This window comes from Triturus cristatus, chromosome 6 (assembly GCF_964204655.1).
Source record: "Triturus cristatus chromosome 6, aTriCri1.1, whole genome shotgun sequence".
Lineage (NCBI taxonomy): Eukaryota > Metazoa > Chordata > Amphibia > Caudata > Salamandridae > Triturus > Triturus cristatus.
The window spans coordinates 953660591-954237306 of record NC_140589.1 but is presented as its reverse complement, the minus strand read 5'-3'; the positions used below and the strand labels follow the sequence as shown (position 1 = coordinate 954237306).

Sequence of the window (576716 nt, the reverse complement as noted above, 5' to 3'; positions counted from 1 at the left end):
TTAGCCAGCCTCTTTGGAGTCCAGTAAGCCCTGTGGAGAGTAAACAATTGATTCCTTCTTAAGTTAGCAGACTTTACCACCTTATATAGAATCAACATAGTTACTTGCCATTGTTCTTCTGTCGCGATCCTCGGCAAGCACTCTCCCCACAGGGTCTCTGGCAATTGAAAAAGGCCATCTTCCATCTCAATGATAGCCCAGTACCACAATGCCACCTCTTTCTTCATATTGACATCCGATGCCAATTTTTCCTCAAAGTCATTATGATGCCCAATCAGATGTTCTTTCCCAGCTGCCCAGCTTTGAATCTGAAGATATTTAAATTTAGAAAACTTAGCACCCCAGTATGACTCGCAGACAGACCACGACAATAGACTTCCATCTACAAATAGCTCGCCCCATTTCTGAGGGCCTTCCGATTTTAATGCCTTTGCCAGTGCGTCTTCCGTCCAACTTGGGGCGCCCGGAGTTTCCCATATTGGTGCTCCGACACTGAAATATGGAATTTTTGTGGCCCTCCTGACCCGATACCAAACCGTAGCCAAATCTCTTAAGACCTTCAGTCTTACTTTTTTAAAGTATTTTGGGTCCGCGAATTTATTCATAAAGCCCGCCTGTTTAATCTTCTCAGTTCTCAACAAGGCCGAGAATAATTCCCCGATAGCCGAATTCCCTGGAGTACCTAAAAGCATTCTACAGTTTTTGAGCAAAAAAGACCAAGAATAAATCTGAAAATCCGGGGCTGCCAGACCTCCCTTAATGCATTTTCTCCTGATATTTTTCCAAGATAATCGTGAACCCTTGAATGACCAAATGAATGAACCTATCTCACTCTGCAGCTTTGCCAGTCCGTCCTTGTCGAACATAAGAGGGATAGAGTCAAATAAAAAAGTTAACTTCGGCAACACCATCATCTTTACCAAGTTAACACGACCAAGAATAGTTAAAGGAAGATGACTCCAACCCCGCATTAACTTTGAGATATCTTTCCTAGTTTTGACAAAATTAGTTGTGGCAAGTTGCTTTATATCTTGAGTGATTTGGACCCCAAGTATCTGATCTGTTTTTTAAGAATTGCGGCCTCTGTTGCCGAGTTCCAGGACATAATTTCAGTTTTGTCCGTGTTTAAACAATACCCTGAAACTTCGCCAAAACGTTTTGTAATAGTATCTATCGCAACCAAAGTTTGATCCAAGTCCGATGTTAAAATGACTATATCATCAGCATAGAGGCCAATCTTTCTGATCCATCCCTGAAATTGAAAAGGAGGAATAGTATCCGCCTGCCTAATCTTGCAGGCCAATGGTTCGATATAGAGATCAAATAAAAGCGGGGATAAAGGGCATCCCTGCTTGGTACCCCTCATTATCTTTATGTGCTTGGTTAATACTCCGTTAACTAATACTCTAGAAGTGGGAGACTGGTAAAGTGATATTAAAGCTTGACAATATTTTCTTCCCAATTGCAAATGCGTTATTAAAGCTTTCAAAAAGATCCAGTTTACACGATCGAAAGCCTTGGCGGCATCAAGAGCAACCACTGCCAGAGGAAGTTTCTGATCTACTGCAACATCAATACTGGCTATCAAGGAAAACGTTAATTCCTTTAGATGCCTGCCTTTAATAAACCCCTTTTGGTCCTCATGGATAATACAAGGGATCACCTTAGCCAGCCTATCTGCCATGATCTTTGCAAACAGTTTATATTCACTATTTAAAAGTGAGATAGGCCTGTACGACTCCATATATTTAGGTGATTTCCCAGGTTTTGTAATAACAATTATATTCGCCTGATTCCAAGATGCGGGAAGTTCTATAGTGCCAAAAAGAACTCCGTTAAACACCTTAACTAATAACGGTGACAGGCTCTCAGACAAAGTTTTATACACTTCTACAGGAAGGCCATCTGGGCCTGGAGCCTTACCTGACTTAACTTGTCTAATAGTTTCCTCTATTTCTCCCTGAGTGATCTCTTGGTCCAAAAAATTCTGAAGATCATCGGTTAAAGGCTTTAAAACCTTTAACCAATCTTCAATCTGCTACATATTCGGGACCAAGTCCTCCCTATACATCTCCTCAAAGTATCTATAAAAAGCCTCCACAATATCTTTAGTTTCTGTCGCGGTATTTCCTGTGTCACCTGCCTTCACTTCTTTAATCGTGTTCCTTATCCGATCTTTTCTAGCTTTCCAGGCTAATAGTTTGCTTGTGGCCTCCCCATGTGTGGCTTTCTTGGATGTACCATTTCTTTTGTATAGAATTAGCCGGCTCCCCTAGAGGGGATACTTAACTAGGTTTAGGTATAAAAAAGTATTTATTCTTTGGCGATTAGTACCCCGAGGAACTAAATATGTACATAGAAAGGATCCTGGTCTGTGCACTTAGTAACATTCATAAGTGGTGAGATGCAGAGCATTTTGTAACGCCCTGAACGTCTCAGGATCGTTTAACAGACACGATAATGAGAACGCAACCACTTGTGAAGGTTTAGTTATTTTAATGAAGGCAAAAATAATACAAGGAATAAACAAAGGTTATAGTCACTGGAATCCTCCAGGCTAAGTACGTTACCAGCCCACAGCACGGATGGTCCTAACCGTCCTCTGCATATACGCCGATCCCGGCGTATGCCAACAGAGGGCAGAAATGAAATGGCCGACAATGCCAATCGGTAGGCTGCGAGGGGCACGAAGGGTGTTGGGGAGAATCGAGGAGTCAGGGAAACACCCGGCCGGGGTCTCTACCTGAAGGGAGCAGCCGCTCAACCTCTTCCTCAGACTGCACCGGGACGCGGAGTCACCTCCTGGTGATGCGTCACCGATACCCCAATCACAAGCAAAGAAGACTGAACCGAGAGCAGCCGCTCGATCGATCCTGTGGACTTCCGAGTCTGTAACGCGGCAAACACCTCCTGGTGTGCGTTACAGCTGGCAGTCCCTGTATCTCTGGTCGGGCTGGGAGTTACGACTCCAACCAGCAAAAGCGCCACTGCGCTTTGACTCAGCCGAGTCAAAAAGCGAAGCTCAATGGTTATCCGGTAGAGCTTCCGGGTCCTTCACAGGTGACGATGGGGCAAGACACGGCCCAGGGAGTAACGACTCGACCTACCTCCGTTCTTGCCTTACTGGAGCACCACTCCGGAACACTGCTCTTCACTAAGCAGGTACGTCGGTGTAAACACAATATCCGACAGCGTTGTACCTCCCGGTTCCTCCCTTTATAGGGCGTGTTTTCCTTGAGTTATGTAACAGCTCTCCTGTTTACATAAGGGCGTGTTTTCCTTGAGTTATGTAACAGCTCTCCTGTTTACATAAGGGCGTGTGTTCCTTGAGTTATGTAACAGCTCTCCTGTTTACATAAGGGCATGTTTTCCTTGAGTTATGTAACAGCTCTCCTGTTTACATAAGGGCGTGTTTTCCTTGAGTTATGTAACAGCTCTCCTGTTTACATAACCTCTCAACCGCTAAGCATCCTGGGAGATGTAGTCCGTTTTCGCTGGTTACCGTTTTCCTCCCCTCGCATGACAGGAATTCTTGACACATTTTTTCTGGTGTTCTGCCAGCCAAATCTAGTGAATATGACCTTGCAACTAGTATTTACAAATGATTTGGTTTAAGTACAGTCTGTGGGCTGTCTTTTGTTTCTGTCTTAAGTGTTGATCTGTGGGTTAAATGTGTGTTTAAATGTTGTGGTGTGGTAAATTGTGTTTTGGATGTTGCTAGCACTGGAAAAAGCGTGTGATCGAATGACTGTGAATATGTAAAAAAATTTTGAGAAGTGAAATTGTTAAGGAGTAAGTTTAATTTGGTCTCCTCACCATCAATGAGTCGCAAAAGGAAATTGAGAGGGGTGTAGCTAGAGAAAGAGCAACCTCTGTGATTTGATGACACCCTTAATGTACAAAAGTATTAATGAAGAGTAATTAGGGACCGGTTAAAAGTTTAGCTTGAGAAAAATTGTGGGTATTTCGAATTTGCAAATTGTTCCTATGCAGCTTTGTGTTCTTGGTGGTTCAGTGAGCCAATGTGCTGGTCCAGATGGTTGTAGGTTCTGATTCAAGCTGAACCTGCTAATCTGAGAATTGAAAATAAAATTATGACCCCCTGAAAAGAAATTGTATATCAAAATAAATTTTTCCATAGGGCAAATTATTGCAGTTTAGATAGAATTAGGAAGGCTTTTTGTATTTGACAGCTTCAGGGCTGTGCGAGACAGATTTTGACCTTGCAGCATGTAAGGTGGGGGATAGAAATAGGAGCGAGTGAACCAGGAGGTGAAATCTGACATGAAAATGTGTAATGCTTGCAGCAGGAGAGCCTTGGAAAGAGGTGGGGGCCAGGAATGCTCGTGGTGGCTGGTTCTGCGCTGAGGGGCTATTTTTAGCTTCTCTGATAAGACAGGGCAGCTGAGAAACGAAACTCAAGGAGCCTTCCTTGTTCCTATTTTGTGCAAGACCAGTTAGAATTTCCAGGGAAAACTGTTTTTATTTCTTTTTAAAACTGTTGCATTAATCCTAGACAAAAAGTAAAATGATGCTCTTGCTTGAAATTTTAAGGGCTATATGCCTATATAAAAACGATTTTCCAATTAAGAATTAATTTTCTCAGTGGAAATTGTGGCCCAAAGCTAACATGGAATATCAGATAAGTAATTTTACTTTTAGAAAGTTAAAATTAAGATGACCTGTGTGTCAGAAGCGACACAGTCAGTTCAGCTGACAGCTGGTCATCATAAAGATGACCTACTGTCAGATGGGGGTGAGTAAAGCAAGGAAATCAGTTATTGATTTAAGCCTGACAAATTAAGCAGGCCAGAATATTCAACTCTGAGCTGTAGGTTCAGTAATTGCGCATCACTGCTCATTTATATATGTTATTGTAATTTGTGTATGCTTTCTGTGCTTGGTATACTGATGGCTTGGCATATGTATTTTTATTTTATATATGTTTTGTTTTTGTGTCGTATTGACAATTCTATTTTAATACTAGTACAAGTTCTCCTGTGCGGTAACAGGAGATGGTCGTGACGACGTCTATCTTTGCGCAGCAGTTGGCTGGAACTTGTTCAAAATTACTAAATTCCACAGATATGATCTTATCATTATCATGCTGTCAAAATGGAAGACAACACGTTATCAGTGTATGTCTAATTGGTATTGGAGAGGAACAAAAAAAAAAAAAGTTATGCAAGACTAAAATATGTGTCACCTGTGGTTAAGCCATGACTGCCCTTCTCTTATAGACAGTAGCAAAAAACAATGTCTCAACAGGGAAAATGAATAAGAGGACCAATCAATACACAATTCAATCAAAGGAAGGGAAAAAGAAGAGAGATCCAAGAATAGAAAGGGAACAGATTTAATAATTAGATACACAATAGGTATATACAATTCAAAATAACCATAACTAACACATGTGCACTGACAATAAAGTGAAAAAGTGAACGGCGCAGTGACAAAAGTGTGGAAGTGACAACAAGGTACGGCGAAATGATTTAAATAAATTCAAGGTCAAGGAGAGTTATATACAATGGATAATTTACACATAATCATGAAGGTCTCACAGGACCCTGTAGTTGGCCGTAAGTAATGCTGTCTGGTCGACGACGTTTCAACCTCCTTACGTTGAGGTCATCATCAGGACTATGGTTATTGCAATATTTTAAATACCTATGTGTAAGAAGAAAAGGGGAGGATAATGAATAGAAAAGCCCAGGACAAAACAATAACTTACAGCACAGAAAATGAGAAGTAAAAAGCAAGTCGGAGGGTAATAGTACCTGTGTCCGTTGTAAAAAACCACTTCAATGTTAATTACAGGAAAATGTGGAACAATTAAATATGGTCCGTCACATTTAGAGGGGGATCTTCAAGTGTCTGAAATAATAATAAAGAAACTGTAAAGGAGGCCAAATAATTCAATGCATATAGTCGAGTAAAGCGCGGTGGAAGGCGCTTACCTAGGAGTGACACCAAAAATAAGAAGGCCAACAGGAACAATTTAAGGTATCCTGGTTATGTTTAAAAAGCAGCCATCTATCATGAAGAGAAACGGAAATGAAACTCGTGCTCAAGCCAAGAAATTAAGGAGGTATTAGGGGCAAAAACGCTTACCAATAGGAGCAATTCGTTAAGTAAGGAGAAGGCATCCAGCGGTAAGAAATCCGAAATATTTGAAAACCAATCAGGACTCTACAGAAAAGACAGAATACGAGCTTTGTAAAAGGCGTGTAAAGACAACGCCGAGTCAAAACGGAAACTAAACAATCTGGCCAAGGGAAGGCAAGCAATGAGGTGACTTACTGGAGTAGGCTCGTCAATTACCATGTATCGGGATTAGTCCGGGAATAAGACTAAACGAATAAGACGTCAAGCGTATGTGAGACGCGGACGCCAGAAATAAACAATCCGGGTCATGTGACAACATCAAGGCCACAAAGGAGGGACTACCAGGTACGAGCATAGAAAGGGAAACAGGACAATTGACAGGACGAGGAAGGTGGAAAGAAAAGAAACACCCGGTCAGTGTGGTGGTCAACATTAAAAAATAATAAATAAATTTCTTATGAGGCATACAAATTAATTATAATTATTGACAACTATGATTCACAATTTTTGTATGAACCTATGATCAAGGACAAAACAAATTGCGATTGCAACAGTACTAATAAATCACAATTAGACACCATAATAGTAAGTTAAAAATAAAACATGTAGACAATTGACACAAATAGCAAAATATAAACGACAAATAAACAACAAATTATTACAACGTCACTCAATGAACAGTATCTATGTTGAAACACATTTGAAAAACCAGGAGAACGGGGAAGGGTGGGGAGGGAGGGACCGTAGGTGCCACTACGGTGGAGAAAAACTGAGGGGTGTGTATGTAAGGCATGGAGGTGGGGGTAGGAAGGGGGGGGGGTTGTGTAAGGCAAAAAGGTGGGGGTGGTAGGGAAGGGAACAGCAGAGGGGTGGGGAAAGGGAAGAGGGAAGGGGGGGTGGGGAGAGGGGCGGGGGGGGGGGAAAGGGGCGGAGAGGGGAGAAGACAGAGATGGGTAAAAACAAAGTGCTGGGATAGCAAAACAATTTAGACAAAGGGGTAAGATGCTGTAAAAGGACTCAAACAATTAGAGATTTTGGACATATTTTTAACATTTTTTCACACTGTCAAAGAATACTAAAGTCTGAATATCAATGAATAACAACATGTAAGTAACAACATGTAAAAACTGAATCCTAGCCACTCGTAATAACTGTGTTCCATTCGTCTAAGGAATTCAATCCGTGTGATACAGAGTTACAGCGTGTAATCCAACGACATTCGCATTTGTTTAACAAGGTCTGTAAATTACCACCCCGGATTGGTAATTGTGGATAATCTATGACTTGCCAAGTCATATCCGTTTCTGAATGGTTATGCTCCTTGTAATGCATCACAAGTGGAGCAGTGACGACGTTGCATCTAATGCGACTTTTGTGTTGGGAGATGCGTTGTTTAACCATCTGTGTAGTCTGACCAATGTAAAGTAAATCACACGGACAGCGTATCACATAGATAACATTGGTGGTACGACAATTGGAAAAATGTTTCAGTTGATAGGTGTGAGAAGGAGTGACAAAGACCTTGGTGTTACTGGTCAAATCACACACATTACAATTTAGGCACTTAAAGTGGCCTATTACAGGTGGTAAATTCCATAAGGTAGTATTTTCAGATTTTTCTTTGATGGGCCAGGTAATGGCATGGACAAGCTTGTCATTCAAATTATTTCCCCTCTTATATGATAGAAGGGGAGGGTCTGCAAAGTGTGGAAAAGAGCGTAGCAATTTCCAATTGTTCTTAATTATCTTAGAAACCACATTACTGCTGGGGCTGAAAGTGGAAACAAAAGGGATACGTGTATTGACACGTTTGATGGAGGGTGCCAAAATAATTTCCCTATGGTTATACCAAGCTCTTTTGAGAGATCTTCTGACCAAATGTTTGGGGTAGCCCCTGTCGATCAATTTAGCCGAGAGGATAGCTGCCTCTCGAAAATAATCTTTTCTCCACTTACAATTCCTCCGTATACGGAGGAATTGTCCGTAGGGCAAGCCATCTCTAAGCCCTCGAGGATGGTAACTAGAGTAGGCCAAAAGAGTATTACGCTCTGTGGGTTTTCGATATAAAGATGTCCCAATTAGGCCATCTTCCGCATGTAATGTGAGATCCAAAAAGGGGAGGTCATTCCTGCGCACATCTGAAGTAAATTTTAAATGGGTTTGGATGGAATTCAACCAGGTAATAAACGACAAAAGGTTCTCATGTGTACCCTGCCATAGCAACAGAATGTCGTCTATGTACCTGCGCCATAAAGTAATGTTGGTGAGGAAAGGATTACTGCTATTTAGAAAAATGGTGGACTCTAAATGATGCACATAGAGTACCGCAAAATTTGGGGCAAAGCAAGCACCCATCGATACACCTTTAACCTGAAGGTAATATGTATCTTTATACAAAAAATAGTTGTTGGTCAAGGCTATGTGCAGCAATTGAACAACAAATTCCGTAGGGATGCGTGTGGGACGAGGGCGAGTATTCAATATTACCTCCATGACCATGAGTCCATCCGCCTGGGGAATATTAGTGTATAAAGACTCAATGTCTAGACCAACCATAAAGTCGGATTCAGGATTGAAAGGAAGGTCGTCTATGATGTTAATTAGATGTGTACTGTCCTTGACAAAGGTGTCAGTCAAGGGGACAAAAACCTTAAGAATAGAGTCAATATATTTTCCCAGGGGTTCCAACACAGATCCGCACCCGGATACTATCGGGCGTCCCGGGGGGGTCAATGAGTTCTTATGGACTTTCGGTAAGGTGTAAATTACCGGTGTCCTGGGGAATGGACTATTAAAAAAGTCATGTTCTTTTTTACTAATAATGCCATTCGAGAGGGCCTGGGATGTAACAGAGGCAATCTTAGTTTGGATGGAACGAAGAGGATCTGAAGTCAATTTGCAATAATGTAGGGCAGGGGTCTTCAAACTGTGGGGCGCGACCCCCAGGGGGGCCGTGGAGTGATGCAAAGGGGGTCGCGCCTTCCCAGTCAGCCCGAGCTGCTGCAGTGAAACTTGAGCTGCTGGGGGCTCAGCTGGGCAGTGTCTGGATTCCTATCTCCGGCCCCCGTGTTTTTTCACAGGTCTTTAAAGACCATTTAACATGCCTTTGTAAACTGCTTACAGAGGCTTAGGTTTTTTTGCTGGTTGCAGTACCCCCTGGGTCCCCACTGTGCCTATTCCTTACATTTGGATTTTACATTCACTGCCGTAGTGTGAGAATGCATTTCATGGAAAGGAATACAAAGTTGGCTTCCTGGGGGCACCGTGTGTGAAAGTTTATTGTGCTTTTGAAGCATCTGCTGCAGCGTTTCTTTCCCGGCAATAACCAGGCCTCACATAAATGTCAAGATAACTTGTGTGATTAATTATCTTCCTGGAGAGAGATCAGAATGTTGTATAGTTGAGGTTTTGACTTGGGTGATGTTAGTGCAGAGGGTTAATATGCCTGCTGCAAAGAACGTGTACCAAGTAGATTACAGAGTGCGTATGATGTGAAGAGATCAGCAGGTTACTGCTTTCAAAAGAGACATCCTTTTGTTACTTGCAATTTATAACTTAAAGTCCTAATAGAGAATAGTGATCTATTAACTTTCATCCTAGAACAGCATGCACACTACAAAGAATACATTATTAGACCATTGATTAAAGTTGCAAAAAGGGTTAATTTGGCTAGAAATCAATTCTTATTATTAAAGGAAACTCCCAACTATGCTGTTTCTTTTTCGACTCTGAGTTTGTGCTTCTCCACACCAAGCACTCTTGAACTATACTGCCTACCAGTATAGATGACATGTGACTCCTATACTTTTAGTCCTTTGGCTTATGTAACATTTCCTATACACTGATTTACACACTTATGATTGATTGTCTCTGTGTAATGTGTGTGCGATGCAAAGTGCTCGGACACCCTACACTGGTATGAGTGGCACTATATAACTAATTCAATGCATCTGAGAGAGTGTGGTTATGGAGACTTGGTCACTGTTAAAGGGTGCTAGTGAGAGAATCCATGGTGGGGGTGGTCATTGTGGGGGGCACCAACAAACATTGTCGCACAGGGCACCACCAGCACTAAAGCCGGCCCTGGGAAGTATGCACAGATAAGTGCTGAAAATACCGCTTTAGGTGACTGCTTTTTTTTGTACCGACTGGGCCACCAAAATAATCTGCTGGCAACCCTAACCATAGGACTGGAAGTTTGTTGCAGGATCAGCACATTATTTCCTTCACCCTCGATCCCCGATTAATGCCGCAATAGTTTAACTTAGATATTAAAGTCTACGCCCCCGTCAATAACATGCTGAGTTACTTCACGGGTCTGGGAATGCACCCTGCATTCAGACAACTCATTCCTCATTCTCGCCCTTCATTGTCACGCTCACCCTGCACCCACAGTGATCACAATGCACTCACACTGATCACCATGCACTTGCACCATTCACCCGCTCACCCTGCACTCACAGCGATCACAATGCACTCACACTGATCACCATGCACTTGCACCATTCACCCGCTCACCTTGCACTCACAGTGATCACAATGCACTCACACTGATCACCATGCACTTGCACCATTCACCCGCTCACCTTGCACTCACAGCGATCACAATGCACTCACACTGATCACCATGCACTTGCACCATTCACCCGCTCACCCTGCACTCACAGCGATCAAAATGCACTCACACTGATCACCATGCACTTGCACCATTCACCCGCTCACCTTGCACTCACAGTGATCACAATGCACTCACACTGATCACCATGCACTTGCACCATTCACCCGCTCACCTTGCACTCACAGCGATCACAATGCACTCACACTGATCACCATGCACTTGCACCATTCACCCGCTCACCTTGCACTCACAGTGATCACAATGCACTCACACTGATCACCATGCACTTGCACCATTCACCCGCTCACCTTGCACTCACAGTGATCACAATGCACTCACACTGATCACCATGCACTTGCACCATTCACCCGCTCACCCTGCACTCACAGCGATCACAATGCACTCACACTGATCACCATGCACTTGCACCATTCACCCGCTCACCCTGCACTCACAGCGATCACAATGCACTCACTCTGATCACCATGCACTTGCACCATTCACCCACTCACCTTGCACTCACAGTGATCACTCTGCACTCACAATGCACTTGTCCTGCTCACACTATACCTCAACCTGCAGTCACACGAGTACACTATTCATCCTGCACTCATGTGACACTTCACTCACCTGTCCCCCTCACTACTCAATATGCAACTCACTCAAACAAGCCCATCAGTAATCATACATTCATTCATCCCATTCTGAACTTGCATCCGCACCCAAAATGAGAGAGGACAGCAAGGGAGTGAGAGAATTTGATTGAAGAGGTCAGGGATGAGGAGAAATGTGAATTGCCGAAGAGAAGTGTGGACACGCAAGAAGTGAGTGTGATCCAAAGGTGAGGGCTTCTGTTAGAACAAAGGGGAGATGTGAAAGAGGAATGGGGGGACTGGAGAGGTGTAAGATACAAATAGACAAAAATTTGAATGAAGAGACGAGGTGAATGAGAAGTGCTGAGGGGCGCGGGAGGTGACAGGGCCAGAGAGGCCATGAGATAAATGTGAGAGACTGTTAGAGATGAGGGCAGTGAAAGGACAGAATGGCAAGAGGTGATTAAAGGTGAAGTGAGAGGTTGAATGGGGAGAGTTCAGAAGTTGTAAAAAGGGGTGAAAGAAAATGACCTGCAAAGTGAGAGAGGGATCCGGGGTTAGGAGAGGAGAGAGGGATGGAAGGGAGGGGGTGAGAGGAAAGCTGCATGGGTAAAAGGCTTAACTCTACACAAAACCGCCAGGGTTTTAAGGGACCCCTGCTTCTTCCGGTCAGGGCCAGGTGAGCTTCTAATGTGGCAGCACGTATTGCTGCAGAGTGGAAGGCCCTTCACAAAGGTTGACTTGAAATCTTTCTGATGATAATTGCTGTATTTTGGTTATAAATGGGTACTGATTGGGTGAAATCTTTCCTCAGCGTTACTGTGTGTAACAAATATCAAAATAATGAAGCAATGCTATCCCAAAATACGCGGCATCACATAACCTTATTTACATTTTCATCCCACGCAATTTAGTCAACAGGTTTAGACATTTTGTCAAGAGGGGGTCCTTACGCCTCAAAATGTTGACAGGGGGGTCTCGGCATCCAAAAGTTTGAAGACCTCTGATGTAGGGGGTTATCAAGTTGTCGAAGGATTTCTGAGTCATAATCATCACGATCCATCACGACAATCCCACCCCCCTTGTCGGCTGGTTTTATTATTAAGTTCTGGTTATTGCTCAGACTGTCAATGGCCAGTTTTTCTTTGAGTGGCAAATTGTACGGAACAAATTCCTTAAGTCGTTGTAACTCATTGACCTCCAATAACACAATTTTTTCGAAGGTCAAAATTTCGGGTGGCATCATTGTGGTAGGTGGTAAAAAAGTAGAAGCTGGTCTAAAAAGGGGCTCATATGGTAAATTAGTCTCTGGTTTATCCGAGAAAAAATGCCTCAGACGAATCCGTCTAAAAAATAAGAGTAGATCTTCCTGTAACTTAAAGAAGTCACTACGTGCTGTAGGGACGAATGACAAACCCTTACTTAACACGGATATCTCGTCAGACGATAGGGTATGTTGAGAGAGATTGAAAATGGGAATAGTCCTGTCAAGGATAGATTGATCCCCATGAAGTAAAGAAGGATCAGGTGGAATGGTTTCATGAGCGGCAATAGGGATAGTCTGTGAATCAATATTAGATGTACTCTCAATATTAACTGGAAGCAATTGTGGAGGTGAAATAGGGACCACTGTAGGCAATTCATTTCCACTCCCCGATGTCAAAGAAGTGAGACAAGAACTGCCAATGGTAACTTCCGGAGGATCAACAGAAATAACATTGGCAGGCCTTTGTTGAGTATCAACTAGTAGTCGTGTTATTGTGGAGGACCCCATTGGTAGAACTTTTGTCGGGTCTGTCTCTCGCCCGCGTATTGGTATTGGTATCCTTGCCGTCTGCGGCCGCGTCCGCGGCCACGAGCCTGTCCTAAAAAACCAGCAGGTAGAAGTGGTGGAGGAAGGGGATGTCTCTGTGGGCCCGTGCTACTACCTTCACCACTGTCAGTATCTTCGGTGGAGGTATTGGAAGAGAGAGAGAATGTGATGGGCCGATTATTTCGAAAACGGCCCCAGTTCTTGGTTTTGGGGGGCTGATTAGTGGAATTATAAAAAGAATCAAGTAAATAAGGATAGGTGTAACTCTTGTCGTAGTTCTTGATGTCTCTTTGAATTTTATTGATTTTTTTATTCTGTTCAAAGGTATGAAAAGTAGCAATAGTACTGTTTATTCTCTCAAGGAGTGCCTTCGCATCACAAATGGTAGTGTCTGCAAGAATAAGTTTCTCTAGTTCTGCTATCTCTTCCAATTCTTTCTTGCTATGTTCTATAGCTGTCTCGATACCGAGGACCATCCAGTGCCTTGAGCAGGTGGTGGCCAAATGGCTGAAGCCGGTACGAAACTTTGGATCCTGAGTAAAAATAGCAGGAGTGTTGCGAATCTGTAGTCCCAAGGGTATGGTATCAGACTTTAAGTATTCTGTTAGCATGCGAGCATGCAGATCAGTGCGGATCTGTTTCTTTTTCAAATTTTCTAGTTTTTCTAATAGAATCTTGGAGTTATTGGGGGCAGTAGAAAGAGGCGTAGAGGCAAAGGTTAGAAGAGATGGGCCAGAAAGAATATCTTTGATATAGTCATCAGAATAAGTGGGGGTCTCTCTAGAAGACATAATAGGTAAACTAATCACTCATTATGTATCACAATTAAAGTGTGAAGTATTTAAACAAAATACTCTCGCAATCCGGCGATTGCTCAATAATTATACAAGAAAAACAGGAGCAAGCCCGTTAGCCCAGCTGAGACCGGGTATATGTAGTAGCAAAAAACAATGTCTCAACAGGGAAAATGAATAAGAGGACCAATCAATACACAATTCAATCAAAGGAAGGGAAAAAGAAGAGAGATCCAAGAATAGAAAGGGAACAGATTTAATAATTAGATACACAATAGGTATATACAATTCAAAATAACCATAACTAACACATGTGCACTGACAATAAAGTGAAAAAGTGAACGGCGCAGTGACAAAAGTGTGGAAGTGACAACAAGGTACGGCGAAATGATTTAAATAAATTCAAGGTCAAGGAGAGTTATATACAATGGATAATTTACACATAATCATGAAGGTCTCACAGGACCCTGTAGTTGGCCGTAAGTAATGCTGTCTGGTCGACGACGTTTCAACCTCCTTACGTTGAGGTCATCATCAGGACTATGGTTATTGCAATATTTTAAATACCTATGTGTAAGAAGAAAAGGGGAGGATAATGAATAGAAAAGCCCAGGACAAAACAATAACTTACAGCACAGAAAATGAGAAGTAAAAAGCAAGTCGGAGGGTAATAGTACCTGTGTCCGTTGTAAAAAACCACTTCAATGTTAATTACAGGAAAATGTGGAACAATTAAATATGGTCCGTCACATTTAGAGGGGGATCTTCAAGTGTCTGAAATAATAATAAAGAAACTGTAAAGGAGGCCAAATAATTCAATGCATATAGTCGAGTAAAGCGCGGTGGAAGGCGCTTACCTAGGAGTGACACCAAAAATAAGAAGGCCAACAGGAACAATTTAAGGTATCCTGGTTATGTTTAAAAAGCAGCCATCTATCATGAAGAGAAACGGAAATGAAACTCGTGCTCAAGTCGAGAAATTAAGGAGGTATTAGGGGCAAAAACGCTTACCAATAGGAGCAATTCGTTAAGTAAGGAGAAGGCATCCAGCGGTAAGAAATCCGCAATATTTGAAAACCAATCAGGACTCTACAGAAAAGACAGAATACGAGCTTTGTAAAAGGCGTGTAAAGACAACGCCGAGTCAAAACGGAAACTAAACAATCTGGCCAAGGGAAGGCAAGCAATGAGGTGACTTACTGGAGTAGGCTCGTCAATTACCATGTATCGGGATTAGTCCGGGATAGGGCCTCAGCGTCTAAACGAATAAGACGTCAAGCGTATGTGAGACGCGGACGCCAGAAATAAACAATCCGGGTCATGTGACAACATCAAGGCCACAAAGGAGGGACTACCAGGTACGAGCATAGAAAGGGAAACAGGACAATTGACAGGACGAGGAAGGTGGAAAGAAAAGAAACACCCGGTCAGTGTGGTGGTCAACATTAAAAAATAATAAATAAATTTCTTATGAGGCATACAAATTAATTATAATTATTGACAACTATGATTCACAATTTTTGTATGAACCTATGATCAAGGACAAAACAAATTGCGATTGCAACAGTACTAATAAATCACAATTAGACACCATAATAGTAAGTTAAAAATAAAACATGTAGACAATTGACGCAAATAGCAAAATATAAACGACAAATAAACAACAAATTATTACAACGTCACTCAATGAACAGTATCTATGTTGAAACACATTTGAAAAACCAGGAGAACGGGGAAGGGTGGGGAGGGAGGGACCGTAGGTGCCACTACGGTGGAGAAAGACGGAGGGGTGTGTATGTAAGGCATGGAGGTGGGGGTAGGAAGGGGGGGGGGTTTTGCCTTACACAACCCCCCCCCCCTTCCTACCCCCACCTCCATGCCTTACATACACACCCCTCCGGTTTTCTCCACCGTAGTGGCACCTACGGTCCCTCCCTCCCCACCCTTCCCCGTTCTCCTGGTTTTTCAAATGTGTTTCAACATAGATACTGTTCATTGAGTGACGTTGTAATAATTTGTTGTTTATTTGTCGTTTATATTTTGCTATTTGTGTCAATTGTCTACATGTTTTATTTTTAACTTACTATTATGGTGTCTAATTGTGATTTATTAGTACTGTTGCAATCGCAATTTGTTTTGTCCTTGATCATAGGTTCATACAAAAATTGTGAATCATAGTTGTCAATAATTATAATTAATTTGTATGCCTCATAAGAAATTTATTTATTATTTTTTAATGTTGACCACCACACTGACCGGGTGTTTCTTTTCTTTCCACCTTCCTCGTCCTGTCAATTGTCCTGTTTCCCTTTCTATGCTCGTACCTGGTAGTCCCTCCTTTGTGGCCTTGATGTTGTCACATGACCCGGATTGTTTATTTCTGGCGTCCGCGTCTCACATACGCTTGACGTCTTATTCGTTTAGACGCTGAGGCCCTATCCCGGACTAATCCCGATACATGGTAATTGACGAGCCTACTCCAGTAAGTCACCTCATTGCTTGCCTTCCCTTGGCCAGATTGTTTAGTTTCCGTTTTGACTCGGCGTTGTCTTTACACGCCTTTTACAAAGCTCGTATTCTGTCTTTTCTGTAGAGTCCTGATTGGTTTTCAAATATTGCGGATTTCTTACCGCTGGATGCCTTCTCCTTACTTAACGAATTGCTCCTATTGGTAAGCGTTTTTGCCCCTAATACCTCCTTAATTTCTCGACTTGAGCACGAGTTTCATTTCCGTTTCTCTTCATGATAGATGGCTGCTTTTTAAACATAACCAGGATACCTTAAATTGTTCCTGTTGGCCTTCTTATTTTTGGTGTCACTCCTAGGTAAGCGCCTTCCACCGCGCTTTACTCGACTATATGCATTGAATTATTTGGCCTCCTTTACAGTTTCTTTATTATTATTTCAGACACTTGAAGATCCCCCTCTAAATGTGACGGACCATATTTAATTGTTCCACATTTTCCTGTAATTAACATTGAAGTGGTTTTTTACAACGGACACAGGTACTATTACCCTCCGACTTGCTTTTTACTTCTCATTTTCTGTGCTGTAAGTTATTGTTTTGTCCTGGGCTTTTCTATTCATTATCCTCCCCTTTTCTTCTTACACATAGGTATTTAAAATATTGCAATAACCATAGTCCTGATGATGACCTCAACGTAAGGAGGTTGAAACGTCGTCGACCAGACAGCATTACTTACGGCCAACTACAGGGTCCTGTGAGACCTTCATGATTATGTGTAAATTATCCATTGTATATAACTCTCCTTGACCTTGAATTTATTTAAATCATTTCGCCGTACCTTGTTGTCACTTCCACACTTTTGTCACTGCGCCGTTCACTTTTTCACTTTATTGTCAGTGCACATGTGTTAGTTATGGTTATTTTGAATTGTATATACCTATTGTGTATCTAATTATTAAATCTGTTCCCTTTCTATTCTTGGATCTCTCTTCTTTTTCCCTTCCTTTGATTGAATTGTGTATTGATTGGTCCTCTTATTCATTTTCCCTGTTGAGACATTGTTTTTTGCTACTACATATACCCGGTCTCAGCTGGGCTAACGGGCTTGCTCCTGTTTTTCTTGTATAATTATTGAGCAATCGCCGGATTGCGAGAGTATTTTGTTTAAATACTTCACACTTTAATTGTGATACATAATGAGTGATTAGTTTACCTATTATGTCTTCTAGAGAGACCCCCACTTATTCTGATGACTATATCAAAGATATTCTTTCTGGCCCATCTCTTCTAACCTTTGCCTCTACGCCTCTTTCTACTGCCCCCAATAACTCCAAGATTCTATTAGAAAAACTAGAAAATTTGAAAAAGAAACAGATCCGCACTGATCTGCATGCTCGCATGCTAACAGAATACTTAAAGTCTGATACCATACCCTTGGGACTACAGATTCGCAACACTCCTGCTATTTTTACTCAGGATCCAAAGTTTCGTACCGGCTTCAGCCATTTGGCCACCACCTGCTCAAGGCACTGGATGGTCCTCGGTATCGAGACAGCTATAGAACATAGCAAGAAAGAATTGGAAGAGATAGCAGAACTAGAGAAACTTATTCTTGCAGACACTACCATTTCTGATGCGAAGGCACTCCTTGAGAGAATAAACAGTACTATTGCTACTTTTCATACCTTTGAACAGAATAAAAAAATCAATAAAATTCAAAGAGACATCAAGAACTACGACAAGAGTTACACCTATCCTTATTTACTTGATTCTTTTTATAATTCCACTAATCAGCCCCCCAAAACCAAGAACTGGGGCCGTTTTCGAAATAATCGGCCCATCACATTCTCTCTCTCTTCCAATACCTCCACCGAAGATACTGACAGTGGTGAAGGTAGTAGCACGGGCCCACAGAGACATCCCCTTCCTCCACCACTTCTACCTGCTGGTTTTTTAGGACAGGCTCGTGGCCGCGGACGCGGCCGCAGACGGCAAGGATACCAATACCAATACGCGGGCGAGAGACAGACCCGACAAAAGTTCTACCAATGGGGTCCTCCACAATAACACGACTACTAGTTGATACTCAACAAAGGCCTGCCAATGTTATTTCTGTTGATCCTCCGGAAGTTACCATTGGCAGTTCTTGTCTCACTTCTTTGACATCGGGGAGTGGAAATGAATTGCCTACAGTGGTCCCTATTTCACCTCCACAATTGCTTCCAGTTAATATTGAGAGTACATCTAATATTGATTCACAGACTATCCCTATTGCCGCTCATGAAACCATTCCACCTGATCCTTCTTTACTTCATGGGGATCAATCTATCCTTGACAGGACTATTCCCATTTTCAATCTCTCTCAACATACCCTATCGTCTGACGAGATATCCGTGTTAAGTAAGGGTTTGTCATTCGTCCCTACAGCACGTAGTGACTTCTTTAAGTTACAGGAAGATCTACTCTTATTTTTTAGACGGATTCGTCTGAGGCATTTTTTCTCGGATAAACCAGAGACTAATTTACCATATGAGCCCCTTTTTAGACCAGCTTCTACTTTTTTACCACCTACCACAATGATGCCACCCGAAATTTTGACCTTCGAAAAAATTGTGTTATTGGAGGTCAATGAGTTACAACGACTTAAGGAATTTGTTCCGTACAATTTGCCACTCAAAGAAAAACTGGCCATTGACAGTCTGAGCAATAACCAGAACTTAATAATAAAACCAGCCGACAAGGGGGGTGGGATTGTCGTGATGGATCGTGATGATTATGACTCAGAAATCCTTCGACAACTTGATAACCCCCTACATTATTGCAAATTGACTTCAGATCCTCTTCGTTCCATCCAAACTAAGATTGCCTCTGTTACATCCCAGGCCCTCTCGAATGGCATTATTAGTAAAAAAGAACATGACTTTTTTAATAGTCCATTCCCCAGGACACCGGTAATTTACACCTTACCGAAAGTCCATAAGAACTCATTGACCCCCCCGGGACGCCCGATAGTATCCGGGTGCGGATCTGTGTTGGAACCCCTGGGAAAATATATTGACTCTATTCTTAAGGTTTTTGTCCCCTTGACTGACACCTTTGTCAAGGACAGTACACATCTAATTAACATCATAGACGACCTTCCTTTCAATCCTGAATCCGACTTTATGGTTGGTCTAGACATTGAGTCTTTATACACTAATATTCCCCAGGCGGATGGACTCATGGTCATGGAGGTAATATTGAATACTCGCCCTCGTCCCACACGCATCCCTACGGAATTTGTTGTTCAATTGCTGCACATAGCCTTGACCAACAACTATTTTTTGTATAAAGATACATATTACCTTCAGGTTAAAGGTGTATCGATGGGTGCTTGCTTTGCCCCAAATTTTGCGGTACTCTATGTGCATCATTTAGAGTCCACCATTTTTCTAAATAGCAGTAATCCTTTCCTCACCAACATTACTTTATGGCGCAGGTACATAGACGACATTCTGTTGCTATGGCAGGGTACACATGAGAACCTTTTGTCGTTTATTACCTGGTTGAATTCCATCCAAACCCATTTAAAATTTACTTCAGATGTGCGCAGGAATGACCTCCCCTTTTTGGATCTCACATTACATGCGGAAGATGGCCTAATTGGGACATCTTTATATCGAAAACCCACAGAGCGTAATACTCTTTTGGCCTACTCTAGTTACCATCCTCGAGGGCTTAGAGATGGCTTGCCCTACGGACAATTCCTCCGTATACGGAGGAATTGTAAGTGGAGAAAAGATTATTTTCGAGAGGCAGCTATCCTCTCGGCTAAATTGATCGACAGGGGCTACCCCAAACATTTGGTCAGAAGATCTCTCAAAAGAGCTTGGTATAACCATAGGGAAATTATTTTGGCACCCTCCATCAAACGTGTCAATACACGTATCCCTTTTGTTTCCACTTTCAGCCCCAGCAGTAATGTGGTTTCTAAGATAATTAAGAACAATTGGAAATTGCTACGCTCTTTTCCACACTTTGCAGACCCTCCCCTTCTATCATATAAGAGGGGAAATAATTTGAATGACAAGCTTGTCCATGCCATTACCTGGCCCATCAAAGAAAAATCTGAAAATACTACCTTATGGAATTTACCACCTGTAATAGGCCACTTTAAGTGCCTAAATTGTAATGTGTGTGATTTGACCAGTAACACCAAGGTCTTTGTCACTCCTTCTCACACCTATCAACTGAAACATTTTTCCAATTGTCGTACCACCAATGTTATCTATGTGATACGCTGTCCGTGTGATTTACTTTACATTGGTCAGACTACACAGATGGTTAAACAACGCATCTCCCAACACAAAAGTCGCATTAGATGCAACGTCGTCACTGCTCCACTTGTGATGCATTACAAGGAGCATAACCATTCAGAAACGGATATGACTTGGCAAGTCATAGATTATCCACAATTACCAATCCGGGGTGGTAATTTACAGACCTTGTTAAACAAATGCGAATGTCGTTGGATTACACGCTGTAACTCTGTATCACACGGATTGAATTCCTTAGACGAATGGAACACAGTGGCTAGGATTCAGTTTTTACATGTTGTTACTTACATGTTGTTATTCATTGATATTCAGACTTTAGTATTCTTTGACAGTGTGAAAAAATGTTAAAAATATGTCCAAAATCTCTAATTGTTTGAGTCCTTTTACAGCATCTTACCCCTTTGTCTAAATTGTTTTGCTATCCCAGCACTTTGTTTTTACCCATCTCTGTCTTCTCCCCTCTCCGCCCCTTTCCCCCCCCCCCGCCCCTCTCCCCACCCCCCCTTCCCTCTTCCCTTTCCCCACCCCTCTGCTGTTCCCTTCCCTACCACCCCCACCTTTTTGCCTTACACAACCCCCCCCCTTCCTACCCCCACCTCCATGCCTTACATACACACCCCTCAGTTTTTCTCCACCGTAGTGGCACCTACGGTCCCTCCCTCCCCACCCTTCCCCGTTCTCCTGGTTTTTCAAATGTGTTTCAACATAGATACTGTTCATTGAGTGACGTTGTAATAATTTGTTGTTTATTTGTCGTTTATATTTTGCTATTTGTGTCAATTCATTACATGTTTTATTTTTAACTTACTATTATGGTGTCTAATTGTGATTTATTAGTACTGTTGCAATCGCAATTTGTTTTGTCCTTGATCATAGGTTCATACAAAAATTGTGAATCATAGTTGTCAATAATTATAATTAATTTGTATGCCTCATAAGAAATTTATTTATTATTTTTTAATGTTGACCACCACACTGACCGGGTGTTTCTTTTCTTTCCACCTTCCTCGTCCTGTCAATTGTCCTGTTTCCCTTTCTATGCTCGTACCTGGTAGTCCCTCCTTTGTGGCCTTGATGTTGTCACATGACCCGGATTGTTTATTTCTGGCGTCCGCGTCTCACATACGCTTGACGTCTTATTCGTTTAGACGCTGAGGCCCTATCCCGGACTAATCCCGATACATGGTAATTGACGAGCCTACTCCAGTAAGTCACCTCATTGCTTGCCTTCCCTTGGCCAGATTGTTTAGTTTCCGTTTTGACTCGGCGTTGTCTTTACACGCCTTTTACAAAGCTCGTATTCTGTCTTTTCTGTAGAGTCCTGATTGGTTTTCAAATATTGCGGATTTCTTACCGCTGGATGCCTTCTCCTTACTTAACGAATTGCTCCTATTGGTAAGCGTTTTTGCCCCTAATACCTCCTTAATTTCTCGACTTGAGCACGAGTTTCATTTCCGTTTCTCTTCATGATAGATGGCTGCTTTTTAAACATAACCAGGATACCTTAAATTGTTCCTGTTGGCCTTCTTATTTTTGGTGTCACTCCTAGGTAAGCGCCTTCCACCGCGCTTTACTCGACTATATGCATTGAATTATTTGGCCTCCTTTACAGTTTCTTTATTATTATTTCAGACACTTGAAGATCCCCCTCTAAATGTGACGGACCATATTTAATTGTTCCACATTTTCCTGTAATTAACATTGAAGTGGTTTTTTACAACGGACACAGGTACTATTACCCTCCGACTTGCTTTTTACTTCTCATTTTCTGTGCTGTAAGTTATTGTTTTGTCCTGGGCTTTTCTATTCATTATCCTCCCCTTTTCTTCTTACACATAGGTATTTAAAATATTGCAATAACCATAGTCCTGATGATGACCTCAACGTAAGGAGGTTGAAACGTCGTCGACCAGACAGCATTACTTACGGCCAACTACAGGGTCCTGTGAGACCTTCATGATTATGTGTAAATTATCCATTGTATATAACTCTCCTTGACCTTGAATTTATTTAAATCATTTCGCCGTACCTTGTTGTCACTTCCACACTTTTGTCACTGCGCCGTTCACTTTTTCACTTTATTGTCAGTGCACATGTGTTAGTTATGGTTATTTTGAATTGTATATACCTATTGTGTATCTAATTATTAAATCTGTTCCCTTTCTATTCTTGGATCTCTCTTCTTTTTCCCTTCCTTTGATTGAATTGTGTATTGATTGGTCCTCTTATTCATTTTCCCTGTTGAGACATTGTTTTTTGCTACTACATATACCCGGTCTCAGCTGGGCTAACGGGCTTGCTCCTGGTTTTCTTGTATACTTCTCTTATAGACAGGCAGCCGTCAGTCATATGTTTCCAGATTGGATATTATGGAACCATTATGATTTGTAGCCCCTGCAAAAAGGTGACCTGAATTTTTCTAAATATCGCACTAGCTAAATCCTGTTCTGTTTCCTTGGAAGTGTATAAGTATGCCTTTGATTCCTTAAAGGAAATCAGGTTTCCTTTTTCATATTCTTTATATGGGGATAACAGGCCTTAAAAAAACGAAATTGCGTGTTCTATAATAAAATAGTAATTATAAAGACTTTTCTTTAGATACATTGTATTAGATATTAATGGGTAAACACATCATCTGAATACATTGGATTTTGCTGTATTACACCCACATCTTAACACTTGAAATGTCTGTTTTAAATAAGACTGCCACCATGATCATGTTGCAACCCTGAGAGCGCCTTTACTGCTGATGAGCAAAACAGTTGTTGCTGTTGTTTTTTTTTTAGGCCACAAATGGAGCAGGAATGTTTACTTGGCTAAGACTTCCTATAAGGGTATACATTATACATTTCTGTTGCCACATCTCTGGGATATGTAGAGGACATTCTGGGGAGGACTATTATGCAAAAACATTGTAGGATATTCATTTTTAAGTGCCCTACACATCAAAGTCAAAATTGAGTAAAATTCACTATTTAAATGGGGTTTTTTCAGTCAGAACACCTTATAAACTGCCTTAGGCTCTAGTAAATGCACATATGTAAGCATAGACTTAATAGCTGACATCTATACTGCTAAGACAAGCACTCGGCACACTGCTTACACATATAACTATATACAAAAACTGGCAGAAGTTATTAAGCTTACCTCTGAATTGCTGGTAGACACGATTGGAGTGGGTTGCCTTCGGTCTCTAGGGTCACTTTGACTTGGGAGCACCGCATGACAATCTTGCATACAAGATGGAACAGCTGCATAGGTTAAAGGCCGAACTCCTACATTTAGAAGCCTGGCAGGGCTCAGCGCAATATGTGTTGTGACATTTCGACATTTGAAAGACGAAATGGCAGGGCAGGGAAAGAAAGAGGTTTTGCTTACCTTTTTTTTTGGCAAAAGCAAGTTTTTGTGCACTCAATGAACATAGTATAATGGTATATGTGACCTCTCTTTAAAAGACAATGTCTCAGCCATATATATATAGCACTAATGCTTTTAGGGCTGAATTCAGGAAGCAATGGGATTTGGTTTGAATTCACACGGCCTCATGTCACACTACTACATTTGCTAAGGGAATATGTTCTTTAGCTAAGCTCAATGTGCTATTCAGCTCCTCAGAGTTTGTTTATGCCCAGTTGCAATACATTGGGGTTGATAGTGTTGACAGAATGAAACCTATTATAGGTTTCCTACTGTCAAAAATGGGGGAGGAGGCTAGCTCCTCTACAAATTAAGGGCAGGCAAATTTATGTGTTCTCTCTCTTTTTCTTAATTTCTTTTGAGTCTGTCTAAACTGTCTGTGAAATAGCCATGAGGCATTTAATTGGCTATTCAGTAATACTGTTTTAAACATTATTAGCATTAATAAAATGAATAAATATATTTTGCTATGTTACTACCCATCCTGTCTGAGGGAATTATGAGAGGATGAGTAGTCTAGATTGCTGCTTCCTTATTTGATCTTTAAGGGGAACTAGCTATGGGTAGTTTTTGTTCTAAAATTCTCAGGTGACAACACCACTATTGTTTGTTATTCTCATGCTACATACAGTTTTGCAAGGGCATTGCTAGTTTTTATTAGCTAGTCTGTGTAAAAAAAACTGACAGTCCTTACTAGAACTGATGTTGCATAGTTTGGATTGTGAAAAAGTAGAATGCAGGGAAGATGCCCATGTGATCCTTAGCAAACATTTTTGAGGAAAATATTGTTTTATAGGAGTCTGTTAGTCACAAGATGTTCCGCTGGAGAACATGTACCCATTATGTTGAAGTTTTTAGTTCTTTATGTAATAGGAATCCTTGTTAAATTAGCAGTGTTAGATTTTCCTGTTGTTCCTATAACATGAGAGCATGGTCCTAAGTATACAATGTAGGTGCTTTTATTAAGAGAAATCATTTTAGAAGTGTCTGCAGTCCTGTACAAGTAATGCAAAGTCTATGAGTAAAAGTGTATAACATTTCCTTTTTCTTGAGGGTCTTTAGATGATTAAGATAGGAATATACAGATGTAAGGATTTGGAGTATGTCTGTATTGTTTTTCTCTTTTCCTCAGAATTTGGTAAATGAACACAGACTTCCTTGACTGCTTGGGATTGGGTGACGTATTATTCTTGTCAGTTCACCAAAGAGTTCCTTTTATACTTGCCAATAGGTCCAGGCTGTTGTTTTATTTACTCTCACATAGACGAAAGTGGTTCCAGGGTGCCTTGTTAATATATGGGTTACAACAAACAAATGATGGACGGAATGCTGACAATGCATACATTCTCCCCCAGTCAAGAGATCTGGGTTAAATCCATCGTTCTTTTGCCCACTACACCACCCCAGTTTAGACATGGCCATATGCAATCAGTCTTGACCCTGTGCCTCATGGGAACAGTCCAGCCCGAACTGCCAAGCCATGTCTTCCCTGGACCGGAATCAAGCATCCTAGGACCGGTTTCTGGCTATCAGCCGTCATCAGCCAGGATAGCTTGACTCCAGTGGCGTAGTGAGCACGGGTCCCACGTCTGGGAATACCCATCCCACTTAGGGCGAAAAGCGTTACAACAAACAAATGATGGACGGAATGCTGACAATGCATACATTCTCCCCCAGTCAAGAGATCTGGGTTAAATCCATCGTTCTTTTGCCCACTACACCACCCCAGTTTAGACATGGCCATATGCAAATCAGTCTTGACCCTGTGCCTCATGGGAACAGTCCAGCCCGAACTGCCAAGCCATGTCTTCCCTGGACCGGAATCAAGCATCCTAGGACCGGTTTCTGGCTATCAGCCGTCATCAGCCAGATAGCTTGACTCCAGTGGCGTAGTGAGCACGGGTCCCACGTCTGGGAATACCCATCCCACTTAGGGCGAAAAGCGTTACAACAAACAAATGATGGACGGAATGCTGACAATGCATACATTCTCCCCCAGTCAAGAGATCTGGGTTAGATCCATCGTTCTTTTGCCCACTACACCACCCCAGTTTAGACATGGCCATATGCAAATCAGTCTCGACCCTGTGCCTCATGGGAACAGTCCAGCCCGAACTGCCAAGCCATGTCTTCCCTGGACCGGAATCAAGCATCCTAGGACCGGTTTCTGTGCCAACTTCTTCCCAATAGTCTGAGGACTCTGTGCAGAGAAGGGCGAAACCCTTGCACTGGTAGGCCTAGCTGAGGTCTCTTTCAACACCACAGTCTCTCCCTCCAGGTAATGGGTTTGGATTCAGCATAGGGGGATTCTTGGCTCTACAACCACATACATGCTAGGTACACTTAGATACATCAAGTTAGGGTTGCATCGTAGGAGTACACATTTTTAATGTCATGTGTTTATATGCTTGCATATATTCATTGTTTTAGCACTGTGGTAGAAATCTGCCATCCATTTACTGTCTGGGTGCTTAATATCGTTTATATCTGCTTCTCTCGTATGCTTGTTTCAGCATACTTATTGAAAACATCACCACTGTTTATTCTGTGTATCCCTGAGACAAAGTAAGCACGAGTGACTGAGCGAGAAGTACTGTAGTATTTCCACGATCCCTGATGGGACCGAGTTGTCATGTTCGATGTTTGCCAGGAACTAGGAGTTTACAGTGACATTGTGAGTTAGCTAGGTATACAGGCGAACATACCTGGTGGGGGTGTCTGGAATAAGTCTGGAAACCAATCCCACAGTTTATGTTGTCTTAGGTTTATAGGAACTACATGACAGTAAGGAATTATCCTCCTCCCAGACTTCTAGTGAGGATCAGTCTCTAGAGGGAGATGATCCTAGCCCCTGTATAGGAACTGTCCTAGAGGAACTTGGGTCTGACACAACAGAGTTCCCGGGGGCAGGGGGCCCTTCCAGGGCAGAAAAAAGACTGGAGCAGAAATCCTCCCCTCTCTTCAACAGCTCAGACAGCAGCTGCTGCTGAGGAAGCAGGGAATATTGGTGGGTCCCATAGGATCTATTGGGAAGACGGGCTTCTGTTTTCTGAGAGTAGAGACCCCAAGCCAGGAGGTTGGTTATACCTCAGAAATACAAGACTTTTCTTCTGTCCCTAGCAGATGACATTCCCCTTATAGGACACCTTGGGCAAAGCAAGACTTGGGACAGGCTTGTCCCTCATTTTCACTGTCCTCACATGTCTGAAGACACCAAGGAGTTTTGTTGCTCCTAAGTCACTTGCCAAGCCAGTGTTAAGTCAAGTGGCACTCCGAAGGGGCCCTTAATGCCTAGTGGTTGGGATTCCCTTTGAGAGGGTAGGGATAGACAGTGCTGGTCCCTTAAACCCTCCAACAGCATGCGGACACAGTTACATTCTAGTGTTGGTGGACCATGCCACTAGGTATCCAGAAACTATTGCAATTAAGACCACTACAGCTTCTGTAGAGGCTAAAGCCCTTCTGGGAGTCTTTTCCAGAGTGGGGTTTCCTAAGGAGGTCTTGTCAGACAGAGATACAAAATTTATGTCTAGCTACATCACCGCAATGTGGAAAGAGTGTGGTGTAAACTATACGTTTACCACACCCTAACATCCTCAGTGCAATGGGCTTGGTAAAAGGGTCAACAAGACCCTAAAGGGTATGATCATGGGAGTCCCAGAAAAGCTCAGGTGAAAATGGGATGTCTTACTACCCTGCCTTCTCTTTGCCTACAGAGAGGTTCCTCAGAATGAGTTGGGCTACAGCCCATTTGAACTTCTGTTTGGACACCCAGTTAGGGGTCCATTTTGTGTGGTTAAGGAGGGCTAGGAACAGCCTTTCAAACCTCCTAAACAAGATAGTATGGACTATGTCTTTGGCCTGCGTTCATGTATGGCTGACTACATGAAGAAGGCCAGAAAAAACCTTGAGGCCAGCCAGGAGCTTCAGAAGCTTGGCATGACCAAAAAGCTGTATTGTCTGTTTACAAGCCAGGACATAAAGTATGGGTATTGGAGCCTGTGGCCCCAGAAGCTCTCCAAGACAAGGGGAGTGGCCCCTCACACCTTCCTTGGGAAAAAAGGTGAGGTCACCTACTTGGAAAACCTAGGCAGTCCCAGAAGTCCACACAGACTTCTTCAAGTGAACCGCTTAAAGACTTTTGTTGACCGGGCTGACATGAGCTTGTTCATGGCAACTGATGAGGGACCGGAGGAAGAGAGTGATCCTCTCCCTGATCTCCTCTCTCAGGACCTGTTTTTTCATAAACCTCTTTATTGGTTTTCTTGCAAGGTATACAACAATCATGAAGAAAAATTTCTTTTTTGTCTTTGCATGACTTTCATTATTCACATTAACATTACGAGTAAATTCCAGTACATCGAGGCCTAGATTGCCTTGACGCTTATGTTGTGTTGGCATGTGTACCTATCCGGGGATAGTAGATGACATATTGAGATGTCTGGTACTCAAGTGTTGCTAATGCACCCTCGCTATCTCCATCCGGTGTTTGGGAGGACACCGCGTCCCTCTATACAAACTAACTGGGAAGACTAAACTCGGGGAAATGGGGCAGCGGTAGGGGCATTGAATGCCATGGGGCTAGTAACTCCTGGGGGTGATCCCCCATCAGGACGAGAGGGGTGTGTCGCTTGAGGGCGCAGGGGGATGGTCTCGTGCAGGCGATATGTGTGGGGTTCGGGGTTCATCCGGGCCTAGCAATGTCTGAGTGTCACCTGGGGTGTCCGTGGGGGTGTCTTGCGAGTGCATGAAGTAATGTAGGAGCATCGACCTCTCCATGGAAATGGGATTTCGCTGCTGCATACCGCATGCTTCCTCCCAGCGGATGGTGTCTGTGAGAAAGTGGCTCTGTATATACTGTTCCTTAATAGGTACAGGGTGTACAGAGTCCACAGTCCCCAAGGGTTTGACAGAGGCTAAAGTTAGATATAACCTTACTCTCTAAAGTGGTAGCTTGGTCGAGCAGTAAGGCAGTATCAGAGGACAGTGTAAAGCATTTGTTCTACACACTCAGTCAGCAAATGGTCTCACACACTCAATAACTGAACTCTAGGCCAATGGTTTATATATAAAAAATATATGCTTGTTTTATTTTAGAACCAACACTTGGTATTAAAATATACTTTCTCAGAATGAGATGCTTTATATAAATACTTTTGCAATATGCAATTGACTTTTGTAAACACTTACAAGTGGTTGCAATAGGCAACACTATTTTAAACACAACAATGCATTGAGCTCAATGGAAATTTCAAGTTATTTGCAACAGATTACTTTTAGGATTACTTTTGGAATTCCAGGACTGGATCCTAGATTCAGTCGTGGGTCAGTACTTAGAATCAAGTGATGAAAGTCGACTTAATTACTGTGATGATTTTTAAACAATATTTAGCTATTTTAAAAGTTGGCACTTAGAAAATATTTCAAAGAAAACAGTCAATGATTCCCTATGGAAGAAAATTCAAGTTGCAGGTACAGTATGTTCTCGTTACTTTTGTAATCCAGTACTGGGCACCTAGACTCAGTACTGGGACCTTTATCCAAAACAGGTAAGTAATTACGTTTTCAGATATTATACGATTTTTAAAGAATATTTAAAGATTGCAGAAATTGACACTTGGAAGAAATTTCACAGAAAAACAGTCAATGATTTCATATGGGAGAAAATTGGGTTACTGGTAAGTACAGTTGTAAGTATTTTTCAGAGTCAGTGCTGGGCACCAAGATCCAGTACTGGGAGCTCACCTAAGAGCAGGTAAGTATTTTCGTTTTCGTTACTTGGCTGATTTTTGGTGAATATTTTAAGATTTGAAAAGTCCACACTAAGAAGAAATGTCAGGAAAAAGCCAGTCAATCTTACCCTATGAAGAAAATAGAGTTATCGGTTTAAAGATAAGTACTCGACTGGCAGAGTTGAGGTTCTGGGCATAGACTCAGGGGTCCCCCAGGGTCAGGTAGGTACAGTTGGTTCACCCTCAGCGACTCTAGGGCGGCCGGGTGCAGAGAGAGATAGGCCCAATGTTATCCTATGAGGGATAGGGGGGCCTTGGTTGGTGGCTGCTGACTAGCAAGCCACGCGGCTGTGGGAGCTGGGCTCCTGGTCACTTACTCAGGGCAAGTGGGGAAGTAGGTAGGTGTAGAGGTTGCACTGCCAGGGCCACTCGGGCGGCTGGGTGCAGGGTGCTTTGGAGCCTTTGGGCGCTCAAATGATTTCAATGGGAAATCTCCGGTTTAGAAAAAGACTGCAAGCTCGGGGACGAGGATTCTTCAGGTGCCACCACCACTTCGAGAGGTAAGTTGGGTAGTTGGAGGATAGGTAGGTACCCCGGGATTGGGCACAGGGGTGCCGGGAAATCTTACCCTCTGTTGATAGCGGTAGGGGGGGCACATTGTTCCGAGGCTGCAGGCTTCTTCAGGAGTGTCGAGGGAGGTCCTTGGGTGCCAGACTCGGGGTCACAGTCGCCGTGGGGTCGTCCTTGTGGTCTTTGTTCACTCCGGCACTGGCCAGGCTTGGCTGGTGCAGAGTGTGCTGGGTTCGCGGTTCCGGGCTGCTGCCAGGGATTAGAGGTAGGTTTTGAGTAGAGCCTCTACTCCTGGGAGTCCCAGGGGCTTAGAGCCAAAAGGTAGCCAGGTCCTCCGGGGTTTGTGAGGTTGCTGGCCACAAGAGATGCCGGGTTGGAGCAGGAGCAGGTTCGAGGGTCGACAGGCCGGTAGGGCTGGGGCCAAAGCAGTTGGTGTCTTCCTCTTCTTAGCAGCTGCAGGGCAGATCTTCTTTCTTCTTGCTCTTCTTTGTATTTCGGAATCTGGAATCTGGGGAAGGAAGGTTCAGGGTGCCCCTAAATACTAGATTTAGGGGCGTTACAGGCAATGTTCCCTCTAATTTTTTTTCTCTGTGTGCGGCAGTGTGAGGTCTCTGTGCGCTCCAGCCACGGCAATGTGCGCCAAGAACCAGATTGCGTGTGTGGGTGCAGCGACAGTGGTTCTGCCTCGGGGTTCCTGCTTTATTGCGCAGATAACTGACTTAGGTACTGGAACAGACGAGGCCTGTTTGATGGGGCAGGGAGAGCCTGACTGGGAACCCAAAGTAGCCCTGGCAATTTTGCCTCACCGGCTCCCACCCTCCAGTAACAAAACTGGCCCCACTGCTCCAAAACTGACCCCCACCCTTCCAGCCTGCCAGGCAAACGCCTGATGCCTGCTAAGGCCAGTCCAGGCAGGGGGATGGCCTTCGTATTGGTGACTGGAGTACAATGGATGTGGTCTGTCGGCTACGCTGCCGACTTTTGTGCTAGAAACCAGTGTTCGAGCCTCGAGGTCACGTCCACATCCTGTGATTCTGGGCAAATCACTTAATCTCCCCGTGCCTGAATGTGTAATGTAAATACGGTGCTATGTAAAGCGCTCCAATACCTTCGGGTCGAGTTTGCGCTATATAAATATGCAACAAAAAAAAAAATGGTACAATGGTTGTGTCATGTTCGAAATGAGATAGTGCAGTGCAGAGCATCTGCAACCACGACAAAGCTACACTAATATATATTAGGAAACCAGGGCAACTGGACTCATTCCACCGTGCCAGTGAACCTCTTCTTTCCTAACTAACTACACAGCGGCGTCTCAGAGACATCTTAAGGACTTTGAGCGCCCTCGACCAAACGTATTTTGGGGGCCTCAGTGCGGATCAGCTTTGAATTTATGATCCAGTTTCAGCTTTCTCGTGTCCCTTTGGCCAGATCACAAACAGTACACAGACAAACTGGTTCAAATTCCAAATGTGTTTATAGTTAATATTCAGGGATAGTGATGTATTTTTCCAATATTCTAACACACTAATACTACTGCAAATAATCACTGTGACATCCTCCCATTTCTCATATCTGAGATCCTGTTTGGATCTAAAATTAAAAAAAAAATTATGGCTGTTGTATGAAACAAAAACACATTTGTCATAAAATGTCTGTAATACAATCACACACATTACCCAGATTAAAAAGAAATGAAAGAAAAATGCTATTTGCAATATTCTGTTTAAAAATTATTCAAGGTCATCAGGGCAAGACTCTGCAGAACAGAGCTGGCTCTACCACTGCGGGGGTTACTCCACTCTTTAAAACTGATAATCATAGTTCACTTATCCGCCCTGAAGATGGTTTTTTGGATACACAGGGGGGGAATGTACGTAGCAGTCCACCATGTGTGCATTCTGAGTCACTAATATATGTTAGTGATTCCGAAAGCACACGTGGTGCTTTTAGGCCTGCTCAGGGCTTTAAGTGGGATGAAAAAAACTTGGGGGGTCTTTCAAAGGGACGTGCCTGATGTAATTAAGGGCCTGGCTTAAAAGCACGTAAGCTAAAAATCTGTGCTTAGCATAGTGTGCCGCCCGACTGTTATTGTGCTGCCTCTGTCATTGCATCCAGATATATAATACAACAAGTAACATTATACCTACAACAAGCCAGGACTATTGGCTTTGTCAATGGTTGTTAGTTGCATAAGATAAATAAGCAACAACTACGGCTTTGTTGAATATAATATCGAAAATGCCTCAGTTCTGAAATTATCAGACTGTGAAAAAACTATAAATAGTCCTCTGAGGTTACACCAAAGGCTTTGAGCAGTTGCACTGATTCAGAGTTGAGATTTTTTTTTTACCCTGAGGGTGAGGGCAAAAATGAAGAGCCTGATAGGGACCTGTCTCAGCACCGGCTTTTAAAAACTCAGCATCAGCAGGACCCAGCCCACTTGCTGCATGCTTTTAGTTAATAGAGAGTGGCTGTGGGCAGATTGTGTACATTTTCGAAAGTATACATGCGAATTGCAGCAATTAACATGAATACTTTAAAAAATGCACACAGTCTGCCCGCAGCCATGCTCTATTAAAAGGCATGCAGCAAGTCTAGAAGGAGGACGTGTGCTTTCAAAATCACTAACGTATATTAGTGATTGTAAAAGCACACATTGATGTTAGGATATGTAGCAGAGGTGTTGTGTAGCTAATATTACTGGTGAAGCTTAGGCCAGGTAAAATATAGATGTAGGGCTCTGCCCCAAAATGTCAAGAAAAGCTGAGATACATATGCAGGTGCTTGTGGTGAAATGGCGGCAACCCGCGCAAAATATTGCAACAGATTAGAGCCGGATCTAATGATGGGGCCCGTTCAGCAACAGTTTGGCAGATAGTATAAAAGCTGAAGCAGGCACTACTTGAACAAACGTGTATTTTTCTTAATATCGGTTATCCTTGTCTGCATTTTAGGTATGATGTTTGATTTAAAAAAAAAAAAAAAAACCTAAGTAAGAAAGAGCGGTACTGCTCATGCACTTTCAACTTCTGACAGGCACCTGAAAGTTTGACTACCTCACCTCAGCCCTTACGTGCCTTAGCCGGCATCATTTGAAAGTCAAAATCAAATCCCAAAGCTCAGCACACAGTATAGTGTATGTCTCACACTCTTCCAAGGATCACTGAAGCCAGCCGTCGCTAATTCTGGAAATTGTGTTTTTCAGGCACGGTGGAAACAGTTCAGAAATCCATGCCTTCGGATCCTTGCACTCGCACCACGCACTTGACATTCTGAAAACACCTAAATAAATTACTCCTCTGAATTTCTTTCTAAATAAATGTATTTGCGATATCTTGCTATTAAGGATCACTGCCTTTCCATCCCCTTGATGAATCCGCTCCTCTGCCTGCTCCCCTGTCCTAATTTACATTTACTGAGTTTGTTGATGCGTTTTTTTGTCCTCTTTTCTTTTGATACCTATCTCTTCTTTTTCACCATACAAGTCCAAAAGCACGACTTGTGCTCTAAACGTTTTTTTTGTGCTTGCTGCATTTATTTTCTTAATAAAGCACGGCTGCGATCTGATTGTGGGCATTTAAGAAAGCATTCTTGTTATTTGCAGCACCCTCATGCGCTGTAATTAACAAATATTTTCAAAATGGTCCACATTCAGGCCGCATCCCTGCGCCATTAAGAAAAGACATGCATCCAGTTCAAAAGAACGACGTGTAAAACACACGTCATGCTTTTGGACTTGCTTTTCTTCTCTTAAAGGAGCGAGGCTGCGGGCTGATTGAGGGCCATTGTGAAAATATTTGTTAATTGCAGCGCATGATGGTGCTGCATTTAACAAATATTTTCACAAAAGCCCACATACAGCCCCCAGCTGGGCTTCATTAAGTAGGAAACGCAGCGAGAGCAAGAGCCGCGGTAACCAGGAAATTTCCACTTTTCGCGCCGCTCGCATTTTAAATGCGGCGGCGGCGCGGATTCTCTCCCGGGATCTACAGTGGGTGCGCGCTCCAAACACTGCACTGCGCGCTCGTACGAACAGACGTGAGTGCGCGCGCAGGCGCGCACCTTCCTGGGAACACAGGTTACAGGTAGGTGAAGGGCAGGGACCAATGGGTCCCTGTCCTGGGGTGGGTACACCCCTTATCCTGCCTCTCTCCTGTGGTAGGGGGGCAGTAGCCTAGTGCTGATAGGGTAGGGCTTCCCATCTTCAAGATGGCGAGAGCCCGGAGATGTGCTTCACCTCGCCTCCCCCACCTGAGGGGTGGGGTTGGCAGGCTGGCTCATCCCCTGTCCTTATTTGGGGTTTCCGGCCAAGCTTCCCGCCAGAGTAGGGGGTTGCAGTGGCCAGCGGAAGCTCACAGAGGTGACATGCCTTTGAAGCTTCCCCCTGCCCATCCTGGGGGAGGAGATTTAGCACCTTGCCCAGGATGTGCATTGTTGCAGGCCCAGGAGAGCAGGGGCTCTCCCACCCAGGGGTCCAGCAACATGTCTGCTGTGTGGCAGCCTAGGCAGCCTCAGAGCAGACGTGGATTGTAGGTTAGGTTTAAGGGGGCATCTCTAAGATGCCCGCTGGGGTGCTTGGTACATTAAATCCCACACTGGCATCAGTGTGGGTTTAATGTGCTGAGAAGTTTGATACCAAACTTCTCAGTCTTCAGTGTTGCCATTATGGTGCTGTGGAGTTCGTGTTTGACGAGCTCTCAGCACCATGTACTCTTAAATGGCAGCACTGCACTTACAGTGCTCAGGAATGGACCTGGGTACTGTAGGGGCACAGGGCTCCTGCTCCTGTGCCCACACCATTGGCATAAGGCACCCAGCTAGAGGTGTGGCTGGTGTATGCCATGGCAGTGTAGGTGATGGGCATGGCACACAGGGATGTGTGCCATGTCGACTTTGTTTTGTCTTGCACCCAGACACCCAGCCTGCAAAGGCAGTGTGTGTGTGTAATGGTACAGGGCCTCTAAGGGTGGCACAATGAGTGCTGCAGCCCTTAGAGGCCTTCCCTGGTCACAAGGCCCTGGGTACCTAGGGTACCATTTACCAGGGGCTGACATGTGGCCAGGGTTTGCCAATTTGGGTTTGGTGTGTTTTAGGGAAGGAACATAGGCCCTGGGCACCTGATTGGCAGGATTCAGGGCACACTCAGTCAAAGAACATTCAGCAATTCAGCAAAAAGTGGGGGCATACCATGCAAGAAAGATGGCACTTTCTCACAGCGTCCTCCTCAGCCGCACCCCATTTTTTGACCGCCCCCCCACCATGCCTCTATAGGAGGACCGTTAGGTGATCGCTAGTGTAGTGTGATGCTATGCTTAGCAAGGAGTATGACTAGGATCGCAAATCGGGTCTCCACCTTTCTTTGTTTGTGTCGCTTAAAAATCCCTAAGGCACAGGCCTCCCACATGTTAAGTCCCATCAAGCTCGTGATTGTCAGCAGTGTGGCATGTACTCTTGCCTAAAAGGCTTGTAGCGTGGGGCAAGTCCATAGCATATGGATGAATGAGGCGTCGGGTGTATGGCAGCGAGGACAGTCAAACTGCAACGCGGGGAAAAATGCGCTTAAGCCGTTCTGGCATGAGATAAGCCCGGTGTAGTATGTTGAATTGGATATTTTTAAAACGCTGGTTGTGTGACACTTTTTTGTGATGTTCCAGGGCTCTGAGCCATTCTTTGTTGTGTAGTGTGCGGCCGAATTCTTCATCCCATTTGAGTTGGAGCCTCGTCAGTGGTTTGTTTATGTGTTCCATGACCGATTTGGATATCCACGTGATCAGGTGGCGCCCTGTGCTCATGTTTAAAATCGTATGTAGCACCGGGTGCTTTTTGGGTTCCCCAGCCGTAAGGTGCCATATCTTTCTACAGTTGGCAATGAGTTGCCTGTGTAATAAGAACTGTCCAACGGGGAGCCTGCACTCTTCCGTCAATCCCTCAAACAATGTCAGTTGGCCACCCATTAACAGAACCGCTGTCTCGGTGAGCGCGTGATCTATCCACACTTGCAATTTGCCAGCCACGTAGTGCCCACTTCCTTTAGGAAGACCTGCCAGTGGCAGCAGTGGGGAGTACATAGGTGCCGTTTTAGCGAGACGATGGATACGCAGCGCACAGGGTCTGGCCACTTTCACCAGCAGGGGGTGGGTCGGGTTGGGTCGGGTCTGGTCCCCGGAAGGAGCATCCGGGTTCTCTCTGGAGTTCTAAAAGTCCCTGCTTGTGTTGTTGTTTCCTCCAGGTGCCGGCCAGCCGTCCAACGCGAGAGCCACTGTAATTGTGCAGCCAAAAAGTAGGCTTCAAAGGACGGGACCCACAGCCCTCCCCATCCCGTGGTAGCTGTAGTGTCGTCAAGGCTACTCTGCGGCGGCCCTTTCCCCATATCAACGAGATCAGTAGGGAGTCAAGCTCATGAAAGAACGGTCGTGGGGGGATCACTGGAACGTTTGCAAAGTAATAGAGGAGCCGGGGTACCATTATCATTTTGCCCAGAGCTACCATTCCTATCGGGGCCAAGGGCAACTTCCTCCAGAAGTTGATTTGGGTTTTCAACCCTTGGAGGGCCCTGTAGTGATTCCCCTCCAATAGGTCTTCAGGTGTGTGATAGAGTCTAATTCACAAGTATGGTGGGGTGTCCCCCTTTCAAAACAGTATGGCATCTCCTACATTGACCTCCCAGTGGGGTGCATCAGGGTGAATGGGTTAGATAGTGGATTTGGCACAGTTCACCTTCAATCCCGATGCCTCCCCAAACTCGTTGAGTGTGGCCCAGAGAAAGGTGAGGTCTGCTGTGATGTCTCTGACGTAGACGAGCAGGTAATTAGCATACATGGACATGCTATGCGTACGTGTCAGGGCTCACCGAAGCACCACGCACTGACCTCTGCAGCGGAGGCGAAGGGAGTAGGAAAACTACATTCCCAGTCGTCCTTTGGTGCCGGCACGCGTGCACGATGACGCGGCACGCAATAGACGCGCCATCCACGGAACGCTATAATTCAAGATGGCGCCTTCCTGTAGACGCCGATTATTCTGCAGAAGCCCGGAGGATTTGGGTTGCGGTCCGGGTAAGGGTGCAATATCGCACCGACTCTAGTACCTATTTCGGTCCAGTGTTCGTTCCCTCCCGTTGGAGAGACCTGCATTTACAGCAGTCTCATGCGGGAGGTCTTCTTGCCTTGATTACTTGTGATGTGCATTTCGTGATTACTTGTGATGTGCATTTCGTGATTACTTGTGATGTGCAGTTCGTGATAAAAGTCACCGTCCCTCCTGTTGGCGAGACACACTATTGCCAGTTGTCTCATGCGGGAAGGCCATTGGTGTACTTATCGAGATTTGGATTACACGTTGTGATAACCCGGGAACTCCCGTTGGCGAGACACACTATTGCCAGTTGTCTCATGCAGGAAGGCCATTGGTGTACTTATTGAGATTTGGATTACACGTTGTGATAGCCCTGGAACTCCCATTGGCGAGACACGCTATTGCCAGTTGTCTCATGCGGGAGGCCCAGTTTGCCTTATTTGTGAGGGGGAGCCAACACAGTATGTCAGAAGGCGCCTAGTGGTCCCGCTTTGGAGTAAGAGCGAGACCGCACAAGCTTTGTAAAACGTTTACCACTAAGTATCCCCCCACTCCTTCGATGCTTCCAAATACGCACTGCAACCTTGAGCTTCTTGTTTTATGTTCCCATCCTTGTAGGGGAAACCAGTTGAGGGGGGGGTTCAGTAACAGCCCGCACGATTCATATGCACAGGTAGGGATCACAGGGGCTACATGTGATTACCATTGCAGGGGATGTCTTTTTACGTACAACCAGTGACATGTTACTAATTATGCTCCTTTCCTTGGTAGAATATGAGTGTGCAGTTACTACGTACTTACCCTCACATCTCGCCCAGCAGTGAGTCAACCGTATTTTTCTTTACAGGTAGAGAGAGTTCCCACTAGCGTATCACTCTTCTATTACTCACTTGATGAAGCATTGAATGATGTTATAACCTCGTTCTCTCTCTTGTGTTTGTCTTTTCATAGGTCTCCCTCCCCGCTGTTCCTACCCTTTCCTTCCCTCACTCGACCATCTCACTAGTCCGAGGGGATTAATTCCATCCGGACTTGGGGCTGTCGAGAGGTGGACCCTTATTGACTTCTATCCAATCCTGAGGATATCTGGGGACCGTGACAGAATAATCGGCCCACGCTTTCTTATCCTCCCGGTTGGGTAGAATTTGAGAATGGCGACCCTAGAGGATGTGTTAGCAGCGCTGGTGGCTGTACAGTCAGAACTAGCTACTTCCTGCAGCGAAACTGCCGCCCTACACGATAGAGTAGAACGCCTGCAAAGGAATCCTTTTGATGCAAGTAGCTCTTCTCCTCCCCAGGCCAGTACAGTAGTAGTCGAAGCACCCTCACAGATTTGACCCAAGTCATGTTACATTTTCATTGCAAACCAAAACTGTTTGCGACTAATCAAGCCCGTGTCGCCTTTTTGACATCATATTTGGCAGGGGATGCAACACAGTGGGCCGTCCCCATAGTCAGAAGAGATGACCCTCTCCTCCATGACTGGGTCGCATTCAAGGAGGAATTTGAGAAAACCTTTGATCGCCGGGCCGAAACATTTTCAGCAGACTCCTGGAACTTAAGCAGGGAAGTAAGGAGCTGTTGGTCTACCTCAATTCCTTCCGACGTTTGGTAGCGGAAACGGAATGGCCTGAGTCAAAACAAGCTGCCCTCTTCTATCAAGGGCTACAGGACGAGCTCAAGGATGTCATTGCACAAGTAGATCCACAACCCAGAACTTGTCCTGCTCTCATAGAGCTTGCTCTGCGTCTAGATCATCGTTTGAAGGAACGCAAAGGCGACACCAGAAGAAGAGACAGAGCCCCGCCGCGCTTTGATCAGCCACGATTGGTAGAGCGCGGCCAGACTTCGGTGGAGCCTATGGAAATAGGAGCGGTTAGGGCATCTCTCACTCCCAACGAACGTGAACATCATCGGAAACAGGGATTGTGCCTTTACTGTGGGAAGAAAGGGCATTACCTTCGTGAGTGCCCTGTTAAACCACGAAATAGTCGTTCCAGGTTCGGTCAGGTGGCCACCGTTACAGCCGAGAAGGAGTCGGAGAACTGAGGAGCTTGAGGAGTGAGGAAAGGGCATCCTCGAGCATTAGTGAAATCCCTTCAGTAAAGAAAGATACCCGAGACTGCCCAGAACATTTCTTCGTGGAGATGGGGATACTTGTGGGGGCGGAAAAGAGGTACGTCCGAGTCATGGTGGATTCTGGGGCCACTGGCTGTTTTTTGGACGAAGAAACAGCCCGTGGGCTATGGGTGGCCTGAGTCACGAAGACCGCTCCAGAGCAGGAGTTTGCAGTGGACGGTAAACAATTGGAGTCCGGCCCCATTCGGTTCCATACGCGAGAACTCGAGGTATGGTACAACAACGATCACTGCGAGTACATTTCCTTCAATATCATACAAGCCACAAATACAGGGTAATTGTAGGGTTACCCTGGCTCCAGAAACACAATCCCACCATTGATTGGACCCGGTTGAGGATGACGATGGAGTCTGATTACTGCCGTACTCACTGCAGGGATCCCCATACGGTACCATCTAAGGCGTTAGCTTTCCGTCACCACATAGCCACGGCCGCCGAGAAAGAAGTCAAGTTACCTGCATGCTATCAGGAGTACGCTTCTGTGTTTTGCGATACCATGGCGGAAGTCTTACCTCCTCACCGAATCTACGACTGCCAGATCGACCTTCTTCCAGGTGCGGTGATTCCTTGCAGTCGGATATACGCTTTGAGTGAACCTGAGAACCTTCATTTACGACAGTATTTAGATAAGTTTCTTTCTCTGGGGTTCATCCGTCACTCTACATCCCCTGCAGCTTCCCCCCTGTTTTTTATATCGAAGGCCAACGGGGAACTCAGGACTTGCATAGACTTTAGAGCATTGAATGCCATCACAGTAAAGAATCAGTACCCCCTCCCCCTGGTGTCGATGTTACTGGAACAAATCAAAGGGGCCACGGTGTACACTAAACTCGACCTCCGAGGAGCCTACCACTTGGTTCGGGTGCGAGAGGGGGACGAATGGAAGACAGCGTTCAAGACCAGGTATGGACTCTATGAATACCTCGTAATGCCGTTCGGTCTTTGCAACGCCCCGGCTGCTTTCCAATTCTTCTTGAATGATGTCCTTCGAGAGTATCTGGACCTCTTTGTGGTTGTATACATCGATGATATTCTCGTCTTTTCCAGAAACCATGAGGAGCACCTCAAACATGTCGGAATAATTTTACAGACCTTACGAAGACACCACCTCTTTTGCAAGATCAGTAAATGTGAGTTTCATGTGACTACCGTGGAATTCTTGGGGGTTATGCTCACCCCGGCAGGTCAAATCATGGCAGAAAGGAAAGTCACGGCCATAACAGAATGGCCCAGGCCAAAGAACATCCGCGACATACAATGCTTCTTGGGCTTCGCCAATTTTTATAGGCGTTTCATCCATCAGTTTTCTGCCATGGTGGCTCCTGTGACTCGTCTGCTAAGAAAAAACGTAACCTTTCGATGGGATGAAGAGGCACAATCTGCCTTTGATGCACTGAAGGCAGCGTTCAACTCCGCTCCGATCTTGGCACACGCTAATCCTGATGTACCCTTCGTTGTGGAAGCAGACGCGTCGGATGTAGCAGTAGGAGCCGTTTTATCCCAGAGACACCCTTCCACCGGACAGCTACATCCCGTCGCCTTTATGTCCCGTAAACTGAACAGCGCCGAGAGGAACTACACTATTGCGGAAAAAGAGTTGTTGGCTATTAAGAATGCATTTATGGAATGGAGACATTGGATCAAGGGAGCAAGACACCAAGTTACAGTGTACACAGATCACCGCAATCTGCAGTTCATGAAATCCTCCCGGCAACTGACCCCTCATCTGTTAAGGTGGATGATGTTCTTCTCAGAATACCACTTTATCATCACCTTTAGGCCTGGAAAAGACAACAAAAAGGCCGATGCCTTAACCCGGCAAGCCTCTCCAACTGCGGGCATAACGAACCCTGCAAGACCTATCATTACACCAGAGCAAGTGATATGTGTACTCCAAACCGACGACTTCCTTCAGAAGATAAAGAGAGGAGTGCAGAAAGCTGTTTGGAGAGACTGGCTTAAATATCATACCGAATGGAGACTACGACAAGGCGTTCCCATGAAAGGACCTCTGGTCCTCCTGCCCACCAAGGAGGTGAGACGAGAAGCCTTTCAGTGGTGCCATGCCCTTCCATGCGCTGGACATTGCGGTGGCCAAAAGACGATAGAGAACACACTTCGTCAGTTTTGGTGGCCCTCTCTACGTAGAGATTTAGTCCAATGGGTGAAAGAATGCAACGTTTGTGCGCAAATGAAGACTGACATGCTTCATCATCGGGTTCCCACCAAGGAGGCCGAGTGCCTCCCTGGTGTGCTGCGACGCCTGAATTACAGCGGAGCTGGTTTTTGATGGAAAGGTGGATGTAAATCTTTAAAAAGTTTGTGGTTTTAACCTATAATAAATTTAATCTAGGTAAACCAAAAACCATTAAAAACAAGTGAGACGGACTGGAACTGGTTGGTTAGGATAACCAAAGCTCGTCCGATTTAGATCAGTGAGAAGAAAGTGGTCGACATGTTTCAGCTTATCATGCCAATTTGGCTAAGCATTCTTCAGGACCAGATGGCAAACCACGGCGGTATCCGCACGCTAAGGCGCACCCTAACCAGTGGAATGAAAGTGGTAAAACCTACGGTTCTACCGATAAGCCTCCTTGCTATTCCAGGGCTAATAAAATCTGTAAGGGAGGAAAAACAGACAAAACACACATAAAAACATATACATGTGACCTGTTGGTTATTTTCTGTCCTTTGCGAAATCGAGTGAACAAACAATTTGGTAATCCCGTGCTGTGGAGCGGGAGTGGGTATATTTAGCAAATTCGGCCACTACTGCCCGGGGGCGAGCATTACTCGTCTAAAATGAACATATAAAACACTGGAGGTGTTTGTAGTGAGCTCGGCACACGTGTAGTGCCTGCATCAGGTTACAGTAATCTGTAAATCCAGCAAAAATTGTGCCTAAGTATTTGCTATTAGCCGCTGTGTAAATAATGAGAGCTGACTCGTGAAAGTGTATTGCATGCTGATTTGAGACGCCTGTGGTTGTTGCCAGGCGTCGTTGCTCCAGTGCATGCTTAAAATAAAATAAAATAAAACAGTAGCATGGAGAAGAAATGGTCCGCTTACTCGTATGCAATGTACGACTAACATCATGGGTCCGAGAGGGGGGTAGTGAGCTATAGTATCTGAAATGGTGACAAGGAAAAGGGTTAATATGTCTTGTTAGGCTGAAAGACACAGTCCCAATGGCTGGGGGAACATGTATCCCTAAAAGGGGCCCCGAACTTACTTCCATGTTCGCGCACTCCCGCAGTAGACCTGGTTCAGTCCTGTTCGGCCCGGATGTTAATGGGTGCTGAGTAAACACGGAAGTAAGTAGTCCGTGAAGCCGGTCACGTGATGCCCAATACGTGCGTGTGACGTCAGGGGTGGGGGCGTGAACTAATAGCAAGCTGTTGAACGGACGAACTTTAATAGGAACTTGGGACCGACAAACAAATCAAATCGCCGCGATATTCAAAAGCTAACTAGCAAGCAATAATACGTCTGATTCATTTAAGCACATCATCATGAAGGACCGCAAATCCAACTAGCCGGTGTGGGTTGTGTTGTTGGAAAGCTGAATAACTACTCACAAACGATGTACTCGTTTACAATGTAACGTGCTAGAAGGACAGTGAATTAGTTATCCTCAATTAACACTTGTACTGGGGCAACTAGAAAAACTAAAAAAGCGGCTAAATACATTGCCTTTTACTCCCCATGAAACGGACCAGATTATGAGAATCTTTGAGACAATGTCCAGGATTAGTCAAGCTGAGCTGATCAGAGGCTAGAATGGCAGTACTCATTTAAACCAGTTAAGTAGACAGTTTCATCGCTTCAGTACTGAACTCCATGGAATGTTATCATTCAATCCTACTTGGTTTGTGGATAAGCGATAAATCCAGCGTTGTTCCTTCTCAAAGAGAGACTGTTGGGTGTTTGGACCTGGGTTAAGTTTCTCAATAACTGTCCATCTCAAGTCATTCGTGGTGTGGTTCAAAAGTAGAAAGTGTTCAGTGAGTTTAGTGCTCACTTTGCGACAGCGGATGGTACTCCGGTGTTCACAAATGCGCTGTTTGATTTTCCTACTTGTCATGCCAACATATCTTAGCCCGCAAGGGCAAGTTATTAAGTAGACCAAATCTGTGGAGTTGCAGTTGGTGTGCATTTTTTGTACCCATTGTTTCCCCGGTTCAAGCGCTAAGTGCTTAGAGGTAGAAGTCAAATGGCAAACGCTGCATGATCCACAAGGATAGTGGCCAACCACTGGGGGAAGGCCCCACGTACTGAGAACAGACTGATCCCGCCTTCTATCCTGTATTCTCGGGCGGGTGTGTACAAGCGTATCCTTGATGCTTCTTGCTCTTTTGTATGAGAACAAGGGTTTCTCCCAATCGTGGTTGTTGCTCTTCAAGATATTCCAATGTTTTTTGATGGATTTACTAACTGCGTTGGACGCTGCGTTGTAGGTCGTCACGCACGTGAGAGGAATGGTATCCTGGTCATCTCTCGCATTAACTTCCAGGAGGGTATCCCTATTTTGGTTGCGGGCTCTTTTGTTACTTTTCATGAGGATTTTATCGGGATAGCCACGGTCTTTCAGATTCACAGTAAGTTCCTGTGCTTGCTTCTTGAAGGTAGAAACTTCACTGCAATTGCGTCGAAGGCGTAGGTACTGACCAAAGGGAAGATTCTCTATCAATGGGCGTGGATGGTAACTTGAAAAATGAAGTAGGTTGTTCTTCGCCGTTGGTTTATAGTGAGTTTTGGTCTGTAGGATGTTGCCTACTTTAGTGATGACCACATCCAGAAAAATCATCTCATGCTTATCATGAGCATGCGTGAACTTAAGGTGAGGATTACAGGTGTTTATCCACTCGAAGAATTCCAGAAGAGCTTCTTCAGTTCCTTCCCAGAAGATCAACACATCATCAATGTATCTTTTCCAAAGAGATATGTTAGGTGAAAAAGGGTTATGTGATGATAAGATGTATTTACATTCAAAATCATACACATATAACCCTGCCACCTACGGCGCAAATGTGCTGCCCATAGATGTACCTGTGGATTGTAGAAACAGGTCACCCTTGTATTCGAAAAAGTACTTGGAACTACAAAACTCCGCGCGAATTCGTGGTCACCTGTGCCGCTCTTGCACTGAAACATAACAACAGTCTCGCTTTGAGAAGGAACAACGCTGGATTTAACGCTTATCCACACACCAAGTAAGATTGAATGATAACATTCCATGGAGTTCAGTACTGAAGCAATGAAACTGTCTACTTAACTGGTTTAAATGAGTACTGCCATTCTAGCCTCTGATCAGCTCAGCTTGACTAATCCTGGACATTGTCTCAAACATTCTCATAATCTGGTCCGTTTCATGGGGAGTAAAAGGCAATGTATTTAGCCGATTTTTTAGTTTTTCTAGTTGCCCCAGTACAAGTGTTAATTGAGGATAACTAATTCACTGTCCTTCTAGCACGTTACATTGTAAACGAGTACATCGTTTGTGAGTAGTTATTCAGCTTTCCAACAACACAACCCACACCGGCTAGTTGGATTTGAGGTCCTTCATGATGATGTGCTTAAATGAATCAGACGTATTATTGCTTGCTAGTTAGCTTTTGAATATCGCGGCGATTTGATTTGTTTGTCGGTCCCAAGTTCCTATTAAAGTTCGTCCGTTCAACAGCTTGCTATTAGTTCACGCCCCCACCCCTGACGTCACACGCACGTATTGGGCATCACGTGACCGGCTTCACGGACTACTTACTTCCGTGTTTACTCAGCACCCATTAACATCCGGGCCGAACAGGACTGAACCAGGTCTACTGCGGGAGTGCGCGAGCATGGAAGTAAGTTCGGGGCCCCTTTTAGGGATACATGTTCCCCCAGCCATTGGGACTGTGTCTTTCAGCCTAACAAGACATATTAACCCTTTTCCTTGTCACCATTTCAGATACTATAGCTCACTACCCCCCTCTCGGACCCATGATGTTAGTCGTACATTGCATACGAGTAAGCGGACCATTTCTTCTCCATGCTATTGTTTTATTTTATTTTAAATACTTCGTTTATGCATGCACTGGAGCAACGACGCCTGGCAACAACCACGGGCGCCTCAAATCAGCATGCAATACACTTTCACGAGTCAGCTCTCATTATTTACACAGAGGCTAATAGCCACTACTTAGGCACAATTTTTGCTGGATTTACAGATTACTGTAACCTGATGCAGGCACTACACGTGTGCCGAGCTCACTACAAACACCTCCGGTGTTTTATATGTTCATTTTAGACGAGTAATGCTCGCCCCCGGGCAGTAGTGGCCGAATTTGCTAAATACACCCACTCCCGCTCCACAGCACGGGATTACCAAATTGTTTGTTCACTCGATTTCGCAAAGGACAGAAAATAACCAACAGGTCACATGTATATGTTTTTATGTGTGTTTTGTCTGTTTTTCCTCCCTTACAGATTTTATTAGCCCTGGAATAGCAAGGAGGCTTATCGGTAGAACCGTAAGTTTTACCACTTTCATTCCACTGGTTAGGGTGCGCCTTAGCATGCGCATACCGCCGTGGTTTGCCATCTGGTCCTGAAGAATGCTTAGCCAAATTGGCATGATAAGCTGAAACATGTCGACCACTTTCTTCTCACTGATCTAAATCGGACGAGCTTTGGTTATCCTAACCAACCAGTTCCAGTCCGTCTCACTTGTTTTTAATGGTTTTTGGTTTACCTAGATTAAATTTATTATAGGTTAAAACCACGAACTTTTTAAAAATTCACATCCACCTTTCCATCAAAAACCAGCTCTGCTGTAATTCAGGCGTCGCAGCACACCAGGGAGGCACTCGGCCTCACTGGTGGGAACCTGATGATGAAGCATGTTACCAACCAGGTTGGTGAGTGAGGGTTCTTTTAACAAACCCTCTTGGTTTTTGCCCACGCTGTTCTTCTTTTTCCTCATTCACTCTTTTGTTGTTTACTAAAAGTTACCAGGGGGAACAAGAGTGATTCTCTCCCTCACCCTCTCTTTGTTGTTGTGATATTTGCAGCGCACAGCTGCGAGGGTATATATTTTGCGGTTGGATGACATAATTTCGAAAGACAAAAATTCGACCTACAAAAATATCGCAACAAAAATATCGTGGTCAAGAATATCGACATCCTATCTACAACATGGTAAGTACAAAAATATCGATAATTTAATATCGATGTCAAAAATATCGTAATTCAAAAATATCGTTTTTTTTTACTTAAAAAATATATGTAAAATAAACCAAATAATACTTATAAATCAAAGAAACATAATTAAATATATTTTATAATATGTAAAATTTATAATAAATATATATAATTAAATAAAACTTTAATTAAACATATATATATAATATATAATATATACACTTACTTAATAATTACTTTTAATAATAATTTCTGTAACATATAAATTATTAAATATTTATTTAAATTACCAATACATCTATACACATAAAACAATAACATTAATAAATATTAAATAATTACATATAGCAAATAATAATCAAGATTTTTAATTTGAATAATTTTTATTATTAATTATATATTACAATAGCTAAAATATTACAAAACATATTAAATATCAGACACAATAAAACTACTAGTCCAACTTCAACAAAAACAACAGTAAGGAAAATGTTGGATAGCGTAGGGGTAAAAATAACTATTCCAACTCCCGAGAGTGCAACAGTAGGGAAAACATTGGATAGCGTAGGGGTAAAAATTACTATTCCAACTCCAAAGAGTGCAACAGTAGGGAAAGCGTTGGATAGCGTAGGGGTAAAAATTACTATTCCAACTCCAGAGAGTGCAATAGTAGGGAAAGTGTTGGATAGCGTAATGGTAAAAATTACTATTCCCACTCCAGAGAGTGCAATAGTAGGGAAAGTGTTGGATAGCGTAAGGGTAAAAATTACTATTCCCACTCCAGACAGTGCAACAGTAGGGAAAACGTTGGATATCGTAGGGGTACAAATAACTATTCCAACTCCAAAGAGTGCAACAGTAGGGAAAACATTGGATAGCGTAAGGGTAAAAATTACTATTCCAACTCCAGAGAGTGCAATAGTAGGGAAAGTGTTGGATAGCGTAAGGGTAAAAATTACTATTCCCACTCCAGAGAGTGCAATAGTAGGGAAAGTGTTGGATAGCGTAGGGGTAAAAATAACTATTCCAACTCCCGAGAGTGCAACAGTAGGGAAAACATTGGATAGCGTAGGGGTAAAAATAACTATTCCAACTCCAAAGAGTGCAACAGTAGGGAAAACGTTGGATAGCGTAGGGGTAAAAATAACTATTCCAACTCCAAAGAGTGCAACAGTAGGGAAAACGTTGGATAGCGTAGGGGTAAAAATTACTATTCCAACTCCAGAGAGTGCAATAGTAGGGAAAGTGTTGGATAGCGTAAGGGTAAAATTTACTATTCCCACTCCAGAGAATGCAATAGTAGGGAAAGTGTTGGATAGCGTAAGGGTAAAAATTACTCTTCCCACTCCAGACAGTGCTACAGTAGAGAAAAGGTTGGATAGCGTAGGGGTAAAAATTACTATTCCAACTCCAAAGAGTGCAACAGTAGGGAAAGTGCTGGATAGCGTAGGGGTAAAAATTACTATTCCAACTCCAGAGAGTGCAACAATAGGGAAATTGCTGGATAGCGTAGGAGTAAAAATTACTATTCCCACTCCAGATAGTAAAACAGTTGGGAAAGCACTAGATAGCATAGTGATTCTATGAACATTATAACCAATTCAATAACTTCTTATAAAATAATTGCATGTTAACAATGTTTTAAATTTTTTTTTATTATTAAATACCAATTATGTAAAATAAATATTTAAATAAATAAATTTAAATTACATCCCACACTATTCCCCCTTTAACACACAACACACTACACATACAAAATACACAATAGATTTAAATATCAATTTATCTCTTATTTACAATTAATAATACATTCTTTATCATTAATATAGTTATTAATTGACTAATTAATACATATTAACTACGAAATTACAAATATTCACCTATTAATTATTAATTAACAATACATTAATTAGCAATAACAACAAATAAAATACAATAATAAATTATTTATATTTACTATATTTAACTAACTAATAACAATTAATTAATAATAATTACAAATAAATAAAAAATATCATTATTTATTTTATTTTAATTACATCCCACCCTATTCCCCTATAAACCCACAACCCACTACACATAAAAATTCACATAATTAATTTAATTATCAATTAATCACTTAATAAAATTAAATCACCAATTAATTACTAATTAACAATTAATTAATTAACTATAACAATAAATAAATATTATTAATAAACTAATTATAATGTATATAATCAACCAAATAATAATTTATTTTTACAATTAATAATTAATTACCAATTAATTAATCCATTAATATAATTAATTACCAATTATTAATACATTACCAATTAATTAATCATAAATACCAATTAAACAATACATATTAATTCATTAATTATAATTAAATTACTTCCCACCCTATTCCCCTATAAACCCACAACCCACTACACATAAAAATTCACATAATTAATTTAATTATCAATTAATCACTTAATAAAATTAAATCACCAATTAATTACTAATTAACAATTAATTAATTAACAATAACAATAAATAAATATTAATAATAAACCAATTATAATGTATATAATTAACCAATTAATAAAATAATTTTACAATTAATAATTAATTAACAATTAATTAATCAATTAATTACCAATTATTAATTGATTACCAATTAATTAATCATAAATACCAATTAAACAATACATATTAATTCATTAATTATAATTAAATTACTTCACACCCTATTCCCCTATAAACCCACAACCCGCTCTGATACTAAAACGCTAAATTAAATTTAAAATAATTATTAATCTCTAAACATTTATTTTTAAATGTATTAAAATACATTACAATAATCTTTAACATACAAATAAAATACATATTAAATTACATTACACTAAATAAATATCGATATTATTGACATCGAAATTTTTGCTTACGATATTACTTACATCGATATTAATTACTTCGATATTATTAACTTCGATATTACTTACCTTGGGATCGATATTCTGTCCGTCGATATTCTTGACTTCGATATTCTGTACCTACGATATTAAAAACACGATATTATTGTAGGTCGAAATTTAAAACTCGATATTTTGGCTAAACACCATATTTTGCCCCATTTTGATAAGCGACTCCCCCCCTCCCTTCTTTCAGTAGCATGGAGAATCTTGGTCTCTCGTACTCCAATGAGGAGGTGGATGCCTTATTGGCAGACCCCTCACTCTTCTCTGATCCCTCGATTGCTCAGACAATCTCACAGACTACAGAGTGGGATAAACTCAGTGAGCAAAAAAGAGGACGCATACGTACCATCCTTCACGGCACTATTCTTACAGAATACCTTAGAAACAACATAGCACCCAAGGGCCTCCTGGTTACCAATGCCCCTCGCATTTTTCTAGATGATGCCCAGTTCAGAAAAGAATGGGCGTAGATTGCCTGGCATTGCACCCGCGATTGGTTGGTGCTCATTATTAAGACAGCTTTGAGGCTTTCGGAGGCTATAATGGTAGAGATTCAACTCACAGAAACTCATTTCAGAACCACCTTAACCGGCTACAAGAAACGGCTTGATGAATTAAATAAAGAAATGAATGAGTACAAGGACTCCCTAACACAATCTAAAGCCCAAAAATTTCAAAAAGATCTTACAAAATGGTCCTACACAAGAGCATATCCTTATGCCAATCCAGATTACACCCCTCCAGTGAGGAATGAATACAGCACTGATAGCTCATTCGATGGTTCCACTGCGAGTGATTCCAGTGGTGATAGTTATAAGTCACGCCAACGAGGAAGAGGCAGAAACAGACGACAATTTAATAACCAGACTTGGCATCCATTTCAACAAACCAATGAAGGTGGCTACCATACGCCCTTTCAACCACCACCTTTTCACCCCATGATGGGCTGGAACCCAGGTTTTTTACCTCATCCCCAGTTTCAACAAAATCTGTACCGCCCCCCTTTTTTAGAGAGGGGCAGGAGAGGTCGCGGCAGAAGGAGAGGCGCCAATCAAGTCCACTGGCAACAGGACGAAGCAGTGGGGGACAACACGCGGAGCAAGGCTCGGGACCAACGAGCAGGCCCCAGCAACCCACGAGTCTGATTACAAACCTCTCCTCAGTAACCCTTACGGATGATGAAACCTCTGTCCTCGAGAAGGGGTTAGGTTTTATTCCAACAGCTCGTTTGGACCGTTTCAAACTTCATTGCGAACTTTCTGAATTCTTTAGGAAACTTAAACTTAAGAGTTTCTTTGAAAAACAGCCACTAGATAATACCCAGTCCAATTTGAGTGACACAGGGCTTAAGGTAAAATCTACTTTCACCCCACCCCCCCATGCTGTTCCACCAGAGATTATAGCCTTTGAACAGGCGGTCTTCAATGACATTGAAGCATTCGATGAACCTAATCTTTTCAAGAACATGAAGGCTAGTGAGTTCCAAGCTCTGCATTCATTACAATCCAACACCAACATTGTGATAAAATCAGCCGACAAGGGGGGCGGAGTAGTAATTCAAGACACCAACGCCTATGACACAGAATGCAGACGCCTTCTGGGCGATCGTACTAGTTACACGCCCCTGATGGTGGATCCCACTTCAGAACTCTGCGCCTCTATTCATGATCTTGTCAGTGATGCTGAAATTCAGGGTCTTATTACCAAGTAGGAGGCTACTTTTCTAACAACTAGCAAGGGCATCATCCCTTACTTTTACACGTTACCAAAAACACACAAGAATAGGACACCCCCTCCTGGTCTCTCAATAGTGTAAGGCATTGGTTCATTGTTGGAGCCTCTTTGACGATACTGTGACTTTTTCCTGAAACCTCTAATCCAGACAACAAGCACCTATTTGAAGGACACTAAAAGCCTTCTTGCACTCCTACAAGAGACCATCATCCCAGATGGAGCTTGCTTTCTGGTTACCCTAGATATAGAAAGCCTTTATACGTGCATACCACAGGATGACACTATCAGTGTCATCAAGAGTACTCTAGAATCAAGTACTTGGAACTACAAAACTCCGCGCGAATTTGTGGTCACCTGTGCCGCTCTTGCACTGAAACATAACTTTTTCGAATACAAGGGTGACCTGTTTCTACAATCCACAGGTACATCTATGGGCAGCACATTTGCGCCGAGCGTGGCAGGGTTGTATGTGTATGATTTTGAATGTAAATACATCTTATCATCACATAACCCTTTTTCACCTAACATATCTCTTTGGAAAAGATACATTGATGATGTGTTGATCTTCTGGGAAGGAACTGAAGAAGCTCTTCTGGAATTCTTCGAGTGGATAAACACCTGTGATCCTCACCTTAAGTTCACGCATGCTCATGATAAGCATGAGATGATTTTTCTGGACGTGGTCATCACTAAAGTAGGCAACATCCTACAGACCAAAACTCACTATAAACCAACGGCGAAGAACAACCTACTTAATTTTTCAAGTTACCATCCACGCCCATTGAGAGAGAATCTTCCCTTTGGTCAGTACCTACGCCTTCGACGCAATTGCAGTGAAGTTTCTACCTTCAAGAAGCAAGCACAGGAACTTACTGTGAAGCTGAAAGACCGTGGCTATCCCGATAAAATCCTCATGAAAAGTAACAAAAGAGCCCACAACCAAAATAGGGATGCCCTCCTGGAAGTTAATGCGAGAGATGACCAGGATACCATTCCTCTCACGTGCGTGACCACCTACAACGCAGCGTCCAACGCAGTTAGTAAATCCATCAAAAAACATTGGAATATCTTGAAGAGCAACAACCACGATTGGGAGAAACCCTTGTTCTCATACAAAAGAGCAAGTAGCATCAAGGATACGCTTGTACACACCCGCTCGAGAATACAGGATAGAAGGCGGGATCAGTCCAGTGGCGGTACGTCCATTGGGGGCGTTGGGGCGTTGCCCCACTAAGCACAGTCACTCACAGTCATCATGGATGCTAACATTATGAAAGTTGAAATAAATATTTTGGAAATCGATCGATCGATCGCACGCACTGTGCCACTGACTCGCGCACTCCGGGATAAGCCCGACTCAATGTGGACGGCACTGGGGGCGGGGCTGCTGCAGTGAGTGACTGACACAGCGCGAATAGTGCAGCAGGCAGCAGCAGCAGTGTGCGCATGTCAATTTTTGGGCTAGTCATGACTGGCCCGAACATGCGCACACGCACACAATACCTTGACCTTCCCTCCTCCCCTAGCGACTCAGTCTCAGACAGTGTGTGGGTGTGGCGAGGCGAGGGACCCTTCATACCACAGCCCCCGGGTCTCATTATGGGCAGGGAGTAACCCTGCTCTTGGCCCAATCCTGTTGCAGTGCGCTGCTAATGCAGCGCCATGATTGGCTAAGACACCGCGCAGCCTGCATGGTGCCGCGCGTGGGTGGTGGCCGCACTTGTATGGCCAATCACAGTGTGGCTGGCTTATGTGAAGCCAAGCCATGCAGTAGTGATTGGCCATTGATTTCCCGACGCGTACGCTGATACGCTCGCTGACTCGGCAGTCGGCACGTGTCGCTCGTCCCCGTGCCAGTGCTGCCACATGACTCGAGTCACTCACGGACACGGAGTCAGTCACGAGTCGCACTGTCGCAGTCGTCGTTATTCACCTGGCCTGGCAGAAAGGTAAGGCAGCACTGATGTTCTATGCAAATATGCATTGATTTATGATTTTTGAACCTGAATCACCATAGATGGCGGCGCGCCCGCAAGGTTTTGTATTTTGTTTGCTTTTGAAACATGCACAATTGCCTCCATTGCCTCATGTAACATAACGTTTGTTAGTGTTTTGAGTGTCTGCCAAACGGCCCAAACCTACGTAGTACGCGGCCGCGCCGCCGCGGCCTAGTTAATCTCTCCCTCACTCCCACGGTTTTCATCTCTCACAACCGGTTATTTCTTCCCCTTTGACCTTTCTCGACGCTCCCCACACCACCCACACGTCCCCCTCGCGCCTCAGTCCTTTGTGCCCCCCTCCCCCTCTCCATCACCTTAGTACGTTCACGGCCTGTCACAACAGTTTTCTGAGCGGTGTCAGCGCTCGAGGCCCTGCTCGCATTATAAAGTTTCAGGACAGCCGTCTTGCGAGGCCGAAGTGAGCTGGAAGCGGAAGGTGGTACCTTTTCAGTCTGTTTATTCCCCCCTCGGCCCTCGCATTATCGCATACCCTTTCCTCAAAAAAAACCTACAAAATGTGTTTTTGTGCTGCTGAGTCACGCGTTGTAGTGTCATAGATTTGTGTCCAGCGCCTAGAATTTATGCCATTTAGTGCAGTATACCTTCTACTTGTACTTTGTACTCTTTTATAACATGCACACGTCACCTTTCCTTTTGTAACGTATCGTTTGCTACCTCTTGTATTTTGTTTGCTTTTGAAACATGCACAATTGCCTCCATTGCCTCATGTAACGTAACGTTTGTTTTAGTGTTTTGAGTGTCTGCCAAACGGCCCAAACCTACGTAGTACGCGGCCGCGGCCGCGGCCTAGTTAATCTCTCCCTCACTCCCACGGTTTTCATCTCTCACAACCGGTTATTTCTTCCCCTTTGACCTTTCTCGACGCTCCCCACACCACCCACACGTCCCCCTCGCGCCTCAGTCCTTTGTGCCCCCCTCCCCCTCTCCATCACCTTAGTACGTTCATGGCCAGTCACAACAGTTTTCTGAGCGGTGTCAGAGCTCGAGGCCCTGCTCGCATTATAAAGTTTCAGGACAGCCGTCTTGCGAGGCCGAAGTGAGCTGGAAGCGGAAGGTGGTACCTTTTCAGTCTGTTTATTCCCCCCTCGGCCCTCGCATTATCGCATACCCTTTCCTCAAAAAAAACCTACAAAATGTGGTTTTGTGCTGCTCAGTCACGCGTTGTAGTGTCATAGATTTGTGTCCAGCGCCTAGAATGTATGCCATTTAGTGCAGTATACCTTCTACTTGTACTTTGTACTCTTTTGTAACATGCACACGTCACCTTTCCTTTTGTAACGTATCGTTTGCTACCTCTTGTATTTTGTTTGCTTTTGAAACATGCACAATTGCCTCCATTGCCTCATGTAACGCAACGTTTGTTTTAGTGTTTTGAGTGTCTGCCAATTATTGCAATATTTTACCTCTACTCTACTTGTACTTTGTATGCTTTTGTAACATGCACACATATCACTGTTTCCTTTCGTAACGTATCGTTTGCTCCCTCTTGTATTTTGTTTCCTCTTGATACTTGCACAATTGTCACTATTGCCTTTGCAACATGCTCACTTGTACTTTTCTCCTCATGCATCATTACTGTTCCTATTGTGAAGCGCGCTGCTGACACCTTCAGGTAAAGTCCGCGCTATATAAAAACGCATTAAATAAAATACAATAAAGGGGGAGCTTCGTCACCTATCAAAGGACTGACACTAGGCTTTGTTTTTCGTAGGATTTTGGTTATTTTGGTGTCCATTGTAATTGTGAGTCTTCTCTGAGTAGACCCTTGAGCTTATTGTGCGACATTACACATGTACGCTTGTGTTATGTCGTAGAAAATGGTTAAAAGGATGCTACTACTGATAACGAGACTTATGACTTCCAAAGATGTGACAGACGGTCACTACAGGGCAATGACGTCACACAATCCCATGTCGGCGAGTACCGATTACCTCTGCCAATATAACCCACAATACCTTTTCTCTTACACAAGGACCTATTTGGAGATGGGAATTGATAACAGTAAAAGAGTTTATCTAGTTTGGGGCTTCTCACACCTATGAGCCGTTAACAGGCGGAGACTAGAAACGAGAATTTCCATGGTTTTATAATCTGACAACAAGGCACAATGCCATAACACGTGTACTTCAAGCAGAACGCGCCGTGTTTGCTTTGGGAGCTGCTCTTGTTCTCAATCTCAACTGCGGTCCAAGCCAAGGTCCCCAAATGGCCAAAGTGTTCCGACCCTACTACTCGACTCTCTATAGTGCTGCAGCTGCTGGCTGCTAGTGGTAAGTGAGGGTGTGAGAGTCACGAGTCGCACTGTCGCAGTCGTCGTTATTCACCTGGCCTGGCAGAAAGGTAAGGCGGCACTGTGACTGATGTTCTATGCATTGATTTTTGAACCTGAATCACCATAGATGGCGGCGCGCCCGCAAGGTCTGATTAACGGTTAATCAGACCTTGCGGGCGCGCCGCCATCTATAGTGATTCAGGTTCAAAATACGAGAGACTCACCACTAAACTGGATCTTGCCCTGACTTAACCTACGTAGTACGCGGCCGCGGCCTACCCCTCTATATACTGGCCCATCATCACTGACCTTTTCAGTCTGTTTATTCCCCTCTGAGCTGGAAACCCCCAGTGTTAGCATTAGGCTTCAGGAGAGTTCATGTACCTGATGCAGGTCACAAAATGCACATGAGGTCAGTGAGTCACTGCATTTGTCAGAGAGATCATTTTGTTAATTGCAGTTTGTAAGTAAAAATCCTAACATACAACAGTGAGCTATAAACTGTCATCTAAGAGCTGCATGCAAACTGCAAGGTAAAAATGGTAGCGTTATGTTTTTTTCCCCCAGTCTTTGTTTGATTACCCTAATCTTTCAAAAATAAATTGTTATATTTTTATTTTCAGCACCTGGTAAAGCCTGACAAGTTGCAACTGGAACCTTTACCTAATTTTTGGGCAATTTTTGGACAAAGAACAAGAGGCCCCAACCTCCTTTGCTGCTCTTTCATCCCAGCTACGACCCAGCAAACACCAGTGTTAAAGGTAAGGAAACTGATGATATTTTTATTAAGATTGGAGTTAGGGCTATGTTTCTGGTCACTCTACATGGTGGTTGGGTTGGGTGCACATTCTGTACATTGTACCCTCCCTCAGTGGATGGAATTTACTAATACTGAGCCTTAGCCCTGTGGTTTGGGCAATAACGGTTGAGAAAGGCACTATCTATTCCTTGCCTTCTTCAAGGCCCTCAAACAGTGTCTGTTTCAGTGCCTTCAGCAACCACTATGGCACACAGAGGCAGCGAGCAGCGGTAAGGCTGTATTTTTAGCAGTCCTGTTGCGCAAAGGGGAGCTGTTGGATTGGAGATATATTGCGAAAATGCACAAGATAGATGTATTTATACTGAAATTTGCTATTATTGCACCAAATCTTATACGTTTTACTTTGACTATTGACAGGCTTCTTTCATATTGGTAAGGACAACATCGACATGATGAATACGGTAGAACAATTAATTACACGGTCATTCCATGCACGGCAACTAGAAGAGAAACTACAGATAAAGAGATTAGGACCTGATCGGCCAGATCTACAACTACAACAAGTTACCCAGGACAGAGGAAAATCTTACACACGTACATTCTCAAACACCTGGTACACAAAAGCTGAATGACTTACAGGGTGTCCGACAAGAAACAAACTGTTCTGCTTCCCCTGCTTGCTGTTTAATGGTGATTTTCCTTGGACAAGAGAAGGAGTGATAGACTTGAAGCATCTGTCTGAAAAAATCAAGAAGCATGCACACACAAAAAAGCATATGGAAAACGTAACAAGACTGGGAATGTTGGGAGACACACCGATTGAGCAGCACATAAGCAGTGCATACCGCCAAACAATACAGAAACACAATGAAACAGTTGATAGGAATAGGCACATACTATCAAAATTAATTGATTGCATTCGTTTCTGTGGTGCTTTCGAACTGGCATTGCGAGGCCATGATGAATCAGAAGATTCCACAAATCCAGGAATATTCAAAGGCCTTGTGGATTTAATAGCAAGCATAGACAAAGAAATGGAAGTACATTTAGCAACTGCTACAGTCTTTAAGGGCACCTCTAAAACTATCCAAAATGAACTCCTTGAGTGTATGCTCGAAATTCTGAGAAGCCATATTGTCCAAGAGTTGCAAAACACAGACTTTGTGGCTATTCAGACTGATGACACCACTGATGTGGCCACACAAACACAGTCCGTATTAGTCTTTCGGTACCTGGACAATGACAATAATGTTGTGGAGAGGTTCTATGGTTTCACTCATTTAAGAGACTCAACTGCAGAAACCATTACTGCAGCTATACTGCGTCAACTGAACTTCATTTTTCCAGAGGTGCACCAAAAAAAAAAACTTATTGCACAAAGCTATGATGGTGCGTCCGTAATGAGTGGAAGCCTTGGTGGAGTACAGAAAAGAATTAGAGATGTGTACCCTTATGCTCATTACGTGCACTGTTACGCCCACCAACTTAATCTTATTATGCAGCAGGCAGTATCAAAGATCTCCGAGACACGAATTTTCTTTCTGGATGTAGGAAGCATGGCAGCATTCTTCTCACGTTCCCCAAAAAGAACGGAAGCACTTCAGGAGATTGTGGACAAAAGGGTTCCAAGGGGATCCTCAACTCGTTGGAACTTTAACATACGTACAGTCCAACTAATATATCAATATAGAGAGGACCTTGTGAAATGTTTTCATAATATAGAAGTCAATGACACCTTTGATTTCAAAACTCAAAGTGAAGCCCGTGGCTTTGCTAGAACACTAGAAGATAGAGAGTTTCAGTTCTTTATGTTTTTTTTCAAGACATAATGTCAGCTGTCGAAAATATATACAATCAGTTACAAGCACGAGAGATCGATACTGTCTCTGTGAAAAGAAATACCGCTATGTTTGTCGAGCGCATAAGCATAGTGAGAAATGAGGTTGACAATTTAGACAGCAAACTGCCAGAGGCTTCAATTTTTGGAAACCACAGGAAAAACATCACCACTCTGGTCCGAAATGCAAAGGAGATATGTGACATTGTAATTGTGCATGCACAAGAACGGTTTGCTTTCACAAAACATATACACCCTTATGCATCAAGCCAAAATCCAGTCGGTAAAATACCGATTCGTTAATAGCTCCCGGTATTGCGTGAAAAATACCCAATCCCAATGCATCAACCCAAAACCCGAGCAAATAACGATTCGCTAAATAAATAACCTCGAACATACCGAATCGCTAATACCCAAAATGCTAATTTACCGATTCGCTATATACCGAATTAGCAATTACCGAACTCACTATTAGCTCCCGGAAATTGCCAATAGCAAATAACGAATCGCACCCCAATGCAACAAAACTCGCTAATAACGAAAATCCAAAAAATCGCTATTTTGCCAGAGCTAAATAAGGGGAATCAAAACCTGGAGGTAAAGTTACAAAAAAAAAAAAAAGATGAGGATAAATTCTTCCTACATGTGCAAATGATTGAGGCAATCACTAAACCCTTAAATGTGGCCCCGGAGACCCTGTTGGCTCCCAAAAAATGGCTGCCCTCTACGTGCTTGCAAGGAGGATGCGGATCAATGCAGCAGGACAGCGCAGGAGAAGGGTCCAGGAGCGAGTGTTTAGACTGCGCATAACCTTGCTCGGCCAGAATGAGGACGAGGTGTACCAGAAGTATCGCCTCAATCGCGCTATGATCATGCGCCTGATTGCAGACCTGGAACCATTACTGCAGCACCAGACACACAGGACAAATGCTATCCCTGCGCACGTTCAGGTCCTATGCAGCCTGCACCTACTGGCCTCAGGGAGTTTCCAGGGGGTAATTGCGGTGGCCGGAGGTGTTTCGCAAAGCGCACTGTCACGCTTCTTCAAGAAATTCCTAGATGCCATGCTGACAATGCTCCACACACACATCAGCTTCCCCACAACCCCACAGCAGTTGGACCGCACCAAACAGGCTTTCTACCAGGTGGCACAATTTCCACATGTGATTGGATGCATCGACTGCACGCATATCCCCATATGTCCTCCGTCAGCAAATGAGTACCTATTCCGGAACCGCAAGTCATACCACTCGATCAACGTGCAGGTTGTGTGCGATGCCAACAACATCATAACGGACCTAGTGGCACAATTCCCAGGGAGCACACACGACTCATACATCTTCCGCAACAGTGGAATGCACAGGCGACTAATCAATGGAGAATTCGGAGAGGGACTCCTGTTACGTACGTAGAAATACGCTTCCCCACACCAACACCACACATGTATGTACATCACCAATGCTAAGTCTATGCTTCTATCTTCTAGGTGACAGTGCTTACGCCCTGCGGGAATACATACTCACCCCATACCTAAATCCAGCAACCCCGCAGGAACATCGCTACAACGCTGCACACATCAGCACGAGGAATGTGATAGAGCGGACTTTTGGGATTCTCAAGAGCCGCTTCCGTATCCTCCACAAGACTGGCGGCGCCATGCTATACCAACCAGAAACATGCTGTCGAATAATTGCTGTATGTGCAATGCTGCACAACATTGCCACCAGAAGGGGGATACCCATGGAGGTGGACAGGGATGACGACCACCAGGCTGACCAACCACACGCCCAACGACGACAGGCACACATCCCAAACACAGCAGAGGGCCATAGGAGGCGGACATACATAATGCAAAATCATTTTTGACCCTGGGTAAAATGAGACATTACAAGTTGGTGTTGGGTGCAACTGTTTAATGCACAGTGGCACTGAGGATCGTGCAACAGAACTAGCATTGTGAATCATGCTCCGATTGCATACATGTAAATAAAAGGTGCCTTAAAGTCAGGCCTGTGCAAACACAATAATTGGATGGCCATGGTTGCCCCACCATGGACCTGCAGCATGTCCAAATTTCTAGTGGCGCTTGCCACGTACACCAAGCCTCCGCTCAGGTGCATCCAAAGCCTCACCACGGCCTGTCCCCGTGGAGGCACGCGAACTGCGGCGCCTGGTGCTGGCCTCTGCCAGTGACACGCTGCTGACACTGGAGGCAGCCTCACTGGTGTCATCCCCTCCCAATGCTGCAGCACTGCATGTGCTGCTCTGAAGTTGTTCCACAGCAGTGGTGATGTGTCCCAGTGACTTGGCCACATCACCGCAGAAGTGCCCAAGGTCCACCTGCAGGGAGACTGTGCGGCGTGCCAACACAGCGGTGCAGTTGCTGTGCCGTTGTATGGCCTTGGTAGCGGCGGCGGAACGCAACATTAGCTGCCGGTTACTCCTCCTCTGGGACTCATGGCCCTCCCTGATGGCACGGGTGAGCTCACGTACCTCCTCCCTGAGCTGAGCATTGCCATCAGCAACCGCAGTGGTCTGGTCTCTGACCGCCGTGCCCATGTCCCTGACCGCGGAGCCCATGTCGGTGACTGCTGCAGTCATGGCGCGCATCTCCCTCGCTAGGCGCACGATATTGCAGCTGATGCTAGCCACATGTCTTCCCTGCAGGTTCTGTGTACGCAGCATCCTCTCCTCGATTGCAGAGGTTGTTGGGACATCCTGGTCTGCTGAGGAGACGGAACTGCGACGGGCCCTGTGACGCCGTGCGTGTCTTGAGCCTCCAGGTGGTGCAGCAGGTGGTGTGGATGTGCGCTGCCTGGGTGCCAATTGCGGGGGGGGGGTTGCCATCTCCTGCAAGGGCGCAACTTGGTGCCTGTGCCTCTGCGGTATTGTGGCTGTACTAGCTGCAGGCTGTTTTGCTGGTGCCGTTGCTTGTGGCGCTGTTGCTGGTGCCTTGGCTAGTGGCGCAGGTGCTGGTGCCTTAGCTTGTGGCACTGGTGCCGTTGATTGTGGCGCTGGTGGAGGTGGTGCTGGTGGGGTGGCAGGTGTTGGCGGTGCGTGCGCATCCTGCGCTGTCTCCTGGTCTGACTCCACGGGTGTCTCAGAAATGATCAGCTGGTCGCTGTCGTCAGAGTCCCCAGGTGATGCATCTGTGTGTGAAACAGTGCATGATTAGTGGGATGATTACACCTACATTGTGTTGTACCCATTAATGTCCCTCTGTGGTCCAACAAAAGAACAGTCTACAGCCATGTACAAAATATGTGGTGTATGCTCATAGGATTTACGCCTGTACATGCACTCTGGGCTGACTAGACTACAACTCCCAAGATGCAGTAGTGTCATGTGTGGAGCTGTCTGTGCCAGAGCTGCAGACACAGTGAGATTGGGCTGGGGGCATGGGTATGGATTTACGCTATGCTGGGTGTGGCACAGGCATGCATCTTACCTTGGGCACTTGTGGCTGCGCCGGACGTGTCCATCTGGGTCACCCCCACGACGGCTTCCCGCTCTATCGTCCCTTCCACAAGGTCCTCCAGGGCTGTGTTGGATGGTGCAGTGGATGTTCCGCCTCCAGTCCTTCTTGCCTCCCGGAGCCTCTCAGCAATCCTCTCTTTGGCGCGCTTCCGCAGGTCATACCACCGTTTTTTAAGGTCGTCGATGCTGCGGCTAGTGACGCCAACCGCATTGACCCTCTCACGGATGCGCTGCCAGATGCGCCGCTTCTCTGTCTCAGGCACCTTGAGGGACAGCTTGCCAAAGAGGCGGTCGTGTTTGCTGGACACTCCCTCGATGAGGTACTCCAGCTCCCTGTCCGAAAACTTCTTCTTGCGCTTGCGTGCAGATTCTGCGCTGGATGGCACTTCCTGCGACATGATGGATGTCTGATGTGACTAGCAGAATCGGTGTGGCCTCACTCTGCACAGCCTGTCCTTCTTTCCAGCTCCTGTCTGCTCCTCTGTCGAGGCTATGTGGGTGGGGCAGCAGTATTTCCTGGTTGGTGATGTCATCAGGCCGTTCCCGGAGCGACGCGGCAATTTGCGATTTCGCTATTACCGATTCGGTAATAGCTAACTCGGTATTACCGAACTCGCTATTAGCCAAATCGGTATTACCGAACTCGCTATTTGCTAGTGAGGCCGTTTGCGTGCCCCGCTATTAAGGAATCGGTAAATTTAGCGATTTTTAAGGAATCGCTAAATTTCACCGAATCTGTTGATGCATGCCAATTACCGATTCCTTAATGGCGATTCCTTATTTTTCGCTATTAAGGAATCGGTATTAGTTTGGTTGATGCATATGCCCCTTGGTGAGTGCCGCATTATTGGAAAGTCAAAACTTTGCAAAATATGGTGAATCCTTCCCTCAGCATGCTCTGCATGAGGCTGTGGAAGCTTATCCCATGCTCAACCAAGAGGACCTCAAAAGTGAGCTGACTGTACTGTACTCAATGCCTGTGTACCGAAATGCCAGAGATGCCAGGGCTTGGCTGACTTTAATTCATAAACTTAATATGGAAAAGACATTTACAGAGACAGTGACTTTACTTAAAATTGTCATAACCACTCCTATGACAACAGCAGAGGCAGAACGATCTTTTTCCGCCTTAAAGAGGATTAAGACATTCCTAAGAAACACCATGCTTCAGGAAAGACTGAATGCTTTGGCAATGCTTTCTATAGAGAGCAAGTTAGTTCAAAATATCTCTGATTTTAACGTTCAAGTAATTGAAAAGTTTGCTGCTCTTAAAGACAGACGTGCTGAGTTTAGATACAAAAAGTAAACATATGTATGTTCAATGCTGCTAGTTTCCGACCACCTGTTTAGTTGTTTGTTAAATAAAAAACACCTGTGAGGTACTCAGAAATGCATTATATCTCAAAGTCTGTTATGAAGCTCTGTGGTTATACTGAATAAGCAGCTACCTATGTTATATGACATGATCTCTTTATTACTGTAATAACTGCACTTTCTTCATTGCTTTATTAACCTTTCTGCTTTCTCAAATTTGCTTGCAAATGCACCATTTTTCCACTCTTTTTTCAAAATTTTCTCGGGGGGAGAACCCCCCAAACCCCCCTTAGGTTGTTCGGGCTCGCTCGCTACGCTCGCTCGCTATGCTGAAGTATGCCAAACATTTACGCCGCACCACTTTCAAATGTCACCGTCCGCCACTGGATCAGTCTGTTCTCAGTACGTGGGGCCTTCCCCCAGTGGTTGGCCACTTTTTTTGTGGATCATGCAGCGTTTGCCATTTGACTTCTACCTCTAAGCACTTAGCGCTTGAACCGGGAAAACAATGGGTACAAAAAATGCACACCAACTGCAACTCCACAGATTTGGTCTACTTAATAACTTGCCCTTGCGGGCTAAGATATGTTGGCATGACAAGTAGGAAAATCAAACAGCGCATTTGTGAACACCGGAGTACCATCCGCTGTCGCAAAGTGAGCACTAAACTCACTGAACACTTTCTACTTATGAACCACACCACAAATGACTTGAGATGGACAGTTATTGAGAAACTTAACCCAGGTCCAAACACCCAACAGTCTCTCTTTGAGAAGGAACAACGCTGGATTTATCGCTTATCCACAAACCAAGTAGGATTGAATGATAACATTCCATGGAGTTCAGTACTGAAGCGATGAAACTGTCTACTTAACTGGTTTAAATGAGTACTGCCATTCTAGCCTCTGATCAGCTCAGCTTGACTAATCCTGGACATTGTCTCAAAGATTCTCATAATCTGGTCCGTTTCATGGGGAGTAAAAGGCAATGTATTTAGCCGCTTTTTTAGTTTTTCTAGTTGCCCCAGTACAAGTGTTAATTGAGGATAACTAATTCACTGTCCTTCTAGCACGTTACATTGTAAACGAGTACATCGTTTGTGAGTAGTTATTCAGCTTTCCAACAACACAACCCACACCGGCTAGTTGGATTTGCGGTCCTTCATGATGATGTGCTTAAATGAATCAGACGTATTATTGCTTGCTAGTTAGCTTTTGAATATCGCGGCGATTTGATTTGTTTGTCGGTCCCAAGTTCCTATTAAAGTTCGTCCGTTCAACAGCTTGCTATTAGTTCACGCCCCCACCCCTGACGTCACACGCACGTATTGGGCATCACGTGACCGGCTTCACGGACTACTTACTTCCGTGTTTACTCAGCACCCATTAACATCCGGGCCGAACAGGACTGAACCAGGTCTACTGCGGGAGTGCGCGAGCATGGAAGTAAGTTCGGGGCCCCTTTTAGGGATACATGTTCCCCCAGCCATTGGGACTGTGTCTTACAGCCTAACAAGACATATTAACCCTTTTCCTTATCACCATTTCAGATACTATAGCTCACTAACCCCCTCTCGGACCCATGATGTTAGTCGTACATTGCATACGAGTAAGCGGACCATTTCTTCTCCATGCTATTGTTTTATTTTATTTTAAATACTTCGTTTATGCATGCACTGGAGCAACGACGCCTGGCAACAACCACGGGCGCCTCAAATCAGGATGCAATACACTTTCACGAGTCAGCTCTCATTATTTACACAGCGGCTAATAGCCACTACTTAGGCACAATTTTTGCCGGATTTACAGATTACTGTAACCTGATGCAGGCACTACACGTGTGCCGAGCTCACTACAAACACCTCCGGTGTTTTATATGTTCATTTTAGACGAGTAATGCTCGCCCCCGGGCAGTAGTGGCCGAATTTGCTAACTACACCCACTCCCGCTCCACAGCACGGGATTACCAAATTGTTTGTTCACTCGATTTCGCAAAGGACAGAAAATAACCAACAGGTCACATGTATATGTTTTTATGTGTGTTTTGTCTGTTTTTCCTCCCTTACAGATTAAATTAGCCCTGGAATAGCAAGGAGGCTTATCGGTAGAACCGTAAGTTTTACCACTTTCATTCCACTGGTTAGGGTGCGCCTTAGCATGCGCATACCGCCGTGGTTTGCCATCTGGTCCTGAAGAATGCTTAGCCAAATTGGCATGATAAGCTGAAACATGTCGACCACTTTCTTCTCACTGATCTAAATCGGACGAGCTTTGGTTATCCTAACCAACCAGTTCCAGTCCGTTTCTGTCAGGATCTGGGAGAACAGACAGTGCCACTAACCTGGAAGCCGGGTACAGCAGGAACGATGCTAGCTTATCCCTACCCCTAAGAGGTACTCCCTGCGCGTGATATGTATTACACGTCACAGATGGCACCTCTACCGGGGAAAGGGTAAAAAGGGACAAAGGAAACAAAAACAGTATTGTCTCCCGCAGGCGGAAATGAAAGAAGATGGTGGGGTACACGTCTTCCCTGCTCTCTACTCTCATATACCCTGTAAAGGAGATATAATAAACAAATTCAACATAGTAATGAAAACACCCTCTCTCCCCTTCACTATTCAGATGTCTGGGTACACTGCCATGAAATGGTGCGCATCACTAGTGTAGTTCATGCTCAGAGAAGGGAGGTAGCAAGTAACCAGCTGGAACAAGCAGTCAAGAAGAGAAACATGAAATGTTACTTATCCTGATGTCGAATCTTCTTCTTTATGTTCCGCGGGTGATGGAGACACGTGAAAAGAAAGATTCTGGCAAGGTTCGTCCTGTTCCTCGTCTAACGTCTTACTTGCTGCGTTGCGATGAGGATCAGCGTAAACGGAAAATTCCTAGGCGACAATACCTTTCAGGTATAATTCCAAGCGCTACCACTAGCGCGTGCTTATGGAGCAGCTCCGGGTACAGGCAAGATACACAAGAATCCAAGCACCGTCTGCTTGGAAAAACCCCGGAACTGATTCAGTTCAGAGGACTCAGGGAACGTCGGGGAGGTCACCCAGAAGCTCGGGAAACGAGGTCGGGGCTTCCGTCGGATGATTTACCGAAAAAGGCTGGGTGTTGAGATAATGGCACAAGCGGGCAGCTCACGTTGTTTTGTGGTTCCACCGAGGCAGCTCGATATCCGTGGAGCTCTCGGGAACCTTGGGAAGATGGATATCTGCTTACTGTGGAAGGAGCTTCCAGAAAGCCGCGCCGTCACTCGGCAAGACGCGCGTAGCTCGCGGGAGAGAAGGTGAGCCCTGGCAGCCGCTCACCGTCTTAAAGCAGTCTTCAGCAGTAGTCTCGTGCGGGGATTCGTAACAGGAGGGCAAATCCGTAGGCAAGGACGGGAACAGCTCGTATCCTCTGATAACTAGGCTGTTACGAGAGTGACAAGCGCGGTGCAACCTGGGGGCAGGGCTTATATGCCGCATGTGCTTCTCCCGCTGCCTTACGGGAGTTGTAGTTTCGAACGTTTTCTCCTCTATCGCGTAGCTCTCTTGCGCCCTCTCTGGCGGGTCATGACAGTCTCACTTGTTTTTAATGGTTTTTGGTTTACCTAGATTAAATTTATTATAGGTTAAAACCACAAACTTTTTAAAAATTCACATCCACCTTTCCATCAAAAACCAGCTCCGCTGTAATTCAGGCGTCGCAGCACATCAGGGAGGCACTCGGCCTCCTTGGTGGTAACCCGATGATGAAGCATGTCACCAACCAGTTTGGTGAGTGAGGGTTCTTTTAACAAACCCTCTTGGTTTTTGCCCACGCTGTTGTTCTTTTTCCTTATTCACTCTTTTGTTGTTTACTAAAAGTTACCAGGGGGAACAAGAGTGATTCTCTCCCTCACCCTCTCTTTGTTGTTGTGCGCAAATGAAGACTGACAAACAAAAAACACAAGGGTTGTTACAGCCATTTAACACTCCAGAGAAACCCTGGGAACAATGGTCAGTAGACCTTATAGTTGGGTTACCCCGGGATCAAGGACATACAGTCATTGTAGTGGTTGTAGACTACTTGACAAAGATGGGACATTTTATAGCATGTAAATGGGCTCCTACAGCAGGACAGTTGGCTTCCCTACTACTTGATAACATAGTCAGGTTACATGGACTTCCACGTAGGATTGTGTCAGACAGGGGCTCCCAGTTCACAGCTCGGTTCTGGAGGGTTTGGTGTTCAAGGTTGAACATCTCGTCCGCTCTGTCTACCAGTTTCCACCCGCAAACAGATGGCCAGACCGAACGATTGAACCAAACCCTTAAACAATATCTGCGATGCTACGTAGACACAAACACCGAGGCATGGGTAGATTGGTTGTTTGTGGCTGAATTCGCTTACAACAACGCAGCGCATAGCTCTACTCACATCTCACCCTTTTACAGCTCATACGGTTTCCACCCACGCTTTCTTCCTTTTGTAGCCCCCAGTCAAACACTGAAACTCCCTAACATCCAACAGAGGGTAGAGCACATACGACAGACACTGCTAGACACTAAGGCACACCTCCAACATGCCAAAATGTTGTATAAAAGACAGACAGATAAGCACAGGAGGCCGCCTCCAAACTATCAGAAGGGGGACCTGGTCTGACTCTCTACCAAACGCATACGTTTCAAGAGACATAGTTTCCTTAACCCTAAGTTCATTGGCCCCTACCGGGTCCTCAAGCAGGTAGGACCGGGGGCAGTGAAACTCTGTTTGCCAGCCCACTTCCGGATACATCCGGTTTTCCATGTCTCTCTCTTGAAACCATCCTTCTGCCCGATCAAGAAAAGGCCAGTTCCCATATGGGTAGGTCAAGAGAAGGAGTATGAGGTCAAGGGGTTGGTGGATTCCAAGATTGCCCGGAGAAAACTATGGTATTTGGTGTCCTGGAAGGGGTATGGTTCTGAGGAAGACTCCTGGGAACCTGCCACCTCCGTTCATGCTCCCCGGTTGGTGGCGGCATTCCATCAGAGATACCCAGATAAACCTTGCCTCTGTCAGTGCTCTCCGAAGGGGTGATGTACTGTCAGGGCTCACCGAAGCACCACGCACTGACATCTGCAGCGGAGGCAAAGGGAGTAGGAAAACTACATTCTCCGTCGTCCTTCGGTGCCGGCACGCGTTCGCGATGACGCGGCACGCAATAGATGCGCCATCCACGGAACGCTATAATTCAAGATGGCGCCTTTCTGTAGATGCCGATTATTCTGCAGAAGCCCGGAGGATTTTGGTAGCGGTCCGTGTAAGGGTGCGATATCGCACCGACTCTAGTACCTATTTCGGTCCAGTGTTCGTTCCCTCCCGTTGGAGAGACCTGCATTTACAGCAGTCTCATGCGGGAGGTCTTCTTGCCTTGATTACTTGTGATGTGCATTTCGTGATTACTTGTGATGTGCATTTCGTGATTAATTGTGATGTGCAGTTCGTGTCACCGTCCCTCCCGTTGGCGAGACACACTATTGCCAGTTGTCTCATGCGGGAAGGCCATTGGTGTACTTATTGAGATTTGGATTACACGTTATGATAACCCGGGAACTCCCGTTGGCGAGACACACTATTGCCAGTTGTCTCATGCGCGAAGGCCATTGGTGTACTTATTGAGATTTGGATTACACGTTGTGATAACCTGGGAACTCCCGTTGGCGAGACACGCTATTGCCAGTTGTCTCATGCGGGAGGTCCAGTTTGCCTTATTTGTGAGGGGGAGCCAACACAGTATGTCAGAAGGTGCCTAGTGGTCCCACTTTGGAGTAAGAGCGAGACCGCACAAGCTTTGTAAAATGATTACCACTAAGTATCCCCCCACTCCTTAGATGCTTACAAATACGCACTGCAACCTTGAGCTTCTTGTTTTATGTTCCCATCCTTGTAGGGGAAACCAGTTGAGGGGGGGTCCAGTAACAGCCCGCACGATTCATATGCACAGGTAGGGATCACAGGGGCTACTTGTGATTACCATTGCAGGGGATGTCTTTTTACGTACAACCAGTGACATTTTACTAATTATGCTCCTTTCCTTGGTAGAATATGAGTGTGCAGTTACTACGTACTTACCCTCACATCTCGCCCAGCAGTGAGTCAACCGTATTTTTCTTTACAGGTAGAGAGAGTTCCCACTAGCGTATCACTCTTCTATTACTCACTTGATGAAGCATTGAATGATGTTATAACCTCGTTCTCTCTCTTGTGTTTGTCTTTTCATAGGTCTCCCTCCCCGCTGTTCCTACACTTTCCTTCCCTCGCTCGACCATCTCACTAGTCCGAGGGGATTAATTCCATCCGGACTTGGGGCTGTCGAGTGGTGGACCCTTATTGACTTCGATCCAATTCTGAGGATATCTGGGGACCGTGACAGTACGTCCCTCAAGCAGATTACCCAATACCTCGCCCTCCCTCCTCAGTTTGATCGCCAGTGGCTCCATTGTTAGAGCGAATAATAACGGGGACAGAGGGCATCCCTGGCGCGTTCCCCGCGTAATTGGAATGGGGGGGCGAAATTTGCCTGCCTATTCGAATTCGAGTGGACTCTCTCAGGACCTGTTGATGGGTCAGTTGATGGAGTAGCCTTGGCAGGCAGCCTCACTGATCAGCAGCAAGCCAATTGTAGGCAAGTCCTCAATCACTTTCCACAAATGTTCTCTCTGACTCCAAGTGTAACCACCTAGAATACCCATAATGGAATCTTTTCCAACCATCCCACTTTGAGTATTAGTAAAATTTTACCTTTAACATGGATGGACCATTGACCATCCTATTCCTGTTTACAGAAAGGGGATCTCCTTCGCCCGTAGATCAACTCCACACTCAATAACTACTCGTGCTTGGTACAAAATTGATATGTAAGTTTTATCGAATCTTCTACATAACTCACAACCTACGCTCTCAGAGGACCCAGAAACTGCTGCAACACAATATACTGCCTGGCTCAACTCTGCAGCACATACGCTAGCCCCCATTAAGTTTAATAAACATAAAAGAAATAAGGTCACAGCCCCATGGTTCTCCGTAGAGCTGAGAACGTACAAGCAAACTTGCAAAAAGCAAGAAAAAGAGTGCCACCGCCTCTACAACGCAGAGGAAAGAATTAAGAATAAATCTTGCGTAAAAACCTATAAGGCCACGATCTTTTTCGCAAAAAAACATACTTTTTGAAAAAATCGAAGCACCTTCTAACTCTTCCAGGGAACTTTTTCTTACGGAAGGTTAAAGAACCTACTAGATTCTCCTTAATTGCTAACCAATCTTTTTGCGAGTCTAACATCTACAATACGTTCTCCCTTCCTGCACACCAGTCTTGTATCTCTGACGATTGTCTCAAAGTTATACCCAATGAACCCAAGTTTTAAATTTTTTCTCCTCCATCCATTGAAACTATCACAAAACTGATCTGGATCTGGATCTCCAGGGGTTCCCTGCTCACCTAAGATAGCAACCTCCATTGCAGAGACATTAGCCCCCATCCTGACCAGAATTTTCCATCACATGTTCTATTCAGCCATTTTCCTATCCATCGGGAAGAAAGCTTTGATTCTTCTTTTGCTAAAAAAAGCCATCTCTCATCCAACAGAGCCAAACAACTACCGCCCCATATCGTGGCTCCCTCTACCTGCAAAGCTTCTTGAGAAATAAATTAATAGTTAGTTAGTGAAATTTATCCTGGACAGCAATCTTTTGGATGAAACTCAATTTGGCTTCCTCTCCGGACATAGCACAGAGATTACTTTAATTAAAGCAACTGAGGAAATAAGGAAATCTTTGATCACTGCGGCAAGGCCGCCTTGATACTACTGGACCTGTTGGCGGCTTTTGATACTGTACATCATGGCAGACTATTGGACCGTCTGAAGCAAATCGGGGTCACTGACAGGACCTGGAAACTTCTATGTTTGTATCTGCAGGGCCGCAAACAAACGGTCAGACTGGAAAAATGTGTATCTCACTCCTTTTACCTCCCATGTGGAGTTCCGCAGGGCTCATCACTCAGCCCTATGCTTTTTAACATATATGTTACCCCTCTCGCGTAACTGATCAAGTTGTTTGGCTACAGCCTTATATCCTATGTCGACGAGACTGAAATCGCGCTGTCCCTATCCAGTGACTCGATAGACACTTTAACATGTGTATGCAGGCTGTTAACCAATGGATGACAGATAACTGCCTCCAATTGAACTCGGCCAAGACGGAGGTTCTCCTTTTTGGAGCTGACCAACCCTTCTGGATGCCCACCTGGTGGCCTCAGGAAATGGGCTCCCTTCCACTCCCTGTTAACAAAGTTTGCGATCTTAGTATCATAATTAACAACAAACTTTCCCTAGCAGATCAAGTGAGTGCAGTCGCTTCCCAGGTTTTCTAAGCTCGAAAGCTCATGAAGAAGATCCTTCCTTTCATTCCTCCCCATCTTCAGAAGACATTGGTTACCTCCCTCGCTCTCTAATGCCTGGATTACTGCAATGGCCTGTATCTAACTGCCCATAAGCATGTGCTGAACAGGTTGCAGTTGCTGCAAAACACAGCCGCTTGGCTCCTCCTGAAATTACCAAAGTATCTCTCGTGGCCTTACATTTAAGGAAACTCCATTGGCTGCTGATTAGGCAAAGAGTAACCTTCAAAGCCATGTGCCTTGTCTTTAAGGCCCTGAACGACCAAGGTCTCTTAATCGTCAAAAACAGTCTTAACTGGTATCAGCCCACCAGGTCTCTACGATCCTCCACTGCCAAAACAGTTATTGTCCCCAGCTTCAAGTAAGCTACTTGGGGCGGATGCAGTTTTGTGTGGACCCCTGCCATCGCTTAGAACGAATGTCCAATCATTCATAAAAGCTTCCCCCAGTCATTTGGAATTCAGAAAATCCCTTAAGACCTGGCTTTTTAATTTTCCTAACTTGACTTCTCTAACTTAGTATAACAGTGCCTTCCAGTAATCAGCGCCAGGACACCCATACGGGTAATCGAGCGCTTAATAACATTCATAACATAACATGAAGTGGACACGGGTGACAGTCTGTCTGTGAAGAGTAAAATCCACAGAGAGCCTGACCATGTCAGAGACCATGTCAGAGACTGCACCGGACTGAGGTCCAAAAGATGCTGGAGTTGGGGGTCATTGAAACTTCTGATAGCCCTTGGGCTAGTCCAGTAGTCCTTGTGCCAAAACCTCACACCCCAGATGATAAGAAAGAGATGAGGTTTTGTGTAGACTAGAGAGGCCTCAATGCAGCCACGAGGACTGATGCCCATCCACTTCCCAGGTCAGATGAACTAATTGATACTCTGGCCTCAGCCAAGTATCATAATACATTTGACCTGACTGCTGGCAAATCAGACTCTCTGAGGACGACAAGCCAAAGACAGACTTTTCAACCCCTAGATGGCATTATCAATTTATTGTAATGCCTTTTGGTTTGAAAAATGCACCTGCCACATTTCAGAGGTTGGTGAACAAAGTTCTCACAGGCCTGAGCCTATGGAGCAGCATATCTAGATGATATTGCTGTCTTTAGTTCCACCAGGGAGGAACACCTGGTCCACTCAGGAATCTTCTGGAGGCCCTGCAAAAGGCAGGACACCCTATCAAGGTCTCCAAGTGCCAGATAGGGCAGAACAAGGTTGTGTACCTGGGCCACCAGGTAGGTGGAGGCCAAGTTCAACCATTGGAGAGCAAAATCAAGACCATAATGGACTGGGTTGCTCCCCCTACCCAGACTCAGGCCAGAGCTTTTTTGGGCCTGACTGGGTTCTACAGGAGGTTTGTTATGGAATATGGGTCCATAGTGACTCAATGATCTCACCTCCAGGAGAATGCCTAAGAAGGTTCAGTGGACAGTTAGCTGTCAAAAGGCATTTGATGACCTGAAGCAGGCCATGTGCACTGCTCCCTTCCTGCAAAGTCCTGATTACTCCAAAACCTTCATTGTCCAGACAGATGCTTCTGGGATAGGGGTAGGTGCATTATTATCACAACTGTATGCGGAAGCCCAGGACCAACAAGTGGCTTTTATAAGCTGAAGGTTGACCCCTGGGGAGAAGCGTTGGTGAGCTATTGAGAGGGAGGCCTTTTGCTGTGGTCTGAGCGTTGAATAAGTTGAGACCATACCTGTGTGGTACTCACTTCATTGTTGAGACAGACCATAAGCTGCTCTTATGGCTAAAACAAATGAAGGGTGATAATCACAAACTTTTGAGGTGGTCCATTTCCCTACAGAGAATGGACTTGTCTTTGGAACAAAGACCTGGGAGTAACCATTCCGATGCAGATGGACTCTCTAGATATTTCCACTAAGAAAATGAAGACTCAACTGGGTAATGTTAGTCTCATCTCCTTTCGTTTGTGGGGGGTTGTGTAGGAAAGTAGGATCTGTTGTCAGTATGTTTATATGACTAGTCTGGCTGGGCTCCTGCTAATCAGGACCCTAGCCACTATGCTTCCTCCCTAAATATGAGATGGTACGAACTTTGGTACCTCAGCAATTGGCTATTGGAATACCCTTGTAAGCTCCTTGTATACGGTTCTACGGTACACAGGGCATAGGTACACCAAGAGTCTCCCCTAGGCTGAAGCATGTATTATGCCACCCATGAGACCACTCCAACTGTGACTACAGGCCTGCCATTGCAGCCTGTGTAATCTGGTGCTAGCAACACTTACAACAGATATACGTTTTCTTCTAGCTGAGGTCACTGCACTTAAAACCTATAAGTCAACCCTAAGGCAGGATTTTCAAACCTGAAGGCAGGGTGCTAGGTTATAAGAGTTATTCTCCGGGCTTTGTAAGTGTGGTCAGCCATTTTGATACATATAGTGGCCATGGGTCATTACGCGATGGGTAACTAAATATTGGCTGTGCCGAACCTGTGCATGTTTGGTATCAAACATGTTCGTATCAAACCCCAAAACTGTTACCGGTGTTGGAAGTATGATTACATGACCTGGAGGGCTCCCCTAAGAAGCCCCAAGTACTCCCGGTAGCAGCCTTCGAGGGTCTTCCAACAAGCGAGTGCTGCTGCAGACCCCAGCAGACACAATTCTTCTCTCCTGCTGCTTAGCTGAACTCAAGCACGGGAAGGTAGAACAATGGGTTTCCTATCACAGGGAGGTGTGACCACCTCCCAGACACAACTTAGTATATTGGTCTGGGGTGGAGCGCTTGACAGCGCCACCAGACTGCCTTGAAGGGCACATTTGGTGCCCTCCTTGCATACTCTAGTTTGGTCCGGTTCTGGGAGTCCTTGGCTCTTGCTCTGGCGCGAAACTGGACAAAGAACATGGGAGTATCCTCCCCTCTGTCCAGCCCCTCCTCTAGGAGGGACTCCTGAGTCATCCTAACCCTAGGGTATAAAAGAACTTACCTGTGGGTGGGTCCTCGGATTCGTCGTGGGACAAGATTCAAGCCTGAACCACAGCACTCTTTGACCTTCTGGACACTTGGATTTTGCCTAGAACCGAGACTGCATCACAGAAGACTCCTGCTGCTCCTGGTCCCGCTGTTCTGCAAGTTTTCTTAATCGTCTGTGCTTCATCCAGGATCTTCAACAGGTTTGTGGGCATCAAGGACACCCAAAGTAATCTCCCTTGGAGTGGAGTCACTCCCCTGCATCTGCAGGCACCACAACGAAGCTGACCGGTCTGCCACTTCTGACGTCCCACGGATTTCAAAAAGGCTCCGCAACACAGGTGGTGGTTCTGCAACTCCCTCGACACCTGACCTCTCTGCGGTTTTCAGGCCAGTATTCCTCATGAGAACCGCTGGGTTCAAACCCCTGTGCACTGCATTGACTTGCCATTGCCAGGGCTAGTTGGCTCTGCACTCTAGAGATCTTCGGGCTAAAAGAAGCTCCAGCATCTCTTCCTACTAAGATCTTTGTCCTGACTGCATCCTCTGCACTGTGAGCCTACTTCTTTGGTGAGCTGCTTGAGGTCCTCTTGTGACTCTTGTGCCTTCGGCCTGTGGGTCCTCTTGAGGGTCTTCTCTTGCTTCAGTTGGTACCCATGCTTGCTCAGGCCTGCTCTGACTCTCCTCTTGGTGAGTCCCTTGGACCTTACTGGTCCCAATGTTGCTCCTTCATCATTTTCCACGTCTGCTGCTGCTTCCAAGGCTTGTTGGTGCTCTCGCCGGACACTGACCTCCTGGTTCTCGCCTTTCAATGTGGGACAGCTCGTGACCGACTCCTGTTCTTCCTCCACGCCGCATGGTCCTCACAGCTGCAGCAACAAGGTCACCCTCATCACTCCTGCATCTTCTGTCATCAGTGGTCATTTCTCTTCCGTGCCTCTTGGTCACCTACGAGTGGCATAGACTCTATCCCTCTGCTTGCAAGTTCTTGACTTCAAGAATTCACCCTTGGATTCCACCGGACTCTTGCACAGTCGTCACCAGCGGCATATTTTTTTAAGCTCTCCATTGTCATCTACGGAGGTTTCCTACGTCACGTTGCACCTATGCACTCGGCTTCCCTGGTGTAGGTATCCTGGTTCCTGGGGTATCCATGGGTGGGGTGACTATTTAACCATCTGTCTCCACTGGGTTCTTCAGGATCCACTGGGAAGGGACCTTCTTTTTCAAAAGTGCAACCGCAACTTTCCCGTTGACTTCCACTGAACAAGCGGCTGTGTTTCCACTCTGCACACAGCCTCCGTGGGATTCCTGGCTACTTATCTTGGGTGGTTCCTTGTGGCCCCAGCTCTTCTGAGTATCCTGGTCCAAGTCCCGACTTTGGTTGCAGTCCGCATTGCACTTTCTTAGTATATGGTTTGGTCTCCGCCTGGAGACCACAGTGTATAGTGCTTAATTACCTGTTTACAATTGAAGTTTTGTGTGAATTTGTGTTGATATCTCCAGGTAGAAATATACCAAAGGGTAGTGAGTGTTGTATAATAAATAGACATATCTTTATAAATACACTGTGTGGTTATTTTCCCTTTGGCCTACACTAAATGATTTGATCTGCTAAAACAAGCTGCTTAACATTTCTTCTGGTCTAAGCCTGAAAGCTGCTCTCCACAGCTACTACTTGGAGAGCTTTCTTTGCTTGTCTAAGACCACTAAAATCACCATACAGGTTGTCTGGATTAGGGCAAGGTGCTTCACTCAAATAAGTGTGCACCATATACTAAGCCAGCCTCTTACAATCTGCCTCTGCATAGCTGCCAACGTTTCAGATCACAGATCAAGATCAAGATCACAGGCACAAATATGGTGACAATCACAGAGATGCAGCAACATGCACCTCCAGACATTTTCATAACTTCAGTGTAATTATGAGTGACATTTCAACGACTATGAGTGACACTTTCTCGCAAGCAAAATCAAGCACTGAAGACGAGGGAAAAATACAAATATCAGAAATTACACCCATTTGAGAAACAAGAAACTCTAAGACATTCTTAAAACTGCAGAGCATCACAGCGACAGGGTGGACTCCAGGGCCTCTCTGTACCACGTGGGACTCAACCCAAACAGTATTTGAGGCCCCAACAACATTCTTTTGTCAGCCTCCTAGTAGTGTTGCAGGGCAGACTGGAAAAAAACAATAAAATTGATTGATGCCTTAGCAAGCCTTTGCCTACTGCACCATTGGGTCCTCCTAGTGGCAATCAATCAAAACAGTTGCTACAGAGCATCACTCAGTGGACTCCAGGCCACTCTCTGTTCCAAGTTGGATGTGTGAGAAGTTGGCCTGATGTATGATGTCACTAGTTCTAGTGTACACCTTATATCAGTCCAAACAACCCTTATGGTGATCGGTTGTAAAGTCAACCTTATAGACCAGCTATCCTAGTGGTAGCATGGACAAGAGCAGTCTTAGGCTAAACTCTGAATGGCATGTGAAGCCAGCTGTGATACCATATATAATCCCTTGAATACCAAATGAAAGGACACCACAACAGATATATATATAAAATAAAGTGTATTTATTCTAGTCAAACCCTCAGCACTCTTTATGAGATTAGAGGTAAGTACAACACAGTCTTATTCAAGCATACATTAAGTCACACAGGTAAGTAATACAGTTAGGCCCTAGGGGCCACGCAAACCATATACTAAAGAAGTGGTATAAGGACCACTGTCACGGAAATAGGATAGGCCTAGGCCTAGGGAATCGCTGGGGCTACACTACACTAGCAACAGTTAGGAAGTGGGAGGCCCACGGGATTCAGGTGCAGAGTGGAAACACTCACGCGTAATGCGTATAGTCGATAGAAATAGTACAGTTTAGAAATAAACAGTTTAAGGACACTTCTGAAGCAGCTAGAGAGTCGAGACTCGGAAACTAGACCCTAGGATAGTCCCTACCCTTGTGAGCACCGAAGTACCCAAGTTACCTAGCCCACGGGCTGCGGGTGCATAGGTGTGAACTTGCGTCGGGTTTCGTCGTGGACTTCTATGGATGCCTGAAGGAAAGTTGCTGACAGGCAGTCAGTGAAGAGTGTCCGGTGGATCCCAAGGCTAGGATCAAGAAGAGAGGAGACCTGCAAGCAGAAGGGACAGAGTCAAGGTCACTAGCCAGTGACCACGTGGAACCAGGAAGGAACCAGGCGATGTCGTGAAGATTGCAGGTGAAGGTGAAGCTTGTCGTTGCAGCCACGAGGACCAGGGAACGTCGAGGACGACCAGGACCAGGAGGCGAGCTGTCCCACGAAGGCTCTTGCTGTCGGCGGCGTCGAAGTTGGACTAGGACTCACCAAGCCTTGGCAAGCGGAACCCACGAAGAACGGAGGACTTGCTTCTGGTGCAGACCAGGAAGGTCTGGGGTGCTTCTCTTTTGCAAAGAAGCAGTAGCCAGTCTGGAGGAGCCAAACCAGCGGTGAAGATTTCAGGATGCGTCGTCACAAAGGCCACTAGCCAGCGGGCAAGCAACCGGACGGACGCGGCAAGCAGGAAAATGCAGAAGGGCCCCACGCAGGACTCATGGAGTGTGGGGGGCTGATCTTCGGTGCAGATGGTGCTTGGGGTTGGGGATTCTCAATCCCCGGTGCACAACTTCGAGGGTGCCTCAGAAGCTGCGCTTGAAGATACTAGCCACTTTTCCCAGGTAGCCGGTCCCACGTCTCTCGTAGCCTCCACGGATCTCAGCTCGGCTGTGGATGTGGATCAGGGTCGGAGAAGTCTGGAAGTCAAGGCTCTGGTCGGGCTCTGCAGTCGGTCCCTCGTAGAACTTTAGCAAAGCAAAGGGTAGTCTCTTGATGGTGCCTGTTTGCACAGGGTAGCCACTCCTTGGCCACAAGGGAGATTCTTCAGTCTTCTTCTTTCGTCGAATGTCGAAGGTCCAGAGTTTCTGTTCAAGTTGCAGGTTCAGGATAATCTAATCTCCTGGGGCCCAGCTACCACTCTTATCCAAATCTGGGGGGCTGGGTTACCTGCTAGGTCACGCCTTATGGGTGGGACCTGGGAGGGGGGTGGTTACACCCCCTTCCCTTTGTCCAGTTTCGCGCCAGGACTGGGGCTGGAGTGCCCCAGCACCGGTTTGAACTGGACTATGCATGGGACACCTTGTGTGCCCCAGGCATGTCTCATTCCTTTCAGCCCTCCCTGCCCCAATACACTAAAGTCTGTCTGGGGAGGTGCTAGCACCTCCCCAAGCAGGAAACCTATTGTCCAAGCCTCCCTTGCCGGGATCACTCCCAGTAGCAGGGGGTCAGACTCGTGTATGTGGCAGCAGCATCCATTTTGTGATGCTAAGGCTTGGGTTAGAGTTAAACAGCAAAGTAGGATTTTAACATGTCTCTCCCTCTAGAAGGGAGGAATAATATCCTCATCACCAGAAATGGTATGGGGGTATTATTCCAAAGTGTTAGACACCTTACACAACATGTTTTGATAAAGCCAAACCATAGTTACCATAACCGTTTAAGATTATAAGGCACTTTAAGAGTATATGGTAGGCTATATCATAGAACAGCTATAAGGGCATGGTTCCGAAAGCTGCAGACAGGCTCAGCTCATGCTAGAGCACCATCTCACATGTTACCAAGCACTCTGCCTCCAGGATTGTTAAGGCCTGCCATAGGAGTGGCTGATAGGTACACATGTGTCTATATATAAGGTAGATATAGGTATACTATATCTAAGCAAGGGGTGATTACACGACCTTGCCCCAGCTGAGTGATCAGCCAGTTGTGTCTGATTGGAAGGCCAGACCAGGGGTGGCATAATACATGCTGCAGCCCCTGGGAGGCCTAAGGTACACCTATGCCCTGGGTACCTAGGGTACACTGTACAGGGTCCAATAAGGTGATCCTTACCAATTGTGTATGTACCTAGGGTACATGGAGTCCATTTTAAGGAGAGAGCAGACAGCCTGAGACCCTGAATGGCAGGATCTCAGGCCAACTAAGTCGAAAAACCAGCTAGACACTAGGCAAAAAGTTGGGGGTAACCATAGTCAGATATCCACCTTCCTACAGGATGCATCCCAGGATGTAAGGCCTCAACAACACGGATCTCGCTGTCTTCTCAGCTGCAGTGCCTAATTAAAATTTCAAGTCCGTCAACACAGTTAGCTGACTAGTTGCAGACAATAGGCATTGGGCAAGCCTCAGGCTGAGCCACACAGTCATATCACATAGCTCACAGCCGGCAGACAGGACGATGTAGTGCTCTCAACCCAAATTATTAACTTGAAGTACAGATGAGCTCTCAGCTCAGCTGCCTAAATATAGTAAGTATTAAGAGTCTAGCTGTCAGCATACAAAGTAAGTACTACCCGCTGACTGACTCGACAGCAGCACCACCATCTGCACTGATAGGGCAAGCCTCACCCTAAGGAACTACAGCAAGTGCTGTATTATTTCAAAAGGTATGTCATCACGTGGCTCGTCCATGAACTCAACAGCGTGTGACCTGAGTCCAGACTGTATGAGACTCTCTCTGTCTCACTGTGTGTGACTGCAAAGAACTTCAGCAGGCAGCTGATTCAGACCATGCCAAATTTATAAAGCAAATTTTATTAGCAATCAGTGACATGATTAGGCCGCTCTCTAATACTCACAGTCACTTACTTATATTTCCAAGCTGGAGGGTGGGCCAGCCTGGGCAATTCGGTTTTTGGGCCACCCACAGTCCTGGCAGTGGAGTGGCCGCAACGAATCATCCCGCGGCAAATGGGCTGCGCAAGCTTGATTCTAGAGAGTCAGGCTCACCACCCAGCAGCAGCTGCATACAGTCAGTGCTGTGAATGCTGCTTCGGGCTCCAGCAGCCACTGTGGTCCGTGGGTTGGCTCCCATTTACGTGGGACAATCAGGTTGATTTCAAAATTTGACCGCGGCAGTGCAAGCAGCACTGCTATTTGCCGCAGTTATACTCATCTGGCTGTGCAGCCACCCCTGCTTGCTCCACAGGTGGCAGCAGAATGTAGCGTATGTACCACCTTAGTCGGCCGGGCCGTGATGTCAGGCTTTGACAGTGGAGCAGCGGCGCCGTGCGAGAATGCACTAGGCTTTTACAAAAGAATACATTGTAGCAGCCTCACTGCAGTGCTCTGTGCTGCTGGCAGCACGTACCCGAGCTGGCAAGGGACGTCTGCAGGAGCAGCCCCGGCACAGGCCAGCCACACAGGCCCGCGCTAGCAGCCTTTGCTTGGCCAGTAGTGTACTAGTTTAGCGCTTAGTGTGACAGCAGAGAGTGGCATCATATGCGTGACAATGCATTTCAGTGCGGTGATGCAGAGCACCACACTGAACTGTGTTAGTCTAATGTCTAATCAGTGGTACTTGGCAGGACTGCCTCTGGTAAAGCTCCTCGCCCTGATAGGGTGGCAGTTGATCTTTTTAAATCTAACATACATCTATGGGCCCCAGTTGTTACAAATGTTTTAAGATGTGCGGTGGAGGATATTATGCCCGAGTCTTGGAGGACTGCTACATTAATCCCCATTTTTAAAAAGAGGAATAAATCTTCACCAACTTGTCACAGGCCTATCTCTCTGATAGATGCCTCAGCCAAACTCCTGGGAGGGTAATTGTAGGCCGTCTAGAAATGTGGGCTGAAGAAAATAAGATTATCACCCCTATTCAATTTGGTTTTAGGCCAGGCCTTGGCACTGTAGAACAAGCCTTAAATTTACATCTTATTGTTGGCAAATCCGTAAAGGCAAAAGGGGGAGCAATCCATTTGGCCTTTATAGACCTTTCAAGTGCATTTGATATAGTTATTAAAAATAAACTTTGAGGTATAATGCAGCAGATGGGGGTTGATTTGGGTCTCCTTACTCTAGTGAAGCATCTGCACCACAATTTTACTGTTGCGGTACGTTAAGGCCTGCAAGGGGAATTAACCTCACCAATAAAATCCCTAAGAGGTGTAAGACAGGGATACATTTTAGCCCTGTTCCTGTTTTTAATATATATAAATGGCATAACTGATCATCTTGTACAGGCCGGAGCAAACGTTCTGAGGGTGGGAGAACGATCACTGCCCATACTACTGTACGCTGATGCTGTGGTATTGATCGCTCTAACGCCAAATAGTTTACAGAAGTTGCTGGATCATTTTATGGAGTTTATGGAGGGCTTGGATCTGAAGGTAAATCAGACAAAATGTTCCCATAGTATGGCATGTGGCCTGATTCACACAAAAACTAGGCATTATAGAATGGGGGGGACTTTGCTCAAAACGACAAATAATTTTAGCTATTTAGGTATAGTTTTAAGCTCCCTCCTTAGTTGGAAAGCTCACATACATATTAAACACCAACAAATAAGCAGAATTGCCAAAGCTATTTTCCGCTTTGTAATGTCCCTGCAACATGTGGTAGGTAGGGACCTGCTATTAACATAGGACATGCACTCATGGGTTACCGGAAGTCCCGTGCGACCTCCGCCCGTTTATTTAAGCTCTCTGGCCACGCCTGGCCAGAGAGTGTTGCATTGTGTGGATACCCTTCCGGGTCGTGGGACCCTCAAATTGCTGAGAGACTAGTTACATCCCATCCCAAATCAGTGTCCAAACAGAATGTCAACGACGGGTCAACATACGAAGTCTGCTAGTCTTTGATTCGGCCTGGGGTTTGGTCTCAAGTTGTACCGGTGCTGCGAGTCATGTTGGCTTCTCACCGGGCTGTCTGCTGACACAGCGTCCCTGATGTTTTCTTGTCCACACTCTGTTGGTGAAATGACAGGTTTGTGATTCCTACTTTGAGTGTCCTCTGTATGCAGTGACGGACCACCATTTGAAAGGTCCTCGTCACCTAGGCCACTGGGAGGCGAGGGCTCAGCATCATCCGGTTGTACCCGTTTAAACCAGGATATGTTCTGGGTGATGGTCTCCCCTCCTTTCGTAGCAGGGACGGCAGTCCCGTTGATGTTCAGCACTGTCCACATTCCTGGCTCGTACACTGTGCGGAATTTCCCTCCGCTGCGGCGGTGGAGCACTAGGACGGTACATCCTGGAGCTATGACCCGGGGTCGTCCCTTCTTTGACAGCTATCTTTATTGTTAGTCACAGATCGTCGAATTTGGGTGTCACCGGGATTTTATTTGAAGAAGTACTTGTAAAGCGCAACTGTGACTCTGTGAGGAGTATCCTGGTGCTGGATAGGCGGTGAGAATGAGCCCTATAAGAAATTAGATCAAAGCTAGACAACATTCATCAGAGGCACTGAAAACCCAGGTTTGAAAAGCCTTCCTAAATACAGATTCAGAATTGCATAGCCTAAGATGGGAAGGGAGCAGATTCCAGGCTTTGGCACCCAGGTAAGCCGCAGTCTTACCTCCTTTCAATTTGTATCTAAAGTTGGGGAGTTTAAGCAAATTTGCTGAGAAAGACCTAAGAGGTCTTATTGTAGTATATGGAACAAAACGTGCGGCCAGGTATTTGGGTCCCACATTAAGCTTAGCTCTAAAAGTGATCAAGAGAATCTTAAAAAGGATTCTCTTATGCACCGGGAGCCAATGCAGACTATTCAAAGCAGCAGAGGCTGAAGATCTTCTTGGAAGTTTAAGCACTAGCCGTGCTGCTGCATGCTGCACAACCTGTAGGATTGTACGGTTCTGGCACCCAGCTGTCTGCCACTGGAATGGTGTCTCGCCGTGGCCCAGCCAGCATCAGTGCCCACGGCGACTGTTGTGTTGTGCAGTGTGGGGTACTCCGGTATTCTCTTAGAAATCGGTGAAGGGCTACTTCAGGATCAGATTGTTCTGCCACTGCTATTCGGAGTACTTTGTTTAGTGTTCGCATGAAACGTTACGCCTCACCATTTGCTTGCTGCCATTGTGGGGTGATGCGATGGTGTTTGACTCCTAGCTGTGTTAATGGTTCCTTGAACTCTCCTCCTTGGAACGGTGGCCCGTTGTCGGATTTCACTACTTAAGGTAAGCCAAACAGGGCGAATGCCTTCTCCAGCACGGGTTGCAGGTAATTGAACGATGTAGAGGGTATGACTTCTACGAGAGGGTACTTCGTGTAACTGTCAACTAGGACAGCAGTCACTCTTCTGTCAGGGAAACTCCTGAAGTCTAAACTCACCCATGACCATGGAGAGGGCGCTGGGTCCTCTGTTATAACCGGCGCTGGCGCTTGTGGGCTGCTGGTGAGTTGGCAGGCACGGCAGTTCCAAACTACAGTGTATACGGACGCTTCTAAGCCAGGGAACCACACCTTTTCACTCATCTGTGACTTCATTCTCACGGTCCCCTGATGGCCCTCATGCGCCAGAACTGTCGCTCGTTCCTAGAGGCTTATTGGGATGACGATCCGTGACCCTCGTAGCACCAAACCACTGTCGGTAGTGCTTAACTCGTCGTGGACTCTCCACATTTTCCCCAGCCGGGTTCGGTCTACTTCGTTTCATCCTGTGATGTCTTGGAAGAAACCTTTGCACGATCCACACTGTAAGGCTTCTAGTACTTTCTGAAGTACTGTGTCATTGTCCGTCTCTGCTTTGATCTCCTCTATCGTGAGGGCTCGTGGGCAGGCCCATTGTGATAGCACGCGCACATACTCTTCGGTACATTGTTCCTGTTCGTTGTCTTCTGGGAGACCCTCTGGCGGGTGTTATGACAGGAAGCCGGCCTGATTCTTGGCTCCGGGTCGGTATTTTATCTCCATTTGGTAATGCTGTAGTTGGATCGCCCACCTCTCGATCCTGGGGGGCGGATGCGGAGCTGTGCCTCTGAACAGAGGGAGCAGTGGCTGGTGATCGGTTACGATTTTGAATGGGTGTCACTGATATAAAGGTGAAAATGGTTACACGCCCATTTGATAGCGAGTGCTTCTCGTTCAATTTGGGAGTAACGAGCTTCGGTTGGTGTGAGCGCTTTCTTGCGAACGCTAATGGGGTCCACTTCCCTGGTTCTGTCTCTTGGGCGAGGAGTGCTCCTAGCCCTACAGGGCTGGCGTCCACTATAACTTCCGTCTGTCGTGCAGTGTCGAAGTAGGACATTTCCAGGCAGCAACTTTCTTGGTAAGAGCCCTTAGAGGTTTGGCTATTGTAGCAAGGTTGGGTATAAACCGACTACAGTAAGTAGCCACGCCCATGAAACTCCGGACTTCCGATGCTGTGTTAGGAGCCGGTGCTTGCTGAATGGCTTGCGATTTCCTGGGGTCTACTTGTACGCCGTCTTTACTGAATAAATAGCCAAAGAACTCAATAGATTTTTGAAAGAATTGGCATTTGTCCTGGTGGAGTGTCACTCCATGATCGACTAGGCGTCGTAGGGTGGCTTGGAGACGACGATGATGTTCCTCTAGCGTTGCTGAGTGTATAAGTATGTTGTCACTGACATTGAGGACCCCCTGAAGTCCTGATAACATCTCTCTGACTGCATTTTGGAATATCTCCGCTGCCGAAGAAATACCAAAGTTCAACCGCTTGTAGCGACCTAGTCCTAGATGGGTTGAGAAAGTTGTGATGTACCTACTTTCTTTCGCCAACTTCAGTTGGTGGTAGTTTGCGTTGAGATCGAGCTTTGAAAACCATCTGGTGCCATTGAGATCAGCCAGGATGTCATCGACTGTTGGGGTTAGATGTCGCTTCCGCTTGATTGCTTGATCCGACATGCGCATGTCGATGCAGAGGCGTATCTTCCTGGGCTATTTCGGCTTCTCAGCAATGACCATGGGCGACACCCATGGCATCGGTCCAGTGACCTTTTCTATTACTCCTTGCTGTTCTAAACTCTGCAACTCTTGCACCATGAGCGGCCTGAGGTGGAAAGGTATGCGGCGGTGTCGTAAGGCAACTGGTTTCACAGCCTTATCAATGTGCAATTTTATCGGAGGCCTCTTCATGCACCCAAGGCCTTTGAAGAGTTGTGGGAACAGCTCAATGATGTCATCGTTCCTCAATGTTTTGACTGCGTTGGGAAACGCCACCAGCCCTAGGTCCTCAGCCGTGTGGTGCTTACTAAGATGTCTGCCTCTCGGTCTATGACGTGGAACGTCGTAGTGACTTCGTGAGTGTCGGATTTGACCTGCACCTTCATTTTTCCTTTTTGAGGTAATGGCTTCTGAGTTCCGTATGTTAGGATTTTCACGTTTGGCGGGGTTAACGCTGGCTTTGGCTTCAGTTGTTTGTATTGTTGGCAGCCCATGACGTTTAAGGATGTCCCTGTGTCAATTAGGGCCGTAACTGGTGTCCCTGCGAACTCGATGGCACACGCCGGTTGTGGTCTCCGTCTTCTCTTGAGGTCACTTGCGAATGATATCAGATAGGCTTCTGCCTCATCATCAGTGGATAAGTCTTCTAAATACTGCTTCCGGCTGCAGTTTTCATCACTTTGAGGTTCTCCACCTCGTCGAGTGATAACTGTCGCACTGCTTTAGACGGTGGTTGTCTTCCACGCGCTCCTCTGCTTCGGGCTCCTCCCCGGCAGACACTCGCATAGTGATTGGGGATACCACACTTGGAGCATGTCCGACCCTGTGCAGGGCATCCTTCTGGTGGGTGTTCTTCATTCCCACAGTAGCCACAGCGTGCTCCACACGAGCTCTTGGTTGACCATCGCCCTCGGTTGCTTCTGGAGGGGGTGCGTAGGGCATCTGCCCTTTCCGTTTTGATCGTTACTGGCTTTTCTGCTTGTTGGGCAAGCGCGGCGTCCATGACTGTTGCTCTGGCATCGGACAGTTGGTGTGACCTTGCTAGGATAAGGATGTCTTCCAGGGTGATTCCTGGCTGTCGCAGTATGAGGGTCCGAAGATGTTTGTTGCGGCATCCTTGAATTGCCTGGGCTCTCACTTCCTTATTCTGGTCATTGTCCGTGCAGGTACTGGCCAGTTCTCGCAGGCAAGCGTGGAATATGTCCATTATTTCGCCTTCCCTCTGACGCGCCTGATGGAGCTTGAAACGCTCGTAGTCGGGGTTGAGTTGCGGGTCGAAATGGGCATTCAGCGCCCTGACGGCTGCGTCGTAGTCAGTGGGAGGACCTGTGTTCGGGAGATGAGCAAACAGTTTGTATATCTCTTCCCCATCAAAATGGAGCATAAACGAGCTTTTGACTCCGCCATCTGTCTCACGAGTCGCGGTGAAATAGTTGCTGAGCCTGCCAAGCCACACCGTCCATCTGGGTGACGCCGTGGTAGGATCGATCAGCTCGCTGAACGGGGGCAACGCTGTAATCTGGGAGTGCTACGACGTGGGCTGCGTCACATGTGGAGCAGGGGGCGCATTCTGTTGGGCCACGGGCGCGGCAGCGGCCCCAGGGTTGGACATGGTGGCCTTTTGGAGGGGTCAGCAACGTGGTTCCTGCCGCAGGGTCAGCAGAGCTGGGGAAAGGAACTGCCTGGATCCACCTTCCTTATTGCACTCTCCTAGGATGTCAATGTAATGACACTCACTCCCCCCAGCAGGTGTTTCCCCCCTGCGCGTGTGCACCACAGCCAGAGTCACTGGGCACGTGTAGGGAGAGTCACTGGGTACATGTAGGGACATGCTTCTCTAGGAAATTAAAACACAAACCTCTTTCGGAAATATCCGCTCTGTTTAAATCTAAATGTATTTCAGCTGCTGCTTACGGGGTTGGTGTGTGTGGGTACCAAAAATCAGACCTTCTCCAACATATTGAAAACAGATTTGACGTAGGCTTCTGGCAGTTCCCAAAATACTGCAAACTTGATTTGCCATGAAGAGGTGGGCATACCCCATTTCGGGGACCAGATAAAAATTGTCCCTCTTCTATTTTGTGTTAAATGTTGATTGAATCCAGAGGCAGCATTGGTGAGAGAGTGTATGGCTGACTGTTTAGCTCTCCAGAATTATCTAAATATACCATGGCTGGCATATGTTAAGAAATGCTTTCATAATTTGGCAGCACAACATGCCGAGTTGTGCATTGATGTAAGACTGGGTGGTGATTTAAAACTGGAAACTGTGGAGAGGTATTGTTGAGACACGGAGTCCGATCACGTATGTAGAAATGAGGCTGACTCGTAGGTAGGGTTCTTAAGATTTATTCTATACAGCCCCACACAGAGTGAGGTGCACCAGTCAGGGTTAGGACGTCAATAATGACAGTTGGGAGTTGGGCACCATAATAGTTGGAAAAGTGGAATGTTGGGGAACCAATGGGAGGGGGAGGAGAACAAAGGGTGCTCTCGTGCAGGAGAGCTCGTGGGCATCAGCTGTCACGCGCTGGATACAGCTCGTGCATATTACAATAGTGAATTACAACACATCTTCCACTCTTGAGTGTTTAACAGCAAAAATGCATTACAACACATATTCTGTTCTTGAATGTTTAACTATAAACAACTAATCACAAACAAAATCGTCATAACGTTTAGGTTTGTTGATGGTTCTGCCAAACCTTTCCTTGACCCTGTGAGGGTCATACACACCTTCTGTGTCGGAGTGGGGATCGTTACAGGTTCTACCGAGCCTACCACTGAAACTTTGACTGTCAGATGAGACTTTAGAGTCAGAATGTGAATCACCATCGCAACTCTGATTAAGCACCGGAGCGCGAGGACTGACATCAACTAACTGGTCTGATGTGTGACAATCAGTGGAGTCAGTGATGGGTGGGTGATCTTGTACATTCTCATTTCTGGGCATAGAACTCTGGTCCTTTCCAGTTTCGTCGTAATCGACCCACAAGTCTTTGCTGGTTCTATTATGCTGAAATTGACTCGGTTCTTTAGCCTCTAGATGATATCTGGCCAACCTGTTCATGTGCCAGTCCTTGCCATCACTGAGTCTGGCAGTGTTGTTGTAAAGTTTGCTGATGTGGAGAGGAGCGGTGAATCTGCTTTCTCCTTTCCTAACTTTCCTTTCAAGGCGAACTTTGACTAGATCACAGATTCTAAAGGAAAGTTCTTTTACTCCATGTTTGGAGCCGTACCAATCTTTATAGCATTTTTGCGCCTTGACAATGTTATTTCTGATGGTGTCTGGTGACCATTCCAACTGTTTGGATGCTGGCATCCAACCCAGGTCTTTGCTCAGGGTTGTCTGCTTCTCATGAGGACAAAGGGTGCTGTACAGGTGCTGGCACAAGGGGAAATCCTGAATGCCCAGATACGTTTGAACAATTCCTCCTCCCAGTTGAGTTTGCCATTCCTTGACAATTGTATGTGCCCTTTCAAGACACGCTTAAAGCGTTCGATGAGGACATTACCTTCAGGATGATAGAGCGAGGTGGTGTGGTGGGTGATGCAATTCTCTCCCATGCCATTGTGGGGGGTTTAAGGGGAGAGAGTGGAACCCTGGAGGATTTAAGGGTCTTGTCAGAATCATTGCAGTCCCCACAATTTCTTATTAGGATTTCGATCTGCTTGTCAATACCAGGCCACCAATAGCTGGTTCTGACTCTCTGCTTGGTTTTTGAGATACCAAGGTGACCTATGTGGCACAAGTTAAGAATTTTGTTTCTGAGTGTAATGGGGGCTATGGCTTTGCCAATCCTGTCCAACACTCCATTTTCCAAACTGAGTTCATTTCTTATTTCCCAATAGACTTCAACATTATCGTGAAGGTGTCGTTTCTCAGGCCAGGTGCTGTTGATGTATTTGCATAATTCCTGCAGTGTGGAATCTCTTGACATGTGTTGTTCCCACTCTTTCGCCGAGATCCCATCAAGGTCTGAGTTGAACTGTAGTGCTACTTTTTCAGCTTCTTCTTGGCTATCTAGGATTTCATTGTGCGGTAGGGGAAATCTGCTTAGGAAATCAGCCACCTTGTTCTTGACTCCTGGCCAGTATTCAGCTGTGTAGTTGTAGTCCAAAAATGTGATAGACATTTTACTAAGCCGCGGGGAAGCATTCTGCAGGCCAGAGACAGAGAGGATCTTGATTAACGGTTTGTGGTCTGTGCGCACGTGTATGTTGTATCCCCAAATGTACGCTCTGAAGTAATTCAGCGCCCACGAACAGGCCAGCATCTCGCGTTCAGTCACCGAGTAATTGCCTTAAACTGTACGTTTTCTCTGAAAAGTTTCTGATGAACTTTGAGTAGTACTCAGTTAAGCCGAGGAAGGCTCTCACATCCTCTTTGTTGGATGGGAAGGGAGCATTGAGGATGGTATCAACTAAGCCCTGTTTAGGTTTGATACCTTCATGACTAATCGTGTTCCAGGTAAACCACTTTATTTTGGGAAAGTTTACATTTGTCTAACTCCACAGTTAGCCCATGTTTTTTTAAATTATCCAATACTTGCCTGAGGCGTGTGTCATGTTTCAACTGGCTGCTGCCCATGACCAAGATATCGTCTTGGAAAAACCTCACACCATCAACGCCATCAAAGATGGATGTCATGACTCTTTGGAAAAGCGCTGCGGCCGAGGCCAGACCAAACGGTACTCTGGTGAAACGATAACAGCCGAACGGCGTGATAAATGTTGTGTACTTTTTGCTGTCCACGTGTAGCGGTATCTGATGATACGCGGATTTTAAATCAATGATGGAAAATACAAGCATATCATTAGTGGCATTGAACCTTTCACAGATACGAGGCAAGGGGTACTGATCAACGATTATATTATTGTTGAGGTCTCTGAGGTCTATGCAGAGTCTGATTTTTCCGTTGGGACGTTTGACGACAACCAGGGGAGAAACCCACTCTGCGGATTCAACTTTTTTGATTATTCCGTCATTGACCAGTCTGTTAAGTTCCACCTGGACGTCGTTTCTGACAGAAACGGGTAGATGTCTCACTTTGTGAATGCATGTGATGGCCGAGGCTTTTAATTCAATTTTATGTTGGAACCTGTTTAGAAGGCCCACTTTGCCAGAGAACACTTCTGGGTAATCTCTGTGGATGGTGTATTTGCACGAATCATCTATGGACAACACAGGGTCAGCACTATTGGGTTTGAGAATGATGCCCAGGTCAGCTTGGTCACACCATCCTAATACAGAAGGGCCTTTTTTAGCTACAAAGAGTTTACAGAGCGCATTCCTGTTTTTGAATTCAAATTCTAGTTAACGGGTTCCTAAGAACTCAATATTATCACCCGTGTAACTCCTTGCGATTACATTGGACTTTTCAAGTGATGCTCCAATTTTGCCCACAAATTGCTGTTTCCATACATTCTCATTAATTATCGTGAATGGGGAGCCTGAGTCAGCCATTATGTTCATGGGTACTCCGCCCAATCTTATTTCACACACAGGTTTTTTGATCCTGGAAGGAGTGAGTTCAAGTATGTTGTATTCGATGGAAAATACAGAGTTGATGCTGTCAGATTCAGAGTAGTCTGAATTCTCTGACCCGGAGTCGTTCTCCTCTTGGATTGTTTCACAGGTTTGCTATGTTTAGAGAACTTTCTGTTGCATACATTTGCAATATGACCTGTTAATCCACAGGACGTGCACTTTTGATGTCTTGCAGGGCATTTTATGAAGTCTGCGAAGTGGGAGGGAGACCCACAACAATAACATTTGCTTTCCGTGTTATTATTGTTTTTCTTAACGAGAGTCTTCTCGTTGTTGTGTTTCATCTTGTAGGGTCCACTTTTCTTGTGAGAATCGCGAGGAGTTTCACGAGTATTTTCCTTGGACCTCTGTTTGCTTGCATTAGATGAATTGATTGCTTTTACTACATTGGGCTCGTCAAGGAAGGCCTTGGCACATCTGCCAGTAAGTTCTGCTTTTTAGGTCTCGCCTGGCGTAAGACTGCGCAGACATGCGCAGTCTCGCTGGCGAGATTTAATGATTTAGAGGAGATTTCTGTAGTGTGCTTTAAGCCACGCCCCTCTTTTCCATTGGCTGGTGTCACCGTTTATGCTAAACGGTGGCCAGCCATTGGAAAAGAGCAGCTAGTGACGTACACTTTTCTCTTTTAAAGCTGTCCCAGTTGAACTGGCTCGGTTCCTTTACGTCTGTGGTAAAAGGTTTTCTTATCTTTACTGGGCCATGTGTTTCAAACACATGGCCCCATAAAGACAAGAAAACCTTTCAGGCGTGGCCTGCCGCTGCCAACAACCCTCCCCCTGTGAGGCCTGCTTCCCCGCCTTACCCCGTAACCCGACGTTTTGCTGCCCATCCTTACGCCTCCCCCCAGCGCACCTCGGCGCTCCTTTGCCTCAGACCTTGTTTAAACGGCCACTATGTCAGTAAGCGGATAATTTGTCCCACAATATTCACCGTTTACCTCAAGTTGTGGCTGCAGTCCTGCGAGTGCCCCCTACAGTCACGCTACAGGGTGTCGCATGCGCGTGCACGGTTTCTGCGGACCGGAAGTTGGTAGCGGCGCGCTGCATCCTCTTCCTGGACGGCTTGAGTAGGGAGAAAATGGAGGCCCCGCTGAGCGCCTCTATGTCTGCGGCGCTGCGGAGAGCGGAGTGAAGGAGCCGCAGCTGGGCCCAGAGGAGCCGCCCATGCAGCGCCGCCGCTCGGCGCCTTACATTAATGAGGTGAGAGAGGGTGTACAGGCGGTGGATTTGCAGAGAGGGGATGCACAGCCGAGACCCCAAGACTGGGCGGTTGGAGGGCAGGTAGGCTGCACGGCCGGGGCACGATTTACGTTGTAGAGAGGGCTGAGAGCAAGGACAGGGATACCATGTCGGGTTCTCTGCTGCAGGACGAGGTTCGGGTGTGCGACAGGCTGCCCAGTTCAGTGTTTGTACCGCGGAGGCGCAGGTCTCTGCATTATGACACTTCTATTTGGCATGTCGTTTTCAGTATGGATTCCCCATTGCCTCAAATATTTATCACCCCAGTTACAGCAATGCACTTCGCCCCCTTCGCATGTACAGCCCCATTAATATGCACCGCCCCTTCTCACAAATCTGCAGTATTGCCTCACCCATACAGTAGTGCGTGCACTGCACCCCAAACATGGTTGCAGTACTTCTTGAATGTACAGGGCCCTCAACCGCGGCGTACCTTTTTCCCCTTAATAATCAATCCCTCGAAGACGTGCATGATCCCTTTAAGACGTGCACAACCTTGCACTGTGCTTGACATTGCCCTTCCCTCCTGTGTATTTATGAGGCCTAGAAGGAACCATAATTCCCCTGAGGCTGCATGTTAGGGGGTTTGGGTAAATGAGACCTGAAGTAATGTGTATCTTTATTTGCACTAACAGCATCTACCTGTACAAGCCAACGAGTAGGTATAAATGTAGTGCCTTTCTATAGTTACAGTGGGTGTTGTGATTAAGCATTAAGTCAGTGACTGCTTGGTGGCAAGGAAAGGGTGCCACCCACAACCTTACAACAGCTTTTTGGCTGCAGCTTGGATCCAGCACCTGTATGCTAATCTTGCAGAAAATAGTCGGTTATGATGGGATACTTTTGAGTTTGGGATAGGGAGCCCCCCCCTCTCCCGAAAAGCTTTTGTTGCAGTACTACCCCAACCTTAGGGACGTATCCCAAGATTTCTGCATGCAATACGTAAAGCTTACTCTGCCACCTTGCCAAATGCGTGTTTCCGGGTTATTCCTTATTGCCGTACTTAACCATTAGAGGACTAATATAGTGCTGCAGACACCATTTTATCTGCCACACAACACTATCACTATATATTTGATCATCCTTCTTTTTCTGTTTCTGAATGTCCTATGTCTTCCAGACCTTGCTGATAGTTCAACAGTCCGAGTGTAATGTGTTTAAACTAAGAGACACTATGGTGTATGTTATGTCAATTATTTGCGTATAGCACTCTCTCACCAATGGATTCTTGACACTTTTTACTGAGACATAAACAATTCAAGCCTATGAGCGTCAAAGAGAGTATTAAGTGAAATAACAGGCTTGGCTAAATATCCGTTTTTAGATTTTTGGGGAAGGACTTATGGTTGATTTAAGTTGTGGATTTTGGCCATTATAGAATTCCAGATGGCACAGGCTAATCTTCCAAAGCTGCGTCCACCCTTTTTGGTTTTGTGTGTGAATCTTAAATTGCGTGTTCGTATGTACTTTACCCTTTTTTCAGAAACAAATTGAGTTGCTCACCCTCCCAAACTTTAAACAAGCATTGGCATAGCCAATAGGTCTCGCCTTTGGGACCTTATAAGTGTTTAGGTACGTAGCACATTATGTTGGGTGCCACAACATCTACTGTGTGCGGTGTAAGCCCACAGAGTGGATACAATCTGTGCTGCATAGGCTCTACCTATACAAGCATTTGCAATGCAACAGGTCTCGCATTAATGCGAGTTTAAGCTATTGGCATTGTAAATGACAATGCCTTTTATTTATGTTTGAATAACGAAACCAAAATAAAAGGCATTGTTATTTGCAATGTCAATAGCTCAAACTCGCATAAATGCAAGACTTTTATTAAGTTAAAGCCATTTGCTTTGCTAATGGTATTATATAGCAAAGCAAATGACTTTAACTTAATAAAAGGCGAGGCCTATTGCATTTTCAATGCTTGTTTAACTAGGGCAACCCCTTCTTTCAAAGGAGATTCACAATTCACCCAAAGTTTGTCTTGAATATTGGGATTACTAGCGTGCATAATTATCTGGTCACGTACGAACTCCTCTTGTAATTGTCCAAATATGCATGTTAGAGCTAAATTATTCAAGGCGAAGACATATTCGTCGATGCTCTCATCTTTGCCCTGTTTCCTTCTTGAAAATTTGTAGCGGTCTACAGCGACGCATACAATTGGTGAAAAATTAGCATCTAAGTCTTCTAAAGCATGCTGATATACATCATCACCCTCCCTAACTTTCTTTTCAATGCTATTGTATGTTTTTACACCTCCTGGACCCAAACAATACAGTAACACTTTTTTCTTCTTCGCAGGAGTGAAATCCTCATCCTCCATAGTTTCAATGTAATTGCAAAAATACTCCTTCCTTTCCTTCCATGGCATGCATGGTGCGCCTTTGAGGGGAAGAAAGGCTTGTGGCTGTGCGAGGTTCAAGGAGCTTAATGCACACATGATGGATAATAAGGCATTGCAAATATGGAGTAGGAGGAAGGAAAATACAGCTCTTTGAAACAATAGATGAGGTTAGTGTATGTGTCACTGGAGAAACGAAATCGGTGCTGGATGATGAAGGCGACACACCCATGGATTATGGCACAGGAAGGAAGTGTGCGTGCTCTTGCAAAGATGACATGCAGGTATGTCCCCCAAACGTAGAAGTATGCGTGAACAGTCAAGAAACACACTGAATGTTACTGGGTGAGTGACACACAAGAATCCACTAAATATGTGCACCGAATTATTTATGTGGTGTGCACATCACTGTGATGTGTGCAACAGCCTGCTGTGAACTCGTAATGCGGCGGTCTCCCGATGTGTGGCACGATCCAAAATGGCGCCTGACGCTGCGTTTCAGTGACATAACGCGCACGAGGAGTGCGCAGATGCTTGGCTCTGTGAGGAAGGCAAAGGCGAAGATATGACGGCTCAGAAGGTCACGCAGGAACATAGTGTAAACCGCAGTGAGGGGCTGTAGAGGTAGTCCGCTCGTCGCCACTTGTAGAAATGAGGCTGACTCGTAGGTAGGGTTCTTAAGATTTATTCTATACAGCCCCACACAGAGTGCGGTGCACCAGTCAGGGTTAGGACGTCAATAATGACAGTTGGGAGTTGGGCAGCATAACAGTTGGGAAGGTGGAATGTTGGGGAACCAATGGGAGGGGGTGGAGAACAAAGGGTGCTCTCGCGCAAGAGAGCTCGTGGTCATCAGCTGTCACGCGCTGGATACAGCTCGTGCATATTACAATAATGCATTACAACAATGTACAAAATGCGATTACAGGTATGTTCATATATCTACGACCAAATCCTTTTAACCATATTTGATCTGCTTAGAGAGCATGTTTCACCGTTCTTATTTTACACTTTTTCAGATTAAATTATATTCATTTTAAAGCTGCCTTTCCACAACCATGTACATGGAATCATGATTTACAAAATAGCGAACAGTCTTTCATCTCCTTTAGCGGTCGGTCAAGGTGTTCCTCAAGGCTCTATACTTGCTCCCACACTGTTCAATCTATATTTAGAACCGTTGGGAAATCTCCTGAGTAAGTCCGGGATCCACTATCATCTATATGCGGACGACACTCAAATCTACCTTAAGGTGGCCTCCACTCACGATCTCTCCTTCCTAAGCTCTACTCTCGACTCCATTCAAAACTGGATGTTAACTTATCAACTGATCCTGAATCCCTCCAAAACTGAATTCCTCCTCCTCTCCTCCTCACTTTCTCCTCCCCCAGTGCAATCATGGATGGATCAGATTAATCTACTGAACAATAAACCCATCATTGTCGAGAGCGCAAAATCCCTTGGTGTCATACTCGACAAAAAACTCAATCTACTCTCCCACATCAATTCCATTGCAAAGTCTGCTCGATACCAACTGCGCCTTCTTTGGGGGATTCGTCGCTTCTTCCCGGAGCACAACCTTAAAACCCTGGTCCAATCGCTGGTTCTCTCCCGATTGGACTACTGCAATTCTCTTCTTACTGGCCTCCCCAAATCCCACCTGTCCCCCCTGAAGTCTGTTTTCCATTCAGCAGCTCGTTTCATATATGGGGCCAAAAGAAGCGACCACATCACACCCATTTTATCCACCCTCCGTTGGCTTCCCATAGAGGCAAGATCTATCTACAAGACTGCCTGTATCACCCATAAAGCCTTGCACTCCTCCTCCCCTCGCTACCTGGCGAATAAACTGAAACTCTCTGGAGGCTCCAGACCATCCACTTTCAAGAAGGAAAGATCGATGGCCCAATCCTTTTCAGGCAACGCGGTGAGAATCTGGAACTCACTTCCGCCTCAGCTCCGGACCACCACCTCTTCCCAGGCCTTCAAAACTGACCTTAAAGCTCTCCTCCTTCAAAGACACTTCCAAATTTAATTCACGCCCTCTATTTTCTGAAGGAAGTCCTTCCATTATAGGAATTTCTGTTCTCCATGCCTATAGAAGTGCCTTCCCAGTGTGTTTTTGTGTTTTGAGTGTCTGCCACTTAGTGCAGTATTAAACCTCTACTTGTACTTTATACTCTTTTGTAACATGCACACGTCACCCTTCCTTTTGTAATGTATCGTTTGTTACCTCTTGTATTTTGTTTGCTTTTGATACACACACAACGGCCACCACTGCCTCATGTAACGTAACTTTTGTTTTAGTGTTTTGAGTGTCTGCCATTTATTGCAATTTTTTTTACCTATGTGTACTCTGTATGCTCTTGTAACCTGCACACGTCACTTTTTCCTTTTGTAACGTATTGTTTGCTACCTCTTGTATTTTGTTTGCTCTTGATACTTGCACAATTGTCTCATGTAACGTAACGTTTGATTGTGTAACTTGCTCACTTGTAATTTGTCTCCTTATGTATCATTACTGTTCCTATTGTGAAGCGCTCTGACACCTTCGGGTAAAGTCCGCGCTATATAAAAACGCATTTAAATAAAATAAAAAAAAGAGGGGTAGAACCCCCTTGGTAATTAATCCCCGAGTTTCAAGCCTCCTTTTTCCGTGGCTTCGCCTCTTTTAGCATTGTGGCTCTTCCGACACCTGCGTTTACTGTCCCGTCTACCATCTAATTTTCTTATCCATTTTGAGCGTACTACGGGTATAGTTTGAATAACATGCGCAACTGGCTACAATTTTGATAGGCTTATTCTACCTTTTTACAGCCGTCCGTTCAGTTCTAGAAAGTACTAGGCACTGACGCAGAGCAGGGTACGACCTAGTCACGTGACTTTTCGTCGTTGCTAAGGATTAACCCTTCGAGAGAACCTACTTTCTATCACGTCGATAGGCCGTAGGGCAAGACTTATCGTGTTTGCGTCACTTCCTGCTGAAACGTCGCAACCCTTTCTCGGCGCGTGCTCTGCTCAACCTACCGGGTCCTCCCTTCCTTTCTTTTCGGATTCTGGACATGGCGGCTTTTGAAGGGCCTCTGGCCGTGCTGGGCGAGCGCACCTCGGGGGAGGCGGTCCGCAGCCAGAATGGTAACTTCTTTGTGTTTGTTCGCTCACGGGTGGGCAGGTGACGGTTAATCCAAGCAGCTAATTAGCTCTTCCAACAAGCACGGTGCGGCTGGGGTCGGTGCCCAGGACTCCCCAACTGCCGTTTGTAACTCTTTTTGACGTTCAGATCTAGTCGCCACCCATGTCTTCTGCACTGCTGGCACTGTTGGGGAATTATGACTCTTTGGATTTTTTTTATTGTCCCGCATCCTCAAAAAGCTGCTGCCATAGAGATTCCTTTCGATTACAAAAGAGCGCAACATTCTATTATTTTACTGCACTGCGTTGGCCAGTAGATTAGAAGTTAATTTTCTATTAAATGGCAAGGTTGAAACAAAACATCTGACTGGCTACAAGATCTTGACTAAAATTAGTTGTAATCTTGATAGGGACCTCTAAATGAGAGCTCTTTGAATAATTCTGAAATGCATCACTTGTGTACACTGTTCGTTTTCTAATGAGTGATGCAAACTGCAGATTCATCGGCCTACAGCCCCCCCCTTTTCTACCTCTTCCCTTTTATGGCAACGGCGTTTGCAAGAGACCTAGCAACTAACCAACAAGCAGCGTCTTGAAAGCCTACGCAGCTGCGCTATGGTGTTTGGGAAGGTTAAGGCGGTTGATCAGTTGCTTCTATCTCCATAGAATTCAATGTTTTGTTAGATACAAAGCCTGCCCGTCATTGTAGAATTATCCCATAATCTTTTTCATGGTGATGTGCATTTGCATTTTTCATCTATAAAACAGCACATTCCTTTATAGAGAAAGGAATGTCATTTTTATACATTTAAAACCTCTGCGTGCCCATGAGTGTCGTCCTGCTTTTCGCTTTTCCCTAGAGCGTCTTAATTTAACGTTGTTTGGTCATCTCTTATAAATATCCTTACGTTTTATAAACTTCAGATCACATTTCAACCCAGAACACATAATGTTCCTGTAATTTGTGTTGTGAGGCTAAATTTACACGTGTCACATCTGCACCACAAATCGTGAGTAAAGCCCCACCGTTATTGACCATATTTCGACCATTGTGCAAAAGTGGACATTTGATGCATGGACTAATGCCCCCCCCCCCCCCCCCCGCCTCTTAGCAATTAGGTCTTTTACTAGAGGCCGCGTAATGTTCTTAAGCACGGTGATTGTAATGCATGTTTTCATTGTCCAGGAACTTGGTCACAAAAGAATAACGGGTATGGATAATTTCTTCCTGGACGTCCTACTTGTTTGTACGATAATTGACGGACAGCAGTTTTATATTTTTACCTGTTAAATTATTATGCATACTTTTTGACCGTGAGTTTTCACTTTGCTTATTTGATTGTTTTCTTATTGAATAGTTGGGGCGGTACCTTGGCGGCCCAGTTTCCTATGTATTTCCATTTATTGAGCTAACAAGTTTCATAGTCCTACGGTTCATCGATATCCAGTATATTTTGATTTGGCTTTCTTTTGAGTTTTTTTCCGCCTGGAATCCCTGGGACTTTTTCTTATTAGGTCTCACTTACGAGGGTCCGGTGTCAAAGACCATTTTTTGATAAACAATTTTTTTGTTTTTTAAACAAAAAATACCAGCAAGTAGTCAAATACAGTATACCACAGCATTCGTCTGACATTTCCTTTTTACATATATGGGGGAGATGGGTTTGCAGTACACTGTCCTACTGACCCTCACACAGTTTCGGAAGGAGATAAGTTCATTCTATCTGCTTCATCATTTGCCCCAGACCTTACGGTATTTAGCTGGGCACCCTATAGCCTCGAACAGTTTATCTTGTGCTGCGCACCAGTCCACACCTATGCACCATTTTGTTATTCCAGTGGTTACCAGATTTATCCAACTAGCCGCAATATCTCACTTGGCCACCATTATGGCAGTAGTAAGAAATTGTTTGTCAGCTCGGGAGACATCTAGTCCATCCATAATTCCCAGGAGTAAATTTAAGGGGCTGTGCGGGACCTACCAGCCCAGGACCTCTGTGAGTTCTTTTTCTATGGCGTCCAAATAGTGTGCAATGACTGGGCAGTCCCATACCATGTGAAAGAAGTCTGATTGGTTGTGATCGCAGCGCGCACAAGATGTATTTAACTTCTTACCTGCGCTAAAGAGGCGCTTTGGTGTTAGGTAGCATGTAAATAATGTAGTTGGACCAGACGGAGCCTGGCGGAGGTGGTGACTGTCTTGGGTGCCATTAAAGCGTCTCCCCAGTCTTCCTCTTAAAGAGGTCCCACCCAGTGCTCCCATAAGTTTCGTAGCCGGTTTAGTGTGTTTGGCACGTTGTTGGTTAGGGAGCGGTAGATACAAGAGACACCCCCTTTCCTAGGTTGCCTGTCATAATCTGCACCTCAATGGGGCTATACTCTGGGAGGGATGTGCCCTGAGGTACGTGTAAGTAGAGGGCGTGACATAGCTGCAGATATCTATAAAATTATGAGGGGTGCAAGGAATAACAGGTTTGCAGGCCTTGGTAAGTGTGCATATGGTGGCTCGTCCACACGTCCCCAAGCTGCAAGATACCCATGAGGTCCCATGGCCGGAATCCCTCCAGGCCACTGACCTCACAAAGCCAGGTCCCCTGCCAAAGTGGTGTGTATTGGGTCAGTTTGTTCATCCATTGGGTGTGGCGCGCCAGGCTAGGAGAATCGTCTGCTTCAGTCTGCATTGTCCAGGGAATACTTCCTCTGTACCTCATCGCCCGGTTCCAGGGTAGACCCAGACCGCCCAGTTCAAGTCTGAATGCTGGGTCCGACCAGCCACCGTTAAACCAGTCATGCATCGTGAGTAAGCGGGTTGCCAGATAGTATAGCTATAGATTGGTCATGCCCATGCCACCATCAAAGGACGGAATCAGGCACTGTGATAGGGCTAAGCGGGGTCTCCGTCCACCCCAAAGGAATTTTGTTGTCAGACTGTCAAGCTCTTTAAACCAGGTCCGTGGGAATTGAAGAGGGGTGTTTTGGATCATGCAGAGGAACCTGGGGAGTATCATCATTTTGAAGAGGGAGACTTCCCATGGGATTAACCGTTAGTGTTTGCCACTTATGGAGATCAGCTCGGGCTTTCTTCCCGTGAAAGACCTTTTTTAAGACTGATCAAAAGCTTCCAATGGGCCTACTGCCTGCCCATTCCTTACTATTAGTTGGTCTTATTTTCACTCTCGTTTACTGGCTTCTTATTCTACGGCATGTTAACTTATTGATTCTCTCCAGTAACATACCCTCTTTATCATCCTTTGAATGGATGATTTCTATCTTTCTACTACTCAAATTAACAAATGTTGTTTCTTTTTGATCATGAGAATGCATGTGTGTTTCATATCTCTCCCGTCTGCTTTCCCCCCACTAATGCCAGCCCCTTCAATTTGTGTTGCTTCTCTCTCGCTCTGTTATGTACTTCTGCCTTACTCCACGCCCGTGCTCTGGGTTGCTGTCTTCCTCATGTGCTGCTCACTTACCCATGTTACTGTCTCCCTTGTCTTCTGCTTTTCCTCTCCACCAGATTTATTTTAATTTTAATGCCTCCTGTGTTTTTTTTTCCTTCCTCCTCTGTTGCACCTACATGTTACTTAGGTTAAAATTGCTGTGATCCCCTCTGCTTTAAATTTAGATTTTGCGGTAGTGAAATGTAATTTTTTTTTATTTTTGCCATTTACTGATCCATCTTGCATGACGCCTGCATAATTTTGTATGTGCGCACGCACATTCATCATGACACATCCAGTGCATATATGGTGATGCATATGCTCACCAACATTTTTTAAATTTTATTTTGGCTGATGCTGCACAGTTGTCAAATGTTTTTTGTCGGTGCTTCACTCTATCTGCAGCAAACGCCACAAGATAATGGACAGTGTGCAGAAACTTTTCAAGCACTTGGCCCCAGTCAAGAGATTTGGGTTAAATCTATCATTTTTTTTCTCACCATGCAACCCCAATTTGGACTAAGCCATATGCAAATCAGTCTTGACCTTATTCCTCGTGTGAAAACCCCAGCCCGAATTGCCAGGCCAACTCCTTCCTGAACTAGAAACAATCACAACAAAAAATGAATGTGTCCATCTGTGACTAAACTGGTGCTCATGTATAGAGCTCTGATACCATATATCTTTGTGTCTAGTTCACACTAAATAAAACAAAACAAAAAAAGCATCCTGAAACTGGTTTCCTGGTATCACCCGATATCAGCCAGGCTAGCTTGAATCCAGTGGCACAGTGAATAAGGGACCCACGTTTAGGCACATCATGGCCACTTAGGGCAATCCTAGCAAACACAGCAAGATGATGGGCGGAATGCTGAAACTACTGGGGGTGAATGTTTTTTTCAGCACTTGTCCATCAATTGTACTTTTTGCATCCATCTGCAGACAGCAGAAGCAAAGTCAATAGGTTCTAAAGGCACAGCTTGTTAATTTCTTCTTTATTACAGCTTAAAGTAAATGTGGTGGAGGGTTGTGACTTTGGCTGACGAGCCCGGTGTCTGCACCTGCGCGCCTTGGAAGGTATTTTACCTATATATATGGCAGTCATCGGCACCCCGCATACCTACCTGCTCCCTGCTGACGAGAGGCAATTACCTCGAAACACGTGTCCAGGGATGGCATTATATTTCTATATACTCGTGGCGTAGGCGTACTCACCGTAGCCACTACACTATCCAGAATCCTTTGGGGTTATTTGCAGCATGACGAGCAGTGTCGCGACCCATTTACGTAAATCACTAATAGCTCATTCGAGCGACTTTGGCTGACGAGCCCGGTGTCTGCACCTGCGCGCCTTGGAAGGTATTTTACCTATATATATGGCAGTCATCGGCACCCCGCATACCTACCTGCTCCCTGCTGACGAGAGGCAATTACCTCGAAACACGTGTCCAGGGATGGCATTATATTTCTATATACTCGTGGCGTAGGCGTACTCACCGTAGCCACTACACTATCCAGAATCCTTTGGGGTTATTTGCAGCATGACGAGCAGTGTCGCGACCCATTTACGTAAATCACTAATAGCTCATTCGAGCGACTTTGGCTGACGAGCCCGGTGTCTGCACCTGCGCGCCTTGGAAGGTATTTTACCTATATATATGGCAGTCATCGGCACCCCGCATACCTACCTGCTCCCTGCTGACGAGAGGCAATTACCTCGAAACACGTGTCCAGGGATGGCATTATATTTCTATATACTCGTGGCGTAGGCGTACTCACCGTAGCCACTACACTATCCAGAATCCTTTGGGGTTATTTGCAGCATGACGAGCAGTGTCGCGACCCATTTACGTAAATCTCGAGGGTTGTGACCTCGTCTGTAAACAACGAGGCTCAACTGAAGAGCTGTGTCCACATTCTCAGAACCTTCTCCATTCCCTTTTAAGGTTATATTGCAATTTTGTTTTTCTAATTTAGTTCATTTTATTCTCTGTTAGTGTTTTAAACATATGCATATGGATGTTGGAAAACAAGTTATGATCTTGTGCGTTCAGATGTTTTGAAAGGAGTTATAGATCATAAAAAAATGTGCAATGCTGTCATATATAGGAAGGAGGATAAATTATATTCACTCATTTGTAGCACAGTACTGATGAAATAGCAGTTGGTGTAGATTAACCATGTAAAGAGATTTCCGTTTTGTCCTTGCTAAATAGCAAATCTAAATCTTCAGCTGAATAGCCAGTGAAGGACGGCATTAAGTTATTCTATTTCTTACTTGATTATTTTGCAGTTAACCAGTGTATTTTTTTCTTTTTCTTTTTTTTCTTTGTTCAAAAGGGTTGTTAAAGATTTCTAGCATATTATATAAGCATGATTCTTTGTCAAATTAGTTTGAATTTAATTCCTCTTTCAGTCTTGATAATACAGATTGTTAGGTCTCTGCTTCAGGCAACTCTTAGCTTTTGGTCAAAGATCTGTTGTGTTCGGCGCTAATGCTCAGAGTGGTCTTTGAGTCACTCTGTTGCTTACAATTGGTTGGCTTTCTTGTCAGTCTCATATTCTTGCTTATTTTTTTCTATTTTTATTTTTTTTCCTACTTGTGTTGTCACTGTCCAGGAGCATTGCTTCTTTAATATTCTTTCAATTGAATGACTTGGATCCTTCAATGGCTTCACATTAGAATGCTACTTTTTATGTCTGGCTAGACTGCGCAGCAGAAGAACAGAAAAGATCTTTTGGAGGCACTACAGTGAAAGGGCCTTTAGCTCCTCTGAAATGTAGATACTTTTGGCTACAGATTTCAGTTGGTCTGATGTTCTGCACTTCTGCTGTAAAAGTGCTTGTATTGCTCTTGTTTGCCTTGTGGGAAAGCTTATGCTCAATATAGCAGTATCTAGTTGGTTAAGGCTGTAGGCCTGATCAGTTTATTATGAAAAGTTACAACAAAAATAGTACCATTGACTTAATTTTTGTGAGAAGCATTTGTTAAAGATAAGATACCCTTAAGGGTGCATCTTTATTACACTTTGATATGCAGCCCTGCTGTGGCGCGTCATATTTTATCAAATCGAGCTATTTAGAGGACCTACTCGTCCATTCTGAAATTAAACTGGAAGGGAACAGGGGTTCTGTTCATTCAGAAAGTGAATGAGCAATTAAAACACATTTAAATCTTTTTATTTGGACACTATTGCTGTCTGTTCAAGGACAGAGGTCAAATGTCAGTTTGTCTTTTTACCAATTTCTGCTTAGCCTGGAGAATTGTCTTTTTTTTTTTTCTCATTACATTTAGAGGTTTTTGTCAAATGAACTGTCTGGCAATCATTTTGAAACAAAGGGCTGTAAGATGGCCATTTTTTTTTCTTACGACATTTAAACAGCTTGCAAATAAATAGTACAAATATTTCAAAATATATCAGGAATTACAAAAACCCATTTTTTATTTTGTAATTCAGAAGTGTGATGTAAACAATGATTTTAATAGGAGCAAAACAATGATTTAAATAGGAGCAAAACAAATCAGAACACTTTACTTGGTGATGTGCAAATGACAAATATTTGTAGAAACTTGAGTTTTAAACATTGTACACTATATAATTTTATCAGTAAAACCAGTTGTCAGTGGGAAATGTCGCCAATTCAATGGAAAAATCTGCTGATAGCAAATGTGTGCTACCCACTTCATGCATATGCTTATTAAAAGTGATCGTTTTTAAACATGATTTGAGAAACCCTCCTGCCCCTGTCCTGAGGACAATGCTGTTAATTAACTAAGAGTTAAGTCAGCGATCATGTGTACCCATTATGTGGCTAGATTTGAACCGTATATGGAGCAAACGTTTAGCCTATTAAATCAAACAAAACTATTTTTTTGTCAAGTAGATATTCTGAACTTGTGCGTTTGAAAGTGCTCTCATATGTGATAAAGAAGAAAAATGCAGCTCAGTAAATTAAAATACTTGCCCAGGATCCCATAATTTGAAACCATATATGGGTTAAGAGCATTATAATTAGGTCGAGTAAATATTTGGGTCACTATACTTGCAGGTTTAGTAACATTTTAATGTTTTTTGGGTCCTGATAAAGCATGTAGATATGTATTATTAAATCAATCCTGTTTGGTGGAATTGAGTATTGTTGCCTAGTGTAGTTACAATTTTCTTACTGTATTCCTATTATGCAGAATTCCATAGGCCTGGGATGGTAATGGTGACATGGCAATGGTAAGGGTGATAGGACTCATTGGTTCATTGGGAAAGTTAGATCTGATACCATAGCTATCATCTGCTTATTAGAAAAAAGTTATGACAGAGGGTAGGCTTGGCTAATTGATGGAGTGCCTAATACAGTCCAGAAGAACTTTTTAGTGGTGGATTATTTCACTGTGTTAAACTGTAGACACATCAAATTGTTAATATGGAATCTCAGAGATTACCATAAAAATAAAGGAGTTTGTTGGTTATCGGTTCCGAAAATCCGTTAGATTTGAGAATTGCTATATAATAATCCCTGAAAGGTTCTTTTTAGCGGTGTTGTTGATTTGTCAACTGTAATTTTGTAAAAACTTGTCATTTTGACCGGCACACCTTGGTTGCCACCTAATGTCTAATGTAGTATGCCTACGTTGGTTATGGTGACAAGCTAGTGATGAAGGAAATGGGTTAGATAAAAAAAAAAAATTGGGGTGTTGTCAGATGTCATGTCTTATCTGTTCCTTATGAAAAATTAAACAAAGGTAGTAAAGCAGACTTTTTAGGTCTCGTCCTGGCGAAAAGCAGCGTATGCGCTGCTCTGCCATGCAGGGGACCTTTTGGAATCGATACGATTCCAACGTGCACGTGGGGAGACAAACGAGACCAAAGAAGTGCACGCAGGTATTGGCCCCTTTACTGGCAGCGTGATGCTCTGTGGACTTTTTTTTTCCGTTGCCAGTAAAGGAAGTCCTTGCGTGCACATCTTCTGTCTCGCGAGTGTGTCATGGACATGCATGTATGATTGAAAACATCCTTCATTCCGTGAGAAAGCTCCTTACAAGTGAGTCTAAGCGTTCCAAGACCATTTACCGTCTAAGTGAGCTGGCCAGAGCAAAGCGAGCCGCAGTCTGATCCGAGCCGCGCGGGGTCAGAGGTGAAACCACTCCATCTCGCCCCGATGTCTCGTTGTCATGGAGGAATAGCATGCGGAAGGCATGGTTCCTAATGAGGATAAACTACTGGTCGGAGCTCGCTCTCTCACCGCCTTAAATGGCGGGCCCGTAGAAGAACTTCAGCAGTGCTGATTGTGCTAGCCTTTTAATCTATTAAGCTTTCGGGCCATTGTAAAAAGGAGCGGAGACAGTGAGCAGCTCTCTCGTTCCACGGTGTATCATAATTGTGTCTGAAGTGTATCCATTAACTCAGATGCGCGCACTTGGATCGGTGTATAGTAATAATATCCATCGCAGGAACGGTTCATGGAACCCCATCTGCGCAGCACCGTGAACATAAAGGGCCACTCAACAGAATCGAAATCCTTTGCGGCATCTAACAAGGTCACCGCCGCTGGCAACTCTAGATTTAAATGATGAAACATTGTGAAAATGGTCCTTATGTTTTGTGTGGTGGATCGTGTCGGAATAAAACTGGCTTGGTCTGGCAGAATTAAATTTCACAACAGGGGTTGGATACGTGTCGCAATTTTTTTGGCTAAGATCTTTGCATCTATGTTAATCGGAGATAACGGCCGGTAGGATTCGCATCTCTCCGGATCCTTATCCTTGGGAAGCATAATTACAAGTGCCTCCCGTAAATAAGCCGGCAATTTACCATTCTCATATGCTTCCTCATACATCTCGGCCATATGCGGGATTAACAAGTCTCTGAATTCTTTATAGAACTCTTTGGGGAGTCCGTCCATACCTGGCTCTTTATTGCCAGGCATGGAATTTATCGCTTCCCTTATCTCGTCTTCAGTAATGTGATGACAGAAGTATTCACGATGGGCATTTGATAGCCATGCCAGAGCAACATCAAGATATTGATCGCTCTCGGCTTTATTTGTGTTGTGTAAAGGCTAGTGTAGAACTCTGAAAAACAGTTTAGTATGGAAGGGGTGTCATATGTAGGTTGCCCCTGATCATTCCTAATCTGTGTTATGTAGGTTGCTGAGGACGCCGGTAGGATCCTATGTGAGTGTCTTCCCCATATTTGCGTGCTATGTTGTTCCTTGACACATATTTTAATTCGGTGTCTGCAAACTCATGATGGGTATCAATTTTCAATCTAATGTCAGACAATAGCCTAATTTTTGTACGTAACCTCATATTCTACCTCCAATTGCCGTATTTCAGATTCCACCTTCGCCAGTTGTTGCTGAATATCCTTTAGTATACCGGCGTGTTTACCAATACAATGGCCTCTTACGGTGACCTTGAATGCCTCCCGCACTCTTCACGAAGCCAGCGTTGTGTTCAAAGTATTCCACAATGGCCTGGCGAAGGTCTGATCTAAACATCTGGTCTTTTAGCGCGCTCTGCTGCAGCCTCCATGTGAACTGTCGCGGAGTGTGCGTGGGGATGTCAAGTGTCAGACTGACGGGTGTGTGGTCTGATAGCGTCTTGGGCAAGTGCTCTGCGGAGGTTTCCCATGTGCATACCTCTTGTGTGGCCAGCCAGTAGTCAATTCTAGACCATGAATTATGAGCAGTGGATGTGCATGTACCCTCTTTGCGACCTGGGTTGCTTAGCTGCAACACATCTAGCAAAGCGCAGTCTACCATACCATCTTTCCACGCCCCAGCAGCTTGCTTCCCGTAACTATCCATTCCTGTGGCTCTATCTACAGCTGGGTCTAAGCAGGTGTTAAAGTCCCCACCCCATAGGATCGCTACGGGTGGGAGTGTACGTAGTTTGGCTAGCAATTGAATAAAGAAAAGACAGTCAGTATTGGGTCCGTATACTGTAACGATGGTCAGTGAGAGCAAAGGTAGAAAGGCCCCGGGCCCTGATGGGACTCCGACAGATCTGTATAAATTTACAACTGAAGTTTGGTCTCCATTGCTAACCCGAGTGCTTGGAGCCTGTTGTGCCGAGGGCTTTATTAAAATGTGGTCGGAGTCCGTTATTATACCAATTTTTAAAAAGGGGGATAGGGAAAACCCCGCTTGTTACCTGCCTATATCCCTCCTAGACTCATTTATGAAAGTTCCTGGACGGGTCATTCTTAATAGACGCCGAGGACAATAATATTTTAAGTCCAGTCCAATATGGATTCAGGGAGGGTAGGGGAACCGTTGAACAAGTTTGACCTTTTTATATATTACAGAGGAAATATACTCCTGCAAAAGAGGGGAAATTGTTCGTGGTATTTGTTTATCTTTCCGCAGCTTTAGATTGTGTTGTCCATAGCAGGCTATGGCAAATTTTGGAGGGCCTGCAGGTCGAGTCCTCCCTGGTGTTATTTTTGAGGCAATTATACGCAGGAGCCACAGCCAGGGTGAATGTACCAAGCCGTCCCGCGTGGAGAGGGGTGTCAGACAAGGTTGTGTACTGGCCCCGTTCCTCTTCTCATGATATACTAACACCTTGGAAGAGGAACTGGTGGCTAGGGCGAGAGATTCTCCACAGGTTAATAACAAACAGATTGTCTCCCTTCTCTACGCGGATGACGCGGTCTTGATGTCAAGAACCCAAATTGGCTTACAAAGGGCCCTTACCACCTACATTGATTTTAGGGATAACAGGGGTTTGATAAGGGAAGGAATAAACAGTGTAGCCTAATAGTAGAAAATGGTAAAATTGAATCTACTAAAAAAACTTATTATCTAGGTATCCTGTTAGAGGATACGGGATCTTGGAGATCTGCGATTAAGAATAGGACCCTCCGTTTTAAGAGAGCAGCGGCGGCTGTGATACTTTTCGCAAAGAAAATGGGTAGAAGGCCCCCGGGGATCCTATTAAAAAAATATATCAAGCTAAATGTTTAAGTATAGCTACGTATGGGGTGGGAATCTGGGGGTTTTAATGTTTCCTTCATTCAGGTAATATAAAATGCTTTTTTAAGATTTATATTGGCTGTCCCTCAAAGTTCGTCAGTTTTTAACTGTTACAGTGAACTGGGAATATCCCATATTGCCGATGTGATTAAAATGCAGCCCATGTTACTTTCGCACAGTCTGAACGTCGCCCTAATAAGTGTTAACTAGAGACGTCATAAAAGACTCCTTGGGATTAGAACAATCTGGGAAAATTCCCTGGTTGAATTATATAAAATAGTTGGTTGTCTAATGATCTAGGGCGATCAGATTTTTATACTAACCCGGATTCAATGTGCATTATATCTAGAAAAGAGCTCCAAGCTTTTTGATTAAATGACTTTGAGTCTCTAAGAATTGGGCTGGAAATTAATAAATGCACAGTGCTTCGGCATCAATTGACACTGGCTTGTAGCTCTATTGAACCATACTTACTATGGTGCCTAGGTGGTTACGATAGATATGTCCTGACCAGGTTCAGGTTTGACTGTTTTTATCGTCTAGTATCTTTCCCAGCTACAAATGATTGGTCCAGGCAACTCTGCCCATGTCCGTGCGATAACCTATCTCCTCAAAATACAATGCATGTGATTCTTTTTAATAAATTCTATACTAATGAACGTGCAAGCTGGATTATCCCTTTTTCAAAGCAAGGAGCATGGCGGCAGTGCCGTCCGGCCTTTTTTTCTTACAAATACTGGAAAATGTGTATGTTATTGGAATCGTGACTGGTTTTTTTTTTAATGTATATTAAGAAAAAGGAAAAGTATACATTTTTAACTGTTTTAATTATTGTAACAATTTGTGATTCATGGGGGCAGCTGGTTTTGTAATGCAGTTTTAAAAGTTATAATGTACATATGAATTGTTTCTGGTATTTTCGGCTTTTATGATTTTATCTAGTACTTAAAATCGAATAAAGCACTTTCTGAATCTGGTCACAGCAGTGCCCCCACTATTCCCATGTACCATCACATAGCGCACTTGGTCATGTTTGAGTGAATGTGTTGGAAGAGTGTACCCCGCCTAATCATGATTAGCACTCCTCTAGCATACGTGGAGTATGATGATGCCATTCTGTATGTTGCGCAACGTGCCCCAAATCTACCTTCTGTGAGGGACGTAAAGTGCGTCTCCTGCAGGCATGCCACATCAACTCTGTGGCGGTCTAGATCTGCAAGGACTTTGCCTATTTTTTGTGGGTTATGGAGACCCCTGACGTTCCAAGTCATGAATATTAAGGGGTGCATGTGACTACATTTTCGTTCTGTACTTATTTAACGTGTCTAAAGAAAATGCGAAAGTAATGTGTGGGAACACTAATGCAAGAACAGAATAAAATTACTATCCCATGGCCGACCAGGCTTTTCTGTTTTTTTTCCCCCTGCCTCCCCCTCCCACTTCGCTGCACCCACACAAGCAAGGACAATACCCATACAGTTACAACTTACCCAACCCCCCCCCATCCCAACATGGAGATAACTAAATGTGGTATACACGGGGTGGCGAGAGCTTCCAGTCTATTGCCCAGTGATTGAAAATCAAATGGGTGGTCGCTCGCATGTCTGATGGGCCTCTTATCACTGCAGCCCACAGGGCACTAACCAAGCTGCAATTTTAACTGACATCAAAACAACGTAACATTTCGAATGGCACAATAAACCTTATGCATATACAGGGCATTCAATCATAACGAGATAACACTATTGCATAGTTCTCGGGTAAACTTAGCTGTTGTCCGTGTTTAGGTTTGCATTTTCTTACAAGCACCTTGCCCGCGTGCGCTACTGCGCAGGCATTTTACATCGACATTATTGCAATTGGTGATCTTTACTCCGCAGCAGCTACAGGCATCTGCATACTGGTCCGCCTAGGCACTTGTCATGAAGCACCTCTCAGCAAGTTCTCAGTTTCGTCCATAGTCCTATGGGCGAGGTCTTTCAAATGACTTGTGAACTGTCCCATTAGCCTCTTTATTCGACATCAGAAGTGGCAGACTGTTCCTCCAACTCGCCCCATGGCGATCTCCTGCGTGTTCCCCGCAGACCTCTTTGTTGTAGAAACGTAAGCAAATCTTTTGGGTCATTATAAACAGTGTTTTTACCGCCGTCTGTAACCCGCAGTCGGGCAGGGTAGAGCATTGCATATGCTATATTTTGGTCTCTTAATTTCTTCTTTACAGGCACAAATTTCTTCAGAGCCTCCCGGACCAATGGCGTAAAGTCCGGGTATATAGTAATGTCCATTCCTTCGTGTGCCAGGCTACCTAATTCACGAGCTCTTCGGAGCGCCGCATCCCGGTCTCTGTACTTTAACAGCTTAGCTATGATAGGTCGTGGACTGGCCCCAGGTGGTGGTGGGGGGGCCAGTGATCTGTGCGCTCTTTCTATAGTAAATACTGCAGAGAAAGAATCCCTACTCATCAAGGATATAAGTAGTTGTTCAATATAGCGTTCTATTGGCCCCGTGTTTGTTGTTTCTGCAATACCCATGAGGCGTATATTACTCCCGCCTGGAGCACGCTTCAATATCTTCAGCCTTAGCGAGTAGGGTAGTCAAGCTTTTGTCCATTATCCCTTGGCGCACTTCTATCTGCTGGTGACCATCTTCTACTTCTGAGATACGACGCTCCGCCATATCAATGCGTTCTGTGTGCTTGTCCAATCTCTCAGACATTCGGTCCACCCTGTATGTTAGAGACTATCTTCCCATCTATACTTGAGAGGGCTGCCTGAATCGTTGCGAACATGACCTGTACATTGCTTGCTGCCCCACCACACTCTGCGATTTGCTGGTCCTCAGGACTGGTCTCTGCCGATTCTTATTTATTTTTTTGTTTTGTTCGAAGTGGATTTTGGGCTGATTATGATCAGGTTTGTCCATGTTTCTTAATTCTGTTGCACCGACCCTTGTCGAGCGCCTCGTCCTTTGGGCAGCCCCAGTGAAGTTCGGATTATCCAGTGCTTGATACCTAGAGGCAGGGTAAGCGAGGGCAGGTAGCTTCGAGTTTCTGTTTTGAGTCCCCACTTCTTGGATCTCCCTCAGACTTAGCGGTGCGTGTTGTAGCACATAGTGCTGGCAAGTGAAATATTGCCCCGGTTAATTATCGCCTCGATCTGCCCCTGTCGTGTTCCAATTCAGTCCAACTGGGCCGGCGCTTCAAACGGTCACCCAAGCGCGCAATCCACTGTGTCGTACCTGTAGTGGGGGCCACGTGTTTCATGCAGCTCACTGGGGAGGGCATAAAGCAGGGACGGTGCTGCAATTGTGTATTTCTCCCTCTATGCTCGCAGCAGTTGCCTCACCAGCAGAGGATGGCCTTTCTCGACTATCAGGCCAGTCGGAGCCCCCACATTGCTTCGCAAATCCCAGTGGTTGTGGCCCGCACGGGTTTCCACGGTCCTTGGCCCAGTATAGCGATGGTCACCTTCTCCGATTCCCTCTCTTTGGATCGTCCGCTTGTCGCGCACAGAAGGCCCAGTGATGCCTGCGGCCACCCCGAGCCCAGCACCTCACCTCGCTTCGGAGATTCCAGCCGCACAGTTTTCCCTAGCCGATTGCGTCTCGCCGAAGTCAGATCAGCAGTTGCGGCCGTGCGTCTCGGGCGTAGCTCACGCAAACCCACGGTTCTGCAGTTTCACTTTTAGGTGGCGGCCCCCACCACGCAGTTCCTCTAGCGCTCTGCAGCAGCGATCTCGGGGCTTCAGAATTAATACATCAATAGCCCTGGTGTTCCGATGTATTCTTATGACAAATTTAGTACCCTACAGGCACCCAGCAAGCAGGATAATGGAAGGATATTTCAGCGACCAGAGGAACTCACTCGGAGAGCGGCCATCTTCCTTCGTGGCTAGCTCCGCCCCCCAACACAGGCAAAAATTCTACCTACTATAGCCTATGGCAAAAAAATAATGTGAGGCAGAGAAGCCAAGTTACTGGACAAAACTCTAGTCCAAGCATACAGAACCCTGTTTAGCCTCCCAAACTACACCTCCCGGCGAAATCAAGGCTCGAGTTTGGCCTATTGAAGCAGCCATGGGCCAGGTACGGCGCATACATCATCTGCTGGAATAAGATCAGATTATTGGCCCCAAACACTCTAAACCAGCTCTTATGGCAAGACCTCCAACATAGGGAGAATTCCCCTGCAAGAAGCTACCTTCAGGAGGCTCTGGCAAGCACTGGGCTCTCTGTCCTCTGGAACACAAAGATCCATCACTCGTGCTTTAAAAAGCAGGTCTGAAAATCCCTAAATTTCACCTAGGTCTCATGCATGGATGACTTTGAATAACTATAAGATCTTAGCCCCTCAAAAATACTTCAACCTGGGATATCCACATCACGCAAAATAAAATGCTTAATATTTCACCTTGGCATGCTCCCATGCACTCTGAACCTTCCACCGTGGCTGCAGGCATCACCCCCAACTTCTTTCAGCCTGTGCAAAAATGGCCAGGGAGATAACTATGCTCCTGTACGGAGACGGGGCAGGAAAGGAGACCGCAGCTAAAAATCTCCTTCAACCACAGGGGAATTCGCTCAAGGAGGCAAGCAGTTCTGGCATGCTTTGATCCAGGAACACCACAACTGAATTGAAGACTAGTAAGATTTCTTGCAATAGTTGAGCAAAAAATGTCACCATAAGATCACGCCTTACAGTAATCACTCTACGGAGGCCTAGTCATAATGAATTGCCGTCTTTATACACTGGCGATCCTAGCACCATCTACCCAACTAAAGAACAGAGGCCGCTCCAACTAAGGGAGAACTGGGAAGCCCCCATTGTGGTTAGCAGCTAGTAACACCGTAAAGTACCTTTTTGCACTGATGGAACCTCACCATGGTCTCCTATGCGGACGATACGCTGCTGGTGGTGGCCCTGGCTGAAGGTTCCACACCGAACGCCTCCCGGTTCAGGGACGGCCTGGTGGCCGTCGCAGATTGGATGACCTCCAATTGTTTGCAGCTGAACGCTAACAAAACCGAGGTTCTGCTAGTAGGGAAGAACGCTGGCCGCTGGAGTGAGAGTTGGTGGCCGAGTTTCCTGGGCCTGTGGTTAAGAATTTGGGGGTGTGGATGGACTCCTCCCTCACTTTTCAAGACCATATAAAAAAAGTTGCCGGTACTTGCTTTGGACTCCTACGGGGTCTTAAGCCTCTTCTAAAGTTTTTTGATCCCCCAACACGCCAGGCGATTGTCCAGTCAGCCATTTTATCTCGACAGGACTATGCTAGTTCCCTATTATTAGGGGCTAACCAAGCAGAAATAACTCTGCTGCAGCGTGTTCAAAATGCCGCCGCTAGAGCTTTATTAGGGCTCCCGCGGTTCTGTTCTCCTGCCAGTGCCATTCGTAGACTTCACTGGCTTCCCATGATGGAGCGCATTCAATTTAAGACGCTGTGTCTTTCTTTCAAGATTCTGAAGCTGGCTACTCCTAGTCTGCTTAGTAATTTGCTCATCCCGTATGTTCCTGCGCGTCAGCTGCGCTCCTTGGGTCAGCATTTGGTGATTGTCCCCCGCGTTAAACGCCTTCGCGTGGGGGGGCGGTCTTTTAGCTGCTTGGCAGCTAAGCTATGGAACTCTCTGCCTGTTCAGATTCGTAGCATGACCTGTTTGTACGGCTTTAGGAAGGCGATTAAAACTTTTCTTTTTCCCTCTATTTAGCTTTTTATCTTCTTTTCTTATTTCACTCCTTTCTGCCGCTCCTCTGTTTTAGGTTTTGGATCTGCTCTCTGATGCTGCAGCGCTGGGACGCCCCCTTGCTGGTGCAGCTGTGCGCTATATAAATCCGAATAACATAACATTGCAGCAGTTGATTTGGCAACAAACGCTTCACTGACTGCATTCCTTACACCAGCAACAATGTGCACTAGCATCAAAGTGCTTTTAGGTCTTGCTGACCTTGCGCTGGAGCGTGCACGCGCTCCTCGCTTTGCGAGACACATTGTGGTAGAGGAGATTTTAGAAGTGGGCTTGGTGCCCCGCCCATCTTTCTCATTGGCTAGCGTCATAGTTTATGCTAATCACTGGCCTCTGAAAGTGAGGCGTTTTTGTTAACCGCCAAGTCTCCTTTTGGCCCCGCCCACCCGGACTGGATCTTTTACTTGCGGCGTGCCACTAAGCACTTTTTCCCTAGCCTCCTCTCACAGACCAGACCGTGTGTGTGGAACACAGACCTACCGCAATCTATGTGTAACATACACAGTCTGTGATCTCACGCTGCCTTCATGTCTCACACTCCCTGTGCCTCCACAACCAGCCGTCTGTCTCCCCCTCTCTCTGTCCCGGCTCACCGACCCCTCTTCCATAGATTGATGGTAATATAAACGTCATTGTATGTCTCTCACATACCCTGTTCTGTAAGCCACTCTCTCACCCATGTCTGTATGAGCAGCGGTGGGTCTCTCAATGCCTAACGGACCTCAATGTCCCTAACATCTCACACCCACCATCCTTGAGTCTGTCTCACAAATATTCTATATCAGTATGTCTGCATAAACCCCTCACTCTGACTCCTTCGTCACATTCTGTGTAACCGAAGCAGTCTCTGCCCCCCTGAGTGAGAGGGGCTGTCTCTTGTCTTATAAATATCCTGTCCGTATGTCTGCTTGAACTCCCCCATCCCCCTGTCTCCTTTCTCTCTTGGGCTCCTTCTTTACACTCGGTGTAACACAGGCAGTCTCGTCCCCGCCTTAAGTAAGAAAGGCTGTCTCTTAACTCACTAATATCCTGTTAGTAAGTTTGCTGAAAACCACTCTCTGCATCTCGCAGAGTCATTGTTTACACTCTGAGTGACGCAGGCTGTTTCTACCCCTTGAGTGCGAGAGGGTGCTGTCTGCAGTTTGTGATGCAGGCTTGGGGCAGCACTGATTGCACATGTGTGCAGTCTGTGGCTTGTGCAGCAGGCTCTGGGTAGCACTGATTGCACTCATCTACTGTCTTCAGCTTGTGCAGCTGGGTCTGGGAAGCACTGATTGCACATGTGTGCTGTCTACAGCTTGTGTTGCAGGCTTCGTAAGCATTGATTGTGCATGTGTTCCTTTGCAAAGCGCTCTTCTAGACCTCCTGTGAAGTGCTCTTCACGTTAACTCGTTCTCCCCCGGCTCCATTGTGTTGCGCATTATTTAATGCTCAACATGTGAGGTCTTCAAGTGTGGGTGGATAGGGCTCGTGCATGTTTTTGTGTAGAGTGTAAACACTGAGTGACTCTGTGTTTTGAGCCTGCGTTTGTCAATTAATGTGTGTGGTGTGGTTGTGGGAGGTCAGTGCGTGTTTTGTATAGACTGCGTGTGCTGAGTGGCTCTGTGTTTGTATTAAGGGTGGGTCTGGGTAAGTGACAGTAACACACATTTGTTGGAGGAACCAATAAAGAACTCTGCGAAAAATAACTATTATTTCAAACATTGCACAGCTCTACAACTAAATCTGAAACCGGGAACTTCACTACACACCACATACACTCCATAACATATGGAAAAAAGACATTGTCATTTACAACGCCAATGGCTCTAAATTAAGCAAATGCGAGACCTATTGCATATCCAATGCTTGTTTTAACTGTTAGTAGTGCAACTTAATTAAAGTTTTTAATGCTTATAGATACTCTAAATGTGCACCATATATTTTATTATGTTCTTACGGTTTTAATTGAAGTTTCTGTATTGTAATGGTTTTTAGTAACTATGCAAATAAAATAAATTTGGAATTCAGTCCCTTCTGTAAGTTGCTGTCTTGGAACAAATGTAAAAAAAATGGCTGCTGCATTGTCATAATGGGTGCATGATGAGGCAAGTGTTCATTACCCCAAAGAACTTTTATTTCTTCAGCCAATTCAGAACAGCACGGCCAATGATTGTAACTTGGAGATGTCCGCTTTGGCTATAGTTTAATCACAATTATGTCGGCTGTATTAGGCTCAAATTAATGTTCTTTGTTTTATAGATTTTATTTCCATTGTCTTGTTTTTAACACTTGTTGAACTGAGTCCTTGTAAGAATGAATTATAGAAGTCTTTTGTATTTTAAGACTTGATTTACTCTTCGATTTCTATTCTGCGTTATGCTATTTACTCACATCAGATATTTCATTGTTATCCATGCAACTTTCCTGTAACATAGGTGCACTGGCCTCTGCCTCTCTTCTCTCAACTAGTCTGTGAATATGCTATCAGTGCAGACGCGTACATGCAAGAATATGGTACGCAAATGGGTAAATCTGCTGACACTACCCAAGCCGCTCCACTCGCATCCCTTCATTTCAGAAACAAACAGAAAATTAGAGATGCATGTAAATATATCTACAATGCTTTATTTATGTCCGCTTGATTGTTAGTTAAACTTTCTGCTTTCTTTCATGAATTTAGAGAAAGCCCATAATTATGGTTTTACAGTTAATGATGCATATTTTCCTTGTTAATTTACTCAAAGGTACATGCATATATTGGGTGGGAGAGTCAAACAAGAACTGATCATCTCCAAGACTTTCCTAATATCTGGCTTATTTGATTCTAGTTAATAGAATGGTATATTTAAATGTCATTTCTTTTTTCCTATTTAGTTCTTGCAGCGTCCTCTATTGCCAACATAGTGAAAAGTTCACTTGGTCCAGTTGGATTGGATAAAATGCTGGTGGATGACATTGGAGTAAGTATTATTTTGTTATGAATAGAGTAAAAGTGCCATGCCAGATTATTATAATAGAATAGACCTATTTTAAAATGTGTTTTCATACAAAGGTGTAAGATAACTGTATAGATTTCTAGAGGGCAGTTTCTGTTCTGAATCTCTTAAAATAGTTTATAGGAGTGTCTGGTATGAAAAAGACATGAGTTATCCATGAGAAGACCATCCTGTTGCAAGTAAAAAATTGTTTATCAAGACTTCAATCCATTCTCGAAAATTTAAGGTACGATGTCTTTGGTTTCCTATTAAACTGGTGCACAGAGAATAACATTTTTCTGCCACCCAACTCTATATTTGCAATTTTTCAACTGCTGAAGCAGCTAGCTAAGTTCCATGTTGTTGCTAACATTTGTTGGGGGAGTCAGTCGCTTTATTAGGTCTCATCTAGCGTTGCAGCGTGCCTGCGCTGCTCGCTCTGCGAGACATATTGTGGTAGAGGAGATTTTGGAAGTGGAGATGAAGTCCTGCCCATCTTTCTGATTGGCTTGCGTCCTCTTTTATGGTAAACGCTGTTTTGTGATTTGCAATTAGGCTTTTTTTTACCGCCCTGTCTCCTTTTTGGCTCCACCCATCCAGACTCAAACGAAATTTGGCGGAGCTAGAAGCCCTCCTTTAAGTACAAACTTTATTTTTTAATTTTTGGGGCAGTAAGCGCTTGTTAACCATTGCGGCAGCCTTAGCAGCTTGTTGTTTTATGCACATAAAGGAGGTCCTAGGAGCGTCGAACGGGGCACAGCTCGCGCACCTGTCTGCAACGAGCAGGAGGAGGCTGCCAGAGAGCCCATTTTAGTGCGATCCACCAAGGCAAGGGTTCAGTTCTACTGGAGTTTCTTCCTATTGTGGGTCGCGCGGCGATGGTTCCTGGGAGCGTCGGAAGCAGGGCACAGCTCACGCGCCTGTGTCTTCAACCAGCAGGAGGAAGGAGGCTTGCAGAGAGCCTGTATGAGTGCAAGGAGTTGGTTCTAAAGTTGGCGCAGCCCGTATTGTACTAGTAGTATTTTTGTACCTGCATCATCTGCCACATTTTTTTTATGTTGCAGGTTGAAGGGAGCACTGTGCAAGTTATAACTTATCTGTTTTACAAGTACATTTTAGTCTTTAAAGTTTTAATAAATTGATGCTTTTTCTAGAAATGAGCAAGTTATCATTGCGCCTTTTCGCCCGTATCAACTTCTCATTGCGCCGCCCTTAACACTGTGGCAGCAGTTAAAATCGCTGTTATCTCAGGCCTATGATTCACCCAATATACATACGTATGTGTGCTTTTTATATGCTTGAGAGAATAAACATGTCTCTCAAAAAAGCATCATCGTCATTATTTTGTTTGCACCCAAATTAGCACACTGCTTATATCCAGAGCCGCCTATTTTCATCAGGCCCATGGACAGCGCTCATTTATTTTTGTATCATAATGTAATAGTGAGCGCGGAGCACAGTTCAGTGCCACCGCGCTTAGCAGCAGCACAGTCGAAGCATTTTTTCCCAGCTTGTTTATAATAGCGTTGGGCTGCTGCCCGGCGCGCTCCATCGACCGCTGAGCTCTGGTCGGTGTGCTGTTGACTACCCCTCCCCCAGCCTTGCAGATAACAGGCCTTAATTTAAGGTGGTGTATGCTGGTATGCACATCCATAAATTGTAATACCAAAAATTTGGGCACAGTTCTTGTGCCTATGTTTGCGACCAGCAGGAGGAGGCTGAGCCCGTCTCAGTGCGATCCACCAAGGCAAGGGGTCAGTTCTAATGTTGGCGCAGCCCGAGGGGGGGGTGCGTGCGTGCAGGCGAGAACCCAAATACTATTGGGTGTGAATTACTTTTAATAGAGGCCATATGTTGTATTGTGTTTGTAGCATTTTTGGCCCTGCATCGTATGCCATCGTTTTTTAGGTCTCGGGACCATCCGTTCGGAAGTCCGGAGATTTAATGACTTGGGAGAAGAGGGGCTTGAACCGGCCCCTCTTCTGCCCTGTTCTCCATTGGCTGGCCTCGTAAATGCTGGCCAGCCATTGGAGAAGAGGTCCCGTCACTCCAATCATGCCCCGTCCTTTTCGGATCGGGGGGCGTGTTTTTTGCGAAAAGTCTCAAGGAGGAGACAACAGCAAAACACGCCCCCGAATCCGAAAAGGACGCTGCCTTGGTCGTGTGCTTGTCCTCTCCCCCTTCGTCCGTTGCTTGCCGTTGTGGGCCTAGAACCACAACCAAGGGAGCTTCAGTGTTTCCGGCTTAACTCTGCGACCTTTTCACTCCGGCTTAACTCTGCGACCTTTTCACACCCAAACAGATGTACACATGAATCTGTTTCACTTTTTAAAATACCAGATTGTGTAGGGCGCACAGAGCTTTGTGGACGTAGAGGCATCTTATGGAGGGTTGGGAGCAATTTTGTATGGGATATTCTCCCTTTGATCAACAAAGATCGCGACTTACGAAAACCCACAGGGAATCTAGGCCCTTTCGCCACCCTCGCCATGTCGGGTCTATGTTGGGTCGTCCTCTTCAGCGGTGGCCTGCATCCGCGGATATCTACAGCTCGCAGTTGCCCACACCAACCCCAGATCAGCTCTGAGGGAGAGCCAGGTTCCGCTCCTGCCGGGCTCCTTTAGCTCTCCCTCTTTTCCTTTGAAATGTTTTCCTTTGCTCGCCAGTTACACCATTGCAAAGCCAAAAATAGATTATGATTAATTTCTTGTATCAAAAAAACTCTAAACCCGTGTAAATGCGTTTTGTTAAAGTTTATCCTAGTAGTAACTCGCATAGTTTATATAGTACCCATGCAAGATTTCAATTTGTGCATAGAGGGGGCACATTTGGCGAGATCCCCAGTGTGTTTTTTTTTTATACTGCGCATGGCTTGTGTTCTTTCTAAAGTTTTTTTTTTCTCGCCTTTGGGTAGAATGAGGCAACCTGAGCTGCCATATATGTTTGTTTTCTGTGTTTTGGAATGGCAGAGCGACGTCTCTTTAAACCCCTCACGGCATCATCACAGTTTGACAGTCCAGATAGTGTCAGGAATAAGCATCGTGCTGAATACCCGTGGCTGGCCTCTCTACCTACCCTGCCCCGCGGACAGACCTACTCACCGTGCCTGAATGTGCATAGCTGAGGTGTTATCTATGCACGCGAGTGGGCACACCTCCTTCAACCCTCACACCTCCGTACCCTGTTCTCGAGTAAATGGAGTGGTTTGACCGGCTGTCCTAAGGACGTTGGCATAGTGAACCCGCTAACAGAAGGGCTTAGAGGATCCTGGAACTACTGATCGGAGAGGCCTGCATCCATGTGGCAGATCCACCCGGATCTGGCAGCTGCTGTTGAGCCGGATAGGAGATCCGGGCCGTCCTCGGCGGACTCTGCTGACATTGCCCCCGTTCAATATACCGGACCCTCGGGAGCTGTACAGCAAGGATTGTACCGTGATCAGCACGAACCACAAGGTTCACTGCAGCAGAAGCAGTAACCCACACAGCTGCCTATAGAAATGACAAATCTGTGACTTGCGCTTTAGACACCGTGCTTTGCAGCAGGCACATTAACCCTCTGCGCTAGTTTATGGTGTGTCCTACCTGTAATTAGACTGGAGACGGATTTTTCCAGCAAGTGCATTAACCACCAGCTATCCTACTGTTATATACCTTGAAACTCGCTGGGTGTACAACGATCTGGGCATCAGGTGCCTTAACTTGTAAGAACAATAGGTAAGATTACCTACAGCAAGCCTAGACTATTGGCTTTGCCAGTGGCTGCAAGCTGCATAAGATACAAAAGCAACTATGGCTTTGTTGCATATAACATTGACAAGACTTCCGCTCTGAAATGATGAGACTGCAAGAACTATAACGAGTCTCTTTAAAGTTACCTCAAAAACAATGAAGGGTAGCACGGCTGCAGAGTTATGTTTTTTTTTTCACCCCGAGGGTGAGGGTAAAAATGGAGAGCCCGTAGAGACCCGTTTCGGCACCTGCTTTTAAGAACTGCCGGTGCTGAGCACTAAGACCCGGCCCACTTAAAGCCCTGCCTGTACTTCTATTCGTTTGTCTGAGCTCAGACTTCCATCCCTACTTCCCATCTCGCAGATTGCTCCAGACACCATCAGTCACACTCCCACAGATGCACACTTGAGCTATTCTGTACCCAACTGTCAGTCAGTGCCATATTCAGACTGACCACTGGGTGCCAGTGTTTTGCCAGTCTGTGTGTATTATATGTTTTTTAGTGCGCAACACCACGGCGTAAACTGCTTCTAGCGCGGGAACCCAAACTCGCAGAGCTGAATGGAGTGACATAATATTGTTTTTATGGCCTTTTAGAAAGGAGTCGAGTGACGCGGCGTAGGGTGAGTGGAAGTTTGCACCACAGGTGCGGCGTAAGCCCGCAAATCGACCAGCCTGTCCTGGATATCCTCCATCCAAAGAAGGGGATGATCAACAGTGACTGGTCCGCGGAGCCACGGAATTTATAGTTAATAAAAAATCACTTGAACTCCCCGTGCCTAACACAAATGAATGTGTCCGTCTGTAACGCCAATGGTGCTCATGCAAAGCGCGCTGATACCTTTGGGTCGAGTTCGCGTTATTTAAAATTACAAAAAAGATTCATCGTCCAGCCAGGCGCGGGGGTAGGGGGCGCAGGGGGTGGTAGGTTGAGCGGGCGAACAGCTTCTTGTCAGACACAGAACTCTAAAGTGGACGTTGGCCTCTACAGGCCACCAGTAGGGGGCAGCTTCGGCCGCCGCGCTGTGCGCCACCCTCCGCAGCCGGAGCTCGTAGCCTACCTGGGAGGTTCGGGGCGGGAGGTGCCCTCTGCCAGGCTAGTATTACCCACGCTCCACCCTCCGCATGACGCACATGCAATGTTGTGAACATAAGCACCGTGCGCTGATCGTATTTGGGAATTAATGCCGAGCTCTGAATCTGTGTGTGCTGGTTTGTGTGCTGGGTAAAGCAAACCTAGGAGGTTTTGGGGGAGAGAGAGGACGAGGACTGGGAGGTAAGATGGCGTGGACAAAGGAGGCGCCCTTGTTAGTTATCCAGCGGCAGGGTCGAGCAGCGGCCCGGGTAGTCTCTCTACCATTAGGCATCGGGCCTCTTTCTCGTGACTGCCCTTCCTGAATGTCGCCGACATACAGCTAAACCGAGCCTATCTGCGTGAGAGTAGAACCTGTCTAAATAAAATCAATCAATAATGGCGGTTTCCTTCATTCCTCCACAGGCAGAAGGGAGTGTTCAGGTCAAGGGGATAAATTGGGGCACCACATGGGGACCGAGTAGAAGCCCAGTCTCTCCTTCTGCAACCTCACTCCAGAACCCAGGGTGCTTCACGGCCGTCCTGGAGAGCTGGGCCGCGGGTTCCATTGTGGCCGTCTGTGCCTCAGACCCGCTCACCGCGTGGACCAGGGTATTTGTCTCGCTGTGTGGATAGTTGGATCCAGGGCCGGTTCTAGTATTTGTGGGGCCCTGTGCAAAAGGGAATGTGCGAGGCCCCTCTAATTTACATAAGTGACCCCTTGCAAGGAGACAATTCAGAGACACTGGTGGACGCCCATTGTCCAGCATTTTAGCGCCCCCACAGTTTTCACTTTCAGCCCACACATAATTCTCACGCCTTCAGCCCAATAGGTGTGAGAATTGCTTGTGGGCTAAAAGTTGAGAATGGGGGCGCTAAAATGCTGGACAATGGGTGTCCCCCAGTGTCTCTGAATTGTCTCCTTGCACTTGGGACAAGAGGAAGCGTCTCCCTCCCTTAGGCCTCCAGACACCATCCCTGAGGGGCCCGGGGAGGGGGCCCCCTCCCATGGGCCCTAATTGCAAGGAGACACCTTTCTTTTAGTTGGGACAGCAGTGAAACAACAGGACACACAATCGGCTCGGGGCCCCATGCTGGTGGGCTGAGTGCGAGGCCCTGGACAGCTGCCCACACTGCCCATGCCTAGCGACAGCCCTGGTTGGACCACCATCCCCTTGCTTTCAATCCTCGTCTGATCCTTTCATTCGGTGGGGTGGCATCAGTGGCACACAGGGGCGGATTGGGACAGAAAAAGGCCAGGACACCGGAACTAAAGTGGCCTCATTAGTGCTTGGCCTGGGCGGAGTTCACGACTCCGCGAAGTGACCCCCCCCCCCCAAAACAAGCATTTACAATGCAATGGTCTCGGCATTGGTAAAGTTAGAGCTATTGGCATTGCTCATGACATTATTTTTGTTTGTTTTTGTTTTTAAAACATTTAAAGAAACGGCATTGTCATGAGCAATGCCAATAGCTCTAACTTTACCAATGCCGAGACCATTGCATTGTAAATGCTTGTTACATGTTGACGGGAGCACTGAATGTTTTTCACAGCTTGGTTTACAATAGTGTTGGGCTGCTGGCCGGCGCTCTCTCTGTACCGCTGAGCTGTGGTCGGTGTGCTGTTGCTACCCCTCCCCCAGCCTTGAAAATAACAGGCCTTAATTTAAGCCATTGTCTGCACATTGACAAATTGTAAATAATATATCTAAAATTTGGGCACAGCTCGCACGCCTCTATCTGCGACCAGCAGGAGGGGGCTGCCAGCGAGCCTGTGTGAGTGCAACCCACCGAGGGAAGTGGTCAGTTCTAATGTTGGTGCAGCATGTGTGCACGTGTGTAGGAAGAACCCTAAATGCTGTGTTTACAATGGCGTTGGGCTGCTGCCCGGCGCTCTACCTCGACCGTTGAGCTCTGGTCGGTGTACTGTTGACAACCCCTCCCCCAGCCTTGGAGATAACAGGCCTTAATTTAAGCCGGTGTCTTTAACACAGATGTAATCACATACTCCTGTGCTTCACCACACTTAAATTACAATGTTGTGACCACTGTTCACAGGAAGCAGACCAGCGCTGCTACAGTAACAGCAGGCAGACACAGCACACCTCCCCCACTCCCAAACAGCTCTGCAATAAACTTTATCTCCCTTCGTTTGCTTCTCACCCGTGTCCTTTCAATATGCCCCTGTGGTTCCCGGCCCCTTCCCGCTCCCCTGTAGGCGTATGCGAGGCAGAGACAATGGTGGAGGGAGTGGTTCTTTATTGGTTGCTATGGAGGCAGTTCAAGTAAGCAGGTTAGGAGAGTCCTTTGGACGCTGATTCAGTCTTTAGGGTAAAAAGGGGGGAAGAAAACAAAACGCTTTGACAGTCTCTGGAGAAAGGGGGGGTAGAGAACTGTAGTGGTTGTTAGCCAGTGTCAGCTGGTTCCTCTTCTTCGGCAGGGGTAGCGACGGGTGGCCGGTTCCCTCTGGACAAGAGAAAAAAAAAAGGGGACAAGACGGTCAGCAATTACGTCATGGGCTTATGTATTCCACCACCGTCCCCCTCGAGGCGTGTATGTTCAAGAAGGGAGGGGTGGGGTTGCTGTGTACTGAGTATGGAGGTGCCCAAAGATACTAGCTGTGTGGTACAGAAGACGGGGGGGGGGGAGGGGAGAAAATAAAAGGGTTTTTCTACAACTCTGCCCTCCACCAGCCTAACGTGAGGAAAGTAAACAAGGGTACTTGCCTCCAGTCGCGGCCCTCCGGGGTCGTGGCTGTCAGAGTCTTGCCGCCCTCTTCCTCCTCTCCGTGGGGCCCACCGGACTCATGCGCGTTGCCACTGGGCGGTTCGGTGCTCTCTGCTGTGGTCATCTTGGTATCTACCTCCTCCGTAGTGGTTCCGTCTCCTCCTGCTTCCAGTCCTTCAACCTCTGCGCTGAACACCCTCGCGCCATTCTCCTGCTTCCTGATTTTAAATCCCTCCTCCTGCCTCAGTGCGATCTTCGTGGAAAAGACTAGACCGCCTACGGTATTCTCCGGCGGTCTAGATGCGGGCACCATCTTATAAGTCCCGCTTGCGAAGAACGCGGGACTACAGCCCCTATCTCCCTTGGGATGTAACTTTTCTGAAAACACAAGTTTAAAAAACGATTCAATTAAGTTCTGTTAGCATGTCTCCCCTCAACAGAGCGGCTTATTTTCATTAGGCCCATGGACAGCGTTTGTTTTATTTTTTATTGTAATGTAATACCGGGCACGGCGTACAGTTCAGGCACACTGCGCTCAGCAGCAACCCAATCGAAGCATTTCTTTCCAGCTTGTTTACAATAACATTAGGCTGCTGCCCGGCGGTCTACCTCGACCACTGAGCTCTGGTCGATGTGTTGATTACCCCTCCCTCAGCCTTGAAGATAACTGGCCTTAATTTAAGCCGGTGTTTCCCGGTATGCACATTGACAAATTGTAATAAATATCCAAAATGTGGGCACAGCTCGTGCGCCTCTGTCTGCGATTAGCAGGAGGAGGCTGCCAAATAGCCCATCTCATGCGACCCACCGAGACATGGGGTCAGTTCTAATGTTGGCGCAGCCCGGGCAGCATGTGTGCGCACGTGCAGGAGTGAACCTAAATACTGTTGGGTGTGAATGAAAAAATGTCCTAGCTAACGTAACGGAAAGTTTAAATTCTATTAAGTACTCGGAGGCGAGGATTATGCCTTCTTTCTTCACTTTATTTTGAATAGCAGCGTTTGAATAACAAACTACATTTCCCATGAACCATAGGGAAAGGTAGCAAAAAGTTCAAAACATAGCAGCAACCAATCCAGTGAGGATAAAAGTGTCCAATCAGGGGTCAACGAGCCCAACATAGTCCCTTGTTAGTGTCCACTCTTCCTCTTGCTGAGCGTGAAGTCAGCCCTCCTGTTCTCTTCTGGCATCCTGTTTGTGAGCATCGGAACCTGAAACGACAGGCAGTCATTACCAAAGGAATCAGACTCAAACCTGTAAAGCAATTTAGCCGTTATCGTGAAAGCAGCACAGAGAAACATGCAACTAAAATCTGAAGTAAAATACTTACTCCAGTACGGGGAGGGATCGCCTCCTGGAGCGTAGGGCGGGATAATCCTCGCCTCCGAGTCCTTAATAGAATTGAAACTTTCCATTACGTTAGCTAGGAGATTTTTCATTCTATGTCAGGAATGGAGGCGAAGATTATGCTTGTTTAAAGCTTGCCCACAACCAAATGAGCCATGTTAAGCACCGACTTAAAGTAGAACCTCTTGAAGGTTGAGTCCGAAGACCAATCTGCCGCGTTGAGGATATCACCCAAGCCGAATACTTTAGAAGCCATAGCCCCACGGGCGCAATGCGCCCCGAAGTGGCGTAGGCTGATGCCTACCTCCTGCATCACCCAACGAACCCATCTGGCCATGGTCTGGGAAGAAACCGCCTTAAACAGCTTCCAGAGTGCGATGAGGAGCTGGCGTTCTCCTCTTCATAAGCCTTGAGGCACCTAACCACACAAAGGTTCGGGGTGTCCGGAAATGCTGGATAGGAAATAACCCTGGTATGGCACTGTGCGTCGCAGCAGGGTGAACGTCACTCCCTCAGGGGTAAACATTCTACCGGTAATATCAAGGGCCCGGACATCCGATACTCGTCTGCAGGAGATCAAAGAGAGAAGCATAGCCAGTTTTGCAGAAAGCTCCTTCCTAGAGAGGAACCTGTTAGGTTGCCAGGACAAAAAGGTTAAGAACCTGATTAACATCCCAGAGCGCGGAGTAACGCGTCTTTGGAGGCAAGGAAAGGCAGATGCAATGGAACAATCTGCAAACCATGGGGTGTTCGCCCATAGGAGTTCCTTGAACCGGAACATGGCTTGAGGAAATGGCTGATCTGAACGTGTTGATGGACCTGTAAGCTAGGCCTTCTTACGCAAGCTGTGCCCAAAAATTCACAACGTGAACTACATTGGCGGCCAAGGGATCAAAACCCCGTCGCAAACGCCAACGGGATCATGTGCCCCACGCACACCTGTACCTCTTAACTGTACTGTCCGCCCAAGCCTTGGACATAAACGTCTCAGCATCTCGCGAAAGCTGTGGGTCTTCCCATCTACCTTTGAAATCCGCAATGCCATGAGCCACAGTGAGTTCGTCGATACTAGCGGATGAGGTGCTCTTTCGGGACTCGTGAGGAGGGTCGGAAAATGGGGGAGTAGGATTGGAAAATCCCAAGTAAGTTCCAGAAGAACTGGAAACCAGACTTGCGACTTAGAGCGGGGTGACAATGACCAGGTCTGCTGCTTGCCTGCGGACTGGCGCTGTTGTCCGCGTGATCATCGCGGAGGGAGGGAACGCACAACCCTGTTCCTGGCTTCAATTCTGGAGGAATGAAAATAGCACAACCAGCGAGTTCATGTACACTACGCACTGTTCCTGAGGGTTGACAACTCTTTGACAATGTACATAAACATGCAAATTCTCTCGTCAAAAAATTAAGGCACAGAATTGTAATTCAAACATAGCATTTTAGTAGCATTGACCTATTTAAACATACGGCGGATATGTTCATACCCAGTTGTCAGTTCTCACAAATTATCTGAATCCAAACAAAGATTTCATGCACAGGGTTACCCCGAAGAGATCCTACATGAGTGTCTTATTAAGGCACAGTCTAAGCCTCAGTCCGAACTATTACAGCAAAAACAACAATTAACGACTGATTTCAGAATGGTTTCTCGTCTCTTCATATTCCACAGCCTCACAAGCCATTAAAAAGATAATCATCAACCGGTGGGAATTACTTCAGAACGAAGACTAATTTAATGGTCTCTTCTGTGAAAAAACACTTTTTGCATATACAAAAGGAAAAAATCTAAGAACATTGCTTTCATCTCCGCAAGTTCCTCTTATACCGGATGATCAACTAGGTACCAAAAAATGCAATAACTGCATTAATTGTAACAATGTTATTGCGGGAGACACTCTAATTCATCCCATAGCAGGCAAAAAAATTAGATTACTCCATACCAGTGACTGTAACTCCTCGCATGTCATCTCCTGTATCAAATGTCCCTGTGGTAAAGCCTATGTTGGCAAAACGGAGCGAAAACTTAAGGTTCGCATTTCCGAACATAAAAGCAAAATCAGAACAAAAACCACTACTTCTAGCCTAGCTAATCATTGGGATAGTGCCCAACATACTATAGCTCAGTTACGTTTTTCAAATTATTGAAAAACTTGTAGTCAGACCAGGTATAGACATCACTAAACGGTTGCTTCAAAGAGAGATCTATTGGATCAAAACTTTGCAAACCATGTTTCCATTGGGGCTTAACAACCGTTATGATACGAGTTGTTTCTTGTGATGCACCCCATTGTTTGTATGATATTTATCTGACAGTTGCTTTTCAAAATATCCAGACCCTTTTGGGTGGTGGGTCCTTTCTTTTGCACCATCTGTCACATTATCACACCTCTAAGCTACCCATATGGTTTTCCTTAAAACCACTACACATGCTTCTTGTTATCTTTCTGTTGGTCGACCTACTTAATTTTTCTTACATTCAGTCTGTTGTTTTCCTCATGCGTTTGGTCATCCCTTTTCAACAGATACATTGTCATTGTCTCCACATCTTGTTGCATTTCACATCTGTTTCCACATTATTACATCACATTTTATTCACATCAACACTTTTTAGCATTACATGTGGTCCCTCCATATCTCGTATATTATCACCCTGCATCTTGATGCGTTTCATAGTATAATTTTTATTTATTTTCGTCTTCTTGGTTCCTCGCACTTCAAAGCATTTTTGATTCTTGTTTTTTCTGTGATTCTTGTTTTTTTCGGCATTTCATCCATACATCTAGTGAGCCATATCTGTCCACACCAGTCTAAGATGGCAGACACGGGACGTTATGTTTCATTCCTCTTTCTGTTTTTAATCGCGTCACGCTTTAATAGAACTCCCCGGTTCAGTTGTAGCTGAATCTCTGTTAGCGGTAATGCCGTAGCGTTCGGCTTTACACTTCGAATTCTTACGGTAAGCGGCTTCTCTCATGCTTTTAAGTTTGCCACTATACTTTAATACCTCCATCGTTGCGCGCTCGAGGGCCCTGTAATCATTGGTGTCCCTTTGTGCTTTTACAGAAAGTTATACTTTCGACACCAGTTTCTCTCATCAGCACAGTCACCATTTCCCATACCGGTGAGCATTCGTCGTTTGTAGTTTACTTAATTGAGTCAGTTCCCTTTCTTGAAAGTACATAAGACGTGACTGTGATTGCTTATTTTTCCCCACAGTTTCTACCCATTTCTCAATGAGAAGGTTATTATTCCTCACCCTCTCGATCGGTGAGCCCATATTCTGTGTTCCTCTTTAATGACATGTGCCTTCATAGTTTTTTTCACTTCTATCTTCTCTCACCAACATGCCTTCCAGCTCACCCTACTGACCTCTTGAGATTTATAATCACCTTGGAGACACTTGATTAACAACCACTATATTTGACTGTACCTAATATATAATTTTCATCTTATGTTCTCATTGGGTTTCATTTTTTGCCATTCCAACACTTGTTCATAAATCACATTTGATGTCTTTGTGCTGATCACTGGATATTCATGCAACTTTAACTGGCTAACCACAATCACATGTTATCCTGAGTTTTACACATAGGTGCCTTGCTGTCTGCTAGATATTTACACACGTTTCAATAAACTTGATATCTCTATTTCATAGGTTTCCCCTGACGAAGGGACGCGCCAGTCCCGAAATGCATCGGGCATGATTTTTAAACCTTCAACTGTGACCTCAAGTGTTGATCATGACGCAATGACCACTTGTTATGCTATGTTAGGACTGTACCACTGATGTCTGTATAAACCATACGTTCATCTACATTGGATCATTACATGTTTAAATATGTCAATGCTACAAAAATGCTATGTTTGAATTATAATTCTGTGCCTTAATTTTTTGACGAGAGAATTTGCATGTTTATGTACATTGTCAAAGGGTTGTCAACCCTCCGGAACAGTGCGTAGTGTACTTGACCTCGCTGGTTGTGCTATTTTCATTTCTACTTTAAACACTTGGCTTGGCAGCGAGTGTTACACTGCAGCACACCTGTTATTAATTAGAACAGTTAGTATATAGGTTCAAATAGGTGTGCACCTCCTAATATATCCATTCAATTCTGGAGGAACACATCTGTGGCTGCCGCCAGGGGATCTGGTCTCCAACTGAAGAACTGAATAATCTGATGATCCAGTCTGGATGCAAACAGGTCCGCAAAAACGGACTGCTCCAGTCTCCAAAGGCTGGAATCTTGGAAGTGGTGTGATTGGAAATCTGCTTCCAAGTTGTCTCTCCCGGGCAGATACTCTGCCGTGACCGATATCTGGCTGTCCAGACAATACTGCCAGAAACGGACCGTCAGGTCCGAGAGGGCTTTCGACCTGGTGCCTCCCAGGTGGTTGACATAATGGACCGCAGAGACATTGTCCATTTTCAAGAGGACGCATAAATGTACCGAGTCTTTCGTCCTGCAACGCACGGCGAAAGAGCCCGCCAGAAGCTCTAGACAGTTTATATGTAACTTCTGTTCATCGGCTGACCACAACCCTCCCGTAGAAAGGTTTCTGCATCTTGCTCCCCAGCCCAGCCTGCTGGCATCGGATTCGATAAGATCCGGAGCGAAACTGAAAATTGCCCGGCTGTTCCAGGCCTGCGTATGGTCCAACCACCGATGAATCTTGGCCCTCGCCTCTGCAGACAGGGAGACCTTGTGCGAGTACGGAAAACCTTTGCGGAGAAAATACGTCTTGAGGCGCTGAAGGGCCCTGTGGTGGAGTGGGCCTGGGAAAATGGCCTGAATTGAGGATGACAGAAGGCCCACCACCTGGGCCAGCTGACGTTGGGACACCTTGTCTTTGGACAGGACACGCCGCAACTCGTGGCGGATCTTGGTGACTTTCCTGGAGGGAAGACTGAGAGAAGAAGTCGTGGAGTCTATTACGAACCCCAAGAAGGTAACGGACTGAGTCGGCTGCAACATTGACTTCTGTTTGTTGATCACGAAGCCTAGATCCTGAAGCAGGGTCCCTGCCATCCGAAGATGATTCGTTAGTTCTTCGGGGCAAGAAGCCATCAGGAGAAGGTCGTCGAGATGCACCATCATCCTGAACCCCCCCCCCCCCCCCCCCTCCCCCTTCAATTGATCTTAAGAACTCCAACACCGGTTTGAGGACCTTGGTGAAACACCATGGGGCGGATGAGAGACCGAAAGGAAGAGCTGAAGACTCGTAGAGGTGGTGACCCTAAGTAAACTGAAGGAATCTCCTGTGTGGGGGAGAGATCAGGATCACCAGATGGGTGTCCTTGAGGTCCAAACAGACCATCCAATCGTGGGGGGCGTAGAACGTCCATTTTGAAATGGTGGTAGACTAGCCATTCGTTAAACTCGGTCAAATTTATGAGTCGCTTGCCGCAGTCCGTTTAGTCCACCAAGAAAATGTTGCTTAAAAAACCCTGGGATGGAGGGCAGTACGTGAAATGGCGCCCTTGTGGCGAAGGGAGGCGACCTTGTCCACAAGGGCCGAGTCCTATGCGGAAAACTGAATGGGCTGGTGGAGGGATCTTTGAACCGGGGTCCCCATAAACTCTATGTGGAAGCCGTGCTCTGTCTGGAGTACCCACGCTTCGTGTGTTATGGACAACCAAGCCTGGTAGCAACTTGCCAGCTGCCCTCCTATTTTTAGTGGGGAAGGAGGGAAAACACTCACCGGGGCTAGAGGTGGTTGCACCTCCTTTGAACCCTTTGCCTTTCCATTGACGTCCTCAGGTGGGATAAAAATTCCTGAAGCGGGACTGGTCCTGGCAGTGTCCGGAGCCTCTCTGGTTACCCTGGTGGGTTTGGCGACTGGCCAAGCGGCCCTTGCCTCGGCCAGCCCCGCGAAAAACACGGGGGGAAACCTTTTTTTATTGTGGGCTGAGCCTTGTCCAGTGAAGTGAAGGTGTTAACAAATTTACCTAGTTCCTTCACAAACAGCTTGCCAAACAGACCCCCTTGGGCAATGGCGCCCGTCTCCGTCAGGTCACCTAGCTTTGGGTCTATTTTTATAAGGAGGGACCGGCGTCGCTCGGTGGAGAGGGCAGAGTTTGCGTTGCCCAAAAAGATCACCGCCCTGTGCCCCTAACCAAACAAAGACTTGGGAGAGATAAGCGAGCCAGACTCCTTAGCTTCCTCAGCCATATAGAGGATCTTGGTGATCGGGCCTAGGGCATCAAGGAGCTTGTCATGGCATGCCCTCCAAGGTCTATCGATCTTTTCTTTCGGATCTCTAATGAACTTCTGTAGGAAGGTAGACATGCGGGAATCGATTTCTGGAGTTAGAGCTACTTTCCCCTCCAGGGAAGGACGGTGGCACTCTGCCCGTAGGCAATTGCGGGCCTCCTTCTCTAAAGGGCGATGGATGTGCCCCGCCACATACGAGGCGACCTTCTCGGCCGGTGCCCACTCAGAGTAGCGCGGGTGGACTACATCATTAGGGTCCAGCATATCAGGTGGCCTGGGGAGTCTGGGATGGACGGAAGCGAAGGTCTAGAAGGACCGGCATCAGTCTGGGTCCCTAGCCGCGCCGGGATCAGTAGACTGGAGGGTTGGCTGTGGGGGGAGGGTGGGGGGGCAAGAGTACCTGCCGACAGGACGGGTTTATTGTCCAAAAAGGCCTGCGTCAGACTATCAAAAGCATCCACATCTACCCCTGGTTCACGAGGGCGTTTGGGTGGTGGGGAGCCAAAGGTGTCTGTAGGGACCTTGGCTGAAGGAGGAGCGGCAACCCGCTGTGCAAAGCGCTCAAACGCCTGATTAGTTTGGCAAGAAAGCCTGTCCTCCAAGGGAGTGATGGCCTGGTCCACTGCCCGGTAAATGGAGGTATCCACAGCCTCGTAAAAGGCATATCCCTAGGGCATGTCAGCGAGGGGGTCTTCCTCCTCTTGAAACTAGTCGTAGCACTCCATAGCTCTGGCTGCTTAGCACACAAAAGATCAGAAAAAAAACAGGTGGTCACCCACCAGGCAAGTACTGAGGGCCTTAGATAGGGGGCTGGGTGTCAGCATAAAGTTTGGGCGGTATTACTACAGATTTCAAGGGGTTCTAGCCCCAGGGGAACAAACTGCTAGTTATAGCCAATAAAATAACAAAACCGCCCTCAGCGGGGCAAAACTGATCTGGGCTATGTCCCCTTAGAAGGCCTATTGGCTGATACTGGACCTCAGCAAGGCGTTCGTTGAGCCAAATACAGACTCTGATTCCCGTATAGGAAGCTGGGCAGGGAACAGAGAACAAAATAGTAAAAGCGGTCAGCGTGTGCAATTGTTAGAGGCCGCTTCCGCCTACATCCTAGCCGGTCGTTCTCTGCAGATCAGAGGCTCCTGACTGCCGATGCGCGCAATGTTTGAAATTCCCGAAGGAAGACCAAACTCAGCGACGTGGCCGGCACTGCCACCGCGAGCCCCCTGGTGGCAGGAGGTCCTGGAGCACGACCCAGCAGGACGCAGCATAGGGACAGGGAAAACCCATACCCGCGGCGTGGGGAAATATGTAAGCGCATCCCACGCGCTAAGAATAACGAACACGGCACGAACGCGTCTGAGGTAAGGAGCACTGAAAATAAGCAGGAAAACACAGCGCAAACGTGCTACACAATCAAAATACAAAGGCTAACTAGCCATTAAGGAATCTCGCGAGCGCGTATCCGCATTAATATGCGAGAGTGAAATATCAAAGCATAAACCACAACAAAAAGCGCTAAACAGAGGGAGATAACTGAATAGCACTTATCTGGCTGCGTTGCAGCGAAGAGAGGACGCTAACAAGGGACTATGTTGTGCTCATTGGCCCCTGATTGGACACTGTTCTCCTCACTGGATTGGTTGTTGCTATGTTTTGAACTTTTTGCTAACACTATTAGAAAATAAGCCCAAAACAAAGATGACTAGACAAGTTTTCATATCAAAGTTTTCCACTTGTTCCAGAAATTTAAAAAGGATCATAAACAATTGGTGGGAAATTTTGGAAAATGAAAGTGATTTCAAAGATCTATTCAAGTACAAACCTTTATTCGCACACAGAAGATCTACAAATTTGAAAGAAATGCTAATGCATAAACCATCAGAAACCACCAAAGAGTTTAAGGGTACTAGATGATGCCAAAATTGTGTACATTGCAATAACTTAATTTGTGGAGATGGTATACAACACCCTCTGACAGGCGAGACAATCAAATTAAAACACAAAGCAGACTGCAATTCTAAAAACTTTATATGGCATTAAGTGTCCATGTGGATCACTATATATAGGAAAAACTGAAAGAAAAGCATGCATTTCTGAACATAAGAGCACCATTCGCAATTGCACCATGAAAAGTAGTTCAGCAGCACATTGGATGAAATTTCGGCACTCCAAAGCCCAAATCAATTTCAGGTGATTGAGATGGTAGAACCTATTCCAGGTAGGGACCTGACAAACCTGGTTACAGAGGGAAATATATTGGCTAAGGAAACTAGAAACCCAGGATCCCAAAGGGATTAACGACAAAATAGATCTAGGTTGTTTTCTGTAATACCTCACCTGTAGGTGGTCATGTAGGTGCTTTCACTAAATGTTTTCACTAATGACTGTACATTTGTATTTGGTTGCATTAACTCATCATAGGAATTTGTATTATATTTCCATGTTACACTGTTAGCACAATGTGATGAATTTCATTTTTAGGTCTCGGCTCGAAGGCTGCGCTTGCGCAGTCTTGCTCCGAGATTTAATGTTAGGAGTGGGCCTTTAACCCGCCCCTTTTTTTACCTCTTCTCCATCGGCTGGCCTCTGAAATACTGGTCAGCCATTGGAGAAGAGCATTGTCTCTCCAAATAAGCCCCGTCTTTTTCGGATTCGGGAGCGTGTTTTTTACTTTCTTTCTCTCCTCTGGAAAGTAACCATTTCAGCCAATGATAAGAGGAGAGAAAGAAAACACGGCCCCGAATCCGAAAACGCCGCTGCGTTTCTCCGAGGCATTTCTGCTTGACCTCGGAGAAAGGTGGTGGTGTTAATGGCGTCCTCTCCCCCAGCTGTCGGCTCCCGTTTTCGGCTGCTGCTCAGGAAGTCGTATATGTGTCTTTAGTGTTGCTTGTAAAATTACGCTTTTACAACCTGTTTTATGTTGGAACAGACACTTTCGGACACGCAGTTGTCTGACTGTATTTTATCATTGAAAGTCGAGGCGGGAGAGGGAGTTCCGCCTCTCCCACCTGCATGTGGGGTGGCTGCTTTGTTTTCCTGACCTTGGTTTCGAAGTTGTTTTGAGACTGTTGCAGATAGGTGCCGAGAGTTGTGCTTTGTGTCCGGTTACTTTCATGCGAGCTCTTCCGAAGGTAGTTTGTGGCCCAAGGACTATAATGGCTGTAGTTTCTATGCCCTATAGAAAATGTAGCTGGATGGCTGTCACTAGATGGACGTCAGGCGGCTGTTTTTTTTTTTTGTTTTAGCATGCAGTCCATAAAGCTGGAGCAACGAGCTGAATCCCCCGAGCGACGACGAATCGAGCAGACCGAGTAAATACTGCAAGCTGGAGTCGAGGGATAACTGCGCCTAGCTCGACAGCTTGCTGGCCTAACTTCGAGTGCAATGCCACATCCCCCTCGTTAAAACTCACTGGAGAGGAATAGTCGTAATCTCAACAGTCAACTGGCAGGAAACGAGCGATCCTAGTGGAAAACGCCACAATTAGCGATATTAAGGGCCTAATTATCATGATTTGTGTAAATGTGTTTTACTCTTACAGTAGTCCTGGTTTACTCATGAATTTCAGGTATAAATCTGTCATTTGGGACCTCAGTAGAAATGCGTACTATCATGGAAGATTTGTGTAGGAGGAAGTGTGCCCTTCTCTTGTAGTACTGGTTTCAAGAGTGAACTAGGAGCGCTCTTGGCTTACTTCAGGCTAGCCTCCAAAATTCAAGAGTACTACGAGAGTAAGCCACAGCATAATCTTTGTTAATCGGTCCAAGAGGGTTAAGATTGGATCCTGAAATTTGAATGTCCGGTTTCCCGGAGGCTCTTCGAAGGTTGCTAACAGCACTCCTGGACCTCTAAACTTACATGTCGTGAGAGAATCTGAGCTTGCTTTGGCCACACCTCCCATCAGGCATGCTGGTGCCCTTCCAACAATTGAGGAGTGAGCTTTTAGGTGTGCAGCTGCTGTCTGTGTTGAAGCCTGCTGTTGCTCAGCCTTGTACTGCAGGTAAACGGAGTGCTCTTTCTGGAGTCTCTTCTATCTCCGAGTAGTACACTCGTGGCAAAGAGGTCAAGGTGCATATTTCTTGGCTTCTCTTTATCTCTACATTTTGCTTGATGTTTATTATTTTCAACTCTTCTCACTTGGGGCGTGCACTTACGTTTCGTCACCTGAACTGAAAGGCTAACTAGAAGCAGAGCGGCATGTCTGCAACATATAAACATTGAGTATAACATTAACTTCAACTGTGTGTGTGTGGGGGTGGCTCTGTGTGGGGGTGGCTCTGTGTGTGTGTGTGGGGGGGTGGCTTTTTTTGTAGGTGGCTCTATGCGTGGTGGGTCTGTGTGTGGGTAACTCTTTGTGTGTAGGTGGCTCTGTGGGTGGCTCTATGGGTGGCTCTATTTGTGTGTGGGTTGCTCTGTGAGTGGCTCTGTGTGGGTGGCTCTGTGTGTGTGTGGGTGGCTTTGGGTGTGGCTCTGTGTGTGGGTGCAAATGCAATAGGTCTCACATTTGAGAGGGATTAAGCTATTCACATTGTAAATAACCATGCCGTTTCTTTAAATGTTTTAAAAACATAAACAAAAATGTCATGAGCAATGCCAATACCTTTAACTTTAACAATGCCGAGACCATTGCATTGTAAATGCTTGTTTATCCGTTTTTTTCTCATTTTCTCGGTTTTATCTTTTCAGCACTGTTGCGTTTTTGTCATTGTGGTGTTTTAGTTCTCTGTTGTATCGGAGTTTTTTTCTACAGAGTGCGTTTTTTCAGCATAGGTTTTTGATCGAGAGAACCGGGCCTTTGCAAAGCGTATTATCAGCGTTTCGGTGCATTCTCGTTCCGATTATCACCTAGGTCTGTAGTTGATGCATCAAGGAGTGAGTTTACAAGGCATCATTTGGTCACCCACCCTGTATCAAGATGGCACCTATAGTATTGCATTGTAGGCGTGATGAGTCCGTTTTCTATTGCACCTATTTAAAGTCCCACGCCAAGGTAGTGGTACGCATTTTTCTGTTGAGAGAGCGACGGGGCCAGCGAGGAGTCGTTTTTTGTTTATAAGGCTGTTCCTGATTTAAAAAGGTGAGATGCTTTCATTTCAGTAATATTTTCTTGTTGGAAATACATTGGTTTATTGTCCAGGCAGTAATATGATTGTTCAACGTGATTACAGGTGCCGGACTATAAGACACTTTGAACGGTTGTTGATCGGTTTGTACTCCAAGAGGTCGGTTCATTCTCTCTGGCGTGTGTATCGTGTGGCACGATCATGATTTCAGGGTTTTTACTTTCGGTGCATATTTTTTTCAGGGCTCACAATTGCATTGACTACTCATGAATACGATCTCCAGTGAGGTTTTTTTATGGTTTTTGGGCACAGCACGGTTCGGACTTCTGATATTTGACTCGATTGGGTGTTGGTTTCTTTCTTTGCTTCTACACAGTTTTCTATACCTGATCACTTAAGATTTACTGTTTGTTTTCTCCTTCTCTTTCTTTCCATAAGCATGATAATGTAGCCATACAGTCATGCATGATAATGTAGCGGTACAGTCATGGAAATTGTTCTCTCTATGCATTATTTTTCCATCAAGTATACATTTTTCACAAAGTAGAAGTTTCGAAATGCTTGTATATTTGAATATCTGCTTCCCTGTATATTGTGTTGTATTACAAGAGGATATTGTTTGTATTCTCAGAAATCGGTCCCTGAAGAAGGGCCAGCGGGGCCCAAAATGCATTGGGAGAGCATTTAAAGGAATAACCTTGCGGATTTAATGAAACAAAGAAAAGTTTTTCTAAGATGTTTATCTGTGATTGCAACAGATTACATTTTTCTGTGTATTAAGAACACATGTTCATGTTCTACGTTCTAATTTAATGGTGTTTTAGATATCAGATTACATGTTGAGCATTTGATTCATTGTAACTATTTGGTTTAAGTGTGATCATAGCAAGAGCCTTCAGGCTACTGTGCACAGAGGTCAAGTTTGTAGACCTGAGTTATGTTGTGTTGAACATTTTGCTACTTTCCCTGTGGTTCATGAGATATGTAGTTTTGTGTTATTCTTGCACTGCTATTCAAAATAAAGTGAAGAAAGGCATAATCCTCGCCTCCAGTCCTGACATATTACTTTTAGTAGAGGCCATATGTGGTATTGTGCTAGTAGTATTTTTGGACCTGCATCGTATGCCACCGTTTTGTGTATTGCAGAATGAAGGGAGCACTGTCTTTTGTTGTTTTGTGTTTTTTTTTTCCCCCCCAGTTTGTTTATAATGGCGTTGGGCTGCTGGCCGGCGCGTTCTCCATCACTGAGCTATGGTTGGTGTGCATAACTTCACCATCTATATATGTTGTGTGCTTACGTTCATCACTATACTGCATGTTATTACAGACCACAATCTACTCAAATTTCCAGTCACAAAAACTTCATTTTAGTTGTTAGTAGTTCTAATTAGTTCACTGGAAGCATACAAAACTGTTCTTTGAAAACGAAACCATTAATAAAGGGCATTATCATTACCAATGACAATAACTCCAACTCGCATAAATGCGATGCAATATCTTTTACAAGAGCATAAAATGTTGGCATAGCAAATGAAACTGCCTTTTATTTATATTTAAAAATAAGAGCACAAATAAGACAATGTCATTTACAATGGCAATAGCTCAAACTACTGTCAATGCAAGACCTATTGCATTGCAAATGCTTCTTAGACAAGCAATGGGAAGCATTACAAATAAATAGCAGGAGCATGTGTACGTATTTGTAGAGGAGCAAAGTACTATATAATAGTAATGGTGTATGGTTAAAAGGTCCGGGGAAAGGTGTACTGTTAAGCCCGACCTAAAATACTATGTAGGGTAATGAGTGCCCTCCTACAATCTGTGCTGCTGCTGAAGAAAACCACTATAATTGATCTGGTTATCTAAGACACTTTAATCACATTACAGTGCCGTTTGTGCCTCAAGGTTAAACTGCAGGCGGATAAATAAGCAAAATAATCACAGCTGTGTGGTGGGCAAGCACCTTTTTTAGGTCAAGCCTAGCGTTGCAGTGCATGCTCTGCTCGCTTTGCGAGGCATGCTGTAGCAGGGTATGTTTTAGAAGTGGTGTGGAAGCCCCACCTATATATTTCATTGGCTGGTGTCATCGTACATGGTAAATGCTGGCTTGTGATTGATAATGAGGCTTCTTAGTCCTTCCTTGTTACCGCCCTGTCTCCTTTTGTGACTGCCCATCAGGACTGGAGCTTTTACTTGCGGTGTTACACTGTCTCCTTCATTAGTAAGCACTATATTTTTTTCACAATGGCGACAGCTTGTCTGGTATTTGTATTCGGGGTTTTGGCATGCCGCTGTAGAGCCTGAGAACCAGGTCAGCAGAGCTGCTGTAGAGCCTGAGAACCAGGTCAGCAGAGCTGCTGTAGAGCCTGAGAACCAGGTCAGCAGAGCTGCTGTAGAGCCTGAGAACCAGGTCAGCAGAGCTGCTGTAGAGCCTGAGAACCAGGTCAGCAGAGCTGCTGTAGAGCCTGAGAACCAGGTCAGCAGAGCTGCTGTAGAGCCTGAGAACCAGGTCAGCAGAGCTGCTGTAGAGCCTGAGAACCAGGTCAGCAGAGCTGCTGTAGAGCCTGAGAACCAGGTCAGCAGAGCTGCTGTAGAGCCTGAGAACCAGGTCAGCAGAGCTGCTGTAGAGCCTGAGAACCAGGTCAGCTCAGCTGCTCTATGGCCAGAGAACCAGGTCAGCAGAGCTGCTCTATGGCCAGAGAACCAGGTCAGCAGAGCTGCTCTATGGCCAGAGAACCAGGTCAGCAGAGCTGCTCTATGGCCAGAGAACCAGGTCAGCAGAGCTGCTCTATGGCCAGAGAACCAGGTCAGCAGAGCTGCTCTATGGCCAGAGAACCAGGTCAGCAGAGCTGCTCTATGGCCAGAGAACCAGGTCAGCAGAGCTGCTCTATGGCCAGAGAACCAGGTCAGCAGAGCTGCTCTATGGCCAGAGAACCAGGTCAGCAGAGCTGCTCTATGGCCAGAGAACCAGGTCAGCAGAGCTGCTCTATGGCCAGAGAACCAGGTCAGCAGAGCTGCTCTATGGCCAGAGAACCAGGTCAGCAGAGCTGCTCTATGGCCAGAGAACCAGGTCAGCAGAGCTGCTCTATGGCCAGAGAACCAGGTCAGCAGAGCTGCTCTATGGCCAGAGAACCAGGTCAGCAGAGCTGCTCTATGGCCAGAGAACCAGGTCAGCAGAGCTGCTCTATGGCCAGAGAACCAGGTCAGCAGAGCTGCTCTATGGCCAGAGAACCAGGTCAGAACAGGTGCTGCAGGGAATGGAGATGTACAAACGTTAACGGACACAAAAGAGGTGCAATGATTCAGTGTAATATGGCACATTCTGTCGCAATTTTTTGCAATTTGTCATTTGACAACACAGTAGTACTGTCTGGGCAAACGTTTCTCTTCATTAGCAGCACTCTAACACCAGAATACAGCCGTCGGCAACGGAATGGTGGCAGTTAATCTTTACAAAGCGTCTGTCCCCTCGAGGTACCACGGCTGATGCTTTCTAAAGCCTCTTTTGATCCATCTGAGCTAGAATCAATGTTTGCAACTGATACAGAAGATCTGAATCATGCGGCAAGTGTGGAAAATATGTAAATACTCAGAGAACGCAGTGGCCACAATATTACGTTATTCCAGTGGTCATGCCTATGAGCAAAGACATGTAGTGTAATGGCCTTGATTTACTGATTGAGTTGTAAATCCATGGAACTGTCCCCCAGAAGAATATTTGGGCAAAAATAACCTCAAAGTACTGCTTTTGTGGTACTGATAAAGTAAGGGTAAAAGTGGAGGCCATGCAAGGTCACTAAAGTCAGGAAGGAATGGGCAGTTCTGGACAGCACTGTCATTCTCCAGGTAGGAATTCCCAAGCAGAGTAGCGCCAAGTAGCTGCATTTGCGCGAGTTGAAGCTATTGGCATTGTAAATGACAATGTCTTTTATTTATGTTTTAAAAAACAAAACCTAAATGAAAGGCATTGTCATTCACAATACCAATAGGTCAAATTTACAAAAATGCGAGACCTATTGCATTGTAAATGCTCTTTTTTTTTTTTGTGTGTGTGAAAGCAAATTACTTTTGCCCAATCGAAACGTACTCCTGGTTCCCAACATGTGGGTGGAGCCAAAACCTTCCCTAGTGATGCTCAGATAATTTTCTGGCGACATCTGTGCTGTCAAGCCAGACCATGAAGTTAAATTGACCATTGGGATCTAGTGCTAACATAAAATATTGTTCCTAACTGTTTTTCGGTTTCTACTCTAGATGGCGCGAATACGCGGTCTTGAACAGAGGCATGCTGTATCCACCGTTGTGGGCTTCAGCCTGCCCACGGATTCACATTTGCTGGCACCATCGTCACTCCATTTTGTGCTCTCCCCATTTGTCAAGAGCAAGCATACGTCATGCCTCTTCTGGTTTTTATACCTCCCCAATCACACTGGCCAACTACTGCTAATCATACACAGCGGAAATTTTAAGGCATTGTTTCGGAACTACTTTTGTACTTCTTTAAGAGCGCTTTGCAAGAGAATTTGAAGGGGTTTTTATAATTTTCTTTTTTTAAGGTAAATGGCATTAAATATCTTTTATTTAAGTGCATTATAAGCACTGCTTTCCATAATACAAGGGTAGTTTTGCACTGCTTGCTTTTGCATACCGTGTTTGTGGCTGGTCTGTAAAGATCTGCTCTCACCTATTTTGTCAGTGTAAATAGAGCGCCCACAAGAACTTTTTTTTTATTTTTAACCACATTTTAATGTGTTATGTCCACTCTTTTGCAGGCACTTTTTTCTGACTCTTGGTGTCCTTCCATAAGTGCAATCTATTTTTAACACCATTTTCAGGAATGTTGAGGGTTCGGCATTCTTTTATGCCAGTCTCCAGATGTTCGTTTTATAGTGAATTTGATATGTAACGTAGCAAATTGCATCCAGATTCAGACAGTTTGTTTTCTTCACGTTCTTGCCTCATCATTTTGCATACAGTCGACCTCACTATGCCTTTAATTTTCAACGTTTATTTTCATGAGACTGCAGTTCCAATGAAAACATTGGAACAGTGACTTTGCCTCCAGTAGTTTACGCAAATCCAGCACCTTGTTTGATCGGGGGTGTACTTGCATAGCAAGCCAGTGTTTGTATTCACCCTGAACACAGCTCAAAAAATTTATTCTGTAACGACGCTTGAAAACTGATATAGTACTATAACAACAAAGGCTCGTTTAAATTACATTGAATACCGTGGAGAATTTGCCACAGAGTTCCCGTTTATTTATGTTTTTAAATAAAATTCCAAGAAAGAGACTACCACATCGCTGGAGCCTTGAAACGGTTCAATAATAGCCAATTCTTGTAAAATGTATTGTAAAAGATATAGATGAGGAATGAGTGGTTTTTGACATACAACTGTTGGGTGATTCTTCTTATTTCCTTACATTTTTGCTCATGTCTGCAGAATATTGGTGGAACACCATAATATACTTACTTGAAGTCCAAAAATAAGATGTTACATCCAGCTAGTGCAGCTATTCACGTTGAACCCATCTTCCCACCCAAAGATCAGCACTGGTCAAAAGTGGGGATTGGCTTTGCGCCACCAACTTCTCCACACAATGAGGACTTAAATTTCGTGAGTGGAGGCTGCCGAGTGAGCAGCGTCCCTACTGATAGCAGTGTCCATTAGGCGTCCATGGTGGCTTTTGTAAACTGTGTCCTTGCGTAGTTTGGTCAGCATTCATTTCCACATTTCACATGAACGCGTCTGGCAATGTTGTCAGTGGAGCACCATACATTTGGCAGATTCCCACGTATATACATCTCTTGTCCAATTCTACACACAATTATTTCCTGATATTTGATTAAATTCTTTAAACCTAAACTTTTTAGGTCTCGGATCTAGATGGGGTGAATGCACTGTCTCAAAAAGAGACCTGTTGTATGTACTTTGTGGTCCCCTCCAAAAAAGAAATGGCTTTGCATCCTCATCACAGCCGTTTCCTTCATAGCTATTTTGTCTTCGCTGCAGGCTTTCAACAAACAAACCGCAATGGTCTCCCCCCCCCCCCCCCCCCTCCCCCCCAAATTCACTAGGTAGTTGCTGTAGCGAAGCTAGTACTTTTTGAGCAATTTATCTTGCGTTCACATTTCGTAGAGCTTCATGAGTGATTGTTGCTGCCTGCCTACTCCTCCTATCGTCATTACTTACAGGTCCCATCTGCCCAAAGAGTGCTTTGGCGCAGCAGTAGCGGGTAGCTTGATGGTCCTATCTGCCCCAAAAAGAGCCGTAACTAATTTCTGTGCATGTGTTTTTTTTATGTTTGTCTCCATCTTTGAGCATGTATCTGTGTGTGCGTTTTCATGAATGTTTGTATCATAGCAAAAGTACTCAATAAAATGTACAAATTTCATAGGGTTGATAGATAAATAAGAGTGACACAGATAGCACCAATTAGCTATTACATTGTGTTATAAAAAACTGAGACATGAAGGGTATATCTAAGTCACTACTAACACAGGAGAAGGGCAGGGCACAGATCCAACAAGGAGAACTGAGACAGAGTAAATTACAGAAAATTATGTAAGTCCTCACTATTATTGAGACCGTTAGGCATCTTAGTGTCAAGGGACATGATAAAATGAGTCTCTAATTGGCGGAGGGTTTTTTCACGGTTACCTCCTCTCACAGAATTAGGGACAGCCCCTAAGACAGTGTATTCAAGATCCTTTAGTTTGTTGTCATGGACCATTTTAAAATGCCTCGCCACCGGATAGTTGGGATCCGAATTAACGATAGCCCTGACATGTTGTAAAATACGCTTATGTACAGGGAGCTTAGTTCTTCCGATGTACTCAAGACCAAGTGCAGCGCAATTTATAAATCGCAAAATCTGTGCGGCAAGTAAGATAGTCCCGAATAGGAACTTTCTTGTTATCAAAGGCCGTAGTGTAGTCAGTGCTATTGATTGCAAAAGTACAGGCTCGACATGAATTGCATTTGTAAAAGCCTTTTTTAGTCAACCAGATTTTTTTAGGGGTGACTTCAGGACTCGATTTAACAAGGGCGTCCCTCATGGAGGGTGCCCGTCTAAAAGTAATCGCAGGAAGTTCTGGCAGAATAAATTTGAGTGTCATGTCGGTAAGTACTATAGGCCACTGAGTATAAATCATCTTGCGGATCTGTTTATCTTGCTGACTGTTTGTGGTGACAAATCTAATGTTAGTTAAATCTGTCTGTGTTCAGTTGGGCAAAAGGTGTCACTTGTGCTTTTTTAACAATTAAAAGATCAATCCTAGGTAACAAATTGGCTTTAGTGAGTGCAGAGTTCAAGATTGTTCTAGAGTAACCTCGATTGAGGAAACGAGCAAAGGCTTTCGATTGACAGATCTGACAATCTGATTCTTCACTACAAATACGGCGAATCCGAAGGAATTCGCCGTAGGGAATACTCCGAATAGTGTGATGGGCACTATCCGCATGTAAAATGGAGTTCCCTGCAGTAGTTTTCCGGTGTAATCTAGTATGAAGTTTACCATTGCTAACATACAAAGACATGTCAAGAAATTCAACTTTGACATCCTCAATGGTTGCAGTAAATTTGAGATTTAAATTATTTACATTGATGGAGTCAACAAACTGTTGCGCACTCTATCACCCTTCCAAATCATACATATATCATCGATATAACGCCAGAAGTAAATCACATTGTTAGTCCATGTGGCTTGGTGGTTGGACCTAAGGACATGCTCCTCCCACCAGCCCACATGTAAACATGAGTAGCTGGGGGAGAAACATGCCCCCATAGCCACACCTCTCAACTGCTGATATACCTCTGTACCAAACAAAAAAATTATTGCAAAGGCATAGTTCAATCCTCTTTAGCAGCATTGCGTTGTGATCACACATACTAATATCCCTTTGCGAAAGGAAATATTGCACCGCTGCTAGGCCATCTGAATGATTGATACTAGTGTATAAGGATTCGATATCCATGACAACTAGTAAGTAATCTGACTGCCATAATATGTTCTTAATGTTAAGAAAATCAGGGGTATCTTTGACAAATGAAGGAAGGGCAAAAACAAAGGGCTGAAGAAAATAGTCCACATACTTGGGCATCATTTCAAGTAGACTTTTTTGAGCCGATATTATAGGTCTCCCAGGGACAGGATCAGATTTTTCATGGACCTTTGGCAAAAAATATAAAACGGGGATCACTGGAAAGTCTACTTTTAAGTAATTAAGTTCATCCTTAGTTAAAAGGCCTTGTCTTTTCCATTGTAGTAGACTTATTGTGAAAGTATCTTGAACTAGTCGCATCTCTTGTCATGAAGATTTTCTATAACAAGTGATCACTCAAATGCCGCATAGCTTCTGCAAGGTATTGATCTTTATGCCAGAGGACAACGTTACCACCTTTGTCTGACTTATTAATTATGATGTCACATTTTTGCTTCTATTTATTGATTAAAGTGAAATATTGAGAACTCTTGAAATTGTGACTTCTTGTTTTGGAATTGACACAACGGTTTAATTGTTTCAGCTCTTCAATAACTTTCTCACTAAAAATATCGATGGCATCTTTTTGCATGAGAGGTAGAAAAGTAGATGGAGGGCGAAAAGGTCTAGGAGCTGGTTGGTTGGTAATAATGCCCATGTTGAGCAAATGATCTTGAGTCGACATACTGTCTCCATTTGCAGACTCCGTATCAGAGAGGTGAAAGAACGTTTGAAGCATCGGGACATCATTACCTTGTAGGGCCTCAGCAGCTGCTTTATTAACGGATGTAGTTTTGGGTCCTGAGGCTTTTTTATTCAGTTGATAAAATTTTATGAGTTTGATTTTTCTGATAAATTTGTATGTCGATTCTTGTGTGATTGTAAGAAAAATTGTTAGTTGGACAGTATGAGTCCTAAACTGAGATTTTCGATTTCTGCATTGGTTAGTTTTTCTTGGGTCATGTCGATTACGGTTTGGTTTGGAATGCTTTTTGATTCCTCCATTTCTTTCCCCTGTACCCTCTGTTGAAACCTCTTGCGACATTTATTCCGCCTCCCTCCTTCTGCGATTGAGGCGTGTTCTGATTGCCCTTGCTTCGTAGGAGGATTTCTCGGTCGCAAGGTGTGTCTCCGGTCCTCTCTGATAAAATTTAACTCCTCCGCTGGTGTTATGGGATTGATGGTTATTGCCAGGTTGGTTAGTGAGTTCAGACCATTGTCATCAGAGTCCCTATTTGAGGTAAGGGAATCGATATCTGAAATCGTATTAGTTGATGGAACTACCCCGGAATTGTTGGGTTCGGTCGTAGATGTCTGGGTAGAGAGTGCTTGTCTCTTATAATTGTCAATTTTTTTTGAGAACGTGAAAATACGTGTATATATACACACACCTTTTTGTCCCCGTCACTTTACCTTCCACCTCAACGGCTGTGAATCATGCTCCGTCTGCCCTTACCACATCGCCACTTGTCCCCGTTACTGCAGGTGATACCCCCCTTACGCCCGCAAACGGCAAAAAGAGAACACCTAATGGCTTTGCCAATGCTTGATTTTCTTTCTTCCTATACCACTGGCTGTTTACACACCATATGCTATTCCCAGTGTGCAATGATTTTCTGAACAGGTTGTTCTTGTGGCAATTAGAGCCATCTGTTCTCAAATTAATTTTTAGTAAATTAGTAATATTTTAAAGGGGATTTTTATAGGTCTCTGCTGCAGACAGCTCTTTGACATGTTGTGGTCATACCATTTCTTACAGTGGGCTTTGGATCAGCCTTTTCCTTACCATTTCGTTGTATTTCTTGTCCGTATTATTAGCTTGCACACTAACTGATGACTTTTTTTGTCCTACCCTTGGAGTATAGCTTCTTTATGAACATTTGATGGGATGAATTTTATGTGTCCACAGCTACACACCAGGAACCAGTTTTTTCATTTGTTTTCAGCGCCCTATCCTACCGTGCATCATATTATCTAGACAACTTTTGACAAAATTTCAAAATATCACTCCTATTTCCTTTCCTCTTGTTCAATGAAAATTTGAATTAACGTACACTGTTGATCAATTTTAGCTACAACCTCTAGAAAGGTTTATAATATTACAACGAATGCCTTTACCACACAAAGCAACAAGTGTGTATTAGGTAAGTGATCCCCCTATCTATCCTTACCTGGTACATATTTACCGTTTCTTTGTAAAGACCTACGTGGTAAAAGCATTGCGTGGTATTTGCAGCATTGTAAAGGCTGTTTTCCTTTAGAACTCCTGGTTTACCTTAATGTTATTACACTGTTCAAAATGATTTCACCTTTTGACTTGTTTTCTGAGAAAATAGCATGTCTCATTTTGGTACTGCGTCCTTGGACTTACTAAATAAGCGGCTATGCTACTGGGATGGAACAAAGCTGCCATTCTCTTAAGGAGAGGATGGATGTTGACTGTCTCTCCTATATGAAATGGCTGAGCAAGTATTAAGAGAAAATGGTAGTTATTTCGTAAATTTTTACCCCACCAGATATGATGGCTAGAGTACAATTTTATTTGACAAGATTGCCCAAAGTGGAAGGTGAACTGGGAGCAGTGGGTGACAATTTTTAGCAGCTCCTTGGAACATGCATTCTTCGTTTAACACTTCAGGACGATAACTGTTATGGTACTGTGGACCAACATACATATTTCTGTCCACTAAGCTCAGAAATGGCTACTACTAATTTGTGATGTAAAGTGAGCACCTTATCGATGAACAGTACTATGCCTGAGTTGGGATAAGCAAGTAGTGGTAGTTTACACAAGAGTATAGCTGCCTGGTGCATAACGTCTGCCACTAAAAATATTTTAGTTTTTAATCAGATTTATGTCGCAGCCTACCAGACAGCCAGCTGTCTCGTTTGCTAAAGACATCTTGGGTACCTTCGTAAAGATGATCTAGGAATGCATTCTGCCTGTTGCTTACCATTGGCTTTGTGGTTTGTAACTTGGATTTTCTTGCTTTTTGTTTGCTGGCTTTACTTGCTTTATGCTGTCCAGCTTGAGTTCGTCCCTCAGGTTGCCCAAACTTTGTTTACTGTATTCTTCCATGAACTCGCTTTCCCTAAGCAGGTTTTTAAATCGTTATCCTCTTGTCACATTTACTGTGACACCCCCCCCCCCCCCGGCTCTGCTGTTCCGCCCCAGTCTAGGCATTTGTCATCCAGTGTGGGACGGGCATGGCCAGAAATGTGTCCCATGCTTTCCATGCCGCTGGATTTGAGCTAGCCTGGCAGCTGAGGGGTAAACCCCAAAACTGTTTCCAGGGTGCTTGTTTCCATTCCAGGGAGGACCTGGCATCGCAGTCCACTCTGGACTGTTCCCATGGGAAACAGGGTTAAGACTGTTTGCATATGGCTGGGTCTAAACTGGAATGGCATGGGCATCAAAAAAGGATTTAGACCCAGATCTCTGTACTGGGGTGAATGTTTGACATTGTTCAACATTCTGTCCATCAATTGTTCTTATTGCACACTACTCCATGCCAGTGCAATCCATACTGTGCCACTCTACACCACGCTGCCCTATGCCCCGCTCTCTGCCCTATGCCCCGCTCTCTGCCCTATGCCCCACTCTCTGCCCTATGCCCCGCGCTCTGCCCTATGCCCCGCGCTCTGCCCTATGCCCCGCGCTCTGCCCTATGCCCCGCGCTCTGCCCTATGCCCCGCGCTCTGCCCTATGCCCCGCGCTCTGCCCTATGCCCCGCGCTCTGCCCTATGCCCCGCGCTCTGCCCTATGCCCCGCGCTCTGCCCTATGCCCCGCGCTCTGCCCTATGCCCCGCGCTCTGCCCTATGCCCCGCGCTCTGCCCTATGCCCCGCGCTCTGCCCTATGCCCCGCGCTCTGCCCTATGCCCCGCGCTCTGCCCTATGCCCCGCGCTCTGCCCTATGCCCCGCGCTCTGCCCTATGCCCCGCGCTCTGCCCTATGCCCCGCGCTCTGCCCTATGCCCCGCGCTCTGCCCTATGCCCCGCGCTCTGCCCTATGCCCCGCGCTCTGCCCTATGCCCCGCGCTCTGCCCTATGCCCCGCGCTCTGCCCCCTGCCCCGCGCTCTGCCCCCTGCCCCGCGCTCTGCCCCCTGCCCCGCGCTCTGCCCCCTGCCCCGCGCTCTGCCCCCTGCCCCGCGCTCTGCCCCCTGCCCCGCGCTCTGCCCCCTGCCCCGCGCTCTGCCCCCTGCCCCGCGCTCTGCCCCCTGCCCCGCGCTCTGCCCCCTGCCCCGCGCTCTGCCCCCTGCCCCGCGCTCTGCCCCCTGCCCCGCGCTCTGCCCCGCGCTCTGCCCCCTGCCCCGCGCTCTGCCCCGCGCTCTGCCCCCTGCCCCGCGCTCTGCCCCGCGCTCTGCCCCCTGCCCCGCGCTCTGCCCCGCGCTCTGCCCCCTGCTCTGCCCCGCGCTCTGCCCCCTGCCCCGCGCTCTGCCCCGCGCTCTGCCCCCTGCCCCGCGCTCTGCCCCCTGCCCCGCGCTCTGCCCCCTGCCCCGCGCTCTGCCCCCTGCCCCGCGCTCTGCCCCCTGCCCCGCGCTCTGCCCCGCGCTCTGCCCCCTGCCCCGCGCTCTGCCCCCTGCCCCGCGCTCTGCCCCGCGCTCTGCCCCCTGCCCCGCGCTCTGCCCCGCGCTCTGCCCCCTGCCCCGCGCTCTGCCCCGCGCTCTGCCCCCTGCCCCGCGCTCTGCCCCGCGCTCTGCCCCGCGCTCTGCCCCGCGCTCTGCCCCGCGCTCTGCCCCGCGCTCTGCCCCGCGCTCTGCCCCGCGCTCTGCCCCGCGCTCTGCCCCGCGCTCTGCCCCCTGCCCCGCGCTCTGCCCCGCGCTCTGCCCCGCGCTCTGCCCCCTGCCCCGCGCTCTGCCCCGCGCTCTGCCCCCTGCCCCGCGCTCTGCCCCGCGCTCTGCCCCCTGCCCCGCGCTCTGCCCCCTGCCCCGCGCTCTGCCCCCTGCCCCGCGCTCTGCCCCGCGCTCTGCCCCCTGCCCCCTGCCCCGCGCTCTGCCCCCTGCCCCGCGCTCTGCCCCCTGCCCCGCGCTCTGCCCCCTGCCCCGCGCTCTGCCCCCTGCCCCGCGCTCTGCCCCCTGCCCCGCGCTCTGCCCCGCGCTCTGCCCCCTGCCCCCTGCTCTGCCCCCTGCCCCGCGCTCTGCCCCGCGCTCTGCCCCCTGCCCCGCGCTCTGCCCCCTGCCCCCTGCCCCGCGCTCTGCCCCGCGCTCTGCCCCCTGCCCCGCGCTCTGCCCCGCGCTCTGCCCCCTGCCCCCTGCCCCGCGCTCTGCCCCCTGCCCCGCGCTCTGCCCCCTGCCCCGCGCTCTGCCCCGCGCTCTGCCCCCTGCCCCCTGCCCCGCGCTCTGCCCCGCGCTCTGCCCCCTGCCCCGCGCTCTGCCCCCTGCCCCGCGCTCTGCCCCGCGCTCTGCCCCGCGCTCTGCCCCCTGCCCCGCGCTCTGCCCCGCGCTCTGCCCCCTGCCCCGCGCTCTGCCCCCTGCCCCGCGCTCTGCCCCCTGCCCCGCGCTCTGCCCCCTGCCCCGCGCTCTGCCCCCTGCCCCGCGCTCTGCCCCCTGCCCCGCGCTCTGCCCCCTGCCCCGCGCTCTGCCCCCTGCCCCGCGCTCTGCCCCCTGCCCCGCGCTCTGCCCCCTGCCCCGCGCTCTGCCCCCTGCCCCGCGCTCTGCCCCCTGCCCCGCGCTCTGCCCCCTGCCCCGCGCTCTGCCCCCTGCCCCGCGCTCTGCCCCCTGCCCCGCGCTCTGCCCCCTGCCCCGCGCTCTGCCCCCTGCCCCGCGCTCTGCCCCCTGCCCCGCTCTCTGCCCCATGCCCCGCTCTCTGCCCCACTGTAGTCTATGCCACTCTGCTCTAAACCACTGCACTCTACATCACTTTACTCAAAGCCAATGCACCCTATGCCACTGTACCTACGCCAACTACTTTGCATCACTGTACTTTACGCCATTACACTTTGCAACATTCTACTATGTGCCACTATACGCTACATTATTCGAACTGCACTCTACTCCACTCTGCAGCATTGCACTCTGCTCTGCACCAATCTACGCCAATGTACTCTGCAGCACTGTACTTTAAGCCTCTTCACTCTATGCTGCTCCAATCTCTACGCCATTATACGACACTACTCCGCTCTATGCAATTCTACCGCACTACGAATCTCCACACTGCCTCTGCCACTCCACGATGACCAACTATTCTACTCTAGGCCATTCCACTCTGACAATCTATTCTGCTGTAAGCCACTGCAGCTTTACTCTACGCAACACCCTGTACGCCACTCAATGCCACACCACTCTGGAACACTCTATTCCACTCGGCTCCGACACTCTGCTACTCAACTTTCAGCCCTTCCTCTCTGCGACACTCTGCACCCTCCACACACTGTACGCTACTCCATGACACTTCACTCCTCGCCACTCAACTCTACTGTATACCACCCCATAACTCCACTTCTACAACACTCCACACCACTCTCCTTTACCCTATCTTTTAGCCATGCTAAACAGCAGCCACTCTGGTGTACAACATTGCTAAAACATATTGGTTAAGTCAATAGCTTTTGCATAGGCAAAACCAATTGGCTTTGCCAATGCTTGCTGTTTATTATAATTGTTGGGGAAGCTGGAAAACTCATCAGTTTAGCAATTTGAAAAAAGGCTACGACAAGACCATACATGTTGGCTTTGCGAGTGCTTGTTTTGGCTGCGTATGCATACATCTGGCCTGGGTCAAAGATTCTGTATAACGCAGATGTTTTTAAAACAGTGATGGGGGTTTAAAAAGAAATGCAACGGAGTATCCGCTGATTAATCGGCTAATGTTGATCTATGTTCTTTTGCGCCAGTCTGAATGGCAATTGAAACCCCCAATTTGATGCATTTTTAAGGTTCAAGTTTGCCTCAGTTGTAATTTCCAAGATGGCGCCTATTTAATAAGCTTGTCACCTAGTAAGTGTGTCACATAATGTACACTGACACAAATGTGTTGACAGATGTTTCCTGTCCAGAACTTGCTTATAGAAATTCCACATAGCTAAACCCATACAAATCTCCATGGTAGGCTTTGGTAAAATAACCAACTTGATAAAGTAGGATGAACAACTTTCTATGCCACAAACCTGGCATATCTTGGCTTGAGTTATGTTAAGTTCCAAACTAATTTATGCCGACTTGTCTGACTTGCCAAGGACAGTACTATTGTCTTTTTCCAATGCAGCATAATAAACACTGATTGCTTTTAAGCATTTTATATGACATTAGTAGGAGGCATGTTGATTTCTATTTAATGCTCCATCTTTACTGAAGCATCCAGCTTTTTCTTGTTTTGGAGTGTGAGCATGAGTAAATGGTTCTGAGAGTGGTGAATAAACTTACCTTACATGCATGAAATTATGTAGGAAAAACGTTCAATAAAACTGCCTGGTACAGCCAAGCCTGTTGGGTAATTTGATCTAGCCTTGCGCTTCATTTTATTGACCAGTTTATCTTTCCCATTGTTAGTCTCTTATCCATGATAGTATGCTTTCCTCCCTGATTTTAGTCATTCAATACTTCTGATTGAAGACTGATTTTTAGTCCGTTATATTGTCTGTTTTTTAAGTCTGATGTAACTGGGAAAAGTCTTTGCCTTTCTGTTTTGTTTCCTATTAGGACGTAACAATTACTAATGATGGTGCAACTATACTGAAGTTGTTGGAAGTTGAGCACCCCGCTGCCAAGGTTCTTTGTGAGCTGGCTGATCTGCAGGATAATGAAGTTGGGGATGGCACCACTTCAGTTGTAAGTAATTATTGCTCACGTTACATTTCCATGTGGTTATCGGTACATCCTATACCGTGCGTCTGACTAACTTAGCCGGGAAATATGTAGACATGTATGATGTTTATATGATGAAGGAAGTTTGTTGTCAACATTTCAAATACGCCTGTTTGCTGACACTCGTTCTGTTTGCAATGAATAATGTTCGCAAGCGTATAAAGTAGATTTCTTGTAACATGAAACTGTATTTTCTGAAGTTCTTCCCATTTAACTTACTGCCATACCTGGCTTGTGGTGTGAGCAGCTATACGCATGGGGCATAGAGACTCAAGTTTAACTGAAAGTCATGATGAAACAATCAATGCTTCATTGTGTAAGTGGCTTGAACAAATCTGATTTGATGATTTCTTACTGATGTAGAATTGTTTTCTGTACAATTGGCACTTTTGATGACTAACCTGCACTTCACACTGTGCTCATTTATTTAAAAAAAAGATTGCATGTTTTTGCACTGGTGGGACTTGCCCTTTTAACATGGGTTTGCTTTTATATTAATGAATCTTGCCATTTTAAAATTTGTCCAACAGGCTCTTGTTTGTTTGTGTGCATATTTTTGTGTTTTTCACACAGGTGATTATTGCTGCAGAGCTGTTGAAAAATGCAGATGAACTTGTAAAACAGAAGATTCACCCCACATCCATTATAGGTGGATATCGACTTGCTTGCAAGTGAGACTGGACTTTCCCATTTTGTATACTTAGTGTTTTCCTAGCTGTTGTTCTTGGTTAAGAAACCTTTGGCTTAAGAAAATGAATGAGCAATATATAATGGCCTTTAAATTTAGCATTTATCTTGTCATATTTGCATTCTTCAAATACAGAGGTCAAATGTTAGTCCACGTCTTATGACAAATTGCTGCTTATTCTTTTAACATAGTGATTGGTGTTTACTTTTCTTTCTCTGAATGCAGAGAGCAGATTCTAAAGTTAACTATGCGACAAACTTACTGGGTACAATGTATAAAAGGAAAGGCTGTAGGATGTCTTTTTTATTTTTTATTTTTGCAACCCAATTTAAAAACCTGTAAATTAACTGTTCACATTTCAGAGTATATCAGCAGTTAGGAAAGAAAAAATAAAGACTTTTAAAAAAAAAATTCAAATATGAAAACAAAGATTACAATTAGATCAATGAAATTCAAGACACTTTACTTGGTGACGCGGAAATTATAAATAGTAACTGCACATTATCATTTGTGTGGTATATAGTTTTATCGGTAAAACTGTTAATCTTTAAGTTCAGTGGCCATTTCAATTGAAAATGGACAGTCTGTAAATGACGGTATGCGACCATGGAATACTATATTTTCGAAAATGTGCTCCAAAATGCCCTGCCAGCTACATACAGCACCCTTGCCACTCTGAGTAAGTTTGATGTAATGTTGTCAGCACCCCACTCTGAAAATTGTTTTAGCAGCATTCGTGCTGAGGTGCTGAAATACGTGCATATTCCTAAGTTAGAGTCCGGGTGAACCTTCTAGTAATTGTTGCTGCATCAATGTGTTTTTTTTGGGGGGGGGGAGGGCTTCACAAAGCTATTTCGATAGAGATTAGCTCACTACATGCAGTCGTACACCATCATCCCACTTGCGTATAACTTTAAGACATAAATTGAGAAATATGGATGTGGTTTAATGTCCAGAGCTGCTGACTTTGGATTAGGGGAAACCGAGTCCTGGCTTTGACTCAACATCCTTTGATTCTGGGCAATTCACTTAATTTCATGTTCCAACATGAGTTTGAACACTTTGCTCATGTAAAGTGTTCCAATGCCCTTTTTGGTTGGGTTTGTGCTATTTAAAACTGTAAAATACATTATCTACTGGCGGTCGCCAGTAGATGGTTATAGTTAGGACCGTGTTTCCATAGGAAATCTGAAAATTCTATTTTGAATAACTTTGGCGCCGGTTGACGAATCCTCGCGAAATTTTCAAAAACTAATGGGGCGCTCAGCTCCTACCCTGAAAGTCTCGGGGTGATTCGTCAAGCGGGGGCTGAGAAAAAAGGGGGGTCCCAAAAAGCGTTTTCCCCATGCATTTTCCCATAGGACCTTTAGTCGAAGGTACAGCCCGAACGGCTGAATAGAATTACTTGAAATTTGGCAAAGAGGTAGTCCTTAGGTCAGGCATGTGCCTTTTGCATATATGGTGTCAATCTGTTCAGTAGTTCCTGAGAAAATTGCAGTTAAAAGTACATAAATATCTATAGGCGCGCACCATAACGTGCGCGAGCGTAATTCTGATTGGTGGTTACATGTCAGTCAACATTCGAATCGGTCGAAATCAGGAAGCGTCGGCCGCCATTTTGTGTGTGACAGTGAAAAAGAAAGGTGGAGAACGTGAAAAGGGGGTAGGGTAGAGAGTTCCTGACCCCCTAGCCCACAGGTTTCCAAACTTTTCATGCTGGTGACACACTGTTTTGACATTCCTGCTTTAGTGACACGGTAATGCGAGCGAGCGTAGCGAGTGAGCCGGAATCACCACAGAGGTGTTCGGGGGGGTTTAAAAATAGTGGGCAAATGGTGCATTTTCAATCAAATTGGAGAAAGCAAGAAGGTTTAATAAAGCAATTGTGAATCTGTTTTTAACAAAGACAGTGACTGGCAAAACAGGGAGTAAGGTTAGGTTTGTGCCTGAAACAAGAATATAATCATGCACACATCGACACATGCCCCAGTGATTTACAGCACAAAAAGGGCACCCCACAGCATATGGAGTGTTGGTTTTGGCAAACGTTTCTTCCTTCTTAAATACTAAAAAGAAACATGTGAATCAAATTAGAATAATTCCCAGTTAAAAAAAACAAGGCAGTACATTAGATCAACTGTCGGTTGGGTTGTGGAGTTTTTGTTTCGCCACGTTATCAAAAGAAAACCTATTTCCTGTATTGGGCCAAATATTAAGTTGCTGGTGAGCTATTATATAATAATCAACTTTAAGCATGTTGGCCTTGTTTGTCATATTCTGTCCTTTTTTTTTTTAGGTCCCGTCTAGGCTGCGCATATGCTGTCTCGAACAGCATGTTTTCAATCTGTGGGCTTCAGCCCGCCCATTGCCTTACCACTTGTTTGCTCCATCGTGCTCTCATATCCGTCGTTCCCGTTAGTCCATAGCATAAAAGCGTCATGCTTCTTCCTGTGTTTGACCCTCCCCCTGAACATGGACCAAGTGCTTGCGTCCTTCCACTACTCCCGTTATAGGAGCTACTATTTTCTTTGTCTTTGAGCACTCCACACGAGTGCTGGTGTTTTCACTCACTCCATCTCCTCCCGCCCGCCCCAACCCTGTTGATTCGTTTTCTTTGTAGATCGGCTTTATTATTCACCTCACTCACCGAGCCAGCAAAATGATAAGTGATGTGTACTTACCCCTTTGAGCTCATCCACTTACGCACAGATCAAGAAAATAAATGGCCTTCCTGCTAGTTAGGAGCTTGGGCCTCAGTTTTCTAAATGCACCTGTTTTAACTAGCATATTAATAATTTCCTAAACACCGCTTCATGGTTCGTTGTAAAGGAAATGTACTATGTACCTATCCACTAACTTACACTGCAAAGATCTCTTGCCCTCGCTTTTCAGTATTAGGGCACACAGGTGAACTTCATCATTACTAAAATGAGCAATAGCTGCTACATAGCGTCAAGAGATGCACATGCATCTCTTGGCACTATGTAGTAGACCGGGCACAAGTTGAGGGTAGACTGAGTCTATCCACTCTTTTCACAGGGTGATCGCAGTCTACCCTGCTATGAGATTGGGCCCCACAGAAATATGGTAAACTTGTCTTGGTGCAATTTTTAGACACCGGGACACATTCAACAGTGCCTGCACATTGTTTGCTTTTGTTCCAAGCAGCAATGTACAGACGGGGAAGGGGCTTATCAGATTCCAGCTGGGCCTATAACAAAGGTCGAAGTTAAGGGGCCATCAGGTCTCCTTTTCTTGGAGTATCCAGGCTGGGAGCTATCAGGAGCCTCACATCTAAATGAAATGGAGGAGAAACAAAGGCACATAGCTTATCACATCACATCACACAAGAGGCAGGCATGCTTTTGACTTTGTTCAGTCCTTTTATATAAGAGATATGCATGTGTGTAGGAATGTCAGATTTGTTAGTCTGTCCCAGTATTTACACAAACAATTTAAATGCCACTATTTTGTTTTGTTTCTTTTACAGTGCTATAGTGCTACTAATCCCATTGTAGTGTCAGAGTGCTTTATACATACACATTATACATTGACAATAAATGATGTGTGTAAATCAAGGGAATGTTACATAAGATGGGGAGAGTTACAAGGTGTAGGAGCCACATGTCCTTCTTGGCTCACTGTGCTATATTAGAAGAATTACAATGTATGAACTGCAAGTAACAAAAGGATCTCTGTGTTCAAAGCGCTAACTCACTTGCCCATTTACATACAATAAAAATCTGTCATCTGCGCGTTACATAGTGTGCTTTCCAGGAGACCTATTAACCCTCAATGCTACTTTGATCCAAAACTGGGACTAGACAAAACACAAACCTCTCCAGCAAATAGTTATTTTACCATTATTATTATTCCCTGAGCTTTACTGAGCACACAAAGATCTCTGCCACAGGTGCCTTAACCCCATGATATTTTAAAATACAGACTTTGCAACCAGTTGAGTAGAACAGATTTACTGCCGCATTTCTCCTTGTTGCCAGTTTCTTTGTGGCAGGATTTAAAAAAATAAATACATGTTAAGGCCCTGATTTTGCATCGGGGTTGCATAATTTTTTTGCACAACCCCGAAGCAAAATCTAATTTGTTAAATATTGTAATGAGCTCAAATGTACTTACGATAGACCTGCTAAACAAACATATAACTTTCATGTTTGGTTTCTTGTGCTACTGGCAGTGACTAATATTGATTTTTAGTTTTTGTTTTCAGCGGCAGTCATTAAAGCTGTGAGATAATTGAGAGGATTTGTTAAATAATTGATAGTTGCCCCCCTATTGACCTCTTCCTCGGATTCCCTCACTGCCACACTCCACAAGTGCCCCTGATCTCCCCATAGCCCCTCCCCCTCGTGACCTCCTCCTCGGATTCCCTCACTGTCACCCTCCACCAGTGCCCCTCATCTCTCTGTAGCCCCTCCCCCTCATGACCTCCTCCTCAGACTCCCTCTCTACCACCCTCCACCAGTGCTCCTCGTCTCTCCCTAGCTCCCCCCCTCCACCCCATGACCTCTTCCTCGGATTCCCTCACTGCCGCCCTCCAACAGTGCCCCTCATTGCTCCATAGCCCCTCCCACCACCACCTCCTCCTCAGATTCCATCGCTGCCACCCTCCAACAGTGCCCCTCATCTTTACGTAGCCCCTCTCTCATATGCATTTCATTTGTTGTACAGCGCTACTCATGTCAGTGTAGTGTGTGTCAGTACTTTACACCACGCACACATTATACAGAGACAATGAGTCATACAAGTATGTAAATCAGTCTACAGGGAATGTCACATAAGCCAATGAGGATTACAAGGTGTATGAATCACGTCATACATACTGGTGGGCAATATATTTTAAGAGGGTTTGGTGTGGGGAAACAACTTTAGGATTTAAAGAGTATTACATGGGGGTCAGCTTTACTGATAAAAATGTATATCTGCCCAAACATACTCATTTCAGCAAAATTAGAATAATGAAAGACTGAGGAAGTTCTAACTATATCACAAAACAAAAATAAGCGAAGTTCTAACTACACCATTCATGTTTGTATGCAGCTCTTTGGTGACAGTTCATTGGTCACTGTCCTATGTTAGGATTGTAACTTCTGAACTGCAAGTAGCACAAGGATCTCTGTGACAAAGGCAGTAACCCACTGAGCTTCCACATAAAATACAGTTGATCTGCATTTAAAAACTACGGACAGACAAACGATTGCCCTCCAGCAGGATCATTAATCACCAGCGTTATCTGGGCATGTTGTGTTGTCTTATTTTATCCTGCATCGGTCATGATAATGATAAAAAAATTGTTTAAATGAAGCACGCACAAAGTATGTGTCCTGCTGGTCCTGTGCACATTTTAAATCGAAAAACAAATAGTGACAAATTCTCCTACCTACTTTATTAGTCAAACTGTGTCACAGCCTGGTGTGATAAACTGCTGCAGGGGTCGGGAAAGGTGACAGGAATAAACAAACTTCTTTTCTCCTGCACTGCATAGAAAAGGAAATATCCACGCAGCAGGACAGTCGGCAAAGGTTACCGGTGACAAACAAAGGATTTGTCCCTTTCGCCATGTGGAGATGGAGGGGTGAAAAAAAAAACCAAAGCCTCGTTAATGGTCTTGTAAAGACCTGTGAAGTACCCGGGTGCGGCTGCGATAATCTCAAAGCTGTCTGTGTGTGTGTGGGAAGCTGTCTCAGCCTGGGCGCGCGCACACACAGACAGCTCTTTGAGCTCAATTCCGTTGCGCCCCTGCCTTCAAGCCCTCACTGCGAGGGCCAAGGCTCCTGTTGCGCGACACACCCACGAAGGTCAGGCGACACAGTAACGTGTCGCGACACATACTTTGGAAAGCTCTGCCCTAGCCTTTGTCAGGGGGTCCCTGAAGGACCCCGAAGGGTGAATTTTTTTTTTTTTTTTTTTTTCTTTTTTTTTCAAAAAACCGCGGGGTGCGCGCACGGTGAAAAACCTTAAAAAAAAAATAATAATAATTTAAACGAGCCATTCCATATTACAGGATACAGTCAATCTATAACTATATACATTGGTAGCTTATTGTAAAATAAATATATAAAAATATAATAAAACATACATAACTTAGCATTTAAAAAACCTTACAAATTCACTTAAACCATAGGTTTCACACACGTTATAGTTAGGAATTAGCATTTAAAAAACCTTGCAAATTCACTTAAAAAACCATAGGTTTCACACATGTTATAGTTAGCTGGACATTTCACTCGTAAAAAACCATTGAAATTCCCCCGTTATAGTTAGTTCAGATAACTATAACTCGCGCGACCGCCACTCTATCACAAGGATGATGTCATCAGTGATGTCATGAGTGATGTCACTGACCATGTCATGAGTCATGTAATATGTGACGTCATCAGCAGTGGATTGCGGGCGCGAGAGTTATAGTTATCTGAACTAACTATAACGGGGGAATTTCAATGGTTTTTTACGAGTTAAATGTCCAGCTAACTATAATATGTGTGAAACCTATGGTTTTTTAAGTGAATATATACATATGTATATATTGTAAGCGCTCTGAGTCTTGTGGTTTATCTTGTGTTGGCTGAATACAAATGATGGACATTTTCTGTATGTTAGCTACTTTGTAGCTGCAGTGTGTGCATTTGTCAGCCCCATCTAGCAGACATGGTTCATTACAGAAGTGTAGCTAGACTGGCAAATGCAGACCATGGCTACAAGAACGCATAACAAATATTTGTTGTCTGGTACACTAACTAAACAAACGAGCCTTTGTAAACCCTTCCTTCTGATTCTTCCCCCTTTAATCATCCCAAACTTGTTACTGCTTATATGATCACCAAATAAACACTTTCTAGACACTTTCCTTCTCTATCCCACTTTGATGGGATACCAAGCGCTATACAAATGCAAACCCCTCCCTCTTCTATCTCTCCACTAGCCGTTTCAACCCAATTAAGACTCGCTTGTCCCACTCAAATAAATTTAATATTTCCCTATACTAACTTGCCACTATTTCTTTTTTGGTGTCCGAGGTAGAAAAATGATTAGACGCCTCGTCGGGGGTAGTAAGCGCTATATGAATACAATTACAGTATGTACATATGGAGTCCCAAATACATCACTAAGTCTCATAGCACAAAAATTGATGTGAGGCCTTTCCATGCTCTGTTGCGGTGTTTTTTTTTTTTTTTCAAAATTGCTAAAGTCGCTGTTCTCAACACAAAGGTTTTTCAGAAGCCTTCTGACTTTAGTGAGTGGATGGGATGGGCTAGCACTGCTTTTTGACAAGTGTTACAGTTCCATACTCTTGTGCAATTTACCATCTGTCACTTTTATAGGCAAATCAATATCTTGGCCAGAGCCCAATAAAGACATATCAAAGGGTGTGGTCACAAACAATTGCTGTTGGAGAGGAAAGCAAAGGGTATGTTATTTTGGAAGTTCACACCCCCTGCCTCATGTCTTTTAAAGCTAGATGGGTCTTAAATGTTTGTTCTAAAAATTGGGTTCTGGTGCTTAAAAGGTTGGGAAGCACTGCTCTTAATTATTCTTGGGCCAAGAGTTGGACATTGGTATTTAAAAGTATAAAATATGAGCTAAAACAAGTTTTCCAACCAATCACACTTACTGTCCTTTTGTATTGTATGTTCATAGCTCATATGATTAGATAAGTGATGTTTTCATGATTCTAAATGATGAGTAGATGAACATCGGTGTAATAATGCATTTTACGTAAAAGCATCGTAAAGATTTCATACTCTTATTTTTGTGGCAACTTTTAGTGTGCCTCAAGCATGTGGCAATGTATATGGTCTACATACATGTCATAGATCCTGTGGATTAAAGAGTTGTAGTAATGAACAAGTTCATATGTTTCATGTTTTTTGTGGTGTTGGCATGTTCATTGGAGAAGATTAACAAAACTGTCATGGATAAAATGTCTTCAACTGGTCAAATACAATTGGTGTGCTTTCTTTGCGCAGGGAAGCAGTTCGTTACATCAATGAAAATCTTACGATCAACACAGATGAGTTGGGAAGAGAATGTCTCCTCAGTGCAGCAAAAACCTCCATGTCTTCCAAAATCATTGGAGTGTATCCTTTAGAGCAGTGGTTATTAATCTTGTGACTTCAGCGAAACCCTATTGAATCGCAACTGAAAGCCAAGGACCCCACAAGCCATTTCTATGGTTTGTACCTCAACACAAAACAATGCTAACAAATACACACTATACAGCAGAAGTGATTGGTCAGAAGTAATAACTTGACTGATGTTGGACAAACTTACAAGGTAGCAATAGAGCATTATATACACCAAGCTGGAGACCATGCAGAGCTTTTGCCAAAAGGTTACCAAGACTACATAGAAACCAAAACAACTGGAATTTTTTATCCCAGAGTACACTGTGTAATATTTCAGGTCTGCTGTAAAGTGCAGACATGATCTTTTTCCAATATAAGAAGTGTAGGTGCTTGGAATGTGTATGGGACTGTCCATGTAAAGCAGTGGATGGGAATGTGTAGTCTGGAAGGGCCTTTTGGGCAGTCTACCTTGTACACATGCATAGGTGACTGACTTCGCGCCACATTCGCTGTCTAAGTACGGAAGGATATTTTTTTTAATAAACTGTTGTATTAAAGTTAAAGCACAGAATAATTTGCACAATATATTCGTGGGTTACAACATTCATGTAGTACAGTGAATTGGTGTTCAACACAGCATGAGTTAAGCAATTAATGGGTTCTCCATTCTAGTTCGTCTCGTCACCATATCTTCTGTGGGAGATGTAGATATTTCCCCTTAAAGGCATTCCAACCTCCCCATTTTTTATCCCACTTCTTAGGGCAGCCCCTTAGTATGTAGACCGCTTTCTCTGCGATCATGCATTTATCAATTTCTGCCACCCACCCAATCGTAAGCGGCAATTTGTCGGAACCCCAGGACATTGCCACGGCTCGTTTTAACCAATAGGTATCCCAGCGCCACCCATTGCTGCTCCACTTCCGTTTGGTCGGTAGGCTCCCATATATTTAGGATCCTCCGTTTCGGTGACGGTTGGATGTTTGCCCAATGTGTCTTTCGTCGTTGTGGAGGTTCTGACCCAAAACGGGCATATATGGGGACAATCCCAGAGGATGTGATAAAAGGTACTGTCTTGGCCGCATCCCCTCAAGCATAACGCATCACTTCGGCTGACTATTTTCGCCAGTAGGATGCCAGAGAGGTAGGACCTATGGAGTATTTTTAATTGTATGAGGCGGAAGCGGTGGTTCATGGCTGTTACTCTGGGGGACATTAAAGCAGTCTGCCAGTCTTCATCATCCAGCTCCCCTAAGTATGCTTGCCAGCGGTTCCGTAAAGCTTGAAAGGAGTCGGGTAAGTAATTGCAAAGTTTATGGTAAGTGCAAAAGATGGCTTTAGTCTGAAGTGGTTCGATAAGTAGTCGGTCCTCTAAAGGGGGGGCGTCTGGTAGGGAAGAGAGGTCGGGGATATTAGCAAGAATGACGTGTCGGATTTGCAGGTATCGGAAGATCTCTCCTTGTGCGAGTGTGTTTGGTTTGTAGTTCTTTGAATGTGAGATTTTCCCTTTAGTGATCAAGTCTCCTAAATTGGTGATTCCGATAGTGTCCCACTTGTCAAATCCTTGGAGTACGGAAGGATATGATTTATAGAAAGTTATAAGTACATCAAAATTGTTCATAGACTGAGGCTGATTGCTCATTTAGGTCAGTATATGTTTAATGTGGACAGTGGCAGTTATTTAACTTTCACAAAAATAAAGGGCTCTCTGCTTAATTTATCCAGATTACCCCAAATGTGTGCCTAATGCCATGCTTTTCATTTGAAGTCACTATTTTTTGGGAGTTGGAATAGCAGTTGCCTTTCATTTTAGTTTTTTAAACCGATTTAATTGCATAGGATAATCACACAGGGTGTACATTAGTCAGTAGACTCCCTGTGAGAAGTTCATGTCCAGTGGCAAAATACGTCATGTACAGCAGCATGCATCAACATTATCCGTTCAAAACCCCCCTCGACTAACCCCCATCCCCTCCCTTTTTGCCGTTCACTGCCGTGCCTTAGGGAAATAAACGAATAGTCCCACACAAGTTCCGGACAGTGCAGGATGAAGAAATTTAGTTGGCCTCAATTGGGCATTTCTCTATCTCCTCCCCCCCCCCCCCCCCCCCGTGCGACAGGATATGTAGTACAGGATTGGACTGTGTTTGGAGGCATCTCCTCCAACAGCGCCTCACCACCTGTATCTTGCCAGTGCAGCCAGATGGTATCCCATCCACTTTAAGCAGAGTTTGTAAAAGCATGTCAAGGTCTGATATAAATGGCCCGGTCTCACTTTTCTGTCTGTCGCCCTGCTGTCCATCGTGTGAACCACTGCAGTTGTCCCGCAGAGTAATACGTTACAAAGTCGGGAACTGCAAGCCCTCCATCACCAGTTGGGCTCTTCGTCATCAGAGCCACCCGCTTACAACAGTTTCCCCAAATAAAGCATGTTATAAGGGAGTCTAAGTGAACTATTTCCTCGGTATCTATATAGGCAGCGTCTTGAAGAAACTCAAAAAAGAGAGGGGTCCTCCTCACCAAAGGGACAGGACACCAAAATGACACTAGGTCAAAAAACAAATTGCCTTTGGAATTTCTCAATGGCATACCACAATGTAAACACACCACATTCAAACAGTCAGTCAATCAAACACTACGGGATCTCTGTAATAAGGGTTCCTTTTTCGCAGATTTAGAGCAACGGTAAGACTGTCTGCCTGTTCCTCTGAATTCCGTGAAGATACGAGTTAAAATATTAGTTCGTTGGAGGAAGTGTGTCCCCACCTAGAGAACGAAGAGCATCGGTACCATGATAAGAGTGCTGGGAGACAGTTTTGTAGTAAGCCTGAAGAAGGTGGTTCGACCTATATACCACCGAAACACGTCTTTTCTTGGTCTCTGGACTACCAAACCATAGGGGGTTCCTTCACAAAACTGGTTATTTGTTGAACCTGTTGGAATTATTAGTTTGGTTGTGCACTTGTATTTTGTAATGTGAATGTGAATGCTAGCTATTGTTTTAATCTGAAATGTATGCACTGTACATGTGTTTATTTATTATTTGATTTATTAAATAAACATTTTCATATTGGATTTTTGGATTACTCCAAAAATCATGGGAGTGCCACCATTTTCAGAAGCGCCACCCTCCCAGCTACGGATAGTGGCAAGTTGCTTTAGAAATCCAAACTGTTCTTCAAGAGTCTTATAGCAGCTCCCATGTTTCCTTCTTGTAGATCGAATTGGGAATGGTATATCTTCACACTGAGATATCCCAGGCAGTGGGGCTCCCACTGGAGTTTACCCAGCCCATCCAATGGGTATCTACCCTCTGTCATTGTTAAAAGCCTAGACTTCTGCCAGTTGGCCTCGAGCCCCAACATCACTCCTAATCAGTTGCCTTTCAGAAGTGCTTATTTGGCAAGTAAAATAATTTTTTCACTTTAAAACAAATATTTTTATTGAAAGAGGTTCTTATGAAGTACCAGCTTGTATCATTAAAAAAACATTTTTACTTTGAATGGCATCTTTAGATCCGAATCGGAGTGCTTTTTAAATGTGCCCTACATGTTTATAAGTTCTTGCCAACGATTGAGCTGTTTATTCAGTTGCACTTCGCTGAGTTATTTAAATTAAAAGTTTAATATTGCAGACCATTCCCAGGAATACTTGTGACTTTCAGGGCTCTAGGTTTAAAGACTGGTTTTCCACCAGGTTCAAATGAAATTCTGGACTGTGCGAATGTCAGCAGCTCTTATTGCTCTATTTTAATGGTAAATTTCAGTATGATTGCCTTGTAAATTGTAATTCTGAAAAATCACTTTCAAATAGTAGGCCAGTTGTCAAAATCAAGCTATGGCAGGGCTCTAAAAAGACGCATTGTATTTTTGATTGGTGCATGTCATGATAGGTTTGCACTCTGCATAAGAATGTTTTCCCTTGACTCTAGTTTTAAGTGACAGCGATTTCTTTGGTAATTTGGTTGTGGATGCTGCTATGGCGGTGAAATTTACAGATGCCAAAGGACAGGCTCGTTATCCTATCAACTCTGTGAATGTCTTAAAGGCACATGGTCGTAGCCAGTCGGAGAGCATTCTTGTAAATGGTTATGCATTGAACTGTACAGTTGGTTCTCAAGGTAAGCATGTTGAAGCCCAGAGACTTGGTAAGAGACCTACTAAATGCTGTTGGACATATTTTGTACTGAGTAATTTTAGTTGCTTGCAGTCCACAGGTGATGCAGTGGTCTTTTTGTGAAGCCTAATGTGTCTATATTGAAAATGTATTTGTCATTTTCCATTTTAACAAAAAATGGTGAATTTCTGAATGACCTTACTTGAACTTTCTCATTCCAGGAATGACTAAACGAGTAGTCAATGCAAAGATCGCTTGCCTTGACTTCAGCTTGCAGAAAACGAAAATGAAGCTTGGTGTTCAAGTTATTATTTCCGACCCTGAAAAATTGGACCAGATTAGACAAAGGTATGGGGATGGGGTTATTCTTTGATACCTGTAATGGTTGTTGTGTTTTTGTGCAGCAGCAATTTAGTTGTCAGTAAATATGTACCCATTATAATATAGATTAGAGGAATATCTATTTTAGCATTTGGTGAGGCAAGCAGGTGTGGTAGCGGCATACATCTTCTTGAAGGGTGGGCTTTTTTTTTAGTTGGGGACGCTCATGAAATGGGTGTGACGTAAGTGACCGTTGGTTCTCAAGAAAACATTCTCAATTGATTTCATATGGAGAGCTACATACATACTAGGAGCAATTTGTCTCCTATTTACCTTGCTGCCAGACTTAAGTGGTGGCCTGAGAAGCTATACATTTCTAATAAAGAAAAGAGCCCTCTGCTTGCCGTGATGAAAAGGAGTACTTTATTGTTTTCAGTTGCTCTCATATAAATTGCTAATGTCGTAAGGCTGGTACATTATATTTACACAGCACTTATTCTCTTTCTCTGAATCATCTTTATTTTTTTATTTTCTTCTTACAGAGAGTCCGATATCACTAAGGAGCGGATTCAGAAGATTCTTGCAACTGGTGCCAATGTTATTTTAACAACTGGCGGTATCGATGATATGTGCTTGAAATATTTTGTTGACGCAGGTGCAATGGCTGTGCGTAGAGTTTTAAAGAAGGACCTTAAGCGCATTGCAAAGGCAACTGGAGGTAGTTATTTTCTGCTTTTTAATTTTTAGATCTTGGCTAGCCAGCTCATACTTTGTCGAGACGGGTTGCTTACAGTTAGTGGGCTACAGTCTGCCCCTAGCTTACCATTTGTTTGCTTCCATGTCTTTCTTTACCTCTCCCGCCCTTTAATTGTTTAAACACTGTATACGTGGTCCCGTTCCTATTTCTTTACCTTAAACAAATGTGAGCAATGCATATGTGCTTTCTAGTTTGAATAACACTGAGTGCCATTCCAGGCGGTGATGGCACTACCAGTTTATCTGTGACAGTACAGTTCATTTCTCTCTCCTAGTGCTCCTATGTGACATTCCAAGAGCAAAATGAGGACAAAAAAAAAATGCATATGTGCTTTCGACTTGGGCTCCATTCTCTGTATACCGTGTTTCCCTTCCCCCCCCCCTCCCTCTCCCCATGCCCCCCCCCCCCCCCCCCCCCACACACATTATTTCTACTTTGCTTCCATTCTTGGTGTTCCTTGCTGCCCCTCAACCTTCACTTTCTCTTACCCCACCCACCCAATTGGAGCCCGTGGAAGTATGGGCGTGCAGATGAACCCTGGAACGACTTTCCTCACATTGCAGTTGCAGACTAGTAGGAAATGAAGCGGATATGTAGTGAAACATAATTTTTAATTCCAGTTCGCCTGGAGCAACACAAATTTTATGCAAAGACAAAAAATGACACACAATGAATGTTTTACTAGCAAATTACCTACATTTTAAACAGCTGCCAAGTATTTGAAAATTGATAGTTGGGTTTTTCTACGTGTGCTTGCAATGGTGTGTGTGTGTGTGTGTGTGTGTGTGTGTGTGTGTGTGTGTGTGTGTGTGTGTGTGTGTGTGTGTGTGTGTGTGTGTGTGTGTGTGTGTGTGTATATATATTAATCCAGTGCTGGACAATAATTTTTTTACTCTTCAAAATAATTTGGCTACACGGTTAATGGTTATGGAGAGGAATGTGCAGTTATTCGCAATAATGCTCCTTCATTGCACTGCTACTCCTCCCTCTTCATCGCACTACTGGTCCTCCATCTTAATGGAAGTCCTTCTCTCCTCTCCTACACGTTACTGCTCCCCTTCATCGTATTGGACTGCACTCCACTCCGATCTATCCCACTCCACCCCTCAACAACTCAAATTTACTCCACCCCAATCTAGTCTCCTTTTAGCGATGCTGAACAGCAGTCACACTGGTGTACAACAGGACTAAAACACACAATCAAAACCAATAGCTCTTGTGTAGGCGATCTGTTGACTTGGCCAATGCTTGTTTGGGTGAGATTATGATGTTGCTGGTATGGAAAGTAGGGTTAAAATAATCACCCAGGTGCACATAAAACTGTAGAAGAAAAGTCTTGTGTACTGAAGGGTAACTGGACATAGATTCTGGAGTTAGCTATCCAGGACTACTCTTTACTTCTCTTTTTTTATGTTTTTTGCAAGCAGTAAACAAATACATCACATTGTCATTGTATTTATGAAAGCAATAGCATTAATTGAGCAAAAAGAAGTGAACCTTGGTGAAGGTATCTAATATACTGTGGAATGTCCTGGTATTAATGAAGTGACTTCTGAAAATGCTTCCACCATGGGACCCACATTTTCTTGTGCCTTTGCTGATGTCACCTCACTAGGTGAGGGGAAACATTCAGTGGTGTATCTCTAAGTCATAGGATGATAGGTCTGTAAAAGTCTGCTCTGCCGTTTACTTGCTGAAAGTACTGCAAATGTTTTCTGCAGTATACCATAAGTGATGTTGTACATGGTTGTGGGATATAGTCTAGCATCTCCTGTAGTATCTTGCAAATGCTGAGCTCTGTTGGATAGGGTTTAAATAATGGCTGAGGACTCAAAATGGTGTAAGATACTTTGCTAAGGTATCTAGTGTGGCTTACAAACTGTCCATCAGACTATTTAATGTTTTTCTTATTTTTGGTTTCACAAAGGCTAAGGTTTAATAACGGATTCCTTTAAAAGCAGAGTTCTGTCTTTTGAACCCTGCTTTGTCAGAGTGGAAGTTCTAATCCTCCTGCCAATTTTACATTTCCTCCTTCTGCTGCCACTTGAGTGTCTTTTGCACCTTAGCATTTAGTTCTGTTACTTGAGGTGATCTGGTGGAAGGGAAATGGAGGCATTGGTTGACTACATTTGTAGTAGCTCATCTGATATTAACCTTTTGATGATAGCATCTGATAGAGAGGTCTAGCTACAGATTCCTTACTGTAGAATAATATGTCAGACTGGATCCAGATATTTTTTAGCAGTACACCTGGGTGCCGGTAGGTGGTGGTGATTGGCGTCACGCCAGAAGTGACACGCATGGTGCATATGTAGGTGCCACCCTTGCGTGCGAACACATGTTCTTTGCTTCCCTCACCGATCTGTGAAGAGCTACCCCCAGATCATGATCAACAATGTTTTGAGAATTTCTTCTCCTGGTATGCTAGCGATGTCCCCTAAGAAACCAGCAGGTTTCAAGCCATGTGTTGCCTGTCAGACAGTTGTCTGTGACGGACCCAGACTTTGTCTATAGTGTTTTGAGGGGGACCACGACTCCAAGAACTGCATTGACTGGCGCACCATGCTCCCGAAGGCGCTGAGGGAGTGTTCCCTGAAGCTCCTCACCACCTTACGACAGACGACTCAGCAACACTCAAGATCCCCGTCATGTGGAAGATTCTGGAACTCTTGCAGAGCCGCTCAACAGTCCTCCTTCAAATCAAAGTCGTCGGTTAAGTCCCACCGCAAGAAGTCTAAAATGTCTTCGACTGCTCCACACCCGTTGAATTCCTCAGAGAAGATGCAGGAGCACTCTTCAGACTTGCTCCTCCGTGGAGCCCGTGCCAAGTTATGCTCCACGCCTGATTTTCCCAGAGCGACCCGTGTCCAACTGAAAGAGTTCAATGTGGCCATGTTCTTGATCTTTATGTGGTGCGTTCCCTCTGGAGCGCCTTTGGGCCCCACGAGTGCAAGAGTAACCCCTACTGGTTTCCCACTGTTAGATTTGCCCTTGGTGCCAGTTGGGTTCTTTAGATCTGTGCCACCTGTGTCCACCACGACTATCCCTAGCACCTGCACTGATGCCCCCACGGCCACTCCATCCCGTCATTATTCCAGACACATCATCCGATGCCAACTGGGGACATGGTCTCAGAGTTGAAGACCGCACCTTTTCTATTGCCTGGACTGGGCACCAAATAGGAGGGAGTCGGATGACTAATGGAAGCCAGCATCCCGTAGATGACATAAAAACTAGTATGAGGAACTAGCGTATGCCACTGAGTTGAACACTTCAACAGACATTGGCCTGGTCTCTTGCCTTACCGTGACTACCGAGGGGGGTGCCTCATTCGCAGTGGTGGTGCAGAGGGCAGCTGAGGTCTTAGACCCAACGTCTTGACGGAGGTGCTGCAGCCAGGACTTGCCTCATCAAACCTCTACTCTCATTTAATGAAGCCCATACAGATTTCCTGCTTGGGATTTGATCCAAGCCCTATATAGGTACCCCTGTGAACATGACAATTGCCTGCCGCCATCGCCCTGCTCCTGGGAACCCCAGTTTCTTCACCCAGCATCCACCCGAGAGCTTAGTGGTCCAATCCTCCACCTCCTGCATCAATCCTGGCGCGTTACCTACCACGCCATCGGATGGGGAATACAAAAGGCTGGATACCTTTTGGTAAGAGGATTTTCTCCCCCGCCAGCCTAGCACTATGGTTGATGTTCACCACGTGCATCATGGGCGGACACCAACAGTGTTTGATTCGGTTACACAAATGCTGCCTATGATCTTATAGGAGGCCCTATTAATACTCTCCCAAGCTATTGCTTGCAGGCAAGATGCAGTAAAGTTCACCCTCCGGTATGGACTAGACAAGACAGACTCACTGGGCAGAGCAGTCGTCCGTGACCCTTATGCATAACGCCTGGCTGAGATACTCTGGCTTCTTGGGGAATGTCCAAGCCTTGCTCATGACTTTGATGGCGCTCACCTTTTTGGTTAGAAGCCGGACTCTGTGTTGGAGACTTCAAGGATAGCAGAGCTATGGTCAGCTGTGTGCCCCTGCCAACCCCAGGCCACCTTCTGGCCCTTTCTTAGCTACATAAGGGGCTTCCAGTTGTATTAATTTTCTCCCACCCACCAAGACCAACAGGCTTCCCAGCATTTTTGTTGCCTAGCACACAGTTCCCACAGACTATGTGGGTCCCCTAGCCAGCGGTCAGGCCAGTCCATCACTTCTCCCCGTTAGCTGGAAGCTTCCAAACCCTTTTAGTTTGCTGTCATACCACCACTGCATCCAATGCTATTCAAGTTACAATGCAGCCTATGGGCTAACAATGCTTGTTTTTTTTCTCTTTGCAGGACTACTTTTCTGCTGTTCATTAACCCCTTCGATGCGCATGACGGAGTGGTTCCGTCCTGCGCATCGGCTGCGCTGTGCGGATGACGGAACCGCTCCGTCATGGCCCCGCCCGCGCACGAACCCTTCAGCACAGCGCGGTAATCCGCACCGCGCTGAAGGGGTTAAAAGCAGTTCAAGTGCCTTTTGTTGTCTTCCTGGTTCATTTGTATAAGTACAAAGACAAGTTTTCACAGCATTGTTTAGCCTGTTGGTGTACGTAAGGCTGCATCGTTTGTTTTTAGAAAAAAATGTGCATATATGTGTATGTGTGTATGTGTGTTTGTGTGAGTATATCTATGTGTGTGTGTGTGTATATATATATATGTGTGTATATGTATATATATATATATATATATATATATATATATATATATATATATATATATTTTACCTACTGGCGGTCGCCAGTAGGTAGTTATAGTTAGGACCCTGTTTCCATAGGAAATCCGCAACATTCTATTTGGAATAACTTTGGCGCCGGTCGACGAATCCTCGCGAAATTTTCAAAATGGGTGGGGCGCTACGCTCCGCTCCTACCCTGAAAGTCTCGGGGGATTCGTCAAGCGGGGGCTGAGATAAAGGGGGGGTCCCAAAACGCATTTTTCCATAGGACCTTTAGACACAGCTACAGCCCGAACGGCTGAACAGAGTTACTTGAAATTTGGCAGAGAGGTAGTCCTCAGGTCAAGGAAGTGCCTTTTGTAGGTCTGGTGTAAATCTGTTCAGTAGTTCCTGAGAAAATAGCATTTAAATCAATATATCTGAGCCAGCTTACGGTGCGCTTACCGTACGCGTACGGTGCCGTGCGCGAGCGAGATTCTGATTGGCTGTTAGATCTTAGTAAACATTCGAATCGTTCGAAACCAGATAGCGGCGGCCGCCATTTTCTCTCTCGCACTCTGAGGGGGGGGAGGAAAAACAAAGGGAAAAAACATATAAAGGGACTGTTTAAACAGCTCCTAACCACCTAGCCCTGAATAATGTGTTCCTAAAGATCCCCTAAGGTCAAAATTTCATTTTTATTTTTTTACGAAAAATCGGCAATCACGCTTACCGTACGCGTACGGTAAAAAAAAAAAAAAAAAAAATGTAAAAGCTTACCTTTCACAACGAAGCGCATAATATGTCCTCCATGTGCGCACGGTGCGCGAAGCGTATCGTGCGTACATGGGCCATCCACGGCACTAACTGCGTAAAGTGGGCGCGCGGTGCGCGAAGCGCACCGCGTGCTCACTGTGCGCGCACGGAACGAACTGCGTTAAGTGGGCGCGCACGCCACGAATGGCGTAAAGTAACTTAGCATTTAAAAAACCGTACAAATTCACTGAAAAAACCATAGGTTTCACACACGTTATAGTTAGGAATTAGCATTTAAAAAACCTTGCAAATTCAGTGAAAAAACCATAGGTTTCACACGTTATAGTTAGCTGGACATTTTACTGATAAAAAAACCAATGAAATTCCCCTGTTATAGTTAGTGCAGGCAACTATAACTCACGCGACCGCAATCCTCTGCTGATGACATATGTGTCTTTATGGAAAAAAAATATTTGTAATATATGTATAGCTAAAATTTAATGGAAGAAGACATGGGCAAATAAGTGTCTAAATACAGTATTAGCATCAGCAGAGGATTGCGGTCGCGTGAGTTATAGTTGCCTGCACTAACTATAACGGGGGAATTTCATTGGTTTTTGATCAGTAAAATGTCCAGCTAACTATAACATGTGTGAAACCTATGGTTTTTTCACTGAATATATATATATATATATATATATATATTATTTATTTTCCTGGGTCCCCGCGGATGGGTGCTTATGACTATTGATGAGAATCCCCTGGAAGAGAAGCCATTTTATGAGGAGTCGCAGCACATTAAAACGTGTGAAGACTAGGGCTCTATAGTAATTATTAATTCACTGTTCAGGCAGGCTAGTCCTGAGATACAACTCTGAGCCATTGAAGGTGTGTTTACTGTACATATACTGGAAGGGTTACTTACCAAGTTAAATGTTTACTGCTGATCTCAGTGGCCACCAGAACAGTGGTATAGCAGGTGCTGTCCTCTTAGGTTTGCCTCGAGTACACAATATTGAAAGCACAAATAAACACACCACCAACATGGGAGTGTATCTTTTGTGGGGCTAGAGGGAGAGGACCTAGTCAAACTGGAAGTATCGGTACAGGGGGCAGAGGAGGACGACATCAGGAAGGGACGGTGGGTGATGGGTGAACATGAGCCTGGGAGAGTGGGTATCGGCATAGGAGTAAAGGCACTGGACATCACAACCATAATAGGTAGAGAAGGAGGCCATCATCATGAGTTGTTCTGGGATTAAACAATCTGTGATTGAGAACCAGCATGAAGGCAGAGGCTGGGCAGTATGAGGACAAACAAATGCTTAATTGTACCCTCTCACTTTTTACGTCTCGCCTAGCTATTGCGTTTACGCAATTGCTATGCGAGATTCTAGTAAGAGGGGCATTTCAAAGTGCTCCCAAAAGTGGATTGCATGGCGAGCACGCGCACAATCACGTGCATCGTGCCGCCATGCAATCCGTTTGGGGAAGCGCTTCAGTCCACTGGCGCCCTCTGCATCATACTTTAAAGGGTCCGCTCCCCCGCCTGGAATGCGCTCCCCCGCCAAGCGCGCGCGCCACGCTCCGCCGCGTCTCGCCGTGACAAATTTGCTTTCACTTTCGCGCGGCGGGCGCTCGCGTCCGGAGCTCTTTAGAAGCCGGGCTTGTCTTGTTTTCTTCGTAATACGCATTTGTTCTCTACCTGGCTCCCCTCCTTTTCCTAGGTCTGTCTCGCTTACGACCCCATTCCCTTTCGTTTATGTCTGTGTTTTAGCAGTGTGAATCTTTCTGGATTCACTATGCTGTGCATTATTCCGCGATCTTGTGGTTGGGTCCGGATTCGTAGTCTTTTCTTTGTTTTTCTTTTTTTTTGTAGCCCAGGTGGGCGGCGACGACCCACCATTTGGTGCACCTCCCGTGACGTCGTCGTGCTTCCTGCGGAAGTCCCACCTTTGGGGCGCCATCTTCAGATTCTTTTTTCCGCCGTTGGGTCTGGATCGTCATCGGGAAGCTCCAGAGTTACAATCGAAGGAAGAAGAAGGAAAAGCGAGTTTCGTCGATAAATAACTACGAAGATATCACAGGAAAGGAATATTTCACATCAGGAGCGCGAAGAAGGAAGTGTTCCACCCTTTTTCTTCAAAGCCCTTGGAGAATGCGCACTCAGAGGCCCTGAGCGCAATGGACAAGACGCCATTCAAGTTCTGCCCTAACTGCCACCACAAGTTCGCGCAGAAGGACCAGCATCCGGTCTGCAACCTCTGCCTACCGGTCGACCACCAGAGCAAGGACTGCAACGCCTGCTCAGCCTTCGCGCCGAAGACGCTCCGGGTGAGAGAACGTCAGCGAAGAGCCAACGCCAGCATGGATGGCAAGGGTAAGGGCCCGTCGCTCTACGATCTGGGCCTCTCCACAGACGAGGAGGACAATGTCGCCGAGGGACCCGAAAACATCACGGTCGTAGAGACCGACAAGAAAAACTAAGACGAGGTAAGAGAATCGTCGAGCTCAAAACACCTGAAAATGCCTCAAACCCGAGAGTGACTTGAGAAAATCTGAGTCAAAGTCCACGAAGGGAGCCCCGGCACCGAAAACTTCGACCAACGGCGGAACCATGGACAAGAGGCCGAGCGGATCCTTCAAGAAGGACTCCCTGGTGCCGAAAGGCAAGGTTCGTCGAAGACAACCCATGAAACGGGGCGCTCGACGCAGAAGGACAGGTCGGCGTCGATGCAAGTTCCGTCGAAGAGGCCCGCGGTCGACGCCGAAAGCATCTCCGAGATGGAGAAAGAGAGGTGCTCGAGGCCGAAATGGAGAACATCCTTCAGAGGAAGAAGGAGTTAGACGCCAAGATGAAGGAATTCAAAATTCCAACGGCACCACTGACGAACGTCGTCTAAATCGAGGACGAATTCGACACCGAGGGGCTGCCGAGAGACCTCGAAGAGGAAGACGAGACCTATTATGAAGGCGAACCCGAGGAAGAAGACCAGCAGTCGTTCTACAGCTCGGCGCCTTCAACCAGCCACGACATCGAATGGCAGGATCTCGACACAGAGAACCCCGAGGAGCCCGTGGACACGTACCCTTCGAGGCCTTCTCCACCCAACGACATCGGGGTGTACAATATGGTGGTCAGGAGCGTAGCGACAGCCTTCGGCGTGAAACTGGACGAGGAGAGGCCGAAAGCCGATTTCCTCCTCGAGACCCTGCTCCCCATCCAGACGAGGAGCCAATTCCTTCCCATGCTACAAAGTGTGATGAATCGGGGGAGAGAGGCCTTTAAAGAACCAGCGACCTGCCGTTCAATCACGCCCAGGACGGAGAAGGAGTATAAGCAGTCTTCTCTGGACCCCCCTTACATCAAGGGTAGTATCACGGCCGACTCCATCATAGCTTCCACGGCCAGGAGAAGGGCCAACGTGCCAGCAACTTCGGGGCCACCACCAGATAAAGAAAGCAGGAGGATAGGCCTCACAGGAAGAAAGGTCGAGAGGAACGCCGCAATGCACTGGCGCATGGCGAATTCCAATGCACTTCTCAATAGGCACCAGTACCAGCACTGGGACGAGATGGGGGAGCTAGCAAAACACCTCCCCAAAGAATACCGCCAAAGAGCCTCCCACCTGGTGGAAGAAGGTAAAAACATCGCCAACTCTTGTATAAAGACGGCGCTGGACGGGGCAGAGACTTCGGCAAGACTAATGGCCATAGGGGTCACCGAGAGAAGACATGCATGGCTAAGAGTCTCGGGTTTCAAACCGGCGGTACAGAAAAACATCCTTAGCACCCCCTTCAACGGAGAGACACTGTTCGGAGCAACAGTAGACGAGCAACTCACCCAGCTGAAAAAAGAAAATGAAACGGCGAGGTCCATGGGGGCCCTACAGCTAAGGGGGATGAGGAGAGGCAATCCCTCTAGGAGACCCTACGGTCGGGGAGGAAGCCAGCAGGGAGCGTCGCACCAGGCGTTCCAGCAGGGTCAGCAGGGTGATAGTCACGGACAACCAGGTCAACAGAAGCAAAACTGGCAGTACCAACCTCTGGGCCAGTCCTTTCGCGGGAGAGGGAACGGACGTGGCCAGAGGAGGAGAGGGGGTGACCAACCCTCATCAAAGTGACTCAGCACGCAGGAGGAAGCCTACCCTCGACATGCCCCCAAGGGTGAGGCGCAATACAGTAACATCAAGGGGGATAGAAGAATCAAAAGCCTACGAACATCCAACACCAGTAGGCGGAAGGCTGAGGTTCTACCTTCAGGAGTGGCGGCGTATAACCACAGACAAGTGGATACTGAACGTCCTGCAATACGGATACTGCGTGGATTTGGAGAAAAGACCTCCAAACAGAAGACCAAGGGGAAGACCGAGATCGGCTCAAGAACTGGCCCTACTCAGAGAAGAAACCCTGAAACTACTAGAAAAAAAAAACCATAGAGGCAGTGCCGTTCAGAGAACGCAACAAGGGGGTCTACTCAAACTATTTCGTGGTCCCGAAAGTAGACGTAAACGTCAGACCCATCCTGGACCTGAGATACCTAAACAAGTTCATCAGAACGCAGAAGTTCAAAATGACTTCGCTGCAGGAGGTGCTTCCCCAAATAAGAGACGGGGACTTCATGGTCACCGTGGACCTCAAGGATGCCTACCTGCACATTCCAATAAACAGAAGGCACAAGGGCCTTCTAAGGTTCAACATCGACCAGGAACACTACCAGTTCACAACCCTGGCCTTCGGGCTAAAATCGGCGCCAAGGGTTTTTACAAAATGCCTGTTGGTGGTCGCGGCCCACCTACGAAGGCGGGGGATACATGTCTACTCCTACCTAGACGACTGGCTGGTCAGGGCAAACACACTCGAAGTGCGAGAGACACGCAACACGCGTGACAGACACTCTGACGAACCTGGGGTTCTCGATACACTGGGGGAAGTCATCGCTGGAACCAGAGCAGGTGAAGATTTTCCTGGGAGCAAAAATCAACACCCTGAACAGCACAGTGGTGCCCAGCGACAGGAGAACAGATGCCCTACTGAAGGAGACGCGTCTCTACCAGAAGGGGCGAGCTCTGACAGTGAGGTCAGTGAGCAAGATAATGGGGATGATGGCATCATGTATCCAGCTGGTGCCGAATGTACGCCTGCACATGAGACCATTCCAAGAATGGCTACAACAGCAATGGTCACGCAAGCGGCAGTTGGGAAGATCTAGTGGTTGTTACGCACGCAGTGCAGGAGGAGATGACTTGGTGGAACAGAGACAACATGACAGCAGGGAGAAGCCTGACACCACCAAACCCAACAATGACCATTACCACGGACGCATCGCAAAAGGGATGGGGAGCGCACATGGACAACCTCAGAGTGAGGGGTCTGTGGGCTCCAGCAGATGCGGTACGCCATATCAATTACCTCTAATTGAAAACCATTCTGCTAGCCCTGAAGGCATTCCAGAGGCACCTGTACAATCAGAGGGTGTTGGTTCAAACAGACAACACCACGGCAATGTTCTATATCAACAAGCAGGGGGGGGGACACAGTCGTTCCCTCTCTCCTCTCTGGCACAGGAGATTTGGAGATTGGCCATACCTCTCAGGATAGATCTACTGGCAATTCACCTTCCAGGGAAGGACAATGTGGAGGCAGACTGGCTAAGCAGGCAGACCTCGGCATCACACGAGTGGGAGCTCAATGGCCAGGAAACGGAGAAGCTTTTCCAGAAATGGGGAACTCCCACAATAGACCTGTTTGCAACACGCCACAATGCAAAATGCCAAAGCTTCGCGTCCAGGCAACCAGATCAGCAATCCCAAGGAAATGCCCTATGGATAAGCTGGTCGAGGACATCTGCCTACGCCTTTCCACCGATACCCCTGTTGCACAGAGTGCTAGACAAGTGCAGAACCAGCAACATGACTCTGATCCTAGTGGCTCCGCAGTGGGCAAGACCGACATGGTTCTCACAAATTCAAGAAATGGCACAGGGCAATCCCCACAGGTTCGAGAGAAGAAGGGACCTGCTCTCCATGCAAAACGGAGAGGTCCTGCATCCGGAGCCAGAGAGCCTCAACCTGGCGGCATGGCTCCTGAAGACCTAGAGTTCGCTCACCTTAAATTGCCTCCTAGCACTATGCGGGTGCTGCGGGAGGCAAGGAAACCAACTACACGAAAATGCTACAGCGCCAAATGGCAGAGATTTACTGTGTGGTGCAGGAAGAAGGGCCTGCAAAACAGAATGACAAGAGACTCAACAGTACTGAGGTACCTCACACACCTTCTAAAGAGTAACCTCTGCTCGAGCTCCCTAAGGGTACACCTAGCGGCGATCGTAGCCTACACCAGAGGCGAGAAGGGTGGAAGTTTCTTCACTTCGCAGGTTGTGAAGAGATTCATGGAAGGAGCCAAAAGACTTGCCCCTCCTAAAAGGTTGCCGCCGCCAGCATGGAATCTCAACGTGGTACTGACGGAGCTCATGAAGGCACCGTTTGAACCCATTAAGGCCACACTGCAAATGTTGACTATGAAAACGGCCTTCCTGGTGGCCATAACCTCACTACGCAGGGTGAGCAAGCTTCAAGCACTAACGCTTCAGGAACCCTACATTCAGATTCACAAGGACAGGGTAGTCCTGAGAACAGACCAACACTTCATGCCCAAGGTGGTGTCGGCGTTCCACATGAACCAGAGTATTCAGATGCCGAGTTTCTTCCAAAACCTGACTTCGAACGCAGAAAGGGCTCTGCACACCCTCTACGCTAGAAGAGCGGTGATGCACTACATTGAGAGAACCAAGGAACTCAGGAAATCAAAGCAGTTGTTTATGTCCTTTGCTACTAGCTTCATGGGTAGACCAGTGACTAAGGGCACCATCGCTAGATGGATTGCCCTCACTATTCAATTCTGCCACAAACAGGTTGGACAGGAGCTAGCAGAGGGGCCTCAGGCTCACTCCACAAGGAAGAAGGGGGCCACCGTTGCCTTCCTGGCGAACACGCCCATTCAGGACATATGTCTAGCGGCAACTTGGGCATCTGTACACACGTTCACGAAACACTACTGCGTGGACATTCAGATGAACAAGGAAGCACAGGTTGGACAGAAGGTGTTTCAACACATTTTCAACGACCAACGCTCATCTACCACCCAGCCGCCACAAAATTAAGAAAACCGCTACAAAGTCTATGCACAGCATAGTGAATCCAGAAAGATTGACGCTGCAAAACGAATAGTTTCTTACCTGTCGGTGTAGTTTTGCAGCTTGAAGATCTTTCTGGATTCACCAGCGAACCCACCCACCTCCGCCAGTGAGATGAGGCTGGAGGAAGAGGGGGTGAAATGGAAAACATCAGAAGGAATAAACACGTACAGAAAATGGACTGAAGGACTAATCCATCGCCTAGGGTTAAAAAAAAAAAAAAAGAAGGGAAAAAAGAACCCGAAGATGGCGCCCCAAAGGTGGGACTTCCGCAGGAAGCACGACGACGTCACGGGAGGTGCACCAAATGGTGGGTCGTCGCCGCCCACCTGGGCTACAAAAAAAAAGAAAAACAAAGAAAAGACTACGAATCCGGACCCAACCACAAGATCGCGGAATAATGCACAGCATAGTGAATCCAGAAAGATCTTCAAGCTGCAAAACTACACCGACAGGTAAACTATTCGTTACTGCTCTCTCTCTCTTCGCTTATGCCTGAATTTACTGCTCTTTGTCTCTCCCGCTCTCCCCATTCTATCCTGCTCTCTTTCACGAGCCTTCCATCATTTCCTATCTCTAACCTGTGGTCCCCGTCTACCTCGCGCCCTCTCCCCTCTTTGTGCCCGCTCCGTCGCCACCTCTTCCATCATTGTACCTCGTTGTCCCTGTGTTTCTCGCGCCCCCTCCCTTCCAGATCTGTCGCTGTGTCTCCTTCCCTGTCAGGCCTCTTCTTTTCTCCCGGTGTCTGACATTTGAGGGTCGCTAATGAGCGCCTCTGCAGTCAGGCTCACTGATCCTCGAGGCTGCGGGGGTATGGGATCCTTTCCCTGCAAATAATTAATTTAGCTGCGTGTTGCGTAAGAGCCTAAAAGGCTTTCTGCTGCTACCGTGCTGCTCGGCGGCCATTAATATTATATCAGGGCCGGTGCTGTTGCTGTATTGCAGTTTCATTAAAATTGTGATCTGTAGCTTTAAACATGCAGCTTTACATGCAGAATTATGCCAAGTATTTCTTGGTCTGCAAACTCGTAATTGCGTACAGAGATTCCCGTCGGTACCGGAAATTCAGAACGCCTGGAACGGCTGCATATAGTTCCTCAATACTTTGTCCATTTCTACTAGTTGTGTTTCATCCGCTTTTAAGAGTAGCGTTCGGGCCACTCCCCCCCCCCCCCCCCCCTTAATCTAGTCTCCTAGGCCACTTTTTTCATTTTGCTTGGACATTTGAACCTCGTCTTTTGGCTGCCTTTCTCTTCTTAATAATTATAATATAATACTTGGATTTGTATAGCGACGCTAATAACCCGTGAGGGTCTGTAGGCGCTGCCCGTAGGCAGGGGGAAGGGATTTGCCCAGAATCACAGGATGTTGAGCACACGACGAGACTTAAACCTGGATCTCTCAGCGCCCAAGTCGGCTGCACTGGCCGTTAAGCCACACCCTCCCCCTTCTGAACGTAGCATTTGGACCACTTCGTTGTCATTGACTCGACTCTGGAACACGTCCAGGGCCGGACTGGTAATTTAAAACAGCCGTCAAAAAGGATAAACTTAGACCCCATGTGCACCAAGTGAGTAACCCCCAATTGCTCAGTAGGATTTTATGTAGGATAATTTTCGAAAAATTAAACCAAAAGGTGCATGCTAACTGCTCAATTTTCAATTATATTTGCCACTTTTACTGACTGCTCCGAAAGGGATTCAAATAAAGATTCCAGTACATTAGTGTTTACCACAGTACCGCGAAGCGCTATTTCTACACCGCTTCTAATCATGCATGCCATGTGCCTGGTGAGAAAAAGGACCTATTTGTTGGTACAGTTATGAGAGGTTTTCTTTTAATGCTTCCATTCAAAAGTCTTTGGAGCTCATCTAACAAGCATTGAAAATGCAGCAGGTCTCGCATTTACGCGAGGAAGCTATTGGCATTTTAAATGACAATGCCTTTTATTTTATGTTTTAAAAACCAAAACATAAATAAAAGGCATTGTCATTTACAATGCCAATAGCTCAAACTCCCGTAAATGCGAGACCTATTGCATTGCAAATGCTTGTTTCGATTGACACTGTCATTGCTTTTCAACCTTTGCATGTCTCCTCGGAGTATATAAGTCACATTCCGGACTGGCTTATCTGTTGTGTCTGCAAACTACTCGCACCACATTTCCTAGATCAGTCACCATGTCCCCGCAGTTCTTAATCTCTGCTGGTCTCTCTATTCATTCCATCACACATTTGCATGAACTCACATAGCTTCAACTAACGGTTACACCTAAATTCTATTTGATCTTCCCTAAAGAAACTGGAGTAAATGCATGGAATATTTTCCTTAAGAGCATAAGGTTAATCCCAATACTTACTGGCTTGACTGAGTAGGATGCTACTTGCTGTAAAGCGCATCTGTGCCCCGTGAGGGTTGGTAATTACTATAAAAAAGCAATTTCTATAGAGTACGGTTTGTATTGAAATTTATTTTCTCGTGCACCGGTTTTAACAAAAGATAGTAACTGAAACCGGGATGTAAGATGATAAATTTGTGCAGTGTGGTCAATCACTTTGAAGAGACCTAGTGACAATTGAGTTGATTCCCTGTGTAGTTCTTACACGGCGTCCTTGAGGCAGTACATTTTTGGCCTTCATGTACGATTTGCTGTACTATTGTAACAAACTCGATTTTGACGTGTGTGTGTGTGTGTGTGTGTATATATGTGTGTGTGTGTGTGTGTGTGTATATATATATATATATTGCCCTTCTGATGTTTTGTCCCAGTAATGTTGAGAAGCTACAAAGGTTTACTGGTCGGGGATTATAACTTCACATGTGATCATTCAGCGAAAGATTTAAATGGAGAGATAAACTGACAGCTATGTAGTAGCATATTTAACTTGATTTACAGTATTCGCTTGTTAAAAGCAGTACATCTGAGTGTTAATGAAATGGTTAAGATATTGTAGTTTAATTTGTTTGTAATTAGTTTGAGTTGAGACATTCCATTGACTAGTTTAAAAATGCTTTTTCACTGTGACTGAATTTGACAGTTTATCAAAAGTTTAACTACAATTACCGTTTTATTACTTAAAATGAACTTCTCTATTTTAATTTCTGAGAAGCATTAATAGCTTTGTTTTCCTATTTTTTTTTAACGGAAAAAAGCTACGATTTGCTCTACTCTGGCCAATCTGGAAGGTGAAGAGAGCTTTGAGGTGCTGATGCTGGGACAGGCAGAAGAAGTTGTCCAAGAACGAATATGTGACGACGAACTAATCCTAGTTAAAAAGTAAGGACCTTATTCAAAATGTTGCGCATTTTCTGTTTCCCATTAAATTGCTCTCGCATGGCCACGTATGCGAGTAGTTATACGCGTGGGAGAAAGTACAACTAGTTGCTCATAGATTGATGGATTGACACGTTGTCCATTCACATTGAAGTAACTGCACACACTTTTGATGTATACTGGTAGTTCTTTTATTACATCTACATTAAATGCCATGAAACTGCTGCAGATTTTGATTTCTCTATTGTTTTTCTTTTCATCCCCATGACTTCAAAAAATCCTAAATCTTCCACAACAACCGATCTGACCCTTCAGTCATAGGAAAGTGCTGTTCCCTTTACCTGCAGCATCCACCTCCCCCCAGAATGTATAGCTGAACTTTGGCACAGCACACTTCTGCACTAATCCTGTTTTTATTTTTTCTGCTAATGGGCATTTAGCACTGAAAGTGGCCTGAAGTGTTTGCAAGGTATTAAACGCTTGATGTGATCATTAAGGACTCCTTTTCACCATGGCAACTCGCTGTCTGTACCCACGTCCTCTGGAGTGCTTTGGCACTCTGAGACCACTGAACGGTGGCTAGTAGCACTTTACAGAAACCCCAACATAGCCTTCATTTCTAGCACACTACATACTACTTAAGGCTTTTGCAAGGAGTCTTTGGAGTAGCCAGAATGTCCAGTAATGCCATCTAGACTACTGGGAGTGCATGATGCACCCGAGTCAGTAGTACGAAGTAGTCTTGGCTGAAAATGAATAGTCCGTAAATGTCCTATTCAATTTCGGCACCTTTGTTCTGATCGGATAAGAAATGCTTACTTTTGATGTCATCTAAATTGTGACCTTTGTAACGTTGTATTTGTTTCAGTACCAAAGCCCGAACGTGCTCCTCCATTATTCTGCGGGGTGCAAATGACTTCATGTGTGATGAGATGGAGCGCTCAGTTCATGATGCCTTGTGTGTGGTAAAGCGAGTACTGGAGTCCAAGTCTGTAGTGCCTGGTGGTGGTGCCGTAGAGGCTGCACTCTCTATCTATCTTGAGAATTACGCAACCAGCATGGTGAGTGTTTCACACATATTTTTGGCTTCAAAATGCTCTTTTGAGTAGAACATGGTTATCTTTTACTAATTAAGAGTGTAGCTTGCAGTTCAGGAGGCTTTGTGATGGATTTTTGGAAAGGGAAGGATGGTGCTTCTTTAGTGATCTGGGGGCTATTGCACCACTGGCCCATTTAAATCTGACTATTTGCCCTTGTTATAAGCCTTTTCCACACCTTATGCAGGTTATGTCTCAGACAAGTAACGCTTCACTCTGCCCTAGTTCCGAGGCACAACTGACTTTCAAATTGGCCCCGTCATTGGGAGTACCTTGTATATAGCCAAAAGAACATAGCATGCTGCTAAGTGTAGTTTTACTGTTATAAGTATAGTCCTTTAATTTCTATCAAGTAGAGGACAGGATAAATACGTCATGACCGTGGGCCTGGTGGCAACTGTAGGGACCAACACGCAACTGATTTTGCAGTAACACAAGTTAGTCTGCCCTTCTCCTTGTCATCTTTTTCTGCCATGGCCCCCTACATGCAATAGAGAAACAAACTATGTTTTAGTTGCATGGCAGGAGTTTTTTCTCTTGGCAGTGGGGAAAGGTGGTAATGTGCAAGCCAGAGGTAACAGGGCACTATCTGATTTCCCACGGCCACCCAACATTACTGCTCACCAGTTTGATAATGAAGTTGCTTCAAATGAAGTTGCTTCATTTGGCAAAATGCCTTTCACGGGGTAGTGAAGTAGGATAGCGAAGTATCGTATTCGAGGGTTACTCTAGGAAGTGGCAGAGATTAGAAAAACGGGTCCTGCATGAAAGTAAACAACACAAACTTAAATTGCAGCAGGTGCTATAGTTCAAGAAAAGAATGTGACTTTATTTACATTGAAGTGAAAAAAGCACTAAACAACATCAGTATGTCTGTTCCTGCTTCAATGACCTTTGGCATGAATGAGCATTGCAGTTGTCGGTGGGCTGATCAGACAGTTGAATTAAATTCCCCTCTGAAAAACAGTATACCTTCACTCGAACAACCAAGATTCCACCCAGCAGTTGATGTAGTTTTCGGGTGGGAAGTGTCTGGGTTCCAGTACATCTATTGTCAGTCCAGTAACCGGTTTCCATTATGGACCAGTCACTTTTCTGTCCCAGTTCAGGAGGCAATGACGTTAATGTTTTGTTTTGCAGTAAGGGGAGCTGTAGTATGTCGGTGCCAGTACACACACTAGGGTTATATGCTGCATTTACCATACCTTTTTATTGCGCAGATTTCTTTTTTTTTGTTTTTTAGACCAGTTACAAGTGCCTATGTTGCTTAAATCTGGTGGTATGGTACCTTTCTTTGTGTGTTTGAGAGCGTTTTTGTACCTTGCTGGTTAAGCCATTTGTTTGACCACTTCACAAGCCGACAGCAGACCATGCATTTTCTATTCAATACATAGTGGTTCAGAAAAAATCAAATAACCATTGTGTGGCGACTGGTTTCTGTGCAGGCAGCACTGTTCAAGTACTGCATATCAGGCACATCACCGTAGAGGTAAATATATCTTCCTATACAGAGAGTATTGTTACATAAGCACAGGGCTCTTTTCTCCCCTCTGGCAATACTGTCCAACAAAGGCTGTCTTGCCATTGGTTGCCTTTGCTATTTCGAAATGAGTAACCTTTCATTGGTTATTCTGTAGTTTTAAGTGTCAAACTAATGTAGTTAGAACAGTCACACATGACCAATAGTTCCACTCCATAGTTGTATCCTTTGACCATCGTCATTCTCCATTCTGTTCAAAATGTACTACTAAGCACCTCGAAAATTCAGGTCAGAAAAAATGAGCTTTGTGAAAAATACCGTTTATTGTAAAGCATGTGACTAGTTTGCTTCTAAAAGACGTCTGAAAACCTATTAACACCGCCCATAATAAAACACATTCACTTAACTCAAACATTTTTGGCACTGGCCACCTGCTACAGTTAGGATTAAGTAGGTCCTGTGAGTTTTCAATCAGATGTGTTTGCATTGTGGCCCACAATAGACGGTTCTTATTACAAAAGGTCTATTTTTCAGAAAATTATAGCATTCCAGGCAAACCACTGCTGACATTGGTGGAAGCTGTATTAAAATGCAAACGAAAATCCCTTCTCGGTTAATATGTGCTAAATGCTTTTTAGCTGAGCAGCCTGATCTCGTGTCCCTGCAGGAATGCAGACGGTTTCATAGTTATAGCACGGGAAACAGCCTTTACACCGCAACTATTACTACGCTTGCATTTACCACGCATGCCGTTGCACCGGAAAAGGTGTGTAGCAGTGGGGAGGTGTTGGATTTAACTCCAACCTCTTCCCTACTGTTGCACACACTGGAGTTGGAAAGGAAAATTAATCTATTCTAACTTACAGCGCTTCCCCGACAGCAAGTCGGGGTAAAGTTTGGCATTACAATGGCATGCGGGGTAATGGCATGCGTTGTAACGTCACATAACCTTATAGTATAGGTAATTTCAGCAGTCACAACTTGAGTGATTCATGACTGATCCTGTTGAAAACCTTTAGAACATTTGATGTTTAAAAAAATGTTGACTCCTTCAAATAATGCAGTACGTTTGATGGACATATAGTACAGTCTCCACTTTTTCAGGAGCACCTCCGAGGTACTGTGGAGGGAGGACATTAAATGTGCAGTGCAAACTCCATCTTTGCATGTTCATTTCTTGGTTTGAAACACATTTCCAAGTTGAAGACAATGAATCTGACTTCTTACATGCCCCATGTGCAGTGCCTCTGGAAGTGATCGTGTTAATTGATTTCTGCATTGCAGGCTCTTTGTTAATATTTGCAAACATTAGAATAATTACAAGCTGCGTGCGGTGAATCCCATAACACTTAATCCACAGATCTTTAAAAAGGTGCACAGAATTAACCTGAAATGTTAAAAAAAAAAAAAAAAAAAAACTCTGAACAGCCAGCCGGGCCAAATATTTCCAGAATTTCCACTCCACTTCAAATTCTATGCTAAAACTACATTGTAGCATTCTAAACCCTTGGGTGCTTTCTATCCAAGAATACATTGTACTGAAAATTGCGTTTCGGAGCCAGTTGCTTCAGGAAGATAGATTCATATCAGAATTGGGGAGGCAGAAGCTCTTCAACTTTGTTTTTCAGCCGTGGGGATAAATGCCAGCAATCACGGTTTCTTTAGTTCAACTCTATATATCTGTCAAAAAGAACTGGATGTCTACTGGGTACGCCGGTCTGAAAACTGGGTGATGTCGATCCTGAAGGGAAATTTATATCCCTTGCAGAAATGCAACAGAATAGCCGATCGTCCCCAATGCTGACTTTTATATATACTAGACTTCACGCAGCTTTCCTTAAACTCTACCCACAGTTCCCGTAAGTGCCACAGACTCTAGGAGTGTTACAAATATTACTCAAGTGTCACACGCAAGAACCTAATAACAAAATTGTGCAACACGTCACAGATGGGTGCCTGGTCCCTATGGGGTTACTTGAAAAATGGCACACAGTCCTTGAGCCACAACTAAGATTAGACTGGGGCTTTTGCTGTACATTAACAGGCAAGCACACCTCCAATTGCAATCTTAGAATTCTACATTTTAAATATTTACATCAAATGTAGTACACTCCAGCTCAGTTATGCAATTTTGGGCTTTGAGAAGGTGGAAACTGTCAGATGTGGTGCACCGACTGCAAACTTTATATACTTAGCATGGAGGCTTCCTTTAATACTTCACTATTGGGAACAAGTGACACATACCCTCACGGATATAATATTGGAGGAAGTAGTAGAGACCCTTCATGTGTTTATTAGGTCTGGTTAAATCTCTGCTACCAATTAATAGTAAGCTGGTGGCAGTGGCGCTGCTCCCTGCTAAGAGGACACTGGGGCAAGATGAGGTACCTCGAACAACAATATTGGTTGCATGACATTCATATTGCCATGCCCAGTTTGAATATTATGCAGAGTCTTGACCAAAAGATATTTGAAGCCCTTTCCCAGCCGATCTGCTCACGCTCCAAGATTAACCTTAAAGGACTGTATATGTTAATACTATAGAAGCTATGTGATCGTAATTTGTATTGCTTCATTCTTCAACTGTGACTATGCAAACAATCTGAAAGAAACACGTTAGTTAGATTCCTCACCTTAGAATATCCCCAGGCGTCAGACTGGATCCGGAAGATTTTTCGTCAGCAATACCCCTTGCGCGTCGCTAGGCGTCGTCTGCGGCTCCGCGTCCGTCGTCGGCGTCGTACGCCGGAATGACGTCGGAGTACTTATCGCCGCCCTCGCGCGCTGACGTCAGTTCTTCTTTTTTCCGCGCCAGTAAGCGCAGATCCGGGAGAGCTACCCCTTTAGTCAATTTTTGACTAACTTTTTTTGACTCTTTTTGGTCACTTCTCGACTGGTGCCGGTAGGATGCCTGGTTTCAATGCCTGCGAAGACTGTCACCGACTGATGTCGGTGACCGATCATCACCGCCGGTGCCTGTACTGCTTGGGCCTCGACCACGACGCGGCGTCGTGCTCCGATTGTATGGCCCTGACCTCAAAAGCTAGGCGGGAGCGGTCCCGCAAGCTTCTCGAGCTTCGCCACTCGGCTCCGCGTCGCTATCGATCCCAGTCCAGGAGGAGGTCCAAGGATCGGTTGCGGAGCCACACTCGACATAGTCACTCGTCTGGCTCGAAGTCTTCGGTTAAGTCGAGGCACTCCAAGAAGTGACACCGCTCTTAGGACTCCCTTCGCAGCCGCGCAACTTGGGCGAGGGTCCGGGTGGTTCCACCCCCGCGGCTTAGCAGGTTCCGCGCAAGTCCCCATACCCGACGGTCCCTGGGACTGACGCGACGCCGGCGGAGGTCAGTGCCTTCCTCTCGGCCATGAGAAGCCTGGCCCCGCCGTCGACGCCCGCTGGCGCGCCTTTGGTCCCCGCGGACTCGACTGGGCGACCTCGCATGCCGGCGGCTCCGGTGCCGTTGGAGGCTCCGGCCCGACGCCGCAGGACCCCGAGGGGCCCGAGCCTGGGCCCCCGTCGACACCGGCCGACCTCGTTACGCCTCCGACCCAGATACCACCCCCGACGCCGGCTCCGGTCGACGTCGATCCTTGGTTCAGCCCCTGTCCGGTCCCGACGCCGCTAGAGACACATATTGTCTATCGACCGGCTCCGATCATTCCTCCTGTTTACCAGGAATCGGATGACGGGGGCGTCTGGGAGGGGTCTGATGACCCTATGGCCCTTCAGAGCCAACTTGCACAGGACTGGGCAGATGAACTGGGGGAGGCCAGTGGTTTGGATACCTCACCGGACACTGGATTCATCTCTTCTCCGAATGTGGCTTCGGAGGAGGGTGCAGCTTTTTCTGTGGTGCTGCGTAAGGCGGCCGAAGCCCTTGGGCTTGAGCTGCCTGCCGTGGCTGTGAGGACTAACATCCTCACTGAGGTGCTTCAGTCTGCCGCATGCTCCACTGAGCCTCTGCTGCCATTCAATGAGGTCCTCACTGACGTTCTGCAGGGCACCTGGTCCAAGCCCTCCACAGTCCCTCCTGTGGATAGGAACGTTGCCAGGCGCCACCGCCCTGCTCCGGGCGACCCCAGTTTCCTGTCCCAACACCCCACCCCCGAGAGTCTGGTTATCCAGGCCTCTACCTCTCAATCCTCCTTCCCGTCCGCTCCTCCGGACCGGGATTCCAAGAGACTGGAACAGTTTGGTAAGGAGCTGTTCTCTTCGCTCAGTTTGGGCCTGCGGTCTTTGAACACCGCCGGTCTCTTGGACCGTTATTCCCACTCTCTGTGGGATGCGGTGGAGGACGTGCTGCTACTGTGCCCGGAGGAGGCCCGGGCACGGCTTTCCTCGGCCCTGGCCGATGGGAGAGATGCAGCTCGCCATGCAATCCGATGTGGACTCGACACTACGGACTCGCTGGGTAGGGCAATTTCTACCACGGTGGCGCTTAAGACGTCACGCCTGGCTGCGGTCCACGTCTTTTTCAGGGGATGTCCAGAGCACCCTCATGGACATGCCTTTTGATGGCGCTCGCCTTTTTGGCGACAAAGCGGACAGTGCACTGGCTCGCTTTAAGGACTCCCGGGCTACGGCCACGTCCTTGGGCCTCTCGGCCGCGCGGCCGCAAACTTCCGCTTTTCGCTCCTTTCGTGGCCAAGGAAGGGGCACCTCCTCACGTCCGCCTAGCCACCGGCCGCAGAACCAGCCTGCACGCGGTCGCGGACGTGGTTTCCGCCGAGGCGGTACCGGAGGATGACGTGGTCAGTCCACATCCACCCCGGCAGCATCCGCCTCAAAGCCTTTCTAGTCCGAGCTTTCAGGCCCATTCCACGCCAGTGGGCGGCAGAGTTCGCCATCACCTGCTCCACTGGCGTTCCATCACGTCGGACAGGTGGGTGCTGCAAATCGTCCGAAGGGGCTACTCCCTCCCCTTCGAGACGACCCCTCCAGCCATGCCACTGCAGCACCACCGTATCTCGGGGGATCATTTGAATCTTCTCCACGAGGAAGTTTCGGCCCTCTTGGCCAAGGGGGCTGTCGAGCGCGTTCCGAGCCCAGAAGTAGGTCGTGGTTGTTATTCCCACTACTTTCCGGTTCCCAAGAAGGGCAAAGGGGGCCTACGCCCTATCTTGGACCTCAGGAGCGTCAACGCCTTCCTCCGGAAGGAACGGTTCAAGATGCTCACTTTGGCTCCGGTTCTAGCTGCCCTCGACCCTGGAGACTGGATGGTAGCGTTGGACTTGCAGGACGCATATTTCCACATCCCCGTCCTGCCGGCCCACCGGCGTTACCTGCGGTTCACGGTGGGTCAGGAGCACTTTCAGTTCACCGTGCTCCCCTTCGGCCTTACCAGTGCCCCTCGGGTGTTCACGAAAGTGATGGCGGTGGTCGCAGCTCATCTGTGCAGATCAGGGGTTCCAGTCTTCCCCTATCTAGACGACTGGTTGTTGAAGGCGGGCTCGCCCCAGGCAGTCGTCTCCCACCTCCAGACTACGGCGGATCTCCTGCATTTGCTGGGGTTTTCCATCAACGTGCCGAAGTCACACCTGAGCCCCTCTCAGAAGCTCCTTTTCATCGGAGCGGTTCCCGATTCGGCGCAGTTCCGGGTCTATCCACCGGAACAGCGGGTCCGGGATATCCAGGCCCTGATTCCCATCTTTCGGCCTCTATCCTGGGTTTTGGTCAGGCTAGTGTTGCGGCTTCTGGGGCTGATGGCCTCCTGCATCCTACTAGTGCATCACGCCATGTTAAATGGTAGCGGCACCTTTAGTTGATAACCTTCAAGTATTGCCCGGCGGTAATCGCCTCTTATACCATTCGATAATTAACCAACAAAAGAGGCAGGCGCCGGAGACTGGAAGGCAGGAAACAAAGTTTTATTCCGTCGGAGCACAACACATCAGATCAGACAGCAAGGTATCGTCACGAGGTGCTCTAACCACATCTCTGAGGCCTGGCCTCTTATACACAGGTTTATTGCTTTATTACATGTTACACATTCTTGTTGAGCCTTTGGTGTACGGAAAGACATCCGTGGAATCCCCACTTCAAGCTCGTTCCCACACATATCTACAGTGGAAGTCCCCACCCCACCCACAGTAGGAGATGGCTATCACACAGCTGGACATTCCGCCAATTCCCGGGGGGGGTGAGTGCGACTGGCAGGGTCTCAGGGGGTGGGGGGGCCTTGATCTACTGTAATCCCTTTGATGTGGGGTGTTTCCCTTACAGTTGGGGCAATAAACTGCATCCGCAGGGCTAGGTGATGGCCAGGGATCGGTTCGGACAATCGGGCGCAGAGGAAGGGGGTTATCAAAGGGATGTATGACCATGTATGGGATGAAAAGAAGGTGTCGGTCAGGCGTGGGATGTGGTTCCATGGCAGGGTCGCGCAGAAGGAGAGGGTTTATGGCCCATGTATGAGAGAGCGGGGGTGGCCGGCGCGCGGGGGGGTGTTCGCAGCGCCAGAGGGACGCGCTGGCGGTCGGCAATGAGCGGGGAGAGAGACCAGGGTGCCTAAAATGGCTGCCGTGCGTTTTTATGTGTGTGGCGCTGGGGAGAGACAAGATGGCGCAGATAATGTTCAGTTACGAGCTACATTTCCACAGCCAGGCGGCGCATGCGGGCTCTGCAGTGGGACCTGAAGTTTCAGTGGGCCCAGCATCACGGCAACCTGTCCGACCATGTCTTGATCTCGGAGGACACTGCACAGCAGTTGCAGTGGTAGCTCACGGACCGCGATTGGGTCACGGGCAAGAGCCTCTCCCTACCCCTACCGGAGCATGTTGTAGTGACGGATGCGTCCCTCCTGGGATGGGGTGGCCATATGGGAGAGGCGGAGATCAGAGGCCTCTGGTCTCCGGCGGAGTCTCTCCTCCACATCAACTTGTTGGAGCTGAGAGCGATCCGACTTGCACTGAAAGCCTTCCTTCCCTCTGTCCGGGGAGGTGTTGTGCAGGTGTTCACGGACAACACCACCGCCATGTGGTATTGCAACAAACAGGGCGGGGTGGGGTCGTGGACCCTGTGTCAGGAGGCTCTGCACCTCTGGACATGGCTGGAACACCAGGGCATCACCCTGGTGGTTCAAGATCTGGCGGGCTCTCTGAACGCCAGAGCGGACGAACTCAGCCGCCTGTGCATGATGGATCACGAATGGCGTCTGAACTCCGAGGTGGCGCAAGGTCTCTTTCAGCAGTGGGGAGAGCCTTGGTTAGATCTATTCGCCACCGACGAACACGCAATGTCAGCAGTTCTGCGCGTTGGAATTTCCAAGGCGGCACTCGCTCGGCGACGCTTTTCATCGCGAGTGGAGTTGCGGTCTGTTGTACGCCTTTCCGCCTATACCACTTCTGCCCAGAGTGCTGAAGATCAAGCGCGACCGGGCCCAAGTAATCTTGGTGGCTCCAGATTGGGCACGAAGGTACTGGTATCCCGAGCTACTCAGTATGTTGACCGATCCTCCGATACGTCTGCCCCTTCGGGAGGATCTTCTGTCGTAGCAGCAGGGGACGGTCCTCCACCCGAACCTGTCCAGCCTCCACCTCCATGCGTGGAGATTGAGCGGCGGCAGTTGATGCCATTTGACTTGCCTCCTGTAGTCTGTGATATCATTCTGGCAGCCAGGCGTCCCTCCACAAAGACGGTATACGTCTGCCGGTGGAACAAATTTGTGGCATGGTGAACAGCAAAGGCTGTGGATCCCCTTTCCGCCCCTCTTTCTGAGGTTCTTCTCTTTCTTCTTTCTTTGGCCCGGCAGGGCTCTGCCCTGGGCACCTTGAAAGGTTATCTTGCTGCCATCTCTGCCTTCTTACGGCTTCCTGATCAGCCTTCTCTTTTCAAGTCCCCTGTAGTGTCACGCTTTCTTAAAGGCATTACTCACACGTTCCCTCCTGTCCCTTTCGTAATGCCTCATTGGGACTTGAATCTTGTCTTAACATTTCTGATGTGCGCTCCCTTTGAGCCTCTTCACAATTGTCCTCTTCGTCTTCTGACTATTAAGACTGCTTTCCTGGTAGCCATCACCTCGGCTAGACGGGTGAGTGAGCTCCAGGCTCTATCGTCCAAGCCTCCTTTTCTATCTGTTCATCCGGACAAGGTTGTCCTTCGGCCTCGTCCTTCCTTTCTTCTGAAAGTGTTGACCCCCTTTCATCTTGGGCAATCTGTCACCTTGCCCACCTTCTTTCCGCCTCCGCATCCTTCCAAAGAGGAAGAGCGGCTCCACCGTCTGGACCCAAAACGTGCGCTCTCCTTTTATTTGGACCGCACAAAACCGTTCCGAGTGGACGACCAGCTTTTCGTTGGCTACGTGGGTGCAAAGAAGGGAAAAGCTGTACACAAACGGACCATCTCACGGTGGGTCGTTTTGTGTATAAAAATCTGTTATTCCTTGGCAAAAAAGGAACCGCCTGTTGGGCTGCGCGCCCATTCTACTCGGGCCACAGCGGCTACTACTGCTTTGGGACGGGGGTCCCTTTGCAGGACATCAGTCAGGCGGCAACGTGGGCTTCGCTGCACACGTTTGCCAGGCATTATTGCCTAGACAGCCAAGTCCGGAGGGATGGCTTCTTTGGCCGTTCTGTCCTCCAGGACTTTCTGGTGTGATCTTGATTCGCAGACCCACCACCGGGGTTGGTATTGCTTGGGTATCTATTCGAAGGTGAGGAATCTAACTAACGTGTTTCTTTCAGATGAACAAGTTACTTACCTTCGGTAGCCATGTATCTGTAAGAAACATTAGTTAGTTAGATTCCTCACCGACCCACCCAGCCTCCCCGTTCTGCGAACCGACATCTAGGGTTAAGGCTATCCCTTTCAGGGCCCTAGAATTTTTTGCCACCAGTGTCGGTATCTTGCATGGCTCTGCGTTCCTGGCGCGGAAGGCTATGTACAAGAACTGATGTCAGCGTGCGAGGGCAGAGTCTAAGTACTCCGACGTCATTCCGGCGCACGGCGCCGACGACTGACGCGGAGCCGCAGACGACGCCTAGCGACGCGCAAGGGTTATTGCTGACGACAAAATCTTCCGGATCCAGTCTGACACCTGGGGATATTCTAAGGTGAGGAATCTAACTAATGTTTCTTACAGATACATCGTTACCGAAGGTAAGTAACTTGTTCATTAGCTGTGATGTTGAAATTGGCTTTGATGGCATTGTGTGTTGTATTATTTGAAAATTCATAAACTAATTGTTCGAGGCATATGAGCTGCAGATTGTACACTTAGCATAGGTCGCCATCTGGTGTTGGGCCCGGATGTTTGCAGTTTGTTTTTCTTCTTGGACCGTCTTTGGAAGTCACGAGTTTGGTGACTCCTCCTTCGGTCCGTACTGCGCATGGGCTTCGGCTCCATCCTCAGATTGTTTTTTTCCGCCATCGGGCTCGGATGTGATCCTTCGTACTCCGGCTTCGAACTTCTACGGTTCCAGCCTCGACGGAAAATCCTCGATTCTTCGAGTTCCTTCATCATCTTCATCTCTCGAAGCGGCACTTTTTCCATCCCGTACATCGACACCGGCCTTCGGGCCCTCCGCGACTCCGGTCCCGGCCGATGGAAAGGACTCCGTTTAAAAAGTGCCCAAAATGTGGGTCTAAATTTCCCCACACCGACCTCCATCAGGTGTGTAACCTTTGCCTCTCTCCGGAACACGAGGCTCGAGACTGCCCCGCCTGCAAGTCTTTTCGATCGAAGAAAACGATCCGAGATCGAAAGGCTCGACGCACCATGGCGCACTCATCCTCGACAGTTCCACCGGACATCTTCGGAGACGACGCCGAAGCTTCGGGGCAGACACACACCGAACTGGGAGAAGACATCGTCAGCGCTTCCGAGGCCGACGACTCCGACCTGGAGGACGTAACACCAGGACAGCGGGCCGTGAGTACAATGCCCCCTCCCAGCCCCGCACCGAAAACCAAAGAGACTCCGGTTACTCCCTCGCCTGCCGGCCTGGGCAAAACCAAAACCAAAGCCTCGATCACCCCACCTTCGGGCCCGGTGTCGAAGCACTCAAAGTCTCACGGCAGCTCGGGATCGAGCCAGCCGACGCCCGGTGCCGATAAACACCACTCGGCACCGAAGCCTGCAAAATCCAGCTCGACTCCGAAACCACCGGTGCCGAAGCCTGGACACTCGGCGCCGACCAAACACAAACAGAAATCGGTCGGCACCGACGCTCCGGCGCCGAAACAGCATTCGACGCCGAAACACACGGAGACCTCCAAAAAGCAGGGCGTACACAGAACATCGAAACCTCCGGTTCCGAAATCGCCGGTGCCGACAGACGACTCGGCGCCATTGGCTCTGTTTACACCAGACCCTTTACAAAAGACTTTGTCCAGAGATCCAAAGACTGGCCTTTTGACTGTGATTACTAAGAAGCGTCGCCTTGAGGCTCCGGCTCCTCCTCCTCCACCCAAAAAGAGGGACTCAGCTACTTCTCCCCTTAGAGTACCCTCCCCACTGCCACCCCCCCTCCCACCACCACCCCCTCCACCTTAACCTCACTACGATCCGGCCCCATCCCCAGACCCGGATGACGGGGACCCGGACAATGACCCAGGGGACGCCCCAATGGATCCCACTCCACCAGGGACCCCAGATCCATGGGAGGATTATAATAACCCTGATGTACCCAATGTACCTCAAGACGACCTATACCCATCAAGGCCGTCTCCTCCAGAGGACTCTTTAGGGTTTCACCATTTAGTGCAGAGAGCAGCACACTACCATGGGGTGGACATGCACACGGAACCAGTGGAAGAAGACTTCCTACTGGATACATTTGATTTACAAGATCGTTCCACTGCTATTTTACCCATGCTTAAGGGTGTCACCAAGCACGCTACAGAGGTATTCAAAGACCCTGTCAGAGCCAGAGTACTAAACCCTAGAATAGAGAAGAAGTACAAGGCGGCACCCACAGACCCTGCATACATCAAGGGCCCTGCTCCTCTAGATTCCCTAGTTGTCTCCACAGCTAGAAAGCGGGCTAACTCCCAATCCTCAGGAGATGCCCCACCACCAGACAAGGAATCTAAACTTCTGGACGCGTCTGGTAAACGCACCGCCTACCAGGCTGCAAACATGTGGCGCATTGCAAATACACAAGCACTGCTTGCGCGATATGATAGAGCACACTATGATGAATTAGAGGCTCTTATGCAGCACCTTCCAGAGAAATACAAACGCCAAGCTCATGACCTGATACAGGAGGGCAAACTAATCACAAACACCTCCATTAAGTGTGCCCTCGATGCAGCAGACACTGCTTCTACAGCCATAAACACCAGTGTCCTGCTTCGACGCCATGCCTGGCTCAGGATATCAGGGTTCAAGCCTGAGGTCCAGACATCAATACTTAATCACACCTTTGACCAGCAAACACTCTTTGGCCCAAAGGTAGACGAAGCGCTCGAAAAAATGAAGAAAGATACAGACACAGCGAAGTCTATGGGAGCGCTCCAGACCCAAGCCTCTAAGCGTTCCTTTCGACGCTCGTCCTTTCGTGGCACAGGTAGAGGCTCCTCCACCGATAATGCCTCTACCTCCTACAAATCCCCTCCTCAAAATACCTTTTCAAAGGGCAACCAAAGAGGTGGTTACAGAGGCAACAACAATAAGGGCAGGGGCAAAACCAACAATACCCGTTCTGCCACCCCACCCGCACAATGACTCCCCTTCGCTCCCCCCAGACCATTCCACTCCGGTCGGGGGCAGACTACAAGATTTTATCCACGTATGGGAGTCCATAACATCGGACAAATGGGTGACCCAAATCATTCGGTCAGGGTACTGCCTCGAGCTAACATCTACCCCACCCAATATCCCACCAAGGCACCGTCCAATGTCCCAAGAGCATTCCACACTGCTCAAACAAGAGGTACTCTCGCTCCTCCAGAAACACGCCATAGAGCAGGTACCCGACAATCAACGAAATCTAGGGGTCTACTCCCTATATTTCTTAATCCCAAAGAAAGACGAGACCCTCAGACCCATTCTGGATCTCCGGCCTCTAAATGCCTACATACATTCAGACCACTTTCACATGGTCACCTTACAACAAGTCCTCCCACTCCTCTGCCAGGGAGACTTTCTCACAACACTGGATCTGAAAGACGCGTACTTTCACATTCCAATACACCCCTCTCACAGAAAATACCTCAGCTTCGTGGTGGACGGGCAACATTACCAATTCAAGGTTCTCCCCTTCGGGGTCACCACTGCACCACGGGTGTTTACCAAATGCCTAGCAGTAGTAGCAGCACACCTCAGACGTCAACATGTTCACGTCTTCCCTTACTTAGACGACTGGCTCATAAAAGCCGCGTCCTACCACCAATGCGTGCAACATACAAACAGCACCATCCAACTGCTTCATCAGCTAGGCTTCACGGTGAACTACCAAAAGTCCCACCTCATACCATCTCACACAAAGCAATATCTCGGGGCCACCATAGACACCTCAAAAGGTATTGCCTATCCAAACTCAGCCAGAATCACAAGCATTCTAGCCTTACGCAAAATATTCCTTCCTCAACACTCTCTACCAGCAAGAGTGTTTATGAAGCTCATAGGAATGATGGCATCTTGCATTTTCATAGTGCCCCATGCAAGACTCCACATGCGTCCACTTCAGGAGTGCCTAGCACAACAGTGGAACCAGGCCCAGGGTCAGCTGACGGATCTGGTGTTGGTGGACGGCCGCACACATCACTCTCTGCAGTGGTGGAACACCACAAACCTTTCCAAGGGACGGCCGTTCCTGGACCCGGTTCCCCAAGTGACTCTAACAGCGGACGCATCGCTCTCCGGCTGGGGAGCGCACCTCTTACACCTCACAATGCAAGGTCTATGGACGCCACAGCAAAAAACGCTCCACATCAACCATCTGGAGCTTTTGGCGATCTTTCTAGCCCTAAAATCTTTCCAAAAGCAGATTTCAGGCAAAGCAGTCCTCATTCGCACAGACAACATGACTGCGATGTATTATATACAGAAACAGGGGGGGACACACTCTCCCCAGCTCTCCCGCTTAGCCCAGAGCATATGGAGATGGGCAATTCCCCAAAACATTTTTCTCCTGGCACAACATGTTCCAGGCGTACAAAACACCATAGCAGATCTGCTCAGCAGACAGACTCAACAACTACACGAATGGGAACTGCATCCACAAGTTCTTCACCCATTCTTCCGACAGTGGGGGCATCCTCAAATAGACCTCTTCGCCACCCACGAAAACAAAAAATGCCCAAGCTTCGCCGCCAGATACCCACACCCATTGTCCAAGGGCAATGCGATATGGATGAACTGGTCAGGCAGATTTGCATACGCCTTTCCACCTCTCCCACTAATTCCATTAGTGGTCAGGAAACTACAACAGCACTCCCTCACACTCATTCTGGTAGCTCCGACGTGGGCCAGACAGCCGTGGTACACCACGCTACTACAACTATCAGTGGTACCACATCAAAAACTGCACCTTTCCCCATGCCTCCTAACCCAGAACCATGGAGAAATCAGGCACCCGGACCCAGCTCAGCTCAACCTGGCGATCTGGCTCCTGAAATCTTAGAATTCGGGTACCTTAACCTTCCCCCTGATTGCACGAACATCATCATGGAAGCCAGACGTCCTACCACTAGAGCATGCTATGCCGCAAAGTGGAAAAGATTTGTAATGTACTGCCGTAACAATACAATCAACCCTCTAGATGCATCCATACAACACATCATATGCTATCTGCTCCATCTTCACAGGTGTAACCTGGCGTATTCATCCATACGCCTACACCTAGCAGCGATCGCTGCCTATCTACAAAACAGACAGCATTTGTCACTCTTCAGAGTGCCCGCTATTAAAGCCTTCATGGAAGGCCTCAAACGAGTAATTCCTCCCAGGGCACCACCCTCCCCTGTATGGAATCTAAATTTGGTCCTTACACGACTAATGGGTCCGCCCTTCGAACCAATGCACAAATGTGAGCTACAATTTCTCACCTGGAAAACAGCTTTCCTTGTAGCTATCACTTCCCTTAGAAGGGTTGGTGAAATACAAGCGTTCACCATACAGGAACCTTACATACAAATGCATCACAGCAAGGTCATACTTCGAACTAATCCGAAGTTCCTGCCCAAAGTCATTACCCCCTTCCACCTCAATCAATCAGTGGAATTACCTGTCTTCTTTTCGCAACCCCAATCTGTTGCGGAAAGGGCCTTACACACACTAGATGTGAAAAGAGCGTTGCTATATTACATACAAAGAACGCAACCCTTCAGGAAGACCAAACAGTTGTTCGTCTCCTTTTCTCCACCACATAAAGGCAACCCCATCTCAAAATCAGGGATAGCTAGGTGGATTGTAAAATGCATACAAATTTGCTATCAGAAGGCAAAGAGAACATTATCTGTTCCCCCCTAAAGCCCACTCTACAAGAAAGTTAGGGGCTTCTATGGCTTTTCTAGGGAATATACCCTTAGATGACATATGCAAGGCAGCCACATGGTCTACACCGCACACATTCACAAAACACTACTGTGTAGATGTGCATTCCCAGCAGCAAGCTAGGGTGGGCCAGGCTGTACTAAAAACACTCTTTCAAACAGCTGCAACGGATACCGGTGGTCGCCGCTAAGGTTGGGTACTGCTATATAATCTATGCTAAGTGTACAATCTGCAGCTCATATGCCTCGAACGGAATATGCTACTTACCAGTATGCATCTGTTCTTGGCATGTAGAGCTGCAGAGTTGTACACGCCCACCCGCCTCCCCGGCTACCTGTATCCGTTCCAGTCCATCTTATTTAGATACAACACACATGGGTTTCTCACTGTTATTACTACGCTCCATCATTTCCCTGTTGGCGAAAAACAATCTGAGGATGGAGCCGAAGCCCATGCGCAGTACGGACCGAAGGAGGAGTCACCAAACTCGTGACTTCCAAAGACGGTCCAAGAAGAAAAACAAACTGCAAACATCCGGGCCCAACACCAGATGGCGACCTATGCTAAGTGTACAACTCTGCAGCTCTACATGCCAAGAACAGATGCATACTGGTAAGTAGCATATTCCTTTTTTTTAAACTGGCTCGGAGGTACCTGTCAGTTTAGTCTAGTTTAGTCTAGTTTAGTCTCTTGCAGAATGGAATCTAATGGGTACATCTTCATTCATAATGGGGGTAGTGACAGTCTGTTTTCCAAGTAGCAGTGAGGGGAGGGGGTCAGGGAGAAAACAAGCATACACCACATGAACGGCAAGTTTTAATATTCCCCACAAAATGGGCTGAGTGGGGTAGTATACTGCTGCATGATAAAAGTCCGGTCAAGTCCCGAAACGTAAGTTTGACAATCATCTCTCTAGGCATGGCTAGACGTTTTCAGTTAAAACTGATTGATCTGGCAATGTGTTGTATAAATGGTGTTACAGAATTGGAAAAAAACAAAACAAGTTTCTCTTTCCTATATTCCTTGTGAAGGTGGGCAAATGCTGAATCGTGTAAATAATTAGATGTTGGCAAATTCTAGCCTTTGCTTAGATGAAAAAAAAATTGCTCGGGTTAAAAAAAAAAAATCGCGGTTGAGGCAAGCTTCTGTGGTGAGTACTGGCAGAGTCCGCAATCAATGGAGAGCAGTATTGCGAACTACTTAAATGATTGGTTCGTCCCTGAAACAGTTAAACCAAATCTTAGTCTAGTTATGAAACAATGTGTAATGTCTGCCAATATTTCTCTTCCATCAGGGATCACGTGAACAGCTTGCAATTGCAGAGTTTGCAAGATCTCTACTTGTTATTCCAAAAACCTTAGCAGTAAATGCTGCCCAGGATTCCACAGACCTTGTTGCTAAATTGAGAGCGTTCCATAATGAGGCTCAGGTCAACCCGGAACGGAAGAATCTAAAATGGCAAGTATATTTTATAGCAGTGGTGTAATATTTCTGGCATCATTTTGGTAGAATTTTCTGTGAGCATATTACTGGAAATTTCATTTAATACAAGACTTTCGAATGGATGCTGTCTCAGCCATAACTACGTAGTAGCAAATATGGAAGACAAACCTTAACAAATGAAGATGCTTCTAAATGAGCTAAAAAGCGCCGCCCTCCTGCATTGCTCATGAAGATGATCAAACTGTGCTCCTTTCCACCCATATCAACAGTACACGATATGTAGAATGCAACATGCTTCTGTTGTCCCTTCCTTGTATGTTGTGGGGACCGGCCATAAGGTGTCTGCAGTACATTCAGGTATTGACAACAGGCTATGCTAAGAATACTGTGTGAGGAGCACATGGCATACCCAGGCTCTATGAACCCCACAACTCAAATTGGTCACAAACCAATTCTTTATCTGCTCAGTCTTCTGTTTAAAATACTGTCCTGTGATGTCATCAGTGTCACCTGTAATAGCGTGAACGCTATGCTGGGTAAGAGTGTCTGAATATCAAGCATCACAGTTGAAAGAATGTTCTGCATTGTAGTATCTTCATTGATAATTATAAACGTTGAATAATTCCCTGCTTGTTGCCCGGGGAATTAGTCGACGTTGATTATTCCAATGAAGTAACCTATGATGCAGAGCTAGGACTACAGGTGTGTAACCTTTCCTTTCTTTCTATGTTGTATCACCACAAGCTTATAAAGGTGATTAGCCATATCCTATCACTCAATGTATCCTATTTGAAGTCTTAGAAACAACAAGTCAGGTTTACTAATGTATCAGCATCATACTGGCACAGCCAGGACCCTGTTTCTAGATTTCTGTTCCTCAGTAATTTGATTTACACTGGTCATATTACGCTAGTTACAATTTCCACTTGGGACAATTTAATGTGTTACAATTTAAATCATGACTGATAAGAAGTTTACCACAATAGACATTAGAATATTTTACATGGGTACTTATAGAGCATGTCACTAAATCTAGTGCAAAAACTATGCATTCTGTTTAGTTGCGTAATATTGTAAATTACTCCAGGGTTAAAAGGTAAATTCAGAGTTGACTGTGTGCTCTGCTTTCATACACTAGGATTAAAGCTGGCATATTACTAAGTACATGTGCTCCAGCTACGTGAGTGCTTCTAATAACACCTTTCACACTTATGGTGCAGTTATCTAAGAATAAGTAAATAAAATTGAGGCACTTAAATTAAATCATTGATTCTGATAAATTCTAGTCCTTAAAATCGAACCTGTTCAGGACTTTATATTTTCAGGTTTCCTTATTAATCTCTTGCATCTGACACAGACAAGTTATGCAACTTTTAATAAACGCTAATCGTGGCCACAACCTATTCGGATTTAGATTGTCCATTTCTCTTTTTAGGTTTGAATTTTTTTGTGTTTTGAAATTAATTATTCCACATGTATTCTTGAATCCCAATCTTTGTCTGGTTCTACTTGTAGTCAAAATTATTGCAATAGTTGTTGCTTTTTATGCCTTTATTATTAGCCTGTATTGCATCTCTAATTACTCTTCATTTCAAAACTCTTCTCTTCATTAGTGCTTTTTATTCCTTTCTCGTGCTCTAATCACCACGTTCCTCAAGTTTGGTGTCTGCATTCAGACCTTAACTGAAGTGGCAATTTTAAGGATTTCTTGTATAAATCTTAAGATAAATGTGTTTCCTTCTCCACCAGTCACAAGCCCATCCCTAGTCAAGTGTTAGAATAGTGTACTGGGTGAATCGCCAGAAGGCAGAAATGAAATGAGGCATGGAAGGAATTCTCGCCCACGTTGAGTTCCATCACAGTCCAGACAATAGTGTTTGGTAATATATGAATAGACTTCCAAGTTTTGTCTTGCAGTGTTAGAAACCAAAATGTTCGCAGTGTGGAAGCTTTCCCCTTTGCAAAAGATGTCTTTGGTTTTCCATAAGAGGCATGTCACTTTTTTCTAATGTAAAGTTCTGCAGGAATATTTACCTTTTATTTAAAAAAAAAAAAAATCCTTTGGAGGAAGGACCTTAATTCACAAACAGTCGTTTGGATAGTCTTTAGTTCCTACTGAGTTGAAATGTAGAAACTCCATTCCATCCAGGGCCTACTTCCCACCGACTGCTCTTAGGGTGGGGAGGTCTCAGCCATTTCTGGCCAGAGAAAGTCGAACGTAGTTTTGTCAATTTCAGTGCATTCTCCCAGTCAGTCAAGACAAGGGAGAACTGGCTTTTTCTTACCAGTAGATTCTTCAGACTATAAAGAATAAAAAAAGTATAGGTTTTCTTTCCATACAGTGTTTTATATCTGATTGAACGAACAGTGTAGCAGAAACCATGAGTGATCTATGCTGATATTGCATTGTGTGCAGGCTACATTCCCTAGTAAATCACTCCCATATCTGAAAGAGACATGTTAGTGATAGATTCCTTACCTTAGAATATCCCCAGGCGTCAGACTGGATCCGGAAAGTTTTGCAAGCAGTACCCCTGCCAGTCAGTAGGTGGTGTGCAGCTATGCGCCAGTCGCTGGCGTCGTAAGCGCCAAGATGACGTCACGGAGACTACTTAGGCGCCACCCATGCGTGCTGACGTCAGTTCTTTCTTTTTCTGCGCCAGCAAGCGCAGATCCGGTTAGAGCACGTACCTTAGTCATTTTTTGACTACCCTTTTTGAGACTTTCTGTCTCCCTTTCTCCTTGGTGCACGTAGGGATGCCTGGATTTAAGTCTTGTGGGGCCTGCCGTTGCAATATGTCGGTGGCGGACCCCCCACGATGTTTGCCTCTACTGCCTGGAGACTGACCACGACTCCCGGTCTTGCCGGGACTGTCGGACCATGGCCCGAAGGCCATGCGGGAGCGGCGCCGAAATCTGCTGGAGGTCCGGCACTCGTTTCAGGTCATGTTCCCGGAAACGCTCGCAGGGCCGCAGTCGTAGCTCCTCGGACTCCAAGTCTTTGCCCTCTGATTCAGGTAAGAGACGACACAAAGGTCGAAGAAACAAGTTCGCTCTCCGACGTCCCCCCCGTCGGTCCTCTGCGGATGAGGGGGACAGGGGTTCTGCCCCTGCGGCTCCTTTGGAGCCTGGGAGTCCTACGCCCTATCCACCTTACCCGGGTCCGTCGGCGACTTCCGAACAGGTTCAAGAATTTCTTGCTACCATGGACCACCTCTTTAGGCCTCTGGCTCCCGCCGGCGCGCCTTCGGGCCCCGCGATCCCGTGTCCGGATCCTGTGGGGCCGCTGGCACTGCCAGCGGATCCAGCTTTGTCACCACAGGATCCTGCGCCGTTGTATTCAGCCTCAGCGCCACAAGGTTTAGCGCTGCCGGCTCCGGCCCCAGCGCCACCCTCGGCTCCGCCCCCAGTGCCGCATGGTGTGGGGGGGGGGGGGGGGGGTGTGAACAAGTCCTTGGGTCTTTCTGCCAAAAGCCCCGCCACTCTTGGTTTTCGTTCCTTTCGTGGCCAAGGCAGAGGCGCCCAGGCACGTTCCTGCAGAATGCCTGTGCAGAACCAGCCTCTGCGCGGGCACGGTTTCCGCAGGGGCGGCTCTGGTAATCGGCGTGGTGGTCAGTCCACCTCCACCCCCGCTGCTTCTGCCTCCAAACCTTCCTAATCTGAGCTTTGTGGAGCACCCCACGCTGGTGGGTGGCAGGATCCGCCACCACCTCCCCCACTGGCGCAATATCACATCGGACAAGTGGATGTTGCAGATCATCCGCAGGGGTTACTCCCTTTCCTTTCAGTCCTTCCCTCCAGCCATGCCACCTCGGTGCCAACGCATGTGGGGGGGAATCACTTCGTACTTCTCCAGCAGGAAGTCACGGCTCTCTTGGCCAAGGGGGCCATCGAGTGCGTTCCTGGGCCGTAAGTAGGGAGTGGTTGTTGTTCCCACTACTTTCTCGTCCCCAAGAAGGACAAAGGGGGCCGGCGCCCCATTTTGGACCTCTAGCACGTCAGTCTCTTCCTCCGGAAGAAGTTCAAAATGCTGACTCTGGCTCAGGTCTTGGCTGCCCTCGACCCTGGGGACTGGATGGTAGCCTTTGGACTTGCAGGACACATTTTCACCTCCCCGTCCTGCCGGCCCACCGGCGTTACCTGCGTTTCACTGTAGGCCCGGAGCATTTTCAGTTTGCCGTGCTCTTCGGCCTGATAAGCGCCCCTCGGGTGTTCACGAAAGTGATGGGGGTGGTCGCAGCTCATCTGCGCAGGTCCGGGGTGTCAGTCTTTCCCTACCTCGACGACTGGTTCTTGAAGGCGGGCTCGCCCCAGGCAGTCGTCAACCACCTCCAAACTACGGCCAACCACCTGCATTTGCTGGGGTTCTCCATCAACGTGCCGAAGTCGCACCCGAGTCCCTCGCAGAATCTCCCCTTCATCGGAGTGGTTCTGGATTCGACACTGTTTCGGGTTTATTCTCCCAAGCAGCGAGTCTGGGATATTCAGGCTATGATTTCGATCTTTCAGCCTCTGTCCCAGGTTTCAGTCAGGATGACCCTCCAGCTTCTGGGCCTGCTGGCCTCCTGCATCCTGCTGGTGACGCATGCCAGATGGCATATGTGGGCTCTGCAGAGGGACCTGAAGTTCCAGTGGGCGCAGCATCAGGGCAACCTGTCTGATCATGTCCAGATCTCGGAGGGCACTGCACAGCAGTTGCAGTGGTGCTTCACGAATCGCGATTGGGTCAATGGCAGATCCCTCTCCCTTCCCCAACCGGAGCACACAGTGGTGATGGATGCATCCCTCCTGGGATGGGGAGGCCACTTGGGAGAGGCGGAAAACAGAGGCCTCTGGTCTCCGGTGGAGTCCCGCTCCATATCAATCTGTTGGAGATTCGGGCGATCCGAATTGCACTGAAGGCATTCCTTCCCTCTGTCCCGGGAAGTTTGGTGCAGGTGTTCACGGACAACACCACCGCCATGTGGTATTGCAACAAACAGGGCAGGGTGGGATCCTGGACCCTATGTCGGGAGGCTCTGCGTCTCTGGACATGGCTGGAACATCAAGGCATCACCTTGATGGTTCAACACCTGGCAGGTTCTCTGAACGCCAGGGCGGACAAACTCAGCCGCCGGTGCTTGATGGATCACGAATGGCGTCTTCACTCTGAAGTGGTGCGAGGTCTCTTTCAGCAGTGGGGAGAGCCTTGGTTAGATCTTTTAGTCACCGAAGAGAACGCGCAATTTCTTCAGTTCTGCGCATTTGAATTTCCAAGGCGGCACTCGCTAGGCGACTCTTTTCGTCGCGAGTGGAGTTGCGGTCTATTGTACGCCTTTACAACTTCTGCCCAGAGTGCTGAAGAAGATTCGGTGCGACCGGGCCCAAGTCATCCTTGTGACTCCTGATTGGGCACGAAGATACTGGCATCCCGAGCTACTCAGCATGGCGACCGAATCCCCTATCCAACTGCCTCTTCGGGAGGACCTTCTGTCGCAGCAGCAGGGGACTGTCCTCCACCCGAACCTGTCCAGCCTCCACCTCCATGCATGGAGTTTGAGTGGCGACAGTTGACAACTTTTGATCTTTCTCCTGAAGTCTGTGATGTCATTCTGGCTGCCAGGCGTCCCTCCACTAAATCGGTATACGCCTGCCGGTGGAACAAGTTTGTGGCATGGCGCACAACTAGGGCTGTGGATCCCCTTTCTTGCCCCTCTTTCCGACGTCATTCTGTTACTTCTTTCTTTGGCCCAGCAGGGCTCTGCTCTGGGCACTATCAAAGGTTATCTTTCGGCCATCTCCGCCTTTTTACGACTTCCAGATCAGCCTTCTCTTTTTAAGTCCCCGGTTGTTAACCGTTTCCTCCCGTGCCGTTCATAATGCCTCAGTGGGACTTAAACCTTGTCTTGACATATCTGTGCGCTCCCTTCGAGCCCCTTCATACCTATCCTTTACGTCTTCTCACTCTCAAAACTGCTTTCCTGGTAGCTATCACCTCTGCCAGACGAGTGAGTGAGCTCCAGGCTCTTTCTTCCAAACCTCCTTTCCTTTCTGTTCATCCGGACAAGGTGGTTTTACGGACCCGTCCTTCTTTCTTGCCAAAGGTTGTCAAGCCCTTCCTCATCGGGCAGACCATCACTTTGCCCACCTTCTTTCCGCCTCCTGAGGAAGAGAGGCTCCACCGTCTGGAACCAAAACGTGCGCGCTCGTTCTACCTGCAGCACACCCAACAGTTTGGGGTGGATGCCCAGCTCTTTGTTGGCTACGTGGGCGCCAAAAGAGGTGGGGCTGTGCACAAGCGGACCATCTCTTGGTGGGTCGTTTTCTGCATCAAGGCCTGTTACTCGTTGGCTAAGAAGGAGCCTCCTGTGGGGCTGCGTGCCCATTCTACCAGGGCGACGGCAGCCACTACTGCCTTGGGACGTGGTGTGCTCATGCAGGACATTTGTCAGGCAGCTACATGGGCCTCTCTGCACACTTTTACCAAGCATTACTGCCTTGACGGTCCGGAGAGACTGCTTCTTAGGTCGTTCTGTTCTGTGTGACTTTCTGGTGTAATCTATTCGCAGACCCACCGCCGGGGTTGGTATTGCTGGGGTATCTATTCTAAGGTAAGGAATCTATCACTAACGTGTCTCTCTCAGATGCACAAGTTTCTACTTGTGTAACAATATATCTGTAAGAGACATCCCTGTGTGCCATGCCCACAACATACACTGCCCTGGCATACCTGGCACCCGTCTAGCTGGGTGTCCTATGCCAGTGGTGTGGGTACAGGTGCATGAGCCCTGTGCCCCTACAGTACCCAGGTCCATTCCTGGGCACTAAGTGCAGTGCTGCCATTAAGAGTATATGGTGCTGGGAGGTCGTCAACACTAACTCCACAGCACCATGATGGCTACACTGAAGACTGAAGTTTGGTATCAAACTTCTCAGCACATTAAACCCGCACTGATTCCAGTGTGGGATTCAATGTAAGATGTACGACAGAGGGCAACTTTGCCCCCTGAACCTAACCTACAATCCACGTCCTGTCTGAGAGGCTGCCACACAGCAGACATGTTGCTGGACCCCTGGGTAGAGAGCCATCCGCTCTCCTGAGCCTGCAACAATGCACATCCTGGGCGAGGTGCTAGGTATCCTCCCCCAGGATGGCAGGGGAAGCTTCAAAGGCATGCCGCCTTTGTGAGTTTCTCCAGGCCACTTACTGTACTCTGCAACTGACCCCCACCAGTTCTGACCCCCACCAGTTCTGACCCCCACTCTGGCGGGAAGACTGGCGGGAAACCCCAATGGAGGAAAGGGGGTGTGCCAGCCTCTACCAACCCCACCCCTCAGGTGGGGGAGGCGAAGTGAAGCACATCTCCAGCTCTCGCCATCTTGAAGATGGGGAGCCCTGCCCAATCAGGACTAGGCTACTGCCCGCCTCCCACAGGAGAGTGGCAGGATAGGGAGTGTACCCACCCCAGGGAAGGGACCCATTGGTTCCTGCCCTTTACCTACCTGTAACGCCCCTAAATGTAGTATTTAGGGGCACCCTGAACCGTCCTTCCTCAGATCCTGATTCCGAAACGAGCGAGTGTGTGTCTTCTATCCAAACTGCTCCCTCTTTTAAGAGGTCTTCTGACTCTCAAAGTTTCTCCTCGTCCAAAAATGGTGAAGAAACAGCATGGAGAACCTTCAACTTCAAGAGGGATGATTTCCCCCCACAGGAGTCTCTCTGTTTCCCTGACGCCCCCGAGATCTGATTCTCAGGCGTCTAAGACTCCAGCTGCGCAGTTTCTACCTCAAAAACTGCCTCTCGTCGACGAGTTCATCAAGCCTTCCTCCGTCGACGAGAGCTGCCGTCGTCGCACCTACATCGACGACCTCGGCATCTAGGTCTCTGAAGACGGCTATGATCATGTCGTCGGCGTCTTCACCGTCGACGCTGGTATCTGTGAAGGTGAGACCCATCTCGTCGACGTTGCCTTTAACTTCATCGTCGACTAGTATCAAGCATAAGAAAAAGCAGACATCGTCGACAGGTGGCTTCGTCGTCGAAGGTGGCTTCGTCGTCGAAGGTGGCTTCGTCGTCGAAGGTGGCTTCGTCGTCGAAGGTGGCTTCGTCGTCGAAGGTGGCTTCGTCGTCGAAGGTGGCTTCGTCGTCGAAGGTGGCTTCGTCGTCGAAGGTGGCTTCGTCGTCGAAGGTGGCTTCGTCGTCGAAGGTGGCTTCGTCGTCGAAGGTGGCTTCGTCGTCGAAGGTGGCTTCGTCGTCGAAGGTGGCTTCGTCGTCGAAGGTGGCTTCGTCGTCGAAGGTGGCTTCGTCGTCGAAGGTGGCTTCGTCGTCGAAGGTGGCTTCGTCGTCGAAGGTGGCTTCGTCGTCGAAGGTGGCTTCGTCGTCGAAGGTGGCTTCGTCGTCGAAGGTGGCTTTGTCGTCGAAGGTGGCTTCGGCGGCGGCTTTGTCGTCGAAGGTGGCTTCGTCGAAGGTGGCTTCGTCGAAGGTGGCTTCGTCGAAGGTGGCTTCGTCGGCGGCGGCTTCGTCGAAGGTGGCTTCGTCGAAGGTGGCTTCGTCGACGGCGGCGGCGGCTTTGTCGTCGAAGGTGGCTTCGTCGAAGGTGGCTTCGTCGACGGCGGCGGCGGCTTTGTCGTCGAAGGTGGCTTCGTCGAAGGTGGCTTCGTCGACGGCGGCGGCGGCTTTGTCGTCGAAGGTGGCTTCGTCGAAGGTGGCTTCGTCGACGGCGGCGGCGGCTTTGTCGTCGAAGGTGGCTTCGTCGAAGGTGGCTTCGTCGACGGCGGCGGCGGCTTTGTCGACGGCGGCGGCTTCGTCGACGGCGGTGGCTTCGTCGACGGCGGTGGCTTCGGCGGCGGCTTCGTCGGCGGCGGCTTCGTCGACGGTGGCGGCGGCTTCGTCGACGACGGCGGTAGCCCAACGGCGAATTTCAGCAACGACGGCTACAGCTCCAAATCTGGCTTTAATACCATTGGACACATCAACCTCTCTACTCCAACGTCGACAATCTTCTCTGGAGACCCTCATGCCACTCAAACCACCTGGGCAACCTCCTGAGCTGCTGTTTTCATCTGACAATGATGAATGAGGATGACAGATTTCGGCCTGCTCGCAGTCCTTCCGAGCTCTTGATTAAATGTCAGGACACTGATGATGATGATGAGGAGGATTTGCGACAAGAGGATCTCTCGTCTTATGACACGCATCCGGGTCCGCAACCTTCCATGGCACAATTGCCTTTAAGCCTGATTTCCAATTTGCAGTATATGCTTGATGATTATAATCGCCGTTTTCCACGATCTGGGCATACCACTCCAACACCACAGACACCTCAACAATCTGTGTTTCATACGGAACCAGTAGTCACACCGACGCCAGTGACGCGTGAACAATCTCTTGGGGTTCCTCTTTTCACGCTTGAGGATGTTGTCGAGGACCAGGATGATGAAGCTGACAAGGAGGAGGGTGAGCTGGACGATGCTTCCCTCCTTTCTGACTGAGACAACTATCAGATCCAAACACCTTCTCCCGCTGATCCCGCTCCTTTGGATTCTCCCCCAGCGGACATTGGTGGTTTCCATTTGCTCATGGAGAGAGCAGCTACAAGATTTCACCTCCCTATGATGACTAGAGAGGAAGATTGTTTTTTATATGACTTTAAGGACCAACCTCAAAAGCAGGTCCGCTGCATTCCAATAATTGATTTCATATGGCAAGAGGGCCTTAAAATAATGCAGACCCCTAACTCGATTCCAGCCATCCTTCCTAGGATCGACAAATACAAGGCTCCTCCAAATTCTCCTGCCTGTCTGACTTCGCAAACGAAGCCTGATTCTATCATCACTCAGGCAGCCCAACGCCGATCCAGAAATCCTTCATCGCCTGTGTCGGCACCTCCAGATCGCGAAGGTCGGAGACTGGATGGTATAGGGAAAACATTTTCCACTATGGCGGCGGCAACGGTACGCGCCGTCAATTCTTTGGCGATCTTGGGCCGCTACGATCGCCAAATGTGGTCGGACATTTCATCTTTGATCAATCTTATTCCCGAATCATCCAGACCAGAGGCTTTGAAGATTCTCCAAGAGGGAGAAAGAATTTCTTCGGAGATTATAGATTGCGCCATCGATGTGTCATCTTCTGGCTTCCGTCTTTTGGCGGGCGCTGCAGTCCTCGGGCGTCAGGGCTGGTTACGGGCCACGTCCTTTCGTCAAGAGGTGCAAACGAAGATCCTGGACATGCCTTACGACGGCGAATCCCTTTTCGGCCAACATATAGATGATGCCCTTCAAGCAATCAAAAAAGACACTGACACAGCTCGTGGTCTAGGGTCTTTACAATTCAAAAAACAGCCATTTCGAGGCGCAAGAGGTCGTGGTTCCTCTTCTTACTTTCGAGGCAATTCCAACCAGTACAGGCAAGGACAAGGCCGCTACTCCTCGCAGAACCAACAATCGTATCGGCAAAAAATTCCTCCAATTACAGGCAATACAGAGGCAAATCTTCCTACAGAGGAAAGGATTCCTCAAAGAAACAATGACTCTCCTTACCCTCACTCACGGACTCCTCCAAAACTTGGAGGTCGAATCTCCCGCTTCTTCTGCAAATGGTCGCAAATCACCACAGATCGATGGGTTCTCGATCTTGTGCGCAGGGGACACGCTTTGGAATTCATAAAGATTCCTCCAAATACTCCAAGAGGTCCCCCTCCTGCACATTTGAAGGAGCTTTTGATTCAGCTAAACATCTTATTGAGAAGGGGCGCGATCGAAGTGGTGCCAAAACTACAGAAGGGCAGGGGGTTCTACTCAAGGTTTTTCCTTATTCAGAAGAAGTCGGGAGAATGGCGTCCCATTTTGGATTTGAGAGCCCTAAACAAATTTATCAAGACACAAACTTTTCGTATGTTGTCCCTACAAGAGGTCCTTCCTCTTCTCTCTCACAGAGATTTCATGACAACCCTAGATCTACAAGATGCTTACTTTCATCTTCCCATCTTGCCAAGACACAGAAAGTTCCTCCAATTCAGGGTGGCCGGACGGGATTTTCAATTCAAAGTCCTGCCGTTCGGCCTTCGTTCGGCTCCCCGAGTGTTCACAAAAGTCCTTGCACCGATGGCAGCTTACCTTCGCCTTCAGGGAGTCCAAATCTTTCCCTACCTAGACGACTGCCTTCTGAAGGCAAAGTCCTTCGAACTAGCGTCAACACAAACCCTGGTGTGCAGCTCCCTGTTCCAATCTCTGGGCCTCACGCTGAACTTGGAAAAATCTCAGTTGCACCCAGCTCAAAACAGACTGTTCTTGGGTGCCATTCTGGATACAACTCTAGGGAAAGCTTTTGTGTCGCACGAACGACGACCACGTCTTCGCAATCTAGCGGCCTCTATCTATCTAAAAGAGTTCGTTTCTGTCCGACAGTTGAAGTCATTCCTAGGGATGTTGTCCTCCTGCATTCCTCTAGTCCCTCACTGCCGCCTGAAGATGAGACCTGTCCAAGAAGAACTGGACAAGCAATGGGCTCAGGTCTCCGGCAATTTCAACGACCTAGTCAGTCACTCCTCGCCTCAGAAAGGCTCTTCTATGGTGGACTCACGAAGAACATGTCTCCTCGGGGCGTCCTTTTCTGGCGGACTCTCCACAATTCACCCTCACCACCGACGCCTCTCTCGAAGGTTGGGGCGCTCACCTACAGGGTCTTACTGTGAAAGGCAGGTGGTCTGTTCACCAAAAGACAAGACACATCAACCTGTTAGAATTACTGGCCATCTTTCTGGCTCTGAAAGCTTTCCGAAGCATCATTTATGGGAGCACGGTATTGATCAGAACGGACAACACAACGTGCATGCATTATATCAACAAACAAGGAGGCACGAGGTCCGTTCTGTTGTCCCTTCAGACCCAAAAGATTTGGAATTGGGCAATTCAACACCACATCGCCCTCACTGCAGTCCATGTTCCGGGAGCGTCCAACATACTCGCGGATTCCCTAAGCAGATCCTCCACGACCAATCACGAATGGGAATTACACCAACCCATTCTGGATCGCATATTCCAGCTATGGGGTCCCCCGAATCTGGATCTCTTCGCAACCTACCTGAACCGGAAATGCCAGTTCTACACAAGTTGGCTTCCCCAACCAAAGTCATGTGGGAATGCCTTTTTGATGAACTGGTCCAAAATTTATGCTTACGCTTTTCCACCAATACCTCTAGTCCCCAAGGTCCTACGGAAAATGAGGAGAGAACCCTGTTGGCTCATCTTAATAGCCCCCGATGGCCTCGACAAATATGGTTCACGGAGCTGCTGCTTCTGTCTCAGTGCGACCCAATCATGCTTCGTCCTCTTCCGAATCTCTTGACCATGGAACACGGTCAAATTTGCCATCCCGATCCTGCGTCTCTACACTTAGCAGCTTGGAACCTCAGTACTTTGAATTTGTGAATATGGACATCCCTGTGGAATGCAGAGAAGTATTGGCAAAGGCTAGAGCTCCCTCTACTGTAAAAACTTACAAACTCAAATGGAAACGCTTTTGTTCCTGGTGCAGTGATGTCAAAATTCATCCTATCCATTCCAAGCCTGAACAACTACTACCTTTCTTTTTGCACCTCGCAAAATCAGGCCTGTCATATGCTACCCTTAAGGTCTTTTTAGCAGCGATCTCACGATTCCGCCAAGATGGCTCGAACTCCCTTTACTCGTCAAGAGTAATGAAACAATTCTTCAAGGGACTGTTTCGTATGTTTCCTCCGATACGTCTGCCTCCTCCTTGGCATCTAAACATGGTATTGGCGCAGCTGATGAAATCGCCTTTCGAGCCTATACATAAGGCCAGCCTCAAACATGTCACCTGGAAGACTTCTCTTCTCCTGGCGCTTACATCCTCTCGCCGGGTCAGTGACTTGCAAGCCTTTACCATTAACCCTCCTTTTCTTCAATTTACTAAAGACTCTGTTCTGCTTCGCACCAATCCGGCCTATATCCCGAAGGTGCCATCTGATTTCCACCTCAATCAGCCGGTTGTTTTGAAAACATTTTTTCCTAATCCTCAGACGTTTGCAGAAAAGTCACTTCATTCTTTGGATATCAAGAGATGTCTCAAATTCTATCTTCAGAGAACTGCCGCCATTCGAAAAACTGACCAACTCTTTGTCGCCTACGGGCGCATGCGGCAAGGTCATCCTGTCACCAAACCATCTATAGCACGTTGGATATCCTCTGCTATTGCCTTTTGCCATCAACAAGCAGGAAAACCTCTCGCTGCTGCTGTGAAAGCGCACTCCACAATACTGGAGAACCACAGTTTACAGGTAAGTAACTTTTGTTCTTCTGGCCTCACTTTTGCCAGGGTAGTGCCTCGTTTTTCTCCCACTCTGTCTCGCGGGGGACTCGTGCTGCGTCACGTTTTCATTGTTTCAACCTTTTCCCTCCTGCGATGGCTCCCATTGGTGCTCTTACCGGACTGGTTCGTGCAGGCTCTCTCCTTCATACAGTGTCCATGGGTCCGGCCCCGATCTACTTATACTGCCAGTTCCTATGGTGTCTGGCTGCCTGGTGCCCTTTTTGGGCCAATGCCTTCTTGCAGTTGGGCAGCAGAGCATTCCAGAGGCATCCTACATGAAGTCTTTGCGTCCTTCGTATGGCTCCAGTGTCCACACAACGTGCTTGGGTTCCTTCCTGTCTTGGCTCTGGTTGGTAATGCCCCACTGCTTGTAATCTGCCTTCACATATTATGGCACCATCGTCTGGTCCTGGCGTGGCTTCTACTTTCGTGCTATCGGCATCTTGCGCCATAAATTGGCATTTTGCCACTTGTGTCGCTCCTGTCTTATTGGTGCCGGTTTCCACAGAGCTCCTTTTCACTGTTGTGCATATTAGGCCGGTATTCGAGGTCTCTGTCCTACCGGCTGCCGTCTCTCACGACTTGGCTGCCATCGCTTCCTTCTACAAAACTTGTCATATCTGGGATATGGTTTCTTCTCCATGCTGGTGCTTTTTGAGTAAGGGACAACCTATTGCCTCTGCTGTCTCGCGTGCCTTTGCGGGTACAGGTTCCTCAGTGTTCTTTCACACTGTTTTCTTGGTCGACCAGTACTTGTTTAGGCTTTTGTCGCCACTTTAGATCCTGGATATCTTTCCCACTCTGGGTGGGTTCATTTCCCTCTTTCAAGTCATTAACTTTCACTTCGTAACAGCCATTCTGGCTCTGGGCTTCTTTCTCTCAACCCACTTTGCATAAATGAGTTCTTTCCTGCTGTCCGTGATAGCTTCTATTGCCTTTGCCTCCCACTGCTTCTGCTCCCTTTAGAGCGTCATGCTCTGGTGCTTACCTGTGCTCTGTCCTCATTATGGTGTTAAGTTACCTTATGGACCATTAAGTTCTTTCTAGAACTTCATGGGATTTAGTCGCAGACCCACCTCTGCGGGTAGGGCTTTGGTATCTATTTTAAGTTAAGGAATCTGCAGCTAGACGTCTCTATCAGATGAACGAGTTACTTGCCTCCGGTAACGATGTGTTCGAGGCATGTGGGCTGCTGAATTCATATCTGTGCATAGATCGCCGCCTAGTGTTGGGTCCGGATGTTTGCACGTTGTTGTCCTGGAAGAGTCTTCGAAGTATCCTTGGATAGGTGACTCCTCCCCTGGACTACAGTGCGCATGGGCATCCTCTCCATCCTCAGATTGTTTTTTTCCGCCATTGGGTTCGGATGTGCTATCTTAGCTCAAGTTAGGAAAATATTTTTTCGAGGCCAAAAGGCCTTTAGTTCGCGTCGGTACTGTTTATCGATCGGGTTTCGATAGAATTTGTTAGTTTACTAACTTTCAGCACCGACTGCTTTCGCATTTACCTGTCCATCGACGACTTCGACGATGGAATCCAGGACGCCGTTCAAAAGGTGTCCGGTATGCAATGCGAAGTACCCACACATCGACGTCCATCCGGTGTGCAACAAATGCCTTTCGCCGGACCACGACGAATCAACATGCATGGCCTGTGCCCGGTTCCGCTCGAAGAAGACTCTGCGGAATCGACGAGCGGCGAGACTCGAGGCGCAGCACGCGGCACCGGCCCCGACAGACATCTTCGGCGAGGCCGAGGACGTCGAGGAATTGGAAGTCTTGCCCTCCAGTCCCGTTTCCGAACACGAACCCGGATCGGACGAGGAAGACGAGTCACTCTTCCACAGAGGTGAAGACGACACCGAGGTAGGAGACGACGAGGAGGCCTTCGGGGCCGAAGAAAGTAGCTCCAATGATGAACAAGGCCTACCTGTTCAAACCGTTCAAACACCAGTGCCACAGCCTATGGCTCCGGTCGAGGGATCGCCTTCGGGCCTTACCCGAGACCCATCCCGCAGTTCTTCGGCCCCGCCCTCGGGCCCGGCCTCGGACGTTCAGCGGCAGCCATTACTACATAAACAGGCTGGTTTCCCTATCACAAAACCGAAACCGAAAGCTGCTCAGGTTCCACCGAAACCGAAACTGAAAGTAGCGCTGGTCGGATCGAGGCCTTCGACGCCAGCGCACCGCGTCGGCACCGACCGCACCAAGAGGGACTTCGGTGCCGAACTTGAGGCGGGCGACGTTGGAGTCGACAAACGGAAAAAAGCCATCGGCACCGACAAACCTGCTCGGCTACCGGCACCGACGACACCAAGGGCCGTACCGCCTGCTGTGTCTCACATCGCTCCCTCGACGACACCTAAGCCTCAGGTATCGAAGACTTCGACAGTGATCTCTTCACCCCGACTCGATGACCCTCCGGCACCGAAAAAATCTACGGCCGCCTCTACGAGCCTGGCCGGTGCCAAAGCCTCGAAGGCGCCCCAAGTACGACCTGGTGTGACGCAAGGCAGCAAAACCACACCTGTCCTCCAGGACACGTCGAGCTCCGGTTCGGTCGGAGCTCCCGCAGCCTCTTCGGTGCCGACCAACATTACCTTCGGCTTGCCTCCGTCAACAATCCCAAAAATGTTCCAACTCAGGACACGGGTCACCCAACCTACGGTCACACCTGCTGAGACGTCTCCAGCACGTATCATCGACGCCGGCACTGGCAGAATGATTCTCCAGGACCGAAGGATAACTTCGGAGCCGCCATTGGACCCTTTCAGGATCCCACTAAAAAGGAAGTTGCCTGCAGAATCGGAAACTCTCCTTTATGAACCCTTCCATTCATCCTACCAGGATCCACACCGGTTCTCCCCCACACGCTCCGATACAGACGCATTGGAGGACTACATGGCTGACCAAGTCCCCTACCATGTAGACACGGACCCTGATGACCAGCAGGACCCTGATCAAACTTGGGGCGACCCTGCAGACCCCAGTGCACCTCTCGATGCACAGGATCCACAACTCTATGGGGCAAAGACATCTCCTACGGAGGATACTGCAGCGTTCAATGCTCTTATCGAACGTGCTGCCAATAACCATGGGGTGCAGCTTCACTCTGATACCATCGAAGATGACTTTCTAATGGACACCTTTGCATCCTCAGAAAGACATGTAAAGACTCTGCCAATGTTGAAGGGGGTCCTCAAACCAGCCAAGGACATTTTCAAAGAACCCACCAGGGCACGAGTGATAAACCCCAGGATTGATAAAAAATACAGATCAGCACCTGGGGATCCTACTTACATCAGAGGACAATTACCACTCGACTCCATCGTCGTAGCGAATGCACGCAAGAGGGCACACTCGCAAACAACAGGTGACGCTCCTCCCCCGGACAAAGAGTCCAAGGTGTTAGAAACCTCTGGCAAGCGAGTTGCCGCCCAAGCTGCCAACATATGGCGCATAGCCAACACTCAGGCGCTCCTTGCTCGCTATGATAGAGCGCACTATGACACACTTGAGCAAATATTCCAACATCTCCCTGACCAGTTCAAGGAAGGCGCAGAAATGCTCATCAGAGAAGGACAGCTACTAACGAACGCTTCCATCAAATGCGCACTAGATGTTGCAGACACGGCTGCCAGAGCCATAAACACAAGCGTCATGTTGCGACGACATGCCTGGCTACGGATCTCAGGATTCAAGCCTGAGATACAAAACAATATACTGAACCAGCCCGTCAACCCCGACTATTTATTCGGGCCAGAGGTTGACATCACCCTCGAAAAGATAAAAAAGGATACGGACACTGCAAAGTCCATGGGCGCACTACAAACTCAGTCCTTTCGGAGCGGCTCCTTTCGTCGCCCCGGAAACAAGGGAGCAGGTAGAGGACAGGGGTCACAACAAACATATAACAAAGGCAATACACAGACCACCTATGATAAAAACACCCGAGGTGGATATCGTGGCTCCAGCACAAAGGGCAGAGGACGCGGCTACGGCAACACCAGGTCCTCCCCCAAGAACAAGCAGTGACGCCCTCTCCCTTCCTCCCGACCACATAACACCTGTCGGGGGAAGGCTACAAAGGTTCCTGTCCACGTGGAATTCCATCACCACGGACAGGTGGGTCAAAGATATTATAAAATACGGTTACTGTCTGGAGTTAACCTCCACTCCACCCACAATACCACCAAGAAGCCGTCCTATGTCCTCAGAGCACTTAACGCTCTTACAGCAAGAAGTGCAAAGTATGCTTCTAAAAGGCGCTATAGAGGTCGTACCCATCCACGAGCAGGGTGCGGGAGTGTACTCCCTCTACTTCTTAATTCCAAAAAAGGACGGGTCGCTCAGACCTATATTGGACCTGAGACCCCTGAACCAGTACATTCTTTCAGAGCACTTTCATATGCTCACTCTACAGCAAGTCCTTCCGCTTCTCAAGCAGGGAGACTTCCTAGCCACACTGGACCTCAAGGATGCGTACTTTCACATACCCATCCACCCCTCACACAAAAAATACCTCAGGTTCACTGTTCAGGGGCAGCACTATCAGTTCAAAGTCCTTCCCTTCGGCGTGACAACAGCGCCCAGGGTTTTCACGAAGTGCCTCGCTACGGTGGCAGCACATCTACGGAGGCAGCATATACACGTCTACCCCTACCTAGACGACTGGCTCGTTCAAGCGAAGTCAGCCCAGCAATGTGCAAGCCACATGTCCCGCACCATTCACCTTCTTCACAGTCTGGGATTCTCACTGAATTATCCAAAGCCCCATCTCCAGCCCGCACACGTACAACAGTACCTAGGTGCGACTATAGACACTCTGGCGGCCACAGCTCAGCCAAATTTAGTGAGGATCGACAGCATACAACTGCTGATCTCCAAATTCAAACCCAATCACTCACTTCCAGCGCGAGTGTTCATGCAGTTGATAGGCATGATGGCCTCCTGCATCTTCATAGTCCCGCACGCGAGATTACATATGCGCCCACTTCAGGAGTGCCTAGCACGTCAGTGGAATCAGGCTCAAGGACAGTTAAAGGACCTAGTGTTGGTGAGCGGTCGGGCATACAACTCTCTGCATTGGTGGAATCCACAAAACCTTTGCAAGGGCCGACCGTTCCAAGAGCCTGTCCCACAAATAGTACTGACAGCGGACGCGTCTCTCCAGGGATGGGGAGCTCATGTACTCCACTACACAGTGCAAGGACTATGGACAACACAACAAAAGAAGTTGCACATCAACCTTCTGGAATTGATGGCAATCTTCCTAGCCATGAAGGCGTTCAAAGTACATCTATGCAACAAGGTCGTGTTGATCCGGACGGACAACATGACCGCAATGTACTACATACAGAAACAGGGAGGCACACACTCTCCACAGTTGTCTCATCTGGCTCAGAGCATGTGGAAGTGGGCCATTCAAAGGAACATGTTCCTCATGGCGGAACACCTCCCTGGCAAGGACAACCAGATGGCGGATCTGCTCAGCAGACACAGCCACCAAATGCACGAGTGGGAGTTACACCCATCAGTACTCCAACCGTACTTTCAGCAGTGGGGTCATCCGGAGATAGACCTATTCGCGACAAGCGAAAACGCAAAATGCCCAAGCTTCGCCGCCAGATTCCCACATCCGCAGTCGCAGGGCAATGCGATATGGATGAACTGGTCCGGCAGATTTGCGTACGCTTTTCCCCCAGCGCCATTGATACCGCTAGTGGCCCGCAAACTCCGACAACACTCCCTGACACTCGTCCTAGTTGCTCCCACGTGGGCACGCCAGCCGTGGTACACCACCTTCCTCGAACTTTCCGTGGTGCCGCATCAAAGGCTGCGGATCAAACCCGCGCATTTGACGCAGAACCATGGAGAGGTTCAGCACCCAGATCCGCAACAGCTGAATCTGGCGATCTGGCTCCTGAAGTCCTAGAGTTTGGCTACCTCAAACTGCCACCTGACTGTATGGACATCATCAAGGAGGCCAGGAGACCCACTACCAGAGCTTGCTATGCAGCCAAATGGAAAAGGTTCGTCATTTATTGCGGAAATAATGACATCAACCCGCTGGACGCATCCATCCAAAACATCATCTGTTATCTCTTACACCTATATCGATGCAATCTGGCGTACACCTCTATACGTGTCCATTTGACCGCAATATCAGCCTATCTGCAAACCAGGCAGCACCTCTCTCTATTCAGAGTGCCTGCCATCAAAGCATTCTTGGAGGGGCTCAAACGAGTCATTCCACCTAGTCACCCACCGGCTCCAATGTGGAACCTCAACTTGGTCCTCACACGCCTGATGGGTCCACCCTTTGAACCTCTACACTCATGCGAGATTCAATTCCTTACCTGGAAAGTGGCCTTCCTAGTAGCGATCACTTCCCTCAGAAGAGTTAGTGAACTCCAGGCACTAACCGTTCAAGAGCCATTTATTCAGGTTCACGCTAACAGGGTCGTACTACGTACCAACCCCAAGTTCATGCCCAAGGTAATATCACAGTTCCACATGAACCAGACTATTGAACTGCCCGTTTTCTTCCAAAACCCACAAACTGTTGCAGAAAGGGCACTACATACACTAGATGTACGGAGGGCCCTCATGTACTACATCGACAGGACTAAACCATTCAGGAAGACAAAACAACTGTTCGTTGCCTTTGCCCCACACCACAAAGGTAACGCCATCTCCAAAGCAGGGATAGCCAGATGGATAGTTAAGTGTATTCAAATCTGTTATCAAAAGGCAAAACGCACATTAACTATTCCACCACGAGCCCACTCAACACGTAAGTTGGGGGCTTCCATGGCCTTCCTAGGAAATATTCCCCTGCATGATATATGCAGAGCAGCCACATGGTCCACTACACACACATTTACAAAACACTATTGCGTAGATGTGCAGTCAAAACAGCAGGCAGCTGTAGGACAGGCTGTTCTCAAAACACTTTTTCAGACCGCTGCAGCTGGCACGGGTAGCCGCCGCTAATAGAGGGCACTGCTATGTATTCTATGCACAGATATGAATTCAGCAGCCCACATGCCTCGAACTGAATATGCTACTTACCAGTATGCATCTGTTCTTGGCATGTAGGGCTGCTGACATTCATATCGCCCTCCCTCCTCCCCGGCGCCTGTCGCAGCTGCAGCTCTCAGAATTACTGCAAGCATGGTCATCACTTTCTGTATCTACTCCATCACTGCCACAATGGCGAAAAACAATCTGAGGATGGAGAGGATGCCCATGCGCACTGTAGTCCAGGGGAGGAGTCACCTATCCAAGGATACTTCGAAGACTCTTCCAGGACAACAACGTGCAAACATCCGGACCCAACACTAGGCGGCGATCTATGCACAGATATGAATGTCAGCAGCCCTACATGCCAAGAACAGATGCATACTGGTAAGTAGCATATTCAATCTGGTAGACACATATTCTACCTGCAGATTCCTTAACGCCCGCCCGTCCTGCGAGGAGGTTTTCAGGTTGGGGCCTTCTATACTCTCCTCCGTTACGGTGGCTTGCCCCTTTTGAACAGTGTCGTACTCTCTTCACTCTAACACAGACTGCTTCATTCTGTTTCTCTACTCCATTCCGCCCCTTCTCAGGAGTAAGTGGTGTGTTCATACATCATGTGTTCTTCCAAACCATCAGCCTGAATTGTACGGTGTGGCATCCGTTTCCGGATTTTTCCCACCTTCCCTCTCTCCCCTTCTCCATTGCCTTGGGGTCTTTCCCACCCCTGCACCATTTTACTTCAGATCTGTGGTTCTGTACATTTCTGGGTTTTTTTAATTTGGGTTGGGACGTCTTATGGTGTACGTTATTTACTCCTCGGTTCCACACTTGTTCCACTTCACGTCTTTCCTTTCCGGATGCGGCATTCTAATCTCTGCCAGGCTGTTTTCCACATCCTTGTCTTCCTTTCACTTTCATTGGACGTTTGCTTTTGCAGGGTGGCTTTTCCGAGATCTGCTCTCTCGCCTGTCAATTTCTTTGTGTGTCCCCCCCCCCCCCCCCATTTGCACATTGTTCCCAAATTCTCCGTTTTTTGGTACTAGGTCCACGTTCTAATGCGAAAAAGTTTCTCCGACAAACTGACGTCAGCACGCCGGGAGGGGCATATATGGCTCCACTGACGTCATGTCCGTGGTTGTTGGGGTGGAGCCCGACGGTGCCACCCCCCGGCGCGCAGAGGTGCCGCTGTAGGAAACTTTCCGAATCCAGTCTGACGCCTGGGGATATTGTAAGTTAAGGAATCTGCGGCTAGACAATGTCTCTACCAGATACATCGTTACCGAAGGTAAGTAACTCGTTCTTTACAAAGAGTGAGTCTGGTTATAACACTCAATTTACTGACTTTGGAAGGATTGAAGGCTGTATTGGCTGTGAGTCATGCGTGTGAGCTGCAGATCATAGTAATCTGCAAGGTTAAACATCTGTGAGAAGTGACAAGAATATGCAATTACACCAGCACAATAGCTTAGCTTAGTGGAGTGGTATGTCCTCTTTCCATGCACACCCCATTTTTTATTAAACGGCCAACGTGCATCCTCTGGCCGAAAACTAAATTGCTACAACAAATGTGACCAACGGGGTTTAATGGGAAGATGAGGGGTAGGGGGAGAATTTTCTCATCTCAAAATGCATGCAACATAAAATATTGACACTTTATTTCATTCTTCATCTGCAGGATTGGTCTCGATTTGGTTAATGGAAAAGCGAGGGATAACAAACAAGCTGGTGTTTTTGAGCCTACAATGGTAAAAACCAAGAGTTTGAAGTTCGCAACAGAGGCAGCAATTACTATTCTACGAATTGATGACCTAATTAAATTATTCCCAGAAAGTAATGACAAAGGAAAATCGTACCAAGAAGCAGTTCAGTCAGGTTCACTTGAAGATTGAATTAGTCCAGTGTATTTTGTACTATTAATTTATACTAAAGCGTTAGTCTCATTGTCTTGCACTTAATCTGCAACTACTGTACAAACTGCAAGCTCAAAAATAAACATATTTAAAATGGTGTATTGTTTTTATTGAGTCATTATGTTCAGTGAGTTAACTTAAAAGTTGTAGATAAAACCAAGTATCCTCTGCGATCTACTAAGACTTGATCGACCAGACTTTTTATGTACCTTTATCACTTACCAGACTAAAAATATACTTTGCAAAATACGTAAGTTTATTGCAGCACAATCAAGTAATCTTGTTTTGGAATGTGTAGGAACGGAAATGCCTCAGTCCCCCATATAGAACTATCAAGAAACCAAAAGGCGGTATCTCACTTTTTTTATCAAGGCAAGTGAATCACTCACCTTGACCAGGAAACCAAAAGGTCGATGGACCTCCTATTATTCAACATAAGAGAAACTCCTGTTTGAAGGAAGAAAAAAAAGTTGTGGACTCATACCTACAAAGCCAGAAAAGTTCAGACCAATATCTATACTACTTTTGGATTAAGTCGCAGTAAAACCCGTAAATCAACTAATGCAGTTTATAGACGAGAAAGAGCTCATACACAACTCAGTCAGGCTTCAGACCGCATTACAGCATGGAATCCATCCTTTTATTAGCCTCGGAAACTTTACGTCTCTGCAGATGAAGGCAAAACTGCTGCCTTCGTTATGCTAGACTTAAGTGCATCTTTTTACACCATGGCCTCCTACTAGAGCGGCTATGGAAGGTGGGGGGGGGGGGGGAAATGATGTGCCAATGTTCTGCTTAACCACGCCTTTCAGGTGATCCAGAAGCTTTGCGCCTCTGAAGTCAGCTCCTTGCAGCAGGGAGTCCCACAGGGCTATGCACTGAGCCTGGCCCTGTTTACCTTGTATCTGCGTCCTCTGGCAGATGTGATTGAGCACCATGGTGTGAGTATAGGTCCTATGCAGATGATAATCGGCTGATTATCACACTAGCGCAAGACGATTGCAATGCTGCAGCCAATTTCAAGGCCTGTCTGGTGGACCTCGCTGAATAGATGGATTCCAGCAGCCTGAGATTAAACGCTGGCAAAACAAGTCCTGGTGGCGGGGAAACAACCCTCACTATTCTCTGCATAGTGGCCTAGTGAATTGGGCCCCACACCTGTCCCCAAACCCAAGGTGAAAAACATTGGCTCCATGTTTGATTCCACCCTATCTTATGACAGCCAGATCTCTGCCACTTTTGGCACCTGTTTTGGGGGTACTAAAGATGCTTAAAAAAATCCTGGGGCTCCTGCTGGACTTAACTAAGAAGACGGTAGTGCAGGCTTTGATGGCTTCCCGTTTAGACTACTGCAATGTACTCTACTTGGGGGTTGCCAGAGGTAGATTGGGAATTTACCTATAACCTAGTTCTCATAATTGAGGGACTTGATCCGCCCTGAAGAAAGCTGGATGACCAGTGGCATTACCAGCTGAAACATGTTGACCACAGTTTCCAGAAGTGCACTTTAGCAAAGAGAAGGAGCATGCTGTTTTGATACAAAAGCCCTTTAGTAGAGCCAATGATCATTGTATTTGTAATGTCGATTTAAATGTTTATTGCTGCTAATTACCATTATCTATTGTTACATAAGGTATTGTAGTGCTCTTTTTACCAGTTACCCCTCTAAAAATATTTTTTGTATGCTCCTCACTGATGCTAAATTGTTTTCTCATTCGCCTCTTTGCTGATATTTTTGGATGCAGTACTGTTGCACTCACCTTAGCTGCGGCAAAACTAGCCTTCTTGCCCTGTTATTTTATCTATTGTATATCAAAATATCTGTGCTTATATTTTTAAACTGAAAACGGGGCTGCTATTTTTTAACACATGTTGATAATGCTGTTTCTTTTTGATCTATTGTGTCTTTTTTTTATGACCTGTCCTCGGAAGATCAAATTAAGGCAATTCGATTGATTGATGTTGACCACTGGGGAGGGAGCTCCTTGATCCCTCCCACACCTCCGGTCTCTTGTTATTAACCGTCAGGCTGCCTACTACTATTTAAAAAAAAAAACTATTTCGCAAACCTAGACATTTTTATTCTTTTTCTAGCTCTGCAAGACCCCGTTTGAAAAAACTTGTAGGCTGTATCAAATGCTCCCCCCACTTGCAAAGTGTAGTCAAGACCACCCGGTACTAAGTATCTGTACCAGGTACTCTATGATGGAGCATGCTACATAGTAGGTAAAAACGCACAGGAAAACAAGTTTTTCTTTTGAATAATGAGAGGTCTGCTCCTGTGTGGTTTCCTGGTCAAGGTGAGCTATTTGCTTGCCTTCATAAGGACTATTGACAACTTTTTGGTTTTTCTTTTCTGCTACTTTAGTAGGCAGTCTACTCCCTCAGTAGTCCAGTTTATTCAACTCTGACAACAGTGTTTACATCCACCATGACTGAAAACTACTGCAATAGTAACAAATATAAATCAAATGACATGAACTTTGCATTTGCAGGGCTGTAAAACTGGTAAGGCAGCTAAAAATGTTCATGTTCGTTCAATGCACATTGCAATTCCCATTCCACCACCGATACATAGAGCAGCTACACCACGCTTTCCACCAGTTCGCTGTAGTGCATACAGAAGAGTCACAAGAATGCGACAACCTGACATTCCGAGGGGGTGACCAAGAGCTATGGCTCCACCTTGACTGTTGACCTAGAAAAAAGCAGGCAGATAAAAGAAGAATTAACTTGGTCTAACCATTGTTTACTGTTGGATGTACTTACAAAAGCAAAACATTTGTTAACTCTGAGTTTGTGTGTTATTTTGCGGTTTGAGGTACGTCTTGTGGTGATGTACGTAAACTGTTTTTCCTTTGGCAAAACTATCAACATTTCACATTCATCATAGGGCATGAATATAGACATGTACTTACTTGATATCCTCCCATCAGAAATATTTTTAAATGCTGTCATACTGGACTTTCCTTTCACTGGTTGAAAAATGCCGGTCTGTTTCATTTATCGAGTTTTGTATAGTGCAATTTTTTAATAAATCCTTTTAATAAACCTACATCGGTTTCAATAAACACAGAGGTATCAAGCAAATTAAACATTGTAGAGAGGCACAGGAGGAGAGTTTTCATATCCTTACATTGTATAAAAGGGGAATGCTACAGGGTTAAGGAGTCGTCTTGTTAAGCACAGTGGGGCGTCACACAAATCTCTCCACGGTATGTATTCCAGGGACTCCATACAGGGGACCACTTTTTGGGGCATCCCCTGGCCGAATACACCGAATCTACCCGAAGAGTGAACAATAGGGACTTAATCCAGTTGACCGTAAAACCGGAGAATCTGCCAAACACATATAGGATATCCAGTACTACTATGAGGGATTTCGTGGGGGGAAGTCAAATAGAAGATAGCATCTCGCTTTATGTGGATGACATTTTGCTCTAAGTCTGGGTCGCAGACCTTGCATCATAGGATCCTGTTGGATCCAGGCTGCCAATGGTTCCAGGGCTAGGGCGAAGAGAAGTGGTGAAAGTGGGCAACCCTGACGGGTGCCTCAGCCAAGTGGGAATTTCGCTGATAATTTGTTGACTACCACTTGGGCCAAGGGCTCCTGGTATAAGAGTCGTACCCATAGGATGCATTTCGGGCCAAACCCCATCTTGGCCAGGACCACCCAGTGGTATGGCAATAGTGTCAAATGCCATGGTAGCATCTAAGGATACGATCACAGCTGGTTCTTGGATAGTGTGTGCCATAATCTGAAAGAAACACGTTAGTTAGATTCCTCACCTTAGAATATCCCCAGGCGTCAGACTGGATCCGGAAGATTTTTCGTCAGCAATACCCCTTGCGCGTCGCTAGGCGTCGTCTGCGGCTCCGCGTCCGTCGTCGGCGTCGTGCGCCGGGATGACGTTGTCGGAGTACTTAGACGCCGCCCTCGCGCGCTGACGTCAGTTCTTCTTTTTTCCGCGCCAGTAAGCGCAGATCCGGGAGAGCTACCCCTTTTAGTCTTTTTTGACTAAATCTTTTTGATCATTTTTGATCCTTGTCTGTCGACATCTGGTGCCGGTAGGATGCCTGGTTTCAAGGCTTGCGAAGATTGTCATCGACTGATGTCGGTGACCGATCACCACCGCCGGTGCCTCTACTGCTTAGGCCTCGACCACGACGCGGAGTCGTGCAACGACTGTCAGGCCCTGACTTCGAAGGCTAGGCGGGAGCGGTCCCGCAAGCTTCTCGAGCTTCGCCACTCGGCTCCGCGTCGTGCGCGATCCCGGTCCAGGAGGAGGTCCAAGGATCGCTCGCGGAGCCCTAGCCGACGCCACCATCGCTCGTCGGGCTCCAAGTCGTCGGGTAAGTCTAAACACTCTAAGAAGTCCAAGCGGCGACATCGCTCTTCGGACTCCCCTCGCCGGTCGCGCGACTCGGCCGAGGGTCCAAGTGGTTCCACCCCCGCGGCTCCGGCGGAGCCGCAGGCGCCGCGTCCGCCCCCATACCTTCCGGTCCCTGGGGCTGACGCGGCGCCGGCGGAGATCAGTGCCTTCCTCTCGGCCATGAGGAGCCTGGCCCCGCCGTCGACGCCCGCTGGCGCGCCTTCGGGCCCCGCGGACTCGACTGGGCGACCTCGCGTGCCGGCGGCTCCGGCCCCGGCGCCGTCGACGACTCCGGTCTCGACGCCGCAGGTCCCCGCGGGGCCCTTGCCTGAGCCCCAGTCGACGCCGGTTGACCTTGTCACTCCTCCACCGGCGCCGACGCCTGAACCACCGACGCCGTCACCGACGCCTGTGACGCCGACGCCCCGGTTTAGCCCTCATCCGGACCCGACGCCGGCACGGCGTCCGCCGACGCCGCATCCGACGCCGCTTGAGACCTACCATCTCTACAGTCCGGTTCCGATCATTCCTCCTGTTTATCAGGAATCGGAAGAAGGGGGCGACTGGGAGGGGTTCGAGGACCCTCTGGCTGTTCAGTCACAGCTTTCTCAGGGCTGGGCAGATGAACTGGGGGAGGCCAGCGGGCTGGACACTTCGCCAGACGCTGGATTCACTTCTCCTCCGACCGTGGCTTCGGAGGAGGGTGCAGCATTTTCTGTGGTGCTGCGCAAGGCGGCTGAGGCCCTTGGGCTCGAGTTGCCTGCCGTGGCTGTGAGGACCAACATCCTCACTGAGGTGCTTCAAACCTCAGCAAGCTCCACTGAGCCTCTGCTGCCGTTCAACGAGGCCCTCACTGACGTTCTGCAGGGCACCTGGTCCAAGCCCTCCACAGTTCCTCCTGTGGATAGGAACTTTGCCAGGCGCCACCGCCCTGCTCCGGGCGACCCCAGTTTCCTGTCCCAACACCCCACCCCCGAGAGTCTGGTTATCCAGGCCTCTACTTCCCAATCCTCCTTCCCGACCGCTCCGCCGGACCGGGATTCCAAGAGACTCGAGCAGTTTGGCAAGAAACTGTTCTCGTCCCTTAGTTTGGGCCTGCGGTCCTTAAATACCGCCTGTCTCTTGGACCGTTATTCCCATTCCCTGTGGGATACGGTGGAGGACGTGCTGCCCCTGTGTTCGGAGGAGGTCCGGACGCGTCTTACCCAGGCTTTGGCCGATGGGAGGGATGCAGCACGGCACGCCATAAGATGTGGGCTTGACACCACGGACTCGCTAGGTCGGGCGATTTCCACCACGGTGGCGCTCCGCCGCCACGCCTGGATGCGGTCCACGTCATTTTCCGGGGATGTCCAGAACACCCTCATGGACATGCCCTTTGATGGCACTCGCCTGTTTGGTGAGAAGGCGGACAGTGCGCTGAACCGCTTTAAGGACTCCCGGGCTACGGCCAAGTCCTTGGGCCTCTCGGCTCCGCGGGCGCACACCTCCGCTTTTCGCCCCTTTCGTGGCCAAGGAAGGGGCGCCTCCTCACGTCCGCAAAGCCACCAGCCGCAGAACCAACCTGCGCGCGGTCGCGGACGTGGCTTCCGCCGTGGCGGAAATGGAGGCCGACGTGGTCAGCCCACATCCACCCCGGCAGCATCCGCCTCAAAGCCTTCCTAGTCCGAGCTTTCAGGCCCATACCACGCCAGTGGGCGGCAGAGTTCGCCATCACCTGCTCCACTGGCGGTCCATAACATCGGACAGGTGGGTGCTGCAAATCGTCCGAAGGGGCTACTCCCTCCCCTTCGAGACGACCCCTCCAGCCATGCCACCGCAGCACCACCGTATCTCGGGGGATCATTTGGATCTTCTCCGCGAGGAAGTTTCGGCTCTCTTGGCCAAGGGGGCCGTCGAGCGCGTTCCGAGTCCAGAAGTAGGTCGTGGTTGTTATTCCCACTACTTTCTGGTTCCCAAGAAGGGCAAGGGGGGCCTGCGCCCTATCTTGGACCTCCGGAACGTCAATGCCTTCCTCCGAAAGGAAAGGTTCAAGATGCTAACGTTGGCTCAGGTTTTAGCTGCCCTAGACCCTGGAGACTGGATGGTAGCGTTGGACTTGCAGGACGCATATTTCCATATCCCCGTCCTGCCGGCCCACCGGCGTTACCTGCGGTTCACGGTGGGCCAGGAGCACTTTCAGTTTACCGTGCTCCCCTTCGGCCTCACCAGTGCCCCTCGGGTGTTCACGAAAGTGATGGCGGTGGTCGCAGCTCATCTGCGCAGATCAGGGGTCCCAGTCTTCCCCTATCTCAACGACTGGTTGTTGAAGGCGGGCTCGCCCCAGGCAGTCGTCTCCCACCTCCAGACTACGGCGGATCTCCTGCATTTGCTGGGGTTTTCCATCAACGTGCCGAAGTCACACCTGAGTCCCTCTCAGAAGCTCCTCTTCATCGGAGCGGTTCTCGATTCGGCGCGGTTCCGGGTCCATCCACCGGAACAGCGGGTCCGGGATATACAGGCCCTGATTCCCATCTTTCGGCCTCTATCCCGGGTTTCGGTCAGGCTAGTGTTGCGGCTTCTGGGGCTGATGGCCTCCTGCATCCTACTAGTGCATCACGCCAGGCGGCGCATGCGGGCTCTGCAGTGGGACCTGAAGTTTCAGTGGGCCCAGCATCACGGCAACCTGTCCGACCATGTCTTGATCTCGGAGGGTACTGCACAGCAGTTGCAGTGGTGGCTCACGGACCGCGAGTGGGTCAAGGGCAAGAGCCTCTCCCTTCCCCAACCGGAGCATGTCGTAGTGACGGATGCGTCCCTCCTGGGATGGGGTGGCCATATGGGAGAGGCGGAGATCAGAGGCCTCTGGTCTCCGGCGGAGTCTCGTCTCCACATCAACCTGTTGGAGTTGAGAGCGATCCGGCTTGCACTGAAAGCCTTCCTTCCCTCTGTCAGGGGAAGTGTCGTGCAGGTGTTCACGGACAACACCACCGCCATGTGGTACTGCAACAAACAGGGCGGGGTGGGGTCGTGGACCCTTTGTCAGGAGGCTCTGCGCCTCTGGACATGGCTGGAACACCAGGGCGTCACCCTGGTGGTTCAACATCTGGCGGGCTCTCTGAACGCCAGAGCAGACGAACTCAGCCGCCGGTGCATGATGGATCACGAATGGCGTCTGAACTCCGAAGTGGCGCAAGGCCTCTTTCAGCAGTGGGGAGAGCCTTGGTTAGATCTATTCGCCACCGAAGAGAACGCGCAATGTCAGCAGTTCTGCGCGTTGGAATTTCCAAGGCGGCACTCGCTCGGCGACGCTTTTCGTCACGAGTGGAGTTGCGGTCTGTTGTACGCCTTTCCGCCTATACCACTTCTGCCCAGAGTGCTGAAGAAGATCAGGCACGACCGGGCCCAAGTCATCTTGGTGGCTCCGGATTGGGCACGAAGATACTGTTATCCCGAGCTACTCAGTCTGTTGACCGATCCCCCGATACGTCTGCCCCTTCGGGAGGATCTTCTGTCGCAGCAGCAGGGGACGGTCCTCCACCCGAACCTGTCCAGCCTCCACCTCCATGCGTGGAGATTGAGCGGCGGCAGTTGATGCCATTTGCCTTGCCTCCTGAAGTCTGTGATATCATTCTGGCAGACAGGCGTCCCTCCACAAAGTCGGTATACGCCTGCCGGTGGAACAAATTTGTGGCATGGTGCACAGCAAAGGCTGTGGATCTCCTTTCCGCCCCTCTTTCTGAGGTTCTCCTCTTCCTTCTTTCTCTGGCCCGGCAGGGCTCTGCCCTGGGCACCCTGAAAGGTTATCTTGCTGCCATCTCCGCCTTCTTGCGGCTTCCTGATCAGCCTTCTCTTTTCAAGTCCCCTGTGGTTACACGCTTTCTCAAAGGCATTACACACACGTTCCCTCCTGTCCCTTTTGTGATGCCTCAGTGGGACTTGAATCTGGTTTTGACATTCCTGATGTGCGCTCCCTTCGAGCCGCTTCACAATTGTCCTCTTCGTCTTCTAACTCTAAAGACTGCTTTTCTGGTAGCCATCACCTCGGCTAGACGGGTGAGTGAGCTCCAGGCTTTATCTTCAAAGCCTCCTTTTCTATCTGTTCATCCGGACAAGGTTGTCCTTCGGCCTCGTCCCTCCTTTCTTCCTAAAGTGGTGACTCCATTTCACCTTGGGCAGTCTGTCACCTTGCCCACCTTCTTTCCGCCTCCGCATCCTTCCAAAGAGGAAGAGAGGCTCCACCGTCTGGACCCAAAGCGTGCGCTCTCCTTTTATCTGGACCGCACAAAACAGTTCCGGGTGGACGACCAGCTTTTTGTTGGGTACGTGGGCGCTAAGAAGGGGAAAGCTGTGCACAAACGAACCATCTCTCGGTGGGTCGTTTTGTGTATAAAAATCTGCTATTCCTTGGCTAAAAAGGACCCTCCTGTTGGGCTGCGCGCCCATTCTACTCGGGCCACGGCGGCTACTACTGCCTTGGGACGGGGAGTCCCTTTGCAGGACATCTGTCAGGCGGCGACGTGGGCTTCGCTACACACGTTTGCCAGGCATTATTGCCTTGACAGCCAAGTCCGGAGGGATGGCTTCTTTGGCCGTTCTGTCCTCCAGGACTTTCTGGTGTGATCTTGGTTCGCAGACCCACCACCGGGGATGGTATTGCTTGGGTATCTATTCTAAGGTGAGGAATCTAACTAACGTGTTTCTTTCAGATGAACAAGTTACTAACCTTCGGTAACGATGTATCTGTAAGAAACATTAGTTAGTTAGATTCCTCACCGACCCACCCATCCTCCCCGTTCTGCGAACTGACATCTAGGGTTAAGGTTGTCCTTTCAGGCCCCTAGATTTTATTTTTGGCACCAGTGTCGGTCTTTGCATGGCTCTGCGTTCCTGGCGCGGAAGGCTATGTACAAGAACTGACGTCAGCGCGCGAGGGCGGCGTCTAAGTACTCCGACGTCATCCCGGCGCACGACGCCGACGACGGACGCGGAGCCGCAGACGACGCCTAGCGACGCGCAAGGGGTATTGCTGACGAAAAATCTTCCGGATCCAGTCTGACGCCTGGGGATATTCTAAGGTGAGGAATCTAACTAACTAATGTTTCTTACAGATACATCGTTACCGAAGGTTAGTAACTTGTTCTCCAAAACCCCATGGACTCTGTGCAGGTTCAAAGCTGTATTTCTGTGTGGCATGAAGCCAGATTGATCGGGGTGAAGTAGGTTACTAATTATTTTGATTAGGCGATTGGCTAGAAGTTTGGCCAGGATTTTAGGCTCCGCGTTTAGAAGAGAAATTGGCCTGTAGGAGGCGCAGTCAGACTTGGGGTTTCCCTCTTTATGTATGGTGGCTATTCTCTGCTCCCTGGACAGTAACCTGATTTCTCTGGACTCTTCAAACATGGTTTTTAGGTAAGGCGCAAGTTTATCTGTACGCAATTTGTATAACAACGGGGATGCCATTGGGACCAAGGGCTTTCCCTGAATTTAAGGAACGGATTGCTTGAGCTATCTCTTGTGTTAAGTCACTATCCATGAAATCTCGGTCTTCTGGGGGGGAGACTGGGGAGCTTAATGTCTTGCAACAATTCCTGAGAGTCCTGGTGTGTCTTGTAGACGGTCTGGAAGTGGCTGGCGAATCTGTCAACTATTTCCTGTGGTTCAGTGAGAGCGAAGTCCCCGTCAACCCTGAGTTCTGGGACCAGTCTGCTCGCCTATTCCCTCTTGTCTAGCCATGCTATGAGTTTACCTGCTTTTTCTCCCAGGTCATAAACCCTACCCTGTCGCTCCCTACCCAGTGTCTTGGCCCGGTCGGTTACCAGAGCTTTGTAGTCGTGTTGTTTCAGGTTCCGTAAGTGAAGCTTCTCCGGCGTCACTTCAGATTCTAGATCTCTCTCCAACCTATAAATTTCCGCCTCAATGTCTAGGACCTCTTTTTGTTTATCTTGCTTCATTCCAGAAATTAACGATTAAGCCTGACCCCAGATTAGTCTTGAATGCATCCCATAAGGATTAGGAGGACATGGACCCCACATTGTCGGAAAAGTAATAGTCTGTGGCTTTGATAAGGGTTAACCGGCGCTATCCTTCCCACTTTGGTCTGGTTAAGGACTATGTGGACCCATACTGGTGAGTGGTTGGATATTCCCCTAGCAAGGTGCTTAATTTTGTGGCTGTAGGCGGCTTGTGCCGCAGGTACCAAGCAGTAGTCCAGGCGGGAGAGGCTATGGTGCGCCCCAGAATGAAAGGTGTGTTGTATCTGATCTGGATGGTATGTTCTCCACCCATCTACCAGTCCCATGGTTTTGAGAAAGTCAGGCAGCCATCGAGAAGATGATCCCACTTCCCTTGTAGGGTAGCTGTCTAGGGTTTGAAACCACTGCATTAAAATCACCCCCGAGAACTAAGCGGCCATCCAGAACGGTGAGCATGACCGAGCCCGTATAGTGCTATCTTGACGCGCAAGCATCAGAGCGATTTACAGAGTTTGCAAACATCGGTTACACAAGTTATATGTGGAGTAACTATAAATACATGACTGACTACAAATACATAGTAAAGGTATCTAGAAAAAGTATATGATGGGCAGTAGGTTATTTGGATGGTAAAGTTCTGAGGTAGTATGGTAGGATGTTGCAAAATGCAGCAGTTACACATGGTGTAAATACATAGGAACAGTATATTCAACAAGTACACGAAAGATGGGATATGTGGGCGATGTAGTTATGAGGTAGATACAGTAGGATGTTGGAGGTAGGGGAAATAGAGGGGCAGTTTTTTCTCGAGGTACTAAGTAGAGATGCTCTAATTTATTGGGATAGTGCAGGGTGGGAGTATCTGGCTAATCAGATGGCTTCCGGGGAGAAGGGGGAGGGGTTAGGTATTTGAGAATAAGTTAGTTTATTCTTGAAGTGATGAAATGATTGTCACATAAATCCTGAGGCAGCGAGTTCCAGATTCTGGGATCATTCCTGGAGAAGAAGCAGGTGCGAGATTATTATATTCGCACCCTTGGCGTAGCGTGGGTGGCACAAGAGTTTGATGTTGGATCTTGTTTCAGAGAGAATGTTGCAAATTCTTTGCAGCGGTTGAAAAGGTCTTTAGGCCTGTTCCTAGACCAGTCAAGTTGAGTTCGGAAGACGGAGGACGTTTCTCTGTAGGGTTTTTTTTTTTTGTATTTTAGGCTTTCAGCTCAGAGGATCAAGAGGTTGGTTAATGCGGGCTGTGGTCTCCAGTTTCTTTCAGCTAATTTGAGTTTTTGCCTCTTTGCTAAGGTCTTTATTAAACCAGGATCTGGATGGAATAGTTCTTGAGTTTCAGAGGGGGCAACTGTGTCAAGGAGTAGTGCCATTTTTGTATTATAGTGGGCGGTGAGGTCGGGTGTAGGAGGAATTTGGGACCCGACTAGTCCTAACTCTGCCAGAGGGATTCAATGTATGTTCCTTGCCCAGTGCTTGGGACAGATAGTTTAGGGGGGGTGAGCCTTTGGTGGGATGGCATTGAGATAAAAAAAGAACTAGGTGGTGATCAGTCTATTCGGTGGGGTAGGATATAGTGGAGGGATAAAGTGTTGCGGTTAGAGATTATTACATCATGGGTAGAGTCCTTATCGTGAGTTTGTTCATTGCAGGGTTGGGTGAGATCTGCTTCCAAGAGGGTGGATAGGGCTTGAACTGTAGGATCTTTGGCTTTATTCTGGGGGCAGGTTTAGGTCTCCTAGGATAATGAAAGTGCTGTCTTTTAGGGAGTTTTGCATTATTGGGTCTGTTAAGTCTTCAAGGAATTGTTTTTCACCTGGAGGGTGATAGATGACATGAAATTTGATGGGCTTGGGGCCTTTAGAGGAGAGCTGAGATCCTAAAATATTCAAAGGTAGGGTATTTGATGTTGTGGAAGTGAGTTAAGCACAGATCTTTTTTTTTGTATGCAATCCTTGCGGTCACAACAAATGATTGAGGAGCCCTATTGGGGTGAGAAGATCGATAAAAGGGGATGAGTGGTCGTTCAGTCAGGTTTCAGTTAGAAACAGATGTCCCTTTTTGTTTCGTAGGATATATTCAGCTGTCAATGGCATGCTTGACAGCTGATCGACAGTTTAGTAGCATGCAGCAAAGTGTATGGAATAATCTCTGGCAGGGCTGACTGGGTTGGATGGTAGTTAGTTGGGTAGGCAGCATGGGAGGGCAGGGGTTTTCAGGGTCTTACTCGTGCCAAGGATGACTTGAAACTTGCGGTGGCAGGGTTGGCTAGGAGCATTGTCGTGTTTCCGCTGAGACATTTCAGACTTGGTGTATCTAGGTTTGATTTGGTGATGTGTAGGTGATAGCTTGCCTAGGGTTGCTGGGGCAGGGGCAGTGTGTGTATATATATATGGCAGGGGACGTGCAACTAAAGTGCTAGGTTTTGGCAGGATGTGGCTAATCTTTACGTCCTTACGTAGTGATGAAATTTCTTCCAGAATAGTGTTGATTTCGAGTCCAAGACTCTGTGTTCTGCCGGTGAGGAAGGAGGTAGTCCATTCCAGGGTCTTGTCTCGGATCCCTGAGGTGTGGAGGTGTGTGCGTAGGGTGCAGTGGCAGACCGTGTCAAAGGCGGCTGAGAGGTCCAGGAGGATGAAGGCTGCTGTTTCGCCGTTGTCCAACATGGTTCTGATGTCGGTGGCAGCGATGAGGGCAGTTTCGGTGCTGTGGTTGCTGCAGAACCCAGACTGGGACGGGCCCAGGATGATGTTCTCCTTGAGGTAGCGGGTCAGTTGTCTGTTGACTATCTTCTCTGACTTTCTCAGGGAGATGGGCTGGAAGTTCTTGAGTTCTGATGGATACATCTGCCAGTGGATTCCTCACCTTGTGAATATCCCCTGCGCCAGCATTCCACGGAACTTTTCTTCCCCAGCATTCCACGTCGACGTGGGCGACGTCACAAAACATCGGCTCCGCACGCGACTCCGTACGACGTCATCGGAGCCATAAGAAGCCCACGTCGGCGTGATGACGTCAGTTCCCTTTTTTCCGCGCCGTCGACGCGCAACGGTTTTTTCCCAGTGCTCTCTAGATACTTTGTAATCTAGTGGTGTATTCTTGTTAAAATCGGAATGTCTTCGACGAGGAAGTCGGGCTTTAAGCCCTGTAGGGAGTGCGGAGGCCTGATGTCCATGACGGATCCGCATCAGAATTGTTTATGGTGTCTCTCTTCTGATCATGATGTGGATGAGTGCGGGTGCTGTAGGAGCATGAATCCTAAAGCACTGAAGGAGAGGAAGACCAAACTCTTCATGAAGAAGATCGGTGAGGAGAAGAGAGGGAGGAAAAAGGAGAAGTCCAGGCGGGAGTCTTCGACTTCGAGGTCGTCGAAGTCGAAGAAGCACCATAAGAAGAGGAAGCATTCTTCTCGGCGTCGGTCCTCGAAGTCTAAGAGGTCGAGGTCGGCTTCGCCTCGTTGACGTCAGAGCAAGATCTTGTCTCCTTCGCCTTCTCCGGATAAGTCTTCGAAGTCTCCCTCTCCGAAGCGGACTCCGGCTCGTTCCCCGACGCCGTCTCCGGCGCCGTCCAAGGCTTCGACTCCTGGTCGGGTGGAATCTGATGTGGAGCAGGAGCAGGAAGAGTCTGTCCCGGTGCCTGATGACTCCGTGGTTCCGGTGGAGGATTCGGAGGAGCCGACGCCGGTGGCTCCACAGGAGGATACAGGGGCAGTTCCTTATCCCCAATTCCCGGCTCCAGGTACGGATCCTTCGGGATTTCTGAATGCCATGTATGGCATTTTTCAGAGAGCATCCTTCCCATCCGGAGCACCAGCAGGTCCCGTGGGTCCGATGGCGTTTTCTTTAGGAGTGCCGCAGCAATACGCTCAGGCTCCTTTTCTGCCTTTTATGCCGATGGCGCCTTCTTGGCAGTTTCCGGCGCCGGTTGGGAATCCGGCTCGACCTCGGATGGATGGTCAATCTTCGGAGCCTTCTTTGACGCCGAGGCCGACTCCATCGACGCCGCATCCGGCGCCGCCGACTCCACCTGTAGCGCCTCCGACGCCGATGCCTTTGGCTCCACCGACGCCGCGTACGACGTCGACGGCTCCCCGGAATCGATCGAGGCGGGAGGCCCAAAGGGTTTTGGAGGAGGAAAGATTTCGGGCTGAGGTGGAAGAAGGTGAAGTGGACTCTTCTTCGGATGAGTTTGGAGGTATAGAGGTAGCAAGTGGTTTGGATACCACCCCGGAGTGGGAGCATGCTTCTGCAAGGTCTTCTCCACCACAGGAATTGGCGCCCTACCATGTTGTGATCAAGAAGGCCGCGGAGTTGTTAGATCTGCAGCTGCCCTCTGTGGAATACAAGTCCAATCTGCTCACAGAGGTGTTGCACTCCTCGACGTCGGCTTCTGAGCCTTTGCTACCTTTCAATGAGGCTCTCTTGGAACCAGTATTGGAGGTGTGGAAGAAGCCTCTGTCAGCTCCAGCAGTTTGCAGGCAGGTGGCAAGGAGATACAGGGTTGCGCCAGGAGACCCGGATTTTTTATCCACGCATCCTTCTCCGGAGAGCCTAGTGGTGCAGGCTTCATGTTCTAAACATGCCTCGGGTGCTTTCCCCCAATCTCCTGCTGATAGGGAGTCGAAGAAAGTTGATCAGGCGGCCAAAAAGTCTTTCTCCTCAGGAAGTATGGCATTGAAGTCATCAAATGCTACGTGCTTGCTGGGGCGTTATGTTCATGCCCTGATGGACTCTATAAAAACTCTGGCCCCTAAGTTACCTGAGGGGGATAAGTCGTCCTTCATGGAGGTTGTGGCGGACACTCAGGCAGCTGCCAGGCAGGTGATCCAGTCTGGGCTGGATACGGCGGACTCTGTGGCGAGAATTATGGGGTCGTCCATTGCCGCGAGGAGACAGGCATGGCTCCGTTCCTCAGGGTTTTCTGCGGATGTCCAGGCCACGCTGGTGGATCTGCCCTTTGATGGACAAAAGTTGTTTGGGGAGAAGGCAGATTCTGCTCTTCAACGTTTTAAGGACAGTAGGTTAACGGCGAAGTCCTTGGGTCTGCAGGTTCCTGTGAGAGGTTCAACTTTCCGTAAGGCTAGGGGATTCGGAAGGTCATCCTTTCGCTCCTTTCGACAGCCACAACAACAGCAGCAACAACAGCAGCAGAATCCCCTCTATCGCTCCTATAGAGGGAAGCAAAGGGGTCGGAGAGGTTCTGGTCGTAACCCCTCTTCTTCCTCCTCCTCCTCTGCTCCAAATGAGGCTTCAGGGAAGCAGCCCTAGATCCCCCATCCCGGATCATGTAAGACCTGTGGGGGGTCGGGTGTCCTACTTTCTACGGGGTTGGAAATCTGTTACAACCGACCTTTGGGTTTTGAACCTCGTAGAGACTGGGTACGCCCTTCCCTTTCGGGAGTTTCCTCCCCCTTACCCTCCTTGCCAAGGTTATTGCTCGGAGGACCACCTGCTTCTCCTGCAGAAAGAAGTTCAAGCTTTGTTTCAGAAGGGCGCAATAGAGGTGGTTCCGGAGCAGGAAAGGGGTCAGGGATGCTACTCCCGGTATTTCCTGATCCCCAAGAAGGACGGCAGATTGCGTCCGATTCTGGACCTCAGAATCTTGAATTTTTACCTGAAACAGGAGAAGTTCAAGATGCTGACCCTTGCGCAGGTTCTTCAAGCGTTGCAGCAAGGAGACTGGATGGTGTCGCTCGACTTGCAGGACGCGTACTTCCATGTCCCAATCCTGAAGTCGCACAGGAAGTATCTCCGTTTTACGGTTGGGTCGCAACATTATCAGTTTGCGGTCCTCCCGTTTGGTCTTACTACTGCACCTCGAGTCTTCACAAAGGTGATGGCAGTGGTGGCTGCTCATCTCAGGAGGTCGGGGATTCCGGTTTTCCCCTACCTGGACGACTGGCTTCTGAAGGCAGAGTCCCCAGGGATGGTGCAGCGTCATCTGCAGGTAACATCTCAGCTGTTATTCGACTTGGGTTTTTCGATCAATGTGCCCAAGTCTCACCTGGTGCCCTCTCAACGCAACCTGTTTATAGGGGCAGTACTGGACACTACTGTGTGTCGAGCATTCCCTCCTCCTCAAAGGATTCTCGACATTCAGGAGATGGTCCCTTTATTCCACAGTGGAGCGGTTGTTCCAGTTCTGAAGGTCCTTCGCCTGCTCGGTCTGTTCGCTTCCTGCATTCTGTTGGTCAACCATGCACGCTGGCACATGAGGGCGCTCCAGTGGTGCCTCCGCAAGCAGTGGTATCAGCACAACGGGGATCTCGGGGAGTCGATCAAGATCTCCGGAGAAGCTGCAGCGGATCTGTCTTGGTGGAGCGTGGAGGGCAATCTGTCCCAAGGAAAGCCTTTCCATCTACCTCCATCGGTGGCCACAGTGATAACGGATGCCTCCACCCTAGGGTGGGGTGCTCATCTGGGGGATCTGGAGATCAAGGGTCTTTGGTCTCCAGAGGAGAGGTTGTTTCATATCAACCTTCTGGAGTTGCGGGCGATTCGTTTGGCGCTCAAGGCCTTCCTCCCTTCCCTTCGCGGTCAGTCTGTTCAAGTCCTGACTGACAACACTACCGCGATGTGGTATGTCAACAAGCAGGGAGGAGTGGGGTCTCTTTGTCTCTGCAGAGAGGCCCTGCGTCTGTGGTCCTGGGCTCAGGACCATCAGATTTGTCTGATGGCAAATCATCTGGCCGGGGTGCTGAACGTGCGTGCGGACAGTCTCAGTCGGCAGTTCTCCGCCGACCACGAGTGGAGGCTCCATCCGGAGGTGGTTCGTCACGTCTTTCGGACGTGGGGGACTCCTCGGGTGGACCTGTTTGCCACCCGAGAGAACGCGCACTGCCCGTCATTCTGCAGTCTCCAGTTTCCGATGCAGGGGGCGTTGGGGGACGCGTTTCAGTTGAGTTGGGGCTCACGACTCCTTTACGCGTTTCCTCCCATACCCTTGATTCCTCGGGTTCTGAGGAAAATTCGCCAAGACCGGGCCCAAGTCATTTTGGTCGCCCCGGACTGGCCAAGAAGGGTGTGGTACACAGATCTTCTCCACCTCTCCTCGTGCCCTCCGCTCCGTCTCCCTCTGAGGGCAGACCTCCTCTCGCAGTCGGAGGGGCAGGTTCTACACCCCCACCTCCAGAGCTTACACCTTCATGCCTGGAGATTGAACGGGGCAACCTGAGTTCCTTCTCTCTCCCACCTGATGTGGTGGACGTTATTTTATCGGCCAGGCGACACTCCACCAAGTCCATATACTCTTACAGGTGGTCTAAGTTTGTAAAGTGGTGTGGGGAGAGGTCCATTGACCCTTTAAAGGCTCATCTTTCTGATGTGCTTCAGTTTGCTCTTTCCTTGGCTCAGCAGGGCTGTGCTGTGGCCACGGTCAAGGGCTACCTTTCGGCCTTATCGGCATTTCTGTGCCTTCCAGATCAGCCTTCGTTATTTAAATCTCCGGTTGTTCTGAGGTTCATCAAGGGCCTTACAAACATGTTTCCTCCTACTCCATTTGTAATGCCTCAGTGGGACCTTAATCTTGTCTTAACCTTTTTAATGGGGTCCCCATTTGAGCCTCTTCATAATTGTCCTTTGAGGCTGTTGTCCTTTAAGGTGGTTTTTCTTGTCGCCATAACCTCGGCAAGGAGGGTAAGTGAGCTTCAAGCTCTTAGTTCCAAACCTCCTTTTCTTACCTTACATGCTGAAAGGATGGTTCTCAGGACCAGGGCTGCTTTCCTGCCAAAAGTTGTTACTCCTTTCCATTTGGGGCAGTCTATTACCCTCCCTGTTTTTTATCCACCCCCTCATCCTTCCAAAGAAGAAGAAGAAAGACTCCATCGCCTTGACCCGAAGAGGGCTATGAGTTTTTATTTGGACAGGACCAAGGACTTTCGTATTGATGACCAGCTTTTTATTGGCTACGTTGGTCGTTCTAAAGGTAAAGCGGTGCACAAGCGCACGCTGTCAAGATGGATTATACTGACCATCAAGATCTGCTACGCCCTGGCTGGTAAGACTCCTCCTGAGGGTATTCGTGCTCACTCTACTAGAGCTAAGTCTTCAACATCTGCTCTGGCCCGGGGTGTTCCTGTGGCAGATATTTGTAAGGCCGCGACTTGGGCCTCCCTCCATACTTTCGCAAAGCATTATTGCTTGGACTCTGAGATGAGGAGGGAGGGCCACTTCGCGCGCTCTGTCTTGCAAGACTTTCTGGTATAGAAAGGTGGACACCCTCCTCCGGGAGTGGGGACTGCTGTGGGAATCTATTCACAAGGTGAGGAATCCACTGGCAGATGTATCCATCAGAAGAACAAGTTACTTACCTTCGGTAACGCTTTTTCTGGTGGATACAGTATCTGCCTGTGGATTCCTCACCAACCCACCCGCCTCCCCGTTGTCCACCTTTTGTATACCATGAAATAGGTCTTGTTTGAAATGCTTGTATTTTCTCTTGTACATTTGTAGGAAATGCTTGTTTGATTAGCATTCCTTTGTTTTGTATGCTATGTATATGTATTGGTTTTCTATATACTGTGTATACTTGGGATTGTCGTTGGTTCACCTGTTCGCCTCGAAGGCACGGAAAAAATGGGTGGAACTGACGTCATCACGCCGACGTGGGCTTCTTATGGCTCCGATGACGTCGTACGGAGTCGCGTGCGGAGCCGATGTTTTGTGACGTCGCCCACGTCGACGTGGAATGCTGGGGAAGAAAAGTTCCGTGGAATGCTGGCGCAGGGGATATTCACAAGGTGAGGAATCCACAGGCAGATACTGTATCCACCAGAAAAAGCGTTACCGAAGGTAAGTAACTTGTTCGTCTCTCGGATCTGCCTTGGGTTTCTTGAGTAAGGCGTTGATCTCGACGTGCTTCCAGCTCTCCGGGAAGGTCACTGTCTCGAAGGAGATGTTGATGACCTTGCGGAGATGGGGTGCGATGGTGGCGCTGGCTTTGTTGAAGATGCGGTGCGGGCATGGGTCTGACTGAGGTCCGGAGTGGATGGTGTTCATGATTTTGATGGTGTAGTCGTCGTTCACGTTGGTCCAGATGAGCAGGGGGTCGATGTTGATGGTGGGCGGTGGGTCCGAGGTGTCGATTGATGTCAAGGCGGTCTCGTTGTTGAAGATGTCATGGATGCCTGCGATCTTGCAGTGGAAGAAAGTGGCTAGATAGTCGCACAGGTCTTGTGATGGTGGGTGGCGCTGGGTTTGGGGTTGGAGAGTTCCTTCACGATGTTGAAGAGCTCTATGCTGTTGTGTGCATTGTTGTTGAAGCAGTCCTTGAAGGAGGTTCTGATGAGGTGATGGTGTCTGCGGATGGCGTTCTTGTGGGCTGCATGGCTGTCCGGTGTCTGTTCGTGGTGCCATTTTTTTCTCTAGTTTCCGGCAGGTTTGCTTGAAGGTCTGGAGCTCCGCGGTGAACCAGCCGGCTTTCTTGTCGGTGTGCCTTTTGGAGGGTTTCTTGATCGGGGCCAGAGTGTTGGCACAGTCGTTGATCCATTGCCTCAGGTTGCGGGTGGTGGTAGGGTCGGCGGGCTGGCTCCGGACGAGGGTGGTGTTGAGCTGGTCTTTGGTGATTTTGCCCCAGCTGCGGTGGGGGATCTGTTGGGTGGGGTGGTGGGTTTCTGGAAGGCGAAGTGGATGCAGCGATGGTCGGTCCAGTGGAGTTCGGTGGTGTGACTGAAGGTGACGTGGGAGCTTGAGGAGAAGATGGGGTCGAGCAGGTGGGTTGGGCGGGGCGTGCGTTGTAACGAGCTGAGTCCGAGGTTGTTGATCAGGGTGGTGGAGTTGCTGTCGTTGTTGTTCTTGAGGTGGAAGTTCAGGTCTCCGAGGATGATGTAGACTGTGGAGGCCATGGTGTGCGTGCTGACGAAGTTGGCGATTAATTGGGGTCTGGGGGTTCTGTAGACGAGTGTTCCTCTGAGGGTGGTGTTGGGGTCTGTGTGGATCTGGAAGTGCAGGTGTTCGGCGGTGCTAAGGGTGTCGTCTGTGCTGGTCGAGACCCGGAGGGGGTTCTTTTGGACAATGGCAGTTCCACCTCCTACTCTGTTGGTGCTGTTCTTGCTGGTGATCTTGTAGCCATCTAGGATGGCTATGACGATGTTTGGCACGGAGGAGGCGTTCATCCAGGTCTCCGTCAGGAAGGCGACGTCCGGGGAGGATGAGTCGATCAGGTCCCAGAGTTAGACGGCGTGTTTGCGTGCAGAGCGGGTGTTGAGTAGGATGACTGAGGTGGTGTCGTATTTCTTGGCGGGCGGTTTAGCAGCTTGGAGGCTGGTGAAGCTGCAGTTCAGGCAGGAAAAGGGTCCTTGGGTAAGCTTCGGGGTGGCCAGGAAGCAGGTGTGGTCTTCCGGTGTTGAGTGCATGGAGTGTGCTGACATTGTAGTGGCGTCAGTCGTTGAGGCGTTCGAGGGGACCAGGGAGTATGGCGATGGGTGTGGACGGGCGCAGATAGGCTTGCCTTAGGCGCACCAGCAGCTGCCATAAGAAGGGGAGGTGGGAGGGAGGAGCAGCTGGGAGGGGACGAATGGGCAGGCGGGGAGGCAGGGGACGAAGTGGTAGAAAAACGGGCGAGAATACTGGAGGCAAGGGGCACAGCAGGCAAAAGGGCACAGAAGGAGAAAGTGTACAGAAGGCAACAAGGGCACAGTAAAAAGGGGAACAATTGCAAAATGAATCAGCAGACTACAGGGAGCAATAAACACAATGGAGGCAGAGGGGTCTCAAACCTATGTCAGCAGAGGTAGCAGCGAGCGCCGGGACACTGGCACAACAGGTGGTGCTGTGCGGCGTGGGGAGTGACCTGCATGCAACAGGGTCGCTCTCCTCTCCGTGCAGTGGCTGCCATAGGAAGGGGAGGCGAGGAGGTGGGAGGAGGTGGGAGGGGCCGAATGGGCGAGCAGGGGGCAAGGAAGCAGCGGTGGGAAAACGGGCAAGAATACTGGAGATAAGGGGCACAGCAGGCAAAAGGGCACAGAAGGAGAAAGGGTACAGAAGGCAACAAGGGCCCAGTAAAAAGGCGAACAATTGCAAAATGAATCAGCAGACTACAGGGAGCAACAAGCAAACACAATAGAGGCAGAGGGGCCTCGAACCTACGTCAGCAGCGGGCTCCAGGACACTGGCACAACAGGTGGTGCTGTGCTGTGTGGCGTGGGGAGCGACTTGCCTGCAACAGGGGTTTACTCCCTAGATTTTCTAATCCCATAAAAGGATGGCTCTCAAGCCCATATTGGGCCTGAGACCACTAAACCTACATTGTCAGACCACTTCCACATGGTCACTCTTCAACAGGTGCTTCCACTACTTTAACAGGGAGACTTTCTCCACTCTAGATTTAAAGGACGCCTACTTTCATATTCCCACTCACAGGAAATCTCTCACATTTGTAGTAGATGGTCAACACTACCAGTTCAAGGTCCTCCCATTCGGGGTGACAACAGCAGCCAGAGTCTTCACTAAGTGTCTCACAGTAGTTGTAGCCCACTTAAGAAGACCGCACATTCACGTTTTCCCTTATCTAGACGACTGGCTTATAAAAGTCAAGTCACACAGCAGCTGTGTGACACACACACACACAGACAGACAGCCCCCCCCCCCCCCCCAATCCAACTGCTTCACCATTTGGGATTCACAATAAACCTCACCAAATCCCACCTCCTACATACAATATCTAGAGGCTACAATAGACACTTCAAAAGCTCTAGCATACCCCAATCCAGTCAGGATAAGGTCCATACAAGCTCTAATACAAAAATGTCAACCTCAACCCTAACTACCAGCGTGGGTGTTCATGCAGTTATTCGAGATAATGGCCACTTGCATTTTCATAGTCCCTTATGCAAGACTGCAAATGTGTCCGGAGTGTTTGGCAGATCAGTGGAACCAGGCTCAAGGTCAGCTAACAGATCTGGTGTTGGTAGACGTCCGCACCCATCGCTCTCTGCAGTGGTGGAACACACAAAACCTTTCCAAAGGGTGGCCGTTTCTCAACCCGATTCCACAGATCGTGCTAACAGACACATCACTCACGGGCTGGGGAGCTCATCTTCAAACCCATACCATTCAAGGCATATGGACCCCTCAACAAAAAACAATTCCACATAAATTACCTGTAATTGTTGGCAATCTTCCTAGCGTTAAAATCTCTTCAACTCCACCTCCTAAGCAAAGCTGTCCTGGTCCGTGCAGACATGACAGCAATGTACTACATACAGAAACAGAGGGAAAAACACTCTCCAGCTTTCACACCTACCCCAAAGCATATGGCGATGAGCCATTCCTCAAAAAATATATCTCCTTGCAGAACACCTCCCATGAGTATACAATCAAATTACGGATCTACTCAGTCGCCAACAACTGCAGATACACGAATGGGAACTTTCCCCTCAAGTTCTACTTCCATTCTTTCAAATGTGGGGCCACCCAGAAATAGACCTGTTTGCCACACACTAAAACGCAAAATGCCAAATCTTCGCATCCAGGTATCCACGCCCATTGTCCAAAGGCAATGGGCTATTATGGATAAAGTGGTCAGGCAAATTTGCTTATGCTTTTCTGCCTCTTCCACTCACTCCACTACTGGTTCGGCAACTCAAACAGCATTCCCTCACAATGATCCTGGTTGCTCTAACATGGACCCGACAACCATGGTTCATAGATTTCTTGGAACTATCAGCAGTTCCTTATCAAAAGCTATGCCTCTCACCCAAGCTTCTCACTCAGAACCATGGAGAGATAAGGCATCTAGATCTCAATAAACTCAACCTTGCAATCTGGCACGTGAAGTCCTAGAGTTTGGCTACCATAGTTTACCCATAAAAACAAACTATCCATGGATCTAATAGGTCTAAAAAGACCATAAAATAAGCAAAATACCTAAAGAACTGTGTTCCTATTCTGAAAGGACACTACCTTCAAAGAGGATAATCCTTAAAAGAGGATAATCCTTAAAAGAGGAAAATCCTTAAAAAGGACGGATTCCCATCCCTCACCGAAGTGACATGCTTCTTCATCTGGGATCTCCTCCTGGTTGCATAATGGTGCAACCAAGGGCTACAACCCTCACTCTAAGAGAGCGGAGCTCACTGATGTTTTCAGTACAGTGTGATAAATGTAGAGAGCACTTACAAATGTGAATGGATTTTGTTGTGCATGAGTGATGGACGCAGTGCAGAAGAGTAAAAAGTGATGATAAAATTGGGTAGCAGAAGAAAAGGATTTAATAAGTCTTCTGTTATCCAAATTAACAAGCATTTGCAATGCAATAGGTCTCGCAGTTAAACGAGTTTAAGCTATTGGAATTGTAAATGACTGCCTTTTATTTATGTTTTTAAAACAAAAATAAAAGGCATTGGTATTTGCAATGTCGATAGCTCAAACTCACGTAAATGCGAGACCTATTGCATTGCAAATGCTTGTTTAAGTCTTGGAGGGAAGATACCAGGCCTGAGTAGGCCGTACTCGAGTCAGAGGAGAGGTGTTTTTACATTTTGCTCCAGGCCCCCATCTTTGAATAATCCCAGAGTGCTGTGAAAGAGGTTGGACAGCCATCACTGGTCAGTATAAGAGACTCCCCATGTTCTAGAACTCTCTACTTTCTGTTAAAAACCTTCACAGGAAAAAACAAGTAGAATGAACAATAATAAGAGATGTAAGGAAGACCAACCTGTGCAGCCGAGGAACGCCTGCCTGGCGTATGGAGGATACACTCTGGCCTTTTAAGAAGTCTGCCTCCTAGACTAGTAACTATAACTCTTATTTTTCTCTCAGAAAGATTAGAGGATGAATTTGCGGGGAACCCTGACAGAAGGGGTCCTCTTGGACTTCAGTGGATCTGAATCGAAGGGTGTAGAAAGGAAGGTATTTATGTCGGGGCAGCAGTTGGCGCCTCCTATGGCTGCATAGTGACTGAATGCACACTATTCAATGGGCAAGCCATGGCAAACTCCAATGTGAGCAAGCTAGTAAAAGACTGATGCCATGACCACCATCGTATGAGATATTGTATCGCGCACGCACACTTGTACCAGCCGGAGGGGAATGCCGCTAGGCTTACAGCATAGGTGAAGCATGCAGAAATGCAGCTTAATACAATAAGAAAGAGCTTAATATCAAGTGCACATGGTTAAGGAACAAATCGAATGTGTGGGAACCACAGGACAGAATAAGCAAACTGAAATTACTGCGTCCTTCAATAGAAACGCACATCTGTGTAAAAAAAGAGAAAGGCAGACAATGCAAACAAGCAGGAAGTGGGATAAGGGAGGGGGTGGCAAATGGTGTGCACTTTCGCGGCCGCTTTGATGTTCTCAGTGGCCGCGCAGCTCACTGGGAACATCAAAGCGGCCGCGAAATGATCACGCAGGCTGCCAAATGGTGCGCGCGCCCGGCGCACATGCACTGTAGTTGGCGGCCTGAAAGCACTAGTTTGCACTTTCAAATCCCCCGTTTACAAAAGCTCTCGCGAGAGCAGCGCTAAAGCGCTGGCTCAGGCGAGACCTAAAAACAGTGCAAAAGCAGTTTTATTAAAATAACTGCTTGGATGTAACTGGGTCTAAATGTTTCAGCCTCTAGGAATACAAGTAATCCTTGGCCTTCCTCAGGACCACAATGAAAATTTGCTACTGCGTAGAGAAGATAATTGTGAATGAAAATACACAAGGTTGGAACGGATACAACCAAGTAACCTGATACTCAGGGATTCAATGCCTCCGTAATTTACAGGATGCTGTTGGCACCCGTATTTTACGAGGAATTGACCGGACCTCACCTGGCACCAGCTCAGGAATTGAGGCGCCACTCTGTATGCTCTTTTAAGGATTATCCTCTTTGAAGGTAGTGTCCTCTGAGAATAGGAACACAGTTCTTCTGATGGATACATCTGCCAGTGGATTCCTCACCTTGTGAATATCCCCTGCGCCAGCATTCCACAGAATTTTTCTTCCCCAGCACTCCACTTCGACGTGGGTGACGTCACAATACATCGGCTCCGCTCGCGACTCCGTATGACATCACCGGAGCCATAAGAGGACCACGTCGGCGTGATGACGTCAGTTCCCTTTTTTTTCCAGTACTCCTGCTACTATGTAGTTGTAAGGTGTTTCTGTGGCAAAATTCTGCAATGTCTGCGATGAGTAAGTCGGGCTTTAAGCCCTGTAGGGAATGCGGCGGACATATGTTCATGACGGACCCACATGAGGACTGTTTGTGGTGTCTTTCGTCGGACCACGATGTCGAGGACTGTGCATGCTGTAGGAGGATGAATCCTAAAGCATTAAAGGAAAGAAAAGCCAAGCTGTTTATGGCGAAGATCGGTAAGGAGAAGAGAGGGAGAAAGAAAGAGAAATCGAGGGCGGAGTCGTCGACTTCGATGTCGTCGAAGTCGAGGAGACATCATAAAAAAAGAAAACACTCTTCACGACGCCGGTCCTCGAAGAGCAGGAAGTCTAGGTCGACTTCGCCTCGGTGTCATCGGAGTAAGGACATTTCACCTTCTCCTTCTCCCTCTAAGACTCCGGGAGGTTCTCCGTCTCCGAAGTGGGCTCCAGAGCGTTCACCGGTGCAGTCCCCGTCTCCGGCGTTGTCTCCGGATCGGGTGGAGTCGCATGTTTCGGATCAGGAACGGGAGGAAGAACAGACTCCGGCGCTTGAAGAATCTATGGCTCCGGTGGAGGACACTACGGCGCCGCAGCCAAATACTCCGCAGAGGGATGCAGGTTCAGTGCCTTATCCTCAGTTTCCTGCTCCAGGTACTGATTCTACTCAGTTCTTAAATGCCATGTATGGTATTTTTAATAGGGCGGCCTTCCCATCCGGAGCACCAACTGGTCCCGTGGGTCCCATGGCTTATACGTTGGGGGTGCCGCAGCATTATGCTCAGGCCCCCTTCATGCCCTTTCTGCCGATGGCGCCTTCGTGGCAGTTTCCGGCACCGTCTGGGGATCCGTCACGGCTTCGGATGGATCGACCTGCTTCAGAGCCTTCCTCGACGCCGCTGCCGACTCCATCGGTGCCGCCGACTCAGTCTATGGTGCCGCCGACTCCAACACCTGTGGCTCCACCGACGCCGCGTACGACTTAGTCGAAGCCGGATTCGATCGAGAAGGGAGGCCCAAAGGGTGTTGGAAGAAGGAAGGTACAGAGAAGAGGTAGAGGAAGGTGAGGTGGACACATCCTCTGGTGATTTTGAGGGCATACAAGAGGCTAGTGGCCTAGACACCACCCCAGAATGGGAGCACTCATCGGCAAGATCCTCTCCACCACAAGAACTGGCTCCCTACCATACTGTTATCAAAATGGCTGCAGAGCTGTTAAATTTACAGTTGCCCTCGGCAGAGTATAAATCGAACTTGTTGACCGAGGTTCTGCACTCTCCTACTGCCACTTCAGAGCCTTTACTGCCCTTTAATGAGGCCATCTTGGAGCCTGTTTTGGAGGTATGGCGGAAACCACTTTCTTCTCCGGCGGTTTCCAGACAGGTGGCAAAAAGGTATAGGGTGGCGCCTGGGGATCCGGATTTTCTATCTATACACCCGTCTCCAGAGAGCCTAGTTGTGCAGGCATCCTGCTCTAAGCATGCTTCGGGGGCTTTCCCTCAGTCTCCCGCGGATCGGGAGTCTAAGAAGGTGGACCAGGCTGCTAAAAAGATTTTCTCTTCGGGGAGTATGGCATTAAAATCTTCCAATGCCACGTGCTTGCTGGGGTGTTACGTGCAGTCATTGATGGACTCAATGAAGACTTTGACCCCTAAGCTGCTGGAGGTGGTTTCGGACACTCACGCCGCAGCCAGACAGGTGATCCAGTCGGGATTGGATTCAACGGATTCGGTGGCAAGGATTATGGGCTCGTCCATAGCTGCAAGAAGGCAGGCATGGCTCCGTTCGTCGGGGTTCTCCGCGGATGTTCAAGCCACATTAGTGGATTTGCCATTTGATGGGCAGAAGTTGTTTGGTGAAAAGGCAGATTCTGCTCTACAAAGATTTAAAGACAGCAGATTAACAGCAAAGTCATTGGGTCTGCAAGCTCCTGCAAAGGGTTTGGTGTTTAGAAAATTTAGGGGCTTTGGAAGGTCATCTTTTCGCTCCTACCAACAGCCTCAACAGTAGCAGCAACAGCAGAATCCCCTCTATAAATCCTACAGAGGGAGACAAAGGGGTCGGAGAGGTTCTGGACGCAACCCCTCTGCTTCTTCCTCCTCCTCTGCTCCCAATGAGGCTTCAGGGAAGCAGCCCTAGATCCCCCATCCGGGATAATGTAAGACCTGTGGGGGGTCGGGTGTCCTACTTTCTACGGGGTTGGAAATCTGTTACGACAGACCTTTGGGTTTTGAACCTCGTAGAGACTGGGTACGCCCTTCCCTTTCGGGAGTTTCCTCCCCCTTACCCTCCTTGCCAAGGTTACTGCTCAGAGGACCATCTGCTTCTCCTTCAGAAAGAGGTTCTAGCCTTGCTTCAAAAGGGTGCAATAGAGGTGGTTCCGGAGCAGGAAAGGGGTCATGGATGCTACTCCCGGTATTTCCTGATTCCCAAAAAGGACGGCAGATTGCGTCCGATACTGGACCTCAGAATCTTGAACTTTTACCTGAGACAGGAGAAATTCAAGATGCTGACCCTTGCGCAGGTTCTTCAAGCGTTGCAGCAAGGAGACTGGATGGTGTCGCTTGACTTGCAGGATGCGTACTTCCATGTCCCAATCCTGAAGTCGCACAGGCAGTATCTCCGTTTTACGGTTGGGTCGCAACATTACCAGTTTGCGGTCCTCCCGTATGGTCTTACTACCGCACCTCGAGTCTTCACGAAGGTGATGGCAGTGGTGGCAGCCCATCTCAGGAGGTCGGGGATTCCGGTTTTCCCCTACCTGGACGACTGGCTTCTGAAGGCAGAGTCCCCAGAGATGGTGCAGCATCATCTGCAGGTAACATCTCAGCTGTTATTCGACTTGGGTTTTTCGATCAATGTGCCCAAATCTCACCTGGTGCCCTCTCAACGCAACCTGTTCATAGGGGCGGTACTGGACACTACTGTGTGTCGAGCACTTCCTCCTCCACAAAGAATTCTCGACATTCAGGAGATGGTCCCTTTATTCCACAATGGAGCGGTTGTTCCAGTTCTGAAGGTCCTTCGCCTGCTCGGTCTGTTCGCTTCCTGCATCCTGTTGGTCAACCATGCACGCTGGCACATGAGGGCGCTCCAGTGGTGCCTCCGCAAGCAGTGGTATCAGCACAACGGGGATCTCAGGGAGTCGATCAAGATCTCCAGAGAAGCTGCAGCGGATCTATCTTGGTGGAGCGTGGAGGGCAATCTGTCGCAAGGGAAGCCCTTCCATCTGCCTCCATCGGTGGCCAAGGTGATAACGGATGCCTCCACTTTAGGGTGGGGTGCTCATCTGGGGGATCTGGAGATCAAGGGTCTTTGGTCTCCAGAGGAAAGGTTGCTTCACATCAACCTTCTGGAGTTGCGGGCGATTCGTTTGGCGCTCAAGGCCTTCCTCCCTTCCCTTCGCGGTCAGTCTGTTCAAGTCCTGACTGACAACACTACCGCGATGTGGTATGTCAACAAGCAGGGAGGAGTGGGGTCTCTTTGTCTATGCAGAGAGGCCCTGCGTCTATGGTCCTGGGCTCAGGATCATCAGATTTGTCTGATGGCAAATCATCTGGCCGGGGTGTTGAACGTACGTGCGGACAGTCACAGTCGGCAGTTCTCCGCCGACCACGAGTGGAGGCTCCATCCGGAGGTGGTTCGTCATGTCTTTCGGACGTGGGGGACACCTCGGGTGGACCTGTTTGCCACCCGCGAGAACGCGCACTGCCCGTCATTCTGCAGTCTCCAGTTTCCGATGCAGGGGGCGTTGGGGGACGCGTTTCAGTTGAATTGGGGCTCACAACTCCTTTACGCGTTTCCTCCCATACCCTTGATTCCTCGGGTTCTGAGGAAGATTCGCCAAGACCGGGCCCAAGTCATATTGGTCGCCCCGGATTGGCCAAGAAGGGTGTGGTATACAGATCTCCTCCACCTCTCCTCGTGCCCTCCGCTCCGTCTCCCTCTGAGGGCAGACTTCTCGCAGTCGGAGGGGCAGGTTCTACACCCCCACCTCCAGAGCTTACACCTTCATGCCTGGAGATTGAACGGGGCAACCTGAGTTCTTTCTCTCTCTCTCCCACCTGATGTGGTGGAAGTTATTTTATCGGCCAGGCGACACTCCACCAAGTCCATTTATTCCTACAGGTGGTCTAAATTTGTAAAGTGGTGTGGAGAGAGGTCCATTGACCCTTCAAAAGCCCATCTTTCTAATGTGCTCCAGTTTGCTCTTTCCTTGGCCCAGCAGGGCTGTGCTGTGGCCACGGTCAAGGACTATCTTTCGGCCTTATCGGCTTTTCTATGCCTTCCGGATCAGCCATCGCTGTTTAAATCTCCGGTTGTACTGAGGTTTATTAAGGGCCTTACAAACATGTTTCCTCCCACTCCTTTTGTAATGCCACAGTGGGACCTTATGCTTGTTTTAACCTTTCTGATGGGGTCCCCATTTGAGCCTCTACATAGTTGTCCTTTGAGGCTGTTGTCCTTTAAGGTGGTTTTTCTTGTAGCCATAACCTCGGCAAGGAGGGTGAGTGAGCTCCAAGCTCTTAGTTCTAGACCCCCTTTTCTTACATTACATGCTGAAAGGATGGTTCTTAGGACCAGGGCTGCCTTCCTGCCTAAAGTCGTTAATCCGTTCCATTAGGGCCAGTCTATTACTCCCTGTTTTTTATCCACCTCCTCATCCTTCCAAAGAGGAGGAAAGACTCCATCGCCTGGACCCGAAGAGGGCTGTGAGTTTTTATCTGGACAGGACTAAGGACTTTCGTCTAGATGATCAATTCTTCATTGGCTACGTTGGTCATTCGAAGGGTAGAGCGGTGCACAAGCGCACACTATCGAGATGGATCATCCTTGCCATTAAGATCTGCTACGCCCTGGTTGGTAAGACTCCTCCTGAGGGCATTAGAGCTCATTCGACTAGAGCAAAATCATCTACATCTGCTTTGGCCCGGGGTGTTCCTGTGGCAGATATTTGTAAAGCTGCGACTTGGGCCTCCCTCCATTCTTTCGCAAAACAGCATTGCTTGGACTCCGAGATGAGGAGGGAGGGCCACTTCGCGCGCTCTGTGTTGCAAGACTTTCTGGTATAGGAAGGTGGACACCCTCCTCCGGGAGTGGGGACTGCTGTGGGAATCTATTCACAAGGTGAGGAATCCACTGGCAGATGTATCCATCAGAAGAACAAGTTATTTATCTTCGGTAACGCTTTTTCTGGTGGATACAGTATCTGCCTGTGGATTCCTCACTGGCCCACCCGCCTCCCCGTTGTCCACCTTTGTATGCCATGAAATAGGTCTTGTTTGAAATGCTTGTACATTTGTTGGAAATGCTTGTTTATTTAGCATCCTTTTCCTTTGTATACTATGCATATGTGTTGGTATATTGTATACTGTGTATACTTTGAGTCTGTCGTTGGTCCACCTGTTCGCCTCGAAGGCACGGAAAAAATGGGTGGAACTGACGTCATCACGCCGACGTGGGCCTCCGGTGACGTCATACGGAGTCGCGAGCGGAGCCGATGTATTGTGACGTTGCCCACGTCGACGTGGAGTCCTGGGGAAGAAAAATTCCGTGGAATGCTGGCGCAGGGGATATTCACAAGGTGAGGAATCCACAGGCAGATACTGTATCCACCAGAAAAAGTGTTACCGAAGGTAAGTAACTTGTTCTTTAGGTCTTTTGCTTATTATATGGTCTTTTTAGACCTATTAGACCCGTGGATAGTTTGTTTTTTTATGAGTACCTTTAAGGGAATATAGCCACGCATGGTCTTTAAATATTCCCTTAGACCCCCTATTCATTGTTGGTTGATATTGTACCTTAATTTACGGCCTGACTGCATGATCATTAAGGAGGCTAGATGTCCTATCACTAGAGCTTGCTATGCCGCAAATTGGGAAAGATCTGTAATTTACTGTACAAATAACAAAATCAACCTACTAGATGCTTCCATTCAAGACATCATCTGTTACCTTTTCCATCTACAACAATGTAACCTAGCGTATACATCCATTAGACTACATCTTGCGGCAATAGCAGCCTATCTCCAAACAGACATTTGTCTTTGTTTAGGGTACCAGCTATCAAGGCATTTATTGAAGTACTTAAAAGAATAATTCCACCCTCTCCAGTATGGAACCGAAATGTGGTACTTACCAGACTCCTGGGTCCCCCATTTGAACCTATGCATAAATGCGAATTGCAATTTCTATCATGGAAAGTAGCTTTCCTAGTTGAGATCACCTCTCTCAGAAGAGTCAGTGAACTCCAGGCATTTACCATACAAGAACCATTTCTTCAAATCCATCATAACAAAGTGATTCTTAGGACTAATCCAAAATTTCTACCTAAAGTAGTCTCTGCTTTCCACCTTAACCAGTCTGTAGAGTTCCCAGTGTTTTTCCCTCTACCAGACTCAGTAGCAGATCAGGTCTCCACACACACTAGACGTAAAAAGAGCAATACTTTACTACATTGAAAGATCAAAATCCTATCGAAAAACTATACAACTTTTTGTGGCTTTCTCCCCACCTCATAAAGGCAATCCTATCTCAAAAACAGGGATTGCAAGGTGGATTATTAAATATATCCAAATATGCTATGCGAAAGCCAAACGCACCTTAACCATTCCCACTAGGGCTCACTCCACATGAAAACTAGAGGCATCTATGGCATTCTTAGGGAACATTCCCCTAGATGATATTTGCAAAGCACTAACTTGGTCTACACCTCACACGTTCACAAAACACTATTGTGTAGATGCGCAAACAAAACAACAAAGCTAGTGTGGGCCAGGCTGTATTAAGAACACTTTTTCAAACCACTGCAACAGATACAGGTAACCACCGCTAAGGAGGTAACTGCTGTATAGTCTATGTACAAGTATACAATCTACGGCTCATATGCCTAAAATGGAAAATGCTACTTACCAGTATGCATCTGTTCTTTGCATGTAGAGCTGTAGATTCGTATGCGCCCACCCACCTCGATCTGTTCCAGTACTCTCTTACTTAGATACATTACACATGGACATCCTTTTCTATTTCTTACTAACTCCATCACGACCCTACATGGCAAAACAATCTGAAGATGGAGTTGATGCCCATGTGCACTATCGTCCTAAGGAGGAGTCACCTACCTCGTGACTACAAAAGACTTCTTCCATGACAAAAACAAAGTGCAAACATCCGAGCCCAACACCAGATGGCGATCTATGCACAAATCTACAGCTCTGCATGCCAAGAACAGATGCATACTGGTAAGTAGCATTTTCCTTGTGTAACTTCCTTTGCATACACGTTCAGTATACTGCAGCAACTAGGTATTTATCTAGAATAGATGCACAGAATAATTGGTCTACTAATGCCTCACATTTGGTGGAAGCTTGCACTGTTTTACACAAAGTGGTCTTCGTTTTCCTAACTCTTCTATATTGGAAGGACCTTATCTGGCTGACTTGATTCACTAGATGCATTATCTGGTAATGCTTTATTGGTGCGCTTACAGATTTTGGAACTGGTGTACTAGAGTCCTAGACTTCTGTGGTGTCATGAGTGAGCTTCAACCTGTGTTGCTCCTCACCTGGCTTATTTGCTTATCTTCTTTGCAGGCAAACCCTCTTATGAGGCTATGATCAGACTTGGAGATTTCTAAGACAGTAATATATGCTTTCTAAAGGCTTACTTGGAAATGCTTCAACACCTCACATGCATCGGGCCACACTAGTCACTATTCAATATTGAACTCCACTGTGACGAGTATGTGGCATGAGAGGTTCAACCCCCCAAGGCAGTTTGATCAGGGCATAGGTGGCGTTGCCATCTTAGCCTCACCTGGCGTGGTGTTTGTAAGAAACTGCCCCTTAGTGACATGGTCACCCTCACTTTTTGCCTGGTATCGGGTGCACTTTTGACAGAATTGCACTGGGTACACTTTAGAGGTGCCCCCTGAAAACATACCAGCATCTAATGTGTTGGTTGACTGGTGTACACCAGCCTGCCACCACAGACCGGTTTCTGACACCCTGCAGGTGAGAGCCTATGCTCTCTGAGGGCAGAAACAGTGTTTGTTCTGGCCGGAGGTGGTGTCACCTCCTTCAAGAAGGATGGTTAAGAAATAAGCCTATCAAAGCAGGAGGCTTCAAATGCCTCTGACATGTGACCTTGGTTTCCCCAGACAGGGGAAATGCAGAACCCCTGCCCTGGGCACATTTGGCACCAGGACGTTAGACATGCAGGAAGGCGTGGTGCACTACCAGGCCAGCTGCACCTCTACGGTGAGCTGCTCGGTTTGCCTACCTTTAGGAAAATTCCACCAGCTTGGTGATGGCAGAATTAGGAACTCTGGGACAGTTATGCCCACTTCCCACAGGAATTGGTCATATTAGTGGTGTAGTGACCCCAAGGGTAAGTAGCCCATTGGCTACCACTCTTCACTCCCCTAAATCTAGTATTTAGGGGAGCCCCTGGCAGCAGGAAAGCAGATTCTACTGACCTAAGAAGGACACAGACGTAAAAAGCAAGAACTGAGGAGGAGCAACTGACCGGACAACCCTGTCAGCCTAACTACTATCCCCGACAGTTGTGCCAAAGCTGAGTAGTCCTGCAGTTGCTTTGCTTCCAAAAGCCTGGAAGGACTGCCAGTGCTTCAAGAAGCAACCAGGAGTAGGGGGGAGTAGCGGAGCTGCTCTCCTGTGGGCACCCCAGAACTGCGAGAGCCTGACACCAGAATACACTGCACCTGTGTCCCAAGTCAAAGTGGGCTGAAAGTGCCAACGAGGACCTGAGACCCTCCAGAGTTAAACCCCAACTTGGGTTTGCCCAGACTGGACTTAGAGTCGCTGCCTGCAGCCTCTTTGTGAAGCCCCCCTCAACCGCAAGTGTCTTCCGCAGCACGGACTAGATACTTTGAAGCAATTCTGCACCCGAGCCCCACAGCCCGAGAAGAAGTGGATGGACTGTGTCCCTACATGCCCAAACATCTCAAGGACCGAGCACACCTTGTGAGTTCAACTGGACTGGCCCTTCTGTCCTAGCTTGTAGCCTCTTTCTCCCAGGACCACTTCCCATTGAAAGCAAAGGGGCACCAGATGCCAAAAAGCACCTCTGCACCCGGAGCCTACCGAGGTGACCTGTTGGTGCTGCCTTGGACCTTGTTCCATACTTACAGGACCAATCTTTGGGAGTTAAGGTAAATCGCTGCTAAGTACTGTATACAGTATATGTGTTGTTCCTCATAGGACAGCATTACTGCAATAGAGACAATACAAGTGTATTTACCTGTTTTTTCCAAAACTGCTATTTGAAAAAGAATGTATCCAACAACTACATTCTTAGTTTCTAAAATTATATAAAAATAAGTGCTATTTTTCAAAATTGGTTTGACTCTCCTTATTGAGAGTGCATGTATCATTTATTGACTGTGTGTATATGCAACAGATGTTTAAAACTCCACCTTGATAAGCCTAAGGCTGCCCGACCACACTACCACAAAAGAGAGCAGCTTGGGATTGATAAAGCAAGATCTGTCCACTCATAAGAGATACCTGGACACTTTATATAATATACCAAAAAGAGGTATGTTGTTTAAAGAGCCAGCTTCCAATAGTGCTGCTATTGATGTTGTTTACCCATAGACCGCATTAGCAACCTTTAAGTTCAAAAGGTGCACACATTTTTCAGCCAGTTGATTTCATGCTGTGCCTGGACTGGTGGGCTCACAACTCTTAATAGGTGACTATAAGCTCAGTGTTCAATGATCAGCTAGTCAGTGAGGTTTCTGTGGAAAAAATCCTAGGCACTAGCCTGACTATGGACTGAAAAACTGGACTTCAGCCACAAGGACAAAGGAGGCCACATGTCCAGTCCAGGGAATCCTGTAAACTTTCTCTCCAGAAAGTTCTGGAGACAGAAGAAATGGTGTTGACCTTGAAGAGTACAAAAAAAACAGCTGCAACTGATCTTTTCTTCCATCAGCCCATGTGAAACTTCTCCTTTGTGTCTTGGGAGCAGAGGAGGTGATGTGGACTGCTGGAGTTAGAACTGCTGCATAGGAAATCTAGGTACCAGTTGCAAAGGAGATTTTGGTCTAGACCTGAACTTAAGCTGCATGGGGCTCTTTCCTTCAGCTTGAACCCATGGCTGGAGTTGAAGAAATCTTCCATGAAAGTATGGAAATTTCTAGTGCCTGAGGGAGGACATTTCAGGACTTTTTCTCAAAGATGGCTCTTGGTCTCGGGTGGAAAAAGTTTATCTGAAAAAGATGCAAGCAGGGAGGTTTTAACTGCAATGTGTGTGGCTGCTATAGAAAAAGAAGTATTTGACTTTGTGAAACCACGTTCAGCTACAGCTTCCAGCCTTTACCTGCTACTCTCGATGTTGACTGGAACAAATACTCTACACTTCCTCACTCAGGTCATTAGCCTAAGTCCCAGTCCTTTATAGTAGTACCACTATCGTCTATCAAACTGTGCTTTGTATGTCAGCCTGCCTAACGCACCCCATGGTCTTGCACAGAGTTTTGCGTTCCCATACCTTTGCTGAACCACTGTCTTCTAATAAACCTCGATGCATACATCCGATGGTCTACATTTGTGTCATTTTAATAGTTAAAATGCCATGTTTAAAGAAACTGCCATGAAAGTGTTAATTTGTTTTCTGAGTGTTCTGTTCATTTGCACTGCTAAGGAAGGATGTTGCTTATGCTAAGCTATCAAGATTGCTTCCAGAAAGCAGTCAGTTGGCTTTGTGGGAGCTCAGTCACTGCTTACATCAAGAGTTTGCTCTTTTCATCCATGGCTTAATAATCTGGTTTCCTACAAGAGGATTCATAAGATTGTAAAGAGTGTTAGTTCGAGGAGGTTTGCGGACAAACTCCAAGGTGTGGCAGTGTTGGAAGATGATATCCAGCATCCATTCGTCCTTCATGATTGCTTGCCATTGATTCAGAAATGCCCTGCATTGGTACAGAAATGGAGAAAGCCGATGGGACCGAAGGTGTTGCGAATGAAATGAGGTGGCTGGCAGTAGATAAACGTCACTATCGTCTTGAGGAATCCTGTAATTTTCCTTGTTCTGCAGGCTTGCGTCTAGCTGATTGTAAGACATGTTGGAGCCACGAAATTGCTGCTTTTGCTGTCCTCCATATCGTGAGCTGTAATTCTGACCATATGGCCCTGTAGCGCCTCATCTACGTGCTTCCCAAAAAAGGTTATCCCCATCGAAGGGCATGTCCAGCACTTTCGATTGGACTTCAGGGTGGAAAGACGTCGCCCTAAGCTAGCCGCATCTATGAAGGACTGCGGCACCTGCCATTTGCCTGAAAGCAATAGAAGACAGATCCACTGCGGAGTCAATCACCTCCAAAGACGCTCTATCACCCTCCTGCAGGAGATCTTTCGCTTCTCTCTTTTTATCCTCAGGAAGGAATTCGAGAAGAGGAGCCAGGTCCGACCATAACTGACGGTCATACCTCCCCAAGATTGCTAAGGCATTAGAGGCCTTGATCGCAGTAGCCGAAGAGCTTGCCTTCTCTGTCTGGAGGCACCAAACAAGGAGATTGTGGATTCCTGGAATGCCTCTGGGCATTCCTGGAATGCCTCTGGGCAGCCTGCATTATCACTGAATCCGGACAAGGATGGCCAATTAAACATGCTGGAGCAGAATCAGGTGCCTTGTATTTCTTTTCCATCCTCAGTAACAGCAGGAACGAAGGCTGGGTTCTTCATTATCTTCAAACCTTCACTCCAAATGTAGTCCACAATTGGAATGGATCTAACCGATGTCTTTGATGCATCTTTAAAATCGTAAAGAAAACATTCTGTTTGTGGCAGAGGCAAATCAAACCTTTTAGAAGCTCTCTCAAGCACTTCACTGAAGCCCCTGATATCTCCCGGGGGGGGGGGGGGGGGGGGGGGGGGGGGAGGGAAAGAGTCGCAGAAGGCGTCGGTGAAGATGGAGCCACATAATCATACAATTCTTGGCCAAGAAAGTCTGGATCCTGAGTGAGCTCACCTTCTCCTGGTTGATAGTCTGCTTCACTCTCGATGTAATCGTCCTGAATTGTAAAACACCAAGAAGCCTGTTTCTCAACCTGTGCAACAAGCGGCGGAGTAACTACTACTGGTGGGGGCAGAGCAACTTGAATACTTGGACCGCCGGGTGTCAACGGAACTGGAGCGTGGGTGTCCGGAAACCTTTTATAATAATAGTTTAACATAGGTCTAAGGTTTGTGACCAAGGAGAGTGGAACCAACATGGAATCTCTCCAAACCTCCTGACAGGCTTCATAAGGATAGTGCTCTTGAAAAGAGGGCGACCTGAAAATGAATAATCCACTTCCATATATTCTAATTGTTCTTGCACTTCCTCATCAGTGTCCTGGCATTTGACTCTGAGTTGCGAGGGACTGTAAGTGGGACCAAAAAGACTTTCATCCCTGATTCCTCTGTATCAAGAAGGAAGCAATGGTGAGATCTTGTGTAAGGGTGACAATCCTGGTGATTTTAGGACTAAATGCAGACTTTTTATATCCTTCGCCGACGGAAGACGCCTGATAGTAATTGTCGTCGATACTGGCCGAGAAGGAGATTTGAACACTGCTGTTGACGCCCTCGTGGATGGCGTTCCCGTCGTAGGCCTGATCGTCGACATAATGTTGACTGCTGGTAACTCTGATAATACGCAATAACTGGATGATGGATGTTGTTGTACTACAGCCTGTGCGTTTACTTTACCTGTTGGTCATTGTATATCTTTGAAATGCCAATACATTTTTTTTTTTTTTAAATCATCATCACTGTGCTCGTTGATGATGCGGTCACCCCGACCGTCGATGAAGCCGTTGTTGCCACAGAAGTCGGGGATTTAGAAGAAGTTCTCGCCGACTGGTCTGTCAACGGTGCTTTCTTCGTCGACGAAGCCTGTTTGAGCGATGTGACAGGCAGAGAGGAAGCAGATGATTTCATCAGGCCTGAATCTTTAGGCTTAATGGCTGTCTTTGACAGTGAAGGATTTTTCTGCCTTTAATATTTTTAAAATCAGCTTTTAATGAGGTAGAGAACTCATTTTTACGCTTTCTCTCAACTGAGGATGGCCCAGGGCTCTCTTAGACATCAGATCCAGATTAGTTTTTCTGGAGCCATAACAACAACCTGGCCTCTCAATCCTTTAGTGTCTTTGCTGAAAAGGTTCTACAGTATTTACAGTCTTTGGCTGTATGTTTATGATAAAGGCAGTCTTTATGTGGATCTTCAGTAAAAAGCCTTGCCTTTCCACAGGATCTACAGGGCCTGAGAAGTCTCTTCTTAGAACTGTGACATTCTTAAAGTAAAGAAGGTAGAAAACAATATTTTGAGGTGAATTCAAGCAGGGTCAAAAGTTCACTCACTGACAAACTGAGCAGAGCTCAGGGAGACCCCCTTACACACGACGTGCAGTTAGAAATTTGAGGTCTGGTGGCTCTGACTGGGGAGTTGAGGTCTAGGGCTGGTCTCTGATTGGTCGAAGTTTGGACCTACATAAAGATGCTGACGAATGTCAAAGTTTTTCTTTCCTTTTGGTGGTTTCTATGTACTTCTATGGTACTTCTTTTCTAACCACCGCAAGACTCCCACCATGACGACAGGGAAGATAAAAGCATGTGAATCTATGAAAGATTCAATACTGGAGAATTGATGTTATAATATCATTGAAAATGTTGATATATCTGTAAATGTGTATACATATTGCTGGTGCCCTTTGAGGCATCGATCTTGTATTGGCTGTCAACAATAAAATTACGATGTGGAAAGAAAAAAAAAGTGGACAACAAAGAGGATTTTTTCTAATGTCTGTTTTTACATGCAACAGAGGTATTCCACCTTCTGCCTGTTGAGAGAAACAAAGCAGCTTTACAGAAGTACCAACAGGCAAAGGCATGACAGACACTGGCAGATCCCACACAGGAAGCAGCACGCATTGATTCCCTTTTTAAACCAGTTACAGGGCACAACATACACTAGAAAAATAAGGTTTGCAGGTTGACACTACCTAACAAAGTCACTGAAGTCATGCCACGAACAACTCTGTGGGTATAATACACTAGGCAGAAGTACATTTGTGTAGTAAAATGTTAACTTTCTTTTGATTGTAAAACCTTGCCTGCCTGTTCAGGAGATCTTGCAGAAGTGCAAGACTGGAGTTCAAAATCTATGAATGCTTTCACAATTCGCTAAAATATGTATACCCATTAATACTATAAAACTAAACAATACTTGCCATAGGGGGGTGTGGCCAAATGCACAGGAAGAGGTCCACGTGACTTTGGTCTCTGGCCAGCTTGGCAGTACCATCATATGATCCTATTAACAAAAGACCTTGTCACTGGTGTGAACTACCAGGATGGCAATCTCACCAGGGATGGACTAGAGGGAGACAGTTTCTTCTTTGTTGAGAGGGCCTATGGGGTCTCTAGGTGGCTAGCTACGTCACATGCCATAATTAAGATTGCGTAACAACACAGACAGGGATGCTATCCTGTATTGTGCCAGACAAAAGGGACCAACGTGATATGTATGTACCACATTGTAGCTGTTCCCAGACTTTACCCAGAGGATCTAAAAAGGAAGTAGCTTTGACAACACCAAGAGAAAGTTGTGAGTTGGGGATGGAATACATGAGGTTTCCATTGAGGCTTAAAATAATTGCATCCCCAGATGGCCAATGATTTAGCAAGGACCAGCAAGACTGAGACACAACAATTCAATGTACAACGATGGCCGCTGGTGAGAATTCTAGGAACAGAGAATGTGATGATGCAGGTCTATCATAACAAAGAATATTGCAGACCATCTTAACCCTCAGTTCTACACACTGCAAGCAATAATGGTAAATGATATTGGCCCAGAACATGCCACCCAAAATTATTGGAAAGGATTGAAACAACATCTCCTGATTCTACCCTCAAATTCGGTCATGAACAAAGAATATAAGCGAACCTAGCTGAAACGTCTATGTTAGACTAATGTTCTGAGTTGAGTTCTAAGTAATGTCTAAATTCTGCTGATAGGCCATAATGCTAAAAGACAAACTACAGGGTGCTTCCTTGTTGAACAAATAATAATTGGACTAGCTGCCATATCAGCCAAATACATTCTATAACAGCTGGAGCCATTTTTGTTTCCAGATGTCGGCCTAATTTTTTTTCCCATTATCTAGTTTAGAGCAAAATGCACTTTATCCTTGTGAGTGGTGTGGGGGGCTTGGGGAGGATTAAACCTGTAGTGCAAGAGTGTAGGTTAGGTGAAATTGGGATGAGGAATGAATGAGTTATTTACCTTCAGTAACGATATATCTGGTACAGACACAGTCTAGTCGCAGATTCCTTAACTTAGAATATCCCTCAGGCACCAGTCTGGATCCGTCGATTTTTCAGCAGTACCTTGCTGCGCAGGGGGATGGTGTTGCATTGCTCTGCCCCGACGTTGTCCACAGATATGACATCTGTGGAGCCATACAAGTCCCTCCCGGTGCACTGACATCAGTTTCCTACTGTGAAACTTTTCCGTGCCAAAACGCAGAGCCACTACTAAAACTGTGAGTGTGGGAACAGAGTACCAAAAAAGATAAAAAGTCGTTGCAGCAACCATGAAAAGAAGAATAAAATGATGAGAAACATAAAACATATCAAAGAAAAACACTTCATACTGTAAGGGGCTGAGGGGAGAGAGCATAGTACCCGCCCCTAGAAACAGTGTCGCACAAGCGAAGAACCATACCCTCCTATGAGGCAAAACAGCAATGAAAATGAATGCTATGTTAAACGACAAGCAGTGTGCAACCACATGAACGTTATGGACAACAAGACTTTAACAACATGACTAATGGCAATTTACAACAATTCAAAAACAGAGAATGTGCAACCATACATACTAAATAGATACAAGACCAATTGACTGACTTGTAGCTTAGTCAAATAGATCCCAAACTAATGGAGAAAAGTATTCAGGGGGAGGAAGAAGGACATACCCAACTCGACACTGGAAGAACCAGGTAGCAAAAGCGTCGATGGATAAAAGAGCCCACCATCCAAGGCAAGAATGGGTGGAGAAGTAATAGGTAAAACAGAACAAGACATCCTGATCTAGGAAGGATGTGAAGTAGATAAACACGCATGATGACAAACCACTGGTAGAGAGACCAATGGGTAGTACCCCAATCTGAAAAGGTCCTCGCAGAGCGGGTGCGGGGAGGAGGTGTGGGCGTTAAAGAATCTGCGGCGGGACTGTCTCTCTACCAAATACATCATTACCGAAGGTAAGTAGCTCGTTCATCTGATAGAGGCAGCTAGCCGCAGATTCCTTAACTTAAAATATATACCAAAGCTATACCCCACTGGAGGAGGGTCTGCAACTGAACCCCACTAAGTTCCAAAGGGAATTAATCCATCAATAAAGATTGACTAACACAGGTGGAGACAGCAACTGCAAGCGTGGCTGACACTAGACCCCTAAAGCTCTGAAAAGGAGCATGAACAAGGAAAGGCAATGGCACCACAGTCCGTCAGAGGACAGCACAAGACTTCCACCGTCCAGGAAGGGATGAAGGGAAATCACAGAAACCAGAACGGCCAGTGCATAGTGGAGGAAAAGCCATAAGCTTCTGAAAGAAGTATTAGAAGCAGACCTGTGCGCGATATCTTATGGATCTGCAAAAAGTAAAAGTCCCAGAGGAAGGTCAATTTAGCATTACAGAGTCACAGCGTCCAAAATGAGCATGCACAATAGTGGATGCTAAGAGAGACCAGTGTAGAAACAGATATCACTCATGGAAAGATATACAAAACCATGACTACAGGAAGATACATGGATGCGGACAATAGAGATATACATATGTAGACAGTGTGGACTGTGGGAGTCACACCGCACACATGCAAAAGCCCAAGAAATGAAGCAGCAACAGCACACATGCGAAGACACTGAACGTATCACCAGGTAGTCATACTGACCAGCCATACACAACGGTACACTTGTCAAAGGATACCAACAGCAGCCAGACACAGAGGAAAGAGGAGAGAGAATGAATGAATCTAGGGGACAGAACCCAAGAGACTGCAACAGGGAAAAAACCCTGTACATGTACTGTCTCACAGGTAGTATACATATATGATATGTATACGTATACATACAAGCATAGATATGCCCATAAATATATATAAAGAAACACATCCAAATATATATATATTTCTTTTTTTTTTGGTGTGTGTTTTTTTCTTTTTTAAAGACAAGAGAAACTCGAAGGGCAAGCCCAAAAAAAACACAGCAGCCCGCACAATAGGCACTGATGTGAACCATAGCAGGACATAACACATGCAAAACATAGTAAGTACATACATATACATTCAAAAACATGTATGTATGTATATATATATATATATATATACACACACACACACATATATACAGACACTATAATTCACCACGAGCATCTCAAAACAGAGAGACGTCCAAGAAGAACGTCTGCAGAGTCCAGGAGCAGAGGGACTTGAGCACCTGCCTGGCAAGAGCAGAGGGAAGACCAGGGACATAAGGGTTTCCCAACATTAGAGATTGAAAAGAAAACAATACCAAAAACATTAGAACGCATCCAACGCTGTGGCGCAGGATGGACCAGCAGGCACCCAGTGTCTGTGAACGTACCCAGTGTGGACCCACATACCGTGCCAGAACTGAAAACGGATAGAAACTGTACCAGAAGTGGAACAGAAATACATGCCCACAAGAGCTACTGGCTGACGGTTGAGACCGCTAACAACGGAGGGCGGAAACACAGTGAACACTGAAGAGACGGCCCAGTCAAACAATGAAGAGGTAAACACGCCGGGACCAGCCTGTCATGGTGTAACCCCGACAATACTCTGGAGAAGCCTGCATCCTCAGAGGCAGGAGAGAAATACATACCAACAGTAACAGACAAGGATGGAAGCCTCAAGAGAGAGCTACGCCACCATGTAGTTTCAAAGAGACTACGTTACCCGTCTGGGTCATACCAGAGGAGAAGTCCCACAACAGGAAGGAGAGCACACAGCATGAAGGCCCCCGCCCCCACCCCCACCCCCACCCCGGAAGAGCACTTCCCAAGGTAAGGTAGAATGGCTATACAATAACCAACGAATACCCCACATAGGGTAAGTCACCTCCCTATAAAAGCAAGGGAGCACCTCTTGAGACTAGCTCTTAGGCAGAGGAGACAAAAATAAGGGCATAAACAGCTGTGTAGCTGTACCGTCCGTGTGGGAATACCATGAACCAAGAGAAAAGCAGTGGCAATACTGCAACCAAGAACGCAACAATGGTCTTAAAACAAAGTAAATTACGGGAAGCTAGACACAAGATGCTGGGCCGCGTGACTGTCAAAAAGATGGTCCCCATCAAAGGGCAATTCTCATAGACACTCCTGAACATTTTCAGGAAAACTGCCATCACGCAGCCAGGCATGGCGACGCAGAGCGACTGACCTGGCCACAGCCCGACCCGCCGAGTCAGTGGTGTCCATGGCTGATTGAATAGAAAATATGGCCAACTCACGGCCATCTTGGAGTATTTGAGTCCGGTCAGCCTGAAGGCCTTCCGGAAGAGAGGGAAGGAGGCGCTCAACTGAGTCCCAGAGTGTGAAAGTCACCCGTGCAAATATGCAGGACGTGTTCAAGGACCAAAGGCCTGAGTGCGTGGACGCAAACAATTGTCTACCACATGTCTCCTACCAACAAGACTCCCTAGTAGGTGGGAGTAGCAGAGGAGATGCAAACAGCAGCAAAGCTGAGGCTGCCTGGACAACTGGCCCTAAGCCCTAGGGTGTAGGGACTGACAGACAAGGTCATCTGGAGCTGCGCAATGACAATGTGTGATAGCACGGTCCACTGTGTCCCCCGAGGAGGGTCTCGCCCAGGTCCCCAGAAGAATGTTGTACAATGACACGACATATGGCAGCAAGGGCTCAACATATGCGTTGACCTGGTGGAGCAGATCCAACAAGGGATCGGAAGGAAGAGAGACAGAGGGAGGCTGGAACTGTAAAATGTCCGCAGCTTTGTGAACAACTCGAGCAAACACTGCACTAACCTCCGTGGCCATTCTAGGTGAGGACAGCAGATTATAATTAGGGGACGGTTGCAGGCTAACACGTCCACCAAGAGCCAAAGGCTCCGGAGCCCGAGGATGCCCAAGGGCCTGTAGATGCCCCGGGAAAAAACCAGCTCCGGGGTCGAACGATGTCGACATCCACCGCGATGGGAGACTGCGGTGGGGGACAGTGTCAACTAGGGGACAAGTCCCCTGCTGCGGCGCAGCAGACGCCATTGCAGGGAGCCCCACAGGACTGTGCCATGATGCTGTAGGTGGACTACAACCCGACGTTTTAATGGGAAGCCCCACCGGGCTGACATCGCAGCGACCCCGGAACCGGAGTCAGGGTACTCAATTGGTATGGAGTGTGAACCCGTGGGCGAGCTCCCAATCTGAGTCCCTACCACCTCTGTGGGGCCCGAAAGCGGGCCAGGGAGAGGTGTCAACCCAAAGATGGCCTGCAAAGCCTGGAAATAGGCTTCCATATGGGTCCTAGATGCCCCAACGCCCGGAAATGGAGGGTAGGCGGGGTCGACTTCTGTGGCCCAGTGTCCGGTAAAGACCAGTAGCGGCAGCCACCAAAGTCACCACCACTATAGGCCAACTGCCGTTGTGACTTCTTCTTATGCTTACCTGAGGAAGGCGAGCGACGTCCTCGGGAATGACTCCAAGACCTGCCTCGTACCAGATTCCCAGCTCGAGACAGAGACCAACGACGCTCGGACTCCGAACGGGACATCCGGGCGGACAACAATTTCATCTGACGTTCCTGTAAGGACTTCTGCTTCAGCTTCCGACAGGCGTCGCACTCCACGGACCGATTTGAAGCCCGAAGGCTACTGTTCCCGGACGTGAAAATGCATTAGTAAGGCCTAAAACTAAACAGGCCAGAGGAACCACTTCTCCTGGATCCGTGCTGTAGGCGCAGAAAAGAAGTAAACTTACGTCAGCGCGCCGGGAGGGACTTATATGGCTCCACTGACGTCATACCCATGGACGACGTCATGGAGAACCATGTGATACCGTCCCCCGGCGTGCAGAGGATCTGCTGAAGGATCTCTGAATCCAGACTGGCGCCTGGGGGATATTGTAAATTAAGGAATCTGCGGATAGATGTCTCTATCAGATACTTATTTAATCATCTGCACAACATACTACAAAAATAAAACTATGAAAACTCAGAGGTTGAAGAATGGGACAGTCTCCATATGTACCTTAAACAAAATCTAGGCCAATGGTTACATGAAATGGGTGTTACACCCCAAATCCCTTAGAGAGGTGCCCGAGTGGAATGTGAACAGTGTAAGGGACACAATTAAAGAAGGGGTAGTAACAAAATGGTTACTTACCAGTAGGAGTAGTTTTGCAACATGAAGAGTTTTCTGGATTCACATGCTGTGCATTATACCGCCATCTAGTGGTTGGGTCCAGAATTATTTAGGTTTCTTTTTTTTCGTGGGCGTGGTCTACCACCATTTGGTGTTATGTCCATTCCTTGTGTGACATCAGAAGGCATCCCGAAAGTTCCTGTGTATGCTAGCCATCGTTGTATTATATTTTCTTCTCCTTTCTTTCACAAATAAGGGTATTGCTTTACTTTTTTTGTTTTAAATTCCTTCTCTTTTTTTTACGTGATCTTTGCTCCCACCTGTTGGCTTTCCTCATCTCTGGGGAGGTGGTTGGGTCGCAAGTGAATCCAGAAAACTCTTGAAGCTGCAAAACTACTCCTACTGGTAAGTAACCATTTTGTTTGCAGCATAAATCCTTTTCTGGATTCACAAGCTGTGCATTCGATTTATGTAGCTTTTTTTCTTCCTTGGGATAGTTGGGGTGAAATATGGAAGACTTTGTGAACAGGTGTACTTTTTGTCCCACTGGAGCTTCCTTTGTCATCTGTATATCCACACAATAATGCTTGGTAAAGGTGTGTGGATTTGCACATGGTAGCAGATGGACATATAGTGTCTTTTGGCACAATGGCCATAAAGGCTAGGGTAGCTCCTTTTTTCCATGTTGAGTGAGCTCTTGGCCAGGAGTGTAATGTTTTCCCCACTGAGGAATAGCATGCCTGAATTGCATCTACATTGTCACCTTTGTCACAGGCGCAGCCTTGTTGGACTTAAGAGTAAGAGACAAACAATTGATTCCCTTTACAGAATTGTTTTGTCTCCTGTAGATAGTATAGTAAGGTTCTTCTTACATCCAGGGTATGAAGGATTCTTTCTACCTGTGTTTGTGGGTCTTTGAAGACAACTGCCAGCTGAATGCTTTGAATCATGTGGAATTTGCTTACTATCTTAGATAGGAACTGAGGAGTGGTCCATAAGACAATGTTGTCCTAGTGGATTTGCATGTATGGTTCCTCAGTAGTTAATGCTTGTAGTTTCCTTACTCTCCGTAGAGATGTTATAGCAATTAGGAATGCAGTCTTTGTTGTGATATACCAGAGTTCTGATTGGTGCATGAGTTTGAACGGTTCTGTCATCAGCTGTGTTAGAACTGTGTTTAAGCACGACATAGGGACTGGAGCCTTCCTTGGGGGTGCAATTCTTTTGGGACCTTCTAGAAACCTTTTGATGGCTGGTGATGTGAAAAAACTTTTACATGATACTCTCCTGGTGAGAGCTACAATCGCTGCCAAGTGCACCTTGAGGCTTGAGCAGTTGATTTTACGGTCTAGCAAGTGGGTAAGATGTATTAGCACTGATTCTACTGCCCTCCTCAATAAGTATGGCCACCAACAATGAGACGACATAGAGGAAATAATGAACAAACTCCCAGAGGAGAAGAAAAGAGCAAAATCAACTGTCATAATGCTACATAAAGTAGGGAAAACTGCAGAAAATTGTTAATCTTAAAGGCCAATCTCTCTTTTGAACACTGAAATAAAGATCCTAGTGAAAAGTTTGGCGAATCATCTACTTTCTTTGTTACCCAGTTCAATAATCCAGGATGAGTCTTGCTTTATACCACAAAGGTCCATAAGATTAACCTTTAGACATCTCCACAACTGTACTGATCATGCAAAGACAACAGACAAACTGCTCTCAAAATGGTCAATAGATGCTGAGAAAGTGTCTTGATGCCAGTGAATTGCGCTTCCTGTTCATGGCTCTAAAACCGATAGGCATATAGTCATCCACTGCTGTGGCTAGAGTAAACGGGCAGCTGACTGAGAAGTTTGTCTTGAGGAGAATCTATTGAGGTGTCCCACTTCTTTTCACCTTAGCTATAAAGCGATTGTTGAGATCACCAGCAAATCAGAGCCCCCAAATGCTTCATCCTAACTGGGCACATTGAAAGTAGTACTACCTGCTCCAACGAAATCTTCGCCATCAGGAAAAAATAAACCTCTCTGGAAGCAAGCTACACCAGAATCATTCCCTCATAATACCTCTAGATCCTGCTCTCCCTCTTTTTCAGCGGCAAGATCTCAAGCATCTACAACATCTTCGAGCCCCAACCGGATACCTCTACCCTTGCAGCTGCCTTACCCATCACTGCCAATGCCCAGAGGACCACTCTGCCCTCCTAGCCCACCCTCACCATTTAAGAAACTGCAGCGTCCATGTGCAGCAAACACTCCAGAGCAACCATCGCACCACTACCCTTATCACATATTCTTTAAAGGACTGGATGACATCAGTTCACCCCATTCCTGATTGACCCAAACAAATCAGCCACCTTCCCAGATGCCTGGAAACAACCCACAGTTCTCCCTATCCTCAGGGAACCCTAAAACAATAGCTAACTACCAGCCCATCTTCCTTCTACCCTTTCCAGTGAAAGTCATGGAGAAGGTCATGAACAAATATCTAGCCTGCACCTCATTGACAACAGCCTCCTCAACACAACCCATTCCAGCTTCAGATCCAACCACAGCACTGAAACCACGCTCATCACAGCCACAGGTGACATCCGACTGAACAAGGACAGAGGAGACATAGTTACCCTCATCATTCTGGATCTATCTACCGCCTTTTATACGGTCTTCCACCCCATCAAGTTTCAACAACTACACGATTCCAGCATTCAGTGACCAGTGGGTAGCTGGATCTGCTCTTTCCTAACCAGCTGCACCCAGTCAGTCAGCCTGACTCCTTTCACCTGCAAAACTCATCTGTGGAGGAACCTCGATCAGTCTCAGGTTGTTCAATGCCTACATGGCCCCAATCGCCAGCATCATTCACACCCACAGAATCATTGTTCAATCCTACACAGACAACATCTAGCTCATCCTCTTTTACAATAATAAAACATCGAACATCCGAACTAACTTCTCTGACTGCATGTTCGAAGTCTCCCGATGGATGAATAACTACCGCCTTAAGCTCAACTCAGACAAGATGGACGTAGTCATCTTTGGTAAATATACCTTGTTATGGAACTCCACATGGTGGTCTGATGAATTTGGACCCACATCCATTCCAACCACCCATGTGAAGACCCTGAGAATAATAGTTGACAACGAGCTTGCTATGACAGACCAAGTGGACCCAGTCTCTGCCTCCTGTTTCCACACATTCAAGATTTTCAAGTGGCTTCCATTCAACACATGCAGAACCATCATCCAGGCTGTCATTACCAGTAAGTTGGACTATGGCAACAAACTCTAGGTAGGAATCAATGCACAACTGACCAGAACACTCCGGGTCAAAGAATTCAGCTGCCAGACTCCCCGCACACCTACATCAACCCACACCTCAAATACCTCCACTTGCTCCTCATCCACAAACAGGCCCTCTTCAAACTGACAATTTCTTTCTTTTGTATAAAAGAAGGAGAACATGCCTATATCCTATTACAGAACATTGTGAAATTATACTCACTTTTTCTGGATCCAAACCTAGCTCTTTCATTACTGCTAAAGATGCTGCTGCATAAGCTTCATTAATTTCGTACAAATCCACACCTTCTAGTGTCCATCCTGCCTTTTCAACCTTTAGATGAACAAAAGAAAAGACTTACGGACATCTGAATAATGTACTGAACACAAGTCAAGTCGCAGATGAATGGAGCCTGCCTAACAGAAATATAATAAAAAACGCACTTACTGCTTTTCGTATGGCTGGGATTGGCCCTACTCCCATTACAGAGGGATCTATGCCTGCTTGAGCCCAGGACACAATTCGAGCCAATGGGGCAAGCCCTCTACTGTTAGCTTCAGATTTCCGCATTAAAATAACAGCTGCTGCACCATCATTGATGCCTGTAAAACATGAAGTCGTACAAGCACATCATGAACACAATATCAAGCAAGCTCATCAAGTTTAACTTTCTCTACATCCAACTTTAGTTAAATGCAAAGTTCAAATCATTAGACAAAAGAATTTTGTGAAAAGATACAAAACAAGAAACAAAAGCATTCATGCAGAGCTAAAGGAAGGAAGTATGATATGCAATTTACATCAGACTATGGATTCTTGGCTTCAACCTTGCACTGCAGACATGCAGAGCCAGGTACGCATTTGTAAATATTATATCTAAGCATTAAAACATTTAGATTGCATTTACAGATGACCTACTGATTGCCCTAGATTGTTCAAATTGATCCATAATGATGGCTGAGGGTTAGGGGGCAGTTTGTGAGGTGAGCTTCAAGTGCTGAACTACTAATTTTAAACCAGATTATAGGAGTAGACATTGCTTTGCTTAATCTCAGGATTCCTGTGAGGAAGATACCCAATTCCTTCATAAATCACAAATTCTGGGCGACAAACTCTGAACCCTCCTCTATCCCCCTCATGTAAAGCTGGAATGAGATATTTTAATTTGACTAGCACAAGTGAACACCTAGGCCCAGGGATATGTGCACCTTGTCCTGGAAAATAATATAAACAGTTATCTTACTACTTTGGGGGCACCCAGATTTACATAGCATTTCTGAAGTTTAAGTACTATTTTCCATACTGTAAGGTCTCCGGAATGGTGTTCAAGTGTGTCTGGCATGACTGAGAAAGTCCTGCCTTCCAGTATAACTCCTCCTGTAGTAGGTATCCAAAGGACATTAATACAGGTGGAGCTCAATATTCTACCAGGTATATTGTGAAATAAGTTATAATCAGAAGAAAAACTGAGGAGGCAGTATACGTCATGCACAAAGACTTAAAAAGGAGGAGGGCAGCTATGTTTTGCACTCACTGGAGCCAGTGAACAGATTGCTACAGTCTGTCCATGTAAAGGCTTTTCAGTATATCAAATGTGGGTAGACGAATAATTCTAATAAAAGATGGAAGCGGGGCACCAAAGTGCTAGGCTGCAAGAATGTTGCCCTTGGCAGATGCTCTGAAGGCTGAACGGGATATCCATCATAAATCTGGCGCTCACAGTGCCCATCAAAACGTGCAACCTGCAGACTTAGAGACCTGGTGGATGGGCTAGCTGTAGCTGGCATTTCTCCATCCAGTGGGCCTCCTGAATAATGTAACCGCCAAAACCAGCCTAAAGAGTAAACAAGCACGAAGCGTGTGGTGGCTGTGAGAAATCGGCCCTGTGAAACATTGTTGTGACTGCAGGAGGTACTGGAGGCATTGAATCCTCTCGTCAGCCTCCAATTCTACTGATCTGCGGGTGAGAGGGGAGCAGCGCAGCCCCCCTGATGGGGAAGGCAGAAGGACAAGAGGACTGAGAAGGCACCTGGAAGTAGGGCTGATCAGCTGAGCTGTGGCAATCCCCGTCCCGTGGATCTGCTCGTGCCTCCCCCACCACACCCCGGTCATGAATTACTTTGCAGCTGTGGTGTGTGAATGGGGCCCCTTGAATAGCGGTAGGGTCAGACTGGTGTGTACCTCTAGTGACTTACTTTGTGGTACGTTTCCCAATCATGGGAGTGATGGGTCTCCGCCAGGAAGCCATACTGCCATGTTAGCGGACAATATGCTGCCAAGAGGAATCTGCCATGGGCTCGATTGCAGGAGGAGATAATTATCCAGGTGCGTGCTTCACTTGTGACAATGGCGCATATATGAAGTTTTGAACGACAATTGATGAAGGGTTCTCTACTCTACCTGGCCAGCTAACTGATTGCTTGCTAAGCAATTGATCACATCACTTAGACACAACACTGTGTCCCAGTTGTGTCAACACTAGAAATGTACTTATTACACACAGCTATGAGTGGAACCTCGGTGGCATGCCTGCCCATTCCCTCCACTCAATATTGACACCTAATCCCAGCCAAATGCTTGGCGGGCGGGGGTGGGGGAGAGAATCAGTAGAGTAGTCTCTGTACAGCTTATTATCCATAATTAACCAGTTTGATTATGATCAACTCCAAAACTGACACAGTGGTCCGAATGAACGAACACAAGGACAAACAGGATGATCAGATTGAACACCTAGACATCGTGTGTCAGATATGGAGGACAATGCTATCATCTGCAACAAAAATCTTTTGATAATGGAAAAAGGCATTATAGATAATCAAAGCCAAGAATGAAGATCCGAAGGCTAGATAACATTGCAAAAATCTACGCATTCTGGGGGTTTCAGTGTCCACAGATATGGAATCTTCCCATGAAATGCTAAGCAACATGTCTTTAAGAAAGGAGTTGATCTCCATGTTTTCGGTAGAGCGTGCACATAGGTCCGTGACCTTTAAAGGGGGCTCCTGCTCAACCAATCATCACTTGCCTACTGAACCTCAATGGCTGAGATAAAATCCTCCAGCTGGCCAGGCAAGAAGGGTAAATGAAGGCAATACGATTTCCATATACCCTGACTTCACTCTTGTGGTGCATGCAATTAGAAAAGAGTTTATTTCATCAAATGCATCCCGATGAACGCAAGAAAACAATACACCCTGCTGTACCCAGCAAAGTTCCTTATTAACTTTAAGAAGGAAAAAAAAAACACATCTCCATAGATAGGAAGCATGCTGCCAAATTCTGTCACAAACATATCAGAAACCCGCCAGATCGCAGAAATGAAAGAGCAAGCAGTCCTCTAATTGCCTCAGTAATGTACAAATAACTGTCCTGTATTTACTAAGTACTGATGACCTGTAACCCCACTACTGTTTAGTATTATATTCCTTTACTCCACTATGTTTATCTGATAAGCCCAAGCATTCCCACAGTTGTTGAGTCAGATTGTGTCACAAGCTACTGCATCCAGATGTTGTTTCCCCAGCTCAAGTGAGTTCACTTAAAAGTGCTGTTAGAGTGCTCAATAATCTTCCATCATCACATCATTATAAAATGGTACTCCGTACTTTCTTATTCCTCTGCCGCATTCCCTCTCTTGAGAGGGGAGTTGGCCCTGAATCTTGGCTGCCAGTGGGATATCTTTAACTGGAGTTGTATGAAGTACCCTAATATTGGGTTTGAGCCTCTTCATAAAACGCTAGTAAGTGTGGAGCCAGTTCCTCTGCATATGTTTTGTAGAATGCGGTTGTTAAACACTCCACAGAGAATGGCACGTCCAGATATTTCCTGTGCCCACGTCCCAGCAAAGCAACTCCTGGGAATCCAGGAAGGGCAGAAGGCCCTCATGCCGTGAGCGATGTGCGGCCGTATACAATTTGGCGGAAAACTTGTCTAGGATTTCTTTTGCCCCTCTAATCACTTGTGAACTATCTCCCTGAATATCACTGACATATGCAGTGGAGCGAGGGGCACGAAGCATTGTTGCAAGTGTCCTCCTCAGCCTGTCCCCCTCCCTGTACCTTCTGGCTTGTGTGTGCTTGCGCAGAAATGTCACCTCTCGTTGCGTCTCCTCCTCAAATTCCAGCAGTCATTCTTTTAACTGAGCTATGAGAGTGGGGTCGTCAGTGGTGTAAAATTGCGTCTCAAGGTCCTTGATGTTTGGCTCTAGGGATGCCAATGTGCCCCTTATGGCCTTCAGTACCCCGGCTTGGCGTGCTATATATTTACCCCTTATTACCCCCTTAAAGCCCTCCCATAATGAGGCATGAGTTGCGACTGATCCAACATTTAGAATAAAATAATCAACTATATCCCCCTTATTTCCTCTTTAGAGGCCTCATCCAATAGGGCAGTAGGGGAAAGTCGCCAGCGGAACATTTTACTGGGCGAATTGGGCAGAGTACGGTGTAATAGGCTGGGAGCATGGTCAGACAAAGATCTGGGGAGGTGTGTATTATCACATGTCCAAGTCGCCACATTCCGTGACACCAACCAATAATCTAACCTAGACCAGGCCTTGTGGTACTCGGAAATGCATGTGCCTTCCTTCACGTGCTGATGGCTGTGATGCCATATATCAATCAGATTGCCGTCTGATGTAACAGCTTTTTTTCTTCTTCAAAACATAATTTTATTGTTGACATCCAATATAATACAAGGGCCTCACATGGCACCCAGTGGAAAGAGACATTGTAGCAAATATATGCATCAACCTTTCCAACAATAATAAAGGATTGGTTCCACAAAAAATATACTGAAAGAAAAGCTAAGAACAGGAAAGGAAGGGGTCGAGTCTGGCCGAGCTGGCGACTTCCTGGACGCTTGGTTCAAGTCCTGGATGCCGGCGACAAGCCTGTCAACCTGGTTCGTCATGGAGAGGGCGCACCGGTCGCTGGCGGCCAGGCCTCCAGTGGGGGCCCCCCCGCGCCCCTTTATTCATCGGATCCTCAACTTCAGGGACAGAGACGCTATCCTTCGTGAGGCACGGGCGAGCGGCCCCTTGACTTTTAATAACCACACCATTATGATCTACCCGGACTACACCCAAGAGGTCCAAGAACAACGCCGCTCCTACACGGAAGTGAAGCAAAAGCTGCGCTCCCTGGGCCTCCAATACCAGCTCCAATTCCCGGCTCGCCTGCACATCATTTTCCAGGGCAAGACACTGTTCTTTGACACTTCCAGGGCAGCGTGGGTCTGGCTCACCGAGGAAAAACCAGTGTGCCGGTCCAGAGGGGTATCGCCCAGTAGTGTGCCCCGGGGCCCGGCTGCGGTTGGGTCCCAACGCTCACGGCGCAAGAAGCGCACGCACTCCCGACGACGTCGTGGTGCGCCAGGGGCCAGGACCAGGTCCACAAGCCTATTTGACAGCAAAAAAAGAGACTCCTCTGCCTCGTCTGGGACATCGTCTCTGGTGGTCGGGGGGTCTCGGCGCCGTCTGTCGCCTCAGCCGGATGGGTCTCCGACCCCCCTCCAAGCACCTATTGACCTGTCAGACCTTTCCCGCAGCCCTGCTATGTGACTTTAGCTTTGTTTTCTCCATCCACAGGGGGGGGGGGGGGGGGGCGGCGACCCTGCCCGGTGATGGGGGCGGGGGGCTCCGCAACCTTAAGTTTCCTATAGAAACCTAGGACAAGACACTGTAATCCGTAATTCTGGAGGGGTCCACCACGCTCTTTGTACCCGAGCACCCACGCTTGGGGTCTTGTACATGTTGGTTCAGTTAGGGCGACAGATGCTTCCGTTCCTGAAGTGTAGGGTGGGGGGTTGGGTATTCGTTGCTTGTTCCTCCTTGGGAGGCTGTTTTGTTTGGTTTGGGTTTGTTTTCCAATCAGCCGTTCATGCAGCACTACACCACGTGTTCTTGCGCTACCCCATGCAGACACTGCCACGCACTCCGCCGTCGTCCGTTTGCCCCCGCCGTCCGCTGGCTCTCCCTAGCGTGAGACCCGTTCCAGGGTGCCTTCCTGGCGTCCCTGGGCCGCGTCGCTCCAGGCGCGTTCCGCTCCCGCTGCCGTCATGGAAGACCTAATCCCTAAGGCCCAGATGCGCATCCTGTCCTGGAATGTGAACGGCTTGTTGGATAAGCTCAAGCGCCGCCGTCCTCAAATATGCCCAGCGCGCAGAGGTAGACGTGCTCCTGCTTCAGGAAACCCACCTGCTTGGCGAGAAATGCCCCTTTCTGGCGCGCTATGGGTACGACCGGGTCTGGCACTCCGGGTTCTCGCGAGGCTCACGGGGGGTTGCTATCTTGCTGCGCCGCTCTCTCCCTTTTGTTCTATCCCGAGTGCTCCAGGACCCTCACGGCATGGGGATTGCCGTCAGCGGCACGCTTGAGGGTCGGCCGCTCAGCTTCCTGTCGCTTTACGCGCCGCCCTCCTGCCTGTCACAGGCTTTAGCTCAGGTCGCCTCTTGGCTGGCGACTCTCCCTTCGGGCGCTCTTGTTCTGGGGGGGGGACCTCAATGCTGTCTCGGCCCCACAGCTAGACTCCTCGGGTCCGGTTTCAGACTCCCACGCCGCACGGGCGAGGCTGTTGGCGGGCTGGGTGGAGGCTCAGGGCCTATGCGACGCGTGGCGGACCTGGCACCCGCGCACTCGGCAATATACTCACACTTCGGCCGCCCACCACACCCATGCTCGCATTGACGCGATTTTTGTCCCCCCCGCCGACTGTGTAGGCGTCCAGGACACCCACATCCTCCCCAGGGGGTTATCCGACCACTCTCCAGTCCTCCTTTGCCTGGGCCCCCCGCCCCGTGGGGCCCGCCAGATGTGGCGTTTCAACGCATGGTTCCTCCAGGATAAGACACTCCGTAAGGAGGTGGGGTCCGCCTTGGCGCATTACTATGGCGATAATGACGGGTCGGTCTCCTCGGCGGGCACCCTCTGGGAGGCCTGTAAGGCCACCGTTAGGGGGGCCACCAAGGCCATGTGGTACGGCACCGCCGTAAGCAATTGCAGCAACTCACTGCCTGTGAGGCCCGGGCGCTGCGCTTGGAACAGTCTCTCTCTGAAACTGACGATCCTGCCGGGTCTCGGCAGCTGCGGCTTTTGCGTGAGGAGATTCGTCAACGGTCGCTTGATGCGGCCAAGCTCCTCTGGCAGTCCTCGCTGGTGAGGGTGTACGGGTGGGGCGATAAGAACGGTGCGCTGCTGCACCGGTTGGCCACTTACCCCAGGACTGCACGTATCATTCCGGCGGTGACCGGCTCCGATGGCGTGCTCCACTCTTCCTTCGTGGCAATCGCGGAAGCCTTCGCTCAGTACTATACGCAACTATATCGGGCCCGGGCGCCGGACCTTTCCCTGGCCTCTCTGCTCGCCTCGAGCAACCTACGCCTTCCCCCACTTCGATCGGAGGACTGGGAGAGTCTGGAGGCGCCCATTTCTCTCGATGAGATTGGAGATGCGATAGGGCGCACGTCCTCGGGGAAGACCCCGGGACCGGATGGCTTCCCCCAAGAGTTTTATGCCACCTACAAGGAGCACCTGGTCCCGCGGCTGAAGGATCTCTTTGCCGAAGCGGTCAAAAAAGGCTCCTTCCCTCCAGAGGCTGATATTGCCACTATTGTGGTTCTGCCCAAGTCTGCGCCGCCGCCTAGTGACAGGTCGGCTTATCGGCCGATCTACCTCATTAACACGGACATCAAGCTTTATGCAGCAGTCCTGGCCCAGCGGCTCCGACCCTTTTTGTCATGTTTGGTACACCCGGACCAATGCGGCTTTATGCCGGACCGAGGCACCCGCCACTGCCTCCGGCGCCTACATGTGGCCTTGGCTCACCGCCATCGCTTACCTCCTTATCTCACCCTCCTGCTTGCTGATTTTGAGAAAGCTTTCGACTCGGTTGGGTGGGCCTACTTGTTTGATGTCCTGACCCACATGGGTTTCGGCCCCAAGTTTGTTACAATGGTGCGGGTCCTCTACGCGCGCCCCCGTGCCAGAGTGTTGGTTAACGGGGCGCTGTCGCGGCCATTTCGGATCGGCCGAGGGACGCGGCAGGGGTGCCCGCTATCGCCCCTTCTCTTCGCGCTTGCGATGGAGCCCTTGGCCGTCCTGATCAGAGCGGACCCTCTCCTTCAGGACTGGGAGTCGCCGGGCCTGGAGGCGGACAAAATCGCCCTCTATGCAGACGATGTCCTGCTGTACCTTGGGGATCCGGCGCGCTCGGGCCCGCGCGCACTCCACATCCTGGGCCGCTTTGGTCACACATCTGGCCTCCACCTCAACCCACGGAAATCGGTCCTTGTGCCTCTCCACCCCTCCCGGGAATGCTTTGACTGGCAAGACGCTATTCCCCTCCGCCGGTTGTCCTTCAAATACCTGGGCATCTGGGTCTCCCTTCTCCCAGAATTGAGCTGGGCACTTAACGTGACCCCCCTGGTCAAGAAAGCCAAGGTGGACCTGGCACGATGGCACTCACTCCCGCTCAATCCGCTGGGGAGGGTGGCCCTATACAAAATGATGATTCTCCCCCGGTTCCTTTACGTGTTGCAGAACACTCCCGTGTCTTTCCCGAGGCCGTGGTTCTGCGAGCTGGACGGGATGGCAACCAGATTTCTCTGGGGTGGTGGGAGACCGCGGTTGGCCCTCTCGACATGTCGCCTGCCCACCTTTGATGGGGGGCTCGGCATGACTGATCTCTACCTCTATTATCTCGCTACCCGCCTTCTGGTCGTCCATGATTGGTTTGGGGGGGATGGTCCGACCCGGCTTATAGAGTGGAATTGGAGGACCTGGGGTTCTCCTGTATCCAGGACCGTCTGTACGGCGCCCCCGTCCCTGCCTCCTGCCCAGATGTCACCAAAGCGATCTTCATGGCCTGGCGGGCGGCGCTTCGCCACACCCGGTGGACCGGGAAACTGGCTCGTGCCACCCCCCTTTGGCACGGCAAATGAGTAGAGGCTCTACTCAGAACCTACCTTTCACCCCTGGCAGCAGCCCGGAACCGCGAACCCAGCCCACTCTGCACCCGCCAAGCCTGGCCGGTGCCGGAGTGAACTAAACCCACGAGGACGACCCCACGGCGACTGTGACCCCGAGTCCGGCACCCAAGGACCCCCCTCGACTATCCTGAAGAAGCTTGCAGCCTCAGAACAGAGTGCCACCCCAACCGCGATCAACAAGAGGGTAAGATTTCCGACGTCAAAAGGCACCCCTGCACCCGGCGCCCCACGGCCCTCTGTGCCCAATCCCGGGGTACCTACCTATCCTCCAACTATCCAACTTACCCCTCGAAATGGTGGTGGCACCCGAAGAGTCCTCGTCCCCGAGCCTGCAGTCTTTTTCCAAACCGGAGATTTCCCATAGAAATCAATTGAGCGCCCGACGGCTCAAAAGCACCCTGCAGCCAGCTGCCCGAGTGGCCCTGGCAATGAAAACTCTACTCTAACCCACTTCCCCACTTGCCCTGAGTAAGTGACCAGGAGCCCAGCTCCCCCAGCCGCGTGGCTTGCCCGACAGCAGCCACCAACCCAGGCCCTCCCTATCCCTCATAGGATAACATTGGGCCTAACTCTCTCTGCACCCGGCCGTCCTGAAACCGCTGAGGGTGAACTGACTGTACCTACCTGACACTGGGGGACCCCTGAGTCTAGGCCCAGAACTTCAACTCTGCCAGTCGAGTACTTACCCTTAAACCGCTAACTTCATTTTCCTCATAGGGTAACATTGACTGGCTTTTTCTTGGAAATTCTTCTAAGTGTGAACTTTTCAAAACTCAAAATATTCACCAAAAATCAGCCGAGTACCAAAAACGAATTTACTCACCTGCTCTTAGGTGAGCTCCCAGTGCTGGATCTTGGTTCCCAGCACTGACTCTGAAAAGTACCCACAACTATACTTACCTTTAACTCCTTTTTCTTCCATAGGAAACCATTGACTGCTTTTCTGTGAAATTTCTTCTAAGTGTTGATTTCTGCAATTTCTAAATATTCCTCAAAAATCGTATAACATCTGAAAACGTAATTACTTACCTGTTTTGGATAAATGTCCCAGTACTGAGTCCAGACACCCAGTACTGGATTACAAAAGTAACGATAACCTACTGTACCTGTAACCTACATTTCCTTCCATAGGGAATCATTGATTGTTTGCTCTGAAATATTTTCTAAGTGCTCACTTTTGAAATAGCTAAATATTAGTTAAAAATCATTACAGTACCAAAGTCGACTTTTAACAGCTGATTCTGAGAACTGACCCAGGACTGGATCTAGGATCCAAGCCTGGAATTACAAAAGTAATCTACAAAGTAATCTGTTGCATATAATCTGAATTATCATTGAGCTCAATGTATTGTGTTTAGAAATAGAGTTGCCTACTGCAACTATTTGTAAACTGTTTACTAAAAAGTCAATTGCATATACAAAAGTATTTTTATGAAACATCTCCTGTCGAGAAAGTATATTTTAATTCCAAGTGTTGGTTCTAAAATAAAACAAGCATATATTTTTTATATACAAACCATTGGCCTAGAGTTCAGTCATTGAGTGTGTGGGACCATTTGCTGACTGAGTGTGTACAACAAATGCTTTACACGTCCTCTGATACTGCCTTACTGCTCGACCAGGCTACCACTTTGGAGAGTAAGGTTATATCTAACTTTAACCTCTGTTAAACCCTTGGGGTCTGTGGACTCTGTACAACCTGTACCTATTAAGGAACAGTATATACAGAGCCACTTTCTCACAATAGTGAGATATGGACGGGGCAAAGGCATGTCGAAACTGGAGGTAGCGATAAAATTGTGTGCGGGACATATCGTATTCTGCTTGTATGTCTATAAAAGACTTGAGTACAGCCACATACAACTGCCCTCACCGTATCTATCCCAATGGCCTCCCAGTCCCGGAAGCCGGACAGGTGCATCAACTGTGGTAATTGTCCATTATTCCACAATGGAGTTTTCTTAGTGAGTCTCCCACACCAGCCCATCTGTCGGAGCGCCGCCTTCCAAATCTTAAAAATTATGAATGTGGCGGGTGGTAGCTCAGGAAGCAGTGCCACTGTAATGTAACAGCTTTTAATGTGGCACTTGCGTTAGGATGAAGGGAGCAGGACTGCTCCCTCCTGGCCATCGCATTATCTTAAATCGCATTAAAATCCCAACCCCAGATGATATTATCGCATCTTGTTGCTTTTATTTTAGCCCATATGTTTTGGAAGAAAGCAGGGATGTCTGCATTAGGCCCGTAAACTGCCACCAGCACCACTCGGACCCCACTCAGGAAACCAAGTAAAATAATCTATCTGCCCTCTGGATCTAGGTGGGATTCACACTCCCTTCGGGCTAGACCCTGTCGCATTAGCAATGCCACCCCTCGTGAATAGTTTGAATATATGGACGAGTAGGCGTGTCCCCAGTGCCTGTGCTGTTGCTTAGTGGAGGGTGTGTTATTCAAGTGCGCCTCTTGCAAGAGGCGCACATCAATATTATGCCTAAATAGGTAGGAGTGAACCTAATCTGGTCTTTCTATGGTCGTTCAGACCGCGGATTTTCCAGTTTAAGAAACTTAAACTCTACATACCTTGACTATTGCTGCCAGATGTATTACCTTGTCGTGGACCCGCCAAGCCTCACAACTCCCAGTGACCAGTTGGTGCGAGGGTTTGACATATTTGACAAGCAACCTACCCCTACTGTATTTTGAAGACCATGTGGATGCAGACTGAGATTCCCATGTATGGTTCCTTGTGCTGTGTATCAATAAGCTGGCTAAAAACAAAACATTAAACAACCCCCCACCCTCTACCCACTCCAACCCCCCAAGCGGGTTGTGGTGAACCCTCCCCCTTCAACATCTACAAACAACAACGAGTCGTTCCCCGTTGGAGCAAAAACAAAAGTCGGGAGCTCTCCCTGGGGAGGGGGGTGGGGGGGGGGTCGCAATGACGCCGACATACACCCCCATCGAAAGCAGGGTGGCCAAGAAAACTGCAGAGTGCCAAAACTATACAGTGTGTATTGTGTGAAATACCAGTCCTCTGTGGCCGCTGCTCAAGGAGACTCAAGGCTGCGACCGCTGCTCAGCATTGGAACCCTGACGTGACCCAACTAGGTTTAAAACAGGCATAAATACAATTGCAAGCATATAAGTACTGAACACCAATTAATCATTATCACTCAGTCTATCGGCAGGTGTGTCCCTGGCGTGCGGGCCATGTGTATGCTTCTTCCCACCAACATGTTTAGCAAATTTCAATGCGGATTTGGCGTCCGTGAAAAACTGTGCCGTGCCCTCGCGTGTCACCTTAAGCTTAGCGGGATACAACAGAGTAGGGAATCTTAGCTTGAAGCGGAATGCGTTTTGCGGGCAGGAACTCCCGGCGCACCGCCTGCACCACCAGTGTAAAATCTGGGTAAAATTAGATGTTATTCCCTTTATGGGTTATAGCCCCTTGCTCTCTTGCAAGCCGCAGGATAAGCTCGCAATCCTGGTAATTCAAGATTCGAGCCAGGTAGGGTCTGGGTGTGGCTCCGACCGGAGGTTTGGAGCCTAGGACACGGTGTGCCCGCTCCACCGCGAACAGGTCAGGGTCAAAGGGTTCATGCAGCAGATTGGGGATATAAACCTCCATTTTAGATATGGCAGTCGTCTCCGGAATCCCCGTGATCATCCGGTTGTTGTGGCTGGATCTTGCTTCCAAGTCCTCATTCTTTGCCCTGATCAGCCGTAGTACTTTGTCCATGTGCAGGAGTTGCTCTTTAGTTTCAACCTGAAACACGTGAAAGTCTGATTTGTGATTCTCGAGCACATACAGTCTTGTTTTGTGGGTTCCCACCTGTTTTTTTTACTACGTCAAGCTGAGTGGTTAGCACATCCAACTTAGTGTCTATGGTACGAAGGCTTGACCGCATCTCTAGCATTAAGGTGCATAGGTCCTCTCCACGATCCTCTGTCTGCAACTTGGGCGGGTGTTCAGAGCTACCCTCCGGGTCGGACTCAGTGAGTCTGGCCTCACTCGTGTTGTCGAAGGTCAACTTCGGCTGTTTAGCATCCTGCTTACCCATGGCGGCAGGCTTGTGTGAACTGCCGAGGCGCTGCACAAGTGATTTATAGCAACTCTAGTGAACCGCTCCTGAATGGCAATGCTCACACCCTGCTCCAGCACCCACACAGCCACAGCCGGATGATATGATGGTGCCGGCGTCCCTCGTATGTGTGGGGGGGGGTAATAGACGCTGGTTAATTGTGGGCCGGTCAGAGTCCCCTGCGGTGCGTGCACACTGACTGCCTGGTGTCAATGCTGGCCTTTAGTACCAAGACAGCTTTCACTTTGTGCTCCACACCTCAAGGCTGACATCCAATTGCATAGACAGCCCCCCCAGGGGCAAATGCACCAGGCCAAGAACCTGCCTGGTCTGGACCACCACTGCGTGTCCTGCTAGGGTGGTCCTCACTGCGTCACAGAGGGGACCAACAGAGCGCAGCAACAACCAGGGGATCATAACAAGCCTCCAGGCACAGAGGGACCCCACAGCACCATAGATCCAGCGCCCGGGCCCTCCAATCCGCAAGTCTCAGAGCATCCGATTTAAAGATGGCACCTCGCCCTCTGTTCAGAGGTACTCCCGCCGCTCTGCATGGGGATCCCCAGCTTCTGACGAGGCCCAGGAGGAGTCCGGTGCACACCACGCTGTGGAGGCGGATCTCCGCAGAGCCGTAGAACCCCAGGAGGAGTCTCCCGGTCCACACACAGGTAAGTGCTCAGTGTGGCAAGGGTGGAGCAGCTGTCCTGCTACCTCAGGGCTCCGGTTCAAAGGCGCTCGTCGCAGCGATGGCGGCTCGGCTGACCCTCTACTCCGGGGCACCAGCTTAACTTTTTACAGAGGGACAGAGTCAGCCCCCAGCCCCACAATACCTCTCAAGGGGCCAGGCATCAGAATTTCACAGGTCTTAAGTCGCCGCTCTCCAGGCCAGGGGACCTGGTGATTACAACTAGGCTGTCAGCTGTCAGGGCTCACCCACCACCACGGGGGCGGATAGCAGCCACAGCAGCCGGCTCCCACAAAGCGTAGACACTCAGGCAGTGCCCAGAGGCACTTCACAAGCCGCGATGGCCCTCCATATGTGCGGATTGCAACAGGATCATATCTCGGCCGGCGGAGCGCACTTAGCAAGAGCCATCTTGCAGCGCGGCAAACCACGACCCCCCACACTCCCAAGACCTTCGTCCCAAAGCCTGCAGTGTCTTACCAAACCAGAGGTTCTCCATTGCAAACAACAGGGTGTCCGATGTCGAAACAGCACTCTGCACCCGGCCGCCCTAGTGCTGCTGAGGGTGCACCTTTGGTTCTGCTTTGTTTCCCCCTTTGCCCTGAGCTAAAGTCCAGGAGCTTTGCTCCCACAGCCAAGTGGCCTGCTAGTCAGCAGCCACCAACCGGAGGCCCCCTATCCCCCATTGGATAACATTGGACCTCAGCACTCTGCACCCGGCCGCCCTAGTGCCGCTGAGGGTGTAACTAGAGTGTATCCTTGACCCTGGGGGACCCCCGAGTCTAACCCCAGAACCTCAACTCCCACTACCAAATACTTACCTCAAAACCGATAACACTATTTTCCTCCATAGGATAACAATGACTGTTTTTCTGTGAAAAGTTTATTAGTGTGGAGTTTGAGAAACTAAAGAAATTCTTTAAAATTGCGTAATCTAACAAAAAAGATTTTACTTACCTGGTTTCAGGAAATGTCCCAGAGTAGTATCTAGGTATACTACTCTGTGTAAATCTAGTAATCTCAAAAGTTACTTATCTGCTATTTTACTAAAAAGCCTATTCAAGTCTATGTACTGCATTTATTAAGTATTGCATTTCTCAGCATCCATACTGTAAATCAAACCAAAGTGAATATACAATTATCATTCAAACTGTATTTCAATTGCATTACTACTGTAAAGTATTTATTGCTTACCTGTCCCAGTCTTGCTTGGTTCTAGAAAATAAAATAACTAAAAGAATATTTTTAAAACAATTGGTCTGAAGTTCAGACTTTGAGAGTGTGAATTCATTTGCTGACTGAGTGTGTACAGCAAATGTTTAACACTGTCCTCTCATACTGCCTTACTGCTCGACCACACTACCACAAATAGAGAGTAAGGTTCTATCTAACTTTACCTCTGCTTACCTTTGGGGTTCCACTGGACTCGGTGCACACTATGCCTCACTTTGGTATAGTATATACAGAGCCAACTTCCTACATTGGTGGATCAGCGGTGGGATATACAACTTTGCATTTGTTGGACTACTTGGTTACCACCTGATCACACGACAGAACTCTTAAATTGTCTTTAGAATTCAGATTTTTCAAATTGGCTTTTTTTTTGCAAAATTACTGAGTCTTGTTAGGGCCTTGGTTAGGTCCCTTTAGAATTTTAGAAAATAAAAAGTCGCTGTAGCTACGGTTAGAAGTTTTTTTTTTTTAACAAGGTCTCAAATTAAGAACCCAGCTGTTAGTGAAAATAACCATAATGACAGAGAACCAGGTTGAGGAGCTTGACCTCACCCTTTATCTTCACTTGTCTTTCAAGGAGAAAAGGTCCCTATGTAAACTTAAAAACATAGCCATGGGTCCCCATTCCACCAAACAAAAGCTCCTGGAGCTGTTGGCTGGGTATGCTAAGAACCACCCATGTGAAAATGGTGAAGACCAGTCAGGAAGTAGAGGAAGGGGATGACAAGGCAGATCAACCCCTTCAATTCCTAGGGAGGAAAGGGTCCAAGTACCCCTGACTCCAAGAGTAAACCTCTCAGTGCCTAGATCTCACACAGGTGGATCAGGTACCAATGAGGACATTGAGGACAGCCTCAATAAGGACAGCCTTTTGGGAGAGCGCTAGGTGGCGCACCGCAAGATGGCCGCACTTACGTGAGGCTCCCGATGCTCGACCCCTCGCATCCGGACTGATCCGTGCTCCGCTGGCCTAGCAGCGCCCCAGAGGTCCCTATCTGCTGCGGGACTGGGGCACTACACTCGGTGTCATTTTGGACCGTTTCTTTGCTCCCTGGCCCGAGTTCTGCCGACGGTCGCTGAGCGGCCGCAGGGGACGCAGCTGGCTGTGTCTGCGGCCGGCGCTGGGGACTACGCGAGGCCGCGGCGCCCAAGGGAGGCACGGGCCGTGTGGCTGGCGGCGACCGATCCTACAGTGCGGGACCCGCGGAGGAAGGTCCCGGTCCCACCTGGAGCTGCCGAATCCTGATCCCGGACTGGAGGGGTGCATGCGGTGCCCGCGGGACACCTGAGACCTGCGGGGACCCAGAGACACTGCTGATCTGCGAAGAAAGGCGCGCACTGGCGCGAGCGGCCTCGTGGGGCCAGGCCTGGATTCCTTCCTTGTGGCGGCCGTGAACTGGCACAGACTGCGCCCAGGCGGAGACCTTGAGGAGGGCCCACGACAGGTACCGGCATAGGTGGTTGGCGGCGGGGCCCATCGCCACACGAGGATCCCTGCGCTCCCTTCCCCCGTCGCCACCTGTGGGAGTCGGCCTCTGCGGGGCGGAGAGGGCCCCTATTTCCTTCCCCCTCCTTGGGGGGGTTTGGCTGAATCTCGTGAGGGGGAGCGCCGCCGGAGTGAGCCTGGGGGCCCGCTGTGGGGGCTTGATTGGACACGGGCCCTGCATCTGAGACACCACCCCTGCCCCTCGAATCCGCACCGGCCGGCTGTTGGGACATTGAGACGGTGAACCACGCAGCGCCTGGGTGCCGACTCGCGCGCCCCGAGGGCAGTCATGGGCAAGGACAGGGGTGCCAAGTCGGCAGCCGCGCCCCACCAGACCAGGATTGATCGCTTCACGACCTCTGAGCCCCCGGGGGCTGGAGGGGAGGCGGCGCCGACTCCCGGCACGGACCTTGCCGCCATTTTGCAGGCCATCACCGCCTCCCGCACGTCCTTGGAGGGGATGGTCGGGGAGGTGAAGGTGGACGTGGCGCTCCTCCGACAGGATCTTCGCAATGCCACGGCCCGCATCACCGAGACGGAGTCCCGCATTTCGACCGCGGAGGACGACATCCGGCAGCTCCAGGATCAGGTCCGGGAGCTCACGACCCACTCCAAGGAACTGCATCGGCGGGCAGAGGATGCCGAAAACCGGGCCCGCCGCAACAACCTCCGCCTGGTGGGCTTTCCGGAGGGAGTGGAATCTGGCCGCACCGATGACTTTCTTGAGAAATGGTTTAAGTCCTGGATGCCAGCGGCCAGCCTGTCCACCTGGTTCGTGGTGGAAAGAGCGCACCGGTCGCTGGCCGCCAAGCCTCCGGTGGGGGCCCCACCGCGCCCCTTCATCCTGCGGATCCTCAACTTCAGGGACAGGGATGCTATCCTGAAGGAGGCGCGGGCACAGTCTCCTTTGTCCTTTAATAACCATACCATCATGGTTTTCCCCGACTACACCCGGGAGGTTCAAGAGCAACGCCGATCATACCTGGAGGTGAAACGTAAGATGCGCTCCTTGGGTCTTCGATACCAACTTCAATTCCCGGCCCGCCTCCGTGTGGTCTTCCAGGATAAAACCTTGTTTTTCGATACTCCTCGAGCGGCCTGGACTTGGCTCACTGAGGAGCGACCCCTGCGCCAATCCGGGCGAGCGTCCCCGGCCCGGAGGCCTACGGACCTGGACACAACCAGGCCTCCTCGCCCACGCCGTGGAAGACGCACACAGTCCCGGCGGCCCAGGGGGGGGTTGTCGGCGGGGCATCGGTCCATGAGCGGGTCGGGCAGGATGCCGAGGGACTCGTCTGCCTCATCCGGGACATCTTCTCAGGCGGCTGGGGGCCTCCGGAGCCGGTCGCCGCGCCCACCGGACCAGTCCCCGACCCCCCTCATCGCGCCTGTGGACCTTTCTGATCTCTCCCGCAGCCCGGTCATTTGACTTGGGGTGGTCTTCTATCTTGGCAGCAGCTCTGGTGGCCCGGTCCCGCGGCTGGGGCCGCCGCCATGGTCCTGGACTCAGCGGACTTCCGCTCATGAATAGTAGTCTGGGCCGGAACACTTGCATCCGTACTTCTGGAGGGGTCCACCACGCTCTTGACACCCGAGCGTTCGCTTGGGGCTTTTGTAATAGTTGTTGAAGTTAGGGCGACAGATGCTTCAGTTCTCGAAGTGTAGGGTGGGGGGTTGGGGGTTATGGGGTGGGTTTTGTTGGCTGTTTTGTTGGATATTCCTCCGAGGGGGGGTGGTCCTTTTCGTTCATGTCTGGTCTTCCCTGGGTGCGCCGCATCGCAGCTTCCCGCAAGCGTTACTGCAAAGCCCCGCGCTTGCCCACACACACGGCCTGTTGCTGCCCGCTCCCGTCCTGGCGCCCCTTGGCTTCCTCCCACGGGCGTCATTGCAGCGCTCCGCGCTGGCTCCTGCCCACGGTCTACTGCCGCTCGCTCCCGGCCGGGCACCCCTGGTTCCCTGTTGCCTGCCCCCAGCCTTCCCCGCGGGTCCTGGGCGATCCTCCTTTCCTCCCTGCGCGTCAATGCGACATGATGTCCTCCCGAGGCCCCTGGGGTGGCTCCGTCCCTGCAGTGTCCCGATGCACCCGTTGTATCCATGGCTGACGTAACCCCTAGGGCACAGCTGCACGTCCTGTCCTGGAATGTGAACGGCCTGCTGGATAGGCTTAAGCGCACGGCGGTCCTTAAGTATGCTCAGCGCGTTGGGGCCGACGTCCTCCTCCTTCAAGAGACCCATCTCCTCGGGGAAAAATGTCCTTTCTTGGCGCGCTATGGCTACGACCGGGTGTGGCACTCGGGGTTCTCCCGTGGTTCCCGCGGGGTGGCGGTCCTGCTGCGCCGTTCCTTCCCCTTTGTCCTTCAGAGGGTGGCCCGCGCGCCCCTGGGTATCGGGATTGCCATTTGTGGTACGCTGGAGGGTCGCCCGGTCAGCTTCCTCTCACTCTATGTGCCTCCCTCGGGACTGTCGCAGGCTTTATCCCACGCCGCCTCGTTGTTAGAATCTCTCCCCGTGGGCGCTGTCGTGCTTGGGGGCGACTTCAATGCGGTCTTGGCCCCACAGCTGGATTCGTCGGGACCGATTTCGGACTCCCGCACTGCGCGAGCGAGACAGCTGGCGGGTTGGGCGGAGGCCCAGGGCCTTTGCGACGCCTGGAGGCTTTGGCATCCTCACGACCGTCAATACACCCACACTTCAGCCGCTCACCACTCTCACGCTCGTATTGATATGATTTTTGTCCCCCCCACCGAGTGCGGAAGCGTCCAGGATGTCCGCATCCTTCCCAGGGGCATCTCGGACCACTCACCAGTCCTCCTGGGTCTGGGCCCCCCGCCTCACATGGCCAGGCCGGTGTGGAGGTTCAACGCCTGGTTCCTCCAGGACAAGACAGTGCGCGAGGCGGTTGGCACTGAACTCGCTCATTACTATGGTGCCAATGAGGGTTCTGTCTCGTCGGCAGGCACCCTTTGGGAGGCCTGCAAGGCAACCATCAGGGGGGCGGCCAAGGCACAGGTGGTGCGGCACCGCCAGACACAGCTGCAGCAGCTCACTGCTTGCGAGGCCCGGGCGTTGCGGCTGGAGCGGTCGCTCTCCGAGCATGACGACCCGGCGGTGGACCGACAGTTGCGGCTCCTTCGTCAGGAGATTTGTCAGCGGTCCCTTGAGGCGGCCAAGCTTCTTTGGCAGTCCTCGGTGGCGAGGGTGTACGGCTGGGGTGACAAGAACGGCGCACTGTTGCACCGCCTGGCCACTTACCCCAGGGCATCGCGCATCATTCCGGCGATTGCCGACTCTTCGGGGGTGCTCCAGTCCTCCGCCGTGGCGATGTCAGAGGCATTTGCCCAATTCTATTCCCAGCTCTACCGAGCGCGTGCGCCGGACCTTTCTCTGGACGCCCTGCTCGCGGCCGGGAGCACCTGCCTGGCCAGGCTTCGGCCGGACGAAATGGAGGGCCTGGAGGCGCCCATCTCCGTCGAGGAGATCGGGGAGGCTATCGGGCGTACGTCAACGGGGAAGACGCCGGGACCGGACGGTTTTCCCCAGGAATTCTTTGCGGCCTACAGGGACACCCTGGTCCCGCGGCTGAGAGCTCACTATGCGGAGGCGCTGGAGAAGGGTTCTTTCCCCTTGGAATCCGACCTGGCCACGATTGTGGTTTTGCCCAAATCCACGCCGCCGCCCACTGATAGAGCGGCCTACCGCCCAATTTCACTCATCAACACTGATGTGAAACTCTACGCGGCGGTCCTGGCCCAACGACTTAAGCCCATGTTGTCCACCTTGGTCCACCCGGATCAATGTGGCTTCATGCCCGCTCGGGGCACGCGCCACTGTCTGCGCCGTCTCCATGTGGCTCTGGCCCATCACCATCGACTGACCCCGTACCTCGCTCTACTCCTCGTTGACTTCGAAAAGGCTTTCGATTCGGTGGGGTGGACCTATCTCTTCGACGTCCTGTCCCACATGGGCTTTGGCCCCCGGTTCATGGGGATGGTGCGAGTCCTCTATGCCCGGCCCCGTGCCAGGGTGCTGGTCAATGGTGCGTTGTCAAGGCCCTTCCGGATTGGCCGGGGGACGAGGCAGGGTTGCCCATTGTCGCCCCTTCTCTTCGCTCTGGCGATGGAACCTCTGGCTGCCTTGATTAGATCTGATCCCCTCCTTCGGGGGTGGGAATGGCCCAGGCTGGCAGCCGACAAAATCGCCCTCTATGCGGACGATGTCCTACTCTACCTGGGGGACCCGGCGCGCTCCGGACCACGCGCACTATCCATTCTGCGCCGCTTCGGCCAGGCGTCGGGTCTCTCCCTCAACCCGCGGAAGTCGGTTCTGGTGCCGTTGCACCCCTCCAGGGAATGCTTTGACTGGCAGGAGACCATCCCTCTGCGTCGCTTATCATTTCAGTACCTGGGCATCTGGGTCTCCCTCCTCCCGGAGCTAAGTTGGGCGCTCAACGTCTCCCCCCTGGTCAAGAGAGCCAAGGTCGATCTGGCGCGGTGGCAGCAGCTGCCCCTCAACCCGCTGGGAAGGGTCGCTCTCTACAAAATGATGATCCTTCCCCGGTTTCTGTATGTTTTGCAAAACACCCCCCTCTCCTTTCCGCGCCCGTGGTTCCGCGAGCTCGACGGGATGGTGACGAGATTTCTCTGGGGCGAGGGGAGGCGACGGCTGGCTCTGTCGACGTGCCGCATTCCCACCTTTGACGGGGGCCTGGGCATGTCTGATCTCTACCTCTACTACATGGCCACCCGCCTCCTGGTCATTCACGACTGGTTTGGAGGGGGTTGGTCCGATCCGGCCTACAGGGTGGAACTTAACGGCTTGGGCTTCTCCGACATCCAAGACCGCCTGTACGGCGCCCCCATCCCTGCTTCTTGCCCGGACATCACCAGGGCTGTGTTCCTGTCCTGGAGAGCGGCGCTCCGCCTCACCCGATGGACGGGACGGTTGACACGGGTCACTCCCCTGTGGCACGGGACGTGGCTGCGGGAGGTCACAAAGCTGGAAGGCTTCAAATCATGGGATCTTATCGGCATTTCCCAGCTGGGGGACGTCTGGCGGGGAGGGCGGATGTGTTCCTTTTCGGAGCTGCAAGCGCGTTTTTCCCTTCACTCCTCCCAATTTTACCGGTACCTCCAGCTGCGCCACGCCATACGCACCTACACACCATTGGACGTCCGGCTGCCGGATCACAGCCCTCCGGAGGCTCAGGTCCTGCTGGGCAACCTGGGGAGGGGGGGCATTTCCAGGATCTACCGCTCCCTCATTAACTGCACCCCTACATCCCTCGCGGGTCTTAAGGAGCGCTGGGAGGGATGGGTGGGTCCCCTGGACGAGGCCGACTGGCGGGACGCCCTTATGGCCCCCCGCTTGGTGACGGCCTCCGCTAAGCTACGACTCATCCAAATTTACTATCTCCACGCGGCATACCTCACACCGGCTCGCCTTCACCGTGCGGGCCTCTCCGGGGATGCGGCCTGCTCCCGCTGTGGTTCCGACCCGGCAGACTTCCTGCATATGGTGTGGTCCTGCCCGGCCCTGGAGGGGTTCTGGAGAGGTATTGAGACCGAACTTACGGAGGTCCTGGGGTGGGAGGTGCCACATGATCCGAGACACTCGCTGCTGGGCATCACAGATGGCTTAGATGGCACGCGCTCAGAGCAGCTGTTTCTCATGACTGCCTTGATGGTGGCCAAGCGCGACATTGCTGCGGCGTGGAAGCAGCCGCTGCCGCCAAGTGTGGACAAGTGGGGCGCTGGGGTGGACTGGTGCGCGGCGCAGGAACGGACTCTCTATCGGGCACGAGGATGCCCCAAGAAATACCGAAAGGTTTGGGGGAAATGGCTAGGCAACATACCTTAATGGGGCGGTTCAGGGGCTGGGGGGAGGACTCTGGGGGCGGGGGGGAGCGGGGGGTGCTTCCTAATGTAGTGCTGTGTAGTACTGATTCGGAATACCAGACTGTTTTTGTTATTGTGCTGTTTAAAACAATAAAACTTGTTTATCAAAAAAAAAGGACAGCCTTTTAGTAAGGCTGACCAAAAGACTGGATCTAGAGACCAGGTTGCTGGCTCTAGAAAGAGAGAGAGCGCAGAGATGGGCCTAGCACCCATCAATGGAGGCAGCAATTTACTTAATAAGGATAAAGAGCAATCTTATGATCCTAAAATCTCCAAAGGGATTGTCCCTAAATATGAAGAGAGTGAGGATATCACAAAATGGTTCACAGCCTTTGAGAGGGCTTGTGAAATGAGAAACGTGAAGAAGTCACACCGGGGGGCACTCCTTTGGGAACTGTTCTCTGGTAACTGCAGAGACCGACTCCTAACACTTACAGGGGCAGATGCTGGGTCTTATGACCTCATGAAGAGAACTATGATTGGGGGATTTGGACTCACAACTGAAAAATACAGAATTAGATTCAAGGGGGCTAACAAGACCCAAAACCAATCCTGGATTGACTTTGTAGACTACTCAGTTAAAACACTAGATGGTTGGTTAACTGGACACAATGTGCATGATTTCAATGGAGTTTACAATTTGATTATGAAAGAACATATTTTAAGTAATTGCACTGATGAAAATCAGCATTTGGCAGACCTGTCTAATTTCTCCCCAAGAATTGGGAAAGAAGGCAGACCAATGGGTCAAGACAAGGGTGACGAAAACAACCACTGGGGGTGACCAAAAGAAAGGAGTTACAAAACCTCCCCAGGGGAGAGGTGTTGAGAATCCCCAAGATAAAAAGCCTGAGTCTTCTAAAGGGCCCCAAAAACCTGCACAGGAGGGTGAGTCCCAAAACTCTTCCCAGTCCAATAATAGGTACAGGGGAAAGAACTTTGATCTTTTAAAGGCCTGGTGTAACAACTGTAGAAAGTTGGGACACATAACTGGAGATGCTGCTTGCCCAAACAAGAAGGCCCCTAGTCCTACTACAGCTACTCCTGGGGTAGCAGGTCTCCAGATGGGATCAAAAGTGTGCCAAGAGCAAATCGGGTTGCACACTGAAGCAGTTCTAGTTTCAGAGGGGGAAGTTGAGTTGCCACTGTAGCTGTGTGGCCACCCAACTTAAAACAGTACTTAAAATACCCTTGGATTAATGGAACTACAATAGAAGTTCTGAGGGATACAGGTGTCAGTGTCACTATGGTGAGAGACACACTGGTTTCTCCAGAGCAATACTTCATTGGGCAAACTTACCCAGTCACCAATGCTGACAGTGTTACCACTAACCATGCAATGGCTATGTGTAGGAAAGTGGCTCTGTATATACTGTTCCCAAATAGGAACAGTGTGTACAGGGTCCACAGTCCCCAGAGGTTTGGTAGAGGCTAAAGTTAGATATAACCTTACTCTATAAAGTGGTAGCTTGGTCGAGCAGTAAGGCAGTATCAGAGGACATTGTAAAGCATTTGTTGTACACACTCAGTCAGCAAATGGTCTCACACACAAGAACTGAACTCTAAGCCAATGGTTTGTATATAAAAATATATGGTTGTTTTATTTTAGAACCAACAATAGGTATCAATATATACTTTCTCAGAATGAGATGTTTTAGTTAAATACTTTGCAATAGGCAATTGACTTTTGAATGCAATAGTTCCAGTTTGTTGCAATAGCCAACACAATTTCAAACACATTAATACATTGAGCTCAATGGGAATTTTAAGTTAAATGCAATTGGTTACTTTCAGGATTACTTTTCTAACTGCAGGACTGGATCCTAGATTCAGTCCGGGGTCAGTTCTTGGAAAAAAGTGAGTAAATACGTTTTAGTTACGGTTGTGATTTTTAAGCAATATTTGGGTATTTTAAAAGTTGACACAGAAACTTTTTCTAATCAAATTACCAATGATATCCTATGGGAGGAAATTCACTTAGCAAGTAAGTTGGGTTATGGTTACTTTTTCGGGTTCAGTGTTGGATCCTGGATCCAGCACTAGTATACCACCTGTAAACAGTTGATAGAATGCGTTTAGGTTATACAGGCGATTTGTAACGAATATTTGTACGTTTGCAAAATCGACACATAGAAGAAATTTCACAGAAAAACAGTCAATGGTTTCCTAAGGGAGAAAGTTCAAGTTACCGGTAAAGTATGTTCTCGTTATTTTTGTAATCCAGTGCTGGGCTCCTAGACTCAGTACTGGGACATCTATCCAAAACAGGTAAGTAATTACGTTTTTACAGTTGGTACGATTTTTAAAGATTTGTAGTTTGCAAAAATCGACACTTGGAAGAAATTTCACAGAAGAACAGTCAATGGTTTCCTATGGAAGAAAATTTAGTTAGCGGTAAGTATGGTTTGTAATTACTTTTCAGGGTCAGTACTGGGCACCAAGATCCAGCACTGGGATCTCTCCTAATAGCAGGTGAATATTTCAGTTTTCGTTACTCGGTTGATTTTAAGTGAATATTTTAAAGTTTAGAAACTCCACACTTTCAAATTTCAACTGAAACCAGTCAATGTTACCCTATGGAAGAAAAGTGAGTTATCGGCTTTTGGGTAAGTACTCGACTGGCAGAGTTAAGGTTCTGAACATAGACTCCGGGGTCTCCCAGGGTCAGGTAAGTACAGTTGTCACACCCTCAGCGGCACAGGGGCAGCCGGGTGCAGAGTGAGTTAGGCCCAATGTTATCCTAAGGAAGAAAGGGGGCCCTTGGTTGGTGGCTGCTGGCTAGCAGACCACGCGGCTGTGGGAGCTGGGCTCCTGGTCACTTGCTCAGGGCAAATGGGGAAGTAGGTAGGAGTAGAGGTTGCACAGCCAGGGGCACTCGGGCGGCTGGGTGTAGGGTGCTTTTAAGCCGTCGGGTGCTCAATGGATTGCAATGGAGAAGCTCAAGAACGAACAAAGGCTGCAAGCTCTGGGACGAAGATTCTTCAGGTGTGACCACCACTTCAAGAGGTAAGTTGGGTAGTTGGAGGATAGGTAGGTACCCAGGGGTTGGGCACAGGGGGCCGCAGGGCGCCAGGTGCAGGGGTGCCTTTTGGTGTTGGGAAATCTTACCCTCTGTTGATCGCAGTTGGGGGGTCCCTGGTTCTGAGGCTGCAGGCGTCATCAGGAGCGTTGAGGTGGGCCCTTGGGTGCCAGATTCGGGGTCGCAGTCGCCGGGGGGACATCCTCGTGGTCTTGGTCCACTCCAGCACAGGCCAGGCTTGGCGGGTGCAGAGTGTGCAGGGTTGGTGGTTCCTGGCTGATGCCAGGGGTCAGTTACTTGCTTTGAGCAGTGCCACTGCTCATGGTAGTCCCAGATGCTCAGAGTCACAAGGTAGCCAGGTCCTCCAGGGTTTGTGAAGTTGCTGGCCACGGGAGATGCCGGGATTTAGCAGGAGCAGGTTCGAGGGTCGCCAGGCCAGTAGGACTGGGGCCAAAGCAGTTGGTGTCTTCCTCTTTTTAGCAGCTGCACGGCAGGTCTTCTTTCTTCTTGATCTTCTTTGCTGTTTCGAAATCTAACGGAGGAAGGAAGGTTCAGGGTGCCCCTAAATACGAAATTTAGGGAAGTTTACAGGTAGGTATAGGGCAGGGACCACTGGGTCCCTGCCCTGGGGTGGGTACACCCCCTATTCGGTCACTCTCCTGTGGGAAGGGGGCAGTGGCCTAGTCCTGATTGGGCAGGGCTCCCCATCTTCAAGATGGCGAGAGCCCGGAGATGTGCTTCACCTCGCCTCCCCCACCTGAGGGGTGGGGTTGGCAGAGGCTGGCACACCCCATGTCCTTCCTTGGGGTTTCTGGACAGTCTTCCCGCCAGAGTGGGGGTTTAGAACCGGTAGGGGCCAGTTGCTGAGTACAGCCAGTGGCCTGGAGAAGGTCACGAATGCGGCATGCCTTTGAAGCTTCCCCTGCCCATCCTGGGGGAGGAGACCTAGCACCTCGCCCAGGATGTGCAATGTTGCAGGCCCAGGAGAGCGGATGGCTCTATACCCAGGGGCCCAGCAACATGTCTACTGTGTGGCAGCCTAGGCAGCCCCTCAGACCAGACGTGGATTGTAGGTTAGGTCAGGGGGCATCTCTAAGATACCCTCTGTCGTGCATTGTACATTAAATCCTGCACTGGCATCAGTGCGGGTTTAATGTGCTGAGAAGTTTGATACCAAACTTCTCAGTCTTCAGTGGAGCCATATACTCTTAAATGGCAGCACTGCACTTAAAGTGCCCGGGAATGGACCTGGGTACTGTAGGGGCACAGGGCTCATGCTCCTGTACCCACACCACTGGCATAGGGCACCCAGCTAGAGGGGTGGCTGATGTATGCCAGGGCAGTGTATGTTGTGGGCATGGCACACAGGGATGTGTGCCATGTCGACTCTGTTTTGTCCTATACCCAGACACTCAGCCAGCAAGGGCAGTGTGTTTGTGTCAGGGTACAGTGCCTCTAAGGGTGGCACATTAAGTGCTGCAGCCTTAGACGCCTTCCCTGGTCACAAGGCCCTGGGTACCTAGTGTACCAATTACAGGGGCTGACATGTGGCCAGGGTTTGCCAATTTGGGTGTTAGGTTTCAGCACAGTTTTTAGGGAAGGAACATAGGCCATGGGCACCTGATTGGCAGGAGTCTAGGGCACACTCAGTCAAAGTACATTCAGCAATTCAGCAAAAAGTGGGGGCATACCATGCAAGAAAGATGGCACTTTCTCACACAAGCCCCCCAAAAACGAAAGGTGATGAGACTAACCTTGCCCTATGAAGGAGTCCTCATTGTCTAAGTGAAAAAACCTGGAAAGTCCATCTGCGTTGGCATGGGCAGTCCCTGGTCTGTGTTCCACTTCAAAGTCCATTCCCTGTAGGGAGATGGACCACCTTTTGGATTTTCCCCTTTCATCTGCATTAGCCATCTGAGAGGTCTGTTGTCAGTTTGAACCAGGAAGTGAGTGCCAAACAAATATGGCCTCAACATCTTCAGGGACCAAACCACAGCAAAGGCCTCACTCTCAATGGCACTCCAACGCTGCTCTCTGGAGAGTAGCCTCCTGCATATAAAAGCAACAGGTTGGTCTTGGCCTTCATCATTGGTCTGGGATAGGACCGCTCCTATCCCTAGCTCAGAGGCATCAGTCTGCACTATGAACTGCTTGGCATAATCTGGAGCTTTTAGAATTGGTGCTGAGCACATTGCTTCTTTCAGGGTGTCAAAAGCCAGTTGACCTTCTTGGGCATCTTCTTGGAGGAGAGTTCTGTGAGGGGAGTCACAATGGACCCATATCCCTTCACAAACCTCCTGTCCAGTCAAGCCAAGGAATGCCCTGACTTGGGTCTGGGTTGTTGGAGCTACCCAGTCCAGGATGGCCTGGATCTTGGGTTGTAAGGGTTGTACCTGGCCTCCACCTACAAGATGCCCCATGTATACCACAGTGCCCTGCCCTATCTGGCATTTGGATGCCTTGATAGTGAGGCCTGCATTTTGCAGAGCCTCTAAAGCCGTCCCAAGGTGGATCAGGTGATCCTGCCAGGTGGAGCTAAAGACAGCAATATCATCAAGATAAGCTGCACTAAAGGACTCCAACCCAGCCAGGACATGGTTCACCAACCTCTGGAAGGTGTCAGGGGCATTCTTTAACCCAAAAGGCATCACAGTGAACTGATAATGCCCATCAGGTGTGGAGAATGCTGTTTTCTCTTTTGCTCCTGGGGCCACGCCAATCTGCCATTACCCTGCAGTTAAATCAAAGGTACTGAGGAATTGGTCTGCTCCCAATTTATCTATCAGTTCATCTGCTCTTGGAATAGGGTGAGCATCTGTCTTGGTGACAGAGTTGAGCCCTCTATAGTCCACACAAAACCTTATCTCTCTTTCCACCCTGTTGATGAGGTTTGGGGACCACAACCACTGGGCTAGACCAGGGGCTCTCAGAGGGTTCATTAACCCCTAACTCAAGCATCTTGCTGACTTCAGCTTTGATGCTTTCCTTGACTTGGTCTGACTGACGATAGATTTTGTTTTTGACAGGTGCACGGTCACCAGTGTCCACATCATGGGTACACCAGTTTGTCAGACCAGGGGTCAGAAAAAAGAGGCTAGCATATGGTTGCAAGACTTGCTTGCAGTCAGTCTGCGGTTGGGCAGAGAGGGTGTCTGAAAAGACTACACCATCTACTGACCCATCTTGTGGGCTGCAGGAGAGGAGATCAGGGAGAGGTCCACTCTCTGCTTCCTGTTCCTCATCAGTCATCATCATGTTGATGTCAGCCTTGTCATTGTAGAGTTTAAGGTGGTTCACATGGATAACCCTTTTGTGTGTCCTGCTAGTGCCCAGGTCAACTAAGTAGGTGACCTCACTCTTTTTTTCTAGGATAGGGTAAGGGCCACTCCATCCATCTTGGAGTGCCCTTGGTGCCACTGGCTCCAAGACCCACACCTGTTGCCCAGGTAGGTTGAAATTCAACCAGTGCAGCTTTTTGGTCATACCAGTGCTTCTGAAGCTCCTGGCTGGCCTTAAGATTCTTGGATGCTTTTTCCATGTACTCAGCCATTATGGACCTTAGGCCAAGCACATAGTCCACTATGTCTTGTTTGGGCGCTTGGAGAGGCCTCTCCCAGCCCTCCTTTACGAGACAAAGTGGTCCCCTCACAGGATGACCAAATAGAAGTTCAAATGGTGAGAAACCTACTCCATTCTGTGGCACTTCTCTGTAAGCGAAAAGCAGGCATGGAAACAGGACATCCCATCTCCTTTTGAGTTTTTCATGATCATGCCTTTCAATGTCTTGTTGAATCTCTGAACAAGGCCATTGGTTTGTGGATGGTAGGGTGTAGTAAACTTGTACTGCACACCACACTCATTACACATGTGTGTCAGGTAAGCAGACATGAAGTTGGAACCTCTGTCTGAAACCACCTCCTTAGGTAACCCTACCCTGGTGAAGACACCCAGGAGGGCCTTGGCTACTGCAGGAGCTGTAGTAGTCCTAAGTGGAATGGCTTCAGGGTACCTAGTAGCATGATCCACTACTACTAGAATGAATTTGTTCCCTGAGGCTGTGGGGGGTTCAAGTGGACCCACAATGTCCACACCTACCCTTTCAAAGGGCGCCCCCACCACTGGTAGTGGGATTAGGGGGGCCTTTGGGTGGCCACCTGTCTTGCCACTGGCTTGACAGGTAACACAAGAGCTGACAAACTCCTTTACCTTTTGGTGCATCTGGGGCCAGTAGAAGTGACTCACTAGCCTTTCCCAAGATTTGGTTTGCCCCAGATGCCCAGCTAGGGGGATGTCATGAGGCAAAGTTAGGAGGAACTCCCTGTACTTCTGTGGCACTACCACCCTCCTGGTGGTTCCAGGAGTGGGGACTCTTGCCTCAGCATACAGTAATCCCTCTTACCAATAAGCTCTGTGAGTACCACTCACATCTCCCTTTGCTTCTGAAACAGCTTGCTGCCTCAGGCTTTCAAGAGTGGGACAGTCTTACTGACCTTGGCACAGCTCTTCCCTAGAGGGTCGCCCTGGGTCCAAGAGTTCAACCTGGTAAGGGTCAAGCTCCATGGGCTCAGTTCCCTCAGGGGTATCCAATTCCTCTCCCTGTGCAGAGGGGTCCTGAGTGGTCTGCTGTACAGAAGCTGGTTCCCCAGTCTTCTAACCTTTTCTCTTGGTTGGTTGGGCCATTATTTCAGGCCCCAGACCTACTTTTTCACCCTTTCTCTTGCTCTGGTTTGCACAAACACCAATTCAGGGATGCCCAGCATGGCTGCATGGGCCTTTAGCTCAACCTCAGGCCAGGCTAAGGTTTCCAGATCACTTCCTAGCAGACATGCAGCTGGCAACTTTGGAGAGACCACTACCTGTTTCAGGCCACAGTAACCCCCCCCCCCCCCCAGCCTAATGTCACCATGGCCATGAGAGGACTAGTGGTGACACTGTCAGGATTGGTAAGTGGGTAAGTTTTCCCAATCAAATATTGCTCAGGGGAAACCAGTGTGTCTCTCATCATAGTAATACTAGCACCTGTATCCCTCAGAGCTTCTACCCTAGTTCCATTCACCCATGGGTATTGCAAATATTTCTTTAAGTTGGGTGGCCACACAGCTACAGTGGCAAACTCCACTTCCCCAGTGAGACTAGACTTGCCTCAGTGTGTCCCTAGATTTGCTCAGGGCACACTTCGGATCCCATCTGTAGACTTGCTGCCCCAGGAGTAGCTGTACTGGGTGCCTTAGGGGCCTTGTTGTGGGGCAAGATTTATCTACAGTTAGGTGTCCTGACCTCTTACAGTTATTACACCAGGCCTTTAAGGGATCAAAGTTCTTCCCCCTATAGGGTTGAGGCACATAGGGAGTAGTTCGGGACCCACCCCCCTGAACAGGTTTTTGGGGTCCTTTGGAAGACTCAGACTTCTTATATTGGGGATTCTCACCACCTTCCCCCTGGGGAGGTTTTGTGACCACCTTCTTCTGGTCACTCCCAGTGGCTGTCCTTGTCACCCTAGTCTTGACCCAGTGGTCTGCCTTCTTTCCCAATTCTGGGGGAGAAATTAGACCTAGGTCTACCAAATGCTGATGCAACTTTTCATTTGTGCAATTACTTAATATGTTCCTTCATGAACAAATTGTACAATCCAGTAAAATCATGCACACCATGTCCAGCTAACCAACCATCCAGTGTCTTTACTGAGAAGTCTATGAAGTCAATCCAGGACTGGGTCTGGGTTTTGTGAGCCCCCTGAAACCAATTCTATACTCCTCAGTAGTGAATCCAAATCCCTCAATCAGAGTCTTCCTCATGAGGTAATAGGACCCTGCATCTGGCCCAGAGAGGGTCAGAAGCCTGTCTCTGCAGTTACCAGAGACCAGTTCCCACACGAGTGCCCCCCCAGAGAGGTTTCTTTACTCTTATTTCACAAGCCCTCTCAAAGGCTGTGAACCATTTGGGGATGTCATCACCTTCCTCAAATTTAGGGACAATCCCTTTGGAGATTTTAGGATCGGAAGTTTCCTCCCTATCCTTATTTTTATTATTGCTGCAACCATTGATGGGTGCTAAACCCAGCTCTATCCTTTCTTTCTCTAGAGCCAGGAGCCTGGACTCTAGATCCAACCTTTTGGCCAGCTTTGCTAAAAAGCTGTCCTCTTCACTGGTGGGTCTCCCAGTGAACTCTCTGGTACCTGGTTCACCTGTGTGATCTCTAGGTTCCCAGATGCTGATTCTTGGATTGAAGGGTATGGGGGCCCTTTCCTCCCTAGGGATAACTGGAGGGGGGTCATTATCCTCCTCCTCCCGGTCATCATCTGACTGGTCATCACCATGTTCAGATGGGTGGTCCTTAGCATACTCAGCCAAGAGCTCCTGGAGCCCTAGTTTGGTTGGATGCAGGCCCATTGGTAAATTTTTAAGTTTGCATAGGGACCTCAATTCCTTGAAAGACAAATGTAAGTAAGGTGGGAGGTCGAGCTCCTACACCAGGTCCTGCGTGGCATTATTTTCACTAATAGCTGGGTTTCTTTGAGACATTCTAACCTGACAGTTCTAACCCTCCACTCCGACTATAGTGACTTATTTTTCTAAAATTCTAATGGGACTTAAGCAAGGCCCTGACAAGACTTTTAGTATTTTGCAAAAGACCAATCAGAATTCTAAAGGCAATTTTAAGAGTTCTGTTGTGTGATCAGATGGTAACCAAGTAGTCCAACAAATGCAAGTTTGTATCCCACCGCTGATCCCCCAATGTAGGAAAGTGGCTCTGTATATACTGTTCCCAAATAGGTATAGTGTGTACAGAGTCAACAGTCGCCAGTGGTTTGCCAGAGGCTATACATAGATATAACCTTACTCTCTAAAGTGGTAGCTTGGTCGAGCAGTAAGGCAGTATCAGAGGACAGTGTAAAGCATTTGTTGTACACACACAGTCAGCAAATGGTCTCGCACACTCACGAACTGAACTCTGGGCCAATGGTTTGTATATAAAAATATAGGGTTGTTTTATTTTAGAACCAACAATAGGTATCAAAATATACTTTCTCAGAATGAGATGCTTTAGTTAAATACTTTGCAATAGGCAATTGACTTTTGAATGCAATAGTTACACAATTTCGAACACAATAATATATTGAGCTCAATGGGAATTTTAAGTTAAATGTAAAAGATTACTTTCAGGATTACTTTTCTAACTCCAGGACTGGATCCTAGAGTCAGTCCTGGGACAGTTCTTGGAAACAAGTGAGTAAATATGTTTTAGTTACTGTTGTGATTTTTAAGCAAAATTTAGGTATTTTAAAAGTTGACACTTAGAAACTTTTTCTAATCAAATTACCAATGTTATCCTATGGGAGGAAATTCACTTAGCAGGTAAGTGGGGTTATGGTTACTTTTTCGGGTTCAGTGTTGGATCCTGGATCCAGTACTAGTATACCACCTGTAAGCAGTTGATAGAATGCGTTTAGGTTATACAGGCGATTTTTAATTAATATTTGTAAGTTTGCAAAATCGACTCTTAGAAGAAATTTCACAGAAAAACAGTCAATGGTTTCCTATGGGAGAAAGTTCAAGTTACGGGTAAAGTATGTTCTCATTACTTTTGTAATCCAGTGCTGGGCTCCTAGGCTCAGTACTGGGACATCTATCCAAAACAGGTAAGTAATTACGTTTTTACAGTTGCGTTTTTATTTTATCCTAAGGAAGGCAGGGGGCCCTTGGTTGGTGGCTGCTGGCTAGCAGACCACGCGGCTGTGGGAGCTGGGCTCCTGGTCACTTGCTCAGGGCAAATGGGAAAGTAGGTAGGAGTAGAGGTTGCACAGCAGGGAAAAATAAGGCAGCTGGGAGCAGTGTGATTTTGAGCCGTCGGGCACTCAATGGATTGCAATAGAGAAGCTCAAGAACGAACAAAGGCTGCAAGCTCGGGGACGAAGATTCTTCAGCTGCGACCACCACTTCGAGAGGTAAGTTGGGTAGTTGGAGGATAGATAGGTACCCAGGGGTTGGGCACAGGGGGCCGCAGGGCGCCAGGATGCCTTTTGGTGTCGGGAAATCTTACCCTCTGCTGATCGTGGTTGGGGGGGCCCTGGTTCTAAGGCTGCAGGCGTCGTCAGGAGCATGGAGGTGGGTCCTTGGGTGCCGCATTCGGGGTCACAGTCGCCGGGGGGACGTCCTTGTGGTCTTGGTCCACTCCAGCACAGGCCAGGCTTGGCGGGTGCAGAGTGTGCAGGGTTCGCGGATCCTGGCTGATGCCAGGGGTCAGTTACTTGCTTTGAGCAGTGCCACTGCTCGTGGGAGTCCCAGATGCTCAGAGTCACAAGGTAGCCAGGTCCTCCGGGGTTTGTGAGGTTGCTGGCCACGGGAGATGCCGGGATTTAGCAGGAGCGCAGGTTCGAGAGGCCGGTAGGGCTGGGGCCAAAGCAGTTGGTGTCTTCCTCTTGTTAGCAGCTGCACGGCAGGTCTTCTTTGTTCTTGATCTTATTTGCTGTTTCGGAATCTGGATCTAAGGAAGGAAGGTTCAGAGTGCCCCTAAATACTAAATTTAGGGGCGTTTACAGGTAGGGAAAGGGCAGGGACCACTGGGTCCCTGCCCAGGGGTGGGTACACCCCCTATCCTGCCACTCTCCTGTTGGAGGGGGGCAGTGGCCTAGTCCTGATTGGGCAGGGCTCCCCATCTTCAAGATGGCGAGAGCCCAGAGATGTGCTTCACCTTGCCCCCCCACCTGAGGGGTGGGGTTGGCAGAGGCTGGCACACCACCTGTCCTTCCTGAGGTTTCCGGCCAGTCTTCCCGCCAGAGTGGGAGTTTAGAACCAGTAGGGGCCAGTTGCTGAGTACAGCAAGTGGCCTGGAGAAGCTCACAAAGGCGGCATGCCTTTGAAGCTTCCCCTGCCCATCCTGGGGGAGGAGACCTAGCATCTCGCCCAGGATGTGCATTGTTGCAGGCCCAGGAGAGCGGATGGCTCTATACCCAGGGGTCCAGCATCAGGTCTGCTGTGTGGCAGCCTAGGCAGCCCCTCAGACCAGACGTGGATTGTAGGTTAGGTTCAGGGGGCATCTCTAAGATGCCCTCTGTCGTGCACTGTACATTAAATCCTGCACTGGCATCAGTGCAGGTTTAATGTTCTGAGAAGTTTGATACCAAACTTCTCAGTCTGCAGTGGAGCCATATACTCTTAAATGGCAGCACTGCACTTAAAGTGCCCAGGAATGGACCTGGGTACTGTAGGGGCACAGGACACAGGGCTCATGCTCCTATACCTACACCACTGGCATAGGGCACCCAGCTAGAGGGGTGGCTGATGTGTGCCAGGGCAGTGTATGTTGTGGGCATGGCACACAGGGATGTGTGCCATGTTAACTCTCTGTTTTGTCCTATACCCAGACACTCAGCTTGCAAGGGCAGTGTGTTTGTGTCAGGGTACAGGGCCTCTAAGGGTGGCACAATAAGTGCTGCAGCCCTTCGAGGCCTTCCCTTGTCACAAGGCCCTGGGTACCTAGTGTACCATTTACCAGGGGCTGACATGTGGCCAGGGTTTGCCAATTTGGGTTTTAGGTTTCAGCACAGTTTTCAGGGAAGGAACATAGGCCCTGGGCACCTGGCAGGAGCCCAGGGCACACTCAGACAAAGTACATTCAGCAAAAAGTAGGGGCATACCATGCAAGAAAGATGGCACTTTCTCACACTATGGTGACATTAGACGGGGGGAGGGTTACTGGCCTGAAACAGGTGGTGGTCTCTCCAAAGTAACCAGCTGCATGTCTGCTTGGCAATGACCTGGAAACCTCAGCATGGGCGGAGGTTGAACTGAAAACCCATGCAGCAATGCTGGATATCCCTGAATTGGTGTGTGTAAATCCAAGAGCACAGAGCAAGAGGCAGGGTGAAAAAGAAGTGTTAGAGCTTGAAAGTACAGCCCAACCTTCCACGAGAAAAGGAAAGAAGACTGGGAACCAGCTTCTGTACAGCAAAAGGATCAGGACCCCTCTCCTCAGCGAGAGGACTTGGACATAGGGAACTGAGCCCATGGAGCTTGACCCTTACCAGGTTGCACTCTTAGGCCCAGGGGGACCCTCTAGGGAAGAGCTTTGCCTTGGACAGTAGGACCATCCAACTCTTGAAAGCCTGAGGCAGCAAGTTGTTATACAGGAAAAGGGAGATGTCAGTGGTACCAACAGAGCATATTGGGACGAGGGACTACTGTACACGGAGGCCAGAGACCCCAAACCTGGAGCCACTAGGAGAGTGGTAGTGCCTCAGAAGTACAGGGAGTTTCTCCTAACTTTAGCTCATGACATTCCCCTAGCTGGACATCTGGGCCAAACCAAGATTTGGGAAAGGCTAGTTAGCCACTTTTACTGGCCCCAGATGCACCAAAAAGTAAAGGAGTTAGTCAGCTCCTGTGTCACCTGTCAGGCTCGTGGCAAGACAGGTGGCCCCTCAAAGGCCCCCCCGATACCACTACTTGTGGTGGGGGTTCCCTTTGAAAGGGAAGGTGTGGACATAGTTGGTCCGCTTGAACCTCCCACAGCATCAGGGAATAAATTCACTCTAGTGGTAGTGGATCATGCCACTAGGTACCCTGAGGCAATTGGACTACTACAGCTCCTGCAGTAGCCAAGGCCCTCATTGGTGTCTTCACCAGAGTAGGGTTTCCTAAGGAGGTGGTTTGAGACAGAGGTTCCAACTTCATGTCTGCTTACCTAAAATACATATGGAAAGAGTGTGGAGTGCTGTACAAGTTTACTTCACCCTATCACCCACAAATCAATAGCCTTGTTCACAGATTCAACAAGACATTGAAAGGCATGATTATGGGGCTCCCTGAAAAACTCAAAAGGAGATGGGATGTCCTTTTACCCTGCCTGTTTTTCGCTTACAGAGAAGCGCCACAGAAGGGAATAGGGTTTTCCCACCTTTGAACGTCTGTTTGGCCATTCTGTGAGGGGACCACTTTGTCTTGTAAAAGAGGCTTGGGAGAAGCCTCTCCAAGAACCCAAACAAGATATTGTGGACTATGAGCTTGGCCTAAGGTCCAGAATGGCTGAGTACATCGAAAAGGCATCCGAAAATTTTGAGGCCAGCCAGGAGCTTCAGAAGCACTGGTATGACCAAAAAGCAGCACTGGTTGAATTTCAAACTGGGCAAAAGGTGTGGGTTTTGGAGCCAGTGGCACCAAGGACTCTCCAGGACAGATGGCGTGGCCCTTACCCTATCCTAGAAAGAAAAGAAAAAAAGAGTGAGGTCACCTACTTGGTTGACCTGGGCACAAGCAGGACCCCCAAAAGGGTTATCCACGTGAACCGCCTGAAGCTCTACCATTACAGGGCTGACATCACCATGCTGATGGTGACTGATGAGGATCAGGAAGCAAAGAGTGAACCTCTCCCTGATCTCTTCTCATACAGCCCAAAAGATGGGTCAGTAGATGGAGTTGTCTTTTCAGACACCCTCTCTGCCCAACAGCAGACTGATTACAAGCAAGTCTTGCAGCAGTATGCTAAGCTCTTTTCCTTGACCCCATGTCAGACAAACTGGTGTAAACATGATGTGGACACTGGTGACAGTTCACCTGTCAACAACAAAATCTATTGACAGTCTGATCAATTCAAGGAAAGCATCAGAGCTGAAGTCAGCAAGATGCTGGAGTTGGGAGTTATTGAACCCTCTGAGAGCCCCTGGGCCAGCCCAGTGGTTCTAGTCCCCAAACCTCATCCACAAGGTGGAAAAATAGAAATGAGGTTCTGTGTGGACTATAGAGGGCTCAACTCTGACACCAACACAGATGCTCACCCTATCCCAAGAGCAAATATCAAGTACCTTTGACTTAACTGCAGGGTACTGGCAAATTGGCATGGTTCCGGGAGCAAAAGAAAAGACAGCATTCTCCACACCTGATGGGCATTATCAGTTTACTGTTATGCCCTTTGGTTTAGAGAATGCCCCTGCCACCTTCCAGAGGTTGATTAACCAAGTCCTTGCTGGATTGGAGTCCTTTAGTGCAGCTGATCTAGATGATATTGCTGTCTTTAGCTCCACCTGGCAGGATCACCTGATCCACTTTGGGAAGGTTTTAAATGCCCTGCAAACTGCAGGCCTAACTATCAAGGCATCCAAAAGCCAGATAGGGCAGGGAACTATGGTGTACTTGGGCCACCTTGTTGGTGGAGACCAGGTACAACTCTTACAGCCAGCCCAAGATCTAGGTCATCCTGGACTGGGCAGCTCCAACAACCCAAACCCAAGTCAGGGCATTCCTTGGCTTGACTGGTTACTACAGGTTTGTGAAGGGATATGGGCCCATTGTGGCTCCCCTCACAGAACTCACCTCCAAGAAGATGCCCAAAAAGGCAAACTGGACAGTTAGTTGTCAAAAGGCTTTTGATACCCTGAAACAGGCTATGTGCTCAGCACCAATTCTCAAAGCTACAGACTATGCCAAGCAGTTCATTGTGCAGTCTGATGCCTCTGAGCTAGGGATAGGAGTGGTCCTATTCCAGAACAATGATTAAGTACAAGACCAACCTGTTGCTTTTATAAGCAGAAGGCTTCTCCCCAGGGAGCAGCGTCGGCGTGCCATTGCGAGGGAGGCCTTTACTGTGGTTTGGTCCCTGAAGAAGCTGAGACCATACTTGTTTGGTACTCACTTCCTAGTTCAAACTGATCACAGATCTCTCAGATGGCTAATACATATGAAAGGTGAAAATCCTAAACTGTTGAGGTGGTCCATCTACCTAGTGGGAATGAACTTTGTAGTGGAAATAGACCTCGGACTGCTCATGTCAATGCAGATGGACTTTTCAGGCTCTTCCACTTAGAAAATGAAGACTCTGTAGGGAAATGTTAGTCTCATCCTCTTTTGTTGGGGGGGGGGGGGGGGGGGGGGGGGGTGAGGGTTTGTGTGACCTCTTTCTGCATGGTTGCCCCCACTTTTTGCTGAATCGCTGCTGTACTTTGACTGAGTGTGCCCTGGGATAATAAGGTACCCAGGGCCTATGTTCTTTCCCTATAACTGCATTGAAGCCTAAACCCAATTGGCATCTCTGGCCACAGCTCAGTCCCTGGTAAATGGCACTGTGACCAGGGAAGGCCTCTAAGGGCTGCAGCACTTATTGTGCCACCCTTAGAGGTCCTGCACCACTACGCTCACACACTGCCTTTGCAGGCTGCGTGTTTTGGTGCAGAACAAAGTGACGTGTTGACATGGCACACATCTCTGTGTGCCATGCCTACAACCCACTGCCCTGGCATAGGTCAGTCACCCTTCTAGCTGGGTGCACTATACCAGTGGTGAGGGTACAGGTGCATGAGCCCTGTACCCCTACAATGTTTAAGTCCATTCTTAGACATTGTAAGTGCAATGCTGCCATTAAGAGTATATGGTGCTGGGAGCTTGTCATTACAAACTCCACAGCACCATAATGGCTACACTGAAAACTGAGAAGTTTGGTATCAAACTTCTCAGCACATTAAACCCACACTGATTTCAATGTGGGATTTAATGAAAATTGCACACAGAGTGCATCTTACAGATGCCCCCTGAAAACTAACCTACCTCTAGTGTCCAGGCAGAGTAGCTGCTTTCAGCTGCCACCACCAGACATGTTTCTGGACCCCTGGGTCAAGAGCCTGCTGCTCTCTGGGGCCTGAAACAATGTATATCCTGGGACGAGGTGCCAAGCCTCCTCCCTCAGGATGGGCAGGGTTCACAAAGGGGAAGCTTCAAAGGCTTGTCGCCTTTGTGAGCTTCCCCAGGCCACTTGCTGCTTTCAGCAACTGGTCCCCACTGGTTCTGACCCCCACTTTGGGTGGGGGAACCGGCGGGAAAAACAAGTGAGGAAGAGAGGTGTGCCCACCTCTGCCAACTCCACCCCTCGGGGGAGGCGAGGTGAAGCACAACTCTCAGTCCACGCCATCTTGTAGATGGGGGGGGGGGGGGGGACTCAGCCAACCAGGGACAGGCACAAGCCCCCCCTCCCACTGCAGGATGGCATAATAGGGGGTGTAAAACCAAAGGGGATGACGGACGGAGTGTTGAACAATGCAAGCACTCACCCCCAGTCAACTGATCTGGGTTTAATCAATCATCATTCTTTAGCTCACTCAGCCACCCCACTTCAGACATGGCCATATGCAAATCAGTCCGACCCTGTGCCTCATGGGAACAGTCCAGCCCGAACTGCCAAGTTATGTCTTCCCTGGATCGGAAACAAGCATCCTGGGACCGGTTTCTGGCTAATCAACCATCATCAGCCAGGCTAGCTTGAATCCAGTGGCAAAGTAATAGGGCGTGTACCCACCCCAGGGAAGGGACTCACTGGTCCCTGCCTTTTAACTACCTGTAACGCCCCTAAATCTAGTATTTATGGGCACCCATGAACCCTGCTTCCCCAGATCCCCAGACAAGAGCCTGCAAGAAGAGGAAGAAGGACCAAACAGCTGTGAAGCAGCTAACAAGAGGAACATGCACACTGACTTGGCCCCAGCCCTACCGGCCTGTCACCCCCTCGACCCCGCTCCTGCGAAATCCTGGTGTGTCCTGCAGCCAGCAACCTGAAAAACCCGAGGACCTGCCTGCCTTCAACTACAAAGACTTTGTCTCCCGTGAACACCGGATTTGTTCACCTGCAACCTTTGGCTCCGGCCGGACACCGCAAATCCGCCCCACTCTGCACCCGCAGTCCACGGCTTGAGCTCCAGTGGGCAAACACCACGAGGAGGTCACCCCGGCGATCCTGACCCAAGATCCGGAGACCCTTGACCTGCCTCAAGCCTCCAGCCGATGCCTGCAGCCTAAATCCAGAAGGCCCCCCTAACTGCGACCAGGAGCTGGCAAGATGATCCGACCCCAAAAGGCACCCCTGCAGCCGACAACCCACGGCCTTGTGTGCCCAAACCGACAGTGCCTAACCAACCCCTAACTTCCCAACTTACCCCTGGAAGTGGTGGTCGCACCCAAAAGACCTTCATTCCCCAAGCCTGCAGTGTCTTTCCAAACCGGAGGTTCTCCATTGAGTCAACACAGTGTCAGACGTCGAAACAGCACTCTGAACCTGTCCGAACTTGTGCCGCTGAGGGTGCACCTTTGTTGCTACTTTGTTTCCACACTTGCCCTGAGCTAAAGTCCAGGAGCTTTGCTCCCACAGCCAAGTGGCCTGCTAGTCATCAGCCACCAACCGGAGGCCCCCCTATCCCCCATTGGATAAATTGGGCCTCAGCACTCTGCACCTGGCCGCCCTAGTGCAGCTGAGAATGTAACTAGAGTCTATCCTTGATCCTGGGGGACCCCTGAGTCTAACCCCAGAACCTCAACTCCCACTACCAAATACTTACCTCAAAACCGATAACACTATTTTCCTCCATAGGATAACTTTGACTGTTTTTCTGTGAAAAGTTTCTAAGTGTGAAGTTTGAGAAACTAAAGAAATTCTTTAAGATTGCATAATCTAACAAACGATTTTACTTACCTGCTTTCAGGAAATGTCCCAGAGTAGTATCTAGGTATACTACTCTGTGTAAGCCTAGTAATCTCAAAAGTTACTTACCTGCTCTTTTACTAAAAAGCATATTCAAGTCTATGTACTGCATTTATTAAGTATTGCATTTCTCTGCATCCATACTGTAAATCAAACCACGTATTGCGTGTAGGAAAGTGGATTTCTGTTGCAGTAACCCCCCCACTTTTTGCCAGACTACTGATGCACTTTGACTTGGAGGTGCCCTGGGTCCCTGCCAATCAGGTTCCCAGGGCTTGTGTGCTTTGCCCAAAACTAACCCAATTGGCATCTCTAGCCACAGGTCAGCCCCTGGTAAACGGTACCACAGGTACCCAGAGCACTGTGAAGACCTCTAAGGGCTGCAGCACTTATTGTGCCACCCTTAGAGGCCCTGTACCTTTTCACACGCACACTGCCTTGGCAGGCTGCGTGTTTTGGTGCAGAACAAAGGTGAAGATTCGACATGGCACACATCCCTGTGTGCCATGCCTACAACCCACTGCCCTGGCATAGATCAGTCACCCCTCTAGCTGGGTGCCATAGGCCAGTGGTGAGGGTACGGGTGCATGAGCCCTGTACCCCTACAGTGTCTAAGTCCATTCTTAGACATTGTAAGTGCAGTGCTGCCATTAAGAGTATATGGTGCTAGGAGCTTGTCATTACGGACTCCACAGCACCATAATGGCTACACCGAAAACTGAGAAGTTTGGTATCAAACTTCTCAGCACATTAAACCCACACTGATGCCAGTGTGGGATTTAATGAAAAATGCATACAGAAGGCATCTTTGAGATGCCCCCTGAAAAACGACCAGCCTCTGGTGGGTTCCCTGACTGATACACACCAGCCTACCACCACGATACATGTTTCTGGACCCCTAGGGTGGGAGCCTGCACTCCCTGAGCCCAGAAACAAAGCCTTTCCTGGGCGGAGGTGTTCACACCTCCGCCAGGCCAGGACGAGCCATCTGTGGCAGGGGAGCTTCACAGGCTTGGCAGCCTTTGTAATGCGACCCCCAGACTCTCCTGCTATCAGGAGCAGGCCCCTCCCTGTCTCCCCTCCCTTTCGGCGGGAAAAACTAGCCAGCCCAGCAGGTGTGGCCACCTCTGCCAACTCCACCCCTCAAGTGGGGGAGGCATGGTGAAGCCCACTCTCCAGTGCTCACGATCTTGCAGAGGGCAGGCCCTCCCCAACCAGGACTAGGGATTGTGCTCACTCTCCCACGTGGGGTGAGCACACCAAGGGTGTAGTCACCCTAAGGTCAGTAGCCCATTGGCTACTGACCTCAAGACCCCTGAAAACGCCCCCTAAATACATTATTTAGGGGTCAACCCTGAACCAAGAACTCAGATCCAGAAACGACAAGAAAAGAAGCTAAGAAGAAGGACCGAAGAGCCTTGCAGAGCTAACAAGAGGACGACGCCCACTGACTTGGACCCAGCCCTACAGGCCCTAGAACCTGTCCTGCGAAATCCTGGTGTGTCCTGCAGCCAGCAACCTCAAAAACCTCGAGGACCTGCCTGCCTTCACTTCAAAGACGGAATCTCCAGTTTACACCGGACTTGTTCAAACTGCAGCTTCTGGTGCTAACCGGAGACCGCAAATCCAGCCCACTCTGCACCCGCCGAACACTGCCCGAGTGGAAAAACACCTCGAGGAGGTCACCCCAGCGAACCTGACCAGAGATCCGGTGACCCCTTACCTCCCTCAAGCCTTCAGACGACGCCTGGAGCCTCAATCCAGAAGGCCCCCCTTACCGGGACCATGAGCTGGTAAGAAGATCCGACCCCAAAAGGCACCCCTGCACCCGACGTCCCACGGTCTTGTGTGCCCAAACCGACGGTGCCTAGCCAACCCTTAACTTCCCAACTTACCTCTCCAAGTGGTGGGCGCACCCAGAAGTCCATCGTCTCCCTGCCTGCAGTGATTTTGCACATCGGAGGTTCTCCATAGAAAACAGGGCGCCTGACGTCGAAACAGCACTCTGCAACCGGCCGCCCCAGTGCCCGTGAGGGTGCACCTTTTGTGCTACTTTATTTCCCCATTTGCCCTGACCTTAACCCTGGGAGCTTTGCTCCCACAACCCAGTGGCCTGCTAGCCAGTAGCCACCAACCGGAGGCCCCCTATCCCCATTGGATAACATTGGGCCTCAACACACTGCACCCGGCCGCCCTAGTGCCGTTGAGGGTGCAACAACAGTGCATCGCTGACCCTGGGCCACCCCCGAGTCTAACCCCAGAACCTTAACTCCCACAGTCGATTACTTACCTGTGAACCGTTAACTTGTTATCTTTCCTTAGGATAACATTGACACTTTGTCTCCCAAAATTTTTTAAGTGTGGTGTTTTGAAATCTGAAAATATTCTTTCAAAATCGCACGAATAACCAAAACGTGTTTACTCCCCTGTATGCAGGAAATATCCCAGTCATGAATCTAGGTATCCAGCACGGAGTTAGAAAAGTAATGCGAAAAGTAACTTACCTGCAATTTACTGTAAAAGCCTATTCATTTCAATGAACTGCTCCAAAAGGTTTACAAGTGTGGAGTTTTGAAATCTAAAAATATTCTTTAAAAAAAATCAAAAAAAAAAAATAAAAAAAAAAAAAAAAATCGCACGAATAACCAAAATGTATTAACTTACCTGTTTGCAGGAAATGTCTAGTGCTGAATCTAGGTATCCCGCACTGAGTTAGAAAAGTAACTTACCTGTAATTTACTGAAAAGGCCTATTCATTTCAATTTACTATATTTGCTAAGTGTTGCATACTACTGCTCCCCTGTAAATCAAGCAAAGTACAATTTCTATTGCATTTTCAAACTGTTCTATATCCAGAAACTTATTACTGAAAAGTATTTAATGCTTACCTGTGCCAGGCTTGCTTGGTTCTAAAAATAAACATCAGTATATTTTTATACAAAAACAATTGGCCTAGAGTTCAGTTCTTGAGTGTGTGAATTTATTTGCTGACTGAGTGTGTCCATCAAATGCTTAACACTGTCCTCTGATACTGCCTTACTGCTTGACCAAGCAACTACAATCAGAGAGTAAGGTTCTATCTAACTTTAACCTCTGTCTACATTTGGGGACACTTGGACTCAATACACACTATACCTCATTTTGGTGTAGTATTTACAGAGACAGTTTCTTACATTGCATTTCTCTGCATCCATACTGTAAATCAAACCAAAGTGCACATGCAATTATCATTTAAACTGTATTTCAATTGCATTACTACTGTAAAGTATTTAATGCTTACCTGTACCAGGCTTGCTTGGCTCTAGAAAATAAAATAACTAAAAGAATATTTTAATACAAAAACAATTGGTCTGAAGTTCAGTCTTTGAGTGTGTGAATTCATTTGCTGACTGAGTGTGCACAACAAATGCTTAACACTGTCCTCTGATACTGCCTTACTGCTCGACCACACTACCACAAATAGAGAGTAAGGTTCTATCTAACTTTACCTCTGCCTACCTTTGGGGTTCCACTGGACTCTGTGCACACTATGCCTCACTTTGGTATAGTATATACAGAGCCAGCTTCCTACAACTTAGAAAAAATATTTATAACTGGAGATATGCAGGTGCCACGGGATAGCAATATCAAACCTGAAGAATATAACAAGTCAGCTCAACAGGAGGTACAATATCTGCGTAAGGAAGCCAAGAGTTTGATATTAGCAGAAGGAGGTGGATGGGAGAAAACACTGGCACAATTGGTCCGCTGACCATTGGCTATCACAAATGTCATAGAGATTAGTTAGGGAAACTACCAAGAGTGGATGAAATCATACAAGATTTCACAAAATACTGTCCTACTCTAATCAATCTAAATCTACTCCTACCCAAGAGGACATCCAATCTTTCTTTGTCACCATAAAGCTGGCTTAGTCGGATGACATGCACAGACATACCATTTACTACTGAAAAAATTATGCAAATCATCAAAAGCATGCTAGCTGATAAAGCACCGGGGGCAAATGGACTACCTGCCCAAATCTACAAGGCATATTCACAAATACTAGCACCCAATCTCTGGCCATGTATGAAGAGGCTAGATAGCGGTATTCTCCACTCTCCTTCTGAAACAGCTTAATTGTAGCAATTTTAAAAACAGATAAACCAACGGAGCAGTAGGCCTACAACTACCTACAGTCGATGAATATTGATAAAAAAAGATTGACTAAGATGTTAGCCCGTAGAATACTCTCATTACTTCTGAGGCTCATTTCATTATAATAGGGGTCTTATTCCTGGATGCCGTACTTCCCATAGCTCAGCACCTTTTTCCACCACTTGATCACGAGAACAGTACTGTGGTAGTGTTACTAGATGCCACTAAGACATTAAACTTGCTAACCCCTTAACTGTCGAGGCTTTTTCATCCCAGTGCTGAGACCATTATTGACTATTTGGGGGTAGTTTGCACCTAGGCCTCCTTAACTTTTTTCCACATAAGGTATCCACACTAAATTGGCGCCCTTATTTCCCAACATCATAGAGATTCTAACGAACACAGGGATGTGGATTCCCCTGGGGGAGACCTAGAAAATAGTTAGAAAATAGCTAAATTTGGAGTTTTGGGGACAAATGGCACAAAGTGCTCCACAAAACAGTCTGGTTCTTTTCCTAGAGATTGCATCAATAAAAGGTTTGCTGTTCTAAAAACAGAACCATGCAGAGCTGTACATAAAAAAACATTTTGAAACCACAGCTTTGAAATTTTTTAAGAGGTATCCCATTTTTAGGTCTCGCTAGCGTAGGCTGCGCACATGTGTAGTCTCGCTGGCGAGATGTAAAGTTTTGGCGATTTTTCAGTAAAGGGCTTTAAGCCCCACCCCTCTTTCCCATTGGCCGGCGTCACCGTTTATGCTAAACGGCAGCCAGCCATTGGGAAAGAGCTGTTGGTGATGTTTTCGCTCTGCTTTTTCTGCCGTCCCACTTGGACGGCCTCGCCTGCTTTCCTTCTGAAGTAAAAGGTTTCTTATCTTTATGGGGCCAAACACATGGCCCCATAAAGATAAGAAACCTTTTAGCAGGCGAGGCCGTCCAAGTGGGACGGCAGAAAAAGGCAAACAAAAACGTCATGGCGAGCGCTCGTTATGTTCTGTGTCTGCTATTGCCCGTGATTGAATTGTGTAGAGTTATGTTTAAATCTCTGCTTCTCGTGGATGTCTGGGAAAGGTAGCGCCTTGTATTCCATCTTATCAGGTGCTGGCGCGCACAAAGATACAGGGACAACGGAGCTGGCTGTTTCCCCTTTTCGGCATCTGTGTTTAAGTGGAATCTTCTAATGTCGTAACGCGATTGGTGCTCGTGTCGGACAAAACATCAGCCGTCCCTGGCAGAACAAACCTGGCACAGCTCGGGGAACCCGCGCTACTGCTGGCCGCCTCGGCGGAGCCGCTCCACACGCAGTTACTAACAGTCCTTTTCGGGCGCCATGTTGTGTTTGGGGAGGGGGCTGTGAGAGGGGGGGAATATGCTATCCAGACTGTTTTTTTAAAGGTACTAATGTTCTGCAGGGCGTGGAGCCTCAGGAAGTGGGAGTGTGCTTGGTTTCGGAGCAGGGTTGGCGGGGAGGGGGCAGGTTGATCAAAATAATAAACAAGTGCTGGTGAGGGAGGGAGAAGGGTAAATGTGTGGATGTCAGTGCGGTGACACAACGCTGGGCAGGTTTCAGGGGTTAGAGACGAGTTACAACTGAGGTTTGAGTGGGTTCTTGTTTGATGTCATTCTCTTTCACCTCAGAATCCTTTAGGCGGGCCGTTAGAGGGTAAGAGGCCTAAAACTGGCTTGGCCATTACCATGGCAACTAAAAGTGGCCTGTGATGGAAGCAGGGGCGTGGACTCCCTACCTCCTGATTTTGGTGAACTTTGAATTTTATGTACCAGCATTTCTGTCACCTTTTGGCGACTGGTCTTTTTTATGAAGAGAAAGGCAAATGCTACTTACCAGTATGCATCTGTTCTTGGCATGTAGAGCTGCAGATCTACACACTGTGCATAGATCGCCATCTGGTGTTGGGCCCGGATGTTTGCAGTGGATTTTCCTCTTGGAAAGTCTTTGGAAGTCACGAGGTATGTGACTCCTCCTTTGGATCGTATTGCGCATGGGCTTCGGCTCAATCCTCAGATTGTTTTTCGCCAGCAGGGAAATGATGGAGCGTAGTAATAAGCAGTGAAGATGCCCATGTGTGCTGTATCTAAATAAGATAAACTGGAACAGATAAAGGTAGCCGGGGAGGCGGGTGTAGATCTGCAGCTCTACATGCCAAGAACAGATGCATACTGGTAAGTAGCATTTGCCGTTCAAGGCATATGAGCTGCAGATTACACACTGTACATAGATTATATAGCAGTACCCATCGTTAGCAGCGACCACCAGTATCTGTTGCAGTGGTTTGAAACAAGGTTTTGAGTACAGCCTGGCCCACACTAGCTTGTTGCTTAGTTTGCACATCTACACAATAGTGTTTAGTGAAAGTGTGCGGTGTTGACCATGTAGCTGCTTTGCAGATATCATCTAAGGGGATGTTCCCTAAAAATGCCATGGAAGCCCCTATCTTACGTGTAGAGTGGGCATTAGGGGGTGTGGAAATATGGATTTTTCTGGTCAATTATGTCCCCTATCTTGGACCCCAACGGTTCTATGTGCATGTTACAAGTACATGTATGTTCCCTCCAGTTCCAGTTATGAAGACGCAAATACATGTGCGTCCACCGTTAACATGTCCTCTTTTAGATCCGCCATGAATGAGCCGGATATTCCATTCCTAAGTACGAAAGGCCACCGCCTTTATATGGTTCACTTATGCCATTTTGCAGTTCAGACGAGTAGGCCCTGATTCTGTCATCAAGCTTTTCCTGCTTTCTACCTCTGAAGCTCCAGTCCGAGCCTGCATCTGTGACCATGAACTTTGTCTCATCCTCTGCGCGGCTCACGATGCCTGACATCAGCTTGCTGCCTGCCAAGAACTGTATTTCACCTTCGGAAATTATCTGCTCCGCTCCCTGCCCAATGCATTCCTGTCTAGTAGCTTAAGTAAACATTCTGCCAGCTACCGAGCAAAGGCCCGGCTTCTCTGTCTTTATGCAAGTAATTCATAGCCCTGTTACTATGGAAGATTCCTGCCCTCGCATCTAGTGTAGACACTTAGACGCTTGTACACGCACTAACAGTCAGTATAGTCAGTATAGAATAAGATTCTACTCCAAGAAGGCCTCTCTTTTGGATAACATAGTTCTTTAAACATAGGATGTTAGATATGATTTAGGATTAGGTTGACTTGACCCTCCAGACATCTGTCGCCACATGTAGAGCTAAATGTCAAGTCCCCTTCACCCCCTAGCTGCACGTCAATCACACGTCATGCTGCTGCGCGCGCATCTCTGCAAAGTATTTCTGCTGACATTGCGAAATTATTTCATAGATCCACCCATATGTAACATCACAACCAATGACGTTTCCTTGTTACTCCCAATTACGCCTCCTTCAGCTACGCATGTGAAATGTTATCTTTGCTATCAATTGTTACGCCTCTTGCATTTGCTTCGCTGTAATGCCTATTGTATAAAAGTTATTAATTATCAATAATGTATGTACTTCACTTCCTGAGCCTCCGTGGTGATGGAACCTGGAGTCCACGATTTCGAAATCGTCCATTGGAATAAAGCCCGTTCCTAACCTCTAATACCACGGATTCTGCCTCTTATTTATTGAGCTATTTTTATTATGTTCTGTATCAAATTAAGTCCCGGTAATTAAATTATTTACCACATAAATGGCGCCCGAACAGGGACACTTTCTCATCTCACGCGCCGGCGGTGCGTTGCAGGCCCGGTCTCCTGCCACAGCTGGACGGACAACAACGCGTACCAGCAGGATTTCCTGTATCTCACTCCGGTCAAGCGGGGGCGACTGAGGCTGCGATCAACACCCAGACGAGGCGGTGAGAAGTGCGAAGTATCCCGACCAGAGCCTAGCTGAGAGAGCAAGATCCGAGGTATACAGAGGCCCACCAGGTTTCCGATGTCCTGAAGTGTCCGAAGTTGTCGAGTCGAGTCCAGTCCGGTCCAGTTCAGTTCAGTTCCGTTCCGAGGCCTTCCGTTCCGAGCTACCCGGTGAGTACCATTACTGGGGAGGCGTTCTGGCGTGCACATAAGTTGTGCCGGTCCAGACGGGTTTGGGTACACAAATCCGGTCTGCACTGTTTTAGCAGTGTATCTGTACTGTTTAGCAGTATATCTTGTATATCAAGTATATAAATTCAGAATAATTCCGTTTAATGTCGAGAATTACGTTTTATGATTAAGTTTTCTTAGATCGTCATCTTCATTGTTGCTCATTTAAAAATGTTAAATGTTAAATGTATTAATACGTCCTGCATATTGTGGTGTGAATGACTGTTCATTATCGTGGTTTATTGTATTAAGTTTGTTCAAGACCAAGTATCAGACCAGTTCTCAATATGCCGCTCTTTTCGAAACTAAGACAGATCACAACTAGAAAAGGGGTACTCGAAGAAGCTGTTCCTATTCCTCCTAGGGACACTCCAGGGTACTTCATGTATCATAAACACGGCCTAGACGCTATATTATTTCTTGATCTATGGGTAGACTACACTAAGGAATTACCAGAAAGTCAGAGGTGGCCCGCAGCTGGGACCTGGGATGCAGAGTGCATCGTGAAAGTAGAGGAAGAATTATGGAAAAAGAAAGCTAGACAATCACAGAAAGACGCCATTGAATTATGGCGTAAAGAATCGTATAGACGTACAGAAAAAGCACGTAGACAGGAAGAGAAGAGTAAAGAGAATTCAAATAAAGTTCAAGAAAATCTATTAATTGAAGAAGGTACACGAGTGAAATCAGAACAAGTAGACAGACAAAGACATGCCCTTATGAAGGGTATGTATCCCCTTCTGGCCGAGGGATTACCTAAGGCTACTCCGGGGATACCAAAAGACTTGCCACCCCCATTATTTCCAATAAAAGTACATCCTAAGGGGCATCCTAGAACCGCAGAAGATGTTTTTCTTTCCTCATATTTAGATGACGCAGCTCCCGAGTATGCTAACCCCGCCCCACATAGACCGTTGGCCGGGGAGGTTCAACGCCAAGATCCTGTATCTGTATCCTTACAGCATCAAATCCTGACACAAGTTCCGGCAAGCACGTCCGTTTCCACATCTGTTCCTACAGCTACTTCTATAGCTGTGTCCACACCTATAGTTGCTGTATCGCGTTCTACGAATCCTTTCACGCCCAATACTCCAGACGGGGTTACTGGAGGTGCTACCAACATTTTCTCTACGCCACCCAGAGTAAATAAACTTACCTTTCAAGAGTCAGCACATCCACGTACCCCCAAACTCATAAATGCCCGCACGCTTAAGGAACTTCTTATAGATTGTAGATATGACCCTGTGCCCGGCAAAGAGGACGAAATGATCCTGGCATCATTACGTATCAGACGAGCCGCGGTGTATTTAGGGAAGTTACCAGGAATGACTATGCATCTAGATAATATATATCATTTTGTCCAAACAGGGCGAGATTCTGAAAGTATTAACAGAGCTATGGAATACCAGAAAGTGGAAATACAGGGGGAACTGTTACGTTTCCTCATAAATTGTGTGATCAGAAATCAAGACCGACCGGGGGTAGACCCGGAAACAATGGAAACTCTTACCAGATGGAGCCAGAATATATCAGAAGGGAGACATGATAGGCAAAAATGTATAATAGCCATGTGCAGAAAGATCCGAAAAGAAATAGAACGCCTACACGAAGAAAGATTAGCGATAGACCAGTTTGAACAAAACGAGGAGGAAGAAGGATCAGGACCGTCCACAGGACAGTCAGAAACGATAGCCTATGTAGGTAGAGGAAGATCTTGTAATAGTACTAGATGTTTTACTGACCCGATACGTCCGATATGTCCAGATAATAACAGGAATTTCCAAACACCTATAATAAATATGAGGTCCCCCGAGCATTCGTTCCAAGCCGCTGACAAATTACTGCGAGAACGAAGGGGTTATCATTTACTCGATTCTATGGATGAACAAGAATTAGCCAGGTCAGCCGTTCATTGGGTTGACAGTCCCGGAAAATATGGTGATGATACAGTAGCACACACATTTTTGAACCTCACCCCAGATGAACAGCGTTTAGCTGGGATTTATATGATTCAACAACTTCTTATACTATATAAAAGCCAACATTCAGATCCTGGTCCCTTACCTGATATATTGACTGAATTACTCACGAATAGATGGAGAGGTTCAGGTACTAAGTTAATTAAGGAAATACTAGAATCCAGAAAGCAGTACATTCTTTTTGTATGTCCAGAACATGTTTCACTGCCCATCAAGGAAAGACCGATGTATTACATGGACAGACAGAATCCCTTACGAGAAGTGCACCCAATAAAGGGCGAGGACAATCAGTTTAAACGTGTATATGTATATACGCCCATATCGAAAATAGAATTGTTAGAAATGAAGAAAGTGGTACCCAGTCATGACAAAGACCCAGCGGGTTTCCACCGAGAAATTAAAGACATGTTACTCATGGGAGAGTATACCTATCCCGACATTATGACAATATTAAAGGTATTAATGCCTGCTGGCATTTATGAAAAACTCAAGGAAAAAGAGTGGGAGGTAGGAGACCAAAAGATAGATTGGACAGCATTAGAAAATGAAGAAAAGGCCCGAGGTCCAGGTTCGGGGCTTGGGGACAAAACTAAAGCACTACTAGGTTTATTAGTACAGGTACTGCCACGTTTATTAACTACGAAAAAGGAAGACTGGGGTGCAATCTCAGCCTGTAAACAAAAGCAAGATGAAGACACTAGTGATTTCTATGCCCGATTCGAAAAATGTTTTGGTATAAATAGTGGTATAAAAGCAAGTAGCGAGTCATACCCACATCTGTTTGTGACAAAATTAGTTGAAAATTCCTTGCCCCAAGTGAAGAATAGAGTATTAAAATTCGAGAGTACCTGGCAAGGTAATACCCCATCACAAATGTTACAAATGTTACAGTACCATTACAATAGAATTAGAGAAGAACAAGAACATGAACAAAGACGCATGAAAGACACGAAAATGAAAATGCTAGTCTCCCAGACAGTTCCAGCTGAAGGTCATAAAAAGGGTACGACACAGTCCGGTGATTCAGCAGGACCTGTAAAAGGGACATGCAACTATTGTAAACAACCAGGTCATTACATACACGACTGCCCAGTCCTGAAGCGTAATATCGCCATAGGTATTACAAAAGAAAGACCACGGCCACCTAGACAGGATCAGAATGAACAAGGAGCACCGCAGCATGCACAAGCCATGCCAGCTCCACAACAGTCTATACAGTTTGTGCCAGCCGCACCAGCGCTGCCGGCTGCTGCCACACAAACCACGACACGACAGCTGTACCAGACCGCACAGTATGACTATCCTGATTATCAACGATATGCATGAACCAGCCTAGAGAGGGAAGTTGACTTACCCCTTATCGAGGTCCCTGTAGACCAAGAAGGACCTTATGTACATAGTGAATTATTAGGCCAAGATAGAAAATTTTTACTAGATACAGGGGCAAGTCGAACAACTATAAAACGTAGTGAAGTTCCAGGGGCACCCCTCTCAGGCTCCCAGAATATTTCCCTTGGTTTTTCAGGAAAACCTATTGTTAATGAAGTATCACAGCCTCTTCCACTTACGATAGGACCCTTGACCAGAACTACAGATTTATTGCTTACTAAATCATGTCCAGAAAACTTGTTAGGTATAAGAACACTGAAAGCTCTAGGAGCTATAATATGTTGTTCTCCGGAAGGAGTAAGATTGTTTTTACGTGATTTCAAAGGTCATTATGTGTCTCGAGACATGGATTCCCGACTGCAGAATTTGCCCACACATTTATGGGCACAAGGCCCTACAGATGTTGGTTGCATGAATATTACGCCATATCGAGTCACACTAAAGGCAGGAGTGGTACTACCACGAATGCGACAATATAAGTTACCCCCAGATGCTGTAATGGCTTTACTGCAAATCATTGACGAACTTATCGGCCAAGGAGTGGTTGTGGAGACCGACTCCAATATATGTAATTCACCGATAATTCCGATTCTTAAACGAACTGATCCAAAGGCTCCCCCAGTATATCGATTGGTTATTGATCTGCGCGAATTAAATAAATGTATTGTACCACAATACCCCGTAGTTCCAGACATCTCTTCATTACTGACAGCTATTGATTCCGAAGCAACGTTCTTTACTGTAATTGATCTCAAGAATGCCTTTTTCAGCGTCCCAATAGATCCAGAAAGTCAATACTTGTTCGGATTCAGTTTAAATGGACGTAGCTTTAAATTCACAAGCGCACCTCAAGGATTTACAGAAAGCCCCAGCATCTATAGCCAAGCACTGAAACGAGAACTTGACAGTATACACATGCCAGTCAACACTGCTCTGCTTCAATATGTCGATGATCTGCTGATCACCGCCCGAAGCGAACCTGAATGTGAAAAAGCATCACTGACGGTTTTACAATTTCTAGCCGAAAAGGGGCACAAGGTGTCCCCTTCTAAGCTGCAATTCTGTGTCCAGCGAGTTATTTACCTTGGTCACTCGCTGTCCAAGGAGGGAAGGCAGCTTACACCAGATCGCATCCAGCTAATTGCAAATATGCCAACACCCAAGACACAAAAGGAGGTGCGGGCTTTCATAGGCCTCACTTCATATTGTAGGCAGTGGATCCCTCAGTATGCATTTCTAGCAAAACCACTCATTCAATTAACAACACAGGAGGCAGCCACATCGACTGTCCTCCCTTGGACTCAGGAACACACACTAGCTTTTGAAAGCTTAAAGAAAGCTCTATGCCAAGCACCTGTTTTAGCAACACCATGTTACAGAAAACATTTTACACTCTTTGTTACAGAACGAGAAGGTACTGCCTTGTCAGTACTCACACAGGAACAAGCAGGATCACACAAACCGTGTGCTTATTTTTCTAGTACATTAGATCCCGTAGCTCAGGCTCTGCCTGCGTGCCTGAAATCAGTGGCAGCGACAGCTTTAGCAATCAGACAAAGCGATGCCATAGTGTTAGGACATCCATTGACAGTACAAGTACCACATGCAGTAGAGGTTCTTGTGAATCGAACGCAAACACAACACTTGACTATAGCGCGACTTACAGGTTACGAATTAACATTGTTTCAGCCACATATAGAAATCAGACGTTGTTACACATTGAATCCTGCCACACTTTTACCTGTAAATGGAACAGACCCACTAGCTCATGACTGTATTGAAGTTATTACAATAACGACGAAACCCAGACAAGACTTGACAGATGTCCCATTGTCAGATCCAGACCTGACGTTGTATGTAGATGGTTCATGTATGAGAACAGGTACAGGAGAGTTAGTGGCCGCTTATGCAGTCACAACAGACACTGAAATTATTGAAACAAGGTGTATAAATACCTTGTCCGCTCAAGCAGCAGAGCTCATCGCTCTGACACAAGCCTGTATTCAAGCCACAAATAAAAAAGTCAACATATACACTGATTCACGTTATGCATTCGGAGTTGTACATGACTTCGGCGTGCTGTGGCGAGAGAGAGGTTATTTAACTTCTCACGGTGCCCACATTCAGCACGGACCCCTCATTCATGCCTTATTAGATGCAATACATCTACCCACTGCAATATCGATTATGAAATGTAAAGCTCATACGAAAATTACTGATATCATTTCTCAAGGCAATGATCTAGCTGACAGAACAGCTAAACAGACTGCTCAAACTCAAACATCCGACATGACAAAGACAATAGTCCAGACACCAACACATTGCATGATGGTTAAGGATCCCGCTCTTGATGTAATGGACATACAGACACATGCTACTCCAGACGAAATAAGGAAATGGACTGAATTAGGAGGGATCCAAACGGATCAAGGATGGATGACGAAGGAAAAATCTGTGTGGTTCCTTCCTGATTCAATGGTCCAAGTCATTATTAACACTATCCATAGTCCAGCACATCTAGGAGAAAAAGCTATGCTAGACAGCATTCAACACATTTGGTTCAACAAACATTTACGAGCAGCAGCCAAACAAAAAGTCCGTACCTGTATGATCTGTTGTCAGTTCAACCCAGGAAAAAGCATTCCCGTAGAGCAGGGTGGATTTCAGCCTCCTGACCACCCTTTTGAAATTCTCCAGATGGATTATATCCAGATGGAACGATGTCGAGGATTCAAATATGTTCTCGTAGTTGTCTGTGCTCTTTCCCGTTGGACAGAGGCGTACCCGGTTTCAGATTACACTGCCCCGACTACTGCCAAACAGTTAGTTCGAGAATTCTTCCCACGATACGGTTTACCACGTGCTGTCTACTCAGATAACGGCCAGCCGTTCTCATCCGAACTAATGAAACACGTTTCACTTTTGTTAGGTTATCAGTGGAAATTCCACTGTGTCCGACACCCCGAGGCAGCAGGTCTCGTGGAAAGACATAATCAGACCCTGAAAATTAGATTGTCCAAAATATGCAGGGAGAAAGGTGTCGACTGGGTAGTAGCATTACCAGTTGCACTCTTTTACATGAGAATGGTAGCACACTCTCGAACAGGGCTATCCCCGTATGAGGTGATCTTTGGCAGACCACCAAATATGTGGGGGACGCCTATACCACGTAAAATAACTGATATTGACTGTAATATGCTGACAGATTATTTGGCTTCCTTGATGTCTGCACTACAATCTTGTCGTTCACAGGTAGCTGCAGCTTTTCCTGACAACACTGAGGTGAAACCCCACGACGTAATTCCGGGGGATCTCGTTTTAGTGAGGAACTTTGATCGAAAGACTCAGCTGGATCCTAGGTGGAAGTCGCCTCAATTGGTCTTGCTCACCACAAGGACAGCCGTGAAGATCGAAGGCAGAAAAGGCTGGGTACATTCAAGTCATATCAAGAAATTTTATGGATTACCATCAGATATAAAAACTACACCTTGCGTGTCTTCACCCATTGACTCAAAACTTTCTTTGGTTGACTCAGGTAGTCACGAACATTATAAACTAAAACTCAGATCTAATCAGTCAGGAAATTTGATTGTTTAAGTCCTCTCCAAGGTGAAGCGGTTGAATTTGTCTCTGACATGTATCCCTTAGATCTGAATAGAGAAAGAACCCGAAAAATGTTGAAACGACATACATACTGTAAATCACTGCGTAGTCATTGCACAGTGACGTTATTGATTTTGTTTTTCCTAAGTCTTTTAATAATTACTGCAAGTATATTGTTGCACATATGTTATCCTATTTTTAGACATGTTTATAATGTTACTGCTGAACATTCTTTTAGTGAATTACCTCCGCATGAATTGTCATACAGATTTGCGCTGCGCAATAACACTTTTATTAGTATGTTACATCATTCCCATCAGGTTAGCAATGCTACAAATTGTTGGATATGTGGCCGACTCCCTCCCTATCAGAACTATAAAGGAATTCTACCTCTTTTTCCATACCCGTTCACACACAACGGCTCCTGTGGAGCATGGTTTAGTTTACTTAATTCCCAAGATTCGAACTCCGCAGTTTATCAAGACAATGGGGTATGGGGAAATCTGAACTTAGTTTTACTTAAAGTCTGCCACCCCAACAAGGAGGGACTTCCCAAAAGAACAGGAACTGATCTAGAAAATGAAGTATATGGATTAGGTAATTTTACGCTTAATCTCCTGATCTTGAATGTCGAATCCGAAGCTAATCCAAGTTTGCCCGCCATGTCAGTATTTCCAGTAAAAGGTGAATTATGTGTAAGAAAGAATGGTTCCATACATATGGGCCATAGTAGATGCACCATTGTAATAGAATTCAGTGATCAAGGCAAATCGACATTTAGAGCTTCCCGCCATTCCTATTTTATATGTGGTCAGACGGCATATGTACGTTTGCCTCTAGACTGGGATGGTACCTGCTACATTGGATTCCTTTTGCCACCTGTTTTTCTAGCTCCTCCTGATTATCACAGAAATACTCATTTAGTACACAATAGAGAAAGGAGAGATCTCCCAATAGTCGATTACACTGAAACAGCATGGGAAAAATACACAGATTTCAATAAAGGTCTCTTTCCCTATATAGGTACCGTTACTAATAGTAAGCGGATACGTAGATTAACTAGAACACTGGAAGCAGTAGTGAACGAAACTATTTCCGCCTTAGGCAATTTAACAGAAGAGCAGTCTGCTATGCGGATTGTTGTACTTCAAAATCGTCTTGTCCTTGACGTCATCCTGGCCGATAGGGGCGGAGCTTGTAGGGTCATCGGATCAAGTTGTTGCGTATTCATACCAGAAAATTCGCCATCTGTATATAAAGCCATAACCCACCTTCATAAGATTGTAAGCCAGATACACCAGAATCCAGGCACCTGGACTTGGTCCGGTTGGTTTTGGAGCGTGTTATCAGCCTGGGGATGGAGAGTTCTATCCTTCCTAGGTATTGGCCTTCTCATACTATTCAGTTGCTGCTTATGCCTGCAATGTGGACCAGCGATTTGTGGTCTGTGTGCCACATCGTGTATTCCACATCAAGATTTTCATTCAAGATCCCGGAAGAAGAAAGAAGAACAAATGATGCTATATGAACAGATCAATGGATTAATGAAGATTGATATCTCTTGACGGGCAAGTAGGGGACAAGGAGGGAATGTGGAAATATGGATTTTTCTGGTCAATTATGTCCCCTATCTTGGACCCCAACGGTTCTATGTGCATGTTACAAGTACATGTATGTTCCCTCCAGTTCCAGTTATGAAGACGCAAATACATGTGCGTCCACCGTTAACATGTCCTCTTTTAGATCCGCCATGAATGAGGATATTCCATTCCTAAGTACGAAAGGCCACCGCCTTTATATGGTTCACTTATGCCATTTTGCAGTTCAGACGAGTAGGCCCTGATTCTGTCATCAAGCTTTTCCTGCTTTCTACCTCTGAAGCTCCAGTCCGAGCCTGCATCTGTGACCATGAACTTTGTCTCATCCTCTGCGCGGCTCACGATGCCTGACATCAGCTTGCTGCCTGCCAAGAACTGTATTTCACCTTCGGAAATTATCTGCTCCGCTCCCTGCCCAATGCATTCCTGTCTAGTAGCTTAAGTAAACATTCTGCCAGCTACCGAGCAAAGGCCCGGCTTCTCTGTCTTTATGCAAGTAATTCATAGCCCTGTTACTATGGAAGATTCCTGCCCTCGCATCTAGTGTAGACACTTAGACGCTTGTACACGCACTAACAGTCAGTATAGTCAGTATAGAATAAGATTCTACTCCAAGAAGGCCTCTCTTTTGGATAACATAGTTCTTTAAACATAGGATGTTAGATATGATTTAGGATTAGGTTGACTTGACCCTCCAGACATCTGTCGCCACATGTAGAGCTAAATGTCAAGTCCCCTTCACCCCCTAGCTGCACGTCAATCACACGTCATGCTGCTGCGCGCGCATCTCTGCAAAGTATTTCTGCTGACATTGCGAAATTATTTCATAGATCCACCCATATGTAACATCACAACCAATGACGTTTCCTTGTTACTCCCAATTACGCCTCCTTCAGCTACGCATGTGAAATGTTATCTTTGCTATCAATTGTTACGCCTCTTGCATTTGCTTCGCTGTAATGCCTATTGTATAAAAGTTATTAATTATCAATAATGTATGTAATTCACTTCCTGAGCCTCCGTGGTGATGGAACCTGGAGTCCACGATTTCGAAATCGTCCATTGGAATAAAGCCCGTTCCTAACCTCTAATACCACGGATTCTGCCTCTTATTTATTGAGCTATTTTTATTATGTTCTGTATCAAATTAAGTCCCGGTAATTAAATTATTTACCACAGGGGAACAGATAGCGTTCGTTTTGCTTTGTGGTAGCAAATCGGAATGCATTTGACAATCCACCTAGCTATCCCAGATTTGGAGATGGGGTTGCCTTTATGTGGTGGTGAGAAGGAAACGAACAGTTGTTTGGTTTTACGAAAAGGTTGTGTTCTCTCGGTGTAGAAGAGTAAGGCTCGTTTGACATCTAGTGTGTGGAGAGCTCTTTCTGCAACGGTGTGTGGTTTCGAGAAGAATACGGGTAGTTCCACAGATTGGTTTAGGTGAAAGGGAGAAATGACTTTAGGGATGAATTTTGGATTAGTACGGAGAACAACCTTATTATGGTGCATTTGCAGAAAAGGTTCTTGAATGGTAAGTGCTTGTATCTCACTGACTCTTCTGAGGGAAGTGATGGCTACAAGAAAAGCAGTTTTCCATGTTAGGAATTGAAGTTCACATTTGTGTAGAGGTTCAAAGGGAGGCCCCATTAGTCTGGTGAGAACGATGTTTAGGTTCCACACAGGTGAGGGTGGCACTCTAGGGGGAATTATTCTTTTGAGGCCTTCCATGAAGGATTTTATGGCAGGTACGTTAAAGAGTGATAGGTGCTGCCTGTTTTGTAGGTAGGCTGCTATGGCTGCAAGGTGCAGTCGAATAGACGTGTAGGCTAGATTGCATCTCTGTAAGTGTAGTAAATAGCATATGATGTGTTGAATGGACACATCTAGGGGATTGAAGTTATTTTTGTGAAAATAGACTACAAATCGTTTCCACCTGGCTGCGTAGCAAGCTCTAGAGGTAGGTCGTCTAGCTTCTCTAATGACGTTCATACAGTCTGGGGGGAGATTTAGATAACCGAATTCTAGGATTTCAGGAGCCAGATCGCAAGGTTGAGCTGAGCTGGGTCCGGGTGCCTGATCTCTCCATAGTTCTGGGTTAAGAGGTGTGGAGAGAGGTGTAACTTTTGGTGCGGTACTATGGATAGTTCCAGCAGTGTGGTGTACCACGGTTATCTGGCCCAAGTCGGAGCTACTAGCGTTAGTGTGAGGGAATGTTGTTGTAGTTTGCGCACCACTATTGGAATGAGTGGGAGAGGCGGAAAAGCGTACGCAAATCTGCCTGACCAGTTCTTCCATATCGCATTGCCTTTGGACAATGGGTGTGGATACCTGGCAGCGAAGCTTGGGCATTTGGCGTTTTCGTGGGTGGCGAAGAGGTCTATCTGTGGATGCCCCCAAATTTGAAAGTACGGGTGAAGAACTTGTAGATGGAGTTCCCACTCGTGGATCTGTTGAGTTTGTCTGCTCAGGAGATCGGCTATAGTGTTTTAGAATCCTGGGCCATGTTGGGCTAGGAGAAAGATTTTTCGGGGTATGGCCCATCTCCATATGCTCTGTGCTAGCCGAGAGAGTTGTGGAGAGTGTGTGCCTCCTTGTTTTTGTATATAGTACATGGCTGTCATGTTGTCTGTGCGGACTAGGACTGCCTTGTCTGAGATTTGTGGGCTAAATATATGGCTAGTAACTCTAGATGGTTGATGTGGAGTAACTTTTGTTGAGGTGTCCACCTGCCCTGCATGGTGTGATGTAGTAGGTGAGCTACCCAGCCGGAGAGCGATGCGTCCGCTGTTAGTACTACCTTAGGAACCGGGTCCAGGAACGGTCGCCCTATGGAAAGGTTTTTGGTGGTCCACCACTGCAGAGAGCGATGGGTACGACCGTCTACCAACACCAGATCTGTCAGTTGACCTTGGGCCTGGTTCCATTGGCGCGCTAAGCACTCTTGGAGAGGACGCATCTGGAGTCTTGCGTGAGGTACTATGAATATGCAAGAGGCCATCATTCCTATTAGTTGCATGAACACTCGAGCTGGAAGAGAGTGTTGTGGCTGAAATTTGGCGCGTAGAGCCTGAATGCTTGCTATCCTGGCAGGACTGGCATAGGCTAGCGCTCTTGAGGTGTCTATGGTGGCACCGAGGTATTGTTTTACGTGGGACGACTGCAGATGGGACTCTGCGTGGTTTACTGTGAAGCCCAGTTCGTGAAGTAGCTGGATAGTGGCGTGCATGTGTTGTACACACTGGTTGTATGAGCTGGCTTTTATTAGCCAGTCATCTAAGTATGGGAAGACATGGATGTTTTGTATCCGCAGGTGTGCGGCCACTACTGCTAGGCACTTGGTAAATACTCGTGGTGCTGTGGTGACTCCGAATGGGAGCACCTTGAATTGATAGTGTTGACCGTCCACCACAAATCTGAGCAACTTCCTGTGAGCGTTGTGAACAGGAATGTGGAAATAGGTGTCTGAGTCCTAAAGTGGCCAGGAAATCGTTATGGGAGAGCAGGGGAAGTACCTGCTGGAGTGTGACCATATGAAAATGGTCTGAGTGGATATATTGGTTCAGGGGCCTGAGGTCTAGGATGGGCCTTAGCTTGTCGTCCCCTTTTGGTATGAGAAAATATAGGGAGTAAACCCCTATATTTTGTTGGTTGATAGGAACTAGTTCTATTGCCTCCTTTTGTAGGAGGGAGATTACCTCCTGCTTTAGTAGTGTTAAATGTTCCTGTGACATTGGCTGTTGTTTGGGTGGAATGTTTGGTGGGTAGATGTTAGTTTGAGGCAGTAGCCTGACCTAATTATTTGTGTTACCCATTTGTCTGAGGTGATGGTAGTCCAGACAGGAAAGAAATTGTGGAGTCTGCCCCCGACCGGAGTGGGATGGTCTAGGGGGAGTGAAGGGAAGCCATTGGGTAGGGGTGGAGGCAGAGCGGGAGGTGTATGTCTTGCCTATGTCTTTATTATTGTTGCTTCTGTAGCCGCCTCTTTGGTAACTGAGAAAGTGGCTCTGTATATACTGTTCCCAAATAGGTACAGGGTGTACAGAGTCCACAGTCCCCAGAGGTTTGGCAGAGGCTAAAGTTAGATATAACCTTACTCTCTAAAGTGGTAGCTTGGTCGAGCAGTACGGCAGTATCAGAGGACAGTGTAAAGCATTTGTTGTACACACTCGGTCAGCAAATGGTCTCACACACTCAATAACTGAACTCTAGGCCAATGGTTTATATATAAAAAATATATGCTTGTTTTATTTTAGAACCAACAATAGGTATTAAAATATACTTTCTCAGAATGAGATGCTTTATATAAATACTTTTGCAATATTCAATTGACTTTTGTAAACAGTTACAAGTGGTTGCAATAGGCAACACAATTTTAAACACAATAATGCATTGAGTTCAATGGAAGTTTCAAGTTATTTGCAACAGATTACTTTTAGGATTACTTTTGGAATTCCAGGACTGGATCCTAGATTCAGTCCTGGGTGAGTACTTAGAATCAAGTGATAAAAGTCGACTTAATTACTGTGTTGATTTTTAGACAATATTTTGCCATTTTAAAATTGACACTTAGAAAATATTTCATAGAAAACAGTCAATGATTCCCGATAGAAGAAAATTCAAGTTGCAGGTATAGTATGTTCTTGTTACTTTTGTAATCCAGTACTGGGTACTTAGACTCAGTACTGGAACCTTTATCCAAAACAGGTAAGCAATTACGTTTTCAGAAGTAAAACGATTTTTAAAGAATATTTAAAGTTTGCAGAAATTGACACTTAGAAGATATTTCACAGAAAAACAGTCAATGATTTCCTATGGTAGAAAATTTGGTTACTGGTAAGTACAGTTGTAAGTATGTTTCAGAGTCAGTGCTGGGCACCAAGATCCAGCACTGGGAGCTCACCTAAGAGCAGGTGAGTATTTTCATTTTTGTTACTCAGCTGATTTTTGGTGAATATTTTAAGATTTGAAAAGTCCACACTAAGAAGAAATTTCAGGAAAAAGCCAGTCCATGTGAAGAAAATTGAGTTAACGGTTTAAAGGTAAGTACTCGACTGGCAGAGTTGAGGTTCTGGGCATAGACTCAGGGGTCCCCCAGGGCCAGGTAGGTACAGTTGGTTCACCCTCAGCGGCACTAGGGCGGCTGGGTGCAGAGAGAGTTAGGCCCAATGTTATCCTATGAGGGATGGGGGGCCTTGGTTGGTGGCTGCTGACTAGCAGGCCATACGGCTGTGGGAGCTGGGCTCCTGGTCACTTACTCAGGGCAAGTGGGGAAGTAGATAGGTGTAAAGGTTGCACTGCCAGGGCCACTCGGGCGGCTGGGTGCAGGGTGCTTTTGAGCCTTCGGGCGCTCAATTTATTTCAATGAGAAATCTCCGGTTTGGAAAAAGACTGCAAGCTCGGGGACGAGGATTCTTCAGGTGCCACCACCACTTCGAGAGGTAAGTTGGGTAGTTGGAGGATAGGTAGGTACCCCGGGATTGGGCACAGGGGGCCGCGGGGCGCCGGGTGCAGGGGTGCCTTTTGGTGTCGGGAAATCTTATCCTCTGTTGATCGCCGTGGGTTGTCACCTTGTTCTGAGGCTGCAGGCTTCTTCAGGAGTGTGGAGGGAGGTCCTTGGGTGCCGGACTCGGGGTCACAGTCGCGGTGGGGTCGTCCTCGTGGTCTTGGTTCACTCCGGCACAGGCCAGGCTTGGCTGGTGCAGAGTGTGCTGGGTTCGCGGTTCCGGGCTGCTGCCAGGGGTTAGAAGTAGATTTTGAGTAGAGCCTCTACTCATGGGAGTCCCAGGGGCTTAGAGTCAAAAGGTAGCCAGGTCCTCCGGGGTTTGTGAGGTTGCTGGCCACAAGAGATGCCGGGTTGGAGCAGGAGCAGGTTCGAGGGTCGACAGGCCGGTAGGGCTGGAGCCAAAGCAGTTTGTGTCTTCCTCTTCTTAGCAGCTGCAGGGCAGGTCTTCTTTCTTCTAGCTCTTCTTCGGACTTTGGAATCTGGAATCTGGGGAAGGAAGGTTCAGGGTGCCCCTAAATACTAGTTTAGGGGCGTTACAGGTAGGTGAAGGGCAGGGACCAATGGGTCCCTGTCCTGGGGTGGGTACACCCCCTATCCTGCCTCTCTCCTGTGGGAGGGGGGCAGTAGCCTAGTCCTGATTGGGTAGGGCTTCCCATCTTCAAGATGGCGAGAGCCCGGGATGTGCTTCACCTCGCCTCCCTCACCTGGGGGGTGGGGTTGGCAGGCTGGCACATCCCCTGTCCTTATTTGGGATTTCCGGCCAAGCTTCCCGCCAGAGTGGGGGGTTGCAGTGACCTGGGGAAGCTCACAGAGGCGGCATGCCTTTGAAGCTTCCCCCTGCCCATCCTGGGGGAGGAGATTTAGCACATCGCCCAGGATGTGCATTGTTGCAGGCCCAAGAGAGCAGGGGCTCTCCTACCCAGGGGTCCAGGAACATGTCTGCTGTGTGGCAGCCTAGGCAGCCTCAGTACAGACGTGGATTGTGGGTTAGGTTTCAGGGGTCCTCTCTTAGATGCCCTCTGTGGTGCTTGGTACATTAAATCCCACACTGGCATCAGTGTGGATTTATTGTGCTGAGCAGTTTGATACCAAACTTCTCAGGCTTCAGTGCTGCCATTATGGTGCTGTGGAGTTCGCGTTTGACAAGCTCCCAGCCCCATGTACTCTTAAATGGCAGCACTGCACTTACAGGGCCCAGGAATGGACCTGGGTACTGTAGGGGCACAGGGCTCCTGCCTCTGTGCCCACACCACTGGCATAGGGCACCCAGCTAGAGAGGTGGCTGATGTATGCCAGGGCAGTGTCGGTTGTGGGCATGGCACACAGGGATGTGTGCCATGTCGACTCTCTGTTTTGTCTTGTACCCAAACACTCAGCCTGCCAGAGCAGTGTGTGGGTGTTAGGGTACAGGGCCTCTAAGGGTGGCACAATGAGTTCTGCAGCCCTTAGAGGCCTTCACTGGTCACAAGGCCCTGGGTACCTAGGGTACCACTTACCAGGGGCTGACATGTGGCCAGGGTTTACCAATTTGGTTTTGAGGTTTTGTTTAGGGAAGGAACATAGGTCCTGGGCACCTGATTGGCAGGAGTCCAGGGCACACTCAGTCAAAGTACATTCAGCAATTCAGCAAAAAGTGGGGGCATACCATGCAAGAAAGATGGCACTTTCTCACAGTAACCACTTGTAAAGGTGGATTGGGTAGGGGCTTTATAGGTAGTGGAAGCGGTGTCAGAGGAGTAGCCTCTTGTGGTAAATATTTCGTTACCGGTACTATTTTTTATGCGGTAAAATCTATCAAGAATAACTCAGTAAATATAAGAGGCAGAATCCGTGGTATTAGAGGTTTTAAAAAGGCTTTATTCCTATACAAAGGAAGACAATTCGAATTGTGGGCCTTCTGTTCCATCACCACGAAAGTTCAGGAAGGAAGGGAGCCTATATTATTGACAGATAGGCAGTTTTATAGAAAATACATTACAGTAAAGCAGATGCAAGAGGCGTAACAGCTGATAAAAGGTGCATACGTAGCTAATAGAGGGCGTAATTTAATAAACGTCACTTAAACATGATATCACAAATGGGTGGATCCATAAAAGAATCCTGCAATGTCAGCAGAAATGCTTGGCAAGGATGCGCACGCAGCCGCATGACGTGTGATTGACGTGCAACTAGAGGGTGAAGGGGACTTGACATTTAGCTCTACATGTGGAGACAGAAGTCTGGGGTTATGTCAACCTAATTCCAAATCATATCTAATATCCTATGTTTAAAGAACTGTGTTATCCAAAAGGAAAGGTCTCTTAGGATAGAATCTCATTCTATACTGACTATACTGACTGTTAGTGCGTGTACAAGCGTCTAAGTGTCTACACTAGATGCGAGGGGGTAGGAATATTCCATGGTAACGGGGCTATGAGTTATTTGCATGAGGGCAGCGAGGCTTGGCCCTTTGCACGGGAGCTGGAAGAATGTTTACCTAAACTACTAGACAGGAATGCATCGGATGAGGAGCGAAGGAGATAATCTCGAAGGTGAAATACAGTTTTTTTGGCAGGCAATATGGTGGATCAGGCACCGTTAGCCGCGCAGGGAGTAGGACAAAGTTCATGGTCACGGATGCAGGCTCAGACTGGAGCTTTCAGAGGCAGAAGGCAGGAAAAGGCTCGATGACAGAATTCGGGCCTACTCGCCTGAATCTGTGAGATGTGGAAAGTGAACCACATAAAGTCGGTGGCTTTTCATACTTAGGAATGGAATATCTGACCCATTCATGGCGGATCTGAAAGAGGACATGTGGACGGTGGACGCACATATATTTGCGTCTTCAGAACTGGAGCAGGAGGGAACATACATGTACTTATAGCATGCACATGGAGCCGTTGGGGTCTACGATAGGGGACATAACTGATCACAAAATTCATATTTCCTCATTCCCTCCTTGTCCCCTTCGGACCCTTAGGAGATATCGATCTTCATCAATCCATCGATCTGTTCATATAGTATCATTTGTTCTTCTTTCTTCTTCCGGGATCTCGAACGAATACTTGGATGTGGGATACACGAGGTGGCACACAGACCACAAATCGCTGGCCCACATTGTAGACATAAGCAGCAACTGAATAGTATGAGAAAGCCAATACCTAGGAAGGATAGTATTCTCCATCCCCAGGCTGACAACACGCCCCAGAACCAACCGGACCAAGTCCAGGTGCCTGGACTCTGGTGTATCTGGCTTACAATCTTATGAAGGCGGGTTATGGCTTTATATACTGACGGCAAATTTTCTGGTATGAAAATGCAACAACTTGATCCGATGACCCTACAAGCTCCGCCCCCATCGGCCAGGATGACGTCAAGGACAAGACGATTTTGAAGCACAACAATCCGCATAGCAGACTGCTCTTCTGTTAAATTGCCTAAGGCGGAAATAGTTTCGTTCACTACTGCTTCAAGGGTTCTGGTTAATCTACGTATCAGCTTACTATTAGTGACTGTACCTATATAAGGAAAGAAACCTTTATTGAAATCTGTGTATTTCTCCCATGCTGTTTCAGTGTAATCGACAATTGGGAGATCTCTCTGCTGTCTATTGTGTACTAAATGGGTATTTCTATGATAATCAGGAGGAGCTAGGAAAACAGGTGGCAGAAGGAATGCTATGTAACAGGTACCATCCCAATCTAAAGGTAGACATATATATGAGGTCTGGCCACATATGAAGTAGGAATGATGGGAAGCTCTAAATGTAGACTTGCCTTGATCACTGAATTTTATTACAGTGGTACATTTACTATGGCCCATATGTATGGAACCATTCTTTCTTATACATAATTCCCCTTTTACTGGGAATACTGACATGGCGGGCAAGATTGGTGTAGCTTCAGATTCAACGTTCAGGATCATGAGGTTAAGTGTAAAATTACCTAATCCATATACTTCATTTTCTAGATCAGTTCCTGTTCTTTTGGGAAGTCCCTCCTTGTTAGGGTAGCAGACTTTAAGTAAAGCTAGGTTCAGGTTTCCCCATACCCAGTTGTCTTGATAAACTGCGGAATTTGAATCTAGGGTATTAATCAAACTAAACCATGCTCCACAGGAGCCATTGTGTGTGAACGGATAGGGAAAGAGGGGCAAGACTCCCTTATAGTTCTGATAGGGAGGGAGTCGGCCACATATCCAACAATTTGTGGCATTGCTGGTTTGGTGGGAATGATGTAACATACTAATAAAAGTGTTGTTGCGTAGCGCAAATCTATATGACAACTCATGCGGTGGAAATTCACTAAAAGAATGTTCTGCAGTTATATTATAAGCATGCTTAGGAATAGGGTAATACATGTGCAATAGGATGCTGACAATGATGATCAAAAGACTTAGAAAAAACAAAATTAATAATGTTACTGTACAATGACTACGAAATGATTTACAATACGCATGCTTTTTCAGCTGCTTTCGCTGATTTCTCTCTCTATTTCGGTCTAGAGGATACATGTCAGAGACAAATTCAACCGATTCACCTTGGAGAGGACTTAAAAAATCAAATTGTCTGACTTATTAGACCTCAATTTTAGTTTATAGGTTTCTGAGTTCGATTGCTCAACCAAGGGGAGCTTTGAGTCTGTCTTTGAGGAAATACAGGGTTTAGTCTCTATATTGGATGGTAGTCCATAAAATTTCTTGATATGACTCGAGTGCAACCATCCTTTTCTTCCCTCGATTTTCACGGCTGTCCTGGTGGTAAGTAAAACTAACTTCGGTGACTTCCACCTAGGATCCAGTTGGGTCTTCCGGTCAAAGTTCCTGACCAGCACCAAGTCCCCAGGAACCACGTCATGGGGCTTCACCTCAGTATTGTCGGGAAAAGCTGCTGATACCTGTGAACGACAAGATTGTAGTGCAGACATCAAGGAAGCCAGGTAATCTGTCAGCATATTACAGTCAACGTCAGTGATTTTACGAGGTATAGGCGTCCCCCACATATTTGGTGGTCTACCGAAGATCACCTCATACGGGGATAGCCCTGTTCGAGAATGTGCTACCATTCTCATGTAAAAGAGCGCAACTGGTAAGGCTACTATCCAATCAACTCCTTTTTCTCTACATATTTTGGACAATCTAATTTTAAGAGTTTGATTATGACGTTCTACGAGACCTGCTGCCTCGGGATGTCGGACACAGTGAAATTTCCATTGATACCCTAACAAAAGGGAAACGTGTTTCATTAGTTCGGATGAGAACGGCTGGCCGTTATCTGAATAGACAACACGTGGTAAACCGTACCGTGGGAAGAATTCTCGAACTAACTGTTTGGCAGTAGTCGGGGCAGTGTAATCTGAAACCGGGTATGCTTCTGTCCAACGGGAAAGAGCACAGACAACTACGAGAACATATTTGAATCCTCGACATCGTTCCATCTGGATATAATCCATCTGGAGGACTTCAAAAGCATGATCGGGAGTTTGGAATCCACCCTGTTCTACGGGGATGCTTTTACCTGGATTAAACTGACAACATATCATACAGGTACGAACTTTTTGTTTAGCTGCGGCTCGTAAATGTTTGTTGAACCAAACGTGTTGAATGCTGTCTAGCATAGCTTTTTCTCCTAGGTGAGCTGGACTATGTATAGTGTTAATGATGACTTGGACCATTGAGTCGGGAAGAAACCATATAGATTTTTCCTTCGTCATCCATCCCTGATCTGTTTGGATCCCTCCTAATTCAGTCCATTTCTTTATTTCTTCTGGTGTAGCGTGTGTCTGTATATCAATTACATCAAGGGCGGGATCCTTAACTGTCATGCAATGTGTTGGTGTCGGAACTATTGTCTTTGTCATGTCAGCTGTGTGAGTCTGATTCTGAGCAGTCTGTTTAGCTGTTCTGTCAGCTAGGTCATTACCCTGAGAAATGATATCGGTAACTTTTGTGTGGGCTTTGCATTTCATAATCGATATTGCAGTAGGTAGATGAATCGCGTCTAATAGGGCTTGAATGAGGGGTCCGTGTTGAATGTGGGCACCGTGAGAAGTTAAATAACCTCTCTCTCGCCACAATACGCCGAAGTCATGGACAAATCCAAAGGCATAACGTGAATCTGTGTATATGTTGACTTTTTTATTTTTGGCTTGAATACAGGCTTGTGTCAGAGCGGTGAGCTCTGCTGCTTGAGCTGACAAAGTGTTAATACAATTTGTTTCAATGACTTCAGTGTCTGTTGTGACTGCGTAAGCGGCCACTAGCTCTCCTGTACTTGCTCTCATACATGACCCATCTACATACAATGTCAAGTCTGGATCTGACAAAGGGATATCTGTCAAGTCTTGTCTGGGTTTCGTCGTGATAGTAATAACTTCGACACAATCATGTGCCAATGGATCTGTTCCGCTCACTGGTAACAGTGTGGCAGGATTTAACGTATTACAACGTCTGATTTCTATATGTGGCTGAAACAGTGTTAATTCGTAACCGGTGAGTCTCGCTATAGTCAAGTGTTGTGTTTGTGTGCGGTTCAAGAGAACCTCTACTGCGTGTGGTACTTGTACTGTCAATTGATGTCCCAACACTATGGCATCGCTTTGTCTGATTGCTAAAGCTGTTGCTGCCACTGATTTCAGGCACGCTGGAAGTGCCTGAGCTACTGGATCTAATGTACTAGAGAAATAAGCACATGGTTTATGTGATCCTGCTTGTTCCTGAGTGAGTACTGACAAAGCAGTACCTTCGCGTTCTGTAACGAAGAGTGTAAACTGTTTACTGTAACATGGTGTTGCTAGGACTGGTGCTTGGCATAAAGCTTTCTTTAAGCTTTCAAAGGCGTGTGTATGTTCTGGAGTCCAAGGGAGGACAGTCGATGTGGCTGCCTCCTGTGTTGTCAACTGGATGAGTGGTTTTGCTAGAAATGCATATTGAGGGATCCACTGCCTACAGTATGAAGTGAGGCCTATAAAAGCCCGCACCTCCTTTTGTGTCTTGGGTGGTGGCATGTTAGCGATTAACTGGATGCGGTCGGATGCAAGCTGCCTTCCCTCCTTGGACAGCGAGTGCCCAAGGTAAACAACTCGCTGGACACAGAATTGCAGCTTAGAGGGGGACACCTTGTGCCCCTTGTCAGCCAAAAATTTTAAAACCGTCAGTGACGCTTTTTCACATTCAGGTTCGCTTCGGGCTGTGATCAGCAGATCATCGACATATTGAAGCAAGGCAGTGTTAACTGGCATATGGATACTGTCAAGTTCTCGTTTCAGTGCTTGGCTATAGATGCTGGGGCTTTCTGTAAATCCTTGAGGTGCGCGTGTGAATTTAAAACTTCGTCCATTTAAACTGAATCCGAACAAATATTGACTTTCCGGATCTATTGGGACACTAAAGAAAGCATTCTTGAGATCAATTACAGTGAAAAACGTTGCTTCTGAGTCAATAGCTGTGAGTAATGAAGAGATATCTGGGACCACGGGGTATTGTGGCACAATACATTTATTTAATTCGCGCAGGTCAATAACTAATCGATATACTGGTGGAACTTTTGGATCCGTTCCTTTAAGAATCGGAATTATCGGAGAATTACATACATTGGAGTCAGTTTCGACAACCACTCCTTGTGCAATGAGCTCGTCAATGATTTGTAGTAAAGCCACTACAGCATCTGGTGGTAACTTGTATTGTCGCATTCGTGGTAGTACTATTCCTGTTTTCAATGTAACTCGATATGGTGTAATGTTCATGCAACCAACATCAGTGGGGCCTTGTGCCCATAAATGTGTAGGTAAATTCTGCAGTCGGTGATCCATGTCTCTGGACACGTAGTGACCTTTAAAGTCACGTAAAAATAGTCGTACTCCTTCCGGAGAACAACATATTATAGCTCCTAGAGCTTTCAATGTTTTTATGCCTAACAAGTTTTCTGGACATGATTTAGTAAGCAATAAATCTGTAGTACGTGTCAATGGACCAATCGTAAGTGGAAGAGGTTGTGTTACGTCATTAATTATAGGTTTTCCTGAGAATCCAAGGGAAATATTCTGTGAGCCTGAGAGGGGTGCCCCTGGAACTTCACTACGTTTTATAGTTGTTCTGCTTGCCCCTGTATCAAGTAAAAACTTTCTGTCTTCCCCTAATAGTTCACTATGTACATAAGGTCCCTCTTGGTCTACAGGAACCTCAATAAGGGGTAAGCCAACTTCCCTCTCTAGGCTATTTCATGTGTATCGCTGATAATCGGGATAATCTGTTTGTGCATACTGATACATTTGTTGTGTTGTTGCTTGAGTTGCAGCAGTAGGCTGCGCTTGTGGTGGTACTACGATCTGTTGTGGAGCTGCCTGTTGCGGAGCTAATTGTTGCGGAGCTAACCTAGATTGTGCCTGCTGAGGCGTCTGTTGTTGATTCTGATCCTGTCTGGGTGGACGTGGTCTCTCATGTGTTCTACCTGTGGCTATATTATGTTTCAGGACTGGACAATCGTGTATATAATGACCTGGTTGTTTACAGTAGTTGCATGTCCCTTTCGCAGGACCTATGGAATCACCCTTATGATGACTATCAGCTGGAACTGACTGTGCAACAAGCATTTTCATTTTCGTATCTTTCATACGTCTCTGTTCGTGTTCTTGTTCTTCTCTAATTCTATTGTGATGATATTGTAACATCTGTAGCATCTGTGATGGGGTATTACCTTGCCAGGTACTTTCGAATTTCAATACTCTATTCTTGACTTGTAGCAGAGAATTTTCAACTAATTTTGTCACAAACAGATGTGGATATGACTCACTACTAGCTTTTATACCACTATTTATACTGAAACATTTTTCAAATCGGGAATAGAAATCACTAGTGTCTTCATCTGGTTTTTGTTTACAGGCTGAGATTGCACCCCAGTCTTCCTTTTTCGTAGTTAATAAACGTGGCAATACCTGTATAAATAATCCTGCTAATGCTGTAGTCTTTTCCCCAAGCCCTGCTCCTGCAGCTCGGGCCTTTTCTTCGTTTTCTAATGCTGTCCAATCTATCTTTTGGTCTCCTACCTCCCATTCTTTTTCTTTGAGTTTTTCATAAACACCTGCGGGTAATAGGACTTTTAATATTTTCATAATGTCGGGGTAGGTATACTCTCCCATGAGTAACATGTCTTATCTCACGGTGGAAACCTGCTGGATCTTTATCATGACTGGGTACTACTTTCTTCATTTCTAATAATTCCAGTTTAGTTATAGGCGTGTACACAAACACGCGTGTGAAATTATCGCCGGCACCTCTGATCGGGTGCACTTCGCGTAACGGGTTCTGTCTATCTATGTGATACATTTTTCTTCCCATTATGGGAACTGGAACGTGTTCTGGGCATATGAAATTTAAATATTGGTTTCGAGATTCTAGTATTTCCTTAATCAAATCAGTACCTGACCCTCTCCATATGTTGGTGAGTAGTTCTGTCAATATGTCAGGTAAGGGTCCTGGATCAGAGTGTTGGCTTTTATATAATATAAGGAGGTGTTGAATCATGTATATACTAGCTAAACGCTGTTCATATGGGTCTAGATTCAGAAATGTGTGTGCAAGTACATCATCATTGTATTCGCCGGGACTGTCAGCCCATTGTACTGCTGACCTGACTAATTCTTGTTCGTCCATGGAATCGAGCACGTGGTATCCCCTTCGATCTCGGAGTAATTTATCAGCGGTTTGGAATAGGTGTTCAGGGGATTTTGTATTCAGCATAGGGTTTGGAAAATGTCTATTATATTCTGGACGTATTGGACGTATTGGGTCGTTAAAACCTCTGGTATTATTATGGGGTCTTCCTTTACCTACATAAGCTATCGTGTCTACTTGCTCTGATTCTTGCTCCTCCTCCTCTCTGTTTAGATCAGCGGCGTCTACCTCTAATCTTTCTTCGTGTATTCGTTCTACCTCTTTGCGGATCTTTCGGTACATAGCTACTATACATAACTGTTTATCATGTCTTCCTTCTGATATATTCCGGCCCCAAGTGACAAGTGTTTGCATTTCTTCCGGATTTACCCCAGGCCGGTCTTGATTTCTAATTACACAGTTGATGAGGAAACGTAACAGTTGTCCCTGTACCTCCGCTTTCTGGTACTCCATGGCTCTGCTAATACTTTCAGGGCCTCGCCCTGACTGGACAAAGTGATATATATTTTCTAAATGTGTATTCATTCCTGGTAACTTCGGTAAATATATTGCAGCTCGTCTAATACGTAATGATGACAGCAGCATTTCGTCCCGTTTACCGGGCACAGGATCATATCTACAATCTACTAGAAGTTCCTTAAGCATGTCAGGAGTGGCTAGTTGGGCGTACGTTGGAGGGCTAAATCTCTAAGGGAAAATTTATTTCCTCTGGGTGGCGTAGAAAAAATGTCTGTCGTACCTCCTGTAGCACCGTCTGGGGTGCTGGACGTGAAAGGATTTGTTGAGGGTGAGACAGCAACCGTCGTTGTGGGAAAAGCTCTAGAAACAGATGTGCTTGTCTGAATGTGTGTCGAAGCGTGTTGTTGCGGAGGTACAGACGAATGTTCTTGGCGATGAGCATCATCGGCAAGCGGTCTATGTGCTGCGGTATTAGCATACTCGGGAGCTGCGTCATCTAAATAGCGGGAAAGGAAAACATCTTCTGCGGTTCTGGGATGCCCCTTGGGATGTGCTTTTATCGGAAACAATGGGGTTGGCAAGTCTTTTGGTATTTCTGGAGTAGCCTTAGGTAACCCTTCGGCCAGAAGTGGATACATACCATTCATAAGAGCGTTTCTTTGTCTATCTACTTGTTCTGATTTTACTCGGGTACCTTCCTCAAGTAATAGTTTTTCTCGGACTTTATTCGAATTCTCCTTACCCTTATTTTCCTGTCTGAGTGCTTTTTCTGTACGTCTATACGATTCTTTACGCCATAATTCAATGGCATCTTTCTGTGACTGTCTGGCTTTCTTTTTCCATAATTCTTCTTCTACTCTCATGATGCAATCTGCATCCCAGGTCCCCGCTGCAGGCCATCTCGGACTCTCTGGTAATTCTTTGGAGTAGTCCACCTATAAATCAAGAAATAATATGGCATCTAGGCCATGCTTATGATACATAAAGTACCCTGGAGTGTCCCTTGGTGGGATGGGAACGGCTTCTTCGAGTACACCTTTTCTAGTTTTGATCTGTCTTAGTTTCGAAAAGAGCGGCATTTTCAGACCTTATTACTAGGACACACTTTATACTAAAAAAACACAATAATGAACAGTCATTCACACCACAATATATAGAACGTATTTAAAACATTTAACGTTTAACAGTTTTTACGAACAATGATAACTAATAGAAAACTGGTTACTGACATTATACTGACACTAGATGATACTTATTTATATGCAAGACATACTATATTACTATATATACTGCTAAACAGTACAGATACACTGCTAGAACAGTGCAGACCGGATTTGTGTACCCAAACCCGTCTTGACCGGCACAGACTATGTGCACGTTAAATGCCTCCCCGGTAATGGTACTCACCGGGTAGCTCGGAACGGAAGGCCTCGGAACGGAACTTGAAACTGGACCGGACTGGATTCGACTCGACTGGACTCGGAACTTCGGAACCTGGCGGGTCTCTGTATACCTCGGATCTTGCTCTCTCAGCTAGGCTCTGGTCGGGATACTTCGCACTTCTCACCGCCTCGTCTGGGTGTTGATCGCAGCCTCAGTCGTCCCCGCTTGGCCGGAAGGAGACACAGGAAATCCTGTAGATACGCGTTTTTGTTGTCCGTTCAGCTGTGGCAGGAGACCGGGCCTGCAACGCACCGCCGGCGCGTGAGATGAGAAAGTGTCCCTGTTCGGGCGCCAATTTATGTGGTAAATATTTCGTTACCGGTACTATTTTTTATGCGGTAAAATCTATCAAGAATAACTCAGTAAATATAAGAGGCAGAATCCGTGGTATTAGAGGTTTTAAAAAGGCTTTATTCCTATACAAAGGAAGACAATTCGAATTGTGGGCCTTCTGTTCCATCACCACGAAAGTTCAGGAAGGAAGGGAGCCTATATTATTGACAGATAGGCAGTTTTATAGAAAATACATTACAGTAAAGCAGATGCAAGAGGCGTAACAGCTGATAAAAGGTGCATACGTAGCTAATAGAGGGCGTAATTTAATAAACGTCACTTAAACATGATATCACAAATGGGTGGATCCATAAAAGAATCCTGCAATGTCAGCAGAAATGCTTGGCAAGGATGCGCACGCAGCCGCATGACGTGTGATTGACGTGCAACTAGAGGGTGAAGGGGACTTGACATTTAGCTCTACATGTGGAGACAGAAGTCTGGGGTTATGTCAACCTAATTCCAAATCATATCTAATATCCTATGTTTAAAGAACTGTGTTATCCAAAAGGAAAGGTCTCTTAGGATAGAATCTCATTCTATACTGACTATACTGACTGTTAGTGCGTGTACAAGCGTCTAAGTGTCTACACTAGATGCGAGGGGGTAGGAATATTCCATGGTAACGGGGCTATGAGTTATTTGCATGAGGGCAGCGAGGCTTGGCCCTTTGCACGGGAGCTGGAAGAATGTTTACCTAAACTACTAGACAGGAATGCATCGGATGAGGAGCGAAGGAGATAATCTCGAAGGTGAAATACAGTTTTTTTGGCAGGCAATATGGTGGATCAGGCACCGTTAGCCGCGCAGGGAGTAGGACAAAGTTCATGGTCACGGATGCAGGCTCAGACTGGAGCTTTCAGAGGCAGAAGGCAGGAAAAGGCTCGATGACAGAATTCGGGCCTACTCGCCTGAATCTGTGAGATGTGGAAAGTGAACCACATAAAGTCGGTGGCTTTTCATACTTAGGAATGGAATATCTGACCCATTCATGGCGGATCTGAAAGAGGACATGTGGACGGTGGACGCACATATATTTGCGTCTTCAGAACTGGAGCAGGAGGGAACATACATGTACTTATAGCATGCACATGGAGCCGTTGGGGTCTACGATAGGGGACATAACTGATCACAAAATTCATATTTCCTCATTCCCTCCTTGTCCCCTTCGGACCCTTAGGAGATATCGATCTTCATCAATCCATCGATCTGTTCATATAGTATCATTTGTTCTTCTTTCTTCTTCCGGGATCTCGAACGAATACTTGGATGTGGGATACACGAGGTGGCACACAGACCACAAATCGCTGGCCCACATTGTAGACATAAGCAGCAACTGAATAGTATGAGAAAGCCAATACCTAGGAAGGATAGTATTCTCCATCCCCAGGCTGACAACACGCCCCAGAACCAACCGGACCAAGTCCAGGTGCCTGGACTCTGGTGTATCTGGCTTACAATCTTATGAAGGCGGGTTATGGCTTTATATACTGACGGCAAATTTTTTCTGGTATGAAAATGCAACAACTTGATCCGATGACCCTACAAGCTCCGCCCCCATCGGCCAGGATGACGTCAAGGACAAGACGATTTTGAAGCACAACAATCCGCATAGCAGACTGCTCTTCTGTTAAATTGCCTAAGGCGGAAATAGTTTCGTTCACTACTGCTTCAAGGGTTCTGGTTAATCTACGTATCAGCTTACTATTAGTGACTGTACCTATATAAGGAAAGAAACCTTTATTGAAATCTGTGTATTTCTCCCATGCTGTTTCAGTGTAATCGACAATTGGGAGATCTCTCTGCTGTCTATTGTGTACTAAATGGGTATTTCTATGATAATCAGGAGGAGCTAGGAAAACAGGTGGCAGAAGGAATGCTATGTAACAGGTACCATCCCAATCTAAAGGTAGACATATATATGAGGTCTGGCCACATATGAAGTAGGAATGATGGGAAGCTCTAAATGTAGACTTGCCTTGATCACTGAATTTTATTACAGTGGTACATTTACTATGGCCCATATGTATGGAACCATTCTTTCTTATACATAATTCCCCTTTTACTGGGAATACTGACATGGCGGGCAAGATTGGTGTAGCTTCAGATTCAACGTTCAGGATCATGAGGTTAAGTGTAAAATTACCTAATCCATATACTTCATTTTCTAGATCAGTTCCTGTTCTTTTGGGAAGTCCCTCCTTGTTAGGGTAGCAGACTTTAAGTAAAGCTAGGTTCAGGTTTCCCCATACCCAGTTGTCTTGATAAACTGCGGAATTTGAATCTAGGGTATTAATCAAACTAAACCATGCTCCACAGGAGCCATTGTGTGTGAACGGATAGGGAAAGAGGGGCAAGACTCCCTTATAGTTCTGATAGGGAGGGAGTCGGCCACATATCCAACAATTTGTGGCATTGCTGGTTTGGTGGGAATGATGTAACATACTAATAAAAGTGTTGTTGCGTAGCGCAAATCTATATGACAACTCATGCGGTGGAAATTCACTAAAAGAATGTTCTGCAGTTATATTATAAGCATGCTTAGGAATAGGGTAATACATGTGCAATAGGATGCTGACAATGATGATCAAAAGACTTAGAAAAAACAAAATTAATAATGTTACTGTACAATGACTACGAAATGATTTACAATACGCATGCTTTTTCAGCTGCTTTCGCTGATTTCTCTCTCTATTTCGGTCTAGAGGATACATGTCAGAGACAAATTCAACCGATTCACCTTGGAGAGGACTTAAAAAATCAAATTGTCTGACTTATTAGACCTCAATTTTAGTTTATAGGTTTCTGAGTTCGATTGCTCAACCAAGGGGAGCTTTGAGTCTGTCTTTGAGGAAATACAGGGTTTAGTCTCTATATTGGATGGTAGTCCATAAAATTTCTTGATATGACTCGAGTGCAACCATCCTTTTCTTCCCTCGATTTTCACGGCTGTCCTGGTGGTAAGTAAAACTAACTTCGGTGACTTCCACCTAGGATCCAGTTGGGTCTTCCGGTCAAAGTTCCTGACCAGCACCAAGTCCCCAGGAACCACGTCATGGGGCTTCACCTCAGTATTGTCGGGAAAAGCTGCTGATACCTGTGAACGACAAGATTGTAGTGCAGACATCAAGGAAGCCAGGTAATCTGTCAGCATATTACAGTCAACGTCAGTGATTTTACGAGGTATAGGCGTCCCCCACATATTTGGTGGTCTACCGAAGATCACCTCATACGGGGATAGCCCTGTTCGAGAATGTGCTACCATTCTCATGTAAAAGAGCGCAACTGGTAAGGCTACTATCCAATCAACTCCTTTTTCTCTACATATTTTGGACAATCTAATTTTAAGAGTTTGATTATGACGTTCTACGAGACCTGCTGCCTCGGGATGTCGGACACAGTGAAATTTCCATTGATACCCTAACAAAAGGGAAACGTGTTTCATTAGTTCGGATGAGAACGGCTGGCCGTTATCTGAATAGACAACACGTGGTAAACCGTACCGTGGGAAGAATTCTCGAACTAACTGTTTGGCAGTAGTCGGGGCAGTGTAATCTGAAACCGGGTATGCTTCTGTCCAACGGGAAAGAGCACAGACAACTACGAGAACATATTTGAATCCTCGACATCGTTCCATCTGGATATAATCCATCTGGAGGACTTCAAAAGCATGATCGGGAGTTTGGAATCCACCCTGTTCTACGGGGATGCTTTTACCTGGATTAAACTGACAACATATCATACAGGTACGAACTTTTTGTTTAGCTGCGGCTCGTAAATGTTTGTTGAACCAAACGTGTTGAATGCTGTCTAGCATAGCTTTTTCTCCTAGGTGAGCTGGACTATGTATAGTGTTAATGATGACTTGGACCATTGAGTCGGGAAGAAACCATATAGATTTTTCCTTCGTCATCCATCCCTGATCTGTTTGGATCCCTCCTAATTCAGTCCATTTCTTTATTTCTTCTGGTGTAGCGTGTGTCTGTATATCAATTACATCAAGGGCGGGATCCTTAACTGTCATGCAATGTGTTGGTGTCGGAACTATTGTCTTTGTCATGTCAGCTGTGTGAGTCTGATTCTGAGCAGTCTGTTTAGCTGTTCTGTCAGCTAGGTCATTACCCTGAGAAATGATATCGGTAACTTTTGTGTGGGCTTTGCATTTCATAATCGATATTGCAGTAGGTAGATGAATCGCGTCTAATAGGGCTTGAATGAGGGGTCCGTGTTGAATGTGGGCACCGTGAGAAGTTAAATAACCTCTCTCTCGCCACAATACGCCGAAGTCATGGACAAATCCAAAGGCATAACGTGAATCTGTGTATATGTTGACTTTTTTATTTTTGGCTTGAATACAGGCTTGTGTCAGAGCGGTGAGCTCTGCTGCTTGAGCTGACAAAGTGTTAATACAATTTGTTTCAATGACTTCAGTGTCTGTTGTGACTGCGTAAGCGGCCACTAGCTCTCCTGTACTTGCTCTCATACATGACCCATCTACATACAATGTCAAGTCTGGATCTGACAAAGGGATATCTGTCAAGTCTTGTCTGGGTTTCGTCGTGATAGTAATAACTTCGACACAATCATGTGCCAATGGATCTGTTCCGCTCACTGGTAACAGTGTGGCAGGATTTAACGTATTACAACGTCTGATTTCTATATGTGGCTGAAACAGTGTTAATTCGTAACCGGTGAGTCTCGCTATAGTCAAGTGTTGTGTTTGTGTGCGGTTCAAGAGAACCTCTACTGCGTGTGGTACTTGTACTGTCAATTGATGTCCCAACACTATGGCATCGCTTTGTCTGATTGCTAAAGCTGTTGCTGCCACTGATTTCAGGCACGCTGGAAGTGCCTGAGCTACTGGATCTAATGTACTAGAGAAATAAGCACATGGTTTATGTGATCCTGCTTGTTCCTGAGTGAGTACTGACAAAGCAGTACCTTCGCGTTCTGTAACGAAGAGTGTAAACTGTTTACTGTAACATGGTGTTGCTAGGACTGGTGCTTGGCATAAAGCTTTCTTTAAGCTTTCAAAGGCGTGTGTATGTTCTGGAGTCCAAGGGAGGACAGTCGATGTGGCTGCCTCCTGTGTTGTCAACTGGATGAGTGGTTTTGCTAGAAATGCATATTGAGGGATCCACTGCCTACAGTATGAAGTGAGGCCTATAAAAGCCCGCACCTCCTTTTGTGTCTTGGGTGGTGGCATGTTAGCGATTAACTGGATGCGGTCGGATGCAAGCTGCCTTCCCTCCTTGGACAGCGAGTGCCCATGGTAAACAACTCGCTGGACACAGAATTGCAGCTTAGAGGGGGACACCTTGTGCCCCTTGTCAGCCAAAAATTTTAAAACCGTCAGTGACGCTTTTTCACATTCAGGTTCGCTTCGGGCTGTGATCAGCAGATCATCGACATATTGAAGCAAGGCAGTGTTAACTGGCATATGGATACTGTCAAGTTCTCGTTTCAGTGCTTGGCTATAGATGCTGGGGCTTTCTGTAAATCCTTGAGGTGCGCGTGTGAATTTAAAACTTCGTCCATTTAAACTGAATCCGAACAAATATTGACTTTCCGGATCTATTGGGACACTAAAGAAAGCATTCTTGAGATCAATTACAGTGAAAAACGTTGCTTCTGAGTCAATAGCTGTGAGTAATGAAGAGATATCTGGGACCACGGGGTATTGTGGCACAATACATTTATTTAATTCGCGCAGGTCAATAACTAATCGATATACTGGTGGAACTTTTGGATCCGTTCCTTTAAGAATCGGAATTATCGGAGAATTACATACATTGGAGTCAGTTTCGACAACCACTCCTTGTGCAATGAGCTCGTCAATGATTTGTAGTAAAGCCACTACAGCATCTGGTGGTAACTTGTATTGTCGCATTCGTGGTAGTACTATTCCTGTTTTCAATGTAACTCGATATGGTGTAATGTTCATGCAACCAACATCAGTGGGGCCTTGTGCCCATAAATGTGTAGGTAAATTCTGCAGTCGGTGATCCATGTCTCTGGACACGTAGTGACCTTTAAAGTCACGTAAAAATAGTCGTACTCCTTCCGGAGAACAACATATTATAGCTCCTAGAGCTTTCAATGTTTTTATGCCTAACAAGTTTTCTGGACATGATTTAGTAAGCAATAAATCTGTAGTACGTGTCAATGGACCAATCGTAAGTGGAAGAGGTTGTGTTACGTCATTAATTATAGGTTTTCCTGAGAATCCAAGGGAAATATTCTGTGAGCCTGAGAGGGGTGCCCCTGGAACTTCACTACGTTTTATAGTTGTTCTGCTTGCCCCTGTATCAAGTAAAAACTTTCTGTCTTCCCCTAATAGTTCACTATGTACATAAGGTCCCTCTTGGTCTACAGGAACCTCAATAAGGGGTAAGCCAACTTCCCTCTCTAGGCTATTTCATGTGTATCGCTGATAATCGGGATAATCTGTTTGTGCATACTGATACATTTGTTGTGTTGTTGCTTGAGTTGCAGCAGTAGGCTGCGCTTGTGGTGGTACTACGATCTGTTGTGGAGCTGCCTGTTGCGGAGCTAATTGTTGCGGAGCTAACCTAGATTGTGCCTGCTGAGGCGTCTGTTGTTGATTCTGATCCTGTCTGGGTGGACGTGGTCTCTCATGTGTTCTACCTGTGGCTATATTATGTTTCAGGACTGGACAATCGTGTATATAATGACCTGGTTGTTTACAGTAGTTGCATGTCCCTTTCGCAGGACCTATGGAATCACCCTTATGATGACTATCAGCTGGAACTGACTGTGCAACAAGCATTTTCATTTTCGTATCTTTCATACGTCTCTGTTCGTGTTCTTGTTCTTCTCTAATTCTATTGTGATGATATTGTAACATCTGTAGCATCTGTGATGGGGTATTACCTTGCCAGGTACTTTCGAATTTCAATACTCTATTCTTGACTTGTAGCAGAGAATTTTCAACTAATTTTGTCACAAACAGATGTGGATATGACTCACTACTAGCTTTTATACCACTATTTATACTGAAACATTTTTCAAATCGGGAATAGAAATCACTAGTGTCTTCATCTGGTTTTTGTTTACAGGCTGAGATTGCACCCCAGTCTTCCTTTTTCGTAGTTAATAAACGTGGCAATACCTGTATAAATAATCCTGCTAATGCTGTAGTCTTTTCCCCAAGCCCTGCTCCTGCAGCTCGGGCCTTTTCTTCGTTTTCTAATGCTGTCCAATCTATCTTTTGGTCTCCTACCTCCCATTCTTTTTCTTTGAGTTTTTCATAAACACCTGCGGGTAATAGGACTTTTAATATTTTCATAATGTCGGGGTAGGTATACTCTCCCATGAGTAACATGTCTTATCTCACGGTGGAAACCTGCTGGATCTTTATCATGACTGGGTACTACTTTCTTCATTTCTAATAATTCCAGTTTAGTTATAGGCGTGTACACAAACACGCGTGTGAAATTATCGCCGGCACCTCTGATCGGGTGCACTTCGCGTAACGGGTTCTGTCTATCTATGTGATACATTTTTCTTCCCATTATGGGAACTGGAACGTGTTCTGGGCATATGAAATTTAAATATTGGTTTCGAGATTCTAGTATTTCCTTAATCAAATCAGTACCTGACCCTCTCCATATGTTGGTGAGTAGTTCTGTCAATATGTCAGGTAAGGGTCCTGGATCAGAGTGTTGGCTTTTATATAATATAAGGAGGTGTTGAATCATGTATATACTAGCTAAACGCTGTTCATATGGGTCTAGATTCAGAAATGTGTGTGCAAGTACATCATCATTGTATTCGCCGGGACTGTCAGCCCATTGTACTGCTGACCTGACTAATTCTTGTTCGTCCATGGAATCGAGCACGTGGTATCCCCTTCGATCTCGGAGTAATTTATCAGCGGTTTGGAATAGGTGTTCAGGGGATTTTGTATTCAGCATAGGGTTTGGAAAATGTCTATTATATTCTGGACGTATTGGACGTATTGGGTCGTTAAAACCTCTGGTATTATTATGGGGTCTTCCTTTACCTACATAAGCTATCGTGTCTACTTGCTCTGATTCTTGCTCCTCCTCCTCTCTGTTTAGATCAGCGGCGTCTACCTCTAATCTTTCTTCGTGTATTCGTTCTACCTCTTTGCGGATCTTTCGGTACATAGCTACTATACATAACTGTTTATCATGTCTTCCTTCTGATATATTCCGGCCCCAAGTGACAAGTGTTTGCATTTCTTCCGGATTTACCCCAGGCCGGTCTTGATTTCTAATTACACAGTTGATGAGGAAACGTAACAGTTGTCCCTGTACCTCCGCTTTCTGGTACTCCATGGCTCTGCTAATACTTTCAGGGCCTCGCCCTGACTGGACAAAGTGATATATATTTTCTAAATGTGTATTCATTCCTGGTAACTTCGTTAAATATATTGCAGCTCGTCTAATACGTAATGATGACAGCAGCATTTCGTCCCGTTTACCGGGCACAGGATCATATCTACAATCTACTAGAAGTTCCTTAAGCATGTCAGGAGTGGCTAGTTGGGCGTACGTTGGAGGGCTAAATCTCTAAGGGAAAATTTATTTCCTCTGGGTGGCGTAGAAAAAATGTCTGTCGTACCTCCTGTAGCACCGTCTGGGGTGCTGGACGTGAAAGGATTTGTTGAGGGTGAGACAGCAACCGTCGTTGTGGGAAAAGCTCTAGAAACAGATGTGCTTGTCTGAATGTGTGTCGAAGCGTGTTGTTGCGGAGGTACAGACGAATGTTCTTGGCGATGAGCATCATCGGCAAGCGGTCTATGTGCTGCGGTATTAGCATACTCGGGAGCTGCGTCATCTAAATAGCGGGAAAGGAAAACATCTTCTGCGGTTCTGGGATGCCCCTTGGGATGTGCTTTTATCGGAAACAATGGGGTTGGCAAGTCTTTTGGTATTTCTGGAGTAGCCTTAGGTAACCCTTCGGCCAGAAGTGGATACATACCATTCATAAGAGCGTTTCTTTGTCTATCTACTTGTTCTGATTTTACTCGGGTACCTTCCTCAAGTAATAGTTTTTCTCGGACTTTATTCGAATTCTCCTTACCCTTATTTTCCTGTCTGAGTGCTTTTTCTGTACGTCTATACGATTCTTTACGCCATAATTCAATGGCATCTTTCTGTGACTGTCTGGCTTTCTTTTTCCATAATTCTTCTTCTACTCTCATGATGCAATCTGCATCCCAGGTCCCCGCTGCAGGCCATCTCGGACTCTCTGGTAATTCTTTGGAGTAGTCCACCTATAAATCAAGAAATAATATGGCATCTAGGCCATGCTTATGATACATAAAGTACCCTGGAGTGTCCCTTGGTGGGATGGGAACGGCTTCTTCGAGTACACCTTTTCTAGTTTTGATCTGTCTTAGTTTCGAAAAGAGCGGCATTTTCAGACCTTATTACTAGGACACACTTTATACTAAAAAAACACAATAATGAACAGTCATTCACACCACAATATATAGAACGTATTTAAAACATTTAACGTTTAACAGTTTTTACGAACAATGATAACTAATAGAAAACTGGTTACTGACATTATACTGACACTAGATGATACTTATTTATATGCAAGACATACTATATTACTATATATACTGCTAAACAGTACAGATACACTGCTAGAACAGTGCAGACCGGATTTGTGTACCCAAACCCGTCTTGACCGGCACAGACTATGTGCACGTTAAATGCCTCCCCGGTAATGGTACTCACCGGGTAGCTCGGAACGGAAGGCCTCGGAACGGAACTTGAAACTGGACCGGACTGGATTCGACTCGACTGGACTCGGAACTTCGGAACCTGGCGGGTCTCTGTATACCTCGGATCTTGCTCTCTCAGCTAGGCTCTGGTCGGGATACTTCGCACTTCTCACCGCCTCGTCTGGGTGTTGATCGCAGCCTCAGTCGTCCCCGCTTGGCCGGAAGGAGACACAGGAAATCCTGTAGATACGCGTTTTTGTTGTCCGTTCAGCTGTGGCAGGAGACCGGGCCTGCAACGCACCGCCGGCGCGTGAGATGAGAAAGTGTCCCTGTTCGGGCGCCAATTTATGTGGTAAATATTTCGTTACCGGTACTATTTTTTATGCGGTAAAATCTATCAAGAATAACTCAGTAAATATAAGAGGCAGAATCCGTGGTATTAGAGGTTTTAAAAAGGCTTTATTCCTATACAAAGGAAGACAATTCGAATTGTGGGCCTTCTGTTCCATCACCACGAAAGTTCAGGAAGGAAGGGAGCCTATATTATTGACAGATAGGCAGTTTTATAGAAAATACATTACAGTAAAGCAGATGCAAGAGGCGTAACAGCTGATAAAAGGTGCATACGTAGCTAATAGAGGGCGTAATTTAATAAACGTCACTTAAACATGATATCACAAATGGGTGGATCCATAAAAGAATCCTGCAATGTCAGCAGAAATGCTTGGCAAGGATGCGCACGCAGCCGCATGACGTGTGATTGACGTGCAACTAGAGGGTGAAGGGGACTTGACATTTAGCTCTACATGTGGAGACAGAAGTCTGGGGTTATGTCAACCTAATTCCAAATCATATCTAATATCCTATGTTTAAAGAACTGTGTTATCCAAAAGGAAAGGTCTCTTAGGATAGAATCTCATTCTATACTGACTATACTGACTGTTAGTGCGTGTACAAGCGTCTAAGTGTCTACACTAGATGCGAGGGGGTAGGAATATTCCATGGTAACGGGGCTATGAGTTATTTGCATGAGGGCAGCGAGGCTTGGCCCTTTGCACGGGAGCTGGAAGAATGTTTACCTAAACTACTAGACAGGAATGCATCGGATGAGGAGCGAAGGAGATAATCTCGAAGGTGAAATACAGTTTTTTTGGCAGGCAATATGGTGGATCAGGCACCGTTAGCCGCGCAGGGAGTAGGACAAAGTTCATGGTCACGGATGCAGGCTCAGACTGGAGCTTTCAGAGGCAGAAGGCAGGAAAAGGCTCGATGACAGAATTCGGGCCTACTCGCCTGAATCTGTGAGATGTGGAAAGTGAACCACATAAAGTCGGTGGCTTTTCATACTTAGGAATGGAATATCTGACCCATTCATGGCGGATCTGAAAGAGGACATGTGGACGGTGGACGCACATATATTTGCGTCTTCAGAACTGGAGCAGGAGGGAACATACATGTACTTATAGCATGCACATGGAGCCGTTGGGGTCTACGATAGGGGACATAACTGATCACAAAATTCATATTTCCTCATTCTGGATGTGCTTCGAAAGGAAGAGCGGCGAAAAGAGCGCCTGGGAGGGTGCGACTGTAAGGCTCCCATAGATTTCGCCATATCTGTGTCTTTCTTCATTTTTTCCAGGGCCTCATCTACTTTTGCTTTTTTATAATGCAATTGCCTCCGACACCATGAATCACAATTTTTTCTTTTCTCAGCAAGCCTATTTATTGACTGCGAGTTTTAATTCAATTATAACAATCTGCAATTCTTTGAAACAGAGAACACTTCTTCATTTTGACATACACATGTCCTTTACATAAAACATTGAAAAAACTTTACATTTTTCACAGTGACTTTATGACAAATCAACAAACATAAATAGACTGCTTTAAACAAACACATTTTTTTTTGCACTACAGTACTTGGATATCCTATTTTATAAAACGTGGGGACTCAAACTTATTGTTGCCTCAACGTTAACTACTTGTTATGGTCCTGTGCCGGGTCAGAGAAAAGTATTTCATAATACTTATGAAGAGCAGTGACTAAATTTGTTGTTTTTGCTCTTCGGGGGACGCTATTGTCTGATTTTTATCCCAAACGTGTCTGGATCTCTGCTAGCCGACGCGTTTCGACCTGTGTTGTGGTGAACCTATATTTTATTCATTAGTTCTTCGTCAGGGCTCATATGTGATTCCAATGGGACATCTTTTTCCTGTAAAAATAATAATATGCCTACTTTTAATGTGTGTTATAAAACTACGTTTTTTTCTTTTAAAAGCATTATTGTTGGAAAAACGTACGTACTATCGGTTATAGGTTGCGGTCATCTTCTTTACCTATAACACACAAAAGAGAACGAGTCTATGAAATGGGGGTTCCCTGGTAGTCTTGTCACTTGCTCGCATTGTGAAGCCAAGCTGTATCTGCTTGGTTTTTACATACCCTTTGGGTTGATTCATGGGGAAAAGGACTAGCATGTGGTTCTGGTCCAATCTTTAAGCGGCTGGAATCTCTGTAAATGCAAACGAAAGGGAACACTGTAGTAGGGAAGGAGCAAAGACCGCTAATTGTTTACTTATGCAGGGGGTGCTACCTTGTGAGTTTCATTTAATGGACTTTAGCCGCCACCTGTGTCTCATAGACTAGCGGTGTGCAAAAAAGACAGAAAAGAGCTTTGTGCGTTTGTTTTTTCAGCTTTAGTAACGGTCCTGAAGTGCTCGTTATCAATACAAGTGATTGTTGGTATGGGGTACCCCTTTGTGACACCTCGATATCGTGCGGGAGTCACTATCGTTGGATGGTGGCAATTCTCACAACGTCATATACTGCGTTCTTTGCCCCTGTCCATTAGCCTACATTGGGAAAACTACCCAACCCATAAAAAAAACGCATTTCTCAACACCACTCCATGATCAAGTGCAAAACACCAAATGCCCCCATGGTTTCCCACTGCGTAGAAAAAAAACATGGTCCAAACGATCTAAAATGGACAGTTCTGCGTCACATCAAAGGTAAAAACATCGATGCCTTATTATCAAAAATTGAAGCAAAAATCATAATGTTCCTGGGAACTATTGAAAATGGGCTAAACGAAATGACAGAATTATCACACATTGTATAAAAGAAGGGTTCCATTTGTCATCTCCTCTCGAGGTACAGAGATTTAGGCCAACATGTGCGTATATACTTTTTCCTACAAGAAATAAGGAACTTTATTGTCCACTAAAGTAACACAACACAAAACAAGATGAACAACAAGAAACTTTGACAGTTACAAGTTCCGCCCAAGTTTTCTCAACAACACGCAACAGATCAACGAAATATATGAAGTGAGTCCCGCTTGAAAACTTGACCATTTTAGGCAATTTCAACATAACAGCATGTGAACGCCATAAAAGATCGCTACATTAGAACTCAGGATAGCAAAATCGGGAAAGGATCGTACATCAGCGATAACACCGAACATGAATTTTTCTCCCAGATGAAGGATATCAGCCTTTGATGCGATAACTGAGCACTAAGAGACGAAGGAAGACACGAGCCGCAAACACACCCACCGTTGCCGCATCGGGAACAATGTCAGACGTAGCCACGCCGGAAGCATAAATGAACCAATCAACATACCCCACTGAAACGGACCATTTTCCAACAGCTGAGGACGTAGACGAAGGAAACGCCGTACAAGAAGCAAGCCGGCACCTACAAACTTATGAATAACAAGGTATGAAAAACCATTACACAATGACTGCGATCTTCGCAGGACAACGAGGCGACATGAACGGGCACTCTCTACTAACAAGCGTTGCCGCATACTATGAGCACTCCAGTATCGCCACGATTCCCTGATCGGAATGCATAAAGCTGGCTTCCATCTTCCCCACAATACTAATTCACGAGAAATAAGTGGTGGCTTAAGTTTATTCATTTAGACATCACGAGCAGTGAGGTACGAAAGACCACCATCCAACGACAGTGACTCCCGCACGATATCGAGGTGTCACGAAGGGGTACCCCATACCAACAATCACTTGTATTGATAACGAGCACTTCAGGACCGTTACTAAAGCTGAAAAAACAAACGCACAAAGCTCTTTTCTGTCTTTTTTGCACACCGCTAGTCTATGAGACACAGGTAGCAGCTAAAGTCCATTAAATAAAACTCACAAGGTAGCACCCCCTGCATAAGTAAACAATTAGCGGTCTTTGCTCCTTCTCTACTACAGTGTTCCCTTTCGTTTGCATTTACAGAGATTCCAGCCGCTTAAAGCGAGATTGGACCAGAACCACATGTCAGTCCTTTTCCCTATGAATCAACCCAAAGGGTATGTAAAAACCAAGCAGATACAGCTTGGCTTCACAATGCGAGGAAGTGACAAGACTACCAGGGAACCCCCATTTCATAGACTTGTTCTCTTTTGTGTGTTATAGGTAAAGAGGATGACAGCAACCTATAACCGATAGTACGTACGTTTTTCCAACTATAATGCTTTTAAAAGAAAACAAAAACTTAGTTTTATAACACACATTAAAAGTAGGCATATTATTATTTTTACAGGAAAAAGATGTCCCATTGGAATCACATATGAGCCCTGACGAAGACCTTATGAATAAAATATAGGTCCACCACAACACAGGTCGAAACGCGTCGGCTAGCAGAGATCCAGACACGTTTGGGATAAAAATCAGACAATAGCGTCCCCCCAAGAGCAAAAACAACAAATTTAGTCACTGCTCTTCATAAGTATTATGAAATACTTATCTCTGACCCTGCACAGGACCATAACAAGTAGTTAACGTTGAGGCAACAATAAGTTTGAGTCCCTAAGTTTTATAAAATAGGATATCCAAGTACTGTAGTGCAAAAAAATGTTTGTTTGTTTAAAGCACTCTATTTATGTTTGTTGATTTGTCATAAAGTCACTGTGAAAAATGTAAAGTTTTTTCAATGTTTTATGTAAAGGACATGTGTATGTCAAAATGAAGAAGTGTTCCCTATGTTTCAAAGAATTGCAGATTGTTATAATTGAATTAAAACTAGCAGTCAATAAATAGGCTTGCTGAGAAAGGAAAAAATTGTGATTCATGGTGTCAGAGGCAATTGCATTATAAAAAAGTTACTGTATAGATTCCGGCCTCTGAAAACCTTACAGAATCTTCCTCCTGTTTCATCTCCTCATCTACTTTTGGGCCGAACAGATGTTCCTGGTCAAAAGGGTGGTTCAGGATGGAAGCTTGCACCTCTGGTTTGAAACCTGAAATCCTTAGCCAGGCATGGCGAGGGAGGAGGACGCTGGTGTTAATTGCCCTAGAGGCGGTGTCAGCTGCATCTAGGGCACAGAGGATGGAGGTATTGGTGATGGTTTTGCCCTCCTGAATTAACTCATTGGCTCTATTTTTATATTTGTCAGGAGGTGTTGCATTATGGCTTCTAGTTCTTCATAATGTGCCCTGTCATATCTTGCCAGAAGCGCGTGTGTATTTGCGATGCGCCATATGTTGGCAGCCTGGGATGCAGTGCGCTTGCCCGATGCGTCCAAGAGTTTTGACTCTTTATCAGGTGGTGGTGCCTCGCCTGATGCTTGGGAGTTTGCTCACTTTCGTGCTGTAGACACTACTAGGGAATCTAGTGGTGCTGGTCCTCTGATGTAGGCGGGATCTGTAGGGGCGGCCTTATATTTTTTGTCTATGCGAGGGTGGATGACCCTGGCTCTGACTGGATCTTTAAAGACCTCCGGCGCGTGCTTGATAACTCCTTTGAGCATGGGCAGGATAGAGGTGGCCCTGTGTGTCGTGTCGAAAGTATCAAGGAGGAAGTCCTCCTCCACGGGGTCGGTAGGGAGACCCACACCGTGGTAATGTGCAGCCCTCTGGAGTAGGTGGTTGAACCCCAATGAGTCTTGTGGTAGGGATGGTCTCGAAGGGTAGAGATCATCCTGCAGGACGTTAGGAATGTCAGGAATGTTATAGTCGTCCCATGGGTCTGGGGAGCCTGTAGAAGTGGGGTCCCCTGTAGGTTGATCATGTGGCTCGTCCCCTATGTCATCATAGACATCATCATTGTCATCATCCGAAGAGGGTGTGGGGGGAATGATGAGGTGGGGGGGAGGAGGTGGAGGTGGAGGGGGTGGAGGAGGGGGCAAAGGTATTCTCAAAGGGGAGGTAGCAAAGTCTTTTCTCTTTGGAGGTGGAGCTGGGGCAGGCTTGTCCAGCTGTCTTTTTTTGATGCTGAGCATCAAATGTCCAGTCTTAGGATCCTTGACCAGTGTTTTTTGCAATGGATCAGGCTTAAAAAGTTCTTCAGAGAGTGGCCTGTCCGTCGGCGCCGAAGGCATCGGGCCGTATGTTTTTTTGTTTTACAGTCTGCACTAGTCCGGTGTTTTGAACTATGCGGCTTTGAAAGGGCTGATTGATCACTCGGCTCCGAGATGGTTTTCGGCTTCGAGATATGGGTGTCGGTGGCCTTGTGTTTTTTGCTCGGTTCCGGGGACGGTGTCGGTACCGAGGAGCTGGTGCTGGTTTTCGGCGCAGAGTGCTTCGGTATGGAGCTCGGTGCCGAGGGGGAGGCCATTTTCTTTTTCGGCACCGGTGCGGAGGAGTGTTTCTCGGCACAGACAGTGGGCTGGCTCGAGCCCGAGCCGCCGGAAGGCTTAATAGGCTTCTTTACCGGTCCCGAAGGTGCGGTGTGGGAAGCAGTGTTATTGGTCGTGCCTAGGCCCGGAGGTGAAGGCGTGACCGAAGCCTTTTTGGATGCCACGGAGGGTGTGGGTGGATTTCGGTACTCACGACCCTCTTTGCCGGAGTGATGTCCTCTACATCTGAATCGTCGAATTCGGAGGCGCTGACGAGGCCCTCGTCGGTTTGTTGTCCTTCTGGAGCGTCGACGCCTTCTCCGAAGATGTCGTCTGGAATCGCCGTTGACGAGTGTGCCATAGTTCTTCGTGCCCTTCAGTCTCAAATGGTTTTCTTGGACCGGAAGGATTTGCACGCCGGACAGTCTCGAGCCTCGTGTTCAGGGGAGAGGCAGAGGTTGCATATCTCGTGGAGATCGGTGTGGGGGAATTTGGACCCACATCGAGGGCACTTCTTGAATGGAGTCTTTTCCATTAGCCAGGACCGGAGCTTGGGTAGGCCCGAAGGCCGTCGTCGACGACTGGAATCGAAGGTCTTGATCGATGAGAGCCGCGTCGAGTGTGGAGATCGCGATCATCGAAAACAATACCGCGAAAAGGGGGGAGGATTGCGCGTCGATTGGAGAACTGGAAACTGTTCGGAACCGGAGCGTGAAGATCACATCCGAGCCCGATAGTGGAAAAAAACTATCGGAGGATGGAGCCGAAGCCCATGTGCAATACGATCCAAAGGAGGAGTCACATACCTTGTGACTTCCAAAGACTTTCCAAGAGGAAAAACAACTGCAAACATCCGGGCCCAACACCAGATGGCGATCTATGCACAGTGTGTAATCTGCAGCTCATATGCCTCAAACATGTTTTTTTTTTTTTTTTTTTTTTTTTAACTGAAATTGTTGTGAATTGAGCTCGTCCGGGGCACTTTGCCCCTCCCCAGCGAGTAGACTTTTCTTCCTGTGTGTAATTGAGACCAAACGCTGGGCCTTGGGCGCCAGGAGAAAAGGGCTGGGGTCTGCAAGTCATTAGTGAGGTGAGAAGAAGGGATCCATCCCCGCCGAGAAGGCCTGCAGCGCCCGTTCAGCACCATGGGACTTACGCCGAAAGCACGCCTGTGATCCTGAGCACACCAGCCGGGCATCCGCATGCAGAACCTTGGAAAAGCCGGTGCGGAGGGCCACTGCCATGCAGACTTGTGCACCCCTGAAGATGGCGTGCAGTACGTGGGACCTGCGAGCCCGGGAGATGCCTCTGATTTTAAAGGGGCCCCTATAACTTGGGGTGCGACACTTTGCTGGAGGAGTTGGGGCCTTGGTTGCTGGAACTCCACGAGAAAGATGTAGCTGTCAATGGATGCGTCATAATGATCGACGTGAACTTCAGCCTGCAGGAGTTGCTGAACAAATTTGAAAAGGTAAGGTAAGCTGGGTAGGTAAAGCACCTGCTCCCGAGACAGGAGTCTCAAGATTTTCAATGTCAGACCTGAGTACTTATCCTGTCCTGCATCTATACACGTTTTTATTGTCATACTGTAAGTATTTCTTTTTCCCAGCACTGTAAGAAATAGAATGCAAATGAAAAGAAAGCGGAGCCCGTACCCTGTGTATTGCACCCCTTATACTAGCAGCGATCTAAGTGTGCCCAGTGTCATCCAGGAGTAACCATTTCCTGATAAAAGCGGGCCTACCTACCCGTTCATCCTTCAGGAGTTTATCAGATGACTATTCTTGGGGACACAATGGCGCATTTAAGTCACAGCGCTTAGAAAATGCATCCCCTGGCAGCGCTCTATACGTGGAGTGTGAGTTCCCTGTTCTTTCTTCCCTCCCCGGGCCTCTTGGTCCAAGCTCCCCTTCCCTTGGCGAGCTGCAGCCTCCTTCTTGGAAGGCCATCTTGCCATTTATTTTCTTTGTCATTATAAGTTCAAAATCTGCTCCTTTGGAAGGTTTCAGGGCTCACTGAAAAAGCTCCTTTGACAGTGATTAGTGTCAGACAGCTTGTTGGCAGAGTGGGGGGGGGGAGCAACGTCTCCCCCTTTCCCACCCAAGCCTGTTGCAAATCTGAGAAGGGTGGGAAGGGGCGCGCAAGAGTGCACTCTCTTTGTTTTTCTTCATTGTCCTGTAGTTAGTGTTGTTTTCTAGGCGCCCCTGTTTTCTTCATTTTCTGTTTTTTGGGCACTTTAATACTGACACAGAAAAGAATTTATAAGTACAGGAAGCAGTGTTTCAGCAGTACTCGTTAACATACCGTTACACACCTTGGTGAATCGGTCCCAGAATGTCCAACTCCCTACTGTCGAAAGTGCAACGAGGGCAGAGTCCTTTCCATTTGCACTCAGCCTATATGAATGTTAACTTTTTCTATTTTACATGTTTTGAGGCCAATTCACAGAGGCATATAAGAGTATGTGAAAGAATTGCAAGGGAAGGTTACATTTTGCACTTCAAAATTCCTTCATCTCTGTTCCTTCAGTTTTTTTTCTGGCAAAATTCATAAGTTATTTACAATTCCTGAACCTGTATATAGCTGCATGTTGAGATTTATTTCTGCCTCATGAGTATGGTGGCTTCTTCTATGCATTAGAGGTGTGCGGAATGACTTGTCCGATAGAGCCAGCTGTAAGAAGTTAAAGACTCCACACCTAAGTACATATGGGTCTGCTCGGGTGATCACATCTTTCGAAGGTCAGAAACTAGCAGCCCACTCTCATCTCCATGATACAAAAAAAATCAAATTACAAAAAAACCAATGCAGTGTGGCCGACCACCTTGTCTTGAGATTGTATGTAAGACACAAACCTGAGCCGCCTCGATTTCTAACTTTTTACAACTCAGACAAGCAAAGTTCACCCTTAGATCAGGTTTAGCTACATGGGCCCGACTCTAGCCTTACTTCAGGCCTCTTATTGGACAATCCTTTAACTATATTCTGTGTTGCTGCATCAAACATACTTTGCAGTCTCAAGAACTTACCTGGGGTGGTTCTAAAGCATACACATCTCCCTTTCAGCACTAGAGTACTCGCCATGCTTCATACAGACTTAATGAGCGTTAGACCGCTCTTCGCTTCATCTGCACGGTGCATGTATACATTCTGTGGTTTTGTGTGTCGTGGCGTTGTTAAGGCGCTGGTTAGCATGTGGTTTTCCTTTCGTGCTCCTTCAAAGTACACCAAGAAGCTATGGAAGGATTATTTTTTTTTTTCAGTCCCCCAAAGCCCAGTCACTTTGCACGGTTGTGGGTACTTTCTCTTATTGGAGCAGTATATATGATTTGGCAAAGTGAACAGGACGCTGAGCTCGCTGACGCGCCCCCTGATGAATTTTATAAGACGATATGTCAAATTGGACTATAAAAAAAGTTTGTATTTGTGTCTCTTTCATATGGGCTAATGAATTATTTTTTTCTGTACTACGAACTGTAATCTGTACCACATCTAGGTGCTTTACATTTTGATATAACGTGAACAGAGAAATTTTTTGTGTGTGTGTGTGGAGGGGGTGGTAGAGACTTGCTCAGTAAAGCAAACTTCAGTGGGGTGGGGAAGACAGGATTTGAACCAGACACAGAGCTCCTGACCACATCCCAACGCAGTAGTCTATACATCCACCTAATTTAGTCTGTGTTTGATGCATGCTCAGAATGTGCAGTTTTCATTAAATAAACAGCAAAGGCAATCCAGGTTGGGCATGCACTAAGATTCTTGGCCAAGCACCCCACCCACCCCTGACCCACTTAAATAGCAGAAATAAAAACACAAACATATAGAAAGCATCACAGAACCTTTGTACCGGTGCACACCAGGGCAACACTGGCGTAGCGAAAAGTGAGGGGGCCTCCCTGCACGGTACATAGAGGGGCCCCCTCTGAGCCTAATCTGGAGCTCTCCGGCCAGACTGCAGTGCCGAGGGGGCCCCTTGGAGCTTGGGGCACCCCCTGCACTGCGGGGGCCTGTGTTACACCCCTGCAGTGCAACCCATTATACCGTTTGAGCATTACGGAAAGGAGCTCACTGTGTTCCCCTCCGCACACCCTTCCACACAAAAAAAGCTTTTTGTGCCTTAGCAAATTAAGAAAATGGGTTGTGGAACCACTGTTAAATGCACCAAACCTTGCAGCCCTGTGGTTGAGCTGGGGGGAGGCAGTCTCCCGCCCCCACCACCGACCGAAGGCCTAAGAATATCTGTGAGTAATGAGGCTGTTCGGGGCCTCTAACAACATTCTGTGGAGGGGCCTTGTCATTTTGCGTAACACCACTGATATGTTTATAAATCATTTACATTTGTCAGGGGTGGGTGGGGTGTTCAGCCAAGAAATCTTAATGCAGGCCTAACCTGGGTAGTTTTTAGGTCTCGCTGAGTCAGCACGCATGCGCTGCTCGGAGAGACATTCAGTATGTGAGTTTTGAAAGTGCTGCTGGCTGGCGATAAGCTTGCGTTCCTGCGAGCGTGCACGCGCGCACCCGGCAGCTTTGCAATATGTACCCCCGCTGCTGCGCGCGCATCCCTAGCGTGCTTTAGCGCATCATCGCGATCGCTTTCAGAGTGATCGCGATGACTTTCGCTTTTATGGCCGCGCGGCGTTACTTTTACTGCCGCGCGGCCAATGCTTGTTTTAAATTGTTACCGTTTGTTAATGTGAGACACATTGTGCATTTTTTATAATATATTTTTGCCGCTTCCAAAAGCTGTACCGGGTGTTGCATATTGCACATTTTAACGGTGCTCAAAGTGTCTACAAATGTATTATAGAATGGTAGTCGGTTTATTGACTTTGGAAGGATAATGGGCTGAGGCGCACTTGAGTGTTAGTCGCATTTGCAGGTTACACACAGGTGTCAGTAGCGAGGGACCAATCGTTGAGCCATCTTTCTAGCATCCTTCCAAATGCAGAAAAAAAACTGACTACCGGCAAAAAAGCTGAAAAACTTAGTCACCATTACAAAAAGCTCGAAGTCTGAGTAGATTGCCTAATGATGAGTCGTGTTTGAACTACTATTGTGTTTTTACGTGTGGTGTGATGTGTTTAGCAGTATCACACACGGCATGTAATTTTATCACCAGCATTTTAAAATGTTTTGTTTGTGTTTAGTTGATTGTTTGCACACCACAACGGGATAGAGAGAAATGTACTTTATAACAACTCATGTTAGTGAGCGAGTAAACCTTCAGTATTGATGGCTCGTCTGCTCCACCGCGTGGCTCCCTCTTGTAACTACACCCATTGTGCTGGTTTACCACACTTGATCTTCGACAAAAGGACATGAACCGACAGGGTGTTTTTTTTTTTTTTTTAACTTCGCAGTGCATTAAATAGGTTTTAACATCTCATGTGTATTAAATGCGTTTTGTCATGCTATATTGCAATATTTAAAAATTAGTTTTAAAAAACTTTACATATTTTTAACTTGAACAGCTATTTTCTCATTCACGTTAAGTTTAAACCTGGTCAGTACTTGAAATGAAAACAAGCATTTGCAATGCAATAGGTCTCGCATTTACGCGAGTTTAAGCTATTGGCATTGTAAATGACAATGCCAATAGCTTAAACTCGCGTAAATGCGAGACCTATTGCATTGCAAATGCTTGTTGCTATTGCTGTGATACTTTTTATATGTTTGTGTTTAGGTCTCGCCTAGCTATTGCATTTACGCAATCGCTATGCGAGACTCTAGTAAGAGGGGCATTTCAAAGTGCTTCCAAAAGTGGATTGCATGGCGAGCACGCGCACAATCACGTGCATCGTGCCGCCATGCAATCCGTTTGGGGAAGCGCTTCAGCCCACTGGCGCATGCACGTGTAGCCACAGCCTCTGCATCATACTTCAAAGGGTCCGCTCCCCCGCCAGGAATGCGCTTCCCCGCCCCCGACACAGCATGCCAAGAGATTGTTTCCTCATGGCGCCTCTCACAACTGTCCCTCCCCCACCACAGGGCTAGTTCTGTTTCTGACTAGGATTGTCGGCTTCTTTGATGCTTCTAGTCTTAGTGTTACCTCCTTCTCCTCCCTGCAGCTACAGGGCTTAAAGCTGCTTTCCGCCAGTGTCTTTGATATTTTCTGACCTCCACAAGTTTATTTGTTGTAAGACGTTTCACTCTGCCGCAAGGAATCCCGCAATGCTAAACACAACTATATAATCACACAGCAACGATATTCAGGCAAGCAATCCCAAACCTATTACATACCGAAGTAAAAAAACAATGTATATAGCAGCAATATTTTTTTAGTAGTGGACATTAATTGTATGTATTCAAGCACCGCAGCCGCTTTAAAAAAAAAACATATATATATCTTCCTATTGGAGCACTCTATTTTGTGTTTCTTCGCTTCATATTCGGGTGCTACACTTCATATTCAGCATGGCGCCAGCTTTAAAAATAATTTTAATCCCGCTCACTAATTGCATGTAGTTGGGCACCGCGGATATACAACACGGCGCCCGCTTTTTAAAACATTTATTTTATGGTGCACACACAACTTTTATATATTCGGGCACTGCACATTATGGGCAGTCAAATGCTACAAATAACCAAGTGATAAGGCCAGACAGGTCCCTCCCTCGCCCTGCAGCTAATCACACACGACTTCGCAAAAGCCGGAAGCTTTGGCCCTCACTTCCTGGCACTGCATATTTTCCCTGCCGTACCGTACCGTTCAACATGCTGCCTGCAATGCATCAATGGGGACATGGGGGAGGTGGTTGAGTGGCTCTCGGAGATCTCAGACTCAGCTGCTTCTAAATAACAAAGGGGACATTTTAAGGTAATTCTGTTACAGTTTTATTCTCAAAGGCACACGCAGGAACGTTCTCCAAATTGGTTTTTATGTGTTATGTAATAGTTAGTAAAACAAGTTTAGTTTCTGAACGTTAGCCTTTTTTTCACTTTAAACATTAATATTATAGTATGTCACCCTGGAACTAATCGGCTTACTTACGCACTTAACGAGCTCACTTGCCAGAAGGAATTAATACTAATTTGAAGGAAGACGGCAGGAAAATTCTTTTACAATGATAAACCCACGGAACGGGTCTGGGTGGGAAGGGAGTGAAAGGCACGGCGTGGCACACACACGGTGCAGGCTACCAACATCTCACAAGTCACTCAGGGAGGGCAGAAAACACTATCCAGTGGTAGCTCTGGAAACTATAGCTCCATTTTTACTTTTCAAAGTTTCGCTAATAATTTTACGTTTATTTGGCTACTTCATTTCGAACTAACATGAAGCGTTTTGTCCACTTAAAAGAAGCACACACACATTAGGCTAAACTGGTGGTCAATCTAATTAATTCAGATGAAACAATACACATCCCTTTTATAAAACCTTAACAGTCTAATAGGATTTTATCAAACACATATCCATGACATATACGTTAAAGTTTCACTTGCACAAAAAAAAAACTCATGCTTTTCATAATGTTTTTTTTTTTCAAACCACCTTTATTTGGTTTTTGGAACACGCCTCATCTAAGATGTGTTCTCAAATGCAATGTGCATGCTATCAGAGTAGGATAAATTGTCTTCCAGTCATACATTCGCTGCAGGATACCAAGTGCATAGTGTCTACCCAAATAGGTCTGGCTGGTATATCACGCTATACCTGCTTCAACTCCTGCTTTTTGTAGGACTTTGTAGGGCTTTCTACTGTTTCACCACACAGTACTTTTTCATCATATTAACAACCCAGCTTAAACTGCCCCAAAAAAGATCTACAACACACTACAGAAGCAAAGAAAATCGGAACCATCAAGGAGATCGTTCCTCTGTTTTTCATCAAACAACAGTAAAAGATAAATAAATTCATTTTAAAAAAACAACACACCCAAGATTTTTCTTAGGAGCCTGCTGCTGTCAATGCTGCCTAGTCTTTATTCCAACCTGCTGCTTCTTTAACTCATTCATCCTAGTTAGATTTAATCTGTTTTCTTTTTGTGCCTCTGTGTTTCAGACTTTCTCTTTCTCCTTCTTCACTCCTTTTCCAACTTTATCTCTTGTACTCTAGGTCAAAGCCCAATGTTGAAAAATAAGTACAAGTCCCCAAGAACGAGTGCACTTTTAATTGGGGCAGATCACTAAGAATAAAGCACTTAAAACAAACATTTGCAATGCAATAGATCTCGCATTTCAGTTTGTGCTATTGGCATTGAAAATGACAATGACTTTTATTCATTTGTTTTGAAAACCTGCAAGCGGTGCATAAACACGCACTTTGTATGTATAGCCTTACTTACGAGAAGCAAGGATGGCAGCAAAAGAGACTGCCAGCCTTGCTTCTCATAAGCAAGGACTATAAGTACAAAGTGCTTGTTTACGCACAGCTTGCAGGTTTTCAAACGCATAAATAAAAAGCATTGTCATTTACAATGCCAATAGCTCAAACTCTCGCAAATGTGAGACCTATTGCATTGCAAATGCTTGTTTTATTTTTGCTATTACTTATAAAAACCTGGAGTGGTTGACCGGAAGCTCTTTAAACTGAGCGCCTCTGCCTGGCCGAGTATTGGCGTGCGCCTGATACCACAAGACATGTTTCCATCACACTGCACTGGAAGCATGACGCCGTGTCCCCATCTCTCCTGTGCCCCGGAGTGTGTCTGGAAGAGAAGGCATATGTTTACTTTAGGAGTTCTGACACTGAGCCGATGGAGCATGATTCAGTCACCCGAGGAGAACACCTTGGCATCGTGTGCAGCCTACCATATCTTCCCATCTCTATTTTGGGAATTTATTTTTGGTCTGTCTCGCCTGTCATCATTCGAGGTGTGGCTGACGAAACATGCCCCTCACAGCTTTGAGAATTAAGTGGAAAAATGTGTTCATTTAATGCAGCTTCAAAGTGCTTGTTTTCAAAGGAAGCAATAGGAGCGTGTGGAGACGTTGGATGGGTGTACCGTCAGGGCATTAAGTGGGCTGGGTCCTGCCGGTGCTCAGCACCGGCAGTTCTAAAAAGCAGGTGCTGAGACGGGTCCCTATTGGGCTCTCCGTTTTTGCCCTCAACATCAAGGTGGGAAACAAATCTTAACTCTGCAGCAGTACCACCCTTCACAGCCATTGATGTAACTTCAAAGCGACTCGTTATAATACTTTCACACTCTCGTAATTTCAGAAAATATTGTATACAACGAAGCCATAGTTGTTGCTTTTTTACCTTATACAACTAATAACCAAAGGCAATAGTCCTGGCTTGTTGTAGGTGTAATGTTACTTGTGGTATTATATGTCTGGATGCAATGACAGAAGCAGCAAAATACCAGTGAGGCGGCACACAATGGTAAGCACAGATTTTAGCTATGGCGGTTTTAAGCCATGCCCTTAATTATATCGTCCATCCCCAGTTTTTTTCAGCCCACTTAAAGCCCTAGGTGTACGCTTATATGACACTTTCACTGTGTAGACAAAAACACTGGAGCTGTACAGAAGGGGGGCAGCTGACCAAGGGGAAGTCTGCCCCCCGGGCAGGTTGGGAGGGTGGTGCAGTGCAACAACTGCCTTTCTGTGTTGGGCTCCTTTGGAGCCCAAATATAGCACAACGTATATATGGGGTCCCCTTGGGCTACCAGCCACCATTTTAGGGTCAGGTGACCTGGCGGCTGGTACCTCTTGTAGTGGTCATTTTTTCCCCGCCCTCTCACCCTTTAATTAGGGTCCGGGGGTGGTCCAACCTGGAGGTCTGTTTGGGGCCGTGCTTTGAGATAGGTGTGCAGGGGTAGGGGTCTGTGTATCTGTCGCTTAGCAGGTGCTTTTCAGGAGGGTACGCAGGTGTTAAAGGTTCACTTTAGGACATTTGGTTACTTACAGGTTCATATAGATACTCATAGGATGTAGGAAGAATTTGATTGGGAAATGTTGAAATGCAACAAAGTTGATGAGTTATCTGCAGGGTGGACATGTTCTGGGGGATTGTAGGGGTGGGATAGGGGATAGTTCTCTCAATGTATAATGAGGTTTTGGTTTTGTGAGGCAGTGGCCAAGGAATTTTGTGATGTGCACCCGTGTTAATAAAGCGGCCTTTTTCACACACACAAGTGGTCTGTGTTTGTCTGCACCCCTTCCTCCCAATAACAAAATACCCAGACAAGCAAAACCTTCATCCAGTTCTTCCAAACTCGCCTTCTCTTGGCCTCTCTTCCCTCATTCTGCTCCTAACAGCGCTTTATGGCAGCCACAGTGTGGCTCGAATCAGTCCTGTCACGGGACCATCAGTTGTAGCACGAGGAAGAAAATGTGAATTTCTTAGTTCAGTGCTGGAAATTGAAAAACATTGTTCAAAGTTCCCATAAATAGGGAATCTGGGAATGGAGCCATGAGGGGTGGAGTCATGAGGGCAGCACCACAGGAGCGGGGAGAGCCGTTGAAAGCGCGTGCTGGACACCTGGCATTGCTCGAGGTCCTCTTGGAAGCTCAAGCCCAAAATGAGCCGAGATTTCTTGGGAGGTTATGTGGCTTGCTGGCTAGAACTGCTGACCCATGCATGTATGTGGAACCAGGCTGTAATCCAGGCCTCGGTTTAGCATCCTTTAAATACTTGCAAACATCCCTAAGCAGAACATGTAACGTGTAACTTGTCTGTGTCTGTTAAGTGCTCGTATATCCTTGGGTAAACATGCACCATTACACCCGTCACTTGCGTTCTAACCTGATAGCCCAACAGTTAAGTACAACTTATTAACATTTGATGGCAGAAAGAAATGTCCATCTCGTGGCTGCACTGCACAGTGCGAAAGTGGAAACACTCGGATTAATCCCGGCTTCCCTGCTTGCCCAAATCCTAGGAGAATACTTTTTCACCAAACCTCCTTTTTATTCACTATCGCATAAGAGACCAACTTCGAAAAGAGGAGTTCTGGGTGGGGGGGTTTACCAAATCCTCTTGCGTTTGATTTATTAGCCTGTAACGGTGAACCATCTATAAGAACCTAGGCCACATATGTAGGGTACACTGGCTTGTTCACTAAAAATACAGTCGTCAGGGCAATAGGAGAAATGGGGTAGGAGGTGAACCCTTTGAGGTGGCTCCGAAAGGTAGGCAGCTACTTGTGCTGCCACACCGAACAGGTGGGCCGCCCAAGAGCCATGGGACACGGCCAGGGAAGCCTTCAAAGCGCAAGGCGGAGCTAGGCTTCACCTGAGGGAGTAAAACAAAGCTGATCTTAAGAAGAGTCTGGACCCAAAGTGCCCGCCAACATGGGGAACTTCACTGCTGCGGTTTGGTCCACCACAGCCTGACGGCGGCTCGTGCTGCCTTGCCGAGACCAGTGGCCGCCCACCTGGGAACTGTAGTACAGCAGGAGACCTGCCCCCTAGCCATACCCTGCATGGCATCGCAGAGGAAGCGCTGCGATGGACAAATGAAGAGATGATACTTCCTACCGTGGACCTCACCATGTGAAGCCTCGATCAACTAGGCAGGCGCCGCCCATGTCAAGTCCAGATAAGCCATCGACACAGGAGGCCAGGGAAAAGAAGGAGATGCACAGGAACACCAAATGAGGGCCCCGGCGCTCAGGGTGGACCGTGTTGCCCAGACCCTGGCAGCAGTGAACCCAGCTGGTCTCCAAGATAGACGCTGTTGCATTGCAGATGGGGCTTCTTCACGAGGACCAAAAGAAGCTGTGAGAGAGTGTGACCCAAATAGAAATCTCACTCAGACAACTGCAGCCCCTCATTTTGGACCTTCAACAAGTGTGCAAGCTATCTTCCCGGCATGCCTTTGAGTCACAAATGAGAGGAGATCCCTTTTCTTCACAAACCTAATGGAAGCATGGCGCTGGGTGGAGACTAACAGGTCATCTTCACATCCAGAGACCTCCCAATAATGGTAACAGCACTCCATGGGCCAAAGCAGACATCAAAGCAGAAGACGAAGGTGAGAGTGAGCAAGAGAGCAGCAGGGACGAATCCAGAAACTCCTGACCAGGCTCAAACAGAGGGACAGGTCCACCCGAGGGTCACCCCACAATCTACCAAGTAACTGATATAGCAATGGCATCTCCAGTGAATTAGATAATCACTGGAGGCAGCAACGGCCCGACCAATGGTCGACCACAACTGGGGTGGGCAGCAGGATCCCCGGGTCCAGGGTACATGAGCCCCTAATCCTCAAATTGACTTGGATGGCATGCGGATTTGGTTGACCGGAATATGACATTTCGGCATGGGGCCGGTACCAAGCATAACATGGTCATGGTAGAAACCATCAGGCCCATCCCATGGGACCTTAAGTTACTTTGTGATATGTTTAATCTCTTTAGTGCAGTCTGTTTCTTGTCCTTGGGACTTTGCCAGTCCTGCACCGGCCTCACTTTTCCTTCTTCCCTTTCTGTCCTTAATATCCTCTCCGACCTACCTTGGGCGCCCTCCTAGCAAGGACCCATTCTTGTTGTTCACCACCTCTTTTTACTGTGCAAAGGGGCAGCATGGTGTTATGGTCTCAGCCTGGGCTGGGGAGTTAACAGTTGGGGTTTATGTTGATTGTTGTATTTGAAATGTTGAAGGCAGACACGGTGTTGCACAACACATTTTATGATCCTGTGAATCTGTCACACAGGGCTAAAGTTAGAGTCAGGGTACAAAAGCTTCAGTTGCAATTATGGGGCTCTTTTTATTTGCATTGCTTTATTGGTACAATCCTTGTCAAGTATTTGGCATCTTTTCTCTATCTTTTTGTTTCAGGAACGATCCACAGGAAGTCTCCTGGAAGTATCCTCAAGATCAGGAAAGAGCAGGTAAGTAAAATGTCCTCAGGAATGTACTGTTATCCTCCACCACTACTCCCTAGTGCTCATACAATGAGGGTGCAAGGGTTTAGGGAATTGAGCTAAAAAAAAACATTCTGGTACATCCTTGTGAAAGGAGCCTGGTCCGCTGAGTAGTACCCCCGTTTTTGGAAGGCCCAGGTGGGTTACCTCTCTAAGCATTGCTCGTAGGACACAGTGTACTACCCTCCCATGGACCCCACACCCAAAAAGTCACGCACCTGAGTTAGCCACGCACCTCCAGACACGTGCCTAGGACCGTTGGTGAACTGGCGAGGCTGTCGGTGCATCGGACTCTCGGCAGCTCCTGTCGGCGTCTGTCAGCAAAGTCGGACTGCTACGGTGTTAAGTTCCCTTGGATTCAGCATCCTTACCGCGGTGTGTGTACGCTTCCTATAGGAGGCTGCATACCCATGTAGGGATCCACCGCCCTGGGCTCTGGCTCCAGGCTGTACGGGTTAAAGAGACCGGGCTCGGAAACACCCTGTAGTGTAAACAAAACAAAGAGGGCGTCCTTTTTTTCCAGCGTGGAAGGGCCAAGGCAGGAGGTCGTGAGAGCATCCCTCCTTCTCACAGATGCTCAAAGCATGTATAGAGCAGCCGTTGCTCGAGGGCGCTTGGGGGAGCGGTCAGGTGAATACAGCTCCTCTCATGCCCTACACGGGACACACATGTACAGCAGACACGATGTACCTCACTGTATTTAACATCCTCAGGTGGAACATAAGGGGGTTCGGTACACGGGCCAAGAATCATTGCGTTCACTCATACATGATGTGGCGCAAAACCTATATCGCCAAACTACAGGAGTCACCTGACCGAGCGGGAGGGGACACGCCTGCAACCTCACTGGAGGGGCCAACTCTTCTATATCACTTATTAGGCATACTCAAGAGCGGTCCTGCTATGGGTGGCGCCAGGGGTGCCTTTCCAGCCACAGTGGCAGAAAAGGAAGACCCTGAGGGTTGTTATGTGTTTGTGAGCAGGCAACTGGACGGCTCCCCAATTTACATATTAGGCATTTACTCCCAGAACGTGGGTCAAGCGGCGTACCTACATCAAACAGCAACAGGGAAAACGCCCAGCAACAACAGCCTCCCCTTGGAGTTATTAAAATATTGCCAGGTGGAGCTTATTAAGCACCTTGCCAAGATGTACGCAGCTGCATGCATGGTGGGCGACCTACGGACTCCGCTCGGGAAGCCATGTTCGTTATGATACCGAAGAGGGGGTGACCCGATGGACCTACCTGCATATAGACCCCTGCCCCCCCTCGAACTCGATGGTAAGATCCAGGGGAAAATCAAAGCGAATTGTATCTTCACCTCCCTACTGGCCCTGGCCCACCCAGACAAATGCGGCTTTGTCCCTTTGTTAGACCTGTCAGCCCTTTGGGTGGTCCCTCCTCATCATTATTTATTTTGTCCCACTTTTGCCTCAAACCCTGTTTGAATTTTTCCTTTTTGGGAACCACCAGACTTTTTCGTGTTGCTACAGATTCAGGGAGCCATTTTAGCTACCCCTGAAACTTCTGTCTGAGGGCCTGAAGCACAAAATGGTGGCCACCTGTGACATCACCAGCATCCACTGGAACCTACCAGCACCTTCCAGAACATTCCAGAAGATTCCAGAACTCTGTGACAGTTGGAGGCGGTTTAGAATGTTGGGAGGTTAAGACAGAGTGTTGGCAGTTGGAGCTGGCAGTTGGCACCTGACTGGTGAAGAGAGAGCAGCACAAGAGTGAAGGAGGAAGGAGTGAAGCAGCAGGGGTGGAAACTTGTGCCTGGAGTGGGGTCCATAAACCCACCCTTGATACTTGTCCCTACTGATGGATCCCAGCCTGTAGCCCTGTGTGGGAAGAAGCCAGAAAAACTCATCCTAAGGACCTGGACAGCAGGAACAGGCCTTAGAAACAGAAAGCAGCAAGATCCTGACCTGGAAACTGGTTTCCCTGGAGTCCGGCGTCGAGTAGCCTGAGACCTGGAGCCCGGGGTGGAGAAGCGGCGCTGACTGAGGAAGCAGACGTCGTACCCGGAGCCGCCTGAGGTCGTAAGAGGGCGCCGACGGAGGTCGTGAGGAATACCAGAGGTCGAGGAGGAAGTCAACCGAGGTCGAGTGAGCGGCGTCATCGGAGGAGTGAAGTCCGCCCTCCGGAGTCGTCGGAGACCGAGGTGAAGTGTACCGGAGGTCGGGAGTGAGGATCGCACTCCGGAGTCGCCCGGAACCTGAGAGGAGGAGCACCGGAGGTCGGGGGTGAGGATCGCACCCCGGAGTCGCCGGAAGTCGACATCGAGGCCAGGCCGGCTGACGTCATCGAAGCCGAGAGCGCCATCGGACCGGAGCCGCCCGAAGTCGACATCGAGTAGAGACTGCCCGACGCCGTCGAATCGGAGGTCGAGATCGAACCGAGGCCACCGACATCGGACCGGAACCGCCTACCGGCGTCGTCAAAGAATTGACATTGTGCCGAGGCCGCCGAGACCGAACCGGAACCGCCTCACGGCGTCGACACGACTCCAGCGGCGTCGGAACATCAGAAAAAGGGCAGTAAGTGGAGTAGAGGGCGCCTAAGGCCCTGTGGAGACCTGAGAGACTACTCTAAGGGGCTAGGGAGGTGCTGAAACCAACCTGACTGTGCCTGGGGTGAACTGGGACTAACCTAGAGAGGTTGTGTGGAGAGAGAAAGCCAGGGCACTGGTATTCCCCCCTTTGATCTACCTCAGTTTAGGCCTCAGCCTTGTCCCAGCCAGGGAGTAGCCCCCCCTCAAGCCTTCCACAACCCTACAAGCTGTGCCTGGGCCAAATCAGCCCTTAGAAATTGAAGTCATCTGATTACATGAGTGTTGCTGTATACTTTTAATAATTTATTGGGGGCACTGTATTTATTGAGTTTTTACCTATTTATTGCTTCACTATATTTATAGGTCCACAGGACTTGATGGTGTACAATATTTATTGGTACAGTATTTATTGCCTCAAAATATTTAATTGCCTGTATTACCTGCACTGATATTTATGTCCCTTGTATTTATGATCATCCCTATTTATTGAATTTTCAGATAATATTTATTTGACCTGCTCTATTTAAAATTTGTATATTGTGATTGACCTATTTATTTTCCCAATCAGCAACTAAGAGAAAAAGATAAAGAAACATATTTTCATAATTTTTACGGTGTAGAGTCGTTTTTGGAACGGATGCACGCCTGGTTATTGTATGGGTATATTGTACGCTTAGCACGGTGCCTGATGCCTGACCACTCGAGCCAAGCTACCACAGTGTGTCCGGAAGACCACCACCACCCTTTCTAGTGTGGGAGTGGTTTTCCAACATAAATTGGTGTTCAGCGGTGGGATAGAGCTGTGCCTACATATACTCAACAATAACTGTGGGTAGTCCATAGGCCTACACCGGGAGTTTTCTCAAAGCGGCCTTCCTAATTGTGGGATTTTGTTTTTTTCCAAATTTACTCTGGTGGTGGGAGGAGGTATTATTAAAGGTACCCCCCTGCATTGTTACTGCACAAAACCTGTCCTCTAACCTGAGTGGGCAAGATGGAGTTTGTACTAGAAAATCTAGAAACGTACACGGTGGCCCAACTCAGGGAGTTTTGCCAGCGGGAGGGGGTGTACTGTCCCCCAGGAGCAAAGAAGGGTGCACTCCAAACCAGCTTAAGGGCTTGGGGGGAGGCACGCAGGGAAAGCAAGGCTGAGGAGGAAGACAGGGATGGAGAGCCTGACCCCGAGGGGGCTGAGATGTACCAACCTGAGGTGGGGAACCTGTCAGCAGGGCCCAGGACACTTTCTAGGAAGGGCAGCACTGTCTCTAGTGGGGGCTTATCCGAAGTGGAGTTAGCAGATCGGAGGGAGAAAAGACAGCTCACATGGGACTTAGCAAAGCTGGAGAAGGAGAAGGAGGAACAGAGGATGGCTCATGAGACGGAGAAACAGAAGATGGCTCATGAGATAAGACTGAAAGAGATAGAGCTTCAGATCCTGAGAATTGGGGCACCAACTGTTCCTAATGGTGGCAGCAAAGACCAAGAGATCACCAGGGAATCCAAACCCTACCTGCCAAAGGACATAGTAGCTAGCTATGGGTTGGGTGATGATATCGCCAAGTGGCTAGCGGCCTATGAGGTCTCGTTAAGGGCCCATGGGGTTCCAGAGAAGTACTGGGGAGGGGGATTGTATAAGTACATGCCTCCAGCTGGTAGGGATGCTTTATTGGCCCTCGAAGAGGATGAGCAGACCCACTACCCCACCATGAAACTGGCGCTCATCAGAAAGTTTGGACTAACACCTGAAAAGTACAGACAGAAGTTCAGGGGTAGTCACAAACTGGGCACACAGAATTGGGTGGACTTCCTGGACTATGCAAAGAAGGCACTGGAAGGTTGGATTCAGGGCAGTGAAGTGAGGAACTACGAGGAGTTGTTTGACCTAGTACTGAAGGAACACCTGCTCGAGAAATGTTTCCCTGAACTGCGGCAACACCTGGTGGATAGCAAGCTGACCAGTCCCCGGAAGCTTGCTGAGGAGGCGGACATTTGGGCTAGTACCCGGGTGTCCACAAGGGGGACTGGAGGGGATACTCAAAAGGCCGGACAGGGCGCCCCCCAGAAGAAAGAGGGAGGGGAAAAGAAAAAGGAGTTCTCCAAAGCCCCCAAAATAGCTTCCAAGGAAAGGGAACAGGATTCACCCCTAGGGCTAACCCACCCAGAAACCCTAATCCTGGCCAGAGTCAGCAGCCAAGGGTTGTCCATTGCTACGAGTGCGGTGGCGTTGGACACTATAAAGGAGATCCGAAGTGTCAGAAACGATCACCCCCTCCCACTGGAGGAAAGACCCCCGGAGTAGCTAGTGTAGTGCTCGGGGAGGAGATGCCCTTAACTAAGGGAAGGGAGTGGACGGGTGTCACTTTAGTGTCCCTGGGAGAACGGGAGATGGTTCCTAAGATCCAGGTGCCCGCAAATTATGGGCAGTGGATCACCATCAACGGCCAAAGAGGGGAGGCTCTGAGAGACACAGGAGCCAGTATGACTATGGTGCGTAGCCAGCTGGTGTCTCCAGAGCAGGTAATTCCCGATGTACTCCACCCAGCCGCGATGGCTGACGGCAGAACAGGCCACTATCCCGTGGCCGAGGTTCCCTTTGAATGGGGGGGGGGTTGCAGGTTCACTTCGAGTTGCCGTAAGCCCTGCCGTGCCAGTCGATTGTCTGCTGGGGAATGACATGGAGCACAACGCTTGGAAGGAGATGGAATACCGGACTCACACCGAGATGCTGGGTACACCTGACTGGGCCTGTGTTAGCACAAGGTCCGCGACTACCCGAAGAGGGAGTTCATTCCGGCTGGAGCCTGGAACAAAGGCCCAGCCAGCTGCCAGTCAAGGGAAGAACCGAGGACAGGAGGAGCCTGCCTCGGCGTCTCCACCCCGTAGGACGGATAGGCCACCGGAGGTGGTGGACCAGGAGTCTGCGGAGGGGGACGTTACCAACCTGGAGGACCTACCTATCCCGGCCGAGTGGCACGTGGAGGGAGGCCCGTCCAGGGAGAAATTCTGCCAGGGCCAGAGGGAGTGCCCTACCCTTGAGGGGCTGACGCGACAGGCCGAAGCCCAGGCAGCAGGGAACGTTGAAGGGAACTACAGTGTTTACTGGGAGGATGGCCTCCTCTACAGTGAACCCAAGGCACCCCTACATGGATCGTCACGAGCCTTGGTAGTTCCTCAACGTTATCGAGCCTTCCTTTTGGAGTTGGCTCACGAGATACCATTGGCAGGACACCTGGGGCAAGACAAGACCTTCGCCCGTCTTGTCCCACACTTTTATTGGCCTCAGATGAAAGTGTCGTCCGATACCTACTGCCGGACATGTGTGTCTTGCCAAGCCAGTGGGAAAACAGGGGTGAAGCTGAAAGCTCCCCTGGAACCACTTCCTGTCGTTAGCACCCCCTTTAAAAGGGTGGGCATCGACATTGTGGGTCCATTAGATCCACCAACTACAGCTGGTCACAGGTTTATCCTGGTTCTGGTGGATCATGCCACAAGGTACCCAGAGGCAATACCTCTGAGGACCATAACAGCACCTGTTGTGGCTAGGGCCCTGATGGGAATCTTTACCCGAGTGGGTTTTCCCAAGGAAGTTGTGTCCGACAGGGGGACCAACTTCATGTCAGCATATATGCGGGCAATGTGGAAGGAGTGTGGAGTGACCTACCGGTTCACAACTCCTTACCACCCCCAGACCAATGGTCTGGTGGAAAGGTTTAACAAAACCTTAAAAGGCATGATCAGAAGTCTGCCTGAAAGCCTGCGGAGGAAATGGGACGTCCTCCTACCCTGTCTACTCTTTTCTTACAGGGAAGTGCCACAGAAGGGAGTGGGCTTCAGCCCCTTCGAGCTTCTGTATGGGCACCCTGTACGTGGACCTCTTAACCTGGTGAGAGACGGATGGGAAAGAACTCCCAGAAAGCTCCCCCAGGATGTGGTGAGCTACATGCTGGCCTTCCGGAGCCAAATGGCTAAGTTGTGGAAGCAAGCTTCTGACAACTTGGAAGCCAGCCAAGCAGTGATGAAGGCGTGGTATGACCACAACGCTCACCCGGTGGAGTTGGAGCCTGGCCAGAAGGTGTGGGTGATCGAACCAGGAGAGCTTAGTGCCCTCCAGGATCGCTGGTCAGGACCCTTTGAGGTGTTGGAGAAGAAGGGTAAGGCTACCTACTTGGTGGACCTGAAGACCCCTCGTCAGCCCCTGCGGGTGCTGCATGCCAACCGCCTCAAACCCCACCACGAGAGGCCCGAAGTCATCTTGATGATGGTGACTGACGGAGGAGAGGACGTGGAAAGCGAGCCTCTCCCTGATCTGTTTGCGTCTCAAGAAAAGGATGGGTCGGTGGAGGGAGTGATTCTCTCCCCATCTCTAACTCCTGAACAGCAGGAGGACTGTCGCCAGGTCCTGGGGCAGTACTCTTCGTTGTTCTCCCTTGTCCCGGGTAGGACTCACCTGTGCGTCCATGACGTGGACACAGGAGACAGCCCACCTGTGAAGTCCAAGATCTACCGGATGTCAGACAAGGTGAAGGCCAGCATTCATAGTGAGGTCACTAAGATGCTGGAGCTAGGAGTGATTGAACCTTCTAGCAGCCCCTGGTCCAGTCCGGTGGTGTTAGTACCAAAAGCTGCACCACCGGGTGCCCAACCAGAACTGAGGTTCTGTGTGGACTACCGGGGACTGAATTCAGTGACAAAAACTGATGCTCATCTGTGAGAAAGTGCCATCTTTCTTGCATGGTATGCCCCCACTTTTTGCTAAATTGCTGAATGTACTTCGATTGAGTGTACCCTGGGTTCCTGCCAATCAGGTGCCCAGGGCCTATGTTCCTTCCTTAAACCACACAAACTCCAAATTGGCAAACCCTAGCCACATGTCAGCCCCTAGTAAATGGTACCCTAGGTACCCAGGGCCTTGTGACCAGGGAAGGCCTCTAAGGGCTGCAGCACTCATTGTGCCACCCTCAGAGGCCCTGTACCCTTACACACACACACTGCCCTTGCAGGCTGAGTGTCTGGGTGCAGGACAAAACAAAGAGTCGACATGGCACACATCACTGTGTACCATGCCCATCACCTACACTGCCAAGGCATATGTCAGCCACCCCTCTAGCTGGGTGCATTACGCCTATGGTGTGGGCACAGGAGCAGGAGCCCTGTGCCCCTACAGTACCCGGGTCCATTCCTGGGCACTGTAAGTGCAGTGCTGTCTCTTAAGAATACATGGTGCTGAGAGCTTGTCAAACACGAGCTCCACAGCACCATATTGGCAACACTGAAGCCTGGGAAGTTTGGTATCAAACTTCTCAGCACATTGAACCCACACTGATGCCAGTGTAGGATTTAATGTACTAAGCACCCCAGAGGGCATCTTAGAAGATGCCCCCTTACAGCTAACTTGCAATCCACGTCTGCTCTGAGGCTGCCCAGGCTGCCACACAGCAGACACGTTGCTGGACCCCTGGGTGGGAGAGCCCCTGCTCTCCCGGGCCTGCAACAATGCACATCCTGGGTGAGGTGAGAAATCTCCTCCCCCAGGATGAGCAAAGGGAAGCTTCAAAGGCATGCCGCCAGTTGGAGTTTCCCCAGGCCACTGCAACCCCCCACTCTGGCGGGAAGCTTGGCCGGAAACCCCATACAAGGACAGGGGATGTGCCAGCCTGCCCACCCCACCCCTCAGGTGGGGGAGGCGAGGTGAAGCACATCTCCGGGCTCTCGCCATCTTGGAGATGGGAGGCCCTACCCTATCAGGATTAGGCTACTGCCCCCCTCCCACAGGAGAGAGGCAGGATAGGGGGTGTACCCACCCCAGGACAAGGACCCATTGGTCCCTGGCCTTCACCTACCTGTAACGCCCCTAAATCTAGTATTTAGGGGCCCCCTGAACCTTCCTTCCTCAGATTCCAGATAGAAAAACGACAAGAAGAGCAAGAAGAACAAAGACCTGCCCTGCAGCTGCTAAAAAGAGAAGAAGACACCAACTGCTTTGGCCCCAGCCCTACCGGCCTGTCGACTCTCGAACCTGCACCAGCGCGGCATCCCACGTGGCCAGCAACCTCACCAACCCCGGAGGACCTGGCTACCCTTTAGCTCTAAGCCCCTGGGACTCCCACGAGTAGAGGCTCTACTCAAGAAACCTACTTGCTATCCCTGGCACCAGCCCGGGACCGCGGACCCAACACACTCTGCACCAGCCAAGCCTGGCCAGTGCCGGAGTGGACAAAGACCCTGAGGACGACCCCACGGCGACTGTGACCCCGAGTCCGGCACCCAAGGACCCCCCTCGACATCCCGGAAGAAGCCTGCAGCCTCAGAACCAAGTGCCACCCCAGCCGCGATCAACCAGAGGGTAAGATTCCCGACGTCAAAAGGCACCCCTGCACCCGGCGCCCTGCGACCCCCTGTGCCCAATCCCGGGGTACCCACCTAACCTACAACTACCCAACTTACCTCTCGAAGTGGTGGTGGCACCTGAAACATCCTCGTCCCCGAGCCTGCAGCCTCTTTCCAAACCGGAACATTCCCATTGATTTCCATTGAGCGCCCTAAGGCTCAAAAGCACCCTGCACCCAGCCGCCCGAGTGGCCCTGGCAGTGCCCTCTCTACTCTAACCTACTTCCCCACTTGCCCTGAGTAAGTGACCAGGAGCCCAGCTCCCACAGCCGCGTGGCTTGCCAGACAGCAGCCACCAACCAAGGCCCCCCTATCCCTCATAGGATAACATTGGGCCCAACTCTCTCTGCACCCGGCCGTCCTGAAACCGCTGAGGGTGAACCAACTGTACTTACCTGACACTGGGGGACCCCTGAGTCCATGCCCGGAATTTCAACACCACCAGTCGAGTACATACCCTTAAACCGCTAACTTCATTTTCCTCATAGGGTAACATTGACTGGCTTTTTCTTCAAAAATCTTCTAAGTGTGAACTTTTCAAAACTGCAAAAATTCACCAAAAATCAGCCAAGTGACAAAAACGAATTTACTCACCTGCTCCTAGGTGAGCTCCCAGTGCTGGATCTTGGTGCCCAGCCCTGACTCTGAAAAGTGTTCACAACTATATTTACTTCTAACTCATTTTTCTCCCATAGGAAACCATTGTCTGCTTTTCTGTGAAATTTCTTCTAAGTGTCTACTTTTGCAAATTTGAAATATTCTTTTAAAATCGTACCATTTCTGCAAACGAAATTACTTACCTGCTTTTGATAAGGACCCCAGACCTGGGTCTAGGCACCCAGTCCTGGATTACTAAAGTAACGATTAAGTACTCTACCTGCAATTTGAAATTCTTGCCATAGAGATCCATTGAATGTTTTCTGTGAAATATTTTCTAAGTGCTAACTTTTGAAATAGCTAAATATTATTTAAAAATCATTACAGTTATTAAGTCGACTTTCATCACTTGATTCTGAATACTGACCCCAGGCTGGTTCTAGGATCCAGACCTGGAATTCCAAAAGTAATCTGAAAAGTAATTTATTACAAATAACCTAAATTTACCATTGAGCTCAATGCATTGTTATGTTTAGGAAATAGGATTGTTTATTGCAACCAACTGTGACTGTTTACACAAATTTATTGCTTGAAACAAAAGTATTTATATTCAACCTCTCACTCTGAGAAAGTATATTTTTACCCCCTTTGTGGTTCTAAAAATAAAACAAGCATATATTTTATATATACAAATCATTGGCCTAGAGTTCAGTTATTGAGTGTGTGAAACCATTTGCTGACTGAGTGTGTACAATAAATGCTTTACACTGTCCTCTGGTACTGCCTTACTGCTCGACCAAGCTACCACTTTTGAGAGTAAGGTCATACCTAACTTTGACCTCTATCAGCCTCTGGGGGACTGTGGACTCTGTACACCCTGTACCTATTAGGGAACAGTATATACAGAGCCACTTTCTCACATTGGTGGATCAGCGGTGGGATACAAACTTGCATTTGTTGGACTACTTGGTTACCATCTGATCACACGACAGAACTCTTAAAAATTGCCTTTAGAATTCTGATTGGTTTTTCCAAAATTACTAAAAGTCTTGCTAGGGCCTTGCTTAAGTCCCATTAGAATTTTAGAAAAATAAAAGTCACTATAGTCAGGGTAGAGGGTTAGAACTGTCAGGTTAGAATGTCTCAAACAAACCCAGCTATTAGTGATAATAATAACATGGACCTGGTGGAGGAGCTCGACCTCACACCTTACTTACACTTGTCTTTCAAGGAATTGAGGTCCTTATGTAAACTCAAAAATTTACAAATGGGTCAGCATCCAACCAAACAAGGGCTCCAGGAGCTCCTGGCTGAGTATGCTAAAGACCACCCATCTGAACATGGTGATGGCCAGTCAGATGAGGAAAGGGAATCAGGGGAGGAGGACAGCAACCTCCCCATACTATTCCCTAGGGAGGAGATGGCACCCATACCCTCCAACTCAAGACATAGCATCTGGGCACCTAGAGACCACACAGGTGGCTCTGGTCCCAGAGACAACACTGGGGGACCCCCCAGTGAAGAGGACAGCCTTGTGAGGCTGGCCAAAAGAATAGATCTAGAGTCCAGGCTCCTGGCTCTAGAAAAGGAAAGGAGAGAGATGGGTTTAGCACCCATCAATGGTGGCAGCAATAATAAAAACAAGGATAGGGAGGAAACTTCTGACCTTAAAATCCCCAAAGGGATTGTCCCTAAATTTGAGGAAGGTGATGATATCACCAAATGGTTCACAGCCTTTGAGAGGGCTTGTGATATCAGGAAAGTAAAGAAACCTCTCTGGGGGGCACTCATGTGGGAACTGGTCTCTGGTAACTGCAGGGACAGGCTTCTGACTCTCTCTGGGCCAGAAGCAGGATCCTATGACCTCATGAAGAAAGCTCTGATTGAGGGATTTGGATTCACCACTGAGGAGTATAGAATTAGATTCAGGGGGGCTCACAAAACCCAGACCCAGTCCTGGATTGATTTTGTAGATTTCTCAGTGAAGACACTGGATGGTTGGTTAGCTGGACATGGTGTGCAGGATTTTACTGGATTGTACAATTTATTCATGAAGGAACATATTTTGAGTAACTGCACAAATGAAAAGTTGCATCAGCATTTGGTAGACCTAGGTCTAATTTCTCCCCAAGAATTGGGAAAGAAGGCAGACCACTGGGTCAAGACTAGGGTGACCAAGACAACCACTGGGGGTGACCAAAAGAAGGTGGTCACAAAACCTCCCCAGGGGAAAGGTGGTGAGAATCCCCAAGATAAAAAGTCTGAGTCTTCCAAAGGGCCCCAAAAACCTGTTCAGGTGGGTGGGACCCAAACTACTCCCTATGTGCCCCAACCATATAGGGGGAAGAACTTTGATCCCTTAAAGGCCTGGTGTAATACCTGTAAGAAGCAGGGACACCTAACTGTATCTTGCCCCCAAAACAAAGCCCCTAAGGCACCCAGTACAGCCACTCCTGGGGCAGCAAGTATACAAATGGGATCAGAGGTGTACCCTGAGCAAATCTGGGAACACACTGAAGCAAGTTTAGTCTCCTTGGGAGAAGTGGAGTTTGCCACTGTGGCTGTGTGGCCCCCCAACTTAAAGAAATACTTACAGTACCCCTGGGTAAATGGAACTAGGGTAGAAGCTCTGAGGGATACAGGTGCCAGTGTCACTATGGTGAAAGACACACTGGTTTCCCCTGAGCAATACTTGATTGGGAAGTCTTACCCAGTCACCAACGCTGACAGTGTCACCACTAGTCATCCCATGGCCATGGTAACATTAGGCTGGGGGGGGGTTACTGGCCTGAAACAGGTAGTGGTCTCTCCAAAGTTGCCAGCTGCATGCCTGCTTGGAAATGATCTGGAAACCTCAGCCTGGGCTGAAGTTGAGTTAAAGGCCCATGCAGCCATGCTGGGCATCCCTGAATTGGTGTGTGTGCAAACCAGAGCACAGAGCAAGAGGAAGGGTGAAAAAGTAGGTTTGGAGCCTGGAATAATGGCCCAACCAACCAAGAGGAAGGGCAAGGAGACTGGGGGACCAGCTTCTGTACAGCCAAACACTCAGAACCCCTCTCCCCCTGGAGAGGATGTAGATACCCCTGAGGGAACTGAGTCCATGGAGCTTGACCCTTACCAGGTTGAACTCTTGGGCCCAGGGGGACCCTCTAGGGAAGAGCTGTGCCAGGGCCAGCGAGACTGTCCCACTCTTGAAAGCCTGAGACAACAAGCTGCTTCAGAAGCCAGGGGAGATGTCAGTGGTACCCACAGAGCTTATTGGGAAGAGGGATTACTGTATGCTGAGGCAAGAGACCCCACTCCTGGAGCCACCAGGAGGGTGGTAGTGCCACAGAAGTACAGGGAGTTCCTCCTAACTTTGGCTCATGACATCCCCCTAGCTGGACATCTGGGGCAATCCAAAACTTGGGAAAGGTTAGTGAGTCACTTTTACTGGCCCCAGATGCACCAAAAGGTGAAGGAGTTTGTCAGCTCCTGTGTTACCTGTCAGGCCAGTGGCAAGACAGGTGGCCACCCAAAGGCCCCCCTCATTCCACTACCAGTGGTGGGGGTCCCCTTTGAAAGGGTAGGTGTGGACATTGTGGGTCCACTTGAACCTCCCACAGCCTCAGGGAACAAATTCATTCTAGTAGTAGTGGATCATGCTACTAGGTACCCTGAAGCAATTCCACTTAGGACTACTACAGCTCCTGCAGTAGCCAAGGCCCTCCTGGGTGTCTTCACCAGGGTGGGTTTTCCTAAGGAGGTGGTTTCAGACAGAGGTTCCAACTTCATGTCTGCTTACCTAACACACATGTGGAAAGAGTGTGGAGTGCAGTACAAGTTTACTACACCCTACCACCCACAAACCAATGGCCTTGTTGAGAGGTTCAACAAGACATTGAAAGGTATGATCATGGGACTCCCTGAGAAACTCAAAAGGAGGTGGGATGTCCTGTTACCATGCTTGCTTTTCGCTTACAGGGAAGTGCCACAGAAGGGAGTAGGTTTCTCACCCTTTGAACTTCTGTTTGGTCATCCTGTAAGGGGACCACTATGTCTTGTAAAAGAGGGCTGGGAGAGGCCTCTTCAGGAACCCAAACAAGACATAGTGGACTATGTGCTTGGCCTAAGGTCCAGAATGGCTGAGTATATGGAAAAGGCATCCAAGAACCTTGAGGCCAGCCAGGAGCTCCAGAAGCACTGGTATGACCAAAAAGCTGCACTGGTTGAGTTTCAACCAGGGCAACAGGTGTGGGTTTTGGAGCCAGTGGCACCAAGGGCTCTCCAAGACAAATGGAGTGGCCCTTACCCTATCCTAGAGAGAAAGAGTGAGGTCACCTATCTAGTTGACCTGGGCACTAGCAGGACACCCAAAAGGGTCATCCATGTGAACCGCCTTAAACTCTACAATGATAGGGCTGACATCACCATGCTGATGGTGACTGATGAAGAACAGGAAGCAGAGAGTGAGCCACTCCCTGACCTCCTATCCTACAGCCCAAAAGATGGGTCAGTAGATGGTGTGATTTTCTCAGACACCCTCTCTGCCCAACAGCAGACTGACTGCAAGCAAGTCTTGCAACAATATGCTAGCCTCTTTTCCCTGACCCCTGGTCTGACAAGCTGGTGTACCCATGATGTGGACACTGGTGACAGTGCACCTGTCAAGAACAAAATCTATCGACAGTCAGATCAAGTCAAGGAAAGCATCAAAGCTGAGGTCAGCAAGATGCTGGAGTTAGGGGTCATTGAGCCTTCAGAGAGCCCCTGGGCTAGCCCAGTGGTTCTGGTCCCCAAACCTCATCAACAGGGTGAAAAGAGAGAGATGAGGTTCTGTGTGGACTATAGAGGGCTCAACTCTGTCACCAAGACAGATGCTCACCCTATCCCAAGAGCAGATGAACTGATAGACAAATTGGGGGCTGCCAAATTTCTCAGTACCTTTGACTTAACTGCAGGGTACTGGCAGATTGGCATGGCCCCAGGAGCAAAAGAAAAGACAGCATTCTCCACCCCTGATGGGCATTATCAGTTTACTGTGATGCCCTTTGGGTTAAAGAATGCCCCTGCCACCTTCCAGAGGTTGGTGAACCATGTCCTGGCTGGGTTGGAGTCCTTTAGTGCAGCTTATCTTGATGATATTGCTGTCTTTAGCTCCACCTGGCAGGATCACCTGATCCACCTTGGGAAGGTTTTAGAGGCTCTGCAGAGTGCAGGTCTCACTATCAAGGCATCCAAATGCCAGATAGGGCAGGGCACTGTGGTATACTTGGGCCACCTTGTAGGTGGAGGCCAGGTACAGCCCTTACAACCCAAAATCCAGGCCATCATGGACTGGATAGCTCCAACAACCCAGACCCAAGTCAGGGCATTCCTTGGCTTGACTGGGTACTACAGGAGGTTTGTGAAGGGGTATGGGTCCATTGTGACCCCCCTCACAGAACTCACCTCCAAGAAAATGCCCAAGAAAGTTAACTGGACAGTTAGTTGTCAAAAGGCTTTTGACACCCTAAAAGAAGCAATGTGCTCAGCACCAATTCTAAAAGCTCCAGATTATGCCAAGCAGTTCATAGTGCAGACTGATGCCTCTGAGCTAGGGATAGGAGCGGTCCTATCCCAGACCAATGATGAAGGCCAAGACCAACCTGTTGCTTTTATAAGCAGAAGACTACTCCCTAGAGAGCAGCGTTGGAGTGCCATTGAGAGGGAGGCCTTTGCTGTGGTTTGGTCCCTGAAGAAGCTGAGGCCATACTTGTTTGGCACTCACTTCCTAGTTCAAACTGACCACAGACCTCTCAGATGGCTAATGCAGATGAAAGGGGAAAATCCAAAACTACTGAGGTGGTCCATCTCCCTACAGGGAATGGACTTTGAAGTGGAACACAGACCAGGGACTGCCCATGCCAATGCAGATGGACTTTCCAGGTTCTTCCACTTAGACAATGAAGACTCCATAGGACAAGGTTAGTCTCATCACCTTTCGTTTGGGGGGGGGTTGTGTGAGAAAGTGCCATCTTTCTTGCATGGTATGCCCCCACTTTTTGCTAAATTGCTGAATGTACTTCGATTGAGTGTACCCTGGGTTCCTGCCAATCAGGTGCCCAGGGCCTATGTTCCTTCCTTAAACCACACAAACTCCAAATTGGCAAACCCTAGCCACATGTCAGCCCCTAGTAAATGGTACCCTAGGTACCCAGGGCCTTGTGACCAGGGAAGGCCTCTAAGGGCTGCAGCACTCATTGTGCCACCCTCAGAGGCCCTGTACCCTTACACACACACACTGCCCTTGCAGGCTGCGTGTCTGGGTGCAGGACAAAACAAAGAGTCGACATGGCACACATCACTGTGTACCATGCCCATCACCTACACTGCCAAGGCATATGTCAGCCACCCCTCTAGCTGGGTGCATTACGCCTATGGTGTGGGCACAGGAGCAGGAGCCCTGTGCCCCTACAGTACCCGGGTCCATTCCTGGGCACTGTAAGTGCAGTGCTGTCTCTTAAGAATACATGGTGCTGAGAGCTTGTCAAACACGAGCTCCACAGCACCATATTGGCAACACTGAAGCCTGGGAAGTTTGGTATCAAACTTCTCAGCACATTGAACCCACACTGATGCCAGTGTAGGATTTAATGTACTAAGCACCCCAGAGGGCATCTTAGAAGATGCCCCCTTACAGCTAACTTGCAATCCACGTCTGCTCTGAGGCTGCCCAGGCTGCCACACAGCAGACACGTTGCTGGACCCCTGGGTGGGAGAGCCCCTGCTCTCCCGGGCCTGCAACAATGCACATCCTGGGTGAGGTGAGAAATCTCCTCCCCCAGGATGAGCAAAGGGAAGCTTCAAAGGCATGCCGCCAGTTGGAGTTTCCCCAGGCCACTGCAACCCCCCACTCTGCCGGGAAGCTTGGCCGGAAACCCCATACAAGGACAGGGGATGTGCCAGCCTGCCCACCCCACCCCTCAGGTGGGGGAGGCGAGGTGAAGCACATCTCCGGGCTCTCGCCATCTTGGAGATGGGAGGCCCTACCCTATCAGGATTAGGCTACTGCCCCCCTCCCACAGGAGAGAGGCAGGATAGGGGGTGTACCCACCCCAGGACAAGGACCCATTGGTCCCTGGCCTTCACCTACCTGTAACGCCCCTAAATCTAGTATTTAGGGGCCCCCTGAACCTTCCTTCCTCAGATTCCAGATAGAAAAACGACAAGAAGAGCAAGAAGAACAAAGACCTGCCCTGCAGCTGCTAAAAAGAGAAGAAGACACCAACTGCTTTGGCCCCAGCCCTACCGGCCTGTCGACTCTCGAACCTGCACCAGCGCGGCATCCCACGTGGCCAGCAACCTCACCAACCCCGGAGGACCTGGCTACCCTTTAGCTCTAAGCCCCTGGGACTCCCACGAGTAGAGGCTCTACTCAAGAAACCTACTTGCTATCCCTGGCACCAGCCCGGGACCGCGGACCCAACACACTCTGCACCAGCCAAGCCTGGCCAGTGCCGGAGTGGACAAAGACCCTGTGGACGACCCCACGGCGACTGTGACCCCGAGTCCGGCACCCAAGGACCCCCCTCGACATCCCGGAAGAAGCCTGCAGCCTCAGAACCAAGTGCCACCCCAGCCGCGATCAACCAGAGGGTAAGATTCCCGACGTCAAAAGGCACCCCTGCACCCGGCGCCCTGCGACCCCCTGTGCCCAATCCCGGGGTACCCACCTAACCTACAACTACCCAACTTACCTCTCGAAGTGGTGGTGGCACCTGAAACATCCTCGTCCCCGAGCCTGCAGCCTCTTTCCAAACCGGAACATTCCCATTGATTTCCATTGAGCGCCCTAAGGCTCAAAAGCACCCTGCACCCAGCCGCCCGAGTGGCCCTGGCAGTGCCCTCTCTACTCTAACCTACTTCCCCACTTGCCCTGAGTAAGTGACCAGGAGCCCAGCTCCCACAGCCGCGTGGCTTGCCAGACAGCAGCCACCAACCAAGGCCCCCCTATCCCTCATAGGATAACATTGGGCCCAACTCTCTCTGCACCCGGCCGTCCTGAAACCGCTGAGGGTGAACCAACTGTACTTACCTGACACTGGGGGACCCCTGAGTCCATGCCCGGAATTTCAACACCACCAGTCGAGTACATACCCTTAAACCGCTAACTTCATTTTCCTCATAGGGTAACATTGACTGGCTTTTTCTTCAAAAATCTTCTAAGTGTGAACTTTTCAAAACTGCAAAAATTCACCAAAAATCAGCCAAGTGACAAAAACGAATTTACTCACCTGCTCCTAGGTGAGCTCCCAGTGCTGGATCTTGGTGCCCAGCCCTGACTCTGAAAAGTGTTCACAACTATATTTACTTCTAACTCATTTTTCTCCCATAGGAAACCATTGTCTGCTTTTCTGTGAAATTTCTTCTAAGTGTCTACTTTTGCAAATTTGAAATATTCTTTTAAAATCGTACCATTTCTGCAAACGAAATTACTTACCTGCTTTTGATAAGGACCCCAGACCTGGGTCTAGGCACCCAGTCCTGGATTACTAAAGTAACGATTAAGTACTCTACCTGCAATTTGAAATTCTTGCCATAGAGATCCATTGAATGTTTTCTGTGAAATATTTTCTAAGTGCTAACTTTTGAAATAGCTAAATATTATTTAAAAATCATTACAGTTATTAAGTCGACTTTCATCACTTGATTCTGAATACTGACCCCAGGCTGGTTCTAGGATCCAGACCTGGAATTCCAAAAGTAATCTGAAAAGTAATTTATTACAAATAACCTAAATTTACCATTGAGCTCAATGCATTGTTATGTTTAGGAAATAGGATTGTTTATTGCAACCAACTGTGACTGTTTACACAAATTTATTGCTTGAAACAAAAGTATTTATATTCAACCTCTCACTCTGAGAAAGTATATTTTTACCCCCTTTGTGGTTCTAAAAATAAAACAAGCATATATTTTATATATACAAATCATTGGCCTAGAGTTCAGTTATTGAGTGTGTGAAACCATTTGCTGACTGAGTGTGTACAATAAATGCTTTACACTGTCCTCTGGTACTGCCTTACTGCTCGACCAAGCTACCACTTTTGAGAGTAAGGTCATACCTAACTTTGACCTCTATCAGCCTCTGGGGGACTGTGGACTCTGTACACCCTGTACCTATTAGGGAACAGTATATACAGAGCCACTTTCTCACATTCCGATCCCTAGGGCGGATGAATTGATTGACCGGCTGGGAGCTGCCCAATATCTAAGTACCTTTGACCTTACTTCGGGGTACTGGCAGATCTCTTTGACTGATGGAGCAAGGGAAAGGTCAGCCTTCTCCACGCCCAATGGCCACTACCAGTTCTGTGTGATGCCCTTTGGGCTCAAGAACGCACCTGCCACGTTTCAGCGCCTGGTAAACCAGATCCTCACCGGAATGGAGAGTTTCTCTGCTGCTTATCTGGATGACATAGCCGTCTTCAGTAACAGCTGGGAGGATCACTTGCGTCACCTGCAAGCTGTTCTCCAGGCCCTGAGACAAGCTGGATTGACGATCAAGGCCAGCAAGTGCCAGATCGGGCAGGGGTCGGTAGTGTACCTTGGACACTTGGTGGGTAGGGGAGCGGTGCAACCCCTCCAGGCGAAGATCGAGGCCATCATGGCCTGGGAACCCCCCAAGACACAGACTGAGGTCCGAGCATTTTTGGGCCTCACGGGATATTACCGCCGCTTCGTGAAGGGGTACGGTACCATCGTAGCCCCCCTCACGGAGCTCACGTCCAAGAAACAACCTCGACGGGTAGTCTGGACGGAGGCTTGTCAGCAAGCCTTTGAGAGATTGAAGAAAGCCATGTGCGAGGCCCCGGTCTTAAGGGCCCCAGACTTTTCCAGGAAGTTCATTGTCCAGACAGATGCATCAGAACATGGCATTGGGGCAGTGTTATCGCAACTCAACGAAGAGGGCCTGGATCAACCCGTGGTCTTCCTATCCAGGAGACTACTTCCCAGGGAACAGAAGTGGAGTGCAATAGAGCGTGAAGCCTTTGCAGTGGTATGGGCTCTGAAGAAGTTGCGGCCATACCTGTTTGGCTCGCACTTCCTTGTTCAGACCGACCACAGACCCCTTCGTTGGCTGATGCAAATGAAGGGGGAGAATCCCAAGTTGTTGAGGTGGTCTATTTCCCTACAGGGGATGGACTTCCAGGTGGAACATCGGCCTGGAGTGGACCACGCCAATGCAGACGGTCTCTCAAGGTATTTCCGCCTTAGTGATGAGAACTCCCAAGGGGTTGGGTAGCTCTCCCCACTTTCAGCTGGGGGGGACGCGTGTTAGACCTGTCAGCCCTTTGGGTGGTCCCTCCTCATCATTATTTATTTTGTCCCACTTTTGCCTCAAACCCTGTTTGAATTTTTCCTTTTTGGGAACCACCAGACTTTTTCGTGTTGCTACAGATTCAGGGAGCCATTTTAGCTACCCCTGAAACTTCTGTCTGAGGGCCTGAAGCACAAAATGGTGGCCACCTGTGACATCACCAGCATCCACTGGAACCTACCAGCACCTTCCAGAACATTCCAGAAGATTCCAGAACTCTGTGACAGTTGGAGGCGGTTTAGAATGTTGGGAGGTTAAGACAGAGTGTTGGCAGTTGGAGCTGGCAGTTGGCACCTGACTGGTGAAGAGAGAGCAGCACAAGAGTGAAGGAGGAAGGAGTGAAGCAGCAGGGGTGGAAACTTGTGCCTGGAGTGGGGTCCATAAACCCACCCTTGATACTTGTCCCTACTGATGGATCCCAGCCTGTAGCCCTGTGTGGGAAGAAGCCAGAAAAACTCATCCTAAGGACCTGGACAGCAGGAACAGGCCTTAGAAACAGAAAGCAGCAAGATCCTGACCTGGAAACTGGTTTCCCTGGAGTCCGGCGTCGAGTAGCCTGAGACCTGGAGCCCGGGGTGGAGAAGCGGCGCTGACTGAGGAAGCAGACGTCGTACCCGGAGCCGCCTGAGGTCGTAAGAGGGCGCCGACGGAGGTCGTGAGGAATACCAGAGGTCGAGGAGGAAGTCAACCGAGGTCGAGTGAGCGGCGTCATCGGAGGAGTGAAGTCCGCCCTCCGGAGTCGTCGGAGACCGAGGTGAAGTGTACCGGAGGTCGGGAGTGAGGATCGCACTCCGGAGTCGCCCGGAACCTGAGAGGAGGAGCACCGGAGGTCGGGGGTGAGGATCGCACCCCGGAGTCGCCGGAAGTCGACATCGAGGCCAGGCCGGCTGACGTCATCGAAGCCGAGAGCGCCATCGGACCGGAGCCGCCCGAAGTCGACATCGAGTAGAGACTGCCCGACGCCGTCGAATCGGAGGTCGAGATCGAACCGAGGCCACCGACATCGGACCGGAACCGCCTACCGGCGTCGTCAAAGAATTGACATTGTGCCGAGGCCGCCGAGACCGAACCGGAACCGCCTCACGGCGTCGACACGACTCCAGCGGCGTCGGAACATCAGAAAAAGGGCAGTGAGTAGAGGGCGCCTAAGGCCCTGTGGAGACCTGAGAGACTACTCTAAGGGGCTAGGGAGGTGCTGAAACCAACCTGACTGTGCCTGGGGTGAACTGGGACTAACCTAGAGAGGTTGTGTGGAGAGAGAAAGCCAGGGCACTGGTATTCCCCCCTTTGATCTACCTCAGTTTAGGCCTCAGCCTTGTCCCAGCCAGGGAGTAGCCCCCCCTCAAGCCTTCCACAACCCTACAAGCTGTGCCTGGGCCAAATCAGCCCTTAGAAATTGAAGTCATCTGATTACATGAGTGTTGCTGTATACTTTTAATAATTTATTGGGGGCACTGTATTTATTGAGTTTTTACCTATTTATTGCTTCACTATATTTATAGGTCCACAGGACTTGATGGTGTACAATATTTATTGGTACAGTATTTATTGCCTCAAAATATTTAATTGCCTGTATTACCTGCACTGATATTTATGTCCCTTGTATTTATGATCATCCCTATTTATTGAATTTTCAGATAATATTTATTTGACCTGCTCTATTTAAAATTTGTATATTGTGATTGACCTATTTATTTTCCCAATCAGCAACTAAGAGAAAAAGATAAAGAAACATATTTTCATAATTTTTACGGTGTAGAGTCGTTTTTGGAACGGATGCACGCCTGGTTATTGTATGGGTATATTGTACGCTTAGCACGGTGCCTGATGCCTGACCACTCGAGCCAAGCTACCACAGTGTGTCCGGAAGACCACCACCACCCTTTCTAGTGTGGGAGTGGTTTTCCAACACCCTTGGAGAAACACGTCCCCAAACATACGACGGCTATTCTACATAATGGATGGACAACCAGCGGTGCTCTACCGCGCAGCAGCACCGTCAGTGGACATGGAGAAGGCCTTCAATAGCATTTCATTGGCCTACCTAAGCTCCGTCTTTTGCCATATGGTGTTTGGGAATGGTCTACTGGCCTGGATCTGGGTGCTTGACTCAGCCCCAAGCTTGAGGGTATGTATTAGCTGTGAATACTCAGACTGGTGGCGCATACATAGGGGCACAGGACAGGATTGTCCCACCGCCACTGCTGTTTGTGATCACCATGGAGAGTCTAGCATGCAGAATGTGACCCTCGTATGGACTTATGCTAAACTGACAAGATATACATTATATCCCTTTCTGCAGATGATATCCTGATCTATATGGATGACGCCTTCGCTGGGCTGCCACCCGCCATGTGGCTGCTAGATTAGTTTGGTGCGCTATCTGGCCTATGTATGAACTTAATAAAATTGTTTCTATTACCTCTGTTGGACCACCGCGCCACTCTCCTGACATACCAGTCACCACTCGTACCTTTCAGTACCTGGGAATCCAGATAAAAAGACCCGCCTGATGACCACGAGGGCAACCTGAAGAGGCGGTTGCCTCCCTCAACGCATCCTCAACGTTTTGACAATTGTTGCCGTTATTGCCCAAGGGGCTCAAAGCATTGGAGAAGATGGTGGCCCTGCCACAACTCCTTTATGTGTTTGCTAATGTACCCCCCTATTGCTGCCTTGTACGGTGTTCCAAGATCTTAACAGCTTACTTTCTGACCAAGTTTGGGCCATTGGTCAACAGTGCGTGATGCAGGACAAACTATGTCTACCTCTGGCAGCAGGAGGCCTGTGGTCCCCGGATTATTAATTGTACTACCTGGCATTCCAACTGCAATGGTTTATGACGTGGTTGGCTCGGGAAGTGCAGCCAGAGGCATGTTATCTCTGGCCCTGAAGGACGAGGTACTCAGGGACGTGCTGGGGATGGCCTCGCATGACGAGCAGGCTCCACTCACGCTTCGCACGGCCCAGAACTGTTGGATGCGCTATCAGTGTCGCTAGCGGTGTGGGACAGCCTATTCACCGGACCTACCACTGTGGTGCTTGACGGCCTTTGACAGGGTTGTGGGAGGCAGAATCAGACAACTCTTTCCAGGTTGGCAGAAGATCATGTGAGATATGTGGGTCCTGCAGATAATTCACAGGGAGTAGGCTCTGCCATTCCTTTCTTCCCCACAGCACCTTCCCCCAATGACTGACCGAGGTCATCTTTCCATTTTGAGGCAGGAAGTGCGTGCTCAATTGGGCAAAGGATGCCAGAAGTAGGGCATGGTTGCTATTCTCACTACTTTCTCTTGCCCAAGAACGACAAAGACCTCCAGCCTATATTAGATCTGCGCCCCTTCCTGCAAAAGGAGAAGTTCAAAATGCTCACTTTGGTCCAGGGCTGGTCTGCCCTCAACCCTGGAGACTGGAAGATCGATTTGACCTGCAGTACGCCTATTTTCATTGTCCGGTCCTGCTGGCCCCAGGCGCTACCTGTGGATCGAAGTGGCACAGGAGCATTTCCAGATCGCTGTGCTCACCTTTGGTCTCACCAGTACCCCTCGGGTGCTCACAAATGTTATGGCAGTGGTGGCAGCTCACCATCGGACGTCTGGGGTACCAGTCTTGCCCTACCATGACGAATGGCTGTCGAAGGCGGAGTAGCCGCAGGCAGTCGTCAGCCACCTCCAGACTACGGCAAACCTCCTATCATCTTTGTGGTTCACCATCAACGTGCCAAAGTCACACTTGACTCCTCATATACTCTCCTTCATCAGAGCCATTCAGTACACAGTTCACTTTGTGTCTTTCCCCTAGGAGAAAGAGTCCGAAACATTCCGGTTATGACCCCGATATTTCAGCCAAGGTCCAAGATTTTAGTGAGGCTGACTGAGGCTGCTGGGACTGATGGAATCCTGATTGTTAAGCACGCCAGGCGGTTTATGCAGGCTCTACAATGGGATCTGAAGACCCAGTGAGCCCAACATCAAGGCAACCTCTCCAACCACATTCAGATTTCGGAGGAGACTGCAAAAGATCTGCAGTGGTGGTTGCTGGACCACGGTGGGTAAGTGACAGACCCATCTCCCCTCCCCACCCAGAGTGGACAGTGGTGACTGATGCATTTCTTCTGGGATGGTGCGACCATCTGAGAGAGGTGGAGATCAGAAGCTCCAGGTCTCAGGCACACACCCAGCTCCACATCAACATTCTGGAGCTGATGATTATCTGCGTGGCGCTGAAAGACCTCCCAGAAGAGAAAGTGGCTGGACGGGGCCCAAGAGAACAGCGTGGCGCAGGGTCACATTTAAAAGCAGTCTCTCAAGAATGCAGTGGTGGACCCAATCTGAAGAACAATTCAACCGCAGGGTGGGGAGACCAGATGGACCCTGACCTGGGAGGAGCCTGAGTGCGTTGGAGCCTGGGGCTCTGTGGGGCCTCTGTGAGCGCCACGGGCGGGCGCGAGATTGGAATACAGGTGAGCCCTGGCCTGAGGAGACATATAGAGCTGTATGGGGGTAGTGGAGGGCGCAGGAGGGGGAGCGGACAAAGATGCCCTGAGAGATCAGTGCAACACGTAGACCACATTACAGAGGTGGCCCTCTTGGATCAGTAGTGTCGTCCCCGGAGTGCAGAACTAGAGGGGACTAGACATGCTCTGGTCCAGAGGGAGCCCTGGAGATGCCAAGGATGGGCGGGCAAAAGGAGGGTATGAAGACTGCCCCACCTCTCTAGAATCGGCCACTTTAAAACAAATATCTGGCATCCGGCTGAAAACCCACCAGAACATCCTAGGCACCCGCCGAATATTAGTGAAGAAGTTCCCAGGAGAGAGAGGCTGCTCATGCTGCCACTCCCAACCTCACCCCTGCCCCCCTCCTGACAACCTGGAGTGGAGGCCTGGCGCGCCGGTGTGGTTACGTTTCGCTAGTTAAGGGGCAAGGGATTATGGCACAGGACAAGATTCCCCCAAACAAGGGAGGAGAGATAAGTTTACCAAACAACTGCCACATACCACTACGGCAGCAGTGGCAGCCTGAGGGTCCCTTGAGCCAGGAGAAGAAGGGACTGTGCAGCCTCCTCACCTGGGGACGGCCGCAATTCTTCAGGCCATAGAGTACTCCCGGAAATCTTTAGAAATTTAAAGTGGAGAGGTGGGGGCAGATGTGGCCCTACTGTGACAGGATCTGTACAAGAACACCTCCAGAGTAACAGACTTGGAGAGATGAATTGCCATGCTGGAAGCACCAATCCATATTCTCTGAATGACAGTGCAAAAACTCGTGTACACCAACAATTTTCCGACTCTTCTGCCACAGAAGCTTTATTTCACAACCCTCGGAATGATCTCTTTTAACGAAAATATAGTACAATGTTTACAATAGATAAAAAGTGATTACTACAATCTGATTGTCCATAATGCCCTATCTGACTGGTACGGCAGGAATACTCCACATAGGACCTACTGAACCCCAATCAAGCGTGCCTGTCTTTGGATTCTTGCGCTATTACGAACAGCCCTGACAAAGTCGCTAAACCGATGAAACACGTGTTGGCTACGAGAACTGCAAACAAGATCTACAAATAAAAGATCTGTGCTGACGCTAAAGATTAGGATGATCTCATTATTGACATGAAACAGAATCATTTTCTTTTCTATTCTAATGTGTAATTGATAACAACTACTGTATGGTAATTTCCATTTATATATGTACCGTGTGCCCAGGACTCGTCAATTCTTGCATAGGGCTCCCTCTAGGGGGTCTTCTCTTTAGGAGAGCAGGGGAAACACTCCTTCCTTGTGTGCATCACTTTAAACTCTTATTTTGAAAAATATTGTTTCTTACTATCAGGTGGGCGTCAATCGCTAGTCCCCCCTAAATTTTACCCATGCAATTTTTCTAAACAAATTAAAATTTCTTACCTGGAATATGAACTGGCTGTGCTGCAAAATTTAAAGGGGAGTGGTTGCACAATACCTTCTGGGACACTCCCCAAATATAGTGCTGCTACAGGAAACACAACTGATGGGAAACAAGTCTTATAATCCCTTCACAGGAGTACGTACGCCCTGCCAGCACTTGCGGGTTTCACAGGAGGATCGAGAGGGATGGCGATACTAGCCAAGAAATCTACCCTTCCAAATCATTAAACAACATATCGACCCCAAGGGATGTCATATGGCGGTACAGGGGACTTGTAAAAGAAGTAGCCTTCTCATACTGAATATCTACACCTTTCACCCAAGCTGGCGAGCAAAACCCTAGACCAACTGGAACCCCTATTAACCACTGACACAGACATACATGCAGTGGGAGGGATTGTAAGGAGTTGATGCACAGGTGCCAGAACACATACCCATACGCAGCTGCAATACAGGTATGTGGGCCTAGAGTACTTTGCACTTGCCATGGAAAATGGTTGGAGGGAGAAACATCCGACTAACAGTCAATATTTATTTTTATCATGGGTCCACAGGTCACTGTCTAGTTTAGATTATGTGCTCCTGCCAGTAGATAAGCTCCATTGGATGAGACAGGCCGAATACTTATCCAGGGGTACAACAGATCATACCCCGCTACAAATCATACGAATACTTAAATCACTTCTGAGAAATGTATTCGACGCAGCCAGGGAAGAAGGGGAACTCCCGCCTGACTTTAATCATGCAGTTATAGTGGTAATTCATAAGACAGGTAAACCCAGCAACGTTTGCGCCTTGTGTAGGCCCATCTCACTGTCAAATGCAAAGAGTAAAATACTGGCCAAGATTCTGGCGAGGAAGGTAGTGGGAGTCATCACATTTTTAATGCACGAAGATCAAGTGGTATTTATGCCAGGGAGAGCCACTTGCCTCAACCTTAGACAACTACAAACGTGACTTGCTGACATTCAAAACCACCAGGAGCACAGGGTCATTCTTTCATTAGACACTGAAAAAGTGTTTGACTCGAAAGACTAGACATATGTACATCTGACTTTAAAACGCTTTGGACCTAAATTTAGTCTGTGAGTAGCCCCGTTAACTAAAGCCCCAACGAATGTGGTGAGTCAATGGTATACTCTCAGATAAATTCAAGCTGAGCCGAGGGACGGAGCAGGGTTGCCTGCTCTCCCTCTTATTGTTTGTGCTCTGTCTGAAGCCCCTGGAGTCCTGGGTGCACTGTAAAGCTGATATGTAGGGGTTTCTAGAGGGGGGTGGGGATCAGTGAACCAGAAAACTTCTTGATGTATGCAGACGATGTATTGATATATTTTATCAACCCAGATACAAACATCCCTGCAATCCTATACATTTTCCGTACCTTAGAAGGGTACTTAGGGTACCGTGTAAATTGGGATAAGTTTATGCTGCATAATTTGGGCAGCTGGGAGGGGACCAAAAGGATTGCCGGAAGCCTTAATATCACGGAGGAGGGCTTCAGGTACCTGGGCAACAAGGGCACGGCTAACAGAGATACATTTCAGAAAAATAATCTCAACAAGGTCCTAAGGGCATTTCAGGAAGACGTTAATAGCTGGTATAATCTACCTTTAACGATTCTGAGATGGGCCGCACTATAGAAGATGATTTCCCTGGCCAAATTCCTGCATTTTATACAAAACTCATTCATTGAGGTGCCGAAGGCCTATTTTGGCAAAATAGACAAAGTTTTGCGGAGGCTGCTCTGGAACGATGAAACACTACAGAAAGAGATGCAGACCCTATTTAGGTCTAGTTACAACGGAGACATTGCCCTCCAAGATCTGTGAGCATACTATAGGGTCGCACAACTCAAGCTCATTAATGAGTGGTGTTTTACGTCTCATAACGCACTGGCCACATGACTAGAGAGTCTGGATGACACCAGCCATCTACCTATATTATCTATACGAGAGACCGGACAGAAATTATCTGCTTACCCCAACTAAATCCATGATGAAAGTGTGGGACAATAGTAATAAGGCCATTGGATGGAGTGGGACAAGAACATCAGCAATGCCCTTGTGGAAGGGAAGGCTCCTAAGGTTGTTGCAGCAACGGGGGAGGGTTCTGCACCTGGGCCATAGCAATCTCTACCTTCATGCCTGGACCCACAGCTAATCACCACTGACCTTATTCAGAGGTGGTTAATGCCATCTTGGCAGCCACGTGTACCCTGAAGGAAACCGTATATACCAGTCATTGGGACAAATTTGTAGTTTAGTGGGGTACACGCCAGATTGACTTCCTTCAGTTCAAGTTATCTGACATTCTGTTTGTTCCATCACTTGCTTGGCAAAGCTTTGCTTTGGGAAAGTTAAGACTGCTCATATTTCGACTTCTTACGGTTGCCAGATCAGCTTTCACTGTTTAAATCACCAATTGTGATGTGATTTTTGAAAGGACTACTACATAGGTTTCCCCCTTCTCCCTTTGTGATGCCCCAATGGGACCTTAATCTGGTCCTGACTTACCTGATGTGGACTTAGTTTGAGCTGCTTAACAGCTTTTCCTTACCATCAAGACTATGTCCCTCTTGTCATCACCGGGGCATGGTGAGTGAGCTTCAGGCTCTTTGCGTAAATTAACCTTACACTACCTTCTTCTCAGACAAACTGGTTCTGTGGACTCTGGCATCCTTCCTGATGAAAGTTATGACACCATTCCACATCAGTCAAACCATCACCCTGCCGGACTTCTATGCTCTGCCTCACCCCTCCAAGGAGGAGAATAGACTTCATTGCTTGAACCCCAACAGAAGTCGGAGCTTCTACATATATCACACCAAAGACCATCGGGTGGACGATCAGCTCTTTGTGGGGTTATCTGGAGTGAAAAAAAAGCAGTGCAGTGCAGAAGAGCAGCTTCAACCGTTGGATTGTGCTCTGCATGAAGATCTGCTATGCATTGGCTAAAAAGCAGCCTCTAGAAAGACTGTGTGCTCATTCATTTGTAATTGTAATCACTTGACCCAGTCCTACCTGTGCAGACTTCCAGACACGCTGCCTCCCCCGAGCCGTTCTCCCCGGTCCACCACGAGTTATCCCAATTGAGTGGAGTGAGGTACTTCCGGCAGGGAGGAGATTAGCGCTCTAGCCTTGCTGGTCCACCATAAAAGCGGATGGAACTCGGAGCACGCAGCGGGCGTGCCAAAGGCAAGTCCGTCTGCGCCAGACTGTCGCCAGGAGCCAGGGTCTCTGCCTGTTTACCCTCAGATCCTGGTTTGCACTGTACTAGATACTCGAGGACAGAGCTTCTGCTCATTAGGGAAAACAGCCACTACCCAGGCCTCGAATGCCATAGTGAAGGGGCGCATCGCCTAAAATACTTGGAAGGATTTTCTCCTGTATATACTGTAGGCACCAAAGAACAAATTCAGCCCCAGCAGAATCCTGGCCCGATTTCCCTAAAACATCAAGTAATCCCGACAGACACAAATAAACTAAACGCGTTTAAAGCAGTAGATCCAGATTTGAACATTAAGGATAAACCTACCCCTCCCAGGCAAAGTTGGAAAGGCTTCCTGGGAAATGTGAGATCACTCCCTAAACATGCTACTGAGATATGGGACCTACTAAACTCAAACATACCCGATGTGGGCTTTGTGCCTGAGACATGGCTAAAACCAACCAGCACCCCTGTAATTGCCATCGCTATTCCAGAATGGTATAGGATTCAAAGACTCGACAGGCAGACTAAAACCGGAGGAGGCATCGCCATCATTCATAATGAAAGAGCGAAAATCACAATCTTAGAACAGCGTAGTACCGAGCAGATCGAAATCCTGATTTTTAGGATGGATCTATCATCACAGTACAGCTGGAAAGGGGCACTGGTATATCGCCCACCGGGCCCCATTGCTGAATTCTCTCTGCAGCTCATGGAGCTGATAGCTCCTCACGTGATCTACTCCAGCAACTTCATGCTGCTGGGAGACTTCAACATACATAGTGAATGCCTTGACAAAGCAGAAACGGCATCTTTCCTGGCAGACCTAGCTACACTGAATCTCACAAAAATGAATGAGGGCCCTACTCGCATAGCAGGATACACCCTTGACATTGTCTTTTCTAACTCTCCTTCTCTCATATGTGATGCCCCAAAGCAGTGTGCTGGTCTGACCATGCACTTATCGATTTTCAAGTACAGGGACCCACAGAACTGCAGACGCCTAGTCCTCGCATTCAGTTTTCATATAGACAATGGCACAAAATCAACCCAGAGACTTTCTCATCGGCCGTCACACCTCCTAGGTACATTCCACTAAGCAATATCGACGAGAGCTTAACCCACTTTAATAAAATGGCCTCAGCTGCTATCGAACTGATTGCCCCACTGAAAACATGCTCGAATACATCCAGACAATATCAGGCAGCGTGGTTTACTCCCGAACTTCATAAGGATAAAAGCCACTGTAAAAACTTAGTAAGAAGATGGCGCCGAACTCATCTTAAATTTGACAAAGAGAAATACAGGTCAGCCCTCGCTCTCAATCACAAAAACATTAAGCGGACACGCAAAACCCATATAGCCCAACAATTAAGCCAAGCTGATAACACCCCTAAAGCCTTGTACCAGGTTTTGAAAGATTTCACTTGCCCCAAATCCTGCGAACTGGAAGAAAATTTCTCTCAGTCTCTCTGCGATACAATTAGTGCTTTCTTCATACAGAAAATAGACACCATCTAAAATAAAATCCCTACGACTAGTTGTCCTCTGCCGGTAGATACCACATCAGTACCTCCCCATAGCATTAGGCCAAAAACACGGTTGAATTTTCCTCCTTTATCGCGAGAAGAGACTTAAACGTTAATGCGCGAGGTAAAATCTGGCTCACCTCTTGACGTCCTACCTGCAAGAATTTCAGCCTCTCTTGCCAAATTGCTATCAGATGCCATATGTTCTTTATTGAACATCTCTGAAGGAAGGCCACGTACCTTTAACATGGAAGGCAGCTCAGATCATCCCGATCCGGAAAAACACCAAAGCTTCCATGGAAGATCTCTCAAACCTTCACCCTATTTCCCTTTACCCAATTTCCCTTTTACCTTACCTGAGCAAAGTTCTGGAAAAACATGTTAATAAACACCTATCTGACCCTATCGAATCGGCCGGCTACCTAGATCCATCTCAGTCAGGCTTCTGCCCCAAACACAGCACGGAAACTGCACTGGTGGCCGTAACAGATAACATCAGGCTTCGCCAGATCAGGGCCAATCCACCCTCCTGGTGCTTTTAGATCTTTCTGCCGCATTCGATACGGTCGATCACCAGATTCTGCTCAGAAGAATGAGGGAAGCAGAGATTGGGGGAGTGGCACTACAATGGATGACTAGCTTCCTCTCCTATCGCACCCAGACTATTAATCTGGGCCCATACCCGTCCAACACGAAAGAACTGACCAAGGGAGTGTGCCCCAGGGCTCATGTTTGAGCCCAACCATGTTCAACATGTACATTGCCCCCTTGGCCGCACTACTAAGGAAATATAGGTTCATCCCAATATCCTATGCAGACAACACCCAACTTACCTTCTCCTTCAACAAGACATCCCAGACAGCCCAAGCCTCCTTCTCTTCCGGCATGCTGGCCATCTCACAATGGATAACTTTTTACAACTAAATGCCGGAAAGACGGAAATCATGCTTTTTGGAGAGGCCCCGCTATTATGGGCACCAAGCTGGTGGCCTAAAGAGTTGGGAACCGTTCCAGCACCAAAAACAACAGCAAAAAACCTTGGGGTGCGTCTTGATCAGACTCTAATAATGAAAGAGCATGTAACCCACACTGTTGGCTCATGCTTCCATGTGTTGGGCCTGCTGAGAAGAGTTTTCCCCCATCTCCCTGACCCCCTGCGAAAGACTCTGATTCAAACCCTGGTGCTGAGTAAACTAGATTATTGTAACGCTCTACTGATCGCGGCTAATGAGTCCTCTCTAAATCGCCTTCAGGTGGTACAAAACACTGCAGGATGTTTAGTTTTAAACGCCCCCTTACAGATCAGCCTCACTCCCTCTCCTACAACAAGTACACTGGTTACCTGTACGGAAACATATAAAGTTTAAGATCTGCTGCCTGACACACAAGGCAATATGGGGAAACGGACCCTCCTATCTGGCGGAGAGGCTCCACCAATATATCCCCCAAAGGGACCTGCGATCACGTTCAAAATCCTTGCTCAAAATCCCCAGGATTAAAAAAACACGAACAGGAGGAAAGGCTTTTTCATACCAGGCACCACTCATAATGAACCAACTTCCGATGGCCTTAAGACAATGCCCAGACCACTTAAAATTCAGAAAGGCTTTGAAAACTGCCCTTTTTTTATTAGCTCACCATTACAACTTCTTCTGAAAATCCACAAGCGCCAAGATACCCCTCAGGGGGTGATTCACATGCTATACAAGCTTACAAACTAAAATAAACTAACTAAATCACCTGGGCCAAAGCTGCTACCACTGCATTAGCATGCAGAGTCCCTATCCTGGGCATCTGCCAGGCAACTACATAGACGTCTCGCCATACGTTAAGGAAGCACTATTGTCTGGGCGGTCAAGTTCACCAAGAGTCATTTTGACCACTCGGTCTTGCAGGACTTTCTGGTTTCAGTCCTCTCACAGACCCACCTCCAAGTAGGTATTGCTTTGGTATCTAGTCAAAAGGTGAGGATTTTGCGGCTAGAAGTATCTAGGAGAAGAACAAGTAACTTACCTTTGATATGTTCTTTCTGGTAGAGACTATCTAGTTGTAGAATCCGCATCGACCCTCCTCATCCTGGATGATTGGACTCTAACCATTAGTAAGATCTCAAGTTTAGGAATCTGCACACTGCCTACAACTTTGCTTTTGGAGATCTGCGTGGGGAGGTGGGCAGCACCACAGTCTCAAAAGCAACTGACGTCAGAGCACAAGAGTGGCATCTATATAGGCCATGTACGTCATTTCTGGAGGGTAAGTGCATCAGTGCGAAGCTGCATTGAGCCACCTTCCTTTATGCAGAGGTACTGCTAAAAAAAAAAAATCCAGATTTCGTCTGGGGAATATTCAAGAGGTGAGGAATTTGCAGCTAGATACCAGAAAAGGTGTTACCGAAGGTAAGTAACTGGTTCATTATTGCACTTTTCCTTGAAAGATGAAAAGTACTAACTGATGAGGCGTTATAACTTGAGGAGGGGAACACAGAAACAGTATAACAGAGAACTTCAATCTCCATGAAGAGTCTAAATACTATGGTAAAGAAATGTGGAGTGTGTAACCCACAATTTAAAGGGAATATGAAAATTAAACAAGGTTACCCCTCCTATTTTTGTGCCCAGGACAGTATCTAAGATTTGCTTTATAAGAATCTACTCTTTAGAATGTTTTATTTTAAAAAATCTATTTTTAAAAGTGTTTTTTTCAGGACAAAATTTTAAGAAAAACCTCCGAAAGGGTTATGCTTACAAATAAACCCATGCACAAATCAATGGCAAACCATTACTAAAGAATGTGGGGATGACGCAAAATAGCTTAAATCTTTCTTTACAACATTACAATTGTAAAATAATAACTATACAAAATATTAGTCGGTGATCTTTGCGTGCTATGAATAAATGTGTTAATGCAAAGCCACCATTCTAACAGCTGAAATTATTATGCAGACTCAATAGAAACTTAAAATGTACAAAATTAGTGTAACGAGGTGTTGTTTTACTAGGGCAGCCATTTGAACATCTTATAAAATTGATGCTTGAAACCAGATCTTTTCTATTTTCTACCTAGTATAGTAGGTTACACAAGAAATACTGATTAAAGCAGGAATACAGAAAGCATCTCCTTAATACTTAGCAACCTAATCAATCTTGTACAAGCCCTCTAATATTTCAGCCATCTGCATTGCACATCTATTCACAAGATTACCATCTAAAAAAGACGGCACATCAATGTTTGCAAACCTGTGGCATTAGCTGCGGTTACTGTTCCAGTTCCATCTTTCAAGAAGTATGGCTTCAACTTTGCCACTGCCTCCAAGGTGCTTCCATGGCGAGGGAACTCATCCGTCTTTACTTCCAACGGACCTGTTGAATTTGTAGAAAGATCATTCAAAGAAGTTATTTTTTTTAACTTACAATAACAATGCATGGCTTTTAAGCTCTCTTTGATGTTGTGGCCACTCTTTCTAATGCAGGACAATGAGCAATCTGACCAACGATGCAACATTAATTACACCTCCATGTGTCCTAAATACTTGTTTCGGAATTAACAATATAGAGGAGTTAAGTGCCATGGAGTGGCATAGAGAGAGTTACATAGAGCATCGTGGAGTGGAGTAGTGTTGTGGAGTAGAGTGGCATAGAGTGGAGTGGTGCAGAGTGGAGTGGTGCAGGGTGGAGTATAGCGGTGCACAGTGGAGTGGAGTTGAGTGCAATGGAGGGGCTTAGAGTGGAGTGACGCAGAGTGTAATAACACGGTGCAGAATGGAGTGGCACAGTTGGTTACAGCTTAGGAGGTCTGAAGTATTCTTTTGTGCTTTCCTTATCTGTTGGACTCTCTGTTTATGTTATTTATTTTTGACATTTCAATGTGCATTTTTCCATATTTATTTTCTGTACATCTTATCTGTATGTATCGGTGTTCTTCTTTTGGAAATAAAGTTGCAACTTGTTTATTCTGATATGTATTTAAGAGATAAATGTACATTCGAGCTTGAATGCATGCTGAGTTTTAGCTATCAGTATTGATATATAATACAAACATACTCATCTGATAAAATTCAGCAAAGTGGCTGAGAGAAGTTTACTTTTTTTAACTTGGTACACATACTAGATTGACCGGCTTCCCGCTAGTGCCTAAAGCAGGCTTCTCCAAGGAGTAGCTCACGAGCTACTGGTAGCTCTTTAGCTACCTTTAAGTAGCTCTCCTGTGTGCAGCCCAGCCTACTAAATTAGATTTTCCTGGGCTAAATATATGTGTACCAAAATATAAAAATGTTTATTTTTCAGAACTTATAAGCTGATGTTTTCAGAAAAAAGGTTGAATTGCCAAAATATACTTAAAGCTGATATTTGATAAGGCATGGGGCATTGGGGATACTTATTACTAATATCATTGCCTTGGTGTCAGAGGCATTGCAGCAATGGTGGATGTATGACCCATGTAGAGGCATTCCACATTGACAAAGCCTTTTGTACATTACTACTGGCAACTTTACCTGATGCAGTGAGGCAATTACTACTGATAATCTTGCATAGGTTGGCCACTAATATAATAATAACAGTACCTCAGACTGATTTTAATTGAACATAAGTAGCTCTAATTACAGAGAAGACTGGAGACCCCTGGCCTAAAGGTTTAAAAAAATACTGACTGCCTTCAGGCAGTAGGCTCGATTTGTCCGAATCTCAGGAGTAGCTGTGCTGCACCAGTAAAGATGGATAACCTATAGGCAACATGATTGTTGATTTATTCCACTCAAGACAAGTATTGAGAAGTTAGCTTTGGACAACAAGCACTGGCAAAGCCAATAGGTTGCACCTATGCTAGAGCTATTGGTTTTGCCAATATGTTTTAGCAATGTTGTACACCAGAGTGGCTGCTGTACAGCATGGCTAAAAAAGTTAGTAGAGTAAGAGAGAGTGGCGGGGAGTGGAGTGTCGTAAACTGGAGTAGAGTGGAGTGTTATGGAGTGGCATACAGCAGAGTTGAGTGGCGTGAAGTGGAGTCTGAGAGTAGTGTACAGTGTTGTGGAGTGTGGTGGAGGGACGAGAGTGTCACAGAGTGGAAGGGCATAAAGTCAAGAGGAGTACAGTGTCAGAGTTGAATGGCGTGGCATAGAGTGTTGTGAAGTGGAGTGCAGTGGTGGAGAGGGGGGTAGGCTGTCATACCGTGGAGTGGCGTAGAGCGGAGAAGATTGTCAGAGTGAAGTGGCACAGAGTGGACTAGTTTGTCATAGAATAGAGTGGCGTAAAGTGGCAGGAAGTGTCAGAGTGGAGTAGTGTGTTATAGAATACAGTGGCATAGAGTGGAGCAGTGTATCAAAGTACAGAATGGTGTAAAGTTGCATGGTGTAGTGTTTCATACAATATAGAGGTGTAAAGTGCCATGGAGTGGTATAGAGGGAGTTGCATAGAGCGTCGTGGAGTGGAGTAGTGTCGTAGAGTAGAGTAGAGTGGCACAGAGTGGAGTGACGCACAGTGGAATAACGTGGTGCAGAATGGATTCGCACAGAATGGAGTGGAGTGGTACAGCGTAGAGTGGAGAAGAGTGGTACAGCGTAGAGTGGAGAAGAGTGGTACAGCGTAGAGTGGAGAAGAGTGGTACAGCGTAGAGTGGAGAAGAGTGGTACAGCGTAGAGTGGAGAAGAGTGGTACAGCGTAGAGTGGAGAAGAGTGGTACAGCGTAGAGTGGAGAAGAGTGGTACAGCGTAGAGTGGAGAAGAGTGGTACAGCGTAGAGTGGAGAAGAGTGGTACAGCGTAGAGTGGAGAAGAGTGGTACAGCGTAGAGTGGAGAAGAGTGGTACAGCGTAGAGTGGAGAAGAGTGGTACAGCGTAGAGTGGAGAAGAGTGGTACAGCGTAGAGTGGAGAAGAGTGGTACAGCGTAGAGTGGAGAAGAGTGGTACAGCGTAGAGTGGAGAAGAGTGGTACAGCGTAGAGTGGAGAAGAGTGGTGCAGCGTAGAGTGGAGAAGAGTGGTGCAGCGTAGAGTGGAGAAGAGTGGTGCAGCGTAGAGTGGAGAAGAGTGGTGCAGAGTAGAGTGGAGAAGAGTGGTGCAGAGTAGAGTGGAGTGGAGTGGCGCAGAGTAGAGTGGAGAAGAGTGGCGCAGAGTAGAGTGGAGTGGAGTGGCGCAGAGTGGAGTGGCGCAGAGTGGAGTGGCGCAGAGTGGAGTGGCGCAGAGTGGAGTGGCGCAGAGTGGAGTGGCGCAGAGTGGAGTGGCGCAGAGTGGAGTGGCGCAGAGTGGAGTGGCGCAGAGTGGAGTGGCGCAGAGTGGAGTGGCGCAGAGTGGAGTGGCGCAGAGTGGAGTGGCGCAGAGTGGAGTGGCGCAGAGTGGAGTGGCGCAGAGTGGAGTGGCGCAGAGTGGAGTGGCGCAGAGTGGAGTGGCGCAGAGTGGAGTGGCGCAGAGTGGAGTGGCGCAGAGTGGAGTGGCGCAGAGTAGAGTGGCGCAGAGTAGAGTGGCGCAGAGTAGAGTGGCGCAGAGTAGAGTGGCGCAGAGTAGAGTGGCGCAGAGTAGAGTGGCGCAGAGTAGAGTGGAGTGGAGTGGCGCAGAGTGGCGCAGAGTGGCGCAGAGTGGCGCAGAGTGGCGCAGAGTGGAGTAGAGTGGAGTAGAGTGTAGTGGAGCGGCGCAGAGTGGCGCAGAGTGGAGTAGAGTGTAGTGGAGCGGCGCAGAGTGGAGTGGCGCAGAGTGGCGTGGAGTGGCGCAGAGTGGAGTGGCGCAGGGTGGAGTGGCGCAGGGTGGAGTGGCGCAGGGTGGAGTGGCGCAGGGTGGAGTGGCGCAGGGTGGAGTGGCGCAGGGTGGAGTGGCGCAGGGTGGAGTGGCGCAGGGTGGCGCAGAGTGGAGTAGAGTGTAGTGGAGCGGCGCAGAGTGGCGCAGAGTGGAGTAGAGTGTAGTGGAGCGGCGCAGAGTGGAGTGGCGCAGAGTGGCGTGGAGTGGCGCAGAGTGGAGTGGCGCAGGGTGGAGTGGCGCAGGGTGGAGTGGCGCAGGGTGGAGTGGCGCAGGGTGGAGTGGCGCAGGGTGGAGTGGCGCAGGGTGGAGTGGCGCAGGGTGGAGTGGCGCAGGGTGGAGTGGCGCAGGGTGGAGTAGAGAGCCGCAGGGTGGAGTAGAGAGCCGCAGGGTGGAGTAGAGAGCCGCAGGGTGGAGTAGAGAGCCGCAGGGTGGAGCAGAGAGCCGCAGGGTGGAGCAGAGAGCCGCAGGGTGGAGCAGAGAGCCGCAGGGTGGAGCAGAGAGCCGCAGGGTGGAGCAGAGAGCCGCAGGGTGGAGCAGAGAGCCGCAGGGTGGAGCAGAGAGCCGCAGGGTGGAGCAGAGAGCCGCAGGGTGGAGCAGAGAGCCGCAGGGTGGAGCAGAGTGGCATTAAGTGAAGTGGCGTGGAGTAGGGTACAGTGGAGTAGTGCTGGGGCGTAGAGTGCAGTAGAGTGGCGTAGAGTTGAGGGTTGCAGAGTAGAGTGCAGGGGCGTAGAGTGCACAGGCGTAGGGTAGAATTGTGCAGAATAGAGGGGTTCAGCGAGCAGGGACGTAGAGTACAGTGTTGCAGAGTAGAATAGAGTGGCGTAGAGTGCAGTGGCATAATGTAGAATGTTGTAGAGCATAGTGGTTTAAAGTGCAGTGGTGCAAAGTAGTTGGCGCAGGTGCAATGGCATAGGGTGGATTGGTTTTAAGTAAAGTGGTGTAGAGTGCAGTGATTTAGAGTACAGCGACAGAGTAGACTGCAGAGGCATAGAGTGGTGCAGCGTAGAGTGCAGTGGAGAAGTGTGGCATAGAGTGCAATGGCATTGAGTAGATTGTTGCACAATAGAGTGGAGTGGTGTAGGGTAGAGTATAGAGGTGCAGGGTAGAGTGCAATGGCATACAGTGGAGTGATGCAGAGTGGAGTTGTGCAGAGTGCATTGGCATGGAGTAGAGTGGTGCATTAGCGTAGAGTACAATAATGTAGAGTGCAGTGGTGTATAGTGCAGTCAGGCAGAGTAGAGTGTCAGAGTGAAGAGACATCGAGTGGTGCAGAGTACAGTGGTGCAGAGTAGAACAGAGTGGCGTAGAGCGCAGTGGCGTCATGTAGATTTTTATCAGAGAGTAGTGTGCAGGGTAGAGTATAGTGGTGCAGGGTAGAGTGCAGGGGCTTAGTGTAGTAGCATAGAGCACAGTGGCGCAGAGTGGAGTGGCACACGTAAACTGCAGTGGCGTAGAGTGGATTGTTTCAGAGTGGTGCAGGTTAGAGTATAGTGGTGCAGGGTAGAGTGCAGTGGCTTGGTGTAGTGGCATAGAGCACAGTGGCGCAGAGTGGAGTGGCACAGAGTGGAGTAGAGTGACGTAAAGTGCAGTGGCGTAGAGTAAATTGATGCAGGGCAGAGTGGAGTGGCATAGAGCGGAGTAGTGACAGAGTGCAGTCTTGCAGAGTGGAGTGGCCTAGACTGGAGTGGTGTAGAGTGCGGTGGGGCATAGTAGAGTGCATTGGCATATAGTAGAGTGGTGCAGAGTAGGGACGCATAGAGTGAAGTGCCATAGAGTGCAGTGGTACACACTAGAATAGGGAGGCATATAGTGCATTGGTGTGCAGAGTAGAGTGGCGCAGAGTTCAGAGGCAGAGAGTGCAGTGCTGCAGAATGGAGTGCAGTGGTGTAGAGTGGAGTGCCGTAGAGTGCATTGGTGTAGAGTGCAGAGGCATACAGTTGTGTAGAGCAAAGTGACAGAGTGCAATAGTGTAGAGTAGAGTGGCATAGAGGGCATTGGCATAGTAAGTAAGTAAATCTTTATTTTTACAGATTAGTTGAAATCTTTGCAAAAGAAACGGTCCAATACAAAGTTAAAATCTGCATATAACGTGGCGGATAAAACACAGTGTGCAGTGGCACAGAGTAGAGTATAGTGGCATACAGTACCAGGGTGCAGAGTAGTGCAGAGTAGATTGGCATAGGATGCAGTGGGGTAGAGTGTTTTGGTTGTGAGTGCAGTGGCGTAGAGTGCAGTGGCATAAAGTGGAGTGACACACAGTTTAGTGGCATTGAGTGGCATGAAGTAGAGTGCAATGTTGCAGGGTAAACACTCAGAGTGCAGTGCTCTATAGTAGAGTGGCGTGGAGTGCATTCGCGTAGAGTGCAGTGGCAGAGTATGGTGGCGTAGAGTGCAGTTGCGCATAGTAGAGCGGCACAGACTGCAGTGGCACAGAGCAGAGTGGCGCAGAGTAGAACAGAGTGGCATGAGTGCGGTGAGAGTACAATGGTGCAGAGTGCAGTGGTGTCAAGTATAGTGGCGTAGAGTGCAGTGGTACAGAGTAGACGGACATAGAGTGCACTGGTTTCGAGTAAAGTGGTAGAGTGCATAGGCATAGAGTGAAGTGGTGTGGAGTGCTGCGGAGTGGAAGTGAGTGCAGTAGCACAGGGTGCAGTGGCGTACATTGTTTCAGAGTACAGTTCAGTGCTGCAGGGTAGATTAGAGTGGCTCAGAGGGAACTGGCATAGAGGACACTGGCGTACAGTGGAGTGGTACAGAGTAGAGCGCATTGGCGTAGGGTGCAGTGGCACAGAGTGCAGTGTTACAGAGTAGGGTGGAGTAGTGAAGAGTGCAGTGGTGCATAGTAGAGTAGTGTGGGGTAGAGTGCATTGGCAGAGTAGAGTGGTGTAGAGTAAAGAGAAGTGGAATGGTGATGAGAAGAGTGTAGTAACGCAGAGTGGCATAGTGTGGAGTGGTGCAGAGTAGAGTGCAGTGGCAACGCATCTTCAATTGAAATGACCATTACATTTGCACTCACATACAGTTTTACTGATAAAAGTATACAGCGCACAAACGATGTGTGGAAATTTCATCACCCAATGTACTGATTTGATCGTTAGCACAGTTCATTTACAGACATTTTAAATGTTGTTGTGTACTAGAAACAAAAATAACGTTGTACAGCCTTCCTCAAGCAGACCCCACTAGCCAGCATGATGGTCACAGAAATCCTCTCATACTGAAGTCAGTGAAAGAAAAATAAACAGCAAGCTCCCTGGAAGACAGGCCTGACATTTGACCCCGGTCTCTGAATGCACAGCAAATTTGACAACATAATAAGATTTAAAAGCCTGTTTACAGTAAGCGAGTTTGAGGCAGAATACAGTAAACTAGGGTTGAGCAACAGGAGGGGCGAACTTGAGCTGGACAGCCTAAAGCAAATAAAGCCAGCAAATAGAAAACCAGAAAATTGGAGTTACATACCACAAAGCCAAAGGGTAAGCAACAGGCGGAATGCATTCCTATGTCAACTTTCTGAATGTCCCCAAGATGACTTTAGCAAACCAGACAGATGCACTGTTTGGTAGGCTGTGACCTAATAAGGACTTTAACTGCCCGGTGCAGGACAATGGGTTAACGTCTAGCAAGGACAAAGAGAAATGACAGGCTGATTGCAGTAAGCATGGAGGACGTCTCTCAATGAAGGGTCACACCCAGAAGCCATGAGAGAGCTGAGGAACGTCACTGAGATATTCTAGGACTGCAAATGTGGTGTTTTCCCCTTCCCACCCTTTACCCGAATTTCTTGAGGCCCTGTATCACCCATTTTTTGGACGTAAGCAGCGCACCAGTTTTTATGGTACAGTGTTGTAGACTGGGGCTAATCAAAATGATGGCAAACTGTTTGAAACACACTTCAGGCCCTCGTGGATCCACATATAATGTGGTTTAAATGTCCAATTAGACTCTAACCCTAAAATAAAGTTTCCTACTTACAACTGGAAATCAGCGAGTGCCACAGGTGCCAAAGATGCTCCAGCCTCCCAGAAATGTTCACAGTGATCAAACAACCAAAGGAAAGGGTACCACAGGCTGTGTGCCCTCATGGACCCACTGGATGTGCTAGCCCATATCCAGTAGCAGTAGGACGCTTCCTCACCTCAGTTAGGCCTTTGGAGTATAGCTGGAGCAGTAGCCGGTCTCAGATTTAACAAAATTTGCCCCTTTGGTCTATTGAAACAGTTGGTCCTGTTAACTGAGCAGTGGAACTGTAACATGGGCCGTTATTTGGCATCCTAAAACCACCAATTCTCTGCAGGTATGATTATAATTATTTAACATACTGGACTACATGAAAAACCTGACTTTTGCATCCCTTTCTTTCAGACTGTCCGCATTACAAGAAGAAAATGATACTGGCACTCCATGAATCATTCAAGTTGGCATCACAAACTTTCAGTAATGCATCAATACCATAAACCATCTATTAAGGCGACATTTTAAAGAGAATTCTGGAACTGGAGGTGTAAGGATTGCGAGGCACTGAATACAATGAAGGTAATGCTAACAACTTTCACTATAAATACTTGCTTCTTCAATACGCGCTATTTTTTTTTCCAACTGTCATGGCACCTTTTAGTTCTTTTAAATAAGATAAAGTGCTTTCAAGGTGGAAGGATTTTTGCAGGGCATGGAGTGATAAGAACTTTACTGAGGCCCTGTGGCAATTACTAACCATTAAGGATACTTCCTTCTAAAACTGTTTTTCAAACTCCAAATACATGACCTTTTTACAGTCAAATTGGATAACTGAGTTAATCCTTTTATACATACTATCTCCAAGGGTGCCAAGCTCAAGCAGTCACAATTTCCTCCAGAAGGCTTGGAGCTCAGATACAGAATGACATAGTAATTACACAAAATAATTAGAGCCATCTTTAAAAAAAAAAAAACACAGAACAGGGCTTTGTATATAAATATGTGATGTTGAGCAATTAACATAAAGAACAATACAAAAGGTCCTAGCATCTACAAGGGCCGAGATTTCACCGCAAACCGGTTTGCAAAGCTTATGGGTGAAAGTTTTACAATTTTAATATCATGTACTGCTGGTGGCAGGTTTGAGAGTTCCTGGCTCTGTTCAGAAATCTTCAGGTCTCGGACACTTTTCACAGCTTTATTTGCAGTGCCAAGTCAATGGAAAAAAAAATGGCAGAGATAATACTGCATATGTTTGCCCTTCATCCTACTTTCTGAACGGCGGTGGGTACAATGGGGGAGCAAACAACAGGGTTTGCCCTAGGCTGCAGAGAATATGAAAATAATAAGAAAAACACAAAAATGTTCCAAAACATCCAAAACCCAACCTCAAAAATGAATTTGAATTCTTCTTCAGCGTTACCCACTGTGACAAATCAAGAATATAAATGCGTAAAATGGAGGGGGGATGGGGGACACTGAACTTTATATAAGAGGTTGATGTCAAATATTTTTTTATAAAACTTGGGTGCTAAATATCATGCACCGGCTAGTATGGAACGCTAATGTGAAAAACTAATTTAAAGACTAGCAAGAATTTGAGGAATTCTGCGCATAGAAATAGCAGCAGGGGAACAGAAATGTATTTCATTTTGTATTCCGAAGACTATTAGGTTGAAATATTTATCAAATTATAAAAGACCAGTATTTGAAAGGAGTTTCTTGGTACTGAATAGCATCCTGATGTTGGAACTATGAAGACCAGTTCAATACTGGGTAGCATCATGACAAATTACATTGTGCACAATAAGAGTTTAAAGGTCGCTTGGGGTTGATGTGGGAGACAGTCGCAACATTTGAGGAGCTGGGCAACGTGGGTTTTAACTGCTATTTTGAGCAATGACCAAGGACATGTGTTTAGGAGTCCTTGAAATGCATCTTGGCCTCTTAAAGAAATTCAGCACAAACAGAAGGGGCAAGGGATTAAAAATGATCAATGTAGAACTTCATAAAAGTGTTCGGTAGATATGGAGGAAACCTTAAGATGCTATCCTAATACGTTAAGCATTTGCAAACTTGATCTCTTTGGTGTCTTACCACCTAAAGTATTCGGTCACAGATGGAGGCTAAAAAAGTGTTTTTCCTAAGAAAACAGAAGTAGAAAAGAAGCACACATACACAGGTCCTCAGTGTCTAAGGGCCTGACAGTGTCTAAGAGTCTGACCGGCACCGTAGCAGAAGCAGGACCGCCCGACTAGAAGTCGGCAGTCCCGCTGCCCTGATTACAATGTGACGGCCTTCACGGCAGGCGCAATTTGAATATTTTCTCTTGCGACGTGCGCTGTGGGTTGCAGCCCACGCCCCATCGGAAAATTAACACTTTAGAAACATCCCTGCAACGTGTGGCACAGGGATGCCAGGCCCCATAGCGGAGGGCCAGGGGAGAAGGGGCCATGTTAGGGGGGCCCAAAGTCACTTTCCGTCTGTCTTTTCATGGCAGGTGAACCGCCATGAATGGGCAGGCGGAAAGGGACATTGTAATCCCTACAGGGGTGCCTAGCAGTCTGTGTTGGACCCACCGACATCGTAATGAGACCCTAAGTAACAATTTAGAAGGTCGATTCTCAACAGTTCTCTTATCACGCAAGTTATTTCTATTGACATTATGACATCAACCCCTCAACCAGTCTTTCAATGTAGTGGCCACATTAATTTTACATATATAAATACATTATTTTGAAATTAACCAACTACCTTACATTGGCCAAGCCTGTAGATCTCACCTTTGGTAACTGCTGGCCTTGCCTGTTCCTTTTGGTAGTGCTGTAGAGTATTGTCAAATTAAAAGCTTAAAAATAAGGCACGATTGTGGTTGTGTCATTCCACTGCGGCAAGCAGGTGTCAGAACGCATGATTGCCCATCAGAATGACAGGGGTGCCTTTCGCTTTAATTTTCTATTAAACAATCCAAGATGACGGTCGCTACTTGGATCTGTAAATAAAACAGATTTTTTTTTTTTTTTTGCATGAAAGCTCCAATTTAAACAAGCATTTACAATGCAATGGTCTCGGCATTGTAAAAGTTAGAGCTATTGGCATTGCTCATGACACTCTCAAATGCGAGACCTCGTTCGTCATCATCGAGTTGTAGCGTAATTACAGTGGTTCATAATGTGAACAGCAGTGACAACGATCTTTAATCATTGGACGTAAGGAACGAAGTTGCATAAACCCCAGCCAGTGTAAAGACATTAACGTTTGCCTACATTGCCCCAAACCAAACGCAACCCGTTCTAATTTTGCGGCGGGCTAATAAATGGAACCAGCAGCACTTTCATATTTTTTTGTTACTTAATAGGCTCCGGTACCACTGCCTGCTGGACCACCGATAGCTACACACGTGAACGACTTACAACGTGAAGACACATTGTGCAGGCTTATCAATACTGCCTCCAAAAAGTCAAAAGGAGACCCACACGATTAAATTTAAAATGGACTGCCACTGCACTACTTAAGATGTGACATCCAGGGTATATCGGTGCACATTTTGAGACAACTTCCAAAACAATTGAAAAAAATAGCACAAAATAAAGACTTCCCAAATGTTTTGGGCGCTTATGTAAGATCTGCCAAGATGCAACTAAAACGTCAAAGCCTCATTAAACACAAACCGTCCGCAGCGAATACTACTTTTTACTTTCTAGAGGGATAAGAACATTTAAATGCGATTTTATCTAGCGCGAACATTAACCGTAGGTGTCAGAACGCTTTACATAAGATCCAGTTGCATTACATAAGGACTTTGGATTACATAAAAAAGGTACAAACAGCAAAAGACAGAAAAACGCTACATTCACATAGGAGCAGTAGTAAGTACAAAGGTCTACTACAAGTTGCATATTCACTCATGGTTACATTTTAAAACGCGCTTATATATTGCATATTTCCAGAGCATGGCATTTTGCCATTATGGGTCTGGAGGAATCTCCTAGATGGAGGATGTCTGTGTGGGTAAAAGTCTGTATGGGTAAAAGGCCGGGTGGAAGTGGGGGAAGCAGCAAGGCACCCCCGGTCTGAACTGGAGGTCGTGCTAAAACCCAGGGCCAGTCCATCACCCCCCAGGCAGCAACAAAGGCAAGGTCCAAGGTCTTGTTGAGAAAAGGCATCCCGTTAAGAGGAGAACGTGGAGACGGCACTGTCCGGCTGGATCAACAAAATAAAAGTCCGGAAACAAGCGGAGAGTTGAAAGCCAGAAGCATGCCATCAAGACGGAGGGCTTGGGTCGTCTTCACATCGCCCCTCGGCAGAAAATGGCGGAGATCCAGACCATCGAACACCAAGACACCAGTAGGGGGGCGCAGTGGTGGTAAACGAGAGAGGGGACAACCAGGAACTCACCGTTCTCTTCCATTACAACTAGGCGGTCCTGTCATGCCGCCCGCATCATTACCACTTTTTCGACTATAACTAAAGTTAACTAAGGAGGATCATTTCAAACCTCTCAAAATCACCCATCCTTTAACAGAAAAGGTGGTAGGGGGTGGATGGGGGAAGCAATGAGTAATCCATGCATGAGGTGAATTAGTAGTTCGGTTGTATTCAAGCCACGCGGACGAGTTAAACATCCTCCATTTCCTCACCTGCCCGTAAGCCCCTTTTGTTCATCTGTCGCGGCTGGAAGTCATGGCGGCAGCGAGAGCAGTGTCGCGGCTGGAAGTCATGGCGGCAGCGAGAGCAGTGTCGCGGCTGGAAGTCATGGCGGCAGCGAGAGCAATGTCGCGGCTGGAAGTCATGGCGGCAGCGAGAGGACGCCATTAACACCGCCGCCTTTCTCCGAGGTGAAGCAGAAATGCCTCGGAGAAAGGCAGCGGAGTTTTCGGATTCGGGGGCGTGTTAAACACGCCCAGAGAAAGAATCGAAAACAACACGCCCCCGAATCGCAAAAGGACGGGGCCTGTTCGGAGAGACAAACCTCTTCTCCAATGGCTGGCCAGTATTCAAGAGGCCAGCCAATGGAGAAGAGGAGAGAAGAGGGCGGGTTCAAGCCCCTCTTCTCCGAGTCATTAAATCTCGCGAGCGGGACTGTGCAAGCGCAACCTTCGCTAGCCGAGACCTAAAAAATGACTGCATGTGTTCGGTGGATTGGGGGGATAACAGAGAAGCGACTGGGGGAGTAGTCATGTAAAAAGGAGCAAAAGGAAGGCGGTGGGAGAAGCACACAGGCGAGAGAGAGCGCAACACAGCGTGTAAAACGCAAGGACAGAAGCAGATGGAGGAGAGAGAGCAGCAGGGGGCAAGAAGCAGACGGATGAGAGAGAAAAAATGAGGAGGAGAGATGCATTCAAGGGATACCGCTGGAAAAAACATGCACCTGTGGAGTGCTTAATCTAAAATATGTGAAAGAGGAGTAGGGGAAGCAAATGGAAGAGAGCGAAACACAGGACGAGAGGGGGAGAGATGCACATGAGGGAGGCAGTTGAAAAACACATATGCTGTTCTGCTTAAGCAAAAAGTAAACAGTATTTCCCTAAATTTCAACAGTGGAAGGACACAAAATGGACAAGGTATGCCTTTGAATAAGAAGCAAGTAAATGAGAGTGACACAAAAGACAACCAATAGTAAACAAGAGACGGGCGTTAGGGCCACTCTAAGAAACTGATAAGCTGAAAATCGGTATTTTACAACAAGACAGGTGGTAGGTTCAATCTAAAAAAAGGCTTGATAATACAAATGCTGTTGGGAACATACACTGCTATCTGATCCTTTAGGTCAGCTGTCTCAGGAGGAAAATCTTAACCATAAAGTGGATACTAATAGAAACAGTCCTTATTCACCAATACACATACCACATGGCTTTTGGCCATGGCTCATCTGGCAGAGAAGGAGATCTAGTTCAGACAAAGGTCATCTGGAACTAGTCCTTCTCAGTATGGAATGACCTTCTAGAATTATACTGCTATTAGAATGTTTAATTCAAATTAATATTGGTTTGTTTAGCTAATTTTCACTTGGATTTGATAATCTTTTTAACTTCAATTATTTATTATGTTTTATGTTTATGCAAAACAGTAAAAAAAAACTAAACAGCACACAGAGTTTATAAGCATGTAGTTCAACCCCTCCAAATACAGAATCACAAACAGCGAAATATTCAACTGTTGGATCTTATTGAATAACAAGTTTGATTCCTTTTCAGGAAAACAGAATTTGCTGTACCAATTACCTCGATATTATTGCTCTGGAAGGCAGCCTACGTAGCCCGAAAAGTGGCCCACCCATCCGTAAGAATGTCGAGCAGTCACCCACCTTATATTCAGTATAGCCCGACTGGCGCTCATTATAAACCCAGGGGAGTGGGGTGGTAGGGGTGGTCTGATCTTCCGCTACTCTTAGTAGATGAGGTATGTGATGCTCCTTAGAAGGCATTGCCATAGTTTCTAACAAGTGTCAATTAACAGAGTAAAGAGTTTAATAAAAAGTTTCTAGACCGCTTACAAGGGCTCCATCTGATCACTAACCTTGTATATGACGGACTTTTCCACATTCTTCAACTCTGGCACGTTCAGGTAACCATTCTGAGAGTGTGGGAAGGAAAAGGTTTCACTAAACACACCTTGGTGGCAGATTGTGCGGTTATTTTTGGTTAAGTTTATTAGGCACTAGATAGTCTGCCGTATTATGAAGAAGGGCGATGTGACATCTTTTTAATATATGTAAATGAGTTTTCAGCTCTAGTTAGTATGCTGCAGTAACCACTTATGAAGTGTAGAGTACTACAGGACAATAGTATTGCATCTGCAATGAAATTTTTACATTAGTCCCATCATTGTACTTGCTGGAAATTGGTAAAAATGGGACGTAGAAACAATTTATCATTCAAGTCTGTTCACTTATTGCATCTTTCAATAACCTCTCTATATTTATCTGCTTTGGTTGTCATATTTACTCTGTGTAACTTGTTATATAATTTCTAGATGACCCAAATAATTTAATGCATTTGCTTTTTCACTTTAAAATGTATCTAATGTGTTACTGTACAAATCGGTCAAGCTGCAGTAAACCCACTCGGAAAAAAACAAGTCCACACAGAGCAAATGTCTTACTTGCATTTTCAGGGATTCGCCAAACTTTGGCTCACCTAAAAAAAACTCATGGTTGAAGAAGGCTGACCCAAAGCCAACTCTCTTTGTATATTATAATCAACTGATCTTGCAGATACCAGTGTCAAACTAGCCCTAAACAGACATCAATGCAAGTTCTCTTTACTCCCTAATGTATACAATTTACTTTTTTTTAAATTTCACTCTTCTAAAAATGTTTTTTATATTTCTACTTCTCCGAAACAACTCCTTTATTGTTTACATGTTACATAAGATTGTCTAACGGCTAGTTTAGGATTCATTCAATAGATGTCCATCAAGAAATTTCTACATGTGTTGCCATTTATGTGCCTGTCACTGAGGCTTCTGCCTACAACAAGAACAAAGTCCAGGCCTATGTAACATCAAATAATTTATACTCGGCTAACAAGGCATACATTGCTAGTGCCCGCTTAAAGCAGAGGGCTGATTCCCTCACTCAGCTCTTATTACATAGGACATTCTTCCGACTAATCTGGTTGCCTTCATGGAAACGTTTTAAATACTTCAAACACCAACAGTCTCCAGTGGATATGGAGCCAGGTCAGGTGGCTTTGTGGACTAATGCATCCACTGTAGGGGCCTGTGTTCGACCTCATGGCCACCGGTTCAAATCCCGGCAGGCCTTTCGTTCTAATGAGATCGATAAAATAAGTACCATTGGGTTGGGTAACAATGAACATCTGTTTTTCAGCTCCAAGGTACCCTTGGGTGAACGTGTGTTTTATGAATACACGTTATGGTATATACCAACTGTAGCTGCTAAGCCACAAGAGGACTCTGGCTTCTGAAAGCATGATATCTATATCGCACTATGTACAGGGCGCATCTAGGAAATTAATCGGTAAACAACGTTTACTACAAAACTTTTTCCCCGCAGGGAATTACAAAGCGGTCGTTACAACGACCGCGTTGTAATTCCGCATACCATTACTCCACAAGTCGGAACAACGACTTGCGGAGGGGGGAGAAGGTGTTGGATTTAAAATCCAACACCTTTCCTACTGTCCGCACAGACTGGAGTTGGATTAGTAAATTATACTATTCCAACATCCAGCGCCCCCCTCCGCAAGTCGTTTTTATGACTTGCTGGGTAATGGTATGCGGAATTACAACGCGGTCGTTGTAACGACAGAGTTGTAATTCCCTGCGGGGAAAAAGACTGCGTGATAACGTCATATATTCAATTCATCTGCCTATAGAGCTCTCCTCGGTCTTTTCAATTTGGATTCTAGACTTTAATTTTCAGTTCTTCTGTGGCTAAGGCCTGTTTTCCATGCTTCATAAATGTGCTCTACTTAAACTGGTGTGCATACACTTTCCAACTGCAGCCTTGGCCGGTGAAGGTCTGTCCTGAGACCATCATCCACATTGTACCGATAAGTATTCCATTATATGGATTCACAGCAAGAACTCAGTTTGTGAAAATGGGCCAATCTGAATCCCCTACTCATCCACTGCAGGGCTACGTTCTGTCCGCCTTATCGATTCGGCTTAAATAGAAAATAACAACACTAAACTACAGGATAAAACAAGCATTGGCATAGCCAATAGGTCTTGCTTTTGGGACCTTATAAGTATTTAGTTATGCAGCACAATACCCTTGGTGCAACAACAACTGTTGCATGGCTAAACACTTATAAGGTCCCGAAGGCGAGACCTATTGGCTATGCTAATGCTTGTTCCCGTTGCTTTGGTATAGCTCATCTCTTTTACCATCCAGCCATGACGTGCATTACGCACTGCGGAATTTAAAGGGCCAGCGGGAGAACCATGGTCTAGTTACTTAGAGATTGCAGAGTACAGCGCAGACAGTCATTGGAAAACACTGATTATTAGTAGGTGTCCCAGCTATAATTCCAGTAGTGTCTGGTTCCACAGGGGGCTGACTGCTGCTGGCGTTTATCATAGCTCTTCACTCCCTCCTTTAGCAAGGCCGTCTCCCTACATTGTACTAGCAGAGGCTGCCCCCGAAGGGGGCCTCAATTGCCAGCGCCATAATGGCCGCCAGAGCCCGGAAAGGAACAGAACTGGTTTGCGCCGCCAGGAAGCGAAGCGCAATGGGGGGCCCGGCAAGCGTTCGGATCACCCAATAGGGTGGAACTCCCTCCCCCTTTCCACACCAAGGGCAAGAAACTGAAAGGGGGGGATATAGGGCGACGCTCCCCCTGGGACAGCTCACTCTACATCATGGAGCTGGGGGAGCGGCCCTGAGAATTTCTAGTGGCAACACCATGATGTAGAAAATCTAGTGCCGGCCTGCCCCTTACTTGGTTGCTTGGTGGTGTCCTAAATTGGCGCGACTCGAGGCGCTTCACCAGAGAAGAGGAAGTAGGGAGGATGTCGACTTACAGCCGGAGATATTGAAGGGGGAACTGAGGAACCGGGTTTGGGCCCAGGCCTCGGCGCAATATCTAGTAGCATCCAGGTTTTATGGGGTTGACGCCTGAGTCGCAGTGAAATTGACATGAAAATCACTGTTGAGGTCCGCGTCTGCGCAGCACTCAGAGGCTGTGAGGAGGTCACAGGGAGGCTTTAGCCTGTTAAGTGTGAATGAAGGCTCTTGTAAACAAATTGGTTAGCGGGGAGCATGGCATCTAGAGGGTATTACTGGTCAGTAATAAAAGTATTTAAATGGGTATTTGTTAAAATTCGAGAAAAGAGTGTGCCCAAAAGAATTTTGCCAGCTAGTAGACGTGGGAAAGGTTGTCGTGTAGTGCCTAGAGCTGCCGCCTTTGGAGCTCGAAGTAGCGGGCGTGGCGTAGGGTCCACCATCCTGTGGCATAAGTAACTGGTGCTCACGTAAAGCAATTAAGGTCATTGCGGCTTTATCCAACCCAGGTGCCCTGAATGTGTTTAAGTGTCTTCCTGTCTACACATGGCTAGTTCTTGCCTATTACACGTGCACAAACAAAGGAAAAACGATAAAACATTTTTTTTTTTTAAACGATGCTGTAACATTGCGCGGGGCCGAAGGCGGCGGATTGGATAAACCCTTGTTAAGTATGATATAATGACCCCAGGGTACTTGTAAAATGGCACAAAGATTCCCTCTAATTGCGAGAAGGTCCCTGGCGGGACCTACGTTCGAGCTCTGCAGTTGCTTAATGAGCTGCATGGTTGCTCTGTGAAGATGGAGGAAGAGCCTTGTGAACATTTAACATCAAGTTCCCAGCACGTTTGGTAACCCATCTAAAACAGCTGCTACGGGGGTCTATTACTTAGGACCAACATACGGTGTAACAGCTACAGCTGCCGACGCTGGCGCTCAGAAGCAGGGTTCGGGAATGGAAACAAGAAGTCTTTCCATAACATCTGTACCTCCTCCAGGTGCACAAGTGTCATGACCACAAAGACAGACGTTGTGGGGCCGAGTCATCAGAATGTGCATACGTGTATGACAGAGCTCTGTGATAGGGCACAGTCATGGACAGGAGCACCCTGCGATTGAAACCTGTGCATTGGTTCTTTAGAAGCAATTTTATTTCACCTAAATTAATGGCAGCTTGCTTGCATGAATGATCGGAACTGCGGGCAAAACTGCACCTTGCCATTTGGGCACTGTTTCAAACCATTTAACCTCTTCATGCTGGATACGAATGTTGGGGGGCTTTTCGAATTAGGATGTGGGGCTAGGGCCCAAAATGAATAAATAAATACTCCTTTGAGATGCGGCATAACGGCTAGAGCTGCCGCCGGTGGAGGAACATAATAAATGTATCCTCATATAATGCAACTGGTTCCCGAGTAAAGCGCTCTGATGCCCCATACCTTCGGGGCAAGTTCGTGCTAGAAAAACTCTCCCGGCGCGTAGCTCCACGCGAGTACCCCAGCTGTATATATTAAGCATTTGTTCTTATCGTAAACGAGAATGGAAGAGGTTATGGCTTCCGATCTATTCACGGCTACTAAAGCAGCAGTCCCCACTGTCGAGCACTCGAACTTTGGAGCATGGGGAGATCAGGCACCAAAGAAGCTCCATTTATGCAGATGCATGATCTAAACACACTGGTGTGTGGAATGGAAACCAGGTTTTGAGGTGCAGTGTCTCACACGTTGAATGTGAAGTTCAAGTGTGCTGTTTGGGCAAAGTACTGTTGGTTAACTAAACACTGCGCAGGACACCCCTTCCAGTGTAGTGATAAACAGTATGATGTAATGTTGTGAAGAAGAATTTGTTTTAATGCTGTGCCTGCGGTTGCGTTTCATGGCAAAAAAAATAAATAAAGGGTGCGGAGCCCAGTGCACGACGGCCGGAAAGTGATGCGGTGTCAATGGAGTTTCATGGCTGAAAAATGAGGCGGTGCCTAGCGCCTCGCGGGCAAAAAAGTGTGCGTTGCTTTGGGGAGGAGCATTCCGAGGGGGGCGCTAAGTACAACAAGTGCTGAAAGACAAGCGCGGCCGCGAAAGTTAAAGCGACGTGCAGGACTTTTTGGGAAACTGGTGCATGTACTGCACTGTTCCCAATAAGCCCTCGTGCATGTGTGGCGTTTACCTTACGGGAGCGAGCAGCGGTGGGCGCGATAATTGCAAACAGATGGCGCCGCTGCTCGCTCCCGCAAGGTAAACGCCACACATGCACGAGGGCTCATTGGGAACAGTGCAGTACATGCACGAGTTTCCCAAAAAGTCCTGGGTGATTCCAAGAGGTAATCTCCTACGCAGCGCTTGCGTGCTGCATAGGCGAGACCTAACCATCTCCATTCATCACTGTAATTACATTTTCCAAACCAACCAGCCTATCCAATCTGAGTCAGGAATGTCAATGTCACCCATCTCTTCAGTTCTACCATCCCAATTATTATTAATTCAAGAGTGGGAAGAAGGATCTGTGAGTGAATGGTTGTGCTATCCCAAAATGAAGTGGGGAGCACAGCAGTGTCCTGTGAGGCAGAGCCTTTAGTATTATCCAGGAAGGAGCTGGACAGTGACAGACACTGAGAGGTATGTAGAATCTCACAGTAAATGAGAAGGAACAGTGAATTCCCAAACAAAATCTCAGTGGCCACTTTGTGACCATCTTCTATAAGGGACCCAACACCCCACAGACACCACTCGTTATTTTACGAATTGCGAGGTGCAGTAGTGAGGGTGTCGGCCCCAGGATTGAGTGATCTGCTATCAGTGAGTTGGGGACGGGTGTGGCTTGACGCCGATTTAGGGAGCAGCGGACCTCCTCCGTGGCCTCCCTCCACTCCAACTAATCCTGAAAAGCTGTGGTGGCCCCTGGCCGCATACCCTGTACCGGAACAACTGGTGCCCCTGTGGGAGAACTCCCGAAGAGCTGGAGGGCCGTGGTGAGGAGTAATCGGCAGTTCTTTCCCCCGCCTGATCACCGGCTGGATTGATGCCAAGATGGCAGCCGCCACTTGAGGCGGAGGTCCCCGTTTGCGGAGGAGACCGGCATGCTGCGAGCTGCTCCTGAACGACGGAGTGGTGCATGGGGTTTGATCGTGAGCAGGAGCACCCGGGATGCAGCTGCGAGGAGCGCGCAGGTGAAGTAAGAGGCTTTCAGCACGCCCTGCCAACGAGAAGCAACCCTAAGATGGCGGTGCTGGGGGCTGCTGGCGAGAAGCGAAGACTCCATACACCGCCGGCCGCGCACAGCGGTTGGGAAGCGCCCGCTCCCCCCGAAGTGGCGAATTGACGACTGCGCAAGACACCCTAGAACTAGGGCTGCACCACGGACGGTGGAGGATTGGAGCCTCAACAGGTGTGAGTGAGAGAGACCGTGAGAGCACGGGCCTGCGGCAGGACAAGGGTGGAGAAACGCACAGAGCCCAGAACTTCCCTGTACAGTTTGGAGGCCTGGGCAGGATACGACGCTCCCCACGTGGGCAGGAGGTTGGCTGCGGCACAGTGACACCCTGCAATCAAGGAAGTCCACGGAGCGCGTTGAGCTCCCAGGTGGAGACACTTGAGGTGCAGAGGAGATTGTGGACTGTTGGCCTGGATGCCCTGGCCCTCGCTCAGAACTGCTACAAAGAGAAACAGTGCTGGGGCGGCGCTCTGTTGGAGGACGCGGAGCTGTTGCCTAGTTGCTGGTAGCCCCTGGTTGGCGCTGGCTTACGTTATGGACCTGGTTGGCGTCACAGAGCTGCTGGGTGACTGCTGCGTGCCCCTGCAAGACCTGGTGTAACTGCTTATAGGCACACCAAAGATGTCCCTCCCGTTTGTGTGAGAGGGGCTTCTAAGCCGACCTCTGTACTGTGGTGCGATTACGCCCATTGTCGGGCATCAACGGGAGCTGGAGAGCATAGGTTATTGCATCAATCGAAGGGCGCCTAACTATATACTGGCTAGTGGGTTTCGGGCCTACGCGGATCCTGTGACATTTCACTACTTCTTGCAGCAGGCTGCACGATGGGGAGAGTGTCCAGACGAAAGGGGTTTGAGGTCCTGCGGGTGGACGAACCGGAACAACACACGGACGATGATGAGAGTACATCTGGAGGGAGGGCAGAGAGAACACCCTACCCTGGCCGACATCATGGAGGTCAATACCTCCTCGAGAGAAGCGCTGGAGACGAAGATTGATGCCACAGGGACGGATCTCACCCTGTTAAAGGACGATCACCGCAAACTTAAGTGACTGCCAATGAGAATGCCATGAAGGACATTCCGGAAATGGTAGTTACCCTACAGCCTGCCCTGAAAGTGGTGGAAACCAGGATTAAAAGGTTGGAAGTGAGGGCTGAGGACAGTGAGGGGCGCTCACAATGAAATAATCTGCACATAGTGGGAGTTCCGGAACGTGAAGAATGGGCCGATGCTGTCCAGTTCTTGGAGTCTTGGTTGAGGGCGGAGGTGGCCCCGGAGGGTCTCTCCCCCTTCTTTGCCCAAGAGCGTGCTCACAGAGTCCCGGCCGCCTAAGCCTGGTGCCCCACCCCGCCCGCTGGTGGTGAGGTTGCTTCATTATCGTGATCGAGATTTCCTCCTACAGTGAGCCCGCGAAAAACAGACCCTACAGATCGGAAACAGTAGGGTGAGGATCTTCCCGGACTACACTAGGGAGGTGCAGCGGCAGAAATCTTCCTTTCTGGCTGTTAAGCGAAAATTGCGCCAGTTACAGCTTCCCTATGCCATGTTGTTCCCGGCTCGCCTCCGGGTGACTGCGGATGCGGAGACGCATTTCTTTCTTACCCCGCATGAAGCTTGGAACTGGCTAGAAACCAGACGCAGCAGCGGACCCCGCTCTCCACCATTGGCCTCGCCCCGACGGAAGTCACCCACTCCTTCGCCTCCTCGGAGGGCCCCTTCACCTGCTGGACAGCGCCAAGAACATGATAGGGCGGTGCAGGCAGTGGCAGAGATTAGTCATGGTGATGTGAGTCCGTTCAGCAATACCACGGACCTTGACCTGGACAGATCCGATGGTTCGAGATCAAGCAGTGTTCACAAGACCTAAGATACTGAACTCCCGGACATCACACCACAAACAGCAGAATACGTAATCGGATAATCGAACGACAGGTCGTATGCAAAAGGGATTGCCGGTTGATGAGGGATGGTCCTTGATATTGGATGTCCAGTTTGAGAACTCCCAGGGGGCACACCCGTACTATTGGGGCCTACTGTTAGTTCCATGTCGGGGGGGGGGTGGGTCATCTGGGTCTAATGGGGTCGGGACATGTTTTGCCACTTCCATGATTCACTGTTTGAGTGCCTTAGTTTGGATGGGGACTTGTTTGTGTACGCCTGTCCTGGTGAAAGTGAATTGGAATGTTTTTCTTGTTAGGGGAAATTGGTTTGGGCCAGGCATGTCGCTATAGGGGAGTTACACCGAGAAAGTCTGGGGATTGTGTTATGGGTCCCACCGTAGGTATCAAATGCATAACTTGGAATGTTAGGGGGATGCACACCATGGTCCGACGGCATAAAATTCATGCTCATCTGGTCAGAAGAGGGGTGCAAATTGCAATATTACAGGAAACCCATTTAATGCAGAAGGAAGGAGCGGCACTGCAGCGCCGCTGGAGAAGGTAGGTATTTCACACTACGTATTCAGCCTTTGCTAGATGGACCCTGATCTGGGTACGGGCGGGAGTCCCCTTTCAATGTGTCAGACAAATTATAGACCCAGAGGGCAGGTTTGTGGTAGTATTGGGGCGGCTGGATGGACGAGATATAACCATAGGAAGTATATACGCCCCTAACGTCGATCAACCTGCATTCTTGGCTCAGCTTTCACAGACCCTAGCGCAGGTACTGACTGGATCGGTACTTCTGGGGAGGGACTGATATCACTCTGGACCGTTCCCACCCGCCACTCCCTGACGCTCCTACACACAGGGTTGCAGAGGCTAGGTGTGATTGGCAGCGGCATTGGGGGATGACAGACACATGGAGAGCCCATCATCCAGTGGAGAGGAACTACTCTTATTTTTCGGCTCTACATGAGCTGCATGTTCGTTTAGACTCCATCCTTTGCTCCCCGGACGTACATGTAGGAATCACCCTGAGTGAGTACTTAGCTAGGACAGTATCTGATCACAATCCCCTGCTGGTGTCCTTGGATTGGGTGCGGACTAGGCCGACAATTCCTAGTTGGTGACTCCGACCGAAGGTGTTAGAGGATCAGGTGTTTCGAACCATGGTAGGCACTGCTATAGAGGGTTATTTCCTGACTAATACTAACACAGCTACCAGCCCCCTTATTAAATGGGATGCTTTCAAAGTTGTCATTATAGTCGATTAGAGGTCGATGTATTGGTGAGGCAGTGGGAGTACGGAGGGTCCTCCTGGGTGAAGTGCAGAAAGCGGAACAACGGCTCCGAGACGCAGAAAGGGATAGGCCGGAGAGAGTGGACAGACAAACAGGTCTACGAGAGGCCGGGGAAACGCTGGTGGTACAGGTGGAACGGTTGAGATGCTTTGACTACAGGGCTTACACAGCTCGCGCCCATGCTAAGAGAGACAAGTCTGGGGCGTTGCTGGCTTGGATGGCCAATCCAGCGCGTAGAGGGACGACGAACCTGGAATTGCGGGGGAGGGATGGCGCGAGTCACTATGGGCAGCAGGATATCAACGCTCAGTTTTTGGAATACTATACTGCTCTGTATCAGCGTCAACTACACCCAATGGTGTTAGAAGGGGAGGGATTGTTAGATGATATCGAACTTCCTCAAATTGATGCAGATGCAGCGGAGGCCCTAGGTCGTGATGTTGAACTTGGTGAGGTCAGGGGGGGCCATAAAGCACATGGCCAGAAACAAAACTCCTGGTACTGTCGGACTCCTGGTTGAGTTCTACTCCACATATGTTGACGCTTTGGCTCCCCGCTTGCTGGCCCTCTATAATAGATCGAAGCGCGATCGGTGTTTGCCCATATCAACGAGGGAAGCGGTAATTATCCCGCTCCTAAAACCTGTTAAACCAGCTTGGGATCGCACTGCATATCGGCCCCTCGCCATGCTCAATCTAGATTATAAGATATTAAGCCGCATCTTGGCTAGCCGCCTGATGATCCACATGACGACACTTGTACACGTGGACCAGGCAGGTTTCATTCTGTCCCGGAACACGGCCATGAATATACAACGACTGCTGGACGCGTCTACCTATGACAAAGATGAGGCGTGCATTTTATCGATTGACATCGAGAAAGCCTTTGACAGTATCGAATGGTCATATCTTTACGGTATTGAGGGCCTTTGGGTTAGGGGAGGAGTTCGTAGCCTGGACAGCAATACTATGTAAGAGCTCCACTGCCAGGGTTCGCACGGGAGGTTTGATCTCAGAGGCCTGCGCTGTAGGCAGGGGAATGAGACAGGGATGTCCGCTGTCTCCCCTCGTGTTCGTGCTGGCAGTGGAACCTCTGGCTGTACATGCACGATCGGGGCGGTATTATCGGGGACTGGACATGATGGGCTAACCCCAATTTATAGCATTATATGCAGATCTCCTAATGTTCCTCGCCAATTCTGCGGAGGACCTGCGGGGAGCCAAGGATCTACTGAATAGGCTGGGAAGAGTTGCGTGCCAAAAGGTCAATTGGAACAAGACGTGCCTTTTTCCCTGCTTTGAGTGGAAGGAATGACCCACCGGACACGCTAGATGTAGCATGGGAAAGCAGATGCCTGACTTTCCTGGGTGTCGTACGAGCGATACAAGCCACCAAGAGTAACTTTGAATTTTGGGGGACCCTCCCGCTGTGAGTGGCAGGACGGGTGGCACTACTAAAGATGGTCACACAACCGCGATTGCTCTATTATTTTGGCTTGTTACCACTCTGGGTCCCACGCAATATTTTTACCCAACTTAACACCATGATCACAGGATTTTTATGGGGCTCTGGGAGACATAGGGTAGCGTTCATCACCATGATGAGACCCAGGAGGGAGCTGGGGCTTTACAGTGCCAGACTTTGAGGCCTATTATCACGCAGCCCAAATACAGTGGTTCACGAAGTGGATGGCGGGGAGGTTTCACAATGAGGAGGTCCATGGGAGTACAGATCCGGGTCTGAGACTGCTGTCCCGCATGCTGTTGCGGCTCCCCTTGAGTGAAAGAGAAGCCCCGGGGGACTTATGGGTGATGCGCCACTGCTGGAACCGGGCTGGTAGAAGAGCACAGCAGGGACCCCCATATGTGCCTGAGATTCCGCTGTTGGTCTGCGAGGCCCTGCCTCATGGTGGAGATTGGCAGGGACTACGGACTTTGGAGGATGCTGCGATCTCCACTATTGGAGACCTCTATGAGAACAATACCCTGCTCCCCTTTAATGATTTATTGGAGCACTATGAGCTTCCCAGGAGTGACTTTCTTTTACATGCTGCCCTGACAGCAGCCATCCATAAACATTGGAGGAAGGGGATGGTAGAACCACCGACCTCTTTACCTTGCCAGTATGTAGTGATGGCAGCCAGGACGATCAAGGCAGTCACTTGCCTCTATCGACTGCTCACCCAAGAGATACTGCGTCCCTTGTAGGGCCTGCGTCTTAAATGGGAGACAGACCTAGGTATGCCCATAGATGAGAAGCCCTGGGAAGAACTGATAGAAAGAGCCTGGAAAAGTTCCAGAAATGCGTGTTTCCAGCTAATACATTTTTTTGTCCTCCACAGAGCATATCTTACCCCGTACAAGATTAATTAGTATTTTGGGGCCCGATCAGCCTGTCCGAGGTGTAATTTAGAAAATGCCGAATTTTTACATATGTTCTGGGACTGCCCATTACTAGAGGGCTTCTGGAGGGAGATCTCGACTAGATTAGGCGACATAACACGGACCCCGGGGTATTGCCTTCTACACTGGTTTCCTCACACCGCCCGGAATAAAATTACCAGCAAATTCATAGACTTGGGGTTGGTTCTGGCTAAAAGGGAAATCACTAGTCATTGGAAGGCGAACAGTGCCCCTAGCGTCTTGAGGTGCTGAGGGAGTTTATAAAATGGGCTCATTGTGAAGGGATTTTTAGACTGCAAATGGCCCAAAGAAATGGCAGTGAAAAAACACTGGACGTGGCGAGAGCGTGGGTGGCGTTAGTAGAGTTGCCCAAGCAACCGAGTGATAACGAACCACCCCCTGAATGAGTAGAACCGGATGTGGAGGTTGGAACGCTGCCCTACCTGTGCATGTAGCCTGGCAGACAGAGTATATACTGCATAGGGGTTCACCCTTTTTAGATCTCTTCCTACTGGAATTATTGAGTCCGATGCCTTGTACGACTGGATATTATTCTCCAAAGAGAATTGGATGATTGAGCGACATGCCTGGGGGCCGCCTGGGGGCCCCCTGGGGGTGGGTAGGAGTTGAGCGGGAGGGAGGGGAGGGAGGTTTCTGTTATTTTATTCATTTGTTGTGAATCTTGCAAGTTCGTAATGGAACAGACTGTTAAGATGTCGGCTTTCCACTGAAGGGATATAGAGCCTGGCTCGCCCGAGGACTCCGATTTGACCTCACCGTACTGTTGACATTTTGCACAAGGATCACATCTGGCGAGTATCTGAAGCCGGTGGATTGAGATCATTGTATATGGATGTTGATAATTATTGTCAAAAGTACGATGTAAGCTCTAAACCCCCATTGTATTGCTTTTGAATGATTGGATGCTACTGAATAAAATCTGTTTACAAAAAAAAAATTTTAAAAAAAATCAGTGAGTTGGGGACTTGCTGCATCTTTTTTGATTTTGCCTCCGGTTATTCTGGTGTCGGCGGCGCAGCCAAGAAAAGCACTGACCATGAAACTTCTCTTCATAAAAATTCAGATGAGTGACGCATTTCCCGTTTGGTCATAGGTCTTGCAGAACGTTATCCCTTGTGCATTGTGCATTAGGAGATGCACTAACAAGAGTCGGTGATACTCTTATGTTGAAAATTCATTCTGTGATACAATAGAGACTTCCGGTCCATTAGAGTCTCCTCTCCTGAAGACATATTGTTGGAGTTAATTTGAGGTGACTGACATTGAGTAGGGATACTAGGGCAGAGAACCACGTATCAGAGGGTATTTTTCAAAATCCTAAACCTTTTATTTAGAAGAATTATTTCCTAACCTTCTGGATCTTAATTGCACAAGTGCTCTTTCCAAGAAAATGAAAGACTGACAGTTGGAGATCAGTATTGTATCCTGTCTACTCGTATTTGCAGTGTCACTAAACTTGTTAAAGGGAAGCTTAAGGCGATTCCAACATTATGATTCACCTTGGAAATCATCCTGGCTAATATATTTGTGTATGAAAAGTGCACAATTAAAAAACAAGAAACAGGTTGAGAGAAAGTGTGAACGGTGATGAAAGAATAATTAAAATAAACAGATGCCACTCAGCCTGTTCCTCCTACCGTTCCAGATCTCTTTCCCTACAGGACCCTAATTCTGTAGTGCAACGCAAAATGATGATTTAGCTAAATAAACAAACAATGGTGCATTTTTAAAAACGCAAGCTAACAAAATCTCACTTCCAATAAAAACAAATGGCAAAGTATGCTCCGCTGCAATCTTTTGTATGCTCAGCTACACTCTCTCTCTCTTTATAATTGCATTAAGGGTGCAGTACCTTATGTGGCTAATAGAGGTCCCTTTACAACTCCAGAGGGACACCTAGTAACAGCCTGTGGTACTGCACCCTTTTCTTGCAGTATGTAAAACATCCACTCACCGCGGAGCTGAAACTGACTGTTTGCAATTATGCTGCACCACCAAGGGACACAAAGAGCAAGGTACACAGTGGGCCATGTGACGAAGGATTAATAAGGGGAAGGACTGACCTGATCCAGTGAGCCGGGTGTGATCGAGGGACACCTCATGAAGCAGGGGAAGTGTGGCCTGAATGTTGTAGGAAAGATGACAGCAATAAGCAGTGGGGCATAAAAGTCAACATGTAAAGGAAGAGGCACCGGTCAATGGAAGGAGCGTGCCGTGAGGATCACACCAGTTAAAGGGACGGCATTGTTAAAGTAAATGCGCGGCATCGTGCACTTCCAAAAATAAACACTATGTTTTCCAACTTCAATACAACGAGCCACGCAGAAAGAAAGTCACGCGGCCACCATTGTCGAAGTGAAGCGCAGCATGGGGCGCTACAAAAAATAAACGCTTAATGTTTTACAACTTGAATACAGAGATCCGCACAAAACAAACAAAAAAGGCGTGCACCCGCCATTCTAAAAGTGAAAGGCAGAATGGCGTAATGCAAAAAAAAAAAAAAAAGATTTGAATGCAGCGCTCTTACTAAGCAGTGCACACTAAGGAACAGAAACAGAGGGAAAAAAACACTTTCATTACAGGACAAACATGTCGGGGAAGTGCGTTTGGGGAAGTGCGCAGCTGTTGCGTATGGAGCAAAAGCTACGACGATGAAATAATTAACAAAAGATTGCGGAGAAACTGTAAATGAAAATACAGAGTATTGTCACATGTAAAAGAGGCAGTCCTTATGGGAGATTTAAAGAGTAGAAAAGGAGGGACTAAGGAGGGCCTACTTAAGAAATTAGCCAAAGAAAAAAACATTCCAAAAGACAGTGAAAGGAGCCAATTTAAAAAAATGGGCGGAGCTTAAAACCCAGATTTCGAATACAACAGGTCTCAAAGAGACTTTGAAAGTGCTGCGTAGGCGGGACCTAAAAAGGCCCAAGGTCAACAAAGAGTAAGACCTAATACTGTAGATAACCTCAGCCAAGAACACTAAAACCATGAATAAAGCATTCACATTCTGGGCACCCAGATGGTGAAATCATTCTGGATTATAACAGGGTCAAACTGAACATCTTGGCATTCAGAATGAATCTAAAACCTTGTGTTCTCAAACTACATCTCATGTGGATTATCCATTCCCCCTTTTCCATGTGTCTCACATTACATCATATGTCTGTTGTTCTTCAGATGATACCAACTGTTAATCTGTACCTATTGTTATCTTGGCTACTGTAAAGAGCCCTTCAGGCTAGGTCTGTGATTTATTTTATTTGTAGTATTTATATAGCAATGTATTGACACAGGGACACACAAATATAAACACCAAGTTTAACAAGTGACAAGTTAAATGTACAGACCACTACCCAATTCAACTTAACTCATAAAGGCAAGCTGACCTGAAAGACTATATATATTATATATATATATATATATATATATATATATATATTTTAAAAGCACTGATGAAAGCTGTTTGCTGAAACGTGTCTGCTAAATTAATAAAAGTGGATTGCAGTCCTCGTGAGTGCCTATGCGTGCTATATTTATCGCATGCAATTGAGCCGTCATTTAAACGTGAGTTCCATCCTCACGAAGATTATGGCACCCGCCTTAAGAGTTCGGCGTAACCTGTATGTGATGGAGCTGGAGCTTGGATTGTTTGCAGGAGCCAGAACCGTCTCTGCATGATGAAGCTGTCGACCGGAAAAGGTCGTGAATTATTGAATTCATGGTTTGCGGTAATTCTACTGCCGCCCGCGGACTTATCATGAGGAAATCAGAGGCTTGGTGAGGGGACTGAGCTGCACGGCGTTGTGTTGGTGGTGATTGCCCATGTTTGGGGTAAAACATCGAAAATAGGAATGGACTGATTCTATATAAAAAACCGTCTGAATAATAAGAACTCTTTGAACATTGAAATATTCATTTGAGATGAAAGTCGATATGGCCCAAAGAGACATAACGATTTCTTATGTATACGGATGCCAGAAAGAAGAAATATTGATGGAGTCCTTCCTCACTTACCACCACTTGGAAGCGCCAATCAGGCGAGACTATTCTTTAATTTAAATGCGCGCCGTGCATTTGTTACCGTTACACTTTTTAAAAGCACTGATGAAAGCTGTTTGCTGAAACGCGTCTGCTAAATTAATAAAAGTGGATTGCAGTCCCCGTGAGTGCCTATGCGTGCTATATTTATCGCATGCAATTGAGCCGTTATATATATATATATAAAATCTACTGGCGGTCGCCAGTAGATAGTTATAGTTAGGACCGTGTTTCCATAGGAAATCCGCAACATTCTATTTGGAATAACTTTGGCGCCGATTGACGAATCCTCGCAAAGTTTTCAAAATAGGTGGGGCGCTCCGCTCCGCTCCTTCCCTGAAGTCTCGGGGGGATTCGTCAAGCGGGGGCTGAGAAAAAGGGGGGGGGGTCCCAAAACGCGTTTTCCCCATGCATTTTTCCATAGGACCTTTAGTCCAAGCTACAGCCCGAACGGCTGAACAGAATTACTTGAAATTTGGCAGAGAGGTAGTCCTCAGTTCAGGGATGTGCCTTTTGCAGGTCTTGTGTAAATCTGTTCATTAGTTCCTGAGAAAATTGCAGTTAAAAGCATATATATATGAGCGCGCACCGTGCGCGTACGGTAAGCATACCGTACGCGCACGGTGACGTGCGCGAGCGCAATTCTGATTGGTTGTTAGATGTCCGTAAACATTTTACTCGGTCGAAATCAGGAAGTGTCGGCCGCCATTTTGTCTCTCGCAGTCTGAGGCAATGAAAAACAAAGGGGGAAAACGTGAGAAGGGGGCAGGATGGACAGGTCCTGACCCCCCTAGGCTTTGTCAGGGGGTCACTGAAGGACCCCCAAGGGTAAAAAAAAATCTATATCTTTTTTTGCCAAAAATCGCGGGGTGCGCGCACCGTACGCGCACGTCACGAACGCATCGTGGGTGCTTGGTGCGCAAAGCGCACCAAGCGCCCACAGCGCGCGCACGGTGCGTGAAGCGCACCGTGCGCGTACAATACGCGCACAGTGAAAAAACTTTAAAAAAATAAAATAAAATACATAACTTAGCATTTAAAAAAACGTACAAATTCACTGAAAAAACCATAGGTTTCACACACGTTATAGTTAGGAATTAGCATTTAAAAAACCTTGCAAATTCACTTAAAATACCATAGGTTTCACACATGTTATAGTTAGCTGGACATTTCACTCGTGAAAAACCATTGAAATTCCCCCGTTATAGTTAGTGCAGGCAACTATAACTCACGCGACCGCAATCCTCTGCTGATGACGTCAGATATTACATCACTGATGACATATGTGTCTTTCTGAAAAAAAAATATTTGTAATATATGTATAGCTAAAAATTAATGGAAGAAGACATGGGTAAATAAGTGTGTAAATACAGTGATGTAATATCGGACGTCATCATCAGAGGATTGCGGTCGCGCGAGTTATAGTTGTAGGGACACAACGGCAACTCAGGCATCAAAACTTCATATATATATATATACATACATACATATATATATATATATATTCACTGAAAAAACCATAGGTTTCAGGGGTGTTATAGTTAGCTGGACTTTTCACTTGTACAAAACCATTGAAATTCCCCCGTTATAGTTAGTTCAGCTAACTATAACTCGCGCGCCCGCAATGCACTGCTGATGACGTCACATATTACATCACTCATGACATGGTCAGTGACATCACTGATGACATCACTGATGACATCTCAAATGATATCACTGATGACATCACTGATGACATCATCCAGTGAATGTGTGTTTTTCTGAAAATTAAATATGTTTTATATATGTATATCTCAAGGTCGATGGAAGAATAAATGGGTATATAAGTGTCTAAATGGATGATTTGTTTTTGAAAAATTGATTGTGTAACTGACTGATTAAGTGTATCATAGTGAATACATGGCTTAGTGAGTAATGTTTAAATATGTAAATATCTGTATCAGTCTCTCACTTTGTGTATAAGTGGCTGCATGGGTTGATGAGTAGCTACATGGGTGTCTATATAGGTTATTAGTTGTTTTTTTGAGTATCATTCTGAGTGTCTGCATGGTTCGGTGGGGGGTATTACGTAGTGCATAGGTGCATGAATGAGTGACTCACTGTTTGTATGGGTTGAACACAGCATGTGTGCAGGACTGTATGGGTGGATGAGTGTGTGTATGGGTGTGTTAGTGAGTGAATGACTGTCTCAATAGTGTCTTTATGAGTAACTACATATGTTTTAAACTAGTATATGTGACTATTGGTGTATATATGTGAGTATATGTGAGAGTGAGAGATTGAAAGAGTTCCTGTATGAATAAGTATGTGTTTCTATAAGTGATTGTTTAAAAGACTAAGTATGTGTAAGTTTCCGTAGAAGTAAGTATGGTGGTGTGTGTATAACTGTATATGCAAGTAAATGTATGTTTGATTCTTTATTAGCATGAGTGACTATGTGTGTGAGTAACTCTATGGATGAGTGGCATTGTGTAACAGGATGTATAGGTGTATGAGTACATATGATGAGTGAGTACATGTATGAGTGACTGTATAGGACTGTTGGTGAATGAGTGGATGTGTATGTGGATCTTAGAATTACTGAAGAGGTTGTTGTAACTGGTATTGGTATGTCCATTGTTTTGAAAATTTTAGTCTCTATTTTTGAATGTGTGTATCAAAGGTTATATTAGGGTGAGAGGAGGTCTGCCACTCTATCACAAGGATGATGTCATCAGTGATGTCATGAGTGATGTCATTTGAGATGTCATCAGTGATGTCATGAGTGATGTCACTGACCATGTCATGAGTGATGTAATATGTGACGTCATCAGCAGTGCATTGCGGGCGCGCGAGTTATAGTTAGCTGAACTAACTATAACGGGGGAATTTCAATGGTTTTGTACAAGTGAAAAGTCCAGCTAACTAGAACACCCCTGAAACCTATGGTTTTTTCAGTGAATTTCTGAGGTTTTTTAAATGCTAATTCCTAACTATAACGTGCCTGAAACCTATGGTTTTTTCTGTGAATTTCAAAGGTTTTTTAAATGCTAATTTCTAACTATGCCTACAGAGATAGGACATGTGAAGAAAGAAGAAAAAATGCACAGAAAGAAACAAAAGAAGTGCAGAAAGAAGCAACAGAAGTCCTCAAATACGAAGATAAGTGCAGGAAGAAGGATAACGTGCAGAAAGAACAAAAAGAAGAGCAGAAAGAAGCCTTGTTGCAAAATCATCCTGTACCCTCAACTTTTTCAGATGGATACTGGTGGTAACGGAGTCTGACTAACCAGTCCTAGAGCCAGTGCTATGTTAAAAGACACTTAGAATACAGTGAAAACACCTACATACACTAGGGAACATTATGCGTTGGGGTCCCCCTGTGATTAGCATGACCTCCTCTGTAAGCCCCTAGTATATAATAGGGCATGGGGATTAAAACTACCTCTTAAAACAGGCCACAGGGCGTTTTTGCACACGTTAACTCAGGCCCCGTCCCCTCCATTCACCACTGTGTAAACACGCCCTGTGTCCATTTTTAGTTGGGAGATAAAGTTCATTTGAATCCTGAGGGTCCCTAGGGTCCAACTAGCCCACTAGGTACCTCCAGTAAGTGCCACAGAGCTGCGTTGCAGAGAGGTGTAAAAAGTGGCACGGCCTGGACCACCTCTCTGCAATGCAGCTCAGTGGCGCTTACTGGAAGCACTTGGTGGGCTAGTTAGCCCCCAGGGGCCCTCAGTATTGAAGGGAAATTATATCCCCAATTTAAAACGTGCCATAGTGCGTGTTTGCACACGTCACCTCAGGCCCCGTCCCCTCCCTTCACCACTGTGTAAACGCGCCCTGTGGCTGTTCTAAGTTGAGAGATTAAGTCCCCTTGAATCCTAAGGGTCCCTAGGGTCAAACTAGACCACTAGGTACCTCCAGTAAGCGCCACAGAGCTGCGTTGCAGAGAGGTGTAAAAAGGGGCTTGGCCTCAGAACACCTGGCTGCAGCGCAGCTCCCTGGCGCATACTGGAGATGCCTGTTGGGGGCGCGTTTAGAGAGTGCTGCACGGAGGGGGCATGGCCTCCGGCACGATGCCAGTCTTTTATTTATTTTAGTTTTTTAAGAAGGGGGGCTGTTTGGTTCCCCTTCTTATTCTACTTTATTGGCCCTGATGACCCCATCCCCCAGGGCCAGTCTCCTAATTATATTTTTTTGACCCCAATCCCCAGGGCCGGCCACTGTTTTTTATTATTTTAAAAAAATATATATTCATAGACACACCTAGGACATGCTGGACAAACCGTACGTACCTATCACCATGACGATTTGCGTGATATTCATTAAAAGGCGACTATGCATGCAATGAATCCACGTGGAATGTATTTACACCACTAGTGAAGCTCTGACATGTCTGATGCCCTACCGTGCCTAATCCTGGTAGACACCCTTGTCGTTTATTTATACAAACATGGGTAGCTATTGACGGGCACATTTAATACACATGCACACCAAGCCATTCAAAGGGGATTCGACAAAAATTCGACCAAAACTATGCAAGAAACCCCCCTCACGGTTAATAAAACACACATCCACTGCCGGATGTGTAATACTTTTTATTTTACTCTCTGGAAAGGGGACGAACATCACTTGAGAGTCACAGCGTGCTCCTGACAGAGCCCAATGCTGTGTTACACCCACCATTGCCTGCCGAGTGCCACACACCTCTGTGTTGTATTCCACTAGCTAGTGCATATGCTGTGACACTCTCTAGCCCATGTGCACTGTAACACCACCCCGTGAATATGTCATGCCACACTTGTCTTCGCACGGGTTATATTGCCCCATCTAACGTGCCTTTCTGGATGCCTATGTTATAACGCACAGTGCTATGCCATACATATTACAATCTGGGATCCATATCTTTGTCACAGTGCATATGCAACGTTACACTCCCCAGCACATATTTTATATTACAACTTTAGAGACTAGTTAGGTTACACAACACTGCCATGTGCATATTACACTCCAAGGCGCATATCGCATAGCACGCGCTAGTGCCTGTGCTATCTCGCGCTCTCCAATGAATCTGTCATTGCGCACAATGTATTGCATATTATATTTCACGCCTGGTTCATCTTATATCACACTTTTTGGTGCATAGTTTATACCATACACTATATCTAGTTTTCATTTTCAATCGTGCTCTCAGGACTATGTTCTATATAACACTGTGTTCACCTACCCTTTTCACGGGCATTACATTTTGCGATAGGGGGTGGAGGGTCAGGGGGTGTTTCTGCCAAGTGAGCCCGGAGTCACAGTCACAAACGTCCACTTCTTCCTGAATAAAAGTGAGATTATGCTGCATACTTGTTCATATTTTAAGTAGTTCGCACAGACACAATGTTTTAAAAACAATAAAGTTCCTAATACCCGCCTTCTCTGAACAGTTAGCTTGCTGCCCCATCCCCTTCCTCCCTATCCTCTGTTGTGTGAATCCATGGACTAGCCTCCTCCCTCCTGCCATGCATGGTCTGATGTGCTGCCACTGCCCTCAATTTAGTATGATGTACCAGTCCACTCCTCCTGCCCTCCATTGCCCAATTCTATGCCCCATCATTGACCTCCTGCTTAAACTCTGTGCTTAGCTTGCTGCCCCTATTCTCCTTCCCCCTGCCCTCCGATGTCTTTGTGCATGCCCCTGCTCCATCCTTTTTGCCCACCATGTCCCATGGACCTGCCACTCCTATCTACTCTGAGTGTTCTGTTGAGCTGCCACTCCCCTCCCACCTGCCTAGCATTGTCAGATGACTGTAACCTGTCCCTGCCACCTCCACCCTGCCTGTCCACATGCCATGCCCCTATCCTCTTCCTCCTGTCCTACATGGTCCATTGTACTGCCACACCCTTCTGCCCTCCCTGGTCTGTTGTGCTGCAACTGCTCCTCCTGCCTGCCCCGTGTGGTCTGTTGTGAGGTCCCTTCCCCTGAACTTTCTTGTCTGTGCACAGGTCCTGACCCTCCCTTCTATCCTCCATCGTCCTTTGTGCATGCCCCTCCACCCTCCTTCTTGCCCATCATAGCCATTGTGCTGCCACTAACCCTCCCACTTGCCATGCATGGTCTTCTGTGCTGCCATGGCCCCTCCCACCTTCCCTGTGTGGTCAGTTAGCTGCCCCTGACCCCCTCCCACCTTCCCTCCATGGTCTGTGTGTATGCCATCACAGTCTCACTGTTGCTCTTCATGGTGTGTCTTGCTTCTAGTGCCCATCCTGCCTGACCTCCATGGCTATCTTGCTGCTCCTGCCCTGCCCCCTTGCCCCCAGCCCTACTCCCTCCCTCCTGGCTTGTCTGTTCCATTGTAATGCCCCTGATCCGTCCCTCCTGCCCTTTATGGTCTGTTATGCTGCAGCTTTCTCTCCTGTCTGTCCATTATGGTCAGCTAGCTACCATTGCCTCTTGCCCCTCTGTTCTCGGTTGTCCATGTGCATGGTCCTGTCCCCTCCCTCTTGCTTTCTATGGATTGTTGTGCTGCACTCCCGTCCTGCATGCCCTGTGTGGTGTATTGTGCTGCTGCAAACCCTGATGCCTGCCCTGCAGGGTCAGTTTGGTGCACCTCTCCATGTCCCTCCTGTCCTCTGTTATCCAAGTCCATGTCCCTATCCCATTTCCTTCCATGATCCAATGTACCATACTTGCGAACATTTTGAACTTGGTAAGAGGGAGATTTTGAAAAAAAACTGGGGTATTGATTTTCCCCTTTGAGTTACATTGAAAAAGAGGATATTGTAGACAGGAGACAGATCAAATAAAGCCCATTTGAGCTTAAAAACATTGGACGTTTCCTGGCTGAATCGGGTCTGTTGGCATGTATGGTTGTACTACCATTGCCTCTTCCTTCTGCCCACAATGGTCTATTACATTGCCACAGCCTTGAAGGAGGGTAGATTTTGTATCACAGGGGGCCCCTGGCCCGTTCTGTCCACACCTGAAGTATGAGACCCTTGTCCTTGCCCTGCCAGCTGCATTTGTAGGCCGTATTAAATTGACCAGCGGGTCCTGTGTTGCTATATAATTATCCTGAGACATCCTTACCACTCAGCCAGCATAAAACCCCTGTGTAGGCCCTTCTGTTCAATATGTAGGCCTCTTTGTTAAATTGACCATAGCTCTGCAATTTTAGTGTATAGCAGTCTGAAGGCAGGTCTGCGAGGCCTTCTGATCCAAACTAGTAGCCCCCACCCTACCCGAGTGCTCCGTGCTCGGTATCAAAGTTCAACATCCCCCTGAAGCTGTCGACATACAGTAGGCTGCATCCTGGACTGGTACTTGCTTCCTGGGCAGGTTTCCCGCTTTTAAGGAAGTGGCAACCGCAGAGCGTCAAGTTAGGAGAACTGAGGAGATTTTATACATGAATATATTGAATTCCCGTACAATACCCATTATTTTCTGCTTGCTCTATGGAACTTACGATAAGCGATTGGCCTGAGAGACTGACCTTTTCACCCAGTCCATTGTCAGCATTCAGTGGGTAAATGACGAAATGTCTGGTAAAATCTGCAGACGAAGCTTTTGGGTAGCATACGTAGGTAGATGTAGCGTGCAAAGGAGCCCACAAAATGATATAAAAAGGGAGCACCCACAGATATCGACGGACTACCTCGCCGTCTGTATGTAGGTTAACAGGCAGTGCAGGTTTTCCCCAAGAGCTGGGAGCTCTTGTCTTCCTTTGCTTAAAATGTCTTGCTCTGCTTTGCTTGAAGTATCTTATTCTATTTTACCTATATGAAATGTCATGTTATGTTTAACCATTGTTCTCTTTACTTTTGCATTTAAAAGATTTTGTATTGTAATTGCAGGAATGCTTGCTCTAAGAGTAAACGTGAGTGTTCCTAGGTAACATTTTCCTTGGTGTAACTTGTTTCTCATGATGCATTTATAGATGTGTTTTCTCTCTCTCTCTGTCAGTACATTAATTGAGATACAGAGAATATTATGACAGCTGTATGATTATCTGGATTCTGTATTTTGTACTTTATGTCTCTATTCTGCGGTTTCCTTGAAGTTGCATCTTCTCATTAAACTGCCATTGTATTCTGCCTCCAATTCCATGTCTCAGATGTCTGTTTTCTTCATTTTTGGAGCAAGCGTTCCTAGGCACCCCGGCTCAAATTAAGGTGCCCCTTTTGTCCCTGACTCACTCTCCTGCTCAGTTCTGTGGTGGCTCCCGGGGATCTGGGGACCGCCCCTAGCTTCCTTGACCCGTAATAGATATTCCCTCCAACAGCCTCTCTTGCAAGTCCTGTATTGTTGGTTTGTTGCCCCTGCCCCCCTTTCCACTGCCCTCCATAGTCTGTTGTGCTTCCACGGCCCTTCCTGCCTGCTCAGTGTGGTTAAATTGTTGCCTTTGCACCCTCCTACCTGCCTTCAATTTTCAGAGTCCGTGCCCCTGGCCTCTGCCTCTCAACAGTATCCTAATGAACAACTAGATTGCTAACATTCTATATTTATTACAAAAGTGTGGAACGCCTGACATCATCTTGATATAATCAAAACTGTAATACCTAGAGCATTTCCTTTAGAAATTACATATATGAGAGGGTCTTATTGGCATCAAAATTATGGTTAGTGCTCTAAAAGACTAAAATAAGGACATATTTTCTGAGTTTTCAAATAGCGACAAAGCACTTTTAAATTGTTATCTTTATGTTTTTTTATCCAGTTGACCACTTGATTAAATGTTGCACTTAGGGGAGAGGATGTGGTGTTACTTCCAGAACTGCAGACTTTGCAACTGGGGAACCAGGTTGAAGTTTCTGCTTCAGCTCGACATTCTGTGATTCTGGTCAAATCACTTAGTCTCCCCATGTCTACAACCAAAATGAATTAGTTCTTGTGTGATGTAACCAATGCTCATGTAAATCACTCCAATACCTGACAAGTCTGCACTATATAACACTGCAAAAACACAAAATAATAAGTGTTTTGCACACTTCTGTCATTGGGCTATATTTGGGCTACATCTGGGTGATTTTGGGCTACATTTGGGCTCTTTTGTCTCCGGTGGCCATCTTGGGAGATTTATTTGTTATGAAGTTTCCTAATTTCCTCATGTACTGCAGTCTTCTCAGTAGGAAATGCTTTCAGTTTTTTACTTTGATTCCATCATGAAGGTATTCAGATATGTCACACATTTGCCATAAATTCTGAATGTTAGCACTCTAGTTGCTCATTAGATCACTGTAGTAAAACTACTGCACCATGGAAGTCTGCTCCTGGTATTAAAAGTGCATGTTTCAGTCTGCATGTCAGAATTTTTTAATGAAATAGAAGAGGATTTGAGAAGTCACTCAAAATGTGCCCTCATTTTCTTTCTTCAGCATTAATCATAATTTCTATGGCAAAATGAACCTCCTCATTGTGTTCCTTTTTAAATTAAATGTTTTAAGTGTTACCAGTTTATTCCAATCAAGATGGCTTCAGGTGTGCCATACTTTTGTCATAATGAAGACAGTAAGCGCTCTAGTTGTTTTTAAGAACATTCTGGGACATTCTGTCATTGGGCTATACTTGGGCTACATCTGGGTGATATTTGGGCTACATTTGGGCTCTTTTGTCTCTGGTGGCCATCTTGGGAGACTTATTTGTTATGAAGTTTCCTAATTTCCTCATTTACTGCAGTCTCCTCAGTAGGAAATACTTTCAGTTTTTTACTTTGATTCCATCAAGAAGGCATTCAGATGTGTCACACATTTGCCATAAATTCAGAATGTTAGCACTCTTTTTGCTCATTAGATCACTGTAGTAAAGCTACTGCTCACCAGGGAAAACTGCTGCTGGTATTGAAAGTGCATGTTTCAGTCTGCATGTCAGAATTTTTTAATGAAATAGAAGAGGATTTGAGAAGTCACTCAAAATGTGCCCTACTTTTTCTTTCTGCAGCACTAATCATACTTTTTATGGAAAAATGAACCCCCTCATTTTGTTCCTTTTTAAATTAAATGTTTTAAGAGTTACCACTTTAATCCAAGCAAGATGGCTTCAGGTGTGCCATACGTTTATCATAAGTAGGACTGTTAGCGCTCTAGTAGTTCTTTGGAACACTCTGGGAAGCTGCAGTAGAACACAAAGGAATCAACTGACAGTCTCTGCCCTTGTTGGATGTACATGTTTTACTGAGAATGTCAGACTTCATTCTCACATGACTGAGAAAGATAATGTGAATTTACAGAAAATAAGCTCTCAGTTTAGCCTATAGATCACCTTCCAAACCTCTGTGGTAAAAGCATGAGAAAATATTTTTCTCTCAATCATGATATCCCAGCAGAAGGCTTTTTCACATGGTGAAATCACCTTAGAACACACCACAATTCCTAAAATGAGTATGGTACCATCAACAAATGATTTTTAATGTAACTAAAGTTTTAAAACCTTCTATTAACTGCAATGCTTTTTAATGAGGTGCTATCATGTATATTGGTCCCAAGATGGCTGCCAACACTTCTTGGATGAAGTGCTGACAGCCAATCAGATCTCAGGATGAGATGTGTGGTTAGGCTCCGCCCACATATATATATGCTTTTAAATGCTATTTTCTCAGGAAATACTGAACAGATTTACACCAGACCTGCAAAAGGCACTTCCTTGACCTTATGGCTACCTCTCTGCCAAATTTCAAGTAATTCTGTTCAGCCGTTCGGGCTGTAGCTGTGTCTAAAGGTCCTATGGAAAAATGCATGGGGAAAACGCGTTTTGGGACCCCCCTTTTTTCTCGGCCCCTGCTTGACGAATCCCCCCGAGACTTTCAGGGTAGGAGCGGAGCGGAGCGCCCCACCTATTTTGAAAATTTCGCGAGGATTCGTCGACCGGCGCCAAAGTTATTCCAAATAGAATGTTGCGGATTTCCTATGGAAACAGGGTCCTAACTATAACTACCTACTGGCGACCGCCAGTAGGTAATATATATATATATACACACACACACACACACACACACACACACACACACACACACACACACACAAGCATTTAACCTCTGTACTTCTTTTCCATACTTTTGCAACATGGAACATTGTTTGCTTGAGACCAACAACAGGTATCTTATTGGTGTGTTTTTGACACATACCATCATACCTTTTTGTACCCGGAGGAGTGTCATCAATTAATTCTGATGGTGTTTGGTTTGTTTAACGTCTAGTTCAGAAGTGGTTTGTTTAGGTTTGTGTGAAAGAAAAATGGAGATTGAGCTTGAAAGATTTTTATAATTAATTATATCTAACGGCAGGTGCTGTGTAGGAATGTTTCACTTTCCTTTATTTTGGGTAGCAGTTTGTCCATTGCTCAGCTACAGTTGAGTGTGTTTTATGTATCAATCACAACCCAGGCTGGTAATCCTGATGCGCTATTTTGTGTATGAGAAAGTGATATATATATATATATATATATATAAAATGCTACTTACCAGTATGCATCTGTTCTTGGCATGTAGGGCTGCAAATTCACACACTAGTGCATAGATCGCCATCTGGTGGTGGGCCGGATGATTACACTTTGTTGTTGTCCTGGAAGAGTCTTTGTATGGTAGGCGACTCCTCCTCTGGAGCATAGTGAGCATGGGCATCGACTCCATCTTCAGATTGTTTTTCGCCATTACGGGAAATGATGTAGTTGTGAAAGAACAGAAAGAGATGTCCATGTATAGTGTATCTACTAAGATATTACCGGAACAGATGGAGGTAGCCGGGGAGGCGGGTGGGCGTGTGTGAATCTGCAGCCCTACATGCCAAGAACAGATGCATACAGGTAAGTAGCATTTTCCGTTTGAGGCATATGGGCTGCAGATCACACCCTAGTGCATAGATTGCATAGCAGTTCTCACCCTTAGCGGAGAGTACCAGTATCAGTTGCAGTGGTTTGAAATAGTGTTTTGAGTACAGCCTGGCCCACACTAGCTTGTTGTTTTGCTTGCACATCTACACAGTAGTGCTTTGTGAATGTGTGTGGTGTAGATCATGTAGCTTTGCAGATATCATCTAAGGGACTGTTCCCTAAAAATGCCATAGATGCCCCTAGTTTACGGGTGGAATGAGCCCTAGGGGGAAATGGATAGAGTGCGTTTTGCTTTTTGGTAGCAAATTTGAATGCATTTAACAATCCACCTTGTAATCCCAGTTTTTGAGATGGGATTACCTTTGTGTGGAGGAGAAAAGGACACAAAAAGCTTCTTTGTTTTACAAAATGGCTTTGTCCTATCAATATAGTAGGGGAGAGCTCTTTTAACATATAATGTATGGAGAGCTCTCTCAGCAACTGTTTGAGGTTGGGAAAAGAATACTGACAACGCAACAGACTGATTGAGATGGAATGGTGAAATGACTTTTGGAAGGAATTTGGGATTTGTCCTTAGAACCACCTTGTTGTGATGGAGTTGCAAGAATGTTTCTTGAACTGTTAGTGCCTGGATCTCACTCACCCTTCTGAGTGATGGAATAGCTACTAGAAACGCAACTTTCCATGAAAGAAATTGTAATTCACACCTATGCAAAGGCTCAAATGGAGGACCCATGAGCCTGGTGAGAACAATGTTGAGGTTCCATACAGGGGAGGGTGGTACCCTGGGAGGAATTATTCTTTTGAGACCTTCCATGAAGGCTTTGATGGCAGGAACTTTGAATAATGATAGATGCTGTCTGTTTTGAAGGTAAGCTGCTATAGCAGCAAGATGTAACCTGATTGAGGAGTATGCTGAACTGCATTTGTGGAGATGCAGTAAGTAGCATATGATGTTCTGGATGGAAACATCTAGTGGGTTGATGTTGTTATTGGTGCAATATATAACAAATCCTTTCCACATAGCTGCAGAGCAAGCTCTAGTGGTGGGACGTCTAGCTTCTTTGATAACGTTCATGCAATCAGATGGGAGTTTGAGATATCCAAATTCTAAGACCTCAGGAGCCAAACTGCTAGGTTGAGCTGCATGGGGTCCAGATGCATGATCTCTCCCTGGTTCTGTGTTAACAGGTGTGGTGAGAGTTGCAGTTTATGATGTGGTACCACTGAGAGTTCTAGTAGTGTGGTTTACCACGGTTGCCTTGCCCATGTTGGTGCAATGAGAATCAGTGTGAGGGAGTGCTGCTGCAGCTTGAGCACCACTAACGGAATGAGTGGGAGAGGCGGAAAAGCGTACGCAAATCTGCCTGACCAACTCATCCATATCGCATTGCCTTTGGACAACGGGTGGGATACCTGGCGGCAAAGCTTGGGCATTTGGAGTTTAGGTGTGTGACGAACAGATCTTTTTGTGGCTGTCCCCATACTTGAAAGAAAGGTTGAAGAACTTGCGGATGAAGTTCCCACTCGTGAATCTGTTGTCTCTGACGACTTAACAGATCTGCAACCTGATTTTGAACTCCTGGTAGATGTCCAGCTAGTAGGTAGATGTTTTGAGGAATGGCCCACCTCCATATGCTCTGCGCGAGCCAGGAGAGCTGCAAGTAGTGTGTTCCTCCCTGTTTTTGAATGTAGTACATGGCTGTCATATTGTCTGTGCAGACTAAGACAGCCTTGCCTGATAGGTAATTTTGAAAAGATTTTAGAGCTAGAAAAATGGCTAGCAACTCCAGATGGTTTATGTGGAGTAGCTTCTGTTGTGAGACCGGGATGGTTGGAGGTGCGACTTTGTTTTGTTTATAGTGAAACCGAGTTTGTGTAAGAGGTGAATGGTCTTGTGTGTGTGCTGGACGCATTGCTGGTATGACTTGGCTTTTAATAACCAGTCGTCCAGATATGGGAAGACATGGATGTTTTCTCTTCTCAAGTGTGCTGCTACTACCGCGAGACACTTTGTGAAGACTTGGGGTGCTGTAGTGACTCCAAAGGGGAGGACTTAGAATTGGTAATGCTGACTGTCCACTACAAACCGAAGGTACTTCCTGTGAGCTTGGTGAATGGGAATGTGAAAGTAGGCGTCCTTGAGATCTAGGGTAGCAAGGAAATCGCCTTGTTTTAACAGAGGAAGGACCTGCTGTAATGTGACCATATGGAAGTGATCTGACTGTATGTAAAGGTTCAGGGGTCTCAGGTCCATTATGGGTCTGAGGGAGCCGTCTTTTTTGGGAATAAGGAAATACAGAGAGTAAACCCCAGTGTTTTGATGGTGTAGTGGAACTGGTTCTATTGCCTGTTTGTTCAGTAGAGCGACGACCTCCTGTTTTAGGAGTGTGAGATGCTCTTGTGACATGGGATGCTGTTTGGGTGGTATTGTTGGAGGAGTGGAAGCGTTGTGATTGAGTTCCAGACAGGTAGAAACTGTTGTAATCTCCCACCGACAGGAGTGGAATGGTCTGGGGCGGGGAGAAAAGTCACTGTTTGGGGGCAGAGGTGGTACGGGTGTTGTTACCTCTGCCTCTACCTTTAGTATTGTTGCCTCTGTATCCTCCTCTGTAATAACCTCTATTGGGCAGGGATTGGGTGGGAGTTTTGTAAGAAGAGTGTTGGTAGGAAAAGTTGTTGAGGCGCCCCTGTACGAGGAGCGACTAAAGGATGCTCTGGGAGTTTAATTTTGTAAAGCACCCTTGGATTTTGCAGTCTCGGTGTCCCTTTTCATTTTTTTCGAGAGAGGTATCCACCGTGGGACCAAACGGATGTTGTTGGTCAAAGGGTTGGTTGAGAATACTGGTTTGTACTTCTGGTTTAAAACCAGAAATACGCAGCCAGACATGCCTGCGTAAAAGTAGGCCGGTATTTATTGCCCTTGAGGCTGTGTCAGCAGCATCTAGAGCGAACGGATGGAAGTGTTAGTAATGACCTTCCCTTCCTGTATCAAATCAGTAGCCCTGGTCTTGTATTTGTCTGGTAGATGTTGTATAAGGGTTTCAAGCTCATCGTAGTGAACCCTATCGTATCTTGCCAACAGAGCTTGGGTGTTGGCGATTCTCCAGACGTTAGCTCTTTTTCATGCGTTGGAGACCACTAAAGAGTCTAATGGTAGATGGCCCTTGATATAGGCTGTCAGTTGGAGCGGCTTTGCATTTTTTTCTCCAACCTGGGATTAATTACCCTGGCCCTGACGGGATCTTTAAATACGTCTGGTGCGTGTTTTATAACCCCTTTAAGTATTGGTAAGATGGTTGTGTTCTTATGAGAGGGTAATAGTGTGTCGATAAGGAAGTCGCCATCCACTGGATCAGTATGGAGATCGACCCCATAAAAGGCTGCTGCTCTGTGAATGAGTTGTGTGAACCCTATGGTGTCATCTGGAGGAGATGTCCTAGAAGGGTATGAGTCATCTTGGGGTAGATCCAGGGCATCTGGTGCATTGTAGACATCCCAAGGATCATCAGATGGGCCAGTAATATCATCTGGATCATCTAAAGGTTGCTCATCTTCTGCCTCCCCAAAAATATCACCCTCATCGTCATCTGCTGGTGCAGGGCTGTGTGGGATGAGTGGTGAGTGTGTGGGGGAAATGTAAGGGTCTGGCACTTCTGGAAGTGGTTAAGGTACTCTTATGGGAGAAGTTTGAGCATGTTTTTTGAGAGGGACTGTGGGAGGAGGTTCCAGTTTCCAGGTGTAGTGATGATATGTCCAGTCTTTGGGTGAATAAGAAGAGTCTTTTGCTTTGTGTCTGGACGGAAAAGCTCTTCTATGGGAGAATCCTTTCTCGGAACCGGCCTGTCATGTTTGGGATCGAGTTGTTTGCTGGGTTTAACAATGTTTAGTACAGTCTAAGGAGTAGATTGTGGTTTCGGTTCCGAAAACTTGTGGTCGGAAGCGTTTTTCGGTTCGAGTTTTTTCTTCGGATCAGAGATTTTTTCCGGATCTGGAGTTGTTGGTTCCGAAGCGAGTTTCGGGTCGACAGTTTTAGGAGCCGAAGTTTGCTTTGGTGCCGAAGTTTGCTTTGGTGTCGGACTTGGGTTTAGTTTGACAGTTTTAGGTGCCGGAGTTTGTATAGGTTTCACTTTCGGTTTAAAAACCTTCTGTTTATCGGGATTGACTGGAGGCTGACTCGAGCCCGAGTCGCCTAGATGCTTTTTGAGAGTCTTCGCTGCCGGGCCCAAAGGCGGGGCATTGGAAGTTTGTGATCAGTGTGCACCTGGGCCCGAAGGTGGAGGTGGAACCGAAGCCTCAAGCGGTGTGGGGGTATCAAGAGGGTCGATGTCTGTACTTATGACCCGCTGACCGGCTGGAAGGGGATCGTCATCTTCTGCCTGCTCGTCGGCTCCGGAAGCTGAATCCTCTGCTTCGGAAACAATGACTTCTTCCTGCTGTTCTTCTTGTTCGGACTCCGGTTGGACTGGAGTCTCCTGGACGAGGGTGTCTGGTGCCGATGAAGACAATTGTGCCATGACTCTCCGAGCTTGACGGTCTCGGATTGTCTTTTTCGAACAGAACGAAGCACAGGCCAGGCAATATCGGCTTTCGTGCTCTGGGGACAAGCACAGTATAGTACACCTCATGTAGATCAGTGTGGGGGAATTTGTGTCCACACCGAGGGCACTTCTTGAATGGTGTTCTTTCCATGAGCCGAAGGCCCAATGGCGCAGTTGGGTCCAACGGCCCTCGACGAGCACCGGAATCGAGAAGTGAAGGTTGTTCGAGACGTGTGTATAAGGAAGTCTCGAAAACAATATAGACGGTAGGAATCAAGGAATGCGTGTCGAAATGAGATCGGTAACAAAGCCGAGCGGGAGCGACATTCACATCCGAGCCCGATGGCAGAAAAAAACCATCTGAAGATGGAGTCGATGCCCATGCACACTATGCTCCAGAAGAGGAGTCACCTACCATACAAAGACTCTTCTAGGACAACAACAAAGTGCAATCATCCGGGCCCACCACCAGATGGCGATCTATGCACTAGTGTGTGATCTGCAGCCCATATACCTCGAACATCCATCCATCCATCCATCCATCCATCCATCCATCTATATATATATATATACACATACATTTCTTATGACGCAGTGGTTCTTGGGCATATGGTGGTGTACAGTGTGACAGAGCGGTCACTTTAATAATAATAAAAAATGATATAGGTTAAGGATGCAATAGAGATATCAGAAATGTCAAAGTGCTCAGAAAATGGGATGTAGCAAGGGGTGTGACCAGGCAATGCAACACAGTGATGTATGCTAGGCTGTTCCTGACAATTGGTTCTAACAGAGTAGGGGGGCCACGGCATTGAATGAATCAATCGGCACATAAGTATTTCAGAGACAGATGGTAGTCCAAATAAATAAAGGTTGATGTACTCTAAACTCCAGTCCTAGGGACATAGGGCCATCAGGACGAAAAGGTGATGACTCAAACACCTAACAACCTAGAAGGTGCATAGCTAGTGATCAGCAATGCACATGCTGTAAACACAATGTTTGCAGCGTGAAAGCCCATCCTCAATGGAATGTGCTGTAGCAAAGGGCCAAACACGGCTTATTGGTGTCCCTATTCTTGACTCCCTCATTTCCGTCCGCATCAGATAACTCAAGTCACCACTGAATTCCGAGGCCACTACAACTGTAAGACTGTCTGATGAAACACCTTATTTTCACATCCACAGGTAGTTGCTAAAGTTAAACAGCATCTGGAGCTTCCTTGTCACCCTATGGTGAATTAACACTGCCTGAGTATCATTCCTGGGGCTATGCTACAGGTGATCTACAGGCTCAATCACACACAAAAAAAGAAACTAAACAATAAAATAAAAAACTCTTTTGGTATCAGAGCAGTTAACAGCAGCTACAAGCATCTGCAAAGTCAGCCATGTCCTCTTGCAGGCATACCTTTTCTTGAAGGAACGGTAACAGGCACAATTTCTTTATCAAAGTATCCAGAATTCTGTGCTTCTTCGGCTTTATGCTGAGAATTCACAGAGTATTTGTCTTGGTCCTCTCTGCTAATCTTCCACTGTTTGGCTACATTCTCCGCTACACAAAAAAAGAAAAAAAGAAGAACACGCACCAAGGATTACAAACTCAAGACCAATCTGTACATACAATTGTGACTGAGCTGTGAAATGCAATTTGACAAGGAAAACAAACGTCATGTAACATTACATTCTCAAACACTATTCCAAGAAAGTGGATTATGTTCTATCGCACTATGACAAACTGTGAGAGAGGCGAACACAGAGGAAAGCATTTACTTTAGTACATCAAGTCTAATATACTTCTCAAAGAAAAACTGGGTAAAATCATGAGAAATAAAAAAATCAGTCTGAATTCATGAATTTATACCAACTTCAAGACTTTGACTCAAGCAACTACCTAATTAAAAAACATGTAAACTGAGGGACATGTGGCCTAGCAGTTGGGAAGATGGGTGTTCCCTCTGAACTCTGGGCATGATTCTAGCTCCTTTTGAGTTGTCAATCTCCCTCGGGGATTTGTTCCAGTCCTGGGGTGTCAGACTCTAGAAGGGGAGCTGACGTGAGATAGTTGGTGATGGCAACAGTGAGCAAAGTGGCTTTGGCAAGTGGAGAAGGTAAGCCCCTCCACCTGTCCCTTCATCTCCCTCTCCAGTTTCAAATAAATTCCAAGCATGACAGCAGTCTGGGAGGGCCACAGGAGACCCCATCAGCAGCAGCATCTCAGAGACAGATACTTCCCGATGGCGCATCTTAGCTGCAAAAACTGGGACATGCGAATGCAGCCCAGGGCACAAAGGGAGCTACAAGACACTAAAGATGGCAGAGTTGATGTTCACTCATGCCAACTGATGTGGGAAAAGGACACAGTCATATCTAGATAAGTGGATCCCCCAAGCAATAAAGGGTGGAAGATATCAGTAGTTCTGCTTGGCCTGTGGCAGCAGCACCCTTTTCCCAATCCTCTAGGGTCGTGCATGGAGGCAAGGGGAGTCTCTCGTCACAACCCAGACCGAGGATCCGAAGTTGGTTTGTATATTGGTAGAATTGATCAACACATGCATGCTGTGGACCAGCACCAAGATTAAGGTGTTGGTGGAAGGACATGGCTTATGAGGCCCCTCAGAATACAACAGTTAAGTGGGCGAGACATTGCAACAGCACAAAGCGATTAGAAGGAAAGTGAATGTACTGCTGTTGAGCCCAGGAAAACTCAGATTTAGCCTTAGAAGCTAGCAGAACAAGTACTAAAAGCTCAGCTAGATGACTAATACCATTGGGCACAGCTAGATCCTCGCATGTTGATGAGTGTGTTCCCTTCACATTTCTATGTTCAGTCCGTACTGCTGATTCATATATATGTATATATATATGTTTCCTAAGGTTCTTGACAGCAGCTGTAAAAAGTTCATCACTTACCTGTAATTCCCATGTGGTACTTAAAGAAAGCATCATTGAGACCGTCAATAAGTATACTGTCCTGCAGAGGTGCATCTCCCATTTTCACCCCAGCTCGCATTTGCAGTAAATGAGGTGCCTGCAATCACGAAAAGGAAAGATCTTTTAACACAGGAGCAGACTATGTAATTGTGTAACTCTAAATCTCCCTAAAATGTGACTCTGCCTAAAGAAAATGAATAAGCTTGATCTTGTCATGAATATTATTGCTTTTTTCCTCATATCAATATTTTCCGCAAAATTGGCCAATCAATCCTCAAAGTAATACATCTTCGACATGTAGCTTTATAGGCCAAATCATGGCAAACATTCAGGAGATAAGCAGGACAGAAGAAATGATCTTCAATGTAAATTTCATATTTCATGCGTAGGAAATTGTCTGTTAACTGACAACACAGGAGGCATACATAATTAAACTGGCTGCAACACGCAAGTGAGCTGGACAATCAACTGCATTTTCTAGAGGATGCTTCAACAAGAGGTTAGTCTACCTCTCAGTTCCAAGCCCGTATTCAAGACAATTTATTTTTATATTCCAGAACAGTGATGGGCAGGACCTGTCCTGGGTCAACTTTATCAATCCTTCAAGTGGCCAAGCCTTAGCTCATGCCACACACAACAGATTTGAGGACTTCTTTCAGTACAGTAACTACAGCAAATTACAAACATTATTACAAATGCCAAACACCTTAAGAACTTCAGTGAGGTCCTGATGCAAGTTATCAGTCAGCTCCTGAGCAGAGGGAGACCCGATACGATCTGGCATAGAACCGGTGCGTGAAAATAAAACATTAAATATTATACATGTAAGAATAATTCAGGATGGCTATGGCAATTGAGTGCCTGCGCAAGAATTGGCGAGAATATTCACTGCCTTCATGCAATATATCTGATAACAACTTTACAAGAATTGAGTTACTGCCACTTTTAATAGAGCAACATATGAGCGTCCTGGTCCTTCTTCACTGTTTGGGGCTACGCTTTTAAAGATCGGATAAGTCTGCCATTAATATGTGTATATAATTAAGGCTTGCAGGAGCCGAAACGCGCGATGACATTAATTTTACCTGGAATAAAGAACGGTTTTTGAAACACGTCTGGAGGGCTTGTTTGTACAGCACTAAATAGTGCGTACAAATTGCAAACCCTGTGGTGTCATATTTCATTGGGTACAATAAATATTGCATTCCAAACCGCGGTACTTGCAATCAAGGCCTTTGTGAAAGGAAATACTTGTGGAAGTTTTTCCAATAGATACATGGTAACAGAGTAAGGATTTTGTGGACTAAGAGGTAAGAGTAATTAGTTTAGCTCTTTGTTCAAGTTAATTAGCAATCCAGAAAACAATAACTGAAAATAATTCATACAAGGTCAGTACCTCTCATCGATTGGAGGATGTTTACGGTTACCAACAAACGCTGCTGAAAAGGACCTTCCCACATCTCCACAGTAGTGGATGAAGGATCAACATTGGCAGTGATGCCAAATAAAGGGCAAGTGAGTTGAACAAAGAGCAAAAGGGAGACCTGGAGCAAGTTCCTGCTAGGTACAGGATGAGAAACAAGTGTGCGGCAAAATGTTAAGCTTACAAAAGTTTGAAACAGAGTACAAGGCCTTGCATCTAGTCAGCAATGTAATCACACAAAGATACAGGCTCACCTGGCTCATGTTCTCTAGTCCACCTGCCACAACGATACTGGACTCTCCGGTCATGATTGCCTGAGCACCGAGGCACACAGCTTTTAGGCCTGACCCACATATCATCTGGCAACTCCAAGATGGTACAGAGTATGGAATCCCAGCACTTACACTGGCCTGACGCACAGGATTCTGACCAATTCCTGCACAATTCAAATGGAGGAAAGAGGAAACGAAAGGTATACTTAATGTTGGGAAAGCCACCACCAAATAAGTAATGAACTCAGAACATTACACACTGATATCTCATGAAAGTGTTCTTCTCACACAATCCTTTATGTCTCTCCACATATACTCTAGCCAGCCCCCTTTATCCACTGGTCTGTTCAACTGTCATTCACGGTTTGCTTCCGCCCATCAAAGCATCAAGCATGGGCCAACGGGTTAGTTAGTCCATATTAGCCAATGGCTCTCTTGCACTGTGACTGGAGCCAAACTGTCTGATCACAATTACCCACCCTCCTGAAAACTAGTGCAGTACAGGGCCAGAGATAATGTTAGTAGCTGGTGTTAGTTGCCAATGTTTTTTTCTTTACCTTTACTATCCTTTAAAAAATATATATAATCCTTGTGTGCTTAACCTATGTCCCCAACACCGAGTAAATTGCACCAAGAGTATCTTTTATTTGCAACTAAAATAACCATATTTTCCTGTACGTGCATTACCCACCTGCTCAAAAACACATCCATTGTTTTATTCAAATTATCGGCAATGGTTGATATTTTTGTTTTATTTACATTTTATATTCAAAGCACATTGTACATGTTAAGGCAGAGGCAAGTTTACTATCTTTTTTCTTAGTTTTTTCTTATGTGGTATATCCTTACAGTACAAAAACAAAATAAATAACCGTTGCATCAGCTTGTAAAAAGACCTATTGGCATTTCCAATGATTATTAGATTGTGGTTCTAGTTTAGCCTTTTATCATCATTTAGATTCGGTTTCACAAATAATAGGTTTCCTTTGCTGTGGTCGTAGGTTTACCAGGTGTTTTGATTCAAGTTTACAATAAAGTAGGCGAGGTGACCCAGTATGCTCTGTGCCAATCAAGTACCACCCTAATTGAAGGCTTGGTGAGAATGAAGGGTCAATGTTCGAGACTATGACGAAGCAAAACAAACCAAAGAAATAGCTTTATGGTACTGTATTCTTTGGCACCTCAAATGCCACTGACCCCACTGGTGAGGCATATGCAGACGATACCCAGGTGACGGTATATTTGAAGGTAGCCCTAATCAAAGTGACATATTAACCAAGTCTTGTTGATATAAAAACACGGATGGTAATAATGTAACCAAAGAAGCCAATTCAGGAGCGTGGGCAGTGATGAAGTGAGAGTCAGTCATTTGTATTTTTGGACATAATATGAATAGTAACACCAATGTGAAAAGTTATGGGATGCTCCTTGATGGCCATCTATGAGAGCATTGGTATCATATGTGACCAGGACCACCTTCTTTCCTGTGGCATTGGTTAAATGAATACGACATCTTCCACCTTGTGTTCTCCCTTCAGCGATGGGTGCCTTGGTCAACTCCAGTTTGAACTGTGCCAACTCCTTATACTTATGGAAGGACTAGAAGTGAACTAGGAATGTCAGGTTGCGCTAAACACTGTACTTAGGTTCATCTCAAGACTTAGCAGGTGCATCGTGTCTTGAATGCCAGATGAGATCAACACATGTTTATGGCAGAAGAGAATCATTTTCATGTGCTCAATAAATAAATGCATTCATAACTGATCTGTTGCCTATGTCAGTCACAGAACTGAAATCCACCACTAAAGCATTATTCTAACCATCTCAATCCCAGCTGTCAACAGCGCAAGTAGGGAAGGTTTTACAACTTGGAAACCAACATACTGAACTCTCTAACAGACTCATTTAGAAGAGAGAACTCGTTGGTGTGTTTCAAAAACTCACTTTTGGTGTTTTGTTTTTCTCCTAATCTGGTTCGACATCTGCTCAGAACTTTATAATTTGATGACTCTCTATGCTTCCTTTTTTGCCTCTTATATTTATTTTGCAGTATATGTTATTCCAATTCCTGCACCTGCAGACACATTAGGAAGCTCCATAAGTGATATTTATACATCTATAAAGGAGTTAAGGTGAGTGGGGGTAAGGTCCACAACACCACCAGCAGTACACCGCCAGCTGCACGACGGCGGCCGGCTGCAGGGTGCAAAACAGCGTGGGGAGCCAAAGGTTTCTATGGAGATCGGGCACTGTGAAAAGAGGCTACAGGTGCTGGCTGGAAGGTCAGTTGGGGTGAACTAACACAGGGGTTCAAGTCTCGTAATGTTTCGAGACGTAGGGACACCTGGGGTCCTCTACACCACGGCCTAAGGGCAACAGATGCAGAGGTGTCTTTAGGCATTTTTTTTTTCTTCCGGAGACCAGTTGTGGTCGAGCGGGCCTGTGTTCAGACGCTGTACGAGATGTCAGTGAGTCCACGATGGACTAGAGCTCTGGAGGGCTGGGGGAGCTTGTTGACAGCAGTGGCCCACTTCAACTCAGGTCAGAGGCGGCAGGTGCAGTGGTGGCTTCAAGTGTCAGGTTTTGGCAGTTCCAGAGGCCTCAGAGTCATTTCTTTTGAGTTCCGCTATTCTTTGGGAGGACTTGGTCTCTTGAAGACAGGCAGTCCTCCCAGGTTTTGGAGGCACAAAGCTGCAGGTCAAGTCGGCTTTGGTGCAAGGCTGACAAAGAACGGCAGACAGGTCAGTAGGGCTGGGGCCAAGTCAGCTGCTTTCTTCTGCGACTCTTCGTGTACTTGTTTGTAGGTAGTCGGGATCTGCTTCCCTGGTGCCAGTGGATCCCCTAAATACTGAATTTAGGGATCTTAGGGGAGCGTAGGTAGTAGCCAATGGGTTCCTGACCCTTGGGGTCACTACTGCTCCTATATGGCCACTTCCTGAGGGAAGTGGGCATAACCCTGACCAAGAATTCCTAAGTATGCAATTACAAAGATTGCTACTTCTGAAAAAATCATGTCCACCTCATAGTAGTACCTAGTGAGTAATGCTGGGCTCTGTGAAGCAAACTTACCATAAATAATGCATTCTGGGAATTCAAGTTCGCAAATAATATTGTGATGTTATAACAATATTAAACCGCATCAAAATACGGACACATTTGTTTCTTTGAACTTGACGTAAACGATTGAAACCTTAATATAAGGACTATTCCTGCAACCGGGGGACATACCCCATGGATATGGGGGTGCAACTTCAGTACTACCCTAGAGGTGTCACGCCTATCTTACTAGCTAATATTTCTGCTGTCCAGGTGCCAAAGGGATCCTGGACAAAAGGGTCAGATTCCTCTCCTGTGAGGGGAAGAGAGATTCACATTTCAAAGGTAGAGCCCTTTGAGGCTTGCCACACAAGGCAGGCTAATCAGCAGACCATCTTGTGGGCGGGGATGTTACACCCTCTTACCAGACAGAAATTAGTTCTGGGTCTCCTGAGAACAAAAGGCTCTCAACCTAGGAGGTCAGAACAGAGTCTCTGGTGGCAGGCTGGCAGAATCCAGTCAGCAAGGATACCAGAGACTTGCAGGTTTGCAGGGGGAACCTCTAAGGTGCCCTCAGGGTGCACGTTTTGGTTAATATTACACTGTCTTGGTGTGGGTTTATCAATACGAGATGTTTGATACCAAAAATATCTATTTTCAGTGAAGTCTTCGTGTAGCTGGGGAACTTGTTTTCATCAGTTTCCAGCACATATCTTAAGATGGCTTACCTGGTCACTTGCACTGGCAGTAATAGGACTGACCAGCACAGGGGTATATCTGCTCATGCAGGTATGTACTTCTAGGTAATATTCAGTACCCTGCCATAGGGCTGTCAGGCCTGCTGTAGGGGTGACTTACTATTATCACATGCAGTGTTAGGGGACATGGCACACAGGGATGTGAGTTGTGTTGTGTTTTCGCTTTTGTCTGCACCAAGACACTCGTCTTGCAATGGCAGCCTTGCATGTACTAGGTGAGTGCCTCAAGCCCTAGGTACCACGGGTACCCTTTACTAGGGGCTTACAGAGGGTGTGAAAGGTTTTGCCAAATGGGGAAAACAATTGAACATTTTTAGGGAAATAACACTGGTTCTGGGTACTTGGTTAGGAGGAGCCCAGTACACTTCAGCAATTACCAGGCAAGAAGTGGGGGGTGGAGGCGAGTACTGCAACAAGAACCCAGCTCCTTACAGATGGTCATCACTTTCCTGAGCTCTAGTGAACAAGATCAACTTCTCTACATGTGTTCATGTGCCCCTAGCCTTCTCAAGCAGAAGACAATGGAATTGCGCCTTGGGCTCTCTAGAATAAGGATTTCTGGTGTGTGTCCATTAGCTTGCCATAGCTACATCCTTTATCCACACTCTAAGGTGAGAAGGTTCTGGGTAAACGCTACCTCCTACAGAACAGATACCCTGCTTTGATATGGTTCTGCTGAGGTAAGCATGGTTAAAGTCAGACGAGTGTTTTAAGTAGGTTTTTAGGTCGAGGACTACCGGTCTGCCGAAGGCAGAACCGGAAGTCAGAGATTTAATGACTTGGAGAAGAGGGGCTTGAACCCGCCCCTCTTCTCCCCTGTTCTCCATTGGCTGGCCTCTTGAATGCTGGCCAGCCATTGGAGAAGAGGTCAGTCATTCCGATCAGGCCCCGTCCTTTTTTCGGATCGGGGGGCGTGTTTTTTGCAAAAAGTCTCATTATCTCCTCCAGCCAATGGCTGGAGGAGAGAAAAGACAAACACGCCCCCGAATCCGAAAATGCCGCTGCCTTTCTCCGAGGCATTTCTTCTTGACCTCGGAGAAAGGCAGTGGTGTGCCTGTTTAATCGTGCCCTGCTAGGAAGGGGCTTCGCCTGACATCCTGTGGGCTCGGATTGCTCCTGGTCCGCGCCTCTTCTCCTGGTCTTTCCCGGGCTGCAGGATCCTCTAAGTGGGATTTCTCTTGTCCGGATCTTGGCGAGGGAGCATCGCTGGCTGCTGGGCCGAGGGTGTGCAAGGGGTTGTGGCGTGGCAGTCCTCCGGGATACGCACACATCGGCGCCTCCGCCTCCTGCTCCCAGGCTAGGCAGGCCCCTCAGAAGGTTATCTGCGCCGGGAGGCCCAGCGGACTCGGGTGGCAACAGCTCGGGAAACATGAAAACATGGTTTTCATTAATTTTATTATTCATATGACCATAGTATATTAAGAGTAAAAATTGACATGCACACTAAGCTAAAGTCGCTAAAACAAAATGAAAGCAAGAATGCATTAGCCATATCCGTTTTTTGAGGCCGTTTTATCCTTTTCATATTATTTGGAAATGAGAATAACCAACTGCAAAATTAATCCCAAAGCCTATTGCCTGAGACAATTACGTGCAATTTTTTTTTAAGAGCTTAAACCAGATATGACTAACAGTCTAGCATCGAAATGTTATTTTTTGTGGGAAAATAAGGTTTTTTTGTATCGACATGGCTGCTATTTCAATGTACAGAATGCACTCCAAACGGTTTTTTCGGTGGTCATTTTTCATCGCCGCTGCGTCTCATCTATAGGTCTCCTGTAGGTACCAGGTTTCTGAATGGAACATAGGTGCGTTGTTTGCGAGCCTATTTATGTGGGTGTTTAGATAGCGCTATGTATCTCCTTGCAGCTGCTTCACGGCGCTTTGTCCTGATGGAAATGCAGTTAAGAGCGAGGATCAGGGCAGAGTCCCACAGAGTGTGTGGAGGGTCCGACTCCCCACACATCATTTGTCATGCACCGTTACACTTTAAAACAAATATACACTGAGAGCCGGCTGTGAGGCGCCATGAAGTGCGGTCAAATGCAATTCAATGTGAATTTATGCAAACGGCGTTTTTGAAGGAAACATCACTGGCGGCGCACGCAGTGATTCGACAAGCAACCAATATTTGTTGTTGTTGATTGAAATGCATTTAATTTCGCAACCGTGTTCTAAATAGGGTTTTTTTGAAAAAAAATAATAATTTAGGAGCATTTAACGCGTACGATATGTTTTGCAAACACCGAATTCCAACTTGCTAAATGACTGTTCCACTGAATTTTTTTCGCACTTTGAAAACAATATACTCAAATACACAGCGTACTTTTGCTAAACTAGGTGTGCTTTGTCGTTTTGCCACACATTTGGGAATTTAATGTGCTACCTATGCGCCGAAAGTCTAGTTTTGTGGCGTTTTCTTCGGATTTTAGATCGTATTTAGTCTACAGCGCTTCCATGTTTCGGGGTGGGGGGGGTAGCGGCGGGGGGGGGGGGGGGGGGGAGTTTCTTCATCTAGTCGAATTTTCGTTTTATTATTTATTCTTTTCCGTAATTTTTTTGTAATTAAAGCAGATTCCTGATTTACGGAACAACGGTCTGTGCATTTTGCAAGAACTGGACAGTTTAGGATTGCAGGACGGCCTGGCGGTGATTTATTTATACTCCTGTTTAAGTAATATTTATTTTAATGTTTACCCCTCCGAGTTGCACGTGAGTAGAACGCCTTTGCTCGAATGAACAAAACAGCTGTTTGTAGCATCCTTTTACGAGCACTAACACATCCTGTGCACTTGTGGTTCGCGGGGTTAAACTCTGTCTCGCACAGAGTACTGGAGCCGGCAGCGCCCGTGCCGTCGGTGGGGCGAGGGTACCCCAATAACGCCCCGGAGAGCCGAGGCTCAGGGGCTGACCACAAGCCCCTGCCTTAAACCCCAGTTTAGAGAGACACCGAACATCTTTCTGCCTTTCGAGACGTGTGAAGCGGTCTCACCATCCATGTAGAAATAATGAACTCAACTTTCATTGCAGAAACGAGCGCAGCGTCGGACTGGGACATAAAATAAAAGTGGCCACCGTTGGCGAACCAGAGAGCAAACCAGTGGCCACATTTCCAAATCAGACCCGTTGTGAACTTGTAACAAGCATTTACAATGCAATGGTCTCGGCACTGGTAAAGTTAGAGCTATTGGCATTGCTCATGACATTATTTTTGTTAATGTTTTTGTTTTTAAAACATTTAAAGAAACGGCATTGTCATGAGCAATGCCAATAGCTCTAACTTTAACAATGCGGAGACCGTTGCATTGTAAATACTTGTTATAAATAGGTTTTACTTAGTTATGATCTGAGTTTCAAGATCTTTACTTTAGTCAACAGTCAACATTCACGATTATATGTTTAAGTGTTATGTAGTTTAATTTATTTTTAATTATATGCTTCTAGTTTTGCATAAGCCTAGTGTGTTTCATTAACCTTCAGTCGCTCTCTCTATAGCTCTGAACACAGAAGAAGGGAACTCTTGGAGGATGGATGGATGCCCAGTGACCTGAAGGGAGGACGTACAATTATAGTAATTCTTCGCTTTGAGGTGAGCAAGTTTATTCCCTTTGAGCACGTGACCTGTACAAAGTCCATATAACAGGGTAGAAAAGAGGAATGTCGATAAAGGCAAAGTTCTCTAGAGCAGTGTCCTTACCTGTTCCAAAAGTCAATCATTTCCTAGGTGGCACTATTGCACCCCTGGTTCATCACTCATTCTCTACGAATTAATGACTTTTAAACACTTCCAGCCTAACATTTTAAAAAGTGAAAATATCCACTATACTGATAAAAAACATTTTAGATAGTGTTTTGGGTTCCAAAATTAGCATAAAACTACAAGTGTTTCTTCTACTTGTTTCTCCTACAACTTAAATTCTTAAAGCCGTACCAGCCTCGAACCATTCTTAAAGGTTTTTTGCACCAGGGTAGCATGCAAGCGCAGCACGTTCATCTGGACCGAGGCAAATAATGTCAACGCATAACTCCAGAACCGACCAGCTTCCAAGCTGCATCAGTTCCGGGAGTATTACAGGAAGTGATAACGCCGCTGATCACCCCTTCATAGTCTCACAATCTGGACACGGATTTTCCATGCTCACAGTTTTGTCTTACCTCCCAATTCTCTGGTCTTCTTGGCTGCCTAGTCCTGCTTAGTCACAGCTCACACTTTGCAGGTGCTTATGATGAAAGCGCCCGAATTGTCAATTGGACAATGAAAACGTAGAGCACTACAACTGTGGGACTGGCATCACATTATACCCTGCCCCACAGTTAGCATGACTGATTACAGGTAATGGAGATAAAGTATCTCCTTTAAATAAAATGGTAGGAAAGTTTATTTGTACTGCATTACTAGTATGATCTGAGTTCCTATACAGCTTCCAAAAATACTTAATAACCTGGGTCCTAAGGGAAGTAATATATTAGGGACACACGTATCAAGCATTTTACCAGTCGAAAACAGGGTGATTCGCAGAATCGGCCTGTTTGCGACCGGTAAAATGCTATGTGCAATGCATCAAGCCCAAAGGCATTCGCAAAACAGGTAATCGCAATTTTTGTGATTACCTATTTTGCAATTGCCTAATTGCGATGCATCACGCATTAGCAAATTGCGTTTTTGCATGTTGGAATCGCAAATTACCATCAACCTAAAGTTGATGGTAAGTTGCGCTTCTTTTGAAAAATGCACAAAAAGACATTTTTCAAAGTGCAATGTGGTGCATACACATGCCCTCAGGACATGTGTGTGCAGCACGTGTGCATACTTACCTTTGTTGGGTGTGCATCAGGGAGGGTGGCCTATTGGACCCCTTGCACCCTTCAGATTGCATGCGCAATTTGTGCTTACCTATTTGGTAATCGTAAATTGCAAATGCTGTCCCATTCATTCCAATGGGCCTCTAGGCCCAAAGGAATGAATGGGATGGCATTCCTTAATTGAGAATCGCAATTTGCGATTTGCAATTAAGGAATGTGTAGGAATCGCAAATATTATAGTGAAACCTACATGCATAAGGAATAGCGATTCCTTAATAGCTATTAAGGAATGGCTATTCCTTAGCTTAATGCATGTGGCCCTTAGTTCCGGCTGAAAAAACCTGAATATTCTTAAGTAGTTTTTGTTTGTAAGTCGAGTACTTAATTGTTGGGCTTTCTCTGCCTGTAAAAAACACTTTGCATGCGATTGTACACAGTCGAAATATTAGGCAAACTGAATAAAAAGCATTCAGTTTGAAAAAGAAATATGACATGACCATATTACCACAATTTACCATCATGATGATTTCACTCTACAGCTCAAAATGGCTAACACTGGACTAAAACCAATGTATCTACAGAGTTGAAGCAATGGTAGGAGAAAATAACTGCCAAGTCAAAGTTATGCCAGAAAAAAGCTTGCTTAAAAAATGCAATTTTCAAGTATTTTTCTCAAAATTCTGAATCTTCAAACATGGGAGCAAGCCCAATGGCAGAAGCATTGAGCTAAATGTTTCTTAATAAATTTACCAAACAAAAAATATTTCAAATTAAACGATTCAAACAATTAACTAAGAATCCTCAAAGTCAGCTAAAAGGCCTCATTTGGGGTTTGCGTCCCAAAGTCAGGTTCTGCTCTGCACATGCAGTGACTAGAACAAACCTTTATTTTGAATCTGGACTTACAAGGAAAATATTCAGCTTTTAGTGGTTGAGTTCACGCTTCATGTAATTCAAATGCGTTTCCTCTTCCAACCTGCAGGACCATCAACAATGAAATAACAGCAGACACGTCAAACTTTACAGGCTCAGTGCTGTTGAAACCACTTTCGTACCAACCATAGGGTCAAGGTTGATGACGAGCACTAAGGTGTGGACAGGTTTGTTGTGAACGTCATTGCAATTACGTTAAATCAGTTGATGTCTTAACCATGGCCAAAAATCTGGTGGGTTTAATCAAAGGAGAACAAGGAATTTATTATGTGAGGGCCATTATCCGCCTCAATCCTAAAATATATAACTAAAGTGTTCTTGAATGAAATGTACAGCACATAGGTCAAGTGGCACAAACCTTCTGTGTCTAAACAAAAAGTCACAAGACTTGGAGTTTCATTGGGCCTTAAAAAACTTCTTCTTCATTAAGTAGTGGAATGGTGTGGAAGTATGTATTTTATTACTGACTGTAAAACTAGCCAGCTGCCATTAGACATTTTGTGCAGAATGCTTCACAGATGGAAGCTCGCTCCCTCTTATGAACTTAAAATCTAGTTGGTTGGATTGGTGTACTTTCCTCAAAGCGATATTTTGATATTTTTGACCTTGACCTTATGTCAATAGTGTTCCCTTCTAACTAAATGCTCCCTCTGCCCACAGTTGAGACCTGCAGGTTTCTTTTAGGTGCACTGAATGCAAAGCAGATAAAACATTTACACCTCCACTCAGCATACGATGTCTTTTGAGCTTTAGGAAAACTGGCATTTGTTTGTTAATCCTATCAGGCTAAAACTTCCAATCCAACAACAGATGGCAAGGAAGGTGTCAAATGAACATTCTGCATTTGTAAATACGTTTTCAGTAGGTGCATAAAGGACATCAGAAAGGGTAGAAATAAAAAAAAGAAGAGATCACAAAAAAAGAGGACAGAGTGAAAGAGGGAACACGGGACAGAGATAGCGGACACAGAGGGGGCTAAGAACAGAATGAGGGAAGAGAGAAAGAGATAGGAAGGATGGGGAAGGAACATATAGGGAGATATACAAGAGCATGTGGAAGTGTAGCAGAGAAAAGAGGGACAACAGAGGCATGGCAGCAGGAGACCGAGGGGCTCAAGAAAGGAGTGAAGGGGAAAAGAGAGAGGGAAAAACGGATACATATTGGAGAAAGATACGGGGTGGGAGAGATTACTGTAATGCCATTTTTCTAGGCATGTCTTGAATAAACCTTAACAGACTTCAGTATATCTAAAATGCTGCATCCAGCGCTAGAGCTAATTTACGTAAATCGGACTCCATGTCTGACAAAACGACCTTCCTGAACTTGCTGACGTTTAGTAAGAGAACTATTTTTGAGGTTCTGTGTCATACACAGGATTATCTAGTTAAAGAAATCGCTATATTTGACCTATCCATTTACCTAATATAAGCTTGACGCTAAACTGCGATCTGCTTCAAGCAAACGTTTTAGAATCCACAAATTCAAGTGTACCATACGGGGTATAAAATCCCTGAGCGTTCTTGGCTCTAAATTGTGGAATAAAATCAGCCTTTCCCTAAAACAGAAAGATGTCCTGTTCAAATTTAGGATGCGTTTGAAAATGTGTCTCTTAGGCCTAACTAGCCATACCGTGCCTTATATGATAGAAGCTCCAGTTGCTGCTTCGGCGTGTACAGCTTCTTGGGTTGTGGAAATTTAGTTCGTAACTGAACATTATCTGCGCCATCTTGCCTCTCCCCAGCGCCACGCGCAGCGAACGCACGGCCGCCATTTTAGGCACCCTGGTCTCTCTCCCTGCTCATTGCCGATCGCCAGCGCGTCCCTCTGGCGCTGCGAACATCCCCCGCGCGCCTAACCACCCCCGCTCTCTCATACATAGGCCATGAACCCTCTCCTTCTGCGCGACCCTGCCATGAAACCACATCCGACGCCTGACCGACATCCCATACATGGTCATACATCTCTTTGATAACCCCCTTCCTCTGCGCCCAATTGTCCGAACCGATCCCAGGCCATCACCTAGCCCTGCGGATGCAGTTTATTGCCCCTACTATAAGGGAAACACCCCACATCAAAGGGATTACAGTAGATCAAGGCCCCCCCACCCCCTGAGACCCGACCGGTCGCACACACCCCCGGGAATTGGCGGAATGTCCAGCTGTGTGATAGCCATCTCTTACTGTGGGTGGGGTGGGGACTTCCACTGTAGATATGTGTGGGAACGAGCTTGAAGTGGGGATTCTGAGGATGTTCTTTCATGTATCAAAGCGATCTCAAGAATGTGCCATGTATGATAAACCTGCAATAAAGTCATAAACCTGTGTATAAGAGGCCAGGCCTCAGAGATGCAGTTAGAGCACCTCGTGACGATACCTTGCTGTCTGACCTGATGTGTTCTCCTCCGGAGAGAATAAAACTGTTTCCTGCCTTCCAGTCTCCGGCGCCTGCCTCTCTGTTGATTTATCATCAAATGGTATAAGAGGCGATTACCGCCGGGCAATACTTTAAAGGTTACCAACTACGACTGTCGCTACCTTTTAACAACATTTATCGCTCAATAAATGTCGCTTAAGTAGTAGTATTCGTAAAGAAATTTTCACAGAGCTATCTCACCAGAGTAGGACACAATATATAGGTTTTTAAGTTAAAAAGATATGTATTCTTCTCCTTTCATGAAGTCATATTGTCAAAAATGAGTTTTATGATAAAATACTGGTAAAATAATAGACTGTCTGCTGCAATAAAGCAAGAGAAGCATGGAGGATAGCAATGACAAGGACACCATGGACGGCCCTCATTAAGCTTCCGGCCCCTCGAGATCTTCCCACAAATATTTGCAATATATCTTAGAGGCCATGATATACCTGAGAAGCTGAAGATGCAAGCAGATAACACCCTACTCGTTGTGCACTGGGGAGTGGCAGTGGCCTCGGAAATGAAGAACAGGTCTAGGAGGATGGTGAAGTATGAGGTTTAGATAGCCGCTGCTCTTTGCTTCCTAGGAGTGACAGGTTTATCAGGGAAGCCAGGCTCAAGCTGTACAATTTCAAAATCTTGCAAACTGGCACTGGTCACTACTCAGACCCATCTAAAATGGCCAACTGCATCATTCCGAGTGCTGGAGGTCTGAACAATCTGGGTGAGTCTTGCTTCCCATATTGTGGAGCTGCCCCAGTTTGGATCCTTACAGGAACGCACTGTGGGATTGGATGCCGATGACTAAGGATTTCTGAAGTCCACTTTTCGACCCATCTGGCTTTTTACATGATACATTCGATAAGGGAAGTTTTCAATGCAAACACACATTGCCTGCGATGTCTTCAGCTGAAAATCTGTGTTCCTAGACATCTAGAGACATTTGAGAAAATCAAGTGTGCCCCAACAGGACGAGTGGCTGATTGAACTACTGTGGTTCTCCTCTCATGAACACACCATGTATAAAATTATTGACCAGATGACCAGGTTTGAGAACCTTACTTGAATCTCCCTGGAATGGTTTTAGTGGTGTAGCTAAGTCCTCTTACGCCTGGTCCGCTTACCCTATACTCTAGACTTTCTGGATAGCGAGACTTGATCTTAGAAACTTAAGTTTTCACTACAGAGTGTGTTGTGTTATTGTTGTATTTTATGAAAGCTGTAACACACACAACTATACCTGTTCAGTTTTCCTATTTAATGTATTTGAACATATACCATGCTGCTTTCTAAAAATTCCAGTACATAATTGCTTTTAAAAAACAACAAAAAATTGTTGCTACTCTATTTCATGCATTACTGCACAACAACTCCCATATTGAGACCCCTGCAGGTGCATACGGGTGTGAGGAGTAGCAGTGAGTGCACCTACTTTGTGAAGAGGGGACGCTTTCAAATGTGAAAAGGGCTGACAAGGGACGCCGTGCCTACTCTCTCGCGGTGAGAGACATACCCAAATTCTGTCTGCCTGAAACAGAGAAAGTTGGAGATTGGTGAAGTGTGGCAGAAGATTACCACACTGCAGGTCCTCTTTTAAATTCACTAAACTGGTCTGGCAGCACTTGTTCAGGCCTTCATTAAATTTTTGTTTTTGAAGATATCACCTCATTCTTGTAGGACAGGCTTCTCCAACAAGTGGCTCGTGAGCTACTGGTTGCTATCCAGCAAGCTGCAAGTAGCTCTCTTGAGTGCAAGACATAGTATTAAATTAGAGACTTTTGATTGGTTGAATTAATATATGTATAGCAACATACAAAAGTGAAAAGTGTGCGCATTAATAGGAATCATTACCAGATTTTTGGAGAATAACAGCCGAATTTTCAAAATATATTTACAGCTCATATTTGAAGGTTGGAGAGACTTATTACCAATATCACTTACATTGTTTTTTTACATAACTACTGGTATCCATGCCTGATACACTAAGGTGAACACTGCTTTTAATCTTACATTATGGTGGTCACTAGTGTAATATTGTCTTATTTGGTCACTATTACAGCAAATACTATTAGTAGCTAGGAATAGTTTTTATTGAACATTAGCACTTATTACAAAAAAAGGTTGGAGACCCCTCGTCTAGGCCATATGCAGCCCTCATGCAGTGAATCCAGAGTTAGCTTGCAGAGCGGCCCTATATTTCCTATGGTGGAAAAATATTAACTGCTAGATCCAGAAAAAAAAACATCAACATTTACAATACCACAGCAAACCCTCGTTCTGAAATACGAAGTAGGATGTAGATGGTAATAAAAACATGGCATCAGCCAAGAACAAGCCCACAAAACAATGCAATGTTAAAAATATGCTAGCAATGCTGAGAACAGTGCTCAAGGTCGGCGAGTCCTCACACAGGCTGAGGATTCTTACCATGAGCCCTTCAAGAGCGGAAATACGAACATTTCTTCCACTAAAGGCGACTCTAGCCTCCGGATAATGACATTTTAAAAAGAGGGGGCTCCCATGTCAGTAATTTGCTAAATCCTTGACAGAATTGGATCAGATCATCCAAAATATGGAAACGAGGGTTGAGTAATTAGATGCTGTGACTGCAGAAGGGACTCACAAGGGAAACAAGCTGGAGGTTAGGTGTTAGAGCTTAAATGTCAAAATCGCGATCTGCCTTTTCTGCCTGGACCGGTTTTCATCATTGATTTTTGACAATCTGAGCATCAGGGGAGCCTCTACATCAACACAACATTTAAAGTGGAGAAGTGTGGCTCAATGATTAGAGCGGCAGACCCTGATGCAGAGGTCTAGCCCGGGACCAGGGTTCAATTCCCCGCCTTGGCGGGTCTTGGGCTCAAAAATTCCACGGACCTGATAATTCTCGCCTCGGTGCCATTCCAATCATGGAGTCCCACTCTGCAACTCTGGGCAATAGCTTGCTTAATCTCCACAACGGCCCCCACAACGCTAAGGATGCCTGGCCTCCACCTTGGGGGTGCCCAGGAGTGGACGCCTCACAGGGAAAGCCAGGATGGGTTCCACAGCGGTATTCGTACAAGCGCCTTGAGACCCTTGCGGGTGAGTAGTGCGCTATACAAGTATCAATTTACATTTACATTTAAGAATTTGTCTACGGTATATTCTGAATGCTCTGAAGGATCAACAATTGCCTTGAACCACACAGAGTCCATTCTGCTTACCAAGTGAACAAGCATTGGCATAGCCAATAGGTCTCGCTTTTGGGACCTTATAAGTATTTAGTTATGCAGCACAATATCCTTGGTGCAACAACATCAACTTTTGCATGGCTAAACACTTATAAGGTACAAGGTTTAGCCATGCAACAGCTGATGTTGTTGCACCAAGGATATTGTGCTGCAAAACTAAATACTTATAAAGTCGCAAAAGCGAAACCTATTGGCTATGCCAGAATAGATGGAAAGAAAGATAGAGAGGGATAGGAGGTTTGTGCACAAAGTGGTGAATAAACTCTAGAAAGCGGAGCAGTGAAAGTGTGTGAGAAAAAGGGAATGAAGGGGAGAGCAGGCTATAGTCAAATAAATAGGGAGTGCTTGTGTATGCAGAAGAGAGCATAAGAAGAGGAGGAGAGCATGGTTTTGAGGGATGGAAATGTTGATGAGGCACGGAAAAGAAATTGTGCTTGAAGACCAGAAATGAGCTAATATGAGAGAGTGTCAGTGAGAGTGAGAGTGTCAGTGAGAGTGAGAGTGAGAGTGTCAGTGAGAGTGAGAGTGTCAGTGAGAGTGAGAGTGTCAGTGAGAGTGAGAGTGTCAGTGAGAGTGAGAGTGTCAGTGAGAGTGAGAGTGTCAGTGAGAGTGAGAGTGTCAGTGAGAGTGAGAGTGTCAGTGAGAGTGAGAGTGTCAGTGAGAGTGAGAGTGTCAGTGAGAGTGAGAGTGTCAGTGAGAGTGTCAGTGAGAGTGAGAGTGTCAGTGAGAGTGTCAGTGAGAGTGAGAGTGTCAGGAAGAGTGAGAGTGTCAGGAAGAGTGAGAGTGTCAGGAAGAGTGAGAGTGTCAGGAAGAGTGAGAGTGTCAGGAAGAGTGAGAGTGTCAGGAAGAGTGAGAGTGTCAGGAAGAGTGAGAGTGTCAGGAAGAGTGAGAGTGTCAGGAAGAGGAAGAGGGAAAACCCAGAGCATGGAGGGTGAGAGGTGTACTTTTGCACAGCGCAAGGTGGTACAAGAAAGTGGTATGTGTGACCAGGCATACTAGAGAGGAGACAGAGTGTGAGGGAGGGATGAGATGGGATAGTGGAATTGTTGAGATAAGAGTGCGTAGTGGCAGTGCAAGAGAGATGAGAGGGGTAGTGGGTGTGTAGGGTAGAGACGATAGGGTTGGTGGAAGTGCAAGTTTGATATGTGTTGTTTTGGAATTCTTTGTTGTTGTATTGCGGAGTGGAGTAGTGGAAATATATAGTATGATGTGCTTTGGAAGTATATGGATAGTAACTAAATGGCATTAATTGTAAAGGAATTATGTATAATGTGGTTTTGTGTTATGGAGTTGATTATGTGGAAATGTGTTGTTTAGTGGCATGTTGTGGGCTAGAATTATGTGGTGTTCTGTTGTGGCATAATGTGGGAATTTGTGGTGTGTATTGTAGGTATGTAGTGTGGTGTGGAATTATGTGGTATGTGGACTAGAACAAAGCGTAAACATATTGCGAAACTATAGTACCCTCATGTACGAAGAAACACAAAAGCCACACTTATTAGCATCCAAAACAATTCCAGAGTATGGCCCAATGAGAAAGAATGTCAACAGACAGCAAAGTTCTCCGTTTTTTGCAATTACCTTCAGCAAACCAAGAAGCCTCCACCCCAGCAGTGTCTCCAAGAGAAGAGCATGCATGAGGTCCAACTCACATGCACGAAGCTCCACAGAATGAACCCCTGTGAAAGTGTGGGTGAAACTATTTGATGGTGTTTGGAAACCAGCGCTCCTGGTTGAGTTTTGGGCTCGTCTGAGCCAACAATACCACGAAGTGGGACTGTAGCTCATCGCAAAACATGCACAAGCTGCTCTGCAAGCAATCATTCATGGTAGGTAAGAATATTCCAGGCGACCTAGGACAAAACACATACAAAAACCTCCTACACAATCCGGCATGCACCCAAGGAGAAGTGACAATAAATGCTTCAAGTGCACAGCCCTACAAACCAGAAAATATACAACAACAAATCTAATAATGGAAGATGCACACCACATATAGGAGATGCACACCACCTAAAGAAGCGGAAAAAACATCAAGCAAAATAATGAATCATTTATTGAACTAAATAAAAATACACCATATATTGAAAAGCCCCAATATGGACAGTGAACAAGATGAAATGATACAAGCTACTGAGCACAATATGTGGTAGTTAAGTAGTGAAGATGCTTCAGGGTTGATAAACAGTCCAGTGCGTGGCGCTCTGTGAGCAAATCCTGCTGTGTAGTGGTAGGAAACGCACGGGCGCGCGCGTTCTATGCCAGCGCTGGGCTCTCGTGTACTTCCTTGGTCCTGCGAGGCCTGCTTGCACTGCCCCCCAGGTTAAGGACGCACTCACCTGTTCGCGCAGGCGGCGTCCCACCAACACTGTGGACTCCGGTCTACGCACGAAGTGGGCCAAGCAGAGCCACACCAGAGTCCAAAGCAAAGCACACCCCCTCCTCTGCATTGGGGGCAATGTAGGGCAAGGGCAGTGCAAGGAGAGGCAAGGTAACACAGAGTGAGTGGACCAACCGGCCCAAGGGGGCAGGAGAGGAAGAGGGCAAGGTACAACAACTGCACGGGATGGGAGGGGGAGGGAGGAGAAATGGGAAACACGCGAAATGGAAAGTGGGAGAGAGAAACTGGAGAAGTCGAAGGAGGAAAGAGGAAGGACTGCAGAGGGAAAGGGTAGAAATTTGAGAAGACCGTATGAACTGGATGGGTGAGGGGGAAACAGGAGAGAGACGAGGAATAATTGTAGAGGAGAAAAGGTGGCGGAGTGAAATAAGAGAATAACAACAGGACAGGGTGAGAGTGAAATAGGTAAACAGCGAACCAGGGCGGAAGAACAAGGACGTAACAGAGGAAAGCCAAACACAGCAGAAACATATGGATGAAATTTTGAGAGGGGAAGGGAATCGTAGTACGAAGGAGCTGATAGAAAGGCTTCTAATTCCTTATTTAAAAATTTACCTACCCTCGCAAAAAGGAAATTTTTCATAATTGTAATGGAACACTGACAATCTAAATTAATTCTATATTGAATGGGATACCCTTTCTGCAAATTCTTTCTAATAAATGGAAATCAGCAATCAATGACTACTTGCGAGGAAACGATCTAGCCATGAGGCCTTGATGTAGATTGGGAATGAGGAGAGGACTTGTCAGATGAGATCCACCCCGTCTGGCAGTCTCAACAGTCAAAGAGATTGAAGGGGAAAGCTAGGAACCGACACCATGAGGAAAGTGCAGAAATGGAAGATGTTCATTTTGTAAATTATCCAATTCCAGAAATGTGTCTTTACGTCCTTCATTTCTTGGATTGGGGATTATCTTCACCAAATGTTTAATTTGTTATGAGCACACGTCACATAAGAAGTGCTGACAACACAGATGTTTATCAAAATCCTACCAAACAGATTGTGGCTTTGTTTTTATAAAATATTCTCCGATGCTCTGAGGCAAACAAAGCGCTAAATACCTTTAGAGATTTATCCTGATAGATAATTTGTGACAGCTGTATGCTACAATCAAACTTGACCATATAGATCCACAATATTGGGATTGTTTATTAACCCCTTCAGTGCCCGCCCCTTTCCCGCCCTGTGCCGGCCGTTTCATTAGCGGGCGGGGTTTATGACGAGCTGGTCTCGTCATGGGCACAGCGCAACCGCGGCCCATGACGAGACCAGCTCGTCACGGGCATTGAAGAGGTTAATAATGTCGTTTTGTTTATTATAGAATACGTCGTTTATAAATTCCTGTAGCATTGCATAATCGGCCTTACAATATTTGGGATCCTAATAGTCTTCTTAAAAAAAAAAATAAAGGTACCATGAGGTCTTGAGACAAGAAGGCGGCACAAAAGATTCACAGGGGTGCTTAGGAGACATTCAAAAAGCCCCCGCATAAGGATTTACACCCAATGACAAGATGTGCTGCACAACAATAGTTAGAATTACATGATACAAAATAGGCAAGGGATGTACACTCCCATCAAGAGAAAGATGCTACTAAAAAGGTTATATTCCAAGGAAGAACACATGGTGATGCTTTAATCACCCATTCACCTTTCTTTACAACTAGTTTCCTCGACCTGAAACAATCAATCATCTTATTTCAACATACACATTTCTCCAATGTGCATTGGTCCTACTCAAGCACAAGCTATTTTTTGACATCCTCCTCTTCGGGAGACTCAGTTTGGTTGGTGAAGGTCAGCACTCCGGTCCTTTCTAACCTATGAATGAAAAGTTGTATTTTAAAGTTATATTGATTATATCATTGTGTATTATTAATGAGGTAGATCTCACCATGCATGACGGGCTAAGGGACTGGAAGAAGTAGAACTACCGGATTATGCTCCCCTAGAGGGTAGGCTACTCATAGAAGAGATAGTCTACCTCACATTCAAAAAGCTCACCAACCATATGCCCGACACCTTGACTAACTTGAGTGTAAGATGGGAGAGGGGTGTGGGTGAGATGGATGATACCGACTGTGAGGCAGCCCTTGTGCACCCACATGAGGAAGCCATTAAGTCCAGACTGCGGCTTATACATCTTTAGATTCTGCATAGGGTCTACTACGACCTTGAACACATACACAAAATAGGGAGGGCGGTGTCTCCGGATTGTCTGAGATGTAATGGTGCTAGAGGAACGTTTGTGCACACGCTCTGGGGATGCCCAATCATACAATACTATTGGACGAAGGTAGTACGAAACTCTAACATAATGGAGGTCACAATTCCACTGGAGCCGAAGTATATTCTCCTCAGTGTTCCAACTGATGTGGATGTCCCACGGGCCAAGCTACTCTTTAGCAACCTGGGCCTGGTGGTGGCAAAGAGAGACTTAGCCAAACACTGGGACGTATCAGAGATTACAACCTTACACAAGATGGATGTATACATGGCAGTGCCCACGTAACTTTTTCAAAGTCCGGGTGAACTGGATTTTCTTTTGTTGCATATTTATATAGCGCGAACTCGACCCGAAGGTATTGGAGCGCTTTACATGAGCACCGTATTTACATTACACATTCAGGCACGGGGAGATTAAGTGATTTGCCCAGAATCACAGGATGTGGACGCAACCCTGAGGCTCGAACCCTGGTTTCCAGCACCAAGGTCGGCAGTCTAGCCTAATCGATGGCGAAACTAGGCCCTCACTGTGACAAGCCTGATATTCATAATGTAGCGTCCTTATGTTTTATGAAAGCACTATTGCGAACCTTATCGGTTGTTGGACACTCCACCATATTTATGCCTATGCTGATGTTGTGACTTCTTGCTTCCCTCTGCTGTTTTACAATTGTTGTGGGGGGGGTGTTCCTGCCCTCTTTGGTTGTCCGCACCTATAAACTAAATAAAAATATTTCCCCCCCAAAAAAATAATGTGGATCTCATGGTAGATCTAAAGCCTAATAAATAGATTTAAAATTGAGAAAGTAACAGCAAAGAATGTACTAAGGGGAGAAGTAATTTCCCACATGGCTATGCTTACCAGGTTAGCAAAAAACAGACCAGTCAAGGTCTGAGCAGAGACATCTCAGAAACAGGAATCAAAACTATATTTTCTAGAACAACGTATTAACAACTCTGTAGGGCTAGAGAAGAGCTAATGCTGTTCCTTTTTTACCATGGATGTGGCCCAGATATTGCTGGATACAAAACAAAGAAATTATGAAACCGACAGACAAGCCGAAAGACAGCTAACCTACTTAATAAGGGCAGACAAAACTCCAAATGATATACTCTTAATTTTCTGACACTGGCATGGTTTAAACCAATCCGCGAGTCCTAAAGCACTTATGCATTTTTATTCTTGCCACTACTATGTGGAACTATGGAGTTGAAGTTCAGCACCCAACAAACCCAATTGATTCGCTTGAGGGGCTAGACTCCACAATCTCAGAAGATAAGGTTCATCAGGCCATTTCAAAGGTACTGTGTGGCAAACCACCAGGTCCCACAATTTCCCAACTTCTTTCTACAAGGCGTTCATAAAAATATTGACACCACCCTGACCAGATTTTAATTATTTTTATAATACAGGCATAGTAACGTTGAACATGATGGCATCTACTCTTGCATTACGAAAATGTGCCCCAGTCATGCGGTTCTTACAGGACAATTACACTCCTGAACATGGATGTTAAAATTTTCACCTGGGGGGCGTGGCTAACCGAGCAGCGAGATGGCCGCTCTTTGAGTGAGCTCCGCCGGCTGCACATGAATAAATCCTTCAATATCCTACATAACGCTACCGAGGGGCCCGGCTTCCGTATGTAATTGTTGCGGCAGTCCGGAGGCACGATCAACTGAATCCTTGCAACTCGCGAGCGGCTGGGCGCCGAGATCTGGCGGCCGCGGGTGACGCCGGCCCGTGCACCAAGGCCCGCCTGCTGCTGAGGAGCCCGAGACGGCGGTGACGCCTGCCCGAGCCTCGGGGATTACTGGGCCTACGGAGATCGGCGGAGGTGAGACCACTCTGGCGCTCTTGGCGCTGGGCTGGGAGCTACCAGCGGCCACCACGCGGAGACCATTGTGAACGGAGGAGGGGAGCGGAGCGACCATTAGACGGAGGTAACGGCTCGGGGGAAGGTCGGGGCTTGGGCGGAAGCGTGACGCCGCCATTTTGCGGGGCTACTGGGTTGATAGAGGAGAAGCTGTGGACCCGTGGCGCACTACAGCCCACCCTGCGTGAACCCCCTGCTTGGCGTACCCCTGAGCCCCTGCGGATCGCCGTTTGGCGTACAGGTGTCGATCTTGCCCTGCTACAAGGAGCTCCGCTCCCGGGCACGGAACCGTATTAACTACCTCAGCCTGATCCTGCCGGAGCCTTTCCCGTGCTCTATCCTCCGCCCGGAGATCGTGGGGGGACCTTGGTAGGGTCACAGCAGGACACTGAGCAGCCCACCGTGGATTGGGGCTGCTGACCCCCCAGTTCCCTCCTGCAACGACTCACACTGTGCCTGTCGGCCCCACAAACATACTACCACAGCCTGCACCCCGTGCTCCACGCGTGTCAGAAATGGGGGGCACGAAGGATGCAAAGCAGCCCAAACTGACTTTTGACCATAAGCAGAAGGCCAAGCAACACACAGCGGAAACGGGAGCCGCGTCGTCTCCTCCCAAGAGCCCTGCCGCTGAGATTGATTTTGGCGCTTTAATGATGGAGGTTAGATCTAGCCTGAAGAGTATCGACGCAAAGTTGGATGCTATGGCCACACAGCTAGAGGCGGTCAAGTCCAAAGTGGACGTACACGAAACGAGGCTAGACTGCCTAGAAAACAGGCATACTGAATGTGCCGAGTTTCAGCAGCAGGCGAAAAATCACATAACCAATATTGAGCGCGAACTGGAATCCATGCGGGCGAAGGCGGACGATCTAGAAGCACGCTCCCGGAGGTCCAACGTTAGAATCACGGGCATTCCGGAGACGGACAACACCGGAAAGATGGAGGTCTTCGTGACTGATCTCCTACACGAGCTGTTTGACCCGGACCTGTCCCAGGTATTTACGGTGGAGAGGGCGCACAGGACACTGGGCAAGAGACCGCCACCAGGTGCCACCCCACGCCCTATACTAGCCAAGCTGCTCAATTTCCAGGACAGGGACCGCATCCTGCAGATGGCCCGTGAAAAAGGCAAGATCATCCATAAAGGGAATCATATCTCATTTTACCCTGATTTCACCCCCCTCGTCCAGGCTGCCAGAAAGGAGTTCATACCTGCGAAGAAACTCTTGATGCAGGCCGGAGTCCAATACTCCTTGCTATACCCAGCCAAATTGAAGATCTTCCATGAACAAACTGCCCACTTCTTCACCGACGCTAAGTCAGCCTTGAAGTTTGCTAAACATGTCAGTGGCCCTGGCGCCAGACGCAAATCGCCGAGGTTGGAGGAGGAAGCGGCCCGCACAAGCGACAACGATTGAGGGACTGAGGGTAATGGGGTCTGTGTTGCCCCTTTCAGCTAAAGCTGACACTCGCTGGCTTGTTTGGTTCCCTCAAGAGGTGAAATGGAGGGCACTACTGGAACTGCTGGAGCTGGCCTATTTAGGTTGGGAGGGTCTTGGTTGCTGTCGGTGTCACAGGTCTGAGGCGTACTGGACGGCAAACAACTAAGGTACCGTTTGTTCCATGCTGCTGGGCCCCTCGGGTGTCGCGTATTACCTTCAGTGTGCAGCCACCCTGTGTATTCAGGGGTGTCAGCTAGGAGCACCTCGCCCCATGGGGAATCTCCCGTTGTTTTTGTTCTCGTTTGACTCAAGTGCGATTCAGAGCACATATGGGATTCTAGCGCAACCTGATTGGGGGGTTGGCGTGGGTGGGGGGTGGGGGGGGCTGTTGAATGTTCGGTTACAGGTGCTGGTGGAGCGAGTTGCAATCTATATTCTCATGACTGTACTGCGCGGGGGTGTGCGGCGGCCTGGGCCTGTCGGTGTGGGGGGGGGGGGGGGAGCGGGGTGGCGGCCTGGTCGCCCTGGATGTGCTATAGACATGGGGGGAGTTAAACTGTGGACTTGGAACATTCGTGGCCTTGGGGACTATAAAAAAGCCAGATTGATGCATAACATGTTGACCAGACACAATGTAGACATTTGCTTGCTGCAGGAATCTCACATCAACTCGATCCCATCGCCCAGGCTGAAACACCACAGGTGGTCGCATGTATATTCAGCTATCTACTCTAACTATGCCCGGGGGGTGGCTGTCCTCATACGGAAAGGGTTGGATTGGAGAGAGCATCATTGTGTACTGGATAAGGAGGGTCGTTATGTACTGGTGCATGGCTCCTTGCAGGGCAGGCCGCTGGTTCTGGCCGCTATCTATGGCCCAAATGTAGACGACCCTGATTTTTTTCGCAATGTTTGGGCGCAAATAGTGTTGCTCGATTGTAGCCTGATAGTGGTGGGGGGGGATTTCAATGTTGTGTTGGACGATGACTGGGACAGAAGGGGTGCTAGTAGACCGACGCATGCGAAGGCGAGACAGGCGTTGCTAGATGTGATGGAGGAGGGGAGACTGACTGATGTGTGGAGACTTCGTCATCCTGGGGAGAGAATGGGGACCTGTATTACGTGTCATCATGACGCTTGGTCCCGCCTAGACTTTTGGCTGCTATCTCCTGAGGTGGCTACATGGGTGGGGGAGGTTGACATTCAGGCCAGGTCGCTCTCGGACCACGCCCCCTGCATGCTAGAGCTGCGTGTGCCCGACGTGGCCCCTAGGGCGTTCTCATGACGGTTGCCGGCCCACGCCCTTACGGACCAGGTGTTCACGGAAGAAATCAGAGATGACATTGTCAAGTACTTTGCCGAAAACGAGGGTTCGGCCTCCTCTGAGGCCGTGGTGTGGGACGCTTTTAAGGCGGTGATACGGGGCCAGTGCATAGCTCGGCAGGCAGGGGTGCTACATACCATACGTCGGACACTGGCTAAGCTAGAGCTAGAACTCAAGGAGCTGGACTTGGCTTTCTGCCGAGACCCGACGTTAGCTATTGCAGGAAGTCTTAAAGCAAAACTGTTGGACTTCAACGAGGAGGCACAGAGGGAGGTGAAGTTTTTAGGGAAACAGGCCGAAGCCCGCAGATATGGGGAAGGCGACAGGCCGAGCAGGACACTAGCTAGACTGATCGCTCCTCAGGCCCAGGCGCATTATATACACACCATCAGGAATAGTGAGGGGACACAGGTCATGGGCCAAGAGGCGGTGCTGAAGGCCTTTGCCGATTTTTATGCTTCCCTTTACACGTCCAGGCACTCTGCTGCTCCGCCTCCCCTGGACGGTTTTCTTGACTCTATCGCCCTTGTCTGGTTCAATGACAACCATAGACAATACATGGACCTGCCTGTCTCGGCCCAAGACATAGCTCAGGTTATCAAGAGCATGCCAGCTAATAAAGCTCCCGGCCCAGATGGCCTAACCACAATGTTTTACAAGACATACGCTGAAGAACTGGCCCCGAAATTGCACTCCGTATTCGTGGAGGCGCTGGAGCTGGGTGCCCTCCCGGACTCCATGCGCGAGGCGCTCATAGTCACCCTATTAAAACCCGACAAAGACGAATCATATTTGGACTCCTATCGTCCCCTTTCTCTCATAAATGTGGACGCTAAAATTTTCGCCAAAGTCATTGCAGACAAGTTGCAGCCGCTGCTGCCGATCATCGCTCTCCCGGACCAGTCAGGATTCATTCCTGGCCGTGCCACCTCGCACAACCTCAGGACACTTTTCTCCATCCTACATTATCTCCACCCCTCTGTCCAGGCTGCAGTCGTGTTTTTAGACGCGACTAAGGCCTTCGATTCGCTGGAGTGGCCGTACCTGTTTCGTGTCTTGAGCAGGATGGGCTTCAGTCGTAACTTTATTACTCTCATCCAATTGCTATATGACAGACCTCGAGCTCGAGTGCGAGTAAATGGCCTGGTGTCCGAGCCCTTTCCCATCTCCAGGGGGACGAGACAGGGGTGCCCGCTGTCGCCCCTCCTCTTTGCTATTGCGATGGAGCCACTGGCGGCCAGAATACGCCAACACCACACGGCGAGAGGGATAAGCTTCAGCTCTCGTAGTCTGCTGATCTCTCTTTATGCAGATGACGTCACTCTATGTCTCAAGCCCCGCAGAGAATTTGAATCCACTGCTCCGAGAATTTGTACGTTTCGAGGGTCTGGCGGGCGTGTCTATAAATTGGTCCAAGTCAGTCGCGTTCCCTCTAACTGGCGAGACAGCTCAACCTCCTTCGGACTACCCCCTACGTTGGGAGACCGACGCGGTCAAATACTTAGGAATTTGGATTAGTCGGGACACGCAGGAACTATGGTCTCTTAACTTCGGCAGAGCGGTCGACTGGCTGGAGCGGAGAGTGGAGGCCTGGAACAAACTTCCCCTGTCCCTGGTTGCGAGGGTTGCACTGGCGAAAATGGTAGTTCTCCCGAAATTCCTATATCTGTTCGTTAATCTTCCGCTGCCCATGACAGCATGCTTCCATGCACGAGTCCGCTCCTTGCTTGTATCTCTGGTGTGGGCTGGGCGGCAGGCAAGGACCTCTTGGGCTTTGCTCACACTCCCGCTGCGACAGGGGGGCCTCGGGGCGCCTGACCTGAAGCTCTACTCGCTGTGCGCTCAGGCTCAATTTTTGCACTTCTGGGTATTCCCCACCCCCTACCAGCCGCATGTAGCGGTGGAATTGGCCGCGGTTGCCCCGCTGCCACTTCGGGTGGCGTTGTATGGCAGGGTTTCCCGCCCCTCGAAGGAGGTGGACACCGTTGAAATGATCCGCTGGTCATGGAAGGAGTTGCGCCGGAGGGCGGGCCTTCCCTTGCTCTATGCGCCGGCCATTCCGCTGCGAAGCAACCCGATGCTGCCCTGCCTTTGCGCCAGGGGAGATACCATCACGCTCCAGGGGAAACGGGTGGCTACTTTCGCAGAAATCTACCCTGATGGGACGTTTGGAGCGTTGGGTGTCCGGGAGGACGGTCAGCCTACCTCGTTCTCGGACGCGCTTCTGTATCACTCTCTCCGGGAGTCCTGCAAGAAGATGTGGCCTCAATTCCCCGAGGAACCCCCACAACTGGATGCCCTGCAGAACTTGCTGTCACGATCCTCCCCCGCGAAACTGGTATCAAGGCTGTACAACTGCATGCAGGAGCAGGCCCCGCTCACTGTGCCTGTGGCCAAACAGGCCTGGGCCGCAGACCTGGACGGTGCCCTGTCAGATGACATGTGGGAATACTGCTGTAAGCAGCTCACGGCGCTGTCACCGAACTATAGGCTACGGCTGGTCCACTTCAAATTCTTGCACCGGTACTATCGCACACCAGTGTTGCTACACCGCATGGGAATCCGCACTGACGCTTCATGCTGGAAGTGTGGTGGTGCTGACGCGTCCTTTCTCCATGTGGCGTGGAGCTGCCCAAGGCTGGATGAGTACTGGTCGAGCATCTTTGAGGCCATCAATCACATTTTACACAGGTCAGATGAACCCACTCCGCTTTTGGGGCTCCTGGGATACGTTAAAGACACCGAACCCGTTGACAGGAAACTGCACGCGATGCTGCTGCTTTACGCTAAACGTCAGGTGGCGATACACTGGGGCCGTGGAGCCTTGCCCACGTTCGCCGCATGGGTTCGAGACGTTACATATGGTCAGACACAACTCACGAACTACTGGGAGACGATGCCCACCGCGTCTAGGCCCAATGACATCTGGGAACCGTTCCTGCAGGGGACTAGAGGGCGGGCGGGTTCGGATACCTCTGTGGACTCCCCTGGGACGGGTGTTTCGGACGACATGGGGTGAACCTTTGTGCCCTGTGAGCATTGTGTTGGGATGGATGGATGCATGCTTGGTGGATGTGTTTGAGGGCTGTGGAATGTCTTGCTCTTGCCGGATCCCCTGCCTGCTGCATCCCATCGGGTTTGACGTGTTGCCCCCCTTCCCGTCCATGCGCCCTGCCGTTTTGTCCTGCTGCGTTCCCTCCCCCCCCCTCCCCCGCCCCCGCCCCATGGCCGCTGCCCTGCGATCCTCCTGCAGCCACCGATACTGCTTGTAGTCGTCCCTCTATGACGGACGGGCCCTTGTACGTGAGCCCCTGCGTATGCGAGATGAGATGTCTGTTGTTTTTTTTTGTCTTTTTGTAATAAGCTCTGCACCGAAGTTTGCTGTTTCCCTCCGATTGTTGCGGGGGGGTTGGGTGAAAAGGTGGTAGTGGACGATTTACCTGTTCAGTACCTCTTTCATGTGCTGCGGTCCTAGTACTCGCCGGAGTGCCTGGATGAGACCGTGAGCCTAGGATTCGTTTCTAGTACACGAAACCCAAAAATGTAAGACCAATCCACTCTACACTGGTTACGCCTTGGTACTCCTCACCAGGGTTGAGGGTGTGTATCGCCATTAATGTTGGGATATTACATTGTTTACGTCTCCTAATCTGGTACACCTCAATTGTTAACCTTTGTTGATATTGCGGCCTGCCTCCGGGTTGTTGGCGTGACGCAGTGTGACCATTCTTTTGCACAATAAAGGTCTTTATATAAAAAAAAAAAAAAAAAAAAAAAATTTCACCTGGATCCTTCTGAACGAACTTGAAGATATTTGACCGATCATGATCTCTCCATAGCAGACTGGGTGCATAATATGAGAATTTCTTCAACATTTTGGACAGAGCCAAACACTATAATACTCAGATGACCCCTTCCCTCCCTATATGTGGAGGAGATGTTTGATTAAATAAATTGCAATTATACATTGAAGGTCATTAGAAAAAAAGTCAGTTTTAGGGTATAGAAGACCTTCGTTTATCAATGTCAATCTCAAAAACCTATCCACTATATAAAACTAATAAAATAGGTTTTAATAAAAAAACACCTATCCACCAAGCTAAAGATCCATTTCTGGTTCTCTCAATTCATCCCTTATGTCTAGAACGAAAGAACGATTCGCCCATTGTCAACAAAGATTCTTGCTGTCTCCGCTGAACCATTCCTTCAAAACGTTAAATCTAATAGACATTAGGGGACTAGACATGGACTCTGGACAGATAAAGGTGGTATTGTCCACTAATTATGTTTTATGCTGCCTGATCTATCCCAGAGTGTCAATGCCAGCATTGCTGAAGGAATTTCAGATTTTAACACAAGTTTCAGGATTCAAGATAAACTACCAAAGGTCTAGGGGTATGGGAGTGGCCTCCAAAAAAAGAGGAAAGTAAGGAGGCATTTAGAAGACAGGAGGTCCTTCGGGTAGAGACTATTTAGGCACTGCTCTTCCTTCCACTATCAAAGAGGTTTACAACGGTAATATTTCGGCTTTGTTGGATACACTCTACAAAGACCTTAACTGGTGAAATATTGGAGATCTCATGGATATTAAGGGCTAAGTACTTACAAAAAATAATGTTATTCCTAGGTTGCTTTAAATTGCCAGAATTCGCTCAATCTTGTTCCCCGTTGGGGGTGTTGAAGTTGATCCAAAACTCTGGAATTTCATTTAGAACAGCAAAACTCCTCAAGTTGTTAAATCGGTTTTATTTCAGTTGCGTTAGGGTTTGCCAAGGTTAGCAAATATGTATGCGCAGCTGAGCAGAGGCCAGACCTGGAGTGGTTCTCTTGAACTTGTGATAAACTTTGGTCTAGAAGGGAGCAAAGAACCTATGAAAAATCTGCTATGGACGACTCTCAGCCTCCACCTGCAGTAAGGGCCTATTCTTTTCTATTTTTTTTTTTAAATAAATATATTTATTGGCATTTTCTTAACTGCAGTACAAAAACATTGTTCAGCAGCAAAACGTATTAGCATATTCAATTGGACGTCTGCATCATATTCAAATAGCAGTGGCGGACAATCAAATAACTGTATCATACACCAGCACATCATTGTGGGCCCCTTCATTGCCCTCCACCCGTACACCCACCGTAGGAAATCATTGTGAATCAGAGAGTGGGAGTCCATAATGTGTGAGCCATGGTTTCCATAATTTCCAGAACTTTCTGGGACAGCCCCGTGCTTTATAGGACGTCTTTTCCCCCAACATGTACATATCCATACTCTTTTCCCATTCAACCAGAGACGGACTCGTCACAGCCCCCCATGCCTTAGCCAGGTTGCGTTTTGCCACCACTAATCCCAATTGAAGTAAGGTCAACTTTGGTTTGGGGAGGTCAATTACGGTGGGATTGAGCGGAATTGTCTCTCCCAGAATAGTTCCCAGCTCCTCCAACAGGGTAGCCCAGTATAGCCGAATCTTTGAACATTCTCAAACTGTGTGAAAGAATGTACCCTCTGACGCTCTACAGCGCAAACAATCAGGTGTTTCCGCCCTCCTTATGTGATGCATTCGGGCTCTGTCATAGTAAATTCTATGCAGATTTTTAATTGAATCAGTCTCAGCCGTGATTTAATGGCCACCTCTCGGGGAAGCATCAACGCCATTTCCCAATCTAAGTCCTCCATCTCACCCAACTCTTGACTCCCATTTCGTCCGCAGCTTCTGCAATGTGTCTGGCTTATTATTAATTATAGTTTTATATGTCCAGGAAACTGCCTTTTCCTCTAACTCCCCTATCAGGGTCATCCCTCTAAAGGTGCGTATTCAGGGATGTCAGTGGTGTCTAAATGCTGCGTCCGCCATGCATGGGCCAGATGCAGGTATTTGTAGTGTTGAGTTGTGTTCATATCATACTCAGCCTGAAGGTGTGAGAAAGTGGCCAGCTCTTTACAGCGTAATATGTCCTTAAGTTGTGAAATGCCTAGCAGGTCCCATAGTCGGAAACCTCGCAATTTCGTGATTTCTGAAGCCGGGTCCCCACCTATGCGGGGTTTCTCTGGTGACCCGGCCATCCCATTTCATTTGTCGTTCAGCCTGTTTCCATGCTGTTACAACAATCCGTGTCGCTGTCAGGAGCTGTGCAGCGCCCTTCCCCCCATATATATATATATATATAATGCGTGTATGGGTGCTTAGTAAACTGTGTGCGTTCAAGTACGTATGTGGGATGATCTCTCTCTCTCCGTGTTGCCATTCGTTCACAACAACTAGATGGGCTGCCCAATAATATGACCGAAGATCTGGCAGGGAGATACCGCCATTATATTCGTTGCGTTGTAACATCGCCAGCGATATCCTCGGCGGTCTCCCGTCCCAAAGAAATGTCCGTAACATGTCACTTTTTTTGAACACCTCAATTGGTATTGGCTGATAAGTGTTTTGCTGAACGTAAAGGAATTTTGGGAACACTATCATTTTGTATAGTGCTGCTCTGCCGAGCAACGTCAGCGGTAAACTCCTCTATCTCTCCACGTCTGCGCGAAATTCTCTGAGCACCCTATAGAGGTTGTGATCCAGCGCTACTGTGTATTAGTTGTGACGTAGATCCCTAGGTACTTTATGCCCTCTCGTGCCAGCTGGAGTTGGCTTGGTCCAACTGTATAGCCACTGTTCTTGTCTGCTGGGTATAAGTATGATTTTCCCCAGTTGATTTTATATCCCACATGTATGCCATATGTTTCACAACTGTCCATGATCGCAGGGAGGGCCGTTTCCAGGTTTGTGACATACATTAATATGTCACCAGCATATAGAGATATGCGTTAGTCGGTCCCATCATTTTCTCCACTCCGGAATCCTGTTATGTCCGGGTGCATTCGGATCACAAAGGCAAATGGTTCCAGCACCAGAGCAAATAGCAGAGGGGATAGTGGACACCCCTGTTGAATACCCCTACCTATAGGGAATTCCAGTGACACTACCCAGTTGACTCGAACCTTAGCCATGGGTTTTTTGTAGAGAACGGCGATCCAACGCCTGGATACCGGACCAAATCCGAACTCCTCTAAAGCAGACATGAGAAAGGGCCAGTGGACAGTGTCAAATGCCTTTTCGGTATCAAGGGACAGGACGAGATGAGGATCTTCTATTTTGTTCACCACCTCCAATCAATTATGCAGTCTCCTCAGGTTGAGCCTCGTCCACCTTTTGGGCATAAAACCGGACTGGTCTCTATGAATGAGACCAGCAATTACAGCTGCGAGCCTGTTTGCTAGCATTCTGGTTAATATCTTAGTCTCCATGGGCCATATGTATCAAAAAAGAGTTTGGCGATTCTCAAATTGCGAATTTTAGCGAATCGCAATTAGAGAATCGCAAAATCCAATATCTGTAGGATTTGCTAAAAATGTTGCAAATCCTACATATTCCTTATTTGAGAATCGCAAATTGAGATTCACAAATAAAGAATACCTTCCCATTCATTCCTATGAGCTAGGAGGCCCATTGGAAGGAATGGGAAGACATTCTCAATTTGCGATTACCAATTAGAGAATCGCAAATTGAGAATGCAATTTCAAGGTTGCAAGGGTGCCAAAAGGACACCCTGTTGCACCCCTGAAATATGCATGTGTGCACATTTTTGCGACATATGGCACTTTATAAAAATCAAAAGTGCTTTTTTAAAGAAAATCGCAATTAACCGCCAACTTGAAGTTGGTGGTAATTTGCAGTTCCTTAAGGCCAAATAGCAAATTTTTGGTGCTTAAAGAATTGCATTTAAGGAATCGCAATTTGCAATTCCTTAATGGCATTCGCAAAATAGAGAATCGCAAATTTTGCAATTCTCTATTTTGCGATGGCCTTTTGGAATGATACATCCCAAAAGGCTTTTTCCAATTCGCAAATGGGCCGATTCTGAGAATCAGCCCGTTTGCAAACGGGAAAAAGGCTTAATACATATGGCCCCATGTTTATAAGGGAGATAGGGCGATATGAGCTACACACCTGTGGTGGTCTGCCCTGTTTAAGGATTACCGCGATTGTGACTGTCCGCAAGTCTCTGGGGAGGCTTCCCATCTCATGCACCTCCAAATATAATTGGAGGAGGTGTGGGCCCAAAAAATTCCAGAGGTAGCCCATTAGACCATGGGGCCTTCCCAGTTTTCAACTGGCCAATGCCTGTCATTATTTCTCCTTTTGTAATCTTATCGTCTAGTGTCTTTGACTCGCTGTCTGCTAATTTGGGGAGTTGTATTGCCCGCATATATACCTGGATCTGTGACAGCTCGGCTAATTCACGTTGCACGTAAAAGGTCTTGTAGTAGTCTGCAAAGGCGTTAGCTATTGCCCACGCTAGCAATCTACCTGTCTTGTCGCCTACATCGTACAGACGCCGGTGCATGGCTTGTATCACGTGCTGCGCGTCTTTTTTGGCCAGTGCGAAATATTCCGGTCTAAGTAGTTGTAGGCTGCGTAGCAGAGAGCGATTATTGCCCGTGATTCGAGCTGTAGTAGTCGGGATTCCAACCCAGTGATCTCCTCTTCCTCTTTTCGTTTTTTGTGGGCTATAATGTTTTGTGCCCTATCCCGTAGTACGGGTTTGTATGCCTCCCATAGTGTAATGGCCGAGTCCACTGACCCCACATTCTCTGTAAAATACAGCTCCGTGTCTCCCCTGAGTTCCCTAGCAACCTGGGTGTCTTTGAGTTCGCATGGGTTCAGTTTCCATTCCCCGTTCTGTCGTTGTGTACGGGTACCCGCTGTGAGCCATAAGGGCGAGTGATCCGAGAGGCCCCTTGCCAAGTACTCCACCTTATGTATCTCTCCTTGTTCACCCACCGGAGCAAATATGTAGTCTATCCTTGAAAAAGCTTTGTGGGCTCCTGAATAAAAGGAATAAGCTCTAGTCTGAGGATGCTGCCAACGCCATATGTCTGTGAGTGTTAATGTATCTGCAAATCGTTTGAGTGGCGTCTCTTTGGGATCTCCCGTTGGGACAGTCGTGCGGTCACTTGTGGGGTCCATCACGTCATTAAAGTCGCCCCCAATAATGTGTGTGTCGGAGCCTGCCTCCAATAGAATTGCTGCGCGCTTCTCCATTGTTTGCCTTTGGAGCTTGGGTGGTGCGTATACACTAATAAAGGTGATGTGTCTTCTGTTCCACACTCCTTTGACCGCTACATATGTACCGTTGGGGTCTGTCCAAGTGCGTTCTAGTCTGAAGGGTGGGTTTTTCCTGATGAGTATTGCCACACCCCTCCCCCCGGTAGAGAATCCAGCGTGGGTCAATGTTTTATATGCCTCTCGACCTAAGAACCCGCATTGAGTGCCTTTTAAGTGAGTCTCCTGTAGGAGAATGACATCTGGTTTCAATCTTTTAAAATATGCGGCCACTAGTCCTCTCTCAACCTTATTCCCCATCCCGTTCACGTTCCAGGAGAGGATCGAGTACATTCCTCGATTAGGTGTAGCCATCTCGGTGATGTACTATGTCCAGCTCATCAGCAAGTCTTCCTTCCCCTTCCCACTGCTGTTGTTTCTGCAATTTCATGATGTCTGACGTCTTATTGTTTTGCCACATAACTGTAAAGGTACCTGTTGTGATCTGTGTTTAGAACATTGGAATGCTATCCATGTAATGGAATGGAGTGATGTACTTGATGATGTTCACTCATTCCAGTTGGAGATAGAGCAACGGAGTAACGTTGGTGCTGTGCTGTATTACTGGAGTGCATTACGCTAGAGTGTGTAAGGGGTTTGATAAAAACCGCAACTTGCAGAAAAATGCTGAAGTCATACGCACCATTCTCTTGAATGTGAAGGCTGATGGTGGATGGTGATTATGCCAGAATGTAAAATCATGGTGGATGGATATGATTTTACTGTACTAGCGGATTCTGGTTCGCCTTTTACCATGATTGGTAATAAGCAATGGGATGAATGTGTGGGTCTTGAAAATATGACCTTGTTGGCACCTGATATCAACCCTGTTAGTTATGGTGGTGCCAAAATTGATGTCCTCGGTTATGTCCAAGCTCGCATCAGATTTAAAGATAGGCATACTATAGGGAAGGTCTATGTGGCTGTAAGAGGGGACAATTTGCTTGGATGGAGGCACCAGCGAGATCTGGGCATAATGCTTAACCCTTGTGCAAAGGATCCCAAGGATCAAGTCATGTTGGTAAACTCTCTGAGTGTAAGTGATGATTGTTATGACAAATTCCCGGAAGTTTTTTCAGATGCTTTAGGTTGTTTTAAGGGGTTTGAACATCGCATTGTCTTAAAAGAAAGAGCAGTACCGTGTGTGCACAAAGTAAGAAGGGTGCCGAACATGATGGTTGAACCACTAAGAGCTGAATTGTAGAGGTTGCTTAAATTGAAGATTATTGAAGAGATTGAAGCCTCGGAGTGGCTTGCACCCATTGTTCTTGCTCCTAAGGATGGAGGGGCAAGTGTTAGGATGTGTGTGGACTTGAGAGGGTTGAATGAGTGGATTTGGGTTGACCGTCAACCGTTACCCAATATTTCTGAGTCGATTAGTATGTTAAGAGGGGCCAAGATTTTCAGTGTGCTAGATTTATCTTCGGCCTACCACCAAGTCATGCTGCACAAAGACTCAAGACATCTTACATCTTTCGTGACGCCTTTGGGGGCTTATCGTTTTTTACGAATGCCTTTTGGGCTGGCTTCGGCGGCGGCCTGTTTTCAAAGGGTCATGAAGATGGTTCTTGGAAAAATACCCAACGTAATGTTTTTCCAAGATGATATCTTGATCTATGGGGAAAATGAAGAGGAACATCGGTTGACTCTCTATGCTGTGTTGGAGAAGCTGAGAGATGCAGGACTCACAGTTAAAAAACAAAAATGTCGTGTGGGTTTGAATTCTGTGACATATTTGGGGCATGTAATCTCGGGGGAGGGTATACAACCCAAGTTGGAGTTAGCCGAAGCTGTGGTGAAGGCTCCTGTTCCTCAAGATAAGGATCAGGTGAGATCATTTCTAGGACTCGCCGAGTTTTACTCTAAGTTTGTTCCAGGGTTCGCTAGTGTAGCTGAACCGATTAGGACTCTACTCAAGAAGGGGACACAGTTCACATGGTCTGGGGAGTGCCAGGAGGCCTTTGCGTGCATAAAAGCTGAGATTGGTAGAATGCCCACTTTAGGTCATTTTGATGTGAATTGCAAGACGGTCTTGACGACGGATGCCAGTTTGAAGGGTTTGGGAGCGGTGCTCTCCCAAGTAGTGGATGGTGAAGACAGAGCAATAGCGTTTGCTTCCAGGGCCCTCAAAGATGTGGAGGCTAATTACTCTTGCATTGAAAGAGAAGCGTTGAGTGTCTTCTGGGCAATTCAACACTTTAAGTTTTATCTCTGGGGTATTCCCTTTCTGGTCCGGACAGATCATCGGCCTTTGGTTCAAGTCTTTTCGTGCCGTCCTAATGAAAATGTTACACCTAGACTCAAGCGTTGGAGTGAAGGACTCCAGGAATTCAATTTTGTGGTCCGTTATATTCCAGGTTTGTGTAACAAATCTGCGGATTGTCTTTCGCGTCTACCGGTTGAACAGGTTTCAGACTGTAGTGTGGAGGAAGGTGTGCTGTGGGTGGTTGGCCTGATTACAAGACTTTGAATTTGGAAATGAGACCTTTTTGGGGTGTGAGAGAGGAGTTGTCTTTTTGTTACGATAACCTTATGAGAGGTGACAGAGTGATTCCTCCGAATGCTTTTAGGGATAGAGTAATTAACCTTGCTCATGAAGGTCATTTGGGCAGAAGTTTAACCAAAGCTCGGGTGAGGGAGAAGTATTGGTGGCCTAGTATGGATCACATGATCGAGGCTGTGGTTAAAGACTGTTTGTCTTGTGCTGCTAATGATAAGTCGCCCCCCCCCCCCCTCAGTCTCTCCCTCGCGAACCTCAAACCTCATCCACCCCCCCCCCCCTCAGTCAAATGCGCCCCCCATGCTCCCTCTCCCGCTTCCCTTAAGACACCTTCGCCCGCGCAAGCACCCCTGCCGCATCTCTGAAGCGGAATCCCGAGCTCTGGCACTCTCCTACAATTCCCCACCCACCTCCCCTACCCCAGCTGACCTCACTGAAGACGAAATCCTTGCTATCCTCCAAGATTACAATACTGCCCTTGCCAACCCCTGCCCCCCAGTCACAGGTCATGCACACCCCATAAGCACGGTCACCATCAACCCCAACAGGCCAACCACACGACGTAACAGAAATGTGGTTAAAAGCAATCTTGCGCGAATTCTTCCATCCTCCCAGACACTTGACACTTCCCCAGACCCCCCACTATCAGGTCTCCTAATCAACTGTCGTTCAGCAGTTAAACATGCAGCCGATATCGCTGACCTCATCCTGCACAAAAACCTGGACTTAGCTATTCTTACTGAAACCTGGCTAAATGAATACTCCTCCCCTTGTCTGGACTTATTAGTCCCTCCTAATTACAACATTGCTAGGCTAGACAGGCAGTCGAACAGAAAGGGCGGAGGCCTCGCCTGCATCTACAGATCCTCCCTCCTGGTCAAGGAACTCGGAACGCTCACTACCGACTCCTGCGAGTATCTCTCACTCTCCCTCACCAACAACGCCCTTCACCTTTGTAACTTGCACATTTTTTACCACCCCCCAGGCTCTAATGACTCTTTCACCGATCATCTACTGGAAGTCATCACCTCAAAAATTTCCTCTAATTCCAAAGAGATCTTCCTCGGTGATTTCAATCTCCACTGGAATGACCCTCACGTCAATACCATCAAAGACCTCATAAATGACCAAGCCCTGACTCAATCCTGCTCCCTACCAACTCACTCAAAAGGAGCCACCCTGGACTGGATCATATCCAAGGACTCCTTAGTCAAACTCATCTCTATCGACCCTTGTGACTGGTCCGACCACCACACCATCTCCTTCATCCTACCCGGATCAATCAAGACTAAGCCCCCACAACCGATGATTCCCAAACGCTGGATCAGGGACACCAAAAATCTGGACCTTACAAAGCTGGAGGCTCGCTGCAAACTTGAGCTCTACCCGACCTCGAACACTACCACAATCAATGTCCTCTATGACCATTATTCGGCGTCTATGTCGAACATTCTAGACGACCTTGCCCCCCTGAAGCTAAAGAGAACACAAATCAAAGACAGAAACCCCTGGTTCTCCGCCTCCCTCAACTCAGAGAGAAGATCCCTACGTCAAGCCGAAAGAATATGGAGGCAGCACCCATCTACCGAGCACCTCAAACTTCTCCGGCAGGCAAGAAACTCCTACAACAGACACATCCTCAACTCAAAAAAAGATTACTTCAGATCCGAACTGGGGAATGCCACGAATAGGCCCCGCAAGCTCTTTGAACTGGTTAAACTTCAATCAAACAAGCTGGCCAAAACCCCTAAAGAATCACCGAAATCTCTTATATCGTCGGATGAATTCTCCTCCTTCTTCGCCGAAAAAACTGCCTCCCTAGGAATCGAACTTAGTACCGCCTCTTGCGCTCAACCCCCTCATGACCAACTGCCTCCCCATGCACCCTCATCCTCGACCTTACCCAAAAACGAAGCTTGCTGGACTGACTTCAAAATCTACGACGAAGACTCCATTGCTAAAATCCTCTCTACATTAAAACCAAACAACCACTTCAATGACCCGCTACCATCCAACTGCCTCGCTGCGGCCTCCCGTGCCATTGTTCCTTGCTGGACCGCGATGATCAACGCCTCCCTCCAGCAGGGATCGATTCCGGACCCCCTGAAAGCCGGCCAAGTCCTTCCTATTCTAAAAAAACCAACGCTTGACCCCGCCGCACCAGACAATTTCAGACCCATCTCTAATATACCCCTACTAGCCAAAGTGTTAGAGAAATGCGTACAATACCAGCTTAGTCAACACATCGACAACTTCCACCTGCTGGACGACTTCCAATCGGGATTCAGACCAGGGCACAGCACTGAAACAACCATGCTCCACATTGTGGACGACGCCCTCCAAGCCCTGGACCAAGGCAAAACATGCCTCCTAATCCTTTTAGATCTATCTTCCGCCTTCGACACGGTCAATCATGAAAAACTACTTGAACGCCTTAAACACAGGATGGGTCTGGATGGCGTTGTCCTTGAATGGTTCAGGTCCTTCCTCCATAACCGATCTCAAAGATTCCTCATTGACGGCAAACTATCCGCTCCCACCCCGGTCACGGTTGGAGTCCCTCAAGGCTCAACCCTGTCTCCTACCCTCTTTAATCTTTACTTGGAGCCTCTCACTGAAATTCTACGCTCCGCCAATATCTCCTACCACATGTACGCGGATGACACCCAAATTTACATCAATATCTCCTCACTCAAGGAGGTCCTCGCCCTGAACGAAACCCTGAAACTAACCGTTCAGTGGCTTGCTACTAACCAACTAAAACTCAACGCCAAGAAAACTGAATTTCTCCCGATCTCCCCATCCAAAGCCAACCCGGAGCTACAGGTGTGGTTCAAGGCCATCACAGCCCTAAATTGTCCCCCGACCATCGTGGACTCCGCCAAATCACTGGGCATATTTCTTGACTGCAACCTGAACATGCGTGACCACATTAATTCAATGGCCAAGGCAGCCAGATTCCACCTGAGCTACCTCTGGAAATTAAAACCCTTCATCGATGCTCCAGATTTGAAAATGGCAGTCCAAGCTCTAGTCATATCCAGACTGGAATTTGGATGCTCCACCCTCACAGGCCTACCCAAGCGCTCCTTGGCACCGCTAAAAGCCTGTCTCAACGCGGCTGCCAGACTACTCACCGGCACCAGGAAATTCGACCACATCTCTCCACATCTGAAAGCCCTAAACTGGCTCCCTCTAGAGGCCAGAATACAGCTGAAACTGGCGTGCATTACACACAAGGCCTTATACGCAAACTCCCCTGCATACCTTTCACAGAAGCTGGTGCTATCGGGAGGAAACAGGAAATCTCGATCCACTAACAGTCTCCTGCTCCGACCCGCCCACTTTCGTAAAAAAAGAACCTACAATAGGGCATTCACCGGGGCAGCACCAAGAATTTGGAACTCCTTCCCGCCCGCTATCAGAAGAATCCCCACTCTTGCTCGCTTCAAGAAGGAAGCCAAAACCTTCCTCATGGGTAAATTCCTGTACTAAGTCCTCCTCTCAGCAGATATGACTTGCTGCCTGATTCCATGACTATTGCGCCTTCCGCAACCCTATAACCGGACTCCATCGAGACCCAAGGGGGCCACGGTCTCTGCCAACCCTAGCTTGAATTTTAGCTCTCATGTGTGCTCCCTTTGCCCCCATGCTACCTCATCCCCCCCCTTTATGCTATATTTCTTTGCTTTTGATACTTTACTGTTTGCACTGTTTCTCTATGATGTTTTTTTTTTTTTTTTTTCCTGTTAACCATGTAAAGCGCTCTGATACCCTCATGGGTCATGTTCGCGCTCTATAAAACACTAAAATAAATAAATAAATAAATACCCATAGCAAAGTTCCTTTGTTTCCTGTTGAGGTTCCTGAGAGGGTTTGGACGAAGTTGGGCTTAGATATAGTGGGCCCATTTGAGCTGTTACCTTCTTTTGAACGTTTTGTTATTTTACTGGTGGATTATACTTCAAAGTGGGTTGTCACCAAATGTGTGTCTGTGGCTAGCACTAAAACGGTGTTAAACTTCCTTAGGGATGTTTTAGCGGCAGAAGGAGTTCCAAGTTTTTTGGTTACGGACAATGGGGTACAGTTCTTTTCCCATGAAATGTGCAATTTTCTGAAAGATTTCAACATTGTTCACCAGAAGACAGCTTTGTACTCTCCCCAGGCTAATGGGTTAGCTGAAAGGATGAACAGGGTGGTTAAGAGTTGTGCTCAGCGGGCTTTGGAGTTGAGGTTACCATTTGATACTGTTTTGAGGGACACCTGGTGGGCTCACCGCACCACACCTAATGCTATCACGCTTAAGTCTCCTTTTGAAGATTTGAGGGGGAGGAAGGCTTCTTCCAAGTTGAATCCTAGTTGGCTACCTGCTAGCATTGGCAATAGTATGTCTGCAGACATGAGACGCACCAGGGTTACGGATTATCAGAGGAGATATAAATCATGTTATGATTCTAGGATGAATGTAAAATACAAGAAGTGGTGTGTTGGTGATCGAGTACTGGTGAAGAATCCTAGACACTCTTTTAAAGGTAGATCTGGTTTTCTTGGTCCTTTTACCATTGTGGCCATCAAGAAGAATGTGGTCAAAGTTGACACAAATTGCTGGTGGAGCATGTCTAGGTTGGTCAGGTATTCTGGTGGGTTCCGTGATGAGGAAGTTTCCAGACCTGCGTTGACGGGGGTAGATTGTTCTGATGACAGTAGTGTTTCTGGTGGTAGGGAGTTCAGAAGTCCTTCTGCTAGGTGCAGGAATATGCCCGTCAAATTGAGGGATTATGTGTTGCATTAGGTTCATTCTCATCTTTGTGTAGCTGCACTAGTGTAGTTATTATGCTGTCCTGTGCTCACTTTTACTTTTCCTGTTCAAATTATGTTGTCATATAGTGTTATCTTTTGCATTTGTTTTAATGTTGTTTCCTTATTTTGAATGTTATTACTAATGTTTTGGTGGTTGTTTATTGGGAGGGGGATGTGTTGTGATCTGTGTTTAGAACATTGGAATGCTCTCCATGTAATGGAATGGAGTGATGTACTTGATGATGTTCACTCATTCCAGTTGGAGATAGAGCAACGGAGTAACGTTGGTGCTGTGCTGTATTACTGGATGTTATGTCAAATAAACCTTTGACATCAAGATTCCTGGAGAACAGACTCTTCATTACAGTACCCCAATCCCAATCCCCCCCACCCACCACCCCACACCCTCCCAGTATCCAATCGACGGTCCCCAGGGTCAACAGGACCAACTGTGTCGTGATCAGATTGGCAAGGTCTATCGCCCACCCACCAAAACCCAATATCTTAAACTTCTTCCTGTCCCTCCAGCCCCCCCTTCCGAAATTACTGGCCCCAACCGGGCTAACTGGGGGTGGGCCCTCAAGCTGAAGAATTCAGAGCCTGGCTAATAGGTCAAGTGTTCCCACTGCAAATTACAACAGTTCAAACAGTCCGGACCTGAAATGAAAAGGGAAAAGGAAAAAAAGGAAAAGGAAACAAAAGAATGGGGGAGTGGGAGAAAGGGGAGGGGGAGACGGAAAGCGAAGGGGGAGGAGGGTGAAGTAAGAGCCTTTTGTGATGTCTTTCAAAATACTTAAAGTATTGGATTGAAGCAGTAAGCTGTGGAAGATCACATGCTTCCTATCTCCCTTGGCACTACTAGTGGGGAAATATCAACTTTCAACCAGATGTAAAAGGCAGAGCATGCCAAAGATGGAATGAGGTTTACTCCATCACCCTGGCTTCCTTTAACGACAATGCCAATTTGAAATGTTTGGAAAAGTGCACAGCTGAATTTCAGCTCTAAATGAGGGGTGCCTTTAGATTAACACAGATCCTATGCTGCAGATGGGCTAAAGCATATAGCAAGTAGGGACAGCAGAGAGACGAGATATCTTCCTAGAGGGCGACACAACATGAGACACTTCTCACATGTATGGAATGCTTGAGGCAGGACAGCTTTTTTGATCACACACACGTGAAATGTGAGTCAGAGGATCTGCAAGCGGGCGTTTCCAAGAGCTCCTGGGTTTGCATCTAACAGAGGGCCCCTGTAGCTTCCATTTGCACTTAACTTAAAGAAAACATTTCTTGGCTTAAAGAAAATGCATCAAAATATATTGAAAAGAGATTCGGTCTCTTTTCAAAGATATTACTCATATACAGTGACCGTCCAACTCTAAGACTGTATTGCCTGGCGATGTTGATGAGGGTGAATACCTGCCTACTCTGCTAGCGAGCAAACTGGTCACCCAGCAGCTATTTCTCACCAATCTAAGAAGTGCCCAGAAAATTGGAGGCCATCAAACTTTACACCATGGGTTTATTGTGGCCTAAATTTTGGCATTTATATGCTATGGAAAAATTGACAGTGAGTTTTAGAGGTATGCCATCACGCTTTGAACATACAGGCTCCTTTTATCACCTATGCTTAAAAACAGATTTCTTTCTATTGTGCACACCTGTCCCTTCTTTGGGTGGTCCTTGCTTTAGGTAAGGGTCCATCATCTACTTCCCCAGTTATTAATAAGGAAAGCTTGCTAATTCTATTTCTATCTTTAGCATATAGTCATTTTTATGTGACCCCGCAACTGTTGTCAAACTAACTCCTTGATGATAACATTAAAGGCTGTATTATTAACATAATCAACTGCCACGGTCTACCTTCTCCCTCAACGCATAGTGCACTTAACTAAATATTCCTGATCACTCTGATATTCTGAAATGTATTAATACTGGTAAAACGTTAAATAGAGATATTGAAAACAACAGAAACACAAATTAACAAATTACCTGCAGTCAATACATGTCCCATGACAACTTCAGACACTTCCTCCGGATTAACATTTGCTCTCTTTAGAACCTCTTTGATGGCAACAGAAGCTAGCTCATGGACAGGTACAGCAGAGAAAGCTCCATTGAAGGAACCTAGACCAAACACACAAAAAAAGGTTTTAAGCACACTACAATGTTTTGTGAAACTTTTGTAAAGCTTTAACCTACAACTGCTTGGACTCAAAGCAAGTGAAGTATTTAGTTGTGATGTTTTTTACTTGGTAGATGATAGAGAGGGATAGATGGGTAAGGAGAATCAGGAGGCTGTGTGCGAGCCTTAAAAATGTCAACCCAATTTTTTTCTATTTAGTTAAGACATATGGAGAACACTTTCTACTAGATATCAAATCAGAAATGCCTACATTCATTCTTTAAGAACCTTACAACATGCACAAGACAAGTTATCTGCACGTATAGTTATATGCACTGTAGATGATGCATTAAATAAAACACACATATGGGTGTGCATTGCGTACATACAATTTGTAACAAGACATAATTAGAGTTCACATCATGACTGTAAGTTTACACAGCTAAGGAGGAAAAAATATGTGGGCCTCATTAAGAGTGGGCCGACAAACTGCGATACTTGCAGTAACTACTGATATCACAGCATCTATTGGAATTACGAGATTGAAAAAACAGGTGTTTACTGAACATGTGGATGCTGGTGAGGTAAGCCCCAAAATCCACATGGTATTAGCCTAAAACTTACGGTGTTCGTTTTTTAAAGGATGCGATAATTATTGCATCCATTAGATGTTCAACTGGTCATGAGGGCCTTACAATAATAAGTTTCACGGCCCAAGTTTAATGCTGTTGGTCAAGAGATTTTGGGGATGTTACTACAACCTTATTACCTCTTCAAATAGCACTCCATTCGTTGGGTGTTTTTTTAACTAGTTTTTAACACCATTGCGTTTCAGTTCTTATGATTAAATCTTAACACCTAGCCCAGCGTTTCCCAAAATGTAGGTCGCAACCCACTGGTCGGTCACTAGTCTATTTTAGGTGAGTCTGTAAAATCCAAGCAATAAATAAAAATGCTTTTAAATTCTGGGTTTATCTAGTCACATTTGCCGTGCTTCAAAGACAGAGGTCAAATGTCAGCTTATTTTTTAACATGGAATTGGTGTTTACTTTTCTTTCTCAGACAGCAAAGAGTAGTTTTTTAAGGGGATTATGTGATAATCTTGATGTAGTCGAGGGACCATGAAAAGGCTGTAGGATGGTGATTTATGCAACTAACAACAAAATGTAAATACCTGTAAATGAATTGTATGCATTCAGCAGTAAGGAAACAAAAATAAAGTACATTTTGTTTTATTCTGAAGTATGCTGCAAACAGAGATTGTAATAGGAACAAACACATCAAGAGACTTTACGCGTAAATGCACAAACAAAAAATATTCACAGAGACCAGATTTCCACACATTATCATTTGTGGGCTATATAGTTTTATCAGTAAAACAGTATGTCTATGCAAAGTTAGTGGCCATTACATTGGAAAATTTGCTGTCAGTAAATGACAATGTGCTACCACGCATTGCTTTAGTTCCATTATTAAAAAACAATATTGCCCCTTCCCATGTTCATTAAATGTCAGGATGTTTGGAAAGTTTGTCGTTCTAAAAGGTGGGTTGTGGTTCTAAAACGTTTTGGAACCACTGAACTACTCTATCACTCTGCGCAACATCATATACTGAGAACCTACATTTGAATTTGTGATATTCAAGCTTTGGCTTTATGATTGACGCCTGGAATTGATTCCATCTTTACTTGGAAAAAAAAGCTATCCCTGGTGTCGTTTTATTGTAGAGGGCCCATTGTCTCCAGAGAAATGTAGAAACAGATCTGGTAATTCCCATTACAAACCCACTTGGGTTTTTAAGACACACCTTTTCCATACCTAAAGTAGGTCTATAGAAATGAAATGAACGACTGTACTTCGAAATTGCTTATTTCACACAAAAAACTTAAATTCTTTAAAACTAGTAAAATAAAAAAATATATATTTATTTCCATCATAAAGGCGTAAGGTATATTAATTGTCGATCAATTAGTCTAAGTGCACACTTGCACACTAAGACAATTGCCAATCTGCTTGTCAAAAGGAACATCATAAGCCAGTTCTCAGACAACAAAACGAAATGACTTAGTGTTGTTTTCCCATTATAAATATGTCCTTACACAGCTAAGGAGGTAAAATGCGTTTGTTGAAACATCCAGGACTGCTGATGAGGGGCACAAATGACATGGAGCCATTTAGAAGCTGCATCTGTATGCCGGTTGCCTGGGTACATAGGAATTGGTGTGTGTGTGTGTGGTTCTCTCTGGGTGCATATAAGCAGGTTTTTGCTCTTATGTATTGTGATCCTGTATGGTTTGTATCTCTGTATGCAGGTACTCTGCAAAGCCAAATGCATTGACTTAGTCAATTCTAGTGAGCGGTCTTGCCGGCAATCTGCAAATCATTTTGAATTCATTTCTACCTACAGAATCCAGCAGTCACATTTTCCAAAGACGTACGTTTTGTTGGAGGACATTGCTTCCCCTAAATAGCCAAGTTAGAAAATGCACATAATTGCTATAACAGTCCTCCCACAAGACTGTACTCGTCAGATTTAAACCATATAGCCAGTAGTGTCAAGAAGAGCATATTATCAAACCCAGAAGCTACAGAAACTGTAAGAATCGGACATCAGATAAGCTTCAAGACCACATGAAGTCCGTTTGTCATGACCTGCATCACACTCCAGATACGACGCTGCCTAAATGGTGAATGTTAAAATGAAGTATTGTTTGTTGTCAAATTTACTTTTGAGATAGAGAGCGAGGCAAATTGCGGTAACACATGAACAAATAGTTTGGGAGCGAGTTAGGCTCAAAAGTGAAATTCAGCTCAACTGTACAGCATAAAAGTCATATATTGAGGAAACACCTCTCCCAACAAGATACCAGAAGGAATACAAAAATGATTTACATAACGCAAAGAACGAACTTCCTCTTACACATAATCCAGAAATCCTCACTCAGGAGTTGTTTAAACTTGGGGGGGAAAAACACACACACATTGTTGGTCCATTACACATAATGAGAAATCCTCACTCTTGGTGGACTAGTGCTGAATCGTGTGGAACTGCTTTACAGTAAAGTGGTAATAATCTAGAGATCGGCGAAGCAAACTAGTGCGCTTGGGGAAGACCAGGGGGGCATTTTAAAAATCGCACTGCTCTGAAAAACACGGGCAGTCAAGAAAGAATCAAACCTGGCCAGAAGCAGCAAGTGTATGCGGAGAGGAGAGCGGCAGCTATTGCAGGGACACTGACACCGCCCGCGGAGGAGTTTGCTGACACGTGATTAGGGTGACCGAGTGTGGATGCGATCTGGCCCCGGCCTAGGGTTAGAAAACTGGGGAGAAGAAACGCCGCAGCCCGGTACAGCCGGAGTGGTGCTACGAGTTCCAGGGGCTGGCCCCTACCTCGAATGGCCGGACTCGAGAGCTGTGCGGGTTGAGCGTGTCATGACTGGACGGGTCCCGACGCGAGAAATTGAAAGTTGGGTTGGCAGATCGCAGGTGCACAGCAAACCGACTAAATGCCAAGAGGATTGGAGCGTTGGCGACTTGAACCTGCCAGACAACTGCGGAGCCAGAGAAAGGCCACTGCAACAGTGTACTTCTGGAGCCGATCACTACAGTGAAGCACACACATTTACAAGCAATGGTGAGTGACAGATATCATCCACGGGAGAGCTAAAACAAACTGTGAAGGGCGCAGGTACATGCCAGAACATCAGGATCGGCCATGGAGGTGGGGGCTTGAAAAATAAGAACTCGGGGGAAATACCAAAAAGCCATTGGGTAGCTCATGTAGCGAATCTGGAGAATCAACAAAGGAGGCACCACCTTGGAGGAATACAGTGCACATTGGAGAAAGGGAGCCGAAATACTACCCCTGGAACTTAGTTACGGGGGAGGAAGCACCTACCATAATGGTGAAAGACAAAGCGCCCAAAACACAGGCGAATAAAATATCTAATTATGCACATACATTACCCAGGTCCTGGGAGCCAGGGAAGAGGGACCTGAAGGGGATGGAGGCCCAGCTGACCTGAGAGGTGGAGACTCCCCACGCTGGCAGAAGTGATGCAAGCCATTCAGGTGACAAAGACGCAGTCGCAATCGACGTGAACCTACTGAGGTGCGATCTGAGGAAAATGGCATATAGAGTAACCACTAAAGAGCACACCATGAAGACATTGCAGAAGGAAGTACGTAACCTTAGCGCCACAGTTGGTTACTTTAAAAAGAATGTCAGACAGCTAGATGAAAGGGCAGAAGACTCTGAAGTGCGAAGGCGTCGGAATAATTTGTGCATCATAGGTATTTCAGAAAGAGCAGAGGACCTCTCTACAGAGCTACTTCTTAAAGACTGGATAATTAAGGAGATAAACACCGAAGAGACTTTCTAAGTTCTTGAAATGAAATGAAAAAAACTGTATTTATTGAGCGCTGACTGCCTCTCCGAAAGGAGCATCCTGGTGCTGGTACAGAGGTAAGAGGAAGCTCTGAAGTTCTTAAATGAGAGAAATGCAGAGTTTATCTGAAGATACAAGTCTTTAGTGCCTTCTTGTATTGTGTTTCAGATTTTAACCTTCTCAGTTGCAAAGGCAGTAGGTTCCAGGCTTTGGTAACAAATACGGCCATTGTTTTACCTCCCTTTATTTTGCATCTAAAACTGGGAGGTTTGAGCAGGTTGGCTGATGAGGACCTGAGGGTTCTGGTTGTAATGTAGGGGGTGAATCTTGATGAGAGGTATATTGGCACTATTTTGAGTGAGGCTTTAAAGGTGATTAGGAGGATCTTTAAAAGTATTCTCTAGTGGGAGCTAATGAAGGGTTTTGAGGGTTGCGGATGCGGAGGACCTTCGTGGTAGTTTTAAGACCAACCGCACCGCTGCATATTGGACTATTTGGAGTCTTTGTAATGTTTGTTTGCTGATTCCTGCCAGGAGGCTATTGCAGAAGTCTAGTCGCGAAAGGATCAGACGAATGCTACTGATTTCATTGCAGCGAGTGGAAGTATATTGAGAAATTTATTCAAGGATTTTATAAGGTTGAAGCAGGTCCTTGCTACCGTCACTGTGTGTGGTTGGAAGGCGAGTCAAACTGCACTCCTAGGTTTCTTGCAACCTTCACCGTATCAGGCGGGGGTGATGAAACCTCCGGCCACCACTCGCCCAGCAAGAATGAGACCTTTTTCCCTATTGGTAGGATCTCAGTTTTATCGGTGTTGCACCTAAGGTGGTTTTCCTTCATACACTGGAGGACCTTGGTTAGACATCTTTTGAAGTGGAGTTCGGCATCCTTGGAGTTTTGATCTAGGGATAGGATTATTTGGGTATCGTCTGTGTAGGAAGTAACTTCGATCCCAAACGATGTAATCAGTGAGATGAGTGGAGTCATGTAAATGTTAAATAACAGTGGGCTTGGCGTAGAACCCTGAGGCACTCCTTTTGTGATGGTGCGCTCAACCGATAGAAAAGTTCCAAGGGATACGGCTTGTCTGGGCTTGGAAAGAAAGGATTTTAGCCATTCCAAGGCGGTGTTTGAAATACCGCTGGTTTTGAGTCTTGATAGGAGAATACTGTGTGATATAGTATCAAACGCAGCTGATAGGTCCAGTAGGATCAACATAGCCTTCCTCCCTCTGTCAGCTATCTTTTTTAGAGTGTCCGTAATCTCCAGGAGTGCAGACTCAGTGGAGTGCTTGGGGCGGAAACCGGATTGTTGAGGGTGGAGGATGTTTGCGGCCTCTATGAATCTGGTTTGTTCTTTCTGAACACATTTTTCTGTGATTTTTCCTAATAAGGGAAGCCGTGATATGGGGTGAAGGTTAGAGAGGACAGATGGATCAATATTTGACTTTTTTCAAGGGTTTCACTATCGCTATCTTCCAGTCATCTGGCACGGTCCCTGAGCTTAAGGAAGAGTTCACAATCTGGTTTATAATTGGGTTAACTGTGTCAACGATATTCCCTCCGGGGTGCTCGGACTTTGCTGGAGGAATTTGGTCGCTTGTCGGGGTTGCGGGTGAATTGGACTAAGACCTGCCTGTTTCCTCTGTCGCTGGGAGCGCGGCAGCCCTTGGCGCTGGCTGACCTGCGGTGGGAACCTGGCTGTTTGCCGTACCTGGGCGTCCGTATATTCCACACCCCCAATGATCTTTTTGAGGGGAATGTGGGGGGCGCGCTGAGGGGGCTTAGGGGTAGTATGGCGTTCTGGCGCACCCTTCCCCTCTCGGTTGCTGGACGAGTGGCGCTGTTGAAGATGATAGCACTACCGCGCCTGCTCTACTATTTCCGTACTCTGCCGATCTGGATTCCGGCCGCCTTTTTCCAGACGCTTCGGTCCTTAATGACAGGGTTTATTTGGGGAACTGGGAGGCGACGAGTGGCGATGTCGACGCTGTTGAGGCCACGGGAGGCGGGCGGGCTGGCAGCCCCCGATTTTGAATGGTACTATTTGGCGGCGCAGCTGCAGTGGCTGACGCAGGCCGTGGCACGTGAGTTTCGGGGCCCGCAGGATAGGGTCATTCCGCGCCAAGTACTGTCGTTCATTGTGCTCCGGCAACGGCTCCGATTGGATCAGCTTACCCTCGAGGAACGCACGCTTCGGCTGTGCTGGATCCGTAGTCAGAAACGGGCGGAGTTTGCCCGGCCGTATGCCCCGGAGATACCGTTGGGCATGTGCACGGCCCTCCCGCACGGTGGGGACTGGTCGGCCCTGGCTCACTGGGAGGAGTGCGGGGTGCACATGATTGGGGACTTATACGGAGATGGCGTTTTGCTGTCGTTTCAGGATCTGCAGGGGGCATATGACCTACCACGGGGGGACTACCTTTTGCATGCTGCCTTGGTGCGTGGGATCCAGAAGCACTGGGGGATGGGGCTGTCGGAACCCCCGATTTCCCAGGGATGTCAATACGTCACTATGGCGGCGGGTACGGTTAAGGCCATTACTTGTCTGTATAGACGGTTGTCCACGGAGAGGCTGGCACCCTTGGAGGTCTTGCGGGGTAAATGGGAGGGGGATCTTGGCAGGCCCATTCCTGAGACGACTTGGGCACAGCTTTTACGGCGGGCCTGGAAGGGCACGCGCAATGCTAGATTCCAGTTGATCCAATTTTACACCCTTCATAGGGCTTACCTCACTCCGGTCAAAATTCTGCGGTATTTTGGAGGCTCTCAGTCGCCATGTCCTCGATGCGGAGTAGAAGGGGCTGATTTTGGTCACATGTTCTGGTCCTGCCGGGGCCTGGGCTCGTACTGGGCGGATGTAGTGGCGTGTCTGAATCAGGTGACTGACCGTGAGTTGGAGGTGGAGATGGGGACTTGTCTTTTGTTGTGGTTTCCGCACACCCCCCGCACCAGGGTCACAAGCAAGTTTTGCAATTTGGGGCTGATACTAGCGAAGCGGGAGCTCACTCTGCATTGGAAGGCCAAGTCCGGCCCGAGTTTTCGGAGATGGAGGGGGAGTTTCCTGGCCTGGGCGGGAAGCGAAGGGACGCTTCGGCATCAGATGGCCAGGCGGACCGCTAATGAGAAGGCGCTGGATGTGGCGAGGGTGTGGGAGGTGTTGGTGGAAGAGCTGCGCTCCTGGGAGACGAGGAATGTGGAGGCTGTGGAGGATGGGGATTCTGTAGATGTGGATGGGGGAGTGGAGCCTGGGACGGGGTCGGCGGGGGCTGCGGGGGAGTGCATGCAGGACGGGATCACTTAGTTACACTCATGGAGGACTTGCTATCTGCACTCTACCTGGGTAGCGGTTGAAGAGCGCAGGTGGGAACAGGGCTGCGGAGGGAGGCCACGGCAGGGTCCTCTCTCTCGGGCTGACTACTAGCAGGGGTCTGCCCGTTCGCCCGGAGCGGGGACGTCTTAGGCCATAGGACCGGATGGAAGGTAGCTGCTGAGGACTTACTGCGGGCACACTGACTGGGGGGGTGGGGGTAGAGGGGGCGGCGGGTGGGGGATGTAGGGTAGGCATGCAGTGGAACGGATTTCTCCTGATGTGTATTTTGAGGGGGGATTCCTCGTCTGCTGGTCATATGTGTAATGTTGGTCTCTAAGACCCTGGGTGTGAAAACTTAATAAAATCTTTTACCAAAAAAAAAAAACTGTGTCAACGATTTGGTGGAGAATTGTGGGAGGACATGCATCCAGGGGAGAGCCTGATTTGCATGCTGCAATTGCTTTGTGAGTTTGACAAGTGATACTGGTTCAAATGAGCAGATGGAGTATTTACTGGCGTCACAGTCATTTTCTGAGGCGGCATATTTAGTAGAGACAGGGTCCGTAAAAAAGTCCTTTTGAATATTCATAATCTGGTCTTCAAAGAAGATTGATATTTGATCGCATAGCCTCTGGGAAGGGGATAATTCTTTTTGTAGTGCTTTGGGCTTGGTAAAGGACTTTATGACCAAGAAAATGATTTTTTGGTCTAGTTTTGCCTCCTGTATTTTGTTCGAGTAGTATTCTTTTTTAGCTAGTTTGATCTGTGTGTGATAGACCTTTCTGCTTATTTTAAATGCTTGTTTCTCTGCTGCATCATAACATATTCTCCATTTACACTCTTGTTGTTTACATTGATTATGCGCTTGTTTGAGAGTGGGCGTAAACCAAGGAGCTTTCTGGGTGGTTTTGTTTTCATTAGATTTATCTTGTGGGGTGAGTTCATTGCCGACTGTGGTCATCCAAGTGTGGAAGAAACGCGAGTCTGCGGGAGTGTTCCCTATAAGGGTAGGCGCCTGGGCGGTAATAGCCAACTTGGGATTGCGGGCTAGTTGTGTCCAATTACGCCTGGACTGCAGAATAGTGGATTGTTTGTCAAGGCGATTCGTCAATGGGATCTTCAGTGTGAGCGGGACAAAGTTATGGTCTGAACATATTTGTGGGATAGGTGGGTCCGCAGAGAGGAGGGTGAAGTTAGAGCACACCCCATTTAGTGTGTGTCCTGCTCGGTGTGTAGGAGCATCCACTATCTGCATCAGCCCTGACATTTCTGTTATTTGAAGGAAGTTATCTACTCCTGGCTCTTTTTTGTCTTCTAGGTGCAGTTTAAAATCACCTAATAAGGTGAAGTTGGCGTATCTCAGTAGGTAATGACTTAAGGTGTTTCCTAGTGAGTCAATGAACGTGGCACTGTGACCAGGTGGCCGATAAATCAGGCCTCCTGAAAAGGACACAGAGGCATTTAGTGAGATGCAGAATCCAAGACTTTCTGCTCCCTTAAGTGTGTCTAATTCAAAATTGGTACAGTGAAGTGTATCCCAGAGGATAATGACCAAACCCCCTCCTCTGGTGTCTTCTCTGTCATTCCTACAGATCGTATAAAATGTTGGCAGTGCTACCACGACATCCGGGTTGCACCTATCTTTCTTCAGCGTAGAAAGAGCACATCGAGCTCTTGCCCCTCTGCCCTGTCTGGGCGCCCCTCCCCGGGCCATCATCGCCAGGTTCTTTAATTATAGGGACTGAGAGGCAATCCTGCAAGCCACCCGCACCGGCGCTCAGTTGATGTTCGAGGGCCATCACATCTCCATATACCCGGATTATACCAAACGAGTCCAGGAGCAAAGAAATACATCTGTAATGGTCAAACGGAGGCTCTGGGACATGAAGTTAAAATACAGCCTTGTGTTTCAAGGAAAGTTACGAGTGGAAAGTGAAAGACGCGTCTTGTTCTTCTTCTCGGCAGATGAAGCGAGTGCATGGCTGGGCACTAAAGGTTACACAAGGTCGTGTTTGGCCCCATCCACGGGCTCCACCAGAATATCGGTGACCGGAGAACGAATAAAAGGACAACGCCAACCAAAAAGAAAGAACCAGCAAAGGAGACTCGGTAGTACGGGGCAGATCAGGGTTTGACCTGATGGGACGCTACAGGCTTCGGACTCAGAGACAATGCCGGAATCCGAAGAAATGTCACAGGTGGCACAGGACATGGACAAAGCTGAACTGGAAGAGGGCAGACAAAATGATTAAGTACAGATAATTGAAAAAGGGTCATCATTTCTTGGGAGTGGGACAACATGACTGGAGGGCGGAGTCCTCCAAGGACATAATATAATATTTCGGATTGGATTGGGCAGTCAGGGGAGACGCTCCCTCAACAGGAGGTTGGGCTTTGCATGGGGAGCTTGAGGAATATCTCGCACCCCAGCAAATACCAGACCACTGGCACAGCACTTAATTCTAAAAATATGAACAGGGAAAATAAGGTTAGCCAAATGTGATGACCATATGACAACACCTACCGATGTGGACTCATTATGGAACAGATTGTTGGGGGCAGTGGGTAATGTGGGTATGTATTAGCATTTGTTCTGGTTATTATAGCCGGAGCAAGAATCGCACAACTGCTCAGAGGGAGGGGGTGGGAAGGGTAGGTTTGATTGGCTATGCTTTACAGTGTTGGGAATAGTTTATGTTGCTGTGTCTAAGGTCCTGGTCTCAAACTCAGAGTGTATGGAGGGAGGAAATATGCATTCTGAAAGGGGGCGAGACGGAAGATATACAACAAATGGCTGCACAGATAATGAAGATTATTCCTCTGGCGTTCCATGTAATGGTGGGGCTAGAAAAACGGCGTCTTATGCACACCTCCCTGAAACGCTATAGGATAGTGATAGACTGCTTACAAGAGGCACATATTTGGGCTGGAACAATCACCAGTGTGCGTAAGACATGGAGGGGGCAGCTCTTTGCCACCTCGTATTCCGGGTTTGCACAGGGTGCTAATTTGGGTGGCACCAGGGACCCCCTTTCGACACTTAAATCATGTCTTGGACCCAGAGAGGAGATCGGTCATTTTACATGGCACTTGGAAGGGTAGAGAATTATGCATTATAAATGTCTATGCCCTGAACTCAGATTGCCCTAATTTCTTTCTGACACTTATAAAAGCTGTGACACAATACATAGGCGCTGAAGTTATCCTTATCAGGGATTTTAATTGTGTGTTTGACGCAGTATTGGACAGGGAACCTCCAAGTAGTAATACAAAACCTCAAATGTCAGCATCGCTGTCATCTATAATGCAGGACATGCAACTAAGAGATCAATGGAGGGCCCGAAACCCATTCAAAAGAGTATTCTCATGCCATACCCCCAGCGACTAATACGTTTAGCCGTATAGACCACGGTTGCCTTTCAACCGAGCTATCTGCAAGGGTGGATGGTGTATCATATCTGTCAGACCATTCGCCACTCCTGTTGACCCTGAAAAATGGAGAGGGCTGCCCAGCGATCCCACTATGGCACCTTAGGGCTGAGGCACTCACAGACAGTTGTCTCAGATGTCATAAAACATTACTTAGAGGACAATTGGGGATCGACGACTAACAGATCAATAGAGTGGGAAGCCATGAAGGTGGTTATACAGGGGTCTGTATGAAGACCGCACACGGGGTACGACAACAATTAGAAAGGGAAATTCAAATTCAAGAAAGGCAACTGAAGAGACTGGAGGAGATAATGCATACCACACCCCAGTCTATGGCTAACTCGAATACAGCCCGAGAGCAAATCTTAGAATCAAGGTCTAGGTTTGAAAAAATTACATATACAACATACCGCCAATGGTTACACATGGAAGGGGATCGGACGAGTGCACTCCTTGCGAAGTTAATAAGGACAGAAAGGGAGGCTATACCTATACTTTAATGACAGAACAAGGATGGAGACACAGTGTGCACACAAAAGGCAGTCCTCCGAGAACTAACTAGGCATTTAGCGACGATCTGCAAAAATAACCTCTCCCCGCCTGCACAAATACTTCAAGACTTCTTAGGTAACACAGACATGCCCAGAATAGAGAGGGGAGCCGCTACAGCCCTTGAAGCGCCAATCACTAAAGAAGAAATACTTACAATTATTAGAGCACTCAAAGTTGGGAAATGTCCTGGAAGCGATGGAATCCCAGTCGAATTCTATCAGCGATTTGCCCGGCTATGGACTGATCGCCTATTGGAGGTGTATAATGAGGCGTTAGCAACAGGGTCCCTACTGGTGACTATGCTAGAAGTGGCGGTGAAGATGATCCTGAAACCAGACAGAAACTCTTTGCTGCCAAACTCATATAGGCCAATATCCCTCTTAAATATAGACACCAAGATACTCAGTGGAATTTTGGCGGCCCGACTGATGCCATACATATCCTTATACACTCTGATCAAGGCAGGTTTATACCACGGCGGAATACCACATATAGCCTACGGAGATTGGTGAACGTGTGGCAAGCCCCAGTCTGGAGACCGAGGGCTGGGCACTTGCACTGCTAGATATCGAACAGGCATTTGACTCAGTGAAGTGGGAAAACATATGGGCGACTAACACAGATGGGAGTGGGACAGAGGTTTATTCAATGGAAAAAAAAATAATATATTATAACCCTTTGGCCCAGGTGAGGCTATGCAGGCAGATATCGGACCAATTTACATTAACAAGGGGCACTCGACAAGGCTGTCCCCACTCATATTTGCAATCGCAATGGAGCGTTTGGCATCCACACTGAGGAGAACCCTGGGGAGATGGGGAATCCAACTGGGAAACACCAACTATGTGGTCTCATTATATGCCGATGACACTCCGGTGTACATGCGTTAGCCTGATAGAACAGTTCCTGCTCTTCTGAGGGAGCTAAAGGAATTTGGGACACTTTCTGGCCTCAATCTGAACCCTGGGAAATCAAAACTGTTCCACATGGGGAGGCTGTCTGGAAAATCAGAAAATGTGTTGCCTAATGTAGGCCTAACATAGATACCAGATGGTGTCAGATACCTGGGAATCCATCCGACACATACATTTGTCGCCTACCTACAATATGGGAAAGGTAGCGGAGGGTATTGGCAACTCTATCAAATTTTGGAAGGAACTTCCACTCTCCCTGATGGGGAAGATAACGTTAATAAAAATGGTTATCCTACCAAAGTGTCTATATGCCCAGCACCACTCATTATACAAGATCCAAGTCACTACTTTAGAAAGTTAGAAAGCTTACTAGTCGAGCTGCTATGGGGAACCAAGTGAAAACGGGTTTAACTCAACACACTCTAAAGAAAATGCAGCCCACGTAGATGTCCCCGCCACAGGCCAATTGCCCGCGTTGCCCAGATGAGTGTCAGTTCCTCAGGGAGATGGTCACCGGCCGGCCCCGGTCCGGCCCAGCAGTCCCCCCGCTCTCCGCAGCAGCTTCCCGCCGGGGTCCGGAAGACACAGGCCAGGTGCTGCGCGAAGTCCGGAAGATGGATGGCCTCACTGTGGGTGGCAGCCAGGTCATGTTCTTCCCTGACTACACCGCTCTTGTGCAGCGCCGCAGAAACAACTTTACGGCGGTGAAGCGTCAACCCCGAGAGCTAGCGCTGCCCTACTTGCTGTTGTTCCCTGCCAGGCTGCGAGTGGTGGAGAAAGGAAAAACCCGCTTCTTCGATTCGCTCGCGGAGGCGTGGGACTGGCTTGATGAATCCGGGCTATGGACGGGAACAGGCCAACTGCTCCTGGAGACGGCACCTCGCCGGGAAGGCAGTCGCAGATGACGCAGGATAGCCCGCGGGACCGGGCCCAGGGCTGTGGCCCCAACACCGGAGAAAATGAGACTGGAACACCAGCACGCACTTGCAGCGGTTACCATGCTCGCCAGCCCGACTCCCACAGATCGGCTGAAACCCTTCGCACGGCACACGGTGGTGGGGAGCGGCTCCTCATCACCGTCAACTGAAATCTCTGATGACCTTTGCTTGCCGGAGGTCACCCCGCAGACTGCAGATGGTATCCTGGACTGAGGACACGAACATGCTGCACTATGCGGAGCACCGCTCACGCAAGTAGCTTATTATATGTTGTTATGGCTCTGCTCATGACCAATGCGAGGCGGGGGAGGGTGGGCAATGTCACTGCTAGTGTGTGCCAGGTGGGCGCTGGCAGGGAACCACCCAGCTTACAACAGGATGCCCCTTGCGCCCCGCCGTGAGCGACTAGTTTGCGTGGGGCGGTCTCTAGCTCCGCACCTGCACCTCACTAACCCCATAAGACACTTTAGTGACACTTCTTGATGGCGCACCGCATAATTGTGTGGTAATGGGGAGGGGGGGGGGGGGGGGGGGACAGCCACTGCAGTACATTACCTGCATACACGCCCCTCCGAGTCACAACCTGACCTAGTTTCGACCCACGCACAGTTGCGCACGTTTGGACAGACACACACGCAAGGTTCGCCCCAGCCGTTATGTTTTTCATAGTTCATATACTGTTCTTATTACCTCAGACCGGTGCCTACGTGCCTCGCCGAATCCCGAACTCACTAAGGCATACCCCTCCCCCGGACTCCTCAATGACTACCCACACTAGTGATGGCGAGGGTTAACATACTCACATGGAAATATAAGTGGCATGCATACCCCCACACGGCGATATTCCATCTTGGCCTACCCCCAGAGACACTCAATCGGAATCGCCCTCCTGCAGGAAACCCACATGACACAGCCGGAATTGGACAGACTGCGGAAGCGTTGGAGAGGGCGGGTGTATGGCATGGTCTATTCAGCTCACGCCAGGAGCACCCTCGTCTGGGTTAGAGCGGGTGTCCCATTCATTGATACGGACGTGGTCATAGACCCCGACGGCAGGTACACCCTGGTACGCGGTACCCTCAATGGCCAACCACTCTTGTTGGCCTCGATCTATGCTCCGAATGTAGACCAGGTGCCATTCCTCACACGTCTGTCACTGGCGCTAACCCCATATGCCGGACTCCCCTGGTTGCTGGGAGGAGACTTCAACTCTGTGCTTGATGTACATCTCGATAGATCTTACCCCCCCCCCCCCTTCGCAAAACAACAGCCATCTCTACAGCGCAGGCACTCCAGGACTGGCTCTCCCACTGGGCGATACTAGATATCTGGCGGACCCTTCACCCAACTGACCGTATTTATTCCCACTACTCGGCGATGCACGATCTTCATGTGCGATTAGATAGAGTGGTAGGGTCCCAATCTTTGCTGCCACTGGTAGCGAAATCAGAGTACCCGGGGTGGACGCATTCCGATCATAACCCCCTATGGTTACAGCTCAGCTGGGATGCCCATGGGCCTCCCATACCCACATGGTGGCTCCAACCTGCTGCGATGGAGGACCCAGAGTTCCGGTCTTCGCTAGGGACGGCTATCCTTACATATTTTGATCCCAACGAAAACACAGCGAGCGACGCGCTAGTGGAGTGGGAGGCCCTCAAAACAACACTTAGGGGTCACTGCTTGGGGGCCACATGGAACATACCAAAACAGCTGGCGCAATCACTCACTCGCCTTGAATCCCAACTGCTGCAACACGAGCGCGAAGGGGAGGGTGGTGGCAGGCATGCGGATCGTTTGCTAGACCTTCGGACACAGCATGCGGCACTCCTGGAGCGCTTACAGTGTCACAACTATGCAGCACACACGGCCCGCACACACGCCACGGCGGATAGAGTGGGCAGCCTGCTCGCCTGGCTTCTGAAACAAGAGTATACTTGTACCCCGATTGCAGTTATGAGCACGCCGGAGGGGGACCTAGTACACACGCAAAAGGAGGTTCACAGGGTTATGGCAGACCATTACACACAGCTGTATCGGTCTAAAGTTCATTGCTCGGGCCAGGACCTGGAGAGGTTCTTTGAACAGGCCCAGCTACCCATGGCAACTGACGTACATCAGGAGGCACTCAACTGCCCTCACGTTGGAGGAAATAGGCGACGCGATCTCCTCCATGGCGTCTGGGAATACGCCGGGCCCAGATGGCCTACCCGTCGAATTTTACAAGGCCTACCGGGAGTATCTTGTGCCGCGCCTTCACACACTGTACGTAACGGCACTTGAGAACGGCATGCTACCCCCTTCGATGTGCAAGGCCTACCTGGTGTCTTTGCCCAAACCAGATCGAGACCACACAGACCTAGGATCCAATAGGCCACTGGCGCTCCTCAACGTCAACTATAAGATCCTTGCCTAAATTCAGGCGGACCGCCTGGCGCCAGTGGTCTCGGATCTGGTCCACGGGGATCAAAACGGCTTTGTGCCCAAGCGAAGCACGTCGCTGAATCTAAGGAGGTTTTTCAGGGTGGCTGCGGACAGCCTGCGGGAGTGGCCGAGAGCAGGTTGCTTAATGCTGGACCTGGAAAAGGCATTTGATTGCCTGGAGTGGCGATACCTCTAGGCACTGCTGATGCGCTATGATCTGGGGCTGGGGTTTCTGCAGATGGTGGGCCTATTATACAAAAACCCCACGGTTAGGATGCTGCTGGGTCCGTACATCTCAGACGCCATACCGATCTGCAGGGGCACCAGGCAGGGGTGCCCACTCTCACCACTCCTGTTTGCTTTGGCGATGGAGCCTCTGGCGACATTACACGCGGCTCTGGGAGACGGCATACCACTAGGGGATGCAGTACACAAAGTGTCACTATACGCCAACGACCTGTTGATATATGTGCGAGACATAGAAGATATTCCAGTCCGGTTGGCCCACACTATGGGACTTCGCCGCCGTTTCGGGTCTTTGGTTGAACGCCAGTAAGTCCCGTCTTTTTGCGTTTGGTGAAGGGAGGTGCGACCCGGGCTATACCCTTAATGGCGCGCGGGTCCAGTGGAGTGGAGACACATTCTGATACCTGGGACTCCAAATTTACCGGCAGCCGGCGGATCAGTTTGATGGCAACCTTGGCAGGGCCTTCATGGCCATTAAGTTACAGGTGCGCTTCTGGGGTACGTTGCCGTTAACTGTCACTGGTAGAGTAGCGCTATCCAAAATGGTGATTCTCCCGCGGTTACTGTACTATTTTGTTAACTTCCCCCTATTTGTTCCCGCGTCCTTCTTTGTCAAACTATCTCAACTACTCAGAGATCTCGTCTGGGGGAACAGCAGGCACAGGATGTCGCTGGCGAAACTATCTCCTTACAGACCAAGGGGGACTGGCCGCACCTTGCTTTGAGCACTACTACTTAGCCTCTCAGCTGCAGTGGATAGCCCGCTGGCTAGGGGCTAGGGGTCAGGAGGACACCGACTCCACACTGCCACCACGTTCTCTAGAGCAGCTGCTGGCGCTGTTCCACCCGGCCACAAAGTCTGCAACGCCGACTCCGCTTCTCCTTGCAGTGGCAAATCGTTGCTACCGCAGGAGCCTGTTCCTTACTAAGAGCATTGGTCCCCTATGCGCCGGCAATCCCATTAGAGGGCTCCCCTAGCGGGACAGGAGCGCTTACCTCTCTCGCACTTACACACTGGCGGGACGCAGACATACAGAGCTTTGGAGACCTGTACCGCGATGGCACGCTCATCCCATACGACTCTCTGGTTGATGGGGGGGGAATTACCACCGGGACAATTCTTATCCCCCCCATTTAGCGGTCAGGGTCATAATTAATGAGCGGTGGGTTATGTCCACAGAACCCAGTCAACACCTCACCATACAGTATCTCCACGTTATGGGGCGAGGCAGGCGCCTAATCCGTTGGTTCGTGGCGTCACTGCGCACATACACGGCGATCACCCTGGAGCCTCTCCGACGCAAATGGGAACTCGGCCTGGGGAGACAGTTATCGGACAAGGAGTGGGAAAGAGTACTGACAGGCCCTGTACGCATACCCAGAAACATTAGACTCCGACAGATACAACTGTTCGTTGACCACAGGGCATACCTCACGCCTGAGGGGCTCAATAGGTACTTCCATCGTACAGACGCGATGTGCCCTAGATGTGCGGAACCAGAGGCTGATCTTGTGCACATGCTGTGGAGTTGGCACAGGCTGCACACATATTGGCACACAATCAGCGTGTCACTGCGCGTCAGCACAGGTCGCGACATACCCTTTGACTGGGCGGTCTACTTGCTGCACCACTTCCATAGAACTCCGGCCACCAAAGTGACATCACGGTTTCTCGACCTGGGACTCGCAGTCGCTAAGCAACTTCTGACCAAAAGGTGGAAAGTGCAGGACCTACCACACCCACAGGCATGGGAGGTGCTATAAGAAAGTTATAAAAAAAAATTGTAAAATAGAAGGTCGTTCAACACGTGCCCTATGCCACAGATATGCTATTATGGGAGGTGAAACCCTTTGAGAAGATAGCAGACTCAATATCTAGTAAGAAATTGGTAGACAGGGTATGTCATACAATGGGGGAGTTGTATAGCAATGAACAATTTATACACGAGAGGAGGCCGAACACACTTTTGCACTAGGGAGAGGGCAATTTTTACAATATGGGAAGATATCCGCTGTGGCCTGCGTACTATGGCCCTCTTTCCTGCAAGAACCACGCGGTACATCGGTACTACAGACAATCCTTAATAAGGCAGGGGGACGCAGGCTGGTCTCGCACATGTTTAGAGCACTGCACAACGATCTCCTGAAGAAGGCCCTCCCAATTCAAACCAGATGGGGTGAGATTTTAGATGAGCCCCTGACAGATGAGGATTGGACAAAGGTACATGAGGGAGTTAAAAGAGTGAGCTCTAACGCGAGACTTAAACTTACACAGTACAATATTATACATCAGACTTACCTGATTTCATGGAGTATTTAAAATCTACCCAGAACGCACCAACGCATGCCCCAGAAGCGGCCAAACAGATGCGCATTTCATGCACATGATATGGAATCACAGGTTTGATGTCATACTGGGGGAACATAGTCGATCTAAGGCAAACAGCCACAGGGAGGAACATTCACAAAACAATACGGGTTGTGATAATGGGACTGCTCCCTATGCCAAAATCAAAGAAACTTAGTAGACGGTTTGTACTATTAGGGCTGCGTCTTGCTTTGCCTTTCAGATAATACAGAATCTCCCACACGGTGGCTCAACACTCGGCGAGGCAGGAGACATTTAACACAAACCAAACACCTTTAGAAAAGGGTTTTATTTTACAAAAATGCAAAGACTCTTTTTAGAATAAGGGTTGGGGTTTGATTTTACACAATGCTCTCTAACAGAAAGGCTTTCCCAGATGCCAAAGTAACAACATTCAAATATATTTAGAGGTATATATGTTTATATGCATGCGATAATAACACAATTGGTAAATGCAACAGTTAAATGCATGAATAATACTGATGAATACACAAGCAGCAAATATTAGGAGATAAAACTCAAGAAAAAAAGAATATGCTGGACGTCCTGCAAAAGATCAGAAAGATATATATACACTAGATACATCAAATTATTACTTTGGAGGTGCACCTCACTCAGTCACACATTGCAAAGAAAACACCTCAAATGATCAAAGCCACTGACCACACATCACAATGGCAATAATCAAAGATCAAACACCTCAAATGACCACAGCCACTGGAACCACACATCACAATGGCACTAGTCAGAAACAAATCACCTCACCCGATCGTTCACCAGCTTTATAGTCTCAAAACTCGCACTAGAAGGTTCGAGAAAACTTCCTCCCGGGCCAGAGGAATCTTACCAGGCCTGGCCAGCTTCCAAGCAAGTATTCCATGGCAGGAAGGAGTTCCCACGTTCCCTCTACAGTCTTGCATGTTCTAGCCTTTATCTTGACGAAGCTCACGAAAGCCTTCCAGGGTACATTAAACAATCTCTCACAAAAACAATCCTTGAACGTGATTAACCCAAACAACTTGCAAGCGTTGCTGTGCACGCAGATAAAGCTCAAGCCAGGCAGAGTCAGAAAAGAGGACGACATGAGGCCATGTCAAAGCAAATAGTAAGAACTTCATAATACTTCCAATGTACAACACAGTGCACATTTGTGCACCACTACACACAACACTGCACTTCGAGACCAAAAAGTACGTTCCACACCTCTCTCTCGCTTATGCTTGCAAATGCACATCCCACACGTTCTGTTCTTGGCAAGGCTGTTCTACTCCATGAAAGCTCCCACTGAAAGACAGCAAGATTAAAAGAAATAAACCTTTAGCAGAAGCAAGGCATATGCAGGACATTGTACATTCAGGCTAGGATAAAATAACACACCAAAGTCAATTAAAATATTGGTAGTCAAAGGTCATCACAGGGTGTCAGACCACAAGAGTGCCTCTAGCACTACAGGCTGGTACTAGCAAAGAGGAGAATAGTGATTAGATGGCTAAGTTCTGACCCCGCCGACATTTGAAGAATGGCTGAGAGACCGTGGTGAGTGGGCAACAGCAGAACTCATCAGAATGAAACAGTTTAGGAAAGATGAAAAGATAGAAGAGGATGCCCAAGCACGGTAACTCATGCTGATGGATGCAAAAGGACCCCACTGCAGAAACAAATGGGGAGGAAGAAGGGGGGGACTGGCAGTGAAGGAGAGAGAGGTAAAGGGATGAATAAGAGAATGCCAAATGTAAATAAAACACTTACTCGATACTAGACCAAAATGATATCTGAGACCGGACACGACAATATGGCAAGTGACAGGACGAGATTTATTTAGAGTCCTCCGGATGAGACAGGACATTGAAGCACACTTACGAGAATATGGATGCGGAGGAAAGGGGTGCAAGGGGTGATGAGAAACTGATGTAATAACTTTACTCCTGTCTTGCTATGTTACTGAAAACGTCAATAAAAAAAAGTCGTTTTTAAAAAAAAAAAAAAAAAAAAAAGGAAGAAGAAGAAGAAGAAGAAGAAGAAGAAGAAGCTAGATAAATCGGAATGACAAATCAATATTACACTGGACACATCAGGAAGAAATTGGATTGTGTTAGATCCCAGAGCGGCTCCCACCTCGCCAGTCTACAGAAAAATAGTAAAAGGGGTCATGTGCAGAAAAGTGGTTGCCGAGAGTGTATTCGCGAAGAAAAAAGAAACAATGAATCGAAGAAGCATTCACCGTGAGTTTGATTTATGTTTTGGGGACAAAATGGGAACATTTCAAGTTCCAAACATTGCACTAATTTGAAAGGCCATGCCATTATCAGTTAGGCATCAAGTTATAAATACTCTCCTCGGATACAAGGGCAAATTGTAAGAAAAGTTGGACCATTCGTGCAAAAAACAAGATCATTTAACCAGCTGAATCTTCTCTATTGGTGGCTCCAATAAGGATTTTACTGAAACGCACCAGAGATGTCAGGTTGTGCATTGACTTGCATATAAACAATGTTTTTTTTCCATTATTTATTGGGAAGTATCACTAGATAATTAAAATGACAAAAATAATTACAAATACATAGACAAGATTACATGCGTCTTAAAAAAATATTTTGTCACACGTCTCGAACAAACATGAATGGTCCAACCAAAAGCGAAAGCTAAAATGTTATGCAGGTAGCCAGGCAGGAAAATAGAAAGTCGTTCCCTAACTGGTTGCCACAGCCAACACAATTTTCATCTGTTTGGGCGGTTTTGAATAATAGTAAGCTCCAGTCTAAAATCAGAGATAAAGTACTGCCAACAAGCTTTAGGATTCTGCGGTTCACTTTGAAGCCAAGCCCTTAGTGAGGACCAGCCTTGCGACTGTAATGCAGTGGAGTAACAATAACCCAAGCAAAGAGGGGCCCTTTCGGCACTGTGCCCCTCTATGTATTCTGCAGGGGGGCCGCCTCCAGTTTCGTCATGCCACTGCCGTAATGGCAGAAAAAAATATATATGCAAGGTTGTAAGGTATATTATGAGAGTGGTCCAGAATAATCAACTTTGGGTCTGAACTCACACCTACCTGCAGCAAGTTGTTCAATTTATTGGCAAAGGTTGCCCAAAATGATGACAGGACAGGTAGCAAAGGCGTGTTGTACTGGCATCTGAACGCTTGCACCGAAAACAGATAGAAGTCTCCCTACAGCCCATTTTAAATAAGCGATAGGGTGTATAATACATATAAAGAATTTTGAATGAATGGGTCTTCAAACAACATACATTAAGAGACTTCTGAGTCAACTGATTACAAAGACTATTGTCTTCTAAAGAGATGAGAAGCACCAGTACTTTCGACCTCATTGTCACCAACTGATCAAAATAATGCTAATGCAGCCTATTATTCAAAAGAATTTGATAAAAAGGTACCATTGCCACCTCGGTTAGGCCTTCTGCTAACCCAATCGAAGAATGGGTTCTGCTCCGTGGAGAACTTATTAGCAGAGAGGCAAATAAGATAGTCTATGAACTGGAGAAAGCAGAAACACTCCCACCTATGTACACCAAAAGACCTCTGAAGTACCCTCAAGGAATATCTGACAGAGACTCTCCACACCCACGAGCTGCCAGAGCGGAGTGTAACCATTGTGAATAATCGGTCAAAAATTAGAGTTACCCTTAAAGCCCCAAGACAAATAAACCTGAAAAGTTTAAGCCGGTGTGAATATGCAACCAGACTGTATAAAAGACGGCCAGCGTTTTGAATGTAGTTTGCTTGAAATAGATGGAGTTGATAATCCCTTGCAAGGGCTGGTGCATATGCTGAGATAGAAGATAATCTGGGTAAAGATGCAACAATTGCCACTTGCTTAAACCCATTGCGCCTGGGTGGAGAAAAACAAACCAAGATAAACAAGCATTTGCAATGCAATAGGTCTCGCATTTGTGAGAGTTTAAGCTATTGGCATTGTTAATAACAATGCCTTTTATTTATCTGTTTTGATAATTAACACATAAATAAAAGGCATTTTGTCATTTCTAATGACATTAGCTCAAATTCTTGTGATTGTGAGACCTTTTTCACTTCAAAGAAGTGGCCGTCACTGTCCCGGGTTGCTCGGATAGTGAAAGCGCACCTGGCGCGCTGACTAAATATGACATACCGTGTAACAGAAGTAAAAGGTCTAGTCTTCATGGGAGGTTACAAATGAAGACAAGGCGGTACTAAGGAGGAACTAATAAGTCTATTAGGGAATTAGAAGCCAGCATTTACGAAGGAAAATGACACAAGCCAATTACAAATAGCGGCGGAGAGTGGGCGAGGCTTCAAGTCAATACTCTAATACAGCATGCCACGTAGAGCAGTGCATGCACTGCCCAGACTCGACCTAAAAACAGAAGATGTCAAGTCGAAGTAAGATGTTCTTTGGGTGGGAAGTGTTCGGGGCGAGGGAGGGGTTACTTTACATTTGTTAGAGCATTGTGAGGGGATATTAGTTTATACAGCAAGAAGCTGAAGGGTGTTATTACTTTACACACAACTTGCTTATAAATAAAGCAGCCTCCTTGACAACGAATCGGAGCTTGTGGTCAATTTTCTTCCAAATTTCCATCTTTGAAGCTACTCAGAGTGTATGCGCACTTTTTAAGCAATAAGTGATCTAATGCAGACAAGGTAAGGGAAGGGACTGGACTGAGGGCAAGGGAAAGGAAGGAAAAAGCAAGGGAGAGCAGCAAGTAGGGGAGGAGTAACAGCAGTGGAAGGGGGAGGCAAGTAAAGTGTAGGAATGAGGTAAGAAGTTAGAAGATGGAGAGAGGCAGGAGGAGAGCAGGAGAAGAAAGACAGAGCAGGAGGAGGAGGGCACGGTCAGAGGCACAGAGTCATCTTGTTAGTTGTCAATTATGGGCGCTAAAGTGCCCTGTGGCTCTATACTTTGATAAAAGCGCTACCAGGTAACTATGAATAAACTGTCTTGAATTACATGAAAAGAAATCCAAACAGTTCTTAAAAAAAAAAAAAATTTAACTAGTAAGAAAGGGAACAGAAAGTCAGTCGGTTACAAACAAGGAACACATATGGAAACCTTACGAACAAAAAAGGAGGCAAGAGACAGAAAGCAGAATAGCGATGAGTGTGGCTGTGGGGTTGGAAGAAAATAAGGAATTATACGGGAATAGAGACACGAAAACATCATCATGAACAGACACCGTCCTTGTTATGCACTGCGGAGCCATGAATAAACAGCCACAGGGCTGACATTCCCAGGGGCTGGGCCAGCAGCTGTAGTAAAATGTCTCACAGCAAACGCACGACTACGTGGATTTGTAAACAGCAGCTAAGTGCCATACCATTTCAGACTACAGAACATTCATGCGCAGCAGAAGACTAACAAGCACTCATAGGCTGCACTGCATGTAGGGACTGCGTGCTCGTCGCTGCTCTCCCGCGGCAATACTCCATGGGAGTGAACTTCCCAGAAAAAGTGGGACATACACCCGCCATTTGCAGGCTACTATTTCAAAATGACACAAACAAAGGCCTATCCAAAATGTGTGAGGAGGTGGACTCCACAAAGTAGAGACAACAGTTCGCCTAAGAGGGCAAGCGCTGTACAGGCTCGACCTAAAAATATAGCCAAATCGATGGGCGTGCAATACTGCCCATATCTCGGAAAAGCTGCAGGAAATGAATAAGGCAACAAGGTTCTTTATAGCGCCATACGAATTACCATCAGTTGGCTTCAATCTTCTTGACATATACTTTTATGAGTAAGAATGGAATAGCTTGAAATAGATAAAGAAAACGTAGCACTATAACCATTTTGATCAGGTTACATCTTCCTATAACCCTCAAATGGAGCAGATCCCATTTCCTGAACACAGATATGGATTCTTGGAACAGTGCATCATAATAATTTTTGCTCACTGTCTCCCGAATGACAGAAGTATTCCCGATCCCTAGGTATGTAGCTGTTTTAAGATATCAAGAGTCCGGGGGATGCAGCTTAATGCTTGTGATGACCTGAGTTTTTTCCACATTCAGCTTAGAACCAGAGACCTTACCAAATTGGCTCACAATGCTTTCAATATTGGGGAGGGCCTTAAACGGAGAAGCAGTCAGAATGGCGATGTCATCAGAGTATGCAGGGACTTTGGCGTTAACGTATTAAGCTTCAAAGGGGGGTAATGCAATCTGAACTTTAAGCTTTTGAATGTATGGCTCAGGACTTAAGGAAAGAAAAGGTAGGGGAGACAGAGGACAGCCCTGTCTCATACCCCTATCAATGCTAATCTTAATGCTAATCTTGTCAGACATGCCCCCATACACACAATATGGGTTATAAATATGGGTTATCAATGAGTGATAAAAGGGACTTAACAGCAGTTCACTCAACCATATCTGGGTCATCATTGCCCACAAAAAGTTCCAGGAGACTATAGAAAGCTTTCACAGCGTCCAGCAGATCATTCTGGCAGGCATACACACTTCTTCCGCAACCTCCTAGCAAGACTAATACGGGCAGAATAAACCTGTGCAGTATGGGGTCCACCAAAATGGAAAGGACAAATGGGAGCAGATTACCAAGCACACTGATATATATATTTTGGTATCCAAGTTCATTAACGAGATAGATCGATACGGGCCACAATTAAGAGCGGTTTACCAGGTCTAAAAAAAATAATTAAAATGTTACTAGAACTGTAGTCTAGTAACTTGAACAATCTACTCGACTTAACTGTAATGTACTTGACCCATAAAGTGGTCTCAATATGTCATCCTAGGCAAATATTTTATTTTGCAGAGTCACCTTTTTCTTCATTATCACATAGAGAACACCTTCCAATATGAGAGTTCAGCATTCCTGCTGTACAAAAAAACCCGATTTGATTCAATTTAATAGAACAAACATTTGCTTCATGCAAAATAAGAATCTAGCCAACATAAAGGGTACGCATGCCTTGCCTCTTACTTCACAAATAGCATTGCAGTCAGGGCAGGGGCAGGATTGTTTCTCAGTTCATGTTTAAAAACTCACTTTTAATAAATATATTGCTAAAGTATGAGGTGGTAGTGCACTGTCCTTTACAGACAGCACATTATCCATTGAAATGGCCCAAAAAAGTCCCAACATGCAGTTTTACTTCTAAAACTATACAGTGTATAAACAATAATCTGTGAAAACTGGGGTTTAGTAAACATTTATCATTTGCACATCACCAAGTAAAATGCTCGGATTTGTTTTCATCGTTTTAAAATATGTTTTTCATCAAACAGAATTACAAAACAGGGGCTTTCATAACTAGTGACATTTATTTGGAACGGTTTGTACAGTTCAGTTTTTAACTATTTAAATGTGTGTTAGAATAAAACATGACATCCTACAGCCGTTCCTTTCACACTTTTTGTAAAGGGCGTTTGTCAGACAGTTCACTGTACAAAAAACAAGAACTTTCAGAGAAAGAAAAGTAATTGTGGATGTAAGCTGAACTCTGTCTCTGAACACATAATAAATATGATAAGATAAAAATAAGATTTAAAAGCATATTTAATGCTCTTTCACTTTGTGAGCTAGCAACTGTTTGTCATCTCGCAAGAAGGAGCGAGTAGGCCCTAAATAGGACTCCCCTTGATAAACCTGACTCGCCATAGCCAGTAAGGGTATAGATTTGTCATGGTCTGTTTACACTTTTTTGGCAATAAAAAAAAAGCCCAATATTTTGCTTCCCCCACAAGATAGAAGTACCGAAGATAAAAAAAAAAAAGAATTAACTAGCTCCATACAGCTAGGGAGGACTATATAGGAGAAGACCTTATAAAACTTAGGCCGAATGGAGTCTGAACCTGGTCCTTTACCGGATGCCAATTGGAATAGAGCTTTCCTAGTTTACGTTAGCCTAACTGGGCACCCAGTACTTCCTGTGGAGCAGTCTCAATGTCTGCAAATACTCAGTCACCCCTGCCGACGAGGTCTGTGTATCACCGGAATATAAAGCTGTGTAGTATTCATGAAAAACATCCAATATTTCGGCTTTACCAGACACAACCTTCCCCGAAAAACTGCTAATGCAGGAGATCAGTTTTTCTGGTAAGCAAGTAAGCACTCCACTTCTTCGCTATTCTTGAAAAAGGATGCCTATCTAGAATACAATTTTTATATGCCATGTCCCAAGTCCTTTTCTAGATGACCTTCTGTATGGACTATAGCTGTTCAAAAATAAAACTCTGCTATAGCTGCATGTCGATTGACAAGACATTTAGAATACTCTATTTTCAGATTCAGAAGCTCATCCTGAAGTCGAGACTCCAGAGTTTTTTTCCCATGCGGTTCCACTGTATCATGCAACTATGAGCCTGCCCCGAAATCGTACCTTTCTGCGCATCCCATACAGTAGTGGGGGGGGGGGGGGGGCAACTTGTCATTCTTGTCATTAAAAATAAAGACTTCTCCCAAACAGCAAGTCATCATTTTAATGTATGCTGCAACCCTTAAACATTTGCGGTCATATGACCATCCGGAGGGCCTGGTCCCTCCAGCAGTAAGGTGACTAACAGTGAAAGAGCACTATGAACGGAGATAAGCCCTGCCACTGTCAAACTAACAAGGCACATGCTGGAATGATAACCCTGCATGTCCGCTACTTACCAGTCATGAAAAGGCAGGAGGTGAGAACATTTGAAAAAACAGATTCAGCACAAAAAACATATGACAGTTCTTACTAATGGCAAAGCTCCCTACATTGTGACATTTTTAAATAATATTGTGTCCAGTTCTGGGTCGATTGCACTACTACTAACGCTACTAGGAGGAGTAGATAATCCAAGTCTTTAGACCTGCAAGTCCAGTAACATGTTTAACATTTTTCGAGGCCTCCTGTGAGAAGCGGAGTCTAAGGACTGCATTGGTGACAGTCGTCAAATCAGGGTTAACGTGGCATTTGAGCATGAACCTCTCAAACATAAACAAAATCTGTAATCTTTGCGAAAAAGTACTGCCTCTTATTCTGCTGTACCCAAAGAACTGACCTGGACGAAATGCACATCATTTCCTTTGGCAGAATTGCTTTAAATTACACGGCTTTGCCGCGGAATGCAGCCTTTTTTTAATGTTTTTTTTATATCCCCGTTCGCCTCAGTCCACAGTTGACATTAGGTGGACTGTCAAATACAATTTCTCCGTTTCAAGGAGACGTAGGCAGTCGAGTTGGAGACCTGGGACAGTACCCGCCTACTGGTATGCCATAACCCCCAAAATGCCGCTGACCAATTTGTAGAGGGGGAAAAGATCTCACTCTCTTCAGGTGGATTATGACCTAAGAATGTTGGTGCAGGCCTGCACACAATGGAAACTGGGCGAAAAGAGCAAGGCCCGACCTAGCCTGAGAGTTTCCAGAGGCATATTCATAGGATTATTATTAATGGCATTTATTAAGCGCATGGTTGCACACGGAACAGTGCGTCCCCGCGCTGACAATTCCACTAACATCACACAAGCAACGTTCACGTCGGTGGAGTATAGTGCCGGAGGAACTATACTAAATTATGTTTTGGGGAAAAGATGGGTTTTCAGCCTTTGTCTAAACCTAGTTTCGGACGGTTCCATCCTCAATTCGATGGGAAGGTCATTCCAGCCTTTACTGGCAAGGTATCTGAAGGACCGTCCTCCCATCCTTGCTCTGTGAATCCGTGGAGCAACTAATAACATATTGCCCATCGACCTAGGAGGGCGTGAAGGTCGATAGACAGGAAGCAGTTTCTGTAGATAAGAAGGTGCTTTTAAATGAGCAATGCGATGGGTAATGCACATCGTTTTGAATGTAATTCGTTCCATTATCGGGAGCCAATGTAAGGAACGCAGGGCATTTTTCCCAGAGGCCCTCCTGGGGAGGTTCAGGACAAGCCTAGCAGCTGCATTTTGGACGCGTTGCAACTGCATTAGACCTTTTTTACTGAGTCCGCATAGGAGGGAATTCCCATAATCTAAATGGGAGGTAACCAAGGCATGTATCATTGTTTTTCTGGCGCTAGGAGGCAGTAGGTCCAGGACCTTCCTCAGGACCTTCAGGATACCATAGCATTTACCAGCAACATTACCCACATGATTAGTGTAGGCTAGATTAGAATCGAGGAGTATGCCGAGGTTCTTGACTGTGTCAACCGGGACAGGGACAGAGCCCAGTTCTATGGGCCACCAGGCGGATGTCCAGATGGAGGGACAGGGGCCAACAATAAGAACTTCCGTCTTATTACCGTTGAGGCGGAGGTAGTTCAGCTTCATCCACCCATCAAGTGCTACCAGGCATGCCGAAAATTTCTCAGCCTCCACAACTGGGTCACGAGACAGATTGATCACCAGTTGTGTATCGTCTGCGTAAGAGACTATGGCAACACCATATGACTCCACCAGTTTGGCAAGAGGTTCCATGTACAGATTGAATAATGTGGGGCTCAGAATCGAGCCTTGTGGAACCCCTTGTTTAAGACGTCTAATACTGGATTTGCACGGTGGACAGTGCACTTGAAATCTCCGGTTATTAAGAAAGGACACCAACCACTCATGAGCAGGACCGGTTATGCCCTTCTCACTCAGACGGTCCAGTAAAACGGAATGTGAAACGGTGTCAAACGCCGCACTTAAGTCCAATAGGACCAGTGCGGCCGTGTGACCCTCATCCGCCTGACACCGCAGCAGTTCCGTCGAAAGAAGGAGAGCGGTCTCCGTCGAATGTTTGGCTCTAAATCCCGACAGACGAGTGAAGGATCTTATTATCCTCCACAAAGCTCACCAGCTGTCGGTTAACCAATTTCTCCACTACCTTCGCACAGTAGGGGAGGAGCGAGATAGGTCTCAGATTGTCCAGTTGTGATATGCAGATATGAGCTTTCTTTTTTATCGGGACAACTTGGGCCAGTTTCCAGTCGTCCGGAACTAGGCATTCTTGAAAGGAAAGAGAGGCCAAGTTACCTATGTGTTCCGCTACCTGGGAGAGATGACTGCGAAGACTCCTCGCTGGAACAGCATCTAAGGGAGAGCCAGAGTGGATGTCCGATAGAATATTAATTAGCTCCTCAGTTTGGGGGACCACAAACTTCCCAAGAATGTTCTTAACCTGTATTTCGCGGTAAGAGTTGGGCAAATCTGTGGGTTCTGTAATAGTCTGAAAAGAGTCATAGATCTTTTCTACCTTCCCAATAAAGAAGTCTGCGATCTCATTGCATGACTCTGTCGAGGGGGGAACTTCCCCTGAACTAGCTAGCGGGGAGGAGAGTTCCTTTAAGATCATAAATAGCTCTTTAGAGGTATTCTCTGAGCAGTCAATCCTCTTACTGTAATAGTCTCTTTTAGACTCCCTGATCTGTTTATGATAGGACTTTAATTCACTCTTGTAGACTTCACGTAGTGAAGGGGCATAATCCACTCTCCATCTACGCTCAAGAGTTTTACATTTGGTTTTGGCGGCTCGTAGCTCAGCAGTAAACCACGGAGCGGATTTCATGCTCCGAGCCATGGCTTTCTGAGTCCAGGGGGCAACTTTATTCAATGCACTCTCAACCCATTCATCATACATCCTGCACGCCTCAGTCAGGTTGTTGCTGAGTTTTGGGGATCCCTGTCCTAGGGCATGACTGAATCCATCATGACTAAATTTCCTCCAGTCTCTGCGCCTAATAGCCAGGGGTTTCGGTACAGACCCTCTGTTGGTCGGACGTCTAAGTTTAAAAGGGATCAAATAATGATCTGACCACAAGATCTTAATCGGGTTAGATACACTTATATCTTCCCAATTTGTAAAGATAGGGTCCAACAAATGCCCTGCTTGGTGGGTGGCACTATTATCGGCCAACACAAACATAAGAGCTCTCAACGATTTAATCAGGGCTACAGCCTCTCTACAATTGACATCGTCCAGATGTATATTGAGGTCTCCTACAATCATGAATTTGTTATGACGTAGAGCAGATAGCGTTAGAGCCTCAAGGAGGCTCTCAATGAACGCAGTCGCTGCACCTGGCGGGCGATAGATAAGGTAGCCCTTAATGGTGCAGTTAGGGCCAATCGAGATGGAAAATAGCCCAGCTTCACAGTTATTGATGACAGTCAGTTCGAGAGTACATATAAGCTCAGTTTTGTGTACAATAGCTATCCCCCCCCCCCCCTTCTGACTCCCTCTATTGATTTGGATCCAAAAGATAAATTGATAATATGAAAACAATTTTAAAACCCTAGACTCCACCCACCCCAAATAAAATCAAACCAGCCCCAGAAAGACTAACGCAGAGACTAATTGAGCAGACAGTCCCATACTGCGTTCCTGTTACTATTCTGCAGTCTGCCCAAATCTATCTTAGAGGTCTTATATAGGGAGGACAACCATTCTGAGTGCATGGGGGGGTGTGGCATCTACCCATCTCCTGCAAATTTCTCTCCTTGCCAGCAAAATTGCATAAAATAGAAAACCCCTTCTAGGACCTATAACTTCACTGCTTATTCCAAAAATGATCAGAGTGAGAGAAATCTGAACTAGGATTCCCACGTTGTCAGCTAAAGTTACCCGTACAATCTCCCAGAATTATGTTAGCCCAGGGCAATTTTTAAACATATGTATATCAGAAGCGTTTGCTAGGTCGCATTTCTTACAGCTTACTGGGGGGCCATTAGTTATTTTAGAAAGTCTTGCTGGAGATAAATAGGCTCTATGAGTGGTGAAGTAGTAGTTTCTCCTAAGCCAGGCAGGTTTTACAATAGCAAACAAGGTTTGAAAAGAAATCTGCCACAAATCCTCCCAATTCTCGTCAGGCATGGAGGTTTTCCACAATTCTTCCGCCAATTTAAAATCTCCATCAAGGGCTTCCTCTATAGACCAGTAAAAGAAAGACCTCCTTTCTCCCCCCAGGTCTTAGAATCAATTGCTCCTCTAGAGTGTTCCATAGACCTATCAGCTTTTTAAGATTCTGTGACCAGCTCTGCAGCTGTAAGTATTTAAACCTAGACATGCCCTCCTCCAGCTTACTGTGTAGAGATGCCCATGGTAAAAGTGACCCGTCAAAAGTTAAATCTCTCCATACAGTAAGCCCAGCTGTTCTGAGTGATGCAGCCTTGTACCCATTTTTTGGTGAAAGGACGTATTTAACAAAAAAAAAGCAGAAAATAGAGGATGACACGTACAGCAGTCGCTCGCATTTTATTTGTGTTCTTCCTATCTACCGCAATATGTTTACCGCAATGAAATTAAGCAACATGGCTGCATGATCTCCGGCTTTTAGCATACCAATCGTATATGGGAAAGGCCGTAAATTATATGAGATCACACAGGTGTAAATACTATTTCATCCGAGCCTAATACCCAGTGTGGTCCCAGAGTGCAAATAATGTTCTTATTCACCCTGAACGCCCCAAGCATACAAATGGGGAGTTGAGGCTTCATCTGGAATCGTTTTGTAGGGTAAACAGCTCAGACACATTTAACACTAGAATGACATACAATAAATATATCCAAGCAGTGTTAAGCTTGATACACACATGAAGGTTTAATAGCTTAGTAACATTTCTTTATCTTCACAGTAAGTTATGTTCAACACAAGACAATGTGTTGGTATGCAAGGGAACAGTAGGTCTATATATGTACTATCTGTGATTTGTATGCTAAGAATGCTACAAGTATTATGCAGATAAAGAGTCTGCTATGCAAAATGCAGTCAGAAAGTTCTCTGTGGGCAAATATCTCACTCTCTCTAGTGGCTGAAGTGTTTATCTGTGTGGTGGTTTGTCCGTGCAGCTCAAGGATTTGTGTACATAGATTCAAGGCATTTTAGGTTTCATCTGTACAGCGTTTGTGCTGTGCTTGTGAAATCTCTTGTACATAAAAAAAAAATGTAACGCCTAAAATAGGCTTAGAGTCCGAGAAATAAGATTTTTCTTAGGTTTTATTTTATTTATGTAATAATTTGTATGTATTTTACTGTGGACCTCACTGGAGTTCCAAATCTTTAATAAATATTGAATTGAATAGGCTTAGAGTCCGCCCCTTACTTACCATTGGTTGACTTGTCATCACTCATTTCCATGCTTCTCCAGCAACTCCTGCTTTCACTTTCGCTTTGTATATTCCTGACTTCAATGGAGAAGTGATGCAGTACAGTTCCCTTTCTGCAGCCAGTGTCCTTTCACTGGCTGCAGGCTTGAAGAGGTACCTTTTTTATGTGAATCTAGCACTCATTAGAGTGCATGTGTTTGCAGCACTCTATGCCTTCTAGGTCCTCCCGTTCTTGTTGCTTGCTCGCGTTCCTTACACTCAGACCTCATTCAGAAACATGCATTGCGAGAGAAAAGAAAGAAGAAAAAAAAACAAGCAACCACTGAGAGCCAGAATACTCTAGAAAAAAAAAGAAAAAAAAAACACATTTCACGGGTATATATTTCAACACAAAATCAATTGCTCTTTGATGAAAGGGAGCAAATGCTTTTATAAAAGGTGGTGATCGCAAGGGGTCACAAGCATTGGCATAGCCAATAGGTCTTGCCTTTGGGATCTTATAAGTGTTTAGCCATGCAACAGTTGCATAACTAAATACTTATAAGGTCCCAAAAGCGAGACCTATTGGCTATGCCAATGCTGGTCATCTTAACCGTTGACATATAATTCAATATTGCTAGCCAACATAGACTTCAGTCAGCAAAAATGAGTAATAAAAAAAATCAAAGTTGTTCCAAACAGGGGCCCCCAAAATAGGTCTTCCCCAAGCCCCTAAAATCCTTCCAATAAAACTGCAGAGAGGAGAACTTGGATTCACTGGGTGACATGGTGTTTGCTCAAGGTTTTGGTAAAATGACAGAAGCCCAAATTGCGCAATTAAATTTATGAAATGCAGTTGGCAGCCACGATGGTAAACTGAAACGCAACCCTTACAAAGCACTTTAAATTTACGAGTACATTCCAGGGTGAACTTGCGCACTAAGCAGTCTGAGGTGCAGCGAGAATTTAGTGGGGGCTTTCAGTGAGCAGGCGTCGGAGCGCTATATGAAATCTGATGGGTTTCACCGCAGGCCTTACCAATGACGACACACGTGGTCAGCTGACAGAGAGTTCTAAGGATGCTGTGGGCAACAGCTGTACGGTATGAATACATAATTTACGTCTTTTCCTAGTAGCGTGTTGCGATATTAACAAGGAAGACAAAAGTAGCGTGTGTCTTCCAGTGGGCTCGAGCTCTCCGTGCGCTGCTGTACGTCAGTCTCGCGCCCAGATTGAAGTGTCACTTCAATCTCGCTAAACGCGGGCTTTGAAGCGGCAAGGGGCGGGGGAGCGGACCCTTTGAAGTAGGTGCACGCGCCAGTGGGCTGAAGCGCTTCCCAAAAGTGGATTGCATGGCAGCACGATGCACGCGATTGTGCGCGTGCTCGCCATGGAATCCACTTTTGGGAGAACCTTACTAGAGTCTCACATAGCGATTGCTACGCAATAGCTAGGCGAGACCTAATAAGGCGCTATCTAAATAACAATACCAGAAAAACATACAAGTACAACACATTGTGCACATATTTTATTGCAGATTGCAACTGCTCAATAGTGCATCATGGGTAGGTGTATGTTCAGTGCCCGGACTGTATTTAAGACGCTGGCGGCATGAAAAAGCTGCTCTTTGAAGACCGATACTTTTTGTGCTTATTACTACAGTGAATAAACGCGTCCGAAGTAACATTAAGTGCTGTCAGTTTGGACCAAGGGCTCCAAAGCGAATCAGGCAGATTGAAGACACCATCCGTTTCCTCCAGAGGGAACCTATACCACTGTGAAGTCTCCTTTTTACCCAGAGGGTTATTCACCAGATTATTTATGAGCAGGCTATGTCCTCCAAGTGGAAACGTGTTTCTTTCTAGAACTTGAGATTTGTAGGCCTGAGTCCAACTATGTATTTGAAGGTATTTGAGCTTGGATAGGTTAGGGCCGATCTTAGCCTGAAGATGTTCCCATGAGAGCAATTCCCCTTCAAAAAAAAGATCTCCCCAGAACTCTAAGCCTGCGTCTCTTATAGGTGCCGCTAAAATGTCTCCAAGCCAAACGGGGTTTTCAGGAAGCCCCCATAGCGGCGTCTTATCACAATAATAGTTTTTTTTTTAGATCTTGTGACTTCGGCCCATAGTTTTGCTAATCCTTGTAATACCTTCAATTTGATCTTTTTGAAGTACTTAGGATTACCGAATTTGAAGAGAAAGGCTGATTGACTAACTTCTTCCCCTTCTAACATGGCTGAGAACATCAGGCCCACCCCGTAGTCTGTGGGTTTTTTTTAACAACATACGGGAGTGAGTTAACTGGAAGGCCCAGGCATATAGTTTCAAGTGTGGGGCAGCCAAGCCCCCTTTATCCCTTCGCCTTCTTAGCTTTTTCCAAGAAATCCTTGCCCGTTTGTTGTTCCAAATAAAAGATGTTATGTCTGACTGTAATTTAGTTAAACAAGAATAATCAAAGTGCAAGGGAATGGTACAAAACAAAAACGAAATTTTAGGAAGGATCGACATTTTAATTAAGTTGACCTTCCCCAATTAAAGATAGTGGGATATGAGACCATGAATGCAATAACCTACGGCATTCTTTAGCTACTAATGATAAATTAATTTGAGCCATTTTTTCTATATCCTTCCCTATATGTAAACCCAGATACCTCATCGAGGACCCCGCTTGTAAATCGTTAGCTTGCCCTTCATAATTCCAGACAAGCATCTCGGTTTTAGTATCATTAATTTCGTAACCGGAAACTTGGCCAAATACATGAGCGGTCTTTAAAATTATAGGGAGTGCAGTGTCAACATCCGAAGTAAGAATAAGCACGTCATCGGCATATAGGGCTACTTTCCTTTCCCATACTTTATACGAGAAAGGTTTAATGGAAGTCTCCTCCCTCAGTTGTTGCGCAAAAGGTTCGATGTAAAAATCAAACAAAAGGGGGGAAAGTGGGCAGCCCTGCCGTGTCCCCCTGGTGATAGTGACTGGATCAGACAGATCTCCATTGACCAAGAGGCGTGCTACAGGGTTATGATATAACAAGCCAATTGCCCTACGTAACCCAGCCCCCACGCCAAACTTAGCCAAAGCCCCCAACAGGTATACCCAGTTGACTCTGTCGAAAGCTTTGGTCGCATCTAACGTGAGGGCGGCCAGAGGGAGGGTCCGAGCCGATGCTATATCTATGGCACCTATTAGATCATAGGTTAGCTCGAATAATTGTCGCCCCTTAACGAAGCCCTTTTGGTCAGGATGGAGGACCAAAAGGTGCAATCACAGCCAATCTTGAAGCCAAGATTGTGGTAAAGATCTTATAATCCACATTCAGGATTGAAATTGGCCTATAAGATCCACAGGCCGTCTTTGGTTTCCCTGGCTTCAAAATAAGGGTGATTGAGGCATTATCCCAGGAGTCTGGCGGGAGCTGACCCTCCAGTAGGATTTGATTGAAAAGAACAGTGAGAAATGGAACTAATTCTAATTCAAGGGCTCTATATATTTCTGCCGGCAGACCATCAGGTCCGGCCGCCTTCCCCTTCTTACTTCTTTTAATGGCAGACCTTACCTCATCCTCAGTGATATCATTGTCTAAATATTGAGATTGCTCGGCAGATAGCGAAGGAAGGTTGATGTTCCTTAACCAAACCTCAACAGAGTCTTTCGAGATCTGCTTGTCCTCCTTATAGATCATCTGAAAGTAATCTCTGAAGGCGCCCCTGATGTCCTCATCTGAAGAGAAGGTGATGTTATCTACCATTATTGCGGCAATGTTATTCCGCACCAGATCAGTTTTGGTTTTCCAGGCCAGTAATTTCCCGGCACCTTCGGTGTATTCAAAATGGGCCAACTTACTGGCTTCCCATCTTTGTTGGAGTCGAAGATTTAATAACGAACTCAAACTACCCTTCAAAGTCACTAAATGATTATGGAGAGTGGGCAGATCTAATCCGGAAGCCATACAGTGGAGTCTATATCATGTTGTATTTGAAGTATCTGATCTTCAATAGAAGTGACTTCCTCTCTATGTATCTTCCTACGATATGAGGCTTTCCCCATGATAACCCCTCTCAAGAAAGCTTTAAACGAATCCCAGATTATTCTAGTCGTAGCTGAGCCACTGTTGGAATTAAAGAAATTGTGGGTTTCTGATTTAAGAAAAGTAATATCCTCTGAAGATGAGAGAAGAGACCGGTCGAAGGACCATGTGATGGAACTCTTTTTAATTGAACTAGCAAGTTCCATTTCTACAGCTGCATGATCCGACAAATGTGATGGGAGGTATCTAATGCTCTTTACGGAGTCAACCAGCCTCAGACTTATTAGGATGAAATCTATTCTGGACTGGTGGTGATATTTGTAGTTCCGGAAAGAGACCCCTTGTTGTTGCCCCGACCTCACTCCCCAAATATCGACATACCCATATTGCTTCATAGAACTATGAAGCAGGGCCCTGGTCTTAGAAAAAACAGAGGATCGATTATTGGGTGATTTATCCAACAAGGGATCCAGTACGATATTAAAATCACCTGCCAGGATAATGGGTTCAGGGAAGGTAAGCAAATGTGAAAATATAGACTCCAAAATGGAGGGGTCGTCCTGGTTCGGACCATAATATCCTAAAATTGTACTTTGTTTACCGGCCATAACAACTGACACTATGGCCCATCTGCCACCTGGGTCGACCGCCTGTGATATCAGCCTAGCTTTAGCTCCTTTTTTAAATACCACTGAGACCCCTCTTGTGTTAGTTGTTTGGGTAGTTGAAACTGCGAAATCTATCCAGCTATTTTTCTTAATAAGTGTGAGCATTTCAGTGTGCGTTAGGTGTGTCTCCTGGAGCACCAAGACCTGCGCATCCAAGTCCCGCAAATATTGCATGATTCTGTTAGCTCTAGGTCTGGTGCGGAGGTCATTAACATTCCAGGAGATATATTTTATACTACCCATACTTAAAAAGAAAAAAGGTAAAGAAAGCCAAGATTACCATTTGTTGCATTGATTCTTGGGTCAGTATCTGCCTACTTCCATCTTTAGTAGTGCTGCTTAGAATAATGAGGACCATTTTATATTTATACAACCCCCCAGCCCCCCTCCAACTCCCGTGCAACCCCTCGAACCCACCACCCGCCCCATGGAAAACCCTTGTGTTATCTGTCCGGAAAATGATCCGGTAGATAGCACCCCTTTGACAAGCTCCCGTCGGGAACAACCCCTCTCATCCGACGAAGAAAAACAACAAGTGTGAAAAATACACAATAATAAAGTGAAACCCCCACCCGGCAAGCAGTAGAAGAGAAGGTAACCAAAATTACTTTGACCGATTAACCGCACCAAAATAGAAAAAATATTTAATCGGTATATATAAGAGAAAGTGGCGTAAGGTGAGGAACCTACACCTATATCTTAAAAGGTGAACGCTATCTGTAAGGCATATCAAGAGAGAATCACCTAGGGTACCTCAGAGTATACATAAACTATTTATGCTCCTTGCCTAACATCATCAAAAGCTCATCAGCTGCCTGAACTGACCTAATGTTGTACATCCGATTATTGTGCATAACTTTGATGGCTGCCGGAAACATGAGCTGAGCTGTTGCTCCTACTTTCCTAAAGGCATCCAGTCGCCTCCCAAACTCCCATTGTTTCTCCAATGTAATTCTGGAGAGGTCAGACCCGACTAGGAAGGTAAACCCATTCCCTGCGAGAGATCTTTGTTTTAATGCCAAATTTAGAATCTTCTCCTTCAACACATACGTATGAAAATTGACCAGAATTGTACGCGGCTTCAATCTCTGGGGGTTCCCCCGAAAGGGGTCTCTGTGAACTCGCTGTATGTCCATGGCTAACTCCTCAACTGAGTGCTCTAAGCCCAGGGACTCCTTTAACAGAACAGAAATGAAATGTTTTATATCTGATCCCTCAGTTCCTTCCGGGATGTTAAGAATCCGTATATTCCCCCGCCTGGCATTATTTTCTAACGACTCCAATCTCTCGTCCAGACTTTGCTCCTCTCTGGTAAGCTTTTTTATATCATCCTTAACTTGCTCCAAGTTAGTAGAGAGTGCTACCGAGGTCTCTTCCAAAGCTCCTGTTCTGACGGTCAACCCCTCAATCTTATTGTCCAGAGCTTCACAGTATTTCCTTATCTCTAACTGATTTGCAGAGGATTCAGAAAACCCCTTCCTGATCTCCATCGTAAGCGCAGAAAACATCCCCGACAGGGAGGCGGCAGAAATAGAAGACTCGGCCTCAAAGTTGGCAGTAATAGCATCCGCGGAAGCATTCTGATACAGAGCTTTAATGTTCTCTTCATCCGCACACTCTCCACCAACTGCCCCCTCCATCCCCGATGTAGCTGCCACCTGTACGTCAGAAGTTGATCTTACCGACATTGTTAAGTTTAGTGGGGGACTCAGAGGAGGACAGTGTTCGATGATAGACAAACTACCTGATGCCTGAATCCCCAACACCACCTCTTGATCTGCCCCGGCTTCTTCTAAATCTTTGACATGTGGGGTAAACTGTGGTGGTATACCCGACCCCTCCACTGCGGCTTCTTCTCTACCCGATATGGGGAGGGATAATGATGACCCATTATCAAATGAAAAGGGGAGGGTGTCTGGGACAATCAAGACCCCTGCCATATTGTGATCTTCCACTAGGTTAAGAATCTGGGGAACCACTTTAAAATAAGATCTAAGTGATGGAGTTATCTTGGAGCCCAGAGACAATGCTACCTTGGGACCCTTCACTTTAGATTTAGACTTAGACTTTTGTTTACTACCTCTAGCTCTCACTTCTGCATTTAAGTAGGTAGAAGGTTTCTCTCTCACTGATAACTGAGAGTTCTGGACAGTGCCTGCCCCCCCAACAGCTTGTAAAAATGCTTTACTTGACTCTTGAATAGCCTGCTCCCCATCAATATTAGATGGCAAGTCCTCAGAACCCCAACGAATGTTCACGGACCCTGGCGACAGTCCAGCCAGCGTTCCAGCACTCTCCGAACTCTCACCGTAGGCAAAAATATCTGTCGCCGACCTTCCTTCCTCGGCTTCCCCCCGAGGAGGAGACAGCGACAGCTCAGATTTCTGCAACCCGCCTGAGGAGGCTTTAGTAGCAATCACTCTGGAGTTAACCCCATAGGCAGGACCACGAGGTGATTGCACCAGGCTCCGCAACTTTCTCCCCCGCCTTAGCTCCAGCGCGGCTGACCAAAGACGTAGCCTCGGCTTCCCCAGGGGCTCTTGTACTGAAAAACAAACACTTTGGCCAGATATTGGCTCCAGGGGCAATTCCTTCTTCGAGAAACCCTGAAGCACTATTGCCTCTGTCGAAGAAATGACACTCAGCGCAGAGACAGTGGGGGGGGAGAAAACTCGGCAACCACCATCCCGCGAGGACTCACACGGGCGAAAGCTGTAAGCAGAATGCAGGCAGGCAAAATAACGTGGGGCGCCAGATGGAGAAACTCTGTAATGCATCCTCGCCGTTAGTTAAAGGGACAGCCTCCGTTATTTAGCAAAACGATAATCGAGCCGAAGATGTGTTTATCTTGTTTCAGGATGAAACAATGTAGCCCCCAACGACCTCCAATGCAGACCCCAGAGCTCTGAACACCAAATTCCAGTCGTTGTACTTACCGCATAACGAAGTAGGGTTAGCTCCGACGGGAGCTCACCTCGGAGCGCCGCAGCAGCCTAACTGGCCGCCACCATGTTTTTTCGGCCTCTTGTGTAGCATAGTTAAACCATCTTGGCTACGCAGGAATCACCTGTTTACACTGCATAGGGCATATTATTCCCCTCTCAGGCTATCTAAATTTTCCGAGGGCAACTCAATAGCTTGTTCTAGATGTGGGCTTCTGGCCGCACCAGACACCCATATGTTTTTTGACTGCCCTAGTTTAGCGTCATATTGGGCAGCTATCAGCAGTATTCTAACCACTTCATTGGGTGTTCAAGTAAACATTGACTTACCTCTTGTGATCTTCGGGATTTTGGAAGGAGGCCAAAGCGCAGCCAAAAACTTAGTGTTCTATGCGGTGTTGTTGGCAAGAAGGGAGATCTGCAAGAAATGGAAGGACGAGTCTCCCCCTTCCTTCGGCGATTGGCAGGCCTCCGTTATATATACAGCGCGTATGGACCTGGCTAGGGCCGGAAATCAGAGTAAAAGAGCTTTTTGGTATTTGTTGCCATGGTTACACTGAATTACCCGGGTTTTTTTTTTTTTTTTTTTTTTCCCCGGGTCCGATGATTACTCTATTATGGTGCCCTAGCCATCCGTAGTATACCTAGTCCTAGCCCGGGCTGACTTGGCTGCCACTTACATCAAGGTGGTTTATAAGAAGGGTATGCCTGGTTCTTCGCCTTCCAAGATTGAGACTGCAATAGCTGAGGGATATTTTCTACTCACATCCTTGGCAATATATCCCTGCCAGTTCTTTTATGAATTGAGACAGCTGACTGTAGGGTAATCTGGTATGGCACTGAAACCATGGTAGTAACGAGGATAAAAAAAAAAAATAAAAAAAAACATTAAGTGCTGTCGGACACCATTCACATCAAATATTCAGATTTAACTTCTCAGGACTAGTTATCTAAAGAAATCACTCTTGTAGGAGCAGAAGTGTGTTATTGAACAACTATTCTTTAAGTTGTCTTCACCGTGATTTCATAAACCCTGGCTTTTACAGCTAAGCCAAGGAGGGTAACAGTCCATGAACTATTTATATTCCTGTTGCTTCTCCTTTGCTTTTAAGAACTGAAGGATCAGGTGGACAAGAGTAGATAAGAATGAACGACAAAGAGTAGATAAGAATGAACGACAAACATCAGATTTCGACATTGCACCCGTTGTCTTCACTGCGAGAGCGCATTTATGCTTTGATAAGATTCCCGTTATCGATTTTCTTCAGCCTAACTTGCATATTTTTGTGCACACGTCTGACTCATCCATTTCAATATACGTCAGTGATGTTTAAACGGATTCGCTCATGTGGGGGGGGGGGGCAGGAGGGGGGGGGGGGGGAGATGGGCGTGTTTCCCAGTTCGTGGATTCTTATCCTTCTATGAAGTTTAGTGGGTGAATGCACGTGATGCAGTGATCTGCTTTTATGAGTTAGCGTGCAGGTAGATGATGGTCACCGGACTGAATTATGGTAACCTTCCTCATGGGTATTGTGCCTGCTGTGGAGATAACGGTGCAATTTGAATTATCAGAATGCAATTTCTTAATGTGGATTTGCATATAAACTGCATGTCAAAGTGTCTAAACACGGTTAGTGTTAGCCAGGTTAGTCTGTTAATATATCTATACAGACATAATTGTGCTGATCATGTGCTTGTTTCTTGGTATGAAAGGAACGATGTTTAATACTCCTGCGGCTGAAATTACCATGCCACTTTCTGGGACACATGAGCATTTCAACTTCTTGAAGTCAGTAAAATAAATACCAGTCAGGTCATACTCATTTTAAATATACTGCTTGGGTTAAGTGACTGCAATTAAAATAGCAGGCGAAAAACACAAATGGTAAAAGCTCCGAAAATAAAGGTAGACACACGGCCAATAAAATATCGATGTGCTTTATATCAACAGATCTCCTGTGTTGGGTTGCAGAGATTTTAAATCACTGATTGAAATAAGCATTGACATAGCCAAAAAGTCTCGCCTTTGTATTTTGTAGTGGCAGTGCTGATGTGTAGGAAGATCGTGGTAGACAGGGCAATACCCCGCTTCATTGAGAGACTCCAGGATTCGCCATCTGTAATGAGCGACACACACAGCACAGAATATTGAACAAAAAGGGAGCACAACCTCTGGGTTGCATTATGACTGGCGGGGGGATTCAGCAAACTGGTATCATGGGAAACATAGAGCACCTCGGACAAGTCGCCAAAAACAGTGGGTTTTTTTGGCAGGTATCTTGCATCTCATTCCTGCTAAAAGGAATCACAAAATGTAATTGCTATTCTCTAAAGCAAATGTAGTTGAGCGCTCTACTCTCAGTGGTGTTATTCCCAAATTAATGTCAGAACGGCAGCAGGAGAAGTATCCGGTTTTGTCATGAGGCAGCAGTCCTCACAGCAGCACGCAAATAACTACAGAGATAAAGCAGGTTCTCAGAGTTGAAAGCGGATCTCCTTCAGTTTGTAGCAGTGGAGATCTGTTCATCAACCCTTAAGAGTCTAGTACAGATTTGTGGGCAATGGCAGTCATCTTACCAGTCCCTGTGAAATCTTTCTCACTGCACGCAATTCTTCTGCCGAAACTCAGAGGTAAACATATTTTCAGGGAATCACAAGACCACATTATATATTCATACAAGGGAGGGTGAGATTCTAACAGATCAGAAGAATTCAGCAAGTGATTTTTTTTTGGAGGGGGGGGGGGTGAAATTGGGTTCAAGTACAACTTTCCTGGTGGTCAGTTTGGTCTCTTAGTAACCAACATCCAGAATGTTGTTTCAGTTCCAATCCAGTGATGATGCAGGCATCCCATAATGTCCCCAGGATCGTTTGGCCCTACACAGATGGTCCTTCCACTACTGTTGCATGGCTTCAGTGCTCTTGCTAAAGGGGACCACTGGGAGTGAGGATCAGCAGTTAATAGATCTTACTTCTTCAGGTGCTAGCAGGGGCCAGTCGTTCAGTCATTCTCTTTCGTTCAGGCCAAAGCTGGACTATCCAAACTCTCTTCAAAAGGTGCAGTAAGCACAAGGAATTCTTCCCCACTAAAAGCTTTGTGGAACAGAACAAGATACAAAACAGCCCAGCTACAATGGTCCGTGCACAGGAGGGCCATGCAGGGTTACAGAGGAGAAAACTTTAAGAAAGTCTGAGGTAACCCAATAATTGATGCACACTTGATTCTTCACATACTACCTCTTGCCCCTTCCAGTGATGATAGGCTACACAGATTTATCGATGAGGGCCAGTGGACACCCTCCACAAATTGGGGTACATGCAAAAAGGCTTGAATCCCAAGACGTGTGTCCTTGTTTCATCAACATTCGTGGAAGTATGCCATCCTTCCTTCGCTCTGTCCTACTTAGATCATACTGCCATTATGTCAAAGCTGTTACCATGTTAGGTTTTGTACGAGCGACAAGTATACCAATAATGCTCTAAGGACAAAAACTAATTGACAGGGAAATTATATATAGATAGATAGATAGATAGATAGATAGAGAGAGATCTCTCTCTCTCTCTCCCTCTCCCGACAACAGGCCACTGAAGATCGTAAGCAATACTGGATGTTTAGGTCTTTCATTTTGGTACATGGACCTTAACAAATGTTCCTTTTCATTGCGGTTTCCTTTGATAAATCTGTTTTTAATTACCATGGAACCTTTTGGAAAGACAGTGTCTTGGCAAGCTTGAAAACCACTGGGTTGTATTGCAACATTTGTACAGTGCTTATAGAGTGCTGAAGTGCTTCCCCACAATGACGGCAAGCTGCATCATGTAAGTTGAGTTATTGAAATGTGTTGTGTTTTGTTTTTGCCGATGTGGGAACTGTTTTCATATAGTGCCTGATGACAGCCAAGGTGCAGTGATCATGCTATTGGAGACAGCACAAGGTGGTGTGATGGGGGAGGCCGGGTATGTGACAGTTGTGCAATGGTAATTGTAATAAAAACATATAGGCAGCTACACGCCACAAGGTTGGCCATAAAGGCAGTGGGGATGCTAAAACGGAGCACACCAAAAAAAGATGGGGTAATCAGAGATGGTCCAGTAATCAATACGGCAACATGTCCCAGGCAGAGGTGGTGCTGATTGAATAAAAGGATGGCAAAAGCTAAGAACTGGAATTGGTGACATGAGCAGTTGCCATGCTGATTCATCTTTAAGGAAAGGATACTGCCCACTGCTGGCTATTATATACCCCATAAAAGAGGAAAGAAGTGGAAGAGCAATCAAATCTGGCAAACTATACACTACACAGTCTTTGATAGGGCCAGATTCCATCTACTTCTGCTAGGTCAAAGGAAGCCAAACTTTTGAGCAGGGGTTTGCACCTTTCAGGAGGCCCAAAAGGCAGATGAGTACTTGAGATGGGCGACCCAACAAATTAGCAGAGAGCTGAGCCAAGAGTCGGCCTCGGATCTTTGAGCCTGTGCACAACATTTTTAAAAAGTGGATTTTTTTTTTTTTTTTTTCATGTGAAGACTCATTATAGCACTTCTCTGAGAGGTACTTATTAAAAGTGATAGTTTAGTACAACTGGTAGTCTAAACAATGCCAACACACAAACTGTAATACCAGGAACTGTGTGTACCTAATCTCGTGCCCCTGCGACCTCCTTTACGGGGGAGGGGGGGGGATGACTACGAGACCTATTAAGACAAGGATCAGTGAACACAAAAGTACAATATGGTGTGGGCGCACGGCCACGAGAATGTGCAAAAATTTCATTGAGAAGAGACACTCATTTGATTACATCAACTGGACAAACTTTTAAGCAAACTCAACATGGAACAATATCACGCTCCTGAGATGTGAACAACGTTTGGTATAAAAAAAGAGAAGAGGGGGGACCTAGGAGCTAATAAAGGTCCAGTGTCCATGCTCCTAATGCCTATATAAACAACAAGAGGACACTGTTCCTATAGCAGGGTGCAAAAAGTCACCCATGCTTCGGGGTGCAAAAGTCACCCATATAAAATTAGGGGAAGAAAAAGGAAAGAGGAAAGAGGAAAGAGAATCCTAGGGATGGAGAGTCCATAGAAAAGGGGAAAAGAAAAATCATTCTTTGTCCTTTAGTGCCCTCACACACGCCAAGGGGTGTCATGCTTCATCATCGGGCAATTGCTCCTCGTAGGGCCGGCGCTGCAATTCCCTACGGGTCCCCCGAAGGGTCACTTTGTCGGAGATCTTTTCAGGACTGCCGGATGGTGCATGAGGGTGTGTGAAGGGAGGGTCTACTGAGGGTAAGAAAGGTGCGTGCAAAGTGATACAAAAAAATAATAATAATAATAATCAAGGGCAAACTTGCAGCGTAGTTGTAAACATTTTACCCTTTGTAGCAAAAATATCGCCCCAAAGGCACACTATGCCTGGGTGTCAGAGGTCATAGGTCAACATGTTTCGCGCCTAGATCGCCATAAAGGTCGGTGGCGCTTCTTCAGGACCAAAATCATCAAAAAAGTGTAGTGCACGTGAACCAATATACATTACATTAAAATACCCTCTTTTCTTCAGTCAGGGCAGTGCAGAAATCTGTATACCCTCATTGTGGCTACAGCTGTGTGGTCGAGAGTGCTCCTGACCGTGCCTAGAAAAAAGAAAACGAAATCAACCACAGATGTGGGCATCAGTAAATATTGATGCATTCATAATGTTCTACCACTGTGTGCACATCGATTGGACAAAAGAAACAGAACAGACACACGAAACAAATTGTTGATGCTCCATTGAGCCCCAATCATGTATGGTATCATAGGCACTATGACGAGACCTTACTCCGTGCATAAGCTATTTTAGCCAAAAGGTACCATCCTCTGACACCCAGGCATAGTGTGCCTTTGGGGCGATATTTTTACTACAAAGGGTAAAATGTTTACAACTACGCTGCAAGTTTACCCTTGATTATTATTATAGTTTTTTTGTATCACTGTGCACGCACCTTTCTTACCCTCAGTAGACCCTCCCTTCACATACCCTCATGCACTATCCAGCAGTCCTGAAAAGATCTCCGACAAAGTGACCCTTCGGGGGACCCGTAGGGAATTGCAGCGCCGGCCCTACGAGGAGCAATTGCCCGATGATGAAGCATGACACCCCTTGGGGTGTGTGAGGGCACTAAAGGACAAAGAATGATTTTTCTTTTCCCCTTTTCTATGGACTCTCCATCCCTAGGATTCTCTTTCCTCTTTCCTTTTTCTTCCCCTAATTTTATATGGGTGACTTTTGCACCCCGAAGCATGGGTGACTTTTTGCACCCTGCTATAGGAACAGTGTCCTCTTGTTGTTAACAACGTTTGGTACACTGCCTTAACACCAGGAGTCTGAATGATGAGATTCCGTGGGCAGAACTCCGATGTCCATAAGTGACATGTTCACTTGACGCTAGGGTGCCCAAATAACCTTTAAGTTCCCTGACTACATCACGGGGGTCAGCCTGATACCACTGAAAACATTATACTGTGGACTCCGATACCAGACTCCTATTGTCGCTCGTACTACACTCTTTGACTGTGCACACAATGTGTCTGATAGTATCTTCACCATATGTCACATAAAATTAGGCCAGAAACCCTGCACCTCCTGGGCAAATTCCATTGAGAGGGTACATAGACATTGGGTCGGTATCATCGCTTCACCAAACACCTTGGTGTTACTGCAGCCTTCTTTCCTGTTGTGTTTACATCTTCACCTGATAATGCATATTAATTGTGGGATAACCCACTCCCTCAAGAGAGCCCTCAAATACACTCTTCATGGAGGCCCCCGTAATGTTCCATGACTTTTTCCACTGTTTTTTTTTTAAACTTTATTTTTCAATTTTTGATTTATACAAATACAGAAACAAAATCGGCATCAATACAGCGTACATAGACATACTAATAAAAATATCAAGGGTGCGTAGCACAGATGGTCACATCCGGGGGGGAAGGTACCATGGGGTCACAGAAGTATTTAGAAGCATATTACAGTGAGGAGGGAGCATGGGACATGGCAGTGATTCCCAGTGTGCATATAACTGGGGTCAGTCCTCGCACTCCGAGGCAAGGGGAGGCCCACTTTCTACCTCCAACCCACTCTCCTCGCCATCAGTTGTATCCTGTGTGGAGGACTCCCTCTCCGCCAACCCAGAGGAACACAATTCCCGCCAAACCATGAGGTCCGCTTGCAGCTTTTCATCCCTTCAGGTGAGTAGCATGTGTGTTTCTTCAGCTAAGGACCACTCTCGGACATCCCTAAGCCAGATGGGCACTTCTGGGCCCCTCTGCCCCATCCAGGTTATGGCTAACCCTCCGTCTAGCGAGCACTAGCATCAGCTGTAGGAGATTGTATGGGAGTTTCCTATTCTTTGGTTTCCGGACCAATGCAAGTAAGCAATTCAAGGGTTCGAGCTGCATCCGAATGCCTGTAGCCGCAATAATCCTGCCCACCACCTCCACCCAGAACTGCTTGACCAGTGGACAATCCCAAGCTAAATGTAAAAAGCCCGCTTTATCTGTGGCACATCTACGGCATCTATCTCCCTTAGCAGGAAAGATGCGGTTCAGGGATTCCGGGGTTAGGTAGGTACGATGCAGGAAGTTAAAATGCGTTAATTTAAACCTGCCATTGCAGGAGACCTTTCGCGTGAGGGCGCCCATGCGTGCCCATTGTTTCACCTCCAGCTGGAGAGAGAGGTCCTTCTCCCATGCAACCCGAGATGGCGGCACAGGAAGGGCAGAGTCTTGTTTCATAGCCTTGTAGAGGAGAGAAATCAGTTTACGACCTGTACTGCACATGAGCAGGATATCAAGGGTGTGTGAGGGGTGGAATATCTGGGAACTGTGGCCAGGTGGTCTTCACTATGTCCTGAACTCCCTGGAAGTGTAGGAATTGACCCCGTCCGAGGCCAAAGTTCTCTACTGCTCGTTCGTAAGTGATGAAGGTCTTATTGGGAAAAAGGTCTGCAAGAATTTGGCAGCCACCCTCCCTCCAAGGCTGAAAGGACATGTACCGTCCCATGTCTATGAAGGGGGCCAGTATACAAATCGAGAGCTACCTGTGAAAGGGTGCTTTCCGTAGGACTTTTTCAACAAAACGCTGCCATATACCCGCTGTATGTCGCACTATGTAGGGAAGAGAAACGTCGGACCCCCTGCCCTGCATCAGAGCTTCCTGCAGTGCCTGAGTATCCACCCTGTCGGAGAGAAGGCATTTCTCCCAGTTGTCCGCATCTGTCAGCCAGCATGCAGCAAGTTGCAGTTGGGCCGCAAAATAATATAAGTTGAAGCGTGGGGCTTCCAAACCGCCCTCCTCATAGCTTCGTATAATAGTGTTGAGAGCTACTCTACTGCGCCAGCCTGCCCAGAGCAGGGACGTGAGCAGCATGTTGAGGGTTTTGAAGACACATGGCGGCAGCGGACATAGGGAATTTTGGAGTACATATAGCACTCATGGAAGCATCACCATCTTAGAGATGGCCAGCCTACCCATCAGCGACAACGGAAGAGTATTCCAGAATGTCACCGATTGTTGTAGAGATGCGATTATGCGGTCCACATTCCAGGCTAGCGCCTGTGTGTCCGTCGGGGCCACCTGTATCCCGAGATAGCAGAATCCCACCTGTTCCGAACGCAGTCCCAGGTCTGGAAGATCCCCCAGGGGCACCGATGCCAGTCCAGCCAACGGGAAGATCAGGGCCTTTTTTTCCACTGATTTTTAACTTTATCACCATCATACAAAGGGCACACAACTAAGATTTCACCCGTAGTTCTAGTCAAAACAACTAGACCACCTCTACCCTGAGGCACTTCAAGATGGCACCCTCGCATGAGCACCTACGCCCTCCACGCCCCCGGAAGTCAGACACTCCCTCGACAACGGCTCCGCACTACATCAAGCAGCCGCAGGGAGCGGGCCTCCAATATGCAGGCAGGCGTGAAAGGGGTAGGTGCTGGCAGGCAGTGCACCCGGCGGCAACCGCAAGTAAAAATCAGATGGGCATACTCTCGACCACGATCGTGTCATGCTCGCATCCCGTGTGTAACTTCTGAGCCACGATGACTATGTTTTCCTTTCTCCGTATGCATCTTCCCATTGCAGCCCGTTAAGGTGCGGGCGACTACACGCGCTAGCCTATGGAGCAACCAACAAACTTAGACTAGGTAAGAACTTATGCTGCAATTCATGTTTCTTGATTATTTGACAGTTCGCGCTGCCAAGTCACATATCAGGAGCTAATGATATATCGACAATCACGTTGAAACCTACATGTATTTTATACCATGCCATTATTAGGAGTACCATAATATCTATTTCTCAGGGCGGGTGGTGCGCTTGTATCTGGGTGCCCACACAAACCGTACGTTTTGATACGCTGCAGTCATGATCAGAACTTGTTGTACTCTACCCACTGAATTGTGTACCTTTGCTGGGGCAGTACTATGATTTTACTCCACGCTGGAGTTGGTCTCAGATATGTGTTGTCTGTCTCGGATGTTTGTGTGCTTCACTTAATGAGAACCATTCAGGTATGAGATGCACTCTATCATTTGCCCACAGAGAGGATTATATTGACTCCTACTCTGTGTTTTTGTTTTCCATTTTCCTCTCAATGTATTCTTAGGTTGCAACAGGAGTGGCCACTTAATAGAGCTGTAGACACCTTGTAGTTGTACACAGGGTTGGAAAGTTCCTGCTTACTAGGGTTTTAGACCCACTCACTTTTTACTCACTTCATTGGTCCTAAAGAAGCACCAGGGATCGTTCTGACCACTCTGACGGCGCGAAACATGTAGACCGAAAGTTACTGAGGCCCATTACCCCCCATCACTAACATACGACCTACAATTTTTTTTTAACGTGGCAAGGAAACCTATATATTAAACCTAATTCACCCTGGTATCCCATAGCTAGTTTTATCATTCACTCACTCACCTTTCATCTCACACCCTCACTCATCATACGGTAGTACCAATAAAAGATTTCTACCAAAGCGACCCTTCGGGGGACCCGTAGGGCATTGCAATGCCGGCCCGATGAGGAGCAACACTCAATGATGAAGCATGACATCCCTCGGGATGTGTGAGGGCATCAAGAGACAAGACTCACACTTGCCTCTAGTTTGTGGGGTTTAGACATAGGCTCTTGCTTTCCACTTCTTTCTCCTTTTTTTCCTTCGTGTGGGTGACCATTGCTCCCAATTTTAGAACAGTTACCCTTTGTTTGAATTGAGTAACACAGGGAGCACGGGTACTGGACCACAATGAGCTCCTAGTCTGCCCCCCCTCCTTTGTTCTTGGTACAAGGCTTTATTTTTACCTCTTGGATAATTTATCTGCAGTTTTTATATTCAGCGCAAACTCGACCCCATGTCAAAACACTTTACATGAACACCAGTTATATTACACAATGCCACATGCATTGTCTATAGGCACGGGTGATTAAGGGATTTGCTCAAAACCACAGGATATTGAGCCAACACAGAGACTCGAACCTGGATCCACAGGCAGCAGTTCTGACCACAATGCCAGATCCTGGGTATTGGGAGGGAGGCAGAAACAACATAAAAGCTTGGCTTGTTATGGGCTCGAGGTTCTAACAGCACCTCGAGCTGAGTCAGAGCCAGGCTTCAGGCTCGAGCTTTCAGTGGCTCACCCACCTCTAAGGAGCCCCTGTCGGGTGTGGCTCGGACAGTGGTCGAAGTGGGCGGGATCGGAAGGGCACGGCGTGCCCCTACTTCTTAACCCCTTCAGCGCTGCGCGGATTCCCGCGCGGTGCTGAAGGTTCTGAGCGCGGGCGGGGCCATGACGGAACGGTTCCGTCATACGCACAGCCCAACCGACGTGCATGACGGAACCGTTCCGTCATAAGCGTCGGAGGGGTTAAAATGTAAGCAATCCATTCCCCTACTTTTCTGTTTTTGGAAATGTGTCCCAGGACGGCAGGAATAGTGAAAGCTTAGATAAGTCTCAGCCATTCATGGCCGTTCGAGAACGGGCGGTTGGGCATAGAAGGAAAAGGGCTCTGTCTCTCTTCCTTCTTGTCCAGGGAAGACAAGGACAGTGTCTGCTTCCGCTCTACCTCATGCAGCTGCTCCCATCTCTCTCACTTCTTACTCTTATTGCCTCTCTTTCTGTGTGGCTCCTTCTCTGTTGCTGAAAACCGTGACTTTTACTCTCTCTTCCCTATATTTGTTCCCATGTGAAATGGATCCAATAAAAACAAGAAACCCTTTTTGCAAATGTCTGTAATGTATTGAAGACGCTTCTCATAAAGAATATAGTAGATCTTTATTTGTAGGCTGAAGATAAGCTGCGGGTACCAAGGGCCCAGGAGCACAAAGACCGATAAGAGTTCAAACAGACACAACAGAGTTCCGAACTAGAACATGAAGGGATCCAAATAGCCTTATTAATTCCAATGTACATAAAAATAGACCTCACAGAGAGGAAATAGTGACATAGCATGTCACAATGTCTTTTTATTTTTTTACATTTTTCTATTCCAAAGTGCAGCCTCAGGGCGGAGAGAAAAATGGTTCAAAATACTAAAAATAACTAATACAGCAAGTCAGAGTGGTCGCAAAGTGGCCAGATTGGTTTTATTCACACCAAAACACATTAGGGCCCCTTTACAGAGTTTGCCAGCGAAGCGCCACTTTTGTTAAGTCATCTTTCTTTAAACAACGGGGCATATTTACAAAGAAGTGACAGAGCACAGCGTTAGCCTTCTTAGCTTGACGCCGCGCTCCGCCACTTCTGAAATGCAGGGCTGCATTGTATTTGTGCTGCTTTGTGCAGCACAAATAGAAGTTGCAACCCGTCATTTTTTAAATGACTGTTTATGTGCATAAACAATCATGCATGGGATTTTGCTGTTTGTGTGTGCTGCACAATGCAGCACAAATGAAAACAGCAAAAACAAGGAGAAATAAAGCATTTCTTCTTCTTGCGCCCTGTTAACACCACGTTGTTCCTGCTTAAATTTCACATGTTTACTTAATCTTGCATTCCCAATGAGGAATTGATTTTCCCAAGATGTTATTACTTTTTTTTCAGGCAACATATTACTTGGCTAGTGCATAATTTGAATTGAGTCACATCCAGGTGTTTATAGTGCAGCACAACTGGGTTATAGCTGAAGGCAGTGCAAGTTTCTCTCAGTGGGGCGGTATGGTGTTCAGTGTGGGCGAGGATATGGCACTATGGCCAGAGCTGCCGAATTTGGGTCTGGGGAACCAAGTTCAGCCTTCATGACCACTCCACCAAACCACTCTCCAGAGGGAGCACATTCCCATGCTAGACCTTAGAAGGCCCAGCTAGACTGTAGAAGCCCGGGTGTCTTAGCACCAGAAGGTGGGCCCTAGCAGTGGCAAGTGTGGGTTATCCTTGAAGGCCTGTCCACCACAATCAATGCTGAAGTTTACCTCCAGTCTTGCGGGCAGGCTTACAAAGCAACACACCAAGAGTGAAAGTGACTTGGTCACGGACCCTTGAAGTCAGTCTGCCTCACCCACTGGTACCTCAATTGGCCTGGTTTCATCAATAGTAGTGCAACTCACCAGGGATCGCCAATGCAGGATTTGCACGCACACCAAACTAAGTTTGCAAACTTCACGGCCTCTCTGCTCCATGCACAAGCACTTTTAACATGTGCTGCCTGCTTTAGGGCCAGTAGAATTATGCAGCAAGAGAGAACAATATTATGCCACAGTGTTGACTAAATTATGCAGCAAACAAAAAGTCTGCAGCATAATGCGATACTTTATTTTTTTGACATTTTTATACATACTAAAATTCTCTGCAAATATTTTTCCTCATTAGTACCAGTATAACAGTCAAATGCAGCAGTGAGAAAGGTTACCAGTCAACCTTTGCAAAGGGCCCTCCACTTTGCAACAACACAAGTCACATTTTTTTGTAACTTTTGATCCATTTGAGCTACAAACAATTTATTAGTTAAAATCATCAGATTATGCAGCAGGTGGTGTAATATGCGGCAAATATGGCAGAGCCATAATTAGGTGCAAAACATTTGCAAACTGGGATATTTTGCCATTCATGTTTGAACTGCTCTTGTGGAAAAAGGGAGGAGAAGTGCTGATGACAGAAACTGCATGGCCCGGAGACAAATGGCTTGTGAATCCACTTTTAAGTGTATTTGGTTCATTCTGCGATTGGAAACGTACCCCATTTTGTGAATACATTTTAATGTCAATAACTCATATTCAACCTTTAATAAACATGTGTATCCCTTGATTGAATTAAATAATGTAATACGTTGTAAATGATCAGTGAAATACCAAAAACAAATACTAAAAATTGGGATGTTTTGCTCTTTCTGGCCAAACCTCTGACTCCGCCCACTGACCCAGTCAATGGGTTATTCCCGCCCTCTGATTCTCCACCCACAGTTCCCCTACTTTTTTTTCCCCACTTCGACCACTGGGCTCGGACACCTGCCAGACTGGATCCTGCACATGTAGGGTTCAGAGACAAAGCGAATGATCGGTTACTGCCCTGGCAGTGAAAGACCGAAACATCCTGCCTCCATGTGAGCCCAATACTTTTCCAAACTGTTAGACCTGTCAGCCCTTTGGGTGGTCCCTCCTCATCATTATTTATTTTGTCCCACTTTTGCCTCAAACCCTGTTTGAATTTTTCCTTTTTGGGAACCACCAGACTTTTTCGTGTTGCTACAGATTCAGGGAACCATTTTAGCTACCCCTGAAACTTCTGTCTGAGGGCCTGGAGCACAAAATGGTGGCCACCTGTGACATCACCAGCATCCACTGGAACCTACCAGCACCTTCCAGAACATTCCAGGAGATTCCAGAACTCTGTGACAGTTGGAGACCGTTTTAGAATGTTGGGAGGATAAGAGAGGCAGTTGGCAGTTGGAGCTGGCAGTTGGCACCTGACTGGTGAAGAGAGAGGAGCACAACCGTGAAGGAGGAAGGAGTGAAGCAGCAGGGGTGGAAACTTGTGCCTGGAGTGGGGTCCATAAACCCACCCTTGATACTTGTCCCTACTGATGGATCCCAGCCTATAGCCCTGTGTGGGAAGAAGACAGAAGAAACTTATCCTAAGGACCTGGACAGCAGGAACAGGCCTTAGAACCAAGAAAACAGCAAGATTCTGACCTGAGAACTGGTTTCCCTGGAGTCCGGCGTCGAGTAGCCTGACGACCTGGAGCCCGAGGTGGAGAAGCGGCGCTGACTGAAGTAGCAGACGTCGTACCCGGAGCCGCCAGAGGTCGTGAGAGGGCGCCGACGGAGGTCGTGAGGAATACCAGAGGTCGAGGAGGAAGTGAACCGAGGTCGAGCGAGCGGCGTCATCGGAGGAGTGAAGTCCGCCCTCCGGAGTCGTCGGAGACCGAGGTAGAGGAGCACCGGAGGTCGGGAGTGAGGATCGCACTCCGGAGTCGCCCGGAGCCTGTGAGGAGGAGCACCGGAGGTCGGGGGTGAGGATCGCACCCCGGAGTCGCCGGAAGTCGACATCGAGGCCAGGCCGGCCGACGTCATCGGAGCCGAGAGCGCCATCGGACCGGAGCCGCCCGAAGTCGACATCGTGAAGAGACTGCCCGACGCCGTCGAATCGGAGGTCGAGATCGAACCGAGGCCACCGACATCGGACCGGAACCGCCTGCCGGCGTCGTCAAAGAACTGACATTGTGCCGAGGCCGCCGAGACCGAACCGGAACCGCCTCACGGCGTCGACACGACTCCAGCGGCGTCGGAACATCAGAAAAAGGGCAGTAAGTGGAGTAGAGGGCGCCTAAGGCCCTGTGGAGACCTGAGAGACTGCTCTAAGGGGCTAGGGAGGTGCTGAAACCAACCTGACTGTGCAAGGGGTGAACTGGGACTAACCTAGAGAGGTTGTGTGGAGAGAGAAAGCCAGGGCACTGGTATTCCCCCCTTTGATCTACCTCAGTTAGGCCTCAGCCTTGTCCCAGCCAGGGAGTAGCCCCCCTCAAGCCTTCCACAACCCTACAAGCTGTGCCTGGGCCAAATCAGCCCATAAGAATTGAAGTGTCATCTGATTACATGAGTGTGGCTGTATACTTTTAATTATTTATTGGGGATACTGTATTTATTGAGTTTTTACCTATTTATTGCTGCACTATATTTATAGGTCCACAGGACTTGTTGGTGTACAATATTTATTGGTACAGTATTTATTGCCTCAAAGTATTTAATTGTCTGTATATATTGCACTTGTATTTATGCCCTGTTATTTATGATCACCCCTATTTATTTCATCAAACAGCCAATATTTATTTGACCTGCACTAATTGAAACTTGTATATTGTGATTGACCTATTTATTTTTCCAATCAGCAACTAAGAGAAAAAGATAAAGAAAGAATATTTTCATAATTTTTACGGTGTAGAGTCGTTTTTGGAACGGATGCACGCATGGTTATTGTATGGGTATATTGTATGCTTAGCACTGCGCCTGTTTCCTGACCACTCGAGCCAAGCTACCACAGTGTGTTCGGGGAGTCCACCACCACCCCTTCTAGTGTGGGAGTGGGCGTTTCCAACATAAATTGGTGTTCAGTGGTGGGATAGAGCTGTGCCTACATATACTCAACAATAACTGTGGGTAGTCCATAGGCCTACACCGGGAGTTTTCTCACAGCGGCCTTCCTAATTGTGGGTTTTTGTTTTTTCCAAATTTACTCTGGTGGTGGGAGGAGGTATTACTAAAAGTACCACCCTACATTGTTACTGCACAAAACCTGTCCTCTAACCTGAGTGGGCAAGATGGAGTTTGTACTAGAGAATCTAGAAACGTACACTGTGGCCCAACTCAGGGAGTTTTGCCAGCGGGAGGGGGTGTACTGTCCCCCAGGAGCAAAGAAGGGTGCACTCCAAACCAGCTTAAGGGCTTGGGGGGAGGCACGCCGAGAAAGCAAGGCTGAGGAGGAAGACAGGGATGGAGAGCCTGACCCCGAGGGGGCTGAGATGTACCAACCTGAGGTGGGGAACCTGTCAGCAGGGCCCAGGACACTTTCTAGGAAGGGCAGCACTGTCTCTAGCGGGGGCTTATCCAGCGTGGAGTTAGCAGATCGGAGAGAGAAAAGACAGCTCACATGGGATTTAGCAAAGCTGGAGAAGGAGAAGGAGGAACAGAGGTTGGCTCATGAGACGGAGAAAGAGAGGATGGCTCATGAGATAAGACTGAAAGAGATAGAGCTTCAGATCTTAAGAATTGGGGCACCAACTGTTCCTAATGGTGGCAGCAAAGACCAAGAAATCACCAGGGAATCCAAACCTTACCTGCCAAAGGACATAGTAGCTAGCTATGGGGCGGGTGACGACATCGCCAAGTGGCTAGCAGCCTATGAGGTCTCGTTGAGGGCCCATGGGGTTCCAGTGAAGTATTGGGGAGGAGGATTGTATAGGTACATGCCTCCAGCTGGTAGGGATGCTTTATTGGCCCTCGAAGAGGATGAGCAGACCCACTACCCCACCATGAAACTGGCGCTCATCAGAAAGTTTGGACTAACACCTGAAAAGTACAGACAGAAGTTCAGGGGTAGTCACAAATTGGGCACACAGAATTGGGTGGACTTCCTGGACTATGCAAAGAAGGCAATGGAAGGTTGGATTCAGGGCAGTGAAGTGAGGAACTACGAGGAGTTGTTTGACCTAGTACTGAAGGAACACCTGCTCGAGAAATGTTTCCCTGAACTGCGGCAACACCTGGTGGATAGCAAGCTGACCAGTCCCCAGAAGCTTGCTGAGGAGGCGGACATTTGGGCTAGTACCCGGGTGTCCACAAGGGGGACTGGAGGGGATACTCAAAAGGCCGGACAGGGCGCCCCCCAGAAGAAAGAGGGAGGGGAAAAGAAAAAGGAGTTCTCCAAAGGCCCCCAAAATAACTTCCAAGGGAAGGGAACAGGATTCACCTCTAAGGCTAACCCACCCAGAAACCCTAATCCTGGCCAGAGTCAGCAGCCAAGGGTTGTCCATTGCTACGAGTGTGGTGGCGTTGGACACTATAAAGGAGACCCGAAGTGTCAGAAACGATCACCCCCTCCCACTGGAGGAAAGACCCCCGGAGTAGCTAGTGTAGTGCTCGGGGAGGAGATGCCCTTAACTAAGGGAAGGGAGTGGGCGGGTGTCACTTTAGTGTCCCTGGGAGAACGGGAGATGGTTCCTAAGATCCAGGTGCCCGCAAATACCGCAAAGTATGGGCAGTGGATCACCATCAACGGCCAAAGAGGGGAGGCTCTGAGAGACACAGGGGCCAGTATGACTATGGTGCGTAGCCAGCTGGTGTCTCCAGAGCAGGTAATGCCCGATGTACTCCACCCAGCCGCGATGGCTGACGGCAGAACAGGCCACTATCCCGTGGCCGAGGTTCCCTTTGAATGGGGGGGGGGGTTGCAGGTTCACTTCGAGTTGCCGTAAGCCCTGCCGTGCCAGTCGATTGTCTGCTGGGCAATGACATGGAGCACAACGCTTGGAAGGAGGTGGAATACCGGACTCACACCGAGATGCTGGGTACACCTGACTGGGCCTGTGTTAGCACAAGGTCCGAGACTACCCGAAGAGGGAGTTCATTCCGGCTGGAGCCTGGAACAAAGGCCCAGCCAGCTGCCAGTCAAGGGAAGAACCGAGGACAGGAGGAGCCTGCCTCGGCGTCTCCACCCCGTAGGACGGATAGGCCACCGGAGGTGGTGGACCAGGAGTCTGCGGAGGGGGACGTTACCAACCTGGAGGACCTACCCATCCCGGCCGAGTGGCACGTGGAGGGAGGCCCGTCCAGGGAGGAATTCTGCCAGGGCCAGAGGGAGTGCCCTACCCTTGAGGGGCTGAGGCGACAGGCCGAAGCCCAGGCAGCAGGGAACATTGAAGGGAACTACAGTGTTTACTGGGAGGATGGCCTCCTCTACAGTGAACCCAAGGCACCCCTACATGGATCGTCACGAGCCTTGGTAGTTCCTCAACGTTATCGAGCCTTCCTTTTAGAGTTGGCTCACGAGATACCATTGGCAGGACACCTGGGGCAAGACAAGACCTTCGCCCGTCTTGTCCCACACTTTTATTGGCCTCAGATGAAAGTGTCGTCCGATACCTACTGCCGGACATGTGTGTCTTGCCAAGCCAGTGGGAAAACAGGGGTGAAGCTGAAAGCTCCCCTGGAACCACTTCCTGTCGTTAGCACCCCCTTTGAAAGGGTGGGCATCGACATTGTGGGTCCATTAGATCCACCGACTACAGCTGGTCACAGGTTTATCCTGGTTCTGGTGGATCATGCCACACGGTACCCAGAGGCAATACCTCTGAGGACCATAACAGCACCTGTTGTGGCTAGGGCCCTGATGGGAATCTTTACCCGAGTGGGTTTTCCCAAGGAAGTTGTGTCCGACAGGGGGACCAACTTCATGTCAGCATATATGCGGGCAATGTGGAAGGAGTGTGGAGTGACCTACCGGTTCACCACTCCTTACCACCCCCAGACAAACGGTCTGGTGGAAAGGTTTAACAAAACCTTGAAGGGCATGATCAGAAGTCTGCCTGAAAGCCTGCGGAGGAAATGGGACGTCCTCCTACCCTGTTTACTTTTTTCCTACAGGGAAGTGCCACAGAAGGGAGTGGGCTTCAGCCCCTTCGAGCTTCTGTATGGGCACCCTGTACGTGGACCTCTTAACCTGGTGAGAGACGGATGGGAAAGAACTCCCAGAAAGCTCCCCCAGGATGTGGTGAGCTACATGCTGGCCTTCCGGAGCCAAATGGCTAAGTTGTGGAAGCAAGCTTCTGACAACTTGGAAGCCAGCCAAGCAGTGATGAAGGCGTGGTATGACCACAACGCTCACCCGGTGGAGTTGGAGCCTGGCCAGAAGGTGTGGGTGATCGAACCAGGAGAGCTTAGTGCCCTCCAGGATCGCTGGTCAGGACCCTTTGAGGTGTTGGAGAAGAAGGGTAAGGCTACCTACTTGGTGGACCTGAAGACCCCTCGTCAGCCCCTGCGGGTGCTGCATGCCAACCGCCTCAAACCCCACCACGAGAGGCCCGAAGTCATCTTGATGATGGTGACTGACGGAGGAGAGGACGTGGAAAGCGAGCCTCTCCCTGATCTGTTTGCGTCTCAGGAAAAGGATGGGTCGGTGGAGGGAGTGATTCTCTCCCCATCTCTAACTCCTGAACAGCAGGAGGACTGTCGCCAGGCCCTGGGGCAGTACTCTGCGTTGTTCTCCCTTGTCCCGGGTAGGACTCACCTGTGCGTCCATGACGTGGACACAGGAGACAGCCCACCTGTGAAGTCCAAGATCTACCGGATGTCAGACAAGGTGAAGGCCAGCATTCATAGTGAGGTCACTAAGATGCTGGAGCTAGGAGTGATTGAACCTTCTAGCAGCCCCTGGTCCAGTCCGGTGGTGTTAGTACCAAAAGCTGCACCACCGGGTGCCCAACCAGAACTGAGGTTCTGTGTGGACTACCGGGGACTGAATTCAGTGACAAAAACTGATGCTCATCCGATCCCTAGGGCGGATGAATTGATTGACCGGCTGGGAGCTGCCCAATATTTAAGTACCTTTGACCTTACTTCAGGGTACTGGCAGATCTCTTTGACTGATGGAGCAAGGGAAAGGTCAGCCTTCTCCACGCCCAATGGCCACTACCAGTTCTGTGTGATGCCCTTTGGGCTCAAGAACGCACCTGCCACGTTTCAGCGCCTAGTAAACCAGATCCTCACCGGAATGGAGAGTTTCTCTGCTGCTTATCTGGATGACATAGCCGTCTTCAGTAACAGCTGGGAGGATCACTTGCGTCACCTGCAAGCTGTTCTCCAGGCCCTGAGACAAGCTGGATTGACGATCAAGGCCAGCAAGTGCCAGATCGGGCAGGGGTCGGTAGTGTACCTTGGACACTTGGTGGGTAGGGGAACGGTGCAACCCCTCCAGGCGAAGATCGAGGCCATCATGGCCTGGGAACCCCCCAAGACACAGACTGAGGTCCGAGCATTTTTGGGCCTCACGGGATACTATCGCCGCTTCGTGAAGGGGTACGGTACCATCGTAGCCCCTCTCACGGAGCTCACGTCCAAGAAACAACCTCGACGGGTAGTCTGGACGGAGGCTTGTCAGCAAGCCTTTGAGAAATTGAAGAAAGCCATGTGCGAGGCCCCGGTCTTAAGGGCCCCAGACTTTTCCAAGAAGTTCATTGTCCAGACAGATGCATCAGAACATGGCATTGGGGCAGTGTTATCGCAACTCAACGAAGAGGGTCTGGATCAACCCGTGGTCTTCCTATCCCGGAGACTACTTCCCAGGGAACAGAAGTGGAGTGCAATAGAGCGTGAAGCCTTTGCAGTGGTATGGGCTCTGAAGAAGTTGCGGCCATACCTGTTTGGCTCGCACTTCCTAGTTCAGACCGACCACAGACCCCTTCGTTGGCTGATGCAAATGAAGGGGGAGAATCCCAAGTTGTTGAGGTGGTCTATTTCCCTACAGGGGATGGACTTTCAGGTGGAACATCGGCCTGGAGTGGACCACGCCAATGCAGACGGTCTCTCAAGGTATTTCCGCCTTAGTGATGAGAACTCCCAAGGGGTTGGGTAGCTCTCCCCACTTTCAGCTGGGGGGGACGCGTGTTAGACCTGTCAGCCCTTTGGGTGGTCCCTCCTCATCATTATTTATTTCGTCCCACTTTTGCCTCAAACCCTGTTTGAATTTTTCCTTTTTGGGAACCACCAGACTTTTTCGTGTTGCTACAGATTCAGGGAACCATTTTAGCTACCCCTGAAACTTCTGTCTGAGGGCCTGGAGCACAAAATGGTGGCCACCTGTGACATCACCAGCATCCACTGGAACCTACCAGCACCTTCCAGAACATTCCAGGAGATTCCAGAACTCTGTGACAGTTGGAGACCGTTTTAGAATGTTGGGAGGATAAGAGAGGCAGTTGGCAGTTGGAGCTGGCAGTTGGCACCTGACTGGTGAAGAGAGAGGAGCACAACCGTGAAGGAGGAAGGAGTGAAGCAGCAGGGGTGGAAACTTGTGCCTGGAGTGGGGTCCATAAACCCACCCTTGATACTTGTCCCTACTGATGGATCCCAGCCTATAGCCCTGTGTGGGAAGAAGACAGAAGAAACTTATCCTAAGGACCTGGACAGCAGGAACAGGCCTTAGAACCAAGAAAACAGCAAGATTCTGACCTGAGAACTGGTTTCCCTGGAGTCCGGCGTCGAGTAGCCTGACGACCTGGAGCCCGAGGTGGAGAAGCGGCGCTGACTGAAGTAGCAGACGTCGTACCCGGAGCCGCCAGAGGTCGTGAGAGGGCGCCGACGGAGGTCGTGAGGAATACCAGAGGTCGAGGAGGAAGTGAACCGAGGTCGAGCGAGCGGCGTCATCGGAGGAGTGAAGTCCGCCCTCCGGAGTCGTCGGAGACCGAGGTAGAGGAGCACCGGAGGTCGGGAGTGAGGATCGCACTCCGGAGTCGCCCGGAGCCTGTGAGGAGGAGCACCGGAGGTCGGGGGTGAGGATCGCACCCCGGAGTCGCCGGAAGTCGACATCGAGGCCAGGCCGGCCGACGTCATCGGAGCCGAGAGCGCCATCGGACCGGAGCCGCCCGAAGTCGACATCGTGAAGAGACTGCCCGACGCCGTCGAATCGGAGGTCGAGATCGAACCGAGGCCACCGACATCGGACCGGAACCGCCTACCGGCGTCGTCAAAGAACTGACATTGTGCCGAGGCCGCCGAGACCGAACCGGAACCGCCTCACGGCGTCGACACGACTCCAGCGGCGTCGGAACATCAGAAAAAGGGCAGTAAGTGGAGTAGAGGGCGCCTAAGGCCCTGTGGAGACCTGAGAGACTGCTCTAAGGGGCTAGGGAGGTGCTGAAACCAACCTGACTGTGCAAGGGGTGAACTGGGACTAACCTAGAGAGGTTGTGTGGAGAGAGAAAGCCAGGGCACTGGTATTCCCCCCTTTGATCTACCTCAGTTAGGCCTCAGCCTTGTCCCAGCCAGGGAGTAGCCCCCCTCAAGCCTTCCACAACCCTACAAGCTGTGCCTGGGCCAAATCAGCCCATAAGAATTGAAGTGTCATCTGATTACATGAGTGTGGCTGTATACTTTTAATTATTTATTGGGGATACTGTATTTATTGAGTTTTTACCTATTTATTGCTGCACTATATTTATAGGTCCACAGGACTTGTTGGTGTACAATATTTATTGGTACAGTATTTATTGCCTCAAAGTATTTAATTGTCTGTATATATTGCACTTGTATTTATGCCCTGTTATTTATGATCACCCCTATTTATTTCATCAAACAGCCAATATTTATTTGACCTGCACTAATTGAAACTTGTATATTGTGATTGACCTATTTATTTTTCCAATCAGCAACTAAGAGAAAAAGATAAAGAAAGAATATTTTCATAATTTTTACGGTGTAGAGTCGTTTTTGGAACGGATGCACGCATGGTTATTGTATGGGTATATTGTATGCTTAGCACTGCGCCTGTTTCCTGACCACTCGAGCCAAGCTACCACAGTGTGTTCGGGGAGTCCACCACCACCCCTTCTAGTGTGGGAGTGGGCGTTTCCAACACAAACCCAATAAGTATTTTATTTTTAAATGAAGACTGTTTTGTGACCAATTATGTAAGCCAGAAAAGATTTTACCATCACGTTAGCCAATGCAGCAAAGCAAATTTATTTTGTTGGTAAAATTATTTAAAAATAAATGTTTACATTGACCGTCTTACTCTGCTGCTTTTAACTCCGACCCCTGTCTGCTGCACTCCCTGCAATACAGCCCCAGCGTTCAACTTCAATGTATTGTATTGTAATTGCATTTAAATAGCGCTTACTACCCCTAGTACGCCGATGTATTTTTCCCTGTTTCCGACTCTGGTCATCGAAGATGCAGGGTAAAGTGGAAGCTACATCTTCGTTTCTTCAAGCAAAATCCCCCCCCCAAACAGGTGACTATTTCGCAACTTTCTGCGAATGAATGTGCTGAAAATCATTGTCTCTCCACTGGGCTCCTAATTGTTTCAGTTTAACTGCAGGGTTCTATATCACACCCGGTTGTTGGCGGCAGCAAGTACACTAGTGGTAAGCATAAACTGAACAGCAGCGAGTGAGCAAATTGGCTGAATCAAATCTCCTAACCCCAGTAGTATTTACCCTGAAAAGAAGTTGCAAAAATTGAGCCGAATATTTTCCAACATAACTTCCCTGAAAAGTTGCAGAAAGTTTTAATTATCGGGAGCATTCCTGAGCAAGAATTTAGAGCATATCAGAGACCCCCTGGAAAATGGGGTAAAATCATGGGCTTAACGAACAGTTCTAGGCTGTTATTCAGGAAATATTTAAAGGTGTGAGTGAGTCTGGCATGGTAGACATTGTTATGTCCACCAAGCCCTACTTCTTTTTCTTCCTCCTCTGCGAATGATGTAACTAATTCTCTTCGTCATTCATTAAGGAGGAAGACGGTGCCGGTTTGGTTGAAAGGTTATATTGTTAGCAACAAATAACTGCATGTTAATGTTGTAATGAATAGTAATGTTCGCATTATATTTAGATTGGTTTATTTTATTTTTTTATTTATTATTTCTTGTGTAGCTTATGTTTATTATTTAAGGGGAAAAAAGGGGGATATGTTAAGTCTTAATTCTTAGTGTCTTCGCTCACTCAAGATTCTGTATGATGTAAGTAAGAGTTTCAGGTTGGAATGTATTAGGTCATGCTAGAATGTTATCTTTTTTTGTATGTGGAGTCAGTTACTTGCTGTGATTGGAGCTGTTGGTATGCTGGTTCAGCTCTTCGACTTCAATAAAGGATCTTTCACCTTTTAATGCATGCTGCATCCTTCATTACAGACATTAAGCGTCACTTCGGCCAATCTCATTCCTCATCTCCAAGTTAACACGAGGAGCACTAGGGTGATTTACTAAGAGAGAGCATTTACGAACGATTTCTTAGCACCACAGCACTCTGAACAGGCACACTGACGCTTCCTAGAAGAACCCCCGCCTCCTAGAGCAGCAGGCTAACAACGTCAAATCAGAGTGCATGAAAGTGCAATGGTTCTATTCCACTGAACCAATCAGAGCTGGTGCCGAAAAGCAGAATTCACGTTTGCCAATAGGGAGGCAACCATGTGTCGTGGTTCTACTGCTGCAGCGAATCGGAATAAAGAGAACATAGTCAGTAGGAAACAAGTTATCTTAGCTCCTCCCTCTTCCGTGTGCATACTGTTGTGTCTAACAAAATACACTTTTACTACCCACGTCACTGAAAAGTTTAAGTAAGGTCAATAAAAAAAAAGTGTTCTCATTGGGAGATTATACGTTTGGAAGACTGGGAAACCAATAATGTTTTCAACAAAAAAGTGTAAAAGAATTTGGAGTATAATACCCTTCACTGCCCTGCATGCAGTGTGTGTCATATAGATCTAGCCCCAAACAACATCAACCTAATATTAACATAGGTTTACAATGCCGTCTCTCTGCACTTACAGAAGCTACCGACCCATCAAATGGCATGGAACCCAAGTAACGGCGACACAAAATAATGACCAAGACAATAGACAGGGGAAGGTTATGATCTCTTCGATATTCGGCTTGGCATTTCTAAGGCAAGTCAATTTGACAAAAGAAAACCCACAACATTTACATCTGTTCTTCTTGAAAAACAAAACTCGGCAGGCTTTTAAACTGTCACTTCACACTGCAGTTGCTTACCGCCTTAGCACGGCGCGAGGGTAGCAGCGCAAGCTACAGATGATTTGAAACGGTACCTTTTACTGAACGTGCTTCCCATAAGCATCCTTGCATAAGGAAGACTTTGCTCACCTATAGGTGTTCTTGCGGCAGAGACGATCACAACGGGCTCGGCACCACTCATGACTAACTGGCGGCTTCTTCCCAACTTAAAGCAAGACACTGCGCCACAATATAGCACATATGACGATCACCAGCGTACGAGCACTAAAGTAAAACAGACAGTGCCGGGCAGGCTAGTAAAGAGGCTCCTCCCATCCACTGATGGGGCGGGGAGAAAGGAATGGTGTATGGAGATCAAAGAAAGACTTCCAGGGTGTAGCGTTCGCGCCAATCGCCGTTTCTAAAACCAGAGCATGCCAACATATTTAAGGAAGTATATTCCCCCTTTGATCGGAAAGAGGTTCGTTCGGAAATAAATACCATTAATTATTAAAAAGGAAAGTTTGAAATATGTTTGTTACTTGGAGAAATATATGAACAGTAGATCACACAAATATTTATGAAAGCAAACTATGTAACACAGAGGTATTACGGTGTGGAAAATAAACTAATTACAAGCATTGGCATAGCCAATAGATCCCGCTTTTGGGACCTTATAAGTGTTTAGCCATGCAACAGTTGCATAACTAAATACTTATAAGGTCCCAAAAGCGAGACCTATTGGCTATGCCAATGCTTGTTTCTGTTTATTACTGCTCTGTAGTAATGGCAGCACCCGTGCTTTAGCTTAAACATCTTAAGCTAAAGTCGGGTGCTGAGATTGCTTCAAAAGTAAAGAATTGTCTATTTCTTTACTTTTGAAGCAATCTCAGCACCCGACTTTAGCCTAAGATGTTTAAGCTAAAGCACGGGTGCCACCATTATTACATAGAAGTAATAAACAGAAAAAAAAAAGAACTGGCTCACGGAGAACATCAAAGCGGCCGCGAAAGTGAAAGTGATCGCGATCAAACATCAAAGCGGTCGTGCGGCTGCGAAAGTGAGGCACGCGCGTCCACGCACATGCACTGTAGCTCTAGGCTGGCCATAGTAGCATTTTTTTGAGCCCTTACAAAAAGTCTCGCCAGACCAGCGCATGTGCTTCAGCGCGGTGTGCAAAATCTCTCCCTCTATCACAGACCAAAGATCTCACATACACATATTATCCATACATTCACTGGTGGGGCCCATAACACCAACATTCACTCACCATTAGTCCGTGTGGGAGGCGATTATCTTCCAAACGCTGGTATGAGAAGGAAATACCACTTTTACCCTAACGAGTGACAAATCTACACCACCTACTGTTGTTCATTTAGGCCTTATATTCCATCTCTGGTATTCCTCCCATAATCTTGGCAGTGGAGCTGCTAGTTGCTGTTTAAATGATTACCTAGTTCTCTTCTCCCTTCGCATTAATACATTTTCATAAATAAACAAACCAACTCAATTCCGTAATGACTCAAATAAGTTTTATCTATTTAAATGCAAATAAATTCAAGCAGCTGACCATCATATTTACCTATTCTGGCTAAATATCGTCTTCTAAGTCAGATCCAGTAGTCTCATCAACCTATGCCCGTCAAATTTGAAATTTCAGTTCATCAGGAAATTGGGCATCCGATCAGTCTGTCAAAGATTCAGGGAAACAGCTGTCCTGCAGTGTCACCGTCCTCTCCGTCAGCATAACATCAGGAAATTGGAAAACGACGTGGGCAATTACCTCTCTATTCTACCATAATTTATAGTAAAATTGATGTTAACAAGTATCAAAATTTGGGCATCCGAGTTCGCTGATTGGACAATCAGGGATCATCCTTTTTAGGTTCTCACGAAAGTGTCTTTTAGGTTATGACCCTTGTCAGTTCCGGTTCACACAACAGTCTTTGTTCGGAATATTTGGCTGATGTCCCAGGCAGTCCTTGGAAGGTACATGTTCATCTGGGGTCAGGTCCAGGCCATAGTTGCTAGCGGTGACGCATGCACACTTCACCCAGAACCTTGAGCAATGGAGCCGGTTTCATCGGGTACAGGAGTCAGCCATTTTGTGGCCACTCGTAATGGTCAACTTAAGCAAAGAAACACAAAAACTTAATTAATACATAGAAATGACTAATTAAATGTTATTCCCTCACTAATACCCATATGTGTGTGTATTTATCTAGCAAAAGCAACACCCAGTGCGGTTTATACTTACTAAATAAAGCACAAATCACAATTACATCACAAAAGCGACATATATCATGCAATATTGTAATTGTCTATCATTAATATGCGTACAGAATTTAGTTGACGTATTAATTAAGCCATGCAGATGCAAATCCCACGTGTAATTCATATATAGGGCTCCCGGTTTTATGGTATTTATTTTTTTGCCATTTCCGTCTGTATTTATCCATATTTATTTTTTGGGCTTTTTTTCTGTATTTATCCATATTTATTTTTTCCACAAGCAAAAGGCGACGCTACAGCTAATATTTTTCCACATTTATTTACATTGACAAGGCACACCTGCGCTCGGTTGCTATTGGGCAACACAATACATTCAGCTGAAAACTTTGCCATTGTAGTACAAGCACATGTGCATTTCAAGAGACTTTGAGGGCATTGAGGCTCTTTCTGGTTTGTTAATGAAGTGAAGACCACTGAAAACCCGTTCAATATTTGCTGATGGTACTGGAATGACCAAAAGATTCTGTTAGAGCTTCACCCCTCTGAAACCTGCCCCAGAGGCCTCAACAAAACCATGTAATAAACCCCTCACTCCGAAGCCGGCAGACAGGAAACATTTACTATGAACGTGCACAGAAGCCAAATTCACAACTCCGAGACATTTCTATAGTCTGAGAATGCATGCGCTTGTGCACTTCTGCAAAGTACTTCTGAATATAAAAGCTCACATACGTCCACAATGTTTTTGTAACAGGACATTGTGCCCCGGCAGTCAGGTTTTATAACAAGGCACTGGAGGGTTACGTAGGTATACCTTGATAGTAATCTATTTTTACCCACGTACTTTCCCAAATCAATCTTGCCGCACAACAATGTTGTATTGATTCAAAACATTCACAACAAAAAGTATGAAGATACTTCACACATATTTTGGGGTTCATTGACGCGCCCCTATTTAAATGTGGCATTAAAAAAGCGAATAAAACATTTTCCGCTTCAACTCTTTGGGTACTGTGCACAAACATGTAAAGAAAACATGGAGGGGGGAGAGGACTTCTGGTGACTTTGGAGCTGAGGAACTGGGTTCCATCGAGCCTGGGCGTTGGCTCAGAATCCTGTGATTCTGGGCAAATCACTTAATCTCCCTGTGCCTGTGCAAGGCTTTTTACTGTAAGGATAGTGAAAGAAACGTAAGCCTGGATTTAGTCACAGCCCTGACTGCACATTGCATGGATCTTGGAAGGCAATACATTTTTACTATCCGAAAACTTGAAAATATAAACCCAACAGTTTGCTGTCAATTGGTCTTCACCACATGACATTGAGAAAACATTTTTAGCCTCATGGGGTCTAAACAAACGGGAAAATTCATTGACCTCAACTTTCAGCAAAGAACATTCGCCAGCATTTGTACAATTCGTTACCCGACTCCTGCCCATGTGCTGCACTCTGAAAATATAACTGGCTTCAAAAAGACCAAGGAAGTAATTTAATTCTGAAACATTCTCTTCTCACCTACATGGCCTCCGCAAGACCCTTCCTAGAAATGTAGCTTCATGGAGATTACAGCACTACAGAAGGAATGCTCTTTTTGCATTTTGAGGACCCTCTATGGATGCTACACAGATATTATCAAACCCGACAGCTTCCAACGAGCAGTCGTCAAAATGCAAAAAAAGGCATTTCTTTCTTTAAACATGGCACGCAGAATAACTTCAATTTAGGGCATAACTCAAAGCTATACTACATGGCATGTTAAAAGAAAGAAATACCCTTTTTGCATTTTGACCCACGACCAGCCCCTACGTGGATGCTTGTGCTGGCTAGTTCACGCCGGCTTCCCAGAGGAATCCATCCAGGAGTTGTTAAGATGCAAAGGCTATTATTTCTTTCTTTAAACATGACAAGTGTAATCGCTTCACCTTATGTACTAAGGTGAGCGATTCTGCGTGTCATGTTCTAAGAAAGAAACACCTGGGCCTCTTGTGCATTTTGACTTCCACCCCGGCGCCCGCTCACACTTGTGGGGCCCAGAAGGAAAGGAGAAGAGCCCATGCAAAGGGGGCGGGAGGGGCAGGACTGGACATTTGAAACGCAAATGCACTTTGTTTTCTTACCTTTCAGAAGCATGGCGCGCAATGACAGAGAGAGGGTGATGCAAGAGTTGTGCACTGGCCTGGCAGGTTGCTGGCAGTGCGTACCTCCCCCCCCCACGTTTGTGGCAGCCCGGGCTGAAACAGCTTACACACATCCGCCCCCGAGCACTTCACAGGTCTTTAAAAGACCATTCGCTTGTTAATGGGGCTTTGTTGGCTTTGCACCCCTTCTAGAGCCCCTGCATCGCCACTCCGACTATTGCTGGAAGAATTAGCACATTACACAATACTGCCCTGTCAGCTGAAACCCAGAGGCATCGGGTTTTTGCTTGCAGGAATCGGGAGGCGGGAGACTAGCGCGGCAATACGATGTCTTACCCCAACGTGATGTGGCCTTCACTAAACCCAGTGTATTGTGTTTTAAAATAGGTGCTAACTTTCATTTTGTTGATGGTACACCATTCACAGATGAATGCTAACCCAATACTATCCCAATATGGAATTTCTTTTAAAAAGAGACTGAGTAAATAACCATTTTGGAATTTGAAGGGTTATAGGAAAGCGCTTTAGCACCTCCAGGAGTACTAATCGATAAAAAACATAAATGCCAATGCAATACAATATACTTTTGGGAGCCTAGGCGTGAATGAAGTTGAGTTATATCAAAGAAACGCTGTAACTTCTGCCCAAAATACGGTGCCTAGTCTACTTTTAGGAGACATCAAACAAACAGAAAACTATGTCCACTTGTGTTCAGCAGTCTTTTAGGTCTTGCCTAATCTCACTATAGCAGGTTGCCTGGGGCACTGAAGATGCTTTACGATCTCATCTCAGTGTTATCTTTTAGCTAATGATCTGAAGTGCTGTAGGCGACTTGTAGCACTTTATAACACTTCTTACAAATAAACAGGCTCTTACATTTGTGTTTGTATGGAAGGTGAAATTGCAAGTCGTTATATACTTATTTCATGTCTCATTCTCTTTTATTTTTCACATCATCACTGGCTTTTTTGCAAAACAACCAAAAAGCCTTTTCTTTGGAAAAAGCCTTCTATTTATTTCAATTTCTACTTTCTTTGCCCGTTTGTCTGTAGCTTTACTGCGGCAAGGGCCACCCGCTCGCCAGCTCTTCTGAGTGGCAGGGGAATGCAAGAGTTGTGCACTGGCCTGGCAGGTTGCTGGCAGTGCGTACCTCCCCCCCCCCCCACGTTTGTGGCAGCCCGGGCTGAAACAGCTTACACACAGCCGCCCCCGAGCACTTCACAGGTCTTTAAAAGACCATTCGCTTGTTAATGGGGCTTTGTTGGTTGTTCACCCCTTCTAGAGCCCCTGCATCGCCACTCCGACAATTGCTGGAAGAATTAGCACATTACACAATACTGCCCTGTCAGCTGAAACCCAGAGGCATCGGGTTTTTGCTTGCAGGAATCGGGAGGCGGGAGACTAGCGCGGCAACATTTATTTGTATTTTACCGTTTATAAATATAAATACAGACAAAGGAAATATCGATTTCCGTCTGTATTTATATGTATAAATCCGTAAATACCGAAAACCGGGAGCCCTATTCATATATTAGGAAGGTCGATAAGTATTTTCTACATCACTCCAAACCATTAATTCGATTATAATTAATTAATCTAATTAATAAAATAACATGCAAAATGGGGTGGGTATACAAAAATTAGCATTACCTGCTCCAGCAATCCCCCCTTTGGTGATTTTATCACAACACCACCCAAAAAGTTTGCTCTGTCTTACGGAATCTTTAAAATGTTTTCTTGCTCTTAATTATAATTCAGTTTCACCCATTTCTTCTCTTTTTACTGATTCGTACATACTCTCCTAACTCCTCCAATTCTATTTACTCAATTTCTCTTTCTTGTTTCTTATCTTTTCTTTTTGATTTTTCGCTTTTTATTCTTTTCTTATTTTTCTTATTTTTACAACACATACAACCTAATCTTATCACTAAAATTATGCAAATTACACATGTTAATGGAAACAATATTTTACCTACGAGAGTACTACCTATTTTTACTAAGAAATTCTTAATAGCAGCTATTTTCTTTCCCAGACACCTTCAACCTCCAGTGGTGCAAGTTCATCATGCAATTCAGTAATATTCTTAATATAAATTTTCAGATCTTTGCCTTCTTTTAATTCAATATCTTGTTTCTTCATTGTTAGACCTGTCAGCCCTTTGGGTGGTCCCTCCTCATCATTATTTATTTTGTCCCACTTTTGCCTCAAACCCTGTTTGAATTTTTCCTTTTTGGGAACCACCAGACTTTTTCGTGTTGCTGCAGATTCAGGGAGCCATTTTAGCTACCCCTGAAACTTCTGTCTGGAGGCCTGAAGCACAAAATGGTGGCCACCTGTGACATCACCAGCATCCACTGGAACCTACCAGCACCTTCCAGAACATTCCAGAACCCTGTGACAGTTGGAGGCGGTTTAGAATGTTGGGAAGCTAAGACAGAGAGTTGGCAGTTGGAGCTGGCAGTTGGCACCTGACTGGTGAGGAGTGAGCAGCAAATGGGAAGGAGGAAGGAGTGAAGCAGCAGGGGTGGAAACTTGTGCCTGGAGTGGGGTCCATAAACCCACCCTTGATACTA

The 576716-nt window shown here is 47.1% G+C and overlaps 2 protein-coding genes and 1 non-coding gene across 3 annotated transcripts; 2 read left to right on the top strand and 1 right to left on the bottom strand.

Moving 5' to 3' along the window:
• The first annotated feature begins 97343 nt into the window (after positions 1–97343).
• TCP1 (t-complex 1) lies at positions 97344–224252 on the top strand. The gene is made up of 12 exons (XM_085611649.1): positions 97344–97508; positions 117515–117600; positions 153390–153518; positions 154128–154225; positions 162228–162338; positions 166263–166444; positions 166662–166788; positions 167304–167479; positions 183328–183451; positions 184317–184509; positions 201758–201921; positions 223919–224252. Exons 1-12 carry the CDS (start codon positions 97436–97438, stop codon positions 224130–224132), a joined length of 1677 nt encoding a protein of 558 aa, XP_085467775.1. The 5' UTR covers positions 97344–97435; the 3' UTR covers positions 224133–224252.
• On the top strand, positions 148089–148225 carry LOC146820838 (small nucleolar RNA SNORA29). Its single transcript, XR_014965184.1, has one exon. It is a non-coding gene; the product is annotated as a small nucleolar RNA SNORA29 (small nucleolar RNA).
• Positions 224241–570169, bottom strand: ACAT2 (acetyl-CoA acetyltransferase 2). The gene is made up of 9 exons (XM_085611651.1): positions 569923–570169; positions 504754–504888; positions 461846–462027; positions 460148–460265; positions 458646–458789; positions 411133–411255; positions 273701–273855; positions 273476–273586; positions 224241–226851 (listed from the first exon to the last, which is right to left on the bottom strand). Exons 1-9 carry the CDS (start codon positions 569972–569974, stop codon positions 226681–226683), a joined length of 1191 nt encoding a protein of 396 aa, XP_085467777.1. The 5' UTR covers positions 569975–570169; the 3' UTR covers positions 224241–226680.
• Between the last annotated feature and the right edge of the window lie 6547 nt (positions 570170–576716).

What these genes read in the sequence shown, in the direction of transcription:
- ACAT2 (XM_085611651.1), bottom strand. Translation starts at nt 569,974, where the DNA reads ATGAGTGGTGCCGAGCCCGTTGTGATCGTCTCTGCCGCAAGAACACCT. An exon ending in TACCGTTCCTTCAAGAAAAG is followed by an intron (nt 411,256 to 458,645) that starts GTATGCCTGCAA and finishes CAAATTCAACAG; the next exon opens with GTCCGTTGGAAGTAAAGACG. An exon ending in TAGGTTTGGATCCAGAAAAA is followed by an intron (nt 226,852 to 273,475) that starts GTGAGTATAATT and finishes GCTTTTTTCTAG; the next exon opens with GTCAACAGTCAAGGTGGAGC.
- TCP1 (XM_085611649.1), top strand. Translation starts at nt 97,436, where the DNA reads ATGGCGGCTTTTGAAGGGCCTCTGGCCGTGCTGGGCGAGCGCACCTCG. An exon ending in GGATATCGACTTGCTTGCAA is followed by an intron (nt 154,226 to 162,227) that starts GTGAGACTGGAC and finishes TTCTTTGCGCAG; the next exon opens with GGAAGCAGTTCGTTACATCA. An exon ending in GAACTAATCCTAGTTAAAAA is followed by an intron (nt 183,452 to 184,316) that starts GTAAGGACCTTA and finishes TATTTGTTTCAG; the next exon opens with TACCAAAGCCCGAACGTGCT.